General features: G+C 48.0%; 1 non-coding gene across 1 annotated transcript; it reads right to left on the bottom strand.

The window, feature by feature from the left end:
- Positions 1-405,926: 405,926 nt before the first annotated feature.
- trnal-cag (transfer RNA leucine (anticodon CAG)) lies at positions 405,927-406,009 on the bottom strand. The gene has a single exon. It is a non-coding gene; the product is annotated as a tRNA-Leu (tRNA).
- Between the last annotated feature and the right edge of the window lie 170,707 nt (positions 406,010-576,716).

Raw genomic sequence — 576,716 nt, 5'->3', positions numbered from 1 at the left:
GGAGAAGACGATGACTTTCAGTCTGACTCCCAAAACAAGAACCCCTTTGCGACCCTTTTCGCAACCGATAACTGAGGTGTCCAGATGATGTTTTAATAAGGAACCGCTTGGGAGAAAACGGTGTCCTTTCTGATGGAACCTGCAGCATGTTTTATGTTGTTTGTACTAGTTTTGTTAAATGTTGTATGTTAGACCGGAAAAACATTTTTTCACAGCCCCACGCCACCACCCTTCTGACGCCCACTGGCAGTCAGAGAAACTAGTTTGTCCCGGCCGCTAGTTCAGAGGAACTAGTTTGTTCACAGAGACTTGTTAATGTCCCAGACGCCAGTTCAGAGGAACTCATCTGTCGACAGAAACACAGACCCCCGCTCGTAACTGCCCTTCTGGTTCGAAGGAAGAACCAATACGCCAACCCCCCACGATGACTACATTTCTTGCCCATTCTTGGCGGTTGCTCAGGCAGTGGAGAAACGGCATTGGGACCCGCCCTGCCTGGGAACCCCCCTCTGTCAGCTACGCTCGGGTAGAGCACACACGGCATTGGTCGCCATCCTACTCGGGGATTCCATCCAAATCTAACTCTTCGCGGCCCACATGCACCTCATTTCGGCAATTTTCGTTCAAAAAGTTTTGGTTTGTTTTCAGGTAACCCTTAGGTTGCCAACCCTATTCTATTTACCTCCTCAAACATTTGGATGGTAAATCGCACAGCCTGCGAGACGGCTCGCACTGTTTCAGTACTTTTAAGTGTGTCTGGTCCTGAATATTCAGTTTTTTTTTTAAATGAGGGAGTCACACACGGTGACAAATCATAAAAGGAGAATTGGCACTGAAGGACAGACATACTAACAGACGAGATATTAAACCAAGATTGTAATAGACACTATGCTTGATCCCACAGAACTCCAGAAGCTCCAGGAACAGAAGAGAAGAGAAGAGAAAGAAGAAGAACCATGTGGACATCCTCTGTGTTGCTCATCACCCTACTGAACATTTGGTTGCGTGCGAACATGAACCTCCTGACCCCAACCCCCCCCCCCAACACCCCCCCCCCCCCCCAGCCATTAATGATTCACTTCCCCATAGTACCCAGAGCCCAGTCACAAGCGACACCACACCATCTTGGTGTGACAGGTTTATAACCTGGTACTCACTGTCCTACTTGATAGAATCCCTATTCGTATTGGCGATACTCTGCTGCATCGTGCAGGCTATTCATCTGAGGAAATGGAGAAGGAGAGCCTACCGCGCTCGCACCCCGGTATATAGGATGAGATCCCCTATTTTTGGTTACGACCAGACCCCCGACCCCCGCGATCTATAATAAAGTACATTCGTTTGTCGGTTTTTTGTGAATAAAGAAATGTGTTTCATGAGCGATTGTATAATCCTGAGCTTGACTGCAAAGCCAGTAAAAATGTGAATAATGCTGCTATGATTTTGTTTGTATTGTTTAGGAAGTTAGTATGATTGAATGTTTGAGTGAGTGTAGTTTATTAAGGACAGTTAGAGGTACCGTTTTTCTTATTTTGTAATGCATGTCCCTGTTTTGACATAGTGCCACTTAGAATTGTCAGTTCAAATTTTCTTGCATAGTTATGGTCAGTGTAGAGGCCACAGAAGAGTGCTCACCGGGTCAGGGAATGAAGACAACGCAGTTATGTGATCCTTCACGCTTCGCGTTAGGATCACAAGGAGGGTGTGTAGCTACCTGGGTTGACCACTTCCCGACGTAAAATGGAGAACAGCAAAGGCTGAAGGGAAATTCAGCTAACACAGGCAACAACTAGCAGGTGCAGGTTTACTGTGTATTAGACTCTGCAAATTAGACAGCATCGATACAAGCAGCCATCTACATAGTAATGTAGCAGTCATCTGCATAGTAATGTAGCAGCCATCTGCATAGTAATGAGCGATCCCTGGGAACAATCGAAACATTTAAGGTAAACAAGGCCAAGGCAGACTCCTCGGCGCCAGCAGTAGCCAACACAAAAGAGGTTAGCGGACACTTAAAGACCGCCCAATGATCAGGGAACAGCTCCAGTATTGGAGAAATCGAACCAAGCGATTGGAACGAAGTCCAATCACTTAAAACCAGGGACGGGGTCTGCCCCGAAAGACGGGAAGCCCCTGGGGACTATAAAGTAAAGCCCCCAAGTTCAAATCATCCTCCTTAACAGGGTCACTCAGCAACGCGAGATCACACCGGCCCTTCGGCGCATGCGCTAACTCATGCAGTCCCTTCGATGCCAGCTGGTGCAACGCCAACCTCTCCGCCGTCCACCTAGCCCCCAGAAGTGTGGAGAATTTTGTTCGGGGGCTGTTGATAACGGAATGGTTCGCACCAGTTTTCCCGCCGGCGTGGGGACATAGTCCCGCAAAAGGAGAATCCCGCCCCTTAAACCTATGCCCCCTGGTGACTGACCCTTCCAGCCTGGGAAAAAGTGCCTGCCCATCCACTCTATCCATGCCCCTCAACATCTTGTAGACCTCTATCAGGTCACCCCTCAACCTCCGTCTTTATAACGAAAACAGTCTGAGTCTATTCAGCCTCTCAACATAGCTATCACCCTTCAGACCAGGCAACATCCTGGTAAACCTCTTCGCACCCTCTCCAAAGCCTCCACATCCTTCTGGTAGTGTGTCGACCAGAATTGTGCGCAATATTCCAAGTGCGGCCTTACCAACGTTCTATGCAACTGTAGCATGACTTGCCAGTTTTCATACTCGATGCACCGTTCAACGAAGGCAAGCATTCCGTATGCTTTCTTATTTATTTATTTGATGAGTTAATTAGTTAATTAGTTACAAGGTTAATCGGCCATAGCGGTAGGAAGTTACAGGCTCCTCGATTTGAGACAATAGACAACACTCACTTGCTACCGAAGATAAAACAAAAAGGTTAAAAATCCTCCTTCCCTATCTACACCCAATTCCCAACTTAGCAGTTGGTTCATAAAGCTCTCTGTACACAGATCATCCTGTGTTTCCCACTTTTTCAGTTACCTTTCAGTCACGCGCACATTCTCCTGAGTCAGAAAGCTGGGGGCTGAAGTCCCACTCCGGAAACTGGAGAACAATATCCAGGCTAACATTCAGATTCAATATTTTTTAATAATCTTTATTGTCACAAGTAGGCTTACATTAACACTGCAATGAAGTTACTGTGAAAATCCCCTAATCGCCACATTCAGGTACACAGAGGGAGAATTCAGAATGTCCAATTCACCGAACAAGCACGTCTTTCACGCCTTGTGGGAGGAAACCGGAGCACCCAGCCGAAACCCTTGCTGACACGGGGAGAACGTGCAGACTCCGCACAGAGAGTGACCCAAGCCGGGAATCGAGCCTGGGCCCCTGGCGCTGTAAAGCCATAGTGCTAACCACTATGCTATCATGCTGCCCTCTATTAAACTGGAATGCTCTATCTCCTCAGACGAAGGTTCCAAAATGATACTCTGATGAAAAGAATGAGAACTGTTCTGATATCCCAGCCAACATTTGTCCCTCAGTCTACATCAATGAAATTGATGGTGTCTTTAACATATTCTTGCTCTACATGGGAGCTGCACAAATTGGCCGCCGCTTTTTCACAACAGTGTTTAACCTTGAAAAACACCTCATGAGCTGCAACAAACTTTGCGGCATCCTGAGAATTGGGAAAGGCGCGAGAGAGATCTGAGTCCTTGCTTTCGTTCTTTAAAATGAAACAAATAAATTATGCTGCAAAGGTACATCTTTTTCTCCATTTTCATTGCACACACACCTTGATGCACATTGATGATCTTTCCAATAGAGATATTAGCTGCCAACCTTTCTAACTGGCAAACTTGTTTGTTCCCTTCAAAGTAAAAAATAAAAGCGTTCAGAGTTGAAAATCCCAAGATCATGAAAGATAACGTTGTGAAGGTGATTGCCGTCTTCTCTTGCAAAAGGGAAATAGCTGGAGAATGTGGCATGATCTGACATGCCCAACTGAACAAGCAATGACACCGATAGGAACTGCAAGTGACATTGCTGCCACTTTCACCATGATTGCCTGGGTTGTATGCATGCAGATTGGTAAACCATGGCATCTCGCTTACCATCTTCGTCTGGTCACAATAGACTTAATTCTTCTCGTTTGCTCTGGTGTCAAATCTCGAATTCTTTGCTCCCTCAGTCTGTGACTGAATGTGACAGTCACCTCACTTTTTATTTACTCTCACCTCTCAGTGCTGGATTCATTTTTACAGCAAAAAAAATCTATTTCAACAACTCCACTTTTCAGTAACAGCAGTAATAATACAGCACAAGACCCTTTCTGTGTGCTGCAAAATCCATATCCAGTCTTCCCATATCTCTTTGTTCATGAAAATTGTATTTTACCTCGACTTTCAAAATAATCTGGTACGTAGGATATTTTCTATGTTCCCTTCTGAGATTTTTCAGTTCATATAACAGTCAATCCTCTGTCGTAGCTTTCAGGGTTGCACAGATTGGTTCACTCTCTGTGCGGAGTCTGCACGTTCTCCCCGTGTCTGCGTGGGTTTCCTCCGGGTGCTCCGGTTTCCTCCCAAAAGTCCCGAAAGACGTGCTTGTTCGGTGAATTGGACATTCTGAATTCTCCCTCTTGTGTACCCGAACAGGCCCCGGAATGTGGCGATTAGGGGATTTTCACAGTAACTTCATTGCAGTGTTATTACACATATTTCTCAGCAAGTAGTTGCTGCCTGGTACTCATCTCTTTGTGATCAAACCAAACACATGAGACCATCTTGCTCACTCAAGGAAAAATTAAAAAGTGATAGGGGAATTGTTACAGTGTAACATTCTCTTGCAAAGAGACTAGAGTCAGAATCCAGGAACTCGTGGTGCTGGAGTATGTTACAGGGTGAGCCAGTTGCAAAGCCAGAGAGGGCTTTCAATACATTTCTAAGAATTTTAAATTTGAGCCCTTGGAGTAGCAGAGCCACAAGAGGTCAGCAAGGACAAGGGCAACAGATGCAAGGGAAAACGACCACCATTGGAGTTCCCCTCCAAGCCAAACGCACTATGCTGGCATGGAACTCTGTCACCGTTGCTTCACTGTTGCTGAGTCAAAATCCTGGAACTCCCTCCCTAACAACACTGTGGGGTATCTACCTGGACTGCAGCGGTTCAACAAGGCAAATCAGCACCTTCTCAAGTCAGATCACCACAACCTTCTCGAGGGCAACTCGGGATGGGCAATAAGTGTTAGCCTGGCCAGTGATGCTCACAGCCCATGAAAGAATTAAAAAATAATAAACAGGCGAATAGGTGAGCACGATTTGATGCAGGATAGGATGATCGCAACGGAACTGAATCTTGTCGAGGGTGGAAGATGGGACAGCTGTCAAAGCTACAGTCAAGTCTGGAGGTGGCAGAAATATGGGAGAGGGTTTCAGATATAAAGAGCCTAAGCTTGGGGCAGAGTTGGTGATAAAGCCAAAGTGCAAATTTGGAACGCAGAGGACACTCAAGCTCAAAGTTAAGTAGGATGAGGAGATCGCGAACAACTGGCTCAGCCTACATCACGGCATGGGAGCACAGTCATTAGCACTATTGCTTCACAGCGCCAGGGTCCCAGGTTCGATTCCCGGCTCTAGGTCACTGTCTGTGCGGAGTCAGCACATTCTCCCCGTGTCTACGTGGGTTTTCTCCGGGTGCTCTGGTTTCCTCCCACAAGTCCCGAATGATGTGTTTGTTAGATTATTTGGACATTCTGAATTCTCCCTCAATGTACCCGAACAGGTGCCGGAATCTGGCGACTAGGGGCTTTTCTGCAGTGTTACTGTAAGCCTACTTATGATAATAATAAAGATTGCTATTATTACCAGTGGCCAAGGGAAAGGAAGGAGGTGTGGAGTTTGTAGAGGCTGAAGGCGATGAATGCTCATTCGGAGGAAGTTGGATTGGATTGTGGATAGGTGGTCTAGCAGCACACATGGTGAGAGAGATAGCTGAGCTGTCAATAATGGACATACAGAAACTGGCACCTACGTCTTGGGGTTATTTTACTATTGATGCACGATCAATGACCACTAAAGCGAGGTAGTAGTCCAACTGAAGGCTTTAATAAGCTAGATGTTTCCCCCAGCAGTTCAGGTACAGAATGAAGGCTGCTGGGGCGGCATGGGTTCTTATACCCCACCTATCAAGGCAGAGCTATCATACATTCTACCAATAGAAAGCATACAGTTTCCACCAATGGTGCTTTAGCCTGTCAGGTAGCGTAATACTTATGATACCACATTCACCCCCTGTTAAAAAACAGTCCGCGGGGGTGGTGTCCTGAAACTACAAAACATAGCAACATGGTATAATTAGTTATGGAGGTACCGTAATACCTCCGTACAGTGTTTAGTAACTATTTACAAGTCTGGTAGCTATGTACATTTGATGGTTTATATTTACAGACTACAATTAAAATAAAGCAATAAGTCGATCGGGGGCCCTGGTTGTTCTCTGCGATCGTCGGAGCTTCGGCGGTGACTCTGGTGGAGGCTCGGGCGTCTGTGACTCCGGGAGCGTTGCTTCGATCTCCATGGCAGCTTCGGCACCCCTAGACGGCGCTGGTGGGGAAAACGGCTGACCTGGGAAGGGAGCGCCTGCAGGGGGCGTCGGTGGGTGGGGGGGCCTAGACGGGGCCGGAAGAAGGACCGATCCTCCTGTAAGGTGCTGCGGTGGAGGGGAGGGTGGAACTGGCGGCTGGAATGTGCGTGGAGTTCCGGCGGGCGGCAGGTCCCGGAGGGAGACCGTATCTTGTCGGCCGTCGGGGTACGCCACGTAGGCGTACTGGGGGTTAGCATGGAGCAGGTGGACGCTCTCGAACAACGGGTCCAACTTGTGCGCCCGCACGTGCTTTCGGAGCAGGGTGGGTCCGGGAGCTGCCAGCCAGGTCGGGAGCGAGGTCCCAGAGGAGGACTTCTTGGGGAAGACAAGGAGACATTCGTGAGGTGTCTGATTGGTGGTCGTACAAAGCAGTGACCGGATGGAGTGGAGGGCATCCGGGAGGACTTCTTGCCAGCGGGAGACTGGGAGGTTCCTGGACCGTAGGGCCAGTAAGACGGTCTTCCGTTCTCCCTCTCTACCTGTGCGTTACCCCAGGGGTTGTAACTGGTCGTCCTGCTCGAGGCGATGCCGTTGCTGAGCAGGAATTGACGCAGTTCATCGCTCATAAAGGAGGACCCCCTATCACTGTGTATGTAAGCGGGGAACCCGAACAGTGCAAGGATGCTATGGAGGGCCTTGATGACGGTGGTTGCAGTCATGTTGGGGCAGGGGATGGCGAATGGGAACCGGGAGTACTCGCCAATCACGTTCAGGAAGAACGTGTTGCGGTCGGTGGAGGGGAGCGGGCCTTTGAAGTCCAAAGGGGTTCAAAGGGACGGGAAGCCTTTATCAGGTCGTTTTCTCTGGTCGGTAGAAGTGCGGTTTGCACTCCACGCAGATTTAGCGGTCCCTGGTGGCTGTACTGACCTCTTCGATGGAGTAGGGCAGGTTGCGGGTCTTGACAAAATGGAAAAAGCGAATGACCCCCGGGTGGCAGAGGTCCTCGTGGAGGGCTCGGAGGCGATCCACTTGTGCGGTGGCACTTGTGCCACGGGACAGGGCGTCAGGAGGCTCATTTGGCTTCCCGGGACGATACATGATCTCGTGGTTGTAGGAGGAGAGTTCGGTCCTCCACCGCAAGATCTTGTCGTTTTTTTTATCTTGCCCCGCTGTGCATTATCAAACATGAAAGCAACCGACCATTGGTCAGTGAGGAGAGTGAATCTCCTGCCGGCCAGGTAATGCCTCCAATGTCGCACAGCTTCTGCTATCGCCTGGGCCTCCTTTTTGACTGAGGAGTGGCAGATTTCAGAAGCATGGAGGGTACGAGAGAAGAAGTCCATGGGTCTGCCCGCTTGGTTGAAGGTGGCCTCCAGAGCTACGTCGGACGCATCGCTCTCGACTTGGACAGGGAGGGACTCGTCGATGGCGTGCATCGTGGCCTTTGCAATGTCTGCTTCGATGCGGCTGAAGGCCTGGCAGGCCTCTATTGGCAGGGGAAAGCTGTGGATTGGGTCAGGGGACGGGCCTTGTCCGCGTAGTTGGGGACCCACTGGGCGTAGTAGCTAAAAAACCCTAGGCAACGTTTCAGGGCCTTGGGGCAGTGAGGGAGGGGGATCTCCATAAGGGGGCGCATGCATTCAGGGTCGGGGACTATAACTCCATTTCGCACTACGTAGCCGAGGGTGGCTGGTACACGGTCAGTGCTAAACATGCATTTATCCTTGTTGAATGTAAGGTTAAGGATTTTAGCGGTCTGGAGAAATTTTCGGAGGTTGGTGGCATGGTCCTGCTGGTCATGGCCGCAGATGGTGACATTATCGAGATAGGGGAATGTTGCCCGTAAACCGTACTGGTCAACCATCCGGTCCATCTCGCGCTGGAAGACCGAGACCCCGTTAGTGACACTGAAGGGAACCCTTAAGAAGTGATAGAGCTGCCCATCTGCCTCAAAGGCAGTGTATTTGCGGTCACTAGTGTGGATGGGAGCTGGTGGTAGGCGGACTTGAGGTCCACCGTGGAGAAGACCTTATAATGCACGATCCTGTTTACCATTTCATTTCATTTCATTTAATTTCAGGTCGGATATGCGGGGGAGAGGGTAGGCGTCCAGCTGCGTAAACCTGTTGATGGTCTGACTGTAGTCGATGACCATCCTCTGCTTCTCCCCGGTCTTTACCACCAGTACTTGAGCTCTCTAGGGGCTGTTACCGGCTTCAATGACCCCTTCCCTCAGAAGCCTTTGGACCTCTGACCGAATAAAGATTCGGTCCTGGGCACTGTAGCGTCTGCTCCTGGTGGCGAATGGTTTGCAATCCGGGGTGAGGTTCGCAAACAGAGAATGCGGGTCGACCTTAAGGGTCGTGAGGCCGCAGACAGTAAGGGGGGGTATATGGCCGCCGAATTGGAAGGTCAGACTTTGAAGGTTACACTGGAATTCTAAACCCAGGAGTGTAGCCACGCAGAGGTGGGGAAGGATGTAGATACGGAAATTTTTGAACTCCCTTCCCTGGACTGTGAGGTTTGCTACACAAAACCCCTTAATCTCCACTGAGTGTGAACCGGAAGCCAGGGAGATTTTTTGATTAATGGGGTGGATAAGGAGAGAACAGCGCCTTACCGTGTCAGGGTGTGTGAAGCTCTCCGTGCTCCCAGAGTCAATTAGGCAGGGTGTCTCGTGCCCATTGATGAATACGGTCGTCATAGCGGTTGAGAGTGTTTGAGGCCGAGACTGATCCAGAGTCACCGAGGCCAATCGCAGCAGCTGAGTGTTCTCTTCGGGCAGTGCGTGGTTAGCCGAGCTGGGGTCCTTGGGGTTCATCCAAGATGGCGTCTCCCATTGGTCGCACATGGCTGGTGGTGAACAAAATGCTGGCGCCCACCCCTCCAACGCGACGTCCGCGGAACAAGATGGCGGCGCCCGGGGTCCGCACGTGGCCCTTGGATATGGAGATGGCGCCAACCGCTGGCCACATGGGGCCCGTGGAGAAGTTAGTGGTTGCGGTCCGCATTTGCCACCGGAGACCGCGGCAACCGCCCGGGCCTGGCATACCCCCGCAAAATGGCCCTTTTTGCCGCATCCCTTGCAGGTGGATGCGTGGGCCGGGCAGCGCTGGCGGGGATGCCTTGACTGCCCGCAAAAGTAGCAGCGGGGCCCCTCGGGGTTGCCAGGCCACCTTGCAGCGTAGGCCTGTGGGGGAATGGGGGAAGTCTCGGGGTCGGCCGCGGAGGGGTTCCACGCTGCCCAGGGGGCTGCTGCGCGGTCGGGAACGTAAGGACCATGTCCAGGGAGCCTGCAAGGACACGTGCCTCCCTGAGACCTAGGGTGTCCTTTTCTAGCAGACGCTGGCGAATTTGTGACGATAGCATACCTGCCACGAAAGCATCCCATACTAAGAGTTCCGTGTGTTCATTCGCCGAAACGTGGGCAGCCACAGCTTCTGCCCAACACCAGGAGTGCACGGTAGAATTCCTCCAGCAATTCCCCAGGGGTTTGTTGCCTTGTTGCAAGCAGGTGCTGGGCGTAGACCTGGGTTACCGGGCGAATATAGTGTCCTTTTAGCAGCTCTATTGCTGCATCGAAGTCTTCCGCTCCCTCGATAAGGGTGTAAATCTCCGGGCTCACCCTTGAGTGCAGGACGTGCAGTTTCTGCTCTCCCGTGGGTGCATTTTCGGCCATCTCGAGATACCCTTTAAAACACGCCAGGCAGTGCTTAAAGATTGCCGCTGAGTTTGCCGCGTGTCTAAGTTGCAGACACTCCGGCTTGATTCGGAGCTCCTTTGGGGTGAGGAAGGAACATTTCAGAGCATTAATCTTTTTGAGGCAGGATTTCCCGATGGCTTCTAACTTCACTCGACCAGGTACAGTGGTGTTGTCATCATCGGTTTCCTCTCATTCTCAAAGATGGCCATTGCTTGTGTGTGTAGAGATATCTGTTGCACATTGTAATGCATAGCCCAATTAAAGACCTGCACAGCTTTCCAATGTCGGCAAGGGTGAATCGTCTGATTTTGTTGGGACTGCCTTGTCTTTCTAACTTGCCTTGTGTTCATTGCTGCCAGTATTCTTTGGGTTTTCTAAAATTCAAAAACACCACTACTTAAGATTGCTCCCCAGGTATTCTTTCTTGGAAATTTCTCTCCAAGTTTGTGGGGAACGACGGTCACCCTCAAGGAGTCATTGAACCTTAATATCGGCCTCCCTTGCAAATGGTGTTCAGGTTTAAACTGTGAATGTTAGTTTGCCTTGGGGATTTTCTCATCAGTCATGCACTGCATAGTCCACTCCATCTGAACTTGGCTCTGATGATGAGTGCTTCAATTCTAGGCATTGTGTCAATGCAAGATATTTCACTTGGTAAGTGTGCATGGCCGTCGGTACCACACCCACTGATGATTAGTCGGCAAGTTAAGGCAATAAAAAGGGCAACTGTGTAAATTTTACATTGCCTGCATGATTTTTAGTTTGGTGCATGCACAGTACAGGCAGATATTCATCCATCCCATTTCCTCACTCTTCTCATCCAAAGGATAAAAGGCGTTGGAGCTTTGACTGCGAGAATTGTTAGGAGTTCAGATCAGAGTTTGCTTTCGTTTGTCACTTGATGTTGCAGGCCATTTTGTCAGTTTTCTTCGGAAGTATTTGCTTTGTTAGCCTTGTTCTGTGAACTCTTTTGTTTTGTCAACTCTATTGGAACATTTCTGCCCATTGCAGCCTTCCGTGCACAGGCAATGCCACCTGCATTTCACCAGATAGGGGTTGTGTACTCCACTAGGGGAAACCTGAGGAGGAAGAGAGAGGCAGCATTGCAAGGAGAGACAATTGGGAGAGATGGCGCAACCACAAGGGTGCAGGGGCAGCAGAGAGAGAAAGGAGGCCAGCACTGTGGTGTTGGGCGTTCTGACACACAGATGAGCCAACACAGTTGTATTTGGTACAACGCTGTTTTATTCAAACTTACTATCTACAGTTTTGTCTTGATACTCTGCACGTGGGGACTCCCTGTCTGTGATGTTAAAGCAGGTCTTGTCGTTGTCCTTGTCCCCAGATCTACTGCCCACCAGGTGTCGTGTTTGTCCCTTTTATCCTGTCCCTGTCTTTGTCTGTGATTGGTTGTGGTGTTGTGTGTTCTGATTTGTCTGTTGGTGTGTCTATCATGATGTGTGTGTTTGAATATCATGACAAGCACCACATAAGAAGTCAATTAGATTGGCCAGCAGCTCTCCGGTCATTCCTGGAACAGTGCTGCAATGGCCAGAAGACGCAGTGCAGCTAGCTGCCTGGAACACAGTGGCGGGAACTGGAGGAAAGGTAAGTGGAAGGGTTCAAGAGTAGGTGGTTAGGGGGGGGCGGATTAGGGAAGGAGTGGGGCAGCCACCAGGGATGCGATTGGAGTCTAAAGAGATTGGTCGAGGTAGGGGGGAGGGGAATCGAATTGGCTGAAGATGGGAATCTATGATGCTGGGGACCTCCAGAGGAGGCAAAGTTGGATCATCCAATTGGCACTTCTGGCTAAAGATTGTTATGAATGCCTCAGCCCTATCTTTTTCACCGATGTAACAGCCCGTAACAGCCTCCCCGAACAGGCGCCGGAATGTGGCGACTAGGGGCTTTTCACAGTAACTTCATTTGAAGCCTACTTGTGACAATAAGCGATTTTCATTTTCATTTCATGTGCCGGGCTCCTCCATCATTGAGCTTGGGGATATTTGTCAAGCCTCCTCCTCCAGTGAGTTGTTTAATTTCCCACCACCACTTTCGGCTGGACGTGGCAAGACTGCAGAACTTAGATCTGATCCTTTGGTTGTGGAATCACTTAACTCTGTCTATCAGTTGCTATTTATGCTGTCTGGCACACAAGTAGTCCTGTGTTGTATCTCCAGCATGTTGACACCCCATTTTTTGCTGTGCCAGATGCTGTTCATGGCATACCCTCCTGTAGCAGGGTTGATCACCTGGCTTGGTGGTAACAGTAGAGTGGGGGATATGCCGGGCCATGAGGTTGCAGATTGTGTTTGTGTAGTTTATGAAATCCTGAAGAGTCCACATCAAGTTGTGTCAAAGAAATGTAGGTTTATTTACAAGGGTATAATACACAGATCCTGGTAGATCCCAACCGGGTCTTAATGGTTGGAGCCAAACTAGCCGACCTTATTTACAACATAGATTGAGTTTCCCCTGCCCCCTTAGTGAGGGAGCTCGTACTCCGCAGGGGATATGGGGAAGACAATCAGTCCAACCCCTTAAGTCCAGTGTGAAAGGTTATAACAGTTCTGCTGATTACCCACAGCGCCTCATGGATGCCCAGTCTAGAGTTGCTAGAGCTGTTCAAACTCTATCTCTTTTAGCACAGTGGTAGTGCCACACAAGACGATGGAGGGTTTCTTTGCGACTACCGATTGACCACCTGCTGCAAGGGATGGCCACCAGCTAAATGGAGGCAGCTTCCAGTGGCAGCCCAAGGGGATGATTCAATATCACTACAAGGGTCCGTGTGCAGGGAAGGCCTGTGGTCCCAACAATTTCCTTGCAGGACTATCCCCCTCAGCACGGGTCCTTCGATTATTTTAGCTATTTTCTTCACCTTGTCTGCCATGAGCCTGAGATCTCCTGCTTGCTCAGTGTTACGTTGCTGAGCTGCTGACCCTCTGGGGCAGGGTACCATTCTCAATAGACGTGGCAGCACAGTCACAGCCACTTAATGCTGCCAGGATTCAACCTGGTGATGTTACAACACAGAGCTTCTTCTATGCCAAACCTAGAAAGCAGCATGCGATAGACAGAGCTAAGTGACCCCATGGCCGGCAGGTCAGATCCAAGACCGACCCTGCTGCCACATCCAGGCCTGCTGCCCACTGAAGTGGGCTCACCCCCGGCCTCTGACACTGCTGCCGGGACCCCATGTTGCCTCTGGAAAATCTCGACTATGGTGTGGGTGAAATGAATGTCAGCTGAACGCTTTATCATATGACATATGACTGATTCGCTAAGTGGACTATTCTATCTGTAGCTACAAATTGATCAAGTTATTTTTCAATTTGTTTAAGATGAGAGACCCAGTCAGCTCCCGGGATAATCGAGAATGCAACTGTGAACTTACTTTATGTTCTGTTTAATGACGGACTTTATTATACTGTTTTATTTCCATTATTCATGTTACAATTTTTATTACAATAGCTTTCATTAAGAGTTTACTTCTTTCTCATTGTCGATGACCTTGCCCCCGTGACCTCTTTGTGATTTAGTCAGTAATTTCATTCTTGTTGCTCAAAAGAACATTTAACTATTTGACAGCTGGAATGAGGCCCCTGCATAATTGTATATGGACGAATAGATATGTACAGTATCACAACGTGCATTTATATAGCACCTTTTTAAAAACAAATTCAACTAATTGGCAATTTAGCGTGGCCAATCCACCTCCCCTGCACATCTTTGGGTTGTGGGGGTGAGACTCAATAAGACACGGGAGAATGTGGAATGTGAAAAGTCCACATGAGCAGTGACCCAGGACCAGGATTGAATCCGGGTCCTCGCCGCCGTGAGGCAGCGGTGCTAACCACTCTGCCATCGTGCCACCTCTATATTACACCTTTAATGTCGTTCGAAACCCCATCGTACTTCTCAGGAGGGTCATCAATCAACATTTAGCATCCGCGTCACATCATAGAATCATAGAATTTACAGTACAAAAGGAGGCCATTCACCCGACGAGTGTGCACCGGCCCTTGGAAAGAGCACCCCATTTAAGCCCACACTTCCAACCTATTCCCGTAACCCAGTAACCCCACCTAACCTTTTTTTTGGACACTAAGGGCAATTTAGCATGGCCAATCCACCGAAACTGCTCATCTTTCAACTGTGGGAGGAAACCGGAGCTCCCGGAGGAAACCCACGCAGACACAGTGAGAACGTGCAGACTCCGCACAGACAGTGACCCAAGCCAGGAAGCAAACCTGGGACCCTGGAGCTGTGAAGCAACTGTGCTAACCACTGTGCTACTGTGCTGCCCACATAACGGGCTTTTGGGAAAGTTGACAAAAAGCTTGGTGAAAGAGAAGGATTTAAGGAGTGCATTAAAGGAAGAGTGGGGAGTGGAGAGGTTTATGGAGGGAATCTTAGGTTATGGCCTAGGCACTTGAAGGCATAGCCTTCAACTATGGAGGGACATAGAACTGATGACATCTTGGAGAATAAGGGACCATACCTTGTTCAACTTATTATTCATCAGAGACCTTCACTTTTCTCATGGCAATGCACCCATGTGAAAGTCAGCTCCCTCATTGCCAATTTGCAGTCAACGGGATGTTAAGGCAAGACTTCTGTTCCTATCTGGAGAGGAGAACCCACCTTAGAGAACTCTAGGTTCAGCAGCGCCAGATGTGAGTGGTGGCCACTGCTGGGACTACATGCAGAACTCAATAAAAGAGGAGGCCAGGCTGAAGGTATGCTGGATGGCAGGTCCCAGTGTGAGGAAGGTGGCGGGCTAGATTTGGGAGGCCAGAAGGGGAGATTTGTCCTGGGGAGGGTCCCCGATTGACACAGGAGACCTTCAAATAGCAGCATCGCCTCGCTGACCCCAGTAAAAGCTGCTGGGCTACCCGCTTGGCTGTGTCTCTTGCTGCCATGGATAACTTACCAGCAGGGGCGGGATGAGGCATTCAAGGACCCCAATAGTCCCAATGCTGGGCAGGCCGCCCTGTGCCTTCACCACCAACCTGCATTTTATGAGCTCCCACTCACCTCCCAACACGCCTGCAGGGGAGCATACAATCCAAACCCCAGCCATTCTATATTTGTAATTGAATCAGAAGAGTGGATATTTCCCACATTCTACTGCCTAGCCACCAAGATTTCAACAGATGGTGCCCAGAGGACTGGGGAATTCATTTTCTATTGTAGGCTTTAGAATAGATTCCAGCTTGAGCAGTTGGCTGCCCAAAAGGCGTGGGCAGTGGATAGTTTAAGGAGTGACCAGTGCCATTAAGCACTCCTTTAGGTACGGCAATGGCAAGAACACTGGAGCATTCCGATCAACGAGTTGCGTAAAAAAAATTAAGGAGAAATCTAAATGCTGCATTATGCTTAATCGTATTAGAGGGTCTTCTAGTTAAGAGCATACTGAGAACATCATGAATGAACAAGGAAAATGGAAAGTTTTCTTTTGCCTTTAATAATATAAATATGATAACCGTGATACTGTAACAATCTGAGGTGACAGCCATGATTGAGTGGGTGGCACCTTTTGCGCTGAGCCAGAAGATCATGAGTTCATATCCCATTCCAAGGATTTGTGCACTAAATTCAGGCTGGAAATGCAGTGCTGTACAGTACAGTAGGGCGCTGCACCGTCAGGGGTGCTGGCTTTTGGATGAGGCATTTAATTGGGTCCCTGCTACGTATTCTTGGTTCACAGATGTTGTTAATAATCACACTTTAAGCTCAGAAAGATCAGGGCCCCATTAATTTTGCCATGCTGTCTGGAACACTGGAAAAAGACTGGCTTGAACCGGTTCGGTTACACATCGTTCCGCCCCTCGTGAGTCATGAAATGTGGCCCCCTGGAAGACTTGCCCATAACCCTTTGTTTCTCGCCCTTTACAGCTATTTACATATAACGCAACAATATACAACTGTCCCGATCTGCCAACTTTGCATTTCCAACAGTTGCTGCACCTCAAAGATTATTCAAGTGGCTGCCAGATATTTTTGGATGTCCTGAGATCATGAAAGGAGCTTTATAACCGCAAAAGCTTTATTTCCTTTGAAATTCCATAATCCTTAATTTGGCATAATAATTCCTCGCTACAATTGAACAAAGCTTCAGAGGTTCATTCTGTGATGTCACATGACCGTATCCGCGCAATGTGATACATTCTTTTGAGTTCTTCATTCTTTGAAGCACAAATATTTTGAAATAGCTTCCTTTCCCTGACCTATTCCAGAACAGCTTGTATCAACCTCTATCAGTATCAGCTTCAAGTAAGTTACAGAGAACTGCTGGCTTGGCAAACTGATCTCATACTGTCCTGATTATGCTTTGACATTTTGAGGATTCTCATTTATATCCAACATGGACAAAGTAAAGTTCGAACTTTACATAAAGGAAGAGGATGAATCAAAATCTGTGAATTAAGCTCATTCGGTCTTATAACAACTCATGGGGTGGCACAGTGGTTAGCACTGATGCCTCACATGTCAGGGGCCCAGGTTCGATTCCGAACTCGGGTGACAGTCTGTGTAGAGTTTGTACTTTCCCCCCGTGTCTGCGTGAGTTTCCTCCGGGTGCTCCGGTTTCCTCCCACAGTCCAAAGATGTGCAAGTGAGGTGGATTGGCCATGCTAAATTGCCCCATAGAATAGGAATAGGGTGGGAGATTGGGCCTAGGTAGAGTGGTCTTCTTTCGAAGGGTCGGTGCAGGCTGCCCTGTGGGAATTTGACGATTCTATGATGAACAGAAAGTGTCAGAATTTGAATCCACAACAGCTCAAACAGTCTCCTAGGAATGTCAGTCGCTCTGCAGCCACCTGTTGTGGAGACAAGAGGGGAAATATTAACTTGTAGCGGGAATCAGATGAGTTTATTGAGCTCCGAACCCAAACCAACCTCGACAGAGCAACGCTCAGGTGATTTTAATTCGCAGGTCTCAGCCACGGGCTGCAGAGGGCACTCTGGTGATCTGTCTGCTGCCTTTGATCCGCAGGGCTGATCCTGTCAAAACATTGGGGAATGGGATATTTTTCTCATAATAGTAGCGGAGAACCTGTGTCACTGGAGGAACTTCTGCAGGGCTGGTGAGTGAGGAGAGAGGATGCCAATGATACTTCTCCTCCCCAAAGAAGATTGTGGATTTTTATCAATTTTTTGATGAGAGAAATGTGACTTTAAATTTCTTGCATCTCCAAAGATCCAAGCCTGGGCCTTAATGTGGCTCCGCTACCTGCCAACTGGCATGGTAATGAACTTGCTTTAAGTTGCCGTCCCAACCAACTGATTTCCGACCAAACTATAGGAGTAGGTGTACTCAGGTGCATTTCCCATGACATTCTAGCTGCCCCAGGCCTTATCGTGGACTGTTGGAGATATTCTCCTGAACAGGATTCCACACGGTGGGACACCGGCTGCTTCGGTTTCCTCCCAAAGTCCAAAAATGTGCAGGTTAGGTGGATTGGTCAAGCTGAATTGCCCCTTAGTTTCGAAAAAGTTTAGGTGGGGTTACTAGGTTACAGGGATAGGGTGGAGGCATGGGTTTAAGAAGGGTTCTCTTTCCAAGGACCGGTGCAGACTTGATGGGCCGAATGGCATCCTTCTTCACTGTATTCTATGTATTCTATGAAAAACTCCAGGGGAATTCATTTAAGGTAATTGGCAAAAGAGACAATGGGGCTGGAGTCTCCGGTCCCCCAGCCGCTTGTTTCTCGGCCACGCGCCATTCGTGTCAGTGGGATTCTGTCCTCCCGCCATTTATCAATGGCATTTTCCATTGAAACCATCGCCTGCCGCCACGAAACCCGCTGGCGGGAATGCACTGCCGGCGGGAAAAGTGAATTCCGATGACTGGAGAATTCCAGTCAATATAATGAGATTTGTTTTGCACAACACGTTATTGTGGTTATGACCTGGACTGTCTGAAAGGGCAGGGGGAGCAGATTTCAGGAGTAACTTTCAAAAGAAGAATTGAAGAAATATTTGACAAAATTATTTCCAGACAGTACAGAGCGAGCGTAGGAATTGGCTGGATCCGTGAAAGAGCCATAACAGGCGTGATGGGTTCAATGGCCTCAATTCATGCTGTTGTAATCTATGACTTTATCTGGGGCCCAGCTTCACTCCCGACCATTCTGCCGGCATCCCAGCCGAGTTACTGTGCCAGAAGGACATTCAGCGTTACTACATTGGAGATATACCATAAATGTAAAAATCTGTTCTGAAGCATAATAAGTAGATTGTGCAGCGATGAGCATTATGATGGGCTGGCAGGGGGCCCAACATGTTAGCTAAAGTGAAGAACATAAAACCCAACTACAAACTGAATCCTGTGAAAGCAATGATTAAGCTTTATTGTGAAGCGTTTGCACGGGTTCACAGTCTGTCATATTTTGCTGTACTGGACGTTGGTTCCCATCATGATAACAGGTATCTGAGGATTTAAAGCTTTGATAATTAATCCATCATAAAATGTGAAGGAGACAAAATCCCATATTTGTAATACCCACACCAAGTGCTCTAGGATTGAGAAATCCTTCTGGGCAGTGTGAATTATTGATGAATAGAAGAACGAAAGAAAGAATACCTCTGAAAAATTGCACATTGTTTTAGTGGTTACAGAGCAAGGTTAGTTTACAGCTTCAGCCTCAGCACAGTGAATAGCACTCTCACCTCTGCATCAAGTACCCCCTCCACATAATCCAGGCTGGCACTGTACTGAGGTCGTACTGAGGGAGGGCTGCACGGTCAGAGTTGTTGCCTTTAGGACTGGATGTTCAATCTAGGTCATGTCTACCTTCTCTGATGGACGTAACTGACCTCATGCCATTCTCTGTAGAAGAGGAAGGGTGTTCTGGTGTCCAGGCTATCGTTTATCCCTCAAGCAACACCCAGAACAGATGGTTGTGTCACTCACCAGAGCTTTGTTCAATGGAAGTTTGAAAACCTGCTGCAGCAGATCCTCCACTTCAATAGTGAGAATGACTATCACCATCCTGAGCGTTATCATTGACCAGAAACTGAACTCAACGAGCCACATAAGTACTGTGGTTACAAGAACAGGTTAGAGACTGGAGGAGGATTTTCCATGCACCCCGTGAGGTGTTTCCCATCAGCCGGCTGCAATATCTTCCAGTCCTGCTGCTGTCAACGGGATTTCCCCTTGAATCCACCCCTGCCCGTTGCCAGGAAACCAGTGTTGGGAATGCACCTTCGCCGGGACTGGAAGATCCTAATGGTGAGGGTGGCTGAAAATTCAACCCCCCCCCCCACCTCTTGCTTTCTTACTCGCCAAAGTCTGTCCATAGAATCCCACAGTGCACGAATGGACATTCAGCCCATCAGGCCTGCACAAGCACGATGAAAGAGCAGCCCAGTGAGGCTCACTACCCCACCCTATATCCAGACCTCTACCTAACCTGTTTAACTTTGGACATTAAGGGGCAATTTTTGCATGGCCAATCCAATTAACCTCCACACCTTTGGACGGTGGGAAGAAACCAGACCACTCAGAGGAAACCCACACAGACACGGGGAGAACGTGCAAACTCCACACAGTCAGCCAAGGCTGGACTTGAACCCGGGACCTTGGCACTGTGAGGCAACAGTGCTGACTACTGTGCCAGCATGTCTCCTACAATCTACAAGGCACAAGTCAGGAGTGTGATGGAATACTCTTCATTTGCCTGAGTGAATGCAGCTCCAACAACAGTCAAGAAGCTCGACACCACCCAGGAAAAAGCCGCCCACTTGATTGGTACCTCCTCCACAAATATTCACTCCATCTGCCACCAACGCACAGTTGCAGCCATGTGTACCATCTACAAGATGTACTGGAGGAACTCAGCAAGGCTTCTGGAAGGAGAAGAGCAACAGATATCTGGGATCCCCACAAGCTGAAAGTTCCCCTCCAAGTCACTCACCATCCTGATTTGTACGTATATTGCCGTCCCTGCACTGTAGATGGGTCAAAATCCTGGAACTCCCTTCCTAACAGCACTGTGGGTATACCTACACCACATGGACTGCAGTGGTTCAAGAAGGCAGTTCATCAACACCTCCTCAAGGGCAATAAATTCTGGCACAGCCAGTTGTGCGCACAACCTTTTAATAAAGGAGCAAAGAATAAAGAACAATACAGTACAGGAACAGGCCCTTCGGCCCTTCAAGCTTGTGCCGATCATGATGCCTGTCTAAACTGAAACCTTCAGCACTTCCGGGTCCGTATCCCTCTATTCCCATCCTATTAATGTATTTGTCAAGATGCCCCTTAAATGTCACTATCGTCCCTGCTTCCACCACCTCCCCTGGCAGACACTCACCACCCTCTGTGTAAAAAAACGTATCTCGTACATCTCCTATAAACTTTGCCCTTTGCACCTAAACCTATGTCTCCTAATAATTGACTTTTCCATCCTGGGAAAAAGCGTCTGACTATCCACTCTGTCCATGCTATGCAGAATTCTGTAAACCTCTATTGGGTCACCCCCTCAATCTCTGTTGGCCCAGTGAAAACAATCCAAATTTATCCAACCTCGCCTCATAGCTAGTACCCTCCAAATTAGGCAACATTCTAGTGAACCTCCTCTGAACCCTCTCCAAAGCCTCCACAACCTTCTGGTAGTGTGGCGACCAGAATTGTACACAATATTCCAAATGTGACCTAACTAAGGTTCTGTACAGCTGGAGCATGACTTGCCAATTTTTAAACTCACTGCCCTGACCGATAAAAGCAAACATGCTGCATGCATCTTGATGACCTTCTGCACCTGTGTTTCCCCTTTCAGTGACCTGTGGACATGTACAACCAGATCCCTCTGTCTGACGATACTCTTGAGGGTTCTGCCATTTACTGTATTGTTTCCACCTGTATTAGACCGTCCAAAATGCATTACCTCACATTTGTCCGGATTAAACTCCATCTGCCTTCTCTCCGCCCAAGTCTCCAACTGATCTATACTCTGGTGTATCCTTTGACAGTTCTCATCACTATCCGCAATTCCACCAACCTTTGTGTCGTTCGCAAACTTACTAATCAGACCAGTCACATTTTCCTCCAAATCATTTATATATACTATGAAAAACAGAGGCCCCAGCACTGATCCCTGAGGAACACCACTAGTCACAACTTTCCATTCAGAAAAGCACCCTTCCACCTCTACCCTCTGTCTTCTATGACCGAGCCAGTTCTGTATCCATCATGCTCGCTCACTTCTGATCCCGTGTGGCTTTACCTTCTGTACCTGTCTGCCATGAGGGACTTTGCAAAGGCCTTACTGAAGTCCATGTAGACAATATCCACTGCCCTACATAGAACATAGAACGATACAGCGCAGTACAGGCCCTTCGGCCCACGACGTTGCACCGAAACAAAAGCCATCTAACCTACACTATGCCATTATCATCCATATGTTTATCCAATAAACTTTTAAATGCCCTCAATGTTGGCGAGTTCACTACTGTTGCAGGTAGGGCATTCCACGGCCTCACCACTCTTTGCGTAAAGAACCTACCTCTGACCTCTGTCCTATATCTATTACCCCTCAGTTTAAAGCTATGTCCCCTCGTGCTAGCCATTTCCATCCGCGGGAGAAGGCTCTCACTGTCCACCCTATCTAACCCCCTGATCATTTTGTATGCCTCTATTAAGTCTCCTCTTAACCTTCTTCTCTCTAACGAAAACAACCTCTTGTCCATCAGCCTTTCCTCATAAGATTTTCCCTCCATACCAGGCAACATCCTGGTAAATCTCCTCTGCATCCGCTCCAAAGCTTCCACGTCCTTCCTATAATGCGGTGACCAGAACTGTACGCAATACTCCAAATGCGGCCGTACCAGAGTTTTGTACAGCTGCAACATGACCTCCTGACTCCGGAACTCAATCCCATACCAATAAAGGCCAACACTCCATAGGCCTTCTTCACAACCCTATCAACCTGGGTGGCAACTTTCAGGGATCTATGTACATGGACACCTAGATCCCTCTGCTCATCCACAATTCCAAGAACTTTACCAATAGCCAAATATTCCGCATTCCTGTTATTCATCAATCATCTTCGAATGAATAAAAACAACTCCAAAAGTCCTTCATCCGTTCTAAAACATGTCACGAAGGACCATGTGGCCCATTCCTGAAGCTACCTCCTGTACTCTCATGAGATGTGCCGAACAAATGTTAGTCTTTCCTTCTCTTCTAATACGTCAGTGCTTGGTCTAACATGATATCCACTCACAGGCAATGATTCTAAAACGAAGCAAGCTGCTTTCAAACTAATTATTGGAAAGGACACAAGGTATGAAGCCAATGTAATTTATTTGAATTGTAACATTAGTTCAGGTAGGATTGAAAACAAATAGTGCTCCAATTTAATGTTGTGCTGAAATCTATCTGCAATAAATCTAAATTGGTTTGTTGAAACAATTCTTTTTTAATCATTCTTATATGGAATGTGACCATCACTGGCTGGGCCAGCATTTGTTCCTCATTCCTAATTGTCCTTGAGAAGGTGGCTGTGAGCCGCATTCCTGAGGATTAATTTTAGAAATGGAAGAATGTAGAAAGTCATAACAGTTACACCATTTGGCTGAGGGAGGCAAGCAATCTATTTGTTTTATTTTCAACGAGACTTATTGCTGCACCATCAAAACATTTAGTTGCTTCTTGACTGATTTGGGATATTTTGCCTCGAATACTTCACCCCAGATATTAATCACTATATTTTTTAAGACGGTCCTTCTGAAAGCTTTCTGTGAGAATAGATCCTTCAACCCTCAAGGCCACACGTGCCGCAGACTTTATCTTAAGTTCATAAGACATCGGAGCAGAATCGGGCCATTTGGCCCTTCGAGTCTGCTCCGCCATTTGATCATGGCTGTTCTCATCCTGGTCTTAACGCCAGCGTCCTGCTCGTTCTCCATAACCCGCCAACCCTGGAAAAAAACAATTACTGCGGATATGGAATCTGAAACCAAAAGAGAAAATGCTGGAAAGTCTCAGCAGGTCTGGCAGCATCTGTACGGAGAGAAAAGAGCTAACGTTTCGAGCCCAGATGGCACAGTAACTTCATTTGAAGCCTACTTGTGACAATAAGCGATTTTCATTTCATTTCTTTGGCAAAGCCCTTACCAATTAAAAATCTGTCTAACTCCTCTTCATTAAATTTACTCACTATCCCTGCACCCACCACACCCTGGGGTCGCGAATTCCACAGATTCACAGCCCTTTGGGAGAAGTAGTTTCTCTTCAACTCTGTTTTAAATCTGTAACCTCTTATCCTAAACTATGGCCTCTCATTCTAGAATGCCCCACAAGAGGAAGTATCTGCTCCACATCTACTTTATCCATACCTTTTATCATCTTGTACAACTCAGTTTAGGCATATACTCTCTAGAGTTGAGAAGGATGAGGGGAGATCAAGTTGAGTTGATTTGATCAATCCCATCCCCCACCTCACAGACCCAAGATCTCCACACTTCCTAAGCCACACATGATTTAATCAGTATCTTTACATCCTCCAAGGGCAGCACGGTGGCGCAATGGTTAGTGCTGCTGCCTCACTGCGCCGAGGTCCCAGGTTCGATCGCGGCTTTGGGTCACTGTCAATGTGGAGTTTGCACATTCTCCCCGCGTTTGCGTGGGTTTCGCCCCAACAACCCAAAGATGCGCAGGGTAGATGAATTGGCCATGCTAACTTGCCCCTTAATTGGAAAAATTAATTGGGTACTCTAAATTTATTTTTAAAATTTTTTTTAAAATCTTTACATTCTCCAATGCTTTTCTTGGATAGATATTAGTTCTGTTCTCTTTTAACAGCTTGAACTTACTCGAATCACCAATGCTCAATACTGCTTCACATGACTTCATTAATTTAAGCAAGAGACAGAGATTTCTTTCACATGAGTAGGAAGGCATGGTGGAATTTTATTGAATCTCAGGATGTGAGCATCATTGACAGCACCAGCATTTGTGGCCCATGCGGAATTGTCCCTGGAAAGGTGGTGGTGTCAGAGTAAGCAATCAACACCTTCAATCTTGGACAGCCCTCAGGGTCAATTGCAGTAAGGAACCACTCGACACCATCAAGGAAACTGACTTTTTCCTTAATTTGTAATCCAAAGTTATGAGCGGGTGTCACTTCAACAAAACTAATATAGCTGAATTCAGATGAATTGTGTTAAAGAAAATAGTTGCGAGACAAAAATCTTCAGTCAGAGAAAGAGTGGAATTTGACCTCTGGGTGTAAGAGGAAGCTGGACGGAGAATATAATAGAAGTTTAAGTTGGTCGGAATGGTTGATGTTGGATGGGAGGAGGCTTGTGTGGAGTATAAGCACTAGCATAGACTAGTTGGACTGAATGACCTGTTCCCGAGCTGTGTAATCTTTGAAATAGTGCTCACTGAAAGCAAGAATAGGTGTGAATTCATGATTTTGTGTTGGGTGTTAACCCAGTTGTCTTTTTTTAAATGAAAGTACCCAATTCATTTTTTCTTCCAATTTAGGGGCAATTTAGTGTGGCCAATCCATCTACCCTGTACATCTTTGGGTTTTGGGAGTGAGACCCATGCAGACACGGGGAGAATTTGCAAACTCCACACGGACAGTGGCCCGGGGCCTGGATCGGTGCCATGAGGCAGCAGTGCTAGCCACTGTGCCACCGTGCGCCCGAACCCAGCTGTTGCCTGTCTTTGCTTCCGAAAATATGTTCTCCATTCATGTAAAATGTTTTTTTTAACCATTTCAGAGATTTCATGTCATGTAGAAAGAGACTGAAAGACTGCCCTGTTCTATTATAAAGTAACCTGAGTCAGCATGGGTTTGCGAATGGGAAATCATGTTTGATGAACTTGTTGGAGCATTCTGTGAGTGTTACTAATATAATTGATAAAGGAGGGACAACGTACATCGTACATTTAGATTTTCAGAAAACTATTGCCAGAGTGCCCCACAGGAGGTTGATTAATAAAATAAAAGTACATGGAATAGAAGGTGATATACTGATATGGATTGAGGATTCGCTAACAGGCAGAAAACGGGGAGTAGGAATAAACAGGCCATTTTCACATTAGCAAGCTGTGGCTAGTGGGGCCCTACAGGAATCAGTCCAGGTGCCCTAGCTGTTGGAAATCAAATACAATATTCCCAAGTATTGATGACACACAACTAGGTGGGAGTGTGTGTTGCGAGGAAGATGGGCGGGCGGCACTGTGGCACAGTGGTTAGCACTACTGCCTCACAGCACCAGGCACCCGGATGCAATTCCGGCCTCGGGAGACTGTGTAGAGTTTGCACGTTCTCCCCATGTCTACGTGGGTTTCCTCCGGGTGCTCCAGTTTCCTCCCACAGTCCAAAGATGTGCGGGTCAGGTGAATTGCCATGCTAAATTGTGCCTTCGTGTTCAAAGGTTAGGTGGGGATATGGGGTTACAGGGGGTAGGTTGGAGGAGTGGGCCTAGATAGGGTACTCTTTCAGAGGGTCAGTGTAGACTCGATGGGCCAAATGGCCTCTTCTGACTGTGGGGATTCCATGATTTTATGATTCTATGTAAAGCGGCTACAGGAGGATCCTATCTGGCTGCATCACAGAGTGGCTTGACAACTGCTCGGCCCAAGATGGTAAAAAATTACAGAGCCGTGAATACAGCCCAGTCCATCACACCCACACCCGCCTCCCAACCATTGACTCTGTCTACACCTTCCGCTACCGTGGGAAAGCGGGTAGCATAATCAAAGACCCCTCCAAACCCGGTTAATCTCTCTTCCAACTTCTTCCATCGGGTAGGAGATACAAAAGTCTGAGAACTCGCACTAACAGATTCAAAAACAGCTTCTTCCCAGCTGTTACCAGAATCCTGAATGACCCTCTTATGGAATGAACTGATCTCTCCACACAGCCACTCTACTGAGTAGTAGTACATCCGTATGCTTCACTCGATATCTGTGTCTATGTATTTACATTGTGTATTTATGTATGTCCTATGTTTTTTTGTGTATGGAACGATCTGCCTGGACTGTATGCAGAATAATACTTTTCACTGTACACGTGACAATAAATCAAATCCAAATCCCTACGTGTCAAAAGGTTATCTGGGGCTGTGGGGATAGGGTGAGAGATTGGGCCTAAGTGGGGTGCTCTTTCAGAGGTTTGATATAGACTCAATGGGCTGAATGGCCTCCTACAGCACTGTAAGGATTCTATGATTCAAAGTGATCTCATTGAAACCTACAAATAGACAGGGTAGATGCAGGTAAGATGTTTCCCTTGGGTGCAGGAGTTGAGAACCAGAGGGCACAATTTCAAAATAAGAGGGAAGCCACTTAGGAGATGAGGAGAAATGTCTTTACCCGGAAGGGTGCGAATCTTTGGAATTTTCTATCCCAAAGGGCTGTGGAAGCTCAGTCAGTGAGTATGTTTGAAGTACAGACTAATAATGTAAAGGGCTATGGGCACAGTATGGGCAAGGGATGCGGCACGGTAGCACAGTGGTTAGCACTGTTGCTTCACAGAGCCAGGTTCCCAGGTTCGATTCCCAGCTTAGGTCACTGTCTGTGCGGAGTCTGCACGTTCTCCCCGTGTCTGCGTGTGTTTCCTCCGGGTGCTCCTGTTTCCTCCCACAGGTCTGAAAGATGTGCTGTTAGGTGAATTGTACATTCTGAATTCTCCCTCAATGTACCCGAACAGGCGCCGGAGTGTGGCAACTAGGGGCTTTTCACAACTTCATTGCAGTGCTAATGAAAGCCTACTTATGACAATAAAGATTATTATTATTATGAAGTGACTGGTCAGCCATGATTGTATATATTCTTTATTATTGTCATAAGTAGGCTTACATTAACATTGCAGTGAAGTGTATTGAATGGCAAAGCAGATATGACATGCTGAATGGCTTAGGTATGTTTCTATGTTCTTTCCCAAGGTGTCACAGACACGAGGCATCTGCTTCCCAAAGTAGGAATGCTGTAAAATGGACAAATGGTGCCAATTTCAAATGTTGATGGTGTCTGGGGAAGTTGAACTGAAGTGATATGAATATACCCCAAACGAGATGTTAATGAGGCATGCCAGGTTAGTACACAGCTTTCCTCCAGTTTTCATGACAATGTGCTTCAAGATGATTATAAAGTGAACAGCTGCTGCCGAGAAGTCGCTTGTGGTTGTTGATGATGACAGGAATACAGCCGCTGTTACAAGAGTAAGCCCTTGGGCCAAAGGGGGACGGCTTTGCTCGTCGAAGACGAGGGAAGATCTGTTGAAAGATTCTCCGCTGGTTTGTAAGTGAACTGTCATGAACATGGTTCATTTTTGAAGTGACATTTCCCAAAGCTGCGACTCGGTTTTTCAACCATAAGCTCTTCAACAAAGAAGAAAGGAAGGAAGTTATTTGCTAAGATTAAACAGCAGCCTCGGCAAAAGCACTGATGCTGAGATGGATCAAGCACAGTTCCTCAATTCTGATCCCTGATTCCCAACACGCCACTATGCGAGGCTGTAACTCCAGCTACCTTGGACCTAAGCTCTGGAATTTCCTCCCTCAGCCTCTCTGGCCCTCTCCATATGAAGACATCTCGTGAAACCTGCTTTCTGACTAAAACTTTGGATATCTGTCCTAAAATAGGACCTTTCTCCGGTCCCAAAGCTGCGCCATTCGCTGGCGGCAAGAATACATCTTCCCGCTGCTTGGCAATGGGATTTCCCATTGAAGACACTCCACACCGCTGGGGAACTCAGGGAATCGCAACGTCTGGAGAATTCCACCCATTATTTCAAATTTCATTGGATATTCACTCCTGTGAAGACCCTTGGGATATTTTACTCCAGTGAGGAGTAAAATGATCAGAAAATGATCAGATGCACTCCAAAACAGGGAGGTCAAATGTGCATTTATGTAGCAACCTTCTTGGCCCTAAAGTGCTTCTTGGCCTTTGGAAACTTCTGAAGTGCAGTCAGTGTTGGAATGAAGGGAACACGGCAGCCGATATGAAAACAGCAAGCTCCCTCAGATTGAAGCCAGGCCGGGCTGAATTTTATGCTCCAGGAATGGGAACATTTCTCACATCATGGAGGGCGTTTCTGATAATACAGCATGAGGTGGGGGCAAAAAGTCAGGAACCTTCCTACATTATTTAAATCTCAAAGGCTAATTAACTACCTATCACACTGCAATAATATAGTCAGAAGGCTTTAGGGGCAAGCTTCTTTGGGTAGGTTTGAACTGAAGCTGAGGCCAGAGTCTCTGCTTTGCAGTTCAACTTTGATTGACTGCAGTCAAGGATCTACTCATCTACTCATTAAGTGGAGAGAGGAACCCTTTGGCACGTTTCAATAAGGGATTCCTCCCCGGATTCAGAGGCCGCTTTTGATGGAATATTTTTCTGCCCATTGCATTGGGTGAGGGGGTGAAAGGTGAGAGAAAGATTAAGAGGAGGATGGGGAAGGGTAAGGAGGAAGAAGGGAACACCACGAGGCTCAGGATACTGTGGCTCTCCAGGATGGGGAGGGAGCAGCGCCAGAGCGCGATGGTCAGGAGGAGTCCGGAAACCCTCAGCAGAGGCGCTGATGAGTTTAAGCTCCACCATGGGTATTCAGGCAGTGACTCACCTGCTGACCACAGAGTGAAGCTCAGTGCAGGTTACCCAGGCTTTCAAAGGTGACTATGACACCACTGTATGAGATGAGATGATCACAGGGGAGTGTGCATCTAATTGCATTGACAGCTATCTGAGGCCTGTCATTTTGAAAATCACAGTACAACTTGTTATGGGCCAGGGTTTAGAAAACTCCAAAGTACATCATGGAGTTCACCTGATCTACAACTGTTTATTAATTTTGGTTATGGAGTGCACCAGGGCCTACTTTCCAGGTGTTATTCAACAGAGGCCTTAATCACTTTTAATCAAAAACAAAGTTTATTCTACAAATTTAGTTAACATTTTTGTAAACACACACATTAAGCATTTTTATCAACTACAAACATAAATACGCCACACAGCTACAGTACTCCATGTATAACCCTGAATACATTTCCTTAATACATAGTGGGTAGCATGGTAGCACAGTGGTTAGCGCTGTGGATTCACAGCACCAGGGTCCCAGGTTCGATTCCCTGCTAGGTCACTGTCTGTGTGGCGTCTGCACGTTCTCCCTGTGTCTGCGTGGGTTTCCTCCGGGTGCTCCGGTTTCCTCCCACAGTCCAATGACGTGCAAGTTAGGTGGACTGGCCATGCTAAATTGCCCTTAGTGTCCAAAAAGGTTGGAGGGGTTATTGGGTTACAGGGATAAGGTGAAAGTGAGGGCTTAAATGGGACATTGCAGACTCGATGGGCTGAATGGCCTCCTTTTACACTATATGTTCTATTTCCCCCTTTAAGCTGTTCCAATTTAATAACAAGATCCCATAAACCAGAAGCCCCTTTTCAAAGGTGGGGCCCATCACACAGCACTGAGTCCTGGTTTAGATGCTCTTGTTTCCTTTTCAAAACATCAGGTTTGAATTCCTTCCAGAAAGCAGTTATTTCTTTTCAAGTTATCACGTAATCTGGAAACCGCTTTTAAAATGCAGAGAGAGAGAAAGAGACAGGACAAGACTGCTCTGCCTGAATACAGCAGCCAAATGTGAAAATGAAAGCAAGAAACCCAGAGCCACAAAACAGCTGCCAGCTCAAAAATTAAAGTAAAACTCAGAGCCACAGCCCAGCTCCACCCATACAATGACATCACTGAAGCCATGTGATAAGACAAAACATTTCTTAAAGGGACACTCCCATGACAGACGTAACTTCTTCGCAACAGCCTCATCCAAGAGAGTCTGTGGAGACATTAGTGGGATAACACAGCCTGTTGCACACCACTGCATCAAGGTGTTCACTGTGTCACGACATCCTGGGCTAATGCGCTGGGAATTCCAGTCCCACTTCACCCAGTGTCACCACACAATTGAAATGAACAGATAATTCTACGAAAAAACACCCAAAGTCTTTGGTCCTTGGCTGCTCAAGAGTTACAGTCAGCAGGTTTATAGGTTTAAACACAATGAATTTTATTAATTAAAATGACTATAATTAAATATGCTGCATACAACTGGTTAACTCACCCCCACCCTTTACACACACAACAGACAAACAAACACAAAGGGTAAAGAGGAGTGTAATCAGAATGCTAAAAGTAAAAATGATAAGGGTATTTGTTTCAGAGAGTTCTCTTCTCTTCCTTTAGTTTAAGCTTTGAGTTTGAGGTTTCAGTCTATAATGGTTTTCAGTGAGGATTCATCCATGTTCTCTGTTGGTTCAGAATTACATCAGCTATGCAGCTTTTCTGGAGAAAGGGAGAGACCCACAACCCAGCTTCTTCTCTGAGTGTCCAAGTCCCCACTGTCCTTTCCTTGGTTATCGGAAAACCATCCCTCTTGGTTAGGATCCAATCACTGCCTGTTACCGGGCAGAATATGGCCTTTTGGCCAATTCATTGGCCACTAGCAAACCAATCGAACCGAATCCCTCCGATCTCTCGGGTGTCAAAAAGTCTGGGTTCTGCTGTTCAAAAGCTAGAACAGTGTACTATTTTGTAACTTTTGAATTCCTCACTTTTTCTGCTTGCCTTAAAGGTTTAAAGGTATATCTCCATGAAACACCGTGGATCAAAAATGATAATGGCAAAACAAAACAAATGCAAAATAACAGAATTAACAGGAAGGGCCCTTACAATGTTCTGAATGGCAGGATGTCCAGAGTCAAATGAATGGAGCCTCTTTGGTTAGCGTATGCCCATTTGTCATAAGCTTATTTTGCCAAGCATCCACTGTATAACTAGACCATTGCTCAAAATGCGCAGTAACATGGTATAATATAGCTGTGTCTTTATTGGATTATGCTGCCTTTGATGATGGCCGCTGCATTCACCAATGAGATCGAGAGCACACTAAACCAAGATGGCTCATATTGATGGAATACTCACCCTGGCTGACACCATAAAGTCATTTTTGGCACTCGTATCAAATCTTTCTCACCACATAATTAAGACCAGAAGACATAGAAGCAGAATTAGGCCCTTTGGCCCATTAAGTCTGCTCAGCCATTCGATCATGGCTGATATGTTTCTCCTGCAAATTCTCCTGCCTTCTCCCCAAAACCCTTGATCCCCTTATTGATCAAAATCCTATCTATCTCTGTCTTAAAGACACTCAGTGACTTGGCCTCCACAGCCTTCTGCGGCAATATGTTCCTCAGATTCACCACCCTCGGGTTGAAGAAATTCTTCCTCATCTCTGTTTTAAAGGGTCGCCCCTTCAGTCTGAGGCTGTGCCCTCTGGTTCTAGTTTCTGCCACTAGTGGAAACATCCTCTCTACGTGCACTCTATCTAGGCCTCTGTAAGTTTCAATGAGATTATCCCCTCATCCTTATTGTTGAGGAAAAAATAGTCAGCACTTCGAGTTTTCGCAAAGGTCCTTTATTTAACACGAAGTTCGTGGAGGGAGTTAGAGTGACCACAGTCCTTCTAATTGTCCCCACCTTACAAGAGTATAGCAGTACTTTATATGGTTCAATAAGCAATATTTAGAAACACGAGGCATTCCTTTGATAAGCCCAGAGACAGAAAAGCGAGCAGTGTTAAACAACAGGCCTTGAATTCCTAGCCTAAGAACAATAATAATTGTCTACTCTCAGCAAAATGTGCAGCTGTGCACTTGTTTACATAGTCTGACCTTCTGCCTATTACATGCAGAACTTCTTGACTGAAATAAAGCTAATGGGCGTCATTCTCCGCCGGCGGGAGTCTCCGTTCTGCCGGCACCGGGGGGTTTCCCGACGGCGTGGGGCTGCCCCACAATGGGAAACCCCATTGACCGGCCGGTGTTACGGAGACTCCCGCCGGCCGGTCAGCGCAGAAATGTGGCGGGGCGGGTAGGAGAATTCCGCCCAATATATCTATCATGCTTTGCCAAGTGCCGATTGCCATGAAATATAATCAAGCAGCCAGTTAAGAAGGAATACAGGGTATTAAGGTAACTAATCCGCCAACTAAAGTCCCTTCTACACTTATAAACTCCACTGAGTATAGACCCAGAGACCTCAGCCGCTCCTCATATGATAAGCTCTTCATTCCGACGATCAATACCGTTGACCTCTTTGGACACCTCCTCCTACACAGCAGTGGTCTGCTTGGGCTTCCTTCTCTTACCGGCAGCTGGCAAGAGGTGGTCAGTTGATCATAAACTGCATATGGGAAGTCACCAAGAGGACCTGCCTCACTGTATCTGGGAGTTGGTTTGGCCCTTCTAGAACACGTTTCCCCCCGCACCAGTGGCACAGATATCTATGTGTAATTGCTGGACAAACCCTCAATAGCAAAAGGAGACTTGCTAATTTTTAATGTTTCTGCCATCTACTAAGATTGACATGGCTCTCAGAAATTAACTAAAATTTAAATGGACTTATCTGGCAAGACTGGAGAATACATAAACCTTCACTATGTGTAACTGATACACTCAGTTGATCATCTGATGTGTCACCTGACACTGTCCCATGCCCTGGCGTTCCTTTAATGTGCTGGCCATGATCCTGTTCCGGGCATGCCGTCGAAGACTCCGGCTGAGCAGAGGTACAATGCGACGTATCTGACAGATCATGGCACACCTGGCACCGTGGGGAATGGAGGAGGGCACCTGTTCCCAGTGGCCGTCAAGGTGACGGTTGCCTTGAACGTTTAGGTGACGGGATCCTTCTAGGCACCCAGTGGACAGCTGTCCATGATCTCACAGACCTCGGTGCACAGGTACACCTCACGGAGGCCCTGTATGCCAGGTGGATCGATACATCCACTTCAATGTGGACCGAGCCCACCAAGATGCCCAGGCAACGGGTTTCGCCGGCATTGCCGGGATGCCCCGGATCCAGGGGGTGATCGATTGGATTCATGTCCCCCTACGAGCACCTGCAGCTGACAGGCCGCTGTACACAAATTGAAAGGGGTTCCACGCGATGAACGTGCAGCTAATATGTGACCATCAGCTGCGCATCATACACATCTGCACCCAAAACCTGGGCAGTGTGCATGGCGGCTTCATCCTGGCACACTTGACGATTTCTTGACATGTTCGAGATGCTCCTTCGGCTGGGGGGTTGGCTCCTGGGTAACAGGGCTTATCCACTGCGGTCGTGCCTGATGATGCCTATCCGGTGGCCACAGATCAACGCGGAGACCTGCGACAACGAAGCCCATACAGCCACGAAGAGTGTGATTGAGCGGTGTTTTGACCTCCTGAAGATGCAGTTCAGGTGCCTGGACCGCGCTGGAGGGGCCTAAAAGTATGATGCTGAGGTGGTCACCCGCATCGTGGCGGCCTGCTGCATCCTCCACAACATTGCGCAGCAGTGGGGCGATGTGTTGGAAGAGGAGGAGGAACGCCAGGCCTCGTCCGACGAGGAGAAGGAGGGGGAGGGGGAGAATGGGCAGGACTTGGGGACCAGGCAGGCACGGGAGGCCACACAAATGTGCGCCAGGTCCAACACGCATGTGACGCTCTGTAACCTCCAGGTTAATCGATTTACAGGGGCGGGGGGGGGGGGGGGGGGGGTTCTGGAGGAGGGGGGGGACTGGCCAGGGGAACGGACACCGAATTCCAACCCCGCACTCCCCACCGACCTCTGTGATGCATACCTGCCACATTACGGGGTGCGGGGCCTGGTAGGGATCAGAAAATGACAGTCCATCACATGCAGTGGGTGGGCAGCTGGCGGCCTCAGTGGCCAGGGCATCCGGCATGGTGGTCAGTATGGGTACTGACCTGTGGGGCAGGGATGGCGTTTGGCCGCCCTCCGGGATGGGGGGGTGGAATAGGGTTACAGGTGTGTGGGACACGGGTTAGTGCCATGGGCAAAACGCTGCCTACTCACCCCGGCCGCCCTGAGGAGGTCGTGCAGTCTCTTCCTGCACTGCTGGCCATCCGGACAGTGTTGCTGGCGGCACTGACTGCCTCTGCCACCTGCGCCCAGGCACGACGAACGGCGGCAGCTGGCAGCCTCCTTCCATGCTGAGGTGCAGGGCCATCCGCCTCTCCTCCACTGCGTCCAGGAAGGTCTCCAGCTGGGCGTCGGTGAAGTGTAGAGCTGCTCTACTTGCTGCATCTTGTAGGCTGGGATGGTGTGGGGGGTGAAATGTGTACATGCTGCAGCAACTTGTCAGCCTCCTGAGTGTCAATCGCGAAACCGGCGAATCTGGCACCGTTTTACATTAGAATCGATTGTGTTCCACATGGCACTGACGCTAGCCCTTCAACAGTAGCAGAATCGGTCCAGCTGAGGTGTCAGTTTTGCTGTTGTGAAAGTCCACAAATTCTGCGATGGCGTCAACACTTAGTCTCAGAAACTGAGAATCCCGCCGAGGATATCCCGCATTCATTGGGTGGATTGATGGTGTTTCACCATCCTTGGTGCTAACTCATGGCAATTACCATATTATCGGGCATACACCGATGGCTCGCACGGAAGTGGGAACATCGCTGACTTGCGGGTATGAAACTCACCATGGGCATGCGCCCATATTATTCAGTCCAAGATAAATGATCAGATAACTGTTTTTGTGAGGCATGTGGACCGGTGAATGATGTCCAGGTAGGTAATAGGGGGGAGCTCTCCTGCTCTTCTTTGAATATTGCTGTGGGATCTTTTACAGCTAGCTGAGAAGATTACTAATACTTCACTTAAAATCAGCAACTCTGACAGCACTGTGTTGATCAGCAGGTAATATGTGTATGAAGAGCTGGAAACCTGTTATTTGTCAACAATTAACCCTTTGTCCAGATCACCATCTGGGGCAGCACAGTAGTTAGCACAGTCGCTTCACAGCTCCAGGGTCCCAGGTTTGATTCCCCGCTGGGTCACTGTCTGTGCGGAGTTTGCACTTTCTCCCTGTGTCTGCGTGGGTTTCCTCTAGGTGCTCCGGTTTCCTCCCACAGTCCAAAAGATGTCCTTGTTAGTTGGATTGGTCATGCTAAATTGCCTTTAGTGTCCAAAAGGATAGTTGGGGTTACTGGTTTATGGGGATAGGGTGGAGTTGTGAGCTTAGGTAGGGCGTTCTTTCCAAGGTCAGTGCAGATTCGATGGGCTGAATGGCTTCCTTCTGTACGGCAAATTCTATGATTCTATGAACCATTATCATAGTGTTTGGTCCATTTGTGTTACGAGAAGATGACACAACAATTGCATGATATGTGTGTGGATGATACGCCTGCCACAGCTGAATAGAGGTATCTGGATGCAGCGAGAGGTGGGTGTCAGGATGTCATCATTCGTAGGTGTCTGAGGGTGAGGTGGAGGAGTATCTGAGTGTTAGGCACAAATCCTGAGAGCTAGTGAGTACTGCTGGGTGAGCGATGGGGGTGTGGTGCACTCGTGAGAGTGATAAGTTGTTGATGCGCTGGGTAAGAGATGTCATGTGAAGATGCATTCACTGACATTCACCACTCATGTGAGATCATTGAACTTCTTGCACTGCGTGCTCACAGGTCCTCAGGACTGGACTCTGGGAATTGACCTGCTCCTACTCTCATCAGAGGGCATTCCTTGATGTCCTCCTGTGGAATTATGATGTCTCCCCTCCCATGAACAGAAATGCCTAAGGACTCCAGCACTGGATCAATGAACCACAAAAGCCATTCTCTCCCAACGGGGCTACAATGCTACAATCGTGGAAATAAGAAGCAGTGCAAAGTTAGTGAGCTGTCAGCCTCAATGGGTAGGGAAATGGGCAAATCGCAAATCATCACCCCCGTGCCTTGATGACATCTACCCCCAGGACTTCCTTGGACACTACGCCATCCCATCATCCCCCTCTTGCACTCCCCCCAAACCGCCGCCCTTTGTTTCCTCTTCTTTGCAACCATTTAAGAATTGAGTTCATTCCAATTATATTGGAAGGATCCTAGTGACAGACAAGCAGCATACAATGTTTGATTCATGTATTGCAATGACAATAATTTGACATTGGAAAAATGTACAGCTGCAGATGCAGCTTGCATGCAACATCTGGATTGTGCCTGTCGTGTTATTCACCCTGGGGTAACATGGACTGCAACAGGATGCAGGTGAACTGTAAAGCATACACCAAACGTAGGCGTTAGTTCAATACGATTTATTGAACTTCTGCATTAATGCACACAGCTGGCTGTGGGTTGACACTCTACTACTCTAAATGTACTAACTCTAGCTTCCAGGCTAGGTCTGATCCACATGCAGAAGGTGCTGACTGATATATACACCCTGACTGTCACTACAGTTGTCACCAGTGGAAAGAGGCGGAGTGCTGATGCCTCGTGTGTTTTATAGTTGGAAGCCCCCCTCTGGTGTTCTGTCTGGTGATTGGTTGTGTTTTGTCCTGTATGTTGATTGGCTAACCTGGGTGTCTGTCACTGCCTGTTTTTACCTCATGATGTGTATGGGTGCATATTATAACATCCCCCTTTTTAAAAAAACATTTGTCGGTTGTTTAGAGCATATACGACATATGTACAGATATAACTATTTACAGCAAATGGCGAGTGAATACATATGTACATGTAAGGTGTCTAGCGTGCAGAACAATATGTACAAAGGAAATATTTATAAGTCCAATCTCTGGGGCTGGCATCAGATCCTTGTCGACCACCTGAGAGGTGGAGGTGGGGACGATGACGCCTTGACAGGCGGGATTGCAGCCAGATTGTGGCCTCGTGGAGCGAGGTGTCCGGAAAAGGCATAACGCCAGCTGGGAACGTGAGATCCGATCGTGGGCAGGCAGGTTTGCGTAGTGTCCTTCTGTTGAGCCTGACAATGGATCCATCAGCCATGCGAACCACGAACGACCTGGGAGCAGCCTGTCGAACAACAACAGCTGGAACTGACCAGCCTCCACCAGACAACTTGATGCGAACAGCATCTTCCGGAGAGAGCACAGGCAAATCAGCAGCATGAGCATCGTATGTCAGCTTTTGCCGGTTTCTGAGTTGCTGCACCTTTTGCAGCACTGGGAGGTGATCCAGGTCAAGTAAATGAATGGCCGGAACAGTCGTCCACAGGTCACGATTCATAAGAAGTTGTGCCGGGGACATACTGGTGGACAGAGGGGTTGCCCTGTACGCTTATTGTCACAAGTAGGCTTCAAATGAAGTTACTGTGAAAAGCCCCTAGTCGCCACATTCCGGTGCCTGTTCAGGGAGGCTTGTTTGGGAATTGAACGGTGCTGCTGGCCTGCCTTGGTCTGCTTTCAAAGCCAGCGATTTAGCCCTGTGCTAAACAGCTCCCTGAACTGGTATAGCTTCGCGAAGTTGGACCACACTTGGCTGTAGATGCAGGGACCATAAACAAAGAACGGGGAAATGTTGAACGACAAAACGAATTCCTGCAACGATAAGAACAGAAACATGTTGACACAGTGGTAGTATGAGTTCAATGTACAAGCAGTCTCATAAGTCCAGTCTAGTAGGTGGGCGACGAATTCGGGTTGACCGCCTCAAGGGTGGGTCTGGAACCAGCGGCTGAGGAATGGGCCTGGCCATGGGCGACGACGGAAGGGGCATGGTGGTAGGCAGATCCACAAAGTCAGTATCAGGAACAACAGGAGGGCGCGGTGTCGGTGTAAGTTCCCGTAGCGAGCGTGGAAGTAGGCGAAGAGCCCGCGGTTGCGCCTACGAATGGATCCAACAGGTATGCGAACCAGGAACGAGCGGGGAGCCACGCGTCGGAGAACTTCGGCAGGTGCTGACCAGCCACCTTCTGGTAGGTGGGTGCGGACTTCATCTCCAGGGGCCAGGGCGGGAAGACCAGTTGCCCGTGTGTCATATGCCCTCTTCTGGCGACCACGCTGCTGTTGCATTCTGTGTAGTACCGGAGCATGGTTGGTTGTGGGTGCCAGAATGGAAGGCACAGTGGTCCTGAGGGCGCGACCCATCAACAGCTGGGCTGGTGAGAGGCCAGTGGCTAGTGGGGCCGAGCGATAGGCCAGCAGGGCTAGGCAGAAATCCAATCCGGCAGCAGCAGCCTTGCAGAGAAGAAGCTTGACGATGTGAACGCCCTTCTCCGCCTTTCCATTGGACTGGCGATGCAGAGGGCTGGACGTCACGTGTGTGAAACAATACGAGGCAGCAAAAGATGACATTTCCTGGCTGGCGAAACAGGGCCCATTGTCCAACAAGACAGTCATCGGAATGCTGTGGCGAGCGAAGGTGTCTTTGCAGGCCCTTATGACAGCGGACGATGTCAAATCGTGCAGGCGTATGACCTCTGGATAGTTGGAAAAGTAGTCAATGACATAGTCCCTGCCGAGCGTGTGAAAGAGGTCCACACCCACCTTCGCCCAGGGGGACGTCACCAGCTCATACGGCAGAAGCGTCTCAGGAGGTTGCGCCAGTTGAAACCTTTGGCAGGTGGGGCAGTTGAGCACCATATTGGCAATGTCATCACTGATGCCCGGCCAGTATACCGCCTCTCGGGCCCTCCGTCTGCGCTTCTCGACCCCCAGGTGGCCTTCGTGTAGTTGGTCGAGGACCAGCTTGTGCATGCTGTGCGGAATCACAATCCGGTCCAGCTTTAGAAGGACACCATCAATGATGGCCAAGTCGTCTCGGACATTGTAGAACTGCGGGCAATGCCCTTTGAGCCACCCTCCCATCATGTGGCGCATCACACATTGTAGAAGGGGGTCAGCCACAGTCTCTCGGCGAATACGGGCCAGACTGGAGTCGTCAGCTGGCAGATTTGCCGATGTGAAAGCCACCTGCGCCTCGACCTGACAGACGAACCCCTCCGAATCTGGCGGTGTGCTCTCTGCTTTAGATAGGGCATCCGCAATGATAAGGTCCTTACCCGTGGTGTAGACCAGTTGGAAGTCATACCTCCTAAGTTTAAGTAGGATGCGCTGGAGGTGAGGAGTCATCTCGTTCACGTCCTTATTTATGATGCTGACCAGGGGGCGGTGGTCAGTCTCAACGGTAAAACGGGGGAGACCATACACATAGCCATGGAACTTGTCTATCCCGGTTAGCAAGCCCAGGCACTCCTTTTCGATCTGCGCGTAGCGCTGTTCTGTGGGGGTCATGGCCCGCGTGGCATAGGCGACCGGGGCCCATGACGCAGTGTCATCCCGCTGTAGGAGCACCGCCCCAATGCAGGACTTACTGGCATCAGTCGAGATTTTAGTGGCACGAGATGTGGTGCTATGGTGAGCTTAAGTCTGAACTCCTCCCATTCCTTCTGGTGTGTGTGTAGCCACTGGAACTCCGTGGACTTCTTGACGAGGTGGCGCAGAGCTGTCGTGTGGGAGGCAAGGTTGGGAATGAACTTCCCCGGGAAGTTGACCATGCCTCGGAAGCGTAGCACTGCTTTCTTGTCCGCCGGCTGCGGCATGGCTGTAATGGCGCTCACCTTGTCTGCATCCGGACGGACCCCTGACCGGGAAATGTGGTCCCCCAGGAACTTCAGCTCGGTTTGGCCGGAAGAATACTTGGCTCGGTTGAGGCGCAGGCCGTTTTCGCGTATGCGCGCAAAGACGCGCTGGAGACGATAGATGTGCTCCTGTGGTGTGGTGGACCAGGTGATGACGTCGTCCACGTAGACGCGCACCCCTTCGATGCCCTCCATCATCTGCTCCATGATCCTATGAAAGACCTCGGATGCTGAGATGATGCCAAATGGCATTCGGTTGCAGCAGAACCTGCCGAAAGGGGTGTTGAAGGTGCACAGCTTTCGGCTGGACGGATCCAGTTGGATCTACCAAAAATCCCTTTGAAGCATCCAGTTTCGTGAAGATTTTAGCCCGGGCCATTTCGCTCGTAATCTCTTCCCGTTTGGGTATGGGGTAATGTTCCCCCATTATATTGTTGTTGAGGTCTTTTGGATCAATGCAGATCCGGAGCTCGCCGGAGGGCTTCTTAACACATACCATGGAGCTGACCCATGGCGTGTGCTCCGTGACCCGGGATAGGACTCCTTGGTCCTGGAGATCCTGCAGCTGCTGCTTGAGGCGGTCTTTGAGTGGCGCTGGGACCCTGCGAGGTGCGTGAATGACCGGGGTGGCGCCGGTTTGAGCCAAATTCTGTAGGTGTAGGGCAGTGTTCCCATGCCCTCGAATGCCTCCTGGTTGTGGGCGAGGAGCGATTGGAGCTGTGCGTTGAACTCTGCATCCGGGAAGTCAGATGTGCCGTCTGGAGAGAGAGAGTGGACTCGTTGCACGAGGTGGGGAGCCTTGCATGCCTGTGCGCCCAGCAGGGAGTCCTTCGATGATCTGACTATCTCGAATGAGAGTGTGGCCGTGTGTGTGTTGTGTGTCACCTGGAGCTGGCAGGATCCCATAGCCGTGATAACGTTCCCGTTGTAGTCGACCATCCTGCAACGGGACAGCCAAATTGGTGGTCTGACCATCATGGCGTAGAAGGCTGACCATGCTATGAGGTTGGCGGATGCGCCTGTGTCCAGACGGAATGTTATCGGTGATCGGTTGACCGTTAGGGTGGCACACCATTCATCACTCGGATTGATCGTGTTAACTTGCACCGGCTGGTGGGTCCTGGCTGGAGACATTCGGTTCCCATCAATGACCGCAACACGGAAGGCGTCCCGGTCGTCTGAGTCACAGGTCTGGATATCGTCTGGGCACGACTCGTATTAAGGAGGCTGAATGGTCCGCACGTCCCTGCGAGGTTGTCGGAGTTGGGGAACATTGACAGGTTGAGCTGCTCGCCAGCAAGCAGCATAGTGGCCCACCTTGCCACAGCGGAGGCATTGTCGGGTTCTTGCGGGACATTGCCGCTTTAAATGTGCGGCTCCACAGTTGCCGCACGTCGTGACGTCATGGCGTTCATTGCGGCACTGCGCATGCGCAGTTCGGTCTTGCGTCGAGCGCGCCTGCGCATCACGTCCCTCAGTGTTGCCGTAGTTTTTGGCGCGCACAAGCGCTGGAGGCCTCGAAAAGCGCGCGAAATGGCCGCCTTCGTCCGGGACGCGGGCCGAGAGGAACTCGATCGCCTGGACCCGTTCGGCCTCGTAGGGCGCCGGCCTCGCCAATCTGGCCGCATAGGACCCCTGCCGCGCCGATTCGGCTGCCTGAAATTGGGTATCGCGGCTAGTGGGGTAGTGTTCCCACATTATGTTTCGGTCAAGATCTTTGGGATCTATACATATGCGCAGTTCTTCAGAGGGCTTCTTCACACACACCATCGAGCTGACACAGTCAGTCGGTTCCGTCACTTTAGAGATTATACCCTGGTCTTGGAACTCCTGTAGCTGCACCTTTAAACGTTCCTTCAGAGGAGCCGGCACCCGGCGTGGTGCATGGATTACAGGCGTGGCATCAGGCCTGAGTAAGATTTTGTAGCAGTACGGCAGAGTGCCCATCCCACTGAACACATCTGGGTATTGTGACAGGATTTTGTCACTGTCAGCGTGAAGATTCATATTTTAGCAGAGGACATGGCATGTACGCGCTGGACGAGATTGAGTAGCTTGCATGTACGGGCACCAAGCAGGGAAGCCTTGTCAGGCTTGACGATTTCGAATCGCAGTGTGGCTTTGATGGCCTTGTTGGAGACATGCAGGTGACAAGAGCCTAATGCAGTAATAGCATTGCCATTATAATGAAGGAGCTGGCAGACTGGCAGAAGAATTTTTGGCTGCCTTTGGATGCGATCAAGATCTGCTTGAGATATGAGATTGGCTGAAGCACCAGTGTCCAGCTTGAACTGGATGCTGCATTGGTTGACTTGTATGACAGCACGCCATTCGTCCGCAGCATCCATGTTGAGGATGGGTAGGCTTGTTGCTGAACATAGAACATAGAACATTCCAGCGAAGTACAGGCCCTTCGGCCCTCGATGTTGCGCCGACCTGTGAAACCAATCTAAATCCCATCTACACTATTCCCTTATCATCCATATGTTTATCCAATGATCATTTAAATGCCCTTAATATTGGTGAGTCCACTACTGTTGCAGGCAGGGCATTCCACGCCCTTACTACTCTCTGAGTAAAGAACATACCTCTGACATCTGTCCTATATCTATCTCCCCTCAATTTAAATCTATGTCGCCTCGTGCTAGCCATCACCATCTGAGGAAGAAGGCTCTCACTGTCCACCCTATCTAATCCTCTGATCATCTTGTATGCCTCAATTAAGTTACCTCTTAACCTTCTTCTCTGTAACAAAAACAGCCTTAAGTCCCTCAGCCTCTCCTCATAAGATCTTCCCTCCATACCAGGCAACATCCTGGTAAATCTCTGCACTCTTTCCAATGCTTCCACATCCTTCCAAGAATGCGGCGACCAGAATTGCACGCAATACTCCAAATGCGGCCGCACCAGAGTTTTGTACATCTGCAACGTGACCTCATGGCTCCGAAACTGAATCCCTCTACCAATAAAAGCTAACACACCCTTTGTCTTCTTAACAACCCTATCAACCTGGGTGGCAACTTTCAGGGATCTATGTACATGGACACCAAGATCTCTCTGTTCATCCACACTACCAAGAATCTTACCATTAGCCCAGTACTCTGCATTCCTGTTACTCCTTCCAAAATGAATCACCTCACACTTTTCTACATTAAACTCCATTTGCCACCTCTCAGCCCAGCTCTGCAGCTAATCTATGTCCCTCTGTAACCTGCAACATTCTTCCACAACTCCACCAACTTTAGTGTCATCTCCACATTTACTCACCCATCCTTCTACGCCCTCCTCCAGGTCATTTATAAAAATGACAAACAGCAGTGGCCCCAAAACAGATCCTTGTGGTACACCACCAGTAACTGAACTCCAGGCTGAACATTTCCCATCAACCACCACCCTCCGTCTTTTTACAGCTAGCCAATTTCTGATCCAAACTGCTAAATCATCCTGAATCCCATGCCTCCGTATTTTCTGCAATAGCCCACAGTGGGGAAACTTATCAAACGCTTTACTGAAATCCATATGCACCACATCAACTGCTTTACCCTCATCCACCTGTTTGGTCACCTTCTCAAAGAACTCAATAAGGTTTGTGAGGCACGACCTACCCTTCACAAAACCGTGTTGACTATCCCTAATCAAATTATTCCTTTCTAGATGATTATAAATCCTATCTCTTGTAAACCTTTCCAAGACTTTGCCCACAACAGAAGTACGGCTCACTGGTCTATAGTTAACGGGATTGTCTCTACTTCCCTTCATGACAAGGGGACATCATTTGCTACCCTCCAGTCTTCTGGCACTATTCCTGTAGACAATGACGACATAAAGATCAAAGCCAAAGGCTCAACAATCTCCTCCCTAGCTTCCCAGAGAATCCTAGGATAAATCCCATCCGGCCCAGGGGACTTATCTATTTTTACACTTTCCAGAATTGCTTATATCTTCTCCTTATGAACCTCAAGCCCTTCTAATCTAGTAGCCTGTATCTCAGTATTCTCCTCAACAAATTGTCTTTTTCCTGTGTGAATACTGACAAAAAATATTAATTTAGCACCTCTTCTATCTCCTCGGACTCCACACACAACTTCTCACTACTGTCCTTGACTGGCCCTACTCTTACCCGAGTCATTCTTTTATTCCTGACATACCTATAGAAAGCTTTAGGGTTATCCTTGATCCTACCTGCCAAAGACTTCTCATGTCCCCTCCTGGCTCTTCTTAGCTCTCTCTTTAGGTCCTTCCTCGCTAACTTGTAACTCTCGAGCGCCTCAACTAAACCTTCACGTCTCATCTTTACATAAGCCTCCTTCTTCCTCTTGACAAGTGATTCAACTACTTTAGTAAACCACGGTTCCCTCGCTCGACCACTTCCTCCCTGCCTGACAGGTACATACTTATCAAGGACACGCAGTAGCAGTTCCTTGAACAAGCTCCACATTTCAATTGTGCCCATCCCCTGCAGTTTCCTTCCCCATCCTATGCATCCTAAGTCTTGCCTCATTGCATCATAATTGCCATTCCCCCAGCTATACCTCTTGCCCTGCGGTGTATACCTATCCCTTTCCATCGCTAAAGTAAATGTAACCGAATTGTGGTCACTATCACCAATGTGCTCACCCACCTCCAAATCTAACACCTGTCTTGGTTCATTACCCAGTACCAAATCCAATGTGGCCTCGCCCCCTGTTGGCCTATCTACATACTGTGTCAGGAAACCCTCCTGCACACATTGGACAAAAACGGACCCATCTAAAGTACTCAAACTATAGCATTTCCAGTCAATATTTGGAAAGTTAAAGTCCCCCATAACAACTACCCTGTTACTTTTACTCCTATCCAGAATCATCTTTGCAATCCTTTCCTCTACATCTCTGGAACTTTTCGGAGGCCTATAGAAAACTCCCAACAGGGTGACCTCTCCATTCCTATTTCTAACCTCAGCCCATACTCTTCAGTAGACGAGTCCTCATCAAACGTCCTTTTTTCCACCGTAATACTGCCTTGACTAACAATGCCACCCCTCCCCCTCTTTTACCACCTTCCCTGAGCTGACTGAAATATCTAAACCCCGGCACCTGCAACGACCATTCCTGTCCCTGCTCTATCCATGTCTCTGAAATGGCCACAACATCGAAGTCCCAGGTACCAACCCATGCTGCAAGTTCACCCACCTTATTCCGGATGCTCCTGGCGTTGAAGTAGACACACTTCAAACCACCTTCCTGCCTGCCGGTACACACCTGCAACCTTGAAACCTTACTCATGACCTCACTACTCTCAACCTCCTGTATACTGGAGCTATAATTCAGGTTCCCAACCCCCTGCTGAATTAGTTTAAATCCTCCCGAAGAACATTAGCAATTCCCCCCCCCTCCCCCCCAGGTATTGGTACCCCTCTGGTCCAGGTGTAGACAATCTCATTTGTAGAGGTCCCACCTACCCCAGAATGAGCCCCAATTATCCAGAAATATGAAACCCTCCCTCCTGCACCATCCCTGTCGCCACGTGTTCAACTGCTCGCTCTCCCTATTCCTCATCTCGCTAGCACGTGGCACGGGTAACAACCCAGAGATAATAACTCTGTTTGTTCTAGCTTTAAGATTCCACCCTAGCTCCCTGAATTCCTACCTTACATCCCTATCCTTTTTCCTACCTATGTTGTTGGTGCCGATGTGGATCACGACTTGGGGCTGCTCCCCCTCCCCATTAAGGATCCCGAAAACACGATCCGAGATTCAGTGTTGCAATTCACACATGGTAATGATGCCCACACGATATGGGTCCTCCAGGCAGTCATCCTCTGGATCCGTGGTGTTACCAAGTTCCGAATCCAGCAACCCTTGCTGCACACTTTGAACGCGTTTGCGTTGGAACTGGGATCGCTGGCCCATGTTCGGAGGTGCAGACCTGCACAAGGCTGCATAATGGCCCGGCTTCCCACAATGGGAAAAGCGTGCAAAATGGCAGCCTTCATCGATGCTAAGGCGCCGCATTCGGGCCTGTACACTCTCTGCCTTGTGGGAGGCAAGTTGGTCCTGTTCTGCCGATTTAAAGGCAGGAGTAGCGACTTTTCGCCTGTTCATGCACTTTACACATCTCGATGGCTACTGGCAGGGTCATGTTTTTTATTTTTAGGAGCTGCTCCCGCAGGGCGTCGGAATGGATCCCAAACACGATCTGATCCTTGATGAGGGAATTAGCGGTGCCACCGTAGTTGTAGGATTGCGCTAATATGTGGAGATGAGTTAGAAAGAATTGGAAAGGCTCATCCTTACCCTGAAGGCGTTGCTGGAAGACATAGGTCTCAAAGCTCGCGTTCGTTTCAACTTCACAGTGACTGTCGAATTTGGCCAACCTGGTCTGGAACTTGGTCTTGTCCTCGCCATTGGCAAAAGTGAGCGAATTGAAGATTTGGATGGCATGGTCCACCGCAGTCGATAGGAGCAGCGCAATTTTTCTGGCATCGGATGCATCCTCGAGGCCCGAGGCCTCAATGTATAGACTGAATTTCTGCTTGAAGTCCCGCCAGCTGGCGCCGAGATTTCCGGAGATCCGGAGCTGTGGAGGGGCCTGGATCTTCTCCATGCCGCTGGAAGGCACTTGCTGGTCGTTACTGAATTATTCAAGGTAAATTACTTAGATTAAGTAGTCTCCTGGTATCATGTCGTGTTATTCACCCTGGGGTAACACAGACTGCAACAGGATGCAGATGAACTGTAAAGCATACACTAAACGTAGGCGTTGGTTCAATACGATTTATTGAACTTCTGTACCAATGCACGCAGTTGGCTGTGGGTTGACACTCTACTATTCTAAGTGTACTAACTCTGGCTTAATAGACCAGGCTAGCTCAGATCCACGTGTAGAAGGTGCTGACTGATATATACACCCTGACTGTCACTACAGATGTCGCTGGTGGAAAGAGGCGGAGTGCTGATGCCTCGTGTGTTTTATAGTTGGAGCCCCCCTCTGGTGTTCTGTCTGGTGATTGGTTGTGTTCTGTCCTGTCTGTTGATTGGCTAACCTGGGTGTCTGTCACTGCCTGTTTTTAACCTCATGATGTGCACAGGTGGCCTACTCCTGCTCCTATTTCTTATGCATGGGTGCATATTATGACAGTGCCCAAGGAGGAAACTCAGATCCCTGTTGTATGATGGCATCAACTATCATTTAAAATGGTGACAAGAATTGATTGCAACCTTCAGCAGTATAGTAGCGTGCCTCATGATTTTGAGGTAGAGTCAATAGCCACTTGTATAATTCTGCCATCAGCTTGAACTCTCAATTTCTTAATAAAAGAAGCTCATTGCAGAGAATCTTCTGATCAATCTATTAGACTAAAGTGCTGCCCGAACACAATAAATATGTGCTCACACACTGTTCTGGCTGTGCCCTGGCAGTCTCTTTGTCTTCCATAACTGTGGTCGCCCTGGATTCAGTCTTGTGCTCGCTCTTCTCTTTCCATGAAATGATTTTGCCTCAAGGATAGAAACTCATCTTTCCCCATGACTTGCAGGATCCTTTCTTCTGGCTGGAAGATCATTAACCAAAGAGCCAGAGGAGAGCTGAGAATGATTTTTTGTCATAATCTGGAATGTACCGCCTCATGGAGTAGTGGAAGCAGATTCAACAGTAATTTTCAAGCAGAATTGCATATGCAGCCCCCGATCTGAAAATGTTGATGTCAATTTTGAGTTCAATTGCACTCAGAAAGGATTAGCGAGGATTTGACATCAACATGTTCTAATTTGGAATTTGTTTTTCCTGGAGTCAGCAGCTTTTTGCCATCTTTGACTTCAAATGCAATCAAAAAGCAACCGGAGAAGGAAAAATAATGCAGAGCTCTGGAAAGAGAGCAGAGCAATGGAATTAATTGGATAGCCCTTTGAGAATGGCAGGGTGGGCTGAATGGGCTCTTGCACCACAATAAGGTACCGGTTGGTGTCGTGTTGGGTGTTCCGATACACAAACGAACCAACACGGTTGTGGATGGTACAACTCTGTTTTATTATTCTGTACAATAATAACTATTAACGTCTGGCTGTGGTTCGTACTTCCCCAGCTAACTTGTGGACCCAGCCCTAGCACTATCTTAGTGAGGCACTCAGCACATGGTGTATGTCTGAGTGGCACGCTGTGAGCTCTGTGCTCTGAGCTATCTCCTGGTGGAATGAGCAGGAACTGTGGTGTTCCCTGTTTTATAGTGCGTGTGCTCTCACTGGTGATTAGCTGTGATGTTGTGTGTGTGTTGGTTGGTCCATCTACCTGTCCATCAGTGTGTGTGTGATTGCACCATGATATGTTAATATGGATATCATGACAGTTGGAACATACAATATGCATTGTTGATTAACATTGATACTCGATGGTCCCAATGAATGACAATTTGGTTTTGAACAGATGTATTACAGTGCCATGGGGTGAAGGGTCTTTTCCTCTTTTTCAATAACCATTATGTACCAATGGGAGTGGGGATTCAGGGCTTGGATGTCGAGCTGGAGTTTCCCCTTCAGAGGTTGGGACATTTTGTGGGTGGTCAGGGGGGGCTGCTGTTGGGGGATAGGGAAGGAAGTTGGTGGGTGGAGGTGTAATCAGGAAGTTCTGTGGGAGGGGGGTGGGGTCCTGTGCGATGTAGGGTGGGGTAGTTGGGAGGGTGGGGATGGCAGCCGAGAGATGGGGGTGAAGTCAGTGTGTCCCAAGAGGGTCATGGGGGTACTCAGGGGGAGGGTGGGGGACTCACAAGATGTGCAGGTTCGGTGGATTGGCGATGCTAAATTGCCCCTTAGCGTCCAAAAAAGGATAGGTGGGGTCACGGGGATAGGGTGGCAACGTGGACCTAGACAGGATGCTCCTTCAGAGAGTCAGTGCAGACTAATAAAATCATAGAATCACTACAGTATAGAAGGAGGCCATTCAGCCCATCAAGTCTGCAGCGACCAACTGCAGAGCACCCTAAGCCCACTCTCCCGCCCTATTCCCCTAACTCCATCCACCATTTGGACATACTAAATGTCAATTTATCATGGCCAATCCACTTAACTGCACATCTTTAGAATGCGTGAGGAAACCGGAGCACCCGGAGGAAATCCACGCACACACGGGGAGAACGTGCAGTGGAAAGGTGTGAAAGCCATCAATTCAACCTGGAGATGTGGCCAGATTTGTGGGCAGCCCAATTTCTCACTCAATTTTTATAATTGAGCCCAAGAGATCGCAGAAACTCGATTTGTACTGGGCATAGCTTGACATTTTCTTCTTCATGTTTGTTTGATTTTGCTAAAGTTCTGCTAGTAGTAAAACACCCAGATCCTTGTATCCAATATCAGTGAATGTTAAATTTGCTCAATATTTTTGCTGACAGCTCTGAATGCTTGTTGCAGAACTATGCAAATGTAGTTAAAATGGCTCCTATTTTATTCAAAACTGAATACATCTATACGTGGACCCGGGTGAGGAAACCAATGCTTTTTTGGTCACTGGCCCTACTAAAATGCATATTACCATTAAACGTATTGCATACAACACCTTATATAAGCGAAAGATGCCACTAAGGATTTGAAATACTTTCAGAATGTTGTGATGGAGGAACCACAGTAGTCAATTTATTCACACAAAATGTGTTAAGGACCCGATAATCTGTTCTAATGATCTTGGTTGAAAGAACAATATTGGCCCAGGTCAGTGAGGAGAACTCCGCGGCCCTGGCTTCTTTGAAATATTGGTCACAGAGAATGTTAGCACAGAGAGTGGCCCTTTGGCCCATCGTGACTGCACTGACCATCAGGCAGCTGTCTATTCTGTTCCCATTTTCCAGCACTTGGTCTACACCGTGTGTGCTGTGGTGTTTCAAGTGTTCATCTAAATGCTTCTTAAATGTTGTGAGGGTTCCCACCTCTACCAACCTTTGAGGCAGTGAGTTCCAGGTTACCACCACCCTCGAGGTGAGAAAGCTTTCCTCAAATCCCCTCTAAATCTCCTGCCCCTTACCTTAACTTAATGCCCCCTGGTTATTGACCCCTCTAATAAGGGGAAATATATCTTTCCATCTCCCCTATTTATGTCCCTCATAATTATTTACAATTGGATCAGGTTCCCCCTCAACCTTCTCTGCTCCAAGGAAAACAACCCCAGCCTTGCTTCATACTTGAAACTCCACAGCCCAGGCAGCATTCTGCTGAATATCCTCTGCACCGCTTCTCAAACAATCATATCCTTCCTATAGTGTGGTGACCAGAACTGTACACAGTACTCTAGCTGTGGCCTAATAAGCGTTTGATACGGCTCGATCATAACCTCCCCTCTCTTATGTTCGATTGTCATGGGATCAGTGACATTCTCACGACAAGACAGATGGAGCCTTGCTTTAACATCACATCTGAAAGACAGCAGCACTGATAGTGTCACACTCCCTCAGCGCTGTTTAGGATTGTCTGGCTGCATTTGGAAGGGTGCGGCTATATGAACACATAGCCTCAGCATTCAGAGGTAAGTGCTCCCTATGCAGTCACGGCTCAAACATGCAAAATTTAACATTGATGCTCAAAAAGAAACAAAGGCCACTTGAGGGTGACCTGTATCACCCATTTCCCAAAAAATTGCACTGAAACAAATTCCTTTCTCTGCTGAGTGTGGAATGTGGAATCAATACACACCTAACTGCAAGTTGAGTACATAGAGCTCTTGTGGTAGTATGACTGGGGGTATTATGGTACCTTCAGAGGTGAGCTGCCATTGGTGCAGAGGACTCGCTGCCCATTGGCCCAGGTAAGTCATGTGCCTCTCAGGCTATAAGAACCCGTGTTCCCCGGCAGTCGGCCATTCTTCTGTACATCTGCTGTCGGGCACACGTCTTGTATATTAAAGCCTTTTGTTTGGATCGCATCTTCGCCTCGTGTCCAATTGATGGTGCATCAATTTAATACACAAGTTTTAAAAAGATGGAGCTTCGGATCAAGCCGGAGTGCCTTCGACTCAGCCCGCACGCCTCAGTAACTTTGGATCAGTCACGCAGGCTTTCCACGGCGACCACGAAGATTTTCATCAACGGTCACAAAACGAGCTACCTGTTGGACTCTGGGAGCACAGAAAGTTTTGTCCATCGGGCCACGGTAAGACGCTGCGCACTTCCCGTTCATAGACAAAGAATTGCTCTGGCCTCCGGTTCGCAGTTGTCCAAATCACAGGGTGCTGCATAGCGGACCTCACGGTCCAGGGGATGGTGTTTAAAAATTATAAGCTCTTCGTCCTTCCCCACCTCTGTGCAGCAGCACTCCTGGGGTTAGATTTTCAGTGCAACCTCCAGAGTTTAACTTTCAAATTTGGCGGCCCTATGCCCGCCCTTACTGTCTGCAGCCGCGCGTCCCTCAAGGTCGATTCCCCATCCTTGTTTGCAAACCTCACACCGGATTGCAAGCCCATCGCCACCAGGAGCAGACGGTACAGTGTCCAGGACCGGATCTTCATCTGGTCCGAAGCCCAAAGGCTCCTGAAGGAGGGGGTTATCCAGGTTAGCAACAGCCCCTGGTGAACACAAGTGCTGGTGGTTAAGACCGGGGAGAAAAATCGGATGGTCATAGACTACAGTCAGACCATCAAGCGATTTACGCAGCTGGACACGTATCCTCTCCCACGTATCTCTGACCTGGTTAACAGGATCGCGCAGTGTGGATTTTTCCACAGTGGACCTTAAGTCCGCCTACCACCAGCTCCCCATCCGCACGAGTGACCGAAAGTACACTGCCTTCGAAGCGGATGGGCGAATCTACCACTTTTTAAGGGTTCCTTTCGGTGTCACGAATGGGGCCTCGGTCTTCCAAAGGGAGATGGACCGAATGGTCAACCAACACGGTTTACGGGCAACTTTCCTGCATCTCAATAATGTCACCATCTGCGGCCATGACCAGCAGGACCACGACGCCAACCTCCCTATGCCAATTTGCACGTGGCTCGGGCAGTAATCCAGGGATTATGACCCTTGGGGCAGCACGGTAGCATTGCGGATAGCACAATTGCTTCACAGCTCCAGGGTCCCAAGTTCGATTCCGGCTTGGGTCACTGTCTGTGTGGAGTTTGCACGTTCTCCCCGTGTGTGCGTGGGTTTCCTCCGGGTGCTCCGGTTTCCTCCCACAGTCCAAAGATGTGCAGGTTAGGTGGATTGGCCACGCTAAATTGCCTTTAGTGTCCAAAATTGCCCTTAGTGTTGGGTGGGGTTACTGGGTTATGGGGATAGGGTGGAGGTGTTGACCTTGGGTCGGGTGCTCCTTCCAAGAGCCGGTGCAGTCTCGATGGGCCGAATGGCCTCCTTCTGCTCTGTAAATTCTATGTTAAAAAAAAAAATTCCTCCGTACCGCAAAACTCCTTAACCTGACCTACAATAAGGATAAGTGCGTGTTTAACACTGACCGTCTAGCCATCCTCGGTTACATAATGCGTAACGGAGTGATAGGCTCCGACCCCGAACGCATGTGCCCTCTGATGGAGCTCCCCTCCCCCACTCCCCCAAAGCCCTCAAGCGCTGTTCGGGTTTCTTTTCATATTACGCGCAATGGGTCCCCAATTACGCAGACAAAGCCCATCCCTTCATCCAATCAGCCACGTTCTCCCTGTCGATGGAGGCCCGCCAGGCCTTTAGCCGCATCAAAGCAGACATTGCAAAGGCCATGATGCACGCCATCGACGAGTCCCTCCCTTTTCAGGACGAGAGCAACGCGTCTGATGTTGCTCTGGTGGCCACTCTCAACCAAGCGGGCAGATCCGTGGCCTTCTTCTCCCGGACCCTCCACGCTTCCGAAATCCGACATTCCTCGGTCGAGAAGGAAGCACAGGCCATAGTTGAAACTGTGCGACATTGGAGGCACTATCTGGCCGGCAGGAGGTTTACCCTCCTCACAGACCAACTGTCAGTAGTTTTCATGTTCGATAATGCACAGAGGGGCAAGATAAAGAACAATAAAATCTTGTGGTGGAGGATTGAGTTGTCCACGTACAACTATGACATCTTGTATCGTCCTGGGAAGCTGAACGAGCCTCCCGATGCCCTGTCCTGCGGGACCTGTGCAAACGCACAAGTGGACCGCCTCTGAATGCTCCACGTGGACCTCTGCCACCTGGGGGTCACCCGCATTTTCCATTTCATAAAGACCCGCAACCTGCCCTACTCCATCGAGGAGGTCAGGACAGCCACCAGGGACTGCCAAATCTGCGCGGAGTGCAAACCGCACTTCTACCGGCCAGAGAGAGCACACCTGATTAAGGCTTCCCGTCCCTTTGAACGCCTCAGCATGGATTTCAAAGGCCCCCTCCCCTCCACCGACCGCAACACGTATTTCCTCAATGAGATTGACGCTTCCCGTTCGCCATCCCCTGTCCTGACATGACCACAACTACAATCATCAAAGCCCTGCATACCATCTTCTCCCTGTTCTGTTACCCCGCATACATTCACCGCGATAGGGGGTCCTCCTTTATGAGCGATGAGCTGTGTCAATTCCTGCTCAGCAGGGGCATCGCCTCCAGCAGGACGACCAGTTACAACCCCCTGGGTAACGGGCAGGTCGAGAGGGAGAACGGTACGGTCTGGAAGACCAGCCTGCTGGCCCTACGGTCCAGAAATCTCCCAGTCTCCCACTGGCAAGAGGTCCTCCCAGACGCCCTCCACTCCATCCGGTCACTTCTCTGTACCGCCACTAACCAAACGCCTCACGAACGTCTTCTTGTTTTTCCCAGGAAATCTTCCTCAGGGACCCCGCTCCCGATCTGGCTGGCTACCCCCGGGCCCATTCTGCTCCGGAAACACGTGCGGGTGTACAAGACAGACCTGTTGGTTGAAAGAGTCCAGCTACTCCACGCGAACCCGCAGTACGTGCATGTGGAGTATCCCGACGGCGGACAGGACACGGTCTCCCTCCGGGACCAGGCACCCGCCGGATCAAGGCCACACCCCCCAGCACCAGCCTCAACACCCACTGCCCCCAGCAACGACGCACCCACAGCTCAGCGGACAGGGAGCCCCTCCCCAGCCTGCCCCCCCCAGCTCCAACTAGGGGTACGGACACAGAAACAAGATCATCGCTCCCGGAGTCACGGACGACCACCGCTCCGACATCACCTACTGCTCCGACGTCACCGGCACTACTACGCAGGTCAAGCAGGACATCGCGGGCGCCCACTCAACTGATTGAATCGATGTGACCTACGGGTGGACTTGGGGTGGACTTCTGGCTGCGGATGGACTCTTGTTATTTTTTTGTTCTTTAACTGTTCACCCATTTTGTTTTCTCCTGATTATTGCACACTGTACATAGTTATTGTTCTGTTCTCCTCTTGAATAGTGGTTATGGGTCAGTGGGCAGCCATCGGTGCAACGGCACGGTGTAAACATCTCTAGTCATACTACCAGCCTCACACACTCACGGGACACCAGCCCCCCCCGACCCGGCTTCCTTTTCAACAAGGGGTGAATGTGGTAGTATGACTGGGGGCATTACGGTACCTTCAGAGGTGAGCTGCCATTGGTGCAGAGGACTTGCTGCTCATTGGCCCAGGTAAGTCATGTGCCTCTCAGGATATAAGAACCCGTGTTCCCTGGCAGTCGGCCATTCTTTTGTACGTCTGCTGTCGGGCATACACCTTGTGTATTTAAGCCTTTTGTTTGGATCGCATCTTCGCCTCGTGTCCAATTGATGGTGCTCTATATTTTCAACATTGTATCAGTGACGCCAGCATGTCTGCTAAAGAATCATAGCTGGATTTTCTACCTGTAGCACAGGGAACACTAATGCACAGCAAAGGGGATGCTGATCAAAACCCACCCCTGTGTGTATTTTAAACACCAAGGATGGAATTTTTCAGTTTTTCTGCAGAGTATTGCAGTGGGTGGGAAAAGCAGGTCTGAAGCCATTGGTCCCAATGGTGTCTTTCTCTGCTATAATGTTAGCCATATTGTTAGGGTGGCACGGTAGCACAGTGGTTAGCACTTCTGCCTCACAGCTCCAGGAACCTGGGTTCAATTCCACCCTGGGTGACTCTCTGTGTGGAGTTTGCACTTTCTGCCTGTGTCTGCCTGGGTTTCCTCCGGGTGCTCTGGTTTCCTCCCACAATCCAACGATGCGCAGGTTAGGTGGATTGGCCTTGCCAAATTACCCCAAAGTGTCCAAAAAGGTTAGGTCGAGTTACAGGGTTTCGATAGTGTGGGCTGTTAGGGTGCTCTTTCCAAGGGCCAGTGCAGACTTGATGGGCCGAAGGGCATCCTTCTGCACTGTAGGGTTCCATGATAGAAAATAAAGACTACAAACGCGGATCCCATAATGTCATGCTGGCTGGATGGGCTCTGATTGATGAAGGGACCTGGCACTACCCCCAAAGCTGCCCAGTGCCAGGTTCCAGTGCCTAGGTACAGCCCAGGTACTGCTTGGGCATGAACCCCCACCCCGAGAGATGTACTCACCTAAGCTCCTGTGTCAGGTTCCACTTGCCTCGGGAGACCTGTCATAATTCACACTGCCGTGAGGGCACGCCGACGCGAATGCATGATGTAACGGGGGCGATTATCAGGTGTGGTGGCAAATTTAATGTATTGGGGTTCCCTGCATTGAAACTCAGGATTCACGTTATGTCACTGATGAGGGTGGGAGAGGGTGTAGGGACAGGGACAATTGCATCATGCTTCTATGTCGGCATGCAACACAATTTAGGCCTCTCGTGGGACTTTCCTCTCCCGTCAGCGATCCCGCCTGATCAAAATAGGAACAGAAAATCCCCCTCGTAGTGTGTGCATATATCAGTTTTGGAGTTGTAGACATGCAAAAACATCAGAGATTGTTTAGTAAATGGAGCATGTCATGAAGGCAAATGTTTAAATTAGTAACTAACTGAATAATATATGGACAATAAATACATTCATACAGGGTTGAAGCTTTTCAATATTAAATTGTTTACAAGTGAGATTCACAAGGATTATCTGGAATTGAGAGGCTCCTGAAGGAAGACTGAACATATTGGGGCAGTTTTCTCTGGAAAACATGTTTGAGAGGTGATTTCTTAAATAGCTTTAAGTTTACAAAAGGGTTCGGTAGGGTAGACTCAGAGAAGATGAGTGGAATCCGATAGAGGCAACAGCACCTTGGACAGCAACTACATACAAGAGTGATTTTGCAATGTCCTTTGCCCTCCCACAATAAATGGGGGATCAGGACACAGGAAGCAGGTTCTGGGTACGGCCACAATAAAATACAAGTATGGGTTTTACATGCGTCCAGAGTCCAGGATCAGAAGTATTTGTTTCACTGGAATGTAATGAAAAGCATGAAGGTATTTGTCTGCATTCAATTTGATTGACCATCATCTGTCTGCCCATTTCACCAGACTGTCAAGGTCCCAGTGAAGTCTGTTACTATCTGTAGACCGAGTGGTCACTTTGATGCACGATCAATGACCACTAAAACGAGGTTGTAGTCCAACTGAAGGCTTTAATAAGCTAGATGTTTCCCCCAGCAGCTCTGGTACAGAATGAGGGCTGCTGGGATGGCACGGGTTCTTTTACCCCGCCTATCAGGGCGGAGCTATTATAAACTCTAGCCAATAGCAAGCATATAGGTTCGACCAATGGTACTTCAGCCTCTCAGGTACCTTCATACCTATAATACCACATTCACCCCCTGTTAAAAAAAAGTCTGGTGGGGGTGGTGGCCAGCAACTACAAAACATACCAACATGGTATAATTAGTTATGGAGGTACCATAATACGCCCGTACAGTGTTTAGTAACTACTTACAAGTCTGGTAGCTATGTACATTCGGTGTTTTATATTTACAGATTACGGTTAAAATTAAGCATTCAGTCGATCGGGGGCCCTGGTCGTCCTCTGTGATCGTCGGAGCCTCGGTGGTGACTCCGGTGGAGACTCGAGCGTCTGTGACTCCGGGAGCGTGGCTTCGATCTCCATGGCAGCTTCATCACCCCTAGACGGCGCTAGTGGGGAAAATGGCTGACGTGAGGAGGGAGCGCCTGCGGGGGGCATCGGTGGGTGGGGGGCCTAGGCAGGGGCGGCAGAAGGACCAATCCTCCTGTAAGGTGCTGCGTTGGAGGGGAGGGTGGGACTGGCGGCTGGAATGTGCGTGGAGTTCCGGCGGGCGCCAGGTCCCGTAGGGAGACCGTATCGTGTCGGCCGTCGGGGTATGCCACATAGGCGTACTGCGGGTTAGCATGGAGCAGATGGACCCTCTCGACCAACGAGTCCGACTTGTGCGCCCGCACGTGTTTTCAGCCAGCCAGGTCGGGAGCGAGGATTTCTGAAGGGAGACAAGGAGACGTTCGTGAGGTGTCTGATTGGTGGTTGTACAAAGTAGTGACCGGATGGAGTGGAGGGCATCCGGGAGGACTTCTTGCCAGAGGGAGACTGGGAGGTTCCTGGACCGTAGGGCCAGTAGGACGGTCTTCCAGACCGTTCCGTTCTCCCTCTCTACATGTCCGTTACCCCAGGGGTTGTAACTGGTCGTCCTGCTCGAGGCGATGCCCTTGCTGAGCAGGAATTGACGCAGTTCGTCGCTCATAAAGCAGGACCCCCTATCGCTATGTATGTAAGTGGGGAACCTGAACAGTGCAAAAATGCTATGGAGGGCCTTGATGCCGGTGGAGACGGTCATGTCGGGGCATGGGATGGTGAATGGGAACCGGGAGTACTCGTCAATCACGTTCAGGAAGTATATGTTGCGGTCGGTAGAGTGGAGGGGGCCTTTCAAATCCATGCTGGGGCGTTCAAAGGGACGGGAAGCCTTAATCAGGTGTGCTCTCTCTGGCCGGTAGAAGTGCGGTTTGCACTCCGCGCAGATTTGGCAGTCCCTGGTGGCTGTCCTGACCTCCTCGATGGAGTAGGGCAGGTTGAGGGTCTTGACGAAATGGAAAAAGCGAGTGACCCCCGGGTGGCAGAGGTCCTCATGGAGGGTTCGGAGGCGGTCCACTTGTGCGGTGGCACATGTGCCGCGGGACAGGGCATCAGAAGGCTCATTTAGCTTCCCGGGACGATACAAGATCTCGTAGTTGTAGGTGGAGAGTTCAATCCTCCACCGCAAGATCTTGTCGTTTTTAATCTTGCCCCGCTGTGCATTATCGAACATGAAAGCCACCGACCGTTGGTGCGTGAGGAGAGTGAATCTCCTGCCGGCCAGGTAATGTTTCCAATGTCGCACAGCTTCTACTATGGCCTGGGCCTCCTTTTCGACTGAGGAGTAAGGCCACGGGTCTGTCCGCTTGGTTGAGGGTTGCCGCCAGAGCTACTTCAGACGCATCGCCTCTCAGGTACTGTAAACATATAATACCACACATGTGATAATGTTACAATGTGGTTACTTAACAGGCCACGTGTCAGGAGCGAGGGAATTCTCCCCGGAGTGCATGCAGAGTACAAGCATGGAGTAGCTCCTCAGTTAGTGGATACAGTATTGTTTGTTACACGTCTCTGTTGTCAGTCTATAGGAGCCCAGCATTTCTACATGCTGTCAGGAGTTGGCAGTATTGAACAAGGACTTTCGCTGCATCGATCTGCTCGTATTTGATGAAAATATTGTGGACAACTGGTCCAAGTTTGAAAAGGAGTGGCATATATAATGCAATGCTAGAATATCGGATAAATCAAATAAAGTACAAGCTTACATCTTAGCAAATCTAGTGGATCCCGAAGCTGTCGAGACTCGGCCAGTTAGCTTGACCTCTGTGGTGGGGAGGTTACTGGAATCAATCATTAAGGAGGCAACTGAACATTTGGAAAGACAAAGCTCAATCTACCATTGTCAGCATGATTTTATGAGGGGTAAGTCATGCTTGACAAACTTGCTTGAGTTCTTTAAGGTTGCAACCAGCAATGTGGATAAAGGAGAACCTGTGGATATGGTATATCTAGACTTCAGAAGGTGTTTGATAAGGTACTTCATAAAAGACTGATACAGAAGGTGAGATTGCAGGGGATTGGGGGTAGATTACTAGATTGGATTGAGGATTGGTTGTTTGATAGAAAGCAGAGAGTCGGGATAAATGGGTCCTTCTCTGGCTGGTGAATTGTAACTAGCGGGGTGCCTCAGGGGTCAGTCCTCGGACGTTGACTGTTTACAATTTATATCAATGATCTGCAAGCAGGGACAGAGTGTAGAACAGCAAAGTTTGTGGATGATATTAAAATAGATGGGAAAGCAGGCAATGAAGACGAGATAAAGATGTTACAGACGAATATAGATAGGCTGGGAGATTGGGCCAAAATCCGGCAGATGGAGTTTAATGTGAAGAAGTGTGCGGTTATCCATTTTGGCCTAAAAAATAGAAAGGCAAATTATTATCTAAATAGAAAGCAGATTCAAGATGCATCTGGGCAGAGGGATCTGGGTGTCTTTGTTCAGGGACAGCAGAAAGTCGGTATGCAGGCACAGTATGTAATTAAAAAGCAAATGAAATATTTGCATTTATTGCAAAAGGACTGGAGTATAAAAGTAGAGGTGTTGTTGCAATTGTATTGGTGTTGGTAAAACCACATCTGGAGTATTATGTCCAGTTTTGGTTTCCTTATTTGAGGAAGGATGTGGTGGCTTTGGAGGCAGTTCAGATGGGATTCAGTAGATTGATTTCAGGGATGAGAGGGTTGACATATGAGGAGAAATTAAACAGGTTGGGCTTATTTTGGTCCAGAGGTGCATGCTCTCCAGTACCAGGCCCCAGAAATTGTAATGTACAAAGGCCTTTGCAACTGTGGGGTTATTGGTAAGGTGCTAGTAATATGCCACATTAGACCAGCTGTCTTGGCACCACCAACAGTTTGTGCTCCAAGAAGTGTATCCATTGTTAATTTGTTTTATCTGTATATGAAAAAAATGGTGGGCACACATTTGATGTTTGCACAAACTGTTACCACCAATTGCCCCAACTTAAACAGAAAAGGTGTAGTTATCACGTCATGACTTGATTACTTAAGAGGTCAGGTGTTGGGAGTCCGGCGTTCTCCTCAGAGTATGAGCCGAGTACAAGCATGAATGATCAGGTGGTGAATATAGTATTGTTTGTTCCAAGTCCTCGGTTGCCAGTCTCTGGGATCCCAGCACTTCACGCTGTCTGTCTCATGCTGCGCTCCAGGACTGTCTAACATACAGCCCGCAGGGCACGAGATTCGCCCCAGCAAAGGATTCTATCCAGCCTGCCAGCCAATGTTCAAAATCCACATAAGTGGGAGTAACAGAGTCTATATAACGCTGCTTCTCCAATCACTGGCTGTTTCTCCCTTGCTAATGACAGCAACAGTGAGAGAGAAGCAGTCTGTGACTGGAAGAGCAATGAGCATTTGTCAAGGTGAGTGGTGGATCTCAGCCTGACACCTGAGCCTTGGAGCAGCAGTGAGGGTGTGGTGATGGGGGGGGGGGGGAGCGGGGGGCGCAAGGGTTGGTGAGGGCAGGTGAGGGGCGCTGGTGGACAGCAGTGGGATAGGGAAGGAGAGGCTGTGAAGGCAAGTTTACCTGTTGGGGGTTAGGAAGGTAAGCTGTGAGACAGTATCTGTCTGCCCGGAGGAGATAAGCTGTGACGGAGCATCTGTCTGCCAGGAGGGTGAGGGAGGGAGACAGGCTGTGAGGGAGTGAGCTTCTGTCTGCTGAGGGTGAGGGAGGATGTGAGGAAGCACTGGTCTACCAGGCGGATGAGGGAGTGAGTCTGTGAGGGGGCCTCTGCTTGAGGAGGGAGGGGGTGGACGGGTGTTGGGACAGAGATGGGGGCATCATAGTGAATTTTGAAGAAGAGAAGCAGGAAACCACAATTAAATTAGGTGAGTGTGCAAAATATAGCAGCTGTGTAACAAAAAACATGTTGGGAGAACGCTTTGGAAGTAAGAATGTTTGCTTACAGCATAATCAATTTGGAGCTGTTCGCCCCAAACAGCTCTGAGAGTTGCTCCAAGATGTTGGCCATTTGGTGCCTCTCCAGTCTAGTCCAGGCATTGGTTGCAGTAACAGTGAGAGGGCACCGTATTTACATTAGGCAGGTACTGCGGGCCTAACACTGTTTGTCTGGAAGTTTCTACACCTTGTCGCATCTCATTGAGCCCACCAATACCATGCTGGATCCCAACTGAACTAAAAGTTCCCAGTATAAGAACCAAGCTCTGGTGAAATTTGTTTCGTAAGGATGTGCGTGGAGGTCTCATTTCATGTAGGGCAGGGCCAGAGAACCCTGCAACCAGGTCCGAGGCATTTTCTGATGATCTTTGATCTTCTCCAGACAGAGGTATGGTGGGAGACCTAACGAACCTCTGATGTTTTCTTTTTTGGAGAGATTCCTCTCATTAGCTTTAGGCAGGATAGGTTTGGAGAATGCCCAGAAATATTGTAGCAGGAAGATAGTGGTAATGAAGGAACACAGTTCTAATGATAGACTAAATAGACGTGGCTCATGTTTTCTGTTGATGAGAAGATCTAAGATAAAGAAGGGAATAGTCTCTTGGTAGTGCAAAGCTTGAACGTTGCTGAAAAGAGTGACATGTTGCTGAAGCTTTTCATCTTACACTCACCAGGACAATTGCAAGAATACCAAATTTCAAATAATCACAACAATTTATACCACAAGAGAAGCTTGGGGAGCCTATAATTCCTTGTTGCTTTCCCCCTGTCAATGCCTCAGCCAATCAGAGTTGACTTGCCAACCAATCAACACTCTTTTCCCCTGTGGTATAAATTGTTGTGATTGTTTGAAATCTGGTATTTTTCCATTTGTCCTGATAGGTGTAAGCTGAAATGCTTCGGCAAGTTGCCTCTCCTTCCAGGAATAAAATGAAGGAAATTGGCAAGGTATTTTTCTCTCTTTGAAGGAAATTCAGGCACTGTATAGCAACCATAGTATTTAAGTTAAATCAATCCTGAACAAGGAATCTTCACACAAAGGATTGTGCGAATGTGAATCACACTGCCTCATATTGCAAGTTGTATGACCTCAAGACATGCCAAAGTACTTCCTAGTAAATGAAGAGGGTGTAAATTGTAGTTACTCCTGTAAAGTGGGAAATGTGGCAACCAATTCGCTCACAGCAAGCTCGCACAAACATCAATGTGACAATGACCAACTATCCTGTTTGAATGGGATAAATATTGACCAGGACACAAGGAATAACTCTCCTGCTCAACTGCATAATAATTCTCTGGGATCTTTCTCAACCATCTGCGGGAGCAAGACAGGGCCTTGGTTTAAAACCTCAGCTGAATGCTGGTGCCTAATGACAGTGCAGCACTCCCTCGACCCTACTGTGGAACTTAAGCTTGGATTTTGTGCATGGCTCTGGAGTAGAATTTGAGCTGACAGTCACCTGACACAGAGGTGAGAATACTCCCACCTGAATCGCAGTTGGCACCATACCACGTTCCAGGAAAAGCACCAAACAAAACCTGACAACGAGACACATGAGGAGAAATGAAGGGAGACGATTAATAGCTTGGTTAAAGAGGTAGATTTTAAGAAGCGTCTTCAAGGAGGTAAGAGAAGAGGAGAGGTTTAAAGAGGTGATTCCAGAACTGAGGGCCCTGCGACCAGCAATGGGAGAAACAATTAAAGCTGGAGATGTGCAAGGGAGCAGATTTGGAGTATTGCCGATATCTCAGAGGGTTGGAGGGCTTGAGGAGATTGCAGAGCTCAGGAGCAGTGAGGAAGATAGGACTTAGGAGCAGGGGTAGGACATTCAGTCATTTGAACCTACTACGCCATTCAATCAGAAGATGGCTGATCTGGTTGTGCTCTCAACACTTTGCTCTCTGACCCATGTCAAGCTGATTCCCTTGTCTGTCAAAAATCAGTCTAATTCTGCCTTGAATAAATTCAATGACCTGGCCTCCACTGCTTGGGGAGACTGGATCATTGAATGTATTTAAGGCATAGTTAGACAGACTTTTGATAGATAAGGGACTAAGGGCAGCAGTTTGTTGGAATGATCATAAATTTCTAATGTACTATATTATGCCATAAATGCACAGTACAAAGTAGCACGAAGATACACAAAGCGCGGGATTCTCCGTGCGTTCACAGCAGTGGAGTTCTCCAGTCCTGCTGCAGTGAATGGAGGCTTTGGCTCAGCGGCAGATTCTCCGTCCTCGCTCGCAATGGTAGTGGGGAGGACTCGCAACGAAGAAACCCAGCCAAAATGTCTGAAAGCACCTGAGTAATGTGAGGTTCAAACTGTTGGAACAGTGAATAGGAGAAGCCTGTTATGCCAATCGTTTTGATAATGGTTGTTCTATATCTTGCCCACCTACTTATTTTGGTTGGTTAACCCTTCATACTTTAATAATTTAATAGCTAACCAATTACTATCAATATTAGTATTGAAACTTCCAGTTGATTCCCAGCAGTAAAAGCATTCAGATTTCAGCTCCCCCGGTTTGTAAAGAAGTGCCTCCTGACATCTCCCTGAATCACCTTGTTCTAAATTTAAGGCTGTGCCTTCTTGTTCCGTGCACCACCTCATGATTAGTCCAAATTGCTGCTCCCCACTCAATCTGAACAATAAAACACAACATCAAAATCAATTAAGTGATTCGGCATCAACTTTCCCAAAGGTCCAAAACATCCAACTGTTGTTGTGTAACCAAATGAACACAACACCAGCTGCTAAGCACATCACAGAAGATGAAGTAATTGAAGTTGAGGCTGAGTGCATGACTTTATTAGACATCATGTATTGAGTTACAGATGACAGCATGCACTTGGCAAACATGATGGATTTGAGTTGGTGCAAATGTGCCATAATGAGCGTTTTGATGTGACAGCAATGAACATAGAACATTACAGCGCAGTACTGGCCCTTCGGCCCTCGATATTGCGTCGACTTGTGAAACCAATCTAAAGCCCATCTATACTATTCCATTATCATTCATATGTTTATCCAATGACCATTTAAATGCCCTTAATGTTGGTGAGTCCACTACTGTTGCCGGCAGGGCATTCCACGCCCTTACTACTCTCTGAGTAAAGAACCTACCTCTGACATCTGTCCTATATCTATCTCCCCTCAATTTAAAACTATGTCCCCTCGTTCTAGCCATCACCATCCGAAGAAAAAGGCTCTCACTGTCCACCCTATCTAATCCTCTGATCATCTTGTATGCCTCAATTAAGTCACCTCTTAACCTTCTTTTCTCTAACGAAAACAGCCTCAAGTCCCTCAGCCTTTCCTCATAAGATCTTCCCTCCATAGCAGGCAACATCCTGGTAAATCTCCTCTGCACCCTTTCCAATGCTTCCACATCCTTCCTATAATGCGGCGACCAGTACTGCACTCAATATTCCAAATGCGGCCGCACCAGAGTTTTGTACAGCTGCAACTGACCTCATGGCTCCGAAACTCAATCCCTCTTCCAATAAAAGGTAACACACCTTACGCCTTCTTAACAATCCTATCAACCTGGGTGGCAACTTTCAGGGATCTATGTACATGGACACCGAGAACTCTCTGCTCATCCACACTGCCAAGAATCTTACCATTAGCCCAGTACTCAGTCTTCCTGTTACTCCTTCCAAAATGAATCACCTCACACTTTTCTGCATTAAACTCCATTTACCACTTCTCAGCCAAACAATGGTAGGGCTACATCTCATAACCAGAGAAGAGAGCTGGGGTCACACGTTAATAAAAGATGAGGGGCAAATTTCCTCCTTCCTTACTTCCAGCACAAAGCTCAAAGTCAATGGACCGAATATGTTTGAGATTCCTGACTCAGGCCCAAACACAAATCATGTCAAGAATAATAACTGCAAAGTTTACATTTCATTACAATAGAATTTACAGATGAGCCATTGGGATTTTACTTCCAGTTAACCTCATTTCATTATGCCAAACATATCCAGACAAAATATTTAATAATGTTACCCCAATTAATTTTGTGTTCAGAATTTCAGAATGATTACCCTTGGTTCGTTAATGAATTTCTTTTTAGTATATTGGAAAATCTGAGCTGAGGAGTCTAGGGCATAGGTTGAAGGTGAGAGGGGAGAAATTCAAAAGAGACCAGAAGGCGGATGTCTTCACACAGAGGATGGTGAGCATCTGGAATGAGCTGCCAGAGGCAGTGGTAGAGGCGGGTACAATATTTTCCTTTAAAAAACAGTAAGACAGTTACATGGGCAGGGTGGGGATAGAGGGATATGGGCCAAATGCAGGCAAGTGGGACTAGCTTAGTGATAGAAAGTGGACAGCATGAACAAGCTGGGCCAAAGGGTCTGTTTCCATGCTGTAAACATCTATGACTCTATTTTAATATATTGTCCACTCTATCGCCCTCTCTGTTAGGGAGGTGTAAATAAAATGAGTTCAATAATGGCTGCCTGTAGCTGAGCATGTGCTAGTCTTTACTCAGTGCAATATGCAACAGAAATATGGTGAGAAAACTGGGATATAATTTTCTTTTACATGTCATTTGAGAAATTAAGGGTGAAAAAACATTGTGACACAATTGTGGAACTTCTAAAGTGGATTTTGAGGACTTGAAAAGATTGCTTTCAGGTACACAATGAGTCAGCATGGTACGTACCATAGAATCATAGCATCCCTACACTGCAGAAGGAGGCCACTTGACCCATCGAGCCTACACTGACCCTCGGAAAGAGCACCCTACTTCGGCCCAACCCCCCTGCTGTAACCTCATAACCCCACCTGACCTTTGGACACTAAGAGACAATTTAGCATGGGCAATTCACCTAACCTGCATATCTTTGGACTGTGGGAGGAAACCGGAGCACCCGGAGGAAACCCACGCAAACACGGAAAGAAAGTGCAGACTCCACTCAATCACCCAAGGCTGGAATTGAACCCAGGTCCGTGGCGCTGTGAGGGAGCACTGCTAACCACTGTGCCACCATGCTGCCCTTGAAAAGAATGGCACTGAAGGAATATTCGGGGACAATGGGGGAATTCCACCCTAACAAAGAAGATTGGTTCAATTATGAATTAAACTTACACATTTGTTGGACGATAATAAAATAGGAGATGAGGCTACGGTAAATGTTTTCCTCACCATGACGGAAGAAATGCTTTTAAGATGGTGTCTTGCTGACGTTGTCCCTGACACTCCAGTACTATGGACCCTTCTTAAATGAATGAGATTTTGCACTCACATTATGGCATGCCTAAGAATGAGAGTGCAGTGATAGTTGCAACCTGTGAAAGAAAGCTTTACAAAGTGAGACTATTGGGAGATACATCCTCGTATTAGAGAAGCTCTCTCATCACCGTGGGTATGACTCAAGCTTAGAAGACAACCTCAGAGAAAAGTTTATAGGAGATGTAAAGATTATTAAAAATCCAGGCCAAGCTTTTGAGCAAAGGAAATAGCTGATGCGGACGGAAGCCTACAGTGAGGCCACGTCCATAGAAACAACAGGAGATAGTTGCAAGTGGAAAGAAGTTACTTTGTTGAGCTAGAAGGAGAGATCCACCAGATTTCACCCAATACAGGAGAAGGGCGAGGCAATTTTGAGAGCAATAAGACCAGACCAGAGAACAAAAAAGAACTTGGAACATTTAAGGCGATTATTGTGTATTATTCAAAGTTCATCCCCAACATAGCTCACACATTCACTCGCTCCACTGTATCAACTGCTCAAAGGTGGAGTAGATTGTGAATTGTCTGTGGAGTGTCAGTGTCACAAAACATTTGAAGTCGTGAAGAAAGTATTGATTAGTGATGCTGTTTTGGCCCACCGTGAATCCCAAAAATAATTGGTCTCAGCGTGCAATACCTCGCCAGAGGCTAAATGTGGTGTTACCTGACATAATGGAAGATGATGTGGAGAAGCCTATAGCATACGCTTCATATAGTTAAATAAAATTAGAGCAGAATTGCTCACAAGTTGAGAAAGAAGCATAAATCTCCTGATCCGTAGTCAGGTGTGTTATCCATTGCGCCACTGGCCCACAGAAGAAGCATAAATGATCATATATGGTAATGCCAAGTGCTAGAAATACTTGTACAGTATTACCAAACCCTTTCGACCATATTTGGTTTAAACAAGAGAATACCATCTCTCATGACAGCATGATGGATGTTGATTTTGATGGTCCACCAGTCTGATATTAACTATCGTAAATCTTCAGATCATGCAAATACAAGCGTTCTTTCAAGATTTCTGCCACCGAGTTACCTGCACATTACTTTACATACACAAATGACTTGCCAGTTTCTGCCAGAGAAATTAGTGAAGAAACTCAAAAGGATGTGGTGCTCAGTAAAGTGCTCAATTATGGGATGAATGGTCTAAAGAGGGGGATGATGAGAAGCTGCAAGGATATTTGACACATCGAAATGAACTGAGATCAAGGCTATCTCCTTTGGGCAATCTTTTGAGAGAGGTTGTCAGAGGAACTTCATCAATAGCACACATAGATAGTCCATACGAGAGTCAGTGGCACAAAGTTATTGTTGGTGTCTAAAGGGAGTGAAAGATAAGAGTTGGTAAGAGAAGAATTGTGAAGTGTGTCTCAGAATGACTAGTGATTCACCAAGATTCCTTTTGTTCCATGGTCAAACACAAGAAAGCCATGGGAACTTTTTCAAGTTCTTTAAAGTGGTAAGGATAGAGTATTTTGTATTGGTCGACAGCCAGCAAGTGCATAAATGTTGAGTTTATGTTCAGTGTCACAAGTGACTAAAATTATTGAGGCTGGGAGAAGTTTGTTTGCAATTGCAGTTTATGCCAGAAGAATTTGAAATATTTCTGAGAAAGAATGGAATAGAGCACTCTCTAATATCACCATATCACAACTTGCTGGCTGTCGACCAAAACAAAATACACTTTCCTTACCACTTTAAAGAACTTGAAAAAGTTCCCCTGACTTTCTTGTGTTTGACGATGGAATGAAAGGAATCTTGGTGGATCACCAGTCATTCTGAGACACATTTCACAACTGTTCACCAACTCCTATCTTTCACTACCTTTAGATACAAAAATAACTTCTCGCCACTGACTCACTGGGCGGCATGGTAGCACAGTGGTTAGCACTGTTGCTTCACAGTGCCAGGGTCCCAGGTTCGATTCCAAGCTTGGGTCACTGTCTGTGTGGAGTCTGCATGTTCTCCCTGTGTCTGTGTGGGTTTCCTCCGGGTGCTCAGGTTTCCTCCCACAAGTTCCGAAAGACGTGCTTGTTCGGTAATTTGGACATTCTGAATTCCCCCTCTGTGTACCCGAACAGATGCTGGAGTGACTCGAGGCTTTTCATAGTAACTTCAATGCAGTATTAATGTAAGCCTACTTGTGACAATAAAGGTTATTATTATATCACTCAACACTGAATGGTGTTGTAGAAAGCAGTGTACAGACTATGAATCAGCCTTTGCAGAAGTATTTGTTAGGTAAGGACCTTGGAGGTAATATCTACTTTTCTCTTTGATGTAGGCTGGACATTTTTCTGTTCTCTTACCGGTTAAGAATATTGCACAATAGAGAATACTCCAAGACAGAGTAGCCTGCTTGATTGGCATCCCATTGACTATCTTGAACATTCATTCTCTCCACCACCAATGTACCATGGCAGCACTGTGTACCGTTCACAAGCTGCACTACTGCAACTCATCAAGCCGCCTTCGACAGCACTTTCCAAACACGTGACCTCTACCACCTAAAGGGGCAAAAGGAACACCACCTTCTCCAAGTTCACTCCAAGTCACACATCATCCTGAAGGAACAATGTCACCATCCCTTCACTGTCACTGGATCAAGTCCCTGGAACACCCTTCCCAGCAGCAGTATGGATGCAACTACACCACATAGACTGTAGGGGTTCACCACCACCTGGTCAAGGGCTGGGCAATAAATGCTGATCTTGTAACAATATTCACATCCCATGAAAAAATAAAGCAAAGTCTGCAACAGGTTTCTCACCTTATGAGTTTGTGTTTAAACACGGTCCGAGGACAAGGTTTATTTTGCTTAAGGCCTGATATCAATAAAAAGGAAGAGAAAAGCATGACAAAGTAATGATGAGTCACGATACACGAAACATGAAACTTAGAGAGTTCCATGTTGGTCAGACGATCATGGCAAAAAAGAAATCCAGAGATGATATGGAAACGTATATAAACTGGAGAGTTGAAAAGAGACTAGTTGTATTTCCAATCTTCAATCCTTTAATATTTACACATCATGTGAAGGTTGGAGAGAGTCTCTGCCAGTATCATGTGGATCATTTGTTTGAAAGAGGATATCTGACAAAGGGAGAGCATGAGTCACCTCTTATAATCCAAAATTCCTCCCACAGCCCAAAGTTAAAGTGAGAAAGGAAACGGAAGTCAAAAAGAAGCTAAAGATTGGCTGGTATTGCAATATCTACTGGTAGCGGAAAGCGAGTCAGGGTCTTTGATTAACGCAAATCAATCAATCTCGCCATGTCAACCATTAATTGGAGTTGGTAGTCAAAGTTTAGATTTGACACCGTCAGAGATGTTTAAAAGAACAGTCACGCTAAAGAAAATGGGAGAAGATACCCAGAGTGAGAAAGATGCCAGATAGGTTAATTGAAAGTATTTAAGCAGGAAGAAGGAAATTATTCTTTTCATTATTTCTTAGCAAATTATGATATTATTTTTTAAACACAAATTGGTGTGAAGAAAACCTTAATTTTTCCAATTAGAATGCTCTGTCAGTGTCAGTCATATATGTTTTAGCTATTTTTACAGGAAAAACAAATAAGCCAGTCAGCCTGTTAAAGGTTCAGCTGTTGTTGATGTTGGATTTGTCATCCTGTATTCTGGGAATGTACATGCATGGACCGTTTTACATTTTAATTTTTTTTTTTAAAGTGGGGACGGAATTTAGTTGTATTGCAAGATCTGAACATTTTGTTATAGTGCCCTCTCTGCTGTCCTCTCTGTTGAGGAGGTTAGTTTAATAATTTTTTTTACAAATGTTCTTTATTGGGTTTTTGAACAAAGTATATTTATCATTATGTACACAGAATAATATATATATATATATGGAAGAGAAGAGCACAAACAAAATAAAAAATAAAAAATAAAATAACTGGTAGGGTATTATGCACTAGCTTAACAGCAACTCTGTATAATTGGCAATATTATTTTTAGCACATAAGTAGCCATCTGTTTGTTGGGGGGGGGGGTGGGGAGGGGGGAACTGGGGAGGTACAGATACATTTGGGTGCGGGAGAAACGATTACAGAACAATTACAGAGGGCAATACGCAAATGGATCTGGGGTTGGTGTTGTCACTTGCCTCTCCCGGACGGTTTTCGCTGCCGTTGTCGTCTCCCATTCACCTCTGCTTCAGCCGTTTGTCCCGTCTTTCGCCCGTATTTTCCTTGATCTCTGTTCCTGTAGATGCCAAGTTTGTTATTGTTTCCCGTGCCCTCCTTCCGGCTGTTATTCCCTTGCCTCCCCCCCCCATCTCTCTGGTTCCCCTCTATTGTTCCCAGTTTCCTCCCCCTCCCCCCCCCACCTTCTGCCCCCTTCCACCCCTCCCCCACTCCTGTGGTTTGCCTTTCTTTTCTCTTAGATTTAGCTGTTCACCCCCCCCCCCACCCTGGTCTATCCCTCCCTCTCACTCCCTGGCTACTTTCCCCTGATTCTTGGCTACCTGGCTATTCTTCTGCTTGTTTGTTGACCACAAACAGGTTCCTGAAAAATTGGGTGAATGCCTCCCACGTTCTGTGGAAGCCGTCGTCTACCCTCGGATGACGAATTTGATTTTCTCCATTTGGAGAGATTCTGAGAGTTCGGACAGCCAGTCTGCAGCTTTGGGTGGTGCTGCTGACCGCCAGCCTAACAGGTTTCTACAGTGGCCGAGGCAAAGGCAAGGGCGTCTGCCCTCCTCCCAGAAATAGATCTGGCTGGTCTGATACCCCGAAGACCGCCATTTTCGGGCATGGCTCCACCCTCATCCCCACCACTTTGCCTCGAAGAAGGCTGTCCAGTACCCCGCAAGTCTGGGGCTAGACCAGAACATGTGGGCGTGGTTGGCCGGGCCTCCTTGGCACCGCTCACACCTGTCCTCCACCTCCGGGAAGAACCTACTCATATGAGTTCTTGTTAAGTGGGCTCTATATACCACTTTTAATTGCATCAGGCTGAGCCTTGCGCACATGGAGGTGGAGTTGACCGTATGCAGTGCTTCTCTCCAGTGTCCCCACCCTATTTCAATCCCCAGGTCTTCCTCCTATTTCTTTCTTGTTGCATCCAGTACAGTGTCGGGCTTTCTACCAGTCGGTCATACATGTCGCTACAGTTTCCTTTATCTAGGAGCTTGTGTCCAGTAACTCTTCCAGTAATGTCTGTCGTGGCGGTTGTGGCTACGTCCGTGTCTCATTTCGTAGGAAGTTTTTGAGTTGCAGGTATCTTAGCTCGTTCCCCCTGGCTAGCTGGAATTTCTCTGTCAGTTCATCCAGTGTTGCGATCCTGCCGTCCATATATAGGTCCGTGACTGTCAGTGTTCCTCCGTCCTGTCCCCACTTTTTGAAGGTGGTGTCAGTCAGCGCTGGTGTGAACCTATGGTTGTTGCAGATGGGAACTTTGTCCGACATTTTGGTCAGGCCAAATTGCTGCCGTAGTTGGTTCCAGGACTAGAGGGTGGCCATCACCACCAGGCTGCTGGTGTGTTTTTTGGGTGGGGATGGGAGTGCTGCCATGGTGAGGGCCCAGAGGGAGGTCCCCTTGCAGGAGGCCTCTTCCGCACGCACCCACTCGACTTTTGTTTCCTTGATCCATCCCCTTATTCTCTCGGTCGTCGCCGCCCAGTGGTAGATTTGTAGGTTTGGGAGGGCTACCCCCCCCTTCCCGCACCCCCCACACCCCCGCACCCCCCCCCCCCCCCACCCCCCCCACCCCCGCCCCCGGATTTTGTTTTTTGTAGGACCTTCCTTAGGATCCTAGCATTCTTCCCCCCTCCCCATACAAACGCCATGATTAGATTGTCTAGTGCTTTGAAAAAGGCCTTGGGGATGTAGATCGGGATGGATCTAAGTAGGAAGAGGTACCTGGGCAGCACGTCCACTTTGATCGTCTGGACTCTCCCCGTGAGGGAGAGTGGGAGTGTGTTCCATCTTTGCAGGTCCTTTTTTACTTCCTCCGTCAGACTGGTGAGGTTCCATTTGTGGATCCCTTTCCAGTCATGGGCTGTTTTGATCCCCAGGTAGCGGAATTTGTGTCGGGCTTGTTTAAACGGCAGTCCCATTAGTGCTGCCCCTCTACTTGTGGGTGCACTGGGAAGATCTCGCTTTTGCTCATGTTGGGTTTATAGCCTGAGAAGGCGCCAAACTCTTTCAGGAGCGTGATGATTCCGTCCATGCTAATTTGTGGGTCTGAAATGTAGAGGAGCAGGTCAGCTGCATAGAGTGATTAGAGTGGGACTCTGTGCTCTCTGCTGCCCCTTCAGATCTCCCGCCAGCTTTTTGCTGCTCAGAGCAATGGCTCGATCACCAGAGCGAACAGCAGCGGGGACAGTGGGCATCCTTGTCTAGTGCCCCTGTGCAGCTGGAAGTATTGTAAGTTGGTGTTGGTGGTCCGTACGCTCGCCATGGGAGTGTTGTATCGGGGTTTTACCCAGGAGGTGAACCCTGTTCCAAGCCCAAACCGCTCCAGTACCTCTATGAGGTAGTTCCATTCGACCCTGTCGAAGGCCTTTTCTGCGTCTAGGGAGACGATCACCTCTAGTGTTCTCTCCCCGGCTGGGGTCATTATCACATTCAGTCAGGTGCCTGATGTTCGCGGTTAGCTGTCTACCTTTGACAAAGCCCGTCTGGTCCTCTGCGACCACTTCTGGTACGCAGTCTTCTCGCCTATTGGCTAGAATTTTGGCCAGTATTTTGGCATCTGCGTTCAGCAGTGAGATGGGTCTGTATGACCCACATTACATTGGGTCATTATCTTTCTTAGGTATCAGCGAGATTGAGGCCTGTGCTGGCGTGGGTGGCAGTGTGCCCCTAGTTAGCGAGTCTGTGAATATCTCCCGCAGGTGCAGGGCCAGCGCTGTCGCAAATTTTTTATAGAAGTCCTCCAGGAACCCGTCTGGTCCCGGCACCTTCCCTGCCTGCATGGTGCTAATGCTGTCCATGATCTCTCCACGTGCTAGTTGTGCTTCCAAGCCCTGTTTTCTGCCCTCCCCCACGAGTGGCATATCCAGCCCATCAAGGAACCGTTTCATCCCGGACTCCGCGTCCCCCAAAAAGATGGCGGCTGGTACAACCCCTCCCAGCATAATACTGCGCCTATGCCCCAGCAAACCCTGACACCAAACAGAAGAGCCCACCCACGCCCGTCAGTCGTGGCCATGCCTGTCGCCCACCATAGCACCCCCCTCACCCCCGCCCCCCCTCCCGCGCCCTTGGTGCATTTAGGATGTAGCTCACAATGCCCTCTCTTTCTCCCTGCAGGAGCTGGCACATAACAGGCGGGAAAGGGCCCAGATGGGTGGCAGAGTGCCAGACATCAGAATCCTCAACCCCATGAGGAATGGACCCTGAAGGTCGCGGAGATGACTGAGGATAGAGCAGAGACCAAGGGCAAGGTTGTCCTCCACGGCAGAGGTGAGGATCCACTGTCCATCCAGATGACCAGTCTCAAGTGAATTGCGCACAGGTCAGATGAAATGATCCTTCCCTTTCACTGGCCACATGTCTATTCTCTCACAGGATCTCCAGAAGATGGTGCTGGCCCATCCGGGCTGGACCCCTCCCTGCTTTCCAAGAGAACACCCCGGAGGAGAGCTCCGAGGATGCCACCATCGAGCTTTCACAGATATCATCTCCTCCATCCACCAGTGCAGAGATACACACCTTGGTGGACGACAGTAGTGGGCAGACTCCTGGGGCACAATATGTGCTATTGCTGCCCTCCACCTCTAGGTCCCTCCCTGACCTCCATGGGTGCTGGGTCCTCAGGGTGTGGTGGCCCCCGGCACATGGACTGAGTCAACACTGTTACTGTTGCTTTCTCTGACATCTGGCCGCCTGGACCGTCACCAGCACAGCGAGGGCAGCTGTTGTGGGGTCCACAATACCACCTATAATGTGATGTCTGTAAGGAATCAGAGAGTGTGAACGACCAACAATCTGTTATGGCTTCCACTCCAGGACCCTCCAAACCCCCCAAGCCTCCCCCACCCTTCCGTTTCCCACCTTCTCTCATGGTGCCATCCAATGAGCCGATTGTGCTTGGGCAGCCCGCCTTGCTCACGCAACCCCGGACCCCAGACCCCCGTTGCGCACATTACGTGGACCGGGTTCGGGTACGGGCACCCTCCCCGATCCACACACCCACCCTCTGGTCCCGTGGATATCCACAGCGCTGGGTGTTTTGATTGTTGGCTCCTGCCTCTGTGGTGTTGACGCCTCAAGGCACAGGCAAAGTGTCCAGGCCTCACAATTTAATTGGAATGCTAGGCAATCACATTCGCCTGCAACATGGCACGTGTACCCACAAGATTCCACTCGAGACCTGTGAAGTGCCCATATAACTAAAATTGCCAATTCACTATTCGCATTAGCCTTCAGCTGTGCAGCTAGAGGGTGCACACAGTCAGAGGGAGTTAAAATGACCTCCACCATTTTAGATCTCGGGCCAGATCGCCCCGCGCCCCCCCACCCCTCCCCCCCCAGGACCCCGGAGCTTGCCCGCGCCGCCCTGTCCCGCCGTTCAAAAGGTTGTTTAATCCACGCCGGCGGGAGAGGGTTGACAGCGGTGGGACTTCGGCCCATTGCGGGCCGGAGAATCGCCGGGGGTGGGCCCGCCGACCGGCGCGGCGCGATTCCCGCCCCCGCCAAATCTCTGGTGGCGGAGAATTCGGGACACGGCGGGGATGGGATTCACGCCAGCCCCCGGTGGGGGGTCGGAGAATTGCGCCCAGAATGTCTAATTCACCTAGCAGCACGTTTTTCAGGACTTGTGGGAGGAAACTGGAGCACCCGGAGGAAACCCACATAGTCACGGGGAGAATGTGCAGACTCCGCACAGCCAGTGACCCAAGCCAGGAATCGACCCTGGGACCCTGGGACCCTGGCGCTGTGAAGCATTGGTGCTTACCACTGTGCTACCGTGCCGCCTCCACTGTGCTACCGTGCCAGCCCCACTTTGCTAACGTGCCGCTTCAAGTAAGACAGGGGAGGGGGTAAAAGAGGAGGAGGCATTTTATTATTAGTTAAGGAGTCAGTTACTGCAGAAAGGATAGAGTCTCATATCAGTGGTAGGGAAATTATTGGAGAAAAGTCTGACCACAAAAATGTAAATTATGAGGCAGGAAGGTCAAATGGCAGGTAAGTGACCGATGGAATTTAACCCTGAAAAATGTGAGGTGATGCACTTTGGAAGGAGTAATTTAACAAGGAAGTATTCAATGAATGGCACGGCACTGGGAAATTCCAAGGAACAAAGGGACCTTGGCGTGTCTGACAATATATCCCAGAAGGCAGAAGGGCTGGTTAATAGGGTGGTAAAAAAAGGCTTATGGGATACTTGCCTTTATCAATCGAGGCATAGATTACAAAAGTAGGGAGGTAATGTTGGAATTGTATAGAAATTTGTTGAGGTCACAGCTTGAGTACTGTGCGCAATTCTGGTCACCACATTATTGAAAGGATGTTATTGCACAGGAGGGGGTCTAGAGGTTCTGAAAAAAATTCCTTAACAGATGAAAAATTGATTTGTAAATGCAAATATCATCTTGGCTTTCCTGTGTAAGTCGAATGAGAGCTGCATGTTCATTTAAAGTGCTGTTTAATGGAACCTAGTGTGTTAAGGTTAAGAAACTACATGTCATCTTTTATTGTTAGGGTTGAAGTTTAAAGGTTTATGGGGTTTTTTGTTTTAATAAAGTTTGTTTATTAAATAACCACTCCTAGAACAAATTGATCGTTCCGCACCACTTAAAAAACTTAAAAGCTTTAAAAAGTTGCAGCTCTGGTCCAGATCCTTAGCCACTGCTGAGAGCTGACCAAGCATCCATAATACAACATTTAGGTAGAATTCTTGGCAGGCACAGCGTGAAGAAGGCCATTAAAAACAGCAGTGCTTTTGAAGATCAAGAGGAAGGCTCTCTTTTGTTTGAGGTCATCATTACCTGACACATGGCATGATTTGAAACAAGACTTGTCAGCCTGAATTTGATATTGTCTAGGCCCCTTACCTTAGGAAAGCCCTTTGAATTTGTTCTTTTATGTTCAACCTGGGATAACGTTTAGTTTATCAGAGCAATATGGGTTTAATAAAATCGAGAAGGGGGAGAGCTCGTAAACATTGGAACAGACCAGTTGGGCTGTCTCTGTGCAATTCTATGCACTTTAAATATTCAGCTTTCCTGAACTCTGAAAAGTCACTTTATTTATTTTTTTGCAATAATGTGAAGCATTGAGTAGGTGGTGCCACTCGTATAAACACTGTCGCAACATCAAATAAACAGTAAATTTTTAAAAAACTAATGTGAGATTGCTGCTGACACCTGGACAATATATTAAATGGTCTTTGCTTATTCTCTGAATTTTCAAGCTCTGCACTTTCTGTGAGGGCTGATGTTTTATAATTGATGCTGCAGAATAAAAACATAGTACGCTTTTTGTTATGATGCTAAGTGCGTATTTAATAGACACAACTCTTATGTGAATGGTTAACTCTCTCTTGCAAAGGCCTTTGCTTTATATTTATTCTTATTGGCTCAGGTAGAAACCAATTAACACAAAATGATTCACTTCAGCTTGTTTGTCTCCCACCAAATATTCTGATTTCTACACATAACAAAATTATTGCCTCGTTGCAACTGTTAAGCTTGGGAGATATGAGGAAATTGGGTGCAGAAATGGGATCAAAGATGCAGCAGGCAATTTAGGGGTTAAACAGACAGAGGAAAGAAAACGGCGAGCACAGAGTTCATAGAATTTGCAGTGCAGAAGGAGGCCATTCGGCACATCGAGTCTGCACCGGCCCTTGGAAAGAACACCAAGCCTAAGCCCACACCTCCACCCTATTCCTGCAACCCAGTAACCCCACCTAACCTTTTTGGACACTAAGGGCAATTTATCATGGCCAATTCACCTAACCTGCACATCTTTGGACTGTGGGAGGAAACTGGAGCACCCGGAGGAAACCCACGCAGACACGGGGAGAAAGTGCAAACTCCACACAGACAGTGACCCAAGCTGGGAATCGAACCTGGGACCCTGGAGCTGTGAAGCAACTGTGCTAATCACTGCGCTACCGTGCATCCTTCCTCAGATAAGGACACCAAAACTGCACACTTTACTCCAGGTGTGGCCTCACCAATGCCCTATATAAAGTAGAAATCCCTATTCCGCTACTCAAATCCTCTCACTATGGAGGAAAAAATACCATTTGCCTTCATTACTGCCAGGTGTACCTGCACGCTTACTTTCAGCGACTGATGTATGAGGACAGCAAAGTCTCACTGAGTATCTAACTTCTCAATTTACACCCATTCAAATAATAATTTGCCTTCCTATTTTTGCTACCAAAGTGGATAACCTCACATTTATCCACATTATACTGCACCTGCCATGCCTATGCCCACTCACTCAGCCTGCCCAAATCCACCTGAAACATATCTGCATCCTCCTCACAGCTCACCCTCCCACCCAACTTTGTATCATCTGCAAACTTGAAGATACTGCATTTAGTTCCCTCGTCCAAATCATTAATATATAAAGTGAACAGTTGGGGTGCTAGCACAGATTCCTGTGATACCTCACTAGTCACTGCCTACCAATCAGAAAAAGACCCATTTATCCCAACTTTTTGCTTCCTGTCTGCTAACCAGCTTTCTATCCATCTCAAGACACCACCTACAATCCCATACACCATAACTTTACATAGTAATCTGCTATGTGAGACCTTGTCAAAAGCCTTCTGAAAGTCTAAATAAACCATATCCACTGGTTCTCCCTGGTCAACTCTACTAGTTACACCTTCAAAGAATTTCAATAGATTTGTCAAGCATGATTTTCCTTTCATAAATCCATGCTGACTTTCAATCATGCCTTCCAAGATTACGCTCACCAGGATTTACGGACACACTCAAGCATAAATTTACAAGCACAATTTCAGATCTTCGAACATGCCAAGCAGAATACCACTTCTCCAAGGGGTTCATTTGCCCCCAACTACATTCTTTAATTAAAGACTGCTCCGTCCAGCTCTTTCTCCAACTTGGGCCTTGTTTCTCTGCTCTTTTGTTTCTGAACTTATCTGCTACCTGTTTCTGTCCCCTGTCTTGATCCCTTACCTGGGATTTCCTCTTGGGATCTGTCCATGCTCCCTCCCTTGTCCTCTCTCTCTCTGGGACACTTTTCTTTGGATTGAAACTGACTGAATCTAACTGGCTGTTTAAGAAGTGCTCTTCAACTGATCCGGTGGCCTATCAAAGCACTCCAAGAGCGTCCCAATCTTGTCTTTAAGCAGGAACAAATATAAAAAGCTGATGAACATCCTGTATCTCAAATGTTACAATCTCCACAGACTGTGAGCTGACATAGCACGTGGAGGCACAGAATGAATGGATTTCGTAACAATACCTAGATATCATTCTTTCTCTACTTTCTGTGCGGAGTCTGCACGTTCTCCCTGTGTCTGCGTGGGTTTCCTCCGGGTGCTCCGGTTTCCTCCCACAGTCCAAAGATGTGCAGGTTAGGTGATTGGCCATGATAAATTGCCCTTAGTGACCAAAAAGGTTAGGAGGGGTTATTGGGTTACGGGGATAGGGTGGAAGTGAGGGCTTAAGTGGGTCGGTGCAGACTCGATGGGCCGAACGGCCTACTTCTGCACTGTATGTTCTAAGTTCTAAGTTCTTTAGTCTCTTAGTTTCTGAGGGATACATGTACTCTTTATTTCTCTGATCAGCCATTTGTGGGTTAAAGCTCCTTTTCTTCAAAACTTCTCAAGAGTTACAAGATACATAGGCCCCAACATTCAGTGCAGGGCCATCATTTTTCACAATTGTGAGGAAAACCACAAAACAAATGTGAACAGGACATCAAACTGCAATAACTGTGCCCTCATCCATAATTAAGATGAGATGAAAACTCTACTTTCACTTGTGGGGTTGAATGACCCCTGCCCATTATTTCCTATCCATTAAAGGTAATAGATGGAAGACCACAAGCTGACTGCACAATATCTGTCAATAACATTACAAAGAATTGAAGTAAAAACAGAAAATGCTGGAAATCTCAGTCGACAATCTGCGGAGAGAGAAGCAGAGTTAATGTTTTCAGCCCCAGCATGACTCGTCTTCGAAACTGGCTTTTATTATGAAGAATTACACTAAACTTGCAACTGAAGCAAGTCATTGGGGCCAGATTACTCCACACTGGTGTGTATGGTTCACCAGTTTATGCAAACATCCTCTCACCTCTCCCTGAGAATCATAGAATCCCAATAGTGTCGAAGGGCCGGTGCAGAATCGATGGGCCAAGTGGCCTCATTCTATACTGTTGGGATTCTATGATTCTTCAGAGAATCCTCTCCCTACCATTTATTGGAGACGGCTCAGAGAAGGTTCACTAGGACGACCCACATTATGGACGGATTGTCTTATGAGCAAAGTTTAGCAGGTTGGGCGATTCTACTCATTTGAATTTCGAAGAATGAGAGGTGATCTCATTGAAACATTTAGGATTTCTAAGGGCCTTGACAGGGCAAATGCTGAGAGGATGTTTCTCGGACCAGAGGGCAGAGGGCGGCATGGTGGCACAGTGGTTAGCACTGCTGCCTCACAGCGCCAGGGACCCAGGTTCGATTCCAACCTCGGGTGACTTTCTGTGTGGAGTTTGCACTTTCTACCCTGTTTGCGTGGGTTTCCTCCGGGTGAACTGGTTTCCTCCCACTGTCCAAAGATGTGCATGTCAGGTGAATTGGCCGTGCTAATATTGCTCAAAATGTTAGGTGGCTTTACAGGAATAGGAATGGAGGATTTGGTCTAGGTAATGTGTTCTATCGGAACAAGGGCCGCTGCAGAATCGATGGGCCAAATGGCCTCATTCTACACTATTGGGACTCTATGATTCTTAAGATAAAGGGGTACCAATTCAAAGTTGAATTGAGGAGGAATTTCTTCTGTCTAATGTTGTGAGTCTTTGGAACTCCTTCCAAAGGAGAGCTCTCGGATAAGAGTCTTTGTGTATATTTAAGGCTAAGATAGATTCTTGATCAGTAAGGGAATCAATGATTACGGGGAAAGGGCAAGGAAGAGGACATGAGGAATGTTGGATCAGCCATGATCCTATTGAACGGAGCAGACTTGAGGGGCCTACTTCTTTCCTATTTATTATGGCCTTATGGTCTACCAGTATGACCTCTATTTGTTTCTCCTTTGTGTGATTATCTAGCTTCCCCTTGCAGGATGCCTCAGCCACTCCTTGTGGTCATAAGAACAACATCAGATTTATGAGTGATGATCGCATGTTTATGGTCCATAATCTGAGACACAAGTAGAGGCTACTCCTTTACATCTATTTCATCAAACCCTTTCATAATTTGGAGGATCTGTATTAGGTCTTCCCTCAGACTTCAGCTTTCCAGAGAAAGGAGCCCCTTGCCCTGGATTCTGCTCATCGGTTACAGTGCAAAGCTCACTTTTTAACAGCAGCTTTCCATAGTTTCAGTATCATCAAGATATAACTAATGGACCTGTCACCAGCATAACATGTGCGCTTGTATCAGTGTGTGGCATCCACAGCATGTGGGCAACTTTCACATCAGGACATTATGCAGTTTACTGCTCTCTCAGCTTCACTTGTCAATACTGTACCACATGTTGGCTTTGCCTTCATTTTTCAGGTCACTCTACTTCCCTTCCCTTTCATGTTCTCTGCTCTCATGCCAGTTCTGGAACAAGCAATGGATATGCATTTTCCATGATTAGGAAAGCCTTAGGGCTTTCTCATTAACCTCTTCAATTGTTCCTTAACAAGCTAGCAAGTGACTTTCAGATTACACATCTGTGTTAATACGTGTAACACGTCTTTACAGATATCAGGAACTAGGCCACAGAAATAATAACCACAGCCTTTGCAAACAAGCAAAATGACAAAACATTACCTCTAAAGTAGAGAGCAATTTTTGCCTGAGGAAGAGTATGATATTGAGGTCATTGCATCTTAACAATAAAGTAATTGCACCTAATTTGCACCTAAATATTAGTAATTATGATGCAGTTTTATTTCTATAATACAAATTCTGCATGTCTTTATGAAATATATATTTAGGTAAGCTTACTGCAGATGAATCTTTAATGAAATTGGTGCAGTGTACTACAATTCAAGGCACTAGATTATCATCATGGATATACTTCCTAGACTACTGAATTAAATATGTGGCTGGTGCAATGTGCTCAAATGCTGTTGTTTCACCTTTAAGTTTTAAATTAAGCCTTCAAAAGGTAATTAAACATTTGGTTTGGAAGGAAAACATCCGCAGGGCTCTGAGGCAAGAGCAAGGCAGTGGAAATTATTGGATGGTTTACTCAATGAGCCAACGTAGCCATTATGGGCCCAATGGCCTTATTCTGTGCTGCATGATTCTATGACACCAGGGAGAACTTCCCTGCACCCATTTGAAGTGGAACATTCAGCATTTTGTGTCCATCGAAGGGAAGACAGGGGACTGGATTCTCCGCACCCCGGTGCTGAAATCGCATCGGGACCGGCGCTTTGCTTTGCTTTGTTTGGCCCTTGTTCCGCACTGCAACCAATCACTGTTTGTCGATGTACCATTTGTCAATGTTTTCTGTTGATTATTCTTTTTGTCTACTGTACGAAATGTGTACGTTCCCTTGGCCGCAGAAAAATACTTTTTACTGTACTTCGGTACATGTGGCAATAAATCAATCAAACTCAATCAAAATCAAAAATCAGTTCCTCGATTCTCCGGCCCCCGAAAAGTGGTGTACGCGGGAAGTACACCGCCCTGTGTATCCACCACCTGCGGTCATTGCTTGAGGCCCGCCCCGCTATTATCCGCCCCCGACCGGCCGAAGTCCCGTCGGCATATTTCCAATCCAGTCCTGCCGTTAGGGATACTCGCAAGGCGGCTGCAGACTCAGTCCGCGGTCGCATGGTCGAGGGCGGGCCGATCGGAGGGTAGGGGGGGCACCTCATACGGGAGCGGGCCTTTATTGTGCGGGCGGTCTGGGTCAGGCACGCGACCAATAGGGGGCATTCTTTCCGCAGTCCAGGTCCGTAGTCTGAGTCCGCCATAGAGCACAGCACGGCCGCTGGAGGCCGCCGGCCTGCGCATGCGCGGCCTCTGACCCGGAAGTGCGAGGGGCCGTATCTGCAGCTGGAGCACCGAGCTCCATGATGGCTCCCTGCTAGCCCCCTGGAGGACTGTGAATCTGTGGCCTTTTGACGCCAGTTTTTCACGACAACCTGGGGACATAGTCCCTGAAATGGAGAAACGTCTCTTCTGGAGATTGCAGCTCCAAACCAAATGAACTTACAGTAAATCATAGAATCCTAGAATCCCTACATTGCAGAAGGAAGCCATTCGACCCATCGGTCTGCACCGACCCTCTGAAAGAGCGCCCTATCAGGCCCACTCGCCTGCCCTATTCCCGTAACCCCACTTAACCTTTGGACTCTAAGGGGCACTTTAGCATGGCCAATCCGCCGAACTTGCACATTTATGCACTGTGGGATGAAACTGGAGCACCTGGAGGAAACCCACACCGTCAAATGGAGAATGTGTAAACTCCACACAGTCACCCAGGTCGGTGTACTACAGGCCTCCAAACAGCCCAAGGTCGTAATCTAACCTGGGTCCCTGGCGTTGTGAGTTGTTTCATTTCATTTTCAGATTGCTGAGGGAGACAAGAGATGAAATCACTGGGCTTCTGACAGAAACCTTTGTGTCCTCATTGGCCACAGGTGAGATCCCAGAGGATTGGAGGATAACCAATGTTGTACCGTTACTTAAGAAGGGTTGCAAGAAATTCCGGGCAATTTTTGGCCAGTGAGCTTGACGTCAGTGGTAGTGAAATTGTTGGAAAAGATTCTCACAGAGATAGAATCTATGCACAATTGAAATGAAATGAAATGAAATGAAAATCGCTTATTGTCACAAGTAGGCTTCAAATGAAGTTCCTGTGAAAAGCCCCTAGTCGCCACATTCCAGCGCCTGTTCGGGGAGGCTGGTACGGGAATTGAACCGTGCTGCTGGCCTGCCTGGATCTGCTTTCAAAGCCAGTGATTTAGCCCTGTGAATGGTCTTAATAGCGACAGACAACATGATTTTGTACGAGGGAGGTCATGTCTCACTAATTCGATTGAATTTTTTGAGGAGGTGACAAAATGATTGACGAGGGAAGAGCTGTGGATGTTGTATACATGGACTTTAGTGAAGCATTTGATAAGGTCCCTCATGGCAGGCTGATGCAAAAGGTTAGATCACATGGGGTCAGGGGTGAACAAGCTGGATAGATCCAGAACTGGCTTGACCATAGAGGACAGAGGGTAGTGGAAGAGTTTTTTTCTGAATGGCGGTCTGTAACTAGTGGTGTTCCGCAGGGATCAGTACTGGGACCTCTGCTTTTTGTAATATAAATGACTTGGAAAAAAACGTAGCGGGTCTGATTAGCAAGTTTGCGGATGATGCTAAAATTGCAGGAGTTGCCGATAGTGATGAAGATTGTCAGAGAATACAATAGGATATAGATAGGCTACAAAATTGGCCAGAGAAATGGAAGATGGAATTTAACCCGGACAAATGCGACGTGATGCATTTTGGTAGATCCAATTCAGGTGGGAGCTATAAAATAAATGGCAGAACCATCAGGAGCATAGTCACAGAGATCTGGGCTTGGAGGTCCACAGATCCTTAAAAGTGGCAGCACAGGTGGAAATGGTGGGAAAGAAAGCATATGGCATGCTTGCGTTCATAGGACGGGGTATCGAGCATAAAAGCTCAAAAATTATGTTGCAATTATATCGAACGTTGGTTAGGCCACATTTGGAATATTGTGTCCAATTCTCGTTACCGCGCTACCAGAAGGACGTGGAGGCTTTGGAGAGTGTACTGAAAAAACTTATCAGGATGTTGCCTGGTATGGAGGGTATCAGCTATGAGGAGAGATTGAATAAACTGGGATTGTTCCCCTTGGAGAAACGGAGGCTGAGGGGCGAGCTGATAGATGTTTAGAAAATTATTGGGGGTATAGATAGGGTGAACAGTTGGAGGCTTTTTCCCAGGGCGGAAATGACAATTACAAGGGGGCACAAGTTCAAGGGGAGGGGGGAAAGGTTTAATGGAGGTGTGCGGGGGAAGTTTTTTTCCACAGAGGGTAGTGGCAGCCTGGAATGCACTGCCAAGTGAAGTGGTTGAGGCAGATACGTTAGTGACCTTTGAGACTTATCTGGATAGGCACATGAACAGACTGGGTATAGAAGGATATAGTCAGTTGGTGTGGATAGGACATGTGATCGGCACAGGCTTGGAGGGCCGAAGGGCCTGTTCACGTGCTGTACTGTTCTTTGATCTTTGTTCTCTCTGCTCCTCAATGAGCCTCACCCCAAATATACCTCCTACGTTTGATTCTGAGCATAGAGCAGTCACTCTTCTATGTGTCTCTTCAATCTACCTCTTTATGGAAACTTTCTGGGATTTTTTTTTTCTTTTTTGTATGTTTTTCATGAAAAGGATTAACACCTAAATAAAAAAATGAAAACTAACATACTTGTCAACAGATAATGATCTGGAACAGAGGAACTGTTAGAAGGATTTTTTAAAAATTGCCTCAGAAAATTCAAGGTGCATCTCACTGGCCTTCTTGGTAGTCTCAAGATGTGGCCATGAGAGTTGTTGACGAATCAGAATGTTTACTCACTGTCATTCTTTCATTCTGGGCCCTCATCACCACTCCATGGTGGGTCATGATGGTGAGAAGAATGTCATATCCTCATGGATGAGACATTTCTTATATTCATATCAGAAGGGAGACTTCTAAATGATCTACAGAAATTGCTGAAGCTGAGCTTGCCTGAGCTATATAGGTTGGTTTTTCCATGGATATTGCTGGGAGTGAGCAGTTCTACAAGCCACATGAATCAGTCAATCGGCACAATGGCAGGTTGAGTGAGCTAGTGACACCTGAAGGACTGGAGGATCGAGCAGTGAGAACCACCACTGTTGCTGATGATCAGGTGAGTAAACGGAACAAAGTCTGATCCATGTCCTCCTCCTGCCAATCCCCCCCACCCCCCCATCCACACAATCAATGAGCGCTGAGCTTTGGTCTGTTGTTCAAGACAAGCCTGTTCTGTTCAGGTTTTATTTTATCTTTGCTTCATTGTAAATTGGAAGATGTGGTTGATATTTTTGAAGTAAAAGTCTTGTTTTGCTGTTATTTTGCTCTATTATTGTCACCTTCAGCAGCTGCAGTGTTGCTGAGGAGGTGGCTGTGGGGAGCACGGCTAGGGGTCTTTACAAGTGTGGCTGATAGTTCTGAACAGGAGAGGTACACTCAGGCCAACGCTTTGGATTCTGGAACCTTGGGTTTAAAGCACAGTCAACATTGGGCAGCGCTTTGTTTGGATGTATGGTCTGTTGCCATACCAGCTGGCACTGGAAGTGGCCCATGTGACAGGCTGTGTCTGATCGATTTGTGGGACCCTTAATAAGTCTGTCAAGTGGGCTCAACAAGTCTCGTTGTGCAGCAGATGTATTTGCTGTGAAATAAATGGTGTCGACATGTATAACTAATGGATAATATCCAAATGCCCAGGGACGGAAGTTAGTGCTGCCCTGGGGAGGTGGGCTGTGTGGTTGGGACAAACTATGAGTAAAAAAGTGGGGTGGAGATCCTGTCGCTTTCCCAACTCCTCCCCTGATTATGTTAGGACCGGGAAGGGATGTAGGCAGACGGGTACAATGCCATAGGGACAACTTACAAGGTTAACCCTGGTGCATTTGCCTGCAGCTGGGAGCGGGGATGAAAGGGGGAGGGGTTCGGCCTTATCGAACATCATGAGCCCAACAGACAAAGTGGCGATGATTAGTGGGAAGTCAGAGGATTGGGAAGCCTTTAAAAGCGATCAGAGAACTAAAAAAGCAATCAGGGAGGAGAAGATGAAGTACGAGTGCAAGCTAGCGAGTAATAAAATGGAAGATAGGAAGAGTGTTTTCAAGATATAAAAGGTAAGAGAGAGGCAAAAATAGACATTGGACCACTGGAAAATGTGGCTGGTGAAATAATAATAGGAAACAAAGAAATGGCAGATGAACTGAATAGTTACTTTGCATCAGTCTTCATGGTGGAAGACACCAGTGGGATGCCAGAGCTCCAGGAGGACCAGGGGGCAGAGTTGAGTGCAGTGACCATTACTAAGGGAAATTTCTGGGGAAACTGAAAGGTCTGAATGTGTATAAATCACCTGGACCGGATGGGCTAGACCCCGGGTTCTAAAAGAGATAGCTGAGGAGATTGTGGAAGCATTGGTGATGATCTTTCACGAATCACTGCAGGCAGGAAGAGTCGCAGAGGACTGGAAAGTGGCTAATGCAAAACCACTGTTTAAGAAGGGAGGAAGGCAGAAGACAGAAATTATAAGCTGGTTAGCCTGACTTGGGTCATTGGTAAGGCTTTAGAGTCCATTATTAAAGATGAGTTCGAGGAGTACTCGGAAGTGCATGATAAAATAGGATTGAGTCAGCACGGCTTTGTCAAAGGGACAGCATGTCTCACAAATCTGTGAGAGCTCTTTGAGGAAGTAACAAGGAAGTTAGACAAAGGAGAACCAGTGGACGTGATTTATTTAGATTTCCAGAAGGCCTTTGACAAGGTGCCGCATAGGAGACTGTTAAATGAGTTAAGCGCCCATGGTGTTCAGGGTAAGATCCTGGCATGGATAGAGGATTGGCTGACTGGCAACAGAGAATGTGGATAAAGGGGTCTTTTTCAGGATGGCAGCCGGTGACTAGTGGTGTGCCTCAGGGGTCGGTGCTGGGACCACAACTTTTCACAATATACATAGGACAGCACGGTAGCACAAGTGGATAACACTGTGGTTTCACAGCGCCAGGGTCCCAGGTTTGATTCCCCGCTGGGTCACTTTCTGTGTGGAGTCTGCACGTTCTCCCCGTGTCTGCGTGGGTTTCTTCCCGGTGCTCCGGTTTCCTCCCACAGTCCAAAGACGTGCCGGTTAGGTGGATTGGCCATGCTAAATTGCCCTTAATGACCAAAATAAAAGGTTAGGAGGGGTTATTGGGTTGCGGGGGATAGGGCGGGAGTGAGGGCTTAAGTGGGTCGGTGCAGATTCGATGGGCCGAACGGCCTCCCTCTGCACTGAATGTTCTATTACATTAATGATCTGGAGGAAGGAACTGAAGGCACTGTTGCTAAGTTTGCAGATGATACAAAGATCTGTAGAGGGGCAGGTAGTATTGAGGAAGCAGGCAGGCTGCAGAAGGACTTGGACAGGCGAGGAGAGAGGGAAAAGAAGTGGCAGATGGACTACAATGTGGAAAAGTGTGAGGTTAGGCACTTTGGAAGGAGAAATGGAGGCATAGACTATCTTCTAAGTGGGAAGATGCTTAGTAAATCAGAAGCACAAAGGGACTTGGGAGTCCTTGATCACGATTTTCTTAAGGTTAACGTGCAGGTTCAGTCGGCAGTTAGGAAGGCAAATGCAATGTTAGCATTCATGTCGAGAGGGCTAGAATACAAGACCAGGGATATACTTCTGAGGCTGTATAAGGCTCTGGTCAGACCCCATTTGGAATATTGTGAGCAGTTTTAAGCCCCGTACCTAAAGAAGGATGAGCTGGCCTTGGAAAGGGTCCAGAGAAGGTTCAGGGGATGGTTTAGCACAGTGGGCTATATAGTTGGCTTTTAAAGAAGACCAAGGCAGGCCAGCAGCGTGGGTCCAATTCCCATACCAGCCTCCCCGAACAAGCATCTGAATGTGGCGACTAGGGGCTTTTCACAGGAACTTCATTTGAAGCCGATTTGTGACACAAAGCGATTTTCATTTTCATTTCATTTTCAGAATAATGATCCCTGGAATGAGGAGCTTGTCATATGAGGAACGGTTGAGGACTCTGGGTCTATACTCGTTGGAGTTTAGAAGGATGGCGGGGGATCTGATTGAAACTTACAGGATACTGCGAGGCCTGGAGTGGACGTGGAGAGGGTGTTTCCACTTGTAGGAAAAACTAGAACCAGAGTGCACAATCTCAGACTAAAGGGACGATCCTTTAAAACAGAAAGAGGAGGAATTTCTCCAGCCAGAGGGTGGTGAATCTGTGGAACTCTTTGCCTCAGAAGGTTTTGGAGGCGAAATCACTAAGTGTCTTTAAGACAGAGTTGGATAGGTTTTTGATCAATAAGGGGATATGGGGTTATGGGGAGAAGGCAGGAGAATGGGGATGAGAAAAATATCAGCCATGATTGAATGGCGGAGCAGACTCGATGGGCCGAGTGGCCAAATTTTGCTCCTTTGTATTATGGTCTGAGGGTCTAACAGAGCGACCTGGCACAGAAGGTGGAAAACCCATCACCTCTGATGATCTCAGGAGGAGGGGGTATTGATCATACATTGAGCACTCTGGCTCCAGGTGGTTGCAAGTGCTTCAACCTTGTATTTTGCTCTGATGTGCTGGACTCCCCCATCATTTGTGGAGCCTGTTCTTTCAGCCAGTAGTATTCATTGCTGGATGTGGCAGAAATGGAATTTTAAAACATTGTTTTTTAAAAAAATTCCAATTAAGGGACACTTTTCACAGTAACGTCATTGCAGGGTTAATGTAAGCCTACTTGTGACAATAAAGATGATAAGATTATAAAAAAATTTGAGTGTCTAATCCACCTACTCTGCGCATCGTTGGGTTGTGGGGCTGAGACCCATGCAGACACGGGGAGACTGCGCAAACTCCACATGGACAGTGACCCAGGACCGGGATGGCACTCGGCTCCTCGGCGTTGTGAGGCAACAGTGCTAACCACTGCATCATGGTGCCAGCCTCCGATAAATGGAATATAATAGGTAATGGCTGGAATTCTCCGGTCATTGGGATTCACTTTTCCCACCGGCAAAGCAGCCATGCCCATGGCTTTCTTGGCAGTGTAGGGTGGCTTCAGTGGGAAATCTCATTGACAAGCGGCGGGAAGATGGCATTCCGTCACCAGTGACCGGCGAACCACTGAGAAAACTCAGCTGGGAGACCGGAGAACCTTTAATAATGCCACGGTCCCTCAAGTGCAGCAATAAGGCTCTGGTCTGCATTCTGGAGTGCAACTTGAAACACAACCTTTGGACCCAGTGGTACATCTGCTACCCATATTGACACTTTACATCATGTGCAGATAGACCTGTACTCTCTAGGCTGCAATTATTTTAAAACAGCACACGCAACTGTGTTCTTATACAATACAGAGCATGATCTAATATCCTTTGAATCTGTGTTCTTCCTTTAGATCCTGGCAGTGGAGAGGGCCTTACAATCTGGTGAAAGCTATCACTGAGTGATAAAATACTGCCTCTTCATTCTCTCAACTGGCCGCATTTTAGTTTTATGTGCTTCCTAATAATCAAACAGGTTGGCTCAGCCTCATAATTAAAAACAGAAGGCGGCATGGTGGCGCAGTGGTTAGCACAGCTGCCTCACGATGCCGAGGACCCGGGTTCGATCACGGCTGTGGGTCACTGTCCGTGTGGAGTTTGCACATTCTCCCCGTGCCTGCATGGGTCTCACTCCCACAACCCAAATATGCGCAGGGTAGATGGATTGGCCAAGCTAAATTACCCCTTAGTTGGTAAAAAAGGATTAAACAAAATAGTAATTAAAAACAGAAAATGCTGGATAAACTCAGCTGGTCTGGCAGCAACTGTGGAGAGAGAAACAGAGGTATTGGGGACTGGTTTAGCACAGGGCTAAAGAGCTGGCTTTTAAAGCAGACCAAGGCAGGCCAGCAGCACGGCTCAATTCCCGTACCAGCCTCCCCGAACAGGCACCGGAATGTGGCGACTAGGGGCTTTTCACAGTAACTTCATTTGAAGCCTACTTGTGACAATAAGCGATTTTCATTTCATTTCATTTCATTTAATGTTTCTGATCGAAATGGCCCTTTAACATAGAATGCTGAAGGCTGCCTGTGGAGTTTGCACTTTCTCCCCATGTCTGCGTGGGTTTCCTCCCACAGTCCCAAAATGTGCAGGTTTGGTGGATTGACCAGGTTAAATTACCCTTTAGTGTCTATAAGGTTAAGGTTAGGTTGGATTACTGGGTTTATGGGGATAGGGTGGAGGTGTGGGCTTAAGTAGGGTGCTCTTTCCAAGGGCTGGTGCAGACTCGATGGGCCGAATGGCCTTCTTCTCCACTGTAAATTCTATGATTCTATGATTCTACCGAACTGAAGCAAGACAGAAATGTGCAGAATTAAGTCATTGGAAAGGGGGTGGAGGATGTGAGGCAGAGTAGAAGACAAAGAAGATAGAACATAGAACATACAGTGCAGGAGGAGGCCATTCGGCCCATCAAGTCTGCACTGACCCACTTAAGCCCTCACTTCCACCCTATCCCTGTAACCCAATAGCCCCTCCTAACCTTTTTGGACACTGAGGACAATTTAGCATGGCCAATCCACCTAACCTGCACGTCTTTGGACTGTGGGAGGAAACCAGAGCACCCGGAAGAAACCCACACAGACACAGGGAGAACGTGCAGACTCCGCACAGACAGTGACCCAATGGGGAATCAAACCTGGGACTCTGGCGCTGTGAAGCCACAGTGCTAGCCACTGAGCTACCGTGCTGACCAGGGATAGGTCCGGGGAAAAGATATATTGATAAATTTGTCATGGTCATAAGACAAAGGGGAATATTAATGATGCCATTAATGGATGAAGAGTGCTAATAGCAGCAAAAATGACAGCAGAATGTGTTAATGGGAGCAACTGAGTAACCAGGGACAGGTGGCCATGTGGGGAGGGATGGGTTTCCATTATCACATTCGACTGGAAGAGCTGGAGAGAATCCAGTCAGTCATGTTTGATGCAGAGTGGTGCCTCTCAGGTTATAACCACTTGTCTCTCTCTCGCTGCCTCTCTCGCTAAACAGAGAGTGAGCGATGCCTTGGTCTTGTGGATTGTGACTAATTATGGATGGGTGGACATATGGATACGCCAGACAAAACAATACGTTCCAATAGAGAAGAGGTGCCACTTTTCTGTTTCCTTTAACTTTACTTTCTGCAAAATGGAATCACTTCACCCTGAAAATGTGGCAACTAATTTAATCCCGCTAACAGTAACGTGATGATGACCTGATCATCTATTTTTTGGGGATGTTGATGGATAAATATTGGCCAGGATGCCGGGCTAACTCCCCTGCTCTTCTTTGAGATAATGCCATAGGATATTTTATATCACCCATGGCACACTGGCACAGTGGTCAGCCTCAAGCACCAGGGACCCGAGTTCGATTTCAGCCTTGGTTGACTGTCTGTGTGAAGTTTGCACATTCTGTGTGGGTTTCCACTGGGTGCTCCAGTTTCCTCCCACAGTACAAAGATGGGCAGGTCAAGTGGGTTGGCCATGCTGAATTGTCCCTTTGTGTCCAAAGATTCGCTGGTTAGATAGGGTTACGAGGTTGTAGGGATCGGGCAGGTGTGCGGGTCTATATATAATGCTCTTTTGGAGGGTCGGTGAAGACTTGATGGGCCGAATGGCCTTCTTCCACGCAGTATGGATTCTATGGACCAACGGAGGCAGATGGATCTCAGTTTAAGGTCTCATCTGACAGACGGAACCTCGGACTGTACAACATTCCCTCAGTACTGCACTGGGGTGACAGCCTTGATTATTGTACTCAAGCAGAATTGTCCATTCAGGAGATTAAGTGCAATGGCGAGGGATGGGGCCGATTTTCACATCTAGCAAGGAGTTTAAAGTGGTTGGCAGGTTGATGTCCTAATGCGGATGTCCCACCTGCTAGAGACCAAAAACTGGATAGGGGGAGCCGGAACTGAGGATACTCGCCTGCTAGAAGGAGCAGACTGCAGGGCTCATTGGAGAGGATAGACATCATTCCTAAGTGGAAGGTGAGATTTGACGCCCCAACAAAGCCAAGAGGCTCCATCCAGTGTACGTCAACGACAAGTGAACAATGACTGGGAGGGTGGTACCTTCCCTGTCAGTAACTAATGATCTATTCTCTTGTCTCTGTTCATGCTACCAGCAAGAAAATGTGGTTCCCTTCCTCAAGCAAGTGCTTCCCTGTCACCCCCCGCCCCGCGCTTCACCCCCAGACCAATGAGGAGGCAGATGATCCAACCAATGAAGACCCATTACTGTGTTCACCTCTACCCTCCACCAGTGGTTCCTAGATCCAGAATATGCTCACATTCACTGTCCAGTGATCACGTCACCAACACATGTCCACAGCAGACAGAGGCAGTGGAGGCCTGACCCACGCAAAGTCTGAGTTGATGATGAGCCTCTGGAATGGGCCCGGAAAGTAATGTGGATGATGTGAAGACCGGAAGAGGAACAATGTCAGAGGCCGTCAGTTGACAGGAACCAAGGGTGGAGGAGTCTGTCCACGTTCTGTCTGGTGTCATGGCCCTGACATGCAAGCACATTGAAGGCTCTAAAGGAACGGTGGCAGCTGCCTTGGAGACCCAGATCCTGCAATTCCTGCCACAGTTGTGCTTGGAGTGGGATGAGGCACTCCCTCCAGCTGCCCCTTCTCCTCAAGGAGTCAGGAAGGCACTCATAAGAACGCGAAGGGAGGAGGACTGCCAGCCAGCTGCCCCATTGGTATCAAACTAGGACACTCCAAGGGTGTCCTGCCGCTCCAAATCCCCTCTGCCTGTTGTCATGATATTCAAACACACATCACAACACACACATCATGATAGACAGGCCAACAGACCAATTAGCACACATAACACGACAGCCAATCACAGACAAGAGCAGACACAGTATAAGACAAGAAACACGACGCCTCCTAGTCAGTCCATCTGGAGACAGGACAAGGCCAGGACCTCATTAACAAGACACTCACACCGTCACCACGTGCTGAGTACCAAGTCAGATGTGTAAATAACTAGTTGGAATAGAACTGCGTTGTACCAATCGCAACCGTGTTGGTTCGTCTGTACCTCAGAGCACCCAAGACCACATGGTACCAGTGAGTGAATCGATACTTACCGGCAAATCTGCCATCCTGAGCCATGGACACCCACAACAAACCGCAGCCGTTGCAAGTCGCTGGGAACCTGGGCACCAATTGGAAGCTCTTCAAGCAGCGATTCGAACTGTTCATGCGAGCCAACAAAAAACAGGGCACCTCGGACGAAACAAGGAACGGTGGCAGCTGCCTTGGAGACCCAGATCCTGCAATTCCTGCCACAGTTGTGCTTGGAGTGGGATGAGGCACTCCCTCCAGCTGCCCCTTCTCCTCAAGGAGTCAGGAAGGCACTCATAAGAACGCGAAGGGAGGAGGACTGCCAGCCAGCTGCCCCATTGGTATCAAACTAGGACACTCCAAGGGTGTCCTGCCGCTCCAAATCCCCTCTGCCTGTTGTCATGATATTCAAACACACATCACAACACACACATCATGATAGACAGGCCAACAGACCAATTAGCACACATAACACGACAGCCAATCACAGACAAGAGCAGACACAGTATAAGACAAGAAACACGACGCCTCCTAGTCAGTCCATCTGGAGACAGGACAAGGCCAGGACCTCATTAACAAGACACTCACACCGTCACCACGTGCTGAGTACCAAGTCAGATGTGTAAATAACTAGTTGGAATAGAACTGCGTTGTACCAATCGCAACCGTGTTGGTTCGTCTGTACCTCAGAGCACCCAAGACCACATGGTACCAGTGAGTGAATCGATACTTACCGGCAAATCTGCCATCCTGAGCCATGGACACCCACAACAAACCGCAGCCGTTGCAAGTCGCTGGGAACCTGGGCACCAATTGGAAGCTCTTCAAGCAGCGATTCGAACTGTTCATGCGAGCCAACAAAAAACAGGGCACCTCGGACGAAACAAAGATTGCCATGCTCCTCACTACCGCAGGTCAGCACGCCATCGATGTATACAACTCCTTGGTGTTCGCGGAAGACGAGAACAAATCTAAATAGGACACGGTCCTCCTCAAGCTCGACCAGCACTTCAACGTTGAGGTCAATGAAAGCTTTGAGAGGTATATCTTTCAGCAGCGCCTACAAGGTAAGGATGAGCTCTTTCAGTCCTTCCTGAGGCACCTCCGCATACTCGCGCAGTCCTGCGGTTACGGCACCACCTCAGAGTCCATGATCCGGGACCAGATCGTTTTCGGCGTTGCCTCCAATGGCCTACGCCAGCAGCTTCTAAAAATTAAAGGCCTGACCTTAGCATCTGCAGTTGAAGCCTGTGTCCTGCATGAAAATGCGACCAGCCGCTATGCCCAATTTCAGGCGACCGAATCGGCACGGAGGGGGACCCAAGCGATCGAATCGGCAAGCCAGGCCGCCCACGAGTCCGAACGCATCCAGGCAATCGAGTTTCTCCCGGCCCGCGGCCCGGACGAGGGCGGCCGTTTCGCCCGCTTTTTGAGGCCTCCCGCGTTTGTGCGCGCCAAAACCTACGGCAACACTGAGGGACGTGCTGCGCAGGCGCGCCCGACGCAAGACCGAACTGCGCATGTGCAGTGGCGTAACGAACGCCATGATGTCATGACGTGCGGCAACTGTGGAGCTGCACAAATAAAAGGGCAATGTCCTGCAAAAACCCGACAATGCCTACGCTGTGGCAAGATGGGCCACTACGCTGCCTACTGTCGAGCGGCACAACCTGTGGATCTTTCACATCTCCGACAACCTCGCAGACACGTGCGCACCATCCAGCCTCCACATCACGACATCCAAACCGACGACACAGATGACCAAGATGCCTTCTGGGTTGCGGTCATTGATGTGAACCGGGTCAACACCATCAATCCGGCCGATGAATGGAGTGCCACCCTGACGGTCAATCGATCGCCGATCACTTTCCGCCTGGACACTGGCGCCTCCGCCAACCTCATAGCATGGTCAGCATTCTATGCCATGAAGGTCAGACCACCAATCCAGCCATCCCGGTGCAAGATGGTCGACTACAACGGGAACTTTATCCCGGCCATGGGATCCTGCCAGCTCCAGGTGACACACAAAACACACACGGCCACACTCTCGTTCGAGATAGTTGGCTCATCGAAGGACTCCCTGCTGGGCGCACAGGCATGTAAGGCTCTCCACCTTGTGCAACAAATTCTCTCTCTTTCACCAGATGGCACGTCTGACTTCCCGGATGCTGAGTTCAACGCACAGCTCCAATCGCTCCTCGCCCACAACCAGGAGGCATTCGAGGGCATGGGAACACTGCCATACACCTACCGAATTCGCCTCAAACCGGACGCCATCCCGGTCGTTCACACACCTCGCAGGGTTCCTGCGCCACTTAAAGACCGCCTCAAGCTGCAGCTGCAGGATCTCCAGGACCAAGGGGTCCTATCCAGGGCCACGGAGCCCACGCCATGGGTCAGCTCCATGGTGTGTGTCAAGAAGCCCTCTGGCGAGCTCCGCATCTGTATAGACCCCAAAGACCTCAATAATAATATTATGCGGGAACATTATCCCATACCCAAACGGGAGGAGATCATCAGTGAAATGGCGCAAGCGAAGATATCCACGAAACTGGATGCTTCTAAAGGATTTTGGCAGATCCAACTGGACCCGTCCAGCCGAAAGCTATGTACCTTCAACACCCCTTTCGGCAGATTCTGCTACAACCGGATGCCATTTGGCATCATCTTGGCATCCGAGGTCTTCCACAGAAACATGGAGCAGATGATGGAAGGCATCGAAGGGGTGCGCGTATATGTGGACGATGTCATCATCTGGTCCACCACACCGCAGGAGCACATACATCTTCTCCAACGCGTTTTTGCCCGCATACGGGAAAACGGCCTGCGCCTCAACCGAGCCAAGTGCGCCTTTGGCCAGACCAAATTGAAGTTCCTGGGGGACCATATCTCCCGGTCAGGGGTCCGTCCAGATGCAGACAAGGTGAGCGCCATGCCGCAGCCGGCCGACAAGAAGGCTGTCCTACGCTTCCTTGGCATGGTCAACTTCCTAGGGAAATTCATTTCCAACCTTGCTTCCCACACAACGACTCTGCGCCACCTCGTCAAAAAATCGACAGAGTTCCAGTGGCAACACACACACCAGCTGGAATGGGAGGTGCTCAAACGCAAACTCACCACGGCACCAGTGTTGGCGTTCTTCGACACGTCTCGTCCCACCAAAATCTCAACTGATGCCAGCCAATCTGGCATTGGAGCAGTGCTCCTGCAGAGGGATGACACGTCGTCATGGGCCCCGGTTGCCTATGCATCGCGGGCCATGACCCCCACAGAGCAGCGCTACGTGCAAATCGAAAAAGAATGCCTGGGCTTGCTAACCGGTTTAGACAAGTTCCACGATTACGTCTATGGTCTTCCACGGTTCACGGTCGAAACTGACCACCGCCCCCTGGTCAGCATAATAAACAAGGACCTGAACGAGATGACCCCTCACCTCCAGCGCATCCTACTTAAACTCAGGAGGTACGACTTCCAACTGGTCTACACTCCAGCGCCAGCTGGTTCTCGATCAAATACACGGAGGCCACTTGGGGGTCGAGAAGTGCAGACGGAGGGCCCGAGAGGCGGTATACTGGCCGGGCATCAGTGACGATATTGCCAACATGGTGATCAATTGTACAACCTGCCAAAGGTTTCAGCCGGCGCAACCTCCTGAGACGCTTCTGCCCCATGAGCTGGTGACGTCCACCTGAGCAAAGGTGGGTGTCGACCTATTTCACGCGCTTGGCATGGACAATGTTATCATAGTGGACTACTTCTCCAATTACGCAGAATTCATACGCCTGCACGATCTGACGCGTCTGCTGTCATCAGGGCCTGCAAAGACACCTTTGCTCGCCACGGCATTCCGATGACTGTCATGTCGGACAATGGGCCCTGTGTTGCCAGCCATGAATGGTCGTCCTTTGCGGCCTCGTATGGCTTCGCACACGTGACGTCCAGCCCTCTGCATCCCCAGTCCAATGGAAAGGCGGAGAAGGGCGTTCACATTGCCAAGCGGCTCCTCTGCAAGGCTGCTGCTGCCGGATCGGACTTCTACCTCGCCCTGCTGGCCTATCACTCGGCCCCACTAGCCACGGGTCTCTCGCCAGCACAGCTGCTGATGGGTCGCGCCCTCAGAACCACTGTGCCTTCCATCCTGGCACCAACAATAGACCATGCTCCGGTACTGCAGAGGATGCAACTGCAGCGCGATCGCCAGAAGAGATCGAACGACACAAGGGCAACTGATCTTCCCTCCGCATTCACCTACCAGATGGTGGCTGGTCAGCACCTGCCGAAGTTCTCCGACGCATGGCTCTCCGCTCGTGTCTGGCATGCCGGATGGATCCGTGGGAGTCGCAATCGCCGAGCCCTTCGCCTACTTCCATGCTCGCAACGGAACCATACACAGACGCCGTGTCCTCCACTGGTTCCTGATAGCGACTTCGTGGAGCTGCCATATACCATGCCCCTTCTGTCGCCGCCTGTGGCCAGACTCGCACCTCAGCCGGTGGTTCTCGACCCACCCTTGAGGCGGTCAACCCGAATTCGTTGCCCACCTACTAGACTGGACTTATGAGACTGTTCACACGTCAAAGTTTAGCAACTATTGTATTGTAACATGTCATTGTTTTATCGTTCCAGGCCTCGTTTGATCGGTCCAAATTTCAACGTTCTTCTTCTTTTGTTATGGTACAACCTCGTTAGCATGTCACACCTGACATCGCCCCTTGTATATAGGTACGCCACATGTACATGCTGTAAATATCATGCACACACACCTTTAGCTGCACTCAGGACACATTTATATTTATAACCACGTAGGCACATAATCTTGTAAAAAAGGGGGGATGTCATGATATTCAAACACACATCACAACACACACATCATGATAGACAGACCAACAGACCAATTAGCACACATAACACAACAGCCAATCACAGACAAGAGCAGACACAGTATAAGACAAGAAATATGACACCTCCTAGTCAGTCCATCTGGAGACAGGACAAGGCCAGGACCTCATTAACAAGACACTCACACCGTCACCACGTGCTGAGTACCAAGTCAGATGTGTAAATAACTAGTTGGAATAAAACTGCGTTGTACCAATCGCAACCGTGTTGGTTCGTCTGTACCTCAGAGCACCCAACACCACACCTGTGACCCTCATCAACTCCAGCAGATCAGGCTGAGGAGAGTGCAGCTGTCCAGAGCAGCAAGCCCTTAGCAGCCCAGGGCCTTACTGAGGACATGCGACAAAGTCATCTCAGACAAGAGGCTATGGCAGTTAGCAGACTGCCTCTATTCTCCTGCAGATGTCGGGGCTGCATCCAGTCGTAACGGGAGAGTCAGGAAAATAAGCTTCCAATGCATAATGGTGGCATGGATATGCATTCACTGTACACAATCTCACTGGTGTAAATATATTTGCTTTTATTCCTCTTCAAGTCTCAGGTACTTCATGGTCAATCGATGTGATACAAGGTCCCGTATTCATTCAAGTGTAAAAAACGAACACTCTCCCCGTGTAATTATCTTGCGTCTTGTTCCTCCATTTCATTCAGTCACACTCAATCTCATCACAGTGATTCACCTTTAGTTCCACATCAACAACATGAACAAAGGCACTTTCAGTATCAAAATGATGTCTGGACAAGTTGCATGTAATCCTTGTATCTCAGTCAGTCATGATGTGATCTCCAGAGAATGGTTCGTCAAGATTAGACATTATCCTGACACTGTCACAATGAAGTCTGCGGTATGTGGAGTTTATAAGTACTTGTGATCAACATTGGTATCTTTTCACCTGAATGCACTTTGCAGTGGTGTTTATTTTATTATTGTGAGGTTTTGTTTAAAGTAATACTCATCGTGGAGTCACCTAGCCTTTCATGCTTCAATGCAGCGTAATTTCTTATTTGTGTTTAAGGTTGAGTTCACAGCCGCATTGAACTTCTACACAAGTGGATCCTTCTAGGGCTCCACTGGGCACCTCTGTAGGATCTTTGAAGTGTCCACATGCAAATTCATGAAGTTACAGATGCCCTTTTTGCCAAGGCCCAGAATTATATCAATTTTCAGACATCAGCACACCAGGACACCAGAACACTGGGATTTGCAGAGATTTCCAGATTCCCACAAGTGCAGAGTGTCATCGACTGCACGCATGTGGCTATAAAATCTCCCTGGCAACAGACCTCCAATACATTTACCATAGTCATGGAGAGGGATAGGAACACACAGTATGGGAAGGTATTTAATTGGGGAGGGGAAATTATACCTCTATTAGACAGGAGCTGAGGAGCATAAAGTGGGAACAATTGTTCTTGGGGACATGCACAACAGTAATGTGGGGATTGTTTAAGGAGCACTTGCTGCGAGTGCTGAATTGTTTTGTCCCACTGAGACGAGGAAGGAATGGTAAGGTGAAGGAGCCTTGGATGACAAGAGAAGTGGAGCTTCTAGTCAAGAGGAAGAAGGAAGCTTACGTAAGGTTGAGAAAGCAAGGATCTGACTCGGCCCCAGAGGGTTACAAGGTAGCCAGAAAGGAACTCAAAAATGGACTGAGGAGAGCTAGAAGGGGGCATGAAAAAGCCCCAGCGGGAAAGATTAGGGAAAACCCCAAGGTTTTGTTATGTAAGAAATGATAGGATGATCAGAGTGAGAGTAGGGCCGATCAGGGATAGTGGAGGGAAATTGGGACTAGAGTCTGAGGAGATGGGGGAGGCCCTAAATGAATACTTTGCTTCAGTATTCACTAGAGAGAGGGACCTTGTTGCCCATGAGAATAGTGTGAACCAGGTTAATAGACTCAAACAGGTTGATATTAAAAAAGAGGATGTGCTGGAAATTTTGAAAAGCATCAGGATAGATAAGCCCTCTGGGCCTGATGGGATATACCCAAAGTTACTACGGGAAGTGAGGGAGGAGATTTCTGCGCCGTTGGCGATGATCTTTGCGTTCTCACTCTCCACTGGAGTAGTACCGGATTATTGGAGGGAGGCGAATGTTTTTCCCCTGTTCAAGAAAGGGAATAGGGAAATCCCTGGGAATTACAGACCCATCAGTCTTACATCTGTGGTGAGCAAAATATTGGAAAGGATTCTGAGAGATAGGATTAATGGTTATTTAGAAAAACATAGTTTGATTAAAGATAGTCAACATGGCTTTGTGAGGGGCAAGTCATGCCTCACAAGCCTCATTGAATTCTTTAAGGATGTGATGAGGCACATTGATGAAGGTCGGGCAGTGGATGTGGTGTATATGGATTTCAGTAAGGCATTTGATAAGGTTCCCCATGGTAGGCTCATTCAGAAAGTTAGGAGGATGGGATACAGGGAAATTTGGCTGTCTGGATACAGAATTGGCTGGCCAAAAGAAGACAGCGAGTGGTAGCGGATGGAAAGTATTCTGCCTGGAGGTCGGTGACCAGTGGTGTCCCGCAAGGATCTGTTCTGGGATCTCTGCTCTTTGTGGTTTTTATAAATGGCTTGGATGAGGAAGTGGAAGGGTGGGTTAGTATGTTTGCCGATGACACGAAGGTTGGTGGAGTTGTAGATAGTGTTGAGGGTTGTTGCAGGTTACAACAGGACATTGACAGGATGCAGATCTGAGCTGAGAAGTGGCAGATGGAGTTCAACCTTGATTAATGTGAAGTGATTCATTTTGGAAGGTCGAATTTGAATCCTGAATACAGGGTTAAAGGCAGGATTCTTGGAAATGTGGAGGAACAGAGTGATCTTGGGGTCCACGTACATAGATCCCTCAAAGTTGCCATCCAAGTTGATAGGGTTGTTAAGAAGGCTTATGGTGTGTTGGCTCTCATTAACAGAGGGATTGAGTTTAAGAGCCGCAAGGTTTTGCTACAGCTTGATAAAACTCTAGTTAGACCACTCTTGGAATATTGTGTCCCGTTCTGGTCGCCTCATTATAGGAAGGATGTGGATGCTTTGGAGAGGGTACAGAGGAGATTTACCAGGCTGCTGCCTGGACTGGAGGGCGTGTCTTATGAAGAAAGGCTGAGGGAGCTAGGGCTTTTCTCACTGGAGCGAAGAAGGCAGAGAGGTGACTTGATAGCGGTGTACAAGGTGATGAGAGGCATGGATAGAGTGGATAGCCAGAGACTTTTCCCCAGGGTGGAAATGGCTGTCACGAGGGGACATAATTTTAAGGTGATTGGAGGAAGGTATAGGGGAGATGTCAGAGGCCGGTTCTTTACAAAGAGAGTGGTGGGTGTGTGGAATGCACTGTCAGCAGCGGTGGTGGAGTCAGAGTCATTTGGGACATTTAAGCGACTCTTAGACAGGCACATGGACAGCAGTAAATTGAAGGGGTGTAGGTTAGGTTGATCTTAGATTAGGATAAATGGTCGGCACAACATCGTGGGCCGAAGGGCCTGTACTGTGCTGTACTGTTCTATGTTCTATGTTCTAATACATAAATTGTGAGCTGGTCTGAAACCATACAAAACGTATGCAGGTTTTTGCCAGGTATCCAGGAAATTTCCACAATTCATGGGCAGGATTCTCCCATTCGGCGGCAGAGTGTCCACGCCGTCAGAAACGCCATCGCGTTTCACAACGACGTGAACGGGCCGCTGGGAGTACCGTTTCTGGCCCCTACAGGGGGCAAGCACGGCGCTGGAGCGGTTCATGCCGCTCCAGCCTCCCATCCCGGCGTGTACTGTGCGCCGCGGGATCCTCCCTCAACGTGCCGGCCCCGACGCCACACTGCGCGGGAGTTCAGGGGCCGGCATGTAAGAAAATAAGCCCTGGGAGTGAGAGGCCGGTCCGCCGATCGGTGGGCCCCGATCGCGGGCCAGGCCCCATCGGAGCCCCCCTCCCGCCCCCCCACAGGCTGCCCCCCCAACCCTGCACGTAGAGTTCCCGCCGGCTGCGACCAGGTGTGGACGGTGCCGGTGGGCCTGTGTCTTTTTAGAGTGGCCGCTCGGCCCATCCGGGCCGGAGAATCGTCAGGCCAGCCGCGTACAGCGGTCCGCGACTGGCGCCGCGCCAAACGCGCTGGCGCCAATGGCGCTGATTCTCCGCTCCGTGGAGAATCGCGTGCCGGCTTTGGGGTGGCGTGGCCCATTTGCGGGGATTCTCCGGCCCGGCTTCGGGCTGGGAGAATCCCGCCCCATATATCTTGACTAGATCACTTGTCCTAGAAATCTACACGGGGGGATCACACAGAATCCAGGGCTGGATGCTTGGTTACAAAGGATACCCACAAAGGAAGTGACTGATGGTGCCCGTGTAGCGACCTGCAGAGAGAAGGTACGATGCTACTCACCCTGTGAGCCAAGCATGGTGGAGCAGACCACAGGCATTCTAAAGATGCAATTCTGATGCCTGGACAAATCTGTTGGAACACTCCAGTGCACTCCCCAGAGAATTTCATGGATCACTGTGGCTGCACAATCTGGCACCGCAAAGTAGGAAGAATTTGGCAGATGATGAGATGGAGGAACTGCGCACCTCCTCCAATGAAGAGAACCCCGAAGGGAACCCCGAAAATGAGTTCAAGCAAGGGAAGAAGACATAGCACAGGCCAGACGAGCCAGGTGTGAGCGTGAGGCCTTGTTAGCCACCAGATCCCACGAGGAGGATGATGAGCACTGAGGTTGGACAAGTTCTATTACTTGCTGCTTTATCCACATAGTTTATCTTCTCCCTCTTTATTATTTTTTGCTCATCTTTTGTTGGTTTTTAAAACTTTCCCAATCCTCTGGTTTGCCACTAATCTTTGCCACATTATAGGGGCGATTCTCCCAAAAAATGAAGTAGTGTCATTTTGGGCGGTAAAACTCGTGAGAATCTTGCCGGCTGTTCCACTGCGATTCCCATTACAATATACCCACACTTAATCATTTTTTTTTGGAACTTGGGGAGATACTCACTGAATGTTACCACACTTCAAATTTTCTTTGGAGTGGGGACCTAAAGACGGCGGCAAGATCGTCTCCTCCCAGATAGGAATGCCAGCCCACCATTCCTAATTGGGGGCATTGCATTCCGTTCGGCGCCTGGTGTGAACCCAATTTAGGGGCTTTCCTATTTTACGGATATAACAGGATAACACTCTTCTTCACTCCCTTGGTTTTCCATGGCCGATTTATCCCTTGCCCAGAATCTTTCTTTGTCACTGGGATATATCTTTGTTGTGATTCATGAACTATTTTCATAAAACCATTGTTTTTTTAAATAAATTTAGAGTACCCAATTAATGTTTTCCAATTAAGGGGCAATTTAACGAGGCCAATCCACCTAGCCTGTACATCTTTGGGTTGTGGGGGCAAAACCCACGCAAACACGGGGAGAATGTGCAAACTCCACACGGACAGTGACCCAGAGCCGGGATCGAACCTGGGTCATCGGCGCCGTGAGGCAGCAGGGCTAACCCACTGCGCCACCGTGCTGCCCTAACCCCTGCCATTGTTAATCAACCGTCTTCCCCACTGAACTCTTTTCCCAGTCCACTCCACCCAACTCAATCCTCATTCCTTTATAATTGTCCTATTTTAATTCCAGCACAGTTGTTTCTGACGCAAATTTCTCACTCTCAAATTGAATGCTAAATTCTACCATGCTATGGTCACTGCTCCCTAAGGGATTGTTTACTCTGAGATTGTTAATTAAACCCGCCTCATTACACATTAACAAATCCAAAATAGTCTGATCCCGGGATGGATCCACAATGTATTGTTGTAATTAAATAGTTGCCTTGTAATCCTGTCATATCCTTTTGTTTTGAAAGCCTACATAACCCCTCTCTAGAACTATCCCCCCTCTATTTAGTTTAAAACCATCTCTACTTCCCTAGTTATGCAGTTTGTATGAACACTGGTCCCAGTATGGTTCAGATGTAGGCCGTTGAAATAGTACAGCCCCCACTATCCGCAATACTGATGCCAGTACCCCATGAACCGAAACCTACTTCCCCCATGCCTGCCTTTGAGCCACATATACACCTCTCTAATTTTATGTACCCTCTGCCAATTTGCATGTGACTAAGGTAATAATCCAGAGATGACTGTCATGATATGTAGACAGACATGTAACTAAGGGGTTAATCACAACACCCAGCTGTGGCATAACCAATAGAGGGCATTACACAACCCACTATATAATTGGAGCACCCAGAAGCTCTCTCTCTCACTTCCAGCAGGAGTTACAGGAAGAATATCAGTGTAGCAGAGAGATCTCAGTCCAGCCACCATGTGTAGCTTAGATACAGTTTGTACAGTTAGTAAATCTTACTTTGTTGCTAGACATGATGTGGAGATGCCGGCGTTGGACTGGGGTGAGCATAGTAAGAAGTCTTACAACACCAGGTTAAAGTCCAACATGTTTGTTTCAAACACTAGCTTTCGGAGCACTGCTCCTTCCTCAGGTGAATGAAGAGGTACGTTCCAGAAACATATATGTAGACAGATTCAAAGATGCAAGACAATGCTTTGAATGCGAGCATTTGCAGTTAATTAAGTGTTTACAGATCCAGAGATTAGGGGTAACCCCAGGTTAAAGAGGTGTGAATTGTCTCACGTGCCTACAGCCCTGACTCCGACTCTTGCAGGCACCTGCCAACTGAAATATCGTACAAGGGCATGATGACGTCGGGATACGTGCCTGACATCTTCTCGTGCGATTTTACACACTTACGGGTCAGGTGTCCGCCCAAACTGCATGCACCCTTTGTTTCCAAAAAATAAAACTGGCCTGAATGAGTTCAGTTTTGTTTAACTAAAAAGACAAAGTAAAACCTTTAGTCTATGACAATGCTGTTGTGCCATAAAAAATATGCGGATACATTTTCAAATTCTTGAAGCTGCTGAAACTGCTGTTGCTCTTGCAGTGACCTGCAAACAAAAAGCACAAGAGATCCATTCTGCTTGAGGTTGAACGGGTTTTTTCGGCAGCAAGAAATCTTTTGCTACTCGCGGAAAGGGTTAACTCTTTGCTGCTTTAAAGGACTACAGGGGAAAGGGTTCTCAGAGCAGCTAATGAGGACATAAACCAACGCAGAAAAAGCGCCGCCATGTGCTCTGGTTTCTTTTCAAAGAGAAAACCTTGAATCTTTTCAAACTGGTGATAACTTTTGATATCAGATGCGAGAGTGCCATGGCTGAGGGCCAAATCAATGCCCTCAGAGAAATGACAAGATTCAAAGTCAGAAGGAAAGATGAACAAATCAGCAAATTTTGCACGAATTGTATCACTCTTGTTTCTCTCAGAAGGCCCAGAAAACAGGAAGTTCCAGCTGAATGCACCATTCAGGAGCAGCACGGTGGCACAGTGGTTAGCACTGCTGCCTCACAGTGCCGGGGACCTGGGTTCAATTCCGGCCTTGGGTGACTGTCCGTGTGGAGTCTGTTTGGTTTCCCCAGTTATGTCCACAGCGACAGGGGCTCGTCATTCATGGGCGACGAACTGCGTCAGTACCTGCTCAGTAAGGGCATCGCCTCGGGCAGGACTACCAGTTATAACCCCAGGGGAAACGGGCAGGTGGAGAGGGAGAACGCGACGGTCTGGAAGACCGTCCTACTGACCCTGTGGTCCAGGAATCTCCCAGTTTCTCACTGGCAGGAGGTCCTCCCCGATGCGCTCCACTCTATTAGGTCCCTCCTTTGCACGGCCACAAACCAGACTCCTCATGACCGTTTGTTTGTTTTCCCTAGGGGAGCTACCTCAGGGGCCTCGCTTCCGCCCTGGCTGATGACACCGGGTCCAGTCCTCCTCCGAAGACATGTTCGGAGCCATAAGACCGACCCCCTGGTAGAGAGGGTCCAGCTCCTGCACTCCAACCCACATTATGCGTACGCCGAACACCCCGGTGGCGGGCAAGATACCGTCTCCCTCCGGGACCTGGTGCCCGCAGGCTCCAACACCACTCCCACTACTGCATCCCCCACACTATGTCCCGTCCAACCTCCCATGTTCAGCGCCCCCACCCCTATATGGTTCCCGTGCTCCTTTCCACCCGCCGCACCGGTCCACAGGAATGAAGCCCCGGAAGAGCCGCTCCCGGAGTCCATGCCTGTGCCTGCTCCGGACCCACTTCCACAGCCACCCGAAGCGGCTGCAACACCAGTGCTTCGGCGGTCGCAACGTACGATCTGGGCACCGGACCGACTGAATCTATGAGCCCGTCACCCCCGCCAGACTTCATTTTTAAACAGGGGGTGAATGTGGTGAATGTATAATTACTGATAATTCACCAGTGCACTGTGTTATGTTATTAACCCTGTGGGCTCTACCTATGGGCCATTGTGTGGCTTCACCCACAGGGAATATGTTGGGGCATGTACGGGCTCTGCCCATGGCTCCACCCCCTTTACAGGAAGTATAAGAGCTGCTGACCTGCGGGGCCGCCTTCAGTGTTGTACCGGTCACAGGCAGGCTCAGTTCTAAGCTGATTAAAACCACGGTTTACTTCTCCCCGTGTCTTCGAGTGAATTGATGGTCGCACCACCAGGAACGAGGGACTCCAGTTATGTGGAGGAATTAGGGAAGCTGTGATGGTTGTTTTCACAGCAGAGATGGATACGGAACTGAAGCATGAGGAAAATGTATTCCACGGCCAGTTGGGTCAGTAACCAGGACCGGCTGAAGATAATTGCCAGGAAAACAAAAGGGAGATGAGGAAAAATGTTCTTAACACAGCAGACTGTTATGACCTGGAAGGCACAGCATGAAAGGGCTGTGAAAGGAGATTCAGTAATCACATTTTTAAGTGACTTGGATGCATACATGAAAAAGAAATATTGCAGGGTTATGGGGAAAGAGCAGAGAAGTTTGACTAATTGGACAGCTCTTGTGAACAATCAGCACCGAAACAATCGACCAAATAAATGGTCTCCTTCTGTGCAGCACCATTTTATGATTCTATAAGTGCCCTAGAAAGGTGACCCAATATGAATTAGAAGTCACTGACTTGCGATCATCAGCAGCCTTTTGTCTGGTACTGTTCTGAAGCCCACAGTGTCCATGACAACATGCAAGAATAATGTTTAATATGGTTCACATGCGGGGCAGCACGGTGGCTTAGTGGTTAGCACTGCAGTCTCACGGCGCTGAGGTCCCAGGTTCATGTCACTTGTCCGTGTGGGGTTTGCACATTCTCCCCGTGTTTCGCCCCCACAACCCAAAGATATGCAAGGTAGTTGGACTGAACATGCTAAATTGCCCCTTAACTGGAAAAAATAACTTGGGTACTATAAATTTATGGAAAAAAAATATCTGGTTCACATGCAAAAGAAACTTTCATTAAGTTTTTAGTACTTCACACATCTTAGAGTGAGTTAATTGCGGCGGCCTGGTAGCACAGTGGTTAGCATTGTTGTTTTACAGCTCCAGGGTCCCAGGTTCGATTCCCGGTTTGGGTGACTGTGCAGAAACTGCACGTTCTCCCTTTGTCTGCATCGGTTTCCTCAGAGAGCTTCAGTTTCCTCCCACAGTCCAAAGAGGTGCAGAATAGGAGGATTGGCCATGCTAAACTGCCATTAGTGTCCCAAAAGGTTGGGTGGGGTTACGGGAATGGGGTGGATGTGTGGGCTTAGGTAGGGTGCTCGATGGGCCGAATGGCCTCCTTCTGCTCTGTAAATTCTATGATCTATGAATTTGATACTTTACAAAGCATTTAAGAAGAGTGCAGTGATGGTATTTGTAAAACATTATTCAAGTTATGCCCCTGAGCCAGATCCATGTTTGCGTCCCATTCCTAAGGTCGTCAGTATATAATCCAAGAGAGTCCAGAGCTGTTAGAGATGCCAGCTGGAATTCTCCGGCAATTGGGATTCTCTTTTCCTGCTGGAAGCACACCTCTGCCCGCAGGTTACCCTGCAGAGTGTGGCAGCTTCAATGGGATATCCCATTGACAAGCAGCAGGAAGAGAGATTTCCGCCAGCTGAGAAACACTCTCAGGAAAACAATTCCAATGCAATGGCATTATTCTAAGGAGAACGAGCTACAGTTGGGAGTGTGTTGGTTACAGAACAATGGGCGGGATTCTCTCAGCCCGGGCCCGGGCCGTAAAATGCCGGCGACCGGCGCAAAACGCGCCACGCCGCCCTGACGCCGGCACGCGATTCTTCGCAGAGCGGAGAATCAGCACCATTGGCACCATCATGGTTGGCGGGGAGACGGTCGGGGGCCGCTCTACACGGCCCCCCCCCTGCCAATTCTGGACCCGGGATGGGCCGAGCAGCCGTTGTAAAAAAGCCGAGTCCCACCAGCGCCGTCCACACTTGCTCTCAGCCGGCGGGAACTCGGTGTGGAAGGGTCAGGGGCGGCCTGTGGGGGGGAGGGGGGGTCCGACCTGGGGGGGGCCTCCGATGTGGCCTGTCCTGCGGTCGGGTCCCACCAATCGGCGGGCTGGCCTCTCTGGCTGGGGACCTCCTTTCTTCCGCACCGGCCCCTGTAGCCCTGTGCCATGTTGCATCGGGGCCGGCGCGTTGAAGGGAGTCACTGTGCATGCGCGCATTGGCGCCGGTGCCACTGCGCACGCGCGGGCCCCGTGCCGCCCAGTTGATGCCAGGATCAGCAGCTGGAGCGGCGTGAACCACTCCAGTGCCATACTGGCCCCCTGTAGGGGCCAGAATTGCTGATCCTGAGGCCGTGTTGACGCCGTTGAGAAATGCGACCGCGTTTCCGACGGTGTCACACACTTAGCCTCTGGATCACTGAATCCCACCCAATATGCCTTAAAGAAGTCCCTATGGCCTTCTGTAAGTTAACTGCAAGCCGACACCTCTTTAGTAACTACTGGAACTATTTGCACATGTACGGTGAAGGATATATGAACATGAGTCTGTCTCTTTGTTTAGGTCTATCTATATGTGCTTTCTCACATCCAATGTCCAAAGATGTTCAGGTTAGGTGGATCGGACATGATAAAATTGTCCATTAGGGTGGGGTTGCAGGATTAGGATGCGGGATTGGGCTGAGGTAGGGTGGTCTTGCCAAGGGTCGGTGCAGACTGATGGGACGGATGGCCTCCTTCTACACTGTAGGGAATTCTATGATTCTATGGTCACTGGGAGGTCAGTGTAATGTTCCTTGTATTATTCTCCAACATAGCCAAAGTCGTAGGGCGCGATTCTCCGCTCCCGCGACTAAGTGCCCACGCCGTCGTGAACGCCGTTGAGGTTCACGACAGCGCGAAATGGCCCCGATCTCGACCGATTCAGGGACCAAAAATGGGCTAGGATCGGGGCCGCGAGAAACTTGGGGGGGGTGTGTCGCTAAAGCAGCATTGTCAGCGCGTGCCGGGCATTGGCGCCGCATAAAAGCGGCGCCGCATCATCCGCCGCCTAACTGGCATGGTTGCCGTCCTCCCCGAGGCCGCCCCGCAAGAAGATGTCGGATGGATCTTGCGGGGCGCGGAGGAAAGGAGGTCCTCCTTCAGAGAGGCCGGCCTGCCGATCGGTGGGCACCGATCGCGGGCCAGACCCCTTTTGAGTCCTACCCTGGTGAAAGAACCCTCCTCGCCCCCCCACAGGCTGCCCCCCAGCGTTCCCGCACTGTTCCCGCCGGCAGCGACCAGGTGTGGATGGCGCCGGCGGGAAGCCGTCGTTTTGGGCAGGCCGCTCGGCCCATCCGGGCCTGAGAATAACGGGGGTGGCGGAGAGTCGCCATTTTAGGTGTCTCAGGCGATTTACCGGACTGTGCCGCGCAGAACTAGATAGTGCCGATCTCACCGCTTGGGTGCATCGTGGGAGGGCTTCGGACCGGCGTCGCGTGAAAAAATGGCGCCCCAGGTGATTCTCTCAAACGGCGCGGCATCGGAGAATCGCGCCCGTAGTGTTTACAAAGACCATTGAGCTATATATTTAAACCAAAGCTAGTTTATTTTACACTACTTGAAACGGTTCACACACTCTACTGAGTAACAGCTAACAAAATAATAGTATTGAATCTGTGTTACAGTAATCAATTATCGCTCTCTAATCCAACCAACACTCTAATACAACCTCAGACTATCCTTCTCCATCAGCTTCTCCCAGAATGCTCAGAGACGCAGCCTTTTAGAAGACTACTCAGTGATGCCATCTAGTGTTGATATACATGAACATCATCTTGTTAACCCTTTACTCTCCTTACAGTCAGTACTCTACACAGCCTGAAATGAATAATTAGCAAACGCCCCTGTAAATTGGGGTTGAAACTCTTGTCCTACCCCTGGAAACAATGAACCTTGATGGGGTGATTGGGGAGGCATCTTCCAGAAAACCAGGAATGACCTCCTCGCAGATTATCTGAGGCGTTCTGTCCAATATTTGTCCCTCTGCCAGCGTCATTAGAAAAGCTGGCAACCTTGTTCCCTACATTACAACAGTTACGACACTTTGAAAGTACTTCATTGGCTGTGAAACACTTTGGGATGTCCTGGGGTCATCAAAGCCATAAATTATTCTTTTTTTGCCCATTGCAATTATTCTGGAATCCTTGGCATTAAAACCCATGAAATACAAAGCTTTTTGCCCTTTGACTCGAGCACCTCTTAGATTATCACAATATTTTGCTCCCTGTGTCAAATATACTGACCAATGTAAAACTATGAGCTCTCTCATAAACATTTATTTGGAGTTTTACAGGACCGACTGATCAAGTCGTTTATTTTAAAGAAATGTCATAAATATCCAAATTAAAGCAGTATTTATTAGACAGTGACCGATATGAAGCCAGATTAACACATAGATGCTCACCATTCTTATGTCAGGGGAATGGTGAATGATATCAATAGTGCGGCAAAGGATTCCTACGAAGAACATTTTTTTCCCTGAAGGGCTTGGTAAAGAAGAAAAAGAACAATTTTGCACTTATATAGTGCCTAGTGCATCCACCAGGTGTCCTAAAATGCTTTGTAGCCAATTAAATATTTTCATCTAGCTGCCTTCATCAAGCTGCGGGTGAGCAGAGCGAAGGAAGGAAGTTGGTCAGAGGCCTAACACAGCTCCACAATCGGCTTGGCACAATCGCGCTGGAGGATTGTGGGACATCTGCCGGAGAAGCTGCAGACATGACTGGAGGCAGCTAATGTTTCCCAAATGGCCTTGCAAGCGTGGAGTGTCCACCTGTCCTAACAACACTGCCGATATTGATACTGAGCAGGATCGGATACTGAGGCTCCAAAGCTTGAGTGCTCCTGTTTCTACGTCCTCAGTATGGATCCAATTAGCACAGTTATGCTTGATCTTTCTAGGTGTACCTACAGGCCATACGGTGCAGCAGTAGGTGACAGTGAAGGGTCGAGAATTTTGCTGATGGTGGAGGTGGCAGGTGGGGGAGAATCGAAGCAACTGTCTTTCTGAGGAGACAGATTGTTTATCTGGGAGCCGCAACTCACTCAAAGCCTCCCTTCTCCCACCCCCTTGGATTGGGCAGCGTGGTAGCACAGTGGTTAGCACTGCTGCCTCACAGCTCCAGGGAACCAGGCTCAACTCTGGCTCGTGTGACTGTTTGCGTGGAGTTTCCACATTCTCCCTGTGTCTGCGTGGGTTTCCTCCGGGTGCTCCAGTTTCCTCCCACAGTGCAAAGATGTTCGGTCAATTGGCCATGCCAAATTTTCCCTTAGTGTCCAGAAGGTTAGATAGCGTCACTGGGTTATGGGGATAGGATGGAGTTTTGGGATTGAGTAGGGTGCTCTTTCCAAGGACCAGTGCTGACTCGATGGGCTAAATGGCCTCCTTCTGCACTGTAGGGATTCTATTATTCTAGCTGCTATTGGGAGTGTGTCAGGGAGTGGTATGTCTTAAATAAGTCACTGTAATCTTCTGTAGGTTAACTATCAGCCTATTGGAACCATTTACGCTGGTATAATAAAGGGTACAATCTGGAGTCTGCCGACATGTTTAGGTTTGTACTTATGTTTGCTCAACCCCACACTGACCCTGGCTGTGGGTCATGTGCCTTTCTACATCACTGTGTGGGCGGTACTATACTCAGTCACACATTAACCCTGGATGTGCCAGACCCTTATACTACAGCCACCAACAGCAGTTGCCTTTGGCTGCACAGATGTGGCTAAAGCCCCTGAAAATTAGGGTTGAAATTTGTGTCCTACCTCTGGGCACAGTGAACCTTGATCGAGTCAAAGGCTGTGACCATGGAGTGAATGCCGTGGCATCTCCCAGAAAGCCAGGAATAACCTCCTTGTGGATTATGTTTTGGTCTAAATCAGGCTAACCAGGTTCTAGCGGCGTAGTCTCATGACTTTGGAGACCACCTGATTTGTTCAGGCCCAGTTGAATGTGAAAGACAGAAGAGCTGACTCTTCTTTTAATTTCTTAAATGCTGACCAGCCTGTGCACTTCCAGCTTGTTCTATACTTCTGTCTCCGGTTTCTTTATTTTTCCCTCTTTGCGCAATAGACATAAGCAAGTTTTCCCAGATGAATCCACTCCATAGATACCCTGACTTCATTTCTGAAAGAGCCACGCTTTTTGAGTGACTGAGCCGTGTCAACTCTCACGTCTTTGCCATAACTTGGGCAGCAGTGGATGTCAGTGTGGATTGTTCAGTGAAGCTGACAGCTCTAATTGGTGGAATCTAATGAGAGCCAGTGGCTTTTCATTTCAAGCACAATTAATACAATAATAGCTTTGGAAAACCTCAAAGGAAATGATAGAATTATATTCTGCAATTCATCTTCAGCCGCATCCTTCTAACTTCACACTATCAAAACTTAACACTGTGGCAATGCACCAGGAACGACAAAACTCAGCAGGAGTCTAAAACTAAAGAGCAGAAATGACGGCCAAACAAATTTCCGGAATCTGTAATTAAATGAGAGAATGCTGGAAATGTACAGTGAAGGCCCTTCGTAACCATGCATTTTGTTTTATTTTGCTGAAATTGGAAAGAAGAAAATAGAGAGCCGGAGGTTCAGAGGCGGAAACATTAGGGGCGCGATTCTCCGACCCCCCCCGGGTCGGAGAATCGCCGGGGGCTGGCGTGAATCCCGCCCCCACATATCCCGAATTCTCCGCCACCAGGGATTTGGCGGGGGCGGCAATCGAGCCGCGCCGGTCAGCGGGAATCGCGCCGGTCGGCGGGCCCACCCCCGACGATTCTCCGGCCCGCGATGGCCCGAAGTCCCGCCGCTGTCAACCCTCGCCAGCCGGCGTGGATTAGACCTCCTTTTCAACGGCGGGACAAGGCAGCGCGGGCAGGCTCCGGGGTCCTGGGGGGTGGGGCGCATGGCGATCTGTCCCCGGGGGGGTGCCCCCACGGTGGCCTGGCCCGCGATCGGGGCCCGTGCCGTGGGGGCACTCTTTTTCTTCTGCCTTCGCCATGGTCTTCACTATGGCGGAGGCGGAAGAGACCCCCTCCCCTGCGCATGCGGGGAATGCCGTGAGCATCCGCTGACGCGCCCGCTCATGCGTCACCTGGCGAAGTCCTTTCGGCGCCAGCTGGCGCGGTGCCAAATGCCCTTCCCGCCAGCCGGGGAAGCGGAAACCGCTCCGGCGCGGGCCTAGCCCCTCAAGGTGAGGGCTTGGCTCCGAAAGGTGCGGAGAATTCCGCACCTTTGAGGCGGCGCGATGCCGGACTGATCCGCGCCGGTTTTGGCGCCGGGTAGCAGACATTGCGCCGTTTGCGGAGAATCCCGCCCATGTTTCTCATTTTTAAAGCTCTTCATACCAGCCTCTACATTAGCTTTTAGCCTTTTCTCCACACTACCTGGTGCGTATTTATAGTGTTTCCTCACAAGCAGCCTTGTAGCTGACCAATTGCACTTTAGAGAACGACGTTAGGGCAGCATGGTAGCACAGTGGTTATCACAGTTGCTTCACAACTCCAAGGTTCCAGGTTCGATTCCCAGCTTGGGTCACTGTCTATGCGGAGTCTGCACGTTCTCCCCGTGTCTGCGTGGGTTTCCTCCGGGTGCAACGGTTTCCTTGCACAGTCCAAAGATGTGCAGGTTAGGTGGATTGACTAAGCTAAAATTGCCCCAAGTGCCCCCAAAAAGTTAGGTGGCGTTACGGGATAGGGTGGAGGAGTGGGCTTGGGTAGGGTGCTCTTTCCAAGGGCCGGTGCAGACTCGATGGGCCAAATGACCTCCTTCTGCACTGTAAATTCTATGATTCTATGATTCACTGCTGCCTCACAGCGCTGAGGACACGGGTTCGATCCCAACCTCGAGTCACTGTCCATGTGGAGTTTGCACATTCTCTTCATGCCTGCATGGTACAAAAAAGGACGTAAGAAAGAACTCAATTCACTGTCTGAAGATGTACTGTCTTTAACTGTCTTAGTTGTTGTTGCTGCATCAAATCGATATTGGATCACTCCATTACTGGATGGTCAGCCAGTGAAGATGGAGTTGGAAACTGGGGCCGCAGTCTCACTGGTGGCAGACACTCCTTATCAAGAAAATCTCTGACATATTGCTCTGCAACCCTGAAAGATAGTATTAAAAATCTACACTGGAAAAGCGGTTCTGTTGAGGAGCTGTATTGGTGTAACTGCAGTTAAATGTACAAACAGCAGATTTGCCCTTGCACATAGTCAAAGGAAATTATCCAGCACTAATGGGAAGAACTTGGCTGGAAAAATACAGATTAAGTTGGGCTGAGGTAAATCTCATGGCAGAATCCAAATTAGGCCGACCCAAAATCTTGAAGGAACATGCCATTGTCTTCAATAGTGAGTTGGAAGCATGAACTGTTGTGAATCCTTAAAGCTGAAAATCAAGGAAGAGAGTCAGGCAAGGTTCTCAAAAGCTTGGTCAAGATTGCTTGATTTGTACGCAATCAAACCTAAGGTACAGGCAGAATTAGAATGGCTGGTCAGAACGGGAGTCCTTGAACCCATTAATATGGGTGATTGGGCTGCGGATATCATACCAGTGATGAAAGAAGATGGATCTGCACACATTTTTGGGGATTTTAAAGTCACGCTTAATCCTGTACTGTGTGCAGAGCAGGACCCTCTATGCCTGATCGATGGCCTATTCATGGAGGCCAACACTTCAGTAATATTGACCTCAGTCAAGTATATCTTCAAATGAACATCGATCAGGATTCAAAACAGTTCATAGAAATCATAGAAATTACAGTGCAGAAGGAGGCCATTCGGCCCATCGAGTTTACACCGGCCCCTGAAAGAGCACCTGACATAAGCCCACACCTCCACCCTATCCCCGTAACCCAGCAACCCAGCCTCACGTTTGGACACTATGGGGCAATTTAGCATGACCCAATCCACCTAACCCGGACATTTTGGGCTTTGGGAGGAAACTGGAGCACCCGGAGGAAACCCATGCAGATATGGGGAGAACGTGCAGATTCCACACAGACAGTGACCCAAGATGGAATTGAACCCGGGTCCCTGGTGTTGTGAAGAAACAGTGCTAACCACTGTGCCAACGTGCCGCCCCAGTTCTTGATGAGTGTGACACACAAAGGGTTATTCCATATAAAAGATGACCGTGGGAGTTATTCAGCAGGCACAACAGAAATTCATCCCAAGGGGGAGGAAACATGCTAAGGGGAGGACAAGGCATCCATGGCTGACGAGGGAAGTCAAGGACAGCATAAAAGAAAAAGAAAAAGCATACAAAGTAGCAAGGATTAGTGGGAAGTCAGAGGATTCGGAAGCCTTTAAAAGCAAGCAGAGGACAACTAAAAAAGCAATAAGGGGGGAGAAGATGAAATATGAGTGCAAGCTAGCTAGTAATATAAAGGAAAATAGGAAGAGTTTTTTTCATTATATAAAAAGATAAGAGAGGTAAAAATAGACATTGGACCACTGGAAAATGTGGCTGGGGAAGAAATAATAGGAAACAAAGAAATGGCAGAGGAATAGTTACTTTACATCAGTCTTGATGGTGGAAGACACCAGTGGGATGCCAGAGTTCCAGGAGAATTACGGGGCAGAGGTGAGTGCAGTGACCATCACTAAGGAGAATGTTCTGGGGAAACTGAAAGGTCTGAAGGTGGATAAATCACCTGGACCGGATGGACTACACCCCAGGGTCCTAAAAGAGATAGCTGAGGAGATTGTGGAGGCATTGGTGGTGAACTTTCAGGATCACTGGAGACAGGGAGGGTCCCAGTGGACTGGAAAGTGGCTAATGTAACACCACTGTTTAAGAAGTGAGGGAGGCAGAAGACGGATATTATAGGCCGGTTAGCCTGACTTCGGTCATTGATAAGATTTTAAATTCCATCATTAATAATGAAATGGCGGAGTAATTGGAAGTGCATGGTAAAATAGGACTGAGTCAGCATGGCTTTGTCAAAGGGAGGCCATGTCTGACAAATCTGTTAGAGTTCACTGAGGAAGTAACAAGGAAGTTAGACAAAAGGAGAACCAATGGACATGATTTATTTAGTTTTCCAGAAGGCCTTTGACAAGGTACTGCATAGGAGACTATAAAATAAGTTAAGAGCCCATGATGTTAAGGGTAAGATCCTGGCATGGATAGGATTGGCTGACTGGCAGAAGGCAGAGAATGGGGTTAAAGAGATCTTTTTCAGAATGGCAGCCGGTGACTAGCGGTGTGCCTCAGGGGTCGGTGCTGAGATCACAATGTTTCACAATATAAATTAATGACCTGGAAAAGGACCTGAAGGCATTTTTGCTAAGTTTGCAGATGATGTAAAGATCTGTAGAGGGACAGGTAGTATTCAGGAAGCAGGCAGGCTGCAGAAGGACTTGGACAGACTGGGAGAGTGGGCAAAGAAGTGGAAGATGGAATACAATGTGGAAAAGTGTGAGGTTATGCACTTTGGAAGGAGAAATGGAGGCATAGACTATTTTCTCAATAGGGAAACGCTTAGGAAATCAGAAGCACAAAGGGGACTTGGGAGTCCTTGTTCACGATTCTCTTAAAGTTAACGTGTAGGTTCAGTCGGCAGTTAGGAAGGCAAATGCAATGTTAGCATTCATGTCGAGAGGGCTAGAATACAAGACCAGGGATGTACTTCTGAGGCTATATAACGCTCTGGTCAGACCCCATTTGGAATATTGTGAGCAGTTTTGGGTCCTGTATCTAAGGAAGGATGTTCTGGCCTTGGAAACTGTCTAGAGGAGGTTCACAAGAATGATCCCTGGCATGAAGAGCTTGTCATATGAGGATTGGTTGAGGTCTCTGGGTCTGTAAGCTTTGGAGTTTAGAAGGATAACGGGAGGATCTTATTGAAACTTACAGGATACTGCGAGGCCTGGATAGTTTGGAGGTGGAAAGGATGTTTCTACTAGGAGGAAAAACTAGAAGCAGAGGACACAATCTCAGACCGAAGGGACGATCCTTTAAAACAGAGATGAGGAGGAATTTCTTCAGCCAGTGGGTAGTGAATCTGTAGAACTTTTTGTTCCAGAAGGCTGTGGAGGCCAAATCACTGAGTGTCTTTAAAATAGGGATAGATAGGTTCTTGATTAATAAGGGGATCAGGGGTTATGGGGAGAAAGCTGGAGAATGGGGATGAGAAAAATATCAGCCATGATTGAATGGCAGAGCAGACTCGATGGGCCGAGTGACCTAATTCTGCTCCGAAGCAGAATAGAAGGAGTCCAGTGTTACCTGGATGACATTTTGGTTACTGGCAAGAATGAGTAAGAACATCTCCACAAACTAGGTGCCACACTCCAGAGATTAGAAGATTATGGATTAAGAGTTCAAAAAGACAAATGTGAATTTTTCCAATTTTCAATTGAATATCTGGGTCATTTCATCAATGCCAAGGGACTGCATTAGTCACCGTCGAAAGGCAAAGCCATTACTGAGGCACCCACACCACAAAATGTCATCCAATTTCGATCTTTCGTAGGATTACTAAATTACTGTGGAAAGTTTGTCCCTAATCTTGTGACTATCCCAAAACCCTTGCACAATCTACTGTGTCAAAATAAAAAGTGGAATGGAGGGATAAATGTGAATGCATTCATGCAAGCCAAAGAGGCCTTACTCAAGTCAGAAGTCCTGACACATTTTGATCCAAATTTACCCCTGTAACTGGTATGTGACGCATCACTTTATGGGATTGGGGCGGTGGTGTCCCACATAATGCCCACAGGTGAAGAGAAGTCGATGGCCTTGGTGTCGAGGGCCTTGAATAAAGCCAAAAGCAATTACGCACAGATAGAGAAAAAACGGTTCTACCAATTCCTGCGTGGGAGGAAATTCGCTTTATTGACGGACCATCGTCCACTAACAATGATTTTTAGACCTCGGAACAGATTCCATCACTGGCAGCAAGCAGAATTTTTTTCTTCTTCATTCGTCCTTGGAGATGTTGGAGTCACTTGGCTGGGCCAGCATTTGTTGCCCATCCCAAATTGCCCTTGAACTGAGTACCTTGCTAGGCCATTTCAGAGGGTGCAGTTATCGCTGTGTGGGGCTGGAGTCACATGTAGGTCAGGCCGGGTTAGCAGGTTTCCATCCCTGAAGGACATTAGTGAAACAGATGGGTTTTTACGACAATGGGCAAATGGTTTCATGGTCATCATTAGACTTTCAATTCCAGATATTTTTTTTAAATTGAGTATAAATTCCACTATCTGCCATGGTGGGATTCAATCCTGGGACCCCAAAGCGTTACCCTGGGTCTCTGGATTACTAATCCAGTAACAATACCACTAAGCCACCGCCTTCCTCACTGCAGAGGTGGGCATTGCTCTTGTCAGCACAGACAAACATGATCAAGTATCATCAGTCAAATCTTCATGGGAACACGGATGGCTTTTCCTGACTACACTTTTATAGTTTGTTGATAAGCAGTTTGTGTGGAAATATTTTCTATTTCGAGCAAGTCAATAACACTCCTGTCATTGCAGGACAGTTGAAGAAGCATACCAGAAATTATCCAGCCCTGTCAGAGGTTATGCTTCGAGGCAAGATTTCAGGAGCAGACCTGGAGTTAAAGCAATATTTCACCTGAAGACGTGGGTTATCCATACAGACAGGTTTATTCCTCTGGGGAACGAGAGTCATTAATCCAGCATTATTAAGAAAACATGTATTGAACCAATTAACAAAGGCTACTGAGGTATTGTGAGGATTAAGGAGATAGTTAGGAGCTATTTTTGGTGGCTGAGGTTAAATGCCGAAATTGAGGAGAAGGCGGGAATGTGTTCACCATGTGCAAAAGTGCAGAACCTGCCGCCATTGCACCCATGGGAATGCCCAGAATAGACCTGGCAATGGGTACATGTTTATTGCACCGGTCCATGTGAAGGGCACATATATCTCATTCTAATCGATGCTCACTCGAAATGGCTTGAGGTTGCCTTCATAAACTCACGTCATTGGAAAAAAAACAATTGAGAGATTGGGCGAAATCTTCAGCAGACTTGGTTACCCTGAACAACTGGTGAGCAATAATGAGCCGCTGTTCGTATCTCAAGAATTCATAAACGACTTGGAGGAGAACAAAATTCATCAACAGTCTGGCCCACCCTGCCACAAATGGGCTGGCAGAGCATTTTGTACAGACGATGAAGCATTCATTAAAGGTATCCAGACATTAAGATTCACTGTCTTTAAGTCAATTCCTGCTCACGTACAGGAATCCTGCACGCTCAACAAATCAAGTTTCTCTGGGATTGCTAATGGCTAAATGCGCAGCATTCGATTTGCTCAAACCACCCAAGACAAAATAAATTGTTGAGAAAAAGCAGGAGGATCAAGTTATATTGCGGAAGATCGAGCCAAAACGTTTTGTTTCTTGTCAGAGTGAAGAGGTTGGCGTGAAATTATACCACAAGTGAAAAGTGAATTCCTGCCACCATCTTAGTACAGCCAGAATTGATCTGCCACAGCATACATAACCGAGGTGGTGTAATATGAAGAATGCATAAGGAGCAGCATTTGATGACAAGATCCAATCCACCAGAGGCAGACCAGGCAGAGTCCAAATCCAGCTGTGCCAAGAGACGCCTGGACCTTCCCGAGAATCTGACACTAACCAAAGCAATTGGGGAAATAGCACCTCAATTGCGAATCAAACACCGAGTCGACCTCAGCTCACTATGGCACCTCCGGTTAAGATAATCACTGATGATGCTCACATCAAGCGAAAGACACCAGTGGTTGGAGCAAGTATAAGGGGCAGATGTCTGAGGTTCGCAAACAACTGCACAGAGAACAATGACCTCCAGAATATCTGATGTTTTGACTGTTGTTGTTGATTGATTATACATGTTGGGTGGGAATTACCGGCTGTTCACGTTGGCAGGTTATTCCGGTCCCATGTCAGCGCACGGGTTTTCTGCTGACGAGGGGTGCAGTCACCGAAAAATCCCGTTGAAAGTGGTGGGGTCAGTAAAATCCCGCCCGTTGCTAATTGATTGTTACTGTTTATTTTGTAAGGGTCCTTTGATTTAAAGGAGGAGGAAATGTTGTGCATTCACAGCATTTTAATGTTTCTTCACAAGCAGCCTTGGAGCTGACCAGGGGCACTTTAAGAGAACGATTGTGCGATGTCATCGAAGATGATGTCATCAGCAATTTGCGCAGGCAAATGCTCAGTCTAACGTCGCAGCCCATTGTGTTAACATCTTCTAAATAAAGAACTGCCATGCTTAACTCCAAACTCCCTGGATTTCCCTATTTGAACCATCAACCACTTTGTCTCCCTCTCCTGCTTCAAGACCTCCATTCAGCCGACTTCTTTGACCAAGCTTTTGATCATGCCCTCTTTACATAAATCAATATTGAATTTAAATAGACCGTTCAACTCAACCAGTATACGTTGGTATTGACCCTCCACACCGGTTGTAGATTGTATTCCATAAGTTCACTCTGTTTCATAGAAACATAGAAAATCGAAGCAGGAGGAGGCCATTCGGCCCTTCGAGCCTGTTCTGCCATTCATTATGATCATGGCTGATCATCAAGTTCAATAGCCTGATCCCGCCTTCTCCCCATATCCCTTGATCCCTTTAGCCCCAAAAGCTGTGGGCGGGATTCTCCGGCAGTGCCTGCCGGGCGACAGGAGAATCCCGCCTGAGGTCAATGGACTCGCCCATGGCAATCTTGCGGTGGGTAGGGTGGAAGAATCCAGCTTAATATCTAACTCCTTCTTGAAATTACACAACATTTTGGCCTCAACTGCTTTCTGTGGAAGTGAATTCCACAGATTCACCACTCTCTGGGTGAAGGAATTTCTCCTCACTTCAGTCCTAAAGTTTCCTTTTATCTTTGTTTCCCTTTTCTTTGATCGATCATATTGTTTATTCTTCGATGACCACATGGTCTCTGTTTAAATTGCTATCTCTGGTAATGAAGTCCACATTCTCATAACGACCCGTGTTTTTTAAAATTTCTTCTTGGGATGTGAGAATTGCCGCCAATTTCAGCATTTATTTCCCATCCCTAATTGCCCTTGAGAAGGTGGTGGTGAGCCGCCTTCTTGAACCGCTGCAGTCCATGTGGTGTAGGTACACCCACAGTGCTGATCGGGAGGGAGTTCAAGGATTTTGACCCAGCGACAGGAAGGAAAGGCAATATTGTTCCTAGTCAGGATGGTGAGTGACCTGGAGGGGCACTTGCAAGTATTGGTGTTCGTCTCTGCCTGCCACTCTTGTCCTCCTAAGTTGCAGAGGTTGTGAGTTTGGAAATCTGCTGTTGAAGGAGCCTTGGTAAGCTATGGCAGTGTGTCTTATATATGTACATGCTACGGCCACTGTGCGCTTCAGTGAAGGAAGTGAATGTTTAAGGTTGTAATGAGGTACTGATCATGCAGTCTGCCCTGTCCTGGATGGTGTCAAGCTTTTTGAGTGTGGTTGGATCTGCACTTAGCCAAGCAAGTGAAGACTATTCTATTACACCCCTGATTTAGAATTTACAGTGCAGAAGGAGGCCATTCGGCCCATCGAGTCTGCACCGGCTCTTGGAAAGAGTGCCCTACCCAAGGTCAACACCTCCACCCTATCCCCATAACCTAGTAACCCTACCCAACACTAAGGGCAATTTTGGACACTAAAGGCAATTTATCATGGCCAATCCACCTAACCTGCACATCTTTGGACTGTGGGAGGAAACCGGAGCACCCGGAAGAAACCCACGCACACACGGGGAGGATGTGCAGACTCCGCACAGACAGTGACCCAAGCCGGAATCGAACCTGGGACCCTGGAGCTTGAGACTCAATTGTGCTATCCACAATGCTGCCATGCTGTAGATGATAGACAAGCTTTGGGGAGTCAGGAGGTGAGTTAGTTGCCTGAGAAATAATGCCACACAAGTGCTAGGCAATGACCATCTCCAACAAGAGACAATCTAACCGTCTCGCCATCACATTCAATGGCATTACGATCGCTGAACTCCCCCATTATCAATGTCCTCGAGTGTTACCATTGACCAGACACTGAACTGGACTAGCCATATAAACACTGCGGCCGCAAGAGCAGGTCAGAGACTGGGAATTATGTGGTCACAAGATTGATCATAGGTCCTGCACTGCATGAACCTTATCCTGAGCCTGACTGGAAAATGTAACATCTTGAAGTTGGTAAACACATGCTTCACACAGAGATGCAAATTGAGGTACTTGAAGAACTGTGATGGAACAAATAGCACTTTACAGCAATGCCTCCAGAGGGATGTGAACATATATATATAAGCATAATAAATCTTTCCAGCTTCTTAGAAGTATCAAATGGAAAGCACACCAAAGTGAAGATAAAGAAGGCAATATTATTAAAATGCACCCTTAGATACCCACAGGGAAATATCAGAAGTCTCACAGCTTCAGATATGGTACTGTTCTGCTTATTGTTGCTATGAATATCAAAACGATCCAAAGAAAAGATTGCAAAACATTGAAATTCAAGGGATCCTATTTGCCCATAAATCCAGTCTCCTAGGGACATGTTAAAGCAAAATATAAGTGATCAAAGTCTGTATTTGCAAGGTTATTATATAATCCACTGTATATATTGTGGATATGTATATATCCACTACATACTTCATAACTGTGAGGATAAATTTCCTCAGGGCATCCTGTGGAATATAGAGTTGAGGTAAAAGATTAGCCATGAGTGTATTGAATGGTAGAGAAGATGCAAAGTGCCAAATAGCCTACTCCAATTCATATTTCTTATGTTCTCCATATTGGGAATCTGGGTATGAATACCATCTGTAAGGTTTCCACTGATGTTATGGCAAGGGAGTCCTTTGAGGGTGTTTTCCCCCAAACATCGGTCAGCAAGCATCGCCCACAACTTTTGACAGGGTGAGGCTGGTTTCTAGTTTTCAATATTACTCATTCACTCAGTTTAGTGAGTATCTTGGCTCTTCAGTACATGAACAAACTCACTGACACTCCCTGACCATTGTAACATCTTACTAAGAAGGATTGTGGTAATCTTAAACATCATTCTGATCAGTTAACATCTTTTAGGTGTCCCGCTACATCAGCATTAAAATAGCACAGAGGGGTCTGTGTGAGGAAATGACATTCGCCTGTTCCAACTTTGTCATCCTTGGTTGCTCCAGAGCTAGAAATGAGTCCTCTTGAGATCTCACACCTCAGCAACGATTGTGGGCATGTTCCTCAAAGGACACATCACGTCTCTGTCCCCATCTGTTCTCATCCAACATTCATGCGTGCAACATCACCAGTGGGGATTAAAACCAAATCTTCCTAATGCTATTCCACTCATGCACTCCATTCAGCATGCTGGACCATGTCAGGAACACTGAGAAATGAAATCTGAAATGATAAAATCTCTGAAACTCCTGGGGATAAGGGAAATTAACCTGAGGTAAATATTTGAGTTCACTTGTATTGGACTTGCAACCAACTTTGTCTAACTTTTCATAGTGTTATGGGCCAGGGCTTAGAAACTCCAAAGTGTATTATGAAGCTCACCTGACCTATAACTTTTACGTTGAAGTTGGTTAGGATGAGCACAAGAACCTTCACCTCAGGTGTGATTCATCAGACTTTCTAGGCGCTTTTATCAAAACAAAGTTTATTATAAGAATGTAGTTAACATATATAAAACAGTTAGCAAGAAGTTGTTCTCAATTACAAACATGTACAAACACACAACAGTTACAGTAATCTATGTATATAACTCTTAATGAATCCATCTTAGTAGCTGTTCCAATTCAATATTAAATCCAATAAACCAAAGCCCCTTTCAAGGGCATGGCCCAGCACACTGTAATCTCACTTGAATGGGATTGGTCCTTTCCCTGGAATCCAGCCTCCAACCAGCGGACTCAAACCTCCTTCTGGAAAGCAACTCTATCTTTAAAGTTACCACACCCAATGTGCTGTCAGTTCACTGGAACAGCTGTAAAATAAAAACAGGGAAACAGGGAAACACTGCTTCTCTTCTGCAGTCCAAACCGACCAACTGAACCTGAAACCCAAAACACTAAACCCCCTCTCACCTGACAGCCACAGCCCAGCTCCACTCACAAATGACATCACTGAAGCCACAGCCATGTGGTCAAACAAAAGGGATACTCACTTGACAATAGTTACATTTCTAAAAATGATTTTTCGTATTTAAACACAATACTAATGTTCTACCCATATCACTGCAAGTAACGAAATGACAAACTTACATGTCCTTAATGCTAGTGCCAAGACTCTCTCATTTTAAAGCAGAGACTTAACAGAGTGTTGCGAGTTGTATGTTGCCTTGTCGGAGTTCTTCAATGTGCTTCATCTGCAGTGCGTCCTGTGAGGTTTACTCACAGTCTGATCGGCCATCTGTATTGAGTTTGAAATGCCACCCATTAGCAGCAAACCACTGGGCCAATGTGCCTGTGCTGGCTCTTTGAAAAGACTGTGCAATTTAACCCCACACACCGGCATTGTCGCCGTCGCCCCATAAATACGCTCCTCTTCCATCTCAAGTCCAATTGTTGTTTGAAGGTTCCTATGTAATCTGATTCCATCACCCTTTCAGTTATTGCATTCCAGATCTTAATCCTGTGGGAAATTGTAAATATGTTGCTTCCTCCATTTATGAAGATGCTCTGAGTTTATATAAACTCAGAAGACCCAAGGAAGTAAATCCAAATTAAGTTTAATTTGACAACAAATGTAAAGGCCCCAAAGTAGCTTAGAGTTCCAAGGTCCCAATAGAAACTACAGCTCCAGCCAGTCCCAATCTCGGCCGGTTTTATCGGGCCATTTCTTCAAGACCCAGCTAATGGACCTCCGCCCACTTGCCAGGAAGTAAGAGCAATTAGGGTGTCCCCTTGGGTCTGCTGAGACTTATTACAGAGTGATATGTTGTCTGTATTATTTATGGAGCGGTTCTTATTTGTAATAGTACTTGATTGTACTGTTAACAGCTGTGAAGAAGCTAAACAGTTAATTACACAGTCCTGCCGAAAAGACACAAAGGAGAAAAATATCTAAAAGAAACTTGTTCAAATTCTAATTTTTTTAAAAAAAAGGACAAATGGCTGGACTGATAAAATGACCGCAGCTGACCACATGATGTTATTTCTGAAAATTTCTGATCAGTTTAAAAATGGACAAAGGCTAACTCATCAAACTCCTGAAACGTAACATTGCATTGTATAAGCATTCCAGCCAAGCCAACACAAAGTGTTATTAGATGAGATGGCTGCACCAGCCAGCTATGCACAAAAGCTGGCCCCCTCATTTCCAACATTGTGCTAAAGTTACCTATTCAAAACACAACTGGTGGAATATTCTGGTTCTGTCTGTCCTGAGGTCGTAAATGCTCGCCCGAGGTCAATTGGCCGTCATATTTTCCGTCCCGGCTGTGACAATTCCTGCGGCCGGTGGGATCGGAAAATTAACTTCAATGGGTTTAAACAAGGGCGGTGTCCTGGGGGGACAACCATATGACCTGTGCTCCTAAGATCGCAGTGGGCAGTCAGCGTGCGCAGTTGCATGGCTGTCTTGAAGGCTGCGGCAATGAGGGTCCGTGCCCGTCCACTCCGACCCCAGCCCACCTCCTGGCCACCGCCCCCCCCCCCCCCCGGCAACGGAACCGATTCTCCGCCCAATCACGTTTCACGATTCCGGCATCGGCCAATGGAGAATCCCACCCCTCATCCCTGGAATCAATCTAGTGAACCATCTCTGAGCTTCCTCTGATGCAACTACATTGCTCCTCAAATAAGGGGACCAAAATTGTACACAGTACTCCAGGTGGGATCTCACCAATGCCTTATACAGTTGCAGCAACACTTACCAACTTTTATACTATTCCTTTTGCTATAAATGCCAAAATATGCCACCATGTATAAAGAGGGAAATCAGAAATCCAAAATCACCTTTATGTCTACGCTGATGGGTAGTAAGGGGAGATGTCAGGGCTGTTTTAAATTAAACCCCCTCCTTTCCTTAACATTAAAAAACGTATGCCTGTCACAGAAAGCTATAATAGAAAGCTGGTGTTTCAGTTCCAAACACGGACATCAGTGTCACATGGATGGCAAATGTTTTGTTCATAGATTGCATCTCTTTACAAAGTTAATTCAAGATTTTGTGTCAAATGCCCTCAGTGTTATTTCTGTTTTTCATAGCTGTAGGCCTCACAGTGCCTTATGATAGATGACAGGGGCAACAAACTTTATTGCAAAGGCTGTGAGCAAACATTGGGGTAATGCCATTGTATTATTGATATGTTTGCAAAGAAGGTGGTGCCCTTGGGCCCGGTAGAAGACAAGCCTTGGCAGCTGAGCTGAAGGTGCAATGAATCAAGGCCTATTCGATGTCCCAGCCTCCTTGAAGGTTCCTCATATCTGGGTCCTTGTTCTCACACTATAGCCTGCCCAGGCTCCTTATCAGGTCCTATAGAAGTCAATATTTTCCTGCTTCTGGACTGTAGTAGAAAGATTCAACAATGCTATGTCCCATAATGTCAGTAAACTGTGCCCCTGGCAACAAAAAATTATCAAAACATTCCTGGTACCAAATCAAATCACAGGGTCCCTGACCCAAACTTAAGCCTGTGTAACAAGAGGTCCCTGACCTAAGGCTAACCACAATCGGGTCCCTGACTGTACTAACAGTACAGTAACAGTACTGTACTAACAGTCCAATTTAGATTTGAGCACCGTCACCTGTTAATTACTTCCGTCAGGGATGAGGGGTTGAACCACCGATCCGAGAGAGAGAGAGAGAGAGACCAAGGTGAATCTTACCTTGTGCCGGCGTCCGTCTCTTCCCTGCGGGGCATGGCTCGATCACTTCTTCAGTCCCCCACGGAATTCACTCAGGGTATTGGTAGCTGCTCGCTTGCGCCAAATGTAGAAGTCAATATTTTCCTGCTTCTGGACTGTAGTAGAAAGATTCAACAACGCTAGTTATGGCAAAATAGCAAGGCTTTATTTACGAAACGACTGCATGCAGTAATGGCTGAAACTTGAGGTCAGAGAGCAGTTAGCACCACTGCTGATTCCTTGCCAAGTCCATGCCATCACAGAGAATCAGCTCAGTATTTATACATTATCATTATCAAGATTGCATGACTACAGCTTAGTCAGGAATTCGATCGGAAGTAGAAATGGAAGCAATGTCATGAAGCAGGCATAACCTTGCTGATCTTCTCGGACTCTTTGTCTCATCACTCATATCATTATCTTGTCCTTTGATGGAACATTAAGAGGTTGGAGAAGACTCATCCATTCCTCATCTTGTCTTATTCATACCGCCCTGGGTTATGACGGGTTAGCCTTATCAGAAATTCCAGATGTCAGGCATTTTGGAATAGCTAGATTAGCATTCCTTACAAAGGGCTCTGGTACATTGAAGTGGCTAGGTCAGCTTTTCTTACATTGTACCGAATAGTTGACTAGTTTTCCCATCATGCCATTACTTAATTCGTACAACATCACAGTCCATCTGCAGAGTCTTCATCTGAGACATTTGGAGCTGCCTCGGTGCCCTCGCCCTCGAGTTGGTCGGCCCTTGCCAGTGCCAGAATGTCCTCTTAACCACTGTCCTTATGGAAGCATAACACTATTTGTATCTTTCTTCTGTCTCTGAGCCATCTATTCAATGGACACCTTTGGTCACCAAGCAACCAACTGTCCAGCTGAGCCAGAGCCACAAACTGTTTTGGCATCATGGGAGCTGCCAGGGTACCTTGCACAGATTTGAAGAATCTGGGTCCTGTGGTCGTATACAATCTTGACCGTCATGGAGTGGTGACCCTTCCTATTAACAAAGGCATCAGCTAACAGCCTGGAGCCTTGATAGCCACATGAATGCAGTCCATGGCACCCTGGATACAGGGGAACACAGTGAAGCATCTGGTTTTCTCAGCCTGGCTGGTCCATCTGGTAATGAATGAATCTGCAGACTGGTTTAAACAGAGCATGAGTTGTGAGCTGATCCCCCACTGACCTCTGGAAAGATCCGTATCTATAACAGTTGAGGGCTCCTGTGCCTTTCACAGCCACCGACATTGAGTGGGGTGTCCACCCACACAGTTGGAGCTGATCTGGCATAATGATGTCACAGTGTGAGGGCAGCAAGGTGGTGCAATGGTTAGCATTGCTGCCTCACGGCGCCGAGGTCCCAGGTTCGATCCCGGCTCTGGGTCACTGTCCGTCTGGAGTTTGCACATTCTCCCCGTGTTTGCGTGGGTTTCCCGCCCACAACCTAAAGATGTGTAGGGTAGGTAGATTGGCTACGCTAAATTGCCCCTTTGATGCACGATCAATTACACAAAGACGAGAGTTGGATGCAATCGAGGCTTTATCACACTAAGATGTGTGGCCCCCTACAGCAGCTGGCAAAATGGCTGCTATACGAGGAGCACACATATTTATACTCCGCCTCCTGGGCGGAGCCAGCAGGTAGGGAACTACCCCCGGATCTGTAGTACAGGGCCTTACCACAAAGCACCTAATATATACATCAGTGGTGACTACCACATTCACCCCCTGTTAAAATTGAGTCCAGCCGGGGTGGTGGAGAACTATATACAAGTAGATGTTTTAAAGTACAGAAAAAAAAATTGAGTCCAGCGGGGGTGGAGGAGAGTTATACAGAAGGATGATGTTTTTTTTAGGAGTCCCGATCAAGTTACAGGTTCAGTCGGTCCGGAGCCTTGATCTGCCGCTGGGAGTGCCGCAGTGATAGCAACGATTCCGGTGTCGGTCTGGTCTTCGGTGACTCCGGGAGCGTGCCAAAATACTCTTCATCCTTGGGCGTGGGCAGGGGGAGGACGGATTGCCCTGGGGCGGGGGTTGCAGCTGGGTGTGCCGGGGGAGGGGAGGGTGGCGCTGGGCCGGAGGCGTGTGTGTGTGTGGAACCAGCTGGTGTCAGGTCCTGACCGTATCGTGATGGATGAAGCTCTCGGTGCTCCCGGAGTCCAGCAGGCAGGAGATCTCATGCCCATCAATTTTCACGCTGGTAGAGGTCGTTGCTAGGTTGCGTGGGTGGGACTGGTCAATCATGACCGAGGTGAGACGCGGCTGGTCGTCGATGGTGGCAAATGATGGGGTTCCCGGGGGGCATAGGTCCTGGTACGATGGCGGCACCCACGGGCAGCACGTGTTGTGGGGGAAACAAGATGGCGGCGCCTGCTAATCCTGGGGAGGACAAGATGGTGGCACCCATGGCCGCACCTGGTGGGGGTCGAACAAGATGGCGGCGCCCACAGGCCGCACGTGGTCCAGGGAGGGGAAGATGGCGGCGCCCACTGGCCATACGTGGGGGGGGGTCGGAACAATAGCGACGACTGCGCAGACCTGGCACACCGCAGCGAAGTGCCCCTCCTTGCAACGGGCCCTCCGGGCCGGGCAGCGTTGTCGGGGGTGTTTTGGCTGCCCACAGAAGTAACATTTAGGGTTCCCAGGGTTGGTTGGCTGCCGCGCGGCACAGGCGTGGGGTTGGCTGAGTGGGGTCCCCGATGGGGCGGCCGTCTGTGGAGTCCACGATGCGTAGGAGGAGTGAGCCGCGCGGCCAGGGGTGTAGGTCTGGATGTTGCGTGAAGCGACCGTCAGCGAGAGCGCTTGCTTTTTGGTTGCCGCGAGGTCGAGCGTGGCCCCTTCTAAGAGGCGCTAGCGGATGTAATCCGACCCTATCCCCGTAACAAAAGCATCTCTCATGAGCAAGTTTGAGTGTTCCGTGGCCGTGACGGCCTGACAGTCACAGTCTCTGACTAGAGGAATTAGAGCACGCCAGAAATCTTCCACTGACTCACCAGGAAGTTGACTACGAGTGGAGAGGATGTGTCTGGCATAGAGCATGTTAGTCCGCTGAGCGTAGTTTTCCTTCAATAGCGCCATGGCGTATTCGTAGGTCGGCGCGTCCTGGATAAGTGGAAAGACGTTGGAGCTCAGCCGCGTGTAGAGAATCTGAATCTTTTGAGCTTCCCGAATTGGGTCTGGTGCAGACTTGATGTAAGCTTCGAAACAGGCTAGCCAATGTTCAAAGTCCTTTTTGCCGTTGCCTGATTGCGGATCCAGCTGCAGGCGATCCGGCTTGATGAGGAGGTCCATCTTCTGAAAACTTTAGTGTAATAAATTGATGCACGATCATTTACACAAAGACGAGAGTTGGATGTAATCGAGGCTTTATTACACTGAGATGTGTGGCCTCCTACAGCAGCTGGCGAAATGGCTGCTGTACGAGGAGCACCCATATTTATACTCTGCCAACTGGGCGGAGCCAGCAGGCAGGGAACTACCCCCGCACCTGTAGTACAGGGCCTTACCACAAAGCACCTAATATATACACGAGTGGTGACTACCACACCCTTAATTGGAAAAAATGAATTGGGTGCACTAAATTTATATTTTTAAAAAATGATGTCACAGTGTTCCTGGAGAGGCGGAGCCACCTGCCGCATGGGACCTCGGACAGGTTGAGGTGGCTGGATCACTGCCTGCACATTCTGGCAACATGAAAGTGGCATCTTCTGCTGTGCCATTCGCCTTGCTCTCCCTGTTGGCCCTGAACCCCCTGTACCTCCCCTCCCCCTGCGATGCTGCTTGGGTACACCTGGTCTCCTCTCCCTTCTACCCCTCTATTTCCTCCTCAGAGGAGGTGCCCCACCGGAGTCCACAATCCCCTTCTGCTGAAATGCAGATGACAGTGCTTCGTGCACTGCAGACTGCAATGCGCAGAAATGCTCCAACAGAGCTGACGGAAAAAAAGATTCCTCAAAATAAAGTCAGCAGAGCAAATACTTCAAGAAAACACATAAAACGGTAGCAATCGCAAGCCTAAAGTGACAGCGATCCCTCACCTGAATCCCAAACAACTAACACAGTCAGTGTTCCCACAGTCAGTGCTTTTCTCATTCCGCATTTAGATGAGAAATAGAAAAAACAGGATGGCTGCCTGCCCGTGCCAGGACGAGGGGACAATTCCAGTTGGGTTTTCACCTGCATCCATTAGCGGGATACAAAATGGCTTCACGCTGGTTCTGGCAGTTATGGCACACATTCTCACTGTCATTTTGCACTGGCAGCAAACTGACTTTTGAAATCCGGCCACATTGACCCCACCATTAAACCCACTATGGGATGAGGGGTGGTGGGGGTGGTAAGGGAGGGCTGAGTTGTAGAGGCTGGAAACTTCCACCAACAGACTCTGATAAATTATAAACTACTAGCTACAGTCTTCAATGCCTCTATCTTTCTCTCTGAACATAGAACACTGTCTGATGCCAGGCGATAAAATGTTCAAAGCATGTTCTGTGACTGAACTTGAAAATCAGGCCACACTTCTCTTGGATTCTTTTTTGTTTCTGCTAGTACCAGGGTTTGAATTACTCTCTCACAGTCACTGTTCTTGCTGGCACTGGTGTCCGAATCACCCCGACATTCACTGTAGCTTCTTGCAAAAGGATTACATAATGGAGGAAACTCAGCAACTTCTGGGTCAATCTTAGGCCAGGATTCTCCAAAATCCCGGCCAAGTGTTGACACCAGTGTAAATACTGGAGTGTTTCATGTCAGCGTCAATGGGGCCCTTGGCGCAGTGATTCAGTGGGCCACAGGGGGCAGGCACGGCATCGGGGCGCTGCGTGCTGCTCTGGCGCCGATATGCAGCCCTGTAATGCCGGCACGAGTCTGCACATACACGTGGTAGCCGTTTCCGCACCAGCGCATGCGCGTGGTGGCCATTTCCGTGCCAGCGCCGCGCAACGTGGCGGAGCCACACAGCGGGCCTGCGCGGAAGGAGGTAGGCCTCCTCTAGATCGAACTCGCCCGCCGATCGGTAGCCCCTGATCGTGGGCCTGGCCTTTGTGCAGGCCCCCCCAGAATCTGATCCCCCCGCCCCCCCACCAGGACGGCAACCGCAGCCGCGGGTCCGAGCTCCCACTGTGTGATACCAGGTTGGAACCATGCCGGCGGAACTCGGCGGGAACTCGGCCAGTCAACCACGGAGAATCTCCGCGGGGGCCGTTTTCAACAGCCCCGACTGGCATTCAGGATCATTTTCATTTTCCCCAATCCAATGGTTTGTGTGTTTAATCTTCAGTGGGGTGTGGGTGTCATTGAAAAGGCCAGAATTTGTTCTCCATCCCGAATTGACCTTGAACTGAGTGGCTTGCTAGGCCATTTGAGAGGGCAGTTAAGAGTCAACCACATTGCTGTGAGTATAGAGTCAGGTGTCGACTGAGTAAGGATGGCAGATTTCCTTCCTCAAGAGACATTAGTGAACCAGATGTGTTTTTGCAACATTTGGCAGTTGTCATGGCCACCATTACTGAACGTCGCTTTATATTGCAAATCTATTAGTTGAATTGAAATTCTGCCAGCTGCTGGTGGTGGGATTCGAACCGCTGCCTTTACAGCATTAACCTCGGCCCAGTGACATTACCACTACGCTAACATCTCCCACTGCATGAAAATCCCTGAAGTGGCTAAAAATAAGGCTACCTCCAGACCCCGTCCCTGTCATGATATCCATATTAACGAATCATGGTGCAATCACACACACACTGATGGACAGGTCGACGGACCAATCAACACACACACAACATCGCAGCCTCACCAGTGAGAGCACACGCACTATAAAACAGGGAACACCACAGTTCCCGCGCATTCCACCAGGAGATAGCTCAGAGCATAGAGCTCACAGCGTGCCACTCAGACATACACCATGTGCTGAGTGCCTCACTAAGATAGTGCTAGGGCTGGGTCCACAGGTTAGCTGGTGAAGTACGAACAACAGCCAGAAGTTAAGAGTTGTTATTATACAGAATAATAAAACAGAGTTGTACCATCTACAACCGTGTTGGTTCGTTTGTATATCGGAACACCCAACATGACAGTCCCATTTATGGATGGCAAGTGGGCTCTGTGAGTGTGTGGGCCAATCAGAACACACAAGGCTCCTGGTGACCATTGTTGTAGGTGACAGACAGTGAAGGCACCTCAAGGCCAAGACTTCCTCTGAAGCTGCCAAAAAAAAAATCTGTGGCTACAGATACCAGGCCATCATTGTAGAGGAAGACCTAATTGTGGAGGATATCTAATTATTGACAATTGAGCAGTTATCATGGCGGCATGGTGGTGCAGTAGTTAGCACTGCTGCCTCACGGCGCCACGGACCAGGATTTCGATCCTGGCCCCAGGTCACTGTCCGAGTAGAGTTTGCCCATTCTCCCCGTGTCTGCGTGGGTCTCACCCCCACAACCCAAAAGATGTGCAGGGTAGGTGGATTGGTAACACTAAATTGCCCCTTAATTGAAAAAAAAGTGAATTGGGTGCTTTAAAATTAAAAAGAAAAGACAAATTGAACAGCTGTCACTGCCGGGAAAATAGCATACTGCTCTCACCCATCTCCTTCGAGATTGCACGGAGCCAAGAACGCTTCAGGGAGCATCCCAACGCAGGATTCCCTAAAATTCCCGTCCATGCCACGAAAGCTGCCTCCATGTGACTGACAAGATTCCACCCTGTAAGTACACTGCATGAAATATAATAAGCTATTTTGCAAAACAAAAAATTGAGAGAAATAAGATCTAGTGCATTAACTTTCAGTCACACTTTTGGTGATTGTCCCAAATGTACAGGTACGGAAGATAAAGTGTAAAATCGGAAATAAAAACTGAAAAGCCTGCAAATCCATGGCAGGCCAATCGATGCCTACCATCTAAACATTAACATGCCTTTACATTTATCATGCTTCCAACAGTTTCAATTTTTATTTCAGAGCTTCAACTGTGTTAAATTTATACCTCGCTGCTTAAATTGCATTCTCAAATTTTTAGCTCGTAAAATCCTGCATGAAGATGTGACTAATACTCTCTAATGTTACGATAGTTATTCAGCATTCACAAGTGTTATTTATGAAATGAACATTACTGGAGGATTCAGTGCACCAAGTCAAGTGTGTATGATGGTTAGTTAGCTTAGATGGTTCTTTCCTCGCCCTTCAACAACAATAAATTGCATTTGCGTAGCACCTAATGCCGGGGGAAAAGGAGGAGTTATGAAATGAAATTTGACACTGAGCCAGACGAGGTGATACAAAAACAAAAGGGATATGTTTTAAGGTTCTAAAAGAGGGGGGAGAAGGTTTTAAGGAGGGAATTTCAAAACGTGGGGCTTCAATAGCGGAAAACACGGCTGCCAGTGGTGGAGTGATAAACATATCAAGAATACCTCAGAGGTCAGTTTTCAGGAGTGTAGAGATCTTGGACGGTTATGAAGGAGGGTTGTGATGGTGAGGCTAAAGGAGGGTAGTGGGTGGAATTTTCAAAACTGCCCCAACCAGAACAGCAGGACATTGAATCATTGAATAGTTGCAGCAAAGAGGAGGCCATTTGACCCATTGAATCCATGCATTCTGAATTCTCCTTCTGTGTATCCGAACAGGCGCTGGAATGTGGCGACTAGGGGCTTTTCACAGTAACTTCATTGCAGTGTTAATGTAAGCCTACTTGTGACAATAAAGATTACTATTATGCTGGCTCTCTACTTAGCTAGTCGCACTGCCCCCGCCCCCCCCCCCCCCCCCCCCCGCACCCTGTTCTTTCCCTACAAATATACAATATTATTTCTCCTCAGATAATTCTCCGTTTCCAGTTTGAGAGTCATGGTTGAATCTGCCTCCAGATCCTAATTGCTCACTTTGTAAAAAGATTTTCTTGGCTCTTTTTTCAATCACTTTAAATTGGTGTCCTCTGATACCCAAGCCTTCTGACAATAGAAACAGTTTTCTTCCATCTACTCTGTCCGGACCTTGAGCACCTCTGGGAAATCTCTTTGTCCTTTCTTCTCTAAGGAAAGCAAGTCCAAATTCTCCAATTCATGTCATTTACATCCCTCTTTAACTGAGCTGTGGTATTGACATCTGAGGTGATTCCAGAGGACAGCCGAGATGATGCACAGAGTGGAAGAATTTCTAATTAGAGGGATTCCAAAAGGATCAGAGCGGCAAAACTGGACATGACTTCCCTGAGGCTGCAGAGGGCACAGGAATGGAGAGGAGACCAGGGAAGGCTGCTCCCCCGGGGGTCTCTCACTCTTACCCAGAATTCCTGCTGCAGGATCTGATGGGCTTCAGTGAGATGAACTCTCCCAAGAAAAGGACAACCTGTCCAATCAGTCAGGCACGGACGAATATGACCAAGAAAGTCAGCAAAATGGGTGAGTGCCTTCCAAAACCGGAGACAGTGCACAAGAGGATTCAGGACCTCAGGAGAATGGGAAGGATGACAAAACCTTTACAGGCGCTAGGTCCCACATTCTCCTTCATTGTCCTATTCAGCATCCCTCAGGACTGCATACCTGCAGCTCCACTCATTCATCTTTCTCCAGACACATCCTCATATTCCCCCATCCAAACAGTCAACATTTGTCCTCACCCTCAGCCTATTATCTCTCGCACCCATGCCTCACAATTTCCGCACAATTCATTTCTCGCACTCACACTATTCTCCTTCCTCTCTTTGTCGGAGAGGAGAGCACAGAATGTAGGACATAGGCATTGACCTGAGGTGGTGCTGGGTGGATAGCTCTCTTTTGATAGCTACCGTAATGCTGATCGGTTGCATGTCCAACTGGTCCGTAGGGAGAGAGATCTTGTTCAGAAGAGATGTCAGATGTCAGCAATGACCTGACATAAGAGCCTGCACCTCCTGCTGCACTGGTAGCAAGACATGTTGAGGGAGTCGGTCCTTTGCCTGTAAATTCTTGTGCTGGGGTCTCGCCCCTTTAGAGATTAAGTTTTGTGTCTTTCCCTCAGCTCTGTAGAGCGAGATGTGGTCTCTGCCTCCACCACCCTTTCAGGCACGAATTCCAAACTCTGGCTAAAAGGGTTTTCCTCACATCCCCTCTAAACCTTCTGCCCCTTACCTTCAATCTCTGTCCTCTGCTCATGCATTGGCTACCTTTGTCCTTCTAGATGGTGGTGGTCATGGATTTGGTGCTGGCTTTGTGAGTTCCTGTAGTGCATCCTGTAGATGGTACACATGCTGCCACTGTGCATCAGTGGTGGAGGGAGTGAATATTTGCAGAAGGGTTGCTTTATACAGAGGTTTAGCTATACATGGTTTAGGGTTCCTCGCCTCCTTTAACAAGGGAGCTCGTATTGAGCGAGGCTCACAGGAGTTTAATCATTGCCACTTTGTAAGTTATGACACTTCCCGAACTTTCAGGTCAGTGGATAGTGCTTCTCCTTTCTTTAACACTGGCACTGAGAGATATCGATATCTGTCACACACACATACATACTGTGTCAAGGCTGGGCACAAGAGGGGTGAGACCGAGGCACTGGATCCGGGGGTGGGTGCGGGGAGGTGCAGTGCCCATGGGGAGTCAAGGAGCAGAGTGGGATAGATGCCTGGGTGCCATTTGAATATGATGCCCGGACGTTGGAGCCAGTGAGGTGACGATGGTGCGGGTCGCTCTATGCCAGCCGTGCCACCAGAATTGACATGCGTTCCACAGCTGTATAATTAATGAGCTGGACAACTGGGAGAAATTGCGTTCCATTCTCCAGCTGAACTGACTCCGACTTTCACTCCCGCCACCGGACTTCGTTCCCGGAACGGATAATCCCTCCCCCACCTTAGCTCGAGTACAGAAGGAGGCCATTCAACTCGTTTGTGTCCATGCTGGATGTCACCCCTTGTACTGCTTCCAGATAAAATGTACTCCATTAAATCTGCTATTGTCTCCACAGCTGTTGCTTGGGCCATGGTGAGGCTTCCAGCACTTGTGTTTTTTTTATTTCAGATTTCTGCCACCACAGTATATAACTGAACTTTATTTGATCCTGCAGCAGATTGATCCAATACACTGGTGCATCCAGTGAATATCTATTCAAAAATAAACATACCCAACAACAATAAACCATGTTGTTTCATGGCAAAGCTTCTGATATTTCCCCAGTTGACAGGGTAACCTAATTCTGAACTGTGCTCCTCCATTAACTGGAAACTGTTATGGGAACTGTACCTATGGATACAGCAATATGTCAAATCCCTAAGTGCTGCTTTAAAGACTTCTCATAAGATAGCTGATGGCTCTATTTTTCCTTTATTGATCTCCGTGTAGCTCACAATTCTTTTTCAATTAAGATTGCAATTTTTCCCTAATGAGGAGGGATATTAAAACATTTCAATCAAAAAAGGTTCACTCGAAAGGGAAATCCTGCTGATGTTAAAAATCATACAGATTCATAGAGGAATCAGAAATTTCTTGGCTCGGTGGGAGGAGCGTGCAGGCTGTCGGATCACGGGAAGCACGAAAGTTGGAGATTATCTTTGTGCCCTCGAGTTTGAACGATATTGAGCCTGTCTAAAACACTGGTTTGGCCTCACCTGTAGCACTGTCCAGTTCTGGGTGCCACACTTTGGAAAAATGTGAATGTCTTTGAGACGGGATGGGGAAGATTCATGAGAATGGTTCCAGGGATAAAAAATTTCAGTTCCATAGATAGATTGAAGAGGATGGGACTGTTGTTCTTGGAGAAGGGAAGATTGCGAGGAAATTTGATTGAGGGATTCAAATCCATGAAGGGTCTGGACATAGTATTAGGGAGAAACACTTCCCATTGGTGGAAGCCAGCATCTCCACATCATTGGTGGAAGGATTGAGAATGCGAGGGCACAGATTTAATGTAATTGGCAAGCGGCAATGGCGAAATGAGGAAACACCTTTTTACAATGTGAGGTTCAGGTCTAGAAGGCACTGTCTGAGAGTGTGGTGGAGGCCAGGGTAAATTGAGGCATCAGGAGTGAATTGGATTATCTGAGAGGGAGGAATGTGCAGGGTAATGGGGAATAGGCCAGGGAGTGGCACTGCGTGAATTGCTCCTTCTGAGAAACAGCCCAGTCACGGCAGACACACCTATCCATGCTGTAAGTATTCTGTGATTCTGTGCGCATGTGCCGCCACCAACAGGTTCCCACATCCAGGGAGCAGCCGGTTTCCAAACATGCAGACAGCGGAGGAGGGGGTGTAGTGGTATTGTCGCTGACTATTAATCCTGAGACCAGGATAATGCTCTGGGGTCCTGGATTTGATCCCACCTTGGCAGATGGTAGTCCGTGGGGAGGGGCAGTGACAGACAGACAGAGACTGTAGGAGAGGTCTTAGGATGGGGATCGGAAGCCTGAGGGAGGAGATCAGAGAGCTCAAAATCAGAAATCTCTCGGGAAAGGTCAAGCCCTCGGGAGCTGTGGGACTGGTGGCTCGGTTTGGAGAGGGTTGAATACCTTGTGATTATGTTAGGAGAGGATTAGAAAGCTTGCTGGGTGGGGATTTGGAGGCCAGGATGATAGGCCATGTGTGAATGTCAGGAGGGGCAAGGCGAGTTGTGGGTGGGTTGTCCAGCAAAAAGGAAAGGCACTTACTGTCAGGATCCTCACTTCTGTTTTGCTGGTGGTTTTCTTGAGCTGTGGAAAAGCCAGCCGTTTTAGGGGTTAAATAGTCATGGAACAGTACAGCACTAAAAACAGGCAATTTGGCATTGGTTGAATTTGCTGACATCCCAATCAGCAAATCCTGATTCCATATCCGTCATAATCAGTCTAAACCCTAACCCTGCCATACCCCTCTTCTCTATTCTATCCCTTGGCCTCTACCTTTCTCTGAAACCTTCTTCAGCCTACAACCCTCTGAGATCTCTTAGATCTCTGCGCTCCGCCAAGTCTGGCTTCTTATGTGTATGGGCCACTTCTATTCTTTCACCATTGGTGGTCATGTCTTCAGCTGCCCCGGCCCCGAGCTCTCGAATTCCCCCTTCGCCTTGCTTCATTAAAAAGGCTGCTTAAAACCTCCCTCTTTGACCAAGCGTTTGATCACCTGCCTCTTTCTTTGGCTCTGTGCCATTTTTTGCTGATTGTTCTCCCTGGAATAGCCTCGGGATATTTTAATACATTGAGGGTGCCATATAATTGCAAGTATGCATTCTCATCTCTGTTTTCTTTGAGTTGAATAATTGATTCTGACCTTTTCTTCATTGTCAAAGCCAGCTGTGGAACCATTAACATCACAGTTTATAGACTTCACAGTGCCTCACTTTTATTTATCATATAAAATTAGCAAATCCAGGCTTCATAAATATTAATATTTTAGTTCATTCCGTGTTCTCTAATTATATCTGGGTAACAAGATACTAACCCCGATAACGCAAGTTGTGTAAAAAGCTTTGTGTTCAATGGTCTGAATCAACATCCCTCAGCGTTGGTCTGCAGGTAGTGATGATAATTTCACAGTCTCAGTCAGCACGAAGAATAATAATACAAAGCGAAAGATCATTTAATAGTTCACTACCGATGAAGCACATTGGAATGATTTGAAGTCTAACCAGAACAGTACAAATCAAGTCAACAGATTATCAGCTGCCTTGCATTTTGCTCATTATTCCTTTCATGAAAAAAGTGCTTTCGGTCCAACTCCTCCATCCTCTGTCATGCAATCAGTCGCGATACTATTTGCATATGATGGATGCAATGCATTGTCATTCAGCATTCAATATATTATGGGCGCAATCTATCGGCCGTGTGTGCCCGAAAGACAGTGTGGCCAGTAGATGCCGGGAGATCCCTTTGCCGGGATCTACCCGGCTTACCACGTTTCGCAAGATCTAATGCGATGTGGGCGGGATCAGTATTTTGAAAATCTGCATATTAGAGTGAGAAGCTAGTCCCACTTTAATATGCGCTCCTCTGATGTACCTGAGGCGTTGGAGTCTAACCCCTTCACCTCAGAGCCCTGAGGCAAGTGCCGTTCAGTGCTGGTCCCCACAAACGGAGACCAGACGGAATGGCTCTTGTGGGGGCCTATTCGTGGATCAGAGGACCCAGGTGCTTGCCCTCTGGGCAGGCTGGCACACTGGCACCAGCAGCCTGGAAGAAAGGGGTTTGGCATGTAATAGCTATTGTGGAGGGGATTGATTTTGATGAGACTTTTAAAGATGAGTAACAATGGATGGGAGTGTGAGGAAAAAAATAGCAATATTCAGGGTGGTAAAGGTCATGGGAATAGATAGGTGTTTCTGTGGCCACAAACAAGATTCCAGGATGGTATGTTGCCTCGCTGGGGCATGTACAAACTAGACGGGTTGCACCCAGGCAAAGCTGGGACAAATGTCCTTGGAAGGACTTTCGCTAGTTTTGTTGGGGAGTATTTAAACCAGTGTGACAGGGGGATGGGATCCCAGGAGTAGGATCAGGTAGGTCAGATTCAGATCAGGAAAATAGAGGAAGAGCATTAACTCGTGGTGTAGAAGATGTCGTGATAGACTTGGAATTATAGGAGAAGCATAGTTTAAAAAATGTCTAGCAAGTAAAAATGGTGGGGTTAAACTACTTATACTTCAATTGGCAGCTCAATGTCCCTGTTTATGGAGTCTTCAGACACAATAGAGTGGCCGATAAAAAGGGAGGGGGAGTAGCACTAATGGTTAAAGAATCAATTCCAGTTGTGAGAAGGGATCATATACTACAAACAAGGCATTATGGATTGAGCTTACAAACAAAAAAGGGCAATCACACTTCTGGGAGGTTACTACAGACCCCCAAATAGTGAAAGGGAGGTAGAAGATCAAATATGTAGCCACATTTCTGTCTTTAAGAACAAGAGGGCAATAATAGTAGGAGCTTTTATTCCCCCAAAGGTCAACTGGGATTCAAACAATATAAGGTGAACTGAGGGAGAAACATTCATGCAATGAGCCCAGGAAAGTTTTTTCAACTAATTTGTGTCAAACCCAATGAGAGGAGATACAATTCTAGGTCAAGTCTCGGGTAATGAAGAACGGCAAGGGGGTGAACATAGAACATAGAACATACAGTGCAGAAGGAGGCCATTCAGCCCAGCGAGCCTGCACCGACCCACTTAAGCCCTCACTTCCACCCTATCCCCATAACCCAATAACCCCTCCTAACCTTTTTGGTCACTAAGGGCAATTTAGCATGGCCAATCCACCTAACCTGCACGTCTTTGGACTGTGGGAGGATACCGGAGCACCCGGAGGAAACCGACCCAGGCACGGGGAGAACATGCAGACTCCGCACAGACAGTGACCCAGCGGGGAATTGAACCTGGGACCCTGGTGCTGTGAAGCTACAGTGCTATTCACTTGTGCAACCGTGCTGCCCCAAAGTGACAGTTGGCGACCATATAAGGGGTAGTGATCACAATTCAGTTGGATTCAGTATTACCATGGAAAAGGACCGAGCTAAAGAGGAGTACTAAATTGAACTGGGGGAAGACAGATTTTGCAGAAATGAGAAGGGACTTGGCTGAGGTGGACTGGCCAACACTGCTAGAGGATAAATCAATGGAAAGCCAGTGGGAAGCACTAAAAAGTGATAGCATTAATGTAAAAGTAGACATAACCCCTCCAAAAAGAAGAGTTGTACTGCCAAATCTAAACTCCCTACTTGTCTAGAGCAATACAGGGGAAGATCAAACAAACAAAAAAGCACATGATAGGCATAAAGAACGAAGCACTGCGTATAGCCTAGATGAGTTTAGAAAGTTCAAGAACAAAGTAAAGAAGAAAATAAGGAAATCAAAGAGAGCGCATAAAAAAGATTCGCAAATAAAGTTAAAAAAAACACAAAGATGTTTTACCAATCGATTAATAGTAAAAAGTCAGTTAACGAAAACGTGGGACCTATCAGAGATGAAGAAGGGGACTTGAGTGTGGATGCAAAGTCTTTGGGAAGATTTTAAATGAATATTTTGTCTCCGTGTTCACAAAGGAAATGGATGATGCAGATATAGTAGTCCAGGAGAAACACTGTGAGATATTGGATGGGATAATCGTAAAGAGAGAGGAAGTACGCAAAGGGTTGGAATCTTTGAAAATTGATAAGTCATCAGGGCCAGATGGACTATATCCAAGGCTACTGAGGGAGGTCAGCGAGGAAATAGCAGATGCTCTGAGGATGATTTTCCAATGCTCACTAGATACAGGGAAGGTACCGGAGGTTCTGGAGCAATGCAAATGTTGTTTCATTGTTTAAAAAGGGGATCGAAGGGAATGTCAAAGAATTATAGTCCAGTTAGTCTTACATCGGTGGTGGGCAAATTAGTAGAATCAATCCAGAGAGATAGGAATAACTGTCACATGGAAAGGCATGGGCTAGTCAGGGATGGTCAGTATGGATTTGTTTGGACTTGAAATTTAACTGAATTCTTTGAGGAAGTGACAAGAAGAGTTGATGAAGATAGTGCAGTGGATGTTGTGTACGTGGATTTTAGCAAGGTGTTTGACAAAGTTCCACATGGCAGATTAGTCGAGAAAGTGAAAGCTCATGGGATACAGGGAAATGTGGCAAACATGATAAAAAGTTGGCTTAGTAACAGGAAACAAAGGGTAATGGTCAATGGCTGCCCTTGTAATTGGAACGTTGTTTCAAGTGGTCTTCCACAGGGCTCGGTGTTGGGACCTTTACTGTCTGTGTTATATATTAACAATTTGGATGTGAACGTGGGGGGCATGATTGGGAAATTTGCAGACACCACAAAGATTGGCCGAGTGGTGGACAGTTTAGAGGATAGCTATAATCTACAAAAAGATCTCAATGCGTTGGTGGAGCGGATTGTAAAGTGGCAGATAGAATTTATCACAGAGAAGTGTCAGGTCATGCACTTAGGAAGGTCAAACAGTTACAGGGAGTACACAATAAATAGGAATATACTAAGAGGGGTAGATTAAGTGAGAGTTCTTGGCGTACAAGTACACAGGTCCCTAAAGACAGCTTTTCAAGTAGGCAATGTTAAGAAAACATCTGGAATGTTCACCTTCATTGGCAGAAGTATACAAATTTAAAAGTGAGGATATAATGTTGGAATTGTATAAAACACTGGTGAGGCCACAACTGAGTATTGTGTGTAATTCTGGTCACCACATTACAGCAAGGACGTAATTGTTCTGGCGAGAGCGCAGAGGAGGTTTACAAGAATGCTGCCAAGGCTAGAAAAATTTAGCTGTGAGGAGGGATTGGATAGGTTGGGGTTATTTTCTTTGATGACTTAATTGAGGCGTACAAAAATATGAGGGGAAGAGATAGGGTGGACAGGATAAAATTGTTTCCCTTGGTGGAGAATTCTAGAACTAGGGGACATAGATTCAAGATAAGAGGCAGAAGGTATAGAGGGGACATGAGGAAAAACGTTTTTACTCAGAGGGTAGTGGGAGTCTGGAATTTACTGCCTGAGTTGGTCGTGGAAGCAGAAACCCTAAAAGTACTTGGATCTGCACCTTAAATGCTGTAAGATATAGGGCTATGGACCGCTGCATGAAGGATTAGAAAAGGCATCTGGGTACCCTCAGGTTGGCCTAGACAAGATGGGTTGAATGGCCTCGTTCTCTGCTGTAACTTTTCTATGGTTCTATGCTTTTAAATGGCCCTAGAAATAGTGGATGCATTGATGATAATTGTCTGATATGTTATAGACTCTGGCACAGTTCCTATGGATTGGAATGTAATGAATGTAACCCCACTATTTAAAAAGGGAAGTAGGGCGAAAACAGGGAATTATAGACCAGTCAGCCTGACGTCGGCGGTGGGGAAGATGATAGCAGAGCGTATGGAAAACAGGAGCACAATCGGATAGTCAGCATGGTTTTATGAAAGGGAAATCATGCTTGACAGATCTGTTGGGATTCTTCAAGAATGTAACTCTTCGAGTTGATGAGGGGAAACCAGTATACGTAGTTTATTTGAACTTTCAGAAGCCTTTCGACAAAGTCCCAAATAAGAGATTTATCATGTAAATTGAAGCACATGGGATAGTGCAGTGTATTGAAATAGATAAAAAACTGGTTGGCAGACAGGAAACAAAGAGTTGGAATAAATGGGCCATTTTCCAAATGAGTGGGGCACCGCAGAGATCAGTGCAAGGACCCCAGCTATTTACAATTTTTTAATTTTATTTATTTATTTAATAAATTTAGAGTACCCAATTTTTTTTTTTCCAATTAAGGGGCAATTTAGCGTGGCAATCTACCTAACCTGTACATCTTTGGATTGTGGGGGTGAATCCCAAGCAGGCATGGGGAGAATGTGCAAACTCCACACGGACAGTGACCCAGGGTCCTCAGAGCCGCAGTCCCAGTGCTATCCACTGTGCCACATGCCGCCCAGCTATTTACAATTTATATTTATGATTTTGATGAGGGAGCTGAATGTAATATCTCCAAATTTGCAGGTGACACAAAGCTGGGTGGGAAGGTGAGCTTTGAGGATACTGAAGTGCTTCAGTGTGATTGGGACAAGTTGAGCGAGTGGGCAAACGCAAGGCAGATGCAGTACAATATGGATAAATATGAGGTCATCCATTTTGGCAGCAAACACAAGAAGGCAGATTGTTACCTGAATGGTTATAGATTGAGAGAGGCGAATGTGCAACGAGATCTGGATGCCCTTGTACACCAATCACGGAAAGTAAACATGCAGGTGCAGCAGGCGGTGAAAAAGGCAAACGGAATGTTGGCCTTCATAGTGACAGGTTTCAAGTGCAGGAGCTCGGATGTCTTGTTGTAATTATACAGGACCATGGTGAGACCACACCTGGAATATTGTGTTCAGTCTTGGTCATCTTATCCGAGGAAGGACGTTCTTGCTCTCAAGGGAGTGCAGCAAAGGATTACCAGACTGATTCCTGGGCTGACGGGACTGACGTATGAGGAGAGATTGAGTCAGTTAGGATTATATTCATTGGAGTTTAGAAGAATGAGGATGGATCACATCGAAACCTATAAAATTCTAACAGGATGAGACAACGAAGATGCAGGAAGAATGTTCCCGATGGTGGGGGTGTCCAGAAACAGGACATAGTGTAGACTATTTTGAACTAAGATGAGAAGAAATTGCTTCATCCAAAGAGTGGTGAAACTGTGGAACTCGTTATGACAGAAAGCAGTTGAGGCCAAAACATTGTGGGAGGATTCTCCGTTTGTGAGACTGTTAATCCGCTGGAGCTGAATTGCACGAGCTTTACGATCCCCTTGAGGTCGTAAAGCAGAATACAATTCAGTGTTCCAAGCATCTTGACAAATACATAGATAGGATGGGTATAGAGGTACTAGGAAGTGCAGAGGGTTTTGGCAAAGGGTGGTATCATGACCGGTACAGGCTTGGAGGGCCAAAGGGCCTGTTCCAGAGCTGTATTGTTCTTTGTTCTTTGTTCTGTGCAAATTTATGCATGGAGTGGAATATGAAGGATTCCCAGGGGAATCCCGATATCAGGCCACCATCTTGAGCGGATGACCCAAGAGCGGAGTCCTGCAGCCAGCCACTGCGCGCTCTGCAAATTGGCCCTTACCCACTCCCCATCCCAGACCGCAAGTCATACCCGACCCCCCCCCCCGCCCACCCGTACCGCAAACCGACCACAACCTACTCCCCCCATCACACGCTAGACCCCATCCTCTCTCGGATTGCCTGGGTGCCTCCCTTACCCCCAAGTATGGGGGGGGTGACCCGACCCGCTCCCCCATAGACTCCTGTAATAGGGGACCCCCCCACCATGGGACCCCTTTAATAGGGGTACACCCCACAGGAACCCCCGTAATGGGGACCCCCAGAGACCCCTGTAATAGGGTGACCAACCACAGGGACCCCTGTAATAAGGGGACCCCCAGAGATAGGACTCATGTAATAGGAGAAATCCCCCCCCCCCACAAGGACCCCTGCCTAAAGGAAACCCCTCCACAGACTAAGTAGTGAAACTGCAAAGTTTGTGAATATTGCCCAAATCAAAGAGCTGAAAGTGCACTAAGTGCATTCCAGTCACTCAAGTGTGTGATTTCACTCCACTTACCTCTCTTTCATGTGGTCAATGTTTACAAACGTTAGGGTTTCACCACTTCGGCCACAGAAGGGTGAAGGGATATGAATGGATCAAAGCGGCAGATGTATTTTATGAGCTGTCAATCGCAAACCAGTTCTGGAAAGTCGTCAATAGACTGCAGATAGTGGCTCCCTGGGAACCAGATGCGGGCACAGCATTCAAGGAATGGTTACGTAAAGCTGCAAGGTAAGTATTACTGCTGTCATGGTTCCCACAGCCCCTGTCTGGACTGCTCCCTAACTGCCAGAAAGGGAAGGGTGAGGTGCTGGTGGTTGGTGGTCTATGGGGAGGGGCCTGTGTGTGGCGGCCCACCGCGATGTCCACCACATCAGATTTATGCTTGTAGAGACCACAAACTAACCTTACCCATGTAATCACGGGAGGACACAGCATATGGCGGGCCTGGTAAATAGATGGACATGGGTCGTTACAATCCGTTTGCAATTAATTCTATTCTCCCATTGGCGTGAGGCATGGAACTCATTCACGCCATCAGTGAGGGGTCATAGCACGGAGTTCGGGTTATGCCTGGCGTCGATCCCGATTTTGACGCGACACCCGATTCTCCATCGCACTGGGGGACATATTCTAGGTATCCCGGGAACGGCGAATCCCTCCCTGTATATTTGCAAGAAAGGGTTAATTATAGCTCTTGACACTAAAAGGATCAAAGGACATGCGGGGAAAGCGAGAATAGGTTACTGAGCTGGATGAACAGGCATGATCATAGTGAATGGCGGAGCAGGCTTGATGGGCCGCATGGCCTACTGCTGCTCCTATCTTCTCTGTTTACTTCACAGGAGCACTAGCAACTTGTACTCCACACTGAGCAGGATAAGGAGATATTTTGGCAGGTGGCGAAGAATGTAGCCAAAGGTAGTTTTAAAAAAAACAGATAGAAAGGTACAGGAAGGGAGTTCCATAGTTTAGGGATCAGGCAACTGCAGGCACAGTGGCCAATGGTAGAGTGATGGAATTGGGGAATGCGCAAATGGAAAAGTGCAGTGATCCCAGAAGGTTATAGAGCTGGAGGATATTGCAGTGACAGGGAGGGAGAGGTGAGGGCTTGGAGAAATTGCAGAGCATGGACGACAATTTCAAATGGAGGAGTTTGTGGGTGGTGAGCCAATGTGTGTTAGAGAGCACAGGAATGATGGGTGAATGGGATTTGATGCAGAGTTTTGGTTGAGTTCAAATTCATGGTGGCTGCAAGGTGGAAGGCCAGGCAAGATAATGTCACGAGTCAGAGGGCCAATATTTACCTGGGTCGTGAGGGGTAGGGAGGAGTTGGGTGGGGAGGAAGGTTATTTCCGAACAGGAAAAGCAGAAGGATGGGATTCCCAGGCAAATTGGTGAAATTAGCCACAGGATGTCCTGTCCAACAGTTAGTGAGATTAGAGTGGGCTTGTGGGGCGGGGGAGGTTATTTCCTGGTGGTGGAGATTGGGGGGGGGGGGGGGGGGGGGAGGGTGCAGTGGTGTGAGGTGGGATGTGGAGACTTAGGAAAATCATAGGGCAGGAGGGAGGTGGAGATTGGGGGAGTGGGGAGAGTCAGTGGTCAGTTAAGTGGGTAAGTCAGAGATGGTGCGGGGTAGATGAGGTTGGCGGATCATAGGGTCTGGAACAAGTTAAGGTTCTTGGGCCTGGAGAAAGCACATGGACGGGGTTCTTTTTTTATTCTGTCCTGGGATTTGGCCAACGCCTTCATTTGTTGCTGTCGTTGATCAGCAGACATAAAGGTGAAGGTTTTCCAAGTATCAATGAGTGATCCCTTGTGGTCCTCGTAAGCGTTGTCAAATTCTTCCCCCCTGCACAGGTCCTGATTCTACCCCCTCACTCCTGGACAATGAGGCCTCTTTTGTCATTCTGGGTACGGCCAAAGTCCACCATTAGTGGAATCGGATGTGGGCACGTAAAGCGGATAGGGGAAATCATCATTTCCTAGCTGAGCATCGAAGAGTCCCTGATGGGGGTTCTACCTCAAAGTTAACTTCAGGCTACGGGTCCATCACCTCAGTCTCCATGTCGGAAACACAGTCTCTGTCTTCTTGAGGGATGACGCTTGGATGGATCATGGGTTATGTCCACTGCCTAGAGGTAGGTTCCAAGGACTTTGAGAGTGTTACCCCACCTGGAGTAGTTTCCGCATCGAAGGTTCGTTGCTCCAAAGATGATCCATCAGCTTTTTTAGGGTCCTCTTCCTGATCTTGATCTTGTACGGCACAGGGTTAGTCTTCTCTACTACAACTATATTGCGTATACAGACATCATCTCTTGGCCTGAAAGCCCCACCGAATCGTCGGGTATCTTAATTTTTTTCTGAGCCTCCTGATTTTACTCCATTTTCCCACCTAGGTTGGGAAACAATAGACAGAGTCTGATCTGGAAGTGTCAGCCCATCAGCAATTCTGTTAGTGCAACCCCTGTTGTCACATGTGGTGTGGTCCTGTAATTGACGAGGAACGAAGCCAACTTGGTGTCAAAGAGCCGGTCTGTTTCTTCATAACGTTTTTAAACGTTTACAACGCCTGCTCGGCCCAGCCATTAGAAGACAGGTAGTAGGGTGCCATTCGAATGTGTTTCATCCTGTTGGACTTCATGAATGCCTGGAATTCTCCGCTGTTGTCGGACACAAGGAACTCCAGTATTGCATGAGTGCAAAATGATTGCTGGAGTTTCTGTATTGTGGCACTGGAAGGCATGGACAATATCCGATGTATATCCATTTAGAATGGGTGTCGACCAAAACTTAAAAAACATTCCCCCCATATGTGTTCCGGCAAAATTTGCATGCACCAGCACCCAAGGCCTCCCTGGCCATTCCCACAGGTGTAGTGAGGCCAATGGTGGGAGCTTTTGATTTTCCTGACATGACAGGCACTGTTTCACCAAATTTTCAATGTTGGAATCAAGCAATGACCATCAGACATAGCTCCTTGTGAGCATCTTTATCTTGGAGACTTCCTGGGTGACCGCCATGAAGCTCCTTCAAGATTGGGCACTGGACAGGATGAGGGACAACCACTCGGGCTCTGCACAGGATTACGCCATCTTCCACGCTATATTCCTGGTGCTCAGACAGTAAGGGCTTCAGGTCCTCCCTGGTGTGTCCTTGAATTCCGCCGCTTTGGATCATGTGTCATAGTTTCGCCAACATGGGGCCATTTTGAGTCCATGTCTGGATCTGCCTTGTGGACACAGGCAGGGTGTCTATACAATTTTAAGTCAGGATGGCTTTGTCCATTCTTGGTGGGGTGGGCGAGGGGGCAGGCGAGCTTGTGGGTATTAGTGGGCGGCTCAGAGTGTCAGCAGTGTGCTCTGCACATGTGGCTTCATAACCTATCCTCAGTGCCAGTGCAGTGATCCAGGAGACACAAAGATGTGGGGCGTCATTCTCCGATCCCCCAGCGGGTCGGATATTCGGCGGGGGTGGGGATCGGGCCGCGCCGGTTGGCGGGCCCCCCCGCTGGATTCTCCGGCCTGGATGGGCCGAAGTCCCGCCGATAAATTGCCTGTCCCGCCGGCATAAATTAGGGTACCTATTTACCGGCGGGACAATGCGGCGTGGGCGGGGCTCCGGGGTCCTGGGGGGGGGCGCGAGGCGATCTGACCCCGGGGGTGCCCCCACGGTGGCCTGGCCCGCGATCGGGGCCCACCGATCCGCGGGCGGGCCTGTGCCGTGGGGGCACTCTTTCCCTTCCGCCTCCGCAACGGTCTCCACCATGGCGGAGGCGGAAGAGACTCTCCCCACTGCGCATGCGCGGGAAACTGTCAGCGGCCGCTGATGCTCCCGCGCATGCGCCGCCCCGACATGTCATTTCCGCGCCAGCTGGCGGGGCGGAAATCCCTCCGGCGCCGGCCTAGCCCCTCAATGTTGCGGCTCGGCCCCCAAAGATGCGGAACATTCCGCACCTTTGGGGCGGCGCGATGCCCGTCTGATTGGCGCCGTTTTGGGCGCCAGTCGGCGGACATCGCGCCGTTTGGGGAGAATTTCGCCCGTGGTTTTGCAAATTTTATTTTAAACTTCAAAGTAAAGCTGCACCCGCAACAATACAAGTATCCCAGCCTGGGACAAACAGGACTCCCAGTCCGGTTCTGCAATGACATTTGAAGGGCTCAATAATGGGACCCAGCTGGACGGGCCTCCACCCATTACCATGATAACCCGTACTCCATGAGCCTCACGGGGAGATTGATCAGTGATCCCTCGTGGTCCTTGTGAGGGTCATCACAGTTGCTGATCCCTAACGACTTTTTTTTTTTTAATTTAGAGTACCCAATTCATTTTTTCCAAATAAGGGGCAATTCAGCATGGCCAATCCACCTACCTTACACATCTTTGGGTTGTGGGGGCGAAACCCACGCAAACACGGGGAGAATGTGCAAACTCCACATGGACAGTGACTCAGAGCCGGGATCGAACCTCGGACTTTGGCGCCGTGAGGCTGCAGAGCTAACCCACTGCGCCACAATGCTGCCCTCCTAATGACTTTTGAGTGGCATGCCAGGCTTTTCAAAGGGTGGTTAAGAGTCAACCCCATTGCTGTGGGCACATGTTGGCCAGGCCACGTAAGGACGGCTGATTTCCTTCCCTAAAGGACATTAGTGAACCAGATAGATTCTCAAAACAATCAATGATAGTTTGATGGTCACCATTGGCTTTATATTCCAGATTTATTACCTGATTTCAAATTCCACCAGCTGCCATGGTGGGATTTGAACACAGGTGCCCGGAATATTAGTCTGGTTCTCTGGATTACTAGTCCACTGACTACTATTGCGCCACCATTTCCCCATCTTCTTACCGCCTTGAGGTACCCTCAATAATGATGCTTAGAGATTAAACTGTAAAGAAGGCTTTATTAGGCTAATAACTGTGCTACAGATATGGACGAGAGCTGACTGCTGTACAGACCATGAGGCAGGCCTTTATGTATGGCTCCCAGATGGGGGGTAGCGGAGCCTGCGCCGGCGGGGTGTGTAAAGGGGCGCAAGGGGGGGCGCACGGTAGGAGCTCACCAACGGGTGGTAGGGCCGGAAGGGGGTGTGTTGCAGGGGGCGACGGGTCCTGCAGGGGAGCGGCGCGGGAAGGGGCGCCTGTGGTGGAGGATCCAGCAGGCGCCAGATCCCGGAGGGAAACCGTATCTTGCCTGCCGTCGGAATACTCCACGTAGGCGTAACTGGGGTTGGCGTGGAGCAGTCGGACCTTTTCAACTAGGGGGTCCGTTTTATGGCTCCTCGCGTGCCTCCGGAGAAGAACAGGTCCCGGAGCCATCAGCCAAGGTGGAAGCGAGACCCCGGAGGTAGACTTCCTGGGGAAGAGAAACAATCGGTCATGAGGGGTCTCATTTGTGGCCGTGCAGAGGAGTGACCTAATGGAGTGTAGCGCATCGGGTAGGACCTCCTGCCAGCGGGTGGTTGGGAGATTTCTCGACCGCAGGGCCAGAAGGACAGCCTTCCACACGGTCGCGTTCTCCCTCTCCACCTGCCCGTTTCCCCGTGGGTTATAGCTGGTCGTTCTGCTCGAGGCGATGCCTTTGCTGAGCAGATACTGACGCAGTTCATCGCTCATGAACGATGTACCCCGGTCGCTGTGGATATAAGCAGGGAAACCGAACAGGGTGAAGATGCTGTGCAGTGCCTTAATCACCGTGGCTGAGGTCATGTCGGTGCAGGGAATGGCGAATGGGAAACGGGAGAACTCATCGATGACGGTGAGGAAATAGGCATAACGGTTGGTGGACGGGAGGGGCCCCTTGAAGTCCACGCTCAGTCGCTCAAATGGGCCCGAGGCCTTCACGAGCCGAACCTTGTCTGGCCGATAGAAGTGCAGTTTGCACTCCGCACAGACCTGGCAGGCCCTGACCATGGCCTTGACCTCCTTGGTTGAGTAAGGTAGGTTGCGGGACTTGATGAAATGGATGAGCCGGGTAACCCCCGGGTGGCAGAGGTCATTGTGGATGGCTTGCAGGCGGTCCTCCTGCGCGTTGGCACATGTGCCGCGGGACAGGGCATCTGGGGGCTCGTTGAGCTCCCCTGGACGATACTTGATATCGTACGAGTAGGTGGAGAGTTCGATCCTCCACCTCAAAATTTTATCGTTTTTTTATTTTGCCCCGTTGCGTGTTATCGAACATATAGGCGACCGACCGTTGGTCGGTGACGAGGGTAAACCTCCTACCGGCGAGGTAGTGTCTCCAGCACCGCACAGCCTCCACAATGGCTTGTGCCTCCTTTTCGACTGCAGTGTCGAATCTCGGAGGCGGTGAGGGTTCGGGAGAAGAACGCTACTGGTCTGCCTCCTTGATTGAGGGTAGCAGCCAGGGCGATGTCTGATGCATCGCTCTCTACCTGGAAAGGGATGGTTTCGTCCACCGCGTGCATGGCGGCCTTGATGATGTCGGCCTTGATGCGGTTGAAGGCCAATTGAGCCTCAGCCGAGAGGGGAAAAGTGGTGGTCTTTAGGAGTGGGCGGGCTTTGACTGCATACTTGGGGACCCACTGGGCGTAATAGGAGAAAAGCCCCAAGCACCGTTTGAGGGCCTTGAGGGTGCGGGGGAGAGGGAGTTCCTTAAGGGGGCGCATGCGGTCGGGGTCGGGACCTAGGACCCCGTCTTCCACGACATAGCCGAGGATGGCCAGCCGGGTGGTGTGGAAAACGCATTTGCCCTCGTTATAGGTCAGATTAAGGGCTCGGGCGGTCTGGAGGAACTTTTTGAGGTTAGCGTCATGGTCCTGCTGATCATGGCCGCAGATGGTGACATTGTCCAAGTACGGGTATGTAGCCCGCAAACCGTACTGGTCCACCATTTGGTCCATTGCCCTTTGAAAGACGGAGACCCCATTTGTGACACCAAAGGGGACCCTGAGGAAGTGGAAGAGCCGGCCGGCTGCTTCGAAGGCAGTATAGGGGCGGTCTTTTGGTCGGATGGGGAGCTGGTGATAGGCAGATTTGAGGTCGACCGTGGAAAAGACTCGGTATTGGGCGATCCGATTTACCATTTCCGCGATGCGAGGAAGGGGGTACGCATCAAGCTGCGTGAATCGGTTTATGGTCTGGCTATAATCCACGACCATCCGTTTCTTCTCCCCGGACCGGACTACCACCACTTGCGCTCTCCAAGGGCTGTTGCTAGCCTCGACGACCCCCTCTCCCAGTAAACGCTGGACCTCTGACTTGATAAAAGCCATATCTTGGGCATTGTAGCGCCGGCTCCTGGTGGCGACGGGCTTACAGTCGGGAGTGAGGTTAGCGAATAGCGAGGGGGGTGCGACTTTCAGTGTCGCAAGGCAGCACACTGTGAGGGGGGGGCAAGGGTCCGCCGAACTTCAGTGTCAGGCTTCGGTGGCGGCACTGGAAATCCAGTCCGAGCAGCAGGGGGCACAAAGGTGAGGGAGGATATAAAATTTGAAACGGGTGTATTTGGCACCCTGGATCGAGAGTTCCGCAATACAGTACCCCGTGATTTGTACCGAGTGGGACCCAGATGCGAGGGCTATGGTTTGGGATGTGGGCTGGGTGTGTAGGGAGCAGCGCCTTACCGTTTCAGGGTGGTTAAAGCTCTCCGTGCTCCCGGAGTCGAAGAGGCATGCAGTGTCGTGCCCGTTGACCTGGACCTGCATCATGGAGTTCTGCAGGTGTTTTGGCCGAGTTTGGTCGAGGGTGATCGCACCCAGTCGCGGGTAGTCGGAGTCGTAAAATGGCCGCTGCCGTTGGTCGCACGTGTCGGGTCGAGAAGATGGCCGCCGACCAGATGGCCGTTCCCATGATTCGCACGAGGCTGATGACGCATCAGAAGAGGACGTGTCGGGTCAGTGCGCAGCAGCATTGCGAGGCCTACGGGCCTGAGAGCCTGACTTTCGGGCCGGCTATTCTTTGTTTTGCTGGCCCCTGGGTCTGGCCAGGCAGACCCTCGCAAAGTGCCCTTTCTTCCCGCAGTCGCTGCAGATCGCGGAGCGGGCTGGGCAGCGTGGGCGTGGGTGCTGGCCCTGCCCGCAGAAGTAGCAAGGTGTGCCCCCATGGTGAGCGGGTCGCCGCGTGGCGCAGGCCTGTAATATGGGCGAGTCTGAGGAAGTCCGGGGGGGGCTGGCAGAGTCCGCGGGGTACGTACCCAAGTTACGTCGGGCCACCTCCAACGAGGAGGTGAGCGTTAGCGTCTCCTGGAGGTCTTTTGCCCCGTTTTCGAGCAGTCGCTGCCGGATGTAGGTCGAGCGGATGCCGGACACGAAAGAATCTCTGATGTGCAGGTTCATATGGACTTCCCCTGTCACATCCTGATGGTCACAGTCCCTGGCCAGCGCGGTGAGTTTCTCAACAAACTCGTCGAGCGATTCCCCCGAGCGCTGCCGGCAGGTAGAGAGCAGATGCTGGGCGTGCACCTCATTGACGGGTTTGACAAACCGCTTGCGGAGCAACTCAATCGCTTCCTCATAAGTCGTCGCCTTTTTGAGCGTGGCGGAGATTCTGTGACTCACCCGGGCGTGGAGTAGACGCAGCTTGCGTGGCCCCAGGATGGGAGTCTCTGCGGAGTCCAGGTAGGCCTCGAAGCACCGCAGCCAGTATTTAAAAACTTCCTTTGCCTCCGGCGTTCGTGCTTCCAGATTGAGCTTCTCTGGTTTTCGGCCTGCGTCCATCCTGAATCTAGTTTAGCCTAATAAATTGAGGTACCCTCAATAATGATGCTTAGAGATTAAACTGTAAAGAAGGCTTTATTAGGCTAATAACTGTGCTACAGATATGGACGAGAGCTGACTGCTATACAGACCATGAGGCAGGCCTTTATGTATGGCTCCCAGATGGGCGGAGCCAGAGGCGGAGTCCCCAGGGTTCCAAGCCTGGACTTAAAGGGGACATCACCTTACATGATGATAAGGCAGTAACCGTTCATCACACTCCTTTTACCCGCTGAGATTGCCGTGTCCTGGGGAGACCCAGCCTCCATGGGTTAAGGATATAAATCTTGTTAAAATGGAGGGCCTCAGACTCCTGAAAAGACTTTACTGAATGATCATCCTCCTGTGGGTAGACAGCTCACTTGCCCTATTTACAACTGGAACTGGACAGGCTGGGATCAGGTCTGAAATCTCCATTCTTTTAAAAATCCCATTCATGGTCAAGAGATGCTGTTAAACACACAGCGGCAGAAGTTTTGCATGGGCCAAACTTGCACTTAAGGGACCACATACACATAGAAACAGCCTGCAGAAAGAAAAGCACTTAGACATGACTGTCCAAAAAGAATTAAGAAAAAAAAACTTTCAATCTCATCCTTTTATCAGAGAATCTACTCAACTCCTTATAAAGCCAAACAATATTCAACAGGAGAAACAAGGAAAGGACGGGCATGGTTCTTCAGATCAAAATGGAAGGAATAATAATTTCAATATAAAAGTAAATGCGTGATGAAAACTTTTACAGATCATTGGTTAGGCCATGGCTTTGAATATTGTAAACTGTACCCTGGAAGTGCTTTTTGTTCATTTTTTGTGTGTGGAGTGTCTGAGTGCTTTTATCTTTATGGACTGTCATTAAGTGCCTAAGTGCATGTGTTTCCTACACTTTTCTTTGTGCGTTTAACAGCATGTCTGAGCCATGGGGGATCAGTTCTGGATTTCTGATTGCAGATAGGACACCGAAAGTTCACTCACTGGCCCTGATTTTCCCACCACGCGAGGCTGCCGAGTCATGGGGAATCTCGCAGTTCGACGCATCGATGCCAAGGGTGTAGCGAACTTCCCATTTCTTATCCGTAGACCCCACAGCCAATGCATTGGCCAATAAATCTCCCAGAGCCAATCCAGGAGTAGTAATAATCATTATTAGTGTCACAAGTAGGCTTACATTAACACTGTAATGAAGTTACTGTGAAAATCCCCCAGTCGCCACACTCCAGCGCCTGTTCGCGTACACTGAGGGAGAGTTCAGAAAGTCCAATTCACCTAACAAGCACGTCTTTCGAGACTTGTGGGAGGAAACCGGAGTGACTGGACGAAACCCATGCAGACACGGGGGAACGTGCAGACTCCACACAGACAGTCACCCAAGACGGGAATCGAAGCCTGGGCCCTGGTGCTGTGAAGCAACAATGCTAACCACTGTGCTACCGGGCCCAATAAGGGCACATTTACATTCTGCATCTGGGGGTGGACATCATCAAATGAAAGACTAAAATGTGCAATAAGCTTCTCAATTATTGGAAGCTCTGGTGTCCTTCTTCCAGTTTCCAGATTTGTTTCAGCATCACTGGGGCTGCTCCAAGTCGCCACTTTATAAATTACTGATTGACTTTTGCATTTGTGGCTTATGAGGACACAAGTTGAGCTAACCAAGCTAACCTTGAGCTTTGCAACTATTGACAAAATTTGGACTTGGACTGAGACGTGCCTTTCCTCCCAGTGGACTAGGATTGAAATATTTCCCAGGCTCATGCACATCAATTGACTTGAAGCTGATTGAAATAATAATGATTAAGAAGAAAATTCGAGTAATTTGAGTTCCGAGAAGATAGATTTTTATTGTGCTACCGGCTTTAGAGAGGTAGAGCACTGTGGAGAAACAGAAAAGCGAATCATTTAAATTCTGAAAAGGATCGCATAAATAGAATAAGCTAAGAACATATGTCATGGCAATATTAAAATCGACAGTCTCAGGCGGAGGAAACGACGACTCAAAGACTTCAGCTCTGAAACTTTGCAACAGTGAAAGATGTTTAACAACCGGGAGTTTAAACCCAATCTTGAGGCAGTAAATCCACTGCCCGGCCTTGTCGGTTATTATTTTCAAGTTTAAATGGCGTTGGTGCGAAAACAGATTTAAACACAAGAAAGTCGTAACCACCATTGACTTTAATGGAAAGCACAGAATTATGATCACGAATCTTCACACTCATTTCAGTTCAAGTACTGGTGAGGGAACACAAAGGGCCCAAGGAATTATGAAGAGGCTTTAAGTAATTGACTCCACAATGTCCTCTTTTACGCTGGTCTGAATGTTGGGCCTGTACGGCGAGCAGGATCGGAAGTGGATGCAATATCCGCCCCTGCTCTCTATCGGAACCTGACCCTGATTTCCTCCTGGTTGGCCAAATAGAGACTTGACGCTGTCAGGGAGGGCGGCAAAAGGGAAAGTGTGAGCTGGCACTTCCATTGGCTTCCCTCAAGGCAGACAGCTACAGCAGGACTGTCTCATGGAGCTGCAGGCCTCGACAAATTAAAAGTGACGGACAGAATGTCTACGGGGCACTGTCTAACACCTGACTGCAGTATTCAGTCCCCAGGCATCTATTTTAAAAAATTAAATTGCGTCCCAGACATTTCATTCCATCCTGGATCGAGATTGAAGCAAAAATGTAAAGGCCCAAGAGATACAACTTTATCCCTGGCTGCACTGCAAACCCTGACCCCTCTGCCAGCAGGATGAAATTTTAATCAATGTCATGAGAGGGATGGGCAGCATGGTGGCGCAGTGGGTTAGCACTGCTGCCTCATGGCGCCGAGGGCCCAGGTTCGATCCCGGCTCTGGGTCACTGTCCGTGTGGAGTTTGCACATTCTCCCCGTGTTTGCGTGGGTTTCGCCTCCACAACCCAAAAATGTGCAGGGTAGGTGGATTGACCACACTAAATTGTCCCTTAAATGGAAAGAATCATTTGGGTACTCTAAATTTAAAAAAAAATGTCATGAGAGGGAGATACTAGGAAATTGGTCCAGAAATGAGACCCCAATATAACGGGCAATTTAGGGGTTAAACAGACTGAGGGGGAAAAAAACCTGCTCGCTCAGAGTCAGTGGGGTATGCCCACAACTAGCATGAGTTACATAACTTCCTTCAATATTCAAGCCATCCAACACTGATATTCTCTACCTTTCTATTTTTTCTTCAAATCTTCCCTCCTAATGTCTCTTTCTGGTCCATTTCCTCTTAAGATGTGACCGACCCAGTTTCTCTTCCTTTTCCCAATTACGTTCAGCAAATTTCTTCACCTGTTCACTCTCTGCGCCTCGTCATCATTTAATAGTTTTCTTGCCCAGTTGATACTTTCTATTTTTCCCCAAATCCATGTTTCAAAGCAATTTAGTAAGTTGATCCCCTTCTTCCCATAAGTCCAAGTCTCATATTCATATAAAACAACATTCCAAATCAATCTTGTTACCAGACACTTCTTGATTCTTTATTCGGTTAGCAATCATCGGTTCTTACCAAATACTTCCATTGTGATGCTTATTTCTGTGGTGCATTTTTCAACTGCAGATATTACCCACACTGCACAGTGATTGTACCTACACTGCAGGGACTGCAGCAGTTCAAGAAGGCAACGCACCACCACCTTCTCCAGAGAATTTCTCCACAGAATTTACAGTGTAGAAGGAGGCCCGTCGGTCCATCGCATCTGCACCGGTCCTTGGAAAGAGCACCCCACTGAAGCCTATTCCATCCATGTAACCCAGTAACCCCACCTAACCGTTTTTGGACACTAAGGGCAATTTATCATGGCCAATCCACCTAACCCGCACATCTTTGGACTGTGGGAGGAAACCGGAGCACCCAGAGGAAACCCACACAGACACGGGGAGAACTTGCAGACTCCGCACAGACAGTGACCCAAGCCGGGAATCGAACCCGGGACTCTAGAGCTGTTAAGCAACTGTGCTAACCACTGTGCTACCATGCTGCCCGAAGGGCTGCGTCTGAAGGGCAACTTAGTGGACAGCAAGATAGCACAGTGGTTAGCACTGTGGTTTTACAGCACCAGGGTCCCTGGTTCGATTCCCCGCTGGGTCACTGTCTGCGCGGCGTCTGCAGCTTTTCCCCGTGTCAGTGTGGGTTTCCTCCGGGTGCTCCGGTTGCCTCCCACAGTCCAAAGACGTGCAGGTTAGGTGGATTGGACATGCTAAATTGCCCTTAGCATCCAAAAAGGTTAGGAGGGGTTTATGGGTTTACGGGGCTAGGGTGGACCTGTATGTTATATTGAGGGCATTTAAAAGTTTATTGGATAAACATATGGATGATAATGGCATAGTGTAGTTTAGATGGCTTTTGTTTCGGTGCGACATCGTGGGCCGAAGAGCCTGTACTGCGCTGTATCGTTCTATGTTCTATGTTCTATGTTGTGACTAGGAATGGGCAATAACCAGCGACGCCCACATCCTGTGAATAGTTTTTTTTTTAAATTATGTCTTCCTAAATACTTGAATTCTTGCATTTGTTCTATTTTTTTCATCTATGAATCTTTCTTGGTAATTTTGAGATATATGTAACAGTGCACAGTTATGATATTAGAAAATAAAAGCAAATATAAAAGCAAATTATTGCGGATTCTGGAATCTGAAACCAAAACAGAAAATATTTGACAATCTCAGTAGATCTGATAGCATCTGTGGAGAGAGAAGGGAGCTAACGTTTCGGGTCTGGGTGACTCTTTGGCAAAAGCTCATTGTTATGAAATTAGATATTATGATATTGGGTATTTGTTATAATATTTGATATTATGATATTAGAAAACCTGTTTCAAAGGTTACAATTAGAAGAAACACTGGACTGAGTTGGAAAACTGTTTCAAAATGGCTCCAAGCCACCAGGCAGAATTGTGGATTTCAGACTGGTCTCCTCTTCCGAGAGGATAAGACACCATTCTTAACTTAACTGCAGATCACTGTGGCCTCAGTCAGGAGATAATGAGGTTTTATTGATGCCTCATTGTAAGAAAGTAAATGTTGCCTTGGCCAGGACAAGACTAGAGCACCTCAGGTGGGAGAAGACACTTTGAAGTGTCAATTACTTATTTGGAAGATGGTTTGGCGTTTTGTGCAGGTCAAATGAAAATAACGGTTTACCTGCAATAACCATTGGACAGGAAGCTGGTTATAACACAGAGAACCTTGTTAAAGATCTTCAGCTCAGGGAGAGATAGAGAAAGTCATGACTTCTGTTGTAAATAACTAGATTTGGTTTATGAATATACCATGCCTGCAGAGCCAAAAGAAAGGAATCTTCTCTCCTCCCTATAGAGCTAAATCTATCAACTAACCTCACCTGTTAAAACAAAACCTCCAGGAAGTCAATGGTGGAAACCATCGCCGATGCAGACACCTCTACAACTTTCAACACAATACGGCAACTTCGAACCATGTCAGGCATTGAATTGGGCTCATCTTGAGTTATATTTAGAAGTATAATTTTATCTTAATTTAAAAAAAATTTTTTTTAGAGTACCCAATTACTTTTTTTTCCAATTAAGGGGCAATTTAGCGCGGCCAATCCACCTAACCTGCATATCTTTGGGCTGTGGGGGTGAAACCCCCGCAGACACGGGGAGAATGTGCAAACTCCACACGGACAGTGACCCAGGGCCGGGATCCAAACCCGGGTCCTCAGCGCCGCAGTCCCAGTGCTAACCACTGCACTTTTATCTTAATTTTTAACAAATCGTTGGGTTGGCTTTTCCAGTCCTGCCAGTGGTGGGCATCATGGTAGGCAGGACTGGTAAATTTGGATTGTGGCCAATGTCACAAACAGCCTCCCTAATCATCCCCCACCCAAATCAAATAGCCACACTAGACAGGCGCCAATCACATGCATTTGGTGAACTGCACTTCACTTGCGACGTTGAGGTTTGACAAAGGGTTATCTGGACTCGAAACGTGAGCTCTTTTCTCTCCCTACAGATGCTGCCAGACTTGCTGAGTTCTTCCAGCATTTTCTCTTTGGCTTCCACTCTCTCAATGTTCAGCTGATCTATAACCATCAAAAGCAGGTTAAGCAGATGTCCCACTTTGGGAGCTCTCAAAACTTTTATATCTTGAATTATTTGCAGGTGCCACAGATCTTTGAGGGCTCTCAGCACATTCAGGGTTGGCTCATCAGTGACAAAGGCAATTCCAAAATATAAAACTAATGATGCCCATTTAATGGCCACAAGGTGCGTCAGAGGAGATTTACAATCCGGCTCACTCCGTGACACCCTCCTTGATTGAGCAGACCATAGGCGTGTTGAAGATGAGTTTTAGATTTCTGGACCCATCAAGTGGCACTCTCCTGTGATCTCCCCACAGGATATCCCACATCATCGTGGCTTGTGCACTGTACACAACCTGGCACTCCAAAACTGTGATGCATGTCTCCCTCAGATGAGAAGGATGTCGAGAACTCAATGAAGGGAAGGATGTTGAGGCCCCAGAAGAAGTTATATCACAGGACAGATGTGGCAGACGTGGCTGTGAGATCCTCATAGCCACCAGGCTCCAGGACATTGATGACGACTCATTAATATGAACCTCTTTCACCTGTGACCTCCCTGCAGGCACGACATTAACATTTTCTTTGCTATGCTCAGCATGCCAATGAAGGACATCAATCTCAGAATAACTAGTCACAACCTTGTGTGATGATGGCCTCATCATGTGCCAGCCTCTGGAGCATGTACCATTCTCTTATGGGGCAAGAACTCCACCAGCGGGCAATCTGAAGAGATTAGATGTGGTGCCATCTTCTCAAGCATCGTGACAACATTCTACTGCCTATGACAGTCTTTAAGAGTCAGGAACAGCACTGCAAGTCTCATGGCAGTCTGCCTCGAGCATTACAAAACACCACTAGGAGGACATGCAACAATCACTGATTCTCAATTGATCATCTGGGGTATGATCTGAATCTGGACTGCCGCCTCATGCAAGAATAATATTTTGGCCTCATCCTCATACTGAGTTCCCAGTATGAGATTATTCTTTCGGACACAGTGACCTGTCACACTCAGTCATGAATGAGAGTCTGTGAGCCAAATTAGCTTTGTGCACGCAGAGAGAGCTTCAGCAGCACCATCATCGGATAATTGACAAACACTCATGGCCCCGCATTCGTCTGGAATTTCCCAAGTTCCCGTCCAGCATTGCCTTCGCAGCTGTGGCCCCGAAAATGCCAACATTGCATTTAGGCATTACTTCATAACTTTGCTGATAATAAACAGCACACATCAGATGCAGCAGAGGTTTACTCAGATCCCACCTGAGACTTCCACATTTCCATTCATAGAATCATACAATTTACAGTGCAGAAGTCTGTATCAGCCCTTGGAATGAGCACCCTACTTCAACCCACACCTCCATCCCATTCCCGTAACCCAGGAACTCCACCTAACCTTTTTGGACACTAAGGGCAATTTAGCATGGCTAATCCATGCGCATCTTTAGGACTGTGGGAGGACCCGGAGGAAACCCACGCGGACACGGGGAGAACCGTGCAGACTCCGCACAGACAGTGAACCAAGCCGGGAATCAAAGCTGGGACACTGGAGCTGAGAAGCCACAGTGCTAACCACTGTGCTACCGTGCTGCCCAGCAGATTCAGATTGACACAACAAAACTGGCACACTGTTGGCATTTCCCGTACCAGTCTCCCCGAACAGGCGCCGGAATGTGGCGACTAGGGGCTTTTCACAGTAACTTCTTTTGAAGCCGACTTGTGACAATAAGTGATTTTCATTTCATTTCATTTCATTTTCACAGTCAGATAACCATGCCGATTGTCCATCGAGAACTGGCTCAGAGATTATGTCAAGCCATACCATCCAGATCTTCGGGTCCAAAGCAGCATCTACCCATTTAATGCCACGGCAGTTGGGGCTGAGACACACACCCATGATCTTCCATAGTCATTGTGCTCTAGCAGACACTTCATGAGTCACCAACTGCTAGCTAGGTCCATAGCTCTGTTATATGCCAGTGGAGAATGGGAACTACTACAGGGGTGTTGTCTAACAGTACATGCAGTCACAACATAACGTTACAGGCTGCAATGAGTGCATAGGATCCCTTACAGTTACTTGAAAAGTAATCCACACAAAAGCCTGACAGACATTACATGGAGATCATTGAACGATGCCCCGAGTTCGATTGATTCCAATGCAGGTCACCATTAAAACCTATAAGATCCACATTGGCCAGGCCTCAGTGCTACAACATCAGGAGAAATCAAAGTGCCAATTAGGATCCAATGACGCCATATGATATCATCCTTTACTGCAAATCTGAGATATGCATTGCCTGACCACCATGTCGCTCGAGATTTCCTCATGTTACTGCAGTGGGCAGAAAGTCTACTTTACTGATTTGAACAAGATACCCGAGACCTGAGATACGTGATGGCAGATAACTGTTGGACTTATGTGACCTCGGAGTATTGAATCAGTATAAAGAGCCATTTACTAGATGAGAATTTCAGTTGAGCGAAATATATTTACAGATGTGTGAAATATATACAATGAATGAAAACCCATTCCACCTTTGTGCTCTCTTAATTTTCCATACCCTGCTGCTACATCTTGGTGATCCCCTGACATCTGGAGAAGAGGTGGAGGCAGCTTGCCGACTGCTCTACCTGTTGTCTAACCGAGGTCTGCTTTGGCTCTCCTGCCATGGGACATGTGCACTCTCCTTGGCGTCTGGGGTGATAGGCAGAGTGGTCTTAGTGCACTGGACAGCCCAGGACAATCCTGTGTGGATTGGCCCAGCATATCTTTTTCTTCTCCTTCCTTTGGGTGCCCGAGGGCCCCTCCCTGACTTCCAGAGGAGAAGCGGCTCCTGATGGGAGATCGAGCTGACCAGTCCCCTTCTCACATGGTCACTGATGCATCCCACTCAAGGCTATAGTGATGGTCTGCATGTCAGCTCATACAAACTGCTGGACCAAGGTCTCAATGGTGATCGGTTACCTTCCAATGGTAACCTTGATGCGCTGGCCTGTCAGCACCACAACATTAGACAGAATGTAGACAGACTTCAGCCTCGGATCTAACATGGTGACAGCCTGTGTTGACCCTGCTTGCTGTGCCCCTGCCTATCTTTGGAGCTCCAACATCTCTCTGAGGGCCAATACCAGAGGCTCATCACTGGATCCGGACTCAGCAGGAACCTGGCCTCCAGCGTTACTCCCAGTGTCGATGATCTCGGCTGTCACTGCCTCTGCCTGCTGTGGACCAGAATATGTGCCTTTTTCATCGGTTGGTGACCCCCCTCCCCCCGCAAGCCAGCTCTAATACTAGGTCTCACCGAGTTTAGTGTCTCTGTACAGGTGGAGGGTGCAGGTGAACAGAGTGAGGGCTCGACATCTAGTTCGTCATCAGTATCCTCATCTGAAATGCTCTGGGGGCAGGGGCTAATGGGCTGGTTGACGGTGGGCCTTCTCCTTTCCTTACTGCTGGCTGTAATAGAGAGAAGAGATAATTAGTGATTGGCTGAATAGCCACCTATATTAAAGAGCACTCACTGTTTCAGCAGGTGGATGAAGAGCAGTGGGTGACACTTCACTGGCTTGTTGGGAGAGGGCGATCTCACCTTTGGCTCAGGAATGGTCCCGGTCTTCGCCAGCCAGCTCTGTAGCCTGCCCTTCAAAATGGGTGAGTGGCCTGAGCTCCAGAATCCTCCCCCCACCCCCACTCTGCTCTGTGATCTCTCCCTGTTGTTGGGGAAATATGTTCCTGCAATAAGCTGGGTGGATGCCAAAGCAGATGATGAGCTTGCCTTCCTTCTGTAGGTGCTGGTAATGTGTGAGATCCCCATGGACTGTTACCCTGCCTAATGCATGATGGCCATTGTGAGGGTGTGAGATGAGATCAAAGAGAAAGTTAACTTACCCTGGTGGAGCAGATGAGATCAGTGATCCTCTTCTTGCACTGGACAGTAGCCCTCATCTCAAGAGCGCATGGACTGACCGCCCTGGCGATCTGCTCCCAAGACTTAGTCGCGAGGTAGGTGCCTACTGGCTCCCATTACAGGGTAAAGGACCGCCCCACCGGTCCTCGACCGCCTGGAGGAGTGCTGCCAGAGCCTTGTCGCTGAACATGGCCACACAACATTTGGCTTGTCCTGGCACCATCATTTGCCATAGATCCCGGGTTGCAGGGAGTGAATGTGTGCGCGGGTGGTGTTTAAATACGGTGTCCGATGAGTTCATGGCAGAATGGGTGAATCCTAGCCCATCACTCCATGATGTAAGATGTGCTGCTTCTTTATGCAGGCATAACGAGGTGCAAAGCCGACAGTCTGACACAGAAACCAGCCACGCCAGCCGGTGGTGACTGTGCCACATTTCCCATCCTCCACCACACTCGACTCTGGAGCAGAACATTCTGCCCTTTGTGTATAGTTGTGTTGGCAACGTTGGCTTTTCTTAAGTGAATTCCAGAGCAGCAGTGATAAATAAGCTAATCTTTTCTTTTTAAAGTAAAAAGCTGGATTAATTTGAATTGAATTTCTCACTCCATGGGTAAAAAAATAAACACACATGTACACACCCAGGTACACACACACATACACACTTACACGTACACACATACTCACACAGGCATACTCACACAGGTACACTCACACATACACACTTACACACACACATACTCACACAGGCATACACACACACTTACTCACACACGTACACACATACTCACACAGGTACACTCACACATACACATATACTCACACAGGTACACACACACATACACACTTACACACTCACACAGGTACACTCACACATACACACATACACACACAGGTACACTCACACATACACACATACACACGTGCACAGGCAAACACATGCAAACTTAATGCCAGATTCTGCGCCTCCAAACACTTCTTTGATAATTGCTTCTGTAAAGACTTGAAGAGGACTGCTGATAAACAACACTGTTGCCAAACTCGTCTTCCAATTACACATGGTTCTGACTCCCTATTGGCTACTCTCGCTCTTGCTGTTTGTCCTACATATAGATTTCTTACGAGTCGTCTATCTCTCCAATGTCCTTCAGCACTGTCAAGAGCTGAATCCATTCAACCCAGTCAAATGCTTTTTCAAAATCTGCAAAACAAACGCTGCTCCCGTCCAAGTTCTAAACTACGTTCACTCATTCATCTTGCAATGCTGGTTGCTTCTCTCGTCCCTCTTGCCGTCTGGAATCCAAAGTGGTCACCTCCGATGCCATTTGGCATCTTCATGCCCACTCTTTCTGTTGCAATTCTCAACACAACATTTGGTTTCTTTCCTGTGGTGATCACTGTGGTTCATATGAAGTCCTCCGGGCATTCTCCTGCTTTGCAAATATATTTGCATAGGATTTGTGCCAGGGGCTCGATTCTCCGACCCCCCGCCGGGTCGGAGAATCACCGGGGGCTGACGTGAATCCCGCCCCCCCCCGGCCGCCGATTTCTCCGCTACCAGAGAATCGGCTGGGGCGGGAATCGCGCCGCGCCGGTCGGCGGGCTCCCCCCGGCGATTCTCCGGCCTGCGATGGGACGAAGTCCCGCCGCTGTCAACCCTCACCAGCCGGCGTGGATTGAACCACCTACCTTACCGGCGGGGGCAGACGGCGTGGGCAGGCTCTGGGGTCCTGTGGGGGGCGCGGGGCGATCTGGCCCCGGGGGGCGCCCCAACGGTGGCCTGGCCCGCGATCGGGGCCCACCGATCGGCGAGCGGGCCTGTGCCGTGGGGGCACGCTTTTTCTTCCGCCTTCGCCATGGTCTTCACTATGGCGGAGGCGGAAGAGACCCCCTCCACTGCGCATGCGCGGGGATGCCGTGAGCGGCCGCTGACGCTCCCGCGCATGCGTCACCCAGCGAAGTCCTTTCGGCGGCGGCTGGCGTGGTGCCAAAGGCCTTTCCCAGCCGGCGGGGCGGAAATCACTCCGGCGCGGGCCTAGCCCCTCAAGGTAAGGGCTTGGCCCCTAAAGGTGTGGAGAATTCCGCACCTTTGAGGCGGCGCAACGCCAGAGTGGTTCCCGCCACTCCATTACTCCAGATTCCCCCGCCCCACCGGGTAGGGGAGAATCCCGGCCCTGTTCTTTCCCATGTATGTTTTTAAACGTTTGTCGGTATTTCATCCATTCCAGTCACTTTCCCAGTTTTTATCTCAATCATTGCTGTTCTTATATCAATCTCTAATATTCCTGGTCCAATTAAATCAACGTCAACATTATTCATTTCATTCTGGCTCAGTCACTTCAGCTTTTTCAGTTTTTGCCTGTAGCTCTGCAACATGCTCCTTCCATCTTTTACTTATTTCATCAGGGTTTGTTAATGAAACACCTTCCTCAGTCTCTTTTGCTGTTGTTTTCAGCCCTTAATGCTGAGTGCCATTGATCTCCTCTTCTTTTGCACACATAAGGTCGACCCTTCCTAGTCAATCCAATTCTTTGAATGGTGCTTTTAGCCGTTGTTCCTATGCCTTTCCTGTTTCGCTTCTGATGCGACCATCAATTCACTCGAAGAAACGTGGAGAAGTAAACCGTGGTTTTAATCAGCTTAGAACTGAGCCTGCCTGTGACCGGTACAACACTGAAGGCGGCCCCGCAGGTCAGCAGCTCTTATACTTCCTGTAAAGGGGGTGGAGCCATGGGTGGAGCCCGTACATGCCCCAAAATATCCCCTGTGGGTGAAGCCACACAATGGCCCATAGGTAGAGCCCACAGGGTTAATAACATAACACAGTGCACTGGTGAATTATCAGTAATTATACATTTACCACATTCACCCCCTGTTTAAAATTGAAGTCCGGCGGGGGTGACGGGCTCATAGATTCAGTCGGTCCGGTGCCCAGATCGTACGTTGCGACTGCCGAAGCACTGGTGTTGCAGCCGCTTCGGGTGGCTGTGGAAGTGGGTCTGGAGCAGGCACAGCCGTGGCCTCCGGGAGCGGCTCTTCCGGAGCTTCATTCCTGTGGACCAGTGCAGCGGGTGGGAGGGAGCGCAGGAACCATATAGGGATGGGGGCACCGAACATGGGAGGTTGGACAGGACATAGTGTGGGGGATGCAGTAGTGGGAGTGGTGTTGGAGCCTGCGGGCGCCAGGTCCTGGAGGGAGACGGTATCTTGCCGGCCATTGGGGTGTTCGATGTACGCATAGTGTGGGTTGGAGTGCAGGAGCTGGATCCTCTCTACCAGGGGGTCGGTCTTATGGCTTCGAACATGTTTTCGGAGGAGGACTGGATCCGGTGTCATCAGCCAGGGCGGGAGTGAGGCCCCTGAGGTAGCTCCCCTAGGGAAAACAAACAAACGGTCATGAGGAGTATGGTTTGTGGCCGTGCAAAGGAGGGACCTAATCGAGTGGAGCGCATCGGGGAAGATCTCCTGCCAGTGAGAAACCGGGAGATTCCTGGACCCCAGGGTCAGTAGGACGGTCTTCCAGACCGTCGCGTTCTCCCTCTCCACCTGCCCATCTCCCCTGGGGTTATAACTGGTAGTCCTGCTCAAGGCGATGCCCTTACTGAGCAAGTACTGACGCAATTCGTCGCTCATGAACGACGAGCCCCTGTCGCTGTGGACATAACTGGGGAAACCAAACACAGTGAAGACACTATGCAGGACTTTAATGACAGTGGGGGTGGTCATATCAGGGCAGGGGATGGCAAACGGGAAGCGGGAGAACTCATCTATGATGTTAAGGAAGTACGTGTTGCAGCTATTGGAGGGGAGGGGCCCTTTGAAATCGATACTGAGGCGTTCAAAGGGCCGGGATGCCTTTACCAGGTGGGCTTAATCTGGTCGATAGAAGTGCGGTTTACACTCCGCACAGATTTGGCAGTCTCTGGTTATAGCTCTGACCTCCTCAGTGGAGTAGGGCAGGTTGCGGGCCTTGATGTCATGGGCGTGCCGGGTGACCCCCGGGTGGCAGAGGCTATCGAGGATAGCCCGTAGTCAGTCATCTTGCGTGCTGGCGCATGTGCCGCGGGACAGGGCATCTGGGGGCTCATTGAGCTTCCCAGGACGATATACTATATCGTAGTTATAGGTGGAGAGTTTGATTCTCCACCTCAAGATCTTATCATTCTTGATCTTGCCCTGCTGCATATTGTCAAACATGAAGGCAACCGATCGTTGGTCGGTGACGAGGGTAAACCTCCTACCAGCGAGGTAGTGCCTCCAGTGCCGCACAGCTTCCACGATGGCTTGGGCTTCTTTTTCGACCGAGGAGTGTCGAATTTCGGAGGTGGTGAGGGTGCCTGAAAAAAACACTACCGGTCTGCCTGCTTGGTTGAGGGTGGCGACGAGAGCGACCTCTGAGGCGTCGCTCTCCACCTGGAAGGGGACGGACTCGTCCACCGCGCGCATTGCAGCTTTGGCGATGTCCGCCTTGATGCAGTTGAATGCCTGGCGGGTCTCGGCTGCCAGTGGAAAGAGGGTGGCCTTAAATAGTGGGCGGACTTTGTCCGCATACTGGGGGACCCACTGGGCGTAATTGGAGAACAATCCAAGGCACCTCTTCAGGGCCTTGGGACAGTGAGGGAGATGGAGTTGTAGGAGAGGGCACATACGGTCATGGTCGGGCCCTAGGACCCCGTTCTCCATGACGTAGCCGAGGATGGCTAGCCTGGTTGAGCGGAAAACGCATTTCTCCTTGTTATAGGTGAGGTTGAGTTTTTGGGCAGTTTGGAGAAATCGGTGGAGGTCGGCGTCGTGGTCCTGCTGATCATGGCCGCAGATGGTGACATTATCCAAGTACGGAAACGTGGTCTGCAGTCCGTACTCGTCCACCATTCGTTCCATCACTCGTTGGAACACCAAAACCCCGTTCGTGACGCCAAAGGGGACCCGGAGGAAATGGAAAAAGCAGCCGTCTGCCTCAAACGCCGTGTAGTGGCGGTCCTCCGGGTGGATTGGGAGCTGGTGGTTTGCAGACCTCAGATCCACCGTGGAGAACACGCGGTAGTGCGCGATCTGATTTACCATGTCTGCAATCCGGGGAAGGGGGTATGCAACGAGCTGCGTAAACCGGTTAATGGTGTGGCTGTAATCAACCACCATCCGGAACTTTTCCCCGGCCTTGACGACCACCACCTGAGCTCTCCAGGTGCTATTGCTGGCCTCGATGACCCCCTCCCGCAAGAGACGCTGGACCTCGGGCCTAATGAACGTCCTGTCCTGCATGCTATACCGCCTGCTTCTGGTGGCTACTGGCTTGCAATCGGCGGTGAGGTTTGCGAAGGCCGGGGGGGGGGGGTCGATTTTTAGGGTCGCGAGGCTGCATATGGTGAGCGGGGGCAGGGGCCCCCCGAACTTAAGAGTTAGGCTCCTGAGGTTGCACTGGAAGTCGAGTCCCAAAAGGAGAGGAGCGCAGAGGTCTGGGAGCACATATAGTTGAAAATTAGCATACTCAGTGCCCTGCATCGCTAGGGTTGCAGTAGTGCACCCTTGGATTTGCACCGAGTGCGACCCAGAGGCAAGGGATACGGTTTGTTGCGTCGGGAATATTGGGAGCGAGCAGCGTCTTACCATGTCCGGGTGAATGAAGCTCTCTGTGCTCCCGGAGTCGAAAAGGCAAGGTGTCTCGTACCCGTTAACCTGGACGGCCATCATGGAGCTCCGGAGGTGCTTAGGTCGCGACTGGTCCAGGGTGACCGCTCTGAGGTGTGGGTAGCCGGCGGCGTGATCGGAGGTGCTGGGGCGGCCCCGCGATGACTGTCCGTGTAGGTCGTACGTGTCGAGCAGCGTAGCAGATGGCGGCCAAGATGGCCAAGATTGGTCGAGCGTGGCGGGCGGTGAGGAAGATGGTGTCCAAGATGGTGGCCCCCAAGGATCGCACATGGCCGGCCGCGTGGGGGAGGATGGCCAAGATAGCGGCCCCCATGAGTCGCACATGTTATGCGGAGGCGGAGGCGGCAGACACGCTGCCACCTTGCGGGGTCTGCGGGCCTGTGAGTCTGTGGAACGGATCTGTGAGTTCGAGTTCTTAGGCCTGGCCAGACAGACCTTGGCGAAGAGTCCTTTTCGCCCGCAGCTGCTGCAGTTCGCGTTGCGGGCCGGGCAGTGCAGTCGGGGGTGTTGGGACTGGCCGCAAAAGTAGCAGGGTAGCCCCCCATGATGGGCGGGCAGCCGCGCGGCACAGGCCTGGGGTAGTCTCGAGTCAGGGGCCCACGAGGGGATCGCGTGATCGGCCGGGAACGCAGTAAGGCTCTGAAAAGCGGCCTCCAGAGAGGTAGCCAGTTTTACCGTGTCGTCCAGGTCCTGGCCCCCTTTTTTGAGCAGGCGCTGTCTCACATAGTCTGATCGGACCCCCGCCACGTAAACGTCTCAGACGGCGACCTCCATGTGCTGAGTGGCCGTAACGGCCTGGTAGTTACAGTTGTGCGCGAGGGCTTTGAGGTCGCGTAGGTAATCATTTGGCGATTCCCCTGGCGGCGAGTGGTGAAGACGTGTCGCGCGTATACCTCGTTCACAGGCCGCACATAGAGGCGTTCGAGTAGTGCGAGGGCCTCTGTATAGAAAGCGGCTTCGTCGAGCTGGACAGAAATGCGATGGCTCACCCGTGCGTGGAGGAGGCTCAGCTTCTGTTCGTCAGTGACGGATGGCGTAGACAACGCGGCGAGATAGGCCTTGAAGCATCGAAGCCAATGTGAAAAAATGTATTTCGCCTCCGCGGCCTGTGGATCGAGTTCCAGTCTGTCAGGTTTGAGGGCTGGTTCCATAGTAGTATTTTAAGCTGATTAAATTGATGCGACCATCAATTTACTCGAAGACACGTGGAGAAGTAGACTGTGGTATAATCAGCTTAGAACTAAGCCTACCTGTGACTGGTACAACACTGAAGGCGACCCGGCAGGCCAGCAGCTCTTATACTTCCTTAAAAAGGGGTGGAGCCATGGGCGGAGCCCGTACATGCCCCAACATATCCCCTGTGGGTGAAGCCACACAATGGCCCATTGGTAGAGCACACAGGGTTAATAACATAACACAGTGCACTGGTGAATTGTCAGTAATTATACATTCAGCACAGCTTCCTAACTCATTATTCAGTGTCTGTATTTCAGCTTGCTGCTTTCAGTGCTAGTCATCTTCCATTTTCTCCTTCTGTCCATCTTTTACGACATTGCAGTCTTCCGTCGCAATCTTCCGGCCACGCTGCGCCGGAAAAACAGCTCGCCACAGCGCAGCGGGACGGCTGGTTCGTGATGCGGAGCGACGCCAACAGCGCGGGTACAATTCCCGGACCGGCAACGGTTATTCGCGGAGGCCTCACCTTCCTAACCTTGCCCCTTCCACTAAGGTGTAGTGATCCTCAGGTTAAAACACCACTGGCCAACAGTCAAAGGGGAGAACAGCCTATGGGCCTCTGGGACTGTGGCAAAATTTACATATCAAACTAAATGTTGCAGTGTAAAATCTTCGTCAATTCTTTGTACAACAGATCATTTTCCCCAAATGTTTGTTGCACATGTTCAGTGAAAGTGCATCATGGCTTTAAATTATGGGAGCCAATAATATGTCGATTGAAACCCAGAAAGAAGATACTGTAGAGTTTTAAATGAGTCCGGCTGACTTGCCCCACAGTTGTCATGAGGAAATCTATCAGCGCACTTGTGTATGCAACCCAGAGAAACTCCACGTAATGCATAGCATACAAATGGTTCTGTCCAACGAACAGCTCATTGTTTAAAAACGTGACGTAACTAATGAGCTCAAAATAATTCCAGAACTCGATTGAAGCCGAAGACTTTGTGCATTCTGAGAAGATGTCAAGGATTCGTGTCATCAGCTGTGGTCTGAGGCACAGCGACTGTGCCCATTCCAATCCTGAGTGCCCCCTCTGCCACCCTGCATCACAGTAATACCACCAAGATAACCGAATGCCTTCAGACAGGATTGGAAAGCATATCCCTCTCTGAAGGTCTTTCTCACGTGTCTTTGGTATGAATAACCATGGGCACAGAGATTTATTCTGATCAGCGGTGAATGGCAGGGCCGCCACATAAGAACAATTGCCGTCACATTCTTCCAGTAACATTCCGACTGCCCCCTTTCAAGCAGCCTCCCTCAAGTGCCCTTGTGGTTTGCTTCACTGATGCCAGCCCGCATTAATGAACACTAATCCAAAATGCACAGCCCTTGTTCAGATAATAACGAGGCCCTGCTGCTCATGGAACACCCGTGCCTCCTAACTCCCCAAGAGATCTTAGTGACGCTCCATGGCAACAGCGAGCAAGGGCTACTGAATCACTATCACAAGAATGAGTGGCAAAACTGAACCATTGATTCAAAGGGCTGAATAGATCCCACTACACCAATCAAAGAAGGTCAAATAAAGTTCTCCTCAAAGTCCCGCCATTATTAATCTATCAACAAACAATTTAAAAATAGATTATCTGGTCATTGTCATGTTGCTGATTGTGGCTATGTTTCCTACATTACAGTGATCACACTTCAAAGGTTTTTTCCTATTAGCGCCTTTCCTCCTCACCAACAAAGTCCCTACACAGTCCCGATCACCCATTCCACCCCTCTCCCCACCACAGCCCCCTCCCCATCTCAGCACCCTCCCCATCTCAGCCCCCTCCCCATCTCAGATCCCTCCCCATCAGAGCCCCCCCCCATCTCAGATCCCTCCCCATCAGAGCCCCCTCCCTATCTCAGCGCCCTCCCCATCTCAGCACCCTCCCCATCTCAGCCCCCTACCCATCTCAGATCCCTCCCCATCTCAGCCCCCTCCCCAACACAGCCCCCTCCCCAACACAGCCCCCTCCCCATCTCAGCCCCCTCCCCATCTCAGCCCCCTCCACATCACAGCCCCCTCCCCATCTCAGCACCCTCCCCATCTCAGATCCCTCCCCATCTCAGCCCCCTCCCCATCTCAGCCCCCTCCCCATCACAGATCCCTCCCCATCACAGCCCCCTCCCCATCTCAGCCCCCTCCCCATTTCAGCACCCTCCCCATCTTAGCCACCTCCCCATCTCAGCCCCCTCACCATCACAGCCCCCTCCCCATCTCAGATCCCTCCCCATCACAGCCCCCTCCCCATCTCAGCCCCCTCACCATCTCAGCCACCTCCCCATCACAGCCCCCTCCCCATCTCAGATCCCTCCCCATCTCAGCCCCCTCCCCATCTCAGCCCCCTCCACATCATAGCCCCCTCCCCATCTCAGCACCCTCCCCATCTCAGCCCCCTCCCCATCACAGCCCCCTCCCCATCTCAGCCCCCTCCCCATCAAAGACCCCTCCCCATCACAACTCTCCCCATCACAGACCACTCATCACAGTCCCCCCCATCACAGCCCCCTCCCGATCGCAGCCCCTCGCCATCACAACACACCCAATCACAGCCCCCTCCCCCTAACAGCCCCCTCAGCATCACAGCCGCTGTGCCATCACTGCCCCTCCCGCCCCAATCACGCCGCTCCCCCTCCCCATAACAGCCACTGCTGCACCCTCCCCTTCACCGCCACTCCCCCACACCAGCCCCCCCCCCCCCACCCTGGCCTTGCTCCCAGCTCCGGTGGCATTTTGCTGCCTTCATTCTGTGTCCATTTGTTGCGCCAGCTGTACTTAATTATCTGAATGGTGACAGAAGCTACCTGATGATGACTGGTGTCTGGTCCTCACACACGTGGGCAGTATAATAAATGCGGGCCTAACCAGCGATGCACACATCCCACAAATTAATTTTTAAAACAATAATGAAATGCATTCTGCCTTGCCACACTAAATGAGATCGATCAGAGACAGCACCAGGCTGCCGGAACAATGGGCGGGATTCCCTGTTGCTGAGACTAACACAATTCTTGGAGTTCCACGACAGCAAAACTGGCGCCGCACCTGGACCGATTCCGCTACTGTTAAGGGGCTGGCACCAGCGCCACACGGAACACAATCGTTTCCAATGAGAAACGGTACGGGATTCGCCGCTTTCGCGATTGACACCCAAGAGGCTGACAAGCTGCAGCTGCATAGACACACTGCACTCCCCACCACACACCATCCCAGCCAGCAAGATGGCAGCAAGACAGACAGCCCCACGCTTCATGGATGCCGACCCGGTGGAGGAGGCTGCCAGCTGCAATTCACTGTGCATGGTCGCAGGTGGCAGAGGCGGTGAGCGCTGTGGGCAACACCGTCAGGACCGGCCCGCAGTGCCAGAACAAACTGCACAACCTCCTCAGGGTCACCAGGGTAAGTAAGTAACACTGGGCCCCTGGCATCCCACACACCTGCAACCCCACCCCCCAACCCAGAGGGTGGCAGAAAGGCCACCCTGCATCACATGCCGGCAGCCATTGCCCCCTACCCTGGCCGCTGAGGCCTCCAGCTTCTCAGCCCCTGAACTTCATGCGTTTGACTGTCCAACACTGTCGTTTTCTGTTCCCCCTCCCCCACCTCCTCTACCCCTCCCCCCCATCCCACGCCCACCCACCCCACACCCACCAGGAGAAGTCCGTCCTCAACCGCCGGGAACAGGGAAAGACTGGTCGAGATCAGAGCCGGCCTCCAGGACTGGCAGTGCCAGGTGGCCGGTGGGCCTCAGGGGATGGCTCCGCTCGCACCTCTGTCCAATGGAGTAGCCCGGGGGCCATCGGGCACCCCGAGGGAAGAGGAGCTGATATACCCATGCTGTGATTCCCGCAGGGGAGGTGCCAGAACACCGTAGCACCTCGGACTCCCCCCCCCCCCCCCCCCCCTCCTGATCGTGGTGCATCTAGTGGGCAGCAGGAAGAGCAGGGCGGCATCACATCACCTGGGACGCCCGAGCAGCAGCCGGGCACAATCAGGCCCGGAAGCCTAAGAAGACAGCCACCAACGGGATCCAGGTCGGAGTATGGGAACCACAGCATGCCGCCTCCACTTCTACTGTACTGTCTGTCGTACCAGGAGGTTAGTTAACTAGTACAGTTGGCATGGGTGCAGCGCACAGTTTAGTTATAGGGACTCTTGCACAAATCTGTATGTACGTTGTTACATTAAACGCATGTTCACACCATTACAATGTGCCTCGGTGCTCTGTCAGATGGGTGTGAGGGGTGCGCAGGTCTGGATTGGCCAGAGATGGGGGGGGGGTGGGTGGAATGGGCGGATCCAGACCTTTCCTACCACCGTCACCCCAGGGATTCGATGGGACCATGTGATGGAATGGCCAGCTTGCATGCAGGAATCAACCAGGTGGATAGTGGAAAGTGCAACCATGGGCATGAGCCAGACATTGTCGAACAATGTAGAGAACCAGAGCTCATCGCAGAGTGGGTTGTCATCATCCTCCATCCCATGGACCAGATCGGGTGTTACTGCCAAACCACGTATGGCGTCAAGTGTGTATCACAGAGGATGTTGCAGGCAAGGGGGGTGGTGGAGGAGGGAGGGATGTTGTGGAGGACGCAGCAGGCCGTCATGAGGCGGGCGACTGTCTCAGCATCATACTGTATCGGGCGCAGACGTGTGTGATGCGCATCTGGTGGTCCACGTTCATCGTGTGGAACCCCATTTGGTTGGTGTACAGCGGCCTGTCAGCTGCCGGCGCTCGTAAGGGGATATGCATCCCATCGACCACCCCCTGGACCTGGAGCATCCCGTGGATAGCAGCGAACCCTGCTGCTCGGGCATCCTGGTGGGCTTGGTCCACAATGAAGTGGATGGATTGAGCAGTGTCACTCTGCAGAACCAGGGGCCAAGGTGGGTGGTCAGTAGGGTGTGCAGCAAGATGGCTGCCTTGCAGCTCGCGGCAATGGCAGTCCATGAATAGACACTGCCCCAAACCCGTGGCGGAGTCACCCCGGCCACTCAGCCTGTTCCCCTGCCACCCACCCCCTCCCCGGCCCTGGCAGTGACCCTCCCCCACCCCAGCCAGTGTCCGGCCAAGCTGCCCATAGTCGCGCTTCTCTGTGTCCTACCTCCTCTCTCTCTCCCTCATCAACCACGACAATGGTTTCATGATTTTTAAAAGCGCAAGTGAACTGCGCTATCGGGAACTTGGCCCATCGGAGGCAGAGAATCACGCACACCCAAGAGAATACCAGGTCGGGCCCGCTAATGACACGCGGTAACCACTGTATGTGCGTTCTGGAACGTATTGACGCCGCTGTCGAGGTGATGCAGAATTGTGATTTGGCGTCAAATCAGTGGCCGCTACATTTTTGGCGTCAGAACCAATTCTCCGCCCAATCACATTTTGCAATTTCGGTGTCAGCCAATGGAGAATCCCGCCCAAGGTGTCTGCTGCCTTGGCCACTCTGGGGCAGGCCTGACAACGCAATATGGCTGACCAAACTTTTGATGATTCGTGCAGTCCAATTCCGTCATCAGGATGGTTTAGTGTTAAGCATCCGCTATATGGTGATAGGCCCACAAGCAGGGGAAGAAGTAGGAAGGTCAGGACGAGGCACCGAGATAACGCCCTTCTGCTGAGCTTTCCTGGCATCCGTCCAAGCTCCCGGCACAGCACTCGGACCTCTGGCACCAGCTGCGGTGTTGTGATATAAGTGGCTTAATGATTGTGTCCTCTGATGATGGAGTGAATCAGCATTCCCAAGTTGGATAGCTGGAGTCCTCCATGCTCCTTGACATGATTGCAGGCTTTCCAATCCACCCAGAATTTCATCACTCCATCAGCCAACCTCCATCATAGCCATCTGCAGCAGAACTCATGGGCATCCTTGCCCTTCAGAAAGGTGGCATCTGCGCTTTCTCCTTGTTCTAGCTTGGGGCTGCTTGTCTCACCATGCGCAGATACTCTATGCAATCCTCTGCAGTTCTTGATTGTCCTCCACAGCCTGGTCAAGACATAACACTTAAATACCTGAAAGAAGGTCTCAACGTTAACATGATTAGATAGGAGGATGCAGTTAGAGCCGACGTGATGTGGGGACCTTGGGATGTGAGAATGAGGATTAAGAGTGAGCATTTCCTCACCTTTGATGTGCTCAACCTCTCATTGACCATGCCCTCAGCGTAGCCATCCTAATGTTCACCAGCGCTATCTCCTCCATAGGGGTTGGAACATGCAAGTGTCCTCCTCTGGTTAGCCTTTGCTTATAAAATCATAGAATCCCTACAGGGCAGAAAGAATCCATTCATCCCATGGAGTCTGCACTGACCTTCTGAAAGAGCATGCTACTCAGCCCCATTACCCTGTCCCATTCCCATAAACCCACCTAGACTGCACATCTTTGGACTGTGGGAGGAAACCTGAGCACCCAGAGGAAACCAACGCGGACAAGGGGAGAATTTGCAAACTCCACACAGTTGCCCAAGGCAGGGATTGAACCCAAGGCGCTGGCACTGTGAGCAGTAGTGCTAACCACTGTGCCACCATGCCGCCCCGTATTTTCTCTGGTTGCATGGCACCTCTATGATATGATATGCTGTCATGATATACTTTATGTTCTAGCCTGTTGGAAGCAGAGACTCAGTTCTTTCTCAAACATGACTGCTGTCTTGATATCATCACACTTCATTTCATGATTGTTCATGTACGCCATGCACCAGCTCAGCAATCACAAAATTCTGCTTGTGTATGTGTACAAATCCTGTAAGTTCTGAGATGTTTTAAATTAATCTGCTGTGGATTTGGAGTTAATGTAAGCTCTGCATTGCTGTGAGATAAATTAGATATCTATGATACACAACAAACACACAACAGCAGTGACTTCTTTCGTTGGGGGTTTGGTAGCCCAGGCTCTAAGAGTAACCCAGAATAGAATTGGCTGAGATACAACGGGCGGGATTCTCCACTCCCACGCCGAAATGGCCACACCGTCGTGAACGCCGTCGAGGATCACGACGGCGTGAAATGGCCCTGATCCAGGACGATTCAGGCCCCGACAATGGGCTAGGATCGGGGCTGCGTCATCTACACGCGCCAGGCCTTGTTGCCGCGTAAAGGCGGCACTGCATAGGTGACGCGGCCGGCGCCGCATTACTGGCGTCAACCGCGTATGCATGGTTGCCGTACTCTCTGGGCCCGCCCCGCAAGAAGATGGCGGACGGATCTTGCGGGGCCGCGGAAGGAAGGAGGTCCTCCTTCAGAGAGGACGGCCCGACGATCGGTGGGCACCGATCGCAGGCCATGCCACATTTGAGGTACCCCCTGGTGCAGGATTCCCCCCTCCCCCCACCCCTCGCAGGCCGCCCCCCCCCCAGCGTTCCCGCGCTGTTCCCGACGGCAGCGACCAGGTGTGGACGGCGCCGGGGGGGAACCCGCCGTTTTGGCCTGGCCGCTCGGCCCACCCGGGCCTGAGAATAGCGGGGGTGCCGCCATTTTGGGTGTCTCCAGCGATTGTCTGGCCTGCGGCCCGCGGAACGCGATGGGGCCGTTCCCGCCGCTTGGGAGAATCGCGGGAGGGCGTCGGACCGGCGTCCCGGGAAATTTGGGCGGCCCAGGCGATTCTCCCAACCGGCACGGGAGTGGAGAATCTCGCCCAACTTGTCTAGACTGCATCCAAATGCCTTCAGAGCCATTTCTTGCTGGATTTTTTCCCTTGTGAAAATCATCCTCCATCTCCTGGGACAGGCAAATAAAACACAACCTCAACCAGTTCAGCAATGTTTTTCTAAAAAACTCTTGGGTGTGATCTACCAGCCGCGTTACGCTCAAGTGAGAGTGCGTTGTGGCCAGCAGATCCCGGGAGAGGCCTCCCGTGGGCTTCTCGGCAGCCTTCGCGCCTCACCGGATAAACCCAGGTCCTGCAAGGTGCCAAAAGGCACACACATAAGTAGCATTTAAACCTACTTAGGCGAGCTGACGCGGGATAAACTGGCCTCCAGGAATCTACCAGCCTCCCAGCGAGGCTGCAACAGGGCACCATTGAGTGCAGGTCGACACAAACGTAGACCAGGTGGGACGGTACCCGGAGGGTTTACTGGGCCATCGGAGGCCCCAGGGAGGCCATTGAAAGTGCAGGGTGGCCCCCTAGCCCACCATCTGGAATGTGGGCACCTTGGCACTGCCACCCTGGCACTGCCAAGTTGGCAGGCGTACTGCCAGAATGCCAGGGTGACAATGCCAATTGCAGGGCCCAAGGGGAGCCATGCCCATGAAAGGAGGGATGAGGGGGCTTTGAAGGGTGGGAGGGTACATGGCATGTACGTTGGGGCCTCCGGTAGGCTGGGGGGGGTGATGGGTGAGGGTCCTGGAGGAGAGAGGAGGGGGGGGGTAGGCCTGTAAGGGGATGTGGGGGGGGGGGGGGGGGGGGGGGACTGATGAGGGTTGGCACCCACCACAAATGAACTTAGAAATTGTTCCGTTACATTCCGCCCTTTCTGACGCCCTCGCTGTGATTAAAAAGGGCCCAAACTCACGACTTATTCAGCATTTTTAAAAACGTTGACATTAAGTGATAATTCTTACAGGATCTTAAATTCTTTTCTCCCATCTGTAAGGGGTAGTACGGGAATCAATAATGAAATAAAAATCTATACAGTTTACAACAGCAACCAAAATCAAAATTTGGGCTGTTTTATAACTGGGGTCAATTTTTAAACTTGCCACCAAAGCTGTGAAAAGCACACAATTTTCATTTCCACTGATATCACAGGTTTAAATCTACTTCAATGCAGGGCTGAAGGAGTGTTGCATTGTTGGAGATGGCATCTTTCAGACGAGATAATAAAGAACAAAGAAAAGAGGAGCACAGGAACAGGCCCTTCAGCCCTTCAAGTCTCCATCGACCATGCTGCCCATCTAACCTATAACCTTCTACACTACCGGTATCCGTATCTCTCTATTTCCATAATGTAGAAGTCAAGGCTCCATTTGCCCTCTCAGATGGATGTAAAGGTATCCAGCATTTCCAAGGGAAACAGTGGAGATCTCCTTGTTGTCCTGGCCAACATTTATCCCTTAACCAAAATCACTCACTTTATCTGTTTACTTATTCCATTGCTCTTTATGGGAGCTTGCTGCGCACAAATTGGCTGCTGCGTTTCCTCCATTACATCAGGGAGAACACTTCTATAATGACCCAGGAGGCCCGAGAAGGTACGTTAACTGGAGTTTTATTTAAGCTTAAGAAAATGGCCGCTACAGCGACGGACCATCAGAAGTGCTGCTCCCAGTCCGGGCTGGCTTTTGAAGTGTAAGATAACGAGCCCCAGCTGGGCAGGCTCCGCCCACCAGCAGGGAAGCTCATTGTGGTGAATGTAAATACAGTTAATTCACCAACTATGTTCTATGTTTGTAAATACAGTTAATTCACCAGTTATGTTCCATGTTATTAACCCTCAATTTAATTAACTATCTGAACAAAAATGATTATGGAGTCAGCCCTCAAACCTGACAGACTGGAGCTCGATCCACAGGCCGCGGAGGCGAAGGAAATTTTTTCACACTGGCTGCGGTGTTTCAAGGCCTACCTTGCCGCGTTGTCGACGCCATCCGTCACGGACGAACAAAAATTGAGTCTCCTCCGTGCACGGGTGAGTCACCGCATTTCTGTGCAACTCGAAGAGGCCACCTCATATACCGCCGCTCTCGCAATCCACGAGCGCATCTACGTGCGGCCTGTGAACGAGGTCTATGTGCGTCATATTCTCACTACTCGCGCCAGTGCCCCGTGGAGTCACTCGACGACTATCTGCGCGACCTCAAAGCCCTCGCGCGCAACTGCAACTATCAGGCCGTTACGGCCACTCAGCACATGGAGCTCGCCGTCCGAGACGTCTATGTTGCGGGGGTCAGATCAAATTGCGTGCGGCAGCGACTGCTCGAGAAAGGGGCCCAGGACCTGGACGAGACGGTGAAACTGGAGACTTCACTGGAGGTCGCTTTTCAGAGCCTCACTGCATTTCCGGCCGAACACTCAACCCCCTCGTGGGCTCCCGACCAGAGACTCCCAACAGCCAGCGGGAGATAGAGGAGCAGATAGGTAGACAGATTTTGGAAAAGAGTAAAAACAACAGGGTTGTGGTGATGGGAGACTTCAACTTCCCCAATATTGACTGGGACTCACTTAGTGCCAGGGGCTTAGACGGGGCAGAGTTTGTAAGGAGCATCCAGGAGGGCTTCTTAAAACAATATGTAAACAGTCCAACTAGGGAAGAGGCGGTACTGGACCTGGTATTGGGGAATGAGCCCGGCCAGGTGGTAGATGTTTCAGTAGGGGAGCATTTCGGTAACAGTGACCACAATTCAGTAAGTTTTAAAGTACTGGTGGACAAGGATAAGAGTGGTCCGAGGATGAATGTGCTAAATTGGGGGAAGGCTAATTATAACAATATTAGGCGGGAACTGAAGAACATAGATTGGGGGCGGATGTTTGAGGGCAAATCAACATCTGACATGTGGGAGGCTTTCAAGTGTCAGTTGATAGGAATACAGGACAGGCATGTTCCTGTGAGGAAGAAAGACAAATACGGCAATTTTCGGGAACCTTGGATGACGAATGATATTGTAGGCCTCGTCAAAAAGAAAAAGGAGGCATTTGTCAGGGCTAAAAGGCTGGGAACAGACGAAGCCTGTGTGGCATATAAGGAAAGTAGGAAGGAACTTAAGCAGGGAGTCAGGAGGGCTAGAAGGGGTCATGAAAAGTCATTGGCAAATAGGGTTAAGGAAAATCCCAAGGCTTTTTACACTTACATAAAAAGCAAGAGGGTAGCCAGGGAAAGGGTTGGCCCACTGAAGGATAGGCAAGGGAATCTATGTGTGGAGCCAGAGGAAATGGGCGAGGTACTAAATGAATACTTTGCATCAGTATTCACCAAAGAGAAGGAATTGGTAGATGTTGAGTCTGGAGAAGGGGGTGTAGATAGCCTGGGTCACATTGTGATCCAAAAAGACGAGGTGTTGGGTGTCTTAAAAAATATTAAGGTAGATAAGTCCCCAGGGCCGGATGGGATCTACCCCAGAATACTGAAGGAGGCTGGAGAGGAAATTGCTGAGGCCTTGACAGAAATCTTTGGATCCTCGCTGTCTTCAGGGGATGTCCCGGAGGACTGGAGAATAGCCAATGTTGTTCCTCTGTTTAAGAAGGGTGGCAGGGATAATCCCGGGAACTACAGGCCGGTGAGCCTTACTTCAGTGGTAGGGAAATTACTGGAGAGAATTCTTCGAGACAGGATCTACTCCCATTTGGAAGCAAATGGACGTATTAGTGAGAGGCAGCACGGTTTTGTGAAGGGGAGGTCGTGTCTCACTAACTTGATAGAGTTTTTCGAGGAGGTCACTAAGATGATTGATGCAGGTAGGGCAGTAGATGTTGTCTATATGGACTTCAGTAAGGCCTTTGACAAGGTCCCTCATGGTAGACTAGTACAAAAGGTGGAGTCACACGGGATCAGGGGTGAACTGGCAAGGTGGATACAGAACTGGCTAGGCCATAGAAGGCAGAGGGTAGCAATGGAGGGATGCTTTTCTAATTGGAGGGCTGTGACCAGTGGTGTTCCACAGGGATCAGTGCTGGGACCTTTGCTCTTTGTAGTATATATAAATGATTTGGAGGAAAATGTAACTGGTCTGATTAGTAAGTTTGCAGACGACACAAAGGTTGGTGGAATTGCGGATAGCGATGAGGACTGTCTGAGGATACAGCAGGATTTAGATTGTCTGGAGACTTGGGCGGAGAGATGGCAGATGGAGTTTAACCTGGACAAATGTGAGGTAATGCATTTTGGAAGGGCTAATGCAGGTAGGGAATATACGGTGAATGGTAGAACCCTCAAGAGTATTGAAAGTCAAAGAGATCTAGGAGTACAGGTCCACAGATCACTGAAAGGGGCTACACAGGTGGAGAAGGTAGTCAAGAAGGCATACGGCATGCTTGCCTTCATTGGCCGGGGCATTGAGTATAAGAATTGGCAAGTCATGTTGCAGCTGTATAGAACCTTAGTTAGGCCACACTTGGAGTATAGTGTTCAATTCTGGTCGCCACACTACCAGAAGGATGTGGAGGCTTTAGAGAGGGTGCAGAAGAGATTTACCAGAATGTTGCCTGGTATGGAGGGCATAAGCTATGAGGAGCGATTGAATAAACTCGGTTTGTTCTCACTGGAACGAAGGAGGTTGAGGGGCGACCTGATAGAGGTATACAAAATTATGAGGGGCATAGACAGAGTGGATAGTCAGAGGCTTTTCCCCAGGGTAGAGGGGTCAATTACTAGGGGGCATAGGTTTAAGGTGAGAGGGGCAAAGTTTAGAGTAGATGTACGAGGCAAGTTTTTTACGCAGAGGGTAGTGGGTGCCTGGAACTCGCTACCGGAGGAGGTAGTGGAGGCAGGGACGATAGGGACATTTAAGGGGCATCTTGACAAATATATGAATAGGATGGGAATAGAAGGATACGGACCCAGGAAGTGTAGAAGATTGTAGTTTAGTCGGGCAGTATGGTCGGCGCGGGCTTGGAGGGCCGAAGGGCCTGTTCCTGTGCTGTACATTTCTTTGTTCTTTGTTCTTTGTACCCCAGGCCTGTGCTGCGTGCCCACCCGTTCATCATGGGGGTTTGCCTTGTTATTTTTGCGGCCAGTCTCAACACCCTTGACAGCACTGCCCGGCCCGCAACACGCACTGCAACAGTTGTGGCCAAAAAGGGCACTTCGCCAAGGTCTGCCTCGCCAAGCCGAAGCACGCGAACTCTCAGACCCAGACTACCGACTCTCAGGCCCGCAGACCTCGCAATGTGGCGGCGTGCCTGCCGACTCCGACTCCGCACAGCACGTGCGACTCACGGGGGCCGCCATTTTGGCCATCCTCCCCTACACGGCAGGCCACGGGCGATCCATGGGAGCCGCCATCTCGGATGCCTTCTTCCTCGACGTCCGCCACACTTGATCACCGGAGGCCGCCATCTTGCACTCCATCTGCGACGCCGCTCGATGAGTATGACCTGCTTGGACAGTCACCGGGGGGCCGACCACGCCGCCGGTTACCCTCAACTCAGTGCAATCACCTTGGACCAGTCATGACCCAAGCACCTCAAGAGCTCAATGATGGCCGTCCAGATTAACGGGTACGAGACACCTTGCCTGTTCGACTCCGGGAGAACCGAGAGTTTCATCCACCCGGATCTGGTAAGCCGCTGCTCGCTCCCGACATTCCCGGCGCAACAAACAATTTCCCTCGCCTCCGGGTCGCACTCGGTACAAATCCGAGGGTGCACTACGGTAACCTTAGCGGTACAGGGCGCTGAGTACACTAATTTCCAGCTGTACATGCTCCCAGACCTCTGCGCCCCCCTCCTTCTAGTGCTCGATTTTCAATGTAATCTCAAGAGCCTGACGCTTAGCTTTGGCGGACCCCTGCCCCCACTCACTGTGTGCAGCCTAGCCACTCTGAAAGTCGACCCTTCTTCCCTCTTCACTAATCTCACCGCTGATTGCAAGCCAGTAGCCACTCGCAGCAGGCGATATAGCATGCAGGACAGAATATTTATTAGGTCTGAGGTCCTGCATCTCTTGCGGGAAGGAGTCATAGAGGCCAGCAATAGCCCCTGGAGAGCTCAGATGGTCGTCGTCAAGACCGGGGAGAAGCTCCGGATGGTGGTTGATTACAGCCAGACCATTAACCGGTTTACGCAACTTGATGCGTACCCCCTTGCCCGGATTGCAGACATGGTCAATCAGATCGCTCACTACCGCATGTTCTCCACGGTGGATCTGAAGTCTGCATACCACCAGCTCCCAATCCGTCCGGAGGACTGCCACTACACGGCGTTTGAGGCAGACGGCCGCCTTTTCCATTTCCTCCGGGTCCCCTTTTGGCGTCATGAACAGGGTTTTGGTGTTCCAACGAGCGATGGACTGAATGGTGGACCAGTACGGGCTGCGGGTTACGTTTCCGTACTTGGACAGCGTCACCATCTGTGGCCATGATCAGCAGGACCATGACGCCAACCTCCACCGATTTCTCCAAACCGCCCAAAAAACTTAATCTCACCTATAATAAGGAGAAATGTGTTTTCCACACCACCAGGCTAGCCATCCCTGGCTACGTCGTGGAAAACGGAGTCCTAGGGCCCGATCCTGACCGTCTGCACCCCCTCCTGCAACTCCCTCTCCCTCACTGTCCCAAGGCCCTCAACAGGTGCCTTGGATTTTTTTCCCACTATGCCCAGTGGGTCCCCCAGTATGCAGACAAAGCCCGCCCACTATTTAAGGCCCCCCTTTTCCCTCTGGCAGCCGAGGCCCCCTAGGCCTTCAACTGCATCAAGGCGGACATCGCCAAAGCCGCGATGCGCGCGGTGGATGAGTCCGTCCCCCTTCAGGTGGAGAGCGACGCATCAGAGGTTGCTCTCGCCGCCACTCTCAATCAAGCAGGCAGACCGGTTGCGGTTTTTTCACGCACCCTCACCGCCTCTGAACTTCGACACTCCTCGGTCGAAAAAGAGGCTCAATCCATCGTGGAAGCCGTGCGGCACTGGAGGCACTACCTCGCTGGTAGGAGGTTTACCCTCATCACCGACCAACGATCGGTTGCCTTCATGTTTGACAATAAGCAGCGGGGCAAGATCAAGAACGATAAGAGGTGAAGAATCGAACACTCCGCCTATAATTACGATTATAGTATATCGTACTGGGAAGCTCAACGAGTCCCCAGATGCCCTGTCCCGTGGCCCATGTGCCAGAGCGCAAGAGGACCAACTACGGGCTATCCACGATGACCTCTGCCACCCGGGGGTCACCCGGCTCGCCCATTATATCAAGGCACACAACCTGCTCTACTCCACCGAGGAGGTCAAAGCTGTAACCAGGGACTGCCAAATCTGTGCGGATTGTAAACAGCACTTCTATCGACCAGATAAGGCCCACCTGGTGAAGGCATCCCGGCCCTTTGAACGCCTCAGTATCGATTTTAAAGGGCCACTCCCCTCGAATAATCGCAATACCTACTTTCTCAATATTATTGATGAGTTCTCCCGTTTCCCGTTTGCCATCATGTGCCCCGATATGACCTCTGCCACTGTTATCAGAGCCCTGCACAGTGTCTTCAACCTGTTTGGTTTCCCCAACTACATCCACAGCGACAGGGGTCGTCGTTCATGAGCGACGAACTGCGTCAGTACCTGCTCAGTAAAGGCATTGCCTCGAGCAGGACTACCAGTTACAACCCCCGGGGAAACAGACAGGTGGAGAGGGAGAACGCGATGGTCTGGAAGACCGTCCTACTGACCCTACGGTCCAGGAATCTCCCGGTTTCGCACTGGCAGGAGGTCCTCCCCGATGCGCTCCACTCTATTAGGTCCCTCCTTTGCACGGCCACAAACCAGACTCCTCATGACCGCTTGTTTATTTTCCATAGGGGGACTACCTCAGGGGCCTCCCTCCCACCTTGGGTGATGACACCAGGTCCGGTTCTCCTCCGGAGACACGTTCGGACCCATAAGACCGATCTCCTGGTAGAGAGGGTCCAGCTCCGCACTCAAACCCACACTACGCATATGTTGAGCATCCCGATGGTCGGCAGAATACCGTCTCCCTCCGAGGCCTTGCGCCCGCAGGCTCCGCCACCACTACATCCACAGTACCCCCCCGCGCTGTACCCCGCCCTTTCTCCCATGTCCAGCGCCCCCGCGCCCATTTGCCTCCCGCGCTCCCTTTCACCCGGCACACCAGTCCGCAGGATGAAGCTCAGGAAGAGCCGCTCCCGGAGTCCACCCCTGGGGCTGCACCGGACCCACTTCCCCAGCCACCTGAAGCATCTGCAACACCAGTGCTTCGGCGGTCGCAGCGTACGATCCGGGCGCCGGACCGGCTGAACGTGTGACCCATCTCGCCCGCCGGACTTTTATTTTTTGACAGGGGGTGAATGTGGTGAACGTAAATACAGTTAATTCACCATTTATGTTCTATGTTTGTAAATATAGTTAATTCACCAGTTATGTTCTATGTTATTAACCCTGTGGGTTTTATCTGTGGGCCATTGTATGGCTTCACCCCCAGGGGGAGATATTGGAGGATGTTGGAGCATGTACAGGCTCAGCCCATGGCTCTGCCCCTTTGAAGGAGTATAAGAGTAGCTGGCCTGTGGGGCTGTCCTCAGTATGTACCAGGCGCAGGGAGGCAAAGTTGATAGTTAATTAAAGCCACTGTTTTACTCCGACACGAGTCCTTGAGTGAATTGATGGTCGCATCACTCATATTCTGCGAGTTCTATGGGGAGATTGATTAGTAGGGGCCTCTCTCTTAGGGGTTATTGCATCTTGAAAAATGCTTTGTCAGCAATAAAGCACTTTTGAGGTGCCCTGGGGTCATAATGGGCGCGGTGTAAATGTAACTTCTTTCTTTACCCTACTGAATGGGGAACTCATTCTTGGAAAGGCATGTTTTTCACCAAAGCTAGATGTCTTTGTAAAACTTTGCGATCCTTAGAAATATTTTTTAAACTACTTTTGGATGTGCAACCTTGGTTTGCTTTAATGTTGACAGTTGTGAAAGCTGTATGTTTTTTTTTGTTCAACGTGACGTGTGTTAGGATGATGCTAAAAGGGGTTAAATTTAATAAACACAGTTAGGTAGGAGGTCCAGGTTCGCTGCCAACTGAAGCAGAAGGTCAGATCAAAGATGTGCGGGTTAGGTGGATTGGCCATGCTAAATTGCCCCTTCGTGTCCTCAAGGTTAGATGCGCTTACTGGGTTACAGGGATAGGGCGGAGGTGTGGGCTAAATTAGGATGCTCTTTCCAAGGGGCTGGTGCTGACTCGATGGGCCGAATGACCTCCTTCTTCACTGTCAGGGTTCTATGATTCTATGAAAACGCAGCCAAACAGGTTGAGTGCCAACCTGAAATCTTTCCAACACATGCCAGTGGCAGGCCCGAAGAGTGGGAGAGATTCCTGGCCAGCCATGATCAGACGGAAAGAAAATTGGAGCCTCGACCATCGCTACACATAACTCCAGGCTACATGTCAAAAGAGTATGTTGCCACAGCAACCCGGGCTCCTTGAGGAGTCGGGTTGATTCCCTCTGTGGTGGAGGTCGTGGGTCAGAGCTGCCTTTGGGCAGAGAGCTGAGGAAGAATATACAGTTGGGTAGATTAATTGGCTTAATTGGGCCTTCCACAACCCAGGGGGTGAGCTTTGTACCCCTCTCCTCATCTATAAGAGGGCAGGATAATACGAATTACTAATCCCAGCAGTGTGCAGTCTGAAAGCTTGGAGGAAGTCTGTAGATAATTGTACTTGTAATAAACAGCAGATGCCACAAGCTGAAAACTGTTATATAATGTGAGCTATGGTCAGGATATACCAGTACACAAATGATACTGGAAACGAGGAACAGATACAATTACACAATAATGTACACCTTAGAATATAGTGAAGCAGCACAAAATGAAACAAAACGAAGAGGGAGGCAGATATCCCAGGAGTGTGCCTACCATGGTCACTTCACATTCAGGCTGCTTTGCTTCTCCCACATTTATTTGATTTATTCTCTTGCTGTTACAAATTGAGTCTGCGACTAATTGACTTCTTCTGGCATAGCTCATTGCAAATTGAGACTTGGTGGCATTTTAATGTCACGCACAAATGCGGTTTTTAATGAGAATTTTAATGAGTATTTTTCATTTATGTAACCTCATTAAAATACGGGATGCAGTATCAAGGGGACGTGTTTATACTGTGAGGTACGGGGAGGCGCTCTGCGAGGGTTAACTCTGTGGAGGGACAGTTGATGCAAAACAAATTATATCATTAGGTTGACACAGGAAATATGTTCCGCTTGTGGGTGAGTCTGAAACCTGGGGCCATAAGTATCAGGCAGTGACTAATAAATCCACTCGGGAATTCAGGGGAATCTTCTTTACCCCAAACATAGGGGGCTGGATTCTCCGTTTGGGAGACTAAGTCCCCCCACTGGTGTGAAAACGGTGGTGTTTTGCGCCAGGAAAACGGGCACAAAACGGCCACCAATTCGCCCTTTTGCTGGGGGCCAGCAGGGAGGCAGCGTAGAGCTCCCAGCTCCAGCTGCCGATATGGCTCGGAGTATTGCCGGGTCCGTGGCCGGGCATGCGCACGGCGGCGGCCTGCAGCGGTCTCGCCGTGCTTCATGGCGGACTCAGCCGGCGGGCCGTAAAATTGTACCCCTTTCAGCTGCTCGTGCGTCCCTGTCCACCCGCCCACAGTGCCCCCAGCCCCAAATGAAGGTCCCCCTGCCCGCGGACCAGCCCTCCCCTGACTGTGGAGGCGCCGGACTGAGTCCGCAGCCGCCATGCTACGTTCACGATGGGTGAGACCACACGAATCCCACACCTTCGGGAACTCGGCCGGTCGGGGAGGGAGCATCGTGGGGCGGGATTCAGGCAATGGCCTGAGGCCATGGATACATGGCGTAGCATTTTTCAGGGGGCGGAGCATTGCGAAAGCGGCGCTGGCCCCGATTTTGGCATCATCGGGGATTCTCCGCCCCTTCGCAGAACGCGATTTCGGCGTCATGGGGTGGAGAATCCAGCCCAGGACTTCGGAGCAGGCCATTCAGCCCTTCGAGCCTGATCCGCCAGGCAGTAAGATCATGGCTGATGTGGTTGTGGTCTCAACTGCACTTTGCTCTCTGACCCGCACGGGTCTGATCCGCACTGGGCGACACGGTAGCACAGTGGTTAGCACTGTCGCTTCACAGCTCCAGGGTCCCAGCTTCGATTCCTGGGTTACTGTCTGTGTGGAGTTTGCATGTTCTCCCTGTGTCTGCGTGGGTTTCCTCCGGGAACTCCGGTTTCCTCCCACAGTCCAAAGATATGCAGGTTAGGTGGGTTGGCCATGCTAAATTGCACTTAGCGTCCACAAAAGGTTAGGTGCGGTGGCTGAGTTGTCGGGTGGAGTGGAGATGTGTGCTTAAGTGGGGTGCTCTTTCCAGGGGCTGGTGCAGACTCAATGGGCCGAATGGCCTCCTTCTGCACTGTAAATTCTATGATTCTATGACCCCCAATAATCAAGACCTCCATTGTCTACCAGAGTGGTGAGAAGGTGGACGTCACTACCACAGGGGGTGTCTGATGTGAACAGCAGATGCATTTAAGTGGAAACTAGATAACTGCATGAGGCAGAAGGAAGTGGATGATTACGCTGATAGGATAAGATGAAATAGGATGAGAGGAGGTTCAGGTGGAGAAAGGAATGGGAGGATACTTTGGAGTCATAGGATTATAGAATTCCTACAGTGCAGAAGGAGATCATTCAGCCCATCCCGCCCCTTTGAATGAGCACTGTAGCCTTGCCCACTCCTCTCTATCCCGGTAGCCCCATAACCTAACCTGCACATCCCTAGACATTAAGGGGCAATTTATCATGGCCTGTGCACCTAACCTGCACATCTCTGAACAGTGGGAGGAAACCGGAGCACCCGGAGGAAACCCACGCAGACACAGGGTGAGTATACAAACTCCACACAGACAGTGACCCGAGGCCGGAATTCAACCCGCGTCCCTGGATGGGTTACATGCCGTGGGATGGGATGAGGTACTGACCAGCAGAGCCAAATGGTCAGTTTCTGTGCTATGAAATGGTATGATATTCCGCGTGAATATTCAGGCCTGGTCACGGAGATGGGATGAGCCCAGTGTGACAGTAACCCAATGTAATCGTGTGGATCCACCAAACGCCTCCCAGTCCCACAACAAAATAGAACTAGAAAAAGCAGAATACCCAGTTTGTAAAATTACATTTGTGCTGATCGCCTTCTCTAACAAAGCAGCTATTTTGTGGGGAGAGAGCTTTAGTTCATGGCCCTTGATGAACCATTTGCTGACATCATCTTTGGTTGGCATAGCTCCAATATTAAGGTTCTGCACCTTCTTGCTGGACATCCCACCTGCATTACCTGCATCGAGTTTAGTAAATCCTTTCTCATTTAAATCACTTCAATTAGATTCACCCCTTAACCTTCTCTACTTCAGGGAATATCAGCCTTGCCTCTACATTGTGTTCTCATAATTTACTCTTTTAAGCTACAGTTTAATTCTGGTGAAACCGTGGCACCAGTTATTGGAACAGTAGAGAAAGAGAGTTTAGCATTATTGATATCAACTGTTTTCTAACTTTTCTTCACTTCGGGTGTTACTTGCGAGCATTAGAGGGCTCCAGAAAACAAGCAGAAAAAAGTCAAAGAGAAGCCAACAAACGACTGAAATATTGTGATGCTGTTTAGAAAGATCTTGGCCGGGATTCTCCAATAATCGGGCTATGTCCCCATGCCCACCAGAAAACGGGCGCGAATCACTTTTTTCTAAACATGTCCAGGGTGATTCTCCGTTTTAAGGGGGCTTGTAGGGCCCTGGCGTGCGCTGCGCACTCCTGCTGCTGATACGGGGCCCTGTACCTCCGGCCGCTGGTCCGTGCATGCACGTGCCGGCCACCTGCGGTGGTGGCACCGTGTGACATGGTGGACCCATACAGCGGGCCGGAGTGGAAGAAGGTAGGCCCCCCCCCCGATCGCGCGCGCCTGCCGCTCAGAGGCCCTTGATCGCGGGCCTGGCCGCCGTGGAGGCCCCCCGAGACTGATCCCCCCCCCCTGCCTCTCACGAAGACGGCCACCGCAGCCGCGACGCCGAGCTCCCGCCGGGTGGAACCATACGAGAACCATGCCAGCAGGAACTCAGCCAGTCGATCGTGGAGAATCGCCGCAGGGGCCTCTTTTAACAGCCCCCGACCGGTGCCGTGGCGACCGCGACCGCAAAGCTGCTAGCGATTCTCTGACGCCCCATTCTTCGCCCCCCACGCCGCCATCGCGCCCTTGTTTCTTTTAGGATTTAAAAAAATGTGTCCACATATTAAATCACCTCTGGTCACCAGAAGATGAACAATGCACATCAAAAACAGCAGAGAAGCTCAAACCTGTCCAAAGTTGGAACAGAAAGAAAAAATAGGAAGAACCACAAAGGCAAGAAAATAAAAGAAAAAATAAAATAACGTTGGGGGCTTTGGGAATTGTGGCATTATGGGAAATGTTCAGAATACAAAGGGTTGCTGTCATATCATAATAAACCACTAGATGGAGCTAGATGCAGAACTATATAAAGCACTGACTCACAGACTTCTGGGAGAAGGCTGGAAAGGAGAGCTTTGGAGAAGTGAGAGGGATCTGAGTACAGTTATAGACAGAGTGTAGAGACGAGTGTTAGTTGAGTGTAGATTGTAGATTTCTGGATTATTGTTTACTGTAGGAGTAAGTGGTTGAGCTTTTATAAGTAGTGTAAATAAACGTTAGCTTTGCTAATGACATCTTTGTTACTGTTGTTAGCTTCTGTGGTCTTTGTGAATACTGCAACATCAATCCCGATAACAAGAATCACAAAGAACACCACAGGAATGAACGTTACGTTGAAATTTGCCCAGATTTGGCTGAAAGAAAATAACGGTGGGCAGAATTGGCCTGTCCCACCGAAGTCAGTGGACCTTTGAAAGGTTTGCCACATTTCCCAACCTGGCCTCCGTTGCAATGGGACCAAAGAATCCCAATCAGTGTCTGAACAATGCTTGCTGTTGGTGAGGCATAAATCGCCCAACGACCTGTGGCAAGGCAGATAGACCCCATGAGGTGGGAATCATCACAATGTCCTTGACAATTAGCAATGCTCTGTCGCTCCCTTCGGAAAGACAGCGGGTGGCATCTTCTGGGAAAATGACAAAGTTGTAATTTTCGCCGAGTAAACCGGTGCGTGTGATTCCCGTCGGCTCTGACAGCTTGATCTGTCCACGATTTTCAGGCACGTAGAAGAATTATTTTTTTCCCCACGTGAAAAAATGGCCGCGCTTGAGGGACAAAGCATCTGATTCGCCCACCCTGGGGGGTCATCTGAGCACTTCAATGAAGGGGGCCCTGCATTGAAACAGCTGCACAGCACTTGCTGTCATTCAAACCAGGAGGATGACAGTGAGGAAACCAGCTCCAAGGTTTAGGGAGGGGGCCCTTAGCCATTTGCTGGACTCCACCCTTCCATCACACCGCAGGTCCCACAGGACCCCAGCACCCGACCTCCTCAAACGCCACCCTCCGATAATCCTCATCAGAACTCCTCCTTGCTTAGGCACAGTGCCCACACATGCTGGTTGTCAACGACCCCTGACCCGCCAGGCGTCCAGTTCATATTGTCGCCATTTGTGTTCCTGCAGGAGGTGGTTGCCCACAGACCCCGCGAGTGAGTGAAAAAAGGTGGTGAGGTGCCCAAATTGAGGGTCCTGACTTTGTATGTGGAGAGAGCTTTGGAGGTTACAGGGAAGAAGCAGGAGCGGGCATGTACTGAGAGCGAGGTGGGCCTACAAGAGAAAAGTGAGGAGCTACTGCACCTTCATCCAGATGACCAGTGTCAGTTGAGTGCTTTGTTGTCCAAACCCTTGACCAGGACATGTACAAAAACCATGTCCCTTGCCTTGCACGGACATCAACTAAGGTGCCTGACCCATCGACTAGCAGTGCCCCATTGCCCATCCTCAAAAGCACCTTGGAAGAGATCTCAGAGGAAGACACGGTTGAAGGGTCACAGCTATCACCCGCACCATCCACCATTGCAGAGACATATGCCTCGGTGGGCGAACTTAGCAGACAGGCTTCTGAGACATTATCTGGTGAGCACTACACAGCTTCTGATGAGCATCAGGTGGAGGCAGGACTGTTCTAGAGATCGGATGGTTAGCGGTCTTCTGGATCCCAGGGCACAGCTGTGCCCCAGGTGCCGTGCCTCTGGACATGTTCATCCCTCAACTGATGGGGATGCAAAGGCAGAGCCCGAAATACTAGGAGGGTCTGTCAGCAACATTCCTGCAAGGACAAATGGAGGAGTCCAAAGCCTTCTGTCCCAGGAGCATCACAGACCATTCCTCACTGCAAATTGCCATCACCCTCCTACATTAATCGGGCAGCATGCACTCAAGGACTCATGAGCCCTAACACCCTGGTCACCCCTGGAGCCCTGGAATGACCCCATTTCATAAAAAGTGAGGGCTTCCATGACCTTTACGCCCACAGGGAGCGTGCGGTCTCTGCCATCACATGGTACACAAGGATGGGGCACAGGTACCACAGTTTCCTGGTGAGGCGAAGTCTTCTACGGCACATATTGTCCGACTGCTCCATAATGGACACTCGAGTCCTGTACACCCTCAGTCTCCTTCTGCACCTTCATGCCCCCTACACAGGTGGTGTGGCCTTTGGCCCTGATCCTGCCTTGTGACCACCTGGTCACTTTTTGCTGGGTCTTCCTTGGGGGTCACCGCACGTTGCTGCTGACGTCTCTGCTCCTCCAGCGCTGTAAGAAGAGGAATAGCCAGCTCCACTGGCTCTATAGTAACATTGCTTGGTTACCTGTGAGGGATGAGAGAGAGAGAGAGTCATGTTGGTGTAACTGCTGGATAACATCAGTACCTCCCCTGACCCACTGGCCTGCTGCACCTCTCCCCTGACCCACTGGCCTGCTGGGCCTGGAAACAATCAGTCCCACAACTTATCTGGTAGCTAACGCACACTCTCAGCTCAGGTACCCACTCATCTTCATTTCAGGACTGGCCTCCGCCTATGCCTTCGCCCACGTAAACTCGCCAATATATCAGCGAACCCAGTGCCTCTCGATTCCGTGTACCCAAGCGTTTAGCCTTGAACCCTGAATATTCACCTCATTCCTTGACTTTGAGACTGTGGGCATCTGACATTGTTTCGGGTTAACTTCTGATGGCTCATCAATTTGACGAGCATGAGTCTCGGGAATTTTTGAGGACCCAATTCCTTTCTGCTTCAGTGATGGGTAACAGGCAACCTGCTTGCTCAGCCTGCTGCCATTGCTGTCATACCTCTATACTTAAGACTCTTGGACAGCAACTCCAGAGTTTCTGCCACACTAACCATGACCCCAACACCCTGCCCGGACACCAGCGAGACCCCCTCAACCCCAACTACTCCTGGAGCTTGCCAGTGAGCTCTGACCCCTTGGACTCCCTGGTGCTGGGTGGAGAGGGCCGCCCACCTTAATCCTCCCTCTCTGAGGTCGTGGCGCCTGGTTCCCATTTTTAGGAAGCAGTAGTAACTCATGCCAATGTGATGTAATGCCTGGTGGGTGGGAAGATTCAATGAGGGTTGAAGTATAATAGATTCCAATTCATGCAAATCAGGTCTGCACCCTTTCTGGGCGTGAACCGAATCACATCTTTGGATAGGACCCAGGAAGGTCACATTCCGAAATCTTGCTGGGATAAACCCTGTTGTTGACGTCTCACAAGATTTAGCGTCCATTGTGAGACTTGCGTCACCGGCTAACAGACCTGCTAAGTCCCACCCAGCAGATTGTACTTTACCTTTTGCATATTAATTACTCATTAAACTTGCCGCATAAAGTTAAATCTAGTAAACAATATCACAAACAGTCTTTTAATAAATTGATATATGTAGTGACTGCCAAACGACCTATCTTGCCCAGAAAGTCAACACTTACCAGTGTGCAGTCTCATCTCTTCAGCTGGCGAATTATTTTGCAAGATTTCAATCTTTTGTTTCTTTTTCCCTTTCTGTTTCCTCTCTGTTACAACCATTCATTCTTTCTTCTGGAGTTTATCCAACCTTGAATTTACCTGCTCTAATTCACACTTCCTTCTGCTGTTAATTTCTCAATCCTTCCATCACATTCATTGCAGAGACGGGCTGTTTGTTCCATTGTTCAGTGCCAGTTTCTCCATCATGCTTGTCAAATCTTTATCAGCTCACACTTAAGTCAACTTTCAGGGCAAAAGATTCCACTATTAACTGTGTAATTGTAAATCTAATGGATGGGGTAAATCCCATTCGAAGAAAATCTCTCTCTCATTGCCCCTCTCCTCATAGAATCCCTATGGTGCAGAAAGAGGCCATTCGGCCCATTGAATCTGCAGCAACCCTCTGAAAAGACACCCTAACCAGGCTCCTACCCTATTCCTGCAACCCTGTAACCCCACCTAACCCATACATCCCTGGACACTAAGGGGAAATTTTAGCATAGCCAATCCACCTAACCCGCACACCTTTGGACTGTGGGAGGAAACAGGAGCATCGGGAGGAAACCCACGCAGACACGGGGAGGACGTGGAAACTTCACACATACGACTAGTCACCCGAGGCTGGAATTGAATCCGGGTCCCTGACGCTGAGGCAGCAGTGCTAACCACTGTACCACCGTGCCGCCTGTCTGATAAAGGCATCTGAAAGTCTATTTTTATGGGAGGGAAGAGATTTGCTGTACCCAGGCCGTGGAGTTTGTTGATTATTTTTCATACAGTCACAGCAGCTGCTGAGACTGAATTCCCTTCTGTTATGTGTGTTTAAGCAACTGACAACAGACCGAATGAGAGAGAAAACATGAGCTTCTGCTTCTCAACAGGCCTCAGGCGAGGGAAAATCACCTGTGCGAAGAAAAATCAGACTCTACATGAGCTGTTTTATATTTTAATAAAATCCTGTCTCCTTTAACTGTTACCTACGTCAAGTTAGTTGACGGAATTGCAGTGTGTGGCAAAGTTCAGCTGACGGGCTGGTTCTAATGAAACAGAGCTAACTTGAAAGGACATATCTCATAGGCACACAGGGGCTGAGAAACTGCAATCTACTTCATGCCAGCCTGGTCCACTAATGTACAGTATCAAATCCTGACACATGATAAAAATCAATAGTTCTCCTATTCTCCAAGAATAACCTTGGCTGGATAATGATTGGCATTTATGATGGCTTGAATTTCGATTGAAACAAGGTTATGGTGTTTGCTGTGGGTTAGTGAGAGGAAAATGCACAAGGCATTAAATGTAAAATGTTGGCTTGTGAAATTGGGTCCCAGAAACTAGGCGTGATACCATCTGTACAGTATTATCTTTTCTTATTTGTCCTTTGGAACCCCAGAAAATGTAATAATAGTTATTGGGCCAGATGTTATGTCTGTGGGTTATCACATAATCTCTGCATTGTCAAAATGCAGAAAACAATGGGGAGAATGGGAGGAGGGGAAGGAAGCAAACATATTTCATTCTTGTGCGATGTTAAAATGTATTCACTACACACTTTTAGAATATTATTCCATCGCTGGAATGGAAGTCGTTGGCAAGGCCAACATTTATTGCCAATTTTTAATTGTGGAGTACAACACAATGGCTTGCTGCAAAAGTTTGCCATCATGGTATGGCACATGGAGGGCAGAATGGGTAAGAACAGCAAGTTTCCAGCCCTTCGAGAGGCTGGAAATTCTGAGGAGAGTAACTCACCCCCTGACACCCCAAATCCTGTCCACCATCAACAAGGCACAAGTCAGGATTGTGCTGGAATACTCTCCACTTGCCTGGATGAGTGCAGCTCCAACAACACTTGTTAATTAGGAATGAAATTAAATCAACAGCACTAAACGACATAGGGTCAGATGATGTGGAGTCTGTGTGGGTAGAGTTGTGGAACCACAAAGGCAAATAAAACATAATGGGAGTTATGTACAGGCCTCCTAACAGTGGTCAGGACCAGGGGCACAAAATGCACCACAAAATAGAAAGTGCATGTCAGGAAGGCAAGGTCACAGTGATCATGGGGGACTTCAATATGCAGGTGGACTGGGTAAATAATGCTGCCAGTGGACCCAAGGAAAGGGAATTCATTGAATGTTTACAGGAGGGCTTTTTGGAACAGCTTGTGATGGAACCCACGAGGGAACAGGCCATTCTGGACTTAGTGTTATGTAATGAGCCAGACTTGATTAAAGATCTTAAAGTAAGGGAACACTTAGAAGGCAGTGATCATAATATGGTAGAATTCAATCTCCAATTTGAAAGAAAGAAGGTAGAACCAGATGTAAAGGTGTTACAGTTAAATAAAGGTAACTACAGGGGCATGAGGGAGGAACTGACGAAAATCGACTGGGAGCAGAGCCTTGTGGGAAAGACAGTAGAACAGCAATGGCAGGAGTTTCTGGGAGTAATTGAGGACACAGTACAGAGGTTCATCCCTAAGAAAAGAAAGGTTATCAGAGGGGGGATTAGGCAGCCATGGCTGAGAAAGGAAGTTAGGGAATGCATCAAAGCAAAAGAGAGAGCCTATAATGTGGCAAAGAGTAGTGGGAAGTCAGAAGATTGGGAAGGCTACAAAAACAAACAGAGGATAACAAAGAGAGAAATAAGGACAGAGAGGATCAAATATGAAGGTGGGCTAGCCAGTAACATTAGGAATGATAGTAAAAGTTTCTTTGAATCCATTAAAAACAAACGGGAGGCAAAAGTAGACATTGGGCCACTCCAAAATGACGCTGGTAATCTAGTGATAGGAGACAAGGAAATAGCTGAGGAACTAAATAAGTACTTTGCGTCAGTCTTCACAGTAGAAGACATGAGTAAATCCCAACAATTCAGGAGAGTCAGGAGGCAGAGTTGAATATGGTAGTCATCACAGAGGAGAAAGTGCTAGAGAAACTAAGACGTCTAAAAATTGATAAATCTCCAGGCCCAGATGGGCTACACCCTAGAGTTCTAAAGGAGATAGCTGAAGAAATAGTGGAGGCATTAGTTATGATCTTTCAAAAGTCACTGGAGTCAGGGAAAGTCCCAGAGGATTGGAAAATCGCTGCTGTAACCCTCTGTTCAAGAAGGGAACAAGGAAAAAGATGGAAAATTATAGGCCAATTAGCCTAACCTCGGTTGTTGGCAAGATTCTAGAATCCATTGTTAAGGATGAGATTTCTAAATTCTTGGAAGTGCAGGGTCGGATTAGGACAAGTCAGCATGGATTTAGTAAGGGGAGGTCATGCCTGACAAACCTGTTAGAGTTCTTTGAAGAGATAACAAATAGGTTAACCAAGGAGAGCCAATGGATGTTATCTATCTTGACTTCCAAAAGGCCTTTGATAAGGTGCCTCACGGGAGACTGCTGAGTAAAATAAGGGCCCATGGTATTCGAGGCAAGGTACTAACATGGATTGATGACTGGCTGTCAGGCAGAAGGCAGAGAGTTGGGATAAAAGGTTCTTTTTCGGAATGGCAACCGGTGACCAGTGGTGTCCCGCAGGGTTCAGTGTTGGGGCCACAGCTGTTCTCTTTATATATTAATGATCTAGGTGACGGGACTGGGGGCATTCTGGCTAAGTTTGCCGATGATACAAAGATAGGTGGAGGGGCAGGTAGTATGGAGGAGGTGGGGAGGCTGCAGAAAGATTTAGACAGTTTAGGAGAGTGGTCCAAGAAATGGCTGATGAAATTCAACGCGGGCAAGTGTGAGGACTTGCACTTTGGAAAAAAGAATAGAGGCATGGACTATTTTCTAAACGGTGACAAAATTCATAATGCTGAAGTGCAAAGGGACTTGGCAATCCTAGTCCAGGATTCTCAAAGGTAAACTTGCAGGTTGAGTCCGTAATTAAGAAAGCAAATGCAATGTTGTCATTTATCTCAAGAGGCTTGGAATATAAAAGCAGGGATGTACTTCTGAAGCTTTATACAGCATTAGTTAGGCCCCATTTAGAATACTGTGAGCAATTTTGGGCCCCACACATCAGGAAGGACAGACCGGCACTGGAGTGGGTCCAACGGAGATTCACACGGATGATCCCAGGAATGGTAGGCCTAACATACGATGAACGACTGAGGATCCTGGGATTATATTCATTGGAGTTTCGGAGGTTGAGGGGAGATCTAATAGAAACTTACAAGATAATGAATGGCTTAGATAGGGTGGACGTAGGGAAGTTGTTTCCATTAGCAGGGGAGACTAGGACCCGGGGGCAGAGCCTTAGAATAAAAGGGAGTCACTTTAGAACAGAGATGAGGAGAAATTTCTTCAGCCAGAGAGTGGTGGGTCTGTGGAATTCATTGCCACAGAGGGCGGTGGAGGCTGGGGCGTTGAGTGTCTTTAAGACAGAAGTTGATAAATTCTTGATTTCTCAAGGAATTAAGGGCTATGGAGAGAGAGCGGGTAAATGGAGTTGAAGTCAGCCATGATTGAATGGTGGAGTGGACTCGATTGGCCGAATGGCCTTACTTCCACTCCTATGTCTTATGGTCTTATGGTCTAACACTCAAGAAGCCCAACATCAGCCAGGACATACCAGCCCGCTTGATTGATAGCCCATCAACCGTCTTAACCATTCACTCCCTCCACAACAGAGGCACAGTATTAGCAGTGTGTACCATTGACACAATGCACTGCAGCAACCTACCAAGGCTCCTTAGAGTGCATTTTCCAAACCCACAGCCTCCACCATCTAGAAGGACAAGGGCAGCAGGCACATGGAAACACCACCACCTAGAGATTCCCCTCCAAGTCACTCACCATCCTGACTTGGAACGGTATCCCTTTTGCTTCACATTGTTGGGTCAAAATCCTGAAACTCCTTCCCCAACAGCAGAGTGGATGTACCTGCACTGCATGGACTGCAGTGATTCAAGAAGGCGACTCAACATCATCTTTTCATGGGCAGTTAGGGATGGACAATAAATGTTGGCTTAGCCAGCGACACCCTCACTACATGAATGAATTAAAAAAACAATTTGTGAAACAATTTGCAAACAGGATGGGGATTATAATTGAAACAACTGAAATACATAAATATAATGTAAAAAATGACATACATTTTTCTTCTTTATCCATCTTAGCCTCATGCGTTCCATTGTTAACCATCAGTGTGCACCTCGTAATAGTGAAATGAGCGCGATGAATTCTGGGTGAATGGACTATGCACACGGTAAGCGAATGCATTCATTACCTATACAGTGGAAGCATTGTACTTATTTATTTAAGGAATTTTGGGGGCGGCATGGTGGCACAGTGGTTAGCACTGCTGCCTCAGTGCCGAGGACCGGATCTAGTCGCCGGGTCACTGTCCATGTGGAGTTTGCACTTTCTCCCCGTGTCTGCATGGGTCTCACCCCCACACCCCAAAGATGTGCAGGTTAGGTGTATTGACCACATTAAATTGCCCCTTCATTGGAATTTTTTTGAAATGATTTTTCCATGGCTTACCTTTCTTTGGAATTCACTGAACAGAATCCATGATTGCTGATGATAGGTGTCAACCAATGTGTGCACGGTATTTGAAAGCTGCATGTACTGTGCCGGTGATCAATTAAAATGGCGAAGAGTAAAAAGGCTATTCTCTAATTAGCAGAGAAACCCAGTCATCCTTCTTCCATTATCAAATGACAACAAGCAAGACTGATAATATTGGCTGGGACTGGAGTTATCAATTGAGTTGCCATTTATAAAATTATGGTACTTTCCATGCATATTGCTGAATATCAATGGTGGTTAATAAAACCCACTGAAAACTGGATGGGATTCTCCAAAATCGCAGCAAAGTGTTGACGCCAGCGTAAACATCGGAGTGGGTCACGGCGGCGTCAACAGGCCTCTTGGCCCAGCGATTCTGCAACCCACAGGAGGCCAGCACGGCGCTGGAGTGCTTCAAGCAGCTCTAGCTGCTGATACGGGCCCCAGCTCTTCCGGCCGCGGGTCCGCGCAATAGCGTGGCGGCCGTTTTCGCGCCGATCCATGCGCAACATGGTGGAGCCCTGCAGTGTCCCGGCCCGGTGCATCCTGGTTACTGGTGCTCACTTGAACAGCTTTCCCTTGATGCATATTTAAGTGCCTTACATTAACTCTTCAGTGAGGTTGCCCTGCAGTCTCCAGGATTTAAAGACCGAGGGCGGATTTCTCCCATTTTGAGACTAAGTATAATAGCGGACGGCTCCGGCAGTGCCTGTACCGTTGCCAATAATGGCGGGATCTCCTGTTGGATTCTGCACTTGGACCTTCATTAATCATACACAAGCGGGTTCCCCTCCGAGCCACCTGGTGATCCAGCAGCTGATTTGTCCACCCACCAGCAGGGGGCAGGTTTGAAGGTCGCACCGCTATAATTAAACACCAATCCAACACACTCATGTCACTCTCTCCAACCCAACTGTCTTCAGGTGACCCTCTAACATACCCAGACCCCAAAAGCTAAAGGTAAGTAGCCTCAAGAAGAAGACAGTGCCAGCTTTCAGCGCCGTGGCTGTCGAGGCCTTTATTCGAGAAGTCCAGATCCACTGGCATGTGCTCGACACAAAGGGTGGCTTGAGAAAGCACACAAAGCTTACCTCTTCGGCCTGGGAGGCCATTGCTCAGGAGGGCAGTGCACCTGTCACTTGACCGGGAAGTGCCATCCTGTGTAGGAAGCGGATGAATGGTGGTTAGCACTGCTGCCTCACAGCACCAGGGACCTGAGTTTGATTCCAGCCTTGGGTGTCTGTCTGTGTGGAGTTTGTACTTTCTCCCCGTGTATGCGTAAGTTTCCTCCGGGTGCTCCGGTTTCTTCCCACACGCCAGAGAAGTGGAGGTTAGGTGGATTGCATGCTAAATTGCCCCTTTATGTTTAAAAGGTGAGGCGGGGTTACTGGGATCAGAGGAGAGGGTGGGGCGTGATCGGATGCTCTATCAGAGGGTCGGCGCAGACTTGATGGGCTGAATGGCCTCCTGCTGCACTGTAGGGATTCTATCATTCTATGAACTCTCAGCATGGAACCATTCCATCTCGGGGGTGACATCAATACTCACTCTCTCAACAAGACTTTCACAACACCACCTGTCTTCTTGCTCACTCTCCAATCACTATCCCTCCTGGGTAGGGCACAACACACACAGGGGACATGCATTTCACTCAACCACTGCTCCACCCCTTCTGATCACATCTCTTTCCTTTGTCCCCAGACAGGCTAAACCTGTGCACAAAAAGCAAGAGCGAGCCCAGACTGGGGGGGGGCGGCAGAAATCATCGGCCTCAGCGAGTTCGAGGAGGCTGCAGCAGAGCTCACCAGCGAAGACATGGATCGCTCATCTGGCGATGCAGAGCCGACTGCAACAACCTCGTGATGGATCTCAGCTCCATCCCAATTCTTGCACAACCCTCCTTCCACAGTGCCCCCCTTGACATTGCCAGCCCAGCCCCTCCCTCTGTCTCCCACCTTCACCTCACACCCCACCCCCGGTCGAACTTCGGACTTTGGTGTGATGGCTGCATGAGCCCCGCAGCACAGTGCTGTCCAGATAGACACTGGTGTGTGACATTAGAACAAGAACAAAGAACAATTACAGCACAGGAACAGGCCCTTCGGCCCTCCAAGCCTGTACCGGTCATGATACCACCCTTGGCCAAAACCCTCAGTACTTCCTTGTGCCGTATCTCTCTGTACCCATCCTATCCATGTATTTGTCAAGATGCCTTTTGAACGCCGTTAATGTATCTGCTTCCACAACCTCCCATCTGTGTAAAAAACCTGCCTCACACATCTCCTCTTAACTTTACCCCATGGACCTTAAACCTATGCCCCCTGGTGACTGACTCCTCCAGGGGCAAGGAGATCCCTGTGCTCCCCAACCCCAGGCAAAATACTGATCTGAGTTGGTGTTACAGAGGTGACATAAAATCATAGAATCCCTACGGTGCAGAAGGAGGCCATTTTGCCCATCATGTCTGCATGAACCCTCTGAAAGAACACCCGACAAAAACACACAACCCCACTCTATCCCCATAACCCCACCTAACCTTTGGACACTAAGAGGCAATTTACCACCTAACCTGCATTTATTTGGCTTGTGGGAGGAAACCTGAGCACCCGGAGGAAACCTACGCAGACAAGGGTAGAAAGTGCAAACTCCACACAGACAGTAACCCCAGTCTGGAATTAAACACAGGTTCCTGATGCTGTGAGGCAGCAGTTCTAACCACTGTGCCATCGTGCCTGGGGGAAGTGATGGGTCCATGGGTCCAGTAGCTGCTATCCATGAAGAACCGCTCGGCATGGAGATGAAGGACAGACACCGATCTGCTCCAGCAAAGCGGTGAACAGAGCACCCGGAGCAGCACAGGTAGGTAGCCTTTGTTGCATACACCTCAAAGTCTGCGGTGAACTAAGGACCATCTTGTGCACACCACTCCTTGTCAATGGGGTTTCAGATAAACATAATTTCAGGCTGGCACGAAGCATGATTGGAAGGCCTGATGGGATTCCGGCTGGTCAGTTGTTTTAATTAGCATTCATAATATGCAAATGAATGCAAATGATGTTCAGGCCACCTGCCAGCTGAAAGAGCGATGTCGCAAGTTTAGTAGGCCACAAACGAGTCTGAATTGAGTTGGTAAAAAGAAATCAAGTCGGTAAAAAGAATGATTTATTGCAAAGCAATTATATTTACAATATACATCAGAGCCAGCCAAGTCTGCTCTGTCGGTTCCATATCTGCCCGGCTTTATACAGATCTCAATCATGAATGATCTCAGGCCTCCCCGCCCCCCTTAATGGAGGAACTCTTATTCGGCAAGACTCATGGGAGGCTAATAGTTCCAATCCCATAGGTCCGGTGCTGGTTATAACACCCGCCATTGGGAGAATTGTAATAGGATTTTACTGCGCTGTGTTACAGACGTTTTGGCTCCTGGTAGATTCTATTCTCCCGCCCACCATCAAACCCAGCACGGGTGGAATGGAAGAATTCTGCACTGATCCTCAGCTCCAAGCTGTGAAGAAACTCAGGAGAAGTAAAGAAAGAACTCACCGGTGGCATTAAAAGAAATTGAGCGTTTATTTCATTTTCTGCGAATGCTTTCGTTCATTCATTGTAAAATGTTTGGGGACAGAGGAACTCATCAAGGTTATTTGACTGACTGTCAAGAATGAGCCAATCAAGTTACAATCTGTGCACATTCACATTGGGTTGGGAAAGCAGAGCAGTGCAAGGATAGATATACCAGACCACCAGCAGCGGAAGAACATGGACGAGGCACTTGGAGGTAGGAGGTCCTGTGACATAACCTCCTGGACTATCACAACTTTCAACAATGTAGGCAATTGAGCTTGAAGGCGAAACAAGTTGCAGGACTATGAGGTAAAGTCAAAGGAATTAGTCCCATGAGAACTCTTCACAGAGAGCTGGTGGAGGCATGATGGGCCTAAGCCCCTTTCTGTGCTGTACTGTTCTAAAATTCTGCCTTTGTGCTCAACTCTGATGGGAGAATCGTCTTTGTCACAGATTAAAATCAGACACATCTCTAGAACAGAACTTTGTTTCAAAGAACAAAGAACAAAGAAAAGTACAACATAGGAACAGGCCCTTCGGCCCTCCAAGCCTGTGCCAATCATGATGCCCTAACTAAAAACAAAACCTTTTGCCCTTACTCGGTCCATATCCCTCTATTTCCTCCCTATTCATGTATCCATCCAGATGCCTCTTTTTTTTTTAATAAACATTTGATGAAATGAAATGAAAATCGCTTATTGTCACAAGTAGGCTTCAATGAAGTTACTGTGAAAAGCCCCTAGTCACCACATTCCGGCGCCTGTTCAGGGAGGCTGGTATTGAGGTATTTTTGGTATAGTGACAACAACACAATAAACAACATACATGAAACCATAAACATAGTGCAAAAGCCATTTACCTCTCGTAAAGGTCCCTCCCTTATTGACCCCCTACTCTAATCAAAACTACTCCCCCTTCTCCCCCAACCCCCCCATCTGCTGACGATTAATTTCTCACAAAGAAGTCGACGAACGGTTGCCACCTCCGGGTGAACCCTAACAGTGACCCTCTCAAGGCGAACTTGATTTTCTCCAAACAGAGAAAGCTAGCCATGTCCGACAGCCAGGTCTCCGACTTCAGGGCTTTGGGTCCCTCCATGCTAATAGTATCCTTCTCCGGGCTACCAGGGAAGTAAAGGCCAGAACATCTGCCTCTTTCTCCTCCTGGATTCCCGGGTCTTCTGACACCCCTAAAATCGCCACCTCTAGAGTCAGCACCACCCTTGTTTTTAACACCGTGGACATGACGTCCGCAAACTCCTGCCAAAATCCCCGAAGCTTTGGACATGTCCAAAACATGTGGACATGGTTCGCCGGTCCTCCCGCACATTTTGCGCTCCTGTCTTCCATCCCAAAAAATCTGCTCATCCGGGCCACTGTCATGTAAGCCTGGTGAACAACCTTAAATTGTATCAGGCTGAGCCTGGCACATGTTGCAGACGTGTTGACTCTACTCAACGCATCTGCCTATAGACCATCCTCTATCTCACCTCCCAGATCCTCCTCCCACTTGCGCTTCAGCTCCACGGTCTGCGTCTCCTCTGACCCCATAAGCTCCTTATAAATGTCCGAGATGCCCCCTTCTCCTACCCACCCTCTGGAAACTACCCTGTCCTGAATCCCCCTCAGCGGTAGGAGCGGGAAGGTTTACGAAGGAAGTCCCTCACCTGCAGATTTGTTTCCCCTCGCCAACCCAAACTTTTCCTCCAATGCCCTCATACTCGGAAAGCTCCCCTCTATGAACATATTGCCTCATCCACTCAATCCCCGCTCTCCGCCACAACCGGAACCCCCGTCCATACCCCCCGGGGCAAACCGGTGGTTATCACAGATTGGGGCCTAGACCGATGCTCCCACTGCTCCCACATGCCACCTCCACTGGCCCCCAAATCTCAGGGCCGCCACCACCACTGGACTGGTGGAGTACCGTGCCGGCGGGCACGGCAGAGGCGCAGTTGCCAACGCCCCCAAACTGGTGCCCTTACATGAAGCCGCCTCCATATGCACCCATGCCGTCTCCTCCCCAACCACCCACTTCCTGATCATGGCTATATTAGCCGCCCAGTAATAGTTGCTAAAATTTGGCAGCGCCAGCCTGCCCTCTCCCCGACTCCGCTCAAGCATTACCTTCCTTACTGGCGGGGTCTTGCCCGCCCAGACGAAGCCCGTGATCACTCTGTTGACCCATTTAAAAAAGGACCACGGAATAAAGATGGGGAGGCACTGAAATACAAACAGGAATCTCGGGAGGACCATCAACTTCACCGTTTGCATCCTCCCAGTCAGAGACAACGGAAGCGCATCCCATCTCCGAAAATCTTCCATCATTTGGTCCACCAGCCGGTCCAGATTTAATTTATGCAGCCGGTCCAATTCCTGCGCCACTTGGATGCCTAGGTACCTAAAGCTTCCCTTTACTAACCTAAACGGCAGCTCTCCCAGTCGCCTCTCCTGTCCCCTCGCCTGGACCACAAACATCTCACTCTTTCCCATATTAAGCTTATACCCCGAAAACCAGCCAAATTCCCTGAGAGTCCTCATGATTTCTTCCATCCCCTCTACTGGGTCCGAAACGTACAGAAGCAGGGATTCCGCATAGAGCGAAACCCTGTGCTCCTGGGTTCTTCTCCCGCTTAAGAATCAGCGAAATCATTGCCTGTGACATCGTCGGGGGCAACAGCCCTCTTTCCCTTGCCTCATTGAACAACCTCAACAACACCGGCCCCAATATCCCCGAGAACGTTTTATAAAACTCCACTGGGTACCCATCCTGACCTGGGGCCTTTCCCGCCTGCATGGCCTTCAAGCCCTCCACTATCTCCTCCAGCCCGATTGGGGCCTCCAGCCCTTCTACCCACTCCCCGTCCACCTTTGGGAAATTCAGCCCCTCCAAGAAGTGCTTTATCCCCTCCGGCCCCGTAGGAGGTTTCGACCTGTACAGCCTGCTGTAGAAATCCCTAAACGTCTTATTCACCCCTACCAAATCACCAACCAGGTTCCCATCTCTGTCCTTTACTTTCCCTATCTCCCTGCCTCCCTCTTCCTAAGCTGCTGTGCAAGCATTCTGCTGGCCTTCTCTCCATGTTCATAGATCCCCCCTTCGCCTTTCTCAACTGCTCCACCACCCTCCCTGTGGTCAGCAAGCTAAACTCCGCATGTAACCTTGGCCGTTCCCTTAAAAGCCCTGCCTCTGGGGTCTCCACATACCTCCTATCGATCTGTAGTAACTCCTTTACCAGTCGGTCCGACTCTGCCCTGTCCACCTTCTCCCTATGGGCGCGGATCGAGATCAGCTCCCCCCTGACCACCGCCTTCAGTGCTTCCCACACCACCGTTGCTGAAACTTCCCCCGTGTCATTGACCTGCAGGTAGTTCTGAATACGTTTCCTCAGCCGCTCCCACACCCCTTCATCCGCCAAAAGACCCACATCCAATCTCCAGTGCAGGCGCTGGCTACTGTCTTCACTAACCTGCAGGTCATCACAGTGCGCAGCATGGTCTGAGATTGTGATCGCCAAGTACCCCATGTCCACCACCCCAGCCAGCAAGGCCCTGCTCAAGATAAAGAAATCAATCCGGCAATACACTTTATGCACGTGTGAGTAGAAGGAGAACTCCTTCACCCTCGGCTGCCCAAATCTCCATCAGCTCCATGAACCCTCTTAGTTCCTTTGCCATTGCTGGCACCCTGCCCGTTATCGAGCTTGACCGGTCCAAGCCAGGGTCCATAACTGTGTTGAAGTCCCCTCCCATGACCAACCTGTGCGAGTCCAGGTCCGGTATCTTCCCCAGCATCCTGTTTATAAACTCCACAATTTGGCGCATACACATTTACTAATACCACCGGCACCCCCTAAAGCTTCCCACTGACCAGAATGTACTGACCTCCCATGTCTGAGACTATTCTACCTGCCTCAAACACCACCCGCTTATTGGTCAGGATCGCAACCCCTCTAGTCTTTGAATCTAGTCACGAGTGAAAAACCTGACTGGCCCAGCCTTTCCTCCGTCTAACCTGGTCCGTAACTCTAAGGTGCGTCTCCTACAACATTGCCACGTCCGCCTTCAATCCCCTAAGATGCGCGAACACACGTGCCCTTTTGACCTGCCCATTTAACAGTCGAACATTCCAGGTGATCAGCATAGTTGGGGGGCTCATTGCCCCCCCCCTTCGCCGATCAGCCATCCCCATTTTTAGGCCCGCCTCCAGCCCGTGCTCTGCGCCTCCACTGGCCCATCGCCAGGCAGTCCCCACCCCCAACCTCCTCTCTGTCCCTCAGCCCAAGTCCCTCCCTCATCAGCAGAAGATTCACCCCCCCCTGCCCCCCTAGTAATAACACCCTGTAACCCAAACCCTTTACTAAACCAAACATATGCACACCCCCCCACTGCGCTTCTGAGAGCCAGCTCGCCCAGCTAGCTTGGTGGCCCTCATCCCCGGCACCAGATAGTCTCCCACCTATTGCTCTCTCCCCACCCTCCCCCCAACTCATACAATCTAACTCCAACATCAAACAATCCCCACACAACTGCCCAACAGAAAAACACCAAGATCAAAACAATCAAACCTCCATCCCCCAACAGTGCAAATGAAAACCTTAACTCACTCAGCTCTACCGCTGATTCCAAATCAATGCAAACGGCATCACAAACATCTTCCATGAAACGCAAAACAAGAAACTTTTTACATAAACAGAGAAACTAAAAGAAAAAACAAAAACATGAACATTGCAGCCAAGTTCAAAAGTTCTCAATCCATCACCAGCCCTTTCTTTTTCGCAAAGTCCAATGCATCCTCAGGCGACTCGAAGTAGAAGTGCTGATCCTCATGCGTGACCCAGAGACGGGCTAGGTATAACAGTCCAAACTTCACCTTTTTCTTAAAAAGAATCGACCTGATCTAGTTGAAGCCCGCTCTCCTCCTGGCCAACTCTACACTCAGGTCTTGGTAAACCCGCAGGATGCTACTGTCCCATTTACAGCTCTGTGTCTGCTTGGCCCACTGTAGAATGCGCTCCTTATCCGAGAACCTGTGGAATCTCACCACCATTGCCCTCGGGTGGTCTCCCATTCGCGGCTCTGTGAGCCCTATCCACCTCCAAGGGCTGGGAGAATACCCCATCCCCCAGAAGCTTCACATACATGTCTGCGATGTATGCCCCAGCTTCCGTTCCTTCGGACCCCACCGGGAGCCCGATGATTCTTAGGTTCTGCCGGCGGGACCTATTTTATGGGTCCTCCACCTTCTCCAAGAGCTTCTTCTGCTGGTCCCTCAGCACCCCCACCTCCAGCTCCACCGCAGTCTGATTTCCCTCCTGCTCAGCCAGCGCCTTCTCCACCTTCTGGATCGCCCGATCTATGCTCCAACCGCTTAATCGACTCTTTTATCGGGTCTAAGCAGTCCCGTTTCTGCGTAGCAAAGCCTTCCTGAATGACTTGCATCAGCTGCTCCATAGACTGCTGGGTCGACAAGCCAGAGGTCCGAACCTCCGCCATGCTGTCTTCTGTTGCAGCTACGGCCCAAGCCGTCTCTATCTTTTTGTTTCTGCCCTTCCGAACACTTCTCGTCCTTCTCTCCATGCACCGAAGTGGGAATTCAGTAAACATAGGCCACTAACATCCGTTTTACAATTCAAGTCTGGGAGAAAAACAGGGGAAAGGTCCAAAAGTCCGACCAGAGCGGGAGCCACCAAATGTGCGACTTACTCCTTTATAACCGCCACTGGATCCAGATGCCTCTTAAATGTTGCTAATGTGCCTGCTTCCACCGCACCCTCTGGCAGTGCGCTCCAGGCACCCACCATTCTCTGCGTGAAAAATGTACCCCACACATCCCCTGTAAACTTTCCCCCTCTCACCTTGAACTTGTGCCCCCCTTGTGATTGACACTTCCACCCTTGCATGAGGTGAACATGTGAGGGGAATGAAGTGTAAATGCCTTAATGACTATCGTCCAGTGGCTCTGACATCCATCATCATGAAGTGCTTTGAAAGGTTAGTCATGGCACAAATTAACTCCAGTCTCCCGGATTGCCTTGATCCAGTGCAGTTCGCCTACCGCTGCAACAGGTCCACAGCAGACTCCTTGGCCCTGCACGCTACCCTGGAACACCTAGATAACAAAGACACCTATGTCAGACTCCTATTTATCGACTACAGCTCAGCCTTCAACACCATAATTCCTACAAAACTCATCTCCAAACTCCATGGCCTGGGCCTCGGCTCCTCCCTCTGCGACTGGATCCTGAACTTTCTAACCCACAGGCCACAATCAGTAAAGATAGACACAACACTCCTCCATGATCATCCTCAACACCGATGCCCGACAAGGCTGTTTCCTCAGCCCCCTACTATACTCCTTATACACCTATGACTGTGTGGCCAAATTCCCCTCCAACTCGATTTTCAAATTTGCTGATGACACCACTGTAGTGGGTCGGATTTCAAACAATGATGAGACAGAGTACAGGAATGAGATAGAGAATCTGGTGAACTCGTGTGACGACAGTAATCTCTCCCTCAATGTCAACACAACGAAGGAGATTGTCATCGACTTCAGGAAGCGTAGTGGAGAACATGCCCCTGTCTACATCAATGGGAACGAAGTAGAAAGGGTCGAAAGCTTCAAGTTTTTAGGTGTACAGATTACCAACAGCCTGTCCTGGTCCCCCCCATGCCGACACTATAGTTAAGAAAGCCCACCAACGACTACTTTCTCAGAAGACTAAGGAAATTTGGCATGTCAGCTACGACCCTCACCAACTTCTACAGGTGCACCATAGAAAACATTCTTTCTGGTTGTATCACAGCTTAGTATGGAGCCTGCTTTGCCCAAGACCGCGGGAAACTACAAAAGGTCGTGAATGTAGCCCAGTCCATCACGCAAAGCAGCCTCCCATCCATTGACTCTATCGATAATTCCCGCTGCCTCGGAAAGGCAACCAGCATAATTAAGGACCCCACGCACCCCGGCCATGCTCTCTTCCACCTTCTCCCGTCAGGAAAAAGATACCAAAGTTTGAGGTCACGTACCAACCGACTCAAGAACAGCTTCTTCCCTACTGCCATCAGACGTTTGAATGGACCTACCTCATAGTAAGTTGATCTTTTCTCTACACCTTGCTGTAACTGTAACATTATATTCTGCAGTCTCTGCTTCCGTCCCTATGTACGGTATGCGTTGTCTGTGTATCATGCAAGAAACAATACTTTTCATTGGATACTAATACATGTGACAATAATAAATCAAATCAAATCAAAAAAAAATCAAAACGATGGTGGGGAAGCCTGTACGTTCATTACAGTAACTGTCTCATAAATCAGGGGCTGTGCTGCCAAGGCCCATATTCCCCGAGATGCATCCTGAAATATTCCCAGTTGCCATGTTTTGGATAGTCTTTAAAGCACATTTGAAATGAACCGAAACACAGCCTTGCATTTGTACAAGTACAATTTTAGTCTTATCTTCTCCCTGAGGGTTTATTTGCCATATGAAGGCAACCTTGCTAATTGTACCGATATTAATTCAGGAATCTCAGGCATCAGGCAAACATTTGCACTATGTTGGATCTTATTCTGTTTTAAGTGGACTATAGCAGCTCCATTTGTATAATTCAGCAGGATATTGTGAAAAGGAGCAGGTGAATAAGAGGGGGTGGGGGGAAATAGCTGCACAATCAAAGAGCTGCACTTCCAATGAATCTGTTCACAAAGAACAAAGAATAAAGTAAAGTACAGCGCAGGAACAGGCCTTTCGGCCCTCCAAGCCTGTGCCGAACATGATACCCGAATTAAAAAACATTTTCTGCCCTGACTCGGTCCGTATCCCTCTATTTCCTCCCTATTCATGTAGCCATCCAGATGCCTCTTAAATGTTGCTAATGTACCTGCTTCCACCACATCCTCTGGCCACGCGTTCCAGGCACCCACCACTCTCTGCGTGAAAAACCTACCCGCACATCTCCCTTAAACTTTCCCCCTCTCACCTTGAACCTGTGCCCCCTTGTAATTGATACTTCCACCCTTGGAAAAAGCCTCTGACTATCCACCCTGTCTATGCCTCTCATAATTTAGTAGACCTCAATCAGGTCTCCCCTCAGCCTCCAGGGAAGACAATCCAAGTTTATTCAACCTCTCCTCATAGCCAACGCCCTCGAGACCAGGCAACATCTTGATGAACCTTCTCTACACTCTTTCCAAAATTTCCACGTTCTCCTGATAATGTGGTGACCAGAACTGCACGCAATATTCCAAATGCGGCCTAACCAAGGTTTTATACAGCTGTAACATGATTTCCCAACTCATGTACTCAACTTTGACAAAGAGCCATCGGACTCAAAACGTTAGCTCTTTTCTCTCCCTACAGATGCTGCCAGACATGCTGAGATTTTCCAGCATTTTCTCTTTTGTTTCATGTACTCAGTGATGTGTTAGGTACTCTGGATCTGTGGAGACTGCATTTACCTTAGCAGTAATATAGACAGGCTATCAAGACTTGTAATAGTACAACTCTATTTTATTTAACTAAGAGCTGTTAAACATACTTGCACTGTGGGTCGACACTATATTAGATTGACTGAAGACCTATGCCTAACCTGACCAGCCTATACTGCTAGCACATGGTGGATGTTTGTGCTACTGACTGCGGGCTCTGTCTGTCTCAGAGGCTGCATCCCGAATCAGCGGGAAAACTAGTGCCCTCTGTGTTTATAGTGACCGTGCCCGAACTGGTGATTGGCTGCTGTGTTGTGTGTGTTGATTGGTCTTGCAGTGTGTCAGTCAGTGTGTGTCTCTGCACCATCATATACTGATTTGTATATTATGACATCCACCCTTTTCTAAAAAATGTGTGTTCGTGGCAATAAATAATGTAGCATGCGAATGTTCCTAACTATGTGTGGCACATGCGAGCATATTTACAGGACTATGTACAGAAACTCTAAGATATTTACATTGGAAGATGTCTAGTGCAGATGGACAGTATGTAACACAAAATATAACTAGAACAACAGTATGTACAAACCAGTGAGTTAATCAAACAGGGTAACAAAACAATCAGTTCATGAGTTCAAAGAGTCCATGAATTCAGGCAGTTCATAAATTCAGTCTCTGAGGTGGGTGACGAATTCTGGTTAACTGCCTCAAGAGTGGGTCAGGGAGGGCAGCATGGTGGCGCAGTGGTTAGCATTGCTGCCTCACGGCGCCGAGGTCCCAGGTTCGATCCCGGCTCTGGGTCACTGTCCGTGTGGAGTTTGCACATTCTCCCCGTGTCTGCGTGGGTTTCATCCCCACAACCCAAAGATGTGCAGGTTAGGTGGATTGGCCATGTTAAATTGGCCTTTAATTGGAAAAATGAATTGAGTACTCTAAATTTATTTAAAAAAAAGAAAGAGTGGGTCAGGGGCTGCCTGTTCTGGAATGGGCGGGACTATGTCAGACTCAGAGGGTGGCAGAGCGAAAGGGAGATCTGCAAAGTCCGTGACGGGGTTGTCGTGACAGCGAGGCAGGACATGATGATCTGGTGGCGAGCGAGGAAGGAGTCGTAGTGCCCGCCTATTTCGGCGAAGAAGAGAGCCGTCTTGTAGACAAACCAAAAATGACCTGGGGGCCACTTGTCTGAGCACCACAGCGGTGGCGGACCAACCATCATCGGAAAGTTGGACACGGACCTCGTCATCAGGAGCCAGAGCAGGGAGATCCGTGGCGTGGCATCGTACGCCGATTTGTGTTGGGCCCGAGACAACTGCATTCGACGAAGGACCGGAAGGTTGTCCAAGTCCGGGACATGATTGGCCGGCACCGTCGTCCGCAGCGTGCGATTCATCAACAATTGAGCCGGTGACAGGCTGGTGGACAATGGAGCTGATCTGTAAGCAAGCAGGGCGAGGTCAAAATCGGACCCTGCATCGGCCGCCTTGCACAGGAGTCGTTTGACAATGTGCACCCCCTTTTCAGCTTTGCCATTGGATTAGGGGTAATGGGGACTGGACGTGACCTGTGTGAAGTTGTATCGTTAGGCAAAAATTGGACCACTCCTGACTGGCAAAACACAGGCCATTGTCGGACATGACCGTGAGCGGGATGCCATGGCGAGCGAAGGTTTCCGCAGTTGAGGTGAGGTCTGATGTGTTGGGTGTTCTGGATCACATACAGGTCACCAACACTTGAAGTAGTGCAACACTATTTTATTAAAAGGTTAACTATTTAAACATACTTGAATGTGGGTAAATACGATACTAGCTTTAACTAAAGACCTTTGCCTTGTCCTAACCAGTTGATGCACACAGCACATGGTGAATGTCTGTGTTGCAGGCTGTGAGCTCTGTGCTCCTAGCTAGCTGCTACTCGAATGAGCGGGAACTCTGATGCCCCTGCCTTTATAGTGCGTGTGCTCTCACTGGTGATTGGCTGCGGTGTTGTGTATGTTGATTGGTCCCACTGTGTGTCCATCAGTTTGTGTCTGCACCATGATACACTTGTGTATATTATGACAAGGTCATGTAGCCTAACTACCTCCGGGGTAGTTTGAGAAATAGTCCACTATGAGGACGTAGTCCCGGTCAAGTGCATGGAAGAGGTCGATGCCCACTTTGATCCAGGGGGACGTGACCAACTCATGGGGTTGTAAGGTCTCCCTTGGCTGAGCAGGCTGGAAACGCTGGCATGTTGGGCAGTTAAGAACGGCGTTGGCAATGTCCTCGTTGATTCCAGGCCAGTACACTGCCTCACGGGCCCGTCAGCGGCATTTCTCCACTCCCAGGTGGCCCTCATGGAGCTGCTCAAGGACGAGGTTCCGCATGCTGTGCGGATTGACGATCCTGTCCAGCGTTAGTAGAATTCCATGTCCCAACGCCAGGTCATCTTTAATGTTATAGAATTGAGGGCATTGGCCCTTGAGCCACCCGTCTGTCAGGTGGCGCATGACACGTTGGAGCAGGGGATCGTTGGCCGTCTCACGACAAATCTGGATGAATCGCTCGTCCGTGGCGGGCAGATTGGATGCGGCGAATGCCAGCTGAGCATCAATTTGGCACACGAAGCCCGCTGGGTCGCAGGGTGTGGTGACAGATCGGGAGAGTGTATCAACAACGATGAGCTCCTTACCCGGGGTTTAGACGAGTTTGAAGTCGTACCGCCTGAGTTTAAGGAGAATGCGCTGCAGGCGCGGTGTCATGTCGTTGAGGTCTTTTGAATGATATTGACCAGTGGCCTGTGGTCTGTCTCGACTGTGAACTTTGGGAGTCCATAGACATAGTCATGGAATTTGACGACTCCAGTATGAAGGCCCAAGCACTCTTATTCAATGTGCGCATAGCGCTGTTCGGTGGACGTCATTTCATGTGAGGCGTATGCGACAGGAGCCCATGAGGAGGCATCGTCACGTTGAAGGAGCACTGCTCCAATGCCGGACTGACTGGCATCCGTGGAGATCTTTGTTTCTTTGGCCGGATCGAAAAATGCCAACACCGGGGCCTTGGTCAGCTTCACCCTGAGTTCCCGCCATTCTTGTTCGTGGGCGGGGAGTCATTGGAACTCGGTCGTCTTCTTAACCAGGTTCCTGAGAGCCGTGGTGTGGGAGGCGAGGCTAGGAATGAATTTCCCCAGGAAATTGACCATGCCCAGGAAGCGGAGGGCCGCCTTCTTGTCGTCCGGTGTCTTCATGGCCTTAATGGCAGATAACTTGACAGCATCCGGCTGCACGCCAAACTGTGAAATGTGGGGCGAGAGTTATTAAATGAGGTCGGAGAATTGCCGGGGGCTGGCGTGAATCCCGCCCCCGCCGGTTGCCGAATTCTCCGGCACCGGATATTTGGTGGAGGCGGGAATCCCGCCGCTAAAATGCCTGTCCCGCCGGCGTAGATTAAACCACCTACCGTACCGGCGGGACAAGGCGACACGGGCGGGCTCCGGGGTCCTGGGGGGGGCGCGGGGTGATCTGGCCCCGGGGGGTGCCCCCACGGTGGCCTGGCCTGGGATCGGGGCCCACCGATTTGCGGGCGGGCCTGTGCCGTGGGGGGCACTCTTTCCCTTCCGCCTTCGCCACGGTCTCCACCATGGCGGAGGCGGAAGAGACTCCCTCCACTGCGCATGCGCGGGTATGCCGTCAGTGGCCGCTAACGCTTCAGCGCATGCGCCGCCCGGAGATGTCATTTCCGCGCCAGCTGGCGGGACACCAAAGGCCTTTTCCGCCAGCTGACGGAGCGGAAATTCGTCCGGCACGGGCCTAGCCCCTTAAGATTGGGGCTCGGCCCCCCCAAGATGCGGAGCATTCCGCACCTTTGGGGCGGCGCGATGCCCGACTGATTTGCGCCGTTTTGGGCGCCAGTCGGCGGTCATCGCGCCGATACCGGAGAATTTCGCCCCTGGTCTCCGAGGAATTTAAGTTCTGTTTGACCAAAGGAGCATTTGGCCCTGTTGAGGGGGAGGCCATGCTCATGGATCCGTCGGAAGATGCGTTGGAGACGATCAATGTGCTCCTGCGGGGTGGTAGACCAGACGATGATGTCGTCCACCTCTACGCAAACCCCTTCGATACCTTCCATCATCTATTCCAATATTCTGTGGAACACTTCCGATGCAGAGATGATGCCAAACGGCATCCGGTTGTAGCAATACCGGCCAAATGGGGTGGTAAAGGTGCAGAGCTTCCGATTGGATGCGTCGAGTTGGATCTGCCAGAACCCCTTGGATGCGTCTAGCTTGGTGAAAAATTTGGCGCGAGCCATCTCGCAGGTGAATTCTTCGCACTTTGGAATGGGATAGTGTTCTCTCATATATTGAGGTTGAGGTCCTTGGGATCAATACATCTGCGTAATTCGCCGGATGGCTTTTTCACGCACACCATAGAGCTGACCCAGTCAGTCGGTTCTGTAACTTTCAAAATTACGTCCTGGTCCTGGAGGTCCTGCAGCTGCTGCTTGAGGCGGTCCTTGAGGGGCGCTGGTACCCTGCGAGGTGCGTGCACCACAGGTGTGGCATTTGGTTTTAACAAGATTTTATAAGTGTATCGGAGTGTGCCCATGCCCTCGAATACACCGTGGTATCAGGTGATGATAGCGTTCAGCTATGTCCGAAAGTCAGCGTCCTGAGATGCGGAAGCGCCAGCGGGTGACAGGGAGTGAACCCTTTGGACAAGGTTTAGCAGTTTGCATGCCTGAGCACCAAGCAGGGAGGCTTTAGTGAATCCCACTATTTCGAATGACAGGTTAGCCTTTAATGACTGGTGCGACACTTCAAGCTGGCAAGAGCCACTGGCAGCAATGGCATCACCATTATAGTCCAGAAGCTGGCAGGCAGATGGCAGGATGGTAGGCTTGACATGGAGTCTTTCGAGGTCAGACTGCGGAATGAGGTTGGCTGAGGCGCCAGTGTCCAGGCAGAATCGGATGCGGGATCGGTTGACCGTGAGGATGGCACACCACTCGTCGTCCGGATCAATGCTGAATATTGGGAGAGACTTGGCTTTTCTCTTCTGGAGCATCTTGTGTTTGGTGATGATGCCCACCCGAAATGGTGCTTTCGGGTCCTCAGTGTCAAGGTCCGGAATCAAGTCGGAGTCGGAATCGGTGACCGGTGGCTGGATGGTTCGGTCATCCCTGCGTGGCTGGTTGGAGCGCCGAAAGGTAGTAGGTTGAGCAGACCTGTATAGGGCTGCATAGTGGCCAAGCTTGCCACATTGGAGACAGCGTCGGGAGTTTGCAGGACATTGCCGCTTTAAGTGGGCGGAGCCATAGTTGCCGCATGTCGTGACGTCACAACGTTCGGTACGCCACCGCGCATGCACGGTGCGGTCGTACGTAGTGCGCGCCTGTGCAGTGCGGTCTTCGGGCTCGCCGTCCCCTCGGTCAGTGCGCGCATATGCGGGAGCCCGTGAAAAGCGCGTGAAATGGCCGCCCTCATCCAGGCTTAGGCCCTGGAGTTGTTTAATGGCTTGCACCCGCTCTTCCTCGTGGGGACCTTGCCGGGCCGTTTCAGCTGCTTGAATGTGCAAGTATCGGTTAGTGGCGTGTTCATGCAGAACGCAGGTCTCGATGGCTATCGCAAGGGTGAGCTGTTTAACCTTGAGGTGCTGCTGGCGTAGGGGGTCCGATTGCACACCGAAAACGATCTGGTCACGGATCATCGTGTTGGAGGTGGAGCCGTAATCACAGGACTGCGCGAGAATGCGAAGGTGGGTGAGGAAAGATTGAAAAGGTTCATCCTTACCCTGCAGACGCTGTTGAAAGACATAGCGCTCAAAACTTTCATTTACCTCGATGACACAGTGACTGTCGAATTTGAGTAGAACTGTCTTGAACTTGGACTTGTCTTCACCTTCAGCGAAAGTGAGAGAGTTGAAGATATGGATGGCGTGGTCCCCGGCCGTGGAAAGGAAGAGAGTAATCTTCCTGGCCTCTGAGGCAGCTTCCAGGTCTGTAGCTTCGAGGCACAGCTGGAATCGTTGTTTAAAGAGGTTGCTGGTGATGCGGAGCAGCGGGGGAGGGCAGACGCTGTCCATACTACCGGATGGCTGATTGCTGGTCAAAGGCAGATCACTTGAAGGTAGGTCTATTAAAAATCACATACTGGTACCATGATGTGTTGGGTACTCTGGATCTGTGGAGACTGCGTTTAGCTTAGCAGTAACATAGACAGGCTACCAACACTTGTAATAGTACAACTCTATTTTATTTAACTACGAGCTGCTAAACATACTTGTACTGTGGGTCTGATGCACGATCAATTGCACAAAGACTAAATTTGAGTACAACTGTGGCTTTATTACAGTCAGATGCGTGGCCTCCTGCTGCAGCTGGCGAAATCGCAGGGCACTGGAGGTCATGCATATTTATACAGTTCTCCGTGGGCGGAGCCAGCCGGCAGGAGCTACCGGTGAACCTGTAGTGCAGGTCCTACCTTACATCTCCTATTACAATGGTTCACCACATTCACCCCCTGTTAAAAAAGAGTCCAGCGGGGGTGACGTGAAATTATATACAATTAGTGCAATTATGTACAGTGGTAGGGAAAGAAAAGTCCATGTAGACAGTCCGGAGTCCATCAAAGGTTCAAGCGGTTTGGTGCTTCGTTGGGAGCGGCGTAACGGCGGCAGCGAAGTCGGTGCTGGCGGTGGTGGAGGTGGCACCGATGGCGGTTGTGGCGGTGCTGATGCTGGCCAGTCATCGGGGAACTCCCGGAATGTGCAGAAGTCCTCTTCGTCCTCTTGTGCGGAAAAGGGGAGGGGTGGGTGCTCTGGTGGGATCAATATTGACGGCGCGGTGGGAGGTGGGGTGGGGGGCGCATTGATGGGGGTGTGTGTTAGGGTGGAACCTGATGGTGCCAGGTCCCTAAGTGAGACAGTATCTTGGCGGCCGTCGGGGAACTCAACGTAGGCATATTGAGGGTTGGTGTGGAGCAGGTGAACCCTGTCCACCAGGGGGTCCGCCTTGTGGAGTCGGACGTGCCTACGGAGAAGGACCGATCCTGGAGCAGCGAGCCAAGTCGGGAGCGACACCCCGGATGTGGACTACCTGGGGAAGGTAGAAATACGTTCATGGGGTGTGTTATTAGTGGTGGTGCACAATAGTGACCGGATGGAGTGTAGCGTGTCAGGGAGGACCTCCTGCCAGCGAGAGGCCGGGAGTTTTCTGGACCGTAGGGCCAGCTGGACGGCCCTTCAGACCATCCCATTCTCCCTCTCCACCTGCCCGTTTCCCCGAGGGTTATAACTGGTCGTCCTGCTGGAGGTTATACCCCTGCTGAGCAGGAACTGACGCAGCTCATCGCTCATGAATGAGGATCCCCTGTCACTGTGGATGTAGGTGGGGAAACCGAACAGAGCGAAGATGGTGCTGAGGGCCTTGATGATGGTGGCAGACGTCATTTCAGGGCATGGGATGGCGAAGGGGAATCTGGAGTACTCATCGACCACACTGAGAATGTATGTGTTACGGTCGGTGGAGGGGAGGGGCCCTTTGAAATCCACGCTGAGGCGTTCAAAGGGGCGGGAAGCCTTCACCAGGTGCGCACGGTCTGGCCGGTAGAAGTGCGGCTTGCACTCCGCACAGACCTGGCAGTCCCTGGTGACTGTCCTTACTTCCTCGACGGAGTAGGGCAGATTGCGAGCTTTGACCAGATGGCACAATCGAGTGACCCCCCGGGTGACAAAGGCTGTCGTGTAGGGTCCGGAGTTGGTCCATTTGTGCGCTGGCACATGTACCTCGGGAGAGGGTGTCTGGGGGCTCGTTGAGTTTACCGGGGTGATACAAGATCTCGTAATTATAGGTGGAGAGCTCGATTCTCCACCACAAGATTTTATCATTTTTGCCCCGCAGTGTGTTGTTGAATGACCGTTGGTCCGTAAGGAGAGTGAATCTCTTACCGGCCAGGTAATGCCTCCAATGCCGCACAGCTTCAACGATAGCTTGGGCCTCCTTTTCGACGGATGAGTGTCGAATTTCAGAGGCATGAAGGGTGCGGGAAAAGAATGCCACGGGCCTGCCTGCCTGGTTTAGAGTGGCGATAAGGGCGACGTCTGAAGCGTCGCTTTCTACTTGGAAAGGCAGTGACTCGTCCACTGCGCGCATCCTGGCCTTGGCGATGTCTGCTCTGATGCGGGCGAAAGCGTGTTGTGCCTCGGCCGCGAGGGGGAACTGGGTGGACTGAATGAGTGGGCGGGCCTTGTCCGTATAGTTTGGGACCCACTGAGCGTAGTAGGAAAAGAACCCCAAGCAGCGTCTGAGGGCCTTGGGGCAGTGGGGGAGGGGAAGTTCCATGAGGGGACGCATGCGGTCGGGGTCGGGCCCGAGAAGTCCATTTTGGACTACATAGCCGAGAATGGCTAACCGGGTCGTGCTGAACACACACTTCTCTTTGTTGTAGGTCAGGTTGAGAAGAGTGGCAGTGCAGAGGAATTTATCGAGGTTGGCATCGTGGTCCTGCTGGTCATGGTCGCAGATGGTGACATTATCTGAGTACGGAAAGGTGGCCCGCAAACCATACTGATCGACCATTCGGTCCATCTCTCTTTGGAAGACTGAGACCCCCATTTGTGACACCGAAAGCGACCCTAAGGAAGTGCTAGAGGTGACCGTCCGCCTCGAAGGCAGTGTATGGCTGGTCCGACTTCCGGATGGGGAGCTGGAGGTAGGCGGATTTCAGGTAAATTGTTGAGAAGACACGGTACTGCGCAATCTGATTGACCATATCAGATATGCGTGGGAGGGGGTACGCGTCGAGCTGTGTGTACCGATTGATGGTCTGGCTGTAGTTCACGACCATCCTGTGTTTCTCCCCAGTTTTAACCACTACCACTTGGGCTCTCCAGGGGCTGTTGCTGGCCTCGATAATACCCTCCTTAAGCAGCCGCTGGACTTTGGACCTGATGAAGGTCTTGACCTGGGTGCTGTACCATCTGCTCCTAGTGGCAACGGGCTTGCAATCTGCAGTTAGATTGGCAAAAAGGGGGGGGGATCGACCTTGAGGGTCGCGAGGCCGCAAACGGTAAAGGGGGGTAAGGGCCCGCCGAATTTGAGGGTGAGGCTCTGGAGGTTGCACTGGAAGTCCAGGCCCAACAGGAATGCAGCGCAGAGATTAGGAAGGACATAGAAGCGGAAGTTACTGTGGTATTATCAGGTATTGCAGCACCCGAAAGGCTGAAGTTCCATTGGTCAAACCTGGGGGTTTACCATTGGCTGTATAGTATGTAGCTCCGCCCAGATAGGCGGGGTATAAGAGTCGATGCCATCCCAGCAGCCCTCATTCTGTACCTGAGCTGCTGGGGAACAGTTCTAGTCTATTAAAGCCTTCAGTTATGCTTTAACCTCGTCTTTGCAGTAATTGATCATGCATCAATTTAATAGACTACTCTTAAGCAGAGAAGATGGATCTCCGAATCAAGCCGGAGTGTCTGCAACCACGTCACCACACGGCAAACTCGGCGGCGATTTTCAAACACTGGCTGGTGTGTTTCAAAGGCTACCTTGAGACGGCTGGAGGCACACCCACGGGGGAGCAGAAACTGCATCTCCTGCACTCAAGGGTAAGTCTTGGGATTTACACCCTCATCGAGGAGGCGGAAGACTTTGATGCAGCAGTCGAACTTTTAAAAGGACACTATATCCGCCCAGTAAATCAGGTCTACGCACATCACCAGCTTGCAATGAGACGACAAACCCCGGGGAATCGTTGGAGGAGTTCTACCGTGCGCTGCTGGTGCAGGGCAGAAGCTATGGCTGACCGCAAGTTTCGGCGAGTGACCACATGGAACTCCTAGTCCAGGATGCCTTCGTAGCAGGTATGAGCATCTCAGAGATCCGCCAGCGTCTTTTAGAGAAAGATACCCTGGGACTTAGGGAGGCACAGGCCCTGGCAGGGTCCATGGACATTGCCTCCAGGAACGCACAATCCTACGTGCCCGACCGTGCGGCGGCCCCCTGGGCAGCATGGAATCCCGCAGAGGCAGCCCCACAGACCTTCCCCCTGTCCCCGCAGGCCTGCGCTGTAAAGCGGCCCGCTGAACTCCGATGGGCCCCGCTGTTTCTTCTGCGGGCAAGACAAGCACCCCCGCCAGCGCTGCTCGGCCCGCACATCCACCTGCAAAGGGTGCGGCAAGAAGGGCCATGTTGTGGGTGTCTGCCAGGCACGAGCGGTGGCCGCGGTCTCCAGCGGCGACTCCGGGCTACCACAGCGAACTTCCTCTCGGGCCCCAGGTGGCCAGCAGTCACCGCCACCCCCGTATCCTACGGCCACGTGCGGCCCACGGGTGCCGCCATCTTGTTCCCCGGACACCGCGCTGGACAGATGGGCGCCGCCATTTTGTCCATCTCCGACCACCATGTGCGACCCATGGGAGACGCCATCTTGGATGGGGCCCCAGGACCCCAGCCCGGCCGACTATACACTGCCCGATCAAAATTCACTGTGTCTGGCCTCGGTGACTCTGGACCAAACTCGACATCGACACTCTCCACAGCAACTGCGATGGTCTTCATCAACGGCCACGAGACGTCCTGCCTGATCGACTCTGGGAGCACGGAGAGCTTCATACACCACGACACAGTAAGGCGCTGTTCACTTTTGAACCACCCTGTAAATCAAAGAATCACCCTGGCCTCCGGTTTCCACTCAGTGGAGATAAAGGGATTCTGCCTAGCAAACCTCACAGTCCAAGGAAGGAAATTCAACAATTTCCACCTTTATGTCTTCCGCACCTCTGCACGGCTACACTCCTGGGGTTGGACTTCCAGTGTAACCTGCAACGTCTGACCTTCAAATTCGGCAGCCCTATACCCCCCTTACTGTCTGCGGCCTCGCGACCCTTAAGGTTGACCCACCTTCCCTGTTTGCGAACCTCACCCCGGATTGCAAACCCGTCTCCACCAGGAGCAGACGGTACAGTGCCCAGGACCGGACCTTCATTAGGTCGGAGGTCCAAAGGCTACTAAGGGAAGGGGTCATTGAAGCTAGCAACAGTCCCTGGAGAGCCCAAATAGTGGTGGTAAAGACCGGGGAGAAACATAGGATGGTCATTGACTACAGTCAGACCATCAACAGGTTTACGCAGCTGGATGCGTACCCTCTCCCCCGCATATCCGACCTGGTAAACAGGATCGCGCATTATAAGGTCTTCTCCACGGTGGATCTCAAGTCCGCCTACCACCAGCTCACCATCCGCACTAGTGACTGCAAATACACTGCCTTCGAGGCAGATGGGCGGCTCTACCATTTTTTAAGGGTTCCCTTCGGTGTCACTAACGGGGTCTCGGTCTTCCACCGCGAGATGGACTGAACGGTTGACCGGTATGGCTTGCCCGCAACATTTCCGTATCTCGATAATGTCACCATCTGCGGCCATGACCAGCAGGACCACGACACCAACCTCCGAAGATTCCTCCAGACCGCTAAAATCCTTAACTTAACGTACAATAAGGATAAATGCGGATTTAGCACCGACTGTCCAGCCATTCTCGGCTACGTAGTGCGAAATAGAGTTATAGGCCCCGACGCTGAACGCATGCGCCCCCTCATGGAGATCCCCCTCCCTCACTGCCCCAAGGCCCTGAAGCGCTGCCTCGGGTTTTTTAGTTACTACGCCCAGTGGGTCCCTAACTATGCAGACAAAGCCCGTCCCCTGATCCAGTCCATTAACTTCCCCCTGTCGATGGAGGCCCGCCAGGCCTTCAGCCGCATCAAAGCAGACATTGCAAAGGCCACGATGCACGCCATCGACGAGTCCCTCCCTTTCCAGGTCGAGAGCGATGCGTCCGACGTAGCTCTGGCGGCCACCCTCAACCAAACGGACAGACCCGTGGCCTTCTTCTCTCGTACCCTCTGTCATGATATTCAAACACACACATCATGATAGACACACCAACAGACAAATCAGAACACACACCACCACAACCCATCACAGAAAGATATAAAAGCACAAACACGACACCTGGTGGTCAGTATTAGCTGGAGAGGAGGTCCAGGACAGACCTGCTACACGACACACTCAGGGAGACAGCACGTGCAGAGTATCCAGAACGAACTGTATTATAAGAGTTAAAATAAAATAGAGTTGTACCACATACAACTGTGTTGGCTCATCTGTGCACCAGAGCACCCAACACCACACCCTCCATGCTTCCGAAATCCACCACTCCTCAGTCGAAAAGGAGGCCCAGGCCATAGTAGAAGCTGTGTGACATTGGAGGCATTACCTGGCCGGCAGGAGATTCACTCTCCTCACTGACCAACGGTCGGTGGCGTTCATGTTCGATAATGAACAGCGGGGCAAGATAAAAATCAACAAGATCTTGCGGTGGAGAACAGAACTCTCCACCTACAACTACGAGATCTTGTATCGTCCCGGGAAGCTAAACAAGCCTCGTGATGCCCTGTCCCACGGCACATGTGCCACCGCACAAGTGGACCGCTCCGAGCACTCCACGAGGACCTCTGCCAGCCCGGGGTCACTCGCTTTTCCACTTTGTTAAGACCCGCAACCTGCCCTACCCCATCGAGGAGGTCAGGACAACCACCAGGGACTGCCAAATCTGCGCGGAGTGCAAACCGCACTTCTACCGGCCAGAGAGGGCACACCTGATAAAGGCTTCCCATCCCTTTGAATGCCTCAGCATGGACTTCAAAGGCCCCCTCCCCTCCACCGACCGCAACACGTATTTCCTGAACGTGATTGACGAGTACTCCCGGTTCCCATTCGCCATCCCCTGCCCAGACATGACCGCCACCACCGTCATCAAGGCCCACCATGGTATCTTTGCACTGTTCGGTTTCCCCGCTTACATGCACAGTGATAGGGTGTCCTCCTTTATGAGCGACGAACTGCGTAAATTCCTGCTCAACAAGGGCATCGCCTCAAGCAGGTCGACCAGTTACAACCCCCGGGGAAACGGGCAGGTAGAGAGGGAGAACGGAACTGTCTGGAAGACCGTCCTACTGGCCCTACGGTCCAGGAACCTCCCAGTCTCCCGCTGGCAAGAAGTCCTCCAGGAGTCCCTCCACTCCATCCGGTCATTGCTCTGTACGACCACCAGTCAGACACCTCATGAACGTCTCCTTGTCGTCCCCAGGAAGTCCTCCTCCAGGACCGCGCTCCCGACCTGGCTAACAACACCCGGACCCATCCTGCTCTGAAAACATGTGCGGGCGCACAAGTCAGACCCATTGGTCGAGAGGGTCCATCTGCTGCACGCTAACCCCCAGTACGCCGACAAGACACGGTCTCCCTACGGGACCTGGCGCTTGCCGGAGCCCCACGCGCACCCCAACCACCCCCCCCCCCTCACAGCACCTCTCAGGAGGGCCAGTCCTCCCGCCGCTCCTGCCTGGGCCCTCCCACCCACCGATGCCCCCTACAGGTGCCCCCCTCCCAGGTCAACCGCTCTCCTCACCAGCGCCGTCTAGGGGTGACGAAGCTGCCATGGAGGCCGGAGCCATGCTCCCGGAGTCGCAGATGCCTGGACCCCCACCGGAATCAGCCCCGAGGCCCAGACGATCCCAGAGGACGACCAGGGCACCCGACCAACTGATTGCTTCACCTTAACCGATCTGTAACTGTAAATAATAAACACTGACTGTATATATCTGCCATGACTGTAAATATCCTCTAAACACTGTAAGGAGGTATCACGCTACCTCCATATCTGATCATACCATGTTGAATACAGTTGTAGCCGCTGGCCACCACCCCCACCGGACTCTTTTTTAACAGGGGGTGAATGTGGTATTATCAGGTATTACAGCACCCGAGAGGCTGAAGTTCCATTAGTCAAACCTGGGGTTTACCATTGGCTGTATAGTATGTAGCTCCGCCCAGATAGGCGGGGTATAAGAGTCGGTGCCGTCCCAGCAGCCCTCATTTTGTACCTGAGCTGCTGGAGAACAGTTCTAGTCCATTAAAGCCTTCAGTTATGCTTTAACCTCGTCTTTGCAGTAATTGATCGTGCATCAGTTACTAAACTCTATGCCCTGGCCCATGAGGGTGACTGTACAAAAGCCTCGGACCGGGATGGAGTGGGATCCGGATGCTAGGGAGATCCTTTGATTGGCAGGGTGGACCACGAGGGAGCAGCGCCTTACCGTATCTGGGATAACAAAGCTTTCGGTGTTCCCGGAGTCCAGCAGGCATGAGGTCGCGTGGCCGTTGATTTTAACCATCGTCGACGCAGTGGCCAGGTTGTGCGGGCGAGATTGGTCTGGCATCATCGAAGTGAGCTGCGGGTTGCTATCAGATGCTTCGGGTGGCGAGCGTGTGTGGTTCCGCTGTCGGGATGTCCGGAGACCCTGTGGGGGACAAGATGGTGGCGCCCATGGTGCGCACATTGCGGGGTCAGGGCAAAATGGCGGCACCCATGGTGCGCACATTGCGGGGTCGGGTAAAGATGGCGGCGCCCACGGGGCGCGCGTGGCCGAATAGGGACAAGATGGCGGCACCCATTGGTCGCACATGGACCCGGGAGGAGAAGATGGCGGCTCCCATTGTGCGTCTGGCATGGGGGAGGGGGCGATAGCGGGCGCGATCACAGCGACTGCGCGGGCCAGGCACACAGCCGCGAAGTGGCCCTTTTTACTGCAGGCTTTAAAAACAGCAGTGCGGGCTGGGCAGTGTTGGCGGGGGTGCTTCTGCTGACCGCAGAAGTAGCAGCGGGGACCCCCCGGGTGCGCGGATCGGCGTGGGGTGCAGGCGTATTGCGAAGGCAGGGCCCCGGCTGAGGAGGTCATTGGCGGGGTCCAGGTAGGAAGGAGTAGAAGGGTGGGCAGCACGGCGGGAGGGGTACAATTTTACGTTACGGGATGCGACCGTCATGGAGAGCGCCAAGGTTTTCGTCTCCGCCAGTTCGAGCATGGCCCCTTCCTGTAATCATTCTCGGACGCGGTCCGACGCAATCCCCGTCACAAAGGCATCGTGCATGAGGAGATTTGCGTGTTCAGCGGCCGTAACGGCCTGACAGTCACAGTCCCGGACGAGTGGAATTAGGGCCTGCCAGCAGTCTTCGATGGACTCACCAGGTAGTTGTGAGCAGGTGGCGAGTACATGCCTGGCGAAGAGCGTGTTAGCCTTCTGCGCGTAGTGTTCCTTAAGGAGTTCCATTGCTTTTGTGTGATTCGTGGCATCTTGGATCAACGGGAACACGCTGGAGGTCAGACTGGAGTACAGGACGTTTATCTTCTGAGCCTCCGTTGGCTCGGGGTCCGCATGCTTGATGTAGTCCTCAAAGCATGCTAGCCAGTGAGTAAAGTATTTTCTGGCGTCGGGCGAGTGCGGATCCAGCTGCAGGCGATCGGGCTTAATTCTGATATCCATTCTGTGGGAAATCTGGCTGTAATAAATTGATGCACGATCAATTGTGCAAAGACTAAAGTTGGGTACAACTGTGGCTTTATTACAGTCAGATGCGTGGCCTCCTGCTGCAGCTGACGAAATGGCAGGGCACTGGAAGTCATGCATATTTATACAGTTCTCCGTGGGCGGAGCCAGCCGGCAGGAGCTACCGGCGAACCTGTAGTGCAGGTCCTACCTTACATCTCCTATTACAATGGTTCACCACAGGGTCGACACTATGTTAGATTGACTGAAGACCTATGCCTAACCTGACCAGCCTATACTGCTAGCACATAGTGGATGTTTGTGCTACTGACTGCAGGCTCTGTCTGTCTCAGAGGCTGCATCCCGAATGAGCGAGAAAACTGGTGCCCTCTGTCTTTATAGTGACCGTGCCTTAACTGGTGATTGGCTGCTGTGTTGTGTGTGTTGATTGGTCTTGCAGTGTGTCAGTCAGTTTGTGTCTCTGCACCATCATATACTGATGTGTATATTATGACGCTCAATGCTCCGGCTGATGAAGGCAAACATGCCATATGCCTTCTTAATCACCTTGGCCACCTGTGTTGTCACTTATAGGGAATTGTGGACGTGCATGCACAGATCTCTCTGTATGTTAATGTTCCTAAGGATTCTGCCATTGACAATATAATTTATACCTAGTTTTGATGTCCAAAAGGCGTCCGAATTAAACTCCATCTGCCATTTCTGTGCCCAAGTCTCCAATCTATCTATATCCTGTTGTATCCTCTAACAATCCTCGCCACTCTGGGTTGTGTAATAGTTTGTCTCATGATATACCCCCTTCGCTTATTTAATGTAACCTGACCGTTTCAATCCAGCAGTTGTGCAGGGGGTGGAGGTGGGGGGGGGGGGGGAGCACAGCCATTGGATAAGCCACAGCCGAGGCCCCCGGAGGTTTCTATCTGGAACCAAGCCACTCAGCCATTTATGGTCGAACCAGCTTTTTGATCGGGCGATCCACGACCCATTCCTGCTGACCTCTTCATTGCCACGTATCTACAGTTTGCTTCCACTATTTCTTCAGTTCACCTTTAAAAATAACTACAAAAGTATTTGCTGCAATGATTCCCTGCTGAAAGCATTTTGTGGCTCCAATTCTCCGAATAAAAAAAAGATTTCCTTTAAGCTCTCTTGTCTCTAACAGTACAATTTCAGGGACCATTACCTTTCATGCCAAGGTTACCATAGGTACAGTTCAAACATCTATTTTTCACCCGATCTCGCTGCTTTCCTGTGGCGTCTTCCCAAGCCTTTTCTATTTCTGTGTTTCCAGCCCTTTCCTATGGCCAGAGCAGGGGGTGCTTACAAACAGATAGACTGGGAATGCTGTGTAAGGGACCTATTTCAATGTCAATCATCCTTAAAATCATCTGGTGAACTTTCATTCCTGAATACATCTTATACCTTAAAAGTAAGGGGCGAAATTCTCCTACCCGCCCCGCCACATTTCTGCCCCGACCGGCCGGCGGGAGTCTCCGTAACGCCGGCCGGTCAATGGGGTTTCCCATTGTGGGGCAGCCCCACGCCGTCGGGAAACCCCCGGGCGCCGGCAAAACGGAGACTCCCGCCGGCGGAGAATGACGCCCAAGATTTCAGGGACGGGATTCTCCGCCCCCCCCCGCCGGGTCGGAGAATTGCCGGGGGCTGGCGTGAATCCCGCCCCGCGGTTGCTGAATTCTCCGGCACCGGAGATTCGGCGGGAGCGGGAATCACGCCGCGCCGGTTGGCGGCACCCCCCCCCCCAGCGGCTCTCCTGCCCGGATGGGCCGAAGCCCTGCTGCTGGAATGCCTGTCCCGCCGGCGTGGATTAAACCACCTCTCTTGCCGGCGGGACAAGGAAGCGCGGGTGGGCTCCGGGGTCCTGGGGGGGGCGCTGGGGCGATCTGGCCCCGGGGGTTGCCCCCACGGTGGCCTGACCCGCGATCGGGGCCCACCGATCCGCGGGCGGGCCTGTGCCGTGGAGGCACTCTTTTCCTTCCGCCTTCGCCATGGTCTCCACCATGGCGGAGGCGGAAGAGACCCCATCCACTGCGCATGTGCGGGGATGCCGTGAACGGTCGCTGACGCGCATGCGCCGCCCGGCAAAGTCAGTTTCGCGCCAGCTGGCGGGGCACCAAAGGCCTTTCCTGCCAGCTGGTGGGTCGGAAATCAGTCCGGCGTGGGCCTAGCCCCTCAAGGTTAGGGCTCGGCCGCTCAAGATGCGGAGGATTCCGCACCTTTGGGGCGGCGCGATGCCGGACTGATTCGGGCCGTTTTGGGTGCCGTTCGGTGGATATCGCGCCGATTGCGGAGAATTCCGCCCCAGATGTCAACAAACCGAGGATTTCTAATTGTGACGAGGGCTGATCATGGTGAATGCTCCCTATGGCTTCCTTCTTGAAATGTTGCTCAGTAGGAGCGCATTTGATTTTTACACATGAGCTTTGTGGGTTCAAGCACCCCTCCATGGGCGTTCTGACTGCTAGCATGCTCCGATGGTATCAGATATTGGGCTGGATTCTCCGCAGCCCGCGCCGAAAACGTGGGCGGGGGGGTGGAGAATCCACTTTGACACCGTAATCAAGCCATTGCCGGAGGCCTGCCTTGTAATCCTCTGCCCGCGACTGGCTGAGTTCCCGACGCCGTGGAACTAACCACCTATTCCCAGTCAGGATGTTCGTGTGGCGGCTGCGGGCTCAGTCCGCAGCCTCCCTGGTTGGAGGCGGGGGAATCGGAGGCCATGGCCATAGGCGGCCCGGGATTAAATCTACGTGGTTCAGGTGAGCAGCCGATCATGGGGGGTCTCTTTTCTCTGCATGGCTCTGCGGTCCGAGTCCGTGATGGAGCTCAGCGCGGCCGCTGGAGGCCGTCGTTGTGTACATGCGCGGACTCAGAACCGGAAATGCGGGGGCCCGTATCTGCAGCAAAAGCTGTGAGATTCCTTCCGGGTCCCTTCGAGCCCCCTGCAGGGCATTGAATTTGTTCACTATTTTGTAAGGAATTTCTGGAACTCCACCGTTTTTACGCCGGGGTGGGAACAGTCTCATTTTGGGAGAATCCAGCCCCTTGTTTTTGCCTCGGAAACTAAAAAGAATAAATCTCGGTTCGCACTGGGTTGGGGAGTCAATAAGCTTGGTTGGCGAGACAGATAATGTGTGGATCAGATTAATTCCTCCAGCACGGGCTTCAATTATCTGTTCCAGCTGAGGTAGACTCAGAGTCCGACTCCCTGTAGTAAAGATAATCACGGCCCTTGGTTCAGCGAATAATCACCTTCAGGCGGGGAAGTGAAGAAGCACTTGACCCAGAACCTGAATAGGTATATATAGTAATCCAGGAGACAGGAAGTTAAAAGGCTCAACCAAATTTATTTTAACTCAAAAATAAAGCTGCACTCTCGGCATGCAGCACTAGTCTCCCAGCCTGGGATTAACAGAAACCCGTGGTCCGGGTCGGGGACGGTACTTAAAGGGCTCGATAATGAGTTCGAGCTGGACAGGCCTCCGCCTGTCACTATGGGAACCCGTACTCCACGAGCCCCACAGAGAGATAAATGAGTGAGCCCTAGTCGTCCTCGTGAAGGTTATTGCCGTATCCAGGAGCAGCTTTTCGACGGCCACTTTTTATAACTGTTTCTGCTCCCAACTAGTGACATTGGGGCCACACAGTGCATTAAAAATATCCTCTTTTCAAACATAGTTTAAGTTTACATGCCAATGTATGAGTGAAAGGTCATTAACTCCAGGTGACATGTTAAATTGCACCACTATCTGCCTGTTTCAGTTCATAGATCATAGCATATCATAGAATTTACAGTGCAGAAGGAGGCCATTCAGCCCATCGACTCCGCACAGGTCCTTGGAAAGAGCACCCTATCCAAGCCCACACCTGCACCCTATCCCCGTAACCCAGTAACCCCTCTCAACCCAACCCTTTTGTAAACTAAGGGCTATTTAGCATGGTCAATCCACCTAACCCGCACATCTTTAGACGTTAGGTGTAAAAGATCGTGGGACACCAATTGAAACGAAAAAAGATAGCCCTAGCCAGTAATTATCGCTCGGTCGATATTATTATTTAATTAATTAACATACTGCTGTTTGTGGGAACATGCTGTGTACAAACTGGCTGCCACGTTTCCCTATGTGACAGCAGAAATCACATATCTGAAGTATTGCATTGGCTATTGAGTTTTGTGGGGCATCCTGAGACTGTAGCAGACTCAATATAAAGGCAAGTTCTTGTTTGGATTCAGGCGCTGGCGGCCTCCAGCTGCATTCTCAGAGTTGCAGTGTGTGCAGAGTGAGTGGTATTTTGGGAATTGTTGTCTCCTCTACTGGAGCTTTTTTTCACGCTGGGATGTCCCCAGATACCCAATGAAAGTTGGGATGAAGCAAAATTCAAGTCCTAGACCCTAGAGGGAGAGAGAGGCTTCAAGAAAGGAAAGCTATTACAATAGTATCCAATGTAGAAGGCAAATTATATGGGTAAATTTGAGTTTGTTAAACGTTTTAATGTGCTGCCTTTCACATTTATTAAAGAAATCAATGAAATAAATAATTTTATGATACCTCTGATATCTTTTTAGGATTGCTTCTTGTGGACACTACCTTCTTTACTCTGGTTATTAATTAGCAGCATTCTTTCCTGTGTCGCAAATTGTGGTCAATAGACAGTATTCAGCTTAACATTAATTGGCTGAAGCATCAACCAACTTCAGCTGCATCATCAATGAACTCCCTTCAGTAAGGTCAGAAATGGGGGTGTTTGCTGATGACGGCACAAATGTTCAGTACCACTTGCTCCTCGAATGCTGAATCAATCCATGTCCATATGCAGCAAGACCTGAACAGCATTCAGGCTTGGGCTAATATGTGGCAAGTAACATTTATGCCATTCAAGTGCCAGGCAGTGACCATCTCCAACAAGAGAGAATCTAACCATCTACTCCTGACATTCAATGGCATTACCATCACTGAATACCCCACTAACATCCTGGGAGGGTTACCATTGACCAGAAACTGAACTGTGCCAGCCATATAAATACTGTGGCTACAAGAGTAGGTCAGGGCCTTGGAATTTGGCCGGGAGTTACTCAGCTCCTGACTCCCCAAAACCTGTCCACTGTCTCCAAGGCACAAGTCAGGAGTGTGATGGAATACTCTCCACTTGCCTAGATGAGTACAGCTCCAAAAACACTCAAGAAGCTTGACACCATCCAGGACAAAGCAGCTCGCTTGATTGACAGCATTGTAGCAGCATTGTGGTACCATCTCCAGGATACACTGCAGCAACTCGCCAAGGCTCCTTCAGTAGTACCTTCCAGACTTGTAACCTCTACCAGCCAGTAGGAAAAGAGTACAGTTACATGGGAACACCACCACCTGCAAGTTCCCCTCCAAGCCATACACTATCCTGACCTGGAAATATATCGCTATCCCTTCACTGTCACTGGGTCAAAATCCTGAAACTCATTCCCCAACAGCATTGGGGCTGTACCTACACCACATGGACTGCCTTCTGAAGGACAATTAGGAAGGGGCATTAAATGCTGGCCTAATCAGTCACATCCACATCCTCTAAATAATTTAAAAAACTATGGAACTATATTGCCATTCCTTCACTGTCACTGGGTCCCGCTTATCAATGGGATTTCCCATTGAAGACACCCCAAGCCGCCGGGAAGCCCACAGGCGGCGTGGGGTGCGCTGTCGGAGGGAAAAGAGAATCCCAACGGCCGGAGAATTTTGGCCTTTATCTTTATATTCATTGTAGAAGAACGGGAACATCTCGTTGATCAATATATGTCAACGATGAGGCAAATAATGAGTGGTTATTTTTGCAAAACTAATGGAAGATTGACACATTGCCAGCAGCAACCTTTACATTTCTACTTTTAACCGCACATCTGTTCCTTGCCTGAAGGTGCTGTATCTTTTACATATCAATAAGAGGGAGTGCATTAACCTCACCTTTATTCTGACAGCAAAGTTTGGACCAATTAATCAGAAGCCCAGATGATATTCCGAGGTGACATCCAATATTTGTTAATCATTTTGCCATTTGTTTTTTAAAATAATTCCTGTGGTGATCTGCAATGAGTCCCACATTACTCCTGGAAGCTGATGTAAAGCCTTCCTGCAGCCTTCATAATGAAATCAAATTTACTGTTTCAGCAGCCGGAGATCATGGGTCCATTCATTCTAAAATGGCCTGATGCAAAGGAACATCTTGAATCATTCATTTTTCCACAAAATATTCACAATAAGGGAACTCGCTCGCTTCCATAATTTTCGCTTCACTGCTCTCTGATATTGAGCCATAATGGTATTAAACAGGTGGGTAACTTGTTGAGACAGGCTGCCAGGAAACAACTCTGAGGTCCAAATTAGTTCTCATCAGGCCGGATCACCAGTAATATACCGGCATTGGAAACCTCCTGCAGCTGTAAGCTTTAGCTTTCCTTGCTGTGCACAGCAAACTGGTAATAAAAGGAGAATGATGGGTGTACTAACTGAGAACTAACGACTTTATTGTTGCTCCTGCTGATTTGAGGCATCTTCTTTTAATCAGAATCTAGTCACCAAGGCAAAGGAATTTGAAACTTTTCACTGAATGAGGTGTCATGCCAACTTGGACCGTGAGCGACTTGTATTGTATCGAATTGCTGCCAGTCATTGATTTTATTTGGTAAAGCAGGGCAGGAGACAGATTTTATTGTGGGGAGGGGGGGTAAAATATGCTTGTGAAGAAAAATGAATCCAGAACGCTATCTTGTAAAACGTTATATATTGTGCTGCGATCAGAGTAAAAATGTGATATCTTTCCTTCCCATCTTGTTTAACTTCTTAATATTCAGATCAAGTAATATCAGAGTAATGAGATCATCAGTTTAACTGAGATAAATTGTTCAACAAGGAAACCACAGACCTATCCACCTGCCAGTCTGAGCGGAATGTCATTATTTCACTGACAAGGTTGTCTAGACTAAATGTATATCTTTTCCAATATATTCTCCTTAAAATGCTAATAACTGTGACTTTCCTCTCGTAATTAGAATCCCCTGAATGACTACTGGTGACATAGTTAGGTTCAAAAATGTTCTATTTTGAATGGCTAAGCCTACAGATTTTGTCCGATATCTGACAACCAACTCGGCCAAATCCTCTATCTTTGTGTCAAATTCTTTCATTTGACCTCTCTCCTGTGATCAGTGTTGGCAAGCATCATTCCACTTTTGGTCACTGTGTTCACCTCTGGAAGGGGAAACTCGGGTTGTGATAAATTAATGTATTTTCTACTTGTGCTGAATAAGGTTAACCATCGGTCAGGGTGCAGCACCTTTCGCTCTGCTTCAGAAAGTGGTGAGTTCAAGTCTCACCACGGAGACTTGACCACAAACTCCAGGCTGATATGAGGCGCAGGGCTGAGGGATTGCTACTTATTGGAGGTACTGTCTTTCAGATGAGATGTTGAGCCAGGGTCCTGTCTGACCATTCAGCTGGATGAAGCAAATTTCAAAAAGGAAGAGGGGAGATCGCCTTATTCTGACCAATATTTAACCCTCAATCAACGCAGAATAAATAGCTTGCCTAATCATTCTCACATTACTGTTTGTGGGAGCTTGCTGTGCATATTGTTGCTTGTTTTGGGACTAGTTTAGTGGTAAAAACTGAACGGTATGGAGAGGTTAGGCCGAAGGGCCTGTTTTCATGCTGTAAACCTCTATGACTCTATGACTCATCCATGACTTGGAAATATATCGCCGTTCATTCACTGTCACTGGGTCAAAATCCTGGAACTCCATCCCTAACAGCACTGTGGGTGTACCTACACCTCAGAGGCTACAGCGGTTCAAGAAGGCAGCTCACCGCCATCGTCTCTATTAGGGATAGGCAATAATGCCTAGCCAGTGACACCCATGAATAAATAATTTATCAAATGGCTCTCCCGAAAAGCGGCGGCGGAGAATGGGGAAGCCAACGTCGGGGCACGATTCTCGCGCCCCCCTCGGGGATTCTCCAACCTGGAGCCGGGTCCCTTATATCTACACTTGGTTTGTTACATCTTCGAAGAACTCAAGCACATTAGTCAGACAAGATTTACCACAGAAAACCACACTGACTCTGGATTTAAACCTGGAACTTTCTGGCTCAGCATCAAACGCTAACTGTTATGTATACACACTATGGAGCCAGCAATGAAAGCTTTTAAATTGTGGAATATCAGAAAAACCTCTTCCAACATGCTTGAATTTTGGAGGTACTGTTTGGTACTGACTGAAGATCATCATGTTAGGCCACAATGTAAGCTGCCTTCATAGCTGCGGCTCAGTGGGTCCAATTCTCCCTTCTAAGTCAAAAGGTCACAGAATTATGCTGCACACTGGAGACTTGAATGCAACATGAGCTAGTACTGGGCAGGTGCTGCGCTGCCAGAGATGTCACCTTTCAGTTGAAATGCAAACTGAGGTTGCATCTGCTCTTTTTGAGGAGGAAGAGCACGGGTGTGCATGTATGTGTGGGGGGAGCTATCACAGTATGCTGGCCAACATTCATCACTAAAAAGCAGATGATATGGTGAATACCTCACCCATCTACCATTTAAAACAATTGATGCTCTGTCCTGAAGAGTTTTGACTTTCTTGGGTGATGTTGGAACTGCATTCGTTCAAGTAAGCACAGAGTATTCCATCATACTCCTGACTTGTGCCCTGTAGATAGTGGAAAAGTTTTAGGGAGTCAGAAAGTGAGTTACTGGACACAGAACACTCAATCTACTCTGACCTACTTTTGCAGCCATGGTATTCACTTGGCAAGTCCAGTTTAGTTTCTGTCAGTGATAACATTCAGGATGTTGATAGAGGAACATTCCACGATCATAATGTAGTTGAATGTCAAGGGAAGCTGGTTAGAAATTGCAGGGTTGCAATAGCAATTAAAAATCAGTGTAAATACAGATCAAAGGCTAATGTCAACATTTGACTCCAGGTAAGATCTCACCCCCATCCTCACAGAATGAATGCTCTTAGAGCTTTCAGCTTGCTGTTGTAAGTTTGTATAAGGGAATGAGTTCTGCTGCGGGTGCTGGTAAAACCTGGGGAATTAGGATTGACTGTGAGTAGGAATCATTCAATAAGTCAACATGAATAGAAGTGGGGGAAGGGAATGGGTGTTCCAAGGTTTAATTCTAACGTTTGGTAGATTGGGGTTGAATCAAGAAGGAAATTCTTAGTGTTTGGTTACTTCACTTATTTCCGGGAGAAAATGTACTCCATTGTCGCAGATAAGGCAAATTAGATGATATTCTTCACCCCTTCCAAATAGTTCAGTTATATCTGGGTGAATGACTGAAATCACTGGGGGGTTTCCACACTGGTTAAAGCATCAATTATATTTTGGCTGCTTGAGTGGCTGGCCATTGAAGTCATGATTCAACCCTTTGCTGAATGGGCCGTCCCTTCTTAATGGAAATAGTTATACCTCTGTATTCCAATTAAGATGCAAGCTCATAGCTCCACAGTTCCAAAATTATCTGTTATAAACAACCATTGAACCAACAGTTAAACTTGGCAACTGCACTTCCTGCATGAACACTTGCCTCAAAGTCTGTATTCAAAGTTCTCTGGTTGTTAGCCAGACCACAATGGAGGCTTTGTTTTATGTGAAGATACTCCATCTTAAAGCTGTGGCGACTGATTTATAAATATTTCACATCTATTAAATATAAATAACGTGCATAAAAACGAATGATCTTTTGGTGGTTTTAAAGAAAACCATAGAGCATTGTGCTATCAAAGAATGCACAAATTTATGCTTTAATTGAGGGAAATAACAGAAAATAAGCGCTGGGACGCACCCAGATGAATTTCATTTTCCCGCTGCCAAAGCTTTGGTCTCTATGACGTCTGCCATTTTGCATCCTGCCGGCATCGATCTGAAAAAACCTGATGTTAGCACTGACCTCATCATAAATAGAACAAAAAACAACCCTAACCCTGCTACCTATCACATTCTCCCAATACCCAAAAGGAATGAGGAAAATGTTTCCATACGATCCTGTCAATAGGCATTTTTGAGCTTTTGGTTTCAAGCTTGCAATGGAACCTTTGTGATCATGCACCTTCAGAATTCGAAGAAGTGCAATTTTAATTATCAGAGGAAGCAAAACTTTACACCATTGATCTGGCGGCATCTGCATTGAATTCAAGCATATTCTGCAAAGCAAGAGACAGCCTTTTCAGTAACATTGACTAGGATTGTTTTGTTCCTAATCGCTTTGTACTTTCAATCTATTTTACACTGTAAATGCTGCCTATGCAGAGAGTGGCTGGTATCTGAAAGGGTTGTCACAAAGAACGTGTGACCTGGCATCAGAAAGCTGCATTATGGTGTTTCACTTTTAACCTCCTCCAGGTTTTTTGACTTCCCATTACAAGGGGATGTGCCGGTGCCCATAGGGGGACATGGGTTCATTGATCACCCCCTGGACCTGGGGCAATTCCAGCGATGGCGACAAACCCTTTTTTCAGCAAAAAAATATATCTTTAACTAGCACTGTTAAATGCAGGAAGCATGAATGAAAGTCGGAACACTGAGGAAGGGGGGGCGGTGATGAGAGGTATCCATCCCCTTTTGTTACCAATTGCAAATTGGATTGCTCTGATGCTGATGAATGCTGATGAAAATATTATTTTGAATCTGTCAAGCCTAAGGACTAATCCACATTATCTGTTTGCCTGTAGTTGGGATAATAGAATCAGAGCTGGCCTCCTTGCTCTCGCTACAAAGCCGCTGGTCCGTTTCGCTTTCATAGCACGCAAAGAACTGTGCAAACTTTGCTTTCGAACTCCTGCACTGCTCCAAGAGAAGCACAATGCATGTTGCTGTTTGTATCCATCAATGTCTTTTCATCGAGCTTTCTCTCTCCCTGCACCTCCCCCAATGCACTACCCCTCTCGAAATCCCATGCCGCTCCGACAGACTTCATTATCATTTGAAGCCATTTCCCACATTACCGAAAACTCTTTTCACGCTGTACAGATGAAACTTCTTTGCAACATTGAGAAGCCTTCTGAATTCCTTTTGCTTTCAACAGCCATAAGTGACAAGACCTCTTGTTACTAATGCGGAAAAACAAAATATTTTTCTTTCTAACACTCGCTTGCTTTCTTTTACAACATCCACGACACAATATAGTTTCTCCTCCTTTGTGTTGAAGCGACATTCTGCTACAATTCTATGCTCACCAATCAGTTTGGCACAAAGTTTTAAATTTTGGCAGCTGTGACCATTCTTAATCTCGGTCACTTGTCAACAAACAAAGAGATCAGCATTGACTTCAAATAAGTAGCAGTACAAAATTAATTTTGATGATTTCATGTTTTTTGGACCATTTTAGGTGGCAATAAAGGAAGTGGAGCTCAGGTTTGGTTGGCGTCAGATGCATATAAAGGGGATATGTGGATAATGTGACCCAGAGGGAATGAAAAGGCACGAGGGGAGAGAGTGGTCCATTCATTTATGCAGTTTGTTTAGTTCATAATAATAATTGTTTATTGTCACAAGTAGGCTTCAATGAAGTTACTGTGAAAAGCCCCTAGTTTAACAGGTGATAAAGAAGATCCTTTCACAGCGCAAAAGTTAGTGTCATATATAAGATTCCTGTGACATGGCCTGAATTGTCCGGCTGTTACGATTCACTTTTCCCATGGGTTTCCCAGGGGCATGGGGTGGCTTTAATGGAAAATCCCATTGACACCCGACTGGGGACGAGAGAATACCACCCTGGCTTCCCTATATTTGCCAGCTTCCCTATATTTCAGTAACAGATAGTTGGGCGAGATTTTCCTCTCCTCCCACCCCGTATTCTGCAGCGATGGATAGCAGCTCACCAGTGCACGGCGGCGGGATCTTCCTGCTGTTGTCAACGGAATTTCCCATTGAACGCACCTTGGTTTTAAGGAGAGTCTTAAAGGAGGAGAGAGAGGTAGAGAAGTGGACAGATTTAGGGAGGGAATTCCAGAGCTTGGGGCCTGTCTGCATCAACGGAGCCGAGGTGGAGATGGTTGACAGCTTCAAATTCCTAGATGTGCACATCACCACCAATCTGTTCTGGTCCACCCACGTCGACGCTACGACCAAGAAAGCACAACAGCGCCTGTACTTCCTCAGGAAACTAAGGAAATGTCAACATTGACTCTTACCAACTTTTACAAGTGCACCATAGAAAGCATCCTATCTGGCTGCATCACAGCCTGGTAAGGCAACTGCTCGGCCCAAGACCGCAAGAAACTTCAGAAAGTCATGAACACCGTCCAGTCCATCACACAAACCCACTTCCCATCCATTGACTCTGTCTACACCCCCCAATGCCTTGGGAAAGTGGGCAGCATAATCAAAGACCCCTCCCCAGCCGGCTTACTCACTCTTCCAACTTCTTCCATTGGGAGGAGATACAAATACCTAAGAACATGCACAACAGTTTCAAAAACAGCTTCTTCCCCGCTGTTTCCAGATTCCTAAACGACCCTCTTATGGACTAATCTGATTAATACTACACTCCTATTTGCTTCACCCGTGACGATGTCTATGTATTTACATTGTGTAAGTGTGTTGCCCTATTACGTATTTTCTTTTCATGTACTAAATGATCTGCACACAGAAAAATACTTTTCACTTACCTCGGTAAGCGTGATGATAAACAAATCCAAGATCCAAGAACAGTCGCCAGTGATAGAGCGATGGGAATAGAGATATGCAAGATGGAGGCCAGGATTGGAGCAGTGCAGAGATCTCAAGGAGTTGCAGGGGTGGAGGATCTTACAGAGATAGGAAGGGACTTCTCAATCCCTCGGACTTTAAATAATCAGGATGAGCTGCCAACACTGTAGCAGGACAAAATGGAGTTCTGAAGGAGAACATGAGGTTTGAGGTTTGGGGAAGAGGGGCATGGAGGGACTTGCAGTTGGTCAGAAATGTTTTTCAGGGCCTTAAATACAGATTTTCCAAGTTTTATTTTCAAAAGACCACTGATGAGGCCACTTCAGGCCAAAGACCTGTCCATCAAGGTTCCATTTATATTGTAGAAATGTCAAGGGGAGATGGTTATATCCTATCTTGGAAGATGTTCATTGTCTGGCACTTGTGTGGCTCAAATGTTACTTTCCCCTTACCAGCCCAAGATTGTTAATTCTCCATGATTTGTTTGAATATGTACACGGACTGTTTCTGTCTCTGGAGTGCCGTGCATGGTATTGAACATTATGCTATTATCAGCAAGCATCCCCTTCTGACCTTATGATGGAGGGAAGGTCATTGATGAAGCAGCTGAAGATGGTTGGGCCAAGGACATTACCCTGAGGAACTCCTGCAGTGATGTCCTGGGACTGAGATGATTAACCTCCAACCACTACAGCCATCTTCCTTTGTGCTGGCATGACCCCAACCAGTGGAGGGCTTTCCATTTGATTCCCATTGGCTCCACGTTTACAAGGCCATACTCAGTGAAATGCTGCCTTGAAGTCAAGGGCACTTGTACCTCTCCTCTGCAGTTTTGTCTCTGTTTGAACCAAAAATAATGAGACCAGGAACTGAGTGGTCCTGGCAGAACCCAAACTGTGCAGATTACTGCTGAGTAAATTTAATCATCTACTTTGTTTGAAGTTGAGGACTAACTAATTTAGGCCATTTTTTTAAAGAAGTGAGACTGGCTGTGATGGATGCCCTATGCACCTGGGCAGTGGACTATATAATCTTCAATCTGGACCAAGCTTATCTGGATGCCCGGGCAGTAGGGTTTGTCGCCATCGCTGGCATTGCCCCAGATCCAGGGGGTGATCAATGAATCCATGTCCCCCTATGGGCACCGGCTCATCAGGGGGTGTCCTTCATCAATCAGAAGGGCTTCCACTCCCTGAATGTGCAGTCTGTATGTGGCCACTAGCTGCACATCATGCACGGTCTTCACCCGATATCCAGGCAGCGTGAACAATGCATACGTCCTGGCAGAGAGTTGGGATAAAAGGTTCTTTTTCGGAATGGCAACCGGTGGCGAGTGGTGTCCCGCAGGGTTCAGTGTTGGGGCCACAGCTGTTCTCTTTATATATTAACGATCTAGGTGACGGGACTGGGGGCATTCTGGCTAAGTTTGCCGATTATGCAAAGATAGGTGGAGGGGCAGGTAGTATTGAGGAGGTGGGGAGGCTGCAGAAAGATTTGGACAGTTTAGGAGAGTGGTCCAAGAAATGGCTGATGAAATTCAACGTGGGCAAATGCGAGGTCTTGCACTTTGGAAAAAAGAATAGAGGCATGGACTATTTTCTAAATGGTGCCAAAATTCATAATGCTGACGTGCAAAGGGACTTGGGAGTCCTAGTCCAGGATTCTCTAAAGGTAAACTTGCAGGTTGAGTCCGTAATTAAGAAAGCAAATGCAATGTTGTCATTTATCTCAAGAGGCTTGGAATATAAAAGCAGGGATGTACTTCTGAAGCTTTATAAAGCACTAGTTAGGCCCCATTTAGAATACTGTGAGCAATTTTGGGCCCCACACCTCAGGAAGGACATACTGGCACTTGAGCAGGTCCAGCGGAGATTCACACGGATGATCCCAGGAATGGTAGGCCTAACATACGATGAACGACAGATGATCCTGGAATTATATTCATTGGAGTTTAGGAGGTTAAGGGGACATCTAATATAAACTTACAAGATAATGAATGGCTTAGATAGGGTGGACGTAGGGAAGTTGTTTCCAGTAGCAGGGGAGACTAGGACCCGGGGGCACAGCCTTAGAATAAAAGGGGGTCACTTTAGAACAGAGATGAGGAGAGCTTTCTTCAGCCAGAGAGTGGTGGGTCTGTGGAATTCATTGCCACAGAGGGCGGTGGAGGCCGGGACGTTGAGTGTCTTTAAGACAGAAGTTAATAAATTCTTGATTTCTCAAGGAATTAAGGGCTATGGAGAGAGAGCGGGTAAATGGAGTTGAAATCAGCCATGATTGAATGGTGGAGTGGACTCGATGGGCCTAATGGCCTTACTTCTGCTCCTATGTCTTATGGTCTTATGGTCTTCTGGACCTGGCTGCGCAAGCGGCCTCCGGAGTCCTCGGAGGGGTGCGGAGGTATCTGGCCCCAGGGGCTGCCCCCACGGTGGCTTGGCCAGCGATCGGGGCCCACCGATCCGCGGGAGGGCCTGTGCCGTGGTGGCACTCTATTGTTCCCCGTCGGCCACTGTGGTCCTCCACGATAGCCGATGCGTAGATGATCCCACCTGCGCATGCGCTGCGATGACGCCAGCACACGCTGGCGCTCCCGCGCATGCGCCAACTCACGCCAGAGGCTTCCGCACCTTTGGGACGGCCCGATGCCGGAGTGGTTCACGCCACTCCTCGGTGCCGGGACTCCTCGCCCCGCCGGGTAGGGGAGAATCCCGCCCTTAGTCTCCCAAATCGAGAATTACATCCACCATCTCTTGAAACGAAAATGAGCGGATGTACTCTGGGCATGATGGAACAGGACAATAATTGTAAGCAAGGCACTTGGAAAATAATCCTGACAATGAATATTTTACCAACAACCTATTTCTCACCGCTGAAGTTATGGAGCACTTCAGTTAACACAGGGGACAGAAACATATGTTAACATTTTAGATGTTAGCCTGAATCAGAGCTTTGTATCCTAATGAAATATGTGCCTATCAGGAGAATCCTGCAGCCTGGAGCTTCTGACAAGGGCTATCACTCACCCGAACCTTGAGTGAGGCAGGTGGCTACAGTATAGTTCCAACACTCCAGCTGTAATTGCAGCTTCCTGCTGGGAGAGCAAGAATCCTTTGAGCATGGAATCATAGAATGGCCACAGCATTGAAAGAGACAACTTGGCCCTTTGTATCCTTGGGTGCACCTCATCCGGTCCAGGTGACTTATCAACTTCAATTGCCGTCAATTTATCTAATACCTCATCCTTTTTCGGTTTCTCAACTACCTCCTCTTTCAACATGACTTGGACAGCATCCTCCTACTTCGTAAAGACAGATGCAAGTATACATTTCATACCTCAGCCATGTCTCCTACCTCCATGTATAAATGCCCTTCAAAATCATCTGTAATTGGCCGTATTCCTCCTTTTACCACCTTCCCCATAGGAAAACACAGTTTGGAATAGTTTCCTCTTTCCCAGTTTTTACTGTTTTTGCTTTGTGGGCTTTTATGTCAGCCACCAATCTCTTATCAGGCTCTCTCCTTACTCTCCTGATTTTCTTTTTAAACTTTCCGTCTGCACCTTTGATATTCAGTCTGGCTCTCAATTGTATTATGCACCTGAAATAATGTCATATGCACACTTTTATGCTTCATTTTATTATCTTGACACGTGGAGAGTTCTGGATTTCTTTGCCTTACCTTTTCACCCCTCACAGGAATGTACCTCGACGAAACCCAAACTATCTCCTCTTTAAAGGCAGCCCATTGTCCTCTTGTAGTTTTGCCTCCCAATCTTTGATTCTAATTTGCCTGGGCCAGACACAGTCACACCCCCAATGAAGTTGGCCCTCTCCCCATTTTAACCTTTTCTGTAGCAAATCTAAACCCTTTGACTCGATGATCACTGCCTCTTTTTTTGCTTTGAAACCTGACAAATGCGGTGAACACCACTAGTGGTATATTATATGTATTGCGGCACTGCACGTATCTTAGAGGTACAATGGTAAATCCCTGCCTGCTGACTCCGCCCAGCAGGTGGCGTATAAAACTGTGTGCTCTCCTGCGCTGCAGCCATTCTGGTTCCAGCTACAGGAGGCACAACATCTTGTTCAATAAAGCCTCAATTGTTCCACCATTCTCGTCTCGTGGTAATTGACGGTACATCACCTGACAAACCATTTCCAGCTTCTTTGCTTTCATTGCTGCTTTACCAACAACCTATTTCTCACCGCTGAAGTTATGGAGCAGTTCAGTTAACACAGGGGACAGAAACATATGTTAACATTTCAGATGGTAGCCTGAATCAGAGCTTTGTATCCAAATGAAATATGCGCCTATCAGGCGAATTCTGCAGCCTGGAGCTTCTGACAAGGGCTATCAGATGTTTCTCTGTTCCAATGTTCCTCTTTTTCCAAAGGTAAAACCTTAAGGGCGGCATGGTAGTGCAGTGGTTAGCGCTGTTGCTTCACAGCTCGAGGATCCCAGGTTCGATTCCCAGCTTGGATCACTGTCTGTGTGGAATCTGCACGTTCTCCCTGTGTCTGCGTGGGTTTCCTCCGGGTGCTCTGGTTTCCTCCCACAAGTCCCGAAAGACATGCTGTTCGGTGAATTGGACATTCTGAATTCTCCCTCAGAGTACCTGAACAAGTGCTGGAATGTGGCGATTCAGGGCATTTCACAGTCACTTCATTGCAGTGTTAATGTAAGCCTACTTCTGACAATAAAGTTTATTATTATTTCCGATTCAACGCTCTCCAAAATGCGTTACAAGGACACGGGATTCACTTGCATGCCCTCATACTTGAGCAGGCAGGAGCCTGTGCATGGTGCCATAGCAAGAGGCAAATTTGGGAAACATGCCACTAAAACCTTGACGTAAAAGCTGTGCTTTATTCGACTGCCGTTAAGTGAGTGACTTATTCCGACCTTGAAAAGAGACAAAAAGCGTAAGTTTTCACCTTATTTTTGGAATAATACTAAAAGCAGCAACTGTCTCCTTAATGACTCAAGGAATGATTTCAGCTTCAAGTTTCCCCACAGGGCATCATCTTTACACCTAATGCAGCACTGTATAATGATAAATTGGATCAATATTCTGCTATCATATTGAATTCATCCTCTGCATGCATGGAGTTATATGCACCCATACAGAAATTCAGGAGCATAATTGTTGCCAACTATATACCAATCAGACTCACTTCAATTAAGATCTTCATATTAAAAAAAAAGGTCTTGGCAATTTACTACTAATTAATGCAACATTGATGATTTTTGGAGGCTTTTTTTTCTTTCCAATTACCATACCTGAATGTATTTTTTCAAATGTTAAGTGACAAATAAATGAAGGTTGAACCAGTTTTCAGCTCCTTCACGAGGCAAGCACTTGGAATACAAAGTAGGCTTTGTTGGCCTACTCAAACAATGAAAGAAAATCTAGATATACAGCCAAAGGTTTCCTTAGGATGCGGGAATGGAAATTAAGTCATCAATCCAAATCGCATAAATTGTTTGCATGAAACCTGTATCGATGCACCAGAGTTCTGGCCTTGTTGCATCGAATGACGAGAAAATAAAATCCATAAGACACCACAGGGGCTTTGAGAGCATTTAAACACACTCCCTTGACTTCAGTCACAAGACACAGAAGGCACACGTTGACACACTGACTGACAGAGAAGCCTGGATATTAGCCTGTGTATTTTGGGAACATTTAGCTTTGAATTGTGTAAGATGATGAAGGCTCAGTTAACGAACAATCAAAAAAAAAACTTGGGAATGAAAGTGTTTCTTTGTACAAACGGTATACTTTTGATCAGTAGGGGCTTATTAGGATATGCAAAGCCTTGTATCTGGGGAATGGTGAGATATCGCGTAGATTAGACAATTGCCCATAGTAATTCTCTTGATCTTTAGCAAGCTTACATTCATAAACTGTTGATGAAAGAACAAATATATGTTAATTGGGATCTGTAGCAAGGAAACCGTGAGCAACTATAACATCCCACCGCCCACCCCACTCCACACCCCTGCGCTAGTCCCCTTCCTCTTCCCACACTACAAGGGAAGTACACACATGGATCCACTTGGGCAATGAACAGCATGGCCGCACAGTGGTTAGCACTATTGCTTCACAGCTCCACGGTCCCAGATTCGATTCCCGGCTTGGTCACTGTCTGTGCGGACCCGTCTGCACGTTCTCCCCGTGTCTGTATGGGTTTCCTCCGGGTGCTCCGGTTTTCTCCCACAGTCCAAAGATGTGTAGGTTAGGTGGATTGGGCGTGTTAAATTGCCCTTAGTGCCCAAAAAAGGTTAGATGGGGTTACTGGGTTACGGGGATAGGGTGAAGGTGTGGGCTTGGGTAGGGTGCTCTTTCCAGGGCCGGTGCAGACTCGATGGGCCGAATGACCTCCTTTTGCACTGTAAATTCTATGATTCACCTTTGAATAAATTCTGTCTACATTTCTGCCAAATGTACAATTATAATGGAAGGGATTCCAGTTAAATTGAATCACCAATTTTTGTGCTTGTCCAACTAACCTTGGCTCAGTGCATAGTAGTTCAGTGCTGAGTCAGAAGGTACTGGGGTTGAGTCTCACACCAGAGTCCAGAGCACAAAATTTAGACTAACTCTATAATGCAGTGCAATTTTTACAGCTGTTTGTGGGAGAGCACAAGGTCAGCAATTATTGCCATGTGTAGGCGTACCCATTGTGCTGTTAAGGAGGGGGATCCAGGAGTTTGATCTTGTGATAATGAAGGAACGGTGATATAGCTCCAAGACAAGCCAGTGTATGACATGTAGCGTGACTTGGAGGTGCTGGTATTCCCATGCACCTGCTGTTATTGTCCCTCTAGCTGGCAGAGATCACAGGCTTGGAAAGTGCTTCGCAGGAGCCTTGGTAATTGCTGTAGTGCATCTTTAGATGTTGTACACTGCTGCCATTGTATGCCGGTGGTGGAGGGAGCAAAGGTTTAAGGTGGTGGATGAGGTACTGGTGAAGCAGGTGGCTTTGCTGTGGATGGTGTGCAGACATTCCACCGCACTGTATCAGGGAAGTATAGGAGAGATCTCCCTGGATCCTCGGAGCAGTCCTCGTCAGGCAGCTGTCTTTGACAGATGGAGGAAGACTCGAGGGAGAGCTTCCTGATGCTTCAGCTACTGAGAAGATTACTGTCGTCACAGGCTCGGTGCTATCTGTCTGTCTATCCTCCAGGGTTAGTAAACCTCTCTCACCTGTTACAGGTCAAATGCTTTTCCTACCTACTAATCTCATACATCACAGCACAACTATTGCTTCTTAATAAACTTAAGTCACTTATGAGGTTCTCAACTACCTCTGACTCCTGAACCTTAAAATGTACACAAAGTTGTGTGTTTAAGTCCCACTGCAGGACTTGAGCATAAATGCAAGGCTGAACCTTGCAGTACTGAGGGAGTGCTGTATTGTTGAAGGTGCAGTCTTTTGGATAAGGCGTTAAGCCAGGTCTGCCCTCTCATGACATTATGCTGAAGAAGAGCAAACGAGCTATATAGCGCCAATGTCCAGCCAATGTTTTTTTTGCTTAATCAGTATCACAAAAACAGATAATATGGTCATTTTCACTTTCTTTCCTGTTGGTGGCAACTTGCAGTGCACAATGTTTTTTGGGGACTGGATAGCATTGTGAGGCATACAGTGCAAGTCTGTCTTTCCTTTATGTCTTGTATCTGTCTTCGCAGTAGAAGATACTGTCAGGGTGTCCGGCATTGCTGCCTGCAGCCCTGGCTCCTGCTACGGGAGGGAGGAAGCAAGGGCGCAGAGGGGGGTTGGATGGATACTGTTGTGATTGCAGATGGTAGTGTTCACGGGTGCCTGCAGTGATCAGTCAGCCACCGAGAGGGAATCTGCATTTTAAAATTTGCATTTGGGTATTTTAAGGCCGGACTCTGGTTGAAGAATGTTGGGGGGTGTATTAGCAATGGTATTTGCGGGCAGCACGGTGGCACAGTGGTACGGCACCGAGGTCCCAGGTTCGATCCCGGCTCCGTGTCACTGTCCGTGTGGAGTTTGCACATTCTCCCCGGGTTCGCGTAGGTTTCGCACCCACAACCCAAAGATGTGCAAGGTAGGAGAATTGGCCACACTAAATTGCCCCTTAATTGGAAAAATTGAATTTGGTATTCTAAATGTATTAAAAAAAGCAATGGCATTTGCATGGTGTGCACGTGGTACAAACATATGTTCATGTGATGCATGGGGGGTGCAGGCAGGGGTGGGAGGGAGAGGGGATGTTGGGGCTGATGATGGTGCAAGATAAATGAACCTATGTTAGTCCAGGCAGAAGAGGTAGCAGCTGAAGGGCTATTGATAGCTCCATACAGCTGGGATTCAAAGAAGCCAGAGGGATTTGGGGGCAGGGCCTGTAGTAATAGTAGTTCCGTGCTCCTGGGGCCTGGGGCTTCGAGAGGCCAGGAGCAGTTGATAGCTCTGTGGAACTGGGACTCAGAGAACTCTAGAACCATTATCTGCTCAGTGAAGCTGCCTACTCTCTGTAGCTGTCAGTCATAGCAAAGAGAAGCACTTGGTGACCCATGGTGGTCCGCTCGGTGTATATTGAGAGCAGGGATGGTACAGGTGGTTGGATGCTGGGATGCAGCCTGACCACGACAGAGGGGGGACCCAGTCTTGGATGAAGTTAATGGGCAACTGGGAGGTGAGCAGTCATTGGGACATTCTGAACATGAGTCTGGTTGCCTGATAAATCATTGCAAGCGGAAGAAGCAAGATGGCCTCCAGACTGAGTAGGAGCTACTGTTGAGAAAAAGCAGAGGCTAAATACTCAAATGGGAGGATCAGAAATCCCTTGTGAGGAAGACAGTGTTTTAAAGAATTCCTGTGACTCAGTGATCACTGACATCTGGGTGAGTTGCGAAGAAAATGTGTGGGATCCGTCTTCATTGTGCCTGCCATTTAATGTGTAGTTTATAATAATAATAATCTTTATTAGTGTCACAAGTAGGCTTACATTATCACTGCAATGATGTTACGGTGAAAATCCCCTCGTTGCCACACTACGGCCCATGTTCGGGTAAATTGAGGGAGAATTCAGAATATCCAATTCCATAATAAGCACAGGTTTGTGGTGTGTGTAACCACAGTTTGTCTATTAATTCATGTTTATCTCATATTAATTCTGGATGTTAGGTAGGTAGCCTTGACTGTTTGCTTTTTTTACTCTTGTTTGTAAAAATCTCTTCTGATTGTTAAAAACCATGGACACTTGTGGCTTTATTCTCTGAGAAAGTATATTTGGATTTCAAATTTTGTCTACTTTAAACAAAATGTTACTGGTCCCTAATCAGATCATAACAAACGACAAAACATACCACCACAGGGAACCAAGGCACTAATGCGAGTGAGAAACTTATAGTACTAAATATTGATGCAGAAAATGTACTAGAGAACACAATGAGTCCAAATGCTGATAATTCCCCAGGATACAAGGTTCTAAAAGAGATGGCTTCAGAGATGCTGGATATATTGGTTTGTATTTCCCAAAATGTCCTAGGTTCTAGAACAGCTCTAGCAGATTGGAAGGTAACAAATGCAACACCACTATCCAACAAAGGAAGTAGGAGAAGACAGCCAATTAGCCTGACATCAGTATTCAGAAATCCATTATTAAAGAGTTGTTTGGCAAGCACTTAAAAAAATCATATCATGATGAGACAAAGTCAACATGATTTAATGAAAGAGAAATCATGTTTGTCAAACCTATTTGACTTTTTGAGAATGTAATGAGTAGGGTAGGTCACGAGGAATCAGTGCATGTAACATTTTCAATTTTCAGAAAGGTATTCAACAATGTGCCAAACCATGTGCAATTACGTGAGGTAGAGGCTCACGGCTTGGACATAACATATTTGTATGGATGGGGGATTGGTTAATGGACAAAATAAGGGTTAGGGTTACATGGGAAATTTTCATCTTGGCTGTTTGTGACTCATAGAAGTGCCACAAGAATAAGTGCTGGGGCCTCAACCATTTGTAATCTATTTTAATAACTTGGATGAAGAAACTGAGAATAGTAGGTTTGTTGACAAAATGAAGTTCAACGCGACAGTAAGCTGTGGTGAGGACACAAAATGGCTAGCGATGTAGGCAGGCTAAGGGTGTACGCAATAAGGTAATGAAGGTAAGTGTGAAGTTATTCACTTTGGTAGGGAGATTAAAAAATCAGAATATTTTTCAAATAGTGAAAATATTAAAAACATTAGTATTCAGAGAGATGTGTGTGTACTTGTGCAAGGAATACAGGAAGTCAGCATGCATGTACAGCAAGCAATTTGGAAGGCACAGTTTAATTTTATCCATTAATGGGATGTGGGCATCACTGGCTAGGACAACATTTATTGCCCCTCCCTAGGTGCCCTTTAAAAGGTGGTGGTGAGCTGCCTTATTGAACCACTGCAGTCCCTGAGACGTGGGTACACCAACAGTTAGGGAGGGAGTTCCAGGATTTTGACCCAGTGATCGTGAAGGAACGGTGATATATTTCAAAATCAGGATGATGAGTAATTTGGAGGGGACCTCCAAGTGGTGGTGTTCCCAGATATATGTTGCTCTTGTCCTTCTAGATGGTAGTGGTTGAGGGTTTGGAAGGTGCTCCCTCTAGAACCTTGGTGAATTTGTGCAGTGCATCTTGTAGATGGTACACACTGCTGACACTGTGCGTCGGTGGTGGAGGGAGTGAATGTTTGTGGATGGGGTGTCAATCAAGTTGTTTCATCCTAGATGGTGTCAAGCTTCTTGAGTGTTGTTGGAGCTGCACTCAGCCAGGTAAGTGGAGAGTATTCCATCACACTCCTGACTGATGCCTTGTAGATGGTGGACAGACTTTGGGAAGTCAGGAGGTGAGTTACCCGCTGTAGGATTCCAACCGCTGAACTGCTTTATGTAGCTACATGTATATATGGCTAGTCCAGTTCAGTTTCTGGTTAATGGTAACCCGAAGGTGCTGCTAGTGGGGGATTCAGTAATGGTAATGCCATTGAATGTCAAGGGACGATGGTTAGATCCTTTTATGTTGGCGATGGTCATTGCTTGGCACTTACGTGGCGTGAATGTTACTTGTTAATTGTCACCTAAAGCCTGAATCTTGTCCAGGTTTAGCTACCTTTGGACATGGACTGTTTCAGTATCTGCAGAGTTGCAAATGCAATCATCAGTAAACATTCTGAGCTTGTATTGGAATGAAGGTCATCGATGGAGCAGCTGAAGATGGTTGGGCCTAGGACAACTCCTGCAGTGATGTCCTGGAGCTGAGATGATTGACCTCCAACAACCAGACCATCTTCCTTTGTGCCAGGTATGACTCCAAACAACGGAAAGTTTTCCTCCTGATTCCCATTGATTCCAGTCTTGCTAGGGAACCTTGATGCAACATTCGGTCAAATGCTGCCTTGATGTCATGGGCAGTCACTCTCACATCGCCTCTGGAGTTCAACTTTTTTGTTTGTGTGGGAAAAAGGAAGCATTCGCATGGTCTAGAAGGCCGAGAACAGACAAAGCCCTTGAAGAATATGAAGAAAGTAGGAAAGAACTTAAGCAAGGAGTTGGACTGCTAAAAGGGGTCATGAAAAGTTCTTGGCAAACAAGGTTAAGGAGAATCCCAAGGCATTTTATACGTATATGAAGAGCAAGAAGGCCAGTGAAAGGATTGGCCTATTTTGGGAAAAAACGTATGACTATCCATTCTCTCATGCCACTCATAACTTTGTAAACCTCTATCAGGTCGGCTTTGTCGTTCGGGTGAAAACAATCCGAGTTTACCCAACCTCTCCTCATAGCGAATACCCTCCAGACCAGGCAGGTAAACCTGTTAAGTACCCTCTCCAAAGCATTCACACCCTTCTGGTTGTGTTGCGAGCAGAATTGTATGCCATATTCCAAATGTGCCCTAACCAAGGTTCCGTACAGCTGCAGTGTTTTTATAATCAATGCCCTGACCAATGAAGGCAAACATGCCATATATCAAAGCAGGGAAATTGGGATTGAGGTAAAAGAGCAAGAATGACTGAGCAGACGTGAGGGATGTTCAGGCCTCATCTACTCCTGCTTCTGATGCTTTTTTTTTAGCCTCCAGCTCTGAAAGTCTTCAATGCACCATCTTTCTGTCAAAATATTTCCTTCTCACACTTACAAGTATATTAATGTGTTATTGGACTGTTTTGACGAGGAAACCAAGTGTTGCCTGTCAGAAACCGATGATCCTTAAAATAAGCAAGAGGATCAATTTGTTCTTCCATAAGTTTATTCCTCCAAAACATTTCTTTGTTTCAAACAATTATTTGTTCTTCACCTCAGTCATGCAACTCTGAAGCCCACTGGATTGGCTTGGCTGCTGATTGAAGGATGGGATATACCAAAGAACAAAAGAACAAAGAACAAAGAAAAGTACAGCACAGGAACAGGCCCTTCGGCCCTCCAAGCCCGTGCCGACCATGCTTCCCGACTAAACTACAATCTTCTACACTTCCTGGGTCCGTATCCCTCTATTCCCATCCTATTCATGTATTTGTCAAGATGCCCTTTAAATGTCACTATCGTCCCTGCTTCCACCACCTCCTCCGGTAGCGGGTTCCAGGCACCCACTCCCCTCTGTGTAAAAAACTTGCCTCGTTCATCTCCTCTAAACCTTGCCCCTTGCACCTTACACCTATGCCCCCTAGTAATTGACCCCTCTACCCTGAGGAAAAGTCTCTGACTATCCACTCTGTCTATGCTCCTCATAATTTTGTAGACCTCGATCAGGTCGCCCCTCAAACTCCGTCGTTCCAGTGAGAACAAACCGAGTTTATTCAACCGCTCCTCATAGCTAATGCTCTCCATACCAGGCAACATTCTGGTAAATCTCTTCTGCACCCTCTCTAAAGCCTCCACATCCTTCTAGTAGTGTGACGACCAGAATTGAACACTATACTCCAAGTATGGCCTAACTAAGGTTCTATACAGCTGCAACATGACTTGCCAATTCTTATACTCAATGCACAGCCAATGAAGGCAAGCATGCCGTATGCCTTCTTGACTACCTTCTCCACCTGTGTTGCCCCTTTCAGTGACCTGTGGACCTGTACACCTAGATCTCTCTGACTTTCAATACTCTTGAGGGTTCTACCATTCACTGTATATTCCCTACCTGCATTAGACCTTCCAAAATGCATTACCACACATTTGTCCGGATTAAACTCCATCTGCCATCTCTCTGCCCAAGTCTCCAAACAATCTAAATCCTGCTGTATCCTCTGACAGTCCTCATCGCTATCCGCAATTCCATCAATCTTTGTGTTGTCTGCAAACTTACTAATCAGACCAGTTACATTTTCCTCCAATCATACATATGTATTACAAACAGCAAAGGTCCCAGCACTTATCCCTGCAGAACACCACTAGTCACAGCCCTCCAATTAGAAAAGCATCCTTCCATTGCTATTCTCTGCCTTCTATGACCGCCAGTTCTGTATCCACCTTGCCAGCTCACCCCTGATCCCGTGTGACTTCACCTTTTGTACTAGTTTACCATGAGGGACCTTGTCAAAGGCCTTACTGAAGTCCATATAGACAACATCCACTGCCCTACCTGCATCAATCATCTTTGTGACCTCTTCGAAAAACTCTATCAAGTTTGTGAGACACGGCCTCCCCATCACAAAACCATGCTGCCCCTCACTAATATGTCCATTTGCTTCCAAATGGGAGTAGATCCTGTCTCGAAGACTTCTCTCCAGTAATTTACCTATCACTGACGTAAGGTTCACCGGCCTGTAGTTCCCTGGATTATCCTTGCTACCCTTCTTAAACAGAGGAACAACATTGGCTATTCTCCAGTCCTCCGGGACATCACCTGAAGACAGTGAGGATCCAAAGATTTCTGTCAAGGCCTCAGCAATTTCCTCTCTAGCCTCCTTCAGTATTCTGGGGTAGATCCCATCAGGTGCTGGGGACTTATCTATCTTAATATTTTTCAAGACGCCCAACACCTCGTCTTTTTGGATCTCAATGTGACCCAGGCTATCTACACACCCTTCTCCAGACTCGCCATCTAACAATTCCTTCTCTTAGGTGAATACTGATGCAAAGTATTCATTTAGTACCTGGCCCATTTCCTCTGGCTCGACACATAGATTCCCTTGCCTATCCTTCAGTGGGCCAACCCTATCCCTGGTTACCCTCTTGCTTTTTCTGTACATGTTAAAAGCCTTGGGATTTTCCTTAACCCTATTTGTCAATGACTTTTTGTGACCCCTTCTAGCCCTCCTGACTCCTTGCTTAAGTTCCTTCCTACTTTCCTTATATTCCAGGCAGGCTTCGTCTGTTCCCAGCCTTTTAGCCCTGACAAATGCCTCCTTTTTTTTTTGACGAGGCCTGCAATATCTCTCGTTATCCAATGTTCCTGAAAATTGCCATATTTATCCTTCTTCCTCACAGGAACATGCTTGTCCTGAATTCCTTTCAACTGACACTTGAAAGCCTCCCACATGTCAGATGTTGATTTACCCTCAAACATCCGCTTCCAATCTAGGTTCGTCAGTTCCCGCCTAATATTGTTATAATTAGCCTTCCCCCAATTTAGCACATTCACCCTAGGACCACTCTTATCCTTGTCCACCAGCACTTTAAAACTTACTGAATTGTGGTCACTGTTCCCGAAATGCTCCCCTACTGAAACTTCTAACACCTGGCTGGGCTCATTCCCCAATACCAGGTCCAGTACAGCCCCTTCCCTAGTTGGACTGTCTACATATTGTTTTGAGAAGCCCTCCTGGATTCTCCTTACAAACTTTGCCCCGTCTAAGCCCCTGGCACTAAGTGAGTCCCAGTCAATATTGGGGAAGTTGAAGTCTCCCATCACAACAACCCTGTTGTTTTTCCTGTTTTCCAAAATCTGTCCACCTATCTGCTCCTCTATCTCCCGCTGGCTGTTGGGAGGCCTGTAGTAAACCCCCAACATTGTGACTGCATCCTTCTTATTCCTGATCTCTACCCATATAGCCTCACTGCCCTCTGAGGTGTCCTCTCGCAGTGCAGCTGTGATATTCTCCCTAACCAGTCGCGCAACACAGCCACCCCTTTTACATCCCCCTCTATCCCGCCTGAAACATCTAAACCCTGGAACGTTTAGCTGCCAATCCTGCCCTTCCCTCAATCTGTAATGGCAACAACATCATAGTTCCAAGTACTAATCCAAGCTCTAAGTTCATCTGCCTTCCCCGCAATCGAGAATCTTGGGCAACATTTTATTTTGGCTACTTTGTTACATACACATTTTTGACACTCTAGGGCGAATTCTCCACCTGCAGGATTCTCCGCTCTGCCGGCAGCGCATGCCCTCCCGTGGGTTTCCCAATGGCATGGGGTTGCTACATGGGAAATCCCATTGGCCAGTTCAATTATATACAGGTGGAGGACATTAATTGGGGTTTCACTTAAATACATATGAAGAGCGAATTTCCTTTACGATTTGTTTTTGGTTAATGCTGTATCCCTTTAAGGGGCTGCTCTTTTAATTTATTTGATTTAGTTTAATTGGTGTGTTGAAAAGAATATAAAGAGACACTTCTCTCTGGCTGCCTGTATTTTCTTCAGCCGAGGGGAGTGAGTCTGTATTCAATATTCATATAGACTGCCTGATGTCTTTGACTATTTGAAGGGGCTGCTCCTCAACCTTTGTTTGCATTTCAGCCACATGGTCCTGATTGTTGGTCAGCCAGCGCAGAGAGGAGCAGATGGGAGGAAGACCTCTTCGTAAGCCTGCTCGTGGACCTGGCCAAGATGGCCATCATTAGGTCCAGGTACTGGGCGGTTGAAGGGGTCATTCAACCTGACTGTCTGCCCTCTAACACAGCCACGTTCTGGTCTGGAGAGGGAGCGTGCGGTGTCCACTGGTATGCTTGAGGTCTGCTGTGGCTGGTGGACGCTGCAGGGTCTGGGGTGCATCCTCACCCCAGGAACGATATTTTGATTTATTTAGTTAGGTTTCCTTTTAAAGTTTTGTTTTAATTTCAGTACCCCACGCGGGGCTGTCATCACTTGTCATTTTTGATAAATTGATTGATTTTTATTTTATTCAAAAGAGTATCAAGAGACACTTCTCTCAGGCTGTGTGTATTTTCTTCAGCCTTGAGGTGTCTGTGCACCATGTGTATATTGATTGTGAGAAGTCGTAACCTCTCTTTAACTATTTGAGGGCTGCTCCTCAAATTTACTTTGCATTCAGCCCCATGCTCCTGATCTTTGGCCACTTGGTACAAGCTGGGGTGGCCAGGGTGGAGGTCATCCTTGTTATCCTACTCCTGGTACTGGCCAAGTGGCCATCGAAATGCCCAGGCAGAGAGTGGTTCGGTGGGTCCTTTGGCCAGACTGCCTGCGATGAATGTAGGAATTTTAGATATATTGTTTTCTAAGTATTTGGTGAAGTAAGGTTCAAAAGCCTGGGTTAGAGTGTGTTTGACTGCTGCAGTCCTGTTTTACAAGAAATCCGAGTTTGAAAGGCAAGTATATTTTAGGAACCAGGGGTACAATTGGCCATGGTAGACAGCTTGGGCTAATGCAGATGTTTTGATGAAGAGGATTCCTTGGGGAGTTAATTACTTTTCAAATCGGTAAGATAATGTCATTGCTAAGTGGAGCTAAGGCTTCAAGCCATTTGAGAAAGCATTTTCAGATCAGTTTTGTCTCAGATGACTCTGGGACCGCAAGTCAAGTTTTGCTCTCTGCAGTTTAGTTAAAAAGAGGTTAACAGTCTTTAAAACAGAGCAGACTTGTCTGAGGACAAGAGGGGGCACTGAAACAAGTCAGTTGAAACAGCTTTTGAAGACACACAGCCAGAGTTTGTGCATGGGTCTGACGGGAGTCAGATCTTTTCTGTAAAGTAGTGTCAAAATCTCTCTTTTTCAAAGAGTATCTCTGTTAAGCAAGTATTCCTTTGTGCCATTGGTATTTCAAATGGGTTGAGAGCTGAGATAGTTGCTGAGATTCTTGTTGTTTAAGGGGGGACAAAGATAGCAATTAAGGGTATTGTATTCACTGTATTGAGTACTATGGTTTAAGGGGTAATTAATTCTAAGCTATTTTCTGGTGTGATGCAAAAGATTTTATTGCTGTGCTAGTAATAAAGTTTGTTTCCATATACCATATCCCTATTCCTTTGTGAAATCACTCCTGGAGCGAGGTATCCTATCCTCACAATCTTACAAAATTAAAATAAAATATCGCAATTTCTATCCAGTATCTGAGCCACTGTTGGGCTCTGGTCTGGGATCAGAATATGCTCCTCTTCTGTGACTCCATTTGCATCAAGCCATTTTAGAGAGGGGGCAAGCAGTGCCCACTTGTACACTTGCGACCTCCCATGATGGGGGCACCGTAGGGTCCGAAGTGCTTCATCAATCTCCCCCCCCAAAATTAGTTTAATTTACAAATTTTCTTTTGAAGTTTTTCTTTGTGTTACAGTGCTGTTTCAAAGGGTTGTCAACATATTAATTTGTTTGTCAATTAGTTCATTTTCTTTTATTGGCACTCAGACCAGACATTTAAGTGAAATGGTGGTGGGTGTGAGTTGGGTGGTCTATGCTTGTAATGTTTCACTCTGGAAAAAAATGTAAGACTTAATAAAGATTTTCCCCAATACATTGGAAACTTAGAAAATAGGTGCAGGAGTTGGCCATTTGGCCCTTTGAGCCTGATCCGCCGTTCATTATGACCATGGTGGCACGGCGGCACAGTGGTTGGCACATCTGCCTCACAGCTCCAGGATCCCAGGTTTTATTCCCGGCTTGGGGTCACTGTCTGTGTGGAGTCTGCACATTCTCTCTGTGCCTGCATGGGTTTCCTCCAGGTGCTCCGGTTTCCTTCCACAGATGTGCAGATTATGTGGATTGGCCATGCTAAAAGTTTCCCTTAAGTATCCAAAAGTTAGGTGGGGTTATGGGGGGTAGGGTTCAGATGTTGGTGTAGGTAAGGTGCTCTTTCGGAATGCCGGTGCGGGCATCTGCACTGTTGGGATTCTATGATCCAACACAGTAACCTGTTCCTGTTTTTCCCCATATCCTTTGATCCCTTTAGCCCCCAAGAGCTTTATCTATTTCCTCTTAAAAACATACAATGTTTTGACCTCAACTGCATTTTGTGGTGAAGAATTCCACAGGCTCACCTAGGCCTCATCTCAGTCCCAAATTATTTATCCCCTTTCCTTAAACTGTGACTCCCTAGTCCTGGACACCCAGGTTATCAGGAATATCCTTCCTGTATCTACGCTGTTTAGTCCTGTTAGAATTTTATAGGTTTCTTCTCAATTCTAGTGGATATAATCCTAACCAACTCAATCTCTCCTCGTACGTCAGTCCCGCCATCCCCAGAATCAGCGCGGTAAATGTTCGCTGCACTCCCTCCATAACAAGAGCCACCTTCCTCAGAACTGCACACAATATTCCAGGTGTGGTCTCACCAAGCCTCTGTACAATTGCAGCAAGACATCCCTGCTCCTGTATTCGAATCTCTTGCTATAAAGACCAACATGCCATTTGCCTTCTTTACCATCTGCTGTACGTGCATGCTTACTTTAAGAGACTGGTGTACAAGGACACCCAGGTCTCAAAGAATAAAAAAAAGTACAGAACAGGAACAGGTCCTTCTGCCCTCCAAGCCTGTGCTGATCATGATGCCCTAACTAAAAACAAAACCTTCTGCCCTTTTCTGTCCTTATCCCTCTATTTGCACCCTCATTGCACAGTCCCCTCTCTCAATCTATAGCCATTCAGATAGTAACCTGCCTTCCTGTTTTTGCTACCAAAGTGGATAACCTCACATTTATCCACATTATACCACATCTGGATTTGCCTACTCACTCAATTTGCCCAAATCACACTGAAGCATCTCTGCATCCTCCTCGCAGCTCCCACTGCACTCTCCCATCTTGTTATCATTCTTCACCAACATGCTTTCTGGAATTAAACATGCATCATATGCAAACAAGTAGTATTGAAGATTAGAAAACTATTAAGTCTTCAAGCTTTGTAAGGCAGTCTTATCTGCATGCCTCATTTTGCAGATTGTACTTAGAAACTTCTCCAAATATTTTATGTTTTGTTAAGACAAGGCGCGCTGGTAAATAGAGAAAATCAAGCAAAAGAAAGAGCTGAAGATTTTCAGCACGCAACGCCTTTTCATTTGATTTCCATTTCTACATTCCTGCACATGTCAAGATAAATAACTATCCTCTGAAGTCAACGGCTCCGGTTACTCAAATGAAATGTGACGAAATCTTTGTTTATGGAGTGATGTGAGTCAGCTCTTGGCTACAACCAAATGTTGCTGATGCAAACTCTCTTCTTTGCTCCTTATAAATAAAGTAGATCTCACGTTCATTTTCCTTGTAGGTTTGGAATCTATTACATACAAGGTGACATACTCCTGTCAGCAAAGGCAGGTGAGGAGATGGTTATAAAATGTGTTGGATGGTTCTCCAGCCAACCTCTCACCTGCCCTAACCACTCCACTATTTTGGACTTGGACGGGCAAGGTCTTGCCCCCAGATGAGACCCGTAAGTACCCCATTACTGACCACATAAGGGCCATTTCCCTCCAAGTCCCAACCTTTAGGTTGGCGGGAGAAATTCCGGGAGAGGAGGGGTGTCCGGAATACAACAATATGCAGGCCTTGGACAGAAAGTAGCCTCCCCCTCCTCAAGGTTTGGCTCCTACGGATGCTCCTACCTCCATTCTGTCCTCTCTACCAACTCCTGCCAACCACCAACATGGCCTCACCTCCCCTCCTCGCCCTGAGAGCCCCACATTTACCTGGTCCTGGACTCCTGGGACTCAGATTTTGGGGAATGCTTGCAATTCCAGTCCTGTCCACTGGAGCTTCTGGCACTGCCGGGACTGGAGGGCTGCCAGCCAATTAGATTTGCCGGGAGCGCTCTGAGGTAGAACTTCCTCCTGAGTGAGGGGCGAAAGCCCCTTCTCCAGTCAAGAACACTTCTTGGAGTGTTAACTGGCTATGTAGACAACGCGTTCGCCACCAACTCTTTGGGTAGACGCTTAAAGGGTGTTTCCCCTTGTGGGAGAGACTAGAACTAGGGAACACAGATTAAAAATAAGGGTTGCCCATTTAAGGCAACAATGAGGAGACATTTATTTCTCTCAGGGGGCCGTGAATCTTTGGATAGCTGTGCTCCAGAGTGCTGTGGGGTCAGGATCTGAATATTTTGAAGGAGGAAGTAGATAGATTCTTGACTAACAAGGGAGTCAAAGATTATAAGGGTAGGTGGAATGTGGAGTTGGGACCGCAGTCAGATCAGCCATGACCTTATTGAATGACAGAGCAGCCTCAAGGAGCTGACTCCAGTTCCTAATTCATAAGTTTTACATTTGTATTACAGTAAACTAGATGGTTACATTTGACACATTTCTGAAGCTGTAGGACGAGGAGTTCTTTTTTCTCCCACATCCATAGGATGAGTGCACAGAACCTTGATGTGAGCAGAATTATATAGAACGTACAGTGCAGAAGGAGGCCATTCGGCCCATCGAGTCTGCACCGACCCACTTAAGCCCTCACTACCACCCTATCCCTGTAATCCAATAACCCCTCCTAAACATTTTGGACACTAAGGGCAATTTAGCATGGCCAATCGACCTAACCTACAAGTCTTTGGATTGTTGGAGGAAACCGGATCACCCGGAGGAAACCCATGCAGACACGGAGAGAATGTGCAGACTCCGCACAGACAGTGTCCCAGCGGGGAATCAAACCTGGGACCCTGGCGCTGTGAAGCCACAGTGCTAGCCACTTGTGCTATCGTGCTGCCCTATTCCACCCTCTTTGAAGACATCTGATGGATTACCATCAGGCGGGCCTTTTTTATTTTTTTAGTTATTGCAATTCTCCGATTGATGGAGGCCCGCCTGTGGATACTACCACAGGGTACTGGGGGAGAGCTTAGGGAGTATCAGCTGTGGACTCACAGGCAAGGAATTTGTTGAAAATATCCTTAAGAAACCAAATGCCATCCTGTAAATGAAGGAGTTTTTGTCCATTTGATCTTGGTTATAGACGACCCTGCTGCTTTCAAGCAAGCTTGGCTTGTCATGATGGTCAGCAATATTGTTGTGTTTCTCAGGCTTTCTCTCCCCACCCCATTTCCTTTCTCTTCCAGATTTGACAGGAACAAAACAAGGTTATTTGGCTTGTTGAGTCTGTCTCTCGGAAGCAGATGAGGGTTAGCCCCACTCAGCAGTTATTCATTGAAGTATTTATCCAGTTCCCTTGAGAAAGCTACAATTGGATCCACCTCCATAACCATTTCAGGCAGTGCATGCCACTTTCTGTGTCAAAAAGATTTTCCTCACTTCTTCGATTCTTTCTCCATTCACCTTAACTCCGGTTCTCAATCTTTCCACCAAAGCGAATAGTTGCTCCCTATTTGCTCGATCCAGCTCCCTCATGATTTTCGGCGCCTCAATCAAATCTATTAAACTTCAGACTCTCCAATCCACCCACCAAACTGAGGTTCCTCATTCCTGGAACCATCCTCATAAATCAGCGATAATAATCTTTATTAGTGTCACAAGTAGGCTGACATTAACACTGCAATGAAGTTACTGTGAAAATCCTCCCTGCCATCTTCAAGGCCTTCGCATCCTTCTTAAAAGGTTGTGCATGGAATCGGACAAAATGGGCGCATTCTCCAGTCTCGTCAATGACAGGACCTGTCATGAGCGAGAGCGTAAAATCCAGGCAAAATTCCATTCAGTTCCAGCGGCACTAGAAAATCCCAGCCGTGAACTAAGATGGAGGATTTTGACTAATACTTCAGCTGGACCAAACCAGTGTTTTATAAAAGTTTAATTCACTTTTTGTGGCTTTCATACCCTACGGATGGAATTCTGCCATGCTTCCGCTGGCAGGTTCAATGGCGAGTGGTGGTGGGGAAGGATGAAAAATTTGACGGGAGTCGAAACACCTTTACGCCAGCATGGTATGGACCATTGCAGATTGGGAAACTCACTGGAGGTCAACGTGAAACTGCCATGCATCTCGCTACTGGAATGCGTATGAAAGCCCATCTGAAATTTTACCCCAAGGCCCGATTTTCCACAACGCCAGTGGAAAAACATGGCAGTCCATAACACGTCGGAAACAATGTGGCACACAAATCCCCTGCACGGGTTCTCCATCCTGCCGTGCCTGATTTATGGTTCAGCACGCCGTCAGGTTCTCTGTTTCGTTGGCTGGTCAATGGGGTTTCCCATTTGGCAGCCCCATGCCATCGGCAAACCTCTGGGCTGCTGGAAAAATAGAGCATCCCGACGACAGAGAACTCAGCCCCTGAGTGTAGCCACCTGGGATGGCCACGTCCCGATTACAAAATGGACACTTGCAAAGAATGCAGGGAAAATTGGACAATTCTAAGAAATAAGCAGGTGCAAGCTCTGTCTGTTGATTAGAACCTCAAACTCTCAGACAGGAAAAAAACTACCAAACAATCTACATACTAATGAGCCATCTCCGGGGACAAAAGGGAAACATTTAGATACACAATGTTAAGGCAGACTCCCCGGCGCCAGAAGAAGCAAAGACAAAGCAGACTGACAGTCACCAGGACACACCCAGTGTGATCAGGGAACCACCCCTCTATTGGAGGAAAATCGATACAGATGATTGGGAAAGACCCAATTAGTTGAGGCCAAGTTCAAGGCTCGCCCAAAAGCGCGCAAAGCCCTTTTCAGTATAAAAGGTATCCCCCAAGGGAGAATCTTCCTCCTTTGGCTTTGGCTCTCACTGAAGAGAGAGATCTGCCCAGCAGCTGCACCAGACCAAGTAAGTCCCAGCCAACGCACTCTACGAGATAGATGCTCCTAGTTGCCACCCTGTAAACAGCTCAACCCAGCAGCCTCAGAACCGAGCAACGGCCATTGTTCCTCTGACTGAGTGGGCACCCGTAGCTAAGTATAGGATTTAGTAATAGTGCTAGTTTAGTTTGTAGATTTTATGCATGAGTAGATTTGACTGTGTGTAAATAAATGAGCATTGCTTTTGAACTTACTAACTGGTGTATCAAGTCATTGATCAGTATTCGGTTCTGAACCTCGTGGCGGTGTCGAAAGATACCTGGCGACTCTTGAGCAAACGTGATTAAACAGAGCCAAATTAAGAGCCAACCAAAAGTTAGCAACATTTACTGGCGACTCCGCCGGGACTCGACTTAGAAGTGGCCTAACCACTCTGAGAGAACCCAAAATTTGAATTGAGAATCCAATTGGGAACAGAAAGAAAAACCACAAGCGTTAAGAGCAGTACTGATCAAGCCTCTGAGATTCGTAAGTGTGTTAATGCATGCGTACTAGCAGGGATATAAGGTAAACCTGAGAGATTTTGTTGCGTAAAACTGTCGGGGGTTTTGTAGGCCAGAAATTAGCGTAAGCCGTACCCGTGTTTACATCACCGCTTTATCACCCCCTATTCCAAATTCAGTAGAGATCCTAGATAGAGAAAATGGCAATGAAGGCAATGGAACACCTTATGAACCCCCAGGAATTCGAGGTCGCAACGACCAGTATAGAGTAGGACAGTGTCCCGTTTGGGAAGATGAGATCAGGAAATATCAGAAAAGGGAAAGGATGGCCCCTTTGGAGTGAATTCTGTGATAATGAGGAAACAGGACCCGGGAGTATAGGACATAATTTGTGGGAGAACCTGTCAGAGATCCACAAGAAGAGTTTGGGGAAAGCTCACAAGCCGATGGCAATCGTGTCCTGTTTGGCACAATTGCGAGGCACAGAGGAAGTCGTTAGGACGCTCCGTAGAGAGATAGAGGAGAGAGACAGAACCAGTGAGGTAGACGTGAGTGAGGTAGAGAAAGAGAATTGAGATTTAAAAGGGCAGTTAGCAGCAAGGGACAGAGAGGTGGATGATGCCAAGTTGGCACATCAGTCTTGTCTCGCGCATTTGAACAGTTTTCAAACGCAATACGATAAGGCCTACCAGGACACGCAACGTGCGGTCTTGGTAAGACAAGAGACAGAATAGCAAGTCAAGAAATTGCAGAAACAGAAAGTGCAATGATTTAAAAGCAGCCCTATGAGCACTCCATACTTCCACGATGGAACAAAGGCAGAGCTCAGTAGACCACGCAAAGTGCCGGAAGCAAATTGCAGAATTGCAATCTCTGCTGTCCGTGCAAAATGGATTTCAGAGTACATTCGGACCCCAATTAGATCAAGAAAACGTTCCCGACTGGCAGAAATTGAACAAGACTCTCCATAGATACGTACATGGGACATGTACGCAGGAAAAACCCCAGAAAAGGAAAGCGCCCCAACCCCGAACCGAACAGGCAGAACACACCCCCATGAATACTGTAACCACACACCGCAGGGCCGGAGGAGAAGGAGAAGCAGACTTCCTTTACACAACTCCGTTAACCGTGACCCAATTACGGGACACGTGTGGAAAAATTACACCGTTCCTTCCCACTTCAAACCCCCACCAATTTTTCACGAAAGTCAAACAACAGGCAACCATGTACGGCCTGGACGAAAAGTGAAGCTCACAGTTTTAAGCCTCGACCCTTCAGTCGCAGCAGCCCTTCCCGACCCACAGAATGTAGGAGGAGGCACAATCCAAGAGTTGCACACAGCGATCATTGATGCGATCGGCTTTAACAGAGGAGACCCGGTAGAAGGCCTAAATAAGTGTAGGCAAAAGAAGACAGAGCACCCCACAGCTTTTGCTGGATGTTTGTGGATTCACTTTACCACAGTTTTTGGAGAGTTAGCTCGCGCCCATTTGTCCCCAGATAATATGGCCAAATGGACCCGAATTCTAGTCTCCCACGCCACAGAAGCAGGACGAAAAGCTTGCACAAATTATGACCCCTCAGATGAGACCCACAATGAAAAATGAGTTTTGAAGAGATTGTCCCGCGCTTGGGAGCAATCAATTGCAGGCAAAACCACATTTATAACACCAGATGAAGAGCAGGCAGAAATGAACCCAGTTAAAGCACACCAGAACCCCGCATGGGTAAATGAGGGCAGGAACAGCCAACCCCAGCCAAAACCTCAAGAATGTTATAATTGTGGACAGCTGGGACACTTTGCACGCGAGTGCAATGCACTGCAGAAGCAGCAGAGAAACCAACAGACAGGCACCCTAAACAAGAATGGGGCAAAGCTGATCCATAGCGTTAGTGCCCATTCAGAGAATGCAGACATGAACGGCACTGACTGACGGTGTTCGGGCTCCCCAACTTGGGTCTGCGACACACTTTGGGACAAGTCCGGTAGACCGGTAGTAGCAGGCAAAGTCCGGGGACAACCCGTAGAGTTTCTTTGGGACACAGGAGGGTCCTGCACCACACTTAATTCTGCCACGATGTTTCAGCGAGACACGTGGCCCACAACAGGCACCATCACACTCAGCGGCTTTACAGGCCAACTACAACAGGGATACATCACAACCCCTATAGCAATACAGATAAGTAACAGCGCAACCAAGCACCCTGTAGTTTTAGGTGATCTGCCCCAGACAGCAGAACATATCCTTGGGTCGATTTTATGAGCTCCCATAATCTTTCTTTCGACCCAGTTAACAAGTGTGTTTGGAAAATGGCAAAGGCAGCACGAGCCACCGCCACGCACACAGTAGGAGAATACGTAAATAGGATTAGCTCAATAGGAGACATCTGGTTCGACCCTCGAGCCATTAGTGCAGACAAACAGGTTAGGGCAGTCCTGCAAGAACATAAAGCAGCATTTGCACAACACAAGCTTGACTGTGGCAGTCTGACTGGCTTTGTGACGTTACAGGTCCCGACTCCAAACCCCAGAAGCAGTACGGATTTCCCCAGGAAGCAGAGGGAGAAATCTCCAAAGTAATAGAGAGTTTGTTGGATCAAGGTGTACTCAGATTAATAGCCTCCACAAACAACGCACCGATTTGGCCCGTCAGGAAACCGGATGGATCATGGCGACTGACCATTGGTTACCGGGAACTGAACAAAGTAACCCCAGCAGCAGCCCCCACCGTAGCCACGAGTCCCGAGACCATGCTCAAACAGGGATTCCAGTCAAAATCTTTTTCGGTTTTGGACATTAGTAATGGCTTTTGGTCCATTCCATTGGCTAAAGCGTGCCAGTACAAATTCGCCTTTACATTCCAAGGGCAAAAATACACGTGGACGTGCCTTCCACAAGGCATCCACAACTCCCCCTCCATTTTCCACCGACAGCTGGCACATAGATTAGCAAAATGTTCCCGCCTTGATTGTCTGGTCCAGTATGTAGACGACTTGTTACTACAGACAGACACAAAGGGAGAGCACATTTTGCTTCTCGCCGAACTCCTAGCACTCCTAAAAGAAATTGGTTGTAAGGTCAACCCCAAGAAGGCCCAGATTCTGAAAGAAAAAGTGATTTACTTGGGAACAGTGATCACTCATGGTAAACGCGAGATTGAGCACAAGAGAATTGACTCGATCATCAAATTGCCCCTTCCCCACAATGTTTCAGCCCTCCGGTCATTTTTAGGACTGGTTGGTTACTGCCAAAACCATATTGACGGTTTTGCCACTAAAGCAGCGCCCCTTTCCGAACATCTCAAGAAGCAGGCACCTTGGGAATGGCTTCCACAGCATACAGATGCTGTGGATGCTTTAAAAAGAGCACTCAGCACAGCTCCCGCACTACAGGTCCCAGATCCACATTCCCCGTACGCTATCGAGGTAGCAAGCACCAACCGAACCCTTTCGGCCGTGCTCCTCCAGGAACGCCACGACCAGTTACGACCCCGTAGCATACGCCTCACGCATGTTAGACCCCGTAGAGCAAGGATGTTCTGCCTGTGAAAGGCACCTGCTCGCAGTTTTTTGGGCAGTTCAATACTTCGCCTACATTACAGGACTCAACCCCATCACCATCCTCACAGAACACACCCCGACACAGCTATTGTTAGACGGCCGACTTAAAGATGGCACAGTCAGCAAAATCCACGCAGCCCGGTGGACCCTTCTTTTGCATGGACGGGACATCACGGTAAAGAGAACCAAAACCCACACATTCCTTGCCGATAATTTGCATTATGCAGGCACCCCTCACGAATGTGAGATCATCACCACTAAACACAACACAGGCCCATTTATTCCCAAAACACCCCCCAGGAAAACAGGTAGCACACCCCAGAGACCCCGCCCACAGACACATGCGCACCCCTGAAGATTTATGTTGATGGCTCCTCCACAGTGTTAAGCGGAGAGAGAATTACCGGTTGCGGTATATATGTAGAGGAAGCGCAGGGATGCTCCCTAGATGAAATTTCCTTGAAGTTGCCAGGACACTTAGGCTTGCAGGCAGCAGAGCTGGCAGCAATTGCATACATTGCAGACCACCCAGACTCGTTCCCGACCCCAGCAGACATCTATTCGGACAGCTTGTATGTCTGTAATGGTTTGACAGAATTCCTACCACTCTGGGAAACAAGAGGATTTGTTTCCGTGGACGGTTAACTCCTACCCTCAGCCCCATTACTCCGCCATATCTTAGAGACAGCGAAGGATAGGAAATACGGAATAATAAAGGTTCGCAGTCATCACTGTTCTTCCCCCCCTGGTAACGTTAAAGCAGACGCCCTAGCGAAGCAGACGCCCTAGCGAAGGCAGGCTCCAGGCATGGTTATTTTTGGAACCCCCCCGAAAGCACCCCAGTACACGCAGTTCAGGTCACACAAACCAACATTCAGGATTTAGCGAAGGCCCAGAAAGAGGACGAGAAACTCAGGGAAGTTTTAAAGGGAACATTCCCAGCCCTGTATGATAAATACAGAAACGCTATCACCACACACAACGGTGTGATTTTAAAGGATGGCATTTATTTCATCCCCAGCCAGGACAGGAACCAGATCATTTGTTAGTTCCATGACAATCATGGACACCAAGGAATTGAACGCACCCCAGCCCACCTCAGACCGCTTTGTTGGTGGCCTGATTTAAAAATCGATGTCACACACTACGTAGAGAATTGCTTGATCTGTGCCAAGAACAATCCGGACAGATATGCTAAAAAGGCTTAACTTAACCATACCCGCCCCGTTAATGGACCCTGGACAAATCTCCAGATAGATTATATAGGACCCCTACCCCCGTGCAGAAATGGTTACAAGTATGTGTTGGTGGTCATAGACACCTTCACAAAATGGGTGGAAACATTTCCATCACAACCTAATACGGCCAAGGCAACGGCTAAAATATTAACACACCACATCTTTACAAGATGGGGCCTCCCATGCAGTATAGAGTCCGACCAAGGCTCCCAGTTCACCAGACGTGTAATGAAAAACATCCTCATGATTTTCGGCATGAGACAAAAGTTCCATATCGTACACCACCCCCAGTCAAGTGGTATTGTCGAACGAATGAACAGGACATTGAAAGCCACCCTCAGGAAAATGGTACAGCAAAATAACAGCACCTGGGATTCAGTACTCCCATTTGCTTTGATGCTTTTAAGAAACACGGTATCTACATCCAAAGGATACACCCCCCACACCCTCATGACCGGACGCCCCATGAAAGGCACTGAGTATTTATTAGGACTGGATTTGGCCAGCCCTGCAGTTACAGCCCTCACGCATGAAAATGCGGTTAAATAACTGGTACAGAACATAAAGGCAGCCCAAATTGCCTCAGCAGTGAGACTTGGAACCAGGAAGAAACAGAGCAAGGCTTGTTTCGACAAAACAGTACATGCCACTGAGTTTACAGTAAGGCAACAAGTTATGCTTTCCCTTTACAACCCCAGTTAATTCCTTGCCCCCAAATTTTCCGGACCATACTTCATTTCGGACAAAGTCAGCCCCTCAGTATACAAAATAACCTATCCCAATGGTAAGTATGCGTGCTTTCATGTAAACCAGCTCATGGCTTATGGCTCACAGAATAACCACACACACCACATCCTGCTTGCAGCAGCAGACGATCACGCCCGCCCGCAGATGATATATTCCTACCCTCCCCCAACCACTCCAGCCCGTCCTCAGACACAACTTCAACTCCGCCCCCAGAGGCACGACTCCGCCTCTCCCTTCCCTCAACCAGCAGCGACAGTGATAGCGATCAAGATGACGACAGCCACAGCACACCACGTTATGACTATACCCCTGCACCAGGCCCCACTCTGAGTGAATCTGAGCATGATTCTACTGACCCATTTGAGATCACTTATATCAGAGCCCCTGACCCAGACCCACCGCCCTACAATTACGGATTGAAGCATAGTAGCTCCAACCTCGACACACGATTCTGGCACCGAGACAATTCATTCAGGCTCATCCGGAATGATGAGATGGACCCCAATTCGCCCCAAGCAGCTTTAGCACGGTTACTGCAGACAAGAGTTTGGCAGCCGGGAGAAGATGATGACTTAGAGTCTGACTCCCACCAAACGAATCCCTTTGCGACCCTGTTCACTATTGAGCAGTGAGGTGTCCAGGTAATGGAGAAAAAAGGAACCGATGGAGAGATATGGTGTCCTTTCTGATGGAACCTGCACCATGTTGTAGAATGTTTGTTCGTTAGTGTTATCGTTAAGTGTTGTTCGTAAACGCAAAAGTTTTCACGGCCTCACGTCACCACTCCTTTAACCTCCCCCCCGGTTGTTAATGGAACAAGTTTGTCCCCAGACAATAGTTCAGAGGAACTAGTTTGTCCCCAGACACCTGTTAAAGGTACAAGTTTGTCCCCAGACAATAGTTCAGAGGAACTAGTTTGTCGACAGAACAAGACTCATAGTTGCTCTTCTAATTCGAGAGGCAGCCCCCCACGACGACCACATTCTTACCCATTCTTGCCGGTTGCTCAGGCAGTGGAGAAACGGCATTGGTCCCCGCCCTGCCTGAGAACTCCCCTCTGGTCAGCTACGCTCTGGTAGAGCACATACGGCATTGATCACTGTCTTACCCGGGGATTCCACCCATTTCTTACCCGCCCATACGCACCCCATTTTGGCTCATTACGTTCGAAATTATTTTGTTTGGTTTTGGCAACCCTTAGGTTGCTTCCCTATGCTATTTACATCCTCAAACACTGGGATGGTAAATCACACGGGCTGCGAGACGGCTCGCAGTACGGCAGTATTTTCTTAGATGTCTTGGCCAAATATTCGTTTTTTTTTAAATGAGGGAGTCACAGATGGTGACCAATTATGAAGGGAAATTGACAATAAAGGACAGACAGACAGACATACGAGATCTTAAGCAAGATAATAACAGAAATTATGGTTGTGTTCACAGAACTCAGAAATCCAGGAACCCCAGAGGAAGACAAAGAAGAAGTCCGACAAAGATGAAGACAGCCTTCGTGTTCACATGGATCTTAGCGGGATCCCTTCAGTTCCGCGCGGACGCTACCCCCCTGACCCCTACCACACAAACTGTAAATGATTCTCACCCCTGCAATACACGGAACCCCGAAATAACTAGCCCAGCAACTGCTAGCAATACCCCGACCTGGTGTGATACGTTTATCACCTGGTACTCACTCTCATATGTGGTCGAAGAACTCTTAGTGCTGGCGATACTTTGCAGTGTCGTGCAAACGTTTAGAGTCAGGAAATGGTGAAATGCTCTCGCACCCCGGTATACAGGTTTAGGGCCCCCATTTTCGGATTTCACCAGACCCCCGAAGCCATTGAGATGGAGCAAAAGAGCATCCATTTGTTTAATGTATTCTATGGAATAAAGAAATGTAAACCTCTGTGTCTGACTGCCAGGCCAGAGAAATATGTGTGCTGCGATTTTGTACAGTTTAAGATGTATAGATTATTTTTGGATTGTTTGTATTTTTGGATTGTTTGAATGAGGATAGTTTATTGAGAATAGTTAGAGGTTCCAGTTTTTTAATTTTTCTGTAAGGCATGTATTAATGTCATAGCCCCGTAGAGTTTTATGATAATGAATGTATTTAAAATGGTTTAGGTAAAATTGTGTTACATAGGATAGGGCAGTGTCGAGCCTAAGTATGGGTGCCCCGGTGATCAGAGGATGAAGACGACATAGTAATGTGATCTTTCACGCTTCGCGTTGAGGATCACAAGGAGGGTGTGTAGCCACCTGGGATGGCCACGTCCCGATTACAAAATTGACACTTGCAAAGAATGCAGGGAAAATTGGACAATGCTAAGAAACAAGCAGGTACAAGCTCTGTCTGTTGATTCGAACCTTAAACTCTCAGACAGGACAGAAACTACCAAACAATCTACATATTAATGAGCCATCTCCGGGGACAAAAGGGAAACATTTAGATACACAATGTTAAGGCAGACTCCCCGGCGCCAGAAGAAGCAAAGACAAAGCAGACTGACAGTCACCAGGTCACGCCCAACGATCAGGGAACCACCCCTCTATTGGAGGAAAATCGATCAGTTGAGGTCAAGTTCAAGGCCCGCCCAAAAGCGCGCAAAGCCCTTTTCCGTATAAAAGGTATCCCCCAAGGGAGAATCGCCCTCCTTTGGCTTTGGCTCTCACCAAAGAGAGAGACCTGCCTAGCAGCTGCACCAGACCATGTAAGTCCCAAGCCAACGCACGCTACGAGATAGAAGCTCCTAGTTGCTACCCTGTAAACAGCTCAACCCAGCAGCCTCAGAACCGAGCAACGGCATTGTTCCTCTGACTGAGTGGGCACCCGAAGCTAAGTATAGGCTTTAGTAATAGTGGTAGTTTAGTTTGTAGAGTTTATGCATGAGTAGATTAGACTGTGTGTAAATAAATGAGCATTGCTTTTGAACTTACTAACTGGCGTATCGAGTCATTGATCAGTATTAGGTTCTGAACCTTGTGGTGGTGTCGAATGATACCCAGTGACTCTTGAGCAAACGTGATTAAACAGAGCCAAATTAAGAGCCAACCAAAAGTTAGCAACACTAGCTCTCATTGCTACTGCCACTTTAGGATTGTGCATTTTATTTCATATTGGTTCTCCTCATTCTTCCGACCAAAGTAAATCACTTCGCCCTTCTCTGCCACCAAACTACCTCTGTCCTATTGAAGTCCATCACTGTGCCCTTCAAAATTCCCAATACCTCTCAGTCTTGTGTCATCAGAAAATTTTGAGATTGTACTCTGTACGTCAAAATCTAAACTTTGAAAGAAAATCAAGAAAAGAAGTGCTGCTCATACTATGCCCTGGGTAACCTCTCCCGATACCTTCCTCCAGTTTGAAAACCAACCTTTCACAACTAGTCTTTGTTCCTGGTTGCTCATCCAACCTTGTATGCAAGTTGTCACTATTTATTTATATTCCAAAGGCTTCAACTTTGCTGGCAAGTCTATTATGTCACTTTATCCAATGGCGTTGAAAGTGTGAATTTAACAGATCAACCCTCATTGATCATCTCTGTTACTACATCAAAAAACACAATCAACTTAGTTAATCTGCCTGAAACAAATCACTGCTGACTTTCCTTAATTAATCCACACTTGTCCAAGCGACAGCTAAATTTGTCCTCGATGATAGTTTCTAAAAGCTTTTCCATCACCAAAGCTAAACTGTGGCCTGTAGGTACTGGTCTTTAATAACAAAATTATCCAGTCCTTTGGCACTCCCCTGTATCTGAAAAGGATTGGAAGATTATGGCCAGTGCTTCCCCAATTTCCACCCTCACTACTCACAGCATGCAAGAATGCCTCCCACCCAGCCTTCATGTCTTGTCTACTTTAAGTACAGCAATTTTTTTTCCCAAAATATCCTCTTCATCAATGTTTCACCCACTCGCGAACTCAACTTTGTCTTCATTCCCTGTGAATTTGGTAACATGTCTTCATTGGTTATGACGGGTGCAAAGTACTCCTTAAGTATCTCAGCCAGATTCCCTGCTTCCATGTGTAAGATTTCCTTCCTGGTCCCTTACCGACCCACTCCCATGTCACCATCCTTTTAATGTTTATATGCCAACTGGAAACTTTTGGATTTCCCTTTATGTTAACTGGGCGAAATTCTCCGTTTGGAGGGATGCGATTTAAGATCGCCCGACTTGGTGACGTGACAAAGCCATTGAACCTCGCGAGATGCCTCTCGTGGGATTCGCGATGCTCGAAGGGCCTTGTGAGATTTAACGAGATCTTGTGATGTGTCGCGATCTGGATCTCGTCCTCGCCGGGTGAGATCCAGATTAACATATTTAAGTGAGCCATTAGGATCATTTAAATATGTTGGTGCCCGGGAACTAATGACCTCACTTGAGAGACCTTGTCATGGTGCCATTGAACATTGGTTTCCACAAATATGGACCAGGCAGAACAGAATCTGGGGGTCTCCCAAGCCATTAGAGACCCTCGTAATGTCAGGCACTGGGCAGGGTGGTAGGCTGATACTCCCGCTGGCATCTTGGCACTGCCAACCTGGCACTTTGGCACTGCCATTTTGGCACTGCCATGGTGCACAGGTGGCACTGTCAGGCTAGAGGTGGGGAGAGGGAGACTTGAGGACCTGCTAAGAGGTAAGTTGGGTGTCATGAAGCGGTTTGGAGGCCAAGGTGGCATGGCTGATGGGGGTCAAAAGATCTGTGCATACTCTTTCTGCACTGATGAGCTCAAGTGCACAAAATGAGGTAAGTGGGGCCTCGGTGGGATCTTCTTCGCCAAGGCCAAAAGAAATGGTAGAGTCCCGATAAATAGCAGCGATGGGAAACACTCCGCTAAACGTGTGAAAAACAAGATTCTGTTTATTCCCGTGAAATCACGCCCTAAATGTTGCGCCAGGACTGAATTGTGCATGGTTTGTGTTCACGTTGGGCGTGCTAGTTGTAGAGCAATTCAGGACATGCGAAGATGAATGACCTCCTTAGGGCAGCTCAGGTGAGTCACCCCCTCTGTTCCCCTGGCATCACCCATGTCCCTCACTCCTCACATCACAGCCCCACTTAAATAAAGGCTAATCAAAACCCTTGCAACTCCCTCACACCCCATCATGAACCAAACCCCATCACCTGTATTGTCCTCTTTGGCCACGTGCCTTTCACACACATGTCACCAGCTACAGACGCTCCTCCCTGCAAAAGGGATTGGGAGAAGACGGAGGGGGCAACCCGGACCTCTGGGCTCTCAACCTGGCACCCTGGAGCTGCGAAGCAACAGTGCTACCCACTGTGCTACCGTGCTGCCCTTCTAGTTCACATTCTTGGATTATCTATGTCTCTGAATATTCTGCACAACGCATTTAACCTTTTTTCTGCTACACCCTGGATAAGTGAAATTAAGTTGCCCATTTTCATTCTCATTCTGCCATCCTATAGCTCTCAACTTGGATCCAATTTTCTCCCCACATCCTCCATTCCTTCCAATTCTGCTCCTTTTCATCTTTGCTTGTTTTAACCTGCTGGCTTTGATTAAATCATGTCTGACACTCCAACTCCACAGATCCCCCCCCCTCCAATCGCTCGTATCCGTTATACCTCATTTCTCCATTGCTTTCACAATTATCCACTCTCCCAAGTATCTGCTGCTCCAAAAGAAACTATTTTTATTTCCCTAGTTATCCCCAACTCTAAGAAATCTATCATATAAATAGCTGATCTCCATTTCCCTTTGAAAACATTATCCAGCCCTTAACTGCTCAGAATGCTCATTACTCTTCCCTATATATATGTATTGCCAACTCATTTGTTCAACTGTATTCTTGCCATCCCATGTTAAATACTCAGGAATTATTACAAATAGCACAAGAAGTTAACAAATATAAACAAAACACTGGGATTCATTTCCAGAGGGAAGCTATGTTAAAGTTGCTTTGGTTAGACCACACTCTGGGGTACTCTGTGCTGTTCTGGTTCCCATATTATGCAAAACAAAATCCGCAGCACTAGAGAAAGTGGGAAAGGTTTTACAAGGTGGCATCAGAACTGAAATTTTATATTCTGCTGATTAGAAAAGAAGAAGTGAAAACACTTAGCTGCTTTGAAGCTAAGTCAGCAGCTGTCAATTATGACAAGAATGTTTCTGAACATTGCTGTGAGGATCAATGTAGGGTATTTCAGATGGATTCAAGAGTTGAGGGAAAGATAAATAAACAAGTCTCCTGGCAGCTGTGTTTAAAGCATTACCATAAATCAATGGCAAATTAAAGGTACAGCAAAGTGAAATTGAAAAAATGCTGAGCATTTCAAAGGTTCTCAGGAGATTTCAAGCCTTTAGAAGTTGTGGGCTTTCCAAGAAGGCTCGGACACTTCAAGGGTCCCAGGCAGCCCAAGTCCACCCAACTCCCAGGAGCCTTGGGGAACCCTCCCCACACAGCCTGACAGTGGCAGAGGGGCACATGAGCAATGGGTCAACTCCCTTGGCCCCCCCTCAGGGTCCATTGCAGCAGGACTGGACTTGGCATTACCCACACCAAAGCCTGCCCGATGGAGTTCCCACTGTGGGGGTCAGAGCATAACGTGGAGATAGTGATTCAGGCTTCCAGCCCATAATTGTATTCTAATCCATACAAATCACCAGTTTGCATGTTTCCTCCGGCACAGGTCAGGAAGGCCGCTATGGCCGGCGGAGCAGAGGCTGAGGACAGGTCTGCCACCCATCGCCGAACCTGTGGAATTCTCTGCTCAATTGGGATTCTGATCTTAGCGACAAGGAACGCAGAATCAGGGAAGAGTATATACTGAGAAGATACCTTGACTTCTGAAGAGTCAAAAATAGGGGACTGCAAGATATAAAATAGTCACCAACAAATCCAATATTCCCCAAAAGCACTGAGAATGCAGAACTTGCTGCCTCACAGTCTAGTAAAGGTAAATTGCATTGATACATTTTAAAGGGAAATTCCTTAAGTATATGAATGAGACAAGAAGGGTGAGTCATGCTGAAAGGGGAAAATGAAGTAGGGTGAATGGATGCTTGAGTGGAGCATAAATACATGCATAGATCAGTTGGGCAGAATGACCTGCTCTTGTGCTGTAAATGACTTGTAATTCATTACTCTTCCCAAATACTAATGACCCAGAGTTACACCTCGCAGTCCTCTAAACTATCAGCACACAGCCTCCTGTCTCTCAGGACAACTTCCCATCTTTGTGATTCAGCCATCCCACTCTTAGCTCCCATAGAACCTGCAAATGGGAAAGCTGAGACAGCCAAAACTTGAATAAACATGAGCCTGTGGTTCAAATAATTGCAGAAAGTGATAAGGTTGCAGGTTTGGAAGGTGCTCTCGGAAGAGCTTTGGTGAGTTCCTGCAGTGCATCTTGTAGATGGCACACACGGCTGCCACTGTGTGTCGGTGGTGGAGGGTGTGAATGTTTGTGGAAGGAGTCCCAATCAAGTGGCTGCTTTGTCCTGGATGGTGTTGGGCTTCTTGAGTGTTGTTGGAGCTGATCTAATCCAGGCATGTGGAGAGTATTCCATCACACTCCTGATTTGTGCCTTGTAGTATGGTGGACATTCTTTGGGGATTTAGGAACTGAGTTACTCAGCACAGATTTTCCAACCTTTGACCTTCTCTTTTAGCCACATTATTTACATGGCTAGTCCAGTTCAATTTCTGGTCAATGGTAATCCCAAGGATGTTAATAGTAATGGATATTCTAAAACTTCCATCATCCTTTCGTTCAATATTTTTAAATGTTTGTATGGCCTGATTCCCTCTGTCTCTCAGTCTCTAGGCTCTTTCATCCATTTTGGAAGTGCAAATTTTTTGGGTTAATCATGGATTTGGCCTCTCAAATCTTTTCCATGCACATATCAAGCTCCTTCAATGGCAAACCCATACATATACTACGTGGAAGGACTAGGGAACATTAAGTTCTGCTCAGAGCCACATGTCACCCTGCCCTTGAACTGGTTCACTTCACTTTACTATCACTGGGTCAAAATCCTGGAACTATCTTCCTAACAGCCTTTGTAAGAGTACACATCACATGGACTGCACCACTACCTTCTCAATGGCAAAGACGATGGAAAATATATGCTGGCCGAGGCGGTGATATCCATATCCTGTGAAAGAATAATTAAAGATGCTTGGTCGCATTATGATATTTCATGACAGACTTCAATAGAATTTGAATCACTGTATAATGATATTAATGTGGACTTCGATGAAGTCCTCATAAAGGAAATACAGATAGGAAAATGCTGAAAATGTTCAGCAGGTCAGGCAGCAACTGGGGAGAGAGAAACAGAGTTCATGGACAAAATTTACATCAAGCCAGGATGACTTAGGAGACTTTTAAATATGGTGTGTTGATCCCGATTCTGGGATTGCCTGATTTGTGGAGTGCCTTTAAAGGTCTGCACCCAGCACTCTCAACCTGGCCGACTCCATAGTAGAGATGGGTATGTCCGACCCCTCCGCAATTTTCATGGAACTAGGCCAAATGTTTAAAGAGTCGGGCTTCGCAGGAGGAGTTGTGAACTCTCGTCTGCATGAGGGAAGTTTGCAAAAGTGAGATCTGCCTCATGCTCCCTATGCCACGCTATTCCCTCCACATTCGTCATTCACCCCCCCCCCCCCAGTGCTATTTTATGGTATTTCCACATACCTTGACCCACTTTACACTGTATCGAAGCAATGAACCCGATGTAACAATAGAATCAAAGAATCCCTACAGTGCAGAAGGAAGCCATTCAGCCCATCGAGTCTGCACTGATCCTCTGAAGGAGCACCCCAGCCAGGCTCTCGCCCAAAGCCTGCAACCCCATAACCCCATCTAACCCACACAATCCTGGATACTAAGAGGTAATTTAGCATGGCCAATCCACCTAACCTGCACATCTTTACGCTTCAGGATGTGTAAAAGTGTTTCCACTATTTAAAAATTTTTTTTTTACCACAAGGCAATCAAAGTTTTTTTTGAGGGTGACATGGGCGTCGCATGAACTCCCTGAGGGGCAGTTAAGAGTCAACCATGTAGCTGTTGGTCTGGAGCCACATGTAGGCCAGACTAGGTAAGGACAGCAGGTTTCCTTCCTGAAAGGACATTAGTGAACCAGATGGGTTTTTACAACAATGGTTTCATGGTGTAGAAGTTCAGTTTTTTTTAATTGAATTCAAATTTCACCGTCTGCAGGGGCGGGAATTGAGCCAGGATTCCCAGAGCATTACTCTGGGTCTCTGGTTTACTAGTCTCGTGACAATACCACTATGCCATGCCCCCTGTCAATCACCAAGACCCTTTAACGCAACACTGGCAGAAACCACTTAACCTTGTGTAAATAAACATTGTGAAATTGACTGCAGAGATCAGAAAACCAGAGCTAAAAAAAATTACTAAAAATGCTGGAATCTGAAACAAAAACAGAAAGTACTGGACAATCACAGCAGGTCTCACAGCGTCTGTGGAGAGGCAAGGAAGCTGACATTTTTAGCCTGGATGACTCTTTGTCAAAGATAGAGAGAACTGAAAATTGGGTCAGACGTATAGTGTTGTGGGAGAGCGTGACACGGTGGGTCTGGAGGGAGGGCCAGCAATAGGTGGAGATTGACAAAGATACCGTGGACAGAAAGGCTAAAGGAATGTAAATGGGCTGATTAAGGCTAAGAAGGGTGCTGATAGTGGCACTTAAAGAGATTAAAATACATGGTGATTTAGCAGTTTGGATCAGAAATTGGCTAGCTGGAAGAAGACAAAGCGTGGTGGTTGATGGGAAATGTTCAGACTGGAGTCCAGTTACTAGTGGTGTACCACAAGGATCTGTTTTGGGGCCACTGCTGTTTGTCATTTTTATAAATAGAAGGATGGGCGAGTAAATTTGCAGATGACACTAAAGTCGACGGAGTTGTGGACAGTGCGGAAGGATGTTACAAGTTACAGAGGGACATAGATAAGCTGCAGCGCTGGGCTGAGAGGTGGCAAATGGAGTTTAATGCAGAAAAGTGTGAGGTGATTCATTTTGGAAGGAATAACAGGAAGGCAGTGTACTGGGCTAATGGTAAGATTCTTGGCAGTGTGGATGAGCAGAGAGATCTCGGTGTCCATGTACATAGATCCCTGAAAGTTGCCACCCAGGCTGAGAGGGTTGTTAAGAAGTCGTACGGTGTGTTAGCTTTTATTGGTAGAGGGATTGAGTTTCGGAGCCATGAGGTCATGGTGCGGCCGCATTTGGAGTATTGCGTGCAATTCTGGTCGCCGCATTACAGGAAGGATGTGGAAGCATTGGAAAGGGTGCAGAGGAGATTTACCAGAATGTTGCCTGGTATGGAGGGAAGATCTTATGAGGAAAGGCTGAGGGACTTGAGGCTGTTTTCGTTAGAGAGAGGAAGGTTAAGAAGTGACTTAATTGAGGCATACAAGATGATCAGAGGATTGGATAGGGTGGACAGTGAGAGCCTTTTTCCTCGGATGTTGATGTCTAGCACGAGGGGGCATAGCGTTAAATTGAGGGAAGATAGATATAAGACAGATGTCAGAGGTAGGTTCTTTACTCAGAGAGTAGTAAGGGCGTGGAATGCCCCGCCTGCAACAGTAGTGGACTCACCAACACTGAGGGCATTCAAATGGTCATTGGATAGACATATGGGCGATAAAGGAATAGTGTAGATGGGCTTGAGAGTTGTTTCACAGGTCGGCGCAACATCGAGGGCCGAAGGGCCTGTACTGCACTGTAATGTTCTAAGATGAGCAGTGTGTTAAAGGGCAAGTAGGAACAGAGAACAGATGGCCCAACTGGAGTGAGGGGAGAGAGGGCAAAGGTTAGGAAAAACAGTTCAGTGGAACAAATGAAAATAAATTTATAGAAATAAAAATGGTGTGAAGATGGAGGAGAGAATCCACGGTCTGAAGTTGTAGAACTCAATGTTAAGTTCCTAATCAGAAGATTTGGACCCCTGGCAGTAGTCAGGATGTGGGGCAGAAAACAAATCAGGAGATATGAAAGGCATGTAAAAAAGGCAATATTACAATAATCATGGGGGACTTCAATATGCAGGTGGACTGGGAAAATCAGGTTGGTAGTGGATCCCAATAAAAGGAATTTGTGAAATGTCTAAGATGTTTTTTTTTGGAGCAGCTTGTGACAGAGCCTACTAGGGAACAGGCAATTCTGGATTTGGTGATATGTAATGAGACTTGAAATGAAAATCACTTATTGTTACAAGTAGACTTCAATGAAGTTATTGTGAAAAGCCCCTAGTCACCACATTCCGGCGCCTGTTCAGGGAGGCTGGTACGGGAATTGAACCGTGCTGCTGGCCTGCCTTGGTCTGCTTTAAAAGCCAGCGATTTAGCCCAGTGTGCTAAACCAGCCCCTTGATTAGGGAACTTAAAGTGGAGTAACCACAATATGATAGAATTTACACTGCAGTTTGAGAGGCAGAAGCTGGAATTAGGTGTGACGGTATTACAATTAAATAAGGGTAACTACAAAGACATGAGGGAGGAGCTGGCCAGAGTTGATTGGAAAAGGAGCCTAACAGGGAAGACAGAAGAACAGCAATGGCAGGAGTTTGGGGGGATTATTCGGGAGGCACAACAGAAATTCATCCCAAGGAGGAGGAAACATGCTAAGGGGAGGAGAAGACCTCCATGGCTGACGAGGGAAGTCAAGGACAGCATAAAAGCTAAAGAAAAAGCATACATAGTGGTGAGGGTTACTGGGAAACTGGAGGATTGGGAAGTCTTTAAAAGCCTTTAAAAGGTGAGCAGAGGACAACTAAAAAAGCAATAAGGGGGGAGAAGATGAAGTATGAGGGCAAGCTAGCTAGTAATATAAAGGAAGATAGGAAGAGTTTTTTTCAATATATAAAAGATAAGAGAAAGGCAAAAATATATATTGCACCACTGGAAAACGTGGCTGGAGAAGTAATAATAGGAAACAAAGAAATGGTAGAGGAACTGAATAGTTACCTCACATCAGTCTTCACGGTGGAAGACACCAGTGGGATGCCAGAGCTCCAGGATAACCAGGGTCAGAGGTGAGTGCAATGTAAGGAGAAGATTGAGGGTCAGCACGGTAGCATAGTGATTAGCAAAATTGCTTCACAGCTTCAGGGTCCCAGGTTCGATTCCCAGCTTGGGTCACTGTCTGTGCGGAGTCTGCGCGTTCTCCCCGTATGTGCGTGGGTTTCCTCCGGGTGCTTCGGTTTCCTCCCACAGTCCAAAGGTGTGCAGGTTAGGTGGATTCGCCATGCTAAATTGCCCTTAGTGTTGGGTGGGGTTACTGGGTTATGGGGATAGGGTGGAGGTATGGGCTTGGGCAGGGTGCTCTTTCCAAGAGTCGGTGCAGACTCGATGGGCCGAATGGCCTCCTTCTGCACTGTAAATTCTATGGTAAACTGAAAGGTCTGAAGGTGGGTAAATAACCTGGACTGGATGGACTACACCCCAGTGTTCTAAAAGAGATAGCTGAGGAGATTGTGGTGGCATTGGTGGTGATCTTTCAGGAATCACTGGAGGCAGGAAGGGTCCCAGAGGACTGGAAAGTCACTAATGTAACATTGCTGTTTAAGAAGGGAGGGAGGCAGAAAAGGAGAAATTATAGACCAGTTAGCCTGACTTTGGTCATTGGTGAGATTTTAGAGACCTTGATGAAATCTGAGATAGCGGAGTACTTTGAAGTGCATGATAAAATAGGACTGAGTCAGCACGGCTTCATCAAAGGGAGGTCATGTCTGACAAATCTGTTAGAGTTCTTTGAGGAAGTAACAAGGAAGCTAGACAAAGGAGAATGTGGACACGATTTATTTAGATTTCCGGAAGGCCTTTGACAAGGTGCCGCATAGGAGACTGTTAAATAAGTTAAGAGCCCATGGTGTAAAGGAAAATATTCTGTAATGGATAGAGGAGTGGCTGACTGGAAGAAGGCAGAGACTGGGGATAAAAGGCTATTTTTCAGAATGGCAGCTGTTGAGTAGTGGTGTGCCTCAGGGGTCGGTGCTGTGACCATAACGTTTCACAATGTACATCAATGATCTGGAAGAAGGAACTGAAGTCACTGTTGCGAAGTTTGCAGATGATACAAAGATCTGTAGAGGGACAAGCAGTATTGAGGAAGCAGGCAGGCTGCAGAAGGACTTGGACAGGTTAGGAGAGTGGGCAAAGAAATGGCAGATGGAATAGAATGTGGAAAAATGTGAGGTTATGCACTTTGGAAGGAGAAATGTAGGCATAGACTATTTTCGAAATGGGGAGATGCTTAGGAAATCAGAAGCACAAAGAGACTTGGCTGTCCTTGTTCAGAATTCTCTTAAGGTTAACATGCAGGTTGTTGGCAGTTCGGAAGGCAAATGCAATGTTAGCATTCATGTCGAGAGGGCTAGAATACAAGACCAGGGATGTACTTCTGAGGCTATATCAGGCTCTGATCAGACACCATTTGGAATACTGTGAGCAGTTTTGGACCGCGTATCTAAGGAAGGATGTGCTGGCCTTGGAAAGGTTCCAGAGGAGATTCACAAGAATGATCCCTGGAATAAGGAGCTTGTCGTATGAGGAGCGGTTGAGGACTCTGGGTCTGTACTCGTTGGAGTTTAGAAGGATGAGGGGGGGATCTTATTGTAACTTACAGGATACTGCAAGGCCTGGATAGAGTGGACGTGGAGAGGATGTTTCCATTTGTTGGAAAAATTAGAAGCAGAGGACACCATCTCAGACTAAAGGGACGATCCTTTAAAACAGAGATGAGGAGGAATTTCTTCAGCCAGATGGTGGTGAATCTGTGGAACTCATTGCCGCAGAAGGCTGTGAAGGCCAAATCACTGAGTGTCTTTAAGACAGAGATAGATAGGTTTTTGATCAATAAGGGGATCAGGGGAGAAGGCAGGAGAATGGGAATGAGAAAAATATCAGCCATGATTGAATGGCGGAGCAGACACGATGGGTCGAGTGGACTTATTCTGCTCCTATGTCTTATGGTCTTATGAGGTGCTGTTCCTCCAGTTTGCACTGGACTTCACTGGAATTTTGCAGTAGCCCAGGAACAGACATGTGGACATGAAAGCAGGACTGTGAGTTGAAATGCCAAGCGACAGGCAAGTGAAGACCAGAGCTGTTAATCAAGCAATGTTTTCTCTGAGGTGTTGCTCTCTTTTGTGGCTATAAATATGGTGGTTAATAAGATCACCTTTCTTAATCTTAATTATGAATATGCTTTCAGAGTCGCCAGGTATCTCTTGATACCGCCACAAGGTTCAACCGAATACCCGATTAAAGAGCCAATACACCAATTAGTTAGTTCAAAGTCAATGATACTTTATTTACACACAGTATGATTTACTCATGCACAGTAACACTACAGGCTAAACTATGTCTATCACTGACACCTATACTTAACTTCGGGTGCCCACTGAGGTCAGAGGAACAATGGGCGTTGTTCGGATCTGAGGCTGTTGGGTTCGAAGAGGTAGCAGGAGCACTGCTAAGGTCGTCCGTCTGGTAGCGAGCGTTGAACTTGAACTTACTTGCTTCTGGTGGTGCAGGTGGAAGGGTCTCTCCAGTTAAGAGCCAATTCCAAGTGGCTGAACATATGGCGGGGGTTCCTTCTTATACTCGGGGGGGCTTTGCGCGCTTTTAGGCGGGCCTTAAACTTAGTCCTAATTAATTGGGCAGCTTCTCGATCACTGCCATCGATTGAAGCCAATAAAGGGGCAGGTGCCTTGATGGCTGGGCCTGTCCTCAGTGGCCATTGGCCTTGCTTTGTTTGTGTCTTCTTGCTGGGGTAGTGGCGGGGGAATGTCTGGGACGGTATTGGCTACCTGAACACTAGTCTTTGTTCATCGGAGATGGGCCATCAATGTGTAAATCGGCCAAGAGTTTCGGTTCTGTCTGCAGTCTGTCTTTTAAATACACATTCAGGCTCTGTGCCTCCTTGTTTACTTTGTATTGTCCATTTTTCCCTGTATGCTCTGCGAGTGTCCATTTTATATGCTGAAAGTGGCCATCCCAGATGGCTATAGAGGCATAGCTGTTTCAACAAAAGTAATGGATGTCTGGGCTCCCAGGAAAGCCTCATTATGTATCAGTGCTGTATACATATATGTTTTCGAAGGCAAGAGAACCTAATGACAAAAGGGATGATAATGAAAGGCAAAATCAGAGAATAAATAGATAAGGACAAAGTTAGAAATTGGTAATTTTAGAAAATATATACACAGCAACATGGAAATCAAAATTAATGAGGGCTTCTGCTGAAAGACAAAGGGAATTTTCAAAACAGGTGCCATCCAAAAACAAATGGGAGCAGAGGTATTGTCTAAAATTGTTGAAGACATGTTGAGTCTAAAGTGCTGAATAGAAAGGGTTCTGTTCCTTGTGCTTATATTAAACTACATTAGAACAAAATAGTAAGCCAAGATTGGAATGGGAATGGGATGAATGATTAAAATAACTTGTGAGCAAAATTCCAGGGTCATAGTTGCAGAACGAAAACATAGAGGAGAATACCTGCAGAATTCTCGGTTGGCAGGATCCTTCACTCCGTCAGCAGCGTACCATGGCATGGTAACCACAATGGGAAATCCCATTGGCTAGCTGCCGGAAAGGAGGATCTCACTGCCACCGAGGGTGCGCTGCAGAGGTAAACGCAACTGGCGAACCAGACAAACCCGCCCCATATTCCTTTTCTTCTTTACCTTTCATTGCACATGGGTGTCCCAAATTGGCCTTGAACTGAATGGCCTGCTCGGCCATTTCAGAGAGAATCTGTGAGTCTGAAATCACATGTAGGCCAGAACGGTTCAGGATGGCAGATTTCCTTCCCTAAGGTGCATTAATGAACCAGATGGATTTTTGGAACAATCGAAGATAATTGTCATGGTCACCATTACTTCCAGGTTTAATTATTAAATTTAAATTCCACCAGCTGCTGTGGTGGGATTTGAACCCATCACCTCAGAACATTAGTCTGGGGCCTATAGATTACTAGTCTATTACCATCTTTCCCCTAAAGTTGAGCAGCAATGTACTAGATTGACAACAGTATACTTTTGTTTTACTTCCTTTAAAACCTGTTGAATCTTTAAACTTTTTCTGATGAAAAATCATTGGCCTCAAAGGTTAGCTCTGTTTCTTTCTCCACAGATGCAACCTGACCAGTCGGGTACTTCCAGCTCTTTTTTTGATTTCATTTCAAATTTCCAGTATTTTGCTTTTGTACTTCAGACGGGACTTGTGCCAATATTGAAAGCACTTGGGACAGGAGAGGAAATGGAAAATTAGACAATAAATTGGCTATATGGTAGAAAACACAGAACAGCAATCAATGGCAATAACTCTAATTGGAAAGCTGGCATCAGTAGGTAGTGGGATCAATCCTTTGAACACTTGTATGTCTCAACTATTTAAAAATAATTGGGATGAAATAGCTGTTTACAAATAGTGCACAGCAGAATGTTAAAACGCTGCCTGAAGGGAAGTAGGAGGTGAGCGAGTTTGGACCTATGAAGACTTGTTACGTGGGTACATTTATTCAAAATGTGTTAATAAACACAGGAATGCACTTGGGTCAGTCCAGCAATTGCAAATGTAATTATGAAGCAAAGTGCATGTTTTTAAATGGTTTGAGTCTGGATTCTCTTCCTGCACAACAAGTGAACAAGTATTAATAACCCTAGAGTGCATTGTGACAGTTGTGAAGACCAATATAATGTTGGTGTATTTAACTTTTCTCAACTTACTGCCAGTTGTGTTTCATTCTGAGTTCAATGATGAAGGCAATTTGTACAAGTGTATTTAATTGTCTTCCCAATGCCAAACCCTAAACAGCTGTGAGACTACAGACTGGGGTCGGCATATTCTTCTTTTTTGAAAAGGTTGAAATAAAGATGATAAAGTGCCAATGTATTTTTTAAAGCCTACCTTGAAGCACCCAACTCTCACTTTAGTGCAACCAGTCAGTCAGCAGGACTCCTGGGTTTTTCCCCTCATTTTTGTATCAATCTGCATGTGAAAATGCCTCACCACAAGGTTAAAAATTCCTACATTCCTGTTCCACAGACAACATGAGAAAGGAGAAAGGAAATGATAATACGAGCACCAGGACTCATATATGGGGCTTGATAAGTTATTCATTTGAGGGTTTTATAAATTCTTCTCATTTGACTTCACAGTCAAACCACCTCAGACCCCTCCCAAAAATGCAAGTACGATATAATGCCTTCGACAATGTTTTGGAATAAAGAACTTCCAATTCTATTGGCCCATTTCACAACATCCCAAAACATTTCATCGCCAGTTGAAGCGTAGCCACTGTTGGTACTGTAGGAAACGTGGCAGCCAATTTGGGCACAGCAAACTCCCACAACAAGCTCTGCGATGATGACAACATAGCCCATTTTTGCAATGGTGATCGAGGGATAAGTATTCATCAGGGCGCCAGGTAGAACTCTCCTGCTCTTCTTCAAATTAGTGCCATGGGAACCTCGACATCCACTTGGGCGGGCAGGATGGCACCTGAGTTTGACATCTCTTTTAAGAGACTCTGAAGTGTCAACCTAGATTATACTGAAGTGGGGCTAACCACAAACGTTTGGGCCCATATACAAGAGTGTTGCTCACTGAGTAACAGTTTACATTTACAATAGGTGACAGAGACTGAGTAGAAAGAAGGAACCGATAATATAGGGAAGAGTGAAAAAAAACTAAAATACATGGAGCTAAACTTTGCCAGAACTGTGTCAGGCAGCCTCTGAGGTAAAAAAGGATGATGGAGTAACAGGCCAACTTCTCGGTTGTAGCGCTGGAGGTCTTAATCCAGGAAGGTCAACACGAGAAGAGAGGCAATATTTCCCTTCTCAGGGCAGATGAATCAACTCCCGACCCATTGGGTGATTCGGAGAGATAATCGCTCATGCATAATTGATTAAGTGTGGAATCAGGAAAGAGTTCATGAAATTACGGCCAGTGAAAAAGATGCTGCGGAACTGCCTGCCACTACACTTTGACATCAGCCCTTTGTCCTTGTTACATGGCTTATCAAATTGGAAACTTGAAGCAAGTTGAGCTTTAACTCTACCTCCAATTTTTCCTTTTTAAATCCCTTCAAATTTGCTGCCAACTCCAGGCTCACCTCTCACATTACTCCATGTTTAATCCAAAATGGTTAATCCCATTTCTGCCTTTCGCGCAGCATTGAGACAGCTCTTGGTAAAGTCCCTCATGATATTCTTTGTGACAGGGGGCGACACGGTAGCACAGTGGTTAGCAATGTTGCTTCACAGCACCAGGGGATCTGGGTTTGATTCCCGGCTTGGGTGACTGTCTCTGTGGAGCCTGCACGTTCTTCCTATGTTTGCATGGGTTTCTTCCAGGCACTCCAGTTTCCTCCCACAAGTCCCGAAAGACTTGCTTGTTAGGTGAATTGGGAATTCCAAATTCTCCCTCAGTGTACCCGAACAGGCGTGGGAGTGTGGCAACTAGGGGATTTTCACAGTAACTTAATTGCGGTGTTAATGTAAGTCTCCTTGTGACACTAATAAAGATTCTTATTATTATGTGCCATACCTTTCTGTCCTCTTTGACCTTTCCACGGCATTTGACATTGCTTACCTTGCCACGCTCCTAGACCTTTTGTTCCCTGAAGCATTGGCCTGGCAGGTTCCGTTCTGACAAATCCTGGCTCTGCATGAAGTGTGATTCAAATTTTTATTCTTGGTCTCCTTCCTTTCCTTATCTCACTGCATGACATGACTTTTCAGGCCTGAGGTCCGACTTCACAAGTTTTCTGGAGAGCTCTGATCTTCATCGCTACTCTCCATTAATATTATATCACATTCTGTCATTTCACATTACATTCAGTCCATCTCCGACTATGTCTCACAGAAGTACCATCTACCTTAATAACAGTGCTCCCAAAGAGAAGATCGTCACGAAGCAAAAGGAAACTGTGCTTCCCTCCAAAAAGAAATGCCTCAGGGTTCTGAAGCCCACATTGACACTTTTCCCAGTGAACTGATTATATCCAACCACATGAAGGCATTAACTGTCATGCTTGTCTTGCAGTTGGCAATGGCATCCCACAAGGTCTGTTTCTGTGCAATCTACTGAATATGCTTCTGATTCAAGTATGGAAGAAAGTGATAATATAATAAAGGGATAAGAGTTGAGGTGGGGAATGTGGAGAAGAGGAAAAGGAAGGAAGAAGTGGTAAAAGTAGTGAATAGACCAACTTGTCTTGGAGTACTTTCTGAAACTCTTACCAGGCTGATTACGAGGATACCAAGAAATCTTGTACACTGATTCCCTCCTGATGTAAGGCTTCCTTTCTCATGTAGGCCAAGATTTTATTATGAGTCTTTAAAAGGAGTCGGCAGAGCAGTGAGCTTTAGTGAAAGGCTCATTTTTCAAAGAGCACCAGCAAAGGCCATGAGCCAATGAAAGCTGTGTCCCCTCCAGCAACAACAGCACTGCCTGCATCTCACACCTTTGTGGAAAGAATTGCATTTCTAATCCGTGACAGGATTAATTCTGACCGTCAAACCTAACTGGCTCTTTCTCATCAGCTCTTGCCACTTCTGGGGCGAAATTCTACACAAACGGCGCGATGTCCGCCGACTGGCGCCCAAAACGGCACCAATCAGACGGGCATCGCGCCGCCCCAAAGGTGCGGAATGTCCGCATCTTTGGGAGCTGAGCCCCAACATTGAGGGGCTAGGCCGGCGCCGGAGGGATTTCCGCCCCGCCAGCTGGCGGAAACGGCCTTTGTTGCCCCGCCAGCTGGCGCGGAAATGACATGTCGGGGCGGCGCATGCGCGGGAGCGTCAGCGGCCGCTGACAGTTTCCCACGCATGCGCAGTGGAGAGAGTCTCTTCCGCCTCCGCCATGGTGGAGACCGTGGTGGAGGCGGAACGGAAAGAGTGCCCCCAGGGCACACGCCCGTCCACGGATCGGTGGGCCCCGATCGCGGGCCAGCCCACCATGGGGGCACCCCCCGGGGTCAGATCGCCCCACGCCCCCCCCCAGGACCCCGGAGCCCGCCCACGCCGTCTTGTCCCGCCGGTAAGAAAGGTATTTTAATTTACGCCGGCGGGACAGGCAATTTATCGGCGGGACTTCGGCCCATCCGGGCCGGAGAATCCAGCGGGGGGGGGCCCGCCAACCGGCGCGGCACGATTCCTGCCCCTGCCGAATATCCGGTGCCGGAGACTTCGGCAACCGGCGGGGGTGGGATTCATGGCAACCGGCGGGGGCGGGATTCATGGCAGCCCCAGGCGATTCTCCGACCCAGCGGGGGGTCGGAGAATGACGCCCCTGAACTCTGCCGTAGCTTTCCCGAGATTCTCCGGTTCTCCATGTTTCTCAGCGGTGCATCGTTCGCTGGTGGCGGGATTCTGTCTTACCGTCGCTTGATCAATGCAATTTCCCATTGAAGCCACCCCACACTGTTGGGAAACCCACAGGCAGGGGTATGCTGCCAGCAAGAAAAGTGAATCGGAATGGATGGAGAAGTCCAGCCACTAAGCTCTAAAGCTGCCACCACATATTTATTTATTTATTCTTTCATTGGATGTGCGTATCTCTAGTCAGGCCAGCAGTCGTTGGCGATCACTAATTGCCCTTGAACTGAATGATTTGCTGGACCATTTCTGAAGATAATTAAGAATCAACCATATTCCTGTGGGTCTGGAGCCAGACCAGGTAAGGATGGCAAATTTCCTTCGCTAAAGAGCATTCGGGAACCTGATGGACTTTTTAACAACAGAGAATCCCCCTGCCAGCGAACGGCCAGAGAATTCTGGCCAGGATGCCACTTGTCAAATCTACGCTGAGTTTTTGGGTGAGGTGAACTTTGATCGCGTGGTTTAAAAATATCACAGAATTCTGCAACAGTTTACATTACAGCATGTCAGTGCGAAGCGAATTCTTACAAGTGACAGTCTTGCTTTGCAACAATGAAGAATTATGGATTGTAGATCTAGAATAAGGTCAGGCTCTGCTGCTCGATTAACACTGCAGAGCACTGGCAACAGTGTGACAGCAATCATTTTTACCCAACTCTCCCACTGCAAATGAAAACTTCAAGAATGCTTGTCTAAACTAGAATATTCTGCTCGATATGAGGCGAGATGGTGGCTGGTGGTAGCGTCACTTGTTTCGTAATCCTGAGGCCCAGACTAACGCTCTTTGGATATGGGTTCAAATCCCACCACCACAGCTGGTTGAATTAAATTCAATACATGGAATACAAAGCCAGTCGCAGTAATGGTGACCATGAAAAACTATCATTGATTGCCATAAAAACACTTATGGTTCTCTCGTACCCTTTAGGGAAGGAAATCTATTACCCTTCCCTGGTTTACCCTGCATGTGGCTCCAGAGACTGCATGTAGGCTGCAAAGAGACATTGATAGGATGCAGAGCTGGGCCAAAAAATGGCAGATGGAGTTTAACCCTGATAAGTGCGAGGTGATTCATTTTGGTAGGACAAATTTGAACGCGGATTACAGGGTCAACGGCAGGGTTCTGAGGAATGTGGCTGAACAGAGAGATCTTGGGGTTTTCCGTTGCCCGCGAACGGCGCAGCTCCTCCTGCCACTAAGAAACACACTCCTGGGATTCCCGCGCTAAGCGTTGCCACCAGCGGAGAATCGCGGCAAGTTGACACTGCCGCTAGGAATTCTGGCGAGGAGCAATTCATGTTATGCTAATCGGCCAGCACACTGCCCACATGCATCCCAGCCAAATCCTAAATCCCCAGGCATCTGATTTACTGGGTCAGAAAGCCCGTTGACAGGCTAATAAGCTGGAGCAGCTTTTGTGCGGAATCTGCACGGTCTCCCCGTGACTGCGTTGGTTTCCTCCGGGTGCTCCGGTTTTCTCCCACAAGTCCTAAAAGACGTGCTGTTAGGTGAATTGGACATTCTGAATTCTCCCTCCGTGTACCTGAACAGGAGCCGGAATGTGGCGACTAGGAGCTTTTCACAGTAACTTCATTGCAGTGTTAATGTAAGCCTACTTGTGACACTAATAAAGATAATGATCAATGTTAAGTGCTGCACGCAGCCCACACTCTCATTGCAGCCAACAGGATGGCAGCTAAAAGACCCATTCCCAAGTTTCGGGATTCCGACGCCAACAGATGCTGGATGCCATCGAGGAGAGGAGAGCTACCCTGATCCCCAGGGTCGGGTGGAGCTAGCAGCCAATGGTGATGACCAAAGCCTGGGATGAGGTGCAGAGGTGGTGAGTACTGCCACCCTCACCAAGAGGACTGGCTTGCAATGCCGCAAGAAAATGAATGGCCTCCTTTGACCAACTTGGGTAAGGAACCATCTGTGTGTCCCTGGTATCAATCCCGTCTTTGAGCCCTCACATCGGCCCCCAATCCCCTATTTGCCAGTAACACTCCTGCTGCCAGAATGTCCCTCAGAACCCACCTTCCAGGAATCCCAATAAACTCAATGGCCCTCTTTGGCCAGGAGCTCTGCCTATACATGCCACCAACTAGAAACACCCCATAAGGCTGGCGTGCTGGTGTCTCACTATGTCTTTTATGTGCCCTCAAGGATAAAGCTGCCCATAATCGGAAGGAGTGTCAGAAGAGGGTGGGAGAATCCCAGAGATTTGGGTCCACACACCCTTTGAAGAGAGGACCGTGAGCCTATGGGGATGGCCGAGGAGAGACCACTGGCTGACATGGAGTTCGGCATGCGGTGAGGAAATGAGATTCCAATGCAATTCTGATATCCTTATCTCAAGTGAGACACCCCTTTCCCACAGACCTGTCCTTCCTAACATGTGACCAGTGTCTTTTGCTTCCAGGATCCCCAGCAGACAAGGCCAGGCCATCTGGCGCCTCAGCACCACCCCCTCTGGGGAAGACACCAATTCCTTGGCACTGCTTTCACTAGCACCATCCACCATCACAGAGACTATCACCTTAGTGGGAATAGTTAGCGATCAGGCTCCTGGGTCACCTTCTGGTGAGCACCACACTGCAGCATATCAGGTGGAGGCAAGGACTCACGAGGGAGTGGACAGTCAGGGGGCTGCTTGATCAAGCTGTCATCAAGACAGATGTTGCGCTTCTGGAAAAGATGATCCCATCACTGGTGCAGATGCATTTTCAGAGACAGAATCTACAGGAGGGAGAGTCAGCAACTTTCCAACGCCTTCAAGGAGATGGAGGAGTCAGCTCGCCTGCAGGCACAGGAGATGGTGCCAACAATGTGTGGCATCCAGCCCAACACTGAAAGGACGTCAGCCGTGGTGGAAGGCCTGGGGCCTCAGAGCTGTGTGGCAGGATGTCCAAGGCTTGAGGCACACTGTGCTGTCCATAGCTGAGGAGAAGGACAGGCGAACCCAGTCACAGGGGGACATGTCTCGAAAGAAGATGGACATCCCTGTGGCACTCAGAGCTTCGCCCATTCACCCAAAGCCCAATGGGTCAAGGTTGAAGGCATCGAGAGCATTGGTCGGGTGCTGAATGACCTTAGTCAGTCAGAGGGATGTCACAGGTACAGAGGGACATAAACGGGGCAATGAGGACTGGGTGGGTGTTGGTCAGTGGCGGGGTTGGTGGGGTTGCTCAGGGCACCTGGGACATGTAGCGCACAAAGACTCCGTGAGACGAATAGAGTGAAGTCGATGAGGCTTTATTAAGCATGTCTGTTCCCCCGCAGCTCGATAGTAGAATGGCCTGCGGGGGAGGACTCCGGCTTCTTATACTCCGCCTTCAGGGCGGAGCTAGAGGTCAACGGCGAACCAGGACCCGGGATCAGTCAGCCAATGACATTAGGGCTTCCAGTCCCACATGACCCCCAATACATACTACCACATTCACCCCTTGTCAAAAATAAACCCGGCGGGGTGATGCTTCGTATGGTGGTAAGGGTTTACAGGGCTGGTCCTGGGAGGAAAAAAAACATTCACATGGCAATACAGTATTGTACAATTTTGTCCTGTTTCAACTATTTACAGAGAGTATAGGGAGGAAAGCAAAATGTTCTTGTGAAAAAGTCCATATTTTGATTTAGATCGACGCCACGAGTCGGTCGGGCGGTCTGGTCGTCCGTGTCGATCGCCTCGGCCCCGGTGGTGGTGGTGGTGCTTGTACCGGTGTTGTCGTCTCCGGGAGCCTTACGGTTTCAGCTTGGGCTTAATTCTTGGTCAGGCCTGAGGGGAGGGGAACCGATCCTCCTGGGAAGGGGGCGGTCGCGGGGTGCGGCGGTGGCAGGAAGGGGGGGGTTGGGTGAATGGTGTCGGGGGGTTGTGTGTGTTGCCGGCGGGCGCCAGATCCTGCAGGGAGACCGTGTCCTGTCGGCCGTCGGGGTACTCCACGTAAGCGTACTGCGGGTTCGCGTGGAGGAGGTGAACCCTTTCGACCAACGGGTCCGCCTTATGTGCCCGCACATGCTTTCGGAGCAAGATGGGTCCTGGGGCCGCCAGCCAGGTCGGCAGCGACGTTCCAGAGGAGGACCTCCTAGGGAAGACAAGGAGACGCTCATGAGGCGTTTGATTAGTGCTCATACATAATAACGACCGGATGGAGTGGAGAGCGTCCGGGAGGACCTCCTGCCACCGTGAAACTGGGAGGTCCCTGGACCGTAGGGCCAGTAGGACGGTCTTCCAGACCGTGCCGTTCTCCCTCTCTACTTGCCCGTTCCCCCGGGGGTTGTAGCTGGTCGTCCTGCTTGAGGCTATGCCCTAACTGAGCAGGAACTGGCGCAGCTCGTCACTCATGAAAGAGGAACCCCTGTCGCTGTGGACGTATGCGGGGCAACCGAACAGTGTGAAGATGGTGTTCAGGGCTTTAATGACTGTGGCCGCGGTCATGTCAGAGCAGGGAATGGCGAATGGGAAGCGGGAGTATTCATCCACCACATTAAGAAAATATGTGTTGCGGTCGGTGGAGGGGAGGGGCCCTTTGAAATCGAGACTAAGGCGTTCAAAGGGGCGGGAAGCCTTAATCAGGTGCGCACCATCCGGCCTGAAAAAATGTGGTTTGCATTCCGCGCAGATGTGGCAGTCCCTTGTGACTGTACGGACCTCCTCTAAAGAGAATGGGAGATTGCGGGACTTGATGAAGTGGAAAAACCGAGTGACCCCCGGGTGGCAGAGGTCCTCGTGGAGGGTTTGGAGGCGGTTAATTTGTGCGTTGGCACATGTGCCGCGGGATAGGGCATCGGACGGCTCGTTCAGCTTTCCGGGACGATACAAAATCTCGTAGTTGAAGGTGGAGAGCTCGATCCTCCACCTTAAGATCTTGTCGTTTTTGATTTTGCCCCGCAGTGCATTATCGAACATGAAGGCTACAGACCGTTGGTCAGTGAGGAGAGTGAATCTCCTGCCGGCCAGGTAATGCCTCCAATGTCGCACAGCTTCCACTATGGCTTGGGCTTCCTTTTCCACTGAGGAGTGGCGGATTTCTGAGGCGTGGAGGGTCCGGGAGAAAAAGGCCATGGGTCTGCCCGCTTGGTTAAGGGTGGCCGCTAGAGCTACGTCGGAGGCGTCGCTCTCGACCTGGAAGGGGAGGGACTCGTCGTTGGCGCGCATCGTGGCCTTTGCGATATCCGCTTTGATGCGGCTGAAGGCCTGGCAAGCCTCTGTTGACAGAGGGAAGGTCGTGGTCTGTATTAGGGGGCGGGCCTTGTCTGCGTACTGGGGGACCCACTGGGCGTAGTATGAAAAGAACCCCAGGCAGCGTTTCAGGGCTTTTGGGCAGTGCGGGGGGGGGGAATTCCATGAGGGCGCGCATACGTTCGGGGTCAAGGCCTATCATCCCATTGCGCACTACGGAGCCCAGAATGGCTAGCCGATTGGTGCTAAAAACGCACTTGTCCTCGTTGTACGTGAGGTTCAAGGCTTTGGCGGTCTGGAGGAATTTTTGCAGGTTGGCGTCGTGGTCCTGCTGGTCGTGGCCGCAGATGGTTACATTGTCGAGATACGGGAACGTGGCCCGCAACCCAGGTTGATCAACCATTCGGTCCATCTCCCGTTGGAAGACCGAGACCCCGTTTGTGACGCCAAATGGGACCCTTAGGAAATGGTATAATCGCCCGTCTGCCTCGAAGGCTGTGTACTTGCGGTCACTTTGGCGGATGGGGAGCTGATGGTAGGCGGACTTGAGGTCCACGGTGGAGAAAACCTTATATTGGGCAATCCGATTGACCATGTCGGATATGCGGGGGAGAGGGTACGCGTCTAGTTGTGTGTACCTGTTGATGGTCTGGCTATAGTCTATGGCCATCCTTTGTTTCTCCGCTGTCTTCACTACTACCACCTGTGCTCTCCAGGGACTATTGCTGGCCTGGATTATGCCCTCCTTTAGTAGCCGCTGGACTTCGGACCGAATGAAGGTCCGGTCCTGGGCGCTGTACCGTCTGCTCCTAGTGGCGACGGGTTTGCAATCCGGGGTGAGGTTCGCAAACAAGGACGGGGGTTGCACCTTGAGAGTTGCAAGGCCGCAGATAGTGAGTGGGGGTATTGGGCCGCCAAATTTGAACGTAAGGCTCTGTAGATTGCATTGGAAATCTAATCCCAGTAAGGTGGGGGCGCAGAGTTGGGGAAGGACGTTTAGTTTGTAGTTTTTGAACTCCCTCCCCTGCAGGGTTAGGGTAACTATGCAGAATCCTTGGATCTGTACGGAGTGGGATCCTGCAGCTAGGGAAATCTTTTGTGCGCTGGGGTAGGTGGTCAAGGAACAGCGTCTTACTGTGTCGGGGTGGATAAAGCTCTCCGTGCTCCCGGAGTCGACTAGGCATGGTGTCTCATGGCCGTTTATTAGCACCGTTGTCGTCGTCGTCTGGAGTGTCCGGGGCCGAGCTTGATCGAGCGTAATTGAAGCGAGACGTGGTTGTAGTAGTGGAGTGGGGTCCGTTGTTGCCATCCAAGATGGCGTCGGGGATGAACAAAATGGCCGCCCCCATACATCGCACGTGGCTGGGGGGTCACAAGATGGCGGCGGGGGTGGACAAAATGGCCACCCCCACGCGTCGTAGAGGTTTGGGGTGGTCCAAGTTGGCGGCGCTCTTCCTCCCCTCATGGTGGCCGGGACCCAAAATGGCGGCGTCTGCAGATCGCACATGGGGCGCTGAGGGGGTTGGGGAGCGTTAGGACCGCGCGGGGCTCCCTCCTCTCCGGGGACAGCGGTGGTCGGGACCCAAGTTGGTAGCGCCGGCGGATCAGACATGGAGCGCGGGGGGGGGGGCTAGGGGGGCGTTAGAGATGGCCAGAACTCCCTCTTCTCCGTGGGGAGTGGTGGTCGGGACCCAAAGTGGTAGCGCCGGCGGGTCATACATGGGGTGCGGGGGGGGGGGGGGTTGGGGAGCGTAAGTGCCCTGCAGGGCTCCCTGTTCTCCCGGGACCGCGGTGGTCGGGACCCAGAGCGGCTGCGCCAGCGGGTGGGGAGCATAAACGGCTTGCAGGGCTCCCTGTTCTCCCGGGACAGCGGCGACCTCGCGGGACCGGCACACAACCGCAAAATGGCGCTTTTTCCCGCAGCTCTTGCAGATTGCTGCGCGGGCCGGGCAGCGCTGCCGGGGATGTTTCGCCTGGCCGCAGAAATAGCAGCGGGCGCCCCCGGTGCGACTTGGCGTCTGAACTGCGCAAGCCTGTGGGGTGTCCGGGGGGGTGGGTGGGTTTGTTGCGACGGGTACGTACGGAGCCCAATGGGCTGCCGCGCGGTCGGGGCTGTCGGCGCGGGTATTACGCGCGGCCACGTCTAGGGAGGCTGCTAGGGCCCAGGCCTCTGAGAGTCCTAGCGACTCTCTATCTAGAAGTCTTTGGCGGATTTGGGAGGAATTCATACCTGCCACAAAAGCATCGCGCATTAACATGTCCGTGTGTTCATTTGCGTTCACCGAAGGGCAGCTGCAGGCTCGTCCCAAAATCAGCAGCGCGGCGTAGAATTCGTCCATCGATTCTCCGGGACCTTGCCGTCTCGTCGCGAGCTGGTAGCAAGCGTAGATTTGGTTAACTGGGCGGACATAGAGACTTTTCAGTGCTGCGAACGCCGTCTGGAAATCCTCCGAGTCTTCGATGAGGGAGAAGATCTCCGTGCTCACCCTCGAGTGCAGGACCTGTAGTTTTTGGTCTTCTGTGACCCGGCCGGTGGCCGTTCTGAGGTAGGCCTCGAAGCAAGTCTGCCAGTGCTTGAAGGCTGCTGCCGCGTTCACTGCGTGGGGGCTGATCCTCAGGCATTCTGGAATGATCCTGAGCTCCATAGTCCTTTTTAGGCACGCTTAATAAATTGTAGCGCACAAAGACTCCGTGAGACGAATAGAGTGAAGTCGATGAGGCTTTATTAAGCGTGTCTGTTCCCCCGCAGCTCGATAGTAGAATGGCCTGCGGGGGTGGACTCCGGCTTCTTATACTCCGCCTTCAGGGTGGAGCTAGAGGTCAACGGCCAACCAGGACCCGGGATCTGTCAGCCAATGACATTAGGGCTTCCAGTCCCACATGACCCCCAATACATACTACCACAGGACACATGAACATACCATGTGCCTACACACTCACCCAAAGCTGACGGGCCGTGAAACCTGCCGTATGAGACTACAGTGACCCCAATGAGTAAGTCCAAACCGTTCACCGTCTCCCATTAATCCCCATCCCCCTCCAAGATATTGGGGCCCATGAGAAAGAGTCCCCATGCACAAGCAAGGATCACTTGGGTGGACAGTGGTGTGTTATCTGAAAGACAGGAGTCAGACCTTGTCAGACAATGAAGAGTAGCAGAGTTCATCTCAAAGCGAGTCATCATCATCCTTCATTCTGCAGACCAACCCGCTGATACTGCCAAACCCAGGCCCAACACCCTATTGTGATGCTAAGATAACCCTTGGAGGGGTGAGGGGAGCTGTGGTTCTGGGGAGGGTTGAAAGGCTAAGTGGTGGTTTGGGGGTAGGGAGAGGGTGGAGGAGCCGCCGGGGTTTTGGCCTCCAATTCGGAAATTGGAAGGTAATCAGGTTGGCCATGTTTGGCAGCCTGGCTCCCCCTGGACACCATCTTGGTACATTCTTACCCCTGCAGCATGTCGCCTCACTGCTGTGTGATGTTGTGTGGGCAATAGCAGGCCACATGATGCGTGCGACCTTCTGGAGGCTAGATTGGAGAGCCCCACCAGAGCAGTCCAGACAGCAGAAGCAGACCTTTAGGATGCCGAAGCATTGCTCGTTGATGCTGCTGCTTGCTGAATGAACGTCGTTATAACGGTTCTCTGCCTCAGTCTGGGGTCTCCACATAAGTGCTATCACCCATGACCTCAGCGGAGAGGCTTTGTCACACACCAGCCAACTCCTCATCCAAGGGAGCGTCTCAAAGGTGCCGGGATCTCTGAGTGTGGCAGGATGTAAGTGTCTTGCACACTGCCTGAGTATCATGCACAGACACGCATGAAATGCAGCTGGTGATTGCACACCAACTGCACGTTCAGGAAGTGCAAACACTCCCTGTTAATGAAGGACACCCCATGTGAAACTGGTACTCTGAGAGCTATCATTAATTCCCTGGAGCTGGGGCATGCCAGTGATGACAGTAAATACTGCAACTTGGGTATCCTGGGTGGCCTGGTCCAGTTTAAAGTGCATGTATGTTGCTGCCTGGGCACATAGGGCAACCATCATATCTCAGATGCACCTGTGCGTGGACATTTGCGAGATCCTGCTTAAGTCCCCACTCGAGACCTGGAATGAGCCAGAGGCCCAGAAGATCGGGGCGGGTGTTCTCCTACCCCTCACGGTGCCAAGTGCATCACGGTCTCCTTGGTGAGCTGGAGTAGACGGTGGCACATACAATCTGTCAGATCCTCAGATCCTCAAAAGACAAGCATCGAGGTATAAACATGGCTTGGTGCAGCGCTGCCTTCACACCTCCTCCTCGGCCTGGTGGACGGCCGGAACTTAAGCCTCACTGACTGGCCCTTGTTGCTTTGGGGTAGGCTCCTCTCATGCAAGGTTTTGCCTAGGCTGGTCCTGGTTGTCTCGCCACCATGCCTACATGACAGCAGCAGTGGCCAGTTAGATAGCTAGCATGCCAGGCCGAGCTCCAAATTCCTGTCCCTGCGGGAGGAGGGGGGCGAGTCAGAGACTGTCAGCAAGGCAATGCTTCCCTTGACCATCTAAACTCCCCAGGTTACATGATTACCCTGAGATGTACTGCTGCACCACCCTCAACCGTTTGATACCAATGCAAGGCTTGAGGCATTGCCTGATTCTCAAGAGTGGGTGAGCTGATAAAATAACAACTCACCAGTAAGACCGAGCGTGGCAATGTGCCAGGGAGAGTTTCAGCAGCACGGGTACATGTGTCCTTTGTTTTGGGTTAGTTGTTAATCCCCTGCTTCCTCTGGTGTGGGTGAGCATCTAAGGAGGAATGGCAACACCCAGGGGTCTGGTGATTGATCATGGTCATGCTCATCCCCTTGATGTATTTCCAGGATACTGGCAGCAATCAACAGTCACAACAGTCAAGAGTCCATAAGTTATACATAAGTGTGGGTTGCAATGCTTTTAAAGCAGCAATGGGACATTCAGCCTGGGCACCCTGATCCCAAGGGGGACACCCCAAGTCCACACAGTTGCCACCAAGTCGGTCACCACAAGTCCCTGAGCTCCCGGGATACAGCCCCCAGCAAGCTCGAATAATATAAAAAGTTTTCTTCCCTCCTTGTTCCCCCTCAATGGCCATGCCGCCTGGGCCCTGTCTGTAAATACTCGCCCCCATGAATCCCAGCTGTGAGGGACGCTGCATAACTGGGAGGTAGAGATTCTGGCTCCAGCCCATTAATCACATTTGAAATTTATGCTAATTGTCAGTTTGCATGTTCCCACTGATGCAGGGCGGGTAGAGCGCTACAGCCGGCGGTGGGGAGTGGAGGATAAGAATGGAATACCGCCCGGCACTGATACCGTTTTTCGGGCGACACACCATTCTCCACTCCATCGGGGATCGGAGAATCCCGGCCGCAGTTAAAGTGATATTTCAAATCAATGTCCAAAGATCATTGCCACTGTGGCCATCTAAAATGGCCGCCCGCAAAGGATAATGGGAATTGTGGTCAAGTCGGGACACAGACAGTACAAAGCCTCTGTGTATTGGGCAAAGGAAAACCAGACCAAACTGAAACCAGCACCTGTTAAAGGTCAATCACCGATTTCCCCGGGACAATAGACTCAAATTAAGGAATAGCAACAGTAGCAGACTCACCAGAGCCGTTATTTGGAAAGACATACGTACTTGAGACCATGGTAACTAGGACCCACCCAGCCATCGAGGTACCCACCCCTAATTGGCCAGTATCGATTCGAGTGATCGAGACCCAATCGATCCATTGGATCCTGAGTTAGAACCGCCCAAAAGGGCGCGAAAGAGGAGAAGGATAAGAGGCCCTGCGCACTAGGGATCGGTCTCTTTTGGGACCGGCCTGTGCCCACACCAACTGCAGCTTAACGACCAGCCAAGTTCAAGACCCGCGATCGCCACCAGAGGGATACGAGCCGCAGCCGAGACAAACCTGACGATTTCCAGCCTACACACATGGGGATCCAGATAAAGGCCTTATCTACCTGCACAGAGCCAGTCATCCAGAAGTTAAGTAAAGGTCATCTTTGTTGATAGGTGAAGTTTAATGCGTAGCCATGTGTATCATTGCACATAGAGATAAGTCTTGTGTTTAATAATAAACTGTCTTTTGAACTAACATACTGGTTGTGTGGTCATTTGGTCAATGCAAGAAACGTACTCGCGGCTTGTGGTTTGTAAATAAAGGTAGCAACACCACAATGACCAGGGGCGGGATTCTCCGTCGGCAGGATCCCCGCTTCGCCCGTGGCGCACTCACGGCCATGGATTTCCTTATGGGCGTGGGGGTGCCCACAATGGGAAACCCATTGGCTGGCTGCCGGGATGGAGGATCCTGCTGCCGGCGGGGGGTGCGCCGCACCAGATAACGGGAGCAGCGGGACGGAGAATCCCACCCCGGGTTTTTTTGCCATATTTCTGGACTGATCAGTCACCAACCCTGAAAATGGGCTTGACTAATCCTTTAAGTTTTTGAGCTCCAACGTACATGGCTGATTCTCAACAGTTAGAAATCGGCAGACTTACAACAGAACACCATTTTCATCCAATAGAGTCAGGCAGCATTTAAAATTGTTTCGAGCCTGGTCTTAAGAAGAAAGTATAAACTAATCAGTACCCTTTTATGTAGTAAATGGAAAGACTGAGATGCCCATAAATATAATGAAATCGAAGAGAATGCTGCAAAGAGATACTAATACAAATACTAGGAACATTGCAGGCATTCAAGGCAATCAAGAAAATATGCGAAAAAAAGTAAAACATAATTTAATATTGGAAAATATGAAGTAACAAGCATATGTGGAAAAGAGCATTAGAGTTTTTGCTTTGGGGATAATCAAAATTGCGTTGGTTAGGTTCGAGTTTAATTTTCAATAAAATCTGTTTGCCTAATCACAAACGTAAAATGTTCAAGAAGCTGTTCGGTTGGGCAGTGTAATCATCTCTTTATATTTATTTCTGTTTTGCGATATTCTTCAATGTCTTTCAGAGTGGTAACCTGTCGCAGCTGAAAATGGGTTTGTGGGAAATAATGTGCAGTTTTCATAATGATCTTTAATAATCGTTATTGTCACAAATTGGCTTACATTATCCCTACAATTAAGTTACTGTGAAAAGCCCCTAGTCGCCACATTCCGGCACCTGTTCGGGTACACAGAGGGAGAATTCAGTCTGTCCAATTCACCTAACAGCACGTCTTTCGAGACTTGTGGGAGGAAACCGGAGCACCCGGAGGAAACCCACGCTGACACAGGGAGAAGGTGCAGACTCCACACAGGCAGTGACCCAAGTCAGGAATCGAACCTGGGACCCTGGCGCTGTGAAGCAACAGTGCTAATCACTGTGCTACCGTGCCACCATTCGAAAATCCAACCCTCTATCTGTGAGTAACCTTAAAAATTTGCTTTGAATAGTTTCATGGGTGTCCCCTGGTCAATGTTTCAGTAAACTAAAATGTTTCTGATATGAAAAGTATTTTTAAATGTTCCTTATTAGTGCCTTTGCACCGAACTAAATGAAAACAAAGTAAATAACCTTCCCCAGTCAGTGGAGTTGGCAGAGTCCTGCAACTCATAGAATCATAGAATCCATACGGCAGGAGTCCATTCAGCCCATCAAGTCTGCACCGATCCTCTGAAAGAGCACTCTACCTAGGCCTACTCCCCCGCCCTATTACCCTATCCCCATCTCACTTTTTGGACACTCAAGGGCAATTGATCATGGCCAATCGCCTTAACCTGCACATTTTTGGACTGTGGGAGGAAACCGGAGCACCCGGACGAAGCCACACAGACACGGGGAGAAAGTGCCAAACTCCACACAGCCAGTGACCCAAGGCTGGAATTGAATACGGGTCCTGTGGTGGTGAGATTGGTGTGGGAAGGGGGCAAGAAGGATGTGGAAAGGTTTGAAATTAAAGGTTTTAGGATATAAGTCAAGGAAACTTCTTTTCAGAGGACTGGTGCAATGTAGAACCAGACACTGCGATTGAAGCAGAGAATGTGTCAATATTTAAGACTAGTTCAGACTAGTGATTGGAGGAAAGGGGTTGCAAGAGATGGGGAAACAAAGCAAACTCCTGAATTAGGAAGACTGCCCATGAGTGAAAGAAAGGAAAACAGGTGAGCCAAATTGGCTTCAGTGTTACAATGTTAGTGTAACATTATGAATTCAGAGTTGAATAAATCATTAGTAGATTGCTCTCTGCGCCATTTTATTTAATTATTTATTCGAAAGAAATTCTCCAATTAAGGGGCAATTAAGCGTGGCCAATCCACTTACCCTGTCCATCTTTGGGTTGTGGGGATGAGACCCACGCAGACACGGGGAGAATGTGCCAACTTCACACGGACGGGATCGAACCCGAGTCCTGGGCGCTGTGAGGCAGCAGTGCTAACCACTGCGCCACCGTGGTGCCCAACATGCCAGTTTATTTGATTGGTAAGGAAGATTTTCTTCCCGATTTCGCCCATGGTGATCCATTTCCTCTCAGGAGAATCTCCTGAAGAAAATCTTGGGCAATATGAGAAGGGGCAGCCTCACTGGACTTTTCTCTGTACATTCTGACACTCACAACCTTTCCCTTTACAATTTCCCGAAGCCGAAATCAAAAAAATGCCAGCTGACGCGCCTTGACTTTACAATATTCATCACAATGGACTGAGAGCCTAAAATTTCCCCCATCATACTGCAGCTATAATTCAACAAATAGGAAGTAAATATCATGCAGAATTGCTGTGTAGTGGAGGGCATATTAATGTTCCATCAAAACATCTATCTAAAAGTCCATGTCAGCTTCAATTATAATGATAATGCTTAAGGTGGTAAAGTTATAATGAATTCATAACAAATGTTCCAAGCAATTGCATATTTTCATTAGGAATTCTATATGTTCTCATAAAAAAAGGCCAATTTGTTATCCTTGTATCTCAGCCCACCTAATTATTCATGTGGAAAATTAATCAATTTTAAACTCCTCAGTATGTACGTTATATTTATTTTCACTTGTGACGATCCTTTCTGCTTTGTGGGTACCATAGTAATTTGTACCACAGTTTGGAGTACATTTTCATTTTATTGTGTGTGTTCATTGTGTGTAGCAGGGAAATGCAAAGGGTGATTATATACATCTTAGTCCATAGATGGACACCCTTTTACCACCATTGTGAAAGTAACAATATTAGTTTGGCCAAGGTAGAAATTTTCAGCAGGCAAGGTTTGTACAAAAGAAAGGCAGGCATGCATTTATTTAGTGTCTTTTCACAACCACAAGACATCCCAGCACACTTCAGAGCCAATGTGACGTTGGGAAAAATGCTGTAAATACTCAGCAGTTCAGGCAGGTCAGGCAGCACCTGAGGACAGAAACCGAGTTAACGGGCGGAACTTTTTCGACAGAGGCAGGAAGCTCGAGTTGGGAAGTGTTCCAACCTGGTAGACCCATCTCCATTTAAATTGTCTCTCTCTGCAGCATCTTTGCTTCAGGCAGGTGGGAGCATGATTGGGACAAGCCCACCCACTCTGATTGCAAGTCAGATTGTGACACAGAGGTGGGTGAGTGACGGGGCAATGGTTAGAAGGCCCGCCTTTGGACTTAGTCACAGTTGTATTGAAGATTATTGGGCCCTCTGACCGTCATCTCTCAGACCCCTTTCCCTCAACATCTAGCTATGCCACCTCAATAACCTCTCGGCCCCTTCGACTTCTATTTCCTCATTGCCCCTGTCATACCATCAGGAGAAACAGATGCTTGACCTTCTGCTTCTGTTGATACAGTTTCTCATATAGCCTCATTATGAGTGCTTGGCTGAGGTCCAAGATTAATGAATCGAAGAATTCAGGTGGGGTCTTTCTAGACAGGTGGATGGAAAGTATTTTCTTTGATTGGTTGACATCTTTATGAGGTGATAAGTTATACTTGAAGTGAGGTAAAGCTTTTGTTATTGATTTTGTAATTACTCTGCCTGATTCAAACTTTCTTACATAACTATTGCTCATTGTTCCTGTGCATGGTGCATACTGGAGGAATGGGCATGGGGGATGAATGGGGAGTGTTGAGTAACATAGGGGGCATGGAGGGGACATGGAGTGCCATGGGTAAGACATATCTGATGCTATCTTTTAAAAAGGTCCTGTAGACCAGGTCATCACATGACTACATGATGACGTGGTCACGTGGAGCATCATGGGGGTGGAGCATTGCAGCATTCCCCAGGACCTTGGGTAGAGTTGGTGTGTTAATGAGAGTGTATACATTTAGTCCCACCCTGGCAGATGGTAAACTAAAATAAAATCTGAAATTAAGAGTCTAATGATAACCATGAAGCTATAGTCGATTGTGGTAAAAACCCATTCAGGGAAGGAAATCTGTCTTCCTTACCCGGTCTGGCCTACATGTGACTCCAGACCCACACAGCGATGCTGTTGACTCTCAATTGCCCCCGATTGAAATGGCCTAGCAAGCCACTCAGTTCAAGGGCAATTAGGGATGGGCAACAAATCTAGCTAGCGATGCCCTGTGCCAACTGCAGTGGCTAGCACCCTTCAAACATGGCACAATGTTTCGCCTTTGGAAAAAAGTGTAATCACTGTGGCAAGTTGGACCACTTCGCCAAACGCTGCAGATTCATAAGACAGTAGCATCTCTCTCCTAAGCCAGCAGTACTCCTGCCAGTTGCTTTCCCAGGGACAGGCGTGTAACTAGGATCAGTGAGTTATAGTGTCATCTGAATGAAATGGTCAAGACGCCATCAACACAATCATCCATGTTATATATTGCGAAAGTGTGGAAACGGCCACTCAAAAAGGAGAAATGTTCACAACACCAATGCCAAGTTAAAAGTCAAGTTTGATACAGGGGCAACAAGCAATGTTCTATCCAGAAACAAACTGCGAGAAATAGACCCGGAAGCACTACTGGATCCCAACGAGCAGTCCGACCCCTTGGCTTACCGGGAACAGAAAATCACCACCGAGGATATTACCACACTTTGTTGTGTACAGGGCAGTTTCGACTTCCATGTTGCGGCCCAAATTCTCAAGGAACGACTGGGACTCCGGACTGCATTTCGTTATGGATCATTAAACCTGACCCTGAAGCTGTGCAACCTCAAGTCCTGGAGATGTCAAGGTACAGTGACATTTTTAACTGTAGACAATCGGCAAGCTACCTATGATTATATAGCACGAGGTCAGATGACTCGGTCACACCAACAATATGTGGGCCAAGGAGGATACAGCTTGCGATGAAGCACAATGTCATCAACAAGCTGCACTGAATGACAGAAATGAACAACAAAGAACAAAGAACAAAGAAAAGTACAGCACAGGAACAGGCCCTTCGGCCCTCCAAGCCTGTGCCGACCATGCTGCCCAACTAAACTACAATCTTCTACACTTGCTGGGTCCGTATCCCTGTTCATGTATTTGTCAAGATGCCCCTTAAATGTCACTATCGACCCTGCTTCCACCACCTCCTCCGGCAGCGAGTTCCAGGCACCCACTACCCTCTGCGTAAAAAACCTGCCTTGTACATCTACTCTAAACCTTGCCCCTCGCACCTTAAATCTATGCCCCCTAGTAATTGACCCCTCTACCCTGGGGAAAAGTCTCTGACTATTCAGTGTATTAATAAGAGGACCAATTAGATGATCGATCAGAGCATCAATCAAAGGATCAGTCAAAGGATTAATTGGAGGACCAATAAACTGATAAAGTAGAGCATCAATAAGACAATCAATTAGAGAATCAAAGAACAAAGAAAAGTCAGCAGAGGAACAGACCCTTCGGCCCTCCAAGCCTGCGCTGACCATGCTGGCCCGTCTAACCTGAAACCTTCGACATTTCCGTGGTCCGTATCCGTCTATCCCCAGTCTGTTCATGTATTTGTCAAGACGCCCCTCATCATACCTGCTTTCACCACCTTCCCCAGCAGTGAGTTCTAGGTACCCACCAGACACCCACTCCCCTCTGTGTAAAAAGCTTCCCTCGCACATCTCCTCAAAACTTTGCCCCTCGCACCTTCAACCTATGTCCCCTAGTAATTGACCCCTCTACCCTGGGAAAAAGCTTCTGATTATCTACTCTGTCTATGCCCCTCGTAATTTTGTAGACCTCTATCAGGTCGCCCTTCAACGTCCGTCGTTCCAGTGAGAACAAACCAAATGTATTCAACCGCTCCTCATAGCTAATGCCCTCCGTACCAGGCAACATCCTGATAAATCTGCACCCTCTCTAAAGCCTCCATATTCTTCTGGTAGTGTGGCGACCAGAATTGAACACTATACTCCAAGTGTGGCCTAACTAAGGTTCTATACAGCTGCAACATGACTTGCCAATTCTTATACTCAATGCCCCGGCCAATGAAGGCAAGCATGCCGTATGCCTTCTTGGCATGGGAGTAATTACCCCAGTGGAAGAGACACAGAATGGGTTTCGGCAATGGTAGCCACAGTGGAAAGGATGGTATGGTCAGGATATCGACCCTGCACATCTAAACAAAATGCTCCTCTGGCCACATCACCCTTGAAGACAGGAGAATAAGTAATCTCAGACATACTGCAAGCCAGAGTGTTTGTTGTGTTTGATGCAAAATGCGGGTTTTAGCAAATCCCACTGGATTTGGCATCCTCAAGCGTGACCACATACATGTCCCATGTGGGCAGATACCATTTTCTCCGAATTCCATATGGTATCTCGACCGGCAGTGAGGTTTTTCAGTGCTGTACGGTACAGGTCTTTGCAGATCAGCCATATGCAATCATAGTTGCTGAACCCCTGATCTGGGGTTGTACTGCAGCTGAACACAATGAGCATCTTCATAGTGCCCTAAAGAAAGTCAGGGATCTCCATTTGAAGCTCAACCCTGCAAAGAGCTAATTCAGGGTCATTCAGGAGCAGTATGTGGGCCACCTGCTGACAGATGGTGGTGTGAAACCTGGTCCAGGGAAGACTGTGGGCATTTGCCACATGGACATTCCAGTCGATAAGCACCTCGCTTTACAGCGTTTTTTGGGTGTGACAACCTACTTCTCTCTCGAGGGCACTCACTAATACAGAAATCCGATGTGCGCAAATGGAAAAAGAGCTTCCTGCCCTGGTTTTGCATGTTAAAAATTCCACAGCTTCATCTCTGGACCACGGCAAGGTGCTATGACCTTTCAGTATGGGCAGGGTGAATTAGGGACTTTAATGATATGAGATTTATTGATGACAACGTTCTTCTTGCCCACTTTGAAGAGAAACTGCAGAAGATTTTGGATTGAGTAGCAGGTGAAAATGAGAAAATGACCTGTGCAGAAATTGTAAGTAAACTCAGGGCAAGATTCACCCAAAGAATTTCAAAGTGTCATTTTGGGCGTGTTCGGCGAGATGTTTCATGTCAGCTGCAATGGTGAGATCGCGACCTATATTCAACTGCATCTAGCTCCAAAAATAACACCCCGCGTGAATCTCGTCATGCCTGGCTCCCTCACCGCCTGGCTCGCACCTCAGCTGCTCGCCACTAACAAGGGGGAGCTGCTTTTAAACGTTCCCTCAGCATCCACTCACAGTCAAGAAACGAGGATGGCAGTGCGGAGACCTGCTCCTCGGTTTGGGGATGCCGACCTGGCCAGGCTTACAATGCCGTCATTGAGAGGCGGGCAGCCTGTTCCCCCGAGGGGTTGGAGAACCAGCAGCAGGGTCAGCAACTCCGCCTGGCAGGCAGTGGCAGCTGCAGTGAGTGTGGGCAGCATGACCAGGAGGACCGCCGTCCAGTGTCGAAAGAAGATGAATGACCTCCAATGAGCTGCAAGGGTAAGTTACCATCTCTCTCCGGCATCAGTCCCGCCTGCCACCCCTCAAAATCTGCCGATGCAGACTCATTCATGAGGATGGGTGTGAGCGCGCTGTCATCAGAAAGGCAGGAGTCAGACTTATCAGATCCTGAGGCCCACCAGAGCTTTCCTCACAACGAATGATTATCAGCCTCTTGCATTGTATGAATACCACTGACAGCGTCAACACAGACCCATCACATTGGCGAGATGTTACATAGACCCTTGAAGGGAGGAACAGGGTTGGTGGGTATTGAGCTAATGGACACAGGCCCATCCTAGGACAATCTGGAGATGATGAGGGCCGCCCTGGCCCTCCGAGCATGTCAGACCCTTGCTGCCACCTGTCCATCCTCCGCTACTCCTAGGGCTTGGCCTCCAGCCTCTCCTGGTCTGCCTCCTCAGGCCAAGCCACATGTCCTTCCGCACCCTCCTCCAGCGTGTTGCCTCGCTACTGTGCCAGACTGTGGGAGGCACGGCAAACCACAGCAAAATGGGAGGCCCTGTGGAGGGTGTACTGTGGGGCCCCGCCAGAGCGGTGCAGGCAGCGGAACCACTTTGAGCTGGCCCATGCATCGCTTAATGAGACCACAGATGGCAGCGTGGGCCTCATTGTATTGAGTCCCCAATGGGTGTCTGGTGGGTACCTAGAACTCACTGCTGGGGGAGGTGGTGAAAGCAGGTATGATAGTGACATTTAAGGGGCGTCTTGACAAATACATGAATAGACTGGGAATAGACGGATACGGACCACGGAAATGTCGAAGGTTTCAGGTTAGATGGGCAGCATGGTCAGCGCAGGCTTGAGTCCCCGTCTCGGTCTCAGGCCTCCACACCAGGGTCATCAGCCACCACAATCAGTACCCCTTGTCCCATATGAGCCAACCCGTCATCCTGGAGTAGCCCATGAAGACACCCGGTATCTCTGAGTGCCCCAGTTTGTAGCTGTCGTGCATGCTAGTGTAGCAGATAAATGCGTGCATGATCCTAAGGTGATGGTCACACATGACCTGAACATTTCGGGGTGCAACCCCTTCCTGTTAATAAAGAGCACACTCTGATGCCCTGGTTCTTGCAGGCTGCCACCGATGGCCCCCCGGACCTCAGGCATCCCGGTGATGGCGGCGAAACCTGCAGCACGGACGTCTTAGTGGGCCTGGTCCAGGTTTTAAGATGATATAGTCTGATGCCTGGGTATACAGAGAATCCTGCACCTCCCGGATGTACCTGATGGCTGAAGATTCCATTCTGCCACACAGGTCCCCGCTCGAGCCTTGGAATGACCCTGTGGCATAAAGGTTTTGTGCTGCAGTGGCCTTAATGGCCACTGGGAGTTGGTGTCCTCCTCCTCCATTGGGTGTCATGTCCATGAGGATGTGGCTCAGGTGTTGCACTGGCACTCTTTTGACACAAAGTCTTCTGCAGGATATGCTGCCCGTCAGTTTACAGAAGGACAATGGCTCATGAACACTCTGGCACGTTGCTGGCCTCCCCTTCTAGCCCCTCCTCAGTCGGATGGGCGGCCTGGTCTTCAGGCCCCCTGGACACATGGTGTGGCCCCAGCCTGCAATAGTTATGCTGCTGTCTTGGCTGTCTGCCCACCTCGGCTGCTACCAGCACAGTGAAGGCAGCCTCCACGGGATTCACACCACCAAACATATTTTTATCAGCAAGGAATCGGAAAAGTAGTGCTTCCATCCTTAACATGAGTCCCTAGACAAGAGGGGCGGGATTCTCCCCTACCCGGCAGGGCGGGGGCGGGATGGAGTGGCGTGAACCACTCCGGCGTCATGCCGCCCCAAAGGTGCAGATTTCTCCGCACCTTTAGGGGCCAAGCCCTCACCTTTAGGGGCTAGGCCCGCGCCGGAGTGGTTGCCGTCCTGCCGGCTGGCGTGGAAGGCCTTTGGCGCCATGCCAGCCGGGGCCGAAGGGACTCCGCCGGCTGGCGGAAGTCTGCACATGCGCGGGAGCATCAGCGGCTGCTGACGTCATCCCCGCGCATGCGCAGGGGGTGTCACCTTCGCGTCAGCCATCGCGGAGACCTACACGGCCGACGCGTAGTAAAAGAGTGCCCCCACGGCACAGGCCCACCCGTGGATCGGTGGGCCCTGATCGCGGGTCAGGCCACCGTGGGTCATCCCCCGGGGCCAGATCGCCCCGTGCCCCCCCAGGACCCCGGAGGCCGCTCGCGCAGCCTGGTCCCGGCGGTAAGGGAGGTGGTTTAATTTACGCCGGTGGGACCGGCATTATAGCAGCAGGACTTCGGCCCATCGCGGGCTGGAGAATCGGTGGGGGGGGTGGGGCCCGCCGACTGGTGCGGCGCGATTCCCGCCCCCGCCAAATCTCCGGTGCTGGAGAAGTCGGCGAGGGGTCGGAGAATCCCGCCCCAGACCTCTGCCAGCAACATTAAGGAGGCCGAGTTCATCCAGACACTTAACCCTTTAGCTGGGAGAGGGTCCTCAGTATTGAAACCCTGTTTATGTCCCCTCATAATTAACTCTCCCACCCTGGGAAAAAGCATCTGACTATCCACTCTGTCCATGCCCCTCATCATTTTGCAGACTTCTATCGGGATCAATCAGAGGACCAATCAGATTACCAATCATATATATATTTTAGGGGATCAATAATGGAATTAATGAAAATGTCAATGAAAGGATCAATCAGAGGATCAAGCAGAGCATCGCTATCAATAAAATAATCAATCAGAGGATTAATTAGAGGACGAATCAAAGGATAAATTGCAGGATCACTCAGAGGATCAGAGAGGCAATCAGGTCATAAATCATGGCATCAATCAGGGATCAATCACAAGATCAATCGGAGGATTAATGAATCATACCCAGGATCAGAGAGTCAATGTGAGAGGTTAATTCACTAAATCAATAAATAGATCAGAGGATCAATAAGAAAATTAATCACAAGATTAATCAGGGGATCAATGACATGACCAATCAGAGGATAAATCATATAATTAACTAATTGATAAATCGGTTGAGCAATCAGTGGATCACTCGTGCAATAATTCAGGAAATAAAACACAGCATGAATGAGATAATTATTCAGAGTGTTAATAAGAGGACCAATTAGATGATCGATCAGAGCATCAATCAAAGGATCAGTCAAAGGATTAATTGGAGGACCAATAAACTGATAAATTAGAGCATCAATAAGACAATCAATTAAAGAATCAAAGAACAAAGAAAAGTCAGCAGAGGAACAGACCCTTCGGCCCTCCAAGCCTGCGCTGACCATGCTGCCCATCTAACCTGAAACCTTCGACATTTCCGTGGTCCGTATCCGTCTATTCCCAGTCTATTCATGTATTTGTCAAGACGCCCCTTAAATGTCACTATCATACCTGCTTTCACCACCTCCCCCAGCAGTGAGTTCTAGGTACCCACCAGACACCCACTACCCTCTGTGTAAAAAGCTTCCCTCGCACATCTCCTCAAAACTTTGCCCCTCGCACCTTCAACCTATGTCCCCTAGTAATTGACCCCTCTACCCTGGGAAAAAGCTTCTGATTATCTACTCTGTCTATGCCCCTCATAATTTTGTAGACCTCTATCAGGTCGCCCCTCAACCTCTGCAGTTCCAGTGAGAGCAAACCAAGTTTATCCAACCTCTCCACATAGCTAATGCTCTCCATACCAGGCAACAACCTAGTAAACCTCTTCTGTACCCTCTCCAAACCCTCCAAGTCCTTTTGGTTGCGTAGCGACCAGAATTAAACACTATTCCAAATGTGACCTAACTAAGCTAATATGCAGCTGCAGCATGACTTCCAATTTTTATATTCAATGCCCCGGCCGATGAAGTCAACCATACCGTATGACTTCTTGACTATCTTCTCCACCATGATTGGCGCAGGCTTTGAGGGCTGAAGGGCTGCTTCCTTTGCTGTACTTTTCTTTGATCTGTGTTACTTAGTGTTTAATTGTTGGCAGCTGCCTCTGTGCTGCTGACGCTCCTAGACCTCGGGCATCAAAGCTTGCTGCAAATGTTCACTAATCATCCTCTCAGACATGGCACCTGTTCCGTCGAGGAGGCACTTGAGAGTTCAGGCGTGTGAAGTGCTCTCACAACGAACAATGCTGATCCCTCCTTTAAAATAGCCTTCAGCTGTGAAGCTAGAGGCTGCTCACAGTCAAAGGGTGTGAAATTGACTTTCATTAGAGAAGCTGCAGCAGGGTTCTGTCCTGGGAGGGTTTAGTGGGACAGACAGGCTGCAGCTGTGGTTGCCCCTGTTATAGGTCTCCACAATATTTAAAGATGGTTTGAAGGCCCTACAGACACAAAAACCCTCACCCCCCCCTTCCCCCCCGGCCCAGGGGCGACCCCTGATCTGGAACCCTCCAGCCCCCGAATAACCCTAACTCCCATGAAGGGCTCCTCCACACCCAGAGCACTTGGGTAGAAGGTCTGGTGCCCTTGAGCTTCATGACGGAAAATGGAAAGGGTTACTCACTTCCTCACTTTCCCTCAGTAGCCATTGCGTCAAGATTCATGTTTTTGAAAAGGAGTACTAAACGACGCCTGCTTAACTTCCCGCTGGGAAGTCGAGTAATTCCCAGGAGGCCGCTGCATTCAACTTCAATTTTGCTCATGAGATTGAAATGAATTAGGCTGAATGACCTTCTTGCCAATTTTGGGCGCGATCCAGAACTCGCCATTGGGAGTGGGCCGGATGAATTTCAAAATGGTTCTCGCCTGGTGCGAATTCTGATTTAGGCTTCTCCCGCGATTCACTTAGCGTGACCGGATCAGCGCCGGACGCAACGCAATGGGAAATTTGCACCCAACACCTCTCGTGGTGACCAAAAAGAAAAATCACATCAGAATGTAAGATCACAACGAAAAATAAAAAAGAACTCATGCAGACAAATCTTCTTATCAAGGAGGTTTATTAACTTCGGGTAGATGCACTTCAAAAATGAAAGATATTATGATCGACTAAAAAGTAGCCATAAAAACAAAGCTACAAATTCAGTAATACCACATCACACCAATTTTGGCAGACAAGAGCGAGTGCTGGATGACCAGTGAGGTAGAATTAAAGCAGCAGAGGTTGGGTTTTTGACGTGAAGAATGAAGATATTTTGGACAAGTCACAGTGCCAGTGAAGAGGCGCTGGTGAAAGCTGACACTAAAAGAACTCTGCTGACCAAGATGAGGAAGAGACAGTTGAAATTTCTTGGGCACGAAATGAGAAATCACGATTTAGAAAGTCTGACGCTGATGAGAAAGGTCGATGGTTAAAAAGGTTGAGGCAGACGTGGGGCAGCACAGTGGCATAGTGGTTAGCACTGTGGCTTCACAGCTCCAGGGTCCCAGGTTCGATACCCGGTTTGGGTCACTGTCTGTGCGGAGTCTGCACGTTCTCCCCGTGTCTGCGTGGTTTTCCTCCGGCTTCTCCGGTTTCCTCCCACAAGTCCCGAAAGACGTGCAGGTCAGGTGGATTGGCCATGCTAATTTCCCCTTAGTGTCCAAAAAGGTTAGGAGGGGTTATTGGGTTACCGGGATTGGGTGGAAGTGAGGGCTTAAGTGGGTCAGTGCAGACTTGATGGGCCGAATGGCCTCCTTCTGCACTGTATGTTCTATGTTCTGATTGGACATTCTGAATTCTCCCTCTGTGTACCCAAACAGGCGCCGGAATGTGGTGACTAGGGGTGACTAACTTCATTACAGTGTTAATGTAAGCCTACTTGTGACAATAAAGATTATTATTATTAGAACATATTTTAAACAGCGCCTCAAAAAAGTGGGTGAATCTACCATCAACATCGATGATCCATGCCTCCAGAGCAAGATTAACATGTAACTCCGTGGTGGCCACACTCTCTTAGGGCATGGCACCTGGAGAGAGAGGGGGAGCAAGGATGCAGGCATTTGGGGCCAGTTTAGCTCATTTGGTCAGACAGCTGGCTCATGATGCAGAGCAAGGTCAACAGTGTGGGGTCAATCCCGCACCGGCAGAGGTTAGCCATGAAAATCCCGCCTTCTCAATCTTGCCTCCCCCTGAGGTGTGGTTAAATCACCAGTCAGCACCCTGAAAGCAGAAAGAAGCCTATGGTCATCTGGGACTATGGTGACCTTACCTTCACCTATTTGGGGGAATGTATCGTCAAAGTAGTACAACATTAGGGCGGCACGGTGATGCAGTAGTTAACACTGCTGCCTCACAGCGCTGAGGACCCGGGTTCGATCCCCGTCATTGTCCGTGTGGAGGCTACACATTCTCCTGTGTCTGCGTGGGTCTCACCCCCACAACCCAAAGATGTGTAGGGCAGTTGGATTGACCGCATTTTAATAAAATAAAGAAAAAATATTTGAAAAAAAAAGAAACAGTAGTCTAACATTAAAAAAAATAACCATTTCTAATTGGTAAGGTAGCAGAACAGGCACCAGAGCAGTGGGCTGAGATGTTCCAGACCCACCCAAACGGGTCCTGCCATGGGCGGGATGGAAAATTTGGCAAACCAGCAAAAGTGCATCAGTAGAAATTTCCAGTTTCAACAAGGGAGGGACTGGAAAATTTTGGCTGCGACCTTACCATCACCAAATGGCAGCATATTTATTAAACATGAAGAAATAGAATGCCCAAAGTGCAGAAAGAAGCCATTCAGTCCATCGAGTCTACACCGACCCTCCGACCGAGCACCCTTCCAAGGCCCACCATCCCCCACCCTATCCTTGTAACCCTATAATCCCACCCAACCTTTTGGACACTGCGGGCAATTTAGCATGACCAATCCACCTAACCTGCACACCTTTGGACTGTGGGAAGAAACCGGAGCACCCGGAGGAAACTGACGCAGACACGGGGAGAACGTACAGTCTCCACACAGACAGTCACATGAGGGTGGAATTGAACCCGGGCCCCTGGCACTGTGAGGTGGCAGTGCTAACCACTGTGCCTCTGTGCCATCCCAAATGAGGTGTCTATGTGGTTCAATATGAGGAGAGATAGACTTGCCAAAGAGGGAGCGCTACTAATGTTCACTAAATTAATTCCTGGGATTGAGAGATTGTTCTATGATTAAATAGACTGGGCCTTTATTCTCTGGTATTTAGAAGGTTGAGAGGCGATCTCTTTCAAACATGCACAATTCTTACAGGGCTTAACAGGGTAGGCACAGGAAGGATGTTTCTCCCTGGCCGGGGGGAGGCCTGGAACCAGGGGGCACAGTCTCAGAATAAGGGGCCGGCCATTTAGGACTGAGATGAGGAGGGACTTCTTCTCCCAGAGGGTGGTAAATCTTTGGAATTCTCTACCCTAGAGGGCTGGCGAGGTTCAATCACTGAATATCGTCAAGATTGAGATTGATAGATCCCGACATATTAAAAACATCAAGGGATACGAGAATAGTGCAGGAAAATGGTGTTGAAGCAGATGATCAGCCGTGATCCCACAGAATGATGGAGTGGGCTCGGAGGGCTGAATGGTCTAACATCGCTCCCATTTCTTACAATATTGCACAGAGGTGGGCAAATAATAAGCGGCCATTTTTTTGTGCACGGGCAGAAGAAATCATATTGTGAGCTCCTTTTACTTGAATGCAATGAAATGACAGCCCCTAAAGAACAGCAAAGAATTTCCTTCAAAGTGGATTCGATGACAGCCAGGCAGATACCCTCAGACAGCACCACGGGATAATGAGTGGAAGTAAAATAAAAGATTTTATTCCACGAGCCTTCAGGCTCTCTCTCTCTCTCTCACTTCGACAGCAACATCCCAAAGAACAGTCAATTGAGCAGATGTGCAGCATTGGTTTCACCACAGCAATAACCACCATCAGATTCATTTGAGGAGCAAAGAAATTAGAAAGTGTTATTCCATGTAATTTTATTTGACAGAGGAAATCATTTTACTGTGTTGCTTGATCCATCTTATTTACTGCACTTAGGACCTGCCATTTGTGGCACCCAAACAAAAGTAACTCAAAAAGGAGATTCATCTGTTCAATCTGAACCAGGTAGCATGCGATTTGTTCTTCTGTCTTTGACTTATACTGAGCCACATGTGCCCTGTTTGATTCACCTACTGCGCAGATGTTTTTCGATGGACACAGAGATACAGCAGGGCCTGCACTTGCGTTCCAGGCGTGAACTTGCACCTGCGGTTCAATGTTGTTAACTCTTGCTTTTCAACGCTGTTAACTCGTGAACACCGCCCAGTCTATAACTCGGACCCGCTGTGGTGAATGTATAATTACTGATAATTCACCAGCGCACTGTGTTATGTTATTAACCCTGTGGGCTCTACCTATGGGCCATTGTGTGGCTTCACCCACAGGGGATATTTTTGGGCATGTACGGGCTCCGCCCATGGCTCCACCCCCTTTACAGGAAGTATAAGAGCTGCTGACCTGCGGGGCCGCCTTCAGTGTTGTACCGGTCACAGGCAGGCTCAGTTCTAAGCTGATTAAAACCACGGTTTACTTCTCTACGTGTCTTCGAGTGAATTGATGGTCGCATCACCCGCCTCCCATCCATTGACTTTGTCTACACCTCCCGCTGCCTTGGGAGCAGCATGATCAAAGACCCCTTCCACCCAGGTTATTCACTCTTCCAACTTATTCTCTCGGGCAGGAGATACAAAAGTCTGAGAACACGCACTAACAGATTCAAAAACAGCTTCTTCCCTGCTGTCACCAGACTCCTAAATGACCCTCTTATGGACTGAACTGATCCCTCCATACATCTTCCCTACTGAGTAACACTACACTCTGTATGCTTCACCCGATGTCTATATCCATGCATTTACATTGTGTATTTATCGTATGTCCTCTGATTTTCATGTATATAATGATCTGCCTGGACTGTACGCAGAACAATACTTTTCACTGTACCTCGGTACACGTGACAATAATTCTAAATCTAAATCAATCTATTTGAGCCATAATCTTAGTTTTGACTAGCTGACAGTGGCCTCCACTGCGAGTAGAGGCTTGGCCAGATCAGTATCTCCAAATCTTGGGGCTGGTGTCCAGGGCATCATTGTTGCGAGCTAGCTAGGGTAGGCTGGGTTCATAGAATCATAGAATTTACAGTGCAGAAGGAAGCCATTCGGCCCATCGAGTCTGCACCGGCCCTTACAAAGAGCACCCTACTGAAGCCCACGTATCTACCCTATCCGCATAACCCAGTAACCCCACTTTTTTGGACACTAAGGGCAATTGAGCATGGCCAATTCACCTAACACGCACATCTTTGGACTGTGGGAGGAAACCGCAGCACCCGGAGGAAACCCATGCAGACATGGGGAGAACGTGCCGACTCCGCACAGACAGTGACCCAGCCGGGAATCGAACCTGGACTCTGGAGCGTGAAGCAACTGTGCTAATCACTGTGCTACCATGCTGCCACTGATTGTTCACTGTGTTTTTAGCATCCCCGGGTTAGCGGGGGACTGACGAGCACGGTGCCAGCGAATCGGCTGGCAAGCCTTCATTTGCAGCGGGAAGCCCACGAGGCCTCATTAAGTGGACGAAATAACATTGAATAGTGTTGCCAGCCTCATTGGCTGGGTTACGAGTAGCTCGGGGATGTTCCCGCTCGCTACCACACTTAGAAATCTTTCCGGAGAATCGTGCCACAAGTGTCGAGGCTGGGACTGAATTTCGTGCAGTTCGCCTTTCCATTGGGTGCGTTATTCGGAATGCGATTCAGGACATGCTAACCGGCCAGCATGAATTCCAATAAATTCCCGGCCCAGTGGCATTCTAACATCTGGAGCCAGAGTTATCTCCAAATACCCTGACCTGACAGGTGGAGCTCCACTTAGCGCACGCTCGCTGTAGCAATCAAGGTGGCTCAGAGAAGACCTGTCCCCCCGCCTCCCCAGGGTTGCGAGACCGAGTTGGACCGACAACACCATGCCAGTGAGTAGTGGAATGATAACCTCTTCTCCACGGTGACCGCGGACTCAACCCTGCCCTCCTGAACACTGCCTGGGAGGTGGTGGCAGAGGCAGTAAGTGCTGCCAGTCTCATTCATCAGGAGGAAGGGTGAGGGTCACTGGTGAGTCTTCTACACTGAGAGGGCAGAGAACCAGGAAGGGCTCCAAAGGCTGCGGTACAGGTGTCCTCTGGTTGGGGTGAGCTCTGTTGATCCCCTGCTTCCTCTGCAATGGTATAGCATATAGCACTTCTGGGGAGTGCCAACATCTAGTGGCTTCTGATTGAGCTTGGCCCTTGATGATACAGCTGGGGTGTGAAGGTGTCTAGAGGGGTGGGTGGGTTGGTCTCCCAGATGACCAGAGGCCTTCTGAGCATTTATAGGACACAGGCAGCACTCAACAGCCTGTAAGGAGCACCATAGGGGTGCATTCAAAAACAGACTGCAGAAATGGCGGTCTGAGTCAGGCCACTCCAATCCCACGGACTTAGCACTAAGTCACTACCCACTATTGCCCCTGGCCTGAACAGCCATCTCCCAGCAACCCCAACAGTTTTCAATCGTTGTTCAGTGTGTTTTTAGCATCCCGCTCCCCCTCCATATCCAGTCCTTGTTTGTCAATTGTTGAGTAATTCGCACCCGTGAGGTTTCCACCAGAGGGGAGAGAAGCATTGCGGAAGGGCAGAGCATGAAGTGTCCAACCCGCTAATCACATTTAAATACATGCAAATGACGGTTTTGCATGCCGGCGTGGAGCTCAAACCCCATTATCGGCACCAGCGAGGGACCGGAGCAGAGCGCCTGAATCGGCGCTGATTGGGCACAGACCTCGATTTTGGCTGGACGCCCGATTCTCTGCCCTGTCGCGGTTCGTGTTTGCGGTGTCGCGAGGCGGAGAATTTCACCCAGGATCTTGTCAATGCGGGAGGAGAAAGACACTTCCAGTGAAACAGGGTGACTGAGAAATAGCCTGCATTTATATAACGCCCTGTCTAACCACTGGATCGCTGAGAAGGCTTCTTAATCAATGCAGTCCTTTGGAAGAGCGGCCGCCATTATAATGCATGAAATCAAAGGAGGCAAGTTATGCAGAGGAAGATCCCACAAAAAAAATTACATGACTCAGCAGATAGCATGCTTTTGATGGAGTCAGTAGAGGATCACATAGTGGCCAGATCATGAAGTGAACTCTCCTGTACCTCTTTGAGGGCCTTTTTGTGTCTCAGGAAGCAGATGTGCTCTAGGTTTAACATCTGATCTGAAGCCCAGATGGAAAAGCCAGTAAAACCTGGGAATTGAGTGGCACAGGCACAAATTGGAGTTCCATTTTCAGGTATACTGGCTTTTCTTTCTGAGAGACCACACTCTTCCTGTGCTGCACTGAAGTGACGGCTTAGATTGCGTATTCCAATCCCTGCAGTCAAACTTTATTCTTGCATGGGATGTGGGTGTCGGTGGAAAGGCCAACATTTTTTGCCCATCCTGAATTTCCCTTGAACTGAGTGGTTTGCTCTCCATTTCAGAGGGTAGGCAAGAATCAACCACATTGCTGTGGGTCTGGAGTCACATGTAGGCCAGACCAGGCAAGGACGGTGTTCTTTTGAAGGGTTGGTGTCAGCACGATAGGCCGAATGGTGTCAGTAAAGCGTTTGATAAGGTTCCCCACGGTAGGCTACTGCAGAAAATACGGAGGCATGGGATTCAGGGTGATTTAGCAGTTTGGATCAGAAATTGGCTAGCTGGAAGAAGACAAAGAGTGGTGGTTGATGGGAAATGTTCAGACTGGAGTCCAGTTACTAGTGGTGTACCACAAGGATCTGTTTTGGGGCCATTGCCGTTTGTCATTTTTATAAATGACCTGGAGGAGGGCGTAGAAGGATGGGTGAGTAAATTTGCAGATGACACTAACGTCGGTGGAGTTGTGGACAGTGCAGATGGACGTTACAAGTTATAGAGGGACATAGATAAGCTGCAGCGCTGGGCTGAGAGTTGGCAAATGGAGTTTAATGCAGAAAAGTGTGAGGTGATTCATTTTGGAAGGAATAACAGGAAGACAGAGTACTGGGCTAATGGTAAGATTCTTGGCAGTGTGGGTGAGCAGAGAGATCTCGGTGTCCATGTACATAGATCCCTGAAAGTTGCCACCCAGGTTGAGAGGGTTGTTAAGAAGGCGTACCGTGTGTTAGCTTTTATTGGTAGAGGGATTGAGTTTCGGAGCCATGAGGTCATGTTGCAGCTGTACAAAACTCTGGTGCGGCAGCATTTGGAGTATTGCGTGCAATTCTGGTCGCCGCATTATAGGAAGGATGTGGAAGCATTGGAAAGGGTGCAGAGGAGATTTACCAGAATGTTGCCTGGTATGGAGGGAAGATCTTATGAGGAAAGGCTGAGGGACTTGAGGCTGTTTTTGTTAGAGAGAAGAAGGTTAAGAGGTGACTTAATTGAGGCATACAAGATGTTCAGAGGTTTGGATAGGGTGGACAGTGAGAGCCTTTTTCCTCGGATGGTGATGTCCAGCATGAGGGGACATAGATTTAAATTGAGGGGAGATAGATATAAGACAGATGTCAGAGGTAGGTTCTTTACTCAGAGAGTAGTAAGAGCGTGGAATGCCCTGCCTGCAACAGTAGTGGACTCGCCAACACTAAGGGTATTCAAATGGTCATTGGATAGACATATGGACGATAAGGGAATAGTGTAGATGGGCTTTAGAGTGGTTTCACAGCTCGGCGCAACATCGAGGGCCGAAGGGCCTGTACTGCGCTGTAATGTTCTATGTTCTAAAAGCATTGTAGGTATTCTGTGGTTCTATGACTACAACCAGGTCTTATGTACGCAGGCCCTGTTCTAATTTACAGCTCCTTCAGCACACTCTCCCCAGGCCACAAGAAGAGCTGTAGCTTTTCAACCCCAGAGTCTCCGGACGGGATTCTCCGTTTCTGAGACAAAGTGTTGATGCCAACGCAGAATTTGTGGATTTTCACGGCAAAAGAACTGGCTCCACACCTGGACCATGCTACTATTGAGGGGTTAGCACCGGCGCAGTGTGGAACCCAATCGATTCCAATAGAAAAACAATGCAGGATTTGCTGGGTCCGTGATTAACAATCGGGATACTGACAAGTTGCAGCCACACATATACATTACAATCCCCACACACACTTGTCCCAGCCAACAAGTGCATGCCCATACAGCTTATGGGTCGGATGGGGCCAGAAGGCACCCAGTGGGTGCCCTGGGGGGACACCTATACGACTCGTGCCACTAAGTTCAAAGTGGGCTGTCAGCGGCGTGCGCAGCTGCATGGCTGCCTTACTGGCTGTAGCAATGGTGTTCTGTGCCCGTCAACCCTGACGACATTCACCTTTGGCGAACCCCCACGACTCCCCCGGCTCTGGAAGAAGCTCCCCGGCCAGCGGCACAACTGTCAGCGAACTATGGCGATGTTCGACACTTTCCGTACACCCTCACCACTCTCTCTCTCCCTCAGCAGACGGCACACTGGTTTCATGATTTGTAAAAGCACAAGTGAACGCCGCCATCGTGAACTCAGGCCATCGGAGGCAGAGAATCGTGGAGGCCCCGGAGAATGCTGGGTAGGGCCCGCTAATAATAATAATAATAATAATAATCACTTATTGTCACAAGTAGGCTTCAATTAAATTACAGTGAAAAGCCCCTAGTGATATGCAAATGTGTTTACTGTATGTGCGTTCCGGAATGCATTGAGGTGCTGGAGCGTTGCAATTTGGTGTCAAATCGGCACCCGCCGCGATTTTGGCGTCAGAACCGATTCTCCGCACAATCGCCTTTCCCAATTTCGAGATCGGCTAACTGAGAATCCCGTCTTCCATCTGCAAAAGCAACCTGCCTTTCCTCATTCCCGATGCTGACAGACTTCTAGATTTCAGCATTTTCCGTTTCATTTCCATTTTATGATTTACCTCGGAAATTAGCATCACCCAGCTAATTTCTAGGATATAATCGAATTAGCACATTCCAAGCTAACATTCTCAGGAAGACCAATCTAATCCCTTATCAAGGAGCAATGGCTGACTGTTAAGAGTGCGGTGCTAATTGTTTTTTAAGTGAAATTATCAAGCAACTGTCTCCGAGGTATTCCTCGAACTTTACAATCACTTCTTGGAATTACATAGAAACCAATCATAGAAACAAGACATTCGACTCAACATGCTGATGCTGGTATTTATGCATTGCATAAAACTTAGCTTTCTCCCTCAAGTGTTTATCGGGGTTCTCCTACAATGCATCTGTACTATTCACCTCAACTACTCCCTGTGTTAGCAGGTTCCACATTCTCACCACTCTCAGAGCCAAACTTGCTTACTGAATTTATGAGTGAATGTCATTCATTCTGGTTCTGATTTTGGAATTCCCCTCTGTAGCAATCTGGGATGGCCACTGCCAGAATACAAAATGGACATTTGCAAAGATTGCAGGGAAAAATGGACAATGTTAAGAAAGCAAGCAGGCACAGAGCCTGTCTGCATATTGGAGAAACAGCTCCCAGATGAGACTGAAACTGTAGGCCCATTAGCATATGGATGGCCCATCTCCGGGAACAAAGAAAGATACTTAAGTGACCGATTTGGCCCCAGACCTCGCGCCGCCAGTTCCCCAAACCGAAAGCAGAAATCAAAGCAAGGCCAACGGCCACCTAGGACACGCCCAGCCATCAGGGCACCCACCCCTTTATTGGTCAAGATCAATACGAGTGCTCAAGATACGGCCCAATTGATTGGGGCCAAGTTCAAGGCCCGCCCAAAAGCGCGCGAAGCCCCTTCGGGTATAAGAAGAAGGCCCCGAGACAGAATCGCTCCCTTGGACCCGGCTCTCACAGCGGAGAGACCCGTCCACCAACTGCACCAGAAGCAAGTAAGTCCAAAGCCAACGCTCGCTACCAGATGGATGACCTTAGCTGTTTCACCTTCACCACTTCGACCCCAGAACATAGAACATAGAAAAATACAGCACAGAACAGGCTCTTCGGCCCACGATGTTGTGCCGAACCTTTGTCCCAGATTAATCATAGATTATCATAGAATTTACAGCGCAGAAGGAGGCCACCCGGCCCATCGAGTCTGCACCGGCTCCCGGAAAGAGCACCCCACCCAAGGTCAACACCTCCACCCAATCCCCACAACCCAGCAACCCCACCCAACACTAAGGGAAATTTGGACACTAAGGGCAATTTATCACGGCCAATCCACCTAACCTGCACATCTTTGGACTGAGAGGAAACCGGAGCACCTGGAGGAAACCCACGCACACACTGGGAGGATGTGCAGACTCCGCACAGACAGTGACCCAAGCCGGAATCGAACCTGGGACCCTGGAGCTGTGAAGCAATTGTGCTATCCACAATGCTACCGTGCTGCCCTTAAGAACAAATTAATTTACACTATATCATTCTACCGTAATCCATGTACCTATCCAATAGCTGCTTGAAGGTCCCTAATGTTTCCGACTCAACTACTTCCACAGGCAGTGCGTTCCATGCCCCCACTATTCTCTGGGTAAAGAACCTACCTCTGACATCCCCCCTATACCTTCCACCATTCACCTTAAATTTATGTCCCCTTGTAATGGTTTGTTCCACCTGGGGAAAGAGTCTCTGACTGTCTACTCTATCTATTCCCCTGATCATCTTATAAACCTCTATCAAGTCGCCCCTCATCCTTCTCCATTCTAATGAGAAAAGGCTAGCACTCTCAACCTTTCCTCATAAGACCTACTCTCCATTCCAGGCAACATCCTGGTAAATCTCCTTTGCACCTTTTCCAAAGCTTCCACATCCTTCCTAAAATGAGGCGACCAGAACTGTACACAGTACTCCAAATGTGGCCTTACCAAAGTTTTGTACAGCTACATCATCACCTCACGGCTCTTAAATTCAATCCCTCTGTTAATGAACGCTAGCACACCATAGGCCTTCTTCACAGCTCTATCCACTTGAGTGGCAACTTTCAAAGATGTATGAACATAGACCCCAAGATCGCTCTGCACCTCCACGTTGCCAAGAACTCTACCGTTAACCCTGTATTCCACATTCATATTTGTCCTTCCAAAATGGACAACCTCACACTTTTCATGGTTAAACTCCATCTGCCACTTCTCAGGCCAGCTCTGCATCCTATCTATGTCTCTTTGCAGCCGACAACAGCCCTCCTCACTATCCACAGCTCCACCAATCTTCGTATCGTCTGCAAATTTACTGACCCACCCTTCAACTCCCTCATCCAAATCATTAATGAAAATCACAAACAGCAGAGGACCCAGAACTGATCGCTGTGGTTCGCCACTGGTAACAGGGCTCCAGGCTGAATATTTGCCATCCACCACCACTCTCTGACTTCTATCGGTTAGCCAGTTCGTTATCCAACTGGCCAAATTTCACACTATCCCATGCCTCCTTACTATCTGCATAAGCCTACCATGGGGAACCTTATCAAATGCCTTACTAAAATCCATGTACACTACATCCACTGCTTTACCTTTATCCACATGCTTGGTCACCTCCTCAAAGAATTCAATAAGACTTGTAAGACAAGACCTACCCCTCACAAATCCGTGCTGACTATCCCTAATCAAGCAGTGTCTTTCCAGATGCTCAGAAATCCTATCCTTCAGTACCCTTTCCATTACTTTGCCTACCACCGAAGTAAGACTAACTGGCCTGTAATTCCCAGGGTTATCCCTAGTCCCCTTTTTGAACAGGGGCACGACATTCGCCACTCTCCAATCCCCTGGTACCACCCCTGTTGACAGTGAGGACGAAAAGATAATTGCCAACAGCACTGCAATTTCATCTCTTGCTTCCCATAGAATCCTTGGATATATCCCGTCAGGCCCGGGGGATTTGTCTATCCTCAAGTTTTTCAAAATGCCCAACACATCTTCCTTCCTAACAAGTATTTCCTCGAGCTTACCAGTCTGTTTCACACAGTCCTCTCCAACAATATGGCCCATCTCATTTGTAAATACAGAAGAAAAGTACTCGTTCAAGACCTCTCCTATCTCTTCAGACTCAATACACAATCTCCCGCTATTGTCTTTGATCGGACCTACCCTCGCTCTAGTCATTCTCATATTTCTCACATATGTGTAAAAGGCCTTGGGGTTTTCCTTGATCCTACCCGCCAAAGATTGTTCATGCCCTCTCTTAGCTCTCCTAATCCCTTTCTTCAGTTCCCTCCTGGCTATCTTGTATCCCTCCAGCGCCCTGTCTGAACTTTGTTTCCTCAGCCGTACATAAGTCTCCTTCTTCCTCTTAACAAGACATTCAACCTCTCTTGTCAACCATGGTTCCCTCACTCGACCATCTCTTCCCTGCCTGATAGGGACATACATTTCAAGGACACGTAGTACCTGTTCCTTGAACAAGTTCCACATTTCACTTGTGTCCTTCCCTGACAGCCTATGTTCCCAACTTGCGCACTTCAATTCTTGTCTGACAACATCGTATTTATCCTTCCCCCAATTGTAAACCTTGCCCTGTTGCACGCACCTATCCCTCTCCATTACTAAAGTGAAAGTCACAGAATTGTGGTCACTATCTCCAAAATGCTCCCCCACTAACAAATCTATCACTTGCCCTGGTTCATTACCAAGTAACAAATCCAATATGGCCCCCCTCTGGTCGGACAATCTACATACTGTGTTAGAAAAGCTTCCTGGACACACTGCACAAACACCACCCCATCCAAACTATTTGATCGAAAGAGTTTCCACTCAATGTTTGGGAAGTTGAAGTCACCCATGACTACTACCCTGTGACTTCTGCACCTTTCCAAAATCTGTTTCCCAATCTGTTCCTCCACATCTCTGCTACTATTTGGGAGCCTATAGAAAACTCCTAACAAGGTGACTGCTCCTTTGCTATTTCTGACTTCAACCCATACTACCTCAGTAGGCTGATACTCCTCGAACTGCCTTTCTGCAGCTGTTATACTATCTCTAATTAACAATGCTACCCCCCCACCTCTTTTACCACCCTCCCTAATCTTATTGAAACATCTATAACCAGGAACCTCCAACAACCATTTCTGCCCCTCTTCTATCCAAGTTTCCGTGATGGCCACCACATCATAGTCCCAAGTACCGATCCATGCCTTAAGTTCACACACCTTATTCCTGATGCTTCTTGCGTTGAAGTATACACACTTCAACACATCTCCGTGCCTGCAAGTACTCTCCTTTGTCAGTGTTCCCTTCCCCACTGCCTCATTACACGCTTTGGCGTCCTGAATATCGGCTACGTTAGTTGCTGGACTACAAATCCGGTTCCCATTCCCCTGCCAAATTAGTTTAAACCCTCCCGAAGAGTACTAGAAAACCTCCCTCCCAGGATATTGGTGCCCCTCTGGTTCAGATGCAACCCGTCCTGCTTGTACAGGTCCCACCTTCCCCAGAATGCACTCCAATTATCCAAATACCTGAAGCCCTCCCTCCTACACCATTCCTGCAGCTACGTGTCCAACTGCACTCTCTCCCTATTCCTAGTCTCGCTATCACGTGGCACCAGTAACAAACCAGAGATGACAACTCTGTCTGTCCTGGCTTTTAACTTCCAGCCTAACCCCCTAAACTCGTTTATTACCTCCAAACCCCTTTTCCTACCTACGTCGTTGGTACCAATGTGCACCACGACTTCTGGCTGCTCCCCCTCCCCCTTAAGGATCCTGAAGACACGATCCGAGACATCCCTGGCCCTGGCACCCGGGAGGCACCATACCTTCCGGGAGTCTCACTCGCGACCACAGAATCTCCTATCAATTCCCCTAACCATTGAATCTCCTATTACTATTGCTTTTCTATTCACCCCCCTTCCCTTCTGAGCCCCAGAGCCAGAATTAGTGCCAGAGACCTGGCCGCTAGGGCCTTCCCCCGGTAGGTCATCTTCCCCAACAGCATCCAAAACGGTATACTTGTTTTGAAGGGGAACGGCCACGAGGGATCCCTGCACTGTCTGCCTGTTTGTTTTCTTTCCCCTAACTGTAACCCAGCTACACTTGTCCTGTACCTTGTGTGTGCTTACCTCCCTGTAACTCCTCTCTATCACCCCCTCTGCCTCCCGGATGATCCGAAGTTCATCCAGCTCCAGCTCCAGTTCCCTAACATGGTCTCTGAGGAGCTGGAGTTGGGTGCACTTCCCACAGGTATAGTCAGCAGGGACACCGGTGGTATCCCTCACCACCCACATCCTACAGGAGCAGCATGCAACTGGCCTAGCCTCCATCCCCTCTTACCTTACAGAATATAACTGCCCTGTGGACCAACTGGACCTCCGCCCTCCGACTCTGCTCTCAGTCAGCTGCACTCGCTGTAAACCCCTGGCTCCCTTCTCGCTCTTTGCGGAAATGTAGGAAATGAAATGAAAGGAGCACCTGACTCCCTCCTCACCTAACTCCCTCAGTCACCAAACTCTCACTATAGCACTCAAATGCACCAAATTCAGCACTCCCTCAGTCACCAAACTCCCACTATAGCACTCAAATGCACCAAATTCAGCACTCCCTCAGTCACCAAACTCTCACTATAGCACTCAAATGCACCAAATTCAGCACTCTGTGCAAACAAAGTCTGCACTGGAGGGGATCACTTTTATACTGTGAATCTAGCCTCTGAAAACTGGCCTAATCCAATTAACTAATTAACAAGCTCCAGCTGCAAGTACCTAAAGGTAGAACCTTTTGTTTGAAGCTGATTGAAATTCACCTTCTTCTAAACCAAACAGCAACTTTTAAGTTAATTAACTAAATAAAAGAAAGACTAGACTTTAGATAAAAATGAACCATTATACTCCCTCAGTCACCAAACTCTCACTATAGCACTCAAATGCACCAAATTCAGCACTCACTGCAAACAAAGTCTGCACTGTAAGGGATCACTTTTATACTGTGAAGCCTCAGAACCGAACAACGGCCATTGTTCCTCTGACTGAGTGGGTGCCCGAAGCTCAGTATAGGCTTTAGCAGTAGTGATAGTTTAGTCTGTAGCGTTTCGTGCATGAGTAGATATTACTGTGTTTGTAAATAAATAGTCTTGACTTTGAACTAACTAACTGGTGTACCGACTCTTTTGATCAGTATTCGTGTTTGAACCCTGTGGCGGTATCGAAAGATACCTGGCAACTCTAGAGCAAACATAATTAGGATTAAGGAAGGCGACCATATTGACCGCCATATTCAGAGCCAACCAAAGAGAGCAACACCTCCAACTATGAACATCTTCTCTCGGAGCTGGATTTTACACTTACCTGCCGACATGTTTGATGGTGGGTGTCTCGTAAAGTGCAGCACAACTCTCCTGCTCCTGAGAAGACACAGGTTTCCCAGTGGCCGGTTGGGGAATCAGCTGGCCTGCCTGTGCTGGAGGTCCTTAATCAGACAGTTAATGGCCACTGAAAGGCCTCATTCTACCCCCTCCATTCATTTACCCTTAAAATGGGGAGGCCCATGCCATTCGGGAAGCCTGTCAGCTTTAGCTGCGCAGGCTGGTGTCAGGTAAGGCCCTGCTTTGGGGATCTTCTGTGTCCATCAAAGGCAACACCACTCCCCCTTCTCCCCCCAGGATTATATCACCCCCATTTTACCCTCCCCCCTTGGCTTCCCAAACCCGGTCCCCAACCCCCCTCAGCCCATTCACCAAGTTCAGGTGATGGGGGCATGCTAACTTGGCCCCAGCAATATACCGCCGTGACTTGCCAGGTAGTCTGATCTTCCTCACCTCCTTTTATTTGGGGGCTGTCAGGAATCTCAGCAGCAGTCACCACTCGAATCTGGTACTTCTGGGGTTACATATCTGCCAACCGACTAATTGGCTGGCAGCTCTCTAAGCCGATTCGTCCTCCTGAAAAAGGGGTAGAAGTCTTGCTTTAAGCCAATACATGCTCCTCGTGTTAAATAGCTGGGAGGGGGCTGGTGGTTAACTTGTAAATGGGCAGGGGCATTTTGGCTGGGAGGTGGTGCAGGAACCCGACCACAGTGCACTGTGAAACCGAGTCCTTCCTTATTTGTTATCAAACATTTTCATCATTTTAATGACTCAGGTCACCCCGAGTCTTTTTTTCTCGAAGAAAGAACCCTCACTTGTTCAGTCTTCCCAATAGTTATAACCTCTCATCTCTGATCCGTGTAGATCTTTTTTTTTACATGTACCAGAATCTCTGTACCTGCTTTGTAAAATGGAGACCATTACTGAGCACAATACTCCATATGTGGTCTAGCCAAGCTCATTGGGGAATGGAAAAGCTTGATGCTAATTATTATTTGGCTCATAATGACAACGATGTTAAAATGCACTGTATCACTGGTGACTTATATAGTGGAGATCAATGTGCTGTTACTGCTTCAAAATCTTTCTGATGTTTGAAGAATCAGATGCAATGTTTCACAACAAAGTATTTCACTGCTTTGCAGTTTTATTGATCCTTATGCAAATCCAACTTCTGTGCAATTAAAGACGTGAAGCAAAGCAAAAATGTAGAAGTGTGGTTTAGTTCACTGAAGTGAAGTTACATGATTAGCTTGGGAAATTATTGCAAATACGCAGCCTTGAGTCCGGATTCAATTAATGTTGTTTTGTTTATTTCCTGACGCGATGGTTAATTTTATCAGCACGTCTTGTCATAGCACACAAGGCTTTGTGGTTGGCATTAGGTTCAGACAGTATTAACATAATACCAGATGTGAGTTGAGTCCATTCAGCTTCTTTTAATTTAGTGGTTGTGCTAGTCATCCAGTCTTCAATTAATGGAACAGATTACAAACATAAACCTTAAAAAATTTGCGGTTATGAGATACAACTGAGCGAAGAATCGATGGCAGCAGAGTAACATTTCTTGTCTTATTCAGATTCTCCTCTGGCTCATTCAGTCAGCCTACACTGAACCATTTTTTCCATATGTTGTTTCCTACTTTACTGTTTTTGTCATTAATATCCATTAACCAGGTGTGTTTTCTAACAAGCTACATCACTAAGCTTACAGCAAGCTCTGAGCACTCGCCATCCATCCCCTTAACATTATTGACAAGTCTGCATTAACCAATTATGTATTAACATATACAATTCATTTACAAATGCACTTGAAGGCCAATTTCCTTTACGGCAACAGCAGTTCTTTTATTGTCCAAAAATCAAAAATGATGCCTCTGCACCAAAATTCAGTGTTTTATTTTATTGCATTAATATTACTGTTTGGTCTTCACACAATGATTTTTAAAAAAACAATTTTAGAAGAATGCTGGGGAGCAGTTCATTATTCAGTCTTGTGTTATTTATCCACTTCTATTTCAAATGTGAATGGTGAACTCACATTATAATAATAATCTTTATTGTCACAGGTAGGTATACATTAACACTGCAATGAAGTTACTGTTATAATCCCCTAGTCGCCACACAAAGGGAGAATTCAGAATGTCCAATTCACCTAACAGCACGTCTTTCGGGACTTGTGGAAGGAAACCGGAGCACCCGGAGGAAACCCACGCAGACACGGGGAGAACATGCAGACTCCGCACAGACAGTGACCCAAGCCGGGAATCGAACCTGGGACACTGGAGCTGTGAAGCAACAGTGCTAACCACTGTGCTACCGTGCCGCCCACATTGTACTGAGAAAGAGGGTTTCTCAATCTGATGTAGCAAAACAAGGTAATGGCCCCTTCACAGCCACAGGGCTAGAAAATGGATGTTCTCATTTACAACTTTGTCGTGTAGATGAGCCTTACGCTTAATAATGATTTTTCAACCCGCGACTGGAAACGTGAATCAAACTTTTATTTTTTTTATAAATTTGAAGTGGCCAATTCCTTTTCTTCCAATTTAGGGGCAATTTAGCATGGCCAATACACCTACCCTGCATATTTTTGAATTGTGGAGGTAAAACCCATGCAGATACAGGAAGAATGCAAACTCCAAACAGATAGTTACACAGGGCCGGGTTCTAACCCAAAGTCCTCAACGCTGTGAGGCAACAGTGCGAAGCACTGCTTCACCGTGCCGCCCTTCAATAAAGTTTTTAAAACCGACATTTTAAACACAGATTAAAATGACTTGAACTCACAGCCAAGATGGCTACCTAATTTGCATGACTACACATCAGCAACAGGATTCTCCGACCCCCCGCTGGGTCGGAGAATCCCCGGGTTCGGCGCGAATCCCGCCCCACCGCCCTGACGCCGGCTGTCGTATTCTCCAGCGCCGGTTTTTCTGCGGGATTCACGCCACGTCGGTCGGGGGCCATTAGCAGCAGCCCCCCCAGCTATTCTCCGGGGCCAATGGGCCGAGCAGCCGCCTGTTTTTAGCCGGGGGGGGGGGGGGGGGGGGGGCACGGGGGGACCCGACCTCGGGGGGACCCCACGGTGGCCTGGCCCACGATCGGGGCCCACCGATCTGCGGGCTGGCCTGTGCCATGGGGGCACTCCTTCCTTCCGCACCGGCCCCTGTAGGGCTCCGCCATGGCCGGCGCGGAGAAGACAACTCCCTGTGCATGCGCCAGAATACGCCGGCCGGTCTGCGCATGCGCGGAACCACGCCGACGGTTCCACGCATGCGCGAGGTCACGCCAGCCCTTCGTCGCATGCGCTAACCCGCGCAGTCCCTTTGCCGTGCACCTAGTCCCTGGAAGTGTGGAATATTCCGCACTTTCAGGGACTGTTGATGCTGGACTGGTTCATAGCGGTTTCCCACTGGCGTGGGGACTTAGTCCCCAGAAAGGAGAATCCCGCCCTTCATGTTCCAAACCCCACTGACATGGAGATGGCACACGTGCAGAGGCACATTAAGGACAATTATCTCAGAGGAATACGAATGAACCATAATTATTCCATTATCAGCACAACATCCAGATACTTAACTGGGTGGAGACCAACCAGCAAACCCAATTTATTTGAACAATAGAATCCTGGCTAAGAGGGGGGTGGGGGGGAATTCCTATACCTAACCCTAATGAAGTTCCAACTGGAATATATAATCATGTCTGAATTACTGGCAGTTGGAAGTAATATCACATGACAAGCCAACCCCTTGCACTTTTCAAGCACATCACTGAGCAGGCAACTGAGGTGCTGAAAGAGATCCTTCCTCCCTCTCTCAACCCAATTTACAAGCTTTCTGGCCCTGTCTGCAATCGTTTGACTCATTCTTCATGTACAGCCGACAGAGATTTTAATGAAAAGAACTCAACTCCACAGCTGGGTCTTCAGAAGAGCAGATAGGTCGCCTATCTGCAGTTTTAAACCACCTCAACGATGAAGGCAGACCAATTGAGCCTGAAGACAGCCGATTCGTCAAACTACAGTCTGAGAATTCCTTTTTAACTTTCATGGATTTGAATTTGGCCACTCTATGTGGGTGAGTGCAAATGTTGGTACGTATTTTATTTAGATCAGTTTAGGCACAATATGCCTGTCATAATCCCCTGCATGGGACTTACAGGCTGGGGAAGATCGTCTTCCCCATGTCCCTTGTGGAGTATAAGGGGGAGGGGTAGCTCTATCCATATTGTATATAAGGTCGACCAGTTCGTCACCGACCGTCAAGTCTTGGCTGGGATCTACTGGGAGCTGTGCATTATAGCCTTGTAAATAAACCTTTGATACAACTCAGTGTGGACTCCTGTAAAACTGGCGATGAGGAGCACTGGTTTCCTGTTGATGCTGCAGCCCTGTCAGTTGAGCCAGCTCCCTGATTTGGTGGATCCAGGTCAGAACCTGTCTGTTTCTCCCTGCCTCTGTTCGGGCAGTTGGATGCGTTCGACGCTGGGGTTGAGGACTGGAATCAATATGCAGAGCGAATCGGGGCAGCACGGTGGCGCATTGGGTTAGCCCTGCAGCCTCACGGCGCCGAGGTCCCAGGTTCGATCCCGGCTCTGGATCACTGACCGTGTGGAGTTTGCACATTCTCCCCGTGTTTGCGTGAGTTTCACCCCCACAACCTAAAGATGTGCAGCTAGGTGGACTGGCCACGCTAAATTGTCCCTTAATTGGAAAAAAATAATTGGGTACTCTAAATTAAAAAAAAGAAAAATATGCAGAGCGAATGCGCTATTTCTTTTGTGTGAACAGCATCACGGAGAACGACCACCAGGCGGTGATTTGGGGCTGACCAGTTGTGGCGTTCATACGTATGAGGTAATTCGGAGTCTTACGTACCCGGCAACGCCTGACCTCCACACCTTCGACCAGCTCGTGAAACCTGTGAGCTTGCATTTCAACCCAACACCATCCGTTACCGTTCTACAGCAGCACTTCGACCCGGCAGAAAGATCACCGGGTGAGTCGGTCAACGAGTTTGAATCCTGGCAAAGAAAAATTGCCATGCTCTGTGAGTATGGTACAGCTTTATCTGTGGTATAAACAATGTGGAGACGAAACAAATGCTCTTGGCTGAAACCTCCCGCAATCTGCAACAAGTGAGAGCACTGGGAGCAGCATGCAGGAAATACAGGGGATGGAGGTGAACGCGTCAGGGTGTGATATGACCTGCGCAGCTTCCCCCACTCACTCTGACCACTGAAGAGACTCTTGCCTGTGGTCGCAGACCAGGCTGCCACAGCAGGAAATGTCCCGGATTTGGTTCCATGTGCATTGAGCGGCCGCCGTCCCAGGCGCGACCACCGACACTGAGGGCTCAGCGGTCCCGTTGTCCTGGTAGGGGTTCCGCCTGCCTCAGGACCAGCCTTTTCATTTGGATGAGCCAGATGTTCAGGCCGCGATGCAGTTGAATTGGGTGATGGCACCCAGAGCGGCCCCCATTCGGGTTCCAGTGCAGGTGAACGGCCATTTGTTAACCATGGAGTTGGATACAGAGATGGCGGTCTCTGTAGTGGCGTGGAACACACGGTAACTGGGGTTGCCCCAGCTAAATGCTCATGGTCTGACGTCTTTGTACCCATCTTGGCTTGCTGCTTCCCAATATTGGCGGGAATGTGGGCCATAACCAGGAGTTACAAGGGTATTGCTGTTCAACATCGAGCGCCTCAGCAATTCTCACCGGGTGACACGGTATTCGTCCGCAACTTCACTGGCAGTGCTCGCTGGCTCTCAGGGACTGTTGTTCGTCGGACGAGACCTGTCTCCGACCAAGTTCAAGTTCATGGCCAACTGATGAAAAGGCATTTGGATCACATTCGGTCGCAAAGGTCGCTCCTTCGTAAGGTTCCTTATGTATGATCCGTCCTGGATCATCCGGACCCGGTACTGGACCAGCCCATTGTGGTGCCCCAAAGATATCTCGGCGCCAACATGCGGGACGTTGTCTCTTCCAATTTGGAAACACATATTTCTGAAGTTTCAGATGCGGATTCAATTGTCCAGCTACTCCCAGCCGACTATCCACCTGGCGTTCCTCTAGGAACCGGCATTCCCCTCCGCGGTATCATAGAAATCATAGCATTCGGGGTAGCACGGTGGTTCAGTGGCAGTGGCAGCCTCATGACGCCGAGGTACCAGGTTCGATCCCAGCTCTGGATCACTGTCCACGTGGAGTTTGCACATTCTCCCCGTGCTTGCATGGGTTTTGCCCCCACAACCCAAAGATGTGCAGACGAGGTGGATTGGCCATGCTAAATTGCCCCTTAATTGGACAAAAATTAATTGGGTACGCTAAATTAAAAAAAAAAAGAAATCATAGAATTTACAGTGCAGGAGACTATTTGGCCCATCTGGCCTGCACCAGCCCTTGGAAAGAGCATCCCATGCATCCACCGTAACCCAGTAACCCCAGCTAGCCTTTTGGAAACTAAGGGGCAATTTAGCACGGCCAATCCACCTAACCTGCACATCTTTGGACTGTGGGAGGAAACCGGTGCACCCGGAGGAAACCCACGCACACAAGGGGAGAAAGTGCAAACTCCACACAGTCACCCAAGGCCAGAATTGAGCCTGGCCACTGTGCCACCGTGCCACCCCTTGTCTCCGGACCCAGCGCCTTGAATGCACGACGCTGTGCCGGCACCGGGCTCCTCCTCATCCCCCTCGACCACAGCCATCGTGGGCCCTTCGGACTGTGAGGAGGGAGGGATGTCCTAACCCACCGCACGGGACTTACGGGGAGGAGATGGTTGTCTTTCCCATGTCCCTTGCGTAGTACGAGCTCACTCATCAATTGTTTAGCTCTATCCACGTTGTATATAAGGTTGGCTAGTTTGGCACCGATTATTAAGACGAGTTGGAAGCTACCAGGAACTGTGCATTACAGCCTTGCAAATAAAGTTACGTTTCTTTGATACAACTTCGTGTGGACTCCTCGTGCCTTCCTAAAAATACCAATCTCATTATTTTTTAATGTGGTGAAAACCTGTCCTATGGGTTGTTATCCGATTGCTGTGTGTAAACCGTTAAGTACTCACTGAATCGGCATTTCCGTTATTTCAAACAAATAAAACTGTTAGAACATAGAACATACAGTGCTGAAGGAGGCCACTCGGTCCATCGAGTCTGCACCGACCCACTTAAGCCCTCACTTCAAACCTATCCCCGTAACCCAATAACCCCTCCTAACCTTTTTGGACACTAAGGGCAATTTAGCATGGCCAATTCACCTAACCTGCACATCTTTGGACTGTGGGAGGAAACGGGAGCACCCGGAGGAAACCCACGCAGACACGGGGCGAACGTGCAGACTCCGCACAGACAGTCACCCAGCGGGGAATCGAACCTGGGACCCTGGAGCTGTGAAGCCACTTGTGCTACCGTGCTGCTGTTGTGGTCAAACAAGGTGAAGACAAAGAGGGCAGCAATTTAACACCTCACCACCGGGTTGTGGTCGGGTTTCTAGGTATTTAGTGGCTTTCATGGAAAATAAGCTTACATAGATCATGATATAATGACCAACAATTACACAAACACAATGAAATGCATTATTAATAATATTTACATACATATACTCGAGACACTTACAATACAATTTACTGAAGTATTCAGTACCAGTTATTGACTTTAAAAGACTTAAATAGAATCAATTAACACAGATTATAATCATATTAATGCTTCCTGGATGTAACACAGAAGCTTCTATATATAAGGAGACTCTTTTTATCAATTTAGAGTATCCAATTCTTTTTTTTCCAATTAAGGGGCAATTTAGTTTGGCCAATCCACCTGTCCTGCACATCTTTGTGTTGTGGGGGTGAGACCCACGCAGACACGGGGAGAATGTGTAAACACCACACGGACAGTGACCCGGGGACGGGATCGAACTGGGGTATTCGGCGCCGTGAGGCAGTGACATCCCGGGAATTTCCTGACTTGCCAGTGAGAAGTCACGCAGGGGTCGTTTCGTACTCCTTTTCAGAAACATGAAGCTGGCGCAATGGCTACTGAGGGGAGCGGAGGAGGTGAGCAGCCTTTTCTACTTACCGGCATGTAGTTCAAGGGTATCGGAGCTGCGGTCCCAATGCTGGTGGGGGGGCCTTGGGGTGGGACCCCCTCAGGGGTTTGGGCTTGGTCGGGGTGGGGGGGGGGTGAAGCTGAGATGGACCCAGATAAGGAGGCCAGCGTTGGCCCTAGGTGTACAGGCGTCATTGGTCATTCAATGAGATGATGGGCACCATATGCTGCACAAGACCGTGTCTCAGTAGGGAGACAATATGCCACCTGTGCCGCGAATGTGACACCTCGTGGAGGAGAAAGACGCCTGCTCCCGGTGGCCGTGAAGGTCACTGCAGCCCAGAATTTTTATGTTACCAGGTCATCCCAGGGTTCAAACGGAGGTCTGTGTGACATATTGTAATCTACAGCCCACAGATGCATCCTGGAAGTTACAGATGCTCCGTATGCCCAGGCATCAGTCTACATCACCTTCCAGGTGGACCAGGTCCACCAAGCTGTAGGCTTTGTTGCCATCGCCGGGATGCCCCAGGTCCAGAGAGCGATCGATACCACGCATGTTGCCCTGTGAGCACCAGGGCATCAGGGAGTTCCTTATATTAACAGGAAAGGGTTCCAGTTCCTGAATGTTCATATCATGTGCGATCACCACATCCGAACGAATCATGCATGTGTGTGCCCGATACCCAGGGAGCGTGCATGGCAGCTACATCCTGGGGCACTCTGAGATCCAGGTAGCTTCGAGGACCTCCCCAGAATGATGGTTTGGCTGGTGGGGAACAAGGGATCCCTGCTGAAGTCATGACTGATGATGCCGGTGGGGTGGCCAGAGAATGAGGCAGAGACCCATTATAACGAGTCCCACGCTTCCATCCGTGCTGTCATTGAGCAGTGCATCAGCCTACTGAAAATGCAGTTCCAAGGCCTGGAACTCTCTATCGTGCTGACAAAATATAAATTTCTTTACCCGTCAGTCTGGCCTCAATAAAACTCGAGATGGATTTGCAGGCTTAGCATTAGTTATTTTTATTTGACTTGCAAGTCTGACTCGTTTCACACAGACACAGAACACAGAACCAGTCTTCTGGACCCCTGGGAAACGAAAGAGGAAGGAGACAAAGGGATCTCTGCAATTACATTCAAATGGCATCAAGTTTCACATACACGATTCCCATAGGTCATCCTATACCCCTCCTGACCTGGCCATACATCCTGATTGGCTCACTTCTCATCCTTTTTCCTGGCCTCCTATTACCCAGCATCCTTTTCTCCTCCTCCACTGGACACCCCATCCCCCCTCCTTTGCCATGAGTTCTGAAATCCTTTGTCTGTGAACTCACTAGAATTAGACCGGCCTATATCTACATTACAGTAACTAATATCTTTAAAGTAACTATTTTATTTCACATTCGTCAGTGCCCAGCCGTATTCCCCCACCCCCAGAGGGCCTCCAGGTTCATGGCAATCTGCTGTGCCCTCCACAATCTGGCACAGCAGTGCGGTGACATGTTGGAGGAGGAGAAGCAAGAGATAGAGGAGGGTTATGAGGCCATGTCTGAGGAGGAAGCGGTCCAGGAGGGGCTGGAAGAAGAGCCTGAGGAGAAGCTGGAGGATGGAGGACAGGCGGCGACGAGGCTCCAACATGTGAGGAGGACAAAGGAGGCCCTCATTGTCTCCAGATTCTCCTAGTACGAGACTATGTCAGTTAGCTCAACAACCCCCATTTCCCTCCCCCACCCCAATTCCCCTCCCCACCATTTCCCTCCCTCCAATACCCACCTCCCCCCCCCCACCTTTTACCTCCCTCCGCACCCAATCCCCAGAGTCCTCCCCTAATCATCCCGTCCTCCCCTCCCATTCCCCAGCCCCCCCATCACACTGCCCCCTCCCTGACCACCCTGTTCCCCCCTCCAGGGTCTGTGTAACATTACTCCAGGGTGATGGGCATGTGTGCAAGGTAGGAGAATAATGACCAATCACTGTGAGGTTAGCTCTGGTGCTCCTCAGTTTCTACAAAATTCTGACTTTTCTTTTGGCTGACAACGAGCTCACACCCATCCTCTGAACGGGGTCTGCATCATGGGCATGAGATTTTGCATCACTGTGCCTGGGGGGGGTGGGGGGGGGGGGGTGGGGGGGGGGGGGGGCGGGGGGGGGGTGGGATGCAGGCAGCTCAGCTGTGCAGATTAACATGATCGAGGCTTCACTTGTATGAGGATTGACATGTTTTAATGGTGAACCTTGTGACAGATTTCCATTCCCCCCTAGCTACAGATAGTGAATCCTCCCAGTGCCCGCTCAATGCTCCTCACACTTCTTGATCTTCTGTGGTCTACTGTTACATCAAGCTGTGCCCTCAGGATGCACATCAGGGGTGGAGATAGCCTGAAGCCTTCCATGCCTGTAGCCCTTGATGTCCTTGGCTAACCTCCTCTGGAGGGCCTGACGCTGGAGCGACTGGCATCACCATGCCATCCTGTTCTGCTCCCTGCCATTGAGATGTGGCATTGTCAAGAGGGGGGGATTCGGTATTGTGTCCTTGATGACACGACCCGCGATGGTCTCCAGCGCATCTTCCTCCCCGAGGGTGTCCGTAGGGCCTTGGGAGTTTCAATGTGATGGAGGGGCAGCTGGAGTGAGCTTCAGCGGCCTCTTGAGGCATCTGGTGCTGCCAGTTCTGGCGGCTCCGCATTGTCTGCACCATAGTGTCGACGCCCTCAGCGATGCTCCTCCAGTGACTGGGCCATGCTCTGGAATGCCTCAGCAATGTCCACCAGCAAATGGTACTTGTCCCTCAGTGACCAATACATGATGTCAAGGCCCTCAGCCATGGTCGTCACAGACTGAGCCATACATTGGGCACCACCATTCAAGATGCGGATGTCATGCTTCAGGTTTTCCACTGCGGTCGCCGTCCTAGCAGTTTTGGGCTCAGTACCGTGAAATGTCGGCACCATCGCCTGCTCCGGAGGTCTTTGGGACTCCAATCTGCCTTGCAGTCGCTGGAGTGTCACTGACACCCTCTCCTGGATTTCATGGCTCTGTCCTATCATCTGCATCAGCTCTCAGAGCATCATGTCCAGAGGTGTCTGGCTGGGATCAGCCGAGTCCTGGAATCCAGCAGGCCTCTGACTGCTGTCTCCTTTGGATGTCCCTGTGCATCAGCAACTGTGTGGTGCTCACCAAATTATGCCCCAGAAGCCTGTTCACCAATGTCGCCCACGAAGGTGTGTGTCTCTGCAATGATGGAAGCTGCAGATGAACACTATTATTCCTCAAAGGTGCTCTCTTCAGAATTCTCCTCAGAAGTGGTCTCTTGGGTGGCGCGAAGGGGGTGGTGTTGGGGGGGAACAATTCTGGATGGCCCGATCTCATCAGATGGAGATCCTGCGAGACAATGGACATGTGATCAGTGAGAGGGCAGGATCATTTTGTCTGACATGAACTACTCATTTATGGCAAGTATTCTGGGTGAAAAGGCAGTGGATCTTCACTCTCTGGCACAGGCCAACCTCGCTGTCAGTCACTCTTCTCCCCTCAGGAAACCCCACGATTTCCAGAGCCCGTTCCTCACTGGGGGTGAGGACTTGAAACTCGGGGACTCTTTCCCCCACCTTGGCCCTATCCCGTTTATTATAGGCTGCCCCTTCAAAGAGAGGGCATTGTGAGCTGCACGCTTAATGGATTGGTGGGGTCTGTAGCAGGTGGCATGTGTGGGCACCGTGCTTGGACATGGGTTGTGCTGGTGGGTTCCAGATGGTACTGAGGAGCAAGCACGAAGATCGGATGTGGGGAGGGTGCGAGGTGTCAGCCAGTGGATTGCTTGGGGAGGGGGTGGATTTGGAAATTTGAGAGGCGGCAGGCGGAACTGATGCCAGGTGGAGGTGGTAACGTACCGTTGCAGGAGGTCATTTGTCTTCTTCCTACATTGGACAGCCGATCCCCTCATGATGCTGCCCAAACTGATAGGTGCTACCACTGCCTCCCAGGCGGTATTGATGACTCAACTGCTGGTCCTCCAACTTTCTCAGGGGAACAAGGTGCCCTGCATCTCATCCACAGCATCGAGAAGCCTGACCAGGTCAGCATCCCCAAAGCAAGGAGCAGTTCTGTGCGCTGCCATGCTGGTGTGTTGACTGGGAGTGAGTGGTCAGGGAGCGTTTTAAAGCAGTTCCCCCTTGTTAGCGGCGAGCAAAATCAGGCAAATCAGACAACGGCGAAGCTAGTAATGACATGAATCTCATGGGGGTTCATTGCTAAGTGCCTTTGAATACAGGCCGTGATCTCGCCAATGTGGCAATTGCAAATCACCCCATCAAAAACTGGACTTTGAAATGTTTCAGTTAATTCGCACCCAAAGAATCCTTACAGTAAGAAATACTGAACATCCGCTCCTATCTAATCTTCGCCCGGCCAGAGAAAATGTATTGATGCTGTCCCTTGTTTCAACCCCAAGGAACATTTGTAGGGAAACGAATAGAGAATAATTTAGAAAACTGCCATTTAAAAGTATTTCCATCTACAAACAGGAGACAATTATGTCCCTGTTATTGTCTTACACAGATATCACTACAAAATTGCATTTTTCCACTAATAGGATGCTGCTGCCACACTATTGAGCAATCTCATGTATGAATTTCAGTGCCTGTATGTTGTCAGGTTCACAGACCATACATATCAATGGTTGAGTGAGTGAATCAACAGCATGTTCCTTTAGTGGTTCATAATAGTCAGAGTAGAGGGCAGCATGGTGGCGCAGTGGTTAGCACTGCTGCCTCATGGCGCTGAGGACCCGGGTTCGATCCCAGCTCTGGGTCACTGTCCCCATGGAGTTTGCACATTCTCCCAGTGTTTGCATGGGCTTTGTCCCCACAACCCAAAGATGTGCAGGGTAGGTAGATTGGCCACGCTAAATTTCCCCTTAATTGGAAAAAAATTAATTGGGGTACTCTAAATTTATTTTTATAAAATAAAATAACTGGTAAGAGTACAGACCATGCTCAACCAGCCCAAGCTTGCAAAACCCAACATCTACTATTTGAAGCGATTACATGATTGGGTAGCACTTGCTGAACAATCTGAGTGCATCAATAGCTATACCAACTATCAATTTAAAATAATCAGCTGAGCTCATAATGTGGCTCATTTAAACTTGCTCGAAGTGACACATGTTCACACAAAGGGACCTGTTCTCTGCAAACAAAAGGAATATGTTCAAGCCTTGTGCCTTTTTTTGAATACTCTGGGAGCTTGGGGACCCTGTAGTTCCCCGTTGTTTATTTCATGGCAATTCCGCAGCCAATCAGAGTCAACTTGCCAACCAACCAGCATCCTTAATCTCCTGTAATAAAAACACGTTGTGGTTTCATTTGCTCAGATTAGACACATGAAAAGAGTTATACATGGGTATAAATCTTGAAGACCTCAGAGCTGTGCGTGTCTGCTGTGCTCAAAGCAAAAGTGAAACTAAGACTGAATGACATGATGTGTATCCCTTAAAGACATATGACAACAATCAAATCCTGGGTATTATAAATACAAGCATATATAGGCCAGATTTTAACTTATTTAAAACCCCACCCATCTGCACAAATCATGCCCTTGAGTGCAAATGTTACATCTGCATAAAGCACCAGTTCATCCCTGACTGGAGTATTCTGTCTGATTCTGGCACCATACTTTAGGAGGGCAGTGAAGGATAGGAGGGATTACAGAAGATTATGAAACTAGTTCCAGAAATGATGGGTTGCATGGATAGAGTGGAGAAGTTGGGATTATTTTCCTTGGAGAAACGAAGGCTACGAGGAGAGTTGATCCAAAAAAGTCCCAAAAGACGTGTTTGTTAGGTGAATCGGACATTCTGAATTCTCCCTCAGTGTACAGAACAGGCGCCGGAGTGTGGCGGCTAGGGGATTTATTGGTGTTAATGTAAGCCTACTTGTGACACTAATAAAGAATATTATTATATTTTAAATGTAAGATTAATGTGCTTTCACCATTACTGACTGTGAACTCTCTCAACCACATTCACCCCATTTTTATTTCTATCAATTTATTTTATTTTCATTTCTTCCATCAATTGTTTTTTTCCTCATCATTGTCTCCCCCCCCCCCCCCCCCCCCCCCACCGCTGTGTTGTTACTGTTCCTCCACTATCACCCAGACATGATGGGACCATGGAAACAGAAGTTACCCTGAATTTCCAGGCACTTTGAGGTGAATAAAACTATATCCTCCGATCTTGTCACCATCGCCCACAGTATTGCATCCTCACCATCCATTATTCCCACCATTTTATCTCCTTAGCTGAAAGAAATTCAATTCTGTGAGTCTCCCCTCGCAGAACCCTATGTCTTATATTTATTTTCTCTAATATTTCAATAATTTATTTAATGACAGTTATGGCTCAGTGACTAGCACTCTCGCTTGATCAGGAGGTTAAATCCCACCCTGGAGACCTCAGCACAAAGATTTCAGCTCCAGTGCAGTACGAAGCGGAGTGCTGCACTGTCAGAGATGCAATCTTTTGGCTGGGATCTTAAGCCTTTCTTCCCACCGGGATACCTTGGTCCTCCATCACCCCCAACACATCACCCTCTTCCCACCGCACATTCCCATGAAATCGCAGACGGTGTAACGCTTTACTTCCTCCCTGCTCACCATGCAAGGGCCGAAACACTCTTTCCATGTGAGACAGCGCTTCACGTGCACCTCCTTCAATTTGCTCTATTGCATTCGCTGCTCCCAATGCGGTCAACTCTACATTGGAGACACAAAACACTGACTGGGTGGCCACTTTGCAGAACACCTTTGGTTCGTCAGCAAGCAGGACCCAGACCTTCCTCTCGCTTGCCCCTTCAACTCTCACTTCCACATGTCAATCCTTGGCCTGCTGCAATGTTCCAGCGAAGCCCAGTGCAAACTGGAGGAACAGCACTTCATCTTCCGATTAGGCACATTGCAGTCTCCTGGACGTAACATTGAGTTCAACAACTTCAGACTGTGAACTCTCTCATCCATCTTCACCCCATTTTTATTTCTATCAATTTATTTTCATTTCTTCCATCAATTGTTTTTTCCTCATCATTGTCTCCCCTCCCCCCCCCACCCCCCCACCGCTACCGCACTTGAGGCATCTGTTTCCTGTTCCTAGTTGTCTTTTGACACACTGCTTACCTTTATTCTACATTCTAATCTCTTTATCTGCCACTATCAGCACCCTGCTTAGCCTTGACCACCCCCATTTACATTGCTTTTGTCTTTCTGTAATCAACATCTTTGTCAATCTCCACCTATCGCTGGCCACCTATCCAGTCCCATTGATTCATGACCCCCCTCCCCCTCCGCTACAGTATAAATCTGACCCTATTTCTAGTTCTCTCCAGCTTTGACAAAGAGTCATCCAGACTGAAAACATTAGCCCCATTCTCGCTCCACAGATGCTGTCAGACTTGCTGAGGTTATCCAGTATTTTCTGTTTTTGTTTCAGATTCCAGCGTCCTCAGTAATTTGTTTTTACCTTTTTGTGGTGAATGTATTATGCCAATAATCCACCATTGTATTTGTATCTGTGCTGTTGCCCTTGTATTTGTATATTATTCTGTTGCCCTTGTGGGCTCATCCTAGGGGAACATGTTGGGGCCTGTATGGGCTCCGCCCATGGCTCCTCCCCTTGAAGGGAGGTATAAAGAGTAATCGACCTGTGGACGATTATCAGTATTGGATCAGTCGCAGACAGGCACTGTTCTAAGTTGATTAAAGCCACAGTTTACTTCTACTCCCGTCTCGAGTAAATTGATGGTCGCATCACCTTTCTTCTCTTTCTGGTGGACACAACAGATGCCATGGCACTTTTCTGAAGAAAAGTGAGGATTTATTCCTGGTATTTTGACCAATATCTACCCCTCAATCACATACAAAACATTTTCTGTGGGACCTTGCTCCGCACACATGGCTGCAGGCAAATGGAAACACCATCGACTGGATGTTCCCCTGCAGGTCATTCACCATCCTGACTTGAAAATATATCACCGTTCCTTCACTGTCGCTGAGTTAAAATGCTGGAACTCACTCACTATCCACAGGAACTGCAGCGGTTCAAGAAGGCAGTTCAGCACCACCTTCTCAAGGGCATTTAGGGATGGGCAATGTATACTGGCCAAGCAGGCAATGCCACATTCCACTAATGCTTAAAAAAGAGCAATCCAACTTTTCCTACTCCGTTGCTCTTGCCCTGTAGCTTATTTCACTTCCAGTATTGATCCAATTCCCTTTCGAAAGTCGCGAATGAATCTACTTGCCCTGCTCTTACTGTCGTGATCTGTACATCTGTACATACATATGCACAGACACCAGGGACTGCAGACAGATGAAACAGCCACAGCATCGCTAGAGGGCATCAGAGACGGGTATAAAGGGTCCAGCCCAAGGTAGGATCCGCCTCTTTCAGAAGCACAGGGCTAGTGAGCAGCAGCACACAGAGCCAGCTCAGCATAGGCAGTTTACCTTAGCTTCACTGGTCATACCTCTTGACTGTATTATATCTAGTTAAGCTCTGGAAACAGAATGAACCTACTGAATAAAGTATTTGTGTTAACTGGAAGTCGACAATCTTTATTCAGACTTAGAGAATAACTTATGATACAAGGAGTGATTTCAGAAAGCTAGCTAGACACCAGCAAGAGAAGAAAAACTTAAACCGGATATTCGACTGTGGAAGACTTCACAGCAAATGGATCCTCGACGACTAACTGATTTGGTGGAACCTGTTGGAACTCCGTGGCAGCTGGAAACAACCGGTAATTTAAGTTATAACTGGAAAATGTTTGAACAGCTGTTCCAAATATTTATTGCAGCTAATGATTTAAGCACTGCCTCTGGCGCAACAAAAATAGCCCTACTACGCTCAACAGGAGGGCATGAAGCGAGAGAAATCTATAATTGCTTTAATTACCTAGAAGGTGAGGACAACACCAAATTAGAAGTTATACTCAAAAAATGTGATGAACTCTGTAACAATCCGTCTGGTGAGATGCTGGAAAGATTTAACTCTTGTCAGAGAAACGGAGGGCCCATCTCTTATTTTATTACAAATCTCAAGTTAATACCACAAGGCTGTGATTATGCTGATTTTGGAGACACTGTGATAATGCATCAATTAATTTCTGGACTAGCTGATAAAAATTTGAGGGAAGAACTTTCACAAAATAAGTATCTAACTCTAGAAATCGCTATACAAAAATGCCTTGCTTATGAACAAAAACAAAATAAATACTTTGAGTCTCTACAAACTTATCAATTAGAAAACAAAATCGGTAAAAATGACGCGAACACTCACCACGATGCGGAGGCAGGGTTGAATCGGAGGAAAACGGAGGTTCTGACCGGCGGCCATCTTGAGAAGGGAGCCGCGCATGCGCAGTTGTTAAAAGAGCGTACAGTACAGGAAACTCAGAGTGTGCATGGGCAATCGAGTCCTATGCATGACGTCACAAGCGTCATGACGTCAGAGGACCAGGACCACGCCCACTTAAAAGGGAAATGCATGAAAATGAACAAAAATAAATTTAAAGCTGCAAAACCCAATTTTCTTGCCTCAAAAGACAGAACAATGCCCGAACTTACACCAGCAGTTGAAAATAACTTTCACAACACCCTGGAACAAGCAATTAGCACCGCCCTAGAAGATGATATGGTCCTTGTAGGCTACGACTCAGACAAAGATTTCATCTTGGGAGATGTCTATCCCAGTACCAAATCCGAACCGCAACTAGAGGTGTTGTACCGTGAAGATCCCAACGATGAGTTCTTCGGATTGGGGAATCTTCAGCCCAGCATATATGACATCCCGACTCGTGAGTGCAGGATAATGCTGCGGCTTGACGCCAAGAAACAGAGAGTGGTCCACGCATCATGAAGGGTCCCAGCCTCCACACAAGAAGATGATTTATTCGCTGAACATGAAGAGAACGATAACATTTCCGAAACAAAAAGCGCTGATTTGTCTATCGAACAATACACACAATACTGCTCAGACATGGCTGAGTTATTCGGAGACCTGATCACAGCATCAGCAACATGGTTGAAAAGCTCAACACGACTCTTCTCATGGTAGATGAATCCAATACCATGGTGCCATGGCAGATCATCGATACATGGGATGACAGCAATACCCAAGACAAAGACGATGCCACACAGAGAGCACAGAATGATTCCGTTGAGAGAGCACAGATCGACTCTAGAGTGAGAACACTGCACGACTCCACAAAGAAAGCGATGACAGACTCCACAGAGAGAGCGATGACAAACTCCACAGAGAGAGCGATGAAGGACTCCACAAAGAGAGCGATGACAGACTCCAGAGAGAGAGCGATGAAGGATTCCACAAAGAGAGCGACGCAAACCTCCACAAAGAGAGTGACGCAAGCCTCCACAGACAGCTCGGTGACAGAATCAAAAATGGAAGCAAGCAAACACTCCATAGCGAACGCCATGCATTTACAAGACCATGAAGATCTATGAAGCTTATCTGAGCCACCAGAAGAAGACACTGAATGTCTACCCACTGTATGTGAGACAAGTGATGAAGAAATCACAATTCCCATACAGGATGTGCAGGATCACAGCGAGACTGACATATCTCAGCTCGTCTGCACAGAAGCACTCAATAATCAGAGGACGGCCACCCATGAGTCCAGAGAGACCACGTCAATTGAAATCTTGAAGATTTTGACTCCAAAAGAGGAGCAACAAGAGTCCAGAGAGACCACGTCAGTAGAAATTTTGAAGATTTTGACTCCAGAAGAGGAGCACCACAACCCACAACAAAATGAAATCGTGAAGATTTTGACTCCAGAAAAGGAGCACAAAGAGATCACAGATGATTCAAATGAACCTGAAATAACTCCAAAAGAGGAGCACCAAGAACTCTATGATGATTCAAGTGAACCTGAAATGACTCCAAAAGAGGAGCACCAAGAACTCAATGATAATTCAAGTGAACCTGAAATGACTCCAAAAGAGGAGTACCTAGAAATCAATGATGATTCGAGTGAACCAGAAATGACTCCAGAAGAGGAGTATCAAGTAAGCAAAGAAGAGGAATCGAATCCACCACAAATGACTGATGTCACCAACATCAATGCAACATCAGACCATTCTCACAATTCTCAAGAAGAAACGCTCAATGTCGCAGACACCACAAAGGACCAATAACTGTGACAATGACTCAAATAATCCACATGGCACACTCATTGAGCGCAACAAGAACAACAAAAACCACAAGAAGCACTGCAGAAACAAGAACAACAGCAACAACAAAAACAACATGCAGCGCAACAAGAACGACAAAAGCAACAAGAAGCATCCCAGAAACAACAAGCATGACAAGGAAAAGAACAAGAATAAAAGCAAAAACAATGAAAACAGAATCAACAAGCACGACAAAAAAGAACAACAAGAACGAGAACAACAAAAACGCCAACGAAAACAACCAAGACAGAAACGACAAAAACAACAACAAGAACAACAACGAAAACAACAAAGACAGAAACAATAGAAACAACAAAATGAAACAATGACCTGTACAACATGGTACAACTCTGCACGTGAAGGACAATGCCACAGCACACTGCGAAACAATGACATGACTACAAACATGCCATGGCATGATAAAGAATCTCACAAATTCACATCCGCTCCAGAACAAACAAGCAAAACAGCTTTCACGAACGATGACATACAGAATCAATACCACAAACACAGGAAAAAGTCGAGGTCAGACAACGGTGCGACACAGAATCGCTACCCGCAATCAAATGGAACAGGGGAAAAAGGTGTCCACATCATTAAACGACTCATCAGCAATGCAGCCGAGCCACGTTCCGACATCAACCTAGCTCTGTTATCGTACCGAGCAACCCAATTGAGCTCAAGACTGTCGCCAGCGCAAATGCTCTTCGGCGGAGACATCTGGACAACCCTACCGGCAAAGCAATTCCGAGACCCCAGCAACGCACCGGTTCTTGACGACATGTGGGCATTATGCTCCAAACAAAAACTATACTACGATCAACATGCAATCCCACTCAAGCCACTGACAATAGGTGACACCATCAGAATAAGGGACCCAGAAAGCGGATGGTCTGAGTCAGCCACGGTGATCAGGCAGGAGGCACCGCGGTACTACATTGTCAAATCGTCTGCGGGAGTACCTTTTCGCCATAACCGCCGGGATCTATTAGAGATTCGACCTATAACGCCAGTATTTCCCACACTGGACTTGACCAAGTCCATTTGTCCACAGGATGTTCCTCGCCACACAACGCCAGACAGTACTCTTGATGACATCAAACCATCATTCCTAATACCACCGTTAAGACGCTCCAGCAGAAGCCATAAGGCACCCGACCGGCTAGATTTGTGACTACACTTCAACACACGCACAAGACGAATATGGACATTTCTCACGATGGACTCACAACACAGTTAATTGTTTCTGTATTACTTTTATCATTTTCACAGTGTGCAGATTTGCACATTCTCACCACTTGTTATGTACAGTTTTCTTGAGGCCAGTCTAGAAAACATGTCCAATAAAAGGGGGGGGGGGGAAGATGTCGTGATCTGTACATCAGTACATATATCTGCACATACACCAGGGACTGCAGACAGATGTAACACCCACAGCAACGCTAGAGGGCATCAGAGACGGGTATAAAGGGTCCAAGGTAGGATCCGCCTCTTTCAGAAGCACAGGGCTAGTGAGCAGCAGCAGACAGAGACAGCTCAGCATAGGCAGTTTACCTTAGCTTCACTGGTCATACCTCTTGACTGTATTATATCCAGTTAAGCTCTAGAAACAGAACAAACCTACTGAATAAAGTATTTGTGTTAACTGGAAGTCTACAATCTTTATTCAGACTTAGAGAATAACATACTTACAAGTTATATGTTGCAGATCTTAACAACTCAGTGTGTAAAAAGAAAAATCCTTACACTGCCTCAGGCTCTTTCATCAATTATCTTACCTCTGTGTCCTCTGGACTCTCTTGCAAGTGAAAACAGTTTTTCACAATCTACTCGATCAAAATCTTTCATTTCTTTCTGTTTTCACAAAGGGTCTGAACTTGAACCAACAACCTATCTGTCCTGTCCACGGATGCTGAGTATTTTGTGCATTTTCTTGCTTTTGGTTAAGGTTCCCAGCATCTGTAGTTTTTCTATGTAGTCTTACAAAGATCATTTACACAAAGAGATGATTGTCTAGTCAAAGTGAGGCTGTTACAAACACAGTTAGTAAAATATTGAGGACACATGTTGAAGCATTGGATTACAAGTGTTAAAAAATGTTTCAATCTTCTACAGATCATTGGCGAAGCAAATGTTTGAAATTCTGTGCAAATTACCGGTCACTGCACCTTTAAAGAAAATTTGTATTTGTAGAACTAATTCTACAACCTCCGTTCATCCCAAATTACTTCACACCAATTTAAATACTTTTGAAATGTCGGAGCATGATCATAATTCATAGAATCCCGACAATGCGGAAGGAGGCCATTCAGCCCATCGATTTTTGCCCTTGGAATGAGCACCCTACTTAGGCCCTCGCCTCCACCCTATCCCCGTAACTCAGTAATCGCACCTAACCATTTGGGCCCTAAGGGGCAACTTCGCATGGCCAATCCACCTAACATGCAGATCTTTGGACTGTGGGAGGAAATCGGAGCACCCAGAGGAAACTCACGTAGATACGCGGAGAAAGTGCAACCTCCACACAGAGAGTCACCCGGAATTGAACCCGGGTTCCTGGAGCTATGAGGCAGCACTGCTAACCACAGTACCACTGTAACCCCCATTGCACCCCAAGGGCGGCACGGTGGCACAGTGGTTGGCACTGCTGCCTCACAGCGCCAGGAACCCGGCTTCGATTCTGACCTCAGGTGAGGGGCATGGACAGGGTGGATAGGGAACAGCTGTTCCCCTTAGTTGAAGGATAATTTATGAGGGGACAAAAGTTCAAGGTGAGGGGTGGGAGGTCCAGGGGGGATTTGAGGAAAAACCTTTTTACCCAAGGGTGGTGACGGTCTGGAACACACTGCCAGGGAGGATGGTAGAGGCAGGTTGCCTCACATCCTTCAAAAAGTACCTGGATGAGCACTTGGTACATTTTAACATTCGAGGCTATGGGCCAAGTGCTGGCAAATAGGATTAGGATTGGCAGATCAGGTGCCCTTCATGCGGTGGTGCAGACCCGATGGGCCAAAGCGCCTTTCCTGCATTGTATTATTCTGTGATTCTGTGACTGTGTGTGTGAAGTTAACACGTTTTCAGGTTAGGTGGATTGGCCATGATAAATTTCCCCTTCATGTCCAAAGGCTGAATGGGGTTACAGGTATAGGGCAGGAGAGTGGGCATAGATGGGGTGCTCTCTCAGAGCGTCACTGCAGACTCGATGGACCGTATGACCTCCTTCTGCACTGTAGGGAATCTATGGATTGTACCCTGGACTATTGCCTTGTCCTTTCTCTTTAACTTTCCAATTCTTCCCTCATTAGCACTCTCTCCCTTGCTATTTAATGAAAACCCTCTCTACAGGATGGTTCAGGTGAATACCATCCCAACGGTACAGCTCCCTCTTTCCCCAATACTGCTGCCAATGTCCCATAAATTGAAACCTATTTTGCCAACACCAATCTTTCAGACACATGTACAACTCTCTGATCTTACTTACCTTATGTCAATTTGCTCTTGACTCAGGTAGTAATTCAGAGGTTATTACCTCTGGCGGTGCGGTGGCACAATGGTTAGCACTGCTGCCTCACAGCGACAGGGACCCAGTTCATTCTGATTCTGGGTGACTGTCTGAGTGGAGTTTGAAAGTTCTCCCTCCGTGTCTGCGTGGGTTTCCTCTGGGTGCTTCGCCAATGATCTGTAGAAGATTGAAACATTTTTAACACTTCTAATCCAATGCTTCAACATGTGTTCTCAGTATTTTGCTAACTGTGTTTGTAACAGCTTCACTTTGACAAGACAATCATCTAATTGTGTTAATGATCTCCTGCCTCTATCTTGTGAGACAAAAAGAAACTACAGATGCTTGAAGCCTTAACCAAAAACACGAAAATGCACGAAATACTCAGCATCCGTGGACAGGACAGATAGGTTGTTGGTTCAAGTTCAGACCCTTTGTGAAAACAGAAAGAAATGAAAGATTTTGATCGAGTAGATTGGGAGAAGCTGTTTTCACTAGCAAGAGAGTCCAGAGGACACAGAGGTAAGAGAATTGACGAAAGAGGCAGAGGCTGGGTAAGGATTTTTGTTTTTTTCACATTGAATTGTTAAGATTTGCAACATATAACTTGTAAGAGCAGGGCAAATAGATTCATTTGTGACTTTCTAAAGGGAATTGGATCAATACTGGAATTGGAATAAGCTACAGGGCAAGAGCAAGGGAGTAGGAAAAGTTAGATTTTTCTTTTATGAGCATTAATGGGATGTGGCATTGCCGGCTTGGCCAGCATATATTGCCCATCCCTAAATGCCCTTGAGAAGGTGGTGCTGAGCTGCCTTCTCAAACCACTGCAATCCCTGTGGATAGTGAGGGAGTTCCAGCATTTTGATTCAGCGACAGTGAAGGAACGGTGACATATTTCCAAGTCAGGATGGTGAGTAACTTGGAGGGGAACGTCCAGTGGGTGGTGTTCCCATGTGTCTGCAACTCTTGTCCTTCGTGACGATAGCGGTGGTAGACTTGGAGGGGAGCGATTCTCCGAGCCCCGCGCCGGGCCAGAGAATCACTGCAACCGCGCCACGATGTCCTGACGCCGGAGAATCGCCGCCATTTGCGCCGGCACGTTTGGCGTGGCGCCGGCTGCGGGCCGCTGGAATCGATGGGGCCGCCGATTCTCCGGCCCAGATGGGCCGAGCGGCCGTGCCGATGTGACAGAGTCCCGCCGTCGCCATTCACCCACGGTCGCTGCCGGCGGGAACTCTGCGCAAATGATCGTGGGGCGGCCTGTGGGAGGGGGAGGGGGGCTCCCTCACCGGGGGGGGCCTCCGATAGGGTCTGGCCCACAATCGGGGCCCACAGATCGGCGGGCCGGCCTCTCCCCCCCCGGGCCTACTTTCTGGCGCGGCCGGCCACTGAACACCGACGCCATGTTGAGTCGGGACCGGCGCGCTAAAGAAGTCCCCCACGCATGCGCAGGTTGGCGCGGTGCCCATTTGGCGCCACAAAATGAGACTGGAGCGGCGTGAACTGCTCCAGTGCCGTGCTGGCCCCCTGTGGGGGCCAGAATCGATCGTACCAGGGCCCGGTTCGCGCCGTCGTGAAACGCGACGGCGTTCATGACAGCGCGAACACTCGGACTCCATATTGGAGAATCGCCCCCGAGATCTTTCGTTTTTTTCAAAGAGCTCAATGGGATGAATGGCCTCCTTCTGCTCTCTATGATTTTACCCATGGACACCATTTAAAAAGGGAAACAATCGGTTTAAGGAAAAAGGCATATGTGCATCAAGAATACAAATAGAAATACCTGTAAAGTGCCTAAATGGAGAACAAGCTCTGCCAGTCCCAACATCTTCAGTTCGAGAATGTGAAGGTTGACAGGACAGTCTTCCTGCAACTGTTTGCTCACAAGTTGAGGTACCCAACAATTTGTGGGATATCTACCAGGAGGGTTGGGTGCTTTTTGGAATTTTTATTCCGATTTCTTCTGACACCTTTGATTTAAGTTCAGATTGAAAAGGGTCAGATCGTTGCTGAGTTTTATTGGCATAATCACCATGAGGGGAAACACTTTGATTTGGAGCTAAACCCTCTCTTGCCCTTCGCAAACCCAAACTCTGAATTCTCAGTGGCTTGTCGAAAATAGACCCCTTTTTGTATATTCCAATCTCCCAGTGCCACAACCTTGAGGTGAATTCTTCACGGCGGGATTCTCCGTTCCGCCGGCAGTGCACCCCCCAGGTTTGCGCCTCGGTTTTCTGGCGGGGTGGGGTGCCTACAGCTGGGAAGACCCATTAGCCAGCGCCGGGAACGAAGAATCCCGCTGCCAGCGATGGCACGGCGAGAGGCAGAGAATTCACCGCCTTACATTTTCCTGCTCGAAAACCATGTGACCTTATTTATTTCAGCTGCTTAATAAATTCAGTTCTCCATCTAACTCAGTAAGTTTACATTCCACGTGGAAGTTTTACATTCTTCCACAACATCCATCGAGTACAGCCACACGCTAAGGCTGTCACATAACAGCATTAGCTACGATCCAGTTTGGATCTGCATTCAAATGTTGGTTCACGCTGTTGACCTGCGTCCGGAAGCACATCCTATCCGCTTTCCGTGTAACAATCCTGAAACACAAATTTCAATTTAAACAATCGCAATGCTTTATTGCACTAAAAGCAAATTACTAACAAAATGCTGTAATTACATAAACTAAAACTATTCTCGTGTTTGTGTGGATGTGATATTAACTTCTGTCCTCAGGTTGATCAGTCCTGAATCACGGATACTCCTTCACAAAGTCTCACTTTGGGCCGTCTTTTGGAAAGTTGGTCCTGATGGGTTCAGCTGCTTTGAACAGTCGTAAGCTTTTGTATATCCTCCTTTCTGCCCAGCCGCTGGATTTCAACTCATCAGTTGTATTCATAGAGTCATAGAATCCATACAGTACAGAGGTGGCCATTCAGCCCACCAGGTCTGCACCGACCCTCTGAGAGAGCAGCCCACCTAAGTTGAGACCGCTGCCTTATCCCCCAGACCCACCAAAACTTGTGGACACTAAGGGGCAATTTTTAGCATCGCCAATCCATCTAATCTGCACATCTTTGGACTGTGGGAAGATACCGGAGCACCCAAAGGAAACCCACGCAGACACTGGGAGAAAGTGCAAACTCCACACAGACAGTCACCCGAGGTCGGGATTGAACCCGAGTCCCTGGTGAGGCAGCAGTGCTAACCACCGTGCCGCCCTTAGCAGTATATAACAGCATTGTACTGTTAATCGATTTATTTCCTGCCCCCATCCTGCTGAATGGCCCACATTTAGCATCTCTTTATCTACTGTCCTGTTCCACACAAATGGACTCAACGGACCCAACTCCTGAGGGGAGATTCCCGGCTCTAAATGTAATAGGTTCTGTATGGTATTGTTATAGAACAATACTCCACAACTTGTAGTTTGTTTCCAGTGAGCTCATTGTCCATCTGGAAGGTGATCAGCCATCTCTAGAATTGAGATTAACTCCTGACTGGGTATCACAAAGTATCCCACTCCAGAAAGCTGACCACATTACTGAGTCTGAAACTTCAGTGCCGTACTGACTCAGTTGCTGGGATTCTCTGATCTGGAGCCAGATGAAAATTGGGACCTATCTCTGCTGGTGCGAGGAGCAAAGCCCTGGAGTGAATCTCTCTCCTTTACCTTGCAAATATATGCATGGGGGAGGTCTTGCTGGATCCCGTGGAATCACAGCATCGGGCTGGCCGTTCAAAATGCCGCCCATCCCCGCAATGCAAATACAGCCCCTCCCCACCCCCACCCCCCACTGTCAAGTAGAGGCATCCTCCCCTCAACACAGGAATAATGGGTCACCCTCCCATAGCTCGCACACATGAAGATGACCCAATCCCCCTCCCCATTAAACCCTTCTATCAGTAACCTCAATCAGATCATCCCATCAGATATCCTATCAGTCCCACCTGTCAGACCCCCCCCCCCCACCAGGCCTCCCCCCCACATCAGACACGAAAATCAGAAACACCCCAATCACACCCATCCCATCAATAATTCCCCATCAGACCCCCAATCAGAGACCCCATCAGGCACCCATCAGAGACCCTCATCAGAAAGTCCCATCAGAGACTCCCATCAGTTCCACCTTCTCATTCATAGCAGAAAACACTTAGCTGCTTTTGATGTAGTGAGAAGCTGTCAATCACAGCAAGAATGTTTATAAACATTGTTGTCAGCATCAATACAGGGTAATTCAGATGCATTCAAGCATGAATGGAAATATTGATCAGCAATCCACCAATCACCTGTGTCTGGACCAATGAAATTGTCAATCGCTGGCCAGTTTAGCTCAGTTGGTCAGACAGCTGATTTGTGATGTGGAGCAAGGCCAGCAGTGTGGCTTCAATTCCTGTACCAGCTGAGATTATTCATGAAGGCCCACCTTCTCAACCTTGTCCCTCACTTGAAGCATGTGATCCTTAGGTTAAATCACCACCAGTCAACTCTCCTACTCAAGGGGGAAAGCAGCCTATGGTCATCTGGGACTATGTCAACCTTACCTTTAGTGAAATGTATTGCTGTGCGAAATTGAATGGGAGTTTTTCATTTCAATGACTGTCAAGGGATTTTAAGCCCTTTCAAGTGGACTTGGCTTATGAGGAAGCCTCTGACATTTGTAATAGTGCCGCTTTAAACACTTTTTCTGAGGCACTATGTTAGGGAAAGGTGAAGTGAAAATGCAGTGATCTTTCACTGTCCTGCCTGGAATGCCCATCAGCTTCAGGCAGAGTTGATTGATGGGGGGACCCTGATGGGGCTCTCTAAGGGTCTCTGATTGGAGGTCTAATGGGGTGTCTGATGGGGGTCTCCAGTGGGGAGTCTGATGGGGTCTCTGCCGGAAGCCTGATGTGGGAGTCTGCTGGACAGGTCTGATGGGGGTGACTGATGGAGGAGTGTGATGGGAGGTCTGATGAGGGTAACGGATAGGAGATCTGGTGGAAGGCTCTGATGGGGGTGACTGATGGGGGGGTTTGATGGAGGGGCTGGTGGGTTGGTGGAGAGGTTCAGTGGGGGAAGGGATTGGGTCACCTTCATGTGTGTGTGTGCTGTGGGGAGGTTACCCGTATTCCTGTTGTGGGGGCGGGAGAATGCCCTACTTGTCAGTGGCTGGGGGCAGGATTTGAGTTGTGGGGGGAGGGAACCTTCCAATGAAATAATAATAATAATCTTTATTTTGTCATAAGTAGGCTTACATTAACACTGCAGTGAGGTTACTGTGAAAATTTGGGGAGCACCCCAGTTATGCACTGACCAGTTGACCCACCTTGGGGGTCACTGCATTATGGCCACACTTGGGCAAACTAGTACCAAAAGCCCACCCGGTGGATTTCTCACTGAGAGGGGTCAGTGCATAATGCGGGGGGCGGGGGGTGGGGGGTGCGTGGTGATGAATTGGTCTTTCAGCCTGTTATATTGGCATGGGGCGTGTAGCACGCTGAGGCTGTCAGCAGGGTATCAGAGCATCGCAACGGCTTTGGCGGCAAAATTGTTTTTGGGGACACGCTCCATTTTCCGCCTAATCGAGAATCCCAATCGCGGTGTTGAACAATGAAGAATCCCCCCAGTGTTGTATTGCTAAGGTGTCATTTGCTGATGAATCTTTAAGTCAAGGCCTCAACTCCCTACATGTGTAAAACATCCCATGATAATCTGAATATTTGGATGAGATAGTTTCCTCCCACAGTCCAAAAATGTGCAGGTTAGTTAGGTGGATTAGCCAAGCTAAATTGCCCTTTAGTGTCCAGGAATGTACAGGTTAGGTGGGATTACGCGGCTTGGGCGGGGGAGTGGGCCTAGGTAGGATATTCGTTCAGAGGGTCGGTGCAGACACGATGGGCCAAATGGCCTCCTCTTGCACTGTAGGGATTCTATGGATTTCTGTATGTTTTAGTTTGGAACAATTTGAATTAAGCAACAAGTTTGGTCCATATTTGAAATTAACTGCATCCTGGCCCAAGGGATGGGGAGGAAAGACGGGTTAGAGATATAAGGACATGATTTAAAAATGATCTCGGTCATGTTTTCATTGGGGCAGCACGGTAGCACAGTGGGTCGCACTGTTGCTTCACAGCTCCAGGGTCTCAGGTTCGATTACCGCCTTGGGCCACTGTCTGTGCGGAGTCTGCATGTTTCCCCGTGTTTCCTCCGGGTGCTCCGGTTTCCTCCCACAGCCAAAGGTGTGCACGTTAGGTGGATTGGACATGCTAAATTGCCTTTCGTGTCCAAAAAAAGGTCAGGTTGGGTTAATGCGTTACGGGGATAGGGTGGAGGTGTGGGCTTGAGTAGGGTGCTCTTTCCAAGGGACGGTGCAGACTTGATCGGCCGAATGGCCCCCTTCTGCACTGTAAATTCTAATGATTAAATATATCTCACAGAAATTATAAAGAATGAAAGAACTCTCATTTCCATCGCGTTTTTCGTGCCTCAGGAGGACCCAAAAGGTAGTATTTTCTAGCAGTGTGGTGGCAGGTCCTGGGTCTCCGGATTACTAGCCCAGTGGCAATACCACTTCACCACCACCACCCCAACTGCAATTTAGAATCCACAACTTCTGACTCAGACCCGGGAGTGATACTCACTGAACCACTTCATCTAAATCATCCAAGATAGGGATTTTAGAATTGAGAGGAATGATGGATAAAGGATATTGACTCAAAACTGGGATGTTAGTGAATCTTGGGGCTGAAAATCAGCTTAGAATGGATTAATCACCCTTTACATGAAAAGAACTGTAACATTTAAGGACAGGTTGAGACTATTTCCACGCATCAGGCATACAATCCAACTCAGAGTAAGGATTAGTGCTACATCAAAGGAAGATGTAAATAGGGTACAATGGTACTACTTTGCTGCAATTTTCTTAATTCCTTGAGTTACATGGCAGCAATTGATGTCTCGCTACTCCCTGAACAAAACATTCAGGCTTATCGTCATGTGTATAATGTTCAAAGTTCTGTTCCAAGGTAAGCTTTATGTACCAAGTAGAGATAAACTCTTGTCCAGGGAGAAGGCTAACATGTTGGTCAGGATTTAGCAAATCCCCAAGCAGAATATGAGGTAGATCCTGCACAGCAATTATAAGATTTTTACCTTGTATTGATAGAATCACGATATCTAGTGTCATTAAATCTAACAGAATTTTTCCCTTTCATCACTTCACCTGTCAGTTTTGGTCTCATAAAAGGACATTTTATGAATGCGGCTTTTAGTCTAAAAAATATCCAGTCCAAAAGTATGTATAATGCAAAAATTGCACCAATTTCACAAAATTAGTTTCTCATACTTTTTCCCTCAGATGCATTTTCTACAACGGCAAAATTGTGAGCTATTTTAAATGCAATCTGAAAAGGCTGAAAATTCTTCCTCACTGACACCTATTCCAATTTTTCAGCAATCTCAAAATCTGTTCATTAATCTAATCTGCGAGAGTCCTATCCCTGCTACTGAAATAAATAGTTGATAAAATTATCCATTTATGCTATTTTTGATAATGCAGGTGAGCAACTTGTCGAATCATTCTTTCTTTTGACCTTTTGACAAAACCCCGAATATTTTAGGTATTGAAGAGTCTCCAAAGTGAGCAAAATGGAGTCCTGGGGCGCGATTCTCCGACCCCCACCCGGTCGGAGAATCGCCGGGGGCTGGCGTGAATCCCGCACCCGCCGTGTCCCGAATTCTCCGCCACCAGCCGGTCGGCGGACCCACCCCCGGCGATTCTCTGGCCCGCGATGGGCCGAAGTCCCGCCGCTGTCAACACTTGCCCGCCGGCATGGATTAAACCTCCTTTTGAATGGCAGGACAAGGAGGCGCGGGCAGGCTCCGGGGTCCTGGGGGGTGGCGCGGGGCGATCTGGCCCCGGGGGATGCCCCCACGGTGGCCTGGCCCGCGATCGGGGCCCACCGATCCGCGGGCGGGCCTGTGCCATGGGGGCACTCTTTTTCTTCCGCCTTTGCCATGGTCTTCGCTATGGTGGAGGCGGAAGAATCTCCCTCCCCTGCGCATGCACGGGGATGCCTTGAGCGGCCACTGACGCCCCCGCGCATGCGTCGCCCAGCGAAGACCATTCGGCGCCGGCTGGCGGGGTGCCAAAGGCCTTTTCCCACCAGCCGGCGGAGCGGAAACCACTCCGCCGCGGGCCTAGCCCCTCAAAGTGAGGGCTTGGCCCCTAACGGTGCGGAGAATTCCGCAACTTTGGGGCGGCCCGACGCAGGAATGGTTCTTGCCACTCCATTACGCCGGAACCCTCCGCCCCGCCGGGTAGGGGAGAATCCCGCCCCTGATCTGGAACACCTGATTAGCGTACTGTTAGCATAAGGCGCCATTTTGGTAAAGGAGTTTAAATATGCATACAAACCATTGCCCTGAGGCTAATTAGGCCCTGATGACTAATTTAATTGACTCCTAATGCTCTTAAACAGACTGTACTCCATTTTTTTGGCTAATGCAGCAATTAATGGTTTCTTGCATTAACCAGCTGAGCAGGAATACAGTGACCTGGGGATTTTCTTTGTCTCATCCTTTGGTTGGGGCTGATGGGCAGCACGGTAGCATAGTGGTCAGCACAGTTGCTTCACAGCTCCAGGGTCCCAGGTTCGATTCCCGGCTTGGGTCACTGCCTGTGTGGAGTCTGCCGTTCTCCCGTGTGTGCGTGGGTTTTCTCCGGGTGCTCTGGTTTCCTCCCACATTCCAAAAATGTGCAGGTTAGGTGGATTGTCCATGCTAAATTGCCCTTAGTATCCAAAAGGTCAATTGGGGTTACTGGGTTAAGGGGATGGGGTGGAAGAGGTGTGTGCTTGAGTGGGATGCTCTTTCCAAGGGCCGGTGCAGACTCGATGGGCCAAATGGCCACCTTCTGCACTGTAAATTCTATATAAATTCTCTGATACCATCTGAGGTGGTCCTGGGACCTAGGAATTTGTAATGAAGGGATGATTCATCACGGTGGTAATGGCTGACTCGATGGTTCGGGAGAGGAGACAGTGTGGTGAGAGGCCCCCGGCAATGCTCGTCACCTGGAACATGCAGGTCTTGGGGGGGCCTGTGAAAAGTGTAAGAGTTGTCTCTCATTTAAAGAGTTTGGGGGCTGATGTGTTTTTACAGGAGATCCGCTTGTGGGTATGGGACCAGACTGGGCTCTGGAAAGCCTGGGTGAGCCAAGTTTTTCACTCGGGCTTTGATAGCCAGGCCCGGGGAGAGGGGCAATTTTAATCAATAAGAGGGTCTGCTTCCAGACGGGGAAGGTCCTGGCTGATCATGGGGGCCGGTACATGATGGTACAGGCACACTGGAGGGAAGGTCTGTGGTCTCAGTAAACGTGTATGCCCTGAATTGGGATGATGTAACGTTTATAAGGCAGCTGTTGGACACAACATTGGATCTAGACACTCAGCAACTGATTTTGGTGGGAGATGCACACTGTGTATTAGACCCGAAGCTGGATCGCTCCAGGCGGAAGTTGTTGACCTTTTCCGGGATGCTGGAGGTGCTTCCTGCGTTCATGGAGGAGACAGGGGGTGCGGACGTGTGGCAGTTTATGCAACCTGAGAGTAAGGAATTCTCATTTTGATTTCCCCGCTACACAAGGGGAGGTAGTGGCGTCATGGTATTGACTCTGGACGAGTAATCCAGAGACCCAGAGTCTTGCTCTGGGGACCTGAGTTCGAATCCCACCATGGTAGATGGTAAAATTCGAATTGACTAAAAAACCTGCAATTTAAAAAAAAAGTCTCAAGGTGACTATTGCCCGATTGTCGTAAAAATTCACCTGTGTCACTAGTGCCCTTTAGGGAAGGAAATCTGTCGCCCTTACCTGGTCTGGCCTACATGTGACTCCAAGCCCACTGTGATGTGGTTGACCCTTAAATGTCCTCAGGAATGGGCAATAAATGTTGGCCCAGTCAGCAAGGCCCACATCTCGTGAACGAATAACAAAAGAAGGTGTACTTGAGGCTAGATTACTTTGTCATGGTTAGGACTCTTCTCTCCGGGGTGAAGAAGGCAGAGCATCCGGTTCTGATTATCTCTAACTATGCTCCGCATTTGGTAGGTCTAGTATTGGAGCCGGACGCAGCTCATGGGATGAAGATTGGATGTAGTGCTTTATCAGTTATGGGGTTCTGTGTGAGGGTTTTGAGAGCCATAAGGGAATATGTGGAGTGTAATGAGAATGGGATGGTCTCGCCCGCTACTCAGTGGGAGGTGCTGAAGGTGGTAATTCGTGGGGATATCATACCAGACACGGTAAACATGGACGAGGAGGCTAGGAAGGAGAGCCGTAGGTTAGTTGATCAGATCTTGGACCGTAGGTATACGAGTGACCCAACTCCGGAACTCTTGTCACACAGAAAAATGCTGCAAATGCAGTTTGACCTGCTGTCTATGGATAGGATGGCGTGTCAGCTGAAACATTGAGAGGCATAGTGTATGAGTATGGGGAGAAGGCCAACCATCTTTTGGCCCATCAGCGAAGGCAGCAGAAGGCTGCTATGGAAATCATTCAGGTTAGGGATTTGGAGAGTAGGCTGGTTTCCACCCGCGACAGGGTGAATGGGGCATTTTGAGCCTTTTATGAGAGACTTTATAGGTCGGAGCAGCCAGAGGACGTGTTGGGAATGGCAGAGATTTTAGAGGGCCTGGAGTTCCCGATGATGTGGGAGCAAATGCAGGAAGGATTAGAAGCACCGTTGGATTTGGAAGAGGTTCTAACACCCAGGGACAGGTGAAGAGAGGGAAGGCACAGGGGGCCAGATAGGTTCCCCAAGGAATTCTACAAGAGGCTTGCCGATCAGTCGGTTCCGTTATTGATGCGGATGTTTAATGACTCTCTGGCACAGGGCTTCCTCCTGAAATGTTTGAGAAGGCATCTATCGCTCTCCTCCTGAAAAAGGGTAAGGATACCATAGAATATGGGTCGTATCACCCGATTTCATTGCTTAATGTAGACGCAAAGCTATTGGCCAAAGTTCTAGCACTGAGGTTGGAACTCTGTCTCCTGGAGGTAGTTGGAGAGACCAGACAGGATTTGTAAAGGGTTAAAACTGTTCCAAAGTGAGGTGACGGCTGAATGTGTTTGTCACCCCAGCAGCTGGGCCGGAGATAATTGTATCGTTTGATGCAGAAAAAGCATTCGATAGGGTCGAGTGGAGGTACCACTTTGCGGTTTTGGAGAGGTTTGGGTTTGGCCCTGGGTTTGTGCCGTGAGGCTCCTTCCGCCAGCTTCGTACCAAGACCATGAGTTTGGCCTCTTTTCGGTTGTAAGGGGGATGAGGCCGGGGTGTCCCATGCCTTCCCTTCTGTTCGCGTTAGTGATTGTGTCATTGACCATTGCCCTGAGTGAGGTGAGGTTGGATAGTTAGGAGTGGTGTGGATGTCCTTGTATGCGGATAATCTTTTTTTAGTGAAGGACCTGGGGTCAGTTGTGGGAGATATAATGAGTATACTGAAGAGCTTTGCTTCCTTCTCTGGATACAAATTATATTCAGAAAAGAATGAGTATTGTTTGGTTAGCACTCTGGGGAAGGGGGCCATTCTGAGAGGAATGCCTTTCCACCTGGCTGGAACTAGCTTTCGGTGCCTGGGGTGCAGGTGGCTTGGGATTGGGCGCAACTCCATAAATTGAATTGTGCCAGCCTAGTGAGTAGGGTCAAAGCTGACCTGCAAAGGTAGGACAGCCTCCCAATATCCTTGGCGGGCCGGGTTCAATCTATCAAGATGAACATTTTGCCAAGATTCCAGTTCCTATTTCAGTGACTTCCGGCATTTCTCCCGAAGTCATTTTTCCGGGTTGGGGGGGGGGGGGGGGGGGGGGGCGCCGCAGCTTGTATTACTTCATATGGGCGGGGAACACCCTGAGGATTCGGAGAGGAGTCCTACAGAGAGATAGACACTCGGGGAGGCTTGCGCTGTCAAATCTGATATTTTATTACTGGGCTGCAAACACAGAGAAGGTGTTGGGATGGTATGAAGACCCAGGTCAACCTGGGTGCGGATGGAGTCTGGGTTGTGTAGAGGGCCCAGCTTGGGTCACTGCTGACAGCGTCTCTGCCATTTTCTCCGGCAAAGTACTCGTCAAACTTTTAAAATATGGAGGCAACTCAGTCAGCATTTCAAACCGGGTCCAGTGCCAGGGCTGGACCCTGGTCTGTGAAAAACTTGTTTGAACCAACAAAGTGGATGCTACATTTGAGAGGTGTGGAAGAGAAAGGGGCTGGAGTGAGTGGGTGGTTTATTCCTGGAGGGGCGGTTTGCCAGCCTGGAAGAATTAAAACAAATTTGGGCTGGCGGGCTTGGACTTGTTTAGGCACCTCCTGGATCAAAACTTTGTTAGGTTGATGTTTCTGACATTCCTGGTAGTGCCTCCATCATCCTTGCTGGATTGGATCCGTTCATGTCAGTGCCGGAAGGAGGTAGTACGCCATAGAACATAGAATATACAGTACAGAAGGAGGTCATTCGGCCCATCGAGTCTGCACCGACCCACTTAAGCCCTCACTTCCACCCTATCCCCAAACCCGATAACCCCTCCTAACCTCTTTTGGATACTAAGGGTAATTTAGCATGACCAATCCACCTAACCTGCACGTCTTTGGACTGTGGGAGGAAACCGGAGCACTCGGAGGAAACCCACGCAGACAGGGGGAGAACATGCAGACTCCTCACAGATAGTGACCCAGCGGGGAGTCGCACCTGGTACCCTTGTGCTGTGACGCCACAGTGCTAACCACTATACTACCGTCCGGCATACATGGGCGGATTTTGGGGGAGGATCTGGTCTGAGTGGAAGGGGTGAAGGCCAAATGGGAGGAGGAGCTGGGGCCTACATTACAGGGAGAGGTGTGGAGTGAGGCCCTTCGCAGGGTGGACGCCATGTCATCGGAATGCATCCCAGTGTGCTAAAAGAGATGGCTCGGGAAATTGCAAATGCACGAGTGCTAATTTACCAAAATTCACTGGATTCTGGGGTGGTTCCGGCGGATTGGAAATTAGTAAATGTGACACCACTGTTTAAAAATGGAGGTAGGCAGAAAGCGGGTAATTACAGGCCAGTTAGCTTAACTTCAGTAGTAGGGAAGATGCTGGAATCTATCATCAAGGAAGAAATAGCGAGGCATCTGGATGGAAATTGTCCCATTGGGCAGACGCAGCATGGGTTCATAAAGGGCAGGTTGTGCCTAACTAATTTAGTGGAATTTTCTGAGGACATTACCAGTGCAGTAATGTCTTCAAAAACGGGGAGTCAATGGATGTGGTATATCTGGATTTCCAGAAAGCTTTTGACAAGGTGCCACACAAAAGGTTGCTGCATAAGATAAAGATGCATGGCATTAAGGGGAAAGTAGTAACATGGATAGAGCATTGGTTAATTAATAGAAAGCAAAGAGTGTGGATTAATGGGTGTTCCTCTGGTTGGCAATCAATAGCTAGTAGTGTCCCTCAGGGATCAGTGTTGGGCCCACAATTGTTCACAATTTACATAGATGATTTTGAGTTGGGGACCAAGTGCAATGTGTCCAAGTTTGCAGACGACACTCAGATGAGTGGTAAACCAAAAAATGAAGAGGATACCGGAAGTCTGCAGAGGGATTTGAATAGGTTAAGTGCATGGGCTAAGGTCTGGCAGATGGAATACAATGTTGACAAATGTGAGGTTATCCGTTTTGGTTGGAATAATAGCAAAATGAATTATTATTTAAATGATAAAATATTAAAACATGCTGCTGTGCAGAGAGACCTGGGTGTGCTAATGCACGAGTCGCAAAAAGTTGGTTTACAGGTGCAACAGGTGATTAAGAAGGCAAATGGAGTTTTGTCCTTCATTGCTAGAGGGATGGAGTTTAAGACTAGGGAGGTTATGCTGCAATTGTATAAGGTGTTAGTGAGGCCACACCTGGAGCATTGTGTTCAGTTTTGGTCTCCTTACCTGAGAAAAGATGTACTGGCACTGGAGGGTGTGCAGAGGAGATTCACTAGATTAATCCCAGAGCTGAGGGGTTTGGATTATGAGTAGAGGTTGAGTATATTGGGACTGGACCCGTTGGAATTTAGAAGGATGCGGGGGGGATCTTATAGAAACATATAAAATTATGAAGGGAATAGATTGGATAGATGCGGGCAGGTTGTTTACACTGGCGGGTGAAAGCAGAACTAGGGGTCATAGCCTCAAAATAAGGGGAAGTAGATTTAGGACTGAGCTCAGGAGGAACTTCTTCACCCAAAGGGTTGTGAATCTATGGAATTCCTTGCTCAGTGAAGCAGTTTAAGCTCCTTCATTAAATGTTTTTAAGATAAAGATAGTTTATTGAAGAATAAAGCAATTAAGGGTTATGGTGTTCCGGCCGGAAAGTGGAGCTGAGTCCACAAAAGATCAGCCACAATCTCATTGAATGGCGGAGCAGGCTCGAGGGGCCTGATGGCCTACTCCTGCTCCTAGTTCTTATGTTCTTATGTTTTACACACTCCGCCAGCCACTCCGGTGTCAACAGCACCCAAAAGTGAGGAATTCTCCAAGTTTTCGGTGGCTAGGTTGACGCCGGAGTGGTTGGCGCCGCTTCAGCAGTGCCGAAGAGGCCAGCGTGATTTTGTGCATGCGCAGACCGGCCGGCGTATTTCCGCAAATGCGCGGGTGTTCTCTTCTCCGCACCGGCACCCGGGCAATATAGCGGAGCCTACAGGGGTCCGGCACGGAGTTAAGAAGGCCCCCACGGAAACAGCCCGCCCGCAGGATCGGTATGCCCCGATCGCGGGCCAGGCCACCATGGGGCCCCACTATGGTCGGATTCCCCCATGCACCCCCCCCAGGACCACCCCCGCACACTTACCTGCTAGGTCCCGCCACGCATGAGGTGTATAATTCACAACGGCAGGACTGGCCAAAACTGGACTGCCACTCGGTGCATTGGGGCCCGGAGAATCGCCGGGTGAGGCCGCTGTCAACGGCCCCTGACCGGCATGGCGGGAATCCCGCCAGCCCCCAAAAAAGGGCGCCGGAGAATAGGACAGCCGGCATCAGGGCGGGATTCGCGCCTCCCTCCAGGGATTCTCCGACTCGGCGGGGGGTTGGAGAATCCCAGCCATGAGCTCTGCTGGTGATGGGATAAGTGCACTTAAAGGTATCACTTTAAGGTGTAACATTGTAATGTAAAGATCATGCTTGGTCTGTGTACATTTGAGAAGGAGGGATTTTGCCATGCAAATCATTCATTCAGCTCGGCTGTTAGATTTAGGGTAGTGGGTAGAAGAGGTAGTATGATTGATATTCCACTTCCCACACATATCTTGGAAGTGTTTACCAACAAATTGTGTTTGTATCCATAATTAGTTCTCTCGCTACACCACATAAACTGAACATAATACTTGTAGTGTACCCAACAGTTGAGATAGAAGGATTATTCAAATGTGCAATAATGTTTACTTGGTACAAAGACGATGGTCCCATGGATATGAAACTGTTGGATGTGATTTTGGACCATGGAGGGGAGGAACTTCATGTGGAACCAGTGGTGCTTTGTGCTGACTTGGTCTATGCTCTTGATATGCCTCACATTTCTTGATGACAACTTCAATGTAGATGTACATATCAGCGAATAGACGGTCTCTCTCAGGAGTATTCTTGTCTGATCTATGTTCATGTGTGAGTGATCACGTTGTTGAAAAATATCAGGTCACAATGATTCTGCCATGATAATATGCTTGCATTTAAGAATGACGTCCCAGGAAATGTCTAGCTCATCCTAATCGGACCAAAAGGGTCTTGCATGTTTGTGGACATGCTGAATCAAATCAGACCATCCTTCAATGATGGTTTTCCACAGTTTCAACAGTGTGGACTCTTTCAATGTTGCTTTTGTAGCTGTTGGCATTTGAATTGCATAAAATGTACCAGATCAGTTTGATGTCAATGTAGTCAACTTGTGGATCTAAGGATATATCTTGGTTGGATTCTCCATCGGCGGGATCTTCCACTTCGCCGGCAGCGCACTCACTCGCGGAGATTTCCTGACTGCGTGGGGGTGGCCACAATGGAAAACCCTATTGGCCCGCTGCCAGGACGGAGGATCCCGCTGCTTGCGGGGCGGGGGTGGGAGGGGGGGGGGGGGCACACCAGAAAATGCTGTCTGGCGGGACAGAGAATCCCGCCCCATATGTTTTGACTGGATGAGGCAATTGCTGAGTATATCCGATTTTGTACATAACTGTCTTGTACATAACCGGCTTGTACATAATCTCACAGTCGTGACTTTGAATCATCTCCGGTAGCTGTGGTTGATCTTTACAACAAATCTTTTGACAAATAGATAGGTGCAAAACACATGATTCCAAATACTAAAGTTAATGTTTCCACTCGATGTTGGAGTGGTAAGACTGTGTTACATGGATTTTGAAGCTAATGCAACTGGTTTGCCTTTTTGTAGTATACGTGTTCCCAAACCTTCCTGTGAGGAATCTATCTCTGGGGTAGATATCTCTCTGGGATTGTAAAACTGCAATGTCAATGCTTCTGATGTTTCTTTGCTTGGAAGAGGTTTTCAAGGTCTTTGTGCCGCAGGAAAGACATGTCCTTTCTCAACAATCTCCTCAGCAATGAAGATTTTTGGGGAAAAGTGGCAATGAATGGGAACCAGAAATTAAAGAAAACGAGACATCTCCAAAGATCATTCTTATCTTGAGGAGTTAGCACAGCCTTAATATTATCTATTTTAATTGGATTGGAACTTAATAATAATCTTTATTGTCAGAAGTAGGCTTACATTAACACTGCAATGAAGATACTGTGAAAGCCCCTATTCGCCACATTCCGTCGCCTGTTCGGGTACACTGAGGGAGAATTCAGAATGTCTAAATTACCTAACAGCACTTCTTTTTTTGGGACTTGTGGGAGGAAACTAGAGCACCCGGTGGAAGCCCACGCAGACACAGAGAGAACATGCAGACTCCACACAGACAGTTACCCAAGCCGGGAATTGAACCTGGGACCCCGAAGCTGTGAAGCAACAGAGCTACCCACTGCGCTGCCGTGCTGCCCAGTCTTTTGCAGCATGGGATTAAATAGAACCAAATAAATTGATCTGCTGCACATTGACAGCATTTTCAGACTGTTTGACATCAGTCCCTTATAATGTGCTCCTTGCATCAATACATGCAGATTATGGTCATGTTCTTGCTGTGTCCTTCCCTCCTCTCTACCTCCTGCATTAGGACCACCTGTGTGAACCTATGAGTAGGTGAGGCAGTGACATAGTTGCATTGTCGCTAGACTAGTAATCCAGAGACCCAGAGGCATGCTCTGGGGAATGGTTCGAATCCCTCCAGGTACATGGTGAAATTTGAATTCAATTAAAAAAACTCGAATTGAAAGTCTAAAGATGACTCTGAAACAATGGTCGATTGTTGCAAAAACCCATCTGGTTCACCTTTGTACTTTAGGGAAGGAAAGGTGTTGTCCTTACCTGGCCTCTGAACCAGGCTGATAAAAATCATCATCTGTCAGGAAATGTACAACACACTTTTAGTAAACGTTTACATAGGCTACTTCACGAAAGTGACTCCGAATCAATGCTTGAACTCACAAGTTCAGTGCCTCAAGGTGTGTTTATATCATGATAATCAGCAATAGGTCACAAAATTGCAGGCTTCAGTCTTTTAAACAGACAGACTCACCAGAACAACACCCATTTGATTTCACCCTTGCGTCCAATAACCTCCCTACTAATGAATTGAAATGTCAGGGTTGTTGTGTTTAACCAGCATTTTAATCCATATTTGTCTTTATTCCATAGATAACTTAACCCAACTTACTTGGCAATTATATTTAAGGAGTGACCTTATCAAGATTGTTAAAGTTATGAAGGTGGACCGAAGGTGTTTCCACTTATAAGGGAATACAAAACTTGGGGTCATAGGAATATAGGAATTAGGAGCAGAAGTAGGCAATTCAACCCTGCGAGCCTTCTCCGCCATTCAATCAGATCATGGCTGATCTCTTCCTGGTCTCAAATCCACATCCCCACCTGTTCCTCATATCCTATTAAGCCGTTTTGTTATCAGAAAAGTATCAATCTCCTCTTGAAACCATTTAATGACTCAGATTCGACCGCACTCTGAGGTTGAGTTTCACAAATTCACCACCTTCAACGAGAAGTAGTTCCTCCTCATCTCAGTTCTAAATCTACCTTCTCTCTATCTATATCCAAGACCTCTCATTCTAGATTTCCCCACAAGTGGGCATCAATAGAACATTGTCACCAATAAATCCAATTAGGAATTCAGGAGAACCCCTTTATCCAGAGAAAGGTTAGAATTTGGAACTCGCGGACTATGGGTTTGAATCCTGTCCCTGGGTCACTGTCCATGTGGAGTTTGCACATTCTCCCCATGTCTGCGTGGGTTTCACCCTCACAACCCAAAAAGTTGTGCAGGTTAGGTGGATTGGCCACACTAAATTGCTCCTTGATTGGGAAAAAAATAAAATAAAATAATTGGGTACCCTAAATTTATTTTAAAAAAGAATTTGGAACGCGCCACAGGAAGGAGGTGAGGTGAAAAGCAAAGGCGCATTTCAGGAGAAGTGAGATAAACACATGAGGATAAAAAGAATAAAAGGATATGTTGATAGAGGTCGAGGCTTGTGTAGAGCACTACCTGTTTTTCTGAAAGGTCTATTTTGATGCTGTTAAATTTGACTTCAATCTGTGCAATTTAACCCAGCCTTGCTTTTATTTAATAGTTTTTTTTCTCCCCCTTTCAACAAATTTATTTTTGAATATTGCTTGAATACTTCTGAAAATGTGGGTTTGCCAATTACTTGACATTGTTTTCTAATTTGGAAAAGCAAGAGCATTTCTTTTCAAGATATGAGGAGTCTTTGGTTATAAAATCCCTCCAGGGCTTATTCTATCAACTCTGTTCGAAAGAAAAGACAGCAACTTAAGATCTGTCGAATAAAGGAGTGAGAGCACTGTTCCAATTATTTCCAGTAAGCATTGTAGGATCTTTATGAAGGACTGAGTCAGAAATCCAGCAGCGCGAAAGAAGGAGGACACATGTGCTGTGAAAAGCGTTTCCTTTTTAATTTGTTCTTAAGATGTGGATGAAAGGTCTTGTTTATTGTCCAACCCTCACTTCTCTGAGAAGCTGTTGAATTTCTTCAAGCAATTGTTTTATAACGGGAGCAGCTCGCCGAGGCTTTTTGATAGGAATTAAGGGTCAAAGAACAAAGAACAATACAGCCCAGGAACAGGCCCTTCGGCCCTCCAAGCCTGTACCGGTCATGATACCAACCTTGACCAAAACCCTCAGCACTTCCTTGTGCTGTATCCCGCTATACCCATCTTATCCATGTATTTGTCAAGATGCCTTTTGAACGCCGTTAATGTATCTGCTTCCACAACCTCCCAGGGCAGCCCGTTGCAGGCACTCACCACTCTCTGTGTAAAAAACCTGCCTCGCACATCTCCTCTAAATTGTGCCCCATGGACCTTAACCCCATGCCCCCTGGAGACTGATCCCACCGCCCTGGTAAAGAGTACCTGCCAATCCACCCTATCCATGCCCCTCATAATCTTGTAGATCTCTATCAGGTCACCCCTCAACCTCTGTCGTTCTAATGATAACAATCCAAGTTTATTCAGCCTCTCAGCATAGCTAACACCCTCCAGACGAGGCAACACCCTGGTAAACCTCCTCTGCACCCTCTTCAAAGCCTCCACATCCTTCTGGTAGTGTGGCAACCAGAATTGTGCGCAATATCCCAAGTGCGTCCTTACCACGGTTCTGTAGTGTGACTTGCCAGTTTTAATCACAATCCTGGAATGGGATGATCTGTTTAGAGGGCATTTTGTTGGAGTTACACAGGACAGAAGAGAAACTGTTAAGTGCCACTACAGACTGGAAACTGTTAGCTGAACACGATGGACTGGAAACTGTTAGGTGTACACTATGGATTGGAAACAGTTAGATGTACACTATGGACTGGAACCTGTTAGATGTACACTATGGACTGGAAACTGTTAGCTGTACACTATAGACTGGAACCTGTTAGATGTACACTACAGACTGGAAACTGTTAGCTGTACACTATGGACTGGAAACTGTTAAGTGTACACTATGGACTGGAAACTGTTAAGTGTGCACGATGGACAGGAAACTGTCAGGTGTACACTATGGATTGGAAACTGTAAGGTGTACACTATGGACTGGAAGCTGTTAGGTGTACACTATGGACTGGAAACTGTTAGGTGTACTCTCTGGACTGGAAACTGTCAGGTGTACACTATGGACTGGAAACTGTTAAGTGCACACTGTGGACTGGAAACTGTTAAGTGACACGATGGACTGGAAACTGTTAGATGTACACTATGGAGTGGACACTGTTAGGTGTACACTATGGATTGGAAACTGCTAAGTGTACACTATGGACTGGAAACTGTCAGGTGTACACTATGGAGTGGACACTGTTAGGTGTACACTATTGCCTGGAAACTGTGAAGTGTACACTATTGCCTGGAAACTGTTAAGTGTACACTATGGACTGGAAACTGTGAAGTGTACACTATGGACTGGAAACTGTTATGTGTTCACTACGGACTGAAAAGTGTTAAATGTACACTATGGACTGGAATCTGTTAGGTGTAGACTATTGCCTGGAAACTGTTAAGTGTACACTGTGGGCTGGAAACTGTTAGGTGTACACGATGGACTGGAAACTGTTAAGTGTACACTATGGACTGGAAACTGTTAGGTGTATACGATGGACTGGAAACTGATAAGTGTACATTATGGACTGGAAACTGTCAGGTGTACACTATGGAGTGGACACTGTTAGGTGTACACTATTGCCTGGAAACTGTTAAGTGTACACTATGGACTGGAAACTGTGAAGTGTACACTATGGACTGGAAACTGTTAAATGTACACTATGGACTGGAAACTGTTAGGTGTACACGATGGACTGGAAACTGATAAGTGTAGACTATTGCCTGGAAACTGTTAAGTGTACACTGTGGGCTGGAAACTGTTAGGTGTACACGATGGACTGGAAACTGTTAAGTGTACACTATGGACTGGAAACTGTTAAATGTACACTATGGACTGGAAACTGTTAGGTGTACACGATGGACTGGAAACTGATAAGTGTACACTATGGACTGGAAACTGTTAGGTGTATACGAAGGACTGGAAACTGTTGAGTGTACACTATGGACTGGAAACTGTTAGGTGTACACTATGGACTGGAAACTGTTAGGTGTACACTATGGACCGGAAACTGCCAGGTGTACACTATGGACTGGAAACTGTTAGGTGTACACTATGGACTGGAAACTGTTAGGTGTACACTATGGACTGGAAACTGCTAAGTGTACACTGTGGACTGGAAACTGCCAGGTTTACACTATGGACTGAAAGGTGTTAAATGTACACTATGGACTGGAAACTGTTAAGTGTACACTATGGACTGGAAACTGTTAAGTGTACACTATGGACAGGAAACTGTTAGGTATACACTATGGACTGAAAGGTGTTAAATGTACACTATGGACTGGAAACTGTTAAGTGTACACTATGGACTGGAAACTGTTAAGTGTACACTATGGACAGGAATCTGTTAGGTGTACACTATGGACTGGAAACTGTTAGGTGTGCACTATGGACTGAAAGGTGTTAAATGTACACTATGGACTGGAAACTGTTAAGTGTGCACTATGGACCGGAAACTGTTAAGTGTACACTATGGACAGGAAACTGTTAGGTGTACACTATGGATTGGGAACTGTAAGGTGTACACTATGGACTGGAAACTGTTAAGTGTACACTATGGACTGGAAACTGTTAGGTGTACACTATGGACTGGAAACTGCTAGGTGTACACTATGGCTTGGAAACAGTTAGATGTACACTATGGACTGGAACCTGTTAGATGTACACTATGGACTGGAAACTGTTAGCTGTACACTATAGACTGGAACCTGTTAGATGTACACTACAGACTGGAAACTGTTAGCTGTACACTATGGACTGGAAACGGTTAAGTGTACACGATGGACTGGAAACTGTTAGGTGTACACTACAGACTGGAAACTGTTAGCTGTACACTATGGACTGGAAACTGTTAAGTGTACACTATGGACTGGAAACTGTTAAGTGTGCACTATGGACAGGAAACTGTCAGGTGTACACTATGGATTGGAAACTGTAAGGTGTACACTATGGACTGGAAGCTGTTAGGTGTACACTATGGACTGGAAACTGTTAGGTGTACTCTCTGGACTGGAAACTGTCAGGTGTACACTATGGACTGGAAACTGTTAAGTGCACACTGTGGACTGGAAACTGTTAAGTGACACGATGGACTGGAAACTGTTAGATGTACACTATGGAGTGGACACTGTTAGGTGTACACTATGGATTGGAAACTGCTAAGTGTACACTATGGACTGGAAACTGTCAGGTGTACACTATGGAGTGGACACTGTTAGGTGTACACTATTGCCTGGAAACTGTGAAGTGTACACTATGGACTGGAAACTGTTTGTATTACACTATGGACTGGAAACTGTGAAGTGTACACTATGGACTGGAAACTGTTATGTGTTCACTACAGACTGAAAAGTGTTAAATGTACACATTGGCTGGAATCTGTTAGGTGTAGACTATTGCCTGGAAACTGTTAAGTGTACACTGTGGGCTGGAAACTGTTAGGTGTACACGATGGACTGGAAACTGTTAAGTGTACACTATGGACTGGAAACTGTTAAATGTACACTATGGACTGGAAACTGTTAGGTGTACACGATGGACTGGAAACTGTCAGGTGTACACTATGGAGTGGACACTGTTAGGTGTACACCATTGCCTGGAAACTGTTAAGTGTACACTATGGACTGGAAACTGTGAAGTGTACACTATGGACTGGAAACTGTTCGATGTTCACTACGGACTGAAAAGTGTTAAATGTACACTATGGACTGGAATCTGTTAAGTGTAGACTATTGCCTGGAAACTGTTAAGTGTACACTGTGGGCTGGAAACTGTTAGGTGTACACGATGGACTGGAAACTGTTAAGTGTACACTATGGACTGGAAACTGTTAAATGTACACTATGGACTGGAAACTGTTAGGTGTACACGATGGACTGGAAACTGATAAGTGTACACTATGGACTGGAAACTGTTAGGTGTATACGATGGACTGGAAACTGTTGAGTGTACACTATGGATTGGAAACTGTTAGGTGTACACTATGGACTGGAAACTGTTAGGTGTACACTATGGACCGGAAACTGACAGTTGTACACTATGGACTGGAAACTGTTAGGTGTACACTATGGACTGGAAACTGTTAGGTGTACACTATGGACTGGAAACTGCTAAGTGTACACTGTGGACTGGAAACTGCCAGGTTTACACTATGGACTGAAAGGTGTTAAATGTACACTATGGACTGGAAACTGTTAAGTGTAAACTATGGACTGGAAACTGTTAAGTGTACACTATGGACAGGAAACTGTTAGGTATACACTATGGACTGAAAGGTGTTAAATGTACACTATGGACTGGAAACTGTTAAGTGTACACTATGGACTGGAAACTGTTAAGTGTACACTATGGACAGGAATCTGTTAGGTGTACACTATGGACTGGAAACTGTTAGGTGTGCACTATGGACTGAAAGGTGTTAAATGTACACTATGGACTGGAAACTGTTAAGTGTACACTATGGACCGGAAACTGTTAAGTGTACACTATGGACAGGAAACTGTTAGGTGTACACTATGGATTGGAAACTGTAAGGTGTACACTATGGACTGGAAACTGTTAAGTGTACACTATGGACTGGAAACTGTTAGGTGTACACTATGGACTGGAAACTGCTAGGTGTACACTATGGACTGGAAACTGTTAAGTGTACACTATGGACTGGAAACTGTTAGGTGTACACTATGGACTGGAAACTGCTAAGTGTACACTATGGACTGGAAACTGCTAGGTGTACACTATGGACTGAAAGGTGTTAAATGTACACTATGGACTGGAAACTGTTAAGTGTACACTATGGACTGGAAACTGTTAGGTGTACACTATGGACCGGAAACTGTTAAGCGTACACTATGGATTGGATACTGTTAGCTGTACACTGTGGACTGGAAACTGTTAGGTGTACACTATGGTCTGGAAGCTGTTAGGTGTACACTATGGACTGGAAACTGTTAGGTGTACACTATGGACTGGAAGCTGTTAGGTGTACACTATGGACTGTAAACTGTTAAGTGTACACTATGGACTGTAAACTGTTAAGTGTACACTGTGGACTGTAAACTGTTAGGTGTACACTATGGACTGGAAACTGTTAGGTGTACAAAATGGACTGGAAACTGTTGAGTGTACACTATGGACTGGAAACTGTTAAGTGTACACTATGGACTGGAAACTGTTAGATGTATACGATGGATTGGAAACTGTTAAGTGTACACTATGGACTGGAAACTGGTAGGAGTACACCATGGACTGGAAGCTGTTAAGTGTACACTATGGACTGGAAACTGTAAGGTGTACACTATGGACTGGAAACTGTTAAGTGTACACTATGGACTGGATACTGTTAAGTGTACACTATGGACTGGAAACTGTTAAGTGTACTCCATGGACTGGAAACTGTTAGGTGTACACTGTGGACTGGAAACTGTTAGGTGTACACTAGGGACTGGAAACTGTTAGGTGTACACTATGGACTGGAAATTGTTAGGTGTACACTATGGACTGGAAGCTGTTAAGTGTACACTGTGGACTGGAAACTGTTAAGTGTTCACTATGGACTGGAAACTGTTAAGTGTACACTGTGGACTGGAAACTGTTAAGTGTACGCTATAGACTGAAAACTGTTAGGTGTACACTATGGACTGGAATCCTATCAGGCTGCATCACAGCCTGGTATGGCAACTGCTCGGCCCAGGACCACAAGAAACTTCAGAGAGTCGTGAACACCGCCCAGTCCATCACACAAATCTGCCTCACATCCATTGACTCCATCTACACCTCCCGCTGCCTGGGGAAAGCAGGCAGTATAATCAAAGATCCCTCCCACCCGGCTTACTCACTCTTCCAACTTCTTCCATCGGGCAGGAGATACAGAAGTCTGAGAACACGCACGAACAGACTCAAAAACAGCTTCTTCCCCACTGTCACCAGACTCCTAAATGACCCTCTTATGGACTGATTTCATTAACGCTACACCCTGTATGCTTCAACCGATGCCAGTGCTTATGTAGTTACATTGTCCATGTTGTGTTGCCCTATTATGTATTTTCTTTTATTCCCTTTTCCTCTCATGTACTTAATGATCTGTTGAGCTGCTCGCAGAAAAATACTTTTCACTGTACCTCGGTACATGTGACAATAAACAAATCCAATCCAATCCAATCCAACTGTTAAGTGTACACTGTGGACTGGAAACTGTTAGGTGTACACGATGGACTGGAAACTGTTAAGTGTACACTATGGATTGGAAACTGTTAGGTGTACACTATGGACTGGAAACTGTTAGGTGTACACTGTGGACTGGAAACTGTTAGTTGTACACTATGGACTAGAAACTGTTAAGTGTGCACTATGGACTGGAAACTGTTAAGTGTACACTATGGACTGGAAACTGTCAGGTGTACACTATAGACTGGAAACTGTTAGCTGTGCACTGTGGACTGTAAACTGTTAGGTGTACACTATGGACTGGAAACTGTTAAGTGTACACTATGGACTGGAAACTGTTGAGTGTACACTATGGACTGGAAACTGTTAGGTGTACACTATTGACTGGAAACTGTTCGGTGTACACTATGGACTGGAAACTGTTAAGTGTACACTATGGACTGGAAACTGTTAGGTGTACACTATGGACTGGAAACTGTTAAGTGTACACTATGGACTGGAAACTGTTAAGTGTACACTGTGGACTAGAAACTGTTAAGTGAGCACTCTGGACTGGAAACTGTTAAGTGAGCACTCTGGACTGGAAACTGTTAAGTGTACACTATGGACTGGAAACTGTTAGGTGTACACTGTGGACTGGAAACTGTTAGGTGTACACTGTGGACTGGAAACTGTTAGGTGTACACTGTGGACTGGAAACTGTTAGGTGTACACTCTGGACTGGAAACTGTTAGGTGTACACTGTGGACTGGAAACTGTTAGGTGTACACTCTGGACTGGAAACTGTTAGGTGTACACTATGGACTAGAGAAAGAGATGGAGGAGCAAATCTCCAAGCAGATTTCAGCAAGGTGGAGTGCAGATAATGGGGGGGACTTCAGTTACCCCAATATGGGCTGTGAAACACTAAAAACAGTGTCATGGACAAGGACAGAGATGAAGTTCTTGATCAGTATGTTGCAAGCCCTCAAGTCATGAAACATTGCTTATCTAGTTCCAGGAAACAATTTGGATCATGAACATAATTTAATGCTGGTTGAGCGATTGGGGAATGAGGTGGTAATTGGTCTTATAGGAGCCAAGCCAAAACCAAGGCGCAGGGCGTTTCTTTTTTGCGTGAGTTTATTGACTTGTTCAGTCTCACAGCTCTCCTCCCACTCAACCCAACGTCCCAGCTATCTATACTCTTCGTAAAACTAAAAAATGCTTAATCAGAAATTTTAAAAAGTGAGAGGGGATATCAACCACTGGTGGGCCAATAAGAAGAAAGTTCAAAGGGGAGTTACAAAATCGAATTAAAATCATTCCCAGGGGTGATGATGCACCCCAGCCTCCGCACCACCTATTGGTCGCCGAAGGACGTGCAGTGGACGCCACGTGTTCCCACTCCAAGGCCACTTGGCCATGAACGTAGCGACGTTAGAGGGGCAGGCAGGCAGGTCAGATGACCGCCTCAATCGCCCGCTGCCTTGACCTGTTTTTGGTCTCCCTGGTCATGTCCAGGGGCAGGCTTATGAGGATGTCCTCCTCTCTCTCCCTAGCCCCCTCCGCACCAGGTGACCAACGATCAGGAGCATGGGGTTGAAGTACAAGCGAAAATTGAGAAGCAGCCCCTTCAAACAACTAAAAAGGGGCTGCGGCCTAGGGCAATCTATTTGAACATGAGACACGGACTCCCATTGGATGGAGCTCTATTTATGCTCTTTTAATAATCATTACTTAATAATTATAGTTTAATAATAAACAATAATTGCTAAATTAAACAAAAGTCACAGAGGTGGCATCTCTTGGTGGATACTAATTAAAATAGAATGTCAAAAACAAACTGAAGCAATTCAAATTCAATGCCATTCTGCCCCCGTGGTGCCCACCAGCCATGGAAGGCCTGAAACGTACCAGTGGACACCAAGTGCTCCCTCTCCAAGTCCGCCCGGCCCTGAATGCATTAGAGGGCAGGCAGTCGGGACTGACGATCCAGGCGAACAACCACGCCCTTGGCCTGTCAATGACCAACTTGGCCAGGCCCAGGAGCAGGCCTTCCAAGGAGGTCCTCCTCCCTTTCTGCAATTCCCCTGCCTGCTCTGCCCCCATTTCCGCACTGGGTGACCAAAAATGAAGACCGTGGGGCTGAAGTGCAACCAAAAATTGAAGAGCAGCGCCTTCAAAAACAGATAAAGGGGCTTTAATCTCAGGCAATTTACTTAAACATGGAATACGGACTCTCTTTGGATCCTCTATTTATATGTGCTCAAAGGCAACTAGTGCCCTCCAGCGGTTTGTCGAAACCTTCACAATGACGAGACATGGATAGAGTGGATGGGCAGGCACTCTTTCCCTGGGTAAGAGCAGCCTGGGGCAGCACAGTAGCATAGTGGTTAGCACTATGGCTTCACAGCGCCAGGGTCCAAGGTTCGATTCCCGCTTGGGTCACTGTCTATGCGGAGTCTGCATGTTCTCCCCGTGTCTGTGTGGGTTTCCTCCGGGTGCTTCGGTTTCCTCCCACAGTTCAAAGATGTGCAGGTTAGGTGGATTGGCCATGATAAATTGCCCTTAGGTTAGATCGGGTTGCTGGGTTACGGGGATAGGGTGGAGGTGGAGGTGTGGGCTTAAGTAGGGTGCTCTTTCCAAGAGCCGGTTCAGACTCGATGGGTCAAATGGCCTCCTTCTGCACTGTAAATTCTATGATTACATCTGTGAGGGAGGAGGGTTCAGTCACCAGGGGGCATACATTTAAAGTCTGTGAGGAAAAGTTTAGAGGAGATGTGTGAGGCATGTTTTCTACACAGAGTGTTACATGTGCCTGGAACAGGTTGCCAGGGGAGGTTGTGGAAGCAGATACATTAACAGCGTTCAAAAGGCATCTTGACAAATACATGGATAGGATGGGTATAGAGGGATATGGCACAAGGAAGTGCAGAGGGTTTGGGTCAAGGTATGTATCATGACCGGTACAGGCTTGGAGGGCCGAAGGGCCTCTCCCTGTGCTTTATTATTCTATGTTGTTCTTTGTTAATATTGAGACACTAACAATAGGGCAGGCGTTGAATCACGCAGGAGGTACCATGTCTGTTTGTGATGCTGGGATCAATGGCATGAATTATCCAAGTGGCAGGGAAGAATGGACTGCAATGTCAACTGAATGAGGCGGGAAGGTAACTTAACTCAGTTAGCTTATCATTGTCATTCATTTGAATATAACATTTCGGTACCTTTTGAATTCAGTGTGAGGAGCCACAGAGCTCATTGTCCTTCAGTTTCCCCGACCACTTAAAGCTCGTGGTGTGCTGGTGAGTCAGTCTATGAGGGGAGGCTGAGCCTTCCATATCTCTGCAATCTACTTCAGAGAAGGTAGGAGAAGTTATGGTCACTGTGGTGAGGTCAAAGGTCACTATAAGGACTCCATACATGCTGCAAGAATTCTTGAATGTGTTGGGAAATTGAGAGGGTTGAGGCTCTACCAGACATTGGGCAGCACGGTAGCACAAGTGATTAGCACTGTGGCTTCACAGCGCCAGGGTCCCAGGTTCGATTCCCTGCTGGGTCACTGTCTGTGCGGAGTCTGCACGTTCTCCCTGTATCTGTGTGGGTTTCCTCCGGATGCTCCGGTTTCCTCCCACATTCCAAAGACGTGCAGGTTAGGTGGATTGGCCATGATAAATTGCCCTTAGTGACCAAAAAAGGTGAGGAGGGGTTATTAGGTTACGGGGATAGGTTGGAAGTGAGAGCTTAAGTGGGTCGGTGCAGACTGGATGGGCCGAATGGCCTCCTTCTGCACTGTATGTTCTATGTTCTATACATTCTGTGTCCCCGTTGGCCTCAGTCACATCCTCCTGTCCCTGACCACAGACCAACTCAGGAGGCCTTACGCTCTGTGGTGTGGCTGACGTCTGGAGCAAAGTGTCCAGGTAACTTTTTCACTTCCTGATGCATCGAAATGTCTGATGCTCAGCCACCAGCTCATCACCTCTGAGTCATATTTCTTTCAAATGCAGGCGTTTAGTGCAACTGTAGTTACTGTGGATCACCACATGCTCCAAACAACTAACATCTGCCAGATGCCCCAGATGTTCCCCTGACAGTCACTGCAATTCGAGAAGGTTATGTGTAGCTGTGACCAGCAGGCCATCATCAGGAGACGGCTCAGCCCGGCAAGATCCCTAACACTCCTTTGACTGTCAGGTTCCTCGATCGCCACAGCTTCCATCAGCTCTGGAGTGTCTGTGAGGTGCTCACCAGATTGTGACCCCAATTCTAAATGCGCTTGCATACTCAGGAAGGTGAATGTATCTGTACTAGTGGAGGGTACGAGTGCAAGATGTGTCAATGTGCTCTCTGAGGCTTTGACCCCCACCCTCCTCAAAGGTGGACTGCTGGGTCCTGTATGATGGAGCAGGCCATCTTTCTGGAATGTGAAGACGTGCATTGGAGAACAGAAACAATTGTTCACAGCTTTCTCAATCTCTCTTCCCACCCCTATATGACATGTGTCTCCGTTCTGCACAGTGGTAGACGTCAAGCTTAAAACAACCTCACTCTCTCCTCTCTGCACCCTTGTTCACCCATACACAATTGAAATGAAATGAAATGAAAATCGCTTATTGTCACAAGTAGGCTTCAAATGAAGTTACTGTGAAAAGCCCCTAGTCGCCACATTCCGGCGCCTGTTCGGGGAGGCTGTTATGGGAATTGTCCAGCTACCCTGTCTCTGGTCAGTTCCAATAGCTCCTTTTTCTGCTGGTATGGGCAGACAAATGCTGCCAGGTCCCGGTAATATGGAGCCCACCCACCCCCCCACAGGGACCCCTTGATAATGAGACCCCACAGGGATCCCTGCAATAGAGGCACACCCCCAGGGACACCTTGCCTAAGGAACCTCCACCTCAGACCCCCTCCCTCACAGACACACAGACCCCCCCCTACCACACTGGGATCCTGCAGAAAAAGGACCCCTGTCTAGAAACTAAAAAGTAAGTAAGTGCAGTGAAATTACATGCTTGAGGGATTAGAATGCACTTAGTGCTTTCAATGCACTTTCATCTCTTTGGTGTGATCAATGTTTACAAACGTTGGGGTTTCACCAATTAGGCCACTAAAGCATGAAGGGATATTAATGGATCTGAGACTCATATGGTTTTTACGAGCTGTCAATCACAAGCCACTAGTCAGATGCAATGAATGGACTGTAAACTGTGGGAACAATACATAACTGCTCTCCTTGAAGGAATGGAAACATGGAGATGCAAGTTAAGTATTAGAGGTATAATGCTTCCCACAGCCCTTGTCTGGGCTAGCTTTCCGACAGGGGTCCCTTTTCTGCGGAAGCTCTGTGTGGGAGGGGGGATCTGTGGAGGGGGTTCCTTAGGCAGCGTGTCCCTGGGGTATCCCCTTATTACAGGAGCCCTGTGGAGGCATTCCCCTCGTAAATTCCACCCGTAATTTAGTTGAACAGCATCTGGAAAACAATGATTACAATATCAGTAGGTTGACCACAATCATGGAAAGGGACAGGCGACGAGCATTTCAGACAGTTATAAATTATTCTGGTTCAGGCGACTGGAAACAACAGTTGGAAGTAAAACTGCAAATGAGCCCTTAAGGGGCCGACAGTTCAGGTTATGAGGAAACACATCCTTGTGATAGGTATGGTTATTTAAGACAACGTTCCCAGGATGACATAAGAAATTGAGATTAAAAAGGAGACTTTTAACAAATGTCAGATCTATAATACGGTGACAAATCAAGTAGAATATGTAAATTGCAAAGGAGAACTGTAAAAGGGAATAAAGTCTGAAAGAGGGACTATGAGAAAAGATTGGGCATTACATGAAGGCACAATTTTGCGCAGATAGAAAGATTAAAAGAGTCACCGAATGAAAGGTGAAGCTCATTAAAGAGCAAAAGGGAGATTTTCAGCAAGCGGCGGAGTTGAGGTACTAAATGAACACTTTGCAACTGTCTTCACAAAAGAAGAGGTATTACCAATGTTCTATTAAAGAATGAGAGAGTAGAGAAACTGTACAGGATGAAAATAGATCAAGAGAAGGTACGTAAAAGGCTGGCAACGCTCAAAGAAGAGAAGTCACCCAGTCCGACATGATGCATCTTAAGGTGCTGAGGGAATTAAATGGTGGAGGCTCGGACCACAGTCTTCCAATTCTCCTTGGATATGGGAGTAATGTCAAAAAATGGAAGATGACAACGCTGTTTAAATAAGAGGACAGGGATGAACGAGGTAACCAAAGGCCGGTTAGCCTAACATCAGTGGTGGAGCCACTTCCACAGACCAAAATGCAGGACAAATACATTTTACTTTGAACAATTGGGGTTAATGAGTGAAAGCCAACCTCGATTTGTGAAGGGCAAGTGATGCACTATCAATTACGACGAGACGAGAGTAGAGAGTAATCAGTGCTTTATTAAGCAGAGATGTGTTGCCTCCTACAGCTGCTGCCGGAATGGCTGCAGCTTGGTGAGCACACACATTTATACTCCGCCTACTGGGCGGAGCCAGCAGGCAGGGATCTACCCCCGTACCTGTAGTACAGGAATCTTACCGTATTACTTCTCATATACGTCATATATACAAAGAGTGGTGACTACCACAGCAAGTTATACCTCTTCAAATTTTTTGAGTTGTTGAAGTCTGAGCGGATCACAGTTTCAGAAACAATGTGGCTGCTTCAACCGACAGGGCGGGATTCTCCGGTCCCCCAGCCGCGTCTATCTCGCGGCGCGCTGTTCGCTGATGGCAGGAATCTCTAATCTCGCCGCTTGTCTCATCTGATGTGATAATATACCCATGTGATGTTATACCCATAGCCCTTAATTTCCTTACCGATAGAAATCTGTCTCTCTCAGCCTTGAACATAATTAATGATTCAGCCTCGACAGCTCTCTGTGGTAAAGACTTCCACAGATTCACTCCCCTCTGCGAGGAGAAATCCCTCCTCATCTCTGTCTTAAATGGGCGACCCCATACTCTGAGATGGTGCCCCCGGTCCGAGACTCCCACAAGGGGGAACTCGGCATCTGTCAAACACCTGCCAAGCCCCCTGAGAATCCTATATTCCTCAATAAGAGTATCTCTCATTCTTCTAAACTCTACTGAGTACAGGCCCAACCTAGCAACCTCTACTTATAAGAAAATCCCTCCATATGTGGGACCAAGCTTCTCTGGACTGCCTCCAATGCCAGTATACTTTTACTTGGATAAGGGACCAAACCTGTTCACAATAATCCAGGTGTGGTCTAACTCGTGCTTTGTATAGTTTTAGCAAGAACAAAGAACAAATAAAATAACAGCACAGGAACAGGCCCTTCGGCCCTCCAAGCCTGCACCAACCATGCTGCCTGTCTGAACTAAAACCGCCTAGCCTTCCAGGGACCATATCCCTCTATTCCCACCCTATTCATGTATTTGTCAAGACGCCCCTTAAAAATCATTATCATATCTGCTTCCACTACCTCCCCCTCTAGGAGGTTCCAGGCTTCAACAACCCTCTGTGTAAAAAACTTGCCTTGTCCTTCCCTATTTTTATATTCCATTCCCTTTGAAATAAAGACCAATGTTCCCTTTGCCTTCCCTATTGCCTGCTGAACTTGAATGCTCGCTTTTTATGATTTATGCATGAGGACCGCCAAATTCCTCCCTGCTGCAACTTTCTGCAATCTTTCTCTATTGAAATATTATCCAGCTCCTTTATTCATCCTACTATAACTTCACATTTTCTTGCATTATATTCCATCTGCCAAGTCTTTGTCCATTCACTGAACTTGTTTGTATCCCTCTGTAGACTCTTTGTGTTATCCGCATCACTTACCTTTCACCTTTCGTGTGTAATCTGCAAACGTGGCAATAGTACATTCACTTAGCTCATTAATATATCTTGCAAATAATTGTGATCCCAGCACTGATACCTGTGGCACTCCAGTAGTTACAGGTTACCATTCTGAAAATGCCCGCTTTATCCCAATTCTCAATCTTCTATTAGTTATCTAATCCTCTATCCATGCTAATAAAGTACCCCCAATACCATGGTCTCTTATCTTATCAAGTAGCCTTTTGTGCAGTACCATTTGTAAATCAAAGTATGTTACATCTAATGGTTCCTGTTTCTATCCTGCTCATTCCCACCTCAAATAATTCGAATGATTATCTCACCGTGGGCAGCATAGTAGCACAGTGGTTAGAACAGTTGCTTCACAGCTCCAGGGTCCCAGATTCGATTCCCAGCTTGGTTCACTGTCTGTGTGGAGTCTGCATGTTCTCTCCGTCTCTGCTTGTGTTTCCTCCGAGTGTTCCGGTTTCTTCCCACAGTCCAAAGATGTGTAGGTTAGGTGGATTGGCCATGCTAAATTGCCCCTTAGTGTCCAAAAAGGTCAGGTGGGGTTACTGGGTTACGGGGATAGGGTGGAGGTGTGGACTTGGGTAGGGTGCTCTTTCCAAGGGCCAGTGCAGACTCGATGGACCGAATGGCCTCCTTCAGCACTGTAAATTCTGCAAAAAAACAAAAACAATTTGTCAAGCATACCCCTCAAGAAGCCGGCTGACTTTGCTTGCTTATGTTCTGTTTTTCTAAGTGCTCTGCTATTAAATCCTTTATAATGGACTTTAACTTTCCCCCAACATCGCATGTTAAGCTAACTGGCCTATAGTTACATGTGTTTCTGCCTCCTTCCCTTTGAACAAGAGTGCTACTTTGGCAGTTTTCCAATCCTCTGGGATTTTTCCTGAATTTAAGGGATCTGGGAATATTACTACCAGTGCATCCACTTGAAAGCTACTTTCTTTAATATCCTGGGATGCAACACCCTATGATGTGTCCTTCTGAACACTTGATGTACGGACCCTCTGATATTGAGAGTCCTTGTCCCCTCATTGATGATGCAAAGCATGTCTGGAGCAGGTGGAGGCACCGCCCCTACATGCCATTGAGGATACTTTGAAACAAGTCTGGGGCAGATTACATGCTGCGATGTGTAGAAGCAACAAACACCTTTAATTTCGCAGCCCTCCTCTTTTAATGGCTTCAGATTTTTAAAACATTCTCTGTTGAGATGCTCCTGCGAGCTATAATTCCTATTGAAAAAGCTGAGGCCAGTGATACTCTGCTTGAACTGGCTAATAAAGGTAGCTTGAACATAGAGGGGAAATAGGCCTAACACAGTGGGGAAATGGGAAAACTCTTCGGAATATAGAAAATCTGAGAGATCTGAGCGTGCAGGCCCACAGATCTTTGAACGTGACAACACAAGTGGACAAAGTAGCCAAGAAAGCATATGGAATGCTTGCCTTCATTGGATGGGGCATCAAGTCTAAAAACTGGCAAGCCGCGCTGCAGTTGTTAAAATCTTGGTACGGCCGCATTTGGAATATTGCGCACAATTCTGGTCGCCACACTACCAGAAGGATGTGAAGGCTTTGGAGAGGGTGCAGAGGAGGTTTACCAGGATGATGCCTGGTCTGGAGGGTGTTAGCTATGTGGAGAGGCTGAATAGACTCGGACTGCTTTCATTAGAACGATGGAGATTGAGGGACGACCTGATTGAGATCTACAAGATTATGAGGGGCATGGATAGAGTGGATAGGCAGGCACTCTTTCCCAAGGTGATGGGGTCAGTCACCAGGGGGCATAGGTTTAAGGTCCATAAGGCAAAGTTTAGAGGAGACGTGCGAGGCAGGTTTTCTACACAGAGGGTGGTGAGTGCCTGGAACGTGTTACCAGGAGAGATTGTGAAAGTAGATACATTAACGGTGTTCAACAAATACATGGATACAATGGGTATCGCGGGATACGGCACCAGGAAGTGCTCAGGGTTTTGGCCAAGAGAGTTATCATGACGGTACAGGCTTGGAGGGCCAAAGGGCCTGTTCCTGTGATGTTTGTTCTTTGTTCTTTTGTCCTTTGAATTGGGTAGACCAGATTTAGCATTGCATAATGAGCCAGAATTGGCCAGCAAGCGGAACAGTAAGGAACAGGTATTGAATCATGTTATGGTCGCTGTTGGCTATGATGGGTTTGAGAGGGGAAATAGAGTAAGAAACAAAGGTTTTCAGGGGTAAGGCTAAAATTGGTCACAGTAAATTGGACAGAAATATTGATGGGGAAAACTGTAATTAACAGTGGAATATATTCACAGCAATATTTAATATAGCAGAAGACCTGGCTATTTCCCCTATAGGAAAAGAGCTCTAATTCTTTTATTATAGAATTTTTGTGAACGGAAGAGGGGGAGAAAAAATCTTGATTAAAATTCTAAACTCCTAGTATTATTACATTTTTAATTAATATTAGGAGCTTAAATTCTATTAGTCTACAAAAATGTAAAGAATAGTGAGTGTCCTGTGGACTGGGAGATATGTAAAGAACAGCAAAGGGAGATAAAGAAAATGGTGACGTTTGCAATAAGAGTGTGAAAAGAGACTTGCAAAGGACACCAAGGATTATGGTAAGCATTTATTAAGGGGATAATAGTGGCAAATGGTAACGGGTTCCACTGCACCACCCAGATACCTTGAATCCCAGAGCAAAATACTGCAGATAAGGACAGACAATGCTGGAAATGCTCATCAGGTCAGGCAACATTTTTGGAGAGCGAAAAACACAGTTAATGGGGGGATTTTCCGCCCCTGCTTTCAGCAGACGGGAAGGCTGAAGAATGCGGAGAATCTAATGGGAGACCTGAAACGGCTTTTATGCCGGTGGGATTTCCAGTTGAGATTATCCCTCCCCCACCACCAACGTAATAGTGTTCCCACCATGAAAGGTCGAAATCTCACCCTCATGTAGTGAGTCCTCACCAACCACCACCCCGCCGCCACCCGAGCAGTGCTGGGCAAGAGCAGGTGCAGTGCCAGGGACAGTGCCAGAGAGAAGTATTGGGCCAGTATCCTGGGGCAGTAACCAGGGGAAGTGTCAGGGTTCACTGCTTGGCGAGATTCTGTTGGGGAGCTCCGGGGTTGGGTGTATTCTTTTCAGAGGTTGATGGGAGGAAGGGAGTCCTGTATCCATGGGTGAGAGGGGGGCTTCCCTGGGGACAAGGGCTCCATGCCATGTCTAAATCAGAGACTGCCCCGCCAACACAATGTCATGGGTCCTGCCCCTTCTATTTGTTTTCTCTAGGTGGTTAAAAATATGGTGGGGAAACCCGACAAGGTAGCTGGTGGGCTGCCCTCCGCTTTTCCCACCGGAGACAACAAAAAAGCAAAAACTTAGCGCTCAATGTTGATGACCTTTCTTTACAACTCGGAAAGGATAGAAATGTAATAGGTTCGAGCAGATCAAAGGTTATTGACCTGAAACACGAACTCTGTTTCCCTCTCTTCAAATGCTGGCAATATGTATAGCACTTTCTACCCTTACGTTGAACTCCTCCTCCCCTCCCCCTCCAAGTCTCCATCCTTACTGAATGGGTTAGATTTTATAAGAAGCATTGGAACCTGATCTCAGGGTAACAGGGGGTCCCGAGGCTGCACTGACTGGCAATGAGAGTTGCTTGACTGCTGTACCACAGGCAGTGGATTGGCCACCAGTGCCTTGACACTCCAATCAAGGCTATCCATGCTGTCGGCCCAATCAGAGGGCAGGAGGGTCTGAAACCTTCCTCAGTGCCACTGAGAGAGATGGTCACTTTTGAGTTATGCAAGAGACCTGGAGCCTCCTGGAGGAAAGTTGAAAATAAAGGTCACAGGGCTGAGGATCGGAGGGAAGTTCATATGAGTGACTGGGCATGCTTTCCTCACATGTGACCCCTCATTAGACCATAGTGAGCTGCCTCCTACCACCGCACCCCACCCCCCCCACCCGCCCTCCCATCCCCGTTCTCAAACAGGCCTGCCACTAGGAGGCTACTTCCAGTTAGCTGTCAACATTTCCACATGGGATGGGGGACCGCACTTGGTAAATGCGGAAGGCACTTTAAAATAGATCTTAATTGGGGATTTTTGTGGAATTTAACCTTTGGCTTTCAGTCCTGCCATGGGTAAAATACCCTGGGCTGGATTCTCCGTTTTGCCGTGCCAGGTGTCTGGTTCAGCACGCTGGCGGGATGTTCCGTTTCGCCGGCTGTTCAATGGGTTTTCCCATTGTGGAGCAACCCCACGCCGTCAGGAAACCCCCAGGCTGCCGGCAAAACAAAACCCCATGCCATCGGGATGCTCTGTTTTGCCGACAGCCCGGGGGCTTCCCGACGGCGGAGAATGCAGCCCAGGCCTATTAGGCATGACCAATACGCCAACCCCATTCAGTGGTTGTCAATGAAATGCTTCTTCATGTTGATTTATGGAGTAGTTTTCAATGCTCCAAACCAGCTTATTTCTCCCTTGCCAGATTTAGAATCGACTCCCTAAGGTGAAAGGACATTGTTTTATTCCATTGCACTCAGTTTCCACAAGGTAAGATTGCAAGCACTATGTATAATTGAATTCTTTTTTTGTTTCTGGAGACATTAAACCTAGAGCTCGTAATCATCCTTCTGTTGTGATTTATTAGGCCAAATTCCAGATGACATAATTGTGACAAAATCAAATCTTTTTCTTCTCTGATTGATCATGGCATTGACTTTTTTCTCTCGTCCCCCTCAGTACATATGGAGTTAAAAGGCAAATGCACTCACCAATTAGAGCCCAACTTGTTTTGTTGTACAATAGCTCATTGCATAAGCTTTGGCCTTCCTTCATGCAGTGTAAAAAGCAGTGTGATGGGACAAAGATGCACCCATGAACTTACCAAAAGTGTTTTTTATTCCCTGCCAGGAGTTCTGACGAGTGGTGCATGGGGTTCTCAGTGGTAGGTGGCATGGGGAGCGCAGGTGCAGAGGCATGAGAAGTAGCGGACCATTGCAACATAATGTCACCTCGAACTATAAAATCAGTTGATCTGTGATCAATTGCTTTGATTCAGTGGCCAAATAATGGGCCGTTTGCTCCCTTTGCAATACCAGACACTAAACAAATACGTTGTGCTGTGAGGTGAAATGGGGAAATACTTTGGTTAACATATTACTGCAACTTGCTCAGCGAATCCCTCTGTCAAAACTAAACCAGGCAAATTGTACCACACACCCATCCTCGCCCACATCACCAGGAATACAGAAAGTGGTGGGAATAAACCGGGAATACTCGGAGCAGGCAACGAGCAACTTATCACTGCATCTTCCTGTTATAGCTCAAGCTGTGGTTTCTGTACAAATTCAAGGAGGGGATAAGTCATCCAAACTATTGTGTTCATGAATTGTGTCAATCTGCCATCCATTAAGGAAACATTCTGGACTGATTCCCTGGTATATTAGTCTTCTTCACTTTGTTGCTTTCTCAGCAACTAGGGGCAGCGTGGTAGCACAGTGGTTAGCACTGTGGCTTCACAGCGCCAGGGTCCCAGGTTCGATTCCCCACTGTGGAGACTGCACATTCTCCCTGTGTCTGCGTGGGTTTCCTCTGGGTGCTTTGGTTTCCTCCCACAGTCCAAAGATGTGCAGGTTAGGTGAATCGGCCATGATAAATTGCCTTCATGTCCAAAAAGGTTAGGAGGGGTTATTGGGCTACAGGGATAAGGTGGAAGTAAGGGCTTAAATGGGTCGGCGCAGACTCGATGGGCCGAATGGCCTCCTTCTACACTATGTTCTAATCAGTGATTTCACCCTCTTGCTGTGTTACGATTGCTCACTTCTGTTCTTCCATCTGCATAGTGACATCTTGTTGCTGTGATGAACTTTGTGAGGTTGACTTCAGGATGCAAAGCATAGTGATCACAAAGACACTTGAAGTTCTTTTCATGAGCTAAACTAAATTTATTTACACTACTTGATTTAGAGTTCGACACTTATTCTTATGGTAAACAAATATATTATTAAACTACACTCACTAACACTATCTCTATATTCTAACTACAATTATATTCTATCTTACTAGCTTTACAATGCACTCTACTCTATTCTCCTCTAACTCTAATCTACCCTCTCCAGCTCACTCTCCCAGAAATCTAAGAGTCAGTGCAATTATAGTACTGTCCCTTAGCTCCCTCTAGTGGCTAGTTTTTACATTAACTCTTCACATGCTGTACACTTGTATAATGTCACAGTTGCTGCCTAAAAGTACACTAGTGATTATTTGTGGGGGTATAGAACTGGAAGGTACCCCGATGTTACTTCAAGTTGTCGATGATTATGATCAAAATTGTTGAATGTGTTATGGACCAGGGTTTAGAGAACTCCAAAGTATATCATGGAGTTCACCTGACCCACAACTTTTAATAGATTTTGGTTATTGGGAGCACAAGGGCCCACTTTATAGAGATCTAAAGTATCTTTAAAACAAAACAATGTTTATTCTATGCATTAAGTTAACATTTTATAAACACACAGAAAACATCTCATCAACTATAAACATTGATATTTTCCCAAATACAATATTCTATTAGTAACCCTTAGTAACTTTCCTGACAATATCCATAAGCCCAAAACACTTTTTAACAAAGATAGCAGGTTTAAATTCTCTACAGAAACAGGTATTACTTTGAAATCATCAATGAGCTGAAGACATTCTTTAGCTTGTCGAGAGAAAGATCAATACACACATCTGCTTGGTTCACATACAGCTCTCCAATTGAAAGCAAAACTAAACACAGAGCCAAAACCAGCTTTCAGCACAAAACAAAAGTAAAAAGCTGAGCTCTACACTGACATCACTACAGCTATTTGATAAACACCCATTTATTAAAGGTTCATCCACCTGACAAATGGAAGAAATAATTTTCATCCTTAAAGTGTCCTGTGGTGCAGTAGGTAGCGCCCATATGTCTGGGCCAGAAGCCCTGGGTTCAAGTCTCACTTCAGGAATTGATGACCATGGAAGGTACATTCACACATTGCCAAACAGGCTAATTATCAACTTCTACATCCATGCAGCAGGCCTCATGACAGCGAGTACGAGTGAGAGAATTTCCTGGTCAGCTATACTGCAGAAGAAAACGGCAAAACACTGCAGTACTTTAATAAAAACCAAATGTTCATGTTCTAAAATTGTTGAACTGAACGTTGAATGCAGAAGGTTTAAAGAGGCTAACTGGAAGATGAGCAGCTCTTCCTCCAGCTTATATTGGGCTTCATTTGAACATAGTAGCAGATCAAGTACAGAAGTACAGAAATGACAATAAGGTAGTGAATTGAAATGGTAAGTGACTGGAAGGTTTGGGTCATGTTAGCATACTGAGCAAAGGTGTTCTGCAAAGCGGTCACCCAGTCTGAATTTAGTCTCCCCAGTGTAGAGGAGACTGTATTATGAGCAGTGAATATAATAGACCAGAAAGAAGTCATGATCTCATTAAATGGCGGTGCTGACTTGATGGACCTATTTTTGTTCCTCCGTATTATGGTCTTAAGTGCAAGTGAATCACTTCTTCACCTGGACGGAGTGTTTTGGGCTCTTGGACAATGAGGAGGAAGAGGTGCATGGGAAGATTTAGCTCACTAGGCTAAATCGCTGGCTTTGACGGCAGACCAAGGCAGGCCAGCAGCACGGTTCAATTCCCGTACCAGCCTCCCCGAACAGGCGCTGGAATGTGGTGACTAGGGGCTTTTCACAGTAACTTCATTTGAAGCCTTCTTGTGACAATAAGCCATTTTCATTTACATTTCATCTCCTGCGATTACCAGTGGCTGTTCTCCTTAGTTGAAATGTCAAATACACGGGGACATACTTTTAAGATGACAGGCAGAAGGTTTAGAGGCGTTTAAGGAACATTCTAACCCAAAATGTGGTGGGAATCTGGAAGGTACTACCTGGGAGGGCAGTTGGGCAGGAAACCTCACAATCTTTGAAAAGTTCTTGGATGAACACTTGAAATATCACAACATTCAAAGTTATGGGCCAAATGCTGGGATGTGGGATTAGTGCAGGTTAGTGTAGATTAATCATGAAAGGCCTCTGCCTATGTCCTTTTGAACAGTAAGACGTCTTACTACACCAGGTTAAAGTCCAACAGGTTTGTTTTGACTCACTAGCTTTCGGAGCGCAGCTCTTTCCTCATGTGAGTGAAGAGGTGGGTTCCAGAAACATGGTTTAGCTTAGTGGGCTAGACACCTGGTTTGTAGTGCAGAACAAGGTCAGCAGCGCGGGTTCAATTCTCCTCCCAGCTTACCCGAAAGGCGCCAGAATGTGGCGACTAGGGGCTTTTCACAGTAACTTCATACTTGTGACATTAAAAGATTATTATTATCATTATATAGACAAAGTCAAGGATGGAAGATGATACTTTGAATGTGAGTATTTGCAGGTATTTAAGTCTTCACAGGTCCAGACAGAGCAACTGGAGAGAGGGATAATCACAGGTTAAAGAGGTGTGAATTGTCTCAAGCCAGGAACGTTGGTGGGATTTCGCAAGCCCAGGCCAGATGGTGGGGGATGAATGTAATGTGACATGAATCCAAGGTCCCGGTTGAGGCCGTACTCATGTGTGTGGAACTTGACTATAAGTTTCTGCTCGGCAATTCTGCATTGTCGGGCGTCCTGCAGGCTGCCTTGGAGAACGCTTACCCGAAGACCAGAGGCTGAATGCCCTTGATTGCTGAATTGTTCCCCGACTGGAAGGGAACATTCCTGCCTGGTGATTGTCGTGCGATGTCCGTTCATCCGTTGCCATAGCGTCTGCATGGTCTCGCCAATGTACCACACCTCGGGGCATCCTTTCCTGCAGCGCATGAGGTAGACAACGTTGAAAATTTGAAAATCGCTTATTGTCACAAGTAGGCTTTAACTGAAGTTACTGTGAAAAGCCCCTAGTCGCCACATTCTGGCACCTGTTCGGGGAGGCTGTTACGGGAATTGAACCGTGCTGCTGGCCTGCCTTGGTCTGCTTTCAAAGCCAGCGATTTAGCCCTGTGCGTTGGCCGAGTTGCATGAATATGTACCATGTACCTGTTGGTAAGGATGCATCCTCCATAACCACTCTCACACTATCCAGCATGTATTGTCCTCAGGAGTCATGTGATAGCAAGGTGAGTCCTTGGAATGGGCATTAAAACTATGCACTTCTTACAATCCAATTGTCCTATAACTAAAAAAGGTAACCCTACTCCTTGAAAAAAATGCAAATCTCTTCAAGTGACCATTCAGATGTAAAACCGAAACAAACATTTTTTCAGTAACCACATCAAGGGTAGATAATCTATTAATAGCCACTTAAAACTGCTAAGCAAACTGCAAACACAACCCCTTGCTGAGATAAGCAGTTTTGTAGCTTTTGAAACTCAGCCAAACATCCATTATGGCCTCAGCTGTCAAAGCAAACCACTACTGCTCCAGGTAATGGAACTGATTGAAACTGAAAAAATACACAGATATGTGTTTTTCTTCACTTCACCAGAATGTTTGAATGTTCCCGACGCTTCAGCAGTCTCCTGCCATGGTTCACAAACTGTCAAACAATGCAGGTCACCGGAAGCCTTCTAATAGCCACCAGCCCCAATGAAAATAAAGGTGGACACGAAAAACATTTTTCCCTAGGGCTATCAGTGGTGACTCTGATATCAGACAGCACGTGAGCTGGGTCGCAAAATGACCCTAAACTGAGCTTCTTTCTGACTTTAGGAAGACCGCATGGCTCATTCTTGTGCCCGAAATTTAAAATTGCAGCAAAAAAAAGGAAGGTCTGGAAAGTCCACCCCTTTCTGTCACTGGCAATGTGATCCAGTGCTGCATTGTCCAGAGAGCATCCATGTTGTGTGTGCGTTGTGTGTGTGTGTGTGAGCGTGTGTGAGCAATTGCACTTCAATCCAATGAGATTGAAGAATCCTCATTAACATATGCAGAGTCTAATCCAGAGAAACATAAACCAGGAAGTATAAATTAAATTTAAATCGCGTGAAGAAATTGAAAGAAAGATGGGATTAATGGAGATTTAAGAGATAGACAGAAAAAATTGAAAACTATTTTAAAATTGTTTTTAAATCTCCAACACTAATTAAAGTCACCACATTTGTAAACTGACGTTTTCAGTGCTGCAGGGACTATTTGGCTGTAATTAATACTCAACACACTGTTAAAAACTCACCCATGAATTCACCCATTGAATGCCTCAGCTCCAATATATTCTGGCATGACGAATGGATAAGTAGTTGGCAAGTATGGCAACTTGACACTGTACATGAATTTCAATGTTGGGTCTATCGATGAGGACATGTTCCAGCACATTCCCAGCCCCCTCACTGGTTAAGGCACGGCAGATTCTGGTTAAGGTCATGTGCTATGGCCCTGAAAGGGAATGTGTTTGTGTATCTGATCCTAGAGGCGTGTGGTTTACAAGACTTCCATAAATTATCTGGGCCACACCATCGATAAAGATGGCTTACACACGGAGCCGAAGAAAGTGATTGCAATCTTAGAAGCACCACGGTCTAATAATGTGTAATAATCTCACCAAGGCTAGTCTTTCAACAACATACCCTTTTATTTACATAATGGAAAAGGTCTCTATAGTGGCTTAGAGTGCACAGGTCAAAGCCAGGGGACCCGCGAAATACCGGCCCAGGTTGAAGCAGCAGGTTTTAATCTCCTGCAGCTTTCTATCCATTGGGCGAGTTCCCACCCGCTCAATATTTCATGAAGCCTTTGAGAAATTATTGATGTGCTCCCCTGTCCTTTGTGGCCGCCATAACATCCCTCCACCCTTCAGTCCTTCTCTCTGCCCCAGTACCCCCGCTGTGAGAAAGTCCCCTCCACTCCTTGGCGATTGGTCTGAGATCAGTCAAATGTGGGATTGGATCAAGTGGGTTTGAACCAAATTGAAGATCTCCGTTTCCAGAGGAAGTGCCGAAGAGTAACTGACGCGGGTTCCCCTTCAGGGTCCTCTTCAGTCGGGGCACCTACTTCCACCTCAGAGTCTGTGTCCCAATTATCCAGACGGACAGGCACAGGGTCGGCTTGGTTGTGGTGGTGGCCACCTCCATGGCCGGTAATGAGACTTGCTCAGGCCCAGACCACCCTGCATCCACCCTGTTTCTTTCCAACCTTACCCTGGATCTTCACTTTGTGTGACACTGGCCCCGTTTTCACCATTATATGATTCCCGGGACCCAGTTGGGACCAGCTCTGAAGTTCCTCATGTAAACCTGATCTCCCGTTTCGAATGTTCTTTCTGTTCTTGCAGAGTCGCAATTTATTTTCTAGTTCTCATGTTTATAGTAATAATAATCGCTTACTGTCACAAGTAGACTTCAATGAAGTTACTGTGAAAAGCCTCTAGTCGCCACATTCCGGCGCCTATTCGGGGAGGCCGGTTCGGGAATTGACCGTGCTGCTGGCCTTGTTCTGCATTACAGGCCAGCTGTTTACCCACTGTGCTAAACCAGCCCCTTCAACCTCCACCTTCCCTGCCACATCTAGGAATAGCAGGCTGAGTCTTGTACGAAGACGCCGTCCCCTTAACAATTCCTGTTGTTGTATGACGAGTGGTCCTATCGTCAAAAGAAAATTGTGCCAGTTGGGCCTCTATAGATTCTGCAGGTTGCATCTTCATGCCAGTTTTAAAAGTCTGCACTGCCCATTCCATCAGCCCATTTGATGACGGGCAATAAGGTGCTGTTTTGATGTGTCTGATGCCATTAGATAGCATGAAGTTTGGAACTCACTGATATTCTGCACGTGCAGAAACTGTCGTAATTTCTCGATTGTAGCGAGGGAGGTAGTGGAGTTCATGTGGTGTATCTCCAACCATTTTGTGTGTGCATCTACAAGGATCAAAACCATGGAATCCACAAAAAGTCTGGCAAATCTGTACTCTGACCTGTGGCTTGCCGGGCCACTTTCATTGATGTTTCTATCTTATCGGAGAAGCCACTTGTTCTCGACAATGAAGGTTGCTTGGAGACAATAAACTTGTTTACTCCTCATCGCCAAACTAATAACCTCACCAAAGCCAGTCTTCCCATGCCAAACCCTAATAGTTAAATAATGAAAAAGGCCGCTGCCACTGCTTACAGCACGTAAGTCGAGACCCGGGGACCTACAGAATACCGGCCCGTTTGAAGCAGCCGGTTTTAAACTCCCACTGCTCATTTCACATTGGGTGAGCTTCCACCCTCTCAACATGAAGCCCACAGGGAGGTCTATTGATGATTCCCGATATCCTTTGTGACCATAACAGAATGTGACACAATTAAGGTCGTTTTTAGAATTGCAAAAGTGTGCAATGAGGTAAAAGATGCCTTAGAGAAGTCAGAGTTATTCGTTCACTACAATCTCAAGCTGAAGTAGCAATTTGCTTGTGATGCATCACCCTTTGGAGTTGTCTCCCACATAATGCCTTCAGGAGAGGAACAACTGATAGCATTTGCTTCACCATCTCATCTGGCGCAGAAACATATTTACACAAAAGAGGAATTGAGTAACATTTTCAGGATAAGAAATTTCCACCACTAGATTTGTGGACGTCATTTTGCTCTTTAGATGGATCATGAACACTTGATAATCCATCTAAGACATGCAAACTCCAAACAGGCAGCTACCGAAGGCTGGAGTCAAACCCAGGGCCCTGGTGCTGTGAGCCAGCAGTGCTAACCACTGTGCCCACTTCTGTCCTAGCGGCCACATCTTGCACATGTTCCTAGTGATTGTGGGTGCACACGCTAAATGACCAGATGTGAGGCGGCACTGTGGCACAGTGGTTAGCGGTGCTGCCTCACAACGCCCCTGGAACCCGGGTTTGATTCCAGCCTTGGGGAACTGTCTGTGTGGCGTTTGCACGTTCTCCCTGTAACTGCAGCTAACCTCTTCATCTGCCGGTGGCACAGTGGTTCGAACTGTTGCCTCACAGCACCAGGGACCCAGGTTCAATTCCACTGTGTGGAGTTTGCACATTCTCCCCGTATCTATGCGGGTTTCCTCCGGGTGCTCCAGTTTCCTCCCAAAGTCCAAAGATGTGCTGGTTAGGTGGCTTGACCATGATAAATTGCCCCTTAGTGTCCAGGGATGTGAAAGTTAGGAGAGGGGTTGTGGGGATAGGATGGGGTGGATGGGGCAGTGGACCTCGGTAGCCTGCGCTTTCAGAGGGTCAGTTCCGACTCGATGGGTCAAATGGCCTCCTCCTGCACTTTAGGGATTCTATGGGTCTAATATTCGAAGTCATTATCATGAAATCCACGATAACTGAACAAACAATGGGAAAGCCAGACAAAATATTCACAAGATTTGGTACACCAGAGCAGGTCGTAAGTGACAATGATATTAAGTTGACTGCGAAGGAGTTTGAGGACTACTTAAGGGTGAACGGTATACAACACGTAAAGTCAGCTCCATACTACCCTGCAACAAATGGGTTGTTCGAACATTTAGTTCAATCACTGCAACATTCCATCAAGGCATCGAAGGACCAAGGTACATTGGCAAGAAAAGTAAACAAATTCTTCATGTTTTTCTTGAACACCGCACTTGCAACAACACAGAGTTCACCAGCTGTTCAGGAGAAAAGTGCGAACACAGTTTGATTTGTTGGTACCACCTGATACTTCAGAGATTGTCAAATGCCAACAACAAGCACAGATTGCTAGGAGAGAACAGAACACGAAAAAGCCAGTATTCAATTAAGCAGAACCAATGCTAGCCTGAAGTTACACCACCAACGAGAAATGGCTGCCTGCTGTGATCTTAGCAAAGTCAGGTCCACTGTAGAAAAGGCAGATGAAAGAGTTTGGTAACGTCATGCTGACCAGCTGCTAGCTTCACAAACTGAAATCGCGGAAACATCTCAGGCGTATTTCCTTGGACAGTGTAGACAGCGATATTTAGGAACAGAGGCCAGAAGCAGAGATAGGTTCAGATTTTGTTTCTGAAGATTTCCCAACATCTAAAGAAATGGACACTGGAGTAAGTTCCCAGGAAGAGCCACCTACTGACAAAAAAGAGGACACCTCCAAGGTCTCGTGTAGCCAGGTACCAGAACATCGAATGCAACCTAAAAGGAATAAGACATCCACCTGAGAGACTGTCTTATTGAGTTGTATATATGTTTATGGAGATAATGCATAAGTGGGTCTGTTTTAAAAATGTTAAGTAGTTGTCATTGCAATAAAGAAGTAAAGGGGAAGGGGTGCTATGTATTCGAGAATATATCCCATCTGGTGAATCGTCATGTGATTTGTAGTGATGGGCTTCAGTTCTCCATCTTAGAATGTATGAGCAACATCCCTCATAAAATCTCTCATCGTGGTTCTAAGAATCCAAAGTGTGGATGCCTCCATAGGTTTCTCTTTGCAGCAAGCTGAAAGTCTGGGTTATGGGGATAGGGTGGAGGTGTGCGGTTGGGTAGGGTGCTCTTTCCAAGAGCCGGTGCAGTCTTGATGGGCCGAATGGCCTCCTTCTGCACTGTAAATTCTATCTATGAAAGATATAACATTAATAAGCCCCATTGTTTGTTTATAGGAACCTCCAGTGTATTGTCTCGAGCCACAACAACATTATCATCGCAGAAGAGTCAAACGAGACATATCAATCCTGGAGAAGCCAATAGTGGCATACAATTGTTACTGACTCACTTAAAATCCAAATTTTGCTGATAGCCATTTTAGTGGGTAGAGGTTTAGTTCCTTTCTATCATATACTTCTGCTATCTCAATGCAGTCATTAACCTATTAATTTTAACCATATTAAAACCACAGCTAAAAGCACAGAAGAAGGAGTATTGTAGAAGTGTGCTGAGCATCTTCCCTGACGCCTTTCATACAGATTCGATGGGCCGAAGGGCCTCTTCGGCACTCTAGCATTCTGTGATTCTGAGATATTTCCGAGAGTCATTTCTAAATTTGCCTCTTTACTTTCGATTCCTAAAATAGGGAAAGTACAGGAGGGGACACTTATGAAATATGCATTTTGGAAGGAGCAGAATTAATGGACCCTTCTTCACTCTGGATTTTCTTATTTCACTAACTTTCGTCAACTGAGATGAGCAGTGAGTGCAAGGTTTTGTAGTCATGGCCCCTTGTCTAATGACATTTTGAGAAATGCAAGTATTCATGGTGGCATAATCATTTCTACAATATTAGGCTTACGGTGAATAAATTAGGGAGGTCAGAGTGAGTCTGACTCATATTTTATTCATTATTTAATTGTAAGACACATCCACCGGTACAGAAATATTTCTTGCCATATGTTTATTTTGTTTTTGGAGAAATGACATACGGAAAGATAAACTATAATAAATCTAATTTGTTACATTGCGTTGCTGAAGATGAATATGATCAACAACCTGCTCTCACAGTTGTCTTTTGTACCTCAGGACTTAGCTTTCCTCATCATGGAGTGGCCCTATTATCAAGAGGTCTCCAAATGTATCCCGCTGGGTGACTGCAGAGCAACCATGGAACTGAAAGGGAAACATAAGTGCTGTGACCTATATCTGCAGCTAACCTCTTCTTCTGCCGGTGACACAGTAGTTAACACTGCTGCCTCGCTGCACCAGGGACCCGGGATTAATGTCAACTTCGAATGACTATCTGTGTGGAGTTTGCATGTTCTCCACGTGTCTGCATGGGTTTCCTTCGGGTGCTCCAGTTTCCTCCCCACAGTCCAAAGATGTGCAGGTTCGGTGGATTGGACCTGCTAAAATTGCTGCTTAGTGTCCGAGGATGTGCAGGTTAGGTGGGGATACGGGGATAGGGCGGGAGAATGGGCCTAGGTGGGGTGCTCTTTCAGAGGGTCGGTGCAGACTCGATGCGCTAAATGGCCTCCTTCTGCACCTTAGGAACTCTATGGTTCTGTGGTTCTTAGGCAGTCTTTTCAATTGAGGATGACTTGCTTCTACTTATCTGGTTGATAAGCCCACTGTGTGAACTGCAAACGTTGGTACCTGTGGTGCCTGAAGGGGGGAGTAGATGAGTTGTGCGCACTCTCCAAAGCTAACATTGAAGGATTGGTATTGGTGATAGCGCTCTCCAGATCTGCAGTAACTCTGGGTTAAATGCTTTGGGTTATGCATCTATTGTCACTAGTGTAGCTGATGCCATGGCACAGTATGAAATAACTGTCATTGTGTTATTCCACAAATGCCACTGGCAGGAGGCATTTACTCAAAAAATGTATTGATCTGTGTGAGCAAATAGTAATAGCCATCATGAATGTTTAGAATCCCTCCCTCATAAAACAATTCCCTGAGCCGCCATATGGAGCAATCTACTATCTATATCTTGGGGTTCTAATCCCAGAATTTAAGGGCATGGTGGATAGCACAATTGCTTCACAACTCCAGGGTCCCAGGTTCGATTACCGGCTTGGGTCACTGTCTGTGCGGTGTCTGCACGTTCTCCCCGTGTGTGCGTGGGTTTCTTCTGGGTGCTCCGGTTTCCTCCCACAGTCCAAAGATGTGCAGGTTAGGTGGATTGGCCATGCTAAATTGCCCTTAGTGTTGGATGGAGTTACTGGGTTATGGGGATAGGGTGGAGGTGTGGGCTTGTATAGGTTGCTCTTTCAAAGAGCCGGTGCAGACTCAATGGGCCGAATGGCCTCCTTCTGCACTGTAAATTCTATGATTCTATGAACTTCCACAACCTGAAAAAACTTGAAATTCTATTGCACTCCTTCCATCTTCAGGATAACCCTACCCTTATCCATTGAACCCTAACCTTATCCACACACCCCGGACATACTCTCTTCCACCTTCTTCCATCAGGAAAAAGATGCAAAGGTTTGAGGTCACGTACCAACCGACTCAAGAACAGCTTCTTCCCTACTGCCATCAGACCTTTGAATGGACCTACCTCGTATTAAGTTGATCTTTTCTCTACACCTTGCTATAACTGTAACGTTAAATTCCGTAGTCTCTCCTTCCTTCCATATGTACGGTATGCGTTGTCTGTGTATCATGCAAGAAACAATACTTTTCACTGTATACTAATACATGTGACAATAATAAATCAAATCAAATCAAATGAAATATTTTGAAAGAGAAACGCAGTCGCCAATTTGATTACAGTAAGCTTCCACAAACAACAATGCAACAAATGATCAGATAAGCAAGGACAGATTTGCGTTCGATGAACATACTGTTTTTTCTGGTCTCTATCAGTGGTGTTATGTGCTGGCTGGCACACTGATTCTTCCTGTACATTTTTCCTCTCTAAGTTAGCCTTGCATTTATATCCTGCCTTTGTGACCACTTCACAACTCCCAAGTTTTTACAGCCAACAATGATGTTCTGAAGTAGCGTGGCTGTTGTAATGTCGGAAAAGAAGCAGCCAATTTTCATTCAACAAACTCCCAGAAGCAGCATAGAGATTCATCAGCCATTTTGTGCTGTTGATTGAGGGATCAATATTGACCAGGAGACCAATGGCGAGAATTGTGCCATGGAATCTTTCCTGTCCACCTGACGGGGCATTTTGGATATCTCACCCAAAATTTGCACACTCACAGGACAGCACTCCAACAATAGTGTCAGCCTCAATCTTCCTGCTCAAATCTGAGTGGAATCCGCAAACTCTGAGCTGAAAGATGAAAGTGCTACCTATTGAGCCATTGCACGTAGGATTCAATTAAGATAACCGTTGTTTTCAGTTTTGATATCTGATCGGTTGCACTCCTGTCAATGTAGACTAATTGACAGAGATTGATTGCTGTGATTTGTAAATGACACCATTATCGTTGTATCATATGCCTACAAAGATGGTAGAAGGTTAATTGGATGGACCTTAGACTTTCCTCGCCTAGGAATCCCAATGTCCTGTTCTTCCATTTCATGTTAATATTCAGTTTCTGAGTCACTTACTGCCTCCGGGCCTCCTCCTGCTGCTCTTTCTGAGACAATCTTGGTTCTGCCCGTAATTCAACATTTTTTATCACTGTGGTGTGCTGCTGGCAGTCCATCCCCATACACCGTGCTGTCTTTGCTCTACTGTTGTACTTGCCATCACTTGCCTGACCTAGTTTGCCAACCCCAACGGCTTTTTGTGGATCATACAAATTGGATCCGCCCCCTCCTACCCTGAGTCCCTCTTCAGCCCCAAGCAGTTGTCCCAAACCCTATCACCTGACAGGCAATACAATCTACTGGGTCATGTCCTCGGCTACAGAGAAATATGTTCACTCCCCTCGCTATACTCTCCCCTATTACCACCACATTCTTATTTACTCCCCCGACTTGAATAGGCTCCTGTAGCATGGTGCTGTCGTCAGTTCAGTCATCCACCTTGTAGTCCCCCATCCCATCCACTTAAGCTGTAACCTGTTTCTCAGCCCAGATACCTGCCTCACTCATGGTCACATCCTCCTGCCCCTGACCATGGACCAAATCAGGTGTTGCTATCTGAAGGAGTGTAACTGCCTCCTGGTAATGTACTTTCTCAACTCTTTGTAGGAACACAAATGATCAACATTGGATTTTGTCGTCAATGTCTGCTCGCGTAAGAGGAGGCTCCCGAGGTATGGGCAATGATTCACATTGTCCAAGGGCAGCCCGGTAGCATTGTGGATACCACAATTGCTTCACAGCTCCAGGGTCCCAGGTTCGATTCCGGCTTGGGTCACTGTTTGTGCGGAGACTGCACATAGTCCCTGTTTGTGCGTGGGTTTCCTCTGGGTGCTCCGGTTTCCTCCCACAGTCCAAAGATGTGCAGGTTAGGTGGATTGGCCATGATAAATTGCCCTTAGTGTCCAAAATTGCTCTTATTGTTGGGTGGGGTTACTGGGTTGTGGGGATAGGGTGGGGGTGTTGACCTTGGGTAGGGTGCTCTTTCCAAGAGCCGGTGCAGACTCGATGGGCCGAATGGCCTCCTTCTGCACTGCAAATTCTATGACACATCTATGGCTCACCGGGCATCTTGATGGTTGGGGGGCAGTTTTGTGTGGCAGGAGCAGGCTGGTAGAGAACCTTTGTTTTCCATAGTTTAGTCTGAGACCCATTCTCTCATATGCCTCGGTGAATGTGTTGACGATGGTTTGTAGCTTGGCCTCTGAATGTGCGCACACACAGGCGTCACCTGCAAACTGCAGCTCGATGACAGCGACTGGGGTGGTCTTGGTTCTGGCCTGGAGGGGTCAGAGGTTGAACAGTTTCCCATTTTTCCGGTACGTTAGCTCCACTCCAACAAGGAGTTTTAGGATGACATGGTGCAGTGTTGATGCAAAAAAAATGGAAAAGAGCATTGCTGCGATGACACAACCCTGTTTGACTCTGGTTTGCACATAGATCATAGGTCACAGAACCGACAGTGCAGAAGGAGGATATTAAGCCCATTGCGTCTGCACCGGCCCTTGGAAAGAGCACCCTACATAAGCCCACACCTCCACCCTATCCCCGTAGCCCAGCTAACCTTTTTGGACACCAGGGCAATTTAGCATGGCCAATCCAACTAACCTGCACATCTTTGGACTGTGGGAGGAATTCGGAGCACCCGGAGGAAACCCAAGCAGACACCGGGAGAACGTGCAGACTCCGCACGGACAGTGACCCAAGCCAGGACCCTGTCTTTGTGAAGCAGCAGTGCTAACCACTGTGTTACCGTGCCGCCCAGGATAATCAATGTCAGGAGTGGGATTCGAATCCACGCCTCCAGAGGAGACTGCGACCTGAACGCAGCACCTTAGATCGCTCGGCCATCCTGACCAACTAAAACGACCGCGGCAGGACTCAGCAATCTTCTGATGTCGTCATTAGAATCACCATTAGGCCACGCAGCCATTAGATGGGCACAATTAAGGAATATATGAGACCATACAACATGCTCTTTTCCTTACAGACAAGATGTGGAGATGCCGGCGTTGGACTAGGTTGAGCACAGTACGAAGTCTTACAACACCAGGTTAAAGTCCAACAGGTTTGTTTCGATGTCACTAGCTTTCGGAGCACCGCTCCTTCCTCAGGTGAATGAAGAGGTATGTTCCAGAAACATATTTATAGACAAATTCAAAAATGCCAAACAATGCTTGGAATGCGACCATTAGCAGGTGATTAAATCTTTACAGATCCAGAGATGGGGTAACCCCAGGTTAAAGAGGTGTGAATTGTATCAAGCCAGGACAGTTGGTAGGATTTCGCAGGCCAGATGGTGGGGGATGAATGTAATGCGACATGAATCCCAGGTCCCGGTTGAGGCCGCACTCATGTGTGCGGAACTTGGCTGTAAGTTTCTGCTCGGCGATTCTGCGTTGTCGCACGTCCTGAAGGCCGCCTTGGAGAACGCTTACCCGGAGATCAGAGGCTGAATGCCCTTGACTACTGAAGTGTTCCCCGACTGGAAGGGAACATTCCTGCCTGGTGATTGTTGCGCGATGTCCGTTCATTCGTTGTCGCAGCGTCTGCATGGTCTCGCCAATGTACCATGCTTCGGGACATCCTTTCCTGCAGCGTATGAGGTAGACAACGTTGGCCGAGTCGCACGAGTATGTACCGCGTACCTGGTGGGTGGTGTTCTCACGTGTAATAGTGGTATCCATGTCGATGATCTGGCACGTCTTGCAGAGATTGCCATGGCAGGGTGTGTGGTGTCGTGGTCACTGTTCTGAAGACTGGGTAGTTTGCTGCAAACAATGGTTTGTTTGAGGTTGCGCGGTTGTTTGAAGGCAAGTAGTGGGCGTGTGGGGATGACCTTGGCAAGATATTCATTGTCATCAATGACGTGTTGAAGGCTGTGAAGAAGATGACGTTGTTTCTCCGCTCCGGGGAAGTACTGGACGACGAAGGGTATTCTGTCGATTGTGTCCCATGTTTGACTTCTGAGGAGGTCGGTGCGGTTTTTCGCTGTGGCGCGTTGGAACTGTCAAGCGATGAGTCGAGTGCCATATCCCGTTCATACGAGGGCATCTTTCAACGTCTGTCGTTGTCTGTTACGTTCCTCCTCGTCTGAGCAGATCCTGTGTATACGGAGCGCTTGTCCATAGGGGATGGCTTCTTCAATGTGTTTAGGGTGGAAGCTGGAGAAGTGGAGCATCGTGAGGTTATCCGTGGGTTTTCGGTAAAGCAAAGTGCTGAGGTGACCGTCCTTGATGGAGATGAGTGTGTCCAAGAATGCAACTGATTTTGGAGAGTAGTCCATGGTGAGTCTGATGGTTGGATGGAACTTATTAATGTCATCGTGTAGTCGGTTCAGTGATTCTTCGCCGTGGGTCCAAAGGAAAAAAATTTCATCGATGTATCTGGTGTATAACGTCGGTTGAAGGTCCTGTGCAGTGAGTAGGTCCTGTTCAAACTTGTGCATGAAGATGTTGGCGTATTGGGGTGCTCACAGACAAGGGTGAAGAGGTTGTGGATTCTTGTCAAGGGTGCACTCCTGCTTCAGAGGCCTTGTTGTTCTTCAGCTGTCAGATGACCTTTTCAACCTCACAGCGAGCTGGGGTTGCGCTGAGATAGTGGCGGTTAGCGTGTTGCATGATGGTGTCAAGGACACTTGAGTCGAAGGCTGTATCTTGGTTGAGGAGATCCTCAAAGTGCTCTGTCCAGCTCTCTCCAGCTGGCATTGATTGCCTCTCTGTCTTTGATGAGCGCCTTTCTGTTTTTGGCTCTCAGTGGGGTGGGTACTCAGACCGTAGATGGTTTTGATTGTGCTGAAGAAACCGCTCAGATTGTGGTTGTCGGCGAGTTACTGTGTCTCCTACTCTCGTTCCAGCCTCCATCTGCTCTTTAGGTCGCGGGTTCTTTGATACACCTAGGTCTTCAATTGCCTGTAGGCTTGTTTCTTCTCACTCGAGTTTTAGTGGAGCTGCCAATTCAGGGACATCTTGCGCTATGGTCAAGGAGATGCTGGATCTCCTGATCGTTCTCATTGAACGAGTCTTGGTGTTTCCTGGCCGTGAGACCAAGCGTCTACTTGCAGGTGCTGACTATGTTGGTGTTTAAGACGGACCAGGCACTGTGGACATTCTGCGGCTCTAGCTCATTCGTTGCCGCCAGGTTATGAGGAGCCGGCTGAGTAGCTCTTTCTTCTGGGTGCCTTTGAGTCCTGCGACATTGAATCTACGGTGGCAGAGTTCTGTGATGTGCTATTTCTGGGCCAGGGTGAGCCACAGGGACATTAGCCATTTGCTCACCCCGTAGTGGGGTTCGTTGAGACGTCCAACCAACCTGTTTTTCATAGTGAAGTCGACCCCGTGGAGACGGCATTCTTCTTCTGGTTTCCCCAGCCAGAAGAAGGTGTATCCACAACCATGTTCTTTAAGCTGGCCGTCTCCTGCCTGTCGTGTCTCTCTCAGGGAAGTGATGCCAATGTTGTGGCATCGAAGTTCCTGGGCTATGATGGCGGTGTGACGTTCAGCTCTGTTGCTATTGGGGTTGTCCATGAGGATCCTGAAATCCAGGTCCCAAAATCAATTTGGGTGGGTGAGGTGGAGTTGGGATGGAAGATGCCTGTGTGTGGATTCTTTTAACCTGGGGTGGTCACCAACCACCCAGAGTCCCAGCAGAGCAAGGTCTTGGCCCAATGGCAGGGAGATCCGAGGAGGCTGGAGACTAGGCTTTGCTGTCGGATGGGGACTGACACACACACATCATCCTCCGCTCATCTGCCTATCAGTGTGTAATGTATTCAAAGTGTAATGTCATTTCAGGAAATATTCCAGTGCATAATAGATTGACTCAAAGAGTTACGTCTGGAAGGTATGTTCCAGAACATGTATTTACTTTTGGAAGAATCCTGAAATCTCCACAAGTAAAGGGGATCTGATGATTTACATTAAAATATTTGGAACCAAGACCTTTAGAGAATTTGGAAAAGGTCTATGCTGCAACATGTACATCCTTACCTAGGCCCATGAGCATTTTTCGCTCATCCCACATTGTCAGTACTTCCAAAATACTGCAAAGTCTACACTTGATCTACTTTTACTGAGGCAGCCCCTCAGGATCGAGGATGAGCTGCTTCAATTTCAGTTCCATGGGTTATGAGCTTGCCAATGAATCAAATGGATCTGCAGATTCTGCCAATTGTGGGCAGGTGGTGCTTGAATGTTTGGGCACTTGAGTTGTTGGGATGTTTGCCCGCTCCTTCTGATGGCTCCATTTTGCCTCTGCACATTCCCGACCAGGGGTTGTAGCCATTTCGTCGTGCCCGACTTGGTTCGAGCACTTCAAAGTTACTCAACCCTGAAGGAAGATAAATGAAGCAGCGCTGACAGCTGTGTGTGTGGGGCGAAGATGTCAATGCCTAGTAAGGGAGATGAAGGATGTCTTGTAGCTGAAGGATCGGAGGGGTTTAAATACAGCTGACTGCTTCCTGTGTCTCAGCCAGCAGGTATTTCCCAAGTGAGGGTGACAACAGTGTATTTTTTTAACTGCCTATCTGGACTGCTGTCTAGCTTCCAGGTGGTCTCTTTTCTCTGGGGGGGGGGGGGGGGGTTATGGGAGTCTCTTTATTTAAGGTGTCTATGGAGGGGGGTTTGCTGGGGGTGAGGTGGACAGACCTTGCATTGTAGTGGGAAGGGGAAATCACGGATGGACTTTAGGGGCCGTTCTCTTAAGGAGTCACCTCTTTGCCCTCCATCAAAAACCTGCAGTAAGTCTCGCCCACGGAATTCCTGAACCAGCCCGGAGATTATGGTGGCCGGCTTCAATCCCGCCGTCAGCCGGGGCCCGGAGCATCAGAAACGGTCCTGTTTTCTTCACGACTCTGGATTCGCCGCCGCATCAAGAACTCCGCAGCGGGCGGTAGAAAATCCCATCCTAAGTGTGGTTGAATAGCGGTGTGGATATCATCCAAAGAGCCGACGAGAAACGCCCTGCCAAGCTCGCCGAAAACGACTCATATTTTGGTTGAATTCTGCCCCAGGTCTCTTCCCGTGTTCAGAGACGTCTCAAATGAGCCTTCTCCACTTCAGTGAGGCACAAGCCAGGGACTCAAATGTTTGACCTCTTCAGGTCATCTCACTTTCAGAACATCTCTGAATCACTTCGACCGATTTCCCGACAGTCTCCTGCCACAACTGAGCTCAGAGTGGAGCAATTCCATTGGTAGTCTGGTGTCCTGTCCTGCTGGACACCTAGGCTTGGGAGGGGATACAGCTGTTGGACCATCTTTCTTGCCACTGGATTGGGAGGATCCTAACCTCAATTAAACATATAATCTATTTAATGCAGGATTATTAGCTATAATGGTTCATTTTGTTCATTATTTAACTTTTACGACAAAAAAAAATGTACCAGTGCCAAAATTACGTACAACTTAATATTACAGCCTGAGTATTATCATGGGAAATGTTATCATATTGCTGCTTAACAGAGTCACATCACATTCCTCTCTCAGTTATTTTAATGGAGTCATATAAAACAAATGGTTTAACGCCTCCATTAAAATAGCAGGCAGAGGAATTTAGTACTAGCAGGTTAAAGAATAATTTGCAGGTTTATATTTTCCCATCACAATCTAAGTTTATTAGGATTTATGTAAGTGCCAGATAATTATTCGCTGAAGATCCAATTGTAGGAATGGAGTGACAAATGATTATGCTGAGAAAACATGGGAGTCAAGGTTATGGCTTGATGTTCCCCCGTTGAATGAAAGAAGCAGAGGTTGCGACAACACATTGAAGGGCCACCACATTCCCTGCAGCTCAAATGATCCCAAAATGTTCTTCAGCGCTGGATCATCCCTTTCACTTAATGGAGCAAAGTAGCAAAGGAATACAGGAGGTGGGATGATATGACGTCAGATGGAACATTTGGCCTGCATGAAACTCTTTTAGAAAAAACATTGAAGGCATGGAACCATACAATGTGCAATCATCTGTTAATCCCTCATCCAGCTTGTTGGTGAAAAAACTCGTTCAGGAGTAACAGTGGGAAGGGAGGAAATTATATATTTGTGCACATGTGGTCAATCTGTGGGACAAATTCATCAGGGGAGATAGCGGAGGTCGTTTGCATAAATTATCCAGTATGAACCAGCTCTAAAAAGCCACTTGGCCTTCAGTCCGTGCTGGCGTTTATATTCTGCATTAATCTTTTCCTATTTCACCTACGTCAACTCAGCCTTTCAGCTTATCTTTCTATCCCCTTGTCGCTCATGAACTCGTTCGTCTAGCTTACTTCTGACAGCCTCCAAGCTATTTGCCTCAATCACTTCCTGTGGTTGCTTGTTCCACCTTCCAACACACTCTGAATAAAGAAAATTCTCCTTAATTCCCTTTTGGATTTTTAAAAAAATTCGTTCATGGGCATTGCAAGCCATGCCAGCATTGATTGCCCATCCCTAATTGCCCTTGAGGGGGCAGCCCAGAGTCAACCATGTTGCCATGGATGTAGGGCAGACTCGGTAAGGATGGCAGATTTCCTTCCCTAAAGGGCATTAGTGAACCAGGTGGGTTTTTACAACAATCGGCAATGGTTTCATGGTCATCATTAGATTTCTAATTCCAGGTTTTATTGGAATTCCAGGTTTTTATTTCATTCAAATTTCACCATCTGCAATGGCAGGATTCAAACTTGGTTTACCAGAACATGACTTGGTCTCTGGTTTACTAATCCAGTGACAATACCACTTATGCCAACACCTCCCCATTAACAACTATCTTTTAGGGGCTGGTTTAGCACAGGGTTAAATTGCTGGCTTTGAAAGCAGACCAAGGCAGGCCAGCAGCACGGTTCAATTCCCGTACCAGCCTCCCCGAACAGGCGCCGGAATGTGGCGACTAGGAGCTTTTCACAGTAACTTCATTTGAAGCCTACATCACTGTATTATAGGAAGGACATGGAGGCTTTGGAACGGGTGCAGAGGAGATTTACTAGGATGTAGCCTGGTATGGAGGGAAAATCTTATGAGGAAAGGCTGATGGACTTGAGGTTGTTTTCGTTGGAGAGAAGAAGGTTAAGAGGAGACTTAATAGAGGCATACAAAATGATCAGGGGGTTAGATAGGGTGGACAGTGAGAGCCTTCTCCCGCGGATGGAAATGGCTGGCACGAGGGGACATGGCTTTAAACTGAGGGGTAATAGATATAGGACAGGGGTCAGAGGTAGGTTCTTTACGCAAAGAGTGGTGAGGCCGTGGAATGCCCTACCTGCAACAGTAGTGAACTCACCAACATTGGGGGCATTTAAAAGTTTATTGGATAAGCATATGGATGATAATGGCATAGTGTAGGTTAGATGGCTGTTGTTTCGGTGCAACATCGTGGGCCGAAGGGCCTGTACTGCGCTGTATCGTTCTCTGTTCTACTTGTGACAATAAGCGATTTTCATTTTTCATTTCATATTTATAGACCTAGTTTTGGATTCTTCAACCCATTCATAATTTTAAAAGACCTCGATCAGGTCTCTCTCGAAAGGGAAAAGCCCAAAGTATACAATACTTCTGTATATCTGTAATCTCTCATTTCCTGGTCCATCCTTGCAAACCATCATTGCATTTCCTCCAGTGTTTCTATGTCCTTTGCATAGTACGGAGATCAGAACTGGGCACAGTACCCCCTGACCAGTGTCCTTTACACGTGTACCAAAACATCACTGTAATAAATTGCATCACCTCTCGAAATAAACCCCAGTGCTTTGGTAGCATTTTACCTTGATTTCCTTATCTGTAATGCTGACTGTAATGATTTGATCATCCATATCCCATGATCACTTTGCTCTTCCATCTCAGTTCTTTCTCTCAGTGGGTTCTGAGCGTCTGGAACACTCTTCTTCAAAGGGCAGAGGAAGCAGAATCTTTGAGTATTTTTAAGGCAGAGCAAGACAGGTTCTTGATTAACCAAGGGGGTCAAAGGTTATCGGGGTAGGCAGGAGTAAGGGGTTGAAGTTATAATCGGATCAGCCATGATCTTATTGAATGGCGGAACAGGCTGGAGGGGGCAGAGTGTCCTTCCTCTGCTCCTAATTTGTATGTTCCTATGTTAAATTATCGAAAAGACTTTGGAAAATATTGCGCCTTTACATCTTAGCTCCTCAGCATCTGAACGCGGGGAGGGGTTACCCAGGTTCACAGGTAAGCATGCGCACAGCAATTGCCCAGAAACGTTAAATTCCCCAGGGTAATTTCCCTACACTGGGAACCATCCAAAAATGTGATTTAAATTGCAAACTTCAGGTGGTTCATTTCCCAGAAATATTAAAGCCACTTTTAACTTCTGGTAACTATTGTACAGGCCCCATGAGTCTCTCCCCCACCTCCTGACTATCATTCCCTCCTTGGGATTCTCCCACCCCTAGATCCCACAGGGGTCTTCCCCCCACCCCTGGCTACACCCTCCACTCCTCACAGGATACCTTCAGCTGCATGAGGCTCCTTTCCCGGTTCTGCAGGCCCAACCAGATGTGACCCGTAGTCCAACTCACCCCACCCAGGCCCAAGCAGACCCAAACGGGACAATCGCAAACCCCCACCAAGGCACCATGTCGTCAAGGACGACCAGACGTACTGCCCCCCGTCCCCCCGATCCGCCCAGATAGGACCTGAGGCACGACAGCCTCCCTGCCCTGAGACCCCACCCACAACAATTCTATTGCCAGAGCCCCACAAGGCCTAACCCTCCTCCCCCATCGGGCAAGACAGGATAGCAAAATACGTAAGTAATTGGGCACGAAAGGACAACCCACACTGTTTGTAATAAGAAGGTTCAGGCCCAGTGTTTATTTATTCAAGTGAGATAGATTTATTTCAGAAAATAATACTTTGGGATACATATGAGTAATTTGAGACTGACATGTGGGAAGTGTAATGTGCTTGGAATCAAGAAAGTAGTTCTGAACCTATGCATCTTAAAGCTTTCAACTATTTCCATTTCCCTTCCCTGCTGTCCAAATCTGCTATGGACTAAATGATAGAGATTGATTCCTCAGATTAATCAACAACTCCATTATCACTCTATCCTGTGGTTGATAGAAGGTGAATTAGATGGACGTTGCTCTTTTTTGCCCATCAATTCTTAAGCTTAAGTGGATACACCCGGAGGTTTGTCAGAGGTTTCCAAGTTTTAACCAGTTGTTGTGTAGCATAAACAAAGTTGAATGTCATTGCCAACTGATTGATGCTCTATGATTTCACTTGAGACGAGGATGGCTCTATGATTGAAAGCTGACAGTTATTGTGCAAGTATATCGTATATTTATTTTGCATTCTATAAATGGAGCCTGGGGGTTCTGTAACCTCTAACAATTGTGACACTCATCATCCGTCAATCAATAATCATAAGAGAGACTAAATCCATTTCGACCTCCTTAGTGTGACAGATGGTGGAAAAACTCCTTTGTATTCTAGGCATAGGTTTCAATATCCCACAGGCAAAGCTCAAAATCACGTACACTCAAAGTCCTTTGGACAGAAGAATTTTGTTTATTGAACAAGAAGAAGGATCTTCTGAGCTTTGACAACAAACTATCCACCATCTGTTGGTGCTTCTATTTTTGACTATTTGTCAAGTGTCATTTGACAGAATTTGATCATTTACTGCTTGTTGGGCGAGGATGCTGATTGTCAATGTCAATTGGTGCCATTGAGATTGGATAAGAAAGCACCTTGTTATACTTTGTCCTTCTTTTTGATTGGTAGTAGTCAAGTGCATGTTAATTTGCTGTACACACAAATAAATCGAGATAACACACAAATAAATCAAGCGTTGAAGAGCACATTGCCCTATGTAGAGAATAGAACGGGGAACATTTGCAGTACTTTCTGAGCACACCTAAGTTCAAAGGGACATGAGAAATTGGTTCAGGAAAGTTTGACATGATTCTGTGACTTGGGAGCCAAATGAGAAATTGAAATTTGGATAAAATCAGGAAGTCAAAAAGGCGTCATGGGCCGGAATTTTCCGACCATTGGGATTTTATCTTCACGCTGGCAGCGCTCCACCGCCCACGGGTTTCCCAATGGTGTGGGGTTTCTTCAATGGGAGATCCCATTGTCAAGGGATGGGAATTTAAATTTATTTGTCATTTAAACACTACAGTGCAGAAGGAGGCCATTCGGCCCATCAAGTCTGCATCGACTGTCTACCTCGGGTCAGGCCCCCATTCAGAATGTCCAATTCACCTCAAGCCTGTATTTTGGGACTTGTGGGAGGAAACCAGAGCACCCGGAAGAAACCCACGCAGGCACGGGGAGAAAGTGCAAACTCCACACAGTCACCGGAGGCTGGAATTAAATCTGAGACCCTGGAGCTGTGAGGCAGCAGTGCTAACAACTGTGCCATCATGCCGCCCCAAATATTGAATCCCTTTACAGCCCCCCCCTCTCTCACCCTTTAGGGTTCCCCCCCCCCTTTTCAGGCCCCCCCCCCTTCATACCCGCCTCACCCTCCCTTTGGCAGCACGGTAGCATTGTGGATAGCACAATTGCTTCACAGCTCCGGTGTCACAGGTTCGATTCCAGCTTGGGACACTGTCTGTGCAGAGTCTGCACATCCTACCCGTGTGTGCGTGGGTTTCCTCCGGGTGCTCCGGTTTCCTCCCACAGTCCAAAGATGTGCAGGCTAGGTGGATTGGCCATGATAAATTGCCCTTAGTGTCCAAAATTGCCCATAGCGTTGGGTTGGGTTACTGGGTTATGGGGATGGGGTGGAGGTGTTGACCTTGGGTAGGGTGCTCTTTCCAAGAGCCGGTGAAGACTCGATGGGCCGAATGGCCTCCTTCTGCACTGTAAATTCTATGATAATCTATGATAATCTATGACATGACCCCCACTAAGGCCCTGACTCTTGGCAGTGCCAACCTGGCACCCCTGGCACCCAGGCACCCTGGCACTGCCGGACTGGCACACAGGAAGCACCCCGGCATCGCGGCTGTCACTGCCAGGTTTCCCAGGTGCCAGGGTGAGTTCCGCGGTACTGCCAGGGTCCCAGGTTCAATTCCCCTTTGGGTTACTGTCTGTGCGGAGTTTGCACGTTCTCCCCGTGTCTGTGTAGGTTTCCTTGGGGGGGCTCCGGTTTCCTCGCACAAGTCCCGAAAGACGTGCTGTTAGGTCATTTGAACATTCTGAATTCTCCCTCAGTATACCTGAACAGGGGCCGGAATGTGGCGACTAGGGGACTTTCACTGTAACTTCATTGCACTGTTAATGTAAGCCTACTTGAGACACTAATAAAGATTAAAAATTTGGTTAGTTCCAAAAATGAGTCAGACTCAAAATGTTAATTGTTCCTCTCTTCATAGTTGTTGCCAGACCTGCTGAGCTTTTCCAGTACTTTTGTTTCCAACATAAATGGAACTGTTCACGGACAGCAAAACAATATTCACAAGTAAGTCTAGAGATCAAAATATATATTTATTTCTGATCAGAGTGGTGTCTATTCTGGAACGTTACCAATGGTTAATGCTCTGCTCATCAAACTCCTTTGAAAAGAAAAGCTCAGAAAATATCTTTTAAATGGCTTTGAAAGTTATTGGGTAATGGGACATCAATGGATTGGCTCTGGGTTGCTGCAGTATTGGACAGCTCATCAGTTTTAAGCAATTTGTTTGGTTTGGGTAATGGTACTATAAATGTTTGTATATATTCTGCAGCTTTGCTCAGCTATCTTTGAAGGTCATGCACAATGTTCCAAGACTTTCCCTGGCCTGATTAAATTAATGGGATTTACTATTAGATAGATAATGTCTTTCACAACTGCAGGACTTTTCAAAGCACTTTTTGGCCCATGAAATAATTCTTGGGGTGCCGCCAATGTGCCTTGCTGTCGCTGCGGCATCTGAGCGGAAAGGTCAGGGTTCAAGTCCCACTCCAGGACTTGATGGCCAAGGAAGGTGTGTTCATAACTTGGCCGAATAGGTTGAGTATCAACTTGTAAATCATTCCAACACCCACCAATGGCAGGCAACAAGAGTCCTGGTCAGCTACATGATGGAAAGAAATTTGAGTCTCCACCATCAATACCCATGGCTCTAGGTTAACATCATACATGTAAAAGTGCTGTTAAGAATACATGGGCACCATTCAGTGACCTTTAGTTAAAGTCTATTGAATGGCGTATTTAGCGGGATGTTTCTCGGAGCTTACAGCTGAGAAAGAACACGCTATTCAACGGCACTTTGCCATTTTTGGCCTCAGTCTGTTGTGGCCACACCTTTAGTCATTTCCTGCATTGTATGCTCAGTTTGCTGGTGCAGGAAGACTACAAGCGGATCTAGTGCCATTTCTAAAGATATCCCCAATCTTTCGACCCCTCTCAGCATCCCATCGTGGCCTCAAGACCCCCTCACATCACCCAGTTACCAACTTACCTCTTCCATGGTCCTCGAGCTCCCCTCTCACCCCACCTCTTATCGGCAAGTCTCCCCCTCCCCTAAGCCTGACCCCTGCCATGGGCAACTTGACACCTGGGCATCTTGGCACTGCCAGCCTGGTAGTGGCATTGCCAGCGTGGCAGTACCAAGGTACCCAGTTGCCTGGAGATCGCCAAGGTGCAACTCTGCCCTGTCCCTGACCACCCGGGTGCTTCATTTCCGCAGCAAGCCCCCCACCTCCTCCCCCCCCCCCCCCCCCCCCCCCCCCCCCCCACCTCCCAGGTGCAATACCAAACGGCACCTAGTTGAGGCCGGTGAATCCCGTGCATCGGGTGAATCCGGCGAAAGTATATTTCATTGAGAATCTCGTGAGAGGCCTCTTGCAAGATTCAATGGTCTCGTCCTGACATCGAACCAGGTGAGATGAGAGGTCGCTGAATTGTGCCCTATATCTCCAAGAACCATATGCTTTTTAAAACATTAGAAAGACATCAAATTAATTTGACACTCTCCTTAGTTGTTTTTCTAAAAGATTGCAGGTTCACTTGAAGAACATAAGAAGAACTTCAGAACTTTGAGCAGGAGGAGGCAATTCCGCCCCTCGGACCCACTCCGCTAATATGGCTGATGTATTCTTGGCCTCAACTTTGGTCTGCGAGCAGGCTTCTTTATCCAAGAAATCACTTGACTTCAGCCACGTGACCAGCAAGACACCAGGGGTGATGGGTCATTTTGTTTACTTGAATTAAAAGAAACAAACTGCTGTTGCCAAGCTGTGAGGTCCTGCTGATTGGTTGAAAACCACCTGGCCTGGAAGAAGTTCTGTCTGGACATATATTTTGCACTCAGTGTGTGCCTTGAGAGTGAACTGTGAAGGTGGATTGCACCTCTCACTCTCTTTCTCTCCCTCTCTGTCTCTGTATTGACTGTAGCCTGAAGTGGGTGTTTACCATCAGCCAGAACATCCTCACCTCAGTATAACTCACCTATTTGAAAGCCTGTGAAGCTGCAAGAATTAGCAAGAAAATCAGAAAACAAGATTGTCTCTGGCTAGATCATGATTTCCGATTTTCCAGGCGACCGATGGGGTGGTGAGAAACACACCACAGAAAGCCGGGAACCTAATTTTAATACATGATAATATCATTAGCGAGCCTTTCCTCACTGAATATTAATAGGAGCGATTTAAACAGCTGTATAGAAACATGAACCTGGTGACCACAACTCCAAAGATGATATGAGAGGTGAGTGCTCAGGTCAGCATATTCATCCAGGGTGCCAGTCACAGAGAGGACAGTGGAGAGGACATGGGGAACCCAGAGAGGCTCAACTTGGGAGTGGGGTGATCAGTTTTGGCATCTTGGGGAGGGGGGTTTGCTGCCCTTCATGACTGAGTGTCTCGGCTCAAAGAGGTCTGGCGGCAAGTATGAAGACAGCGCTTCCCGTGTCCTCCTTGCTGGGCTTGTAGTGATATATCCGCTGATGGAATGCCCTTCCATAGTGACAGCTGTAAAGTGTGTGGCAGCAGGTGAATCCATAGGATCAGCACTGGGGGCGACTGTGAGGTTCCCGGGTGAGGTCCCTTGAGTAACCAGGCTGCATGGGCAGAGTGGAGGACTCTGGGAAGGGGTGATTTCCAGCCTCATGAGACCTGAAGATCCTCACACAAGGGGGAGAATGACTGCAGTGAGAATAAACTCTTACTCTCAGACTGCACTGTAAAGCCAAAGGAGATGACTGTCTGGAAATTCAAGGCCATTAGTTATGAGAAAGTTGGGGTGAGCTGCCTTCTGCAGCTGTAGTCCATGTGGTGTAAATGTGCCCGCATGCTGTTCGAAAGGCAATTCCAGGATTTTGGCCCAGCGGCAGTTAAGGAACGACAATATATTTCCATGTCAGGATGGTGTGTGACTTTCAGGGGAACTTGCAGGTGGTGGTGTCCCCATGCATCTGTTGCTCTTGTCCTTGCAGATGGTAGCGGTCCTGAGTTTGACAATTCTTTGCACAGTTGCAATGAGCCTGTCAGTTCCAGTGAGTTCTTGCACTTTTACGCACATTCATGTCTCCTTTTAAAAATCCCAAAGGGCACCTTACTTCCTCCAAAATGTGTCCAAGTGGCCAGAAGTATGAATGTGATTGGCAATTGTGGGTACTGAGACCAGGGCCGGGATTCTCCCCCACCCGGCGGGGCGGGGGGTCCCGGCGGGATGGAGTGGCGGGAACCACTCCGGCGTCGGGCCGTCCCAAAGGTGAGGATTTCTCCGCACCTTTAGGGGCCAAACCCTCACCTTCAAGGGCTAGGCCCGCTCCGGAGTGGTTGGCTCGCCACTGGCCGGCGGGAATGGCCTTTGGCGCCACGCCAGCCTGGGCCGAAAGGACTTCGCCTGCCAGCGGAAGTCCGCGCATGCGCAGGAGCATCAGCGGCTGCTGTGTCATCCCGGTGCATGCGCAGGGGGGGTGTCTCTTCCGCGTCGGCCATGGTGAAGGCTGTGGCCGAGGCGGAGGGAAAAGAGTGCCCCCACGGCACAGGCCCGCCCACGGATTGGTGGGCCCCGATCGTGGGCCAGGCCACCGTGCGGGGAACCCCCCGGGGCCAGATCGCCCCGTTCCCCCCCCAGGATCACGGAGCCTGCCTGCGCCACCTGGTCCCGCCCGTAAGAGAGGTGGTTTGATTCTCGCCGGCGGGACTGGCATTCCAGCAGCGGGACTTTGGCCCATCGCGGGCCAGAGAATCGCCGGGGGGGGGGCTCGCCGACCGGCGTGGCGCGATTCCCACCCCCGCCGAATATCCAGTGCTGGAGAATTTGGCAACCGGTGGGGGCGGGATTCATGCCAGCCCCCAGCGATTCTCCGACCCGGTGGGGGGTCGGAGAATCCCACCCCTGAATGTCAATTACTTCCCAACACTTTTTACATTAAAAAATTTTTAAATTCACATTCTTGATTTCAAATCCCTCCAATGCCTTTATCCCTCCCAATTTATTATAAACCTCTAATGACATCCAATTCTGGCCACTGGCCCAATCCCGATTTATATTGTTCTACAATTGGCAGCCAGTATATTTTTTTTATTCTTCCATGGAATATGGATATTGTTGGCAATGCCAACATTTATTGCCCATACCTAATTGTCCTTTAAAAAATGGTGGTGAGCCACATTCTTGAAGTTCTGCAGTCCATGTGGTGTAGGCACAACCCCAGTGCAGTTAGTGAGGGAGCTCCAGGATTTTGACTTACTTAAGATCGGGAATATATCAAGGACAGGTGGACTCTGCAGTGAGCAACAGTAACACCCTTCTCACTGTTCTCTGCAAAGGATTACCTGTTTTCTTAAGAGCTTTAGAATTTACAGTGCAGAAGCAGGCCATTTGGGCCATCGAGTCTGCACCGACCCTTAGGAAAGAGCATCCCACTTAAACCCATGCCTCCACCCTATCCCCGTAAGCCAACAACCCCACCTAACACTAAGGGAAATTTATCATCGCCAATCCACCTAACCTGTACATCTTTGAACTGTGGGAGGAAACCAGAGCACCCGGAGGAAACCCACGCACACATGGGGAGAATGTGTAGACTCCACACAGACATTGACCCAAGCCGGGAATCAAACCTGGGACCCTGGAGCTGTGAAGCAATTGTGCTAACTACTGTGCTACCGTGCCGCTTTACTAAAATTGAATTTGGATTGAACACTTTCTTATCAAGTGATATGTATGTAGCATTATGATTTGGATGTGGGATCTGTGATTACATAGACAGATACATAGAAAATAGAAGCAGGAGGAGGCCATTTGGCCCTCCACCATTCAGTTTGATAATGGCTGATCATCAAGTTGAATACCCAGATCCAGCTTTCCCCACATATCCCTTGGTCCCATTAGCCCCAAGAGCTATATCTGCCTACTTCTTGAAATTACACGTTTTGGCCTCAACTACTTTCCATGGTAGCGAATTCCACAGATTCACCACTCTCTGGATGAAGACATTTCTCCTCACCTCAGTCCTAAATGTTTTACCCCTTATCCTCAAACTATGACCCCTGAGTTTGGGACTCCCCCATCAATGGGAACATTCTTTCTGAATCTACCCTGTCTAATCCTGTTAGAATTTTATAAATTTCTATGAGAACCCCTCTCACTCTCCTAAACTCCAATGAATATAATCCAAACGGTCTCTCCTCATGTGACAATCCCCCATCACAGGAATCTGCCTGGTAAATGTCCGCTGTACTCCCTCCATAACAAGAACATCCTTCCTTCTGCACTGTAAATTCTATGATAACTCTACACAATACTCCAGGTGTGGCCTCACCAATGCCCTATACAATTGCAATATTACAAGTCACTTTGAAAAGAGGTATTTCAACTAAAAACATTTGAGACCAACTGTAATCAGTTGCCTTGGTCGCCAAAGTCATGGCTAAAAATCAACTCTTTTCAGGTACTTTTGGTCAACCAGATATTTGGGGTATCCTTTATAATAATAGTAATAATCTTTATTGTCACAAGTAGGCTTACGTTAACACTGCAATGAAGTCACTGTGAAAAGCCCCTAGTCGCCACCGGTTCGGGTACACAGAGGGAGAATTCAGAATATCCAAATTACCGAACAGCACGTCTTTTGGGATTTGTGGGAGGAAACCGGAGCATCCGGAGGAAACCCACATAGATAGGTGCAGACTCCGCACAGACAGTGACCTACACCGGAAATCGAGCCTGGGACCCTGGCGCTGTGAAGCAATAGTGCTAACCACTATGTTACCATGCTGCCCACTTACTTATTGACTTAGGTAAGGGTGCTTCTGAGGGAAAACAACTGCCATACTGATTTATTGTTATTGTTTCATCAAAAATTACAGTGATTAACAAACTTGAGAAAAATGTTTGTATTATATCATAGAATTTACAGTGCAGAAGGAGGCCATTCAGCCCATCGAGTCTGCACCGGCCCTTGGAAAGAGCACCTTTCTCAAGCCCACACCTCCACCCTATCTCTGTAACCCCATCTAACCTTTTTGGGCACTAAGGGCAATTTATCATGGCCAATCCACCTAACCTGTACACCTTTGGACTGTGGGAGGAAACCGGAGCACCCGGAGGAAACTCACGCAGACACGGGGAGAACGTGCAGACTCCGCATTTGACCCAAGTGGGAATTGAACCTGGGACCCTGGAGCTGTGAAGCAACTGTGCTAACCACTGTGCTACCACGCTGCCCATTATATGTGACACTTATTTTTCTAAATGATTGCCAAATGGTTCTTCAATAATTTCTCTGCTGGCCGAGATAATGCCATTCACCTGCCTATTCTAAATCTGCCCACAAATTAACAATGAACTTTCCCCGTGATTAACTGTTTGACATCAAGTGACAAGGCAAATAATTCCAAGGTAAGACCAGATTGTGCTGTGATACATGTGCACTTCTGACTATTTGTTTTCCTCAAGAATTTGAAATGGTAGCTTGCCTTTTACAATGCTATAGTTATTGGGCTGAATCTTACTGGAACAATAGTGATATATTTGATTCATGATTGCAAATTAAATTATTCGCACAAAGGTAGGACTTGGGCAGCACAAAACCTTTTAAAATGTTATAATTGTTAATTCGATAGAAAATGAACCTCTCTCACTGAGAAAGGGAATAAATTCATTGAATCATAGAATCATAGAATCTCTACAGTACAGAAGGAGGGCATTCGGCCCATAGAGTCTGTACCAGCCCTTGGAAAGAGCATCCTATTTATGCCCATCCCTCCACCCTATCGCCGTAATCCAATAAACCTACCAAATCTTTTGGACGCTAAGGGGCAATTAAGCTTGGCCAATCCACATAACCTGCACATCTTTGGACTGTGGGAGCAAACCGGAGCACCCGAAGGAAACCCACGCAGACTCGGGGAGAATGTGCAGACTCCACACAGACAGTGACCTGAGGCTGGAATTGAACCCGGGACCATGGAGCTGTCAATGCTAACCACTGTGCCACCATGCCAAATTTAATTGTTCAAATTCATGCTGGCATGCAGTAAATGTTTAGAGAAAATTTTAATGTCCCCTAACTAGTTAACATTTCTATTTTATTTCAACTTTCCTTTCATCTCTTCCTTTCTTTCTCTCTGTCTTCCTTAATCCAAGCGTAAGATATGCCTCAATGAGTAGCCTTCTTGTTCCTGAGTCAAGATTGTGTTCTGACCAGCCATTCCGGAGACTTGAACATTGAGGGAGTGCTGCACTGTCAAAAGTGACAGCTAAGCTGTCAGACCAAGGCCCCACCTTTCCAATCAGGTGAATGCAAAAGACAGCACCTTTTCGGAGAGCAGGGAAATACTTGACATCATTCTGGCCAATAGTTATTCCTCAATTAGAATCACTAAACAAGTGATTCAGCGGAATTCTCTGTCAGCGGGATCCTCTGGTCTGTGGGCAGCGCACCCACGCCCACAGGTTTCCCAAAGGCGTGGGGCGGCCACAATGGGGAACTCCTTTGGCCGGCTGTGGGAATGGAGAATTCCACTGCTGGCGGGAGCACGCCGTGTTGGACTGGAGAATCCCAACCATTATCCTTATTGCATGTGTGAAGGAGCTGTATGAGCACAAATTGGCTGCTGCATTTCCTACATTACGACAATGTGTATGCTTCAAAAGTTCTTCACTGCTTCAGGATGACCTGGGGTTGTGAAAGGCGCTATATAAATGCAACTTCAAAGAATTTCTTTACCAGTCTTTTTGTTTTTAAATCTGTGTCTGATTTGACTCTAGTTCACCCCATGTCCATCCCCACTGTTCTCGATTTCCTTCACAACTATTAATTAGATTTTGGGTTCCATCTTTTTCCAAGGTCCCAGGTGGCTTCTTGACAGCAGCTGCACAATTACCAGCTCATGCTTCCAGCAAGTTACAGCACAGAAAATTTCCAGCTGAAAAGGTTGAGGAAAAATGTCTAACACTGGCATGCCCCGCTCCTGCAAAGCCTGGGTCAATATTTGTTAAATGTTAACTCACTCAGCCAGTTATAGTCACCCTTCCAAGTCACCACCTTTTCATAACATCATCACTCAACTTTCTTTGAAGGAATGTCAGCTGAACACCAAATCCAATCTGAGGCAAAAAAACCAAACAATTTTTCATTACGACACAATAAAATGGGTTAAAGGATTCTTGAGGAAGTCAAAGGTCAAATTTGTGAACTTGATATCAACTTCAAACTGGATAGTGTGATGTCGCAAGGGGCTGGGGATTGTGGTAGGCGGAGTAGAGTTCACTTAGTTCAATAGCTCGCACAGTTGTCCACATACAACAAGAATTGTCTTGTTTATTTAAAGGTCTTCTGATACACAGCAAAACAAAGAAGAAAAGGAAATAAACATCTAGCTCCTCTTTGAACCTAACTTTACACATAGTGGGTGAAATTCTCCGCCTTGCACCGCCGATAGTGCGAATGATTTAGGATTCTGACCTAGGTGATTAATCTTACTTGTCTGTTTAGGACTAAGTCACCAAAAGAGGGAAAGTCATCTTCCTAGACAGAACAATGAGTGACTCTCACTATGGGGAGCTAACAATTATCAGTTACTTTCTAATGGGGTTTTTCCAGATAAGTTGCTCAAAATAAATTGTTACTCTTGCAGCGTGGGTCCTTGCCTTTCAGGACTTCCGAATGAGCATCTCGGAACTTAAGCTTACTCTACCTGAAACATACACAGTTATATTTTAGTGGGGTTTTATTATAAACATTTTAAAGTACAAAACAGATTTACAGAGTTTACAGGAAGAAATCTGCTAACAGATTGTCATTACTAAAAGAGAAATATACTGATCATGGATATCCAAAGGCTATCTACTGCAAAATTCTTAACAAAGTAAAAAAGTCATATTTACAAGCCCAATTGACTTGTTTGACGAATAGGGGAGAACAGAACAAAGAACAAAGAAATGTACAGCACAGGAACAGGCCCTTCGGCCCTCCAAGCCCGTGCCGAACATGCTGCCCGACTAAACTACAATCTTCTACACTTCCTGGGTCCATATCCCTCTATTCCCATCCTATTCATGTATTTGTCAAGATGCCCCTTAAATGTCACTATCGTCCCTGCTTCCACCACCTCCTCCGGTAGCGAGTTCCAGGCACCCACTACCCTCTGCGTAAAAAACTTGCCTCGTACATCTCCTCTAAACCTTGCCCCTCTCACCTTAAACCTATTCCCCCTAGTAATTGACCCCTCTACCCCAGGGAAAAGCCTCTGACTATCCACTCTGTCTATGCCCCTCATAATTTTGTAGACCTCTATCAGGTCGCCCCTCAACCTCCTTCGTTCCAGTGAGAACAAACCGAGTTTATTCAACCGCTCCTCATAGCTAATGCCCTCCATACCAGGCAACATTCTGGTAAATCTCTTCTGCACCCTCTCTAAAGCCTCCACATCCTTCTGGTAGTGTGGCGATCGGAATTGAACACTATACTCCAAGTGTGGCCTAACTAAGGTTGTATACAGCTGCAACATGGCTTGCCAATTCTTATACTCAACGCCCCGGCCAATGAAGGCAAGCATGCCGTATGCCTTCTTGACTACCTTCTCCACCTGTGTTGCCCCTTTCAGTGACCTGTGGACCTGTACTCCTAGATCTCTTTGACTTTCAATACTCTTGAGGGTTCTACCATTCACTGTATATTCCCTACCTGCATTAGACCTTCCAAAATGCATTACCTCACATTTGTCCGGATTAAACTCCATCTGCCATCTCTCCGCCCAAGTCTCCAAACAATCTAAATCCTGCTGTATCCTCTGACAGTCCTCATCGCTATCCGCAATTCCACCAACCTTTGTGTCATCTGCAAACTTACTAATCAGACCAGTTACATTTTCCTCCAAATCATTTATATATACTACAAACAGCAAAGGTCCCAGCACTGATCCCTGTGGAACACCACTGGTCACAGCCCTCCAATTAGAAAAGCATCCCTCCATTGCTACTCTCTGCCTTCTATGGCCTAGCCAGTTCTGTATCCACCTTGCCAGCTCACCCCTGATCCCGTGTGACTTCACCTTTTGTATTAGTCTACCATGAGGGACGTTGTCAATGGCCTTACTGAAGTCCATATAGACAACATCCATTGCCCTACCTGCATCAATCATCTTAGTGACCTCCTCGAAAACCTCTATCAAGTTAGTGAGACACGACCTCCCCTTCACAAAACCACGCTGCCTCTCACTAATACGTCCATTTGCTTCCAAATGGGAGTAGATCCTGTCTCGAAGAATTCTCTCCAGTAATTTCCCTACCACTGAAGTAAGGCTCACCGGCCTGTAGTTCCCTGGATTATCCTTGCTATGTACGTGTAAAAAGCCTTGGGATTTTCCTTAACCCTATTTGCCAATGACTTTTCGTGACCCCTTCTAGCCCTCCTGACTTCTTGCTTAAGTTCCTTCCTACTTTCCTTATATTCCACGCAGGCTTCATCTGTTCCCAGACTTTTAGCCCTGACAAATGCCTCCTTTTTCTTTTTGACGAGGCCTACAACATCTCTCGTTATCCAAGGTTCCCGAAAATTGCCGTATTTATCCTTCTTCCTCACAGGAACATGCCGGTCCTGAATTCCTTTCAACTGACACTCGAAAGCCTCCCACATGTTAGATGTTGATTTGCCCTCAAACATCCGCCCCCAATCTATGTTCTTCAGTTCCCACCTAATATTGTTATAATTAGCCTTCCCCCAATTTAGCACATTCACCGTACGACCACTCTTATCCTTGTCCACCAGTACTTTAAAACTTACTGAATTGTAGTCACTGTTCCCGAAATGCTCCCCTGAAACATCTACCACCTGGCCGGGCCACCGGAACCTACGACTCCTCGCTCTCGCTTGGAGAGCGTTGCAGTAAAAATAGTGCTCGCTCGATTGAATCTGTCCCTTCTAATATATATTTTTAAAGAATAGCCTAATATTCTTTATCCTGGTCATGGACAAGTACCACACTAACTCAAAGTTAACCGTTCACCTTTGCAGGTTATTTGGTCTTAATGACAGTCAGTCTTCAAAAGGCAATTTATTAGTACTTTAATAACGGTTTGAGTATCAAAAAGTTTTAATATATGGTCGAACGGATGGTTCCTTGTAAAGTGGTTATATGCTGTTATCTTTGTGGATTTCTCATTTTGATGCTGCAGTTTCTTAATTCAAAGGGATTTATGTTTATAAATCCAAAATCCTCAGTAATAGTGAAGGAATGGCGATATATTTCCAAGTCAGGATGGTGAGTGACTTAGAGGGGTACTTGAAAGTGGTGGTGATCCCATATATCTGCTACCCTTGCCCTTGTAGGTAGTAGCAATCGTGGGTTTGGAAGGTGCTGCCTAAGGAGCATTGGTGAGTTCCTGTAGTGCATCTTGTAGATGGTATATATGGCTGCCACTGTTCATCAACGGTAGAGGAAGTTAATATTTTATGTGGAAGGGGTGCCAATCAAGTGGATTGTTTTGGCCTGGATGGTGCTGAGCTTCTTGTGTGTTGTTGGAGCTGCACCGATCCAGTCAAGTGAGGAGTATTCCATCACACTCCTGACTTGTACCTTGTAGATGGTGGACAGTTTTGAAGAGCCAGGAGGTGAATTACTTGCTGCAGGATTCCTAGCCTTTGACATGCTCCTGAAGCCACAGTATTTATATGGCTCGTCCAGTTCAGTTTCTGGTCAATGGTAGCCTCCAGGATGTTGATAATGGGAATTCAGGAATGATAATGCCATTGAATGTCAAAGGCTGAGGGTTTGATTCTCTCTTATTGGAGATTACACTCAATCTCTCGCACATGAGGCCTGAGGATCATGATAAGCAAGGTGGAGATCACTCAGATTAGTAGCTCACACAGTTGTCCAAACACCAAAAACGGAACATTAATTCAAATGTCTTCAGATACACAGCAAAACAGAAAAGAAAGGAAATAAACATCGAGCTCTTCTTTGAGTGTAACGTTACACATGGTCTATCCCTATTTCTACCTGGAAGGCTGATCCATTTCCCAGGGAAAACTCAACACAGCGACGGTTAGCTTACCAGTACAGGTTCTCGTACAAGCCGAAGTTCAATCCAAAGCGAAGAGTTCAAGGTCAGAAACAAACACGCAGTATGCACAAAGCCAATACTTCATTCTCCAAGGCACCTTGCTTGCATTCACCAAGTTGACTTCCACCCTAGCAGGACTCCGTGCTCTGCTTATTTCGGACGTGATTTAATGGAAACGTTTCTATGTGTGGTAGCAAGAGGGAACTACCACGAGCTTCCCGACGCTCGACCTGGCGAGGCCGTCACTTGTATCAAACGTTAATTGGTCCACTTAGCGAGACCCCCATGGGCTTCATAACATAAATAATGGTCCTGCCGGCTGATTTGCTGGGACCATGCCCTCCAGCTCCCCGCCAGCAAGAGGGAGCACCACTTCAACTGATCCTGCAGATCAAACCCACACAGCTTGCAGCCATGCCACCGAGGAGACCAGTCCCATGATTGGGGATGCCAACCTGGCCAGATTGTTGGACATGGTCAAGTCTAGAGGAGATGCCCTGTTTCTCCGAAGGGCTTGGAGGGTCAGCCACAGTTTAGACAGTGGTGCCTGGGAGGAGGTGGCAGTGGTCGTCAGCTCGCGGAACGTAACCAGTCAGTGCCATAGGAAGGTCAACCACCTTCACCAGGCATCACAGGTGGGTTGGCACTGGCCCGGTCTGCCATTCCCCGGCCCCTGCGCATCTCCCTCCCTCCGCGATAAAGGCCCCTCTGTGTTCCCACAGGAGAGGTTGGCCCACAACAGACGGGAGAGGACCCAGATGGATGACGGGGTGCCAGACAGGTGGTTCCTCACCCAGCGAAGGTCGTGAGATGATGGACGACATCACGTCCTATGTGAAATGGGGGAGGATGAGGCTTTGCAGGCCCTCTAGACTTGTCGGACCCTCGCATCTGCTGCCTGCCTTCCATCCTCCGGCTCGTCCTGTGGGCCCTCCCCGGGCTCGTCCTCCAGCCCCTCATAGTCCGGCGCCTCCTCAACTTCCCGAATGATCCGAAGTTCATCCAGCTCCAGCTCCCTAATCCGGTTTCTAAGGAGCTGGAGATGGGTGCACTTCCCACAGATGAAATCAGCAGAGACACTGACAGCGTCCCTCACCTCAAACATTCTGCAGGAGGAACATTGCACGACCTTCCCTGCCATCCCATCTAGATAAAAAAAGAAAGAGCTTACCTGTTATTCACTCCCCTTCTCAGCAAACACTCACTCAGCAACCTCTGCACCCCGCACGATAACTCCTGAGGGAAAATAAAAGAAAAACTACTTACCAGTCACCAGCCAATCCCTTACCTGCAGGCTGTGACGTCACGGTTAAACTTGTTTCTACTTCTACCTACCCTCGAGCCTTCCTCTTGATCTTTACAGCGGTTGTTGTTTTTTTGGTTAGAGGAGGGGGTAGGGAGGGAAACACTGAAGAAGTGTTTCAGGTTTAAGTGTCACTTGACAACAGCTCCACCGCAAACCACCTTCAAGTTAGAGTGACCGCACCGGACCTATGCAAATTTTCCCCACAACAGCCAATCAGCAGCTCTGCTCTACTGCCCTCTGCTTGTCGTCACTTGAACAGCTTGGGTCTCTTGCACAGGTACACCTTCAAATTAGAGTGACCGCACGGGATGTATGCAAATTTTCCACACAACAGCCAGTCAGCAGCTCCGCTCTACTACCCTCTGCTTGTCTTCACTTGAACAGCTTGGGTCTCTTGCACAGGTACACCTTCAAGTTAGAGTGACCGCACCGGATGTATGCAAATGTTCCACGCAACAGCCAATCAGCAGCTCTGCTCTACTGCCCTCTGCTGGATGCTTGTCTTCACTTGAACAGCTAGGGTCTCTTGCACAGGTACACCTTCAAGTTAGAGTGACCGCACCGAATGTATGCAAATTTTCCCTGCAACAGCCAATCAGCAGCTCTGCTCTATTACCATCTCATGGGCTTGGGTAGGGTGTTCTTTCCAAGGGCCAGTGTGGGTTCAATGGGTCGAATGGTCTCTGTCTTCACTGTAAATTCTATGATTCTATGATTAGTCAGGTCCTCAGCGGATACGCCTTATCCCCCAACAGCAAACTGGGCATCATGGAGTGGTCCTCGAAGAGGCCGGCGAAGTCCAACTACCCGAAAATGAAATGAAAATGAAAATTGCTTATTGTCACAAGTAGGCTTCAAATGAAGTTACTGTGAAAACCCCCTAGTCGCCACATTCCGGCGCCTCTTCAGGGAGGCTGGTACAGGAATTGAACAGAGCTGCTGGCCTGCCTTGGTCTGCTTTCAAAGCCAGCGATTTAGCCCTGTGCCAAACTAGCCCCTGCCAGGATGTATCTGTCATGCACACTTCTTGGGAAGTGTGCACACAGATGCATGATCTTCATGCAGTAGTCGCACTCGAGCTGGACGTTCATGGAGTGGAACCATTTCTTGTTGATGTATAGCACGTCCTGATGGCCCAGTGTAGGCAAGGCATTCATGCATGTCATCTGTTAACCCCTGGACTTTGGATAGCTCATCGATGATGGTGAATCCTGCTGGCCGGGTATCTTATTGAGCCTGTTCATGTCAAAGCTTATATTGTTTTCTGCCCGGACAAATAGGGCATCTGTGACCTCACAGGTGCACTTGTGGGTTGTAGCTTGTGAGATGGCTCAAGCCCAGGAATGATCCTGAGGTTTAGAGGTTCAGAGCTGCGGTGACCTTGACGGCCACCGGGAGCGGGTATCCTCCTTCTCCAAGTGGTGCCAATTCCGCTACGCCATGGTACAGGTGCCGCACCATCCCCTTGTTGAGGCAGAGCCTCCTGTGGCACACGCTGTCTGTCATCTGTTCGAAAGACCAGCGATGCCTGTCCACCTTGGCCTCACCCTCTGGATCACTCCCTGACCTGATAGACGGCCGGGTCCTCAGTGAGGTGGGGCGGGGCCCTGCACATGGGCCACCGCTTTGAGCCTCTGTCAACACTGCTGCCACCACCTTCTCTGCCGTCTGGCTGCCTGGCCTGCCAGCAACACCACGAATGCACCGCAGCAGGGTCCAAGATATCATCCATCCCATTTGATTTCTGTAAGGAGTTAGAAAAGGTGAGAGACTGACAACCAGTGGTGTCTTCCACCCCGGGGCTTTCCATTTCCCCTTTCTCCCACCCTCCACCCGTCACCCTCTGCCACCCGACACATGTGGTCAGGACCCCGTACCTCCTCGGATCCCCACTGCAGCTATTCCACCCACTTCCCATTTAAAAAAAGATGCACTGATTGGTGCCCGGTTGACAACTTGCTGGGGGGGGGGGGGGGGGGGTCAGTTGGATCACGGGAGGAGGTTAGATAGGGTTGGTTCCCATTAATTTTATGGACATTGGCTAGATGATTATTGGTTTCTTGCCACGCCATGATGGAATCCTGATTTCACTAACGGGGGCGGCCTGGTTAGATCGTGCTCGGTGTGGTTCTCGATTTTGGCCTTTCCCACAATCTAACGGCCATATCATGCTCTCGCTCAAGCGCAATGAGGCTGTAAAATCACTCCCTTAGTCTAGCAAGACCATACAGATGATCCTCAATGTGCTGATTGCTGATAGGGGTTTAGCATCAATCTGCCATGCCATGTGACTTCAGGGTTGTCTTCCTGTGGCCATCTTGGTAGGGGAAACTCTGTCATGAAACTGGAGAATCTTCTGAGAAAAGTACGTCCTTCCAGCACACAGCCTCTGGTGACACCACAATAGTGTATTGTGCAATTTTTTAGTATACTTTTAAAAAATAAAGTTAGAGTACCCAATTCATTTTTTTCAATTAAGGGGCAATTTTAGTGTGGCCAATACACCTACCCTGCACATCTTTGGGTTGTGGGGCGATACCCACGCAAACACGGGGCGAATGTGCAAACTGCACACGGACGGTGACCCTGAGCCGGGTTCGAACCTGGGACCTCAGCACCGTGAGACAGCAATGCCAACCACTGCGTCACCGTGCTGTCCTCATTTGTTAGTATACTTTAGAGTTGCAGAAAAGCCACAAAGCAATTAACCAATAATGGAAAACGTCACGGGTAATTTAACTAATGGTAAATGGGGCCCAGTAAAACTGTCATTAGTGATGAGTCCAATCAGATTGTGCACCACTGTGTGTTATGCTGCAAGTCTGAATCCCAGGTTTCAAACAGCATTGTCGTATTTATCAACTTAATGAGTGATGAATCACCGGCCTTGCATTGGCATTGTTAAAAATATATGGCTGTTTAGCAGCAAATATATTTCTTGGAGTAAAAAATGAGGCTTGCTCTGTAACCGAATGGCATTTTTCGCAAACTACAGCAGCTCTCTCTGCCCAGTGTTACTGACAGAAGAGATTTCCTCGATTGTTTACCTTGAACGAGACAGACACCCAACTGTCAGATGTTCATGCTCCATTGGTTGTGAATTCAATCGCTGCTTTGCGGATCTGTGCCAAATTAAATTAAGGTGAAAGGGGATAGGTGTGGACAGAGATGGATGTTTTCCTTCAATTATGTAGACAATTTCTTCAAAAAAAAAGAAAAGCATAAACATTTTTGCTGAAGACTCTGGCATCGATATTCCTTTGAGCATGGTAATCCAGGTGGTTCAACCATGTTGTAGATTGTGTTCGGAGACCCTCATGGGCATATTCAATGATCCATCTGGGTTGAACAGATTACGGAATGAGGCAGCTATATGCTTGGAAGTCAAATCCATGAGACCTTGTCTGAGACAGTTAACATCTCATTTTACTTCAGGGCCTTCGGCAGCACTTGACTATAGCGGCACAAAACCCCCGGTGCATTTTGCTATATTCACCATTGCGAGTATGGGAGCTCCAAATGGTTGTGTTGCTTCATTGGTTCCGAGAAGTGAATCCGAGCTCAGAACAATTTTGTTTTTATTGGGCCAAAGTAATAGATGCTATTTATTAAATTGGCCCAATTAAATGTGCAAAGACATTCTGTTTGAATCCCAGGGGAAAGGAACTTAAATTAAAATTTTGTGAAATTGTAGAACTCTGCACAATTTGATAGGGATGAAAAGCTAAACAGACATAAGAAATAGTAAGAGCAGCATTTCTTCTGAAAGAGGAAAAAGGTGAAAGCCTTGCATTCATATGGAGCATTTCACAATCACTGGACATCTCAAAGCATTTTCCAGCCAATGAAGTACGTTCTGAAATGTGGTCACTGTTGTAATGTCAGAAACACAGCAACCAATTTGCACGAAGCAAGGCCCCATCAAAAAAACAGTGAGAATGATGAAATCATTTGTTTTATGTAAAATAGGGATACATATTGGCCAGGACGCCAAGGATAACTTCACATCCACTAAGATCAGCGAGATGGGGCTTTGGATTAGTATCTTACCTGAACGACAGCGGGCTGGATTCTCTGCCTTGCCGCGCCACATTTCCGTTTCACCCCGCCGGAGGGATGCCCATTACGGCGGCCGGTCAATGGGGTTCCTATTGTGGGGCAGCGCCACGCCGTCGGGAACCCCCCTGGGCTGCTGATAAAACGGAGCATGCCAATGGCGGAGAATCCGGCCCAACACCTCCAACAGTACGGCACACCCTCAGTACTGCACTGGATTGCCAGTCTGGATTTTTATATTTGCTTCAGCCTTAGAGTGGGATTTGAACCTAGGACTTTGTATCACAGAGGTGAGAGTGCCACCAACTGAACCACCAGCATCTGGAAATCTGGAATAAAATCAAAAAGTGCTGGGAAATGCTCAGCAGGTCTGGCAGCATCTGTGGAGAGAGTAATAGAGCCAATATGACTGTTCTTTGAAACTTGAAACTTGTATCGCCCTCCAGCTTTTAGACTAGAAGGTCACATTGAAGGATGTGAATTGAATCATTTTTATTGCATGAGTCATGGAAAGTAAAATGAGCAAGTTGTTCTTGCAAGTAAAGTAGAATCTATATTAAACCCTGTAGTATTCTCTGGCCAAAATTGGGTTTATTTTAAATTGGTTCCACTTTCAGATGTACTCTTGCTTATGATGTGAATTTTCTTTATTTCATCTTGTTTGCCTCCTTTGTAGTCAGTGTTTCAATGAGGTTTCACTTACTCCATGAGTGACTTAGAGATAGTCAGTACATAGTTTCCTTGGAAACTATTTATTTCCACTATTTACAAAGTCCTCATGTCAAGTATATAGAATTATCGAATCACTAAAGTGCAGAAGGAGGCCATTCAGCTCATCTCGTCTGCAGTAACCCCGAAAGAGCACTCCTCCGAGGCCCACCCCCCAACTCCATCTCCACAACCCCATGGAATCGTTGGAGTTTTGGAGCTGCAGATCGTGAAGAGGATTGTCAGAGGATACAGCAGGACATAGAATGGTTGAAGACTTGGGCGGAGAAAAGGCAGATGGAGTTTAATCCAGACAAATGTGAGGTAATGCATTTTGGAAGGTCTAATACAGGTGGGGAGTATGCAGTAAATGGCAGAACTCTTAAGAGTATCGACAGGCAGAGATATCTGGGCGTAAAGGTGCACAGATCACTGAAAGTGGCAACGCAGGTAGATAAGTCAGTCAAGAAGGTATATGGCATGCTTCCCTTCATCGGTCAGGGCATTGAGTATAAAAATTAGCAAGTCATGCTACAGCTGTGCAGAACCTTAGTGAGGTCACATTTGGAATATTGCGCACAATTGCCACACGACCAGAAGGATGTGGATGCTTTGGAGAGGGGACAGAAGAGGTTTACCTGGTCTGGAGGGTATTAGCTATGATCAGAGGTTGAATAAACTCGGATTCTTTCACTGGAACGACAGAGGTTGAGGGGCAACCTGATAGAGGTTTTCAAAATTATGAGTGGCATGGACAGAGTGGATAGTCAGACGCTTTTTCCAAGGGTAAAAAAGTTAATTACTAGGTGACATAGGTTTAAGGTGTCAGGGGCAAAGTTTAGAGATGTGCAAGGCACAGTTTTTTACACAGAGGATGGGGAAGGCAGTGGAAGCAGACACGATAGCAGCGTTTAAGAGGTGTTGTACCCTCAGTAACGGCGCTTAGAGAGTAAACGGTAAAGAAGGCTTTAATAAGCTAAGAACTAGCCTGGTGCCAAGACAGGTGCTTACTGGGTGCCGCCCACAAGGTGGCCCCTTATCATAGATTATCATAGAATTTACAGTGCAGAAGGAGGCCATTCGGCCCATCGAGTCTGCACTGGCTCTTGGGAAGGGCACCCTACCCAAGGTCAACACCGCCACCCTATCCCTATAACCCAGTAACCCCACCCACCACTAAGGGCGATTTTGGACACTAAGGGCAATTTATCATAGCCAATCCATCTAACCTGCACATCTTTGGACTGTGGGAGGAAACCGGAGCACCCGGAGGAAACCCACGCACACACGGGGAGGACGTGCAGACTCCGCACAGACAGTGACCCAAGCTGGAATCGAACCTGGGACCCTGGAGCTGTGAAGCAATTGTGCTATCCACAAGGCTACCGTGCTGCCAGGTGGGCGGAGCCGGAGGCATAGACCCCCAGGGTTTCAAGCCCGGTCTTAAAGGGGACATCACCTTACATGATGATAAGGGTACAGTAATACAGTAACCATGCATAACAAGAGGCATCTTGACGAACACATGAATAGGATGGGAATAGAGAGATACAGACCCCAAAATTGCAAAAGGTTTCAGTTTAGACAGGCATCATGATTGGCGCATGCTTGGAGGGCCGAAGGGCTGGTTCCTGTGTTGCATTTTGTTCTTTGACACTTTGGGGAAATTTATCATGGCCAATCCACCTAACCTGCACATCTTTGGACTGTGGGAGGAAACTGGAACACCCAGAGGAAATCCACGCAGACACGATGAGAAGGTGCAAACTCCACACAGATAGTTACCCATGCCGAAATTGAACCGGGTGTCTGGCACTGTGAGGCAGCAGTGCTAATCACTATGCCATCTTGTCGCCCAGATGTTTGCTCTCTTGGAACCTCTTGCTTACATCATCATTTACATAACTGTCTAATTAACATGGCCATTAACCCTGAACTCTATAGTCAACACCAGGCAGGAAATAGGAGAGAAGTTGGGAAATGTGACTGAAAGCACAGTTGCAGATCATGTTGGGAGGAAACTTTAGATGAGCGGAAGTGAGACATGATGGAAAAACGGTGCACAGAATGCAACAGCTGGAGCTTCCAACACTGGTCATTAAACTTGGAACATATTGGATCAGGGTCAGAGTCGTGGAGGTCACCTGGAAAGATCATGGCCTGTAGAAAAACATGAATTTTGGATGGGAGCAAGGAGTTTGAAACTAATAAGCCACGCCACATGGAGTCCACAGTTGATTTGCGGTATCCTGTAAAACAGAAGATGGTGTCAGTGTCTAGACAATTACATGTTAAGATTTGTTATCGAATTCCAACAGCGCAGAAAGAGAGTATTCGGCCCATCAAGTCTGCATCAACCCTCCAAAAGAACACCCGTCACTGCCCTATCCCCACCCAACCTTTTGTATATTAAGGGGCAATTTAGCACGGCCAATCCACCTAACTCACTGCTCTTTGGACTGTGGGAGGAAACCGGCGTACCCGGAGGAAACCAACATAGACACGGGGAGAATGTGCAAACTCCACACAGTCACCCAAGGTTGGAATTGAACCCAGGACCCTGGCGGCGTGAGGCAGCAGTGCTAACGCTTGTGCCACCATGCTACCCACATTGTCAATATCAATTACATTGTTAAGGTTGAGAGAAACAGTGATGGGCACTAATTGTCTTTGAGCACATATTAATAGGGGACAGCTGGGGTACTGGATTGAGTGGGAGGAGAGCCGTGAGATTCAACAAGTCAATAAGCTCTCTCAATAAAGAAACGTCCTGTGCCTTGGTTTCAGGCTTCACCAACCAGGTTGGATCCTACTGACACATAAGGCGGGATTTTCCTTTCGCGGGACTAAGTCCCCATGCCGACGGGAAAACCGGCATGAACCACCCTGGCGTCAACAGCCTCTGAAAGTGCGGAATTCTCCACACTTCCAGTGGCTATGTGGACGGCGGAGGGGTTGGCGCCGCATCAGCCGGTGCCGAAGGGACTGCACGGGTTAGCGCATGCGGCGAAGGGTCGGCGTGATCTTGCGCATGCGTGGAACCGCCGCTGTGGTTCCGCGCATGCGGAGATCGGCCGGCGTATTCTGACGCATGCACAGGGGGTTGTCTTTTCCACGCCGGCCATGGCGGAGCCCGACAGGGGCAGGAGCGGAAGGATGGAGTGCCCCCACGGCTCAGACCCACCCGCAGATCGGTGGGCCACGATTGCGGGCCAGACAACCGTGGGGGCCTCCCCTGGGGTCGGATTCCCCCACCCCCCCCACCCCCCGAGGACCGCCCCAGCTAACTTACCTGCCACGTCCCGCCGTGTGGGACCATGTCTTACCCACGCCGGCGGGACTGGCCAGAAACGGACAGCCGCTCGGCCCATCAGGGCCCAGAGAATTGCCGGGGGGGGGCCGCTGCCAATTGCCCCCGACTGGTGTGGCGTAAACCCTGCCCCCATCCGAAAACCAGCAGCTGGCGGGAGGTCGGAGAATCCCGCTGATAGAGTTCTGGAAAAGTTGGATTTTGTGCACCATCAGGTTGTAGAGGTACTGAGGAGAGGTTGGGAAAAATCAAGCCTTGATGTGCTGAATAGCCTTCTCAGTGCCATAATGTCTCTGTGAAACCACACGGCAAGGCAGTGGACATCAATTTTAGCAATGGTGATAATGAAGTCAGGGATTAGACAATTGATTCAGGATTGAAACTAAGCAAACCTGAAACAAGCCTCTGCTGGCCAGGATGAAAGACGACAGTGCAGCAAAAACATCTGGATGCAGAATACCCTGTAGCACGCTTTGAAGAGCAAGGGATTTCTACCTGGTCCTTGGATGTAGAAGGAGCCTGAAGTTCAGTTTAGCACAAATCAGGTGTCTGAGGTCCTGTACAGTATAGTTCAGCCAAGGGAGAGATGGAATCAACAATTGAGCTCCACAGTTCCAGCAGGAAATGAACTGATAACTTGAAAACTTGTAATAATAAAAGCAAAGTGAAATGCATTAGTTCATATAGCACCTCTCACCACCTGAGGATGTCACCAAGTCCTTTAAGCCATTGTAGTACTTTTGAAGCTTTGCAATGTAGGAAACATCACAGCCCATTTGTGCATGGCAAGGTCCCACACAGCATTGGAAATGAATGGCTTCCTTTTTTGTGATTGTGGCTGAGGGATAAATGTTGCCGAGGACAACAGGTGGAAATCCCTTGCTGTTCAAAGTGAGCCACAGGGTATTCTGCATCCAGATGTTTTTTGCTGCACTGCCTTCTTTCACTCTGGCAGGCAGAGTTCAATGGCTGTACTGCCTTATCAGCATAGCAAATGTTTAGGGTTGAATTGGAGCCTGTACCTCCTCAGAGTTGGTTGTATAAAACACTGCAACCTTGTTTTCACAGTTTTTATCAACTATGGCTTTCCGTGGAAGTACTCTCCTCTCTACGTTGAAGAGTAGTGAATGAGCAGGCCCGAGGGGTTGCTGCATTGGTACATGTCCCATCTTTCAGGTGAGACATTATAGTAAAGTTCCATCTGTCTGTTTAGGTGGGTATAAAACATCCCCTGACACTTTTCAAAGGGGAGCAAATTTCTCTTGGCCAAACAGCAACTCCAAAAAAAACAGGTCAACGAGTCATTTGAAGGATGGGAAAACTTGTGTTTATAGAGAGCTTTTCACGATCTGAGGATGCCCCAAAGCACTTCACGGCCATTGAAGTATATTTGAAGCAGAATTTTTGGATTATGGGGACAAACCAATGTGTCTCATTGCTGCTTGTGGAACCTTGCCCTGTAAAAATTGCCTTACATAGATTACCTACAAAGCAATGCGGATGAAACTTCCAATATAACCCTTTGGCTATGAAGTGCTTTTGGGATTTCTTAAGGACTTGAAATGTATTTTATAGATGCAGGTTCTATCCATCTTTCTATCTATGATGTTACATAATGGCCTTTTGATCAGACTGGAACTTAACAATCAATCTGAGATAATATATTAAATATTTTTATTGAAGACTAAAAGGCTTTGTTGTCATCCTATCCCATTAGTACAAGTATGTGCACAATACAGCTAAAGGAACAGATTAATGTTCTTGTATTTTAATTTGGCATATGACTGCAGAACCTTGTTTCAGAGTAGGAAAGTCTGTCTATGTCTTATTGTAGTTTCAGAATTATAATGAGCAGCGCTAAGCATTGCTAAAGTTATTGCAATTTCCCCTTATCTTAATACACATGACAGTTACAATAAATTAAATCTAGATTGCAATCTCAATGACGAGTTTGAATGGCAATAATTCACACTGCTTTTTTCCAGCAAGGCTGTCGGACAGTATTTACAAATGATAATGATAAACCTAGTGTTTCTATTATTTCTAATTAACCTTTTCAGTGATGCGTGATTTGCAGTTCATTTATTTCATTTAAATTGATGACTCTCAGGCATTCCTGCTATTGCTGAGATGCTTACCTCATTGCTACAGTTGAAGCACCAATGGATCTCTTAAAGCAAACTTGCTTCTGTCTCATTTCCAGCAGGGAATGTTGTAATATGCTGCTTCATTTGTTAAATCCATGACTGAAAGATTTACAGTTACTGTCCCTGAGTCTATTCAAAAAAACACAAGTTTAAAGTCTCCGATTTATTCATTTGAGATTTATGGCTGACCAATCAAACACGGCTCGATGGAGATTTGTACCCATTCAAAAGATCAGCGTGCAGTATTATATGATGCAAGAGTCCTTTCTGTGTATTTCCTGTTTATTCCATTATTTCCCTTTTCTTTTATTTTTGTTGTTAGATTTTTGCTCCATGAATGATTTATGGACATGTGTATTTAAGGCAGCATGTATCTTTAATTCAAGCAGAAGGAAGCAGTGGCCTATGCCTTTAATTCATCCAGAAGGATCCAGAAGGCTGTGTTGTTCTCGACTGGTGACTACAGACTGGTCAACATCAGTGATCACACTTCCGGTTGCGGTGAGGATGAGCTAGCGGCACGTTTCGGCAGCTCCAGCTCCGATGGACCTTCGGGCTCTTTTAAGAGCCCCAACGGGGATTTTTTCGGCCGAGTAACCCGGTGTGGGGTGTGTGGGAAGGGAGTCCCCCCCCCGAACGACGGAAGAAAAAACCAGCGGCGGCGGCTGCAGCCTGAAGAATCTTCGACTATAAGGTCAGAGGGAGAGGAAAACAAAATGGCGGCGGAGAAATCGCAGGCGACATGGGGGCCTGAGCAGGACGAGGTCGTGAGACGGTGCGTGGACCTGCTGAAGAAGGAGGTACTGACCCCGATGCTACAGGCAATTGAGGGGCTTAAGGAGACTTTAAAGACCCAGGAGACTGAGCTCCGCGTGGTGGAGCAGAAGGTATCAGGTATTGAGGACGAGGTCCTGGGCCTGGCGGTTCAGACTCAGACGCACGAGGCACTTCATAAAAAGTGTGCTGAAAGGATCGAGGCCCTTGAAAACGGAGCGCGAAGGAAGAACCTTAGGATACTAGGTCTCCCTGAGGGTGTGGAAGGAGTGGACTGTGGAGCGTATGCAAGTAAGATGCTGAGTTCACTGATGGGTGCTGAGGCCCCTGCGGGCCCCATGGAGGTGGAGTGGGCAGGTCGGATCCCGGCGAGAAGACCAAAAGCGGGAGAACCACCGAGGGCGATAATCGTGCGATTCTACCGCCTTAAGGACAGAGAAGAGGTCCTGAGATGGGCTAAAAAGGTGCGGAGTAGCAGATGGGAGAATGCGGTGGTACGGATATACCAGGATTGGAGTGCGGAGGTGGCGAGAAGGAGGGCGAGCTTCAACCGAGTCAAAGAGGTTTTGCACAAAAAGAAGGTGAAGTTTGGGATGCTGCAGCCGGCAAGACTATGGGTCACGTATCAGGAGAGAGACTATTACTTCGAGACGGCGGAGGAAGCATGGACCTTTATTAAAGAAGAGAAACTGGACCGGAACTGAGGGACTGATGCTGCAGGGAATTGTTATTGTTATTGTTTTTGTTAATGTTATGGTGAAAGTTAATCGAGAAGTAAACAGGGAAGGGGGGAGACACTGGGGAAATGTGGGCGCCGGTGAGGGGGGAAAGACGGGACATAGTTGGAGAATGGGGAAGGGGAGGGGGAGGGGAAAGGGAGCTGCGCCATAAGAGGCGGGTCAGGTAAAGGGATGTTCCCGCGCCAGAAACAATAAGGCGGGAAAACAGGCGCAAGGCGGATGGGAGTTCCCTCACACCGGGGGGGGGGGGGTCGAGGAGTGAGCAGGAGTAGCCGGGGTCAGTTGAAGTCAGCTGACTTACGGAAGTGATATGGGGGGAGCAATCAAGCGAGATAGGGATCTAGCGGGGGGGGGGGGGGTGACAACTGGGTTGCTGCTGCGGAAATCAAAAGGAAATGGCTAAAGAGTGGGTGGTCGGGGATGGTATGCGACGCTGGGGGAGCGAGCGGGAGCCCGGAGGCGGGATATGGGACTGGCCTAGAGAAGGTAATGGCTAGTCGACACGGGAGGGGGGCAGGTAGCCCCCTAGTGAGGCTGATCACGTGGAACGTGAGAGGCCTGAATGGACCGATAAAAAGGGCCCGAGCGCTCGCGCATTTGAAACGTCTAAGGGCAGACGTGGCTATGCTCCAAGAGACGCACCTAAAGGTGGCAGACCAAGTTAGGCTAAGGAAAGGATGGGTGGGACAGATGTTCCACTCAGGACTGGACGCAAAGAACAGAGGGGTGACCATTTTGGTAGGGAAGCGGGTAGCATTTGAAGCAAAGAACATCGTAGCAGATAGCGGAGGTAGATATGTAATGGTGAGTGGTAGGCTGGAGGGAATGGAGGTCGTGTTGGTTAATGTGTATGCCCCAAATTGGGACGATGCGGGATTCATGAGATGGATGCTGGGGCGTATACCGGACCTGGAGGCAGGAAATTTGATTTTAGGAGGGGACTTCAATACAGTGCTGGACCCGAGGCTAGATAGATCCAGCTAAAGGACCGGAAGAAGGTCGGCAGCGGCCAAGGTACTTAAGGGGTTTATGGACCAAATGGGGGAAGTGGATCCATGGCGATTTCTTAGACCTAGGGCTACGGAGTATTCCTTCTTCTCCCATGTCCATAAAGTGTACTCCCGGATAGATTTTTTTGTTTTAGGAAGGTCGTTGATCTCTAGGGTGGAAGGAGCTGAATACTCAGCCATAGCGGTTTCGGATCATGCCCCACATTGGGTGGACCTGGAAGTAGGAGAGGACAGGGAGCAGAGAACACTCTGGCGATTAGATGTGGGACTGATGGCGGATGAGGGAGCGTGTGCAAGAGTGAGGGGGTGTATTGAGAGATACCTGGAGGTCAATGACGATGGCGAGGTCCCTGTGGGAGTGGTCTGGGAAGCACTAAAAGCGGTGGTCAGAGGAGAGCTGATCTCTATTGGGGCCCACAAAAGGAAAACAGAGGCCAAGGAAAGGGATAGATTACTGGGGGAAATTTTAAGGGTGGACAGGGAATTTGCAGAGACCCCGGAGGAGGAGCTGTACAGGGAGAGGAGACGACTCCAGACCGAGTTCGACCTTCTGACCACCAGAAAAACTGTGGAGGAAGGCACAGGGGAGGAGGTACGAATATGGGGAAAAGGCTAGTCGCCTGTTGGCGCACCAACTGCGAAAGAGGGCAGCAGCGAGGGAGATAGGAGGAATTAGGGATGAAAGGGGAGACACTGTGCGAAGGCCAGGAAAGATAAATGAGGTGTTTAAGACCTTTTATGAGGAACTGTATAGGTCTCAACCCCCAGAGGGAGAGGAGGGGATGCGGCAGTTCCTGGACCAATTGAGGTTCCCGAAAGTGGAGGAGCAGGAGGTGGCAGGCCTGGGGGTGCCGATTGAGGTGGACGAGGTTATTAAGGGACTGGGAAGCATGCAAGCAGGGAAGGCTCCGGGGCCGGACGGGTTCCCGGTGGAATACTACAGAAAATATGTGGACTTGTTGGCCCCGTTGATGGCGAGGACATTCAATGAGGCAAGGGAAGGGGGGACTCTACCCCCGACGATGTCGGAGGCGACGATATCGCTAATTTTGAAGAGAGACAAAGATCCGTTGCAGTGCGCGTCCTATAGACATATTTCACTATTGAACGTGGACGCCAAGTTGCTGGCAAAGGTACTGGCATCGAGGATAGAGGACTGTGTCCCGGGGGTGGTGCACGAAGACCAGACAGGGTTCGTAAAAGGGAGACAACTGAATGTTAACGTGCAACGACTATTAGGGGTGATAATGATGCCCCCAGTTGAGGGGGAGGCAGAGATAGTGGCGGCAATGGACGCAGAGAAGGCATTTGATAGGGTGGAGTGGGAGTATTTATGGAAAGTGTTAAGGAGGTTTGGGTTTGGGAACGGGTTTATTCGCTGGGTTAGACTTCTTTATGGGGCACCAATGGCAAGCGTAGTTACAGGTCGACATAGATCGGAGTATTTCTGATTATATAGGGGAACAAGACAGGGATGCCCGCTGTCTCCATTGTTGTTTGCGTTGGCAATTGAACCTCTGGCCATGGCGTTGAGAGACTCCAGGAAATGGAGAGGGGTGATTAGAGGGGGAGAAGAACATCGAGTCTCGTTGTACGCGGATGACCTATTGTTATACGTGTCGGACTCAGCGGGGGCGATGATAGAGGTTATGCGAATTTTGAGGAGGTTCGGGGAATTCTCGGGGTATAGGCTAAACATGGGGAAGAGTGAATTATTTGTGATACATCCAGGGGACCAGAGTAGAGAGATAGAAGGCTTACCGCTAAGGAAAGTGGAAAGAAACTTCCGATACCTGGGGATTCAGATCGCTAGGAGCTGGGGAACCTTGCACAGACTTAATTTGACACGGCTGGTAGAACAAATGGAGGAGGACTTCAAGAGGTGGGACATGCAGCCTTTATCGCTGGCGGGCAGGGTGCAAGCAATTAAGATGATGGTCCTCCCGAGGTTCTTATTTGTATTTCAATGTCTCCCTATATTAATCACCAGGACCTTTTTTAATAAAATAGATAGGAGCATCACGAGCTTTGTGTGGGCAGGGAAAGTTCCGAGAGTAAGGAGGGGGTTCCTTCAGCGTAGTAGGGATAGAGGAGGACTGGCACTACCGAACTTGGGAGATTATTATTGGGCCGCCAATGTGGCAATGATACGTAGATGGATGATGGAGGATGAGGGAGTGGCGTGGAAAAGACTGGAGAGAAAGTCCTGTAAAGGGACAAGTTTAGAGGCGCTGGTGACGGCACCGCTACTGCTCTCACCTAAAAAGTATACCACGAACCCGGTGGTGGCGGCAACACTGAACATATGGGGACAGTGGAGGCGACAGAGAGGGGTGCGGGGAGCCCTGGTGGGGTCCCCTATCAGGAACAACCATAGGTTCGCCCCAGGAAGAATGGATGGAGGATTTCAGAGATGGTACCAGTTGGGAATTAGGAAGGTGGGAGATTTATTTATAGATGGGACTTTTGCGAGCTTGGGAGCATTGGAGGATAAGTATAAGTTACCCCGGGGAAATTTCTTGAGATATATGCAGGTGAGGGCGTTTACTAGACACCAGGTGGGGGAATTTCCGTTGCTCCCGACACAGGGGATACAGGACAGGGTGCTTTCAGGGGTGTGGGTCGGAGAGGGCAAGGTGTCAGAGATTTACAGAGAGATGAGGGAAGAGGGGGGAGGAGTCGGTGGGAGAACTAAAGGGAAAGTGGGAAGAAGAATTAGGGGAGGAGATAGAAGAGGGTATGTGGGCTGATGCCCTAAGCAGGGTAAACTCCTCTTCCTCATGCGCCAGGCTTAGCCTGATTCAATTTAAGGTGCTACATAGAGCACACATAACGGGGGCAAGATTGAGCAGGTTCTTTGGAGTGGAGAACAGATGTGGGGGGTGTGGCGGGAGCCCGGCAAACCACGCACATATGTTTTGGGCGTGCCCGGCACTGGAAGGATATTGGAAGGGAGTGACGGGAGTGATCTCGCAGGTGGTGAATGCCCGGGTCAAACCAAGCTGGGGGTTAGCTCTATTTGGAGTTGCGGAAGAGCCGTGAGTGCAGGAGGCGAAAGAGGCCGATGTCGTGGCCTTTGCGTCCCTAGTAGCCCGGCGCAGGATCCTACTTATGTGGAAGGAGGCGAAACCCCCCGGACTGGAGGCCTGGGTAAACGATATGGCGGGGTTTATTAAACTGGAGCAGATAAAGTTTGCCCTGAGAGGATCGGCTCAAGGGTTCACCAGGCGGTGGCAGCCATTTCTCGACTACCTAAGGGAACGTTAGAGGGAAGACAGATGACCAGCAGCAGCAACCCAGGGGGAAGGGGGGGGGGGGGGGAGGGGGAGGGGGAGAGGGGGGGGTTTAGTTCAATATAGGTCAATAGATAATGGGGTTTTGTTACTTGTGTATTGTTAAAAATTTCTATTTTGTTATCGTTCCGTTTGTTTTGTAAGAGGGAAAAATGTTGTTCAGAAAAAATTTTCAATAAAATATATTTTTTAAAAAACATCAGTGATCACTCGGTTTGATTGATTTGGCTGGTGGCCAATGGATGGGCCCGAAAGGCTGTGCTCTGCCTGGTAACAGGTGGTTATTGCATATTATCCCACTGGAATACTTTCAGAGTCCCAAGGTTCCCGTTTGGTATCATTTAAAAAAATCTGCAGCCTGGATGAAGGGGTCGAACTAACTCTCTCCAAAAAGGTCCCACTAATTCTCTAGCTAAGGCCACTGTGAGGGCTGATTCCCCCAGCAAGTCTGGATGTCGTCCTCTCGACTCTCAGGGGCTTGAACTCAAACCATGGGCTGGAAACAAGGTTTGATGTGAAATGATGTATCTATGGGGAAAGGTATAGGCCTGAATATGAAGCTCGAGTTGAAGGGCCAGTTTGATGAGAACTGACGTGACTCTCCAGAAGACCTATTGCCTGTAAATATTGATTGGACGATTCTGCAGACATAGAAACATAGAAAATGGGAGCAGGAGGAGGCCATTCGGCCCTTTAAGCCTGCTCCACCTTTCATTATGATCACGGCTGATCATTCAACCTAATAGTCTAATCCCACTTTCCCCGCCCCCCCTCCCGCCATATCCTTGGATCCCATTCCTCTTTCTTTTATTTTTGCCGTTACATTTTTGATCCATGGATGATTTATGGACATGTGTCTTTAAGACAGCCTGCATCTTTAATTCAAGCAGACATGCAGACAAGCAGCTGCTTCTTGAAAACGTACAGGCCGTGATTCTCCAGTCCGCCAGCCGTGTTTTCTGGCACGGTGCATCCCTGCCGGCAACCGGATTCTCCACTCCCGCAGCCGGCCAATGGGGTTTCCCATTGTGGCCAGCACATGCCGGCGGGAAACCTACGGGTATATGTGACCTACCGGCGGGGTGGAGGATCCTGTCGACAGAGAATTCCGCTGACAATGTTTTGGCCTCAACTAATTCCTGTCGTAAGCAATTTCACAGGCCGACCACTCTCTGGGTGAAGAAATTTCTCCTTATCTCTGTCCTAATGGTCTACTCAGGCGGTGACCTCTGGTTCTGAACACACCCACCATCAGGAACATCCTTCCTGCATCTAGTCCTGTTAGAATTTTATAAGTTTCTATGTGATCCCCACTAATTCTTCTGCACTCCAATTAAGGGGCAATTTTAGCGTGGCCAATCCACCTAGCCTGCACATCTTTGGGTTGTGGGGGCGAGACCCACGCAAACATGGGGATAATTACAAACTCCACACGGACAGTGACCCAGGGCCGGGATCAAACCTGGGACGTCGGCGTCGTGGGGTAATCCACTGCGCCTCCGTGCTGCCCTGCGAATACAATCCGAACTAATTCAATCTCTCCTCGTACATCAGACTGCCATCCCAGAAGTCAGTCTGGCAAACTTATGTGAGGGCCACGAAGAATCCAACACGGGTTTGTGGAGTCAAACAGAAATCAACTTTATTTGCAAAAATATGCCCACAGCAGCAGTTCACCACTGCTTCCTTCTCTATCTGGTACCACGCTGGCCAACTCTATTTATACAGCTCCAACTACGAGTTATTGCCCTGCCCCCCTCATTGAGCTCGTACTCCCTAAGACTCACAGGATAACCAAGTGTCTCCAGCCAATAGGATTCGGGCAGGTCATAACATAAACCTTCGCTGCACTCCCTCTAGAGCAAGAATATCCTTCCTCAGATAAGAAGACCATAACGGCACACAATATTCCAGGTGCGGCTGTGATATGGTACGAATTAAGTAATGGCATGATGGGAAAACTGGTCAATGGGAAGACTGGTCAAAAGGTTTGATACAATGTAAGAATGGCTGAAACTACTCATTCCAGTTCACCAGGCCCATGTGAAGAATGCTGCCCTAACCATTTCAGACTGTAAGACTGATGAGATCATAGAATTTACAGTGCAGAAGGAGGCCATTTGGCCCATCGTGTCTGCACTGGCTCTTGGAAAGTATTAAAACAAGATAAGTTCAGGAAGAAACAATTCTATTCCAACCTTTCAATGTTCCCTCCAAGGACTAAATAATGGTATGAGTGATATGACCAAAAATGGTCTGTTCTATGCTTCCGTTTGTATTTCTGATCAAAGTCCTGACTATACTGTTGTCACGCAATCATGATAATGATAATGTATAAATATTGAGCTAATTCTCCGCGAAAGCACGGAACTTGTGAAAGACTCAGTAGATTTGTTGACTGCTATCCAACTTAATGTTTCAGCCAGTACTGCATGCAGTTGCTTCGAAAATAAAACTTTGTTATTCTGTCTTAACGAGTGTGTTGAATCTTTCTATCACAGAAGCGGGAAAATATTGACTTTAACATTTTGGCGGAAGCGAGCAGTTACCAATATCCTGTGTGAATTCCGTGGGGGACTGAAGAAGTGATCTAGCCAGACCCGGAGGAAAGAGACTGACACCGGCACAAGGTAGACTTTAAAATTGGAATGTGAACTTTGGGATAGAAACCATAAACAACAAGGCGAAAATATAAAATCTCCAACCAATAGGCAGGGAGGGCTAGCCCATCAAATTGAACAAAAGGAGGATCCTCCCAGTTGCTCTGGCATACCGATGTTTCCCTATTCAGAATTATGGAAGAGGATTTTACCCCTGGACCCCAACCTCATCCTGCACACCCCGATCCTACAATTCCACCCTTCCCAAGTCCAGACTCCCCCTTATGGTCCCACTGCCAATGAAACTCCTGCTAGCACATCCCCCGTAGCAACACGCACTCGGTCACATTTGCAAGCCGTGAATATGGAACAACCCTTCACCTCTGTTGATCAGGCTTTTCTTGACTTATCACTCCAACCTAGGGAGGAGAAAACTTTTCCGCCACCACCTCCCCCCGCAAATTATCCCAATAGGAGTGCTATTAACCCCCACGCTGGTGATACTGATGACCCATTCACTGAGGTGTGGCAGGCTTTTAAACCCCATGAGCTATGTTTGATCATGGCCCAATGTCCCTCCTGCAAAGATGACCCAGAGGGGTCCACTGATTTTTTGAGGAGAACTGCGACCATGTACGGTGCTACCTCACGTGATCAATATTCACTGATTTATTCATCCCTTCCCCCAGAATTAGGGGAAAGATGGAAAAATGAATTAGGACTTCATGGGGACACGTGGATGGCCTTCAGCACCGCACACCAAATGGTGGACGATCAGCGTACTTTAATGTTCCCTGCACTAAAACGGGCTCTCCGTAAACCCGCTGACATCGCCAAACTTCTTGAATGTACCCCCACTTCTAAGGAAGATGCTCCAGAATTTTTTGACCGCTTTTGTGGCATGTACACTGTTTACTCCGGGGACATTGCTTTCAATGCAGGCACACAGTCTCCCCAATTTAATGAACTATTAATGCAGGTTTTGCCTGACCGCGTAGCATCCAGTATTAAAATTAATAACATGGACTGGTCTGACAATTCTAAACCTCAAATGAAACGTGCTGTGTCTTATTATTGGAGCAATGGCCGCAACCGTGAGGCCTGTTACAAAGACACTGCACCCAAAATTAAATCCAAATTCATCCAACGTCCCTCTCAAAGAAGAGCTCCTAAAGATCAAAGCTCTCAGACAGATTCACGTTACTATCGCCCAGATTGCACGGACCCTCCTGAATTTGGTTACCGCCCACAGGCTCCTTACCCCTTCACTCCACACATGGAGGATTTCGACTGCGCTCCTCCGCATCGTCCCCCTGCCAAGTATAATGTCACTTGCTTCAACTGTCAACGTACAGGCCACTACGCTAGGGATTGTCCAGCACCCTGACGACAAGGTAGATTTCAACCCCGTCGGCAGACATCCTTCACTACCTCTAACCCCTACTGACTAGCCAGATCGAACTTTCCGGTCCTCTCAACAGACCACTCTGACGAGCCTACCGCTACGACTTACATAGAGGGCGTGCCTATCCCCTTCCTGATAGACACCGGCGCGACTCATTCTGTGCTAGACTGGACATTAATTCAGAAACATGGCTTTCACCTTTCTGATAAGCATGTGGAACTTGCTGGTTTCATGGGGTAGGTGCTGTTTATCCGCTTACGAAGCCGCTCTCTGTTCAATTTGAGGGCCGGGAATGTTGAATCCCTTTCACAGTTACCTGCGTCCTCGGTGTCAACCTGGCCGGACGTGACTTGCTGTGTCCCTTGCAGGTGAAATTGTTTGCCTTGATAACGGCATTACTATATCAGCTATCCCGCAGGCCCAGCTTCGAAATGTTCCCCTTTTCACTACACCATAGTGGTGGTCGGTTGATTTTAATCCCTCACACTCTTCACCTCCCTTAGATATTCCCGATCCACATGTCACTCTTTGCTACGATCATACAGGATGCTCGCCTGATTTGGAGAGCATTTATCAAGACGCCCTCGGTTCTCTACAATCCGTTTCCTTTGTTGGCCTCGCTGAGGGAAAAGAAGGGTCTGTCTTTCTTGTCAATTTACCCCATGGCCTCCGGCATCATTCGGGACTTGTGTCACCCCATGTGACCCTTTCTGTGAACGAAGACTACAGTGCCAAGTCCTTGGGATTTCTGGCAGCTGCACTATGAGGACAAGCAGATCCTTTCTTTAATGGAAGTCAAATCCTATCCGCAGGCACTTTGGAATATTTTCAACGCCCATTTGTCCTCATTGGCACACTGCACCACCATCGTTCAGTCCAATCTACGACTTCTGAACTCCCCGCAGATTTATGGGTGGCCTCCAAACACGAAGTTGGTCTCACTAATGTCCTCCCCGTTGTTATTAAAATTAAACCTGATATACCCTTGCCCTCGATTTCACAGTACCCATTGCGCCCCGAGGCTGAAGAAGGAGTCTCAGTCATGATTCAATCGTTCCTTCAACAGGGAATTTTGGTATCATGCCAATCGCCCTGTAACACCCCGATTCTTCCAGTTCCTAAGATAGGAAGACCATCCGAATGGCGTTTGGTCCAAGACCTCCGACGTATTAATCAGATAGTGGAACCCTTACATCCTATTGTCCCAAACCCGGCGACAATCCTTCGTAATGTCCCACCGGAAGCGACTGTTTTCACCCTTGTTGATTTACAACATGCCTTTTTTGCGATACCCCTCGCCCCTGAATCACAGTATTTGTTTGACTTTGCATTTAAGGGCAACCAATACGCTTGGACTAGGCTCCCACAGGGCTTCATTCATTCTCCAACCCTTTTCTCACAAGCGTTGCACTCCCAGTTAGCGACATTATCAACTCCTGGTGGCTCCACCATCATCCAATATGTTGATGACTTACTCCTTGCCAGCCCTGACTTCATTGCTAACCAGCGCGACAACGTTTACCTGCTCATCCGTCTCCATTCATGGGGATATGTGATCCCGCCCGCTAAAGTTCATAAAGGCCAACGGCAGGTCAAATTTTTGGCTGTCCTAATAAGTGCTACGGTTCGCTCCCTTACTCAGGAACGCATTACTCCTATACTGCAGATCCCATTTCCTACATCGCCCAAGCAGGTGCGAACCTTTTTAGGATTGGTGAACTTTTGCAGACAATGGATTCCGAATGTTACTGTCCATATTAAAGATTTAACTCTGTACTCCTCTCAAAATGCTCCTCTTATGTTTGAACTTCCTGATTCAGCAAAACAATCTTTTGTTACTCTCAAAAACGCCCTGGCTACCACCCCAGCGCTAGGACGACCTATGTATGACAGACCCTTTCAGTTATACTCACCTGAAGGAGGTGCAGAGAAGCAGACCTGTGAGGGAGTCTCTGGAGCAATTACATCACAGCCAGCAGGTAAGTGTTTGGCTTGTAACTGGTAAGTGATTTCTCTCTCTTTGACTTTCTCCTAGCTGTGTAGTGTAGTTCAAATTTAACTTCAGGTTTAAGTCATGGCAGGAGAGCTCAGACCCGTGTCATGCTCCTCTTGTGAGATGTGGCAAGTCAGGGACCCTTCTGGTGTCCCTGACTCCTTCATCTGCAAGAAGTGTGTCCAACTGCAGCTCCTGTTAGACCGCTTGACGGCTCTGGAGCTGCGGATGGACTCACTTTGGAGCATCCGCGATGCTGAGGAAGTTGTGGAAAGCACATTCAGTGAGTTGGTCACACCGCAGATTAAAATTACTGAGGCAGATAGGGAAAGGGTGACCAACAGACAGAGGAAGAGTAGGAAGGCAGTGCAGGGATCCCCTGCGGTCATCTCCCTCCAAAACAGATTTACCGTTTTGGAAACTGTTGGGGGAGATGGCTCACCAGGGGAAGGTGGCAGCAGCCAGGTTCATGGCACCGTGGCTGGCTCTGCTGCACAGAAGGGCGGGAAAAAGAGTGGCAGAGCTATAGTGATAGGGGATTCAATCGTAAGGGGAATAGACAGGCGTTTCTGCGGACGCAAACGAGAATCCAGGTTGGTATGTTGCCTCCCTGGTGCAAGGGTCAAGGATGTCTCGGAGCGGCTGCAGGGCATTCTGGAGGGGGAGGGTGAACAGCCAGCTGTCGTGGTGCATATAGGCACCAACGATATAGGTAAAAAACGGGATGAGGTCCTACAAGCTGAATTTAGGGAGTTAGGAGTTAAACTAAAAAGTAGGACCTCAAAGGTAGTAATCTCAGGATTGCTACCAGTGCCACGTGATAGTCAGAGTAGGAATGACAGGATAGCTAGGATGAATACGTGGCTTGAGAGATGGTGCAAGAGGGAGGGTTTCAAATTCCTGGGACATTGGGACCGATTCTGGGGGAGGTGGGACCTGTACAAATCGGACGGTCTGCATCTGGGTGGGACCGGAACCAATGTTCTCGGGGGGGTGTTTGCTAGTGCAGTTGGGGAGGGTTTAAACTAATGTGCCAGGGGGATGGGAACCGATGTAGGAAGTCAGTGGGGACAGAAACAAAAGGCAGGAAGGGAGAGTGTGTAAAGCATGACCAGAGAAAGCAGGGCAGAGAGCAAGGAAGGTCTACATTAAACTGCATTTATTTCAATGCAAGGGGCCTGACGGGCAAAGCGGATGAACTCAGGGCATGGACGGGCACATGGGACTGGGATATTATAGCTATGACTGAAACATGGCTAAGGGAGGGGCAGGACTGGCAGCTCAATGTTCCGGGCTACAGATGCTATCGAAAGGATAGAACAGGAGGTAAGAGAGGAGGGGGAGTGGCGTTTTTGATTAGGGAGAACATCACGGCAGTACTTAGAGGGGATATATCCGAGGGTTCGCCCACTGAGTCTATATGGGTGGAACTGAAAAATAAGAAGGGAGAGATCACCTTGGTAGGACTGTACTACAGGCCCCCAAATAGTCAGCGGGAAATTGAGGAGCAAATATGTAAGGAGATTACAGATAGCTGCAAGAATAATAGGGTGGTAGTAGTAGGGGACTTTAACTTTCCCAACATTGACTGGGACAGCCATAGCATTAGGGGCTTGGATGGAGGGAAATTTGTTGAGTGTATTCAGGAGGAATTTCTCATTCAGTATGTGGATGGACCGACTAGAGAGGGGGCAAAACTTGACCTCGTCTTGGGAAATAAGGAAGGGCAAGTGACAGAAGTGCTAGTGAGGGATCACTTTGGGACAAGTGACCATAATTCCATTAGTTTTAAGATAGCTGTGGAGAATGATAGGTCTGGCCCAAGAGTTAAAATTCTTAATTGGGGCAAGGCCAATTTTGATGGTATCAGACAGGAACTTGCAGAGGTAGATTGGGGGAGACTATTGGCAGACAAAGGGACGGCTGGTAAATGGGAGGCTTTTAAAAATGTGTTAACCAGGGTGCAGGGTAAGCACATTCCCTTTAGAGTGAAGGGCAAGGCTGGTAGAAGTAGGGAACCCTGGATGACTCGAGATATTGAGACTCTGGTCAAAAAGAAGAAGGAGGCATATGACGTACATAAGCAACTGGGATCAAGTAGATCCCTTGAAGAGTATAGAGATTGTCGAAATAGAGTTAAGAGGGAAATCAGGAGGGCAAAAAGGGGACATGAAATTGCTTTGGCAAATAATGCAAGGGAGAATCCAAAGAGATTCTACAGATACATAAAGGGGAAAAGAGTAACTAGGGACAGAGTAGGGCCTCTTAAGGATCAACAAGGGCATCTATGTGCAGAGCCACAAGAGTTGGGTGAGATCCTGAATGAATATTTCTCATCGGTATTCACGGTGGAGAAAGGCATGGATGTTAGGAAACTAAGGGAAATAAATAGTGATGTCTTGAGAAGTGTGCATATTACAGAGGAGGAGGTGCTGGAAGTCTTAAAGCGCATCAAGGTAGATAAATCCCCGGGACCTGATGAAATGTATCCCAGGATGTTGTGGGAGGCTAGGGAGGAAATTGCGGGTCCCCTAACCGAGATATTTGAATCATCGGCAGCCACAGGTGAGGTGCCTGAAGATTGGAGAGTGGCGAATGTTGTGCCCTTGTTTAAGAAGGGCAGCAGGGAAAAGCCTGGGAACTACAGACCGGTGAGCCTAACGTCTGTAGTAGGTAAGTTGCTAGAAGGTATTCTGAGAGACAGGATCTACAAGCATTTAGAGAGGCAAGGACTGATTCGGGGCAGTCAGCATGGCTTTGTGCGTGGAAAATCATGTCTCACAAATTTGATTGAGTTTTTTGAGGGAGTGACCAAGAAGGTAGATGAGGGTAGTGCAGTAGACGTTGTCTACATGGACTTTAGCAAAGCCTTTGACAAGGTACCGCATGGTAGGTTGTTGCAGAAGGTTAAAGCTCACGGGATCCAGGGTGAGGTTGCCAATTGGATTCAAAATTGGCTGGACGACAGAAGGTTGTAGAGGGTTGTTTTTCAAACTGGAGGCCTGTGACCAGTGGTGTGCCTCAGGGATCGGTGCTGGGTCCACTGTTATTTGTGATTTATATTAATGATTTGGATGAGAATTTAGGAGGCATGGTTAGTAAGTTTGCAGATGACACCAAGATTGGTGGCATAGTGGATAGTGAAGAAGGTTATCTAGGATTGCAACGGGATCTTGATCAATTAGGCCAGTGGGCCGACGAATGGCAGATGGAGTTTAATTTAGATAAATGTGAGGTGATGCATTTTGGCAGATCGAATCAGGCCAGGACCTACTCAGTTAATGGTATGGCGTTGGGGAGAGTTATAGAACAAAGAGATCTAGGAGTACAGGTTCATAGCTCCTTGAAGGTGGAGTCGCAGGTGGACAGGGTGGTGAAGAAGGCATTCGGCATGCTTGGTTTCATTGGTCAGAACATTGAATATAGGAGTTGGGACGTCTTGTTGAAGTTGTACAAGACATTGGTACGGCCACACTTGGAATACTGTGTGCAGTTCTGGTCACCCTATTATAGAAAGGATATTATTAAACTAGAAAGAGTGCAGAAAAGATTTACTAGGATGTTGCCGGGACTTGATGGTTTGAGTTATAAGGAGAGGCTGGATAGACTGGGACTTTTTTCCCTGGAGCGTAGGAGGCTTAGGGGTGATCTTATAGAGGTCTATAAAATAATGAGGGGCATAGATAAGGTAGATAGTCAACATCTTTTCCCAAAGGTAGGGGAGTCTAAAACTAGAGGGCATAGGTTTAAGGTGAGAGGGGAGAGATTCAGAAGGGCCCAGAGGGGCAATTTCTTCACTCAGAGGGTAGTGAGTGTCTGGAATGGGCTGCCAGAGGTAGTAGTAGAAGCGGGTACAATTGTGTCTTTCAAAAAGGATTTAGATGGTTACATGGGTAAGATGGGTATAGAGGGTTATGGGCCAAGTGCGGGCAACTGGGACGAGCTTAATGGTAAAAAACTGGGCGGCATGGACTGGTTGGGCCGAAGGGCCTGTTTCCATGCTGTAAACTTCTATGATTCTATGATTCTATACGTTAATGTTCTTGATGAATGTGCCACTGGTGTTCTTACACAAGAACACGGTGACCGGAGTCTCCCGGTCGCCTACTATTCTATGAAATTGGATCCTGTAGCTTGCGGTCTACCTCCCTGCACCCAAATTCTTACGGCTGTCCATTTGTTAGCACAGGCAGCCTCTAATCTGACCCTTCACCAGCCAGTACAAGTGCATACCTCGCACTCCATTGTGGCTCTCCTCACGTCTCAGCAAACCCAACATCTGACTCAAGCCCGCTTGAGCTGCTATGAGGTTTCACTATGAGCAAAACCCCTACCTCTCTTTTCATTACTGTTCTACCTTAAATCCTGCTGTGTTCCTCGAACAGCCCCCCGACAACCTTGCGGACCCGCCACACGATTGTTTGCTTCGGAATCACTTCCTTACCGCGCCTCGTCCGGATTTAACGGACCGGCCTATTGATGATCCAGATCTAATTTTTTATGTTGATGGCAGTTCCTCCATTTCTCTCACTGGCATCCCACAGTCGGGATATGCCGTGGTAACCGACACTGACGTGCAGGAAGCAGTAGCCTTCGAGACCCCTGTCTCTGCACAAAAAGCCGAGCTATTTGCCCTTACTCGAGCATGTATTTTGGCCTCAGATAAAAGTACTAATGTTTACACTGATTCTAGGTATGCCTTTGGCGTGACCCACGATTTTGGTCGCCTCTGGCAACAGCGAGGCTTTCTCACCTCTGCGGGAGCTCCCATTCAAATTGCTCTTTGGGTTAAAAATCTCCTTGATGCTATTCAGCTTCCCCATCAATTGGCAATTATTAAATGTACTGCGCACACAAAGGGGGACACTCCTGTTCAATTAGGAACTGCCCGTGCTGATTCGGCTGCTAAGGCTGCGGCTATATCAGCCTCTCTGATTGTTCCCAGTGGGGCTAATCAGGCTCTAAACCAGGTACCTGCATTAGGAACGAACAGCATGCCAGACATAACGAAGTTCAAAATTTACAGAGGGACGCCTCTGATTCCGAGCGCACACTGTGGAAGTCAATGGGGTGCTCACACTCCTTGACACGAGACCTCTGGCTTACTCCCGTTGGTCAAGTTTGTATTCCGAATTCTTTATTGCTGGTACTTATTGATTATTTGCATTCTTGTACCCATCTTGGCAAGGAGGGAATGGTACAGCTACTCCGAAAAACGTGGTGGCACCCAGATCTGAATACAGCAGCGAAAACGCGGCTGGATCGATGCGTTATTTGCATGAAACATAATAAGGGTAAAGGCATTAAATGCCCTCCAGGAACCACTCCCTTGCCAGATGGTCCTTTTGCCTGTATACAGTTTGATTTTATCGAATTGCCAAAAGCACAGTGCTATAAATATTGTTTAGTAATAATCGATGTGTTTAGTAAATGGATTGAAGCCTTCCCCACCACTAATTGTACGGCACATACGGTAGTGAAGTTGTTGTTAACGGAAGTCATTCCTCGTTTTGGGGTATCCAAAATGGTGAGCTCAGACAATGGACCACATTTTGTAGCTCGGATCAATACTGAATTGTGCGAAGCACTCGTAATTAAACAGCAACTGCACTGCGCGTATCACCCGCAGGCAGCAGGAATTGTGGAAAGAGCCAACGGGACTTTAAAAGAAAAATTATCTAAATTAACTGAAGAAACTGGGTTAAATTGGCTAAAAGTATTACCCTTGGCACTGTTTCACATGCGAGTGACTCCCCATTCGCAGACCGGACTGTCAGCTGCAGAGATAGTCTACAGTCAGCCAATGAGGATTCCCTGGGATGCCCATGAAAAACCCCTAGAGGGAGTAGACCTCCATGTGATGGGGGAACAAATGCAGAACTATTTGAAGCAATTAACACTTTCTCTGAAGTTTCTCCACTCACAGGTAAAACAGGCACATCTCCCAGTAACGGCAGGAACAGCCGTCCCTCGATATCCAGTGATCAAACCCGGAGACCACGTGTTGGTGAAAAACTGGGACAGAATGAAACTAGGACAACGCTGGAGTGTTCCTCATACTGCTGACTACACCGACTTCCGTCAAGCTTGAAGGACGTTCAAGTTGGATACATCTATCCGATTGCACGAAGATAGTCTCCAACCCAGACGAGAACACAGGATGAAGATCTTCATTATAATTTTTGGACTCTCTGGACTATTTAGCCTTAATGGCCACTCGGTAGTAAAGAAAACGACCTAAACGAGACCTGCCTTCCAATACCTATTTATATATGTCATATCTTTATGCCGAAAAATTGAACGTAAGCAAGTGTTGGGTTTGTACCCACATCCCTGTCCATTTGAGGGAAGGAATACCTCTCCAATCCTTCCCCTTTCATATCGCAGAGACGGTTGAATGGATTTTATGACAAAATCAAACAGGGAGCAGGGGAGATAGGGGGGATATGGAAATATGGAGATCTGCTGGCTGTGACATGACTAAATTTTCAGCTTCGTATCAACCTACCTATAATCATGCCTTGACTCCACCCTCCCTCACTGTCCACTCGTATAATGTTTAAGGTTCCATGTGTTTTAATAAATCAGGGAAAGGAAAGTTAATGGGGGCAAAGTAGGTGCAACCTTACAGTTGACTGGCAAGGACACCGGTACCAGGCATATCCAACAAGGGCAGGTTTAACTGTGATTGGTCCAGGGTATGGAATATAACCTCTAACATTTCATGGGGACAGACATCCCCAATCCCCTGGATGATATTAGCTAATGATTTTACGGCCTATAATGGAACCTATTTCATAAGCAGCACTAAAGCATATCCATGGCTCCCCATTGATTCGACAGGATCCTGCTTAAATGCATCACCTACCCACCCTTAAGCACTCCCCCTCGCGAGCAAAAAGGACTATTTCTAAAATGTAACAGTTCTTTATGATGGCCTTTCCCTTGTATGGAACGGGCTAGGCAGCCAACGAACTGATCAACATGGGCTCAGCATTGGAACAACTGGCGAACGTAACGGCAGCAGAAGCCAGGGAAACTGGACAGGCACTGGCTGAGGTCTCAGCTGAGCTAGTAGCTTTCCGGACCGTGGCATTACAAAATCGACTGGCTTTGGATTATCTGTTAGCCTCGCAGGGAGGAACGTCCACTATCATAGGTCAGGAGTGCTGTACTTATATTCCAGATGGCTCTGAAAATATCACTAACCTGGCCAACCATATTAAGAGACAGGCTGCTCAAATTCAAGAGATTGGCAGTGAATTTCATGACTATGAAATTATTGGCTAGGATGGTTGGGTCACGGATTATTTGATTGGATCTTTAAGGCCTTCATTCTACTACTCCTAATTCTACTAGGGATAGGATTGCTTGGTTGCTTGAGTAAATGCATTTTCAAACGAGTCATGGATATACCTATTTAACTAGTTGTCATGATATGACAAAAGGAGGGAATGTGATATGGTACGAATTAAGTAATGGCATGATGGGAAAACTGGTCAATGGGAAGACTGGTCAAAAGGTTTGATACAATGTAAGAATGGCTGAAACTACTCATTCCAGTTCACCAGGCCCATGTAAAGAATGCTGCCCTAACCATTTCAGACTGTAAGACTGATAAGGCCAACTCTGCATTACTTGAAGTCTGAAAAGATCAGCGAAGGTCGAGCCATTCCAAAACCGGACCTCGGCAACTTCTGATAAAACTAACTTGTCATAACCCAGGATTGTAGGAATTAAAACAAGATAAGTTCAGGAAGAAACAATTCTATTCCGACCTTTCAATGTTCCCTTCAAGGACTAAATAATGATATGAGTGATGTGACCAAAAATGGTCTGTTCTATGCTTCCGTTTGTATTTCCGATCAAACTCCTGACAATACTGTTGTCATGCAATCTTGATAATGATAATGCATAATTATTGAGCTAATTCTCCGCGAAAGCGCGGAACTTGTGAAAGACTCAGCAGTTTTGTTGACTGCTCTCTGACTTAAAGTTTCAGCCAATACTGCATACAGTTGCTTCGAAAATAAAACTTTGTTATTCTGTCTTAATGAGTGTGTTGAATCTTTCTATTACAGAAGCGGGAAAATATTGACTTTAACACGGCCTCACCAAGGCTCTGTATAATTGCAGCAAGACATCCCAACTCCTGTACTCGAATCCTCTCGCTATGAAGGCCAGCATACCATTTGCCTTCCTTACCTCCTGCTATACCTGCATGCTTACCTTCAGTAACTGGTGTATGAGGACACCCAGTTCTTATTGCACATTCCCCTCTCCTAATTTATGGCCATTCAGATAATAGTCTGCCTTCCTGATTTTGCTACCAAAGTGGATAACCTGGTATTTATCCAAATTATACTGCATCTGTCATTCATTTGCACACTCACTGAATTTGTCCAAATCACACTCAAGGATCTCTGCATCCTCCACACAGCTCACCCTCCCACACAATTTGGTGTAATCTACAAAAATGGAGATATTACATTTTGTTCCCTCATCTAAATCATTGATATATATTGTGAATTGCTGGGGTCCCTGTGGTACACCACTCATCACTGCCTGCCAGATTGAAAAAGACATGTTAATTCCTACTCTTTGTTTCCTGTCTGCTAACCAGTTTTCTATCCATCTCAATACACTACTCCTAATCCTATGTACTTTAATTTTACATACTAATCCCTAATGCGGGACTTTGTCAAAGCCTTCTGAAGATCCAAATATACCACATCCACTGGCTCCCCCTCGCCAAATCTACCAGTTACATCCTCAAAGAATTTCAGTAGATTTGGCAAGCATGATTTCCCCTGCATAAATCAATGTTGACTTTGCTGCGTTCTCTATTTTACTTTACCAGGATGGCTTGGATGTATAGTGCTGAATAAAGAACACAAAGCTTTGTTAATGAACAAAACTATACATTTATTACGCTGTAGAAGGTTTCTATATTAAACTATGCTACCTCTAACAAACAGAACTCTCAAGTTCACAACTGCTCCTATGCTTCGCCATCTTCTAATATCATCTAACTCCTAACTCCTAGAATCCCAAAGTCACATGATATATATATATCACTGTTATGTGGTTCCCTCTAGTGATAAGAAACATTACCATTAACTTGTTAACTCTTTAGATCCCAGTCAATTAACAGATCATTACATCCCCTTTTTTTCAAAGATGTTTGCAGATTTCTACAAACATATATCAACATCATTGTCTGTTCACTAAAGCATAGAACATAGAACAGTACAGCACAGAACAGGCCCTTCGGCCCTCGATGTTGAGCTGAGCCTTGTCTGAAACCAAGATCAAGCTATCCCAGTCCCTGTCATTCTGGTGTGCTCCATGTGCCTATCCAATAAATGCTTGAAAGTTCCTAAAGTGTCCGACTCCACTATCACAGCAGGCAGTCCATTCCACACTCTAACGACTCTCTGAGTAAAGTACCTACCTCGGACATCCCTCCTATATCTCCCACCCTGAACTTTATAGTTATGCCCCCTTGTAACAGCTACATCCACCCGAGGAAATAGTCTCTGAACGTCCACTCTATCTATCCTTTTTGTTGCTCATTATCTGTTTCTTCACTGTTGTGATTACTAGCAAATACATAGAACATCTATCTATCCCCCTCATCAAGCAATTGAGTACTAGTTAATAATTTTTCTTTAAACTGTTTTTTGAAACTTTTTACAGTCCACAAATGTGAGTATGCACTCAGTCTTAACTGTGGTAGTGTTACAGTACCAACAAGTCTTCAGTCCAAGCCATCAAATGTTTGAATGTTTGAACCATGTCTGTTATCTGACGTGGTCTCTTTCTGTGCTGGTGATGTTGCTTTCGTGTTTCCTTTGCCTTCAAAACCTGTTTGGTGTCTAATTTTTCAGCAAGAACCACCACTTCGAGACCATTGGAATGTCATTGTTTCTTTCCAAACTATGTCCTGTTCTTCCTGACATGGGTGCCATTATGTGTGAACTTGGCATTGTCAACATACACATTTGTCTGTTGTACCTTGAATAGTAGTTGTGTTGCACACACTGTGCTGCAGTCCCTTTTCTGGTTGTCATCTGGATTACTTCCCATCTTGTATGGTTTGTGAAGCACGACTGCAAGTTTCAATACTTTGTCGTCATTCAAGTGCCATGTGTCATTGAATTGTCCTTTGGCACAGTCATACCTCTGAGTATATACTGTAGGACCAGAACTATTGGTGCGCTCAGGGTCAGTTCCTTTTCGCTTGGTTGATTCAATTTTAACCTGTTTACCATCCATGTCCTTAAGATTATCTGATGTCTCGTCAGGATTTGTTATATCAGTTCCTGTTGGATGATCAGGTCTATGCATGAACGCTTGGTGCTCCTCATCTGGAGTCAACTTGTCCAAGAAGTCTTCATCTTCTTGATGGATGTTCATCATTGTTGTGCTCTCAAGTGATCTGTTCACTGTTGCTCTTTCATTGTCAATTCTTGTTGGCTGCTCACAATTGATGTGCTCTCACTTGATCTGTTCATTGTTGCACTCTGATTGTCAGCCTTTGGACAGTCCAGCTGAGATCTGTCAGACTCACTTTTGCCCTGCACAGTTTGTATGCTACTTGTGGTCACTTTGTTACTATTGGCAAATGAAGTGGATAGACCGTCATCGTCTTCTTTTTGTTGCTCATTATCTGTTTCTTCATTGTTGTCATTACTGGCAAATACATAGAACATAGAACATAGAACATAGAACAGTACAGCACAGTACATGCCCTTCAGCCCACGATGGTGTGTCTACCATTTATCCTAATCTAAGATCAACCTAACCTACACCCTGTCATAATATGAACCCATGCACGTCACATAAGTAATTTACCTTCGAAAATTCACTGACGACCAGCAACTGCCTTCCAGTGGCATGGAAAAGCTCCAGGCAACTCCACAGCTCCGGATCTCTGGAAATCCTAGCGCCAACTGGCAGGTCTTGAAGCAGAAATTCAGTCTATGCATTGGGGCCTCGGGGTTCGAAGGTGCCTCCGATGCCCGAAAAATCACACTGCTGCTATCGACTGCGGGGGACCAGGCCATCTAAATCTTCAATTCGCTCACTTTTGCTGACGGTGAGGACAAGACCAAGTTCCAGACCGTCTTAGCCAAATTTGACAGTCACTGTGAAGTCGAAACGAATGAAAGCTTCGAGCGTTATGTCTTCCAGCAGCGCCTTCAGGGTAAGGATGAGCCTTACCAGTCTTTTCTCACTCATCTTCGCATTCTAGTGCAATTCTGCAACTACGGTGACAACGCTGACTCCCTCATCAGGGATCAGATCGTGTTTGGCGTCCACTCAGACGCCCTGCAGGAGCAGTTCCTAAAAATAAAAAATACGACCCTGCCAGCAACCATCGAGACGTGCAGAGTCCATGAACAGGTGAAAAGTCGTTATTCCTGCCTTAAGTCGGCAAAGCAGGACAAACGTGCCTCCCACTAGGCTGAGAGTGTACATCATGAGGTAAAAGCAGGCAGTGACAGACACCCAGGTGAGCCAATCAACATACAGAACAGAACACAACCAATCATGAGACAGAACACCATCAGCACTCTGTCTCTTTCCACTGGTGACAACTGTAGTGACAGTCAGGGTGTACAAATCATTCAACATCTTCTACACGTGGATCAGAGCTACCCTGGTCTAGATAATTAGAGTTAGTTTACTTAGAGTAGTAGAGAGTCAACCCACAGGCAACTGGGTGCTTTGTTACTGAAGTTCAATAAATGTTGTTGAACACAACGCCTACGTTTGGTGTATGCTTTATCGTTTAGCTGCATCGCGTTGCAGTCTGTGTTACCCCAGGGTGAATAACACGACACACCCCTTCAATTTACTGCTGTCCATGTGCCTGTCTAAGAATCGCTTAAATGTTCCTAATGACTCCACCACCTCTGCTGGCAGTGCATTCCACACACCCACCACTCTCTGTGTAAAGAACCAACCTCAGACATTTTCCCTATACCTTCCTCCAATCACCTTAAAATTATGTCCCCTCGTGACAGCCATTTCCACCCTGGGGAAAAGTCTCTGGCTAACCACTCTATCCATGCCTCTCATCACCTTGTACACCTCTATCAAGTCACCTCTCTGCCTTATTCGCTCCAGTCAGAAAAGCCCTATCTCCCTCAACGTTTCTTCATAAGACATGCCCTCCAGTCCAGGCAGCATCCTGGTAAATCTCCTCTGCACCCTCTCCAAAGCATCCACATCCTTCCTATAATGAGGCGACCAGAACTGGACACAGTATCCCAAGTGTGATCTAACCAGGGTTTTATAAAGCTGCAGCAAAACCTCGCAGCTCTTAAACTCAATCCCCCTGTTAATGAAAACCAACACATCATACGCCTTCTTAACAACACTATCAACGGGGGTGGCAACTTTGAGGGATCTATGTACGTGGACACCAAGATCCCTCTGTTCCTCCACACTTCCAAGAGTCCTGCTTTTAACCCTGTATTCAGCATTCAAATTTGTCCTTCCAAAATTAATCACTTCACATTTAGCTAGGTTGAACTCCATACAGTGGATAAACTTTCATCGTCTTCTTCTTGTTGCTCGTCCTCTGTTTAGTCACTGTTGTCCTTACTGGAAATACAGTGGATAGACTTTCATAGTCTTCTTGTTCTGGCTGAGCAAACACACGAGATAGACCCTCATAGTCTTCTTCTAGCTTAGCAAATATACTAGATACCTTCATAGTCTTCTTCTTCTTGTTCATTTGTCGGATTACTGCCATCCAATGTCGCAACTATGCCATTCCATCAATGTATTGGATTCATCTACCTTTAGTGAATTGTATCCAGATTTTCAATCGTGTTATTAACGGAATGATCAGTTAAACCGAAAATGCCTGCCATATCTGTGTAATACTCTTCAATGTATGAGTTATCTTCTGTCTTCTCATATTGGTTGAAGTCATCTGCTTCTTCCACGCTGTAAACTGCTAGTTCACTGGTGCTGCAAACGTCTTCTTCAACTGTTGGTTGAAATTCACTCAATGTCCTGCCTTGTGAGGCGAAATGCTTCTGCTTGTTGCATTTGAAACTTGTTTTTCCGATCGTCAGGCATTTTTTCTTTAAGTGGGCGTGGCCACAACATCTACACGTCTTCACGTCAGTGGCATCATGCACAAACTTCCATTGTGCATGCGCAAGTCGATCGTCGTCTGGCATGCACTCTTTTGTGCACAGCCTCGTGCGCACGCGCAGAACGGTCTTCTTCCGGATCATGTCTTTTTTTCCACTGCGCATGTGCAAACAGTTTGTCTTCCCAAGCGCGTTTTTTCTTCAAGTGCGTTTGCGCGAACTACCCATCTTTTTGAGCGCGCTGAATTTCTAGCTGCACCACAGCTTGAACAGAGTTGAGAAATTTTGCGCCACATTTCCAATTTAACTTTTTGAACATCTATTTTTAGTCGCTTTACTCGCACGGGACATTGAAATAGAATCTTCTTTTGTTTTGCTTTTGCAGTCGTTTACTCAGTTTTTCATTTCTTTTTAGGTTACAATAGCTATCAATTTTTTTAATGACCACATCAAACTTATTTTTTTCAACTTCAGTCTCAAAGTAGAATGAGTGATACACTTCTGTAGCTGCGGTCCAGCCAAAATTAGTAACAGCGCAATATTTCGCTTCTCACTGGCTGCTTGGAGATATAAGACTGAGAGCTATTGTTCAAACTCTTGTTTGAAAGCTTTCCAGTTCACATCTACAATACTTGATGTCCTGAATGACTTTGGAGTCTGCAAACCCCCCATGAAGCTTCGGCTGGGCATTTCTTTTTGTGATGGTGCTGGTTGCTGCTCTTGGAGTCTGGTTAAGATTTTTCTTTGCATGTTTTTTTTTCTTTCTACAAACAGATATTCTTTCTTTCTCACTAAACCTGACTAATTTATTCTAGGATCAGGCCTGGTACCATGTTGCTTTCTCTATTTTGCTTTACTTGGATGGCTTGGATGCGTAGTGTTAAATAAAGAACACAAAGTTTTTATAATGAACCAAACTATAAAGTGTGGCAGGTGGCGCAGTGGTTAGCACTGCTGCCTACGGTGCCGAGGACCCTAGTTCGAATCCCGGCCCTGGTTCACTGTCCGTGTGGAGTTTGCACATTCTCCTCATATCTGTGTGGGTCTCACCCCCACAAGCTGAAGATGTGCAGAGTCCGTGCTAAATTGCCCCTTAATTGGAAAATAAAATTGGGTACTCTAAATGTATTTTTAAAAATGAACAAAACTATACATTTTCTGGCTCTGTTGTGGTCTCTATTTTGATTTACCTGGATGGCTTGGATGTGTAGTGTTGAATAAAGAACACAAAGCTTTGTTAATGAACAAAACTATAAATATATTACACTACTAACTAAGATTCGTTCACATTCCTAAAGTAGAAGGTTTCTATATTAAACTAAGCTATCTCTAACAACAGAACTCTCAAATACACAACTGCTCCTATGCGTCACCATCTTCTAATACAATCTAACTCCGAACTCCGAGAATCCCCAAAGTCACATGATGTATCTCACCCTTATGTTACAACCTGTCAGCTGAGACTGTTCTATGGTTCCCTCTACTGGTCAGGTGCATTATCATTAACTTGTTAACTCTTTACATCCCAGTCAAATATACATATTATTACAGATTCGGTCTGATTCTGCCACTATTTTCTAAATACTCTGCTATAAAACGTTTGACAATGAATTCCAGAATTTTCCCCACTACTGTCGTCAGGTTTAAGGTCCATTATTCCCTGTTTTCTCTCTACCTGTCTTTTTAAATCGTAGAGTTACTTTAGCCACCCTTCAATCTGCAGGAACTGTTCCAGAGTCTATAGATCCTGGAAGATGACTATCTCCTATTTCTAGAGCCACTTACTTAAGTACTCTGAAGTGTAGATTATCAGGTTCTAGGGATTTATCAGCCTTCAATCCCATCAATTTCCCCAGCGCCATTTCTCTACTAATATCAATTTCCTTCAGTTCTTCCCTTTCACTAAACCCTGCGTTCCCCAGCATTTCTGGAACTGATTTGTGTCCTCATTTGTGAAGTCAGAACCAAAGTATGGGTTTAGTTGCTCAGCCATTTCTTTTCCCCTATTATAGAACATAGAACATAGAACGATACAGCGCAGTACAGGCCCTTCGGCCCACGGTGTTGCACCGAAACAAAAGCCATCTAACCTACACTATGCCATTATCATCCATATGCTTATCCAATAAACTTTTAAATGCCCTCAATGTTGGCGAGTTCACTACTGTTGCAGGTAGGGCATTCCATGGCCTCACTACTCTTTGCGTAAAGAACCTACCTCTGACCTCTGTCCTATACCTATTACCCCTCAGTTTAAAGCTATGTCCCCTCGTGCTAGCTATTTCCATCCGCGGGAGAAGGCTCTCACTGTCCACGTTATCTAACCCCCTGATCATTTTATATGCCTCTATTAAGTCTCCTTTTAACCTTCTTCTCTCTAACGAAAACAACCTCAAGTCCATCAGCCTTTCCTCATAAGATTTTCCCTCCATACCCGGCAGCATCCTGGTAAATCTTATACATTCCCATCTCTCTGACTGTAAGGGACCTACATTTGTCTTCACCAATTTTTTTCTCTTCATGTACCTATAGAAACTTTTACAGTAAGTTTTTATGATCCCCAAATGTTACTCTTGTACTCTATTTTCCTCGTCTTAATCATTCCCTTATTTGCTGAATTCTAAACTGCTCCCAATGCTCAGACCTGCTGTTTTTCTTGGCTAATTTGTATGCTTCTTCCTTGGAATACTAAATTTAATCTCCCTTGTAAACCATGGATTGGCCACCTTTCCTGTTTTACTTTTGTGCCAGACAGGAATAAACAATTGATGCGGTTCCCCCATATGCTCCTTCAAGATTTCCCTTTGCCCATCCACTGTCATTCCTTGAAGTAACATTCCCCAATCAATTAACTTGCTATCGGCCTGGATCAGCAGGAATATCCTCTCCCAAGGGCTTCCCACCACCACTGCTCCCAGCATCTCACTGACTGTGCCCTCCAACCCGGCTCCCCACCCCCCAGCTACTCCCACAACTGCACCAACAGCCCCAGTGTCTGCAATCACTATCTCACCCTTATGTTACAACCTGTCTTCTACCTGGATGCTCCCTCCTGCCCACCGGCCAGTCAGCGATTCCTGGCAAGTTCGAGCAGGGCCGTTAACAGAAATCAGGTGGGGACTTCAAATCTCCCGAGACCCCAACTGGTGCCATTGATGCCACTCACGATTCACCTCAGTCCCCACTGGACTGATCCCACCTCTCAATAAAACCGCCTCCCTATCATGTGGTGCGACAGCACACCATTCCTCTGCCCAGGGGGCAGCGAGCTGGGATACTCATGCAGAATGCCGCTCAGAACTTTATGTTCTTGTAGAGCAGATGGGATTGCCACCCCATCCTGCCAATAACTGTAGTCAGAACCAAATTTAAATGTGGCTTCCGATCAGGTCATAGTCATACTATACCAGGTGCAACACCTGCAATGGAGTGAATTGAATCCCTGTATGTGCTCACGAATCTCTTGCTTGGAGCATGGATTAATTCCCAACTTTCAGCTAATTTTGCAGCTTTTGCATAGCTGATTCCACGAAATTACTTTGTAAAAAAAAACGATGCAATAAAAGTACAACTGAATCATTTAACAAAAATGAGCAATTTGTTTGGAAGAATTAGGTGTCTTTCCAATACATTCTTCAATCCTTCGATACTTGGGAGCCCATAATTAAATATTGGATGTGGAGAAAATGTCAGCCTGTTTTCAGATGACGTCACCATTATTTGAAAATTGGGTGGGAATGTTCAGCAAAACCCCTGCATCTTTTTTCCTGCGTCCTTGTGCACCCCTCTCCACACACAACCTCTCATTCTTGCTTTTCCATCCCCCACATCCCAGCCTCCCCCTCCCCCGCTCCTGTGACATTATGAGAAATGTACAGAACTGTAAGGGTTAATGGTTTGTCCGAATCAATCCACTAGAGAGAGCTAGATGCAGTACTATATAAAGCATCGATGCTAAAGGGCGGCATGTGGCGCAGTGGTTAGCACTGGGACTGCGGCACTGAGACCCGGGTTCGAATACCGGCCCTGGCTCACTGTCCGTGTGGAGTTTGCACATTCACCCCATGTCTGTGTGAGTTTCATCCCCACAACCCAAAGATGTGCAGGTTAGGTGGATTGGCCACGCTAAATTGCCCCCTCATTGGAAAAAAAAATAATTGGGTACTCGACATTTTTTTTTAAAGTATCAATGCAAAGCCTTCTGGGAGAGTGTTGAGGAGAAGGCTAGGAGAAAGACTGTAGGAAAGATAGTGTGAGTGAGAGCAGATCATAGTTATGAAAATGAAATGAAATGAAAATCACTTATTGTCACAAGTAGGCTTCAAATGAAGTTACTGTGAAAAGCCCCTAGTCGCCACATTCCGGCGCCTGTTCAGGGAGGCTGGTACGGGATTGTGTATTTGTATTTGTATTTGTGTATTTGTATTTGTATTTGTGTAGAGATTAGTGGTAGATGAGTGTAGATTGTATATTTATTTTGAATTGTTTATTTTGTAGAAGTAAGAGCCAAATTCAACTAAGTAGTGTAAATAAATCTTTAGCTTTGTTTCATATAAAAGCTAGTTGTGGTTTTTGTGAACACTATGCCAACCATCCTCGATCTGAACCGCAAAGAAAGCCACAGCCCCAATCCTTCTTTTACGTCAGGACCGGTAACTCTGTCTTCAGCCTCTTAGTCCCCACACTCAGGAAATCTGTATCTAAACCTGTGTGCCTCTGATTTCACTCATCCTCTTAAAGACCTTCTTTAAATCGTACGTCTAGTTCAAAGGCTAACCCTTGATCAAAAGGATTTCCTTCGTGAGGAGTAATAATCACTGTTTGCGTGTGTTTCTTTATATTTATAATCACATGCAAGCGCTTACAATGTGAATGGTAGGGTCTTCTAATATTTCCCCCCTTTAGTGCAGCTTCAGTCTTGTGGTTCTTTATACCTTTGTGGCGTGTGTCTCTGTGTTATGAATGTTGTTTATTGTGTGTCTTTTTTGTGAGTATTTATTGCTGCGTCAAGCACATGCTTCTTGTTTCATTGTACAGCACCTTGCCTTTAGCAGGTGAAGTCCAACATAAATCATGTTCAGTCCACTTAAAGGTGTCAGGTGGCTCTGGTATATACTGCAAATTTTTCTAATTTTCATTTCCTTTTTGAACACAAGCCAGTGATATAAGTAAGAGTCAGTACCATCACAAAGTGAAATGCATGGACTAGTTTGACTGGTGCTATGTATTCTATGATAATGTACAAGCAGTCTTCTCATACCACATGACAACCCTGTTCCAATATGCTTTTATTCCCCCTTTCTTTTAAACATCTACTTAACGTATTCATAGAATCTATAGTGCAGAAGGAGGCCATTCGGCCCATTGAGTCTGCACCGACCCTTCGAATGAGCACTCTACCCCGTCCATCCCCCATATCCTTAACCTGTACATCCCTGGATACTAAGGGGCAATTTAGCAAGGCCAATCCACTTAACCTGCAAATCTTTGGACTGTGGAAGAAAACCGGAGCACTCGGAGGAAACCCACGCAGACACGATGAGAAAGTACAAACTCCACACAGACAGTCACCCAAGGCCAGAATTGAACCCGGGTCCCTGGTGCTGTGAGGCTGCAGTGCTAACCATTGGGGCTGGATTCTCTGATTTTGCAGCTATGTCCTGAGGAAGCATCTGGTCTTACAACCAAAATGTCGGCGCCACTCCCGCACCTACGCCCCACCTGGTGGGGGGCTAGCAGCCGCTCCACATAAAGCCCCCGGCTTTACTTGCAGAAACGGACGGAGAATGGCTGAGTCCGTGACCGACGGCAGCAGCGCCGTACAACATGGCACCGACCGCGCGCGGACCCAGTCTGCCAGATATGCCCCCCTGTAAACCCCCTCACCACCCCAGACTATGCCTTCACCAGTCCCCACAGCCCTCGCCAAAGCCACCCCCCGGCCAGCGGAACGGCTGCCCTCCCCCCCCCCCCCCGTCCTGAGGCCGTCCCAACGGCATGCGGTGTACTCAGCGATTAAGCTGTTCTTGAGGGGGCGGAGCGTCTGAAAATTGGCGCCGCCCCAGATTTCAGCGTATAAACAGATTCTCTGACCAATCGGCGAATGCGATTTCGGCGTTGGCAATCGGAGAATCCAGCCCGTGGTCTCTGCCTCAATCACTACCTTGTGCAATATATTCTACATCTTTCTGCTTTCTTTTATAAATAGTTTGCCTGGTTCTGCCTGAAATATTTTGATTTAATTTCATATCTAAGTTTCCTAGTTATAAAGTTCTTAACCACTAGAAGTCTGTTCCTTTCTGGCCCATGACTTCATAATTGTCAATGGCTCCTGCCTTTAAACTGATTTTCACTAACTTACTTTCTCCACTGTGACATCTGCTCTTGATGTCTTGTGAACCCGATTACTACTTTAAAATTAATTCTTGGGATGTGGGTGTCGCTGGCTAGGCCAGCATTTCTGGTGGCACGGTAGCACAATGGTTAGCACTGTTGCCTCACAACGCCATGGATCCGGGTTCGATTCCCCGCTCGGTCACTGTCTGTGCGGAGTCTGCATATTCTCCCCGTGTTTGCGTGGGTTTCCTCCAGGTGCTCCGGTTTCCTCCCACAATCCAAAGATGGGCATGTTAGGTGGATTGGTCACGCTAAATTGCCCCGTAGTGTCCAAAGGTTAGGTGGGGTTTCTGGGTTACGGGGATAGGGTGGAGGTGTGGGCTTAGGTAGGGTGTTCTTTCAGGGGCCGGTGTACAGTTGATGGGCTGAATGGCCTCCTTCCGCACTGTAACTTCTATGATCTATGATTCTTGACCATACATAATTGCCCTTGAGAAGGTGACGGTGAGCTGCCTTCTTGAACTGCTGCAGTCCATGTTGTGGTGGACTTTGGGAGGGAGTTCCAGGGTTTTGACCCAGCAGCAGTGAAGGAATGGTGGTGTTCCCAGGTATCTGCTGCACTTGTCCTTCTAGATGGTAGTGGTCATGGGTTTGGAAAATATTGCCTAAGGAGGCTTGGTCAGTTCCTGAATGGAATCCTGTAGATACTGCACTCGGCTGCCAACGTGCATCAATGGCGGAGGGGGTGAATGTTTGTGGATGGGCTGTGAATCAAGGGTAGTGAATCAGGCTGCTGTCAAGCAAACTTCCTAGCCTCTGACCTGCTCCTGTCGCCACAGCATTTATATGGCTGGTCCAGTTCAGTTTCTGGTCACTGGTGACTCGATGATGATAGTCGGGGAATTCAGCGAAGGTAATGCCATTGAATGTCAAGGAGCAATGGTTAGATCCTTTGTTGTTGGAGATGGTCACCTTCTGGCACTTGTGTGGCGTGAATGTTACTTGCCATTACTTGCCACTTGTAAGCCCACGCGTGCATATTGCTGCATTTGGATGGCTTCTGAATCTGAGGAGGCACGAATGGTGCTGAACATTGTGCGACATCAGCAAACATCCCCACATCTGACCTTATGTTGAAAGAAAGGTCATTGATGAAGCAGCTGAAGATAGTTAGGCCTGGGACATTACCTTGAAGAACTCCCGCAGTGATGCCCTGGGTTTGCATTCCATTAATCGACTAAATATATTTGGACTTTCACAGGATGCTTTGTATCCAGACTCCTTTAAGCATGCTGGAAAACCAGAAAACAATGGAATGTCTGTTTAATGATTTTCTATTCACTTTGTGCAACCCATTATACAGTGACAGTGCAATTACTGGTACAGATGGACACTCCTGGGAGTACTCTTCATGAAGAGCTGAAACACACCATTTGAGTTCATTTACACCGGCTGTAGCTTGAAGTTCAAGTCCCACTGAGCTTGTGTTTATGTATTGTACCATTGTTGGCACTGTCTTGTCAGTGTGATGATAATGCATCAACACTTTCAGCTTATTTTTTAATTAATAATAACATATCAACTCATTTAGTCATTTTGCAAATTGCATAACCCTCTTGAGTGATTCTGTGTGGTACTGTTTTCACTTCCTGTCACTGTTTGTTGCACCTTCATATCACATTTTTTTCCTCACATCTCTCTCTTAGTCTGTCCTATTTGTCAGTCTTCTGATCATCTCTTGACTTCTTGGTTTAGTGCCGAGAACACATCATGAATGTCCATGTAGGTTATGAGGCCAATGATACTCATTCACAGGTCCTATAATTGTTTTCAATATGTTCTTTTCAGCCTGAATTTTCACAAAGGTGAGCGCTCCTCCATCCACCCTGACCCCGATAGGCCCGTTGCCATTTCACGCTAAACTAAGCATTGATTGGCAAAAGGAGGGACTTCCATTGACACCTGGAAGGAATTCCCGCCTTGCAGAGCTGTGTCCAATCACCAACCCATCCAAGCACAGTGCTGCTATGGTCACAAGAGGTACTGCAGCACTCCGCCTCAACCTAAGTTTCAGGACTGCACTTGAGGTAGGTCCCGAGAGTCATGGGGGCAGAAAGGTCGGGGATGCCCTGGGGGTAGAAGGGGAGATGATCTTGGTGTCTGGCGGTAGTCCATGAGGGGAGGGAAGGAGGACTGGAACTCCCAGGTCCTGGATGGGAGGGCATCCCAAATCTGAAGGGGCTTCAGATTGAGATGCCGCCCCTCCTTCTTGCTAATCTTGCAGTTTGTCACCCTGCTCTGACCAATGCACACCAGCCTTTAAATTGAAGGGATAAAGACCATAAGTAACCATAGAGTGGCTTTTTAAGGGCCTTAAGTGGAGGAAGGACAGATTTCCTGTCTGAGGCCCTGTCCACCCCATCATGAAATTGCATCTGGGTCATGGTGGGTGGGATCCTGGAGGGATTGAAATTCTACACTGCACCCTGTGGTGATATGCATCACTGTAAGTACACAAGGGGTTAATGTCAATACACGTAGACTAGCTAGACACTAGAGGGAGCACCAGAGACATGACACAGACATTCAACCAATAGGTCAGTAAGATAGGACACGACATTGGGCATTCACGATACACACAGAGGTGACACTACCACAAGGGGGCATTACACCAACCCATATAAAAGGACACAGCACACATGATCTTCCTCTTTCCAGTGAAGACACTCAGTGAGTGCACAGGGTTGATTGAAACACATCACTCCCGCCACATGGATTGTAGCAGACTGGTTTGTCAGTCTGAGTAGCTATAGAAGGGTTAACAGTAGAGTTGAATCCAAGTAGGAGAATTGTTAATAGTTTAATAAACGTGTTAAAGCTATCTCCAAGTCTGAACCTTCCTTTGTCAGAGTGCACATCAAGGAAGCAGCTTATGCCATGTCAAGAGCATAACAAAACATGGTACCCAGGAGTGACTGTTAAATCTATATAGCTCAACTCAAGAAAACAATGACAACCAGCAACAGCAGCCAGGCAAGATGATGTTCAAGATTCCGGTTCCACAGCAGCTCAGGTACCAAGGCAATCTTAGTGAAAATGGAGTTGGTTCAGGCAGAGATTCGAGATCTACCTGGTAGCATCCAACTTAGATGGCGTGGCGGATACAGAGGAAATAAAGCTTCTACTTACCCTCGCAGGTCCAGAAGCAGCTGAAACCTTCCAGACCTTCAAATACTCAAAGGGGCAAAACAAGAGCGACTTCCAGGCAGTCCTGGACAAATTCCAAGAATTCTGTGAGGAACATACGAGAAGAAAAGGTAAAAGACGTGCCAATACTCACCACGAGGCCGAGGTAACAGAGCTACGAATGACAATTTTGATCGGCGGCCATCTTGGAAAAGGTACCGCACATGCGCAGTTGAGAAAAATGTGTAAAGTAAAGGAACAGCAATCTGCGCATGCGCAATCACTTCCTACGCTCCACGTCACAAGCGTTGTGACATCAGAGGCCCCGGAACACGCCCACTTAAAGGGGAAATGTCCCAAAACAAGAAAAAAAATGTTTAAAGCTTCAAAACAAGATTCTTTCACCTGGAACGACAGCACAATGCCTGAAATTCGACCAGTAGCTGAAAGTAACCTCAGCAGAACCCTGCAACAAGCAGTTAGCACTGCCCAAAGAGATGATACAGTCCTTGAAGACTATTACTCAGACCTTGAATTCTTCTTTGGACATTGCGAGCCCAATGCCAGCTCCGACACAAAAAGTGATGATATGGTCCTAGAAGACTATGACTCAGATGATGATTTCATCATTGGAGATGGCGACCCCAGTACCAAATACGAACCGCAACGAGATGTGTTCTACAGTGAAGAATCTGACACAGGTGCGGATGTGTTCTTCGGATTTGAGGATCTTCAGCCCAGCACATATGACATCCCGACTCGTGAGTGCAGGATGATGCTGCAGCCTGACACCAAGAGACAGAGAGTGGTACAAGCCCACAGAGAGCGGCCTGCTGCCACACAGAGAGTGGTCCACGTACCGCGAAGAGTCCCCGACTCCACACAGAGAGTGATCCACGCACTACAAAGGGTTCCAGCCTCCACACAGACAGCGGTGAAAGACGCCACAGCGCGACCAATGCACAATTCCACACAGGGAACTCTGCAAGACTCCACAGAGAGAGTGACACAAGCCTCCACAGCGAGCTTAAGGACAGACTCCACGATGGAAAGAACGCAAGACTCCACAGTGCAGTCCTTGCATGAACAAGACCATGAGGGTCTAGCAACCTCCTCTGAGCAACCAGCAGCAGACAATGCAAGTCTGTCACGCTCAAGTGAACAACAGAAAGACTATGACAGTCTCCAGGGAACAGCAAGAAGACTATGACAGTCCACCACGCTCACGTGAACAACAAAGCGACGATGGCAGTCCACCCAGATTATTTGAGCCACCAGAAGAAGACTCTGGCAGTCTACCCAGCTCACGTGAACGACATGAAGACACTGAGGCTCTACCCACTGTATGTGAGACAAGTGATGACGGCATCCCACTTCCCATACCAGATGTGCAACGTGACAGACCTCAGCTAGAATGTACAGAGGCACTCGACAATCACAGTGAGACTACTGGTGACTCCGGTGACACCACGTTACGTCAAACCTCATTCGCTCGAGCCTCTCCACAAGCAAATGCATTCCTGAATGTTTTGACTCCGGACGTGGAGCATCAAGAAACCTCAGCTGACACAGGTGAACCAGAAAGGGCTCCAGGCAGGGAGCATCGACAAGCGAAAACTGACTCAGGTGAAACAGACCAGACTCCAGTCATCACAGTCATCATAACTTGTACATAGCGTCACTTATCTACCTATTTTGTTCAATTTTCTTTAACACTGTACAGAAAATATGTAACACGAAAAAAAGGGGGATGTGGTGATATGCATCACTGTAAGTACACACGGGGTTAATGTAAATACACGTAGACTAGCTAGACAGTTGAGGGAGCACCAGAGACATGACACACAGACATTCAGCCAATAAGTCAGTAAGATAGGACATGACCAATAGGCATTCACGATACACACAGAGGTGACACTACCACAGGGGGGCATTACACCAACCCATATAAAAGGACGCAGCACACATGATCTTCCTCTTTCCAGTGAAGACACTCAGTGAGTGCACAGGGTCGATTGAAACACATCACACCCACCACGTGGCTTGCAGCAGACTGGTTAGTTAGGCTGAGTAGCTATAGCAGGATTAACAGTAGAGTCAAATCCAAGGAGGAGAATTGTTAATAGTTTAATAAATGTGTGAAAGCTATCTCCAAGTCTGAACATTCCTTTGTCAGAGTGCACATCAAGGAAGCAGCTTATGCTACAAAACACATCCCTCCCCAAACCTGGTCTCAGAACCCACCAGGGAGGAAGGTAGAATTCTGGCCTTAGAAACTGCTCAAATGGAAGAATCTTGGTTTTATTATATATGATTGCCCCCATTCCAGGGCTCAAGCATAAATATCAAGGCCGAAACTCCAGAGCAGTATTGAGGTCGTGCAGCATTATCTTTTAGATAACATGCTGAAGTCCATCCAGATGGCACTATTTTGAAGAAGAGCAGGGAAGCTATCCCTCTTTCCAGAGATATATTTACCTTTAATCAACAGCACAAAGGCAGGTCACCTGGTCATTTTCAGATTGCAGTTTGTGGAGCTTGCTGTGCACAAATTAGCTGGTACATGTCCTGCAGTGACTGCTGCTACAGTGGCTGTAAAGTGATTGGTGACGTCTGCTTGTCATTAAAAAGTGATAAATAATGGCAAGCATTTACTTTTTATTGTCTTCAATATTGAGAAAAGGTTGACGTTATTAAACTTATTAGGGTCCTCCCCATACATAGAACGTAGAACATAGAAAAATACAGCACCGAACAGGCCCTTTGGCCCACGATGTTGTGCCGAACCTTTGTCCTCGATTAATCATAGATTATCATTGAATTTACAGTGCAGAAGGAGGCCATTCGGCCCCCTGAGTCTGCACCGGCTCTTGGAAAGAGCACCCCACCCAAACTCAACACCTCCACCCAACACCAAGGGCAATTTTGGACACTAAGGGCAATTTATCATGGCCAATCCACCTAACTTGCACATCTTTGGACTGTGGGAGGAAACCGGAGCACCCGGAGGAAACCCACGCAGACACGAGGAGGATGTGCAGACTCCGCACAGACAGTGACCCAAGCCGAAATCGAACCTGGGATCCTGGAGCTGTGAAGCAATTGTGCTACCACAATGCTACTGTGCTGACCTTAAGAACAAATAAATCTACACTATATAATTTTACCGTAATCCATGTACCTATCCAATAGATGCTTGAAGGTCCCTAATGTTTCCGACTCAACTACTTCCACAGGCAGTGCATTCCATGCCCCCACTACTCTCTGGGTAAAGAACCTACCTCTGACATCCCCCCTATATTTTCCACCATTCACCTTAAATTTATGTCCCCTTGTAATGGTTTGTTCCACCCGGGGGGAAAGTCTCTGACTGTCTACTCTATCTATTCCCCTGATCATCTTATAAACCTCTATCAAGTCGCCCCTCAGCCTTCTCTGTTCTAATGAGAAAAGGCCTAGCACCCTCAACCTTTCTTCATAAGACCTACTCTCCATTCCAGGCAACATCCTGGTAAATCTCCTTTGCGCCTTTTCCAAATCTTCCACATCCTTCCTAAAATGAGGCGACAAGAACTGTACACAGTACTCCAAATGTGGCCTTACCAAAGTTTTGTACAGCTGCATCATCACCTCACGGCTCTTAAATTCAATCCCTCTGCTAATGAACGCTAGCACACCATAGGCCTTCTTCACAGCTCTATCCAATTGAGTGGCAACTTTCAAAGATGTATGAACATAGACCCCAAGATCTCTCTGCTCCTCCACGTTGCCAAGAACTCTACCGTTAACCCTGTATTCCGCATTCATATTTGTCCTTCCAAAATGGACAACCTCACACTTTTCAGGGTTAAACTCCATCTGCCACTTCTCAGCCCAGCTCTGCATCCTATCTATGTCTCTTTGCAGCCGACAACAGCCCTCCTTACTATCCACAACTCCACCAATCTTCGTATCGTCTGCAAATTTACTGACCCACCCTTCAACTCCCTCATCCAAATCATAAATGAAAATCATAAACAGCAGAGGACCCAGAACTGATCCCTGCGGTACGCCACTGGTAACTGGGATCCAGGCTAAATAACCCTGTCCACAAAGACCTCAATCCATCATCTGTTCCACATGATTGAGGCATTTCCCTCAAACTCAACATTAGTTCCTTAATTAGATTCCAGTGCTTCCCTCTGACGACACAATTTGGCATTTTTTGGCAGTTCAGGAGCTCATTAATTCCACCCACCCCAGAAACAACCAGCTGGCTGGCAGCTCAGCAGTCTTTTTGATACCACGAGGAGCCAGTGGCCACTTCTCGAACTGCTCCGAGAAGAAAACAATGCCTTGCAAGCACACTGCCCTCCTAAGCAGATAGGTGGTGGCTGCGGGCTGGCGAGCACCGGGGAAGGTCAACCAGTTCAAACGAGGGAAATCGGGGTTGCTGAGGGTGGGGAGATTGCCACAACTGTCACTATTGCCACCAGGAGCCCTGCACCACTGGTGAAATGGCATGGCAGCAGGAAAAAAGAGATACCCCCACCACCCGCCATTTTACTCGCTTTTCAGCCCATCCTGGGAGAGTTGGGAAAATCCATGGGGACTTTTGCATTCACATTAGAGGACAGGTTGGGCCATAGTTTAATGCCTCAACCAAAAGATGGCACCTTCAACATTGTAGCCTTCCCTCATTATTCCCCCAATTCCCTCAGTACCCGAGTGTCAGTCTTCAGGTTTGTGCTCAGATCTCTGGAATGGGATTTGAACCCATTCCGGCTCAGTGGGGGTGCTCTACCAGCTGAACCATGGTTCACTCATAACGTCAGAGTTAAACAAACACACAGCATTGAAAGAGAAAGAACGAGACAAAAAAAAGCAACAGGTGGGGGGGAAAATCAAAAAGCATTTCATAAAGGGAATAAGAGAATTTTAGGAAGACGAACAGAAATAAATCACAAGGGAAAGCCGAGCATTAGGGAAGGAGAAAGTAAAAGGCAAACACATCGATAAAACAAATAGAAAATGACATTGGTTATGAAAGTTGCATCAAATAAAAAAATGTTCAACCTAGTTCTGTCACGGTGGTAAATTTGGCGAATGTATTTTTCTTTTAACTATCACCTTCCTCTTCAGCTTTCTTTGTGTGTTGGCTGATCTCATTTATGATTTATTTCATTGTTGTGTGTTTATTTTAATGAATCCCGAGAATTCCAGTTAAAATTAGTTGAGCGGCTGGATGTGACACAACACGATTTATATGGAAATCAGATGGCTGGAGCAATGTCATGCTAATAACATAGAATCATAGAATTTACAGTGCAGAAGGAGGCCATTTGGTCCATCGAGTCTGCACCGGCTCTTAGAAAGAGCACCCTTCTTAAGCCCGTGCCTCCACCCTATCCCCACAACCCAGTAACACCACCTCACCTTTTTGGACACGAAGGGCAATTTATCATGACCAATCCATCTAACCTGCACATCTTTGGACTGTGGGAGGAAACCGGAGCACCCGGAGGAAACCCACGCAGACACGGGGAGAACGTGCAGACTCCGCACAGACAGTGACCCAAGCCAGGAATCGAACCTAGGACCCTGGAGTTGTGAAGCAACTGTGCTAACCACTGTGCTAACGTGCTGCCCACTTGAAGTGGAATGGTCTACCTCTGGCCAATAGAGGGTTAAACTTGATCTGCCTTCCATTAGATGATGCTCTTGTGCTTAAGTTTGGACAATGTTGAGGAAAGTACAATGAAGATGACGAGAGAAGGAACAGGAGAGGCTTGGAGAGATGTCGACTAACGGGAGGCGAGAATTGCTGATGTGGTTACAATTACTAATGGCATGTTAAACAAAAAATTCTCAAGTGCATTCTCATAGGTCCATGTACCATGTCTCAGGCGAGTGTTTTTGCCCAGCATTCCAATCAAACTGTGAGGCCTGGATACTTCACCTGAACATTGAAGATGTCAGCACCACACGGGCAGCTGCCACTCTAGAACAGTGATTTTCAATCCTTTTTCCCGGGCCCCACGTTTACCAACCGGCCGATCTTCGTGACCCACGGCGGCCAATCTTCATGACCCACACCGGCCAACCTTCGCAACCCACGCTGGCCGGACTTGGCAACATATCGTTTTCGCTTACCTTTAATGTGACAGATGAGCCTGCTTGGTCCTCATGATCTCACTCCAATCAGGTTCACAGGAGGAGAGGGCAATGCGTATATCAGCTGCAGAGTTCAGCCGATTCCTTTATGTTGTCTTCACCTTTGTGAGGGTAGAAATTACAACCATGCACATGTAGGCCACCATAAAGGGAAATAGCTGCAAAGTTCTTTTTTTACTCAGCACTGGATATTCCTTGGCAACGCTACTCCAGAATGCTGACAGCCTCATGGCCTTGTAGGGTCTTTTTAATGTGCTGTCACAGGTGCGATACAGAAGTTCAGTTTCTTCATTTGGAGTCAGCTGTAAGTTAATAATTGACTCTGGGGTCTCAAACGCAAAAGGATTATTCATCCAACTCCTCTCTTTCAAAATCTGAGACTTCTCTGGAAAGTAGCGACAAAAAACATTGATCAGCGCAGACAGATGTGACTGAAGAAGGCTTGCCAGTCTGTTCACAGTTCCCTTACGAACATTGTTTTCTTTGACGTGTTGTAGCATTGTGGGAAACATGTAGCAGTTTTAGCTTTGTACACATACTTGCCAAACTTTCAATGACGTTTGGAAATCATCTCATAGTGCCGAAAGGAATCATTATCCATCCCTTGCAATTTGAGATTCAGTTCATTTAGAATTGAAAATATGTCTGCAAGGTAAGACATAGTTAGCATCCAACTTTAATTTGCCAGTATTTCCCTGCATATAACGCACATGGGCATTGCATCCAGATTTGCATTGGCACAATTAACAACGCCATACCTCAGGAAATCATCTTTACACTGTGTTGTTCCTGATTTCAGATTCTTCAGAATGGGTTGTTCACCAGAGGCCCTGAAGCTCTGTATACAGCTCACACCAACACTGCTTTGTCCTGCCGTGGAATCTCCTGAGCAGCTGACACCAGCACTGCTTTGTCCTGCCGTGGACTCTCCTGCGCAGCTCACACCAGCACTGCTTTGCCCTGCTGTGGACTCTACTGAGTAGCTCACCAGCAGATTCAACTGTGAGATCTTGGCCTGTTTGTGTCACTGGCCCTCTCTTCCTTGTTCCAAAAGGACCCACTTTCAGCTCTTCATAGTCCCGTTGATTGATTGCTGGCAGGTGTAAAATGGAGGAATTGCTCCTCTGTGATTTTGCATTGATGTACAGGATGCATGATGTCAGTGTACGTGCTGGGTGCATGACCTGCTCTCTGCTGCTGCTTCTGGTGGAACATCTTCTCATTTAAAGGGCAGTCGCAGCCGGCATTCTCAAACTTTTGAGTGCTTCTCCTGCGATCGGGAACACTGCAGCCGATAGCTCCATGACCCTACCGACGAGACCCACCTGCGACGCACCCGCAGGGCACGACCCTCAGTTTGAAAAATCCTGATTTAGAGCTGGGCTTCAGCAGTGGGGATGTCCCTGCAACCAGAGGATGAATGTGTGCATCGGGGGAGGGCACATGAACACGGTCTCCTGAATGTTCACGACAGGGGTCTGGGGGTCTTGGGTATAGAAACTCTGGCTGTAGCCAGGGGTAAGTGTGTAGAGTGGGTCCTCTGGCACAAGTGGCTTGGTAGATGGCACGCTGATAGAAGGCGGGCACGTAAAAGTCGGGGAGGCCTGGGTGATATGAGGGTGCCAAGGCAGAAGCCCGAAATGACTGTCGCTCTCTCTCTCCTTCTCCAATTCCTTACAGTAACAAAGATGGATGGTGTTCTTGACCCAGCAGTGGCAACCCTTACGGTCTGGTGGCCAGATGCTGGAGGAAATAGGAGCATCGATACAGGCTGGAGACGGGGCTCCGTGTGCAGGGGGCTGCTGCAGACCCAGCTGCCCCTCAGGCCGAGAAGGAACCCGGTGGGGGGGGAGGGGGGGTGGCTTTGTGGGGGGATGTGGGGGAGGGTTGATTTGGGGTGAGGGGTGGGGGGGGGGCGGTGCCAGCAACAGCCCAAGGTGCACCAGCATCATTGGTCGTTCAGACAGCATATGCCGCAAGACTGTCTCAAAAAGGAGATGGTGCGGACCTGTACCATGCCCTTGTGGACTTGGCACTTAATGGAGGAGGAGGACACCGCTTCCTGTGACCGTGAATGTCACTGCAGCCTTGAACCTTTATGCAACGTGTTCATTCCAGGGCTTGAGGGGCATTTTCCAAGCCACATCCCATAAGTGCATCCATAACGTCAGGGTGCCCTGTAGGCCCGGGCAGCGGACGATATTAATTGTGAACTAGACCAAGCCCATCATTGTGCTTGGGCAGCAGAATTCTCCACCACCGCTGGGATGCCACAAGACGAAGGGGTAATAGGTAGCATGCATGTTGCCTTGCCTGCTCCGAGGCATCAGGGAGTGCCCTTCTTAACCAGGAAGCGTTTCCACTTCCTGAATGTTCACCTCGTGTGCGACCACCACCTCCAGATCATGCACGTGTGTGTATGCTTCCCAGGGAGGGTGCATGCTACATCCTGGGACATTCTGAGATCTCCGGCATCTTCGAGGGCCACCCTAGGATGGTGGGTTGGTACTTGGGGGAAAAATGTCCTCTGCGGAGACTGATATGGAGACCTGATATAACAAGACCCATACTGCCACCTGTGCTGTCATTGAACGGTGAATAGGACTGCTCAAAATGCAGTTCCGATGCCTCAACCGTTCCTGTGGAACACTGCAGGGCACCCCTAAGAAAAATAACCCCTAAGCTGCTTTGTGGTTGTTATATTTACTTGTTGTTGAATGTCTTTGTTTGTGACATTTAGGTAGCAGGATCCACGTGGAAAAATGGGGTTGGCATTGTAATCACGCAATGAGCATTCTGAAGGAATCATTTCGTAATGACTCTTGATCTTGGACAGGTCCTAATCAAATTTGGTTTTATCTTCATCAGCACTAAAATGAAATGAGTTGAATATTTTGATTGCTTGCTGTCCTGCGAGGGATAGAAATAACGCAATCCTTCGAGCTTCTGCTGCTGCACTTAAATCACTAGTTTCTAGGTAAAGTTGAAATTTCTGCTTTAACAACTTCCAATTTAAATGTAAATTACCAGTGGTCTTTAGATGTCTTGGTGCTTGAACTTGGTCCATTGATAGGTCGTTTGTGTCAAAGTTTTCAAAGTTGCGATGATTGCTATAGTCATAGATTATCATAGTATTTACAGTGCAGAAGGAGGCCACCCGGCCCATCGAGTCTGCACCGGCTCCTGGAAAGAGCACCCTACCCAAGGTCAACACCTCCACCCTATCCCCACAACCCAGCAACCCCACCCAACACTAAGGGCAATTTTGGACACTGAGGGTAATTTATCACGGCCAGTCCACCTAACCTGCACATCTTTGGACTGTGGGAGGAAACCGGAGCACCCGGAGGAAACCCACACAGACACGGGGAGGACGTGCAGACTCCGCACAGACAGTGACCCAAGCCGGAATCGAACCTGGGACCCTAGAGCTGTGAAGCAATTGTGCTATCCACAATGCTACTGTGCTGCCCTGAGTCGAATAGTTGAATCCATTTGTGCTTTTTTCTTTCTTCCTTTCTATGCTAAATCTTTGTTTGTCTTTCTTAAAAGATTTATAACTCGCTGGTACCATGTTATATTTTAAATAATGACTTATCTAAAATATATATAGATTACTCTTGAATCCACCAGGATGATAAAATGACCAATAGTCTTCTTGTTGAAAGCTGATCTATTTAATGAGTAATAAAATAATAAACTGTGTGTCCCATTACTCAATACTAAACTAACAATAAAGAATTAAAGTACAATAAAGATAACTATATAGCTATACACTATTATAACAAACTAGTTCCAACTTCTCTCACTCTAGCTTGCTAGAGTCTATGTCTTGCTTATTCACTGTTCTGAATCATCGGACTTAGAAAAGGCGGGAAACCAGTTCTTATAGTATCTGACTGTGAGCCATCTAGTGTTGAAATGACTCTATGACTGTACTACATTTACATACATTGATCATGTATATTGATATCTAAATATCACTACAGTGGTGGTCTGCTGTGCCCTCCACAACCTGGCACAGCAGCTGGACAACATGCTGGAGGAGGAGGGCAGCCTCATCTGAGGAGGATGAGGAGAGGCCGGACCAGGACGAACCTGAGAAGGACCTACGGGAGCAGCCGAAGAATGGAGGACAGGAGGCGGTGAGGGTCCAGCATGCTTGGAGGGCCAGGGAGGCTCTCATCCTCGCCTGCTTCTCATAGGAGGAGGGTTTATCCGTCAGCCCACCCACTCCTCCCCACATCCCCTCCCCCCATTGGCCACACCCTCCCCCATTGACCACCCCACTCCTGCCTCCACCCCTAATGCTGAACAATGCCAGAAGTGCGGGTTCAATTCCTGTACCAACCTCCCCGAACAGGTGCCGGAATGTGGTGACTAGAGGCTTTTCACAGTAACTTCATTGAAGCCTATTTGTGACAATAAGCGATTTTCATTATTATTATTCCCTTCTCTCCCACTCATTTCCCCTTTCCTCCCACACCCCACTCCTCCCATTTGTTGACCCTCCCAAACACCCCCATCCCTGACTACGCTGTTCCACCCTCCTCGGGTCTGTGTAACATTACTCCAGAGTGTTGGGCCTGTGTCGGCACTGTCAGTGGGTCACAACACAAGGCCAGAGAGTGACGATAGCCTGCTGTGAGGTAAGCTCTGTGCTCCTCGGTTTATGCCAAAGCCTGTTTCCTGTCTGGCTGCTGACAGCATGCTCACACCCACTACCTGCACAGGATCTGCATGAGGGCTCTTGTTGTAGGACCACTGTGCCGAGGAGGCAAAGGGTGGGGGGAGCAGAGGGTAACAGGGGGTTGGGGTGCAGGCAGGTCCGCTGTGAAGATTAACGTGATAGAGGCTCCACATGTATCAGGTGTAACATGTTTTAATAGTGAACATTGGACATTTCCATTCCCCCGTGCTACAGATTGTGACCCCCCTCACCCCTCCATCCTCAGTGATCCTCAATCTTCTTCATTTTCTGTGCTCTACCCTTATGTCTAGGTGTATCCCAGGATGCACATCAGAGGTGGAGGCGACCTGTTGCTTCTCGCACCCTGTGGCCTTTGACGCCCTTGGCAGGCGGCATCTGGGTGCCTGGAACCGAACGGCCCCGGCTGACTTGTCAGTGTCACTGGCATCATCGTCCCACCCTGTTCTTTGAGGCACGCAGCCACGGTCGACACCGACTGATACGCCTTGGACACCACAACTCATAATGCTGACATCCTGCTCCAGGCCTCCCACTGTGGTCGCCACCCTCGCAATCTTGGACTTGGTGCCACATATTGGTAGTGCCATCTCCTGCACCAATCGCCTTTGGGACTCCTCCAATAAACTATGCACTGACATCCGCTCTTGAATCTTACGGCCGTGCCCTATGGTCTGCATCAGCTCAGGGATAATCTTCCCCAGGGACATTGCATTGACTGGGACTCAGCTGAGTCCTGGGATCCAGCAGACCTCCAACCGCTGACTCCCTTGGATGTTCCTGCAACTGTGTGGTGCTCACCAGATTGTTCCCCACAAGCCAGGCTGCTACCTTCACCCCAAGGTGTGTGTCTCTGCGCTGGTGGAAGGTGGAGGTGATCGCTGTGACACGTAGATGGTGGTCTCGTTGAAGCTGCCCTCCAGGAGATGTTCTGTTGCGTGGTGGGGGTTGGACCCCATCAGGTGGATACCCTGCGAGAGAATGGACATGCGGGGCGGGATTCTCCCTTTTGGGGACGGAAAACGGGTGAGAATCACTCCGGACCTTTTCCTCGAAGTCCGGGGTGATTTCCCGTTTTCTTGGAGGCTAGCAGTTCCACAGCTCTGGCTGCTGGCGGGGCCCTGCTGTCCAGATCACACGGCCGCGCATGCGCACGCCGGCCGCAAGCGCGTCCACGCATGCATGCGGCGGCCCACTTAGGCACGGGCGCTGCCGACATGGCGGACCCACACAGTGGGCCCGCGCGGAGGAAGGTAGGTCCCCCCAGATCGTGATGGCCCGCCGATCGATGGCCCCCAATCGCGGGCCTGGCCAACACTGAGTACCCCCGGAGTCAGATTGCCCCACACTCCCCCACCAGGACTGCGGCTGCAGGTCCAAGCTCCCGCCGGGTGGTACCAGATGTGAACCACGCTGGCAGGAACTCGGCCGGTCGACCGTGGAGAATCGGCGTGGGGGCCTGTTCCAACGGTCCCCAACCAGCGCAGCGTCAACTAAGTCGACTGGCGGGTCCGCAGAGAATAGCGGAAGCGCAGTTGCGCCGGATATTTCGGCGTGAATGGCAATTCTCTGCCACCGCGCCGGGAGCAATTCTGTTGTGGAGGGTCAGAGAATCCCACCCAAGGTCAGTGAGGGGGAAGGATCATTTTGTCTGACATGAAAAGTCACTTGAGACAGGTTATCTGGCTGACGGGTCCTCACTTCTGTGGCACAGGCCAACCTCGCTGTCGGTGACCTTTCGCACCTTGGTCATCCCCGCAATCTCCAGGGCCCGTTCTTCATTGGGGGTGAGGACTCTGTCTGGAACCACGCTGCCCAGCTGGGCCCTTTCCCACCTCTTATGGGCCAACTTCTCTTACGAGGACAGAGAGGGAGCATTGTGAGGCGTATGCCTCATACATCAGTGGGGTCTATGGCACGTGATACATGTCGGCACTGTTCCTGGGCATGAAGGTGTTGCCCTGGTGTGTGCAGGGGTGTGGTGGAACACAAGCATGGTGATATGTTGTGGTGGGTGGGTGGGGTTGTGAGGTGTCAGCCGACAACTTGTTGGGACGGGATGGGGGACGGTAGCCGGATGTCAGGGAGTGGCAGGCAGGATTGATGCCAGGGGGCGGTTGTTAACTTACCCTTGCACCCCGATGGAAGTCGTTGGTCTTCTTCCGACATTGGACAGCGGTCCTCCTTGTCACACTGCCCAAACTGACGGCCGCTACCGCTGCCTCCGAGCCCCACAGGGGGAAGAGGTATCCGCCTCACCTCTGCGGCATCCAGCAGCCTGCCCAGAGTGGCATTCCTGAAGACTGAAGCAGACCTACGTGGTGCCATGGTCATGTGCTGTCTGGAAGTGAGTTCGGAGGGAGCGTTTATGAGCATCTCCCCTCTGTTAGCGGGGAGAATTCAGAATGTCCAATTCACCTAACAGGCACATCTTTCGGGACTTGTTAGTGGAAACCGGAGCACCCGGAGGAAACCCACGTAGACACGGGGAGAACGTGCAGACTCCATACAAATAGTGACCCAAGCTGGGAATCGCACCAGGTACCCTGGAGCTGTGAAGCAACAGTGCTAGCCACTGATAATGTGATTAATTGAGCCATTTTACTTTCCTGTGTAAGCCAGAAGAGTATGTTTAGGGGACAGTCAGGACACTGTGGGTTGATGTGGAGAAGAGAGCTATGAGACTGAACTCTCTGAAACTCTCTTGGTAAAGAAACGCTCTGTGTCTTGATTTTGATGTCACCACTTGGAGCCCATTCAGAAGGTGAAATAAGATGTGAGTAGGCTCATTTGGAGCATAAACACTAGCACAGACTTGCTGGGCTGAATTACATATTTCTGTGCTGTGAAAGTCTATGTAATTGGAGATGTAATGAATGCAAGGAAAGTTAACAGAGCGTTCAGTGAACTCCAGTTAACAACATGGCACAATAATTTAAACAAACCTTGCATTAGTGCGCATATTTGTCACAGAGGCACATAGCCTTCAGCTCACAAATATGCTCCCATTGGATGAAGCTTTACTTTTGGTGTGATGTGAACAAATATTGATTGGAGTGACCAATTTACGCCTCATGTGCTTTTAATGGAAATTAAAATCAGAGTTCAGAACATTGCCCCAAGTTAAAATAATTCTGATTCACTCTTTCATCCACGTGCAGCAGTCTATGGCTTTAGAATTACAAGAACTTAATTTGGCCTGAACTGATGTTAAAATAGATCTGGTTTGTGATCCTGCCCACCCACGTTGGAACTGGTCCCCAATTTGCCAAAGGTTGTTAGAATGAGAACAAGGGCCAATGACATATCACACAACTCAGAGGCCTGCACTTCAATAAATACCACTTACTCAGCTTATTCTCACTCCTGGAATCGGCTATGGGTTCAAAGTCCACTTACAATTCCAGCACATAATTTAGACCATCATGACAGGGCTCGACTGAGGGAGTGCTACATCGCCCTAGGTACCATTTTGCAGTGTGGGCGGCACGGTAGCACAGTAGGTAGCACTGTTGCTTCACAGCTCCAGGTGTCCAAGTGCGATTCCAGGCTTGGGTCATTGTCTGTGCGGAGCCTGTATGTTCTCCCCGTGTCTGCATGGGTTTCTTCCGGGTGCTCCGGTTTCCTCTCACAAGTCCCGAAAGACGTGTTTGTTAGGTGAATTGATCATTCTGAATTCTCCCTCTGTGTACCTGAACAGGCGCCGGAATGTGGCACCAAGTGGCTTTTCACAGTAACTTCATTGCAGTGTTAATGTAAGCCTACTTGTGGCAATAAAGATTATTATTATTGGATGAGGTATAAATTGATGCCTTGTTTGTTGAATCAGGAGACTATAAAGCAATCTGTGGCACCCATCGAAGAGGAGCCAGGGGTTCTGCTGTTTTGTGGGGCTGTACCCATCCTTCTCAACAAGCACCACTGAAGTCAGATCACCTGGCTTGGCAGTTATTTGCTGCGGGTGAAGGCTGGCTGTAGCCCAATGCAGTGGAAACCTGCAACTGTGTACGAAAAAAGCTCGGGAGTCAGTTGAAACTTTGGAAAACTGTCATGCAAGAGAATTGAAGGTCATGGAACCAAGTTGATTAGATAGAGCTGAGATCCAGGCCACGTATGATCGTATTGAAATGCAGAACAGGCTGAATAGCCTTTATTGCTGGGTTTGTGTCTTTTGTTGACACAGCAGTGACGACATTTGAATGGGAATCCACTGGTTAAAGAGCTCTTTGCGACAACTTGAAGGTTATGAGTAAGGTACGTTACAGAAACAATCTTTCATTTTTAATTGAAAAGTTTCAATCTCACATCCTTTGCTGTCAATTTGTAGTTAAATGACAGATACATGCTAGTTGACACATAGCTGATTTTCTTTGATTTTATGAGGGTTCATTAATGGCCTGCTTTCCTTTCATTATTAAACAGACCAGAACTGTTTGCTCCTTCAGCACAGAAATCTTTGAATCCTAATTAAGGGTGGATAATAAGGAAAGTGACAAATAGATTTGGAAATCAGATTTAGGCTGCACGAAATATATGGTAGCCTTTAATAAACAGTAATTATAATTATAAATGTTTGTTTAAATAATGAAGTCTCTTGATAATTTATACTAATTCATTCATTTATCTGCAAGTAGTAATGGCACATAGCAAATTATCTGAGAGCCAGAGGAAGATGAAGGAACAGAACATGATGGTGTGGGCGAGGGACCAGGGAATGTTTGCTAAAAGAGTAATTTTTGAGCACGAATTACAAAATAGACCAGGAGCAGAGACAACATATAAAATGTGTACTGATTTTATGGATGCCAATCTAAAATTTCAGACATAATCACTCCATAATCACGGTGGCCCAGTAGTTAGCACTGCTGCCTCACAGCGGCAGAGACTCAGGTTCAATTCTGAACACAGTGGAGTTTGCCCTTTCTCCCCGAACCTGCGTGGGTTTCCTCCGGGTGATCCGGTTTGCTCCTACAGTCCAAAGATGTGCAGGTTAGGTGGATTAGCCATGATAAATTGCCCCTTCGTGTCCAAAAGTTTAGGTGGGGTCACTGGGTTACGGGAATAGGGTGGAGGTGTGGGCTCAAGTAGAGTGCTCTTTCCAAGGGCTGGTGCAGACTCGATGGGCCGAATGGCCTCCTTCTGCACTGTAAATACTATGATTCTAAATTGAACTGGTGATGTTAGATGTTTAGCTGCTGTTGTATAAAGAGTCAAATGTTTTTCTCCTTTTCACCAACACCTTTATTTCACTTTAACAGACTCTGCACAAAACTCTATCATCACATCACCTGACACAAAGGCCACCTGAAGCCCCTTTACATAATCAGTGTCAATTATTGGATACTTAACATAAATGAGACAACTAATTGGAATGTCTCTTAACCCATTACTTAACAGTCTCCGCTTCCTTGGAGAAAAAAAAAATTAGGTGAAAACAAAATTGCGAGAAACTCAAAAACACACTCGCAATTTCCCCCCTTCTTTTTTTCAGTCACAGAAACAGGCACCCTTCATTAACAATATCCAAAGGTTTCTGTGAACTAGCCCCTCTTTTTGTAAAACAGTCTGACAATTGATATCTACTGCCGACCCATTTAATTTTTGCTATTTCCCCTCTGTCCAACACTGCTTCAAACTTGCGATGTCTATCCTGAACCTTTTTTCATTTACACTTTTTTGTGGAGTGCACATTTTCCCACCGGGATTTATTGTCAATTTGACATTCAATTGGTATATTACCCAAATCCCCTAATCCCAAAATTTCTGTCAATATCTGAGATATAAAAAAGACCATATCCACCGCCTCTACAAGGCTCAACGTCTCAGCAGCCAAAGTGCTTTTGACCACTCTCCTTATTTTCTTTGTTTACCACACAAGAGGGCAACATTTACCATTGTTTCCCAAAAGGAAAATTATAAAAGCTCCTGCGCTTGAAACCCCATCACATAAATTTGCATAGGACGCATCACTATAACTATGAGTTTCAAGTGTCTAAGGTCACCTAAAACCGGGAACCTCAAAACACACTCCTGCATTTTTAGCTTGACCAATGCTTTATTTGCTCTTATTATGTCTTCCACTTTGGGAGTATTCATTTTTGTACTCAACACTAAGACATCAAAATTCACGTCCGGTCTAGTCTGTCTACTGAACCAATTCAGTTGCCCAATTAAACTTCGCAGTTGCTCTTTTTCCATCTTTGAAACCATTGCGTCTTTTTGTGAAACCCGGCCATGACTAATTGCTATTGGGCTGATGCTTTCCAAATTAGATTGCTTACGTAAAGTTGCCCCTAACTTAGTCTGTCCGATTTCAAGTCCAATATATTTAAAATCAGTGCTTGCTATTTCACTCTGCTTGTTAACGTAAGTGTAAGGGTTAACACTACAGTATTGGTGTTGCATGACTGGTTTTGTAACTTTTCATTAACACAGAGGGGTAGCTGTCAGTGCACAGGTTGATTCGCATATCCATGAGGTTACTAGCTCTTTGCAGTAGGGCTATGAAATCCAAAGCTTATTTTATATAAGGGACGAAGGAAAGTTAAATGTACTGAATGTTTTTGCTTTTATCAATGAGAGAGTTTTTTTTAATAATGAATTCATCAATAGACACTTAAGAACTTTCCTTAATCTCAACAGGTCTCCTGAGATCTGTGCATGGTGGATACTGGGTGAATTAACATGGCAGGTGTAAGGGAAACGGGTGGGGGGAATGGGTTGGAATGAGTTGCAACCAAGTTGATATTGGGGCTATAGGAAGGGCCGAGGGGCATAGGTTAGCATGGAGGGTGTGAAGGGACATATGGGTACATTGAGGTGGCATGGGTTGGCAAGGATAGGGCATGGGAGTGTGTAGGGGTGAGTGGGTATGAGGGATGAGGGCTGAAGTGCTTTACTGCTTTGTTCTTGCTTCAACAAAGTGCAGGTGCACCGAGGCAAGCATTCTGTTCAGCACACCTTTGAACCCGGCAGCCTGTGCACTGTTCCCAGGTTCACCTGCCATGACTCCCATAAAATCCCAACCACCCCCAGAATAAACATCGGGGAGAGGGGCAGGATTCCCTGGTCCCCCAGCCGCATATTTCTCGATGGTGTGCCGTTCACTGTCGCCGGAACTTTCCCTTCCTGGGCTTGTCAATGTGATGTCCCACAGGCAGGGGTGCGCAGCCGGTGGGAAAAGTAAATCCTAATCGGTGGAGAATTCCGTCCCTGACGTTTCGGGGGGCACCTTGTCCTGGGTTGAGTTTGTGGAGTCAGTAATTATCCCAACTCTGTGCTGCCAATCCGGGAGTCAAAATTCAGGCCTTTGTTTTTACCGAGTTTCCAAAGTCTGGAATGCACTACCTGGCACACTGGTATAAACAGATTCAGTTTATATACTGACAGGGTAGAACATACATTTTGTAGGGCAATTGGGAAAGAGCTGAGGAGTGGGGCTGATTGTACAGCTCTGTCAAAGTGCTGATAATGGACTGAATGGCCTTTTTCTGTGCAATGTGATTCTATTGAAAGTGGGGCCCCACTGCGATCACCCAGCTGCTGAATGGCTCTGAAACATAATTCATCAAGTCAACCACCTCAACATATTTACCTACCAACATTTCCGAAATAACAGGCCTATTCCTTTTTTAAAATATATGTATTTGAAACCAAAGTCTGCACAGATCCATGTTTTAGAAATAACTGCAGCCTTCTCCACTCACCCCTCCATCTCATAAAATAATAATCATCAGCTTTGCAAAGGAATAGCTCAAATAGCATTGACTTGATAATCTAAAATAACTTGCTATGATTAATGTAACCGGGGAAGAGCAAAAAACAGTGAGAGCTGGTTATTTCTTAGGAAATGTGTGGCTGGTAATGAGATGTTTGCTGCAGCATTGCTATCATGTGTATGCATGGACTGTTCGAATCAATTTCCACTCTCAGTTATTTCAAAGGGAACTTTTACTCATTTCAGCTGGAAGCTGAAAATTGAGAGGGGTCCAGATGAGGTGAATGGGGAAGAACTATTTCCACAGTCAGGCGCATTGGTAAGCAGAGGAAACAGATTTAAAGAAATACTCACCAATACAATGCAGGGAGACTGGGGTTTAAGAGGATTTGCCCAGCAAGCTTTTATAATCTGGAATGCACAGTCATTCAAGAATGTAGGATTTAGGAGGCAGAGTCGGCCAATCAGCCCTTCAAACCTGCTCCAACAATCAGTATGATCATGGCTGACCTTGGGCAGGATTCTCTATTTGCCGACGCCGATTTCGTAATCGGCGATCGGGATAAGAATCCTTTTTACGACCGATTTGGGGGTGGCGCCTGTTTTCAGATGCTCCACCCTCTCCAAAATGGCTCCATCGGGGAGTACGTTACCTGAAAGCCCTCCCCCGAGTTCACGATGGTGCGGTTCACTTGTGCTCTCAGTTTTCATGAACCTGGCGTGGCGGCTGCGGACTGTTTCCTGCGCCGCCACAGTCGGAGGGGAGCCGTGCCGCTGGCCGGGGGGGGGCTTCGGCGGGGGCCGGAAGGACTGGTGGGGGGTGTTCCGGGGAGGGTGAGCGGGTGTCCAGGGGGCCACTATCTGGCAGGTCGGATCCGCACCCGGACAGTTGTACGGCACGACCACTGCAGGTCATCGCCGTGCGCATGCACGGCCATGGGCCCAGCCTTTCTCCGCCCGTTTATTTTGTAAAGGCCGTGTGTTTTATGTGGCGTGGCTGCTAGCTCATCACTCATCGGATGGTTGGTGCTGGTGCCTCATCGTGTTTTTCATCGTAGAACTAGCCACTTCCTCTGAACATAGCCTCAAAATCAGAAAATCAATCCCCTTGTTTCCCAGAACCCTTGACTCTCTTGTGTATCAAGAATCTATCCAACTCAGCCTTGAACAGATTGAATGATTCAGCCTCCGCTGCTGTCCGGGCAAGAGAATTGAACAGACTAACAACCCTCTGATATTGTGGGTTGAGCTGTATGTTTATTTTCTTGTTGTTTAATGTGAAATTGTATAGTAGTGATTAAGATGTAAATTGTAAGCTGTTCTTTTCAGGTGTGAAGTTAAAAGTTTAATATTTTATTCATAATAAAGTTTTCTTTCAGAAATATCAAAGCCCTTTTTTTTCATGGAATCACTCCTGGAGCAAATCATTCTTTCCTCACAGTACTCAAATAAACTAAAATATTGGGATCTGATCTGGGTTCTGCAATCTCTCTCCAATTAAAAAGTAAACTGCTTTTCCATTCTCCCTGTCAAAGTGGATAACTTGACACTCCCCACATTATATTCCATCTGCCAAATCACTGCTCTCTCACTTAACTTGTCTATATTCCTTTGCAGGCTCTTCACCTCTTCTTGACAACTTACCTTCCTACCTATCTTGGTGTCATTGGCATGTTTACCTACCATCCTGCCCACCCGGGTTCGATCCCAACCCCGGGTCATTGTCCGTGCGGAGTTTGTACATTCTCCCCGTGTCTGTGTGGAGTTTACATGTTCTCCCCACGTCAGTTTGGGTTCCCCCCAGGTGCTCTGGTTCCCTCCCACAGTCCAAAGAGCTGCGGGTTAGGTGATTTGGCGATGCCAAATTTCCCCTTAGTGTCCAGGTTAGTTTGCAGGTTAGGTTACAGGGTTATAGGGGATAGGTGGTCGATGGGGGAGCAGACATGGGTAGGGTGCTCTTTCGGAGGGTCAGTGCAGACTCGATGGGCTGAATGACCTCATCCTGGGCTGTAGGGACTATATGATTTCCATGAAAAGTCTAATGATAACTATAGTTCTAAAACCCACTTAGTTCACTCATGTGCTTTAGGAAAATCTGCCATCCTTATCTGGTCTAGCCTACACGAAACTGTGGGAGAAAACCGGAGCACCTGGAGGAAACTCACACAGACACGGGAAGAAGGCGCAAACTCCACACAATCACCCAAGGTCAGAATCAAACCCAGGCCCCTGGCACAGTGAAGCAGCAGTGCTAACCACTGTTCTACCCTCAAATGCATACCATCTAATCCTGGGGACTTGTCAGCCTTTAAGTTTAATGGTTTTAGCAACACCCTTTCCCTAGTGGTGGTAATAGTTTTAAGATCCGTCCCTCCAATTGGGTGGTGGATGTACATTCAATATCCCTTTCAAAGGGAGTGCTTTATTTACTTCAAGTGGCTAAATCGATTGGACTGAGGGATTGAACAGAAAGTTCTCCCAACGAGCCACCAGAGGCACATTGGCTGAATGTTCTGCTGTACAATTCTACAATGGGTTATGAAACAAGAAGCAGACTTGGATACGATGGGCCTAAACATTTTCACAACAACCCAGCTCGGTGGCACGGTGGTTGGCACTGCTGCCTCACAGCAGCGACCCGTGTCTGCGTGGGTTCATAGATCATAGAATTTACAGTGCAGTAGGAGGCCATTCAGCCCATCGCGTCGACACTGGCCCTTGGAAAGAGCACACGACCTAAGCTCACACCTCCACCCTATCCCCGTAACACAGCAACCTACATAACCTTTGGACACTCAGGGGCAATTTAGCATGGCCAATCCACCTAACCAGCACATCTTTGAACTGTGGGAGGAAACCGGAGCCCCCGGAGGAAACACGAGGGGAACGTGCAGACTCTGCACAGACAGTGACTCAAGCTGGGATTCGAAGGCGGGTCCCTGGTGCTGTGAAGCAACAGTGCTAACCACTGTGCTACCGCACAGCCCCTCCGCCTGCTCCGGTTTCCTCCCACAGTTGAAAGATGTGCAGGTTAGGTGGATTGGCCGTGCTAAATTGCCCTTAGTGTCTCAAGATGCCTAGGTTAGGTAGGGGTAGGGTACTCTATCAGAGGCTCGGTGCAGACTCGACAGGCCAAATAGACTCCTCCCGCACTGCAGTGATTCTATAGATTCAATGGAACACCCTGCACAGCTGTTTCCTAACCTCTGTGCTTTAAACCAGGTGGATAATTGAGTTACCACAAAAAAAAAAGTTTTGAATAAATAATTGTGTTGTACCAGTCATTTCTGCCTTTCAACCCAGCCTTGTTACGCTGATGAAAACACTCATCAGCCCTGGCATACATTGAAATAATCTATCCTGGATATAATTTGAATAATTACTCTGATTGTCAACATCCTATTAACAGCGAGGAAAAACATCAATCCTGCTGTAAGCTTTTTACTTTTCTGTGCTGTTGGAAACAATTAACGACTTTCAGGTAAAGGAGAGCCAGCGCTATTTAAGTATTATCCAATTAAAAGAAGTATCTAAAGGTGTAGGATGTAGCAGTTATGCTTGTATTTTTTTAAATTGCAGCTGCTAAACTCCTTCGTCCAACGTAGAATCTACCTCAGGCAAATATGAGAAGAGAAACTCTTTCTGTGGGTATTTAATTTTATGTCCTGACCTCCAATTCACCCCTTATCAAACATCCCCGTTTGCAAATCTTTATCAAGACATAGGTTAAGGATGGTTCATTAATGGTGGGGTGGTGCAACACAAGGTCAAAACCAGTGGATGGGAGAAAATTGAGAATGAGAAGCCTTGGCGATGCATTTGTTGAAGGGGGAAGAATTCCGTACGACTGGCAGGAGGAGGAAATCGCCCAATATTTTTCATTCCCAGGTAGGCTGAGGTGAATTGAAATGGCAGAGCAGCAGAAATAACGGATCAAATGTGGTGGGAGAGTGTTGTTGAATTTGCACAGACTTATTTTGCCATTAATTGTGCTCTTCGAGTTGAGGAAATAAATGGCACAGTGGCACTTATGTTCTGTTTCCGATGGAGGTACAATGGTCCTTTGTGTGAACCTGGCAACAATGGGGAACACTTACTTTGAAGTGGAATTGTAAGGAAAAGGTTAAGCAAAAGATTTCGGTGAAAGGTCACTCTTTGAAGTGGAAAAGGCGGTACAACGGCCAATCCCCAGGTTACCACAAGGTCACTCAAAAGAACAAGAAGCCTCCCTTTATCCGGATTCAGGTGCGAAGACAATTGTCCTGAGGTAACATTTGAGAGTGCTGCAGTTGTTTTGATGTCCAACCTGGCATTTAACATCACAGGCATCATGTTTGTAGTTAAGTGCCAGCTCTGGCACTGCGGCCGCCTGTGAGCCAACAGCCAGGATTCTCCGACCCGAGTTCGCCCCCCGCCACCGCTGCCAGCGAGAATCTGACCCTCAGCCCAAACTCCATTCATTGCAGCAGGACTGGAGAATCCCAGCGGCATGAACGGACGGGGAATTCCGGCCAACATGTCTGGTTGGAACTTATTTCAGAAGCTTCAGTATATAATCCAGGCTATATATTCCAGTGCATTACTGAGGGTATGCTGTACTGTTGGAGGTGCCATCTTCAGCAGAAGACATGAAATTAAAAGACCTGTCTGCCTGCTTTGGGGGATGTAAAAGAGGCGACGGGATCTACTCAGTCAAGAGTGGGACAGTGTTTCCTGTATCCTGGCCCATCTTTACTCCTCTACCAAAACCAAGGGCGGGATTCTCCGACACCCCGCCGGGTCGGAGAATCGCCGGGGGTTGGCATGAATTCCGCCTCTGGCGGCCGCCGAATTTTCCGGCACCGGTTATTCGGCAGGGGCGGGAATCGCGCTGCGCCGGTCGGCGGGCCCCTCCCGGCGATTCTCCAGCCACGATGGGCCGAAGTCCCGCTGCTGTCATGCCAGTCCCACCGGCGTGAATCAAACCACCTACCTTACCGGCGGGACTGGCGGCGCGGGCGGGCTCCGGGGTTCTGGGGGGGGCACAGAGCGATCTGACCCCGGGGGGGGGGGTGCCCCCAGGGTGGCCTGGCCCGCGATCGGGGCCCACCGATCCTCAGGTGGGCCTGTGCCGTGGGGGCACTCTTTTCCCTCCTACTCGGCTATAGCCTTCACCGGCGAAGTCCTTTCGGCCCGGCTGGCGTGGCGCCAAAGGCCTTCCACTCCAGCCGGTGGAGCAGAAACCACTCCGGTGAGGGCCCAGCCCCTCACGGTGAGGGCTTGGCCCCCAAAGGTGCGGAGAAATCGGCACCTTTAGGGCAGCCCGACGCCGGAGTGGATCCCGCTCTCCATCCCGCCGGGACCCCCCGCCCCGCCGGGTAGGGGGGAATCCCGGCCCAGAGGGTCTATCTCGATACTGTTTCTGGGTGTTTGCTGAGTATTAGCGAGCTAAAGCTTTTCTCACAACACAAGAGAAAACAAAAAGCACTTTGGGTTTTCGAAGCTTGTAAAAAGCATAAGTATAAATGCAAATTCTTTCATTATTTTCTCAATAAGTATAATAATTTGTTAAGTCCAGATTTCCAGCTGTCAGATGGTCCCCCAGATAATTTCTTTCACGAGCTAAAGTAAATTGAAAACTCTGTTTGCATCTCACCTGACGTTTACTTTACCATTTCTAAAATGACCAATCGTGCCAAGTTCAATAAGGATACGGGGGGGGGGATTTCCAATAATGGGGCTATGGCCCCACGCCGGTGTAAAAACCGACAGCAACCACTCCGGCCGACAGCCCCCGAAAGTGAGAAATTCTCCACTTTCTAGGGGGCTAGGTTGACGCCAGAGTGGTTCCCGCAGGTCCACCTGCCGCAGTGGTTCCCTTCTCCGCGCAGGCTACAGGGCAATATGGCAGAGCCGTACAGGGGCCCCGCGCGTAGTAAAGTGGGCCCCCACGGAACAAGCCCACCCACCGATCGGTAGGCTCTGATCACGGGCCAGGTTACCGTGCCCCCCTCCCCCGGGTCGGATCCCCCCACCAGCCCCCCCCCCCCACCCCCCTCCCCTCCCAGGACGTCCCCCGCACACTTACCTTTCGGTCCCAGTGTGAGGTGAGTAATTCATGCCGGCGGGACTGGGCAAAATTCATCGGTCACTCGGTGTCAACGGCCACCGACCGGCATGGCGGGAAACCCGGCCGAGCCTGATAAAAGGCGCCGGAGAATAGGGAAGCCGGCGTCAGGATGGCCTGGTGGGATTCGCGCCTCCCCCCGGGGACTCTCCCAGCCAGGGAGTCCGCACTGAGTAAAAACAAGGCCGGGATTCTCCGCTATCCAGCGGGGCGGGCCACACCGGCACCAAGGAGTGGCGTGAACCACTCCGGCACCGGCCGCCCGGAAGGTGTGGAATCCTCCGCACCTTCAGCGGCCAGGCTGGCGCTGGCGGGGTTGGGGCCGTGCCAACCAGTGGCGAAGGGCCTCTGCTGGCCGACGCGAGTTGATGTATGCGCGGGAGCGCCAGCGTGTTGTGGCGTGATCCCAGCGCATGCGAAGGGGGGTTCTTCTCCGCGCCAGCCATGGCGGATCATTAGAGCGGCCGGCACGGTGGGAAAGAGTGCCCCCCCGGCACAGGCCCGCCCGCAGATCGGTGGACACCGATCGCGGGCCAGGTCACCATTGGGGCCCCCCCTCCCGGGGCCAAATCTCCTCGCGCATCCCCGAGGACTCCGCAGTCTGCCCGCAGAGCCAGGTCCCGCCGGTAAGTACCTTGTTTAATTTACGCCGGCGGGACTGGCCGAAAACGGGCGGCCACTTTGCCCATCGCGGAGCGGAGAATCGGCAGGGGGGCCACTGCCAATGGCCCCCGACCGGCGCAACACAATTTCCGCCCCTGCCGAAAAACCTGCGCCAGAGAATCCGGCAGTCGATGTTGGGGCGGCAGGGCGGGATTCACGCCGCCCCCCGTCAATTCACCGGCAGGGGGTCGGGATTCTCCCATCTGACGGCAAAGTGTTGACGCCGTCGTAAAAATTGGTGAGTTTAACGACGGCGTCATCGGACTGTTACGTGTAGCAATCCTCTGCCCTACAGGAGGTCAGCGCGGCACTGGTGCTGGTCGTGGTGGCATCACGTGATTCACGCCCGGTCCGGCAATTCTCCAAACCGGCGTGGGCTGAGAGAATCCCGCCCTATATATATATACAGTTCCCGGTTGAGCGAACCAGGTACCTGCTTGGTCGGTGCCTTACCGGCCGACCTTGGGCTGGATTCTCCGATTTGCAGACCAAGTGCTGACGCCAGTGTGAGAGCAGTGGTGAAAACGCCGCAACAGCTGCACCAATCCTCCCTCCAGTGGGGGGCTAGCAGCCGCGCAGCGTAAAATCCCCGGCTTTACCTGCGGATATGGCCGGAGAATGGCCGGGTCGGTGGCCACGCATGCACACAGCAGCGGCTGTGCGTGCAACATGGCACCGGCCACGCGGACCCGGCCTGCCAAATAATGTCTCCCAGCAACACCCCTCGCCACACCCGGATCAGTCTGCACCAGTCCCCCCATCCCTCGCCGAAGCCCCCTAGCCTGTGGCACGGCTACCCCACCCCCCCGACTGTGACAGCGCTGGGCACAGTCCGCAGCCGCCACGCGGGGTCCACGGAAAAAATATACCATAAGTGTTCCACTACATTGAGAACTTGGCCCATCATGGGGCGGAGCATCGGGGGAGGGCCTTAGGTAACGTCCTGAGGCCATCCCGATGGCGTGCTGAGCAAGCCGTTTTTGAGGGGGGGGAGCATCGCCAAAGTGGCGCACCCAATTTTAGCGCAAGCAGGGATTCTCCAGCCGTCCACCGAACGCGATTTTGCTGTCGGCAACTGGAGAATCCCGCCCATCATATACACTGTGTACATAGAACATAGAGCATACAGTGCAGAAGGAGGCCATTCGGCCCATCGAGTCTGCACCGACCCACTTAAGCCCTCACTTAATCCACCCTATCCCCATAACCCAATAACCCCTCCTAATCTTTTTTGGTCACTAAGGGCAATTTAGCATGGCCAATTCACATAACCTGCACATCTTTCGAATGTGGGAGGAAACCGGAGCACCCGGAGGAAACCCACGCAGACACGGGGAGAATGTGCAGACGCCGCACAGACAGTGACCCAAGCCGGGAATCGAACCTGGGACCCTGGTGCTGTGAAGCCACAGTGCTATCCACTTGTGCTAGCGTGCTGCCCCTAATTGAGATACCCTGCCCCTAACGGTCCTACTTCCCACCCTGTAGGTCCCATGCGCAATATTACACCTAGAGTACTTCAGAGCCTCAAGTTATTTGTTATTTTTCACAGTCCTATAATATCACACATAGTAGACTGCATGCTTTCATCCAAGAATACCTGGGTTCTTATGCCCGGACATTGTTTCTAATCACTTTTCTTCTTTGCCCATCCCACTATTCCATGGCTATTCTTTTGTTGTGTTCTCTCCGTAAGATTCCTCTGATATTGATTCCCCAACTGTTTACATATCTGAAAGAATACTTTTGCTGCCTGAGGCTGACGAATGTGATATAAAATAGTTACTTTAGAGTTACTAGTTAATGTAATGTAGAAATAAGCCACTTTGATTCTTGCAGTTAGGGACAAAGGAATTTGAGACCGCATGGAAAAAGCAGGAAGAGGTGTGTCTATGAGAGTGATGCTGCATTGATAGGGGCCAGAGAAAGGGATTGGAAGTGAGCCAATCAGAATAGATCGAACAGGTCAGGAGGGACATAGGCTGACCTATGTCCGTCGAGTATGTGAAACTTGATACCATTTGAATTGATTTTGCAGAGATCCCTTTGTCTTTTAGTTCAGTCGTTTTCTGGAATGAAAGAGGCTGGATGTCTCTTACGTTTCTGTAAGATGATTCAAGCTTGCAAGCTAAATAAATAACTTCTGTTTACGTGCGAATCCGTCTCAACTTTTATTGAGGCCAGACTGACAGAGAAAGAAATTTGGAGATCTACAAGGCAACCCTCCCAAGTTCTGTGTTTCTACATCTGTATGCTACTCACCGGTTCCGTTGCCTTGTTTAAGACACAGACATTACATCATGCTTGATCAGCAAGTGGTCAGACCGTTCTGTACTTTTCCATTGTGTGCAATATTTCCAAAAGGCAATTTATTTTAAGCGTCCTTTATTATCCATGATTTTCTTTTATAGAAACCGCAACGTGTCGTAAATAAATGCACATTCTGTTCCAGGAATTTCAACAAGCATTTAATTAATAGTCCAAACGCAACACACCTCTCCAGTGCTTGTGGTAACAGGAGCTTTAGAGCTGCCAGTCGACACATTTACAACAGATGATTGCATGGGCAGGTTGATGGACTTTCTTTGTAAATTATTTACATTTTAAAAAATGTTTGCTGTGATTTTAATTGTATTTTTTTTTAACCCGTGTGTTGTTAGCTGGCTGAAGATGATGTTCAAAATAAAACAAAACAGCAAAACAAATTTGGAATGATTTCATTGGCTTGCCTTCTTTCTGTTAGCGGTTCCTGACTGACCACTTTTGATTTGCATTTTTGATGTTAATGTGATGTTGCTAAATTAGGATTTAGTAATTCAAGGTCATCAGATAGAAGTATGACACAAAACACATAATTTGGCAATTGTTGCCTGATGTGTCTGGCAATTGCAGTTTGCTAAGTAGTCACTAAATGGCCCCATGACTGGACCAAGCACATTCAACAATCACACTCCAATGTATCACTTGATTGAGAATATTCTAGAAGGTCGAGAAACAAAAGCAGTTGATAATTACCACAAATGTTTATCGGGACAAAACAGTGGTGACAAGGATGAACATTGATAAAATATTAGACCTTTTTGTTCATTAAGTGAGGTGAAGTAAGTGGGCACCAGGGTGGCACATGGAGCACAGTGTAGGGGCATACAAAGTTATTCACTTTGGATGTAATGATAGAAAAGCAGGATATTTTGTTAAAGGTGTGAAACGTGTAAGTGTTGAAGTTCAGAGATATGAGTGTGCTTGTACAAGGAATGCAGAAAGTTAGCATGCAGGTGCAGTACGCATTTAGGAAGGCAAATGGCATGTTGGCCTTTATTGCAAGGGGACTGGAGTACAGGAATAAAGCAGTCTTGCTACAATTGCACAGGGCTTTGGTGAGACTGCATCTGGAATACTGTGCGCCGCTGTGGTCTCCGCATTTAAGAAAGGATATTGGAGGCTGGACAGCGAAAGTTCACTAGATTGGACCCTGGGGTGAGGGGATTTTCCGATGATGAGAGGTTGAGTAAACTGGGTTCATATTCTCTGGAGTTTAGAGGAATGAGAGATCTTGCTGAAGTCTGCAAAATTCTGAAAGGGAGTGATAGGGTGGATGCTCAGAGATTATTTCAGTTGGTCGGGCAATCTAAACCACGAGGGCACAGTTTCAGGATAAAGGACAGGTCATTTAGGACTGAGATGAGGAGACATTTCTTCACTCAAAGAGTTGTGAGGCTTTGGAATTCCCTACTCCCATGGTTTGTGGTTTGTCCATCGCTGAATATATTTAAGGCTGGGATTGATTGACAGTATTAAGGGATTTGGGGAGTGGGCGGGAAAATGCGATGAAGCCCAAAATCAGCCGTGAAAGTATTGAATGACGGAGCAGGCTCTATGGGCTGAATGGTCCACACCTGCACATATTTCTTGTGTTTTGTGCTCTTAAGTAGCAGTCAGCCTTGTCACTTCTTAAAAAATTGATTGGAAATGCTTTTTTAGCTCAGGAGTGTTCTGAGCCCCGAGGTGAGACGGTGGCACAGTGGTTAGCACTGCTGCTTCACAGCGCCAGGGACTCGGGTTCGATTCCGGGCTCGGGCGACTGCCTGTCTGGAGTTCACACATTCTCCCTGTGTCTGCATGGGTTTCCTCCGGGTTCTCTGGTTTCCTCCCACAGTCCAAAGATGTGTATGCTATGGATTGGCCATGCAAAATTGCCCCTTGTTGTCCAAAGATGTGCAGGTTAGGTGGGAGTACAGTGATAGGGTGGGGAGTGGGCCTGTGTAGGGTGCTCTTTCAGAGAGATAATGCAGACTTGACGGGCTAATGGCCTCCTTCTGTGCCATAGAAATTCTATGATTCTGACAACCTCTAATTGTTATGTGAATGGACTGGTAACAAATTCAGCCATGAGACTACTTAAGATAAAATCAGAACAAGTTTATTACGTTTTCAGGTAAACTATAGCAATACTTTTAGGCAATGATTTATGCCTAATGTGGACTACCTACTTCCCGTATTATGACTGGAATGTACAATGACTTAGCTTCTTGCAGCGTTTGGTCTTCAGGCTTACGTTATTCTCTCTCTCCCTGGACTCTTGTCTGGTTTCTTTTTGTCTTGTTTTCTCGATGTTCCATCTCCACAGATCTGGGGCGGTATTCATCGGAAACCGGCGGAGCGGGCAACTCCGGCGAGAAGGAGTGGCATGAACCACTCCAGCGTCGGGCCGCCCCGAAGGTGCGGAATCCTCCACACCTTCAGGGGCTAGGCCGGCACTGGAGTGGTTTGCGCCACGCCGGCCGGTGCGGAAGGGGCTTGGTGCCACGCCAACTGGCGCTGAAGGGTCTCCGCCGGCCGGCGCGAGTTGGCGCATGCGTGGGAGTGCCAGCGTGTGCTGGCGTCATCCCAGCACATGCGCAGGGGGTGTTCATCTCCGCGTGGGCCATTGCAAACCGCTACACCAGCCAGCGCGGAGGAATGGAGTGCCCCCCACGGCACAGGCCCGCCCGCGGATCGGTGGGGCCATGGGGGCACCCCCCCGAGGCCAGATGCCCCAGCGCCCCCCCCGAGGACCCCGGAGGCCGCCCGCGGAGCCAGGTCCCGCCGGCAAATACCTGTCGTAACACATGCTGGCGGGACCCGCCAAAAACGGGCGGCCACTCGACCCATCGTGGGCCAGAGAATCACTGGGGGGGGGGGGGGGAGCGCCGTGATTCCCGCCCCCGCTAAATCCCCGGCGTCGGAGAATTTGGTAGCCGGCGGGGGCAGGATTCACACCGCCCCCCGGCGATTCTCCGACACGGCGGGGGGTCGGAGAATCCCGCCCCTGATCAGGAGGCCCTCATTTATCCTGGATCTTATTCAATTAACCCTTCCCTCTCCTTAAGCATTCAAGCCCAGTGTTAGATACATAGAATCCCTAAAGAGCAGAAGAAGACCATTTGGGCCATCGAATCTGCACCAACCCGCCAAAAGGTCACCCTACCTAGGCCCACTCCCACGCCTTATCCCCGTAACCTCATCTAACCTGCACATGTTTGAACACCAAGGGACAATTTAGCATGGCCAATCCTTGGAACCGTCACTTCTTTTCACTGTTTGTGTGCGCTTTCTTTAATCAGCCAGATACTTTTCAGATGAGCCTCACAACATTACATAATATGCACCTTGCATTCCTGCATCTTTCTTGTTTAACCCCTTGTCTCAAGTCTTCAGGGTATTGATATTATCTTAAATGGGGGTGGGGAGGAGGGGGTGGTGGTGCTAGACATTCCAGTCTTGTATTCAGATACACAAACAGTTTCAATTTCCTGGCTTTTAAAAAATTTGTCATTTGCCATGGTCTCACTCCCTCACCATCTTTTCTATACTGTACACCGTTTCCAAGTCTTCAAAGAAGGTTATCTAATTAAGTCAAGTATTCGTTTCTAATAAAGTTATATTTTTAGCAATTCGTGTTCTGGTTAGTAAAGTTGAAAAGTATGAAATGGGTTTGAACTGGAGCAAAGTTGATTTTTATTTTGAGGCAAATTAATTTGCAGTAGATGCCAAAGAGAACACACAGATCATACAGTGCAGAAGGAGGCCATTTGGCCCATCGAGTCTGTACCGACCCACTTAAGCCCTCACTTCCACCCTATCCCCGTAACCCAATAACCCCTCCTAACCTTTTTGGTCACGAAGGGCAATTTATCACGGCTAATCCACCTAACCTGCACGTCTTTGGACTGTGGGAGGAAACCGGAGCACCCGGAAGAAAGCCACGCAGACACAGGGAGAACGTGCAGACTCCGCACAGACAGTGACCCAGCAGGGAATCGAACCTGGGACCCTGGCACTGTGATTCCACAGTGCGTGCTGCCCAAAGAGGAATCAGTTCTCCTTGCTAACTGTGGTCCTGCAATATTTACAGTGATTCAGAATCTTTCAGCTTCTGCCGACACGTGATGTGGTGAGACTGTGGAACTCACTTCACAGTTGAGGTGAACAGCATTGATGCATTTAAGGGGATGCACATGAGAGAGAAAAGAATGGAAGGATGTGCTGATAGATTGAGACGAAAAGGGTTGCGTGCTGTCTTGCTTGGAGCATTGCAGGCCAATTAATTCTATGCGATGTAAAGGTAACATGAATGAAGTTTTCATCAGAGTGGTGAAAGAACCCTTGAGCTTGAATTCTCTTGTTATTGTGGAACAATAAACTTTAACGAGACGAGGAAAAGGGATAAAGAAAATTATTTTCAGTTTAAGACAGAACCAAGAGGGGTGCCCGTCTTGAATGGGTTTCTTGATGACACATGGGAGATGGCCCACACTTCGGTTTGAAGGACGTGTTGATGCCACAGAAACTTACTGTAAGATGTTGTGTGTAGTTCAGTAGGGCTCATGAAGTGATTCTATGTCTGGTATTGTTTAACAGTAAATATTAACTATTTGGAGCTGTCTCCATGCTTGCCTCTACACATGTCTCAGTCCAGTACAAGGCTGACGTCTAGACATAGGTCATATGTTCCTTTACATCACTCTGTGGCTGTTATTGTACCAAGTCCCATATTAACTCTTCCTATGCCCTTATGTTATACCGCCACCAAGTCTTTATCCATTGTATTTACAATGCACTTCTGTTGACCCAATATATTTACATTACTTTTACAGGCAGAATTTACAGTGCAGTAGATCATTCGGCACATCGAGTCTGCACCGGCCCTTGGAAAGAGCACCCTATCCCCATAAACCACTAAACCCACCCAACCTTTCTTTTGGACACTAAGAGCAATTTATCATGGCCTATCCACCGAACCGGCACATCTTTGGACTGTGGGAGGAAACCGGAGCACCCGGAGGGAACCCACGCAGACATGGGGAGAATGTGCAGACTCCGCACAGAAAGTGACTCAAGCTGGGAATCAAACCTGAGACCCTGGAGCTGTGAAGCAACAGTGCTAACCACTGTGCTACCGTGCTGCATGTCTATGACCCCTTCTCTCTGCGTTCCTGTCTGTGTTTACAGGTTCAGTTGGTCTGGAAGCTTTACAATTCTTCCAGATCTTGGGTGGGATTCTCCATTTGGGAGACCGTTCTTCCGCTGGGAGTACAAATCAAGAATCGATTCCCAATCCTTAGCCATGCAAATTTTTGCAAGGATTGCGAGCGATTCCTCAGGGAATCCCGTTATCGGGCTGCCACTTTGAGTCGTCGGCCCGATAGGGAGGTCCCACAGCTGGGCCTCTCTGCCCTCCCACCCCTTGCACCCCCCCCCCCCGCAATGGAATTTAGTCCCCCCCCTGTAGTGAATTTCTGCCTTGATAGACAGAGCCTGGACCACTTAAAACAGAGTTAGGTGCTTTCAATTAATCTCCCTTCACGGCTGACTGACTTTGAAGTGGTCTGTTGTGAAACTAACGGAAAGAACTCAACTCTGTGTTGTTCCTCAATCAAGTGTATTGCCCAGGTTAATTTTAAAGCAGTGAGTTTTTTCATTGCCTCTGTCTGGACTGATCTCTCGCATCCAAACAGGGGTCTCGTTTCTGGGAGGTCTTTGGAGGGGAGGGGTATTTTTAATTAGGGGATCTCTATGGGGGGGTCTCTTTATTTAGAGGGTCACTGGGAGGATCGCTTTATTTAGGGGGTCGCTGGAAGGGTCTCTTTATTTAATAGGTGCTTGTGGGAGTCTCTTTATTTAGCGGAGCCTCCAGGGGGCCTCTTTATTTAGAGGGGCATGGGGCGGGGGTGCTCTTTATTTGGGGGGGGGGGTGAGCATCAGAAACTGATCAGTGGCCTGTGCCCAGCGTTGATCCTGTTTTTTCCATCATGCTGGATTCTCTGCCCCCTTGGAAATTCCATTGCCAGCAGCGGGCAGCAGAGGATCCAGTCCCTTATCTTTGCAATAGCTGGAGAAATGGGAGACTGTTGTAATGGATGAATCTTGATGAATAAGAGGTTGTTTTGGATGTGGTCATTTGGTGCATGGTTAGTTGATCTTAATTCTTTGTAGTTGAACTGCACATTCTCAACTCCCTATCTGGTGCCATTTGTTTATCATTATAGGGTGGATGAACTTGCAACTCATCTATAGTGCTCACTGATTCTGTTCTACTCCCTTTGCTGTGATGTACATTGGGATGGAAGATATCTCGTCTTATTGTGTGGGTGTCACATACCAATGGACTCATCTTGCAGTTTAGCTTTCCGCACAACAACACACTATGGTTTGCCTCACTGAGGTGTGCTGCTATCAGCTGATGGCCTTTTCTCTGTTCCGCCATCATCTGATGAATTATTCTATGAGCCAGAGGTTCTTCTTACAAAGAACAAAGAAAAGGCACAGCACAGGAACAGGCCCTTTGGCCCTCCAAGCCTGCGTCGACCCATGCTGCCCGTCAACTTAAAACCTTTTACACTTCCAGGGTCCGAATCCTTCTATTTCCATCCTATTCATGTATTTGTCAAGATGCCTCTTAACCGTCACTATTGTATCTGCTTCCACCACCTCCTTTGGCAGCGAATTCCAGGAACCCTCTACCGTCTGTGTAAAAAACTTCCCTCATTCATCTCCTCTAAACTTTGCCCCTCGCACTTAAAAGCAAGTCCCCGAGTAATTTACTCTTCCACCCTGGGAAAAAGCACCTGACTATCCACTCTGTCCATGCCCCTCATAATTGTATCTTCAATCAGGTTGCCTCTCAACCTCCATCGTTTCAGTGAGAACAAACGGGCCGGGATTCTCCCTTCTGGGGACTACGTCCCCACGCAGCACCAACCACTCCGGCGTTAACAGCCCCCAAAATGCAGATTCTCCGCACTTTCGAGAGCTAGGTGGACGCCGGAGGGGTTGGCTCCACTCCAGCTGGCGCCAAAGGGCATGCGCCGAAGGGCCGGTGTGATCCAGTGCATGTGCTGAACCGCTGGCATTGTTCTGTGCATGCGCAGACCGGCCGGCGTATTTTGGCACATGCGGTTCTCTTCTCCGCACCGGCCATGGCGGAGCCCTATAGGGGCCGGCGCGGAAGAAAGGATGCCCCCACGGATCAGGCCCGCTCGCAGATCGGTGGGCCCCGATTGCAGGCCAGGCCACCGTGGGGGCCCCCCCTGGGGTTGCACCCTCCTGCTTCCCCCCCCCGAGGACCGCCCCCGCCGACTTACCTGCCAGGTGCCGCTGGTGCATGAGTTGAGTGATTCACGCCGGCGGGACTGGCCAAAAACAGACAGCCGCTCGTCCCATCGGGGCCCGGAGAATTGCCGGGGGGGCCGCTGCCAACGGCCCCCGACCGGCAAGCCGTGAATCCCGCCCCCGCCCGAAAAACGGCACCAGCCGGCGTCGGGGTGCGATTCGTGCCGACCCCCAGGGAGTCTCCGACCCGGCGGGAGGGGTCGGAGTATCCCGCCCTTGAGTTTATCCAACCTCTCCTAATTGCTGATGCCTTCCATAACAAGTAACATCCTAGTAAACCTCTTCTGTACCCTCTCCAAAGCCTCCACATCCTTCTGGTAGTGTGGTGACCAGAATTGAACACGATATTCCAAATGTGGCCTGACTAAGGTTCTATGCAGCTGCAGCATGAATTGCCAGGACATTACTGTCTGATGCCCTTAGTATTTCCTGAGCCCGTTTTGTTGCATTTTCCAGTGATAGGGCTATCCCAATGGGATTTTTTAGATCCAGGTTGGGCTCTAACAGTACCCTTTTTTGAACTGTCACAATGGCTATTTTGCACACCAATCTGTCTCGCATCATCTTGGTCAAGGATGGGCCGAATTCAAAAAGGAGGAGGAATCTGCCCTCAAGAAGATGCCCAAGACAAAATGGGCCATGAGATTAACGGCTACATAGCCTAATCTTGACAAGCAAGTATTGGAATGTGTCCTCGAAAATCGTCAGAATGTCCACATCATCACCACAAATACAACGCATTTAAGTGTGTCAGATTTCAGAGAAACAGCTGGTTGGAGGAGCCACTTTATGGAACAAAAATGTCCAGTATTGTAGCAAAGGATCATGATCACTCAGAGAAATCGAAAACACCTTGATGCCAAAATTTGCCTGTTTTTAAAATGTTTTGATTGTGGTGCAAGGTATCTAGGCAGAATTAGTTAATTCAATAAAATGTGCCAGCTTGCTGAGCACTGTGAGTTTGAGGCCTCGCTAAGCAACAGGTTGCGCGACTGGTTGGTTTGTGGGATCCATAACCTTACTATCCAGAAGAAACTTCTGGGGGAGACCACAATTAGGTTGGAAAAAGCAATCGGCATAGTTCAGGTGACAGAGTGCGCTGAAGAAGATGTCACGGAGATTCAAAGCATAGTTGAACGGGAAGTTAACCACATATGGGGCAGTATGGCCACGAGGTCTGCGGCGGGATCAACAGCACAGCTCAGAGCCAGACACTGTCCTCGGTACAGGGAGCAGAACCCAAGGCGTGGAAAGGAACCAGGGCGACAAACCAAATCCGAGGTGGACTGGTATCGTTGCGGGGAAGGGGGGGGGGGGCGCGGGGGGAGGGGGGGGGGGGGGGGGGGGGGAGATACACATCCTCAGGAGGCCTGTCATGTTCGGGAGTTTGTGTGCTTCCGTTGCAACTGAAGGGGGCACATTCAAGCAGATTATTGAGTGAGGCAATGCAATAGCAAAACAACAAACAGCAGGAACAGCAGAAGTCCACAGTGCCACTGAACATAGTGAAGAAGAGCTCTGACACCGTGGCTTTGGTGACTGTAGTGGGCGATTAGACCTTCCAATACTTCCGTGCAGGAACACAGTCTTTAAGCTTGCAGAGTACTACAGCCAAACATTCAACATACACCAGGGAGATCTTGAAGATCCGTGGAATAGCCAAGACCCCAGAGGTCTACAGAGGGCAGAAGGCCAACTTGCCTTTGGTTGTCATGGAAGGACATAGACCCAGTTTGTTGGGAAGAGACTGGTTACAGAAGATTAGGCTCAATTGGTTGAAAATCTTCAAAATATCTGACGGCATCTTCCAAGATGTCTTAAGGAGGTATGAAGAAGTCTTCAAGAATTGGGTCAGATTAAGGGCATAAAAGCCAAAGGAATGGCCAGGTTGCCAGGGTCCACGTTGATAATGCGGGCCCGTTCCTGGGCATGATGTTTTTGGTGCTGGTAGATGCCCACTCGAAGTGGCTATCAGTTCAAGAGATGGGGACCACTACCTCAGTGGCCACGGTAGATTCCTTGCGGCGGGTATTTGCCATTCATGGGCTTCCCGAGTCAATTATTTTGGGCAATGGCACCCGCTTCGCCGGCGATGATTTCCAGCATTTTGTGATTGAAAATGGCATACAACGCAAGAGGACACCCAGTGTCGAACGGTCTGGCTGAGGGGATCATTTAAACTTTCAATAATGCCATGAGAAAGCAATCTGAAAACCCCTTCGTCAGAGGTTGGCTAATCTTTTTTGTTGGACTACTCGACCTTTCATTCAGCCACAGGGGTCACACCAGCTGAGCTGCTCATGGTCCGTCGGCTGAGAACCTGATTGGATCTTATATTTCCAAATTTGCCACAGAGGATGGTGGCGAGTCAGGCCTCCCGACGAGTCAGTGGTCAGAGCAGAGAGGTGATAGGTCGTAGTGTGTGGTAGACCCGGTTTTGATCAGAGATTTTGCTGTCGGTTCGCCTTGGTTAGATAGACGGGTTGTGGCCCAGTCAAGGCCGGAGTTTTATGTGGTTAATGTGAACATGGAGCCTGTCAAAAAGCCAGTCAACCACCTGAGGTGTCAAGAGGTGGTGACCCCCATTGTGGAGTTGACACGTTCAGCGAGCATCATGAATACTCCTGGAACTCGATCCGGCCAAGGGGATCCAGGGATTCCCATTTCTGTGTCTGTCGAGGACAGTGAGGCTAGTCCTTCTGTCGTTGAAGTGGGCCCTCCTGAGCTGGCATCGACTGTGGGCCACCTGATCACCCAAAAGTGTGCCGAGTCTGTGGCTGGGCTACAGAAGTCAGGGAAGATCCAGAGGCCTCCAGACCGATGGACTTTTTGATGGATTCTCTTTCCTTGGTTGTCCCTGTTCACCATTGTAACTTTCATGCGTTGTTTTGGGGTAGTGTGTTAAGGGACTTAAGCAGAGGAGGGGGGGGGGGGTTATAGCATGGCTCCACAAACCATGTGACCGGCTTGAAGCCAATTGCACAGGAGTGTGTCATGATATCCACATCAGTATATCATGGTGCAATCACACACGCACTGATGGACAGGTAGTTGGACCAACCAACACACATACAACATCGCAGCCAATCACCAGTGAGAGCACACGCACTATAAAACAGGGAACACCACAGTTCCCGCTCATTCTACCAGGAGATAGCTCAGAGCACCCTGAGGGCTGGGTCCTCAGGTTAGCTGGTGAAGCACGAACCTCAGCCAGCAGTTAGCAGTTGTTATTGTTTAATACAATAAAACAGAGTTGTACCATCTACAGCCTTTTTGGATCATTTGTGCATCAGAACACCCAACACGACAGAGTGCACTAACCCAAACCAATAGGGAGGCTGCACAGGGCCCTAGGAGCAGGACCCCGGGCAGTGTGGTCCAGGGAAGTGAAGTGTAAAGACCCTGTTGTATAATGTTCTGTGCCTCTTATTGAACAGCCTTTGCCTTTCATCAATAAACTCTTTTGCTTACGATGAGGAGCTTCCAGTGTATGTCTCAGGCCTCCACAGGCTGGAATCTAGTTTGGAACATAACTCGCAGATGCTGATCAATTGGACAAACGGCCTGATGCTGCGTGGTAAAGTCTAAGTGGATAGCTTAAACACTTTGTTCAATCATTAGAAACATTCAATCAGATTCAAAGGGCTGACAATAATCTTTCTGGTGTCAGAAATGACTATGCTGGAAAACTGTGCATCTGTACACATTTCCCAGAATGGCGTTGGAGTAGAAGGTGTCTTGAGAGGCTGGGGTAATCAGTGGCCTGATGAATCGTGTCTCATTATGTGATGCATCAGCTAGGTCAGCTTGCTGCTGTGAGGCACACTCAGGCAAGGTGAAGTTGATGCTGAAAGAAATTAAGAAGGGAATTAAGTGGATTATTTAGTCAGATGCACCCAGTGTGAAATGCTCTCCGGCTGGCTGTGAGTGTGCGCACTTGTATGTATTGGTTTCATGATCCACTCACATGTATTGACAGGCTCATCTCCCTCATGTCTTTCCCCCATCACCTCATCCACATGGAAACTTCAATGGGCATCTCAGGTACCTGAAGCTAAGTGCATCAACTGGATTCAAGCCTGATTACAAAGCTGACAAACATTGTTCTAACCCACTGTGCCATTTAATGGTCCGGGAGGAATGTATTTCCTTGGCCGAAAGGTCGAACGGACTCTTCTCTATATGACAGAATAACTAATACGCCCTGTAAATGCTGCTTGCAGTGCTAATCCAGGATTAACTGAGCCATTGCTTCTGCTGTTTCCACATTCTGAAGAACACTCGTGAACCTCCGGTTTGGCTGTTCTTTGATGAAACAATCCAACAATGAAGCGCCCAGTGGAGTACTCATTGCAATAATAAGATCCAGCATGAAGCAATCCACTTGAAATATAGAAAGAGCTCATGTCAACACAGTATATTTTTTTAAGTGCTTGGATGAGGCAGCTGAAGTGCCGTTGTGATGAACAAAGTCTTTGGGAGACAGTTGAGAGTGCTCGACCCATATCCAACGGATTTCACGTGGAATTATATAGGATCTACAGAACCGAAAGAAGGCATTTAGCCTGCTCCATCATGGTGCTTACACTGTGTATGAGCCTCCTCCCCCACCTCTTCAACTCTCCCAACAGCACATCTTTCTAAACCTTTCTCCATTGTGTACTTATCGAGCTTTCCATTAAATAATATCTGTGCCATTCAACTCAAGTAGCCGAGTTCCACTTTCAATCCACTCTCTTCGGAAAATTATTTCTGCTCCTCCTTACCTCCCCACACCTCTTTCTCAGTTTTAGCGGGTAAATTATTTCTCCACTTTCTGTCACCGCTGATGTTCTCCTCTCACTTTTCAGGACTCTTCATCTTTCACTGACACCCCCCCACTGCATCCACCATCCACTCTAAACTTCCTACTCCCTCCTCAAGTTAACAATAATGCCATCCACCCACCTCACAGTTGCACTCAGCTCCTAACTGCTGCTGAAGGTTGCTTCAAAGAATCGAACTTTAACTATGGACAGGAATTCCCAATCTTCCAACATTTCTCCAGCCAGAGTTCCGGCCTGGACTACTGGTTAGCATTTCCGCTTAGCAGCCTTGCAGCTCCCTGGCTTTTTATAGGAAGCACGGTAGCACAATGGTTACCACTGTTCCTTCATAGCTCCAGGCCGGGATTCTCCGATCCCGCGTCGGGTCGGATAATCGGCGAAGGGGGCATGCATCCCACCTCGCCGCTCCGACGCCAGGCCGCCGATTCTCCGGCGACCGGTCGGGGGACATTGAAAGTGCCCCCCCACCGGCGATTCTTCGCGCTCGACTGTCCAAATGCCTGCCGAGTTCTGCCAAGTCCCGCCGGCGCGGCTTGCACATGGTCCTACCAAGCAGGACGTCGGCGTTCTGGCTGCGCGGGCCGTCCTGGTGGAGGGGCGGGTGGAGCCGACTCCGGGGGGGGACTCCACGGTGGCCAGGCCCGCGATCGGAGGGAAACTGATCGGCGGGCACGCTAATTCCGGGGGGGGGGGCCTATGTTCCTCCGCGCTGGGCCCCTGAAGGGCTCTGCCATATTGCCTGCGGGCTAGCGCAGAGAAGGCCGTGGCACGTATGCGCGGACCCGCGCCGGCTGTGGCGGCCCGACTTTCGGCACCGGAGCAGCGCACAGCACTCCGTCGCCGTTCTAGCCCCCTCGAAAGGCCTGAGCCTGGAGGCCGTTGACGCTGGCATCGCTGGCGCTGGTTTTGACACCTGCGTCAACACTTGGCTGGGATTACGGAGAATCCCAGCCCCACTTCCCAGGTTCGATTCCCGGCTTGGGTTACTGTCTGTGTGGAGTCTGCACATTCTCCCTCCTGTGTCTGTGTGGTTTTCCTCCGGGTGCTCCGGTTTCCTCCCACAAATCCCGAAAGACATGGGCCGGGATTCTCTGAGCCTGCGCGGTCTCAGAAAATCGACGTTCACGCGGAAATGGCCCGCGATACCGTCCCAACGGCGGGACGCGAACCTCCAAACTGGGTAAAACCGCGTGAACGGAGAATCACAAGAAGTGGCCCGACGTGCGTTACTCTGGGCCCCCAGCGATATTGCTGTCCCACCGGCGTGGTTCTAACATGGTTTAAAAAGTCTCAACCAGTCGTGCTGGCTGGCGCTGTGGCTGGAGGAAGTAGGGGTCGGCGTGGGGGGGACCTCAGGAAGGCGAGACGGCATGCCTGTGGCTGCGGAGGATGGGGGGAGGAAGCCCCCCAGGGTCGGTGGGGGTGGTGCCGGGGCGTGACAGGGAGGAGGCTGCATCAGAGGAGCCTGGCGCCAGAGGATCGGATGCCCGCCCGACAGGCGCAGGATGAGGAGGACCACGATGAGGGCGGAGCCACAGGACGAGGATGCCGATGAGGAGGAGGAGGAGGGGGAGAGGGGGGAGGACGAGGGGGGAGGAGGAGGCGGTGCCACGGCCTCGGAGGTGCCCGATGAGGCGTCGTGTGTACCGGCGCCGCATGTCCTTCCAGGACCTCCCAGACAGGGCATGCAGGAGGAGACTCCAGATGAGCTGGGAAACTGTCGCCCTTATCTGCCACCTGATGGCACACCTAGCACCGTGTGGGACTGGGAGGGGGACAACCTCTCCCGGTGGCCATCAAGATGACGGTCACCCTGAACTTCTACGCCATGGGGTCATTCCAGTCGCCGAGTGGGGACCTGTCCGGCATCTCCCAGGCATCGGTGCATCCGTGCAGTGACAGATGCCTGTATGACATCGCGGACCGCTACATTCAGTTCCCTGTGGACTGCGCCCACCAGGATGCCCAGGTAGCGGGGTTTGCAGCGGTCGCCAGGATACCCATGATCTAGGGGTCATCGATGGGCTGTACGTCGCCATGCGGCCACCATCGGATAACAGGGTGATGTTCATGAACAGGAAGGGGACCTACTCCATGAACGTTTGTGACCACCAGTTGAGGATCCTGCACGTCTGCGCCCGGTACCCGGGAAGTGTGCATGACTCGTTCATATTGGTAGAATCGTTCATCCCGGCATGTTCGAGGGACACCTCCCCCGGCTGTGGGGCTGGTTGTTGGGCGACAGGGGTTACCCGTTGCGGTCGTGGCTGATGACGCCTATACGGAGGCCACAGACCAACACGAAGCCCCGTTACAATGAGGCCCATTGTGCGACCAAGGGTGTGGCCAAGAGGTGCTTTGGGCTGCTGTAGATGCGCTTCAGGTGCCTGGACGGCTCTGGAGGGGCACTCCAGTACCTGTCAGAGAGGGTCGGCCGCATCGTTGTGGTCTGCTGCGTCCTCCACAATATAGCCCAGCAGAGGAGGAGGATCATGACGAAGGGCAGGCCTCCCCAGATGAGGAAAGCTGGTGAGTGGGGGCAATGTACGGGACATGGACGGGAGGCTGCCAAATGTCACCGGCTGGGCCAACGGGCACAGGCGTTGATAGTCGTACATTTCACCAACTAGGAGTATTGCTGAGCATGGGCACGGACACCACAGTAAGACATCACCCCACCACCGACCACACCCACCTCCCCCACCACTAACAACCCTCACCCTCATCTCTCCTACTACCGAATCACTCGCATGAACACCAGCCCTCCGAGACACATCCACCTGCGGCATAACGGGCAGGGCTCACACAGTTGCTAGTGGAAGCGGGTCCGGCCCATGGCATGGAGGATGATGACAGCCCGCTCTGCGATGAGCTCTGAGCTCCACATTGTCAGACAATGTCTGACTCATGGTCACAGTAACACCCTCCACTTGGGTGGTCCCTATATGCTGGTTGGACACTGCATCGCATGGCCCCGTCACCTCGCTGGGGCGGGGTGACGTGGGCAACTCGAGGTGGGGGGGCACGTCACACTCACCGGAGCTCAATGTTCCATCACCCCTCACCCACAATGGCACTCAGTTCCCGCCCCACCCCCCGCAAGCAACGGACAGAGCACAGAGGCATCTTTCATAGGTGTTAAAGTGTCTTTAATAAGAGAAATTCTGTACATGTGCCCTAGCCCCTAGAACTAATCTGTGCCCTGCATCCGTGCCAACTTACTAAGTGTCTACCTCTCTGGCCTTACGGGCCCTATGACTACGTCTCGGTGTTTCCCCACACGGTACAGCAGAAGTGGAGGTGGACTGCTGTGACTCCTCCCCTGCGACTAGGGTCCCCATTGGCGCTCGCTTCCTGTGGTGGCCCGGCCTGGATGGGCCAGGCTGTGCCTTGGGCAACCAGGGTGGCGTGCTGCCACCCTGTGCTGCTCGCTGCCCACCAGATGCACCAGGGACGGTAGGGGAGGAGTCCGAGGTGCCACGGTGTTGCGGGACCTCCCCTGCAGCGGGACCCAGGACGGACCCCAGCACCTCCACCTCCCTTGGGGTGTCCCATGGCCCCCGGGCTTCTCCATGGGACGGGGGTGCAAGTGGATCAAACACCCGAGGTTGTGGGTATTCCAGGAACCCGTGACCCGTCTGTGCAGCAGCTGGTTGCTGGGGCCGGTCTGCCCTCCGTCCGTCCGGCCCCTCGGCTGCTCCTACCTCCACCTACTGTACCGGAACGGCTGTGTGCTGCTCACCATTGAGTGTCCCAGAAGCTTCATCGCTAAAGAGCCCAGCCAACGTGATAGTCTCTGAATGGTGGAGGTTGTAGGAGATAGGAGTGGCGTAAAGTCGATGTCCTCATCGGACCTGAAGCCCGGGGTCCGCTGGGTTGCAGTGTCCTGCCTGTCTGTCCCCTGTGTGCTGGTGTCCTGGGTTGCAGTGTCCTGCCTGTCTGTCCCCTGTGTGCTGGTGTCCTGGGCTGTGATGTCCTGCCTGTCTGTCCCCTGTGTGCTGGTGTCCTGGATTGCGGTGTCCTGCCTGTCTGTCCCCTGTGTGCTGGTGTCCTGGGTTGTGGTGTCCTGCCTGTCTGTCCCCTGTGTGCTGGTGTCCTGGGTTGCAGTGTCCTGCCTGTCTGTCCCCTGTGTGCTGGTGTCCTGGGCTGTGGTGTCCTGCCTGTCTGTCCCCTGTGTGCTGGTGTCCTGGGTTGCAGTGTCCTGCCTGTCTGTCCCCTGTGTGCTGGTGTCCTGGGTTGCGGTGTCCTGCCTGTCTGTCCCCTGTGTGCTGGTGTCCTGGGTTGCAGTGTCCTGCCTGTCTGTCCCCTGTGTGCTGGTGTCCTGGGCTGTGATGTCCTGCCTGTCTGTCCCCTGTGTGCTGGTGTCCTGGGCTGTGGTGTCCTGCCTGTCTGTCCCCTGTGTGCTGGTGTCCTGGGTTGCGGTGTCCTGCCTGTCTGTCCCCTGTGTGCTGGTGTCCTGGGTTGCGGTGTCCTGCCTGTCTGTCCCCTGTGTGCTGGTGTCCTGGGTTGTGATGTCCTGCCTGTCTGTCCCCTGTGTGCTGGTGTCCTGGGTTGCAGTGTCCTGCCTGTCTGTCCCCTGTGTGCTGGTGTCCTGGGTTGCAGTGTCCTGCCTGTCTGTCCCCTGTGTGCTGGTGTCCTGGGTTGTGATGTCCTGCCTGTCTGTCCCCTGTGTGCTGGTGTCCTGGGTTGTGATGTCCTGCCTGTCTGTCCCCTGTGTGCTGGTGTCCTGGGTTGCGGTGTCCTGCCTGTCTGTCCCCTGTGTGCTGGTGTCCTGGGTTGCGGTGTCCTGCCTGTCTGTCCCCTGTGTGCTGGTGTCCTGGGTTGCAGTGTCCTGCCTGTCTGTCCCCTGTGTGCTGGTGTCCTGGGTTGCAGTGTCCTGCCTGTCTGTCCCCTGTGTGCTGGTGTCCTGGGTTGCAGTGTCCTGCCTGTCTGTCCCCTGTGTGCTGGTGTCCTGGGCTGCAGTGTCCTGCCTGTCTGTCCCCTGTGTGCTGGTGTCCTGGGTTGCAGTGTCCTGCCTGTCTGTCCCCTGTGTGCTGGTGTCCTGGGTTGCAGTGTCCTGCCTGTCTGTCCCCTGTGTGCTGGTGTCCTGGGTTGCAGTGTCCTGCCTGTCTGTCCCCTGTGTGCTGGTGTCCTGGGCTGTGGTGTCCTGCCTGTCTGTCCCCTGTGTGCTGGTGTCCTGGGTTGCGGTGTCCTGCCTGTCTGTCCCCTGTATTTCTGTCCCCTGGTTCGTGGTTTTCTGGCTTGACTAAGCTGGAGGGCTGTTGTTGCCGCTGTCCTCCCTGTCGCTGCTTGAGTCTCTTGGGGGTGGCCGCCCCGGCACTGGCTGGGGGCGGGGTGTGCCTGATGGGCTGGGTCGATCGCCGGGTGGTCCTACAAGATACAAAACAGCATGTCTGGTTAGACAGGCAGGCGGGGGTGATGGGGTGGATTGCGGGGTGGGGTGAGGGGCAGGGTGAGGTCTGGGGTGAGGGGATGGATTGCCGGGTGGAGTGAGGGGCTGGGGCCAGGAAGGGGGGGTCTCACTTGGTGGCGCTCTCGGCATGGGAGACCGTCCGGTCCTCGGGTCTGCCAGCGACATCCAGTGCCCTCTATTCAGGCACAGTGAGGGGGTGCAATTCAGGCGCACCCCCTCTGGTTTTCTCCCACTGGCCACGGTTGTGGGGGCTCTAGTCCTGGGTGGGGGAGGCGGCCGGGGGGGGGGGGGGGGGGGGGCGCGGGGGGGGGGGGCAATGCGGCTGGCATGGGTGGGTGCAGCCCTGTGGGTCACAGCGGGGGTTGTATCTCCCCCTGGGGGAGGGCGGTGTCACATGTGTGGGGGATAGGGGGGTTGGTGCCATGGACACAGTGCTGGGTACTCACCCTGGCTGCCCTGAGTAGGTCGTTCAGCTTCTTGCGACACAGGTCAACTGTCTGGGCAACTGGCCCGATGGCACTGACGGCATCGCCCACCTCCCTCCACATAAGCCGGACGATGTTGCGGGCGGTCCGGTGGCCGGGTTGGGGTACTCCTCTGCTCCATGGTGCCCAGGAGCGTGTCGAGGTTGCCGTCCCTGAATCTTGCTGCTGTGCGGTGGGCGGCCATCTTGCAAGCGTCGGCTGTGTTTTGGGGGGCCGGGTTACTTGTGTGCGCCGCGGCCCTGCGTTAATGATGCCGGTCTGGGGTCACACCCCTGCGCTTCCCGTGACGCCCGTGCTGGCCACTTGTGAGCCGCATAACCGCTGGGCAATGGGGCCCGTTGACGACGGCGTGAACCGCTCCGGTGTTTACGCCGGCATCAGCACTTAGCCGGTGTTTCGGAGAATCCAGCCCAGACTGTTAGGTGAATTGGACATTCTGAAATCTCCCTCTGTGACCCGAACAGGCGCCGGAATGTGGCGACTAGTGGTTTTTCATTGTAACTTCATTGCAGTGTTAATGTAAGCCTACTTCTGGCAATGAAGATTATTATCGAGTATCATGTGGCTTTCAATCCCTTGGAAGCAGAGAAATAGACAAGAGAAACCATCAAGAATAAGATGTCAGGGGAATTTCAGAATGGAGGCCCTGGCAATGGTGCTGAGGGTGGAAGGGGTCAGGAAGGATGCTAATTGATGATTGAGTGTTGACTCTTGTAAGCTGGGAGTCGCTAAGGGCAGTGAAACACCCCACCATATTCATACAATTGGCCAAACTGACAAGTCCAAGGTAAGTCACGCGCGCAGTGTTTACTGGAGATAGGTCTGTCAAGGTAGGGCAAAATCCCCTGGAATTACTTATCAAGCAGAATATTCATGTATCAGGATTAGTAAACAAATAGACAATGTGGGAATCATAGAATCATAGAATTTACAGAGCAGAAGGAGGCCATTCGGCCCATCGGGTCTGCACCGGCCCTTGGAAAGAGCCCCCTACTTAAGCCCACATTGCCACCCTATCCCCGCCTCTCGACCTCTGGGACCATACGTGGCCTGCGCCATCGGGAACATGGCCCGTCCGGTGGGCCGGCCCATGAGGTGCCAACGCCATTGAAACGGCGCACGGCACATGTCACGATGACGTCGGTTTGGAGAGGGCGGAGCATGGCGGACCAGCGCCAGCCCCGATTCCGGCTTCGGAATCCATTCTCCGCCCAATCGTCACTCATGATTTCAGCACCGGGCTACGGCGAATCCAGCCGATAATCTCCCAAACAGAGAATTCCGGCCCATGTTGCAATCAACACAGTTTCAATTAAATATTGGCCAGGAAACCCCAGCTCTTCTTCAAAATATTTCCATGGTATTTTTACAGCCACTTGAGACAAGGCCTCAATTAAACATCTCTTCCAAACAATAATACTACTGACAATGCAACACTCCCTCAGCACTGAGGATTTAAACTGGCAATTTCCCTGACCCTGAGGTGAGTGCACCGCACATTTTTCAAGTATTCTCTAACAATCTATTCCAATCATAGCTGTATGAACACAAAGGGTTCGATTCTCCGTCAGCGAGATCCTCCATTTTGCTGGCAGCGCACTCACGTCTGCGGATCTCTCGACGGCGTGGTGGTGCCCACAATGGGAAACCCCGTTGGCCGGCTGCCGGGACGGAGGATCCCGTTGCCGGCACCAGGAAACGAGTGCGGCGGGCCGGAGAATCCCACCCAAACAGTCTGGACCATTACTGGGTGACACCCAAAGCTTTTGTTCACGATACCATGCGATTGCAGCCTTTGTAAATATTAATTGCAATGTTTGTCAGTGCTGAGTCAAGTGAATCGAATACTCCTGCCATTTGTGTGATTTATTTCAGAGTAAAACTAATTATAAGCTAATTACCATTTTACAGCATTTTGATTTAATATTAAGATAATATTCCGATGTTATGACATGTCTTTGCTTTTTAAGCTGGAAAACCCTCACGCATTAAAGACAGGCTTTGGGGCAGGATTTTGCCCTTTGCGTCGGGCCTCAGCCATTGTAGTCATGTCGGGTTCGCAAAGCTGTACTGGGTGGGAAAGGTCACCCAGCTCCCAGCAGTGATATGACATGTGAACATACGAATTAGGAGCAGGATTAGGTCATTCGGTCCCTCGAGTCTGCTCCATCATTCAATAAAATCATGGCTGATCTGATTGGAACCTTAACTCCACAAACCTTCCGGCCGGTGATAACCTTTCACCCCCCTTGTTAATCAAAAATCTAACCAGCTCTGCATTAAAAGTATCCAAATATTCAACTTACACTGCCTTTTGAGGAAGTGAGTTCCAGAGACTCATGTCCAAGTCTTCCTGGACATTGGAAAATTGTGGGCACTGCCCCTTGAGCCACCCTTCCGTCATGTGGCACATCACACGTTGTAGAAGGGGGTCAGCTGCAGTCTCACGGCGAATGTGGGCCAGATGTGCATCAGTGGCCGGCAGATTGGCCGATGTGAAGGCTACTTGTGCGTTGACCTGACAAACGAACCCCTCCGAGTCGGGCGCTGTGTTGACTGCCCTGGACAGAGCATCTGCGATGATGAGATCCTTCCCCGGGGTGTAGGCAAGTTGGAAGTCGGACCTCCGGAGCTTGAGCAGAATTCGCTGGAGACGATGGGTCATCACGTTGAGGACCTTCTGAATGATGCCGATCAGGGGGCGATGGTCGGTCTCCATAGTGAACTGCGGAAGACCATACACATAGTCATGAATCTTGTCGATGCCAGTCAACAGGCCTAGGCACTCCTTCTCAATCTGCGCATAGCGCTGTTCAGTGGGGGTCATGGCCCGCGACGCATAGGCGACAGGAGCCCATGATGCGGTGTTGTCCCGTTGGAGGAGTACCGCCCAAATGCCAGTCTGGCTGGCGTCAGTTGAGATCTTTGTTTCCTGTGTGGTATCGAAAAATGCCAGTGCCGGGGCGGTGGTGAGCTTGACCCTAAGCTCCTCCCATTCACTCTGGTGTGCGGGCAGCCACTGGAATTCTGTTGTCTTTTTGACCAGGTGGCGAAGAGCAGTCGTGTGCGAAGCAAGGTTAGGAATGAACTTCCCCAGGAAGTTGACCATCCCGAGAAAGCGCAGCACTGCCTTTTTGGCTGACGGCTGCTGCATGGCTGCGATGGCTGCCACTTCCCAGCACCACTGTATCGACCCAAGCCATTCGTTTCCCTGACCTGGTGGGCTCTTCCTAAAGTTAAGTATTGGCCAGTAGTGATAGGTTTCTATATATATAGTAGGATTATTGTGTAAACATTACTTGTTGTATATAATAAATGACCGTTGATTTCAATCTTACTAAGCAGTGTGCTGACTTATTAATCATAACTTGAGCTTGAACCACGTGGCAGTATCAGAAAGATACCTGGCGACTTGTGAGCAAAGGTGACAGAATTAGAGCTAATAAACTAAGGCTAAAAAGAGCAACAGGAATCGCAGCAGCTAACTTGTACACAGCAAGTTCTGGCAAAAAGCAATGTGATAATGACCAGATCATTTGTTATAGTGATGCTGATTAATGGATAAAGAACAGTCAGGATACCGGAGAGAACTCTGCCGAGCTTCTTCCAAAATGTATCGTGGTCTATTTATAAATCCACTCGAGCAGGCAGAGAATGCCTTAATTTGATGTACCATCAAAATGACAGCACCTCCAACGGTGCAGTTCTCCCTCACTACTGCAGCCCAGTGTCATTCCAGCCTAGATTCTGTGCTCAAGTCTCTGGTGTGGGACTTGAATTCACAAACTGTTAATGTTACCTGGGTGGATAATAAGAAGAGAGAGAGAAATTATAGATAGTGGGAGAAGGAGAGAGAGAGAGATTCCGGACAATGAGAGAGGGAAAGAAAGAGATTGTGAATAATGAGAGAGGGAGAGAGAGAGAATAATTGTGAACTGTGATGGGGATGGGGGGGTGGGGGTGGGGAGGAGAGAAAGAACATAGAACATTACAGCGCAGTACAGGCCCTTCGGCCCTCGATGTTGCGCCGACCTGTGAAACCACTCGAAAGCCCATTTACACTATTCCCTTATCGTCCATATGTCTATCCAATGACCATTTGAATGCCCTTAGTGTTGGCGAGTCCGCTACTGTTGCCGGCAGGGCATTCCACGCCCTTACGACTCTCTGAGTAAAGAACCTACCTCTGACATCTGTTCTATATCTATCTCCCCTCAATTTAAAACTATGTCCCCTCATGCTAGACATCACCATCTGAGGAAAAAGGCTCTCACTGTCTACCCTATCCAATCCTCTGATCATCTTGTATGCCTCAATTAAGTCACCTCTTAACCTTCTTCTCTCTAACGAAAACAGCCTCAAGTCCCTCAGCCTTTCCTCATAACATCTTCCCTCCAGACCAGGCAACATTCTGGGAAATCTCCTCTGCACCCTTTCCAATGCTTCCATATCCTTCCTATAATGCGGCGACCAGAATTGCATGCAATACTCCAAATGCGGCCGCACCAGAGTTTTGTACAGCTTCAAAATGACCTCATGGCTCCGAAACGCAATCCCTCTACCAATAAATGCTAACACACTGTACGCCTTCTTAACAACCCTCTCAACCTGGCTGGCAACTTTCAGGGATCTATGTACATGGACACCGAGATCTCTCTGCTCATCCACACTGCCAAGAATCTTACCATTAGCCCAGTACTCTGTCTTCCTGTTATTCCTTCCAAAATGAATCACCTCACACTTTTCTGTATTAAACTCCATTTGCCACCTCTCAGCCCAGCGCTGCAGCTTATCTATGTCCCTCTGTAACTTGTAACATCCTTCCGCACTGTCCACAACTCCACCGACTTTAGTGTCATCTGCAAATTTACTCACCCATCCTTCTACGCCCTCCTCCAGGTCATTTATAAAAATGACAAACAGCAGTGGCCCCAAAACAGATCCTGGTGGTACACCACTAGTAACTGGACTCCAGTCTGAACATTTCCCATCAACCACCACCCTTTGTCTTCTTCCAGCTAGCCAATTTCTGATCCAAACTGCTAAATCTCCCTGAATCCCATGCCTCCGTATTTTCTGAAGTAGCCTACCGTGGGGAACCTTATCAAACGCTTTACTGAAATCCATATACACCACATCAACTGCTTTACCCTCATCCACCTATTTGGTCACCTTCTCAAAGAACTCAAGAAGGTTTGTGAGGCACGACCTACAATTCACAAAACCGTGTTGACTATCTCTAATCAAATTACTCCTTTCCAGATGATTATACATCCTATCTCTTATAAACCTTTCCAAGATTTTTGCCCACAACAGAAGTAAGGCTCACTGGTCTATAGTTACCGGGGTTGTCTCTATGAAATGAAAATGAAAATGAAAATCGCTTATTGTCACAAGTAGGCTTCAAATGAAGTTACTGTGAAAAGCCCCTAGTCGCCACATTCCGGCGCCTGTTCGGGGAGGCTGGTATGGGAAATGAACCGTGCTGCTGGCCTGCCTTGGTCTGCTTTCAAAGCCAACTCTTTAGCTCTGTGCTAAACCAGCCCCTCTACTCCCCTCCTTGAACAAGGGGACAACATTTGCTTTCCTCCAGTCTTCTGGCACTATTCCTGTAGACAAAGATGACTTAAAGACCAAAGCCAAAGGCTCAGCAATCTCCTCCCTAGCTTCCCAGAGAATCCTAGGATAAATTCCATCCGGCCCAGGGGACTTATCTATTTTCACACTTTCCAGAATTGCTAACACCTCCTCCTTATGAACCTCAAGCTATTCTAGTCTAGTAGCCTGAATCTCCTCGACAACATTGTCTCTTTCCTGTGTGAATGCTGATGAGAAATATTAATTTAGCACCTCTCCTATCTCCTCGGACTCCAAGCACAACTTCCCACTACTATCCTTGACTGGCCCTACTCTTACCCCAGTCATTCTTTTATTCCTGACATATCTATAGAACGTTTTAGGGTTATCCTTGAGCCTACCTGCCAAAGACTTCTCATGTCCCCTCCTGGCTCTTCTTAGCTCTCTCTCTCTTTAGGTCCTTCCTAGCTAACTTGTAACTCTTGAGCACCTTAACTGAACCTTCAAGTCTCATCTTTACATAAGCCTCCTTCTTCCTCTTGACAAGTGTTTCGACAGCTATAGTAAACCACGGTTCCCTTGCTCGACCACTTCCTCCCTGCCTGACATGTACATACTTATCAAGGACATGCAGTAGCTGTTCCTTGAACAAGCTCCACATTTCCATTGTGCCCATCCCCTGCAGTTTTCCACTCCATCCGATGCATCCTAAATCTTGCCTCATCACATCATAATTGCTTTCCCCCAGATATACCTCTTGCCCTGCGGTATATACCTATCCCTTTCCATCACTAAAGTAAACGTAATCAAATTGTGGTCACTATCACCAAAGTGCTCACCTACCTCCAAATCTAACACCTGTCCTGGTTCATTACACAGTACCAAATCAAATATGGCCTTGCCTCTCATTGGTCTATCTACATACTGTGTCAGGAAACCCTCCTGCACACATTGGACAAAAACGGACCCGTCTAAAGTACTCGAACTATAGCATTTCCAGTCAATATTTGGAAAGTTAAAGTCCCCCATAACAACTACCCTGTTGCTTTCGCTCCTATCCAGAATCATCTTTACAATCCTTTCCTCTACATCTCTGGAACTTTTCGGAGGCCTATAGAAAACCCCTAACAGGGTGACCTCGCCTTTCCTGTTCCTAACCTCAGCCAATACTACCTCAGTAGATGAGTCCTCATCAAACGTCCTTTCTGCCACCAGAATACTGTCCTTGACTAACAATGCCACCCCTCCCCCTCGTTTACCACCTTCCCTGAGCTTACTGAAATATCTAAACCCTGGCACCTGAAACAACCATTCCTGTCCCTGCTCTATCCATGTCTCCGAAATGGCCACAACATCGAAGTCCCAGGTACCAACCCATGTCGGAAGATCACCCACCTTATTCCGGATTCTCCTGGCATTGAAGAAGACACACTTTAAACCACCTTCCTGCCTGCCAGTACACTCCTGCAACTTTGAAACCTTACTCATGACCTCACTACTCGCAACCTCCTGTATACTGGAGCTACAATTCAGGTTCCCAAGCCCCTGCTGAACTAGTTTAAACCCTCCCGAAGAACATTAACAAATTTCCCCCCCAGGATATTGGTACCCCTCTGGTCCAGGTATCGACCATCCCTTTGGTAGAGGTCCCACCGGCCCCAGAATGAGCCCTAATTTTCCAGAAATCTGAAACCCTCCCTCCTGCACCATCCCTGTTGTTGATAGTGAGAGCGGGGGAGAGATTGTGAATAGTGACAGAGGGAAAATAAGCGGTAGTGAGAGACAGAAAACGAGAGAGATTGTGGAGCGTGGGAGAGGGAGACAGAGAGAGAGATTGTGAATTGTGTTTGAGAGAAAGAGAGACAGAGGGAGAGAGCGAGAGAGAGAGAGAGTTCGATTGTGGATAGTGAGAGAGGGAGAGAAAGAGATTGTGAATAGTAAGAGAGGGGAAGAGAGAATGATTGTGAATTGTGATGGGGGGGAAGGAAAGATTGTTGATAGTGAGAGAGGGAGCAAGAGTGCTAACCACTGTGCCACCTTGCCTCCCTGATGGTGAATTGTAAGAGTGGGGGGAGCGAGAGGGAAAGAGATTGCGAGTAGTGAGACGGGGAGAGAGGGATTGTGGCTAGTGAGAGAGGGGTCAAGCGAGATTGTAGATAGTAAGAGAGGGAGAGCGAGTGATTGGGAATGTGAAAGGAGAGAAAGATTGTGGATAGTGAGGTAGAAGAGAGACGGAGGGAGATTGTGGATAGTGAGAGAGGGAGATGGATTGTGGATAGTGAGAGCGGGAGAGAGAGATTGTGGCTAGTGAAAGAGGGGACGAGCGAGATTGTAGATGGTGACAGAGGGAGCGAGAGTGAGTGTGTGTAGTGAGAAGGGGAAGGAGAATGATTGTGGATAGTAAGAGAGTGTCAAGTGAGAGTACCTTTAAGAAATGGGTGTTTATCAAATAACTGCAGTGATGTCAGAGTGTGGGTGGAGCTTGGCTGGCTGTCTTTCACTTTTGTTTTAAAGCAGGTAGCTACAGTGTGTTTTAGTTTCGTTTTCAGAGCTGGATAGCTGCAGGCAAAGCAAGCAGCTGTCTATTGATCTCTCTCTGAAAACTAAAGACTGTCTCCGGATCATTTGAGGATTTCAAAGTAATACCTGATTCTGTAGAGAATTTAAACCTGCTGTCTTTCTCTAAATGGTCTTATGGATGTTGTTAGGAAAGTAATGAAGGGTTACTTATAGAATATTGTATCTGAGGGGATTATTGATGTTGATAGTTATTAAGATGTTTAGTGTGGGTTTATAAAGTGTTAACTGGATTCATAAATAAACATGGTTTTGTTTTAAAAGTACTTTAGATCTCTGTTGCATCACACCTGTAAAGTAGGCCCTTGTGCTCCCTATGACCACAATCTACTGAAAGTCGTGGGTCAGGTGAATTCTATGATACACTTTGGTGTTCTCTAAACCCTGGCCCATAACAAGAGGGAGAAAGAGAGAGATTGCGGACAGTGAAAGGAGAGAGCGATTGTGGATAGTGAGGTAGAAGAGAGACGGAGAGAGATTTTGGTAGTAATAGATGAGAGATTGTGAATAGTAAGAGAGGGAGAGGTATTGTGGATAGTGAGAGTAGGAGAGAGAGAGAAAGATTGGATAGTGAGAGAGGAAGAGGGATTGTGGATAGGGAGAGAATGGGAGAGAGAGAATGTAGATCGATAGATAGAGAGAGAGAGAGATGAAGATTGTGGATCATGGGAGAAGAAGAGGGAGAGAGAGAGAGAGATTGTGAATAGTGAGAGTGCATGAGAGACTGAGAGATTGTGAATAGTGAGAGAAGAAGAGAGAGAGAGAGACATTGAAGATACTGAGGGACAGAGAGAGAGAGAGGCAAAGAGGGAGAGTGTGGATTAAGAGAAATCACAAGTCTTAACAAGTACAGTTTCAGTAAAAATATATTTGACACTGAACCACAGGAGGAGACACAGGACCAGAGATTAAAGGTTTGGGTCAAAGAGATGGAATTTGAGGAGCACATCGAAGGACAGGTAAGTAGAGAAGTGAAGAAATTTAGTGAGGAATTGCAGAGCTGAGGGCTCGTTTGTAAGCACAGCCACCAATGGTGGGGGGATTAAAATTGGGGATACCACAAGGTCCAGAATTGGAGGAGCACTGAAATCAAAAGACATGTCGGGTTGAGGGAGGTTAGAGACGTGGAGGAGCAAGGCTACGGAGTGATTTGAAAACAAGGAGGAGAATTTTCAAATTGAGCTGTAGCTGGGTCGTGAGACAAAGTAGGTCAGCAAGCTGAACAGGCATGAGCAAACAGGGCTTGGGGCAATATAAGAAATATTCAAATGTCCCAAGAAAGAACTTGAAGAGGATTGTTTGATTCTTGAAAGGCCCCGGTATGTAAACTAAAATAACAATTAGATACTGTAAAGTACTATCGCAAGCAATTTGTTTTTCAACTGATTCAGCTTCATGGTGAACGCTTATGAATTATTCACTGAGAAATTGGCGTCAGTATTATCTGTTTCTTTGGAGCACATCACACACTTGGCAGATTCTAAAAGGTGCACATTTCTCTAATGAGTGATTTGTAAAGAGACTGATTCCACTGGCATCAGCAATTTGAGTCGACTGCATCATGGAACAACAACTTGCATTCATGTAGCACCTTTAACATCAGAAAACATCCCAAAGCCCTTCCAATGAACATTATCAACCAAAATTTGACACCGAGTGACAGAACGAGATATTCAAACAGATGAAACAAAGTGTGGTCAAAGAGACACGTTTTAAGAAGCATCTGAAAGGAAAAGAGAGAGGTAGAGAGACTGGGAGGTACAGGGAGAGAAATCCTGAACTAAAGCCCTGGGCCAGTTGAAGCGATTCAAATCGGGGACACTCTAGAACCCTGAATAATAATAATCTTTATTATTGTCGCAAGTAAGCTTACATTAACACTGCAATAAGGTTACTGTGAAAAGTCCCTAGTCGCCACACTCCGACGCCTGTTCGCGTACACAGACGGACAATTCAGAATGTCCAATTCACCTAACAAGCATGTCTTTCGGGACTTGTGGGAGAAAACCGGAGCACCTGGAGGAAACCCACACGGACAGGGAGAGAACGTGCAGACTCCGTTCAGACAGTGACCCGGGAATCAAACCTGGGACTCTAGAATCGGCGCTGTGAAGCGACAGTACTAACCACTGTGCTGCCATGCTGCCCTGTGGAAGTGGAAGAGTGCAGAAATTTCTGGCTTGATCCATGGCCTTTGAAAAATTTGGTGGTCTCAACAAATTGTGGAAGGTTTGAGAACCAGAAGGCACAGATTTAAATGCCAAAGAAGCAATAGTGACATGTGGAGAACAGTTTTCACACAACGAGTGGTTAGGGTCTAGAATGCACTGCCTGAGAGTATAGTGGAGGCAGAATCAATCGAGACACACATTATTAACTGAAAAGGAAGGATGTCCAGAGCAATGGGGAGATGTGGCCAATGGCTATCGGTAAATTTCTCCTTCGGAGAGCAGGCACAGACGCAACGGGGCGAATAGCCTCCTTCTGTGATGGGGGTGTGGGATGGCCTTGGCAAGATGTTCGTCTTCATCGATGACATGTTGAAGGCTGCGAAGAAGATGTTGTAGTTTCTCCGCTCCGGGGAAATACTGGACGACGAAGGGTATTCTGTCGGTTGTGTCCCATGTTTGTCGTCTATACACAGGATCTGCTCAGACGAGGACGAACGTAACAGACATCTACAGATGCTGAAAGATGCCCTCGTAAGAACGAGATATGCCGCTCGACTCATCAATCGACAGTTCCAACGGGCGACAGCAAAAAACCGCACCGACCTCCTCAGAAGACACCACACCACCACGGCACCACACAACCCTGCCATGGCAATCTCTGCAAGACATGTAAGGATGTCCTGAGGCGTGGTACATTGGCGAGACCATGCAGACAACGGATGAACAGACATCACACCAGGCAGGAATGTTCCCTTCCAGTCGGGGAACACTTCAGCAGCCAAGAGCATTCAGCCTCTGATCTTCGGGTAAGCGTTCTCCAAGGCGGCCTTCAGGACACGCAACAATGCAGAATCGGCAAGCAGAAACTTATACCTAAGTTCCGCACACATGAGTACGGCCTTAACCGGGACCTTGGATTCATGTCGCATTACATTCACCACCCCTCCATCTGGCCTGGGCGTGCGAAATCCTACCAACTGTCCTGGTTTGAGGCAATTCACACCTCTTTAACCTGTGATTATCCCTCTCTCCAGTCGCTCCTTCTGGATCTGTAAAGACTTAATTACCTGCAAAGACACGCATTCAAAGTATCGTCTTGCATCATGGACTTTGTCTATATATATGTTTCTGGAACCCATCTCTTTATTCACCTGAGGAAGGAGCTGTGTGCTCCGAAGCTAGTGATTTGAAACAAACCTTTTGGACTTTAACCTGGCGTTGTAAGTTCGTATTGTGCCCACTCCAGTCCAACACCGGCATCTCCACATCACAGCAAAACTAAAGAACTGGTCATTCACTTCAGAAAGCAAAGTATTGTACACACCCCTATCAGCATCAACGGGGCCGAGGTCGAGATGGTTAACAGCTTCAAATTCCTAGTGGTGCACATCACCAAATATTTGTCCTGGTCCAGCCACGTCGACACTACCACCAAGAAAGCAAAACAGCGCCGATACTTCCTCAGGAAACTAAGGATATTCGGCATATCCACATTGACTCTTACCAACTTTTACAGATACACCACAGAAAGCATCCGATCTGGCTGCATCACAGCCTGGTATGGCAACTGCTCGGCCCAAGACCACAAGAAACTTCTGAGAGTCATGAACACAGCCCAGTCCATCACACAAACCTGCCTCCCATCCATTGACTCCATCTATACCTCCCGCTGCCTGGGGAAAGCGGGCAGCATAATCAAAGACTCCTCCCACCCGGCTTACTCACTCTTCCAACTTCTTCCATCGGGCATGAGATATAAAAGTCTGAGAACGCGCACGAACAGATTCAAAACCAGTTTTTCCCTGCTGTTACCAGACTCCTACATGTCCCTCTTGCGGACTGACCTGATTAATACTACACTCCTGTATGCTTCACCCGATGCCGGTGTCTATGTATTTACATTGTGGACCTTGTGGTGCCCTATTATGTATTTTCTTTTTCTTTTCTTTTATTTTCATGAACTAAATGATCTGTTTGAGCTGCTCGCAGAAAAATACTTTTCACTGTACCTCGGTACACGTGACAATAAACAAATCCATCCATCCATCCACATGTGGTTGCTGATGACAGCTAGGGATTAAGATTAAACATCAGCCTGTGTAGCTCAACTCACTGTGCAGCCTTCAACTGAGCAGACATGTCCCAGCTTTCTTTCCCAGTGCAGAATCAACCAATCCTAACCAGGAAGGTGAGAGTGGTGCTACAATCTAGCTCAGTGGATCTGTGTGGAATAAATATCAACAAGGCGTCCCACTCCTCAACATTGGCGAACGGCTGGAAACAACATATATACAAACTTCGAATCATAGAATTTACAGTGCAAAGGAGGCCATTTGGCCCAGCGAGTCAGCACTGGCCCTTGGAAATCCATGCCTCCACCCTACACCCGTAACCCAGTAACCCCACCTAACCTTTTGGAAACAAGGGCAATTTAGCACGGCCAATCTACCGAACCTGCACATCTTTGGACTGTGGGAGGAAACCGGAGCACCCGGAGTTAATCCACCGGGATACGGAGAAACCATACAAACTCCACACAGTCACCCAAAGCTGGAATTGGACCCGGGTCCCTGGTGCTGTGAGGCAGCAGTGCTAACCACTGTGCCAATTTGCCATATAAAAATTTTCAATATTAATGCTGAGAGGTTTAAGGGGAGATTTAATGGAGGTGTTCAAAATGACAAAGAGTTTGACAGAATAAATGGGGTGTATATGATTCCACCTGCAGTAGAGACAGTGGCCATAGAAGGAAAGTTTAAGGTAATTGGCAACAGAACAAGGCCTGTGATAAGTAGATTTTTAAAATCAATATACATAGATATGTACATACAAACATACACACGAATTACGAGCAGGAATAGAGCTGAGAACACAATGGTTATGAGCTGGAATGCACCGCTCGAACAGTATTTGAAGCAGATTCTCTTTCCCGCTGCACCCGTTTTCATAGAATCATAGAATTGACAGTGCAGAAGGAGGCCATTAGGCCTATCGAGTCTGCAGCAGCTCTTGGAAAGAGCACCGTACTTAAGCCCATGCTTCCACCCTATCCTCGTAACCCAGTAACCCCATCTCATCTTTTTTTGGACACTAAGGGGCAATTTAGCATGGCCAATCCACCTAACCTGCACATCTTTGGACTGTGGGAGGAAACCGGAGCACCCGGAGAAAAAGCCACGCAGACACGGGGAGAATGTGCAGACTCCGCACAGACAGTGACCCAAGCCGGAATCTAACCTGGGACCCTGGAGCTGTGAAACAACTGTGCTAACCACGGTGCTACCGAGCTGCCCCAGGGCAGCTGGTGTGGCGCGCCTTCGCCAGCAGCAGGATTCTCCTTCCCACCAACCGGCCAATGGGGTTTCCCACTATGGGCACGCCCATGACTTCTGGAAAACCGCGGGCGTGAGTGCGCTGCCGGCAATGCGAAACATCCCGCCGACGGAGAATTCCACCGAATAACTTTCAAATAGGAATTTGGCTTATAATTGAAAATAAAGTACATTGTGATGAGGAAAGCGCAGGGGATTGAGGATAACTGGATATCACTTTCAACAAGCCCTTACAGGTGGGATGAGACAAATTGTTTGCTTCTGGGATATTATATTGACTGAGTCCATGTGCACCTGGTTTTGTGTGAGCTCTGATCTCCGCTGACAATCAAAAAGAAGCCTGCATTGTCTGAATCTCCTTTCATAACTGGCGGAGGATTGACAAAACCTCAGGTTCATCGTCATGAAAGGCCTCTTGTAGCCATTCTTCCAGGACCCCTCCAAAGTCCCAATGAAATCATCGTTTGGAGTTTGGTTGAACCTTCCATTCCAGGCATCGCCCCTTGGCTTGCAAAGAAAGCAGTCACCCAGACATGCTGTAGAGTATCAGACATACAAGCTCATGGTCATGCATCAGTCTGCGCCTTCATCAGACAAGAGAAATGAGTGAGATGGAAAAGTCAAGCAGTTTCATATTTTCACTTCCATAATAAATGGCATTACCTTTCATGTCACCTGTTCGAACATCTATCTTAGTCCCAGCCTCAAACTGTGCTTGATCTGTGAAAACTGCCTCTCACATGGGACAAAAGAATGAACAGAGGCAGGATTTACTTGTGACGACATAACATTGGAGTTGCAGAATGTCTCAATTCTGCCTCAGGACGAGCAACAGCAGATAGACCTTGCAACCATTGCAGGAATCCGCTATCCCCTCCTGATGCCATACTAGCCTTGGTCTAATCATAAGCACAAAGGCAGAATACTAGACAGGGGGTGAGAGTAGGTGGTCTCAACATTAAGGCAATGTTCAACGAAGCGTCGAGCCAAAGGACGTGAGCAAAACTGAGGCCAGTGGGTGTCAAAGGGAATTCCTCCAGTGGCTGAATCACACCTCACAAAAAGGAAGATGGTTGTGGTTGGTTGAGACCAATCATAGCAGTCGCAGACATCACTGCCAGAGTTTCTCCGACCAGAGTCCTTGGCCCAATCATCATCATTAATCGTTTCATTGATGACATTCTCTGTCGTAAGATCAGGAGTAGGTCTGTACGCTGACAATTCTACAGTGTACAGACAACGCCTCCATAATGTAGCAGCCCTGTTCTAGCCTAAAGCAGGAGCTAGTCAATACCCATTCAAGTGGAAGGTGATATTCATGGCAGTAAAGTGCAGAGCAATAACTATTTCTGCCAACAAAAGTTTCAAATATCTTTGCTTGACTTTGGTACAAACATATGAATTAGGAACAGTAGGTCATTCAGCCCCTCAAGTCTGTTCCGCCATGAAGCAAGATCGTGGCTAATTTGATTGTGGCCTCACCTCTGCTTTCCTGCCTACATCCGAGACACTTTGACTCACTTGTTAGTCAAGAATCTATCTATCGCTGCCTTAAAAATATTCAAGCACCCTGCCTCTATGGCTCTCTGGGAAAGAGAGTTCCACAGACACATGACTCTCTGAAAGAAAAGATATCTTCCCATATCTGTCTTAAATGGGAAGCCTCTTATTTTTTAAACTGCATCCCCCAGTTCTGGTCTGAAGGGGGGGATTCAGCGATGATACCTCATAAAACTGAATAGTTAGCATGCCACTAGAGTAGTTTTACATTTAATTACTTTATTAAGGATTGAGATGAATTATAGGACTGAGTAATCATTCTTAACCATTAAACATGTATTTTTAGGACATAGCAGTAATAAGTAATCAAATGGGATTTAGGATAGCGAACTTATCTGGAAGGACATCACTTCTGATATCCTGGCCGGGATTCTCCCCCAACCGGCGGGGTGGGCCGTACTGGCAGCAAAGAGTGGCGTGAATCACTCCGACTTTGGGCCGCCCGGAAGTTGCGCAATCCTCCGCACTTCCGGGGGCTAGGCCGGCGCTGGAGTGGTTGGCGACGCGCCAACCCGCGCCGAAGGGCCTCCGCCGGCCGGCGCGAGTTGGCGCATGCACGGGAGCGCCAGCGTGTTCTGGCGCATGTGCAGAACCGCTGGCATGATTCCTGTGCATGCGCAGGAGGTTTCTTCTCCGCGCCAGCCATGGAGGAGGTTTACTGAGACCGGCGCAGAGGGAAAGAGTGCCCCCATGGCACAGGCCCACCCGAAGATCGGTGGGCCCCGATCGTGGGCCAGGCCACCATGCCCCCCCCCCCCCTCCCCACCGCCCCCCCCCGGGCTGGATTCACCCCGCGCCCCCCCGAGGACTCCACAGGACGTCCTCTGAGCCAGATCCTGCCGGTATAAACCTTGTGTATTTCACGCCGGCAGGACCGGCTGAAAACGGGCGGCCGCTCGGCCCATCGGGGCCCGGAGAATCGCCGGCGGGGGGCCACTGCCAACGGCCCCCGACCGGCACAATGTGATCCCCGCCCCCGCCAAAAAACCGGCGCCGGAGAATTCAGCAACCGGCGTCGGAGCGGCGGGGCGGGATTCACGCCGCCCCCCGGCGATTCTCCGACCTGGCGGTGGGTCGGAGAATCTCGCCCCCTGTCTTTGTGAAACAAATGCAGGAAGCTGGTTTTGCTATCCTGCTTTTCACAGACAATGAATGCACCGCAAATTACTAGTCAGCACAGCTGTCAGGATGAGGATCAATCATGCGCTGCTTGCAATTCTATTGGGTGAAATTTAAACACTGCTTGCAATCCTATTGGATAAGTTTCAACATAGCAGCTTCAGGGATTGAATCGCATCCAACTGGGGTGGGCTATTGATTTTTGAACTTTGTATAAGTACTGTGTTCTGGTCCTTGTTCGGCAGAACAGACCTTGGCAGAAATCCAGTCTGTTCACCGTTACACGTAACAAACTTAATTAAATAGCCACCTTGTCCAGGTTGTCGTCGTGTTTTTTCCTCTCTGTACTGAGTTGAGCCACAGGGAGTAACCCCACGAGAAGCTGACTCAATACAAGATCTTGAAACCGCTCCTCCATGGTCCATCATACATGGGGATACGTGCTTTCAGCATCCACCCTGTCAAGTCCCATCAGGATCTTATATGTTTCAATAAGATCACCTGTCCCCAAAACAAATGTAGGCCCTTTACAGTCAGAAATGGGAGAAGTCATAACGGGGAACAAATAAATGGCTGAAGAACTAAATTTGTACTTTGCCTGTGTCTTCACAAAAGAAGACATGAATAGCGTACCCGAGGTTCTGAGAAACACAAGTTTTAGTGAGGAGTTGAAGGAAATTAGTATTAGCAAAGAAATTATTTTGTGTAAATTAATCGGATCGAAGGTGGATAACTCTCCAGCACCTGATAATCTTCATCCAGCGTACCAAAGGAAGTGGCCCTAGACACATTAGATCCTTTGGTGGTAATTTTCCCAAACTCTTTGAACTCTGGAATGGTTCTTACAGATTGGAGGGTAGCTAATATAACCCCACTATTCAAAAAGGGAGGTAGAGAGAATACAGGGAACTATAGACCAGTGAGCCTTACGTCGGTAGAGAAGTTGCTGGAGTCCATTATCAAGGATTTCATAGCTCAGTGTTTGGAAATCAGTGGTCTAATCGGACAAAATTAGCATGGATTTACAAAAGGAAAATCATACTTGGCAAATCTACGAGAATCCTTTGAAGATGTAATGAGTAGAGTTGACCAGGCAGAACAGGTAATGTGGGACTCAATTCAATTAAATGGGAACAAAGTCCCATAGTGAGCACATTTAGCATGTGTTTCTCGGCACTTTCAGCATTGGGAAACACATGACTATGAAAATGACTCGTGCTGTGTAAGGAGCCTCAGTGGGGAACGCGTGGCTGAGGCCGCACATAGCCCCATTTTGTACACTAGGGAGCTCCAATCGCCGGAACTCCCCAGTGTAGCGGGAGATTAGGGCACCTCCAAGGCCCCAAAGCAATCCCCAGTCCTCCCCAGCCCAAACTTACTATGAGAGAGTTCCTGGCCACCCTTCACATCCCCTAACACCCATGCAGGCCGCCCCCAGTGTGATTGCGCACGTGCACACAAAGACTGCCGGCCTGGCACCTTAGCAGTGCCAATCTGTCAACCTGACAGCATCTCACATAGCGGATTACTATGTAAAGTTAAAGCACATTGGATTGCGGATGGTGTTTTGAGATGGATAGAAAGCTGGTTAGCAGACAGGAAGAGAAAAGTTGGAATAAATGGATCTTATTCCCATTGGCAGGCAGTGACTAGTGGCGTACTGCAGGGATCTGTGCTAGGACCCCAACTGGGGTCACATTATATATTAATCCAAATTTGCAGATGTTAAAAGTTGGGTGGTGGGGGGGGGATGCAGAGATGCTTCAGAGGGATTTGGACAGGCTGAGTGAGTGTGCATATGTATGACAGATACAGTATAAAGTGGATCAATGAGAGGTTATCCATTTCAGTAGCAAAAATAGGAAGGCAGATTATTATTTGAATGGGTGTAAAGTGAGAAAGGTGGATACTCAGTGAGACCTTGGTGTGCTCGTGCACCAGTCGCTGATAGTAAGGACGCAGGTACAGCAGGCAGTCAAGAAGGCAAATTATATTTTGGCCTTCATAGTGAGAGGATTTGAGTCAAGAAATAGAGATGTTTTTCTGCAATTCTGTCAGGAATTGGTGAGGCCACACCTGGAGTATTGTGTGCAGTTTTAGAACATAGAACATAGAACATTACAGCGCAGTACAGGCCCTTCGGCCCTCGATTTTGCGCCAACCTGTGAAACCACTCTAAAGCCCATCTACACTATTCCCTTATCGTCCAGATGTCTATCCAGTGACCATTTGAATACCCTTAGTGTTGGCGAGTCCACTACTGTTGCAAGCAGGGCATTCCACACCCTTACTACTCTCTGAGTAAAGAACCGACCTCTGACATCTGTCTTATATCTATCTCCCCTCAATTTAAAGCTATGTCCCCTCGTGCTAGACATCACCATCCGAGGAAAAAGGCTCTCACTGTCCACCCTATCCAATCCTCTGATCATCTTGTATGCCTCAATTAAGTCACCTCTTAACATTCTTCTCTCTAACGAAAACAGCCTCAAGTCCCTCAGCCTTTCCTCATAAGGTCTTCCCTCCATACCAGGCAACATTCTGGTAAATCTCCTCTGCACCCTTTCCAATGCTTCCACATCCTTCCTTATCTGAGGAAGGATGTTCTTGCTATGGAGAGAGTACAGCGAAGGTTTACCAGGCTGATTCCTGGGATGGCAGGGCTGTCATATGAGGAGAGACTAAGTTGGTTAGGATTATATTCATGGGAGGTTAGAAAAGTGAGAGGGGATCTCATAGAAACTTATAAAATTCTAACAGGATTAGACAGGGAAGATTCATAAAGAATGTTCCCGATGATGGGGAGTCCACAATTAGGGGTCATAGTTTGATGATAAGGGATAAACCTTTTAGGACTAAGGTGAAGAGAAATTTAATCACCCAGAGAGTGGTGAATCTGTGGAATTCGCTACCACAGAAAGTAGTTGAGGCCAAAGGTTGCGTAATTTCAAAAAGGAATTAGAAATAGCTCTTGTGGCTAAAGGAATCAAGGGATATGGGGGAAAGGCGGAATCAGGTAGTGAACAGGGTCTTGATCAGCCATGATCACAATGAATCACAGAGAGGGCATGAAGGGCGGAATGGCTTTCTCCTGTTTCTACTTTCTATGTATGTTTCTATGTATGGATACATCCCAGCCTTTCCCAATAAGATAAATCCCGAATTATCGATCCTCTGCCTCGTTCAGGTACCATGCCCCAAGAGAGCATTGGTAACCATGGACTTCAATTGGATTGTTCCATGGTTCTGCTTGGTAAACAACTGCAGTGGTTTGCCATTACCTTCAGCAGTATGGCTGACCAGGAGACCATCCCAATGTTATCATTGCCAACAAGCATATTGGAAGGATTTGCAGGCTGATGTTTGTCCAAGTTATGAACGCACCTTCCATAATCAACAAGCCCTGAATTGGGACTTGATCCTAAAGATTCTGACCCAGAGGCAGGGATATCACCACTGCACCACAAGACCACCTTCTCATTATAAATAGCAGCTTCATTGCTGTTTTCTGCACACTCGTATCCTTGGGACCATGGGTGAGAGGGTGGGGGGCAGATGTCACTGTTGATCAGCAGCTTAACTGGATCAGACATTTACGACACTAAACTATACAAAGAAGTGGCTCAACCTCTAACCTTTCAAGGGCTCTCTCCCCTGTACAGGGCTCCAGTCAGGAGTGTGATGGAAAACTCAACTCATCTGACCTGAGCTATTTTCCCATCGTGGAGTTGGCCAATTGAGGCAGGTTAAAGGTTAATTAAAGTCCATTATCGGGGTCCCGGTGGAATTTTATGGCTGGCCAGCAGGTCATGGGGTTGGAGTGGTGTGGTAGTGGTGGAGGAGAAACGTTACAGGCAGTCTTTGAGGCTCCCCCATCTACTTGACCACAATCTACAGGCCACCCTATGGAGGGGCCACACGTTCACAATAGTGGTCCAGCAGCCATTACCATTATTTTAACTCAAAAGATTTAAAAGTTGCTAAGAGGTTGCCTAAGATGGAGGTCCCTCTTCTTTCTTACCTGCAGCTAGTGGTCATCCATGTTTGAGAACTCACAATCCCTGTGGCCACTAGGTGGCCAATTGAGCCAAAATCAACATGGTGAGGGGTTGGTCCCCACCCAAACCAGAAAGCCCTGCCCTAAATATCAAATGTAACTGTTTGTCAGCCAAGATAATATGGAAATGAAGGGTACCCATTCTTTTTCGCATATAAATTGAACGGGTCAATGGAAGAATGCGAACTGGTGGTGATCAGTTAGTTGAAACATTTTATGGGAAGGAATGAGTCATTAACCCCCGTTAAATCAGTTATTCCTTGTTGATGGATCAAATCAGCCAGTTTGTTTTCTCAGCACGCTTGGCAATTCTTTGAGGGTTCCAGTCTTACTCTTCAGGGCGGAATACTCTCCAGGCTGACGTTTAAGTGCAGCACTCAGGAAGTACTGTATTATTTGAATGAGACAAATAATCCTCTGGTTGAGACAATAAACTGAGGCCCTGATGTCTGGGGGAATTAAACTATCCGATAAAAAGTATGATGTTCACCTAATGTCCTGTTCACTGTTACTCTCTCAGCTATCATTAGCAACTATAGGTTGTCTTGAGTTGAGGAGGTTGATGGGTGGTCAAAAGTAGGTATTTAAATGATAAATAGAGTTGATAGTTTAGCTAGAGAGACATGGTGGAAGAAAACTACAATAAGAAGCATAATCTTCAAATTATTTAACAATGAGTGCAGGAAACATCTTTCACACAAAGAATAATGGAGATCTGGAACTTTCTCTCCCATAAATCTATCAATAATAATATAAAGCATTCTTGTTCAGGGATATCATAGAATTTACAGTGCAGAAGGAGGCCATTGGGCCCATCGAGTCTGCACCGGCTCTTGGAAAGAGCACCCTACCCAAGGTCAACACCGCCACCCTATCCCCATAACCCAGCAACCCCACCCAACACTAAGGGCAATTTATCATGGCCAATCCACCTAACCTGCACATTTCTGGACTGTGGGAGGAAACCGGAGCACCCGGAGGAAACCCACGCACACACGGGGAGGATGTGCAGACTCCGCACAGACAGTGACCCAAGCTGGAATCGAACCTGGGACCCTGGAGCTGTGAAGCAATTGTGCTATCCACAAGGCTACCGTGCTGCCCCAAAGGATATGTAACAAAGGCATGAGTAGAGTTGAATTACAGGTCACCCATGATCTAATTGCATGCTAGAATAGCTCAAGGTGCTGAATGGCTAACTCTTGTTCTTATTTTACGTGTCACTGAGCTCACTTCTGTGGAACCTTGATCCATTAAAATGGCTGCTGTGCTCCCAACATCAGGCCACTGCATTTCATTTGTCGTGGACTCTGAAAATAGGAGCCAAATGAGAAACCAATAAATCAAATAGGGAATCCATATAATGGTCAGAATGTGGAACTTGCTACCACAAGGACTGGTTAAGTTAAAGATCATTGATTTAAGAGGAAACTCAGTGAGCCGATGACGATTTGTAGAATAGAAAGATGTGCTGGTAGTGTGAGATTAAATAAGGTGGGAGGAGTCTTGAGTGAAGTATAAATACTGGCATGGACCAGATGGGCTGCATGGATTGTTTCTGTGCTGTACGTTCCATGTCATGGCAATCACATTATTGCCCCACACACAAGAGAGTAACTGAGCTCAAACACATCAATCTGCTTATTGTCTCTCATATTGCTCAGAGTGACACAGACTTATCTCCACAGTGTAGAGAACTTCCACCAACATGTAGGTGTGGGGCACCGCTGCCATTCCAAGTTGTATGCCTCAGGATATAGCCAGCAGCTGAAAACTGCATCTCGGAGGCAATGTGGGCCATTAGCGCCACAATATGTAACCTCATAGCATTGCATATATCGCACTTCTCCATCACTCCAAGTTGCGAGACAATCCATGGTTCAATGGGATTGTAGACGATTGTTCCAGGACCATCCAGGAGATATCAAAGACTAATGGAATATAGAGGGTCCACTTGGAATCAACGTAAAAAGTCAATAAAGTAAAAACAGAACAAATGATCTGATCAACGGTCCCATCCTTTGAAATTCAATCAAAATTAGTGCGTGGGGGAGGCGGGGGGGTGAAAGTGGTGTTGTGGTTATGTCACTAGACTAGTTATCCAGGGGCCCAGACTAATGCTCTGGGGGACATTTTTTGATTTGATTTGTTTATTGTCACATTTACCGAGATACAGTGAAAAGAATTGTTCTGCATACTGTTCAGACAGATAATTCCGTGCATGACAAGAAAATACATAATAGGGCAAACATAAAATACACATTGTAAATACAATCCCACCATGGCAGCTGGTGGAATTTAAATTCAATTAATAAAATCTGGAATTAAAAGCTATTCTCATGAAATAGTGGTCGATTGTTGTAAAAACTCATCTAGTTCACCAGGAAATCTGCCATTCTTAACTGGTCTGGCCCACATGAGACTCCAGACCGGCAGCAATGTGGTTCTCTCCTATCTGAAATCCACTCAGTTGTATCAAACCGCTACAAGGAATGAAACTGGCCGGATCAACCTGGACATTGGAAACAGCAATAGTAAATCTAGCCCTGCAAATCCTGAAAAATCCTCCCTACTAAAATCTGGGGACTTGTGCCAAATGTGGGAGAGCTTTCTCACAGATTAATCAATCAACAGTTTGACATAATCATATTCACAGAATCATACCTCACAAATAATGTCCCAGACACCGCCATCAATATCCCGGGCTAAAGTCCAACAGGTTTGTTTCGAAACACTAGCTTTTTGAGCACAGCTCCTTCATCAGGTGAATGAAGAGGTGGGTTCCACCGCCGGCATCTACACATCATCAAAGTCGCAACGGCAGGACAGACCCAGCAGAGGTGGCAGCACAGTGGTGTACAGTTGGGAGGGACTGTATTGCCATGGGAGTTCTCAACATCAATTCTGGACCCCATGAAGTTTAATGGCACCATGGGCAAGGAAAACTCCTGCTGGTTGCCAACTACCACTACCACTACTGCCCACTTGCCAACACTCACCCCCCCCCCCCCCCCCCCCGCCCCACCTTCACCCTCTCCCAGACCTCAGCTGAAGAATCAGTGCTCCTCCATGTTGAAAGCCACTTTGAAGACGCACTCAGGTTGGCTGGGGCACAAAATGTACAGCGGGTGGCGAATTTCAATATACATCACCAACAAGGGGAAAATATGCTGACCTCACCCTCACTAACCTGCCTGCCATAGATGCATCTGTCCATGGTAGTATCATGAAAGGACAATAAGAGTGACCACTGCACATTCCTTGTGGAGACAAAGTCCCGCCTTCACATTGAGGATACCCTCCAGTGTGTTGTGTACCACCGTGCTAAATGGGATAGACTTTGAATAGATCTAGCAACTCAAGATTGGGTATCCATGAGATGCTGTGGGCCGTGAGCAGCAACAGTAAATGTATAATAACCACAGTGTAACTTCATGACTGTGGTTCAATGAAGAATGCAGGGGAGCATGCCAAGAGCAGCACCAGGCATACCTAAAAATGAGCTATCAACATGATGAATATACAGCACACGATTATCCTCAAATATCCCCATCCATATGAGTGCAAAAGGCAAGGTTGAAGCATTTGCAGTCATCTTCAGTCAGATGTACCAAATGGATGCTCCATCTCAACCTCCTCTTCAGGTCCCCAGCATTTTAGATGCAAATCTTCAAATTGATTCTCTCCACGTGCTGTCAAGAAGTGGCTGAAGACACTGGATACTGCAAATGGACCCTGGCAATATTCTAGCAATTGTTCTCCAGAACTTGCTGCCAAGCTGCTCCAGTACAGCTACAGCAAAATTGCCCAAATATGCCCCATCCACAAAAAGGAAGAAAAATCCAACTTGGCCAATTACTGACCCATCAGTCTATTCGCATCAGCAAAATCATGGAAGGGGTTGTCGACCATGCTATCAAATGGCACTTACTCAGCAATAACCTGCTCACTTATGTTCAGTTTGAGTTCCACCAGAGCCATTGAGCTCCTGGCCTTATTATAGTTTTGGTCCAAACATGGACAAAAGGGCTGAACCTAAAAGGTGAGGTAAGAATAACTGCCCTGGACATCAAGCCAGAATTTGACCAAGTATGAATCGAGAGGCCTGAGCAAAACTGGTGTCAAAGGAATCCAGTGGAAAATTCTCCACCGTTTGGAGTCATACCCAGCACAAAAGAAACATAAAAGCAAATTACTGCGGATGCTGGAGACTGAAAAAAAACTGAAAATACAGGAAAATCTCAACAGGTTTAACAGCATCCATTGATAGAAAAGGGAGCTAACATTTCGAGTCTGGATGACTCTTTGTCTCAAAGCACAAAGGAAGATAGTTGTGGTTATTGGAGTTCAATTAGCTCACTCCTGGGATATCACTGCAGGAGTTCCTCAAGGTAGTGTTCTCGGTCCAATCATCTTCAGCTGCTTCATCAATGACCTTCCCCCCCATCAGAAGGTCAGGAGTGCGAATGTTTGCTAATGATTGCACAATGTTGCACAACTCCTCAAATACTGAAGCAGTCTGTGCCCATCTGCAACTCATTCTGGACATCACGTCACACAACTGACATTCAATAGTATTACCCTAAATACCCTACTATTAATACCCTGGCGATTATCATTGACTAGAAACTGAACTGGACTAACCATTTAAATACTGTGGGTACAAGAGCAGATCAAAGGCTGGGAATTCGGCAGTGAGTAACTTATCTCCTGATCCCAAAGCCTGTCCACCATCTACAAGGCAGAAGTCAGGAGTGTGATGGAATACTCGTCTGAATGAGTGCAGCTCTAACACTACTCAAGATTCTGCTTGATTGATACCCCATCCATCACCTTCAATATCCACTCGCTCCACCACCAACCAAAAGTGGCAGCCGAGTGTAACACCTACAAGATGCACTGCAGCAACTCATCAAGGCTCTTTCAACAGCACCTTTCAAATCCACGACCGCAGGGAAGCAGACACATGGGAACGCCACCTGGAAGTTCCTCTCCAAGCCATGAACCATCCTGACTTGGAAATATATCACTGTTGCTTCACAGTCATTGGATCAAAATCCTGGAACATCCTCCCCAACAGCATGGTGGGTTTACCTACACCACAGGAACTACAGGAGTTCACAAAGGCAGGTCACCACCACCTTCAGAAGGGCAATTAAAATGCTCGCCTTGCCAGCAATGCTCACATCCCATATAAAGGACTAAACAATGTGAGGTAATTGACGACATGGGGCGGCACGGTGGCACAGTGGTTAACACTGCTGCCTCAGAGGGCCAGGGACCTTGGTTCAATTCCAGCCTTGAGTGACTGTCTGTGTGGAGTTTTCACATTCTCCCTGTGTCTGCATGGGATTCCTCCAGGTGCACCAGTTTCCTCCCACTGTCCAAAGATGTGCAGGTTCAGTTTATTGGCCATGCTAAATTGTCCGTTAGTGTCCAAAGGTGTGCAGGTTAGGTGGGGTTATGGGGATAGAGTGGAGGAGTGGGCCAAGGTAAGGTGGTCTTTCAGAGGATAGGTGCAGATTCAATGGACAGAATGGCTTCCTTCTGCACTTTAGGGATTCTGTGATTCACTCCCACCATCACCAATGCACAGTGGTAACTATGTATACCATCTACAATACACTCACCAAATACTCAGCAAAACCCCTACGGCAGCACCTTCCAAATATAACCCTTTACCACCCAGAAGGGCAATAAATTCTGTCCTTGTCAGTGAAGCCCACAGCCCACGAGGGAATGAATAAAATTTGCAGCAAATGTATATTTAAATCAGCATAATTACAATCTGGGTTCCAGGCAGATGGAATAGCACCATACTCCTTTTGCAAATGTGACCTTGAGTGACATGCTGTTGATAATACTCTGGTGAGCTTCCTCGATATTTGAGGCGTAACTGAGTAATGCAGACGAGAAAGATCCCACAGTTGACATTGAATTCACTGAGCAGTCTGGGTTACTGCAGCTGATAAAAAGACAGACTGGCTTTCATTCTTTGCCTTCAGGGTATTCCATAATGCTTTACAACCATTAAAGGGCCTGTGAAGAGTAGTCACTGATGTAATGTAGAAAGTGCGGCAGTAAACTTGAAAAGAGAATGAATCGTATTTGTCTAGTACCTTTCACAACCTCAGGACATCACCAGAAAGTGTTTTACTTTCGAAACGTAGCCTCTATTCTAATGTAGGCAATGCAGCGGGGCCAACCTGTGCACAGCAAGATCCCACAAGCAGCAATGCGATAATGACCCCGAGAATCTGTTTTAATGATGTTGGTTCTGGGATAAATATTGGCCAGGACACCAGGGAGAATTGCTTTCTAATTTCCTGTCCCCATTAGCTACACTGCTTCTCTGGAGATAAGTTAGTAGTTACTGCATCCTTCTTAAGAGTCAAAATTGCTCTATGGCCTGGTTCACAATCTATCAGGAACTGTCTTGATACAGATTGCAGGAAAACTATAGAAAGCCAATTTGTCCATTTTCTCCCCAATTTGTTGTTGATTAGTACTGTAGAGAGTGCAGTGAATCTAACTGATTGGTAACAGTTTCTCTAATTGGTTTTGTCCTTTAATTGGATTCCTCTCTTATCTGCCTTAGAACATAGAACATAGAACAATACAGCGCAGTACAGGCCCTTCGGCCTACGATGTTGCACCGAAACAAAAGCCATCTAACCTACACTATGCCATTATCATCCATATGTTTATCCAATAAACTTTTAAATGCCCTCAATGTTGGCGAGTTCACTACTGTAGCAGGTAGGGCATTCCACGGCCTCACTACTCTTTGCGTAAAGAACCTACCTCTGACCTCTGTCCTATATCTATTACCCCTCAGTTTAAAGTTATGTCCCCTCGTGCCAGCCATTTCCATTCGCGGGAGAAGGCTCTCACTGTCCACCCTATCCAACCCCCTGATCATTTTGTATGCCTCTATTAAGTCTCCTCTTAACCTTCTTCTCTCCAACGAAAACAACCTCAAGTCCATCAGCCTTTCCTCATAAGATTTTCCCTCCATACCAGGCAACATCCTGGTAAATCTCCTCTGCACCCGCTCCAAAGCCTCCACGTCCTTCCTATAATGCGGTGACCAGAACTGTACGCAATACTCCAAATGCGGCCGTACCAGAGTTCTGTACAGCTGCAACATGACCTCCCGACTCCGGAACTCAATCCCTCTACCAATAAAGGCCAACACTCCATAGACCTTCTTCACAACCCTATCAACCTGGGTGGCAACTTTCAGGGATCTATGTACATGGACACCTAGATCCCTCTGCTCATCCACACTTTCAAGAACTTTACCATTAGCCAAATATTCCGCATTCCTGTTATTCCTTCCAAAGTGAATCACCTCACACTTCTCTACATTAAACTCCATTTGCCACCTCTCAGCCCAGCTCTGCAGCTTATCTATATCCCTCTGTAACCTGCTACATCCTTCCACACTATCGACAACACCACCGACTTTAGTATCGTCTGCAAATTTACTCACCCACCCTTCTGCGCCTTCCTCTAGGTCATTGATAAAAATGACAAACAGCAACGGCCCCAGAACAGATCCTTGTGGTACTCCACTTGTGACTGTACTCCATTCTGAACATTTCCCATCAACCACCACCCTCTGTCTTCTTTCAGCTAGCCAATTTTTGATCCACATCTCTAAATCACCCTCAATCCTCAGCCTCCGTATTTTCTGCAATAGCCTACCGTGGGGAACCTTATCAAACACTTTGCTGAAATCCATATACACCACATCAACTGCTCTACCCTCATCTACCTGTCCAGTCACCTTCTCAAAGAACTCAATAAGTTTTGTGAGGCATGACCTACCCTTCACAAAGCCATGCTGACTATCCCTGATCATATTATTCCTATCTAGATGATTATAAATCTTGTCTCTTATAATCCCCTCCAAGACTTTACCCACTACAGACGTGAGGCTCACCGGTCTATAGTTGCCAGGGTTGTCTCTGCTCCCCTTTTTGAACAAAGGGACCACATTTGCTGTCCTCCAGTCCTCTGGCACTGTTCCTGTAGCCAATGATGACATAAAAATCAAAGCCAAAGGTCCAGCAATCTCTTCCCTGGCCTCCCAGAGAATCCTAGGATAAATTCCATCAGGTCCCGGGGACTTATCTATTTTAAGCCTGTCCAGAATTGACAACACCTCTTCCCTACGTACCTCAATGCCATCTATTCTATTAGCCTGGGGCTCAGCATTCTCCTCCACAACATTATCTTTTTCCTGAGTGAATACTGACGAAAAATATTCATTTAGTATCTCGCCTATCTCTTCAGACTCCACACACAATTTCCCATCCCTGTCCTTGACTGGTCCTACTCTTTCCCTAGTCATTCGCTTATTCCTGACATACCTATAGAAAGCTTTTGGGTATTCCTTGATCCTTCCTGCCAAATACTTCTCATGTCCCCTCCTTGCTCGTCTTAGCTCTCTCTTTAGATCCTTCCTCGCTACCTTGTAACTATCCATCGCCCCAACTGAAACTTCACACCTCATCTTCACATCGGCCTCCTTCTTCCTCTTAACAAGAGATTCCACTTCCTTGGTAAACCACGGTTCCCTCGCTCGACGCCTTCCTCCCTGCCTGACTGGTACATACTTATCAAGATCACGCAGTAGCTGATCCTTGAACAAGCCCCACTTATCCAGTGTGCCCAACACTTGCAGCCTACTTCTCCACCTTATCCCCCCCAAGTCACGTCTAATGGCATCATAATTGCCCTTCCCCCAGCTATAACTCTTGCCCTGCGGTGTATACTTATCCCTTTCCATCATTAACGTAACCGTCACCGAATTGTGGTCACTGTCCCCAAAGTGCTCTCCTACCTCCAAATCCAACACCTGGCCTGGTTCATTACCCAAAACCAAATCCAACGTGGCCTCGCCTCTTGTTGGCCTGTCAACATATTGTTTCAGGAAACCCTCCTGCACACACTGTACAAAAAAACGACCCATCTATTGTACTCGAACTATATCTTTTCCAGTCAATATTTGGAAAGTTAAAGTCTCCCATAATAACTACCCTGTTACTTTCGCTCTTATCCAGAATCATCTTCGCCATCCTTTCCTCTACATCCCGAGAACTATTTGGAGGCCTATAGAAGACTCCCAACAGGGTGACCTCTCCTTTCCTGTTTCTAACTTCAGCCCATACTACCTCGGAAGAAGAGTCCCCATCTAGCATCCTCTCCGCCACCGTAATACTGCTCTTGACTAGCAGCGCCACACCTCCCCCTCTTTTGCCTCCTTCTCTGAGCTTACTAAAACACCTAAACCCCGGAACCTGCAACATCCATCCCTGTCCCTGCTCTATCCATGTCTCCGAAATGGCCACAACATCGAAGCCCCAGGTACCAACCCATGCTGCCAGTTCCCCTACCTTGTTTCGTATACTCCTGGCATTGAAGTAGACACACTTCAAACCACCTACCTGAACACTGGCCCCCTCCTGCGACGTCAAATCTGTGCTCCTGACCTCTATACTCTCATTCTCCCTTACCCTAAAACTACAATCCAGGTTCCCATGCCCCTGCTGCATTAGTTTAAACCCCCCCAAAGAGCACTAACAAATCTCCCCCCCAGGATATTTGTGCCCCTCAGGTTCAGATGTAGACCATCCTGTCTGTAGAGGTCCCACCTTCCCCAGAAAGAGCCCCAGTTATCCAGAAATCTGAATCCCTCCCGCCTGCACCATCCCTGTAGCCACGTGTTTAAATGCTCTCTCTCCCTATTCCTCATCTGACTATCACGTGGCACGGGCAACAACCCAGAGATAACAACTCTGTTTGTTCTAGTTCTGAGCTTCCATCCTAGCTCCCTGAAAGCCTGCCTGACATCCTTGTCCCCTTTCCTACCTATGTCGTTAGTGCCAATGTGGACCACGGCTTGGGGCTGCTCTCCCTCCCCCCTAAGGACCCGGAAAACACGATCCGAGACATCACGTACCCTTGCACCTGGGAGGCAACATACCAAACGTGAGTCTCTCACGCTCCCACAAAATCTCCTATCTGTGCCCCTGACTATAGAGTCCCCAATTACTAATGCTCTGCTCTTCTCCCCCCTTCCCTTCTGAGCAACAGGGACAGACTCCGTGCCAGAGGCCCGTACCCCATGGCTTACCCCTGGTAAGTCCCCCCCCCCACAAGTATCCAAAGCGGTATACTTGTTTCTCAGGGGAACGAACGCAGGGGATCCCTGCACTGACTGCTTTTTCCCAGTCCCTCTTACAGTTACCCACCTATCTCCTGGCTCTCATTCTTAGGGATGCTGTGTTTCATTTTAAAGGTAACGTCAGGTCAGCTCTTTGTCCGCCTCTGACCCTTATCCAGTTTATGGAATGAAAACACATTTTTAGGACCTTCGTGTTAATTTGCTTCAGATTGCAAATAGTCTGGCCCCGTAATACTGAAAGGAGATTCTCATGCTTAGCGAGTCTACTGTTTGGATTCAACTAATGACAGGGACTCTGAAGATACAAGGCGTCCTGGAAACCGACATGTGTACACAAACACATATCTGATGATACAGGATTGTGACCATTGTAGAAAATAGTAAACCACACATGTCCTTAATCAGGTAAAAAAAAAGTGTTTGGAAATAGTTTTGAGGAAAAACGTTTTTGCCCAGAGGGTGGTGACGGTCTGGGACGCACTGCCTGCCTGGGAGGGTAGAAGAGGCCAGATGCCTCACAATCTTTAAAATGTACCTGGATGAGTACTTGGCATGCCATAACATTCAAGGTGATTGACCAAGTGCTGGCAAGTGGAATTAGGTGGGCAGATCAAGGTGGGCATCAATGCAGAATCGATGGGATGATAGGCTTCTTCTACACTGTAGTATTCCGTGATTCTGTGATTCTGAGGGGTTTTTTTGCTCTGGAGAGATTTCTATGCTGGCATCATCTGTGACTCAGTGGTAATGTTCGACACAGTAGTGGGGCACAAAATCCAGACTTTGCATTTTTGAGTGAATGCTGAACGATTGGAGTTACAATCTGTCAGATGAGATGTTAAGCAAGAGTCTGACTATCCTCTCAGGTGGGCACTGTGGCAGGTTTTGAAAAAGAGCAGGAGTATTACGCCTGGTGTTCCAGTTAGTATTTCTCACTCAAGCATCACCACTAAAGTAGATCAGCTGTTGGTAGGTTAATTCAGCCATTTTCTTTTCAGCTGCGCTCGCTACTCCCTGCTGTTTATAAGGTATCACGGTGTCATTCCAGTCATACGTCACTGGCAGCTGCAGCTCACTCACGTCCCTCTGAGGTTTCACACTCAAGAGAGGACCGATGGCTTCTACCATAACCGTTGGAAACTCCGACAACTCCACAGTTCTTCTGCTTCATACTGCAATGTGCCCAGTGAAGCAGCAGGAACAAGTATGCATTTGCAGTCAACAGCATTCACCCTGTGTAAGAGTACAATGAGTGACCCATTTAGCTGAGCCTGAATATGTAAGCTGCTTAATTAGTGAGCTAATCTTTCCCCTGGCCGGCTTGTGATCTGGATGATGGGCACCTTTCGGAGAAATTTGAATACCAGCCCAAAGAGATTTGGCGAACACAATGTTGTTAAGTTCATGGAAATGGACTTAAAGTAATATTAATTATTTATTAGGTAATAATTTAGTCAAACAGTATACACACAAAAGAACATTTCTGTGAAGCAAAAGGCAGTGCAATTAGACATTCTTGGATTAAACTCGATGCACTATAATGATAGGTCCTTTCATTCGAAAAGGGAATTTGAGGTCTGACATGATTCAGCTTTTAAAACAAGTGAAGATAATTGACATCAGCTTAGACTAGGAGAATGCAATCCAACGTTTCCACAGCCCAAAGCTTGGGAGTTATAAAACAATTTGCTCTTATTTATTAATGGGTTGTGGGAGCCCTGGGGAATGACGCATATTTTGCTGAACTGTAATTGCAGTGAATAAGGTGGCTATGGCCATCTTCCTGAATCACAGCAACAGCATTCACCTTGTGTTAGAGTATAGTGAGCGATGGTGCACCCCTGATGCCATGATGGTGTTACATATTAAATTGGATGGTTTTGACCATGACAAAAGAATGATACATGGCTCAATTCAGCATGGTGTGCGCCTTGGAAAAGAACTTGGAGACAATGATGTTTCCATGGCTTTTCCTTTTCCTGGTGGTATCATAGGGGGAGAGGTGCAATTGAGTACAGTAGTAAGGACATTCATCAAAAATAATAACGATAATATTCTTTATTAGTATCACAGGTAGGCTTACATTAACACTGCAATGAAGTTACTGTGAAAATCCCCTAGTCGTCACACTACAGTGCCTGTTCGGGTACACTGAGGGAGAATTCAGAATGTCCAAATTACCTAACAAGCACGTCTTTCGGGAGGAAACCGGAGCAAATCCACGCAGACAAGGGGAGAACATACAGACTCCGCACAGACAGTGACCCAAGCTGGGAATCGAACCCGGGTCCCTGGAGTTGTGAAGTAACAGTGCTAGCCACTATGCTACTATGCTGCCCACTGCTCCTGCATACCAATGTATTCATAGAATCATTGAATTTGCAGTGCAGAAGGAAGCCATCCAGCTCATCGAATCTGCACCGGCTCTTGGAAAGAACACCCTACCCAAGCCCACGTCCCCACCCGATTTCCGTAAACCCAGTCACCGACCTAACCTTTTGGTCACTAACGGAAATTTATCATGGCCAATCCTGCTAACCTGCACATCTTTGGACTGTGGGAGGAAACGGAAGCACCCGGAGGAAACCCACGCAAACATGGGGAGAAAGTGCAAACTTCACACAGTCACCCGAGGCCGGAATTGAACCCGGGTCCATGGAGCTGTGAGGCAGCAGTGCTAACCACTGTGCCACCGTGCCGCCCTTGTACATTCCTTGTACATTTTGCAACTGCTCCCATGCAGGCTGATAATGACTATTCTATCACAATTCAGCCTTTAGTAGTAATTAAAGATAATTAAAGTAGGAATAGAAACTAAGAGGCCCGGGCTACTGCTCTGGGGACATGGGTTCAAAACCCACCATGGCATTATTGATTTAAATTCTATCTATCCAATTTAAATTTGTTGTAAAAACCAATCTTGTTTACTAATGCCCTTTAGGGAAGGAAATCTGCCACCCTTACATGGTCTGGCCTAAATGAGACTCCAGATCCACCGAAATGTGACTGCCTCTGAAATGGCTGAGCAAGACACTTCTTTCAAGGGCAATTAGGGATGGGCAAACAAATGCTGGACTGACAGCGACACCCATATAGAATCATAGAATCATAGAAGTTTACAGCATGGAAACAGGCCCTTCGGCCCAACTAGTCCATGCCGCCCAGTTTTTACCATTAAGCTAGTCCCAGTTGCCCGCACTTGGCCCATAACCCTCGATACCCATCTTACCCATGTAACTATCTAAATGCTTTTTAAAAGCATCCCATGATGTCCCATGGTCCCATGATAATATTTTTAAAAATGCAAATATAAAAGTGCAGGTTGTCAAAACAACTTGGACTCCCCAAGTAAACTGTAAACCGCCATCACTAAAGAGAACTCAACAATCATCAGCAACCATTGATATTCTGCTATTTGATGGATGGAAGATCATTGATGAAGCAGCTGACAATGAGGATTGCCTGCTGTAATGTCCTGTAATTAGATAGCAGCTAGTTAGCAGTTAACCTTTTGTTTATTCATTGACAGGATGTGGGCATTGCTGGCTCAGCCATCATTCATTGCCCATCCCTAATTGTCCCTGAGAAGGTGGTGGTGAGCTGTCTTCTTGAACCACTGCAGTCCTTGAGTTGTAGGTGCACCCACAGTGCTGTTAGGGAGGGAGTTCTAGGATTTTGGTCCAGCGACAGTGAAGGAACGGCGATATAGTTTGAAGTCAGGATGGTGAGTGACTTAGAGGGGACTGGGGAGGGCCTCCAACAACTATGGGTATCTTTCTTCTGTGCTAGGTATGACTCCGACCAGTGGAGCGTCATTCCTTTGGTTCCCACTGATTTAAATTTTGCTAAGGCTCCTTGATGCCACACTTGGTCAAATAGCATCTAAATGTCAAAGACAATCACTCTCACACCACATCTTGAATAGAGTTCCTTTGTCCATGTTTGGATCATGGCAGAATTGAGGTGTAAAACTGAAAGGCCTTGGCAGAAAACCGAAGTGAGCATCGGTGAACAGGTTGTTGATAAATAAGCAATATCTCATAACGTTGTCAACAATATCTTCCAACACTTTGCTGATAGTTGAGTGTAGAGTGATAGCAAGATAATTGACCAAATTATATTTCTCCTGATTTTTGTGAAGAGGGCACACCTGGGTAATGTTCCACATTGTTGGGTAGGTGGGAAGGTGCCAGCATGCTAACTGTACTGGGACAGCTTGGCTAACGGCATGGGTGAATGCCTTCAGTATTGCTGCCATGATGTTGCCAGGGCCCACAGCTTTTACATATGAACACTTGGAGGGCCGAAGGGCCTGTTCCTGTGCTGTATTGTTCTTTGTTCTGCTCTGAACATATGAATCAGGAGCAGGAGGAGTAGGACACTTTGCAGGATCCAGTGCACTCAGCTGCTTCTTGTTATCATGTGGAGTGAATTCAATTGGCTGAAAAATGACTTCTGTGATGGTGGAGACCTCAGCTGGAGGTCAAGAGGAATCATTCATTTTGCACTTTTGGTTGGAGATGGCTGTGAACAACTGGGTCTTGCCTTTTGTATTGACAAAAGCAGTCGCTGAGGATGAGGATATTTGTGGACCCTCCTCCTCCGATTATCATTTAATTGTTTATAGGTCAGGCGTAAAGGAATTCTACAGCTGCCGGAGTTCTCTGTTCCTACTGGCAACGCAGCCCCGCACATGAAATGAGTTTCCCAGTGGCCTGGGGTGGCCTCAATGGGAAATCCCACTGACAAGCGGCGGGAGAAGAGAATCCCGGTGCCAGGGAATGGCACGCCATCGAAAGACACGTGGCTGGGGGACCAAAGAATACCGCCCATGATTTATTTTACTTTAACCAGCCTGTATACACTTCTCACAGTCACAGCACTTAAGCAGTTAACCACACACTAAATGGCAAAGCAACTTATTTTAAAAAACGCCTATTGCGGTCAACTGAGTAATGGAAAGAGAGAGGGACAATCCCACCATTTTACACCTGGCTGCAACAGGAAGATGGACCCTTGCATGTTTGGCTTGGCTGGCTGTGCCTTGGTTGTGAATAGAATCTAGGCTGATGCCAGGAGGTTCATCTGTTTTTCTTCTTCCTTTAGTTTTATGTAGAGGTTTGATGCAGCTAAATGTTTTGTTGAGCCATTTCAGAGGGCAGTTAAGAGTCAACGACATCATTGTGGGCCTGGATTCACATGTAGGCCATGTTGGGTAAGGATAGAAGGTTTCCTTACCTTAAATCAGTAGCTTGCTTTGAAGACCTATGTTTTGACCCCCTACAGAGTCTGGTAAAAAGCAATATAAATTTCTTAGTGACCAACGCAAAGATTCGCCAATACAATTTCACATTTTAAGACTTTGATTGGAACAAAAAACCGAAATCAACATTGACTATACACTACTTAGTAGGCAACGAATATCCATGATCCCATCTGATCAGCAAAAGTGTGACCCTTTCTTCGAAGTCTCAAGCTGCTCCCAGCTTTAACCTGCCCCACCAGGTTGAATCTTCTAGTGACCTTTTAAGCTAAGTTCCCTTTATTCTGCCTTCTCAGTACAATTGAATGGACTTCGAGCAGCAAGGTATCCTCTTGGTTTTTAACTGTCCACATTCCTTGTTTCCTCACACAGGAGTTTCATCCTCACCAAGATTCGGCTCCAGGATTAACCAATAAACAGTTGTTTGCCCTCCGCCTGGCAAAGCAACACCTTTCTCCAATCTTCAAGTCTCTCTGACTTGGGGAGTCTCAGACTGTACGCAGCAAGAACAACTGCTTCCACTTTTGTGGCCTGGTGTTAAGCCTTACACCGGACTTTGAATAAATTTCAATTTGAGTTTCTGTCTCCATAATAAGCAGGCCCTATGGATTTGTCTCCGGGAAAGTCCCATTTGAGGTCATACCCCCCACTCTAAACTTCTCCATTTTACCTTGAATTATCGGAGGCAGTTTAAAACATAACCATCATATAATTCCCAGTGGTCATAACACTTACACCACTCCATTGACTGAGAAGTGAAATCCATGAGAACTCATGTTTGAAGGAAACCCTGACTGTTTTCTCCATTATGCCACTTTTTGTTTTCTATTTTCTCAAGAGCTCAATCAGCAAGCAATATGCGTTTGCATCTAAATATCATCTCTTTGATTGCACAGACACACTAGAAATGCTTTGGTGACTGTGTTTTATTGCATTCTTTACATAAGTATGTTCAGTTAGGAAAATGTACCTAACTTTCAGCTGCACTTCAGTGGTCTCTGAAGATAAGATTGGAATATCAACATTATGAAAATCAACCTTTCCACGCAAGTACGATAATGAGATATATGCAATTTACATTTCACAGAGTTTAGTCTGCTTTGCAACAAGAATTTTATTACATTTTACAGAAGGAAAAGTTTCAAAGAGGGGAACTGAGAATCATCGAAAGTGATAGGAATGATAGACAGATGGTGATTTTCATCCAAAGATTTTTAAACCAGAGTCCAGAGGGTCATCAGTTGGATAGGTGAGTTTGATGTAAGCAGACATAATGAGTTTAACCCACCTTGGAATCAGGCCATTCAGCCCATCATGTCTTCATCGACCATCCAAAAGAGCACCCTACCCTACCTAGGTTCAATCCCTTGCTCTATCCTCATAACCCCATCTAACCTTCGGACACTAAGGGGTTATTTAGTATGACCAATCCACTTAACCTGCACATCTTTGGACTGTGGGAGAAAACCGGAGCACCCGGAGGAAGCCCGCGCACACACGGGGAGAAAGTGCAAACACCACACAGACAGTGACCCAAAGTCGGAATCGAACCCGGGTCCCTGGCACTGTGAGGCAGCAGTGCCACCTTGCCGCCATGGCCATGAGCAGTGCCAACACAGTCTCCAAGAGTAGTTCCAGTTCAAGCAGAAGAAAAAGAGGAATATTGGGAACAGTAGAAAGTAGGGGAGGGGTAAAGCAGCTGGGATTATGGGGGAGGGGGTCGGCGCTTGGTGAAAATACTCAAGAGGCCAGAATTGAAAGGTGATAAAAAGTAGTTAATCCTGATTATGTTTCATGGAAGTCAATAGAGATCTATATAGAACACTTCTACTAAATACATTTGGATTTCTCTCATTTCATGGAATTTGCAATATTCCATAAAAATAAGTTGTTCTGTGCAAGGCATATGGACTGATGCACGAAAAAGGAAGGTATGTAAGTCTTTAACCACTTCATGCACAGTTAATTGATGTTTTTTCAAATATTGAGTGCATTTTTTGCGTAATGCGAAATAGAATTATTTACCACACAGATTCTAGATTACTGAGGTTCACCATTGTTTATGACAAGATATTCTTTAATTGTCTTTCCTCAATGACCTATCCTCCATCTTAAGGTCAGAAATGGTTATGATTGCAGATGATTTCACAACATTCAGTAACATTCACGACTCCTCAGATACAAAAGCAATTTGTGACTATATGCAACATTCGGGCTTGGGCGGGAAAGTTGCAAATGACATTTGTGCCACACAAGTGCCAGACAATAACCATATCCAAAAGGTTATTTGGATACACAATGGTTAGCGCTGCTGGCTCACAGCGGCAGGGACCAGGGTTTAATTACGGCCTTGGGTGACTGTATTTGCACATTCTCCCTGTGTCTGCGTGGGTTTCCTCTGGGTGCTCTGGTTTCCTCCCACAGTCCAAAGATGTGCAGGTTAGGTGGGGTTACGGGGATGGGGGGGTAGGGTCCTCTTTCGGAGGGTGGGTGCAGATTTGGTGGGCCGACTGGCCTCCTTATGTACTGTAGGGATTCTATTTAAAAAAACACTGAATATCTTGACATTCAGTGGCATTACCATCACTGAACATCTTGGAAGCTACTATTGACCAGAAATGTAACTGGACCAGTCATATAAATATGGTGGCTACAAAAGTAGGGGGTTCTGCAGCAGGTAACTCACGTCCTGACTCCCCAAAGCTTGTCCGTCATCTTCAAGGTATAAGTCAGGAGTTTGATGGAATACTTTGCACTTCCCTCAATGAGTGCTACTGAAACAACGCGCAAAAGTTCAACACAAGCCAAACAAAACAGCCCGCTTCATTGGCGCCCCATCCTTAATCACTTACCCCATCACCTGCAACGGCTGTAATGTGTACCATCTACAAGATGCGCTGCAGCAACTCATCAAGCCTCCTCAGGCAGCACTTTCCAAATCCAAAACCTCTACCACCTAGAAAGACAAGGGGCGGGATTCTCCCTTCTGGGGACTAAGCCCAAATTAGGGCCCGCCGGAAAATTGGCGAGAATCACTCCGGACTTTTTCCTCGAAGGTCCGGGGTGATTCTCTGTTTTCCAGGGGGCTAGCAGAGCCCCGGCGTGCATCCCGCAGCTCTGGCTGCTGGCAGGGCCCTGCTAGCCAGACCGCGCGGCCACGCCTGCGCAAGGCGGCCACAAGCAGGTCCGCGCATGCGCACGGCGGCCCATCTCGCACGGGCGCTGCCGACATGGCGGTGCCACACAGCGGGCCCACGCGGAGGACGATAGGCCCTCCAAGATCGCGATGGCCCAACCAATGGTGACCCCCGATCGTGGGCCTGGCCACTACTGAGTCCCCCCTGGAGTCAGATACCCCCCCACCCCCCACAGGGACCGCCACTGCGGCCTGGGGTCCCAACTCCTGCCAATGGTACGACAAGTAAACCACGCTGGTGGGATTTCGGCCGGTCAACCGTGGAGAATCGGCACGGGGGCCTGTTCCAATGGCCCCCGACTGGTGGCGCGTCGACCACGCGCGTGCGACTGCGGGGTCCGCAGAGAATTGCAGAAGCGCCTTTGCACTGGATTTTCGGCGTGAATGCCTATTCTCCGTGCCGGCCGCGATTCAGGCGCGGAGGATCGGAGAATCCCAACCATGAACTGCAGATACACGGCAACAACACTTGCAACTTGCTCTCCAAAGCACTCACCATCCTGACTTGGAGCTATATCACCTTTCCTTCATTGTCGCTGGGTCAAAATTCTGGAACCTCCTTCCTTTCAGCACTGTGGATGCACCGACACCACATGGACTGCAGTAATTTGTGAAGGCAGCTCACCCCCACCTTCTCAAGGGCAATAAGGGATGGACAATAAATGCTGACCCACCCATTAATGTCAGATCATGTGAAAGAATATGTATGAAAAAATCACAAGGATTGACTTTGCATATTGAAATGAAAATCGCTTATTGCCACAAGTAGGCTTCAAATGAAGTTATTGTGAAAAGCCCCTAGTCGCCACATTCCAACGCCTGTTCGTGGAGGCCAGTATGGGAATTGAACCGTGCTGCTGGCCTGCCTTGGTCTGCTTTCAAAGCCAGCGATTTAGCCCTGTGCTAAACCAGCCACTACTGAAAATCAGGCCATGGTATTACTAGGGAGTCACCTAAGTGGTCTTACATAAGTTTGTTATGTCACTGTATAATTTATTTAAATAACGTGGATAATAGTTGTCAGGTTTACTTTGTTTCTGCAATTGGTTAGGGCAGAGACGGTTACCGCTACTTAATGCTGAAAGTTGGCAAAGAGAGATTTGGGGTTTTTATATGGAATAACCTCCATTCCTCACCGGTGTGGTAACCAGTCTCCATCTATCATTGTTGACATATTCACATCTAATATCTGAGCGATTTTTGTTACTTCACAGCAATAATAAATATCTCCTCCCATCCTTTTTCTGTCATGTGACAAGACATATATGAAGGGATACTTCCATTGTTTAAAGGTTTTTTAAAATATGCATTTTTTTAACTAGTGAGAATCACTGGCATTCCTTTAGAAAGTATTGGTGGACCTTTTCTTTGTACAGCTACAATCAAAATATTCCATCACACTCCTGGCTTGTGCCTTATAATCATAAAATCCCTACAGTGCAGAAGGAGGCCATTCAGCCCATTGAGTCTGCACCAACCCTTCAATTGAGCACTCTACCCATGTCCACCCGGCCCTGTCCCTGCAACCCCATAACATAGCCCACACGTCCTTGGACAGTAAGGAGCAATTTAGCATGGCCAATCCACCTAACCTGCATACCTTTGGACTGTGGGAGGAAACCGGAGCACCCGGAGGAAACCCACGCAGTCACGGGGAGAACAAACTCTACACAGACAGTGACCCAAGGCCAGAATGGAACCCGGGTCCCTGGCGCTGTGAGGTAGCAGTGCTAACTTGCTGGTGGTGAAGATGGTTTGAGCCTGCCCGAGGATCTAGGACATTTAGATGACAGTTCCATTTGTGTTTGTGGGCAATGGTAATCACCCGCCTTCCACCTGCCTCTCCCCCCTCCGTCCCCCACCACCTCCCATCCTCCCCCTGCCCCCCCCCTCCCCCCCAGGATATTCACCTTTGTTAAAGGGTGTTGAATGTCATAGAGTTATGATTATAAACTATTATTATTATTTGAGGACTAACAGCTAGATTATCCATACATCCTTTTAACATTTACAAATATGTCCGAGTTTAATTTTGGTTCAGTTGATATTTCACTGGAAATTCCTGGATATTTGCGCTATTGCTATGATTGCACCAATGCGACGGAGCACAATGTTCGATACAAAAGCTCTACGATTTGATGGCCGCAGAAACTGCAATCATCACTTATGGCATTCCTTGTTTTCCGGAGGCTATTATGCAAAGTTCTGGATTCTCCGGTGTCCGACGCTGAAATCGCGTTCGGCAATCGGCAGGAGTCCCCGTTTGCGACGGAATCGGAGGCGCCCCCGCTTTGATAATGCTTCACCCCCTCCAAAGCGCACGCCATATCGACAGCCTCAGGATGTTGCCTGAGGCCCTTCACCCGAATCCTCGCCCCCGACTGGCCGAGTTCCCGACGGCATCGGTCGCATTTGATATTTTTGGTCGGGAACTCGACGTGGCGGCTGCTGACTCAGCCCCATGCCGCCACAGTCGGGAGAGAGCCGATCAGCGGGCAGGGGGGTCTTTGGCAGGGGCTGGGAGCACTGTTGGGGGTGGTCTGGGTGTCACGAGACTGGCCAAACGGGGGGCACTATTTGACAGGGCGGGTCCACGCGCGGCTGGCGTCATGTTGCACGGCATGGCCGCTGCAGGCCGGCACCTGCGCATGCGCGGCCACGGACCCAGCAAATCTCCGGCCGTATAGGCAGCTAGAGCCGGGTGCTCCATGCTGCCTACCTGCTAGCCCCCAGCCAAATGGAGGATCGGTGGTCGTTTTGCACCAATATTTCAGTCGTAAAACGCCACCGTTCCCACACTGGCATCAGGACAAAGCCTGAAAATCGGAGAATCCAGTCCCGGAAGTTTCCTTTGCTGTCACACCTATTTATCATCACTCCTCTTGCGTCAAAGTTAATGGCATGCTTGAGTTGCTTGAGTTAAAGCTACTGAGACCGGCCTACTCATCTCGATGGTGCTTGTGAGCTCAGTATACAGGAATGAGAGCAGCAATGTATTTAAGAAAGACAACATTGCTTCTGGGCATTATAACACAGTCGCTATCTCAAATCCAAATTTCCTTTATTCAACTGATCAAAACAGAGCCTGCATTGTTTAAGGCTTAATGGAATCCAAATGTTCTTTGTACTTATTTCTCACACTGCTACATATTGAAATTGAAAATACAAAGGTGAACCTTGAAACACTGAGATTGCCTCTTGGGGTAGCATATTTTCAGCATTGTCTTTGAAATCACTTTCTCGTGTCAATCAGGGGTAAAGTGCACATTGTGTGAAAATCCACAGCTCCCGTGCAGAACCAATGATAATGCGTGAGTGGCTACAGAAGAAGAACTACTTTCCTAACAATATTACTTTTCTTGTTTATTTGTTTCAGTGCTTATCTCCATTTGTATCTTCAGTAATTTTCTGCCAGGCATAACAGTTAATCAAATAAATTGGATTCAAATTCCCACCAGTAAAATAAAATCTTAACTATTCAGTCAAAAAGGGAAAAAAATGTATAAGCAGAGTTATGGGGAATGTGACTAAATAGACATGTCTTTCAAAGAGTTCCCACATGCACAATGGCTGAATCCTCTGCTTTGTATGTCTAAAATTAATCCTTATGCTTGATTCTTTGAATGATAGATTCTCCGATTGATATTTGGTTTGATCCTCCGATCAGTTGACTTTTTCTCTGGTTGATTCTCTGACTCTTCGATCTTTTGATTGATCCTGTGATCAATTTTCTGTCATTTTTTGATCCTTTGACTGATCCATGATCAATCTGCCGATTCGCTGATTAATTCTCTGATTCGCTGATTGGTCCTTGTGGTAGCGTGGTCCCTTTCAGGGGCGATCCTTCACAGACCACGTGCCAAGCCTGGAGCCTGTGGGGACAGTGCATATGAAAGTTAGCCAATCTGTTGTTTGGACATGGGCCTGGGGTTTGGTCAGAATTAGCTTGGGAGTCAAGAGAACAAGACTTGAGTAGCAGTTGTACTGCTCTGTATTTAAAGTTCTTCTGAGTAACATTTCCTTTTCACTTTCCTCGCAATACAACACTGGCGATGTGAACAAAGCAATGCGATCAAAGGGAACTCATCAAAAATTGGAAGGGAGGGGAAGAGTCCTGAAAAAGTAAAACATCATCAGCAATCGAATAGCTATGTTACTGTTTGGAAAAATTGATCTGTTTGATCATTGATCAGGGCATTTAAAAGTTTATTGGATAAACATATGGATGATAATGGCATAGTGTAGGTTAGATGGCTTTTGTTTCGGTGCAACATCGTGGGCCGAAGGGCCTGTACTGCGCTGTATTGTTCTATGTTCTATGTTCTATGATCCGAAGATTGAAAGTTGGGGCCAATGTGCCTAAAGGCTTTTTCGCTGCCAATGAAATCACGGTAGAAAACAAACAGAAGGTAAAATTATTTACAGTTTGTGGCCCACAAACTTAGAACCTCATGCAAAGCTTAACATATCTGGAGGCACCGAACTGTAAGTCCTTTGTTCAATTGGTACAAATCGTGAGGGACCAATACAATCCCGATCCTCTATTATTATGCAGCGCTGTGGAATTTCATGCAGCCATTAGAGGTCCTGGAAAAATGGTATCCGCTTTTGTAGCCAAATGTTGACAAATGCCGGAACATTGTGAATTTGGTACTTCTCTCAATGACATGCTGCACAACCGGTTGATCTGTGTGATCAAAAACTTAAATATTCAGAAGAGGTTGCTGGCAGAAACCAAGATATCCTTGGACAAAGCGGTTGAGTTTGCTCAAGCAACTGAAAGTGCTGAACAAAGTACTTTTGAGTTACAAAGCATGCAAAGCAAGGTGAATCAGTCATGGGCAGGAGGACACGGCTGCTCGAGGTTCCCGAAGCAAGAAGCAGCGATGCCAGGCAAGAGGAAAAGTGACTGGCAATCACAAGGGTTAGAGGCTTGTTACCACTGCAGGGGAAAGCATTCCCAAGACAGATGCAAGTGTAAGGAATTCATCTGTTTCAAATGTAACAAAAAAGGTCATACACAAACCAGACAAAGAGTCAGACAGTCTACTCCAAGTTAAAAAAAACTTCAGTGACTTGAGTGAACAAGCTTGAGGAAGACCCTGAATAAAAATAAGAAATATACAAACTCAATATGCTGAAATTAAGTAAATATCCCCCATTGAGATTGTTTTTGACGTCAATGGCTGTCCATTTGAAATAGAGGTTGGAGACTGCCAACGTAGTGGGCGAGCAACGTTTAGGTAAGTGCAGGGAGGGCTGCAGCCTGTGAATCTCAGCAATACATCGGCCACCTTAGGGGAGGCACTGAAGATATTGGGGACAGCAGGCATACCAGTATCGTACCAACACCAGTCAGCCCAGCTGCCGTCAATCATAGTGAAAGGACAAAAGCCAAACCTCATGGGGTGTGATTGGCTGAAGTAAATCAAATTTAATTGATTAGAACTATTCAGTATCACTGATGGCATTTTCCAGAAACTTCTATGGAAATACCACAAAGTCTTCCACAGAGAGTTAGGGTGCATGGAAGGAGTGCAAACAAAGATCTATGTAGAACTAGAAGTAACAGCAAAAAAACGTCACACGAGATTGGTGCCTTATGCTCAACACCAAAACGTGGAGGTGGAGTTGAAGTGTCTGGAAGATCTGGTGTTAATTACTCCTGTACAGTTTTCCGAATGCGCAGTACCGATCATCCCATTGTTGTAGCTGAACTTTACTGTCCGAATCTGTGGTGATTACAAGATGACAGTGACCAGGGATGGAAGATTTAATTGCCAAGTTAAGAGGGGGCATCAAACACACTAAATTGGGTTTAAGCCTTGCATACCAGCAGTATGAGCTGGAAAATGAATCAAGGAAGTTCATCACCATAAATACCCACAAAGGCTTATTCCAATATGCGGAATTGCCCTTCGGTATTTCATTGGTCTGTGCTATATTTCAGCGCACAATGGGGAGCCTTTTTCAGGAATTCTTGAGGTTGTTGTGCATCTTGTCAAGGTCATAGTGAGGAGAGCAACACCAGAGGAGCACAGAGTCAATTTGGAAGAAATCCTCAAAACGTTTAAGGAAGCAGATATTCGGCGAAAGTGAGAGAAGTACATGTTTCAGGCTGATGAGGTGACATATTTAGGTTTCAGAGTTGATGCAAAGAGATTACTATTCATTCAAAGATAAGATAAAGGCAATAAAAGGGGCACCTGAACCAAGGAATATGTTGGGATGGTCAATTATTAGAGCCACTTTTTCCCCAATCTGTTTACCTTTTTGGCACCCCTGCATCAACTGCTGCAGAAGCACCGACGTTGGAAGTGGGAAGATTCCCAGAGGAAGTATTTTGATCAGGTCAAACAGGCCCTGCAGTCATTGGCCTTACTGGTCCATTTCAACCCAGATAAACCCATCATAGCCACTTGCACTGCATCACCCTGTGGCATCGGGGAGGTAATCTCCCACAAGGTGGAAGATGATGCGGATAAGCCTGTCACTTTCACATCCAGAATACTGTCAGGTGCTGAGAGGAAATATTCCCAGATCGTCAAATAAAGTCTGGCGGCCATCACCCCTTTAGGGAGTGATCCTTCATGGGCCACATGACAGGCCCGGAGCCTATGGAGACAGTGTGCGCCAACGTTAGCCTATCAGATGTTTGGGCGTGGACCCGGCTGTTGGGATTTGGTCAGAGTTAACTTGCGAGTCAAGGAGATTAGACCTGTGTAGTAGTTGTATGTACTGTTCTGCATATAAAGTTATTCTTAGTTAAATAAATCATTGTTATGATTCAACTCTGCCTCAAAGCTTGCCTTGCACTACAACAGTTCTCTCTGTGATCATTTGATTCATTCTCTGGTCCTCTCAATGATCCTCTGAATGATCCTTGATGATTCTTAATTGATTCTCTGATCCTGTGCTCGATTCTGTCCTGTGATTGATTCTTTGGTCTTCTGATTGATACAGTGAATGATCCTCAGAATGATCCCGTGATTATTCTTGACTGATTTTCTGACCCTGTGATTGATTTCTTGATCAGGTGACTGATTCTTGGATCCTAGGATCAATTCTCTGATCTTGTGACTGGTTCTCTGATCCTTTGATTGATTTTATCTGATGCTGTGATTGATTATATGGATAATTCTGTTATCTCCTCAAGAATGACCTCCTGATTGGTACACTGATTAATCCTGATAGATTCCAGGATTGATTCAGTTATTAATTCCATAATTGACACTGTAACCTGCTGGATAACCTGATTAGTTCTGTCCTATATCTGTTGATAAATACTCTGTCTGATTCCCTGTTTGATCTTCTAATTGATTCTTCTATTAATCCTCCGATTCTAATTCAGTGAAAAAAACCCATGTTTGATCCGTTGTTTGAATCTGCGATTGATCTTCTGATCGATCATCCGATTGAATCTCTGATCCTCCAATTGATCTTCCAATATGTCCTTAGATTCACCCTTTAATTGATCCTCCGATTGATTCTTTGATCCTCTGATTGATCATCTGATCGATCTTCTGATTTACCCTCTAATTTATCCTCCAATCAGTCCACTGATAGATCCTCTGATTGATTAATTGATTGACATTCCAATGAAGCATCTAACTGATTCTCTGATGATCCTCCAATTGATCGTCCGGTCGATCCTCTGATAGACTGATCGTCTGATTGAAATTCGGATTGACCATCTGATTGATCTTCCAATTGATCCTCTAATTGATCATCTGATTGATCCTACAATCGCAACACTGCTCAATCCTCTGATTGATCCTCTAATTGACATTCTAATTAAATCCATTATTGATCTACTAAGTAAAATGTGATTGATAATCTGATGGATCTTTTGATTGATCCTCTAACTGATCCTCTAATTAATCCTTTGATTGATCATCTGATTGACATTCCAATCGATCCACTTTTAAATCCTTTGATTGATCATGCTGATTGATTCTCTGATTGTTTCTCTGATTGTTTCTCTGATTGATCCTCTGATTGATTCTCTGATTGATCCTCTGATTGATTCTCTGATCCTCTGATTGATCCTCTGATTGATCCTCTGATTGATTCTCCGATCCTCTGACTGATTCTCTGACTGATCCTCTGATTGAGTCCCTGATGGGTCCTCTGATTGATCCTCTGATTGATTCTCTGATCCTCTGATTGATCCTCTGATTGATTCTCTAATTAATCCTCTGATTGATTCTCTGATTAATCCTCTGACTGATTCTCTGATCGATCCTCTGATCCTCTAATTGATCCTCTGATTGATTCTTTGATTGATTTTCAGAGTGATATGCTAATTGATCCTCTGATTGATTCTTTGATTGATTCTCAGAGTGAACCGCTAATTGATTCTCTCATTGATTCTCCAATTGATCCTCTGATTGATTCTCTGATTGATTCTCCGATTGATTCTCTGATTGATCCTCTGATTCATTCTCTGATTGATCCTCTGATTCATTCTCTGATTGATTCTCTGATTGATCCTCTGATTGATCCTCTGATTGTTGAGTGATCCTCTGATTCATCTGCTGATTGACCCTCTGATTGACCCTCTAATTGATTCTCTGATTGATCCTCTGATTGATTGTCTGATTGATTCTCTGATTGGTCCTCTGATTGATCCTCTGATTGATTCTCTGATTGATTCTCTGATTGGTCCTCTGATTGATCCTCTGATTGATTCTCTGATACTCTGATTGACCCTCTCATTGATCCTCTGATTGACCCTCAGATTGATTCTCTGATTGATCCTCTGATTGTTGAGTGATCCTCTGATTGATCCTCTGATTGATCTGCTGTTTGACCCTCTGATTGATTCTCTGATTGATCCTCTGATTGTTGATTGATTCTCTGATTGACGCTCTGATTGATTCTCTGATTGATTCTCTGATTGATTCTCTGATTGATCCTCAGATTGATTCTCTGATTGATTCTTTCATTGATTCTCTGATTGATTCTCTGATTGATTCTCTGATTGATTCTATGATTGACCCTCTGAGTGATTCTCTGATTGATCCTCTGATTGTTGAGTGATCCTCTGATTGATCCGCTGATTGACCCTCCAATTGATTCTCTGATTGATCCTCAGATTGATTCTCTGATTGATTCTCTAATTGATTCTCTGATTGATTCTCTGATTGACCCTCTGATTGATTCTCTGATTGATCCTCAGATTGATTCTCTGATTGATTCTCTAATTGATTCTCTGATTGATTCTCTGATTGATTCTCTGATTGATTCTCTGATTGACCCTCTGATTGATTCTCTGATTGATCCTCTGATTGTTGACTGATTCTATCATTGACCCTCTGATTGATCCTCTGATTGATTCTCTGACGGATTCTCTGATTGATTCTGCGTTTGATCCGCTGATTGATTCTCTGATTGATTATCTGATTGATTCTCAGAGTGAACCTCTAATTGATTCTCTGATTGATTCTCCAATTGATCCTCTGATTGATTCCCTGATTGATTCTCAGATTGATTCTCCGATTGATCCACTGATTGATTCTCTGATTGATTATCTGATTGATTCTCAGAGTGAACCTCTAATTGATTCTCCAATTGAACCTCTGATTGATTCTCTGATTGATTCACTGTTTGATTTTCTGATTGATCCTCTGATTGATTCTCTGATTGGTCCTCTGATAGATCCTCTGACTGATTCCCTGATCCTCTGATTGACCCTCTCATTGATCCTCAGTTTGACCCACTGATTGATTCTCTGATTGATCCTCTGATTGTTGAGTGATCCTCTGATTGAACCTCTGATTGATCCGCTGATTGACCCTCTGATTGATTCTCTGATTGATCCTCAGATTGATTCTCTGATTGATTCTCTGATTGACCCTCTGATTGATTGATTGATCCTCTAATTAATCCTCTGATTGATCCTCTGAATGATTCCCTGACTGTTCCTCTGATTGATCCTCTGAGTGATTCTCTAATTGATTCTCTGATTGACCCTCTGATTGATCCTCTGAGTGATTGTCTGATTAACCCTCTGATTGAATCTCTGATTGATCCTCTGATTGATCCTCTGATTGATTCTCTGATTAATCCCCTGATTGATCCTCTGATTGATTCTCTAATTAATCCTCTGATTGAATCTCTGATTATCCTCTGATTGATTCTCTGATTAATTCTCAGATTGATCCTCTGATCCTCTGATTGATCCTCGGATTGGTTCTCTAATTAATCCTCTGATTGATTCTCTGATTGATTCTCTGAGTGATTCTCTAATTGGATCACTGTTTGACCCTCTCATTGATTATCTGATTGATACTCTGATTGATACTCTGATTGGTACTCTGATTGATAGTTTGATCCTCTGGTAGATCCTCTGATTGATTCTGTGATTGATACTCTGATTGATCCTCTGATTGATTGATTGATCCACTAATTAATCCTCTGATTGATCCTCTGATTGTTACTCTGACTGTTCCTCTAATTGATCCTCTGAGTGATTCTCTAATTGATTCTATGATTGACCCTCTATTTGATTCTCTGATTGATACTCTTATTGATACTCTAATTGATCCTCTGATTGATTGATTGATCCTCTAATTGACCCTCTGATGGACCCTCTGTTTGATTCTCTAATTAATCCTCTGATTGACCCTCTGATTGACCCTCTGATTGACCATCTGATTGATCCTCTGATTAATCCTCTGATTGATCCTCTGATTCTCTGATTGATCCTCTGATTGGTTCTATAATTAATCCTCTGATTGATTCTCTGATTGATACTCTGATTGATCTTCTGATTGATTCTCTGACTGATCCTCTGATTGCTCCTCTGAATGATTCTCTGATTGATACTCTGATTGATTCTAATTGATTCTCTGATTGATTCTCTGATTGATCCTGTCATTGATCCTCTGATTGATTGTTTGATTGATTCTCTGATTGATCCTCTGATTGATTCTGATTGATTCTCTGATTGATCCTCTGATTGATCCGCTGATTGATTGATCCTCTGATTGATTCTCCGATTGAGTCTCTGATTGATCCTCTGATTGATCCTCTGATTGTTTGTTTGATTGAGTCTCTGATTGATCCTCTGATTGATTCTGATTGATTATCTGATTGATCCTCTGATTGATTCTCTGATTGATCCTCTGATTGATCCTCTAATTGATTGATTGATCCTCTGATTGATTGTCTGATTGATTCTCTGATTGATCCTCTGATTGATCCTCTGATTGATTGATTGATCCTCTGATTGATTGTCTGATTGATTCTCTGATTGATCCTCTGATTGATCCTCTGACTGATCCTCTGATTGATTGATTGATCCTCTAATTGATCCTCTGATTGATTCTCTCATTGATTCTCTCATTGATCCTCTGATTGATCCTCTGATTGATCCTCTGATTGATTGTCCGATTGACCATCTGATTGATTCTCTGATTGATTCTCTGATTGATCCTCTGATTGATTCTCTGATTGACCCACTAATTGATAATCTGAGTGATACTCTGATTGATCCTCTGATTGATCCCCTGATTGATTGATTGATCCTCTGATTGATCCTCTGATTGATTGTCCGATTGACCATCTGATTGATTCTCTGATTGATCCTCTGATTGATCGTCTGATTGATTCTCTGATTAATCCCCTGATTGATCCTCTGATTGATCCTCTGATTGATTCTCTAATTAATCCTCTGATTGAATCTCTGATTAATCCTCTGATTGATTCTCTGATTAATTCTCTGATTGATCCTCTGATCCTCTGATTGATCCTCTGATTGATTCTCTAATTAATCCTCTGATTGATTCTCTGATTGATCCTCTGAGTGATTCTCTAATTTGATCTCTGATTGACCCTCTCATTGATTATCTGATTGATACTCTGATTGATACTCTGATTGATACTCTGATTGATACTCTGATTGATACTCTGATTGATAGATTGATCCTCTGGTAGATCCTCTGATTGATTCTGTGATTGATACTCTGATTGATCCTCTGATTGATTGATTGATCCTCTAATTAATCCTCTGATTGATCCTCTGATTGTTACTCTGACTGTTCCTCTAATTGATCCCCTGAGTGATTCTCTAATTGATTCTATGATTGACCCTCTATTTGATTCTCTGATTGATACTCTTATTGATACTCTAATTGATCCACTGATTGATTGATTGATCCTCTAATTGACCCTCTGATTGATCCTCTGAGTGATTGTCTGATTGACCCTCTGATTGATTCTCTAATTAATCCTCTGATTGACCCTCTGATTGACCCTCTGATTGACCATCTGATTGATCCTCTGATTAATCCTCTGATTGATCCTCTGATTCTCTGATTGATCCTCTGATTGGTGCTATAATTAATTCTCTGATTGATTCTCTGATTGATCCTCTGATTGATCTTCTGATTGATTCTCTGACTGATCCTCTGATTGCTCCTCTGAGTGATTCTCTGATTGATACTCTGATTAATTCTAATTGATTCTCTGATTGATTCTCTGATTGATCCTCTGATTGATTGTTTGATTGATTCTCTGATTGATCCTCTGATTGATTCTGATTGATTCTCTGATTGATCCTCTGATTGATTCTGATTAATTATCTGATTGATCCTCTGATTGAATATCTGATTGATCCTCTGATTGATCCTCTAATTGATTGATTGATCCTCTGATTGATTGTCTGATTGATTGTCTGATTGATCCTCTGATTGATCCTCTGATTGATTGATTGATCCTCTGATTGATTGTCTCATTGATTCTCTGATTGATCCTCTGATTGATCCTCTGACTGATTCTCTGATTGATTGATTGATCCTCTAATTGATCCCCTGCTTGATTCTCTCATTGATTCTCTCATTGATCCTCTGATTGATCCTCTGATTGATCCTCTGATTGATTGTTTGATTGATTCTCTGATTGATTCTCTGATTGAACCTCAGATTGATTGTCTGATTGATTCTCTGATTGATCCTCTGATTCATTCGTCTGATTGACCCTCTGTTTGATTCTCTGATTGATCCTCTGATTGTTCCTCTGATACATTCTCTGATTGACCCTCTAATTGATTATCTGAGTGATACTCTGAATGATCCTCTGATTGATCCTCTGATTGATTGATTGATCCTCTGATTGATCCTCTGATTGATTGTCCGATTGACCATTTAATTGATTGTCTGATTGATTCTCTGATTGATCCTCTGATTCATTCGTCTGATTGACCCTCTGTTTGATTCTCTGATTGATCCTCTGATTGATCCTCTGATTGATTGATTGATCCTCTGATTGATCCTCTGATTGATCCTCTGTTTGATTCTCTGACTGATTCTCTGATTGATTCTCTGATTGATTCTCTGAATGACCCTCTAATTGATTATCTGAGTGATACTCTGTTTGATTCTCTCATTGATTCTCTGATTGATCCTCTGATTGACCCTCTGATTGATCCACTGATTGATTGTTTGATTGATTCTCTGATTGATTCTCTGATTGAATTTCAGACCCTCTAATTGATTCTATGATTGATTCTCTGATTGATCCTCTGATTGATTCTCAGATTAATCCTCTGATTGATTGTCTGTTTGATTCTCTGATTGATCCTCTGATTCATTCGTCTGATTGATCCTCTGCTTGATTCTCTGATTGACCCTCTAATTGATTATCTGAGTGATACTCTGATTGATCCTCTGATTGATCCTCTGATTGATTGATTGATCCTCTGATTGATCCTCTGATTAATTGACCCTCTGATTGATCCTGTGATTGATCCTCTGATTGATTGTTTGATTGATTCTCTGTTTCATTCTCTGATTGAATTTCAGGCCCTCTAATTGATTCTATGATTGATTCTCTGATAGATCCTCTGATTGATTCTCAGATTGATCCTCTGATTGATTGTCTGTTTGATTCTCTGATTGATCCTCTGATTCATTCGTCTGATTGACCCTCTGTTTGATTCTCTGACTGATTCTCTGATTGATTCTAGGATTGATTGATTGATCCTCTGTTTGATCCTCTGATTGATTGACCCTCTGATTGATCCTCTGATTGATCCTCTGATTCATTCGTCTGATTGACCCTCTGTTTGATTCTCTGACTGATTCTCTGATTGATTCTCGGATTGATTCTCTGAATGACCCTCTAATTGATTATCTGAGTGTTACTCTGTTTGATTCTCTCATTGATTCTCTGATTGATCCTCTGATTGATCCTCTGATTGATCCTCTGATTGATTGTTTGATTGATTCTCTGATTGATTCTCTGATTGAATTTCAGACCCTCTAATTGATTCTATGATTGATTCTCTGATTGATCCTCTGATTGATTCTCAGATTGATCCTCTGATTGATTGTCTGTTAAATTCTCTGATTGATCCTCTGATTCATTCGTCTGATTGATCCTCTGCTTGATTCTCTGATTGACCCTCTAATTGATTATCTGAGTGATACTCTGATTGATCCTCTGATTGATCCTCTGATTGATTGATTGATCCTCTGATTGATCCTCTGATTGATTGTTTGATTGATTCTCTGATTGATCCTCTGATTCATTCGTCTGATTGACCCTCTGTTTGATTCTCTGACTGATTCTCTGATTGATTCTCTGATTGATTCTCTGAATGACCCTCTAATTGATTATCTGAGTGATACTCTGTTTGATTCTCTCATTGATTCTCTGAGTGATCCTCTGATTGATCCTCTGATTGATCCTCTGATTGATTGTTTGATTGATTCTCTGATTGATTCTCTGATTGAATTTCAGACCCTCTAATTGATTCTATGATTGATTCTCTGATTGATCCTCTGATTGATTCTCCGATTGATTCTCTGATTGATTCTCTGATTGAATTTCAGACCCTCTAATTGATTCTATGATTGATTCTCTGATTGATCCTCTGATTGATTCTCAGATTGATCCTCTGATTGATTGTCTGTTTGATTCTCTGATTGATCCTCTGATTCATTCGTCTGATTGATCCTCTGCTTGATTCTCTGATTGACCCTCTAATTGATTATCTGAGTGATACTCTGATTGATCCTCTGATTGATCCTCTGATTGATTGATTGATCCTCTGATTGATTGACCCTCTGATTGATCCTCTGATTGATTGTTTGATTGATTCTCTGTTTCATTCTCTGATTGAATTTCAGACCCTCTAATTGATTCTATGATTGATTCGCTGATTGATCCTCTGATTGATTCTTCGATTGATTCTCTGATTGATTCTCTGATACATTCTCTGATTGACCCTCTAATTGATTATCTGAGTGATACTCTGAATGATCCTCTGATTGATCCTCTGATTGATTGATTGATCCTCTGATTGATCCTCTGATTGATTGTCCGATTGACCATCTGATTGATTGTCTGATTGATTCTCTGATTGATCCTCTGATTCATTCGTCTGATTGACCCTCTGTTTGATTCTCTGATTGATCCTCTGATTGATCCTCTGATTGATTGATTGATCCTCTGATTGATCCTCTGATTGATCCTCTGATTGATTGTTTGATTGATTCTCTGATTGATCCTTTGGTTCATTCGTCTGATTGACCCTCTGTTTGATTCTCTGACTGATTCTCTGATTGATTCTCTGAATGACCCTCTAATTGATTATCTGAGTGATACTCTGATTGATTCTCTCATTGATTCTTTGATTGATCCTCTGATTGATCCTCTGATTGACCCTCTGATTGATTGTTTGATTGATTCTCTGATTGATTCTCTGATTGAATTTCAGACCCTCTGATTGCTCCTCTGAATGATTCTCCGATTGATTCTCTGATTGATTCTCTGATTGAATTTCAGACCCTCTAATTGATTCTATGATTGATTCTCTGATTGATCCTCTGATTGATTCTCAGATTGATCCTCTGATTGTTTGTCTGATTGATTCTCTGATTGATCCTCTGATTCATTCGTCTGATTGACCCTCTGTTTGATTCTCTGACTGATCCTTTGATTGATTGTATGATTGATTCTCTGATTGATCCTCTGAATCATTCGTCTGATTGACCCTCTGCTTGATTATCTGAGTGATACTCTGATCCTCTGATTGATCCTCTGATTGATTGATTGATCCTCTGATTGATCCTCTGATTGATTGTCCGAATGACCATCTGATTGATTCTCTGATTGATCCTCTGGTTGATCGTCTGATTGATTCTCTGATTGATCCTCTCATTGACCCTCTGATTGATCCTGTGATTGATTGTCTAATGAATCCTCTGATTGATTCTCTGATTAATCCTCTGATTGATTCTCTGATTGATTCTTTGATTTATCCTCTGATTGATCCTCTGATTGATCCTCTGAGTGATCCTCTTCGTGATTATCTAATTGATTCTCTGATTGACCCTCTAATTGATTCCCTGATTGATACTCTGGTTGATACTCTGATTGAACCTCTGATTGATTCTCTGATTAATTCTCTGATTGATCCTCTGATTGATCCTCTGATTGATTCTCTAATTAATCCTCTGATTGATTCTCTGATTGATCCTCTGGGTGATTCTCTAATTGGATCTCTGATTGACCCTCTCATTGATTATCTGATTAATACTCTGATTGATACTCTGATTGATACTCTGATTGATACTCTGATTGATTGATCGATCCTCTGGTAGATCCTCTGATTGATCCTCTGATTGTTACTCTGACTTTTCCTCTAATTGATCCTCTGAGTGATTCTCTAATTGATTCTATGATTGACCCTCTATTTGATTCTCTGATTGATACTCTTATTGATACTCTAATTGATCCTCTGATTGATTGATTGATCCTCTAATTGACCCTCTGATTGATTCTCTGATTGACCATCTGATTGATCCTCTGATTAATCCTATGATTGATCCTCTGATTCTCTGATTGATCCTCTGATTGGTTCTATAATTAATCCTCTGATTGATTCTCTGATTGATCCTCTGATTGATCTTCTGATTGATTCTCTGACTGATCCTCTGATTGCTCCTCTGAGTGATTCTCTGATTGATACTCTGATTGATTCTAATTCATTCTCTGATTGATTCTCTGATTGATCCTGTCATTGATCCTCTGATTGATTTTTTGATTGATTCTCTGATTGATCCTCTGATTGATTCTGATTGATTCTCTGATTGATCCTCTGATTGATCCTCCGATTGATCCTCTGATTGATCCGCTGATTGATTGAGTCTCTGAATGATCCTCTGATTGATCCTCTGATTGTTTGTTTGATTGATTCTCTTATTGATCCTCTGATTGATTCTGATTGATTATCTGATTGATCCTCTGATTGATTCTCTGATTGACCCTCTGATTGATCCTCTAATTGATTGATTGATCCTCTGATTGATTGTCTGATTGATTCTCTGATTGATCCTCTGATTGATCCTC

This window comes from Scyliorhinus torazame, chromosome 4 (genome assembly GCF_047496885.1).
Source record: "Scyliorhinus torazame isolate Kashiwa2021f chromosome 4, sScyTor2.1, whole genome shotgun sequence".
Taxonomy (NCBI): Eukaryota; Metazoa; Chordata; class Chondrichthyes; order Carcharhiniformes; family Scyliorhinidae; genus Scyliorhinus; species Scyliorhinus torazame.
This window is presented reverse-complemented; position numbering and strand designations above follow the sequence as displayed.